Genomic DNA, 571085 nt, shown 5'->3' on the forward strand with positions numbered 1-571085 from the left:
CTGTGCGCACCCCTAGATTAGTTACCCCCATACACTGGGAGAGTTGTTATCTGCTGAGCCCGAGGAGGATGAGAAACAGCTCCTTGTGAAGGTTCCCTGCTGTCCATCGCCCTTATCCACAACGGGAAAGGAGAGGAGCAAAAAAACCACAGCCAAGACCCAGATGCACGGAGGAGCCAAAGGAGAGGATCCAATCCAGGGAAGGTTGAGCTTCCACCCTACAGCACGCCAGAAAGCAGATACAACAGCACAAATTGAGGTCTGCTCTCCCACACAGCCGCCACCTGCCTCCACAACCACGTACTTTTCCTAAGTGACAGAGCTTCAAAGAAAAGGAGCTTCCCAGCTGAGGTGGCCATGGGGACTCTCCAGATGGGTAGGATTGCCATCAGAGCAACGCCACGCCACCCCCAGCCCAAACTCCCATCACTGAAGCTTGTGGCTTATGTTCATAAATCATTTGGAAACAGTCAAGCCTGCATGGATCCATTTAGCTGCTGCTTACCCAAAAAATAGGTGTCTAGACATCTGCCAAAGGATCAGCCTTTGACCATAACCTGGGCAAGCATGGAGACCCTCCAGGGTTTGGCTTTTCCTTAGATCTAGCTGCAGGGGGTGTCCCTGGCACTAGAAATGCTTTTCTACTCCAAACCACCTATAAAACAGACTAAGAGTATTTGAGTGTTTACTCAATGAAATAACATCTCCAAGGAACACGTCAGTTTAATGGCTACAGCTGAAACCCAAGGGTACCTTTTGTGAAGAAACACAGGTTTTTCTGTTTTCTCACCCTCTTCTGAGCTATTTCACAGCTATCAACAAGACTCACATCATCCAGGAAACCACTGGGTCCATCGTAAGGAAGAAACTTCTTCACTTCCCCTCCTGTCTGGTTGAGGGGGGTGGGTGACAAAGGATCAAAATATTCACAAAAAATCCCAAAGGTGTGAAAAGCTCAGGGTGAGCAGTTTGAACCATTTTACTTCTACACTTAATTCACTTTAGTCCCTGTGTTGTTGCCTTCTCTCAGATAATCACATCCTCAAGCGTTATCAAGAACTAAGAAACATCTCCCCTCGCTTACTGAAGAATGTCCCACAGAACTGAAGGGTTCCTCTAAGACACACTTAAACACCCAAAGCAGAGGAGGGTCACCTCATCTCCCCACACCCCCAGAAGAATCCTTGTCCCATGGAAGATCTTCCCCAGACAAAGCACCCAGTAACAGAGCATCCAACACCCCCCCACCCCCAAAACTCCTTCCACCACAGACGCCCATCCAGGAGGCAGGTTTGGGGCAGAGAAAGATACTCTGCGCACCGCTGGCATGGCAGGCTTCTCCAACGCTCCCACAAAAGCTGGCCTTACCACGCGATCCGATGTTTCTATCAAGCGCACCAAGTGCAGCCTGATGTTCGTCGCAGGGAGGAGAGAGGTGGAAGTCTCACCCGAGTCATCCACATTCAATTAAAAGAAGAGAGCAGGAACACCTTGAATAATAGCATCCCTTTATTTGCTGACACCATTACAAAAACTGATTACATTAGCAACCAAAAAAAAAAGAAAAAAAAAGGAGTGTTTACTTGAGGTTGAAGTCAGAGGCAGCTAATCCCAAAAACGTAATTAAGTAAAACAGTGTACAACATCAGTATTAAAATGTTATATCCCATTGGTGACTTTACCACATTGGAGTTTTCTGAACAAGTTTTATTGAGCAAAATAAGATAAAAGATTACGTGTTTACTGTCTCTCCAGGAATGTAAAGGTCTAATTATCCAAACAGGTTTGGTTTTATTATAAAACTAAACTCTGGAGGTGTCTACAGAGTTGGGTTTTTTCTTTAAATCAGTAGTCTAACAAGGATTAGAAAAGACAAAACTCTGTTCAGTGTTTCTGACGAAGTAGAAAGGGTGAAAACATAAATAAGGCTTTAATTTGGCAAAATATAATACAATGCCTTCTGCTATCCTCAAATTAACGATTCCCCCGTGACTTCATTCTGCAAGAGAAACACAAAACGCCACATCAGCCGAGCAGTTTCCGTAGGGCAGCGTTCAAGCAAATCTGCCCCTGGCCAGCGCTTCAGCAGCTCACGCCAGACGCTTCGTTAGCATTGGCCCATGACGAAGCCCAGAGGAACAGGCTGGGGTGGTGGAGGCTGAGCAAGAACAACCTCCCGGAGCAGAGGCTGCACCTTCCCTCCCACGTGCACCCAGCCTGACCTACAAGACTGGGCTCACCCCACCCCTGTCACCAGCCCTTAAGACCAGCTCTGCTGCCCACCCTGTATTAGAAGCAGGAGCAGAAAAAAAAAAATCATCTAAATCAGAGGGGGGAAAAAAAAAGTCCCCATCCTCAGCAGATGAGAGGGAGCTCTGACTCTTCTCGTAGCGGCACATTCATGGCCAAAGCTGCTGCCTCCCATACCAAAGGGTTCACAACCTGCCTTCAGCCCCAGCTCACGAGCTGCATCGGCTTCCTGAGGGCATAGTGTCTCAAGTTTACCCGACCGTTAGCTAACTTTGGGTCACTGAAGAAGTTTACCAGCATGATGCAGCCATCCACAAAGGCTTACGTTTTCAAGTTGGCTGTACATTAAAATAAAAGCCTTGTTCGTGTGTCTATAATTGGATGAAGAGTTCATGCCAGACTGGTGCTTCAGATACTCATATCCCCGTGACCACAGCAAGCCATTGCTGCTAAGTCAGTGAAAGCCCAGTGGGTTACTTGATATCCTCCATCCCAAAGCAATCCGAGCACGGAAGAGCAGACATTTTGCTCGTGTAGCTGGGACAAAGGAAACAAGGCACAGGGAGAACAAAGCTTTGGGAAATCTGCTGTGTGAAGCGGCAGGTATTGGGAGGGAGGGACAAAGAGTTACGTGCCCAGAGAGGGACAGGACGACGTGAGAACTGAAGCATGGATCCAGAGAGGGACACATCTGGTGCCTGTTAGAAGTCCTGATGAATGGCACGTAGAAATTCTCAGATTTTGACACCTGACTTCAGGGTCCCGCCATCACAGACCAGTGTCCTTCCTAACAGCCACCCACCAGCTCAACTAGAAGCCATACCTACCTACTAGCTGGTAGTGTTCTCGTCCCTTTGACAGCATTTGGCTTACTGACACAAGCAGCTTCTTGAGATGACCTACATCCTGGTTAAGATTCACCGCCACATTTAGTCTTTTATCAGGCAATTCCTGGAAGAAGGAGGGGGGAAAAAAATCATTAAAAACTCATTTACAATCTAATTACCAAGAAAGCCTAGAATTAGATCCTCCACATAAAATTACAACTCCTTGCACAGATGGGAACAATTCTTATAAGTCAGAGGGTTGTGGCTACATTGAAAGAGAACATGGTTCAAAGTCAAGAAGCTGCTTCCCGATCCAGGGAGTTACCCTGCACACACTGAACGCCGGCGAGAGCACCGCTGACCTCCGGCTCCCACCCTCCCTGCCTTACTCCACTTACTGCTTCCAGAAATTGTCCTCCTAACCACGACCGATCCGACCTCAGAAGTTATTACCTCTCATCCGCACAAGCCCGGCTGAAAACCCCACGTGGATTTAAGCACAGTGACAGTGCACCCAGTGGGAGGGATGACTTCTGACCCCCGCAGCTGTAACAACAAGGCTGCTGGACCACCAAGGACTTGGTCTGTATGAAGATCTGTGGGATGGTGTCCTCAGCAGTACGTAATACCCAAGCAAAAGGTAGCTCCAGCTGTGAAACCATTTGAAACAGCTGGCTGGAGATCACACCTCTCCCCACCCACACCACAGCACCAGCAGCTCCAGTTCAGGCTCAGGACACGGGCTGCTGCCCACCAGCTGTCCCACAGGTTCACCCTCTGCGCCGAGCCCCGGGGAAATTCCTGCTTGCCAGTGACACCGGGACTTGGATGAGGACTTCAGAGCAGCCTAAGCACCAGTCAACACAGAGAAAAGGAAAGAGAAAGCTACCAAGAGCTAGAAAACTGGTTTCCCACACTGAGATGAAAATGCTGAGCTTGCTTTTTAGAACAAAAATAAGTGCACTTTTCTCCCCCCCCCCCCCCCCCCCCCCCAAGAGTTCAACAGTTTATTAATAGGGAAGTGTCACAACTCAAAATGGGCTCTTCCCCTCTTGCCTGCCCTCCTCCCCAAAGTCAGTCTCACTGAGCTAACAGCGCTGTAATACCTATTTTATCACCTTTATTGATTAGCTCCTCCAGAGACGTACAAAGAACTCCGCATCTAAAACACATTACTACTCCATATCCAGCTCATAATACAGGCGTGCAGATAACCTGTAGGAGAGCTTTCCCTTGCAATTTAACAGCTAAAAATAAGCAACTCTGCTTTGGTGTCAGCGATACAGAAGTACCCAATTCTCAACACGAGCGCAGAAGTGTTCGCAGGCACTCAGCATCGGCCAACTCCGCTCCAACTGCAAGCGGTTTTACTAACAGAATGAGACAGATGCATAATGCTGTTGTAAATCTCTCCCTAGAGTTTCAGGGAAATTAGAGTGAGTTCAGAGAAGGCCACTTGCCCAGCTCCCTTTGGCTGGAAACGCCGCTAGACTTGCTGTAAAGAGAAGCAGATAGTAAATCAAACTCAACCACCTGCACCATTACAGAAACTACTCTGGGCTCAGGCAAGAGAACAAAGCAATATATTGCAAAGCTCTTACTTGAGTGCAACTGGTAAACATTTTTATACCGTAAAAAATCATTGGGAATCTGTATTACGGTAGCCTTAACCTATTTTACCTTTATTAAAGTAGAAAATCAGGCCTGTCAAGACTGAGACTTTGCCTAGCAATCTCATACAGATTGATTAAAGTGGAAAGGCAAATGCAATTAGCATCCCGGCAAATGAATGAATCGCAGCGCTGACCGATAGTGCTGGCTATGAAAGTGCAGGTGCATTAGCGCAGAAACCATCATGAGCAGAAGCAACGAAGGAGCCTTTCAATTCCCTCTCTGCCCTCATCTCTGGGAAGAGCTCTTCTCTCCCTCATTTCCTTCCTCTCCTTTCCGTTCCCGTGGCTTCACCAATATCAGGCAGCGTTTACTCAGACACATCCCCAACCCTCGTGGGGCCAATCCTGACCAGCTACTGATGGATTTGGGCTCAACGCAGTCCTACTGCGGCTAACCCAGGCGTGCAAGGCTGCCGTATGCCGTCGTTGCTGTGCCCCAGCCCCACGCTCTCCACGACTCGGGTGAAAGCATGTCTTTGGGACACGGGGACGAAGAGAGGAAGAGGATGGTAGTGGGGAACCCCCCTGCGATCGCAGGCCCGGTACCTAAGACAAGCACTGAACCGACAGATTCCCTTCCACCATGCTTTGCACGTACGGCATTTCCAGTTTTCAATGACGGAGTGGTTTACATTGAGATTTGGAGGAAAAAAGCACATGAGATTTCATATAAGCCACAAAGTAAGTTTACTGCCTAAGCAAGCTGCTGAATATAAATGACTTCCTTAAAGCACACTAAAAGGCACCCTTCAGTCATCATCTAGTCCCATAAGTGACAAGGAAGCTGATTAGAAAAACCAAATGGTCTATTTTTAAATAGAATGAAAAGGAGTCTAAAGAAAACACGCAGAATGTGTTTGAGGGTTTGCGCAAGCATCATTTCTCAATTTTGTGGGTTGGTTCCAGTACCCAGAAGGAACAAATATGCTCATTTTAGAGCATGTGTTTTCAGGTCCTTTTTAAAAAAAAAAAAAAAAAGACACTGTTGCTAGGTGGAATTGGCTGGAAGACTTCCTTTTTTAATCTGAGAGCTATTTTAAGCTGGGTTTTTAGGCTTCTGGGGAGACAGCTTTTTTTTCCCCTCAAAAAAAAAGCAGCAAAAAGAGCTTGGGGAAGAAGATAAAGAGAATGTTCTAATTCCAGCCTCTGCCAATGGCTACCTGTCAAGACTGCTGCTTAGACAATTAACATATTTTTACTAATGAAGGCTTAATTGCAGGTTTATTAGGACTGTTTTTCCACACTCCTCTTCAGAATAAAGCAATGGATATTCTGGAGGAAACCTGGTTAGGGTTCCACAACGTGCCCACGCAGCTACAGCGGAGCAACGCAGGAGCCAGAGGGGTTACGCAAGGTAAGGCTAAAGCAATTAAATCAAACTAGCATACTGGGGCCACCACAGGGCACATCTAATGACACTGGGCTCAGGAGGGCTCGCCCGTGTCACCAGCCACGGCCGACGGCATCACTGTTCTGACACATCTAAGCCATAAAGGCACAGCAGAGGGTAAGGAGTTTGACTTTGGTTTGAGGAGGGTTTTTCTTCTCCAGCCTGCTGCAGGCAGAGACAGAGAGCACCCGATTGTCACCATCGCTGGCCGACACTGCAGGAGGGGGCTCAGCAGACCTACCATCCCTCCCTGGAAACCTGCTCATGGGGCTGGCACATCCGTGGTCTCGCAGGTACGGCTGCATCTCTGGCTCGGACACAGTGAGCCCACAACACAAGGGTCGGTCAGCATCCATGAGCGATCACTCTGGAAAAGCCATTTCATTTCTGCTAACGACTACAGAGGCAAAGGGTTTTCTACAGCACTCCTTAGAGGACTCCTAGCTTCCTCTCACAGCTGATGAAGCTACTTATTTTCAAGCAGCTAAAAGGAGTCGATATAAATTATTTGTCCTACCAGCAAGTGCTCCTCTCTCCCTCAAACGAGGGTGTTTCCTTCCTCTCTATCCATCAGAGGAAAACGGGTAATGAGTTCCATTGACACCACTGAGCTGTGTAAAACGTGCTGGGATCTGCTTTAGCCTTCCCCTTCCTAGCTGCCTTCTGGAAAGCTGTTCTGAAGCTATTTTGAAGCTGGTGTGAAAGCTCTTGCTTCCAGAGACAGAGAAGCCCAGTTACAAAGCCACGACTCAATCACTTTTACAAGTGGTGTCTTTTTAGGGCCAGCACTTGGAGTAGCAGCTACACAAGCAGTCCAGCAATCATCCGTGGGAACAGTAGCCCACAGGCTCAGGCAAGTCACCTGCAAGCGTGAAAACAGGCCACCCCAGACAGAGTCCACCCAATTCCAGACCCTGCAATGGCAATGCCGTTACTGGAGAATATAAAACCACCATCGATCCAGAGAGTTGCCCACCCACAGCACAAGGCAGTGCTCAAGTCTGTTGCTTACTGAAGCTCAGGCTAGTAAGATTTTGCTGCAGGATCACATCAAAGTCAGCATAAATTCCCAGGAGCCAGGACCAGCTGAAGTTGAATTCTGGCACCTACCAGTGCTAGGGACAGGCTCTTGTCCACAGCTTCAGAGGACCAGAAGGGTCAATGTTCAGGCAAGAGACATTCTCTCCCTTGGTGTTACAGGGCTCTCAAGACTGCCTTCTTTCTTTGGCATTACAGATGTCAGCAAGTGCCAACCCAACAGCTGGTAATTTAAGTTCATTTACTTATGAGCAGTTATTATTTACCAGTTATTTATTTTTAGCTTCTCTTCTTGAAGGGACAAGTCTGGGGATCTTCCCACTTTTGCCCAAACCAAACCAACAACCCACCGGAAGCCCAGATCTCATGTCCAGAATCCCTCCCCTTCCTCCGTGCAAATTTGAGCCATTGGGAAAGAGGTCACGATCCAGATGACAGCAGAACTCCCAATGCATCCTTGGGGTACAGCTCCAGGACACCACCCTGACAACTTGTAGGGCAGGAAGTTTTATCAAGCCTTAATTTACTATCAGCAGCACACATCCTGTTCCTTTGCTGGACCTCACTTCCCAAAGTCCATACTTTGCATGAGATTTGCATTGCCCCTGAGCACGGGCTCAAAAGAATCACTCACCGACTCTGTGCAAACATCGCTGTTTTCGATAACATTGGCATCCCCAACGACTTTTCCAATTTCTCTCTCAAGAGATGCCAAAGACTCCTGGGCCTGTAGGGGAAGAAAAGAAAAAAAAACAAAACCCACCACAAAACAGGGGAGACACAACAATTAGCAAACCCTCATCTCTCCAAGAGCACTAGAGACAAAGGAAATCACTGTTTGGGAGGAGATCTGTTTTATGCCAGATTTGCTCAGGGGACCAACACATTTGCCAAGATTGACATGTCTCCTTACAATCAGCATGTTGCATGTCAGTCTGCCTGCATTTCAGAGCAATTCTACAGGGAAGTTTTAGTAGTCTCATGTCAAGTTATTAGGTAAAAATTGCGCGGCAAAATTTTTTGTGCAAGAGTAGCAGTGCAGGCAGGTCTCCAAAAGCTTAATCGTAGATCTGTATTTATATAGAATATACCATGAACCACGGATATCACCGCAGCTCACTTCATATGTCAACACCCAACATAACTGCCCTGAGCAAAATCTTTTAAAACACATTATTACAGCAGGTCTCCTTCACCTTCTCACCTCCTGACAGTGCTTTGTGATTATCTGTCCCTGTCCCAGGACAGGGCTTGCCCCACCGACAGCTCTCCCCACTCCAGTCCCGCAAGAACGCGGCCCAGTTTCCTTCCTATGCGTCTCCCACTGAAGGAACAAGGTGTTACACAGTCTGGAGCCAGAGCTCAGCCACTCTGCAGGCTATTGCCTCCATTTATCAATTCTCCCGTGAGAGGTTCGTTTCTGGGGTGACAGACAGCACTGAGACCTCTCATGCTTAAAGATTTCCCACTCCAATCCATCTTGCAAGAGCGGCCGTTGAAGAAGAGCAGAGGTAATCCACCTGCTTGTCTCATCAAGCTTGCGTAGAGCTAAATTTAAAGATTTGCAGTCTCCTGGGTTACAGCCAATTTGTAGCCAAGTGCAAATGGGTAGATGGCTTGTAAACCAACTCATAACCCGCTACCATTTGAGACTGGATTTAAAAGCTTCAGGCCGTGGTGTGGGTGTAGGGCCGTGGGATGGGCTTTTTGTCAGGCTGGGTTTCTTTAAATAAAGAATTGTCAGCCCCAAGTCACCACTTGTTCCCATTGGCCTAAAAGTTATCATGAACAAGAGACTCTTTCAAGAAGGATAATTAAACAGAGCTGTTAGTTGCATTTTGATCATTTCAACAGACATGCAGGTATCTTGCATGAGCTCTTACACCCACAGTCTCAGTCACTTGGGGAACCAGTGAGTGGAATAAGACACCCCACCAGGCAGGCAGTCTGCTCAAGCTGCTCAAATCACCACGTTTTCCAGCACTGCAAAACTACAGATCTTGAGGGTTTCGATAATATTTAGATCTGCAACTGCTAAGGGTCTGCACTTACCTTAGGCAAGTCACCAGCTACCTTCTGTCTCTCATTTTGATCAACTTTGAGTTTTGATAATGTTTCGTTTAGCTGCGTTTTCAGCTGCAAAATAGTAACAAAAGAAAATCAGTTTCCTTCACACACACAGATTTTATCTGTCTGTCCTACGGATTAACCCAGTGCACACTGACTGCAAAGGGAGTAAGATTACAACAATTATTGCACACACTGGATTAGTCAACATGTATGATGAGGTTTACAAGGACAGTCAAGGAAAAGAGACTCCATCTGTAAAGATAAACATAAAGAATGGAAACTACAGAAGAAAAAAAAAAGCATGGTTGGCATCAGCTTGATTACAAGTGGTTTCAACTTTTAAACTATATTGCCAGTAGGAATATTAGCAATACTGTAAGTACGTAAGCCTCTCCCGCACTCTTATCACCAGTCAGCCCAGACTTCAACTTAATTCATGGCAAATATGCAAAAATGTAGATTGTCATCTTCCTAATTTAGGCTAAACAGTCACTTTACTGCTGAATAAACTAAAAAGCTCTACTTGTCATCTTAATAAAGCACCGCTCACTACAACTATGTTGACTTAACCAGCCTGTTAATGTCACATCAAGGCATGAATCACTGACAGGGGCGTATTAAGTTGTCAATTGTGTTTAGATTCAATCCAAAAAAAAGTGAAACTATTTCAGTCAAGAGGGATGAATACTTTGTGCTGGCTACCCTTAAACTACAGCCTTCCAAAGGATATAAACATTTTTTAAAGAATATTTCGATTGCTCTTCAACACAGCATACAGAACCAGCCACAGCACTTGAGGCTTGAGCCTCAAACAGGAGTGCTAACAAGAAGCTCGAGTGCCAATTCTGTTGGATTTGTGCCTCTGAAGTGCACTGTGCTAATGTTCACTATTCCTGCTGTCAATCTTCTTGGGAGCCAGCAGGGGATTAAAGAAGTGAACAATAGGCTACTCAGAGCCCTGAATTCTCACTGATTCCAAACCTACGGGTTGTATTTGTCTCACCCTTGGAAAGTTCCCCCTTTGGAGCACCTGGACTGGCAGATGCTGGTTTTCTACATTTTGGGGAAGTACTGTTGATGACCTCCACAGTTTCAGCTTCTCTCCTTGCTCAGCTTATGAATTAGTGGGAAACACATTTTGAAATCCCATCATTCCTGAGCCGTTTGCATGAAGGTAGTTGTTTACCACCTCCTCACGCTCCTACCAGCACAGCATCATCAGATTGCAGACTCGAGCTGCCCTAGCAGGGAGCTCAGCTTTTTAAGCTTTTGTTGTTACAGACATAATAGATTGTTGCCTCTTATATTCAAGAGGTTGGCGTTTACTGATTAACTCCAAGATATGCATTCAATTCCCATTTCCCTTGCTTTCAAAACCAGAGGCTTTGGTTGCTGAGGCAGGCTGCTAATCAATGCCGTACTAGACTTGCCAAGCATACTATTAAACTTAAGCAGAATGTTATTGTGGGTTTGTTTTGTTTTTGTTTTTTTTTTTTAAATCAACTATTTTAACCCAGTTACATTAGTGGCAGTACCCTGGTGAGTTCAGCAGCTCAGCCTGCAGTGACAGGTTGTTCCATCAACTACTCTAAATCCCACCAAAGACATGGTGACAGAGACAACCTTCCCCAATTCTGGCTCAAGAGTAAGAAAGCACCGTTCAAACACAAGCAGAAGAAGGACCTGACTGCTCCCGCAGCCTTAAAAAACACGTCACTGAAACAAATGAGAAGCGAAAGGACTCAAATGGGAAAACCATGCATCTTTGGGTCTAGGTCTGGCCTCAGTTAATCCAACTCCTTCTTGAGAAAAACCTGGTATAGGAGCATTATTGGCTGGAGAACATTGCTAGCCCAATACGCTGTAGCACAGTGCATGCACCAAGCCAGAACAGCTGTTCAGCCACATTGGGATGCCAGCTGCTGAATGGCTGGAAACATTGAATTCATCTAATATCGGGTTTGGCCAATTTCTGCACACACAGAGGAGAATGGAAAAGACTCTGCACAGTCAGAGCACAGGTACCACAGCTGCATCCCCAAAAACTTTGGGGGAGAGAGGGAAAAACCACAACACAAAACAAAACAGACAACCAGAGAATAATCCTCACGTCAAACCGATGAGAGCACAACTTCCGTTGCTCCAAGGACGTTATATTTGCTGTTGTGTATGTCTACACTGTAAAACATTGATTCTCAAGAAGTTTCAGGAATGAAAGTCTTATAGACTTTGGAAAAAGTCTTAAGAACCAGACATGCTATTGTTAGGAGCAGAGAAAGAGACAAATTGTAAAAGTCAGACTACATAAATGATTGCAATGGACAAAAATATCAAGCTGGAGAGGTTAGCAGAACAGACAGGATTTGAAATAAGTCTCCGCTTCATAAGTATGCTGGGAGCCTAGTTTGTGCCCAGCGGAGAACGAGCTTCTTACCAAATTTAACTCTTCATTCTGTCTTACTGCTTCAGAATATGAATCATCAAGTTTTTTCTGCAATTCAGTCAACAGATCTTTGAGCTGAAATGAAGTTTAGAGTTTTAGGATTTGTCTCCTTAGGATGCCCACTTTTCTTCTGCTCAGTTATTAGTGTGTCGCTCTACCCTAAGGTCACAAGCATATAAACTCCCCAGCCACAGGGGCTAAGCATTAGATTAGTTTGCCAGCCAACTGGTAACCAAAAGAAAAAGAACAGTTTGGTCAATTATGTTTACCTCTCTGACTTCTGAAACATAAGTAGATCGTTCTATTTCTGCCTTTTCTAGTTCACTTTCCAAATGTTCTCTTTCTTTTTTAAGCTAGAAACAGAAAAACAGAGTTAAAAACAGATGTTTTCAATGCTTTCTTGCAGTATTATTTTCTCAATTTATTATTAGCTATAAATTTCTATCAAATACTCCACGACATTTAGAGAGCATTTCAAATCCAGTGATTGCCCAGCACATATTTAAACTGTTGCATTTCAAAAAGATAACAAGAAAAAAGAATCAAGCCTAAGATCATCAACAAGCAGTAAACTGCTGAGTCTCACAAGGAAAGAGCCCCAGTGGGTGGGTGAGTACAGAAGTAAAAGCCAGGACAATTTCCAGTACCCAGCTTCTCTCCTCCTTAAAAACACCGGCCAAAAGGTTCAGTTTAAATGCAGCACAGACTGCACTACTTCCAGGAGAGAAGTCCTAGGAAGTTCAGACTTATAGCATAAGCCTAAATCATGTTTTAAGTAACAGAAAGCTTCAAAAGAAAAAACACCTGCACGTACAGTTTCAACTTCTTTGATTTCTTCCTTTAACCTCTCTACCTCGTGCTCCAAAGAAACGACCGAAGAACGCATCTGCAGTTTTCAAGAAAGAGAAATATATCCTTTAGTTGGGTTGGTCTAAGACAAACTCTCCATATGTACACAAGCTGGCTTCTACGATTTAAAAATATTAAGGATGAAATCACAGTGACTGAATAAAGATGCTTATGCAAATAATTCAATAGTCTGAGTCCCCATTTAACACCTTCCCTACCTTCTCCCAACCTAACAAGTTTGCTGATAGTTAGAGCCTACATACCTGAAAGATTTGGAATTTAAGGACTAGGTCAGTTGTACATTAGCCAGGGTAAGGGAAATATCTTTCCTAGAGAGGGAAGGCTGTATTATATGGAATCCACATATTCTATGTAGCCAAACCCAGCATATTTAGCCTTCTGAGAGGCTGCGTAAGTGCAGCAGATGTTAGCACATCTATAGTTGAAGATCTGACAGCCTTTTATAAGCCCCTTGAACAAGATGTTTATAAATCATCTGCTTGCTCCAGGCTCATACTCTGACACTCAAATTTACTAAGCAGAAGTACTTTAGAAATAATTTCTTTCAAAAAAAAAAAAAACCAACCATTTGGCCTACTTTAACTCTAGATTAGGAGGAAAAAAAAAAAAGGCTTTTTTCTTACCACTTTTGCTAGCAACAGAGCCCTCCTAAAAAGGAAAGCTTTGCAGGCAATTTCAAGTGTAATTAGTTGACCATAATGGTGAAGCACTATTTTAACAGCTTCCAAAAATTATTATGATTACATGATACTCAAATTTCAGCACAAAAAGCCTGTATCTGTTCACAAATGAACTTTGAAAAAAAAAAAAACAACCCAAGCGCTGAACAGAAATACAGTCCGAGTTGCCAGGCTCAGAAAAATATATATTCCTGGGCATATTAATGGGACACATGTACATTCCTGAATCTTTGGCTTCCTATCCCATCAGCATCCATATTACTACAGGTTATTTGGCTGCCTCCTGCACCACCTGCAAAGGACTGCAACACAGACTTGGCGTAATGGTCAAAGACCTTATACCTGCGTTATTCATTTGTTCTTGCTACTTTAAAGACACCAACAATTACTCCACTTTTCAGTTTTTTAAAATGAAAGATGTTCCTCAAAAAAAAATAAAAATCACTCTTAGCATGAAGCTAAGTATCAGAGCACCAAAAATATTGGTATAAGGAGGGATCATTCCCATTATACTGGTTGCAGACTTCACCTGTTTCATCCCCTAGTCACGCACACATCAAACCAGGCAGCCAGGGCTGTTCCACACCTGCCTTCGCAGCGCTCCAACACCCTCTGCAACTTCAAGCAGAAACTGCCTAGCTGCCGCAAAAAGTGGATCTTCAGAAATACCTGCTTAAGTTCCTTCTGTGATTCTTCAACTTTTATCTTCCATTTGCTTTCTTCCTCTTCCACACTCCTCTGTAGCCTTTGTAAAATCCCCTCCTAAGAAGAGAGCGGGGTTTGAAAGCTTACAGCAGAAGAAAGGCAGCTTGCAACATCACAAGGCGCAGGCGGCCGGGCATCCTGCTTACCGTCTCCGCCAGAACCGATTTGTATTTCTCACACTCCAGTTGCAGCAGTACGTGCATTTCCTCAGCCTCCTTCAACTTCTGCTCCATAGCCTGCCAAAGGAGAAGAGGGACCAGAAGAGTCACGTCTCAGCTGATAGAGTTCCATTATTTATCTCATTTCAACAAGCGTGACGGTATCATTCACATTGGCAGAGATGTCTTTCCAACCCTTGCAAAGACAACAGCAAGCGCCGTGTTCACCTATGACTCTCAATACTCAAACTTTACGTGAGTTACTGCAGTAACTCTGAGTCGCCTAAAAACGCAACCCAATTACATGAAAAAGGAAACAGGGATTTTGAATTTCATGAACGTTTTCACAACTCCACAAGGTGCTTTTCAAAGATGCAAACATCTACAAAACAATTTTCTCGTCACTTGTTTGCCAGTTTGAACTTCACAATCCAGAGCACAATTTGCAAGATTTATACTGGAAAAAATACACTATGCCACACACAAGGAAGCCGTCCACCGTTTGTGCCTACCTTGATATCTTCAGATCCTGAAGCCTCTTTCAAGTATTCTTTAGCCATCTTTTCAAACCCACATATCCACTCACTGTGACTCTGTTGGGAAACACATTTGGTTAAAGCTGAGAACAACCTCAATAAATCTATCTTCAGGACATTTGCCTTCCACTGTAGGCGTATGGAACAGCGTTTCAGTCCCCTAATTCCCCGGAGCCAGCACACAGAGGCTGACAGCAGTTGTTCAGCCAGTACCGCCGGGCTGACAGTCGGCGGGCAGCAATCCAGGAGTACGAGGTTACGAGCGAGAGACAGTTCACGAGGGCTTGGAAGTGCTGAAATACAACTGCGTGACAGATCTCCCTGCCGGTACTGGGGATCTACAAGGAGTATTTTGAGACTTAAGAGAATCTTTTCCAAAAGTCCCTGAGAAGTTAAAGCTGGCGTTTGCCACGTAATTCCAGGGACCTCACTAGGAAGCCTGCTTTATAATCTTACAGAAACAGTCTTTTTAATAGACTATTTCTAGTTCATCAGGAGACTAACTTTAGCACATTTGCAAATACTTTTAAATATGAATATTCAAAATCTCTAGACGTTACAAATTAAACACAGGCCCCAGTTTTCCAGCCTCACTTCACATCGTTCACACAATCTAAACCACAGGAACCCAGCGCGCTTCCCTTGCAAACAACTGAAAGACACCAAGAATCTAAAATTGGAAATTGGTGGTTTTACAAAAGGAACTTTGGGAACAAAACAAACCCTCCTGAACTGTATGAGCTGGCACTGAGGCAGCGCAGCCCCTCTGGAAAGGGGGGCCAGCTGTTATCCGCACAGTCGCCAGGGAAGATGGATCCCCACGGTGCCAGACAGTGAGCAAACACACAGCAGATCTTATCCGCCTGTGAAAATTTACTATCTGTTAGACACAAGGCAACACAGGCAGATAAAATAGATATCTGAGTAGGAAAAAAAAAAATAACGATAACTTTTTTCTGTTTTAACACTTTTCTTGAAGTAACCATCTGCAGCTTTGCCTCTTTGCTGCTGGCAAGCACAGGTATTACCAGAAGACACTCACGTCCCACTGCAAAATCCTTGGGGCAGAAGGGACTGCGAGGAAGCACTCCAGATTGCCCAGTGCAGCAGGACCCAAGGTCCCCAGCAGTAGGGTAAGAAAAGCCCCTTCTCTTACCATGTTAGAGGGAAGAGAGACTTTAGGGAACAGCTTCTGGAGTAGTTTGCGTGTCTCCACCTCGGCAGCTTCCAAATGCTGTTGCTTCTCCTAAACCAAGAGAAGGGGTCATGTGAAATTGGGCAACACGTTCCACAGACCTGGCAATAGCCTCTTCCATGCCTAGAGTAAATTATTTAACCCAGAAAGTAATTTTTTTAAGTGGGGAAGGCGTTACAGTCTCTAAAATTGCCAGTAAATTGCTGCAAAAATTGACACTGACTTGTTTCAGAATTTGGCCTTCGCATTTGGTCATGCTTAAGCTTTTATTTTCATTAAGTTCTCCTCCAATCTAGTCTGTTTGTACAGAAATTACATCATCATTCACTTGTTCCCAACTCAAACTACACTATGCTGAGTAACTGCATCCACAGATCACACCAACCCTGCCACTCAAGTTGAGCAATCTCAAAAACAAGAAGTTTGGTCAATCAACTTTTTTTTTTTAAAAAAATCCATACTTATTTTAAACAATTTGGAGGGGGAGGGAAGTCACCATAAATTAATGTCACCACATCAAAAATAAAGAATTAAAGTCAAAAGGAAACTTTGTGTTAATGCACATTTGAACCAGGCCAAGAAAGCAAGACTGTATCTTCTAAATATTCCTTTTAAGTACTTAAGAGGGAGACCTTTACATCCCCCTTCCCCAAGCTCGGATGCAATGGGAAATAATCACTAGAGCTGTGCAACAATCTCCAGGTTTTCTTTGTTGTTGCTCTGCGAATACAGATACACAGAGCCAAGGGCACCACAGATCCATCGTTCCATTTATTCAACATTAAAAACAGACCGGCCACAGGACATTTGCTTGCTGCGCTGGTGGCAGATCGGTTTACTTTAGCCATACGACACTCAGGCTCCCGTGTAAGTTTAAATGCAGAAAGCCTGAAATCCTGCACACAAGGCAGCTTTCAGCTAAAATCCTTCGCTAATATTTAGGCTTGGTTGTTGGGGTTTTTTTTCCTTTGACATTACTGTGCCTTGCTGCTCTGAGTTCCCCTGCTGCAAGAGATCGGTGGCATTAGTAGGTTGAGATTCAGAGACAGAAACGGACAGGAGACATTAGGTTGGGAAGTTGTGCTAAGTGTGTTAGTTTTCAGCAATTTAGGAACCACCAATAAGTGGCAAATGGCTGTTTGAGGAAGTCTTCGGACTGCAAGAGAAAGCAGGCAAGCGTTAGCACACAGCAAAAGCAAGTACACGACTTCTCTGAATGCGGGGCCGAGCAAAGAGCGGAGACATCTCTGAAACACAGACGCACAATCCCAAACCAGAGCTCATCTGCTTCTAGCTACCTGACTTGTGGTTTTATTTTGATGCCTTTTTTTAATTCTTCATAGTGACAATTAACACCAAATGATGCTCACAGCAAACACAAGCTCCTTTCAGAGCAATTCACGCCCCGCATCATTTTGAACATTGGCTCTGACGGGATCTGTCGAGCTTTATATGCTTTCAAGGCAGAAATTCACAGCTGTGGTGACATCGTTTTCCTGAGAAGTTCCCAAGTTTTTAAATAATAATTTAGTCCTAGTTCTTCACGGGTCCAATAATTTTATTCAAGCACAGCAAAAGCCCAGTAGATGAAAGCAGGTTGCTCACCAGCACAGTTTTTACTCTAGAGCTCCCCACAAAGAAAACAAAACACCACAACACCAACTCACGACAGCTCTAACAATTATGCAAACAGAAATCAAAAGTCAGCATGCCCACAAATTAAGGATAAAAAAAAATTAAAAGAAACCTAAAGACAACAGGAAGAAGCAGAGGTGAGAGTATATGAATGATCACTCAGAACAGACTATATTTAAATTGCAGTAAAAGTTAAATGCCTCCATTTCATTTAAAAAACCAGCTGCAGATCTGCTTCTAGCTTAACGCATTGTTTCTAGCGGTTAACATTACAACCTTGGCAGTCTTGTTCACTTTGTCCTGCAGCAATTTTTCAGTTGATGCCAATGCTTCCATTGCTTTCCAGTTTTTCTTCCGAAGTTCCTAATCATTTTTAGAAAGAATTATTTCAGTTCAGCCAATATTCAAAACTGTTTCCGCTTTTACTTCAGAGATATATTTTGCATTACATTCCACCATTTGCATTTAAATGCTGGTTACTGCAAGATGATTTTTTTTTGCCGGGTAAGATGACATACACTAGCAAAAACAAGTGTGATGTTCAAAGAGTTTGAATAAAAAAGGGGAAAAAAAATGCCAATTTCTGCCCAACCTGCCCCCCGTATCCAAAACTGATCCAAGTGTTACTGCAGAGCGTATCGCTACAGGGACCCCACACTTTGACTGCACTTGTAAGAAGAAAGAGGGAAGTTCTCAAAAGTAGTGAGGAACACAGACACCAAACCACAGATTACACAACAGTGTTAGGCATGTCGCGTTGCGGAACCCAGCATGGACCCCAGTATACATGGAGGCGTACACATTTATGTCCCTGATCTTGCAACCAGATCTAGCTGCGTAGATCCTTGGGCCTCAGCCCAAACCTACTACACCAAGGCTGATTTTAGAAACACAAAGCTCAGGGCCTTGGTTCACAGCATTTACCCACACAGCTCCTCTCCGCTGTGCGCAAAGAAAACTGGTTTGCTCACCAGCGCCCTCCTGGGAGGTTCTGGGGTTTCCACCAGTGGCGAGCACACCCCAGATCCACACGGAAACACCACCGTGCCGTGCTCCTGCATCTTTCTTGGCGAGGTCATCAAACGTGTACTCCACAAGATATCAACGTGCAAGCCGAGTTACGAGGCTGAGAGCTCTTGTAAAAAAGCCTCGCAGCTCTTATCTAGAAAGGATGGCAGGCCTTGTGGGGAGGAGATTATGGTGCTTGGGACTTAGATTTATTTTTTTTCCAACCCTCAGAACAATCTGCTCTCGCAAAGGGCTATTCTGAAAGGCTGGTTTTTGGTTGTTTTTTTAATTCACCACGCAAAGTGGCATCCAAATCCTAGCGTGTACCTATGCTAGTTTTACTTTACCACTTCCATTTGCCTGCTATCCTAAGGGCTGTTTCACAGGACATAAAAACAAGATTGGATGAAATTGTGATATGGAAAGCTGGGACCTACAGGCATGGTCTTTAGCAGCCAGATCTCTCCGTGCACCACAAAGGGTACTTAGACCTTGCAGTTCCCCAGGAAACAGGCACACATATGTTCTACCTTTCCAGCTCATCTGTCTTCTGAGAATACCCAGACACTTTCTCTCTACTTTACTTCAGCTCTTAAGCAACACTACTTGCTCAAAAGCTCACATTCTTAATATTTTCCTTGTGCATCTTCCCTCGTACTGTTCAACTTCTAAGCAATAAAGCTTATTGCACAGTATTCAGGCAATAGCCTTTATAGGCTATCAAGGAGAGATAGGGAGTTAAACCCCCTGTATTTTAACAACTTTCTTCCATATAAATTAAAAGATGCCATTCTGTTGCCCTGCACAGGTAATGTATTACAAGGAGGTAACTTCAGAGCTCCATGATAGAAGATACAATCTTTATTTCCACCCACAAACAATCCATATTGCACCATTAGCAGCTGCTGTAAAGGAAGGCTCACCGTCCTTCACCTCCTTCAGATCAGGATTAGTCCCTCTTCGGAACGGGAAGAGCCAGATCTGAGACCCCTGAAGGTAATTCCTCCTCCCATGTCCACGCACCAGGACCATAACTTGGTCAGAGCATCGCCGCCTCCATCCTCCCACCCTCCCTCTTCTTCCCTTGGCAAAGGCTGTGTTTCTGAGCAGGGCTAACAAGGCTTGAATCCAAATCTGAGAACTTGCTATGGGAAGCATCCCCAGCACGTCTCCTCCCTCTCCTCAAATCAGCAACTTGTCAAAGAGCTGACAAAACTTGGAGCCCTGGAGTAAGGTATGCTTAGTCCCTCCCAAGAAAAGAGGAGAGGAGTGTCCAGGGGACACAATATGGCAGACAACTGTCAGAAATATTCTGAGCAGAACACCCTAGGCGCTGGGGAGTGCTGTGCACATGGGCTTGGTTGTTCTTTGGGGTTTGGGGGTTTTTGGGGGGAGTGGGGGGGGAGTTTCCTTACATTGTTCTTTTTCCTCTGTTGCTCAAAAGCATTTCTCTGAGAGGCAAGCTCATTTTGAAGACTGGCGATTTCCTTCTCTTTCCCTGCAACCCTGAATTAGCAAAAAGAATCATAAACAAGTCAGGAGACATTTAAGAAGTTTCAGACGAAGCACTGACACCCTTTCATATACACTAACTTTCCTTCCCTTCCAGCAACACACTCTTTGAAAAGCTGCTCTCACTGACTTGGCAGTACCGCTCGCTTCCTACTGCTCTGTGAACCGCAGGGCTGCCAGAGCAAAGCCCATTGTAAAGCTGTTGTTTGCCTACAACACTCATCTGCACACATTTATCAAGGCCACAGAAAGGCAACGCATTAGATGAGGATGTCAGCCAGCCCACGCTAGTACAACACAGGCACTGCCTGCTGGATAGGAGCATTCTTTTTCAAGCATCTAGTTCACAATTTAAGTCATTTAACTTAAAAGAAAAATACTTCAGCCAGCCAAAAACACGTGACAGTGGCAATTTGTGTAGCACAGTATAAGCCGGCACGGCATTAGCTTCCACATAGTTCTTAAGCACACTTCAGCTCTACGTTATACCACACTTTTACCCCTGAGACTTTCCCTGGGAAAAGATTTCTACCAGATGATTTTATAATATGAACAACAACCCTCTACTAAGCTGAAGTTCCAAGAAAAAAGCCTGTCACTTCTGCTTGAAACACCAACATTTAACTCTTCAGACACACAGCTGAGCTGGCCTGCATTGTAAAATTAAATCAATCACGGCTTGCTTACATTGTGGGCACAACATACTGCAAGCACTCTCTGCAGAAGACTGCAGCTGAGGATTATCAGCATGAGCAGAATCTCAATGTTCAAGTTTTATTAGACAGTAAAGTGGGGTTTTTTACTGGCCACTTCTCACACACTGATACTGTACATTTGGCATTTATTTCATCTTTTAAATTTCCTGAGCAATAAGTGAAATGAAGCCCTTATCTATTGCGTTGAACTTTTCGCAGTACTCACACTTGCAGAAGCTCCTCACTTTGGACAGCCAGAGATGCCTACAAACAGATCAGAAATTCATTAGTAGCAGATCAGCAGAAGAGAGTGATGCAGAAGGCGTGACCTGCCTCGTTAACCAGGCATCGCTGCCACGCTCTTGGCCCTCGAGGGAGTCCTGTCCAGCCTCCTTTGGCCAGAAGAACCCTCGCTGTGATACAGCGTGTAAAGACAGGGGTGGAAAGCTAGACAAGAACACAGCAGGCCTATGAAAGAGCACAAGGCTGCAAACTCAACACAATAAAAGGAAGCAGAAACAGATATGCAAGAGCCAGAAAAGCTGGCTGACCTGATGCTGTCCCTGGATTTGCATGGTAGCAATACAGCTACTGGTTTTCTACATCATCCGTACAAGCTACCAGCACCCCCTTTGACTTCACTCAGTAACACTGCAATTGGAAGCTGTACCTGTTTGCAATTCTCCTGCTTTAATTCTTGAATTTGAACTTTAAAAGATTCGTTTTCCTTCTGCACATCCTGTTGAAAGAAAAAAGGCAATATATTCAGATGCATACATATATAAATTCACAATACATGTGCTCCTTACAACACAAGACGCTTCTATCAAAATTTCACCTGCAACTGTTTTACTTGGCTTGCAATTTCTCTCTCTTTTTCTTCCACTACAGCTTTCAACTTCTTCATTTGTTCTTCTTCCCCTTTCAACCTGCAGAAATGGTTTAGAAAGTAAGAAAAAAGGGCTAAAGTAAGAATTTAATGCTAAAAAGGGACAGCCACTCTAGCCGGGACAGTTTTCAGCAGAAGATAAAGATATTTCATATGCTATATATAATAATCTGCCAAAAGGAGAGCACATGCACGTGGAGAAGGAACCATTGCGCTATGGCTCCAAACCAAGAAAGCCAACAAAAATACATGCCAGCTGCCACAACACGTATTGCAAACACTTATCTGCTAAGAACCAGCCTGAGGCAAGCTAGCCCTTTCACACACCAAACACATTTAGTCACAGCTGACCTCAACAGCATTCGGAGCCAAAGTGGGAGAGAAGCAATTGATCACTTGAGCAAATCCTGCAAGCCAGGAGGCTGTGAAGGTGCTGGGGACAGTCTCCCAAAGGCGAGGATGCCTTAGGTACAGCATACTGGCTATATACAGGAGCTCTGCTGGGAGGGCAGCGCATTGCAAGAGCTGCATTGAAGACCGAGTCATTTTTGGCACAGTCTTATACAACCTTCCTCTGATTTGGAGCAGCCAGACAAAGCAGCATCAAAACAGAGGAAAGTCTGGCAGCATTTCTCCATAAAATAGGAGCTGAAGAATTGGCTATTGCATCTCAAACTGGAAATGGCAAACTGTATTTGTTCATTGCTTTTACCGACTCGGCCACAGGCACTTAAATCCACACTCTCTTAAACATGATAAACAGAAGGAGAAATTATCACTAGACACAAGAAGTAGCAGCAATTTCACTAGTTAGTAGAGCCCTGGGCGATCATTCACTTTCGCAAAGTGTATGAGCACTACTACTTAAGCACGCCAGGCAGGGACGCCAGACGCTTGCTATTATCCACGGCAGCAGACACGCTGGCTGGTGCACGTCCATCGGCACTAACAGCTTATTTTAGCAGAGCCCATAAAATTCTTGAAACCAATTCATACATTCCAATTTAAGATAAACGCCAGCACTGAATGCATATTATCAGCAGGCGCTTGAGAAATCGGTACTAAGCATACTCACAGGCTCTCCAGGTCCTGGACTTGGGGTGCAGCAGATACCTGAAAAACAAAGCAATTCCCAACTTCATTTTGATGGCACGGTAAAGCTTTCAAATTAACAGCAACTCTGCACATGAGTGGGGGCACCACGCAGCTTGCAAGATACTTGCCAAAGAAATACCAGAAATTTTGCATCGCACATTGCTCCAGGAATATCTGAACACATAACGGATTTTAGAAGCACAGCTTACACCAAGCATCCCAAACTTCACACCAGCCAATTTCTCTCCATTCCACCTTTCCCCTGGGATAAATACCTGTCTAGACATCCACCCAAAATAAGAATGCAACTCAGTTTCTCCCCTTTATCATCAACAAAAATCTAAACTGAGCTAGAATACCACCTTATTGGAAAAATTCTTCTGTTAAGCAACACCTGACTTCAAGGATGTCCAGCTGCCTGTTCTGAAGTCCAGTGCAGGAAATCAAAAGCCAAAATATTCCAGCCAGTTGTGACTTCTACAACAGGTAAAGGCAGGGAGGACTCACAGCAAAGCCTGACCGCTGCAAGAGGAGCTGTTACGTTCAGTTCCTCTATGACCACGGCCCTACAGAGACACTACTGCAGCCTGGCAAGGAGGTACCTACGACACCGCCATGATTCTGCCCATGAGCTTCAAAATTTTCAGACCGCTAAAGCTACTCATTAAGGACAGTATCATCCAAGTTAAAGAAAAGCTCTCAGAATTTGTTGTTATCTGTGTAACAACTGTTTCAATTTAACACAGTTGAACTAACAGGCTCTCTGCATTGTAGATTATCAGTTTAAAGTAGGCTTTAAAATAGCTCTGTAGGTTGAAGCCAATGCAAAGCCTTTGTGAGAGGCAGAAGATAAACAAAAATCTTCCGGTTCAACTGAGCAGCACTCCCAAACCACATCCACTGTCAGCCATACCTGTTGGAGCTGTTGCAGGTTCTGTTGTTCTAATTCCTGAACTTTACTGGTTAATTGTGCAATTGTATCTTTCTGACTCTTTAGGGGGGGAAAAAAAAAAATCGAGTTTAGAAGCGTAAATGTAACTTTTCCACAGCCAAAAATACTGTAGGAGAATTTATTTCCCTTTAGAATACCAAGGAAGCTTACCTGCAGCCATTCTCCTTTCTTAACAATCTCTTTCTCCTTCTCTTCCAATAAGGCCTCCATGGTTTTCACCTGCTTTTCCTTCCCCTTCAACCTGTACCATTATACACACACAGACACACAGCATAAACCCTTGCTCTTTTATCCATCTGAAAGAGAGACATCCTATGCTTTGCAGCACATAACAAAAGTAGCATATGTGATCAAAGGCACAAATAAGTCACCAACTAAAAATCATGTGCGAACACTTACACTTCAGCCCGGCTTAGCAGGAGATGCCCTTAATCAATGGTACTGCTCATTAAGCGAAAGCAGACAAATTCTGCACTGACCTACATATATACATTGCAGGGATTTCCCATACATGTGCTCTCCTCATCTAAAAAATGTCTCCAACTGGGGAGGGGGGAAGTATGAGGGACTGACGACCATGGTGACTCAATTTTCATTTATCCACCCAGCTACAGCACAGACGTTACCAAACTATGTTTGCCATAGAGGCTTGCCTACGTCCTTCCATCCTGACTTGAATTTTATCCCTTGCATGTTAATTTGGGCTGATGAAACCACGCAGCACTTCACCTGGTTTGCTGGCTCAGACAGGACCAGATATTTAATAAAGACACAAGTCTACTTAAGACCAGTATTAACAGCCCGGCTCACTTCATGTGAGGCACAGCCACCAGGCAAGAACATTTTAACCTAAAATAGACAGGAGCAGGAAAGCGAGGGGTGCACAGGGCACATCAGACATGTTAACAACTGTACTTACAGAGTCTGAAGGTCTTTGACTTGTGATGTAATCGACACCTAAAGAAAATAATCAGTACTTCAGTTCAATGCACATGGAAGAGACGTAAATGCTATAAACTGCTTTAGGGAGAATTACGGGAAAAAAGCCATTAGACATTACTAAAATAGGCACTATGTGTTACAGTTATGTAAGCATAAACATGTTTTTTTTTAAAAAATGGGAAAATAAATTATGAGAAGCCAAGTGTCTCCACTATTTACTTTCTCCACATTTCAAATGTGTCTTCCAGAGCAGAAAACAGTGCAAATGGGAACACAAGCTGGCCCACCGGAGCACCCTTCCGCCACAAGAGACAAAGGAAGAAGCAGACACCAATGACAACTACCACCTCGGTGGCAACTGCAACTCAAATTAGAGCTATCGTCCCCGGTCATTTAGACCTTTGCACAAGCAAGGGCTTTTTAGATGTCGGCACTCCCTTAAATTCCCATTCTAAGGCTGAACATGGATTGAAGAAACAAGATTTAGTGAGAATATTCCCTTTGAATTTTGTAGCAAAGCCTGACAGTGGCTATCTGTGTGGATACTGGCTGTCCAAAAAGCTCAGTCCTCTACTGCAACACAGCAGGAGTTTCCACATTCCCAAAAACCTCTATTCAGCTTGCAGGATACCACCAGCCGCATATACACCACCTTTGGAGCAAGCATCCCTCATATGCAGCTTTCCAGAGATGGCACCTCTAAACTGCATTTTGTTCTGGGCTCTGTGTCAGCTCCAGGGAAGGAAAAAACACACAAATAATTCCTACAGTTCCTGGGAATTTGCTTTGGAGGAAAAGCCCAAGATGCAAACACATTCTGTGAAGCTTTGCCTAAAAAGGACAAAACTTTAATGCTAAGGAAAGAAGAAAAGGGGGTGACATGTTGGAATGTAGCTAGAAAGACTGAAAAAAAGCACAGAGCAAACCAAACAACCCACATACCCCACAGAAACAAGCAAGCAGACTTCCTGACAGCACGATGGATTAAGCTGCCTGCAGAACGGGCTCCCTAAGGAAACGCAAGTTCCCGTTATTTTGGATGCTAGACAGCAAGCATGCCAAAAAAGCCAATACTCCTCCATTTCTGCATTCCTGATAGCTAGAGTAAAACTCAGTCTGCCAAGACAGGCTTTCTTTGGACACTGGAAAGAAAACAGACTCAGGTTTACCCAGAAACCAAATACTATTTGGGCCAGTAGTACTGTTCTAGCAACACAGAAAGGCCAACAAAAGGAGAAGCACCGTCAGCGCTTGAGATTTCTGAGGTGCCAGCCTCAAAGGATGGCCCAGGGTTTCATGTTTACTGCAGGGACAGTATGCAATATGCCCAGCCAGAGCTAATGCTACAATGCTTTAGGTTCTAGCAATTCTTGTCAAACTGCATACTAAAAGTCCAAAAAGCTTTGGAATGTGGTTTCTGAAGGACGGCAGTAGTGGTACTACATATTTACAGCTTTATAGCCAAGAATAGCATAGCTCTACCTTTAAAAAGTTCTGTTACCCAATGGCATTCACCAGTGAAAGAAAACACACTAGAACAGAAATGAGTGAGCAGCGCATCCACGGCAAGGCTGTTTCACACTTCTGGCACTAAGGTATTTTACCTGTTTTTCCATCTCAAGCTGGGAATTTCCTACTTCTTCTTTCAGAGCCTCTATTTCCTGTGTCAAAGCCTTTTCAATGACAAAACAGACAGTATTGGACAATGGAAACACAAAAACGCCACAGAAATGGATGCTACAAATTCATCACTATAGAATGCCATGCAGTAACAAATAAATGGTAGTCAGTGGCACAGACGCAGAAAGGAAGGTAGGTATTTCAGAGATAGATACCTGAACAGTCTTCTCCTTGCTTGCTACTTTAAGGATTTCAGCCTGTAGGAGTTCTTCCACTGATTTTATTTTTCCATCCTTCTCGTGGATGCTTGAAAAGAGCAGAGACAAACAATTATCTGACAATTCAGTGCAATCCCTCGTCTACTCAAAGTTAGGCTTATGAAGTTAATTGCTTAGCAGAGAAACAACTGGATTTTTAAAAGGTATTGATCTGACTTGACGTGTTTCCGAAGTGATAACGCTTCCTGCCACACACACACGCACTTCACCCAGTTCAAAGCAAATCATTTCAGGGAAGCAAAACACGTGTAGTCATGGAAGAAAAGACAAACAGGAGTAACAATCAGAAATTAAATCTGTGCAGTAACTTACACTTTCTGGAGTTCTTCTACCAGTGATTGGAAGGAAACCTGTTCAAAATAGAGCTTCAACTTAGAAAAACAGAAGAGAGAAAAACATTCTGCAAGTGTTGAGGGGTAAAGAGTAGAGAGCTTGAGCTCTTCAGCACTGGGTAAAACCTTTAGGCTGCTACCATAGTGTATCTGAGAAAATCAGCTGTTGGTCTCCAGTTCCTGGCAAACCAATAACAACAGGTCTGCTGCAAGTTCCAGGAGAACAAAAGCAAGCCCACACCATCTTTACCAGGAGAGGCTGAGGCTCGGGACCAGCTAACCTCTTCATACTGGCCCTACTGTACACCCCCCTCTAGTTATTGCACTTCTCTCCCATAAATGATTTTCTAGAAACTAATTTCTCCCCGAGCTGTCCAAGCAGCGCTGTATGTCAAGGAAAGGCACTTCCCAATGGACATTGAGTGCTCATCACAAATGACAATACCGTGACAGTGTCACTGAATAGAGACATAAACAGAAGGGCACAACCATGGATTAACATTAGAAAGCTCAAATATGCATAACAAAGCTGATGAGGAACGAGCTGCCTACCAGCCAGGCTTGCTGCACTGGGAGAAGGCAACCCTCAGCCATGTCGGTATGTGGCAAACTCAAACCAACCCAGAACCACCGCTGACACTTATGCAAGGGAAGTATTTGACAGAAGTATGAGCTTCCAGACCAGCGCTGGAAGAAAACAGGATGCTTTGCCAACAGGCTTCAAAGACGTCTTCACCTTTTTCCCCTGACTTTTGCAACCACAGCAAGATTCTTTTAGATTTAGTTTAGGTGTAATGAAAGTTTTAGATAAAAAGTACTACCTGCTCTGATTGCTGAATTTGCAGACTTTGAAGTTCTTTTCTCAAGGATGAATTTTCCGTTCGCAGTGCCTTTGAAAGCAGATGCACAGATAATGAAAGACTCATTTGTTGGGAAAAAAGTGTTAAGCTTGACAGAAAAGTCATTTCTTCTAGAACAAGTGAAAGACTTTGAAAACCTGAAAGAGGCCTCCTCTGCAGCAGTTGGAGCCAAAGTATTCAATGGACTAATTATTCATTACAGACAACTCAGAGTGGACTTCCATTTATAGGAAGCTAGAATCCAGGGAAACATCAAGGTGATGTCCTCCTATCTTCGGCTGTTTAGTAACCTGACAGTTTACTAGTGTGCAACCCCTCCCCAGCACAGGGGTGTCAGCAATGCACCTGGAATTTAGGGACGTTAAGAAAGCAAGCGTTGTCTTGGCTGTGTCCAGGTAGACAGGACACAGCTTTCCAGCAAAACCCAGCTGAAAACAGACAGGGATTTTTGTACTGGCTTTCCAGATTTCTCATCATTAGCTTCTTTATAAACAGAACAGAAAGGAAGTACCTTAAACATCACCCCAGAAGCGTCACTAGTTTAGGATCCATTTAACCCTTCAGATTACCAACTAAGCAAAGATGCAAGAGCCCCATACCGCCAAGTTTTTACAAAACACCCTTTCCAAAGACAGGTTTGTTGTAGATCAGGCCAAACATACAGGTCTGGAGATGTATTCACCTTATTCCAAAAGCCACCAGGAAAATGTGCTAGCAATATCTGCTCTAGACTAAGCAGAGAGAAGCACTTACTGTAGGCCGTCAATGCTCACGCTTAGCCTATCTTACCAAAAAGGTTTTAACCTTGTCTTCATGAGGTGCTTTTCCTATTCAAAAGGAATGATCTCAGACTGCGCTATGAGCACTCAAACACACACTGCACAAGAGCACTTAATCTCTAGTTCCCCATAAAAAGATAATATCAGAAATTTTACCTTCAGCTCCTCCTCTTTATTAGCCACCTGTATGAGTCCTGCCTCAAGCAGATCTTCAACTGTCTTGATTTTATCATCCCTCTCTCTCATGCTGAGAAATCAAAAGCAAGTATTAGGAAAAATAGAGTCAACCTTTGAAGGCAGTTTAGCTATCAACAGTAACCTTGCTGCCAACAAAACTGGATCTTTATTTTAGCCTTTAATTCAAAAGAAAAGCTTCTTACCTTCTTTCCATCTGCTCTAACAGGTCTTTGTTCGCCTATGAAAAAACACAATGGGGTGATCATTAATTGGATCAATAATGGTTTGGGATTTTAAAAACAGAAATAACTGGAGAGCATCAACTTAACCAGAAGCTTAGTTACCACGCTAATCCAGAAGGGAAAATAAAATAGAGGGAGAATGTCCTCATGGCATGTGTGTCTAATATTGGTGCTGGAAAGAGGTCCATCTTTCAGGGGAGGTACAGATCCAGCCCAAACGCCTTGATTTTACACTGATGGACTACAGGAGTTCTGGCCACATGATGCTGTGGGACACAGGATCCCAGTGATCCTCGGAGTGTCAAGTATGCCAAGCACTGTACAGCACCTAATCCATAGCAGCCAGCTCAATACCCAAAAAATCTGCATCTTTGAAGCGTTTATCAAAACCACAGGCTCCACTTGAGAAATCCTAAATGCTCTGCTGAGTGAACCTCAACAACACATTGCGAGACACCACACAAGAAACATAAGCCAGCTACCAAAAAAAATAAAATCAGCCTCGCTATTTCAGACAGGACATCAAATCAGCCAGACCCAGGGGAATAAGACTGCAAATCTGGTTCTGCGCCAGAAGAAAGGGAGCCGCTCCAGACAGGCAGCTGCTGACTGGCAGACACCAATACAGAAGAGGAAACAAGTTTCCTGTCCTGCAAGTCTTTTTCTAGCGTTTCAGGAAGCTTTCTCATTCCACAGTGGTACAAAGTCAGGGGTGTTCACAAGAGCTCTCCCAGGCAACACTCACAAAGGAGATGGGGCTGAGCAATCTAACAGCTTTGAACCTGCAGCATCCTGCACAAGTACCAGTCAGGCTGGCTGCAGCAGGTGTGCTGTGGGCAAAAATATAGAAGAAGAGGGACAAAAGACATCACGATGTAAATAGCTTTCCCATTCCATGAGCCTGTTTGGTTATTACAGGTTTGAGAATTCATTCCAGGATGGAAGAAAACAAATAGGGTAAAGATCTTACCCTGGTCTCCCCACAGTCTAGTGAGAGCCCTCTCCCCTGGAAGGGCTGGTTGTTCATGGGATTTTTTTATTCCAGAAATTGCCAATAAAACTGGGAGAGGTTGCAGAAATACGTTCTTGCTTGTGTTAAGCTGGCATTCTTCAGGGGAGGGGAAAAAAAAAAAACATCCACTTTTTGTTTGGACACTCTTGATTAGGTCTAGAGGACAGCCACAACTGTCTACTTGAAGCCTCCATGAAAGAGAAAATATCTAAAAAGCAACAGGCTTTGCCACCAGCCAGCTCAGCCTCAGGCCAGCTTAAGAAAACAAAAATACTTAAGTTAAAAGAACAGAAGATATTTGATATAACCTCAGCAAACATTGGCTATACCTGCTCAGACAGGAGAGTCTGCAGCTTCTGAACTTCAGCTTGCAGAGCTGTGTTTTGATCCTTGAGAACCTGGAAGGAAATTTAAACACTAGGGTTTGCAGTTCTGAACTGATACAACTACAGCATTTTCATAATGGCAATGAGGTCATTAAGTAGCACAGAAGTCGTTACAGAGAGTTCTTTGGAAGCTACAAGACTACAAAGAGTCCTTTTCCCTTCTTTCTTGCTTTTCTGTATTAATAGTTTTGTCCTTATGTTCCCATGAGAAATTCGGCTGTTACCATCTTTATTCCCTGGCAGAGAATCAGACCAAGTGTGAGAGGCAAGAGAAACTGCATTTTCCTCCTAAAGCAGGATCAGCATCATCTCAAGATTTGATAGCCGCCTCTTACAAAACACTCATCTGGCAAAGCCAGTGCTCTAGGATCACCTCCTTGGTATTCTTCAGCTGCCTCAATGCTGAGGATGCACAGCAAGGAACCAGCACGCACTTTGGTCCGACTGCAGGCTGGAAAGAGGTGTCTTGGGAAGACAAACAGCCGTACCGTGGCCCTTGCCTCCCCTCTGCATTCCCACAGCAGCCCTTAACAGACAGGCTGCCTGTATGGATTCCTCACGTGTATTTTAAAATCCTCCTCTACTACTGCTTTTTGTTTCATAAAGTCTTTTTAAAGACTTGCTAGGTGCTTTACAAAAGTAAAAAGCAGGACATGTGATCTATGCTTCAGACCCAAAGCCTTACAAGGACAACACAGTGGTGAAAACTGGAAGAATTGCTCTGTTTTGAACCTGGCCGTTCTCTTTCACATGCATGGGGAAAAAAGCAGCACTCCCTCAGGTGGAAGCATTTAGTACAGAGCTGGTCTGGCTTATGTTTGGGATCAAAGACAGGAAGAAGAAGAGACTAGAAGGGCACACAATGTTCGTGTTGAGTGCGTGCTATGGACTTCCACAGTATCGTGACAATGACAATCTGTGTTCAGTTCTCTATTCACTTCCCAAGAAGTGCTAAGATTGCCTCTGGATTACTTTTGCCATTACTTAGCACAGAGTTGATTTCAGCACATCACCATCCACAACACCTCTAAGGCCTTTTTCCTGGGTAACAGTTACTACAGAAACCATTATTCTAAAGGAAGTTCAGATTATTCCTCCTTGTATTCATGTTCACCACTCCACCGTCATTTTAAAGTGTTCCACCACCCTGAAAGCCCTGAGAATGTCACTAAGTTGAGAGCTGCTGACTTACTCAAGCCTGCCACCTCTTTCCACACCATTTATGCACCCATTACCCAGCACATGCCTCGCTGAAGATTCAGTTGATAGCTTAATTACAAAAATTCACTAAAGCTGTACTCTGTTTCCTATTCTATTCATTGAGCAAACTTCTTCCCTCTTATTCTCTGACAGCTTAGAGAAACTACGGTGCCTTGCAAGAGACTCATCAAAACCTCTTTGAAAGTGCCACCACTTTAATACGTGACCCAAGTTTACTGCCCGCTTGCTAACACCTTCAAAGAACTCCAGGAAGGAGACTCATGAGGCACGGCTTCCCCTACAAAAGCCACGCTGCTTCTGCCACTGCCCACCTGCTCTGTTCCTCACCAGCAAACCTACCAAATTGACATTATGGGATTTAGACTGAGCGACCTTTCACCAGAAGCGCTAGAAAAGCGGCACTACCCAACAGGGGCTTTAAAGGAGTTAAAAAGATGGAGTCATCACCTTTCATGTGGAAAAAGTCTAACAAGTAAAGGTGGCAGAGGGCAAGGAGGAGTTAAGTAGCTCTCTGCGTACGCCATCTAGAAACGAGTACCAGCTCTGCTCTGCAGACCCCAGATGTCAGCACTAAAAGCTTCAGCAATTTAGCTGCAGCCTTACAAGAACCAATTTGGAAGATGGCAGGAGAAAAATAAGCGTTTTTACACCTACCTTGACAGAAAAAAGAAAAAAAAACCAGAAAGTCCTGACAGCGTGATAACCCAAGCAACAGAGGCTCCCACCGAGGCCTTGGAAGTCACATTAGAAAGTGGAATGCAGGAAAACTGCAGTAGCTTTTACTGAACGACGTCCTCTTCCAGATTTCAAAGCCCTCGCTCATCACAACTGCAGACACCACGCTTAACGGGTGTTACCCCATCTCTTACTCCACTGCACAGTCTGTTGCTACTACTGTGACATCCCACATCGCTCTTGCCTTGCAAACAGAATACTGTAATTTCCCTTAACATTCAAAAGTCAGTTCTATTTTACAAATCAAAATTCAATTGTATGAACTGCTCCGCAACCTCCAAAGTCTGGAAAACTTCCTGTGCCTAAGTACAGGGATAGCTTTTCTGTATCTTACCTTGAATTCTTCCTTTGTGTTTGAAAACTGAGCAAGTTCTTCTCGCAGCTGATCTTCGAGAGTTCTTATTTTGTCATCTTTGATGTGAATGCTGAAACACAGCAAAACAATCAAATTATTTCCTCATCCAAGTCTTACAAAAAGCATCGATTCTAAAAGAACATAAAAAAGACTGACAAACATTGTTTATCAAATCCCAGAGCTATTTACCTTTTCTGCATCCTTTCCAGCTCATGTGCAGCAGCAGCCTAGATATAAAGAGGATTAACACAGACTTAGGATACATCACATGATTCAATCAACCTTTCATTCCACAATATTAAAAAGCTAGAACAAGTCATTTGGCCTCTCAGCACATGACTCACCAGCAAGAGTGCAAGGGGTAAGCTTGTCTTCATGCACTTTTAAAACACCACTATATACCAGGCACGCATGCAATTACGCAAAGGGAAGAAGATCTTGAAGAGATTCGTTTGACAACCAGGATTATCTCTAATTAAACACTTCATTTCCACTTCTGTAATGAACAGGCCACACAGCAGTAAGAGAGGGACAGCGTTTTGTTTGGTTCTAAAAAGATGTCTATGGTGAGGTGGGGGTTTATGTGCACTTTTGGGTGGTTTTGGGGTTTTTTGATGTTTTTTGTTTTTTGTTTTAGAGAAATGCTTATGACCCTTGCATGCAAACACCAGGACTGCATATTCCAGGACAGTTGCGTTCACTCCTGTGACGTGTCCTGCACTCCACATGCCTGTGAACCGAACCCAACCAAGTAGATTGCTTCGGTAACTTGGATATCCAAGTACGAAACAGATTTTGCTAGTGAAGGAAGGGTAAGAAGGTGGCCTCCCACCAGCTATCAGATCTCCGGGAAATCACTTATTAGCCCGATTCGGTAGACTCACACCTTTAATGTGCTTAAGCACAGCTCGCTTAAAGCCAATGGATCTGCATTTGCATTTATGACAAATAGGTAGTGGGAAAAAATTAAATATTTCATGAAACAATTATTTTACCTGTTCATTTGTCAGAGCCTGTAACTTCTGTACTTCTGATTTCAGTGATAGGTTCATATTCTGTAGGACCTGAAGGAAGGAGATAAAGAGATATATTTGCACTTTGCATAGAGAGAGTATTTCAGGTAAGTTCACTCTCCAGTGCAAAGTATTTCAGGTTACTTTCTGAAGGACTCTAGAGGTAACAGCAAAGCAAAACCTCAAGCTTTCCTATCAATAGCTTCTCAGCATCACGCACTGGCCTTGCCTAGAAGAACAAAATCAGCAGACTTGTAGCTGAAAAAGCTGTTTCTAGACCCAAAGGCAACAGCCTTGGGAGCTTCATTTTGTACATACAGCCAACAAGCCTCTCCCTGTATCGGCTGGGATTTACACACGCTTTTATTATACCTTGAGCTCTTCCTCCTTGCTGGTTAAGTTGGCGTGTTCATTGCCTAATGAGTCTTCCATCTGCTTTATCTGTTTGTCCTTTTCCGCAATCCTGGACAAATGAGAAATGATGACATATCAGTACTGAAAGGCCTTGGACGAAAGTGGCACATGAAGCATCAGGCTAAACACAAAATACATGCTGGCCCTTAAGTCCAGCTCCTACTCTAAATCCTGCTGACAGTACACTTTGGGTCCAAAAGCTTTTCCATCTGTTTTAAATGCTATCTGCTTGCCAAAAATTTATGGGACTTTCTCTAGCTCTGAAACGCAACAGCTACCCCATCTCCCAAAAGGGAGAAGTCTCCTGGCACAGCCATACAGCCCAAATATTAACAATTCTCATGGTCACGCGCATTCCTGCACACTGCACTGATCCCTGAACATAGGCAGTGGTAAACGAGAGAGGAGACACTGCTTTCTCTGCAGCATATAGAGCCACATACAACGGACTCCAAACCTGAGGCCAGACACAGAAGGGATATCCGCAGGAAGCGGTTTCCCACCTCCCAAGTCACTCATGATGAGACATTAGAAGCATAGACGGCAACGTTTCCTTCACCAGTCCATCCCATGCACACTGCACGTGCGTGGAGGAAAGGTGGCATGCGTTAAAAGCCAGTAACGCCTCCCAAATACCAGAGGAAATGAATGCTCACACTTTGTGTAGTTCTTCTGCCAGGGCTGAAGCTGAGGTCTGCAAAAGAAAAAAGAAAAAAAAAAGCTGAAAGTAAAGCAAGTCAAAGAATCATCATCTACAATGAGCCAGGAACAGCATTTGTAAGATTTCTCTAGTTGTTCTAAACTGGCATAGGACAATTCCAACTATTTCCTGGCTAAGGAACACTGAATGAATACCAGGACATACTAACGTCCCTTCCACTTTGTCCTAAGGCAACATGAAGGGAAAAATGAACCACCTTATTTGCCTTTTACCAGATTCACACAAGCCACAGGGATCACCAGCACTTGTCTCCCAAGGATTAAGTGCTTTACAGGATGTTCTGCTGACAAACCACTCAGACTTTGAAAAAGAAAACCTCGCACAGTGCATCAGGACTTGCATTAGGAACAGAAACAGCAACATAAAACCAGCAAGTGGCATTTTTTCCCCCTGGAAAAGCCTATTCCTATGTGGCCACCCACAATGGGGCAGGAGAGACCATCACATTGGTTATTCAAAGCATCAAGGGACCTCTGCAGAATGTTTCACACCCAGTTTGGCAGCAGCTGTGGCAGAATTTCCACGTTCACTGGTGCTTCAGATACATGGTTCTCCTTATCCGGCCTTACCCTCCCCCAAAACCCTGAATCTTGCAGAGCTTGTGCCCATGGGACCCTACAGCACCTCCTATACTGCTTTATCTGGATCATGCCAGAGAGAACAGCAGCAAGAGGGGAAAAAAAAGTCAAAGGGAACAAATAGTTCCAGCCCTAGAAGGTCTCCTAAAGGCCCAGTTTCACCAACCCTGATGTCCAGAGCGGTATCCAGTCCCACCTGGCTTCCCCAAAACGCTATTTTCATACCCACTGTCCGTGGTGGAAAAGTGATCCTGCATTTTCATGGCCAATGGGAGTTACTTGGGGAAAGCACACATCTCGTTCCAACAGCCTCCTTGTGTAACCCAGAGCAAAAAAGTAACATTTCCCAAGGGATTTATTTTCAAAGCTCTTTTAAAGGACTGGGATAAGAGGAGTAGGTCACGAAGATGCTGTAAATCCAGAGCGCCTCTTCCTTTGCTACTCTCCCCACCCAAAGGCTTAAAGCACCAAGCTCTTCAAACAAAGCCAGATGATACATTCTCAGTCTGATGTTGAATTTAATCAAACTACATCAAGAGCATCCATGATTAAAAGAACACAGCACCCAACTGCACAGGAACAGTCTCCACTTGTGCCCACAGAAGTTACGGCCTTTCTGAGCCGATTTCTGCGACCCAGCTCTACGTGGAAGCAACTTCAGTGACACTGAGGTTTTACATAACGTTTACAACAGAAACCATTTCTCAAAGAGACTAGTCAAACTAAAATTTCAGAGATTAAAAGAATCGAGAAAGGCATTGTGCAGGTTTAGTGTTGTTTTGATGTTGGGGTTTTCTTCTGCACAGAAACCACGGCTGGAATGAACAAACACCTTTATATGGGAGGTAACCTAAGACACTGTTTCTCAACCTGATGCACAAGGGAAAAGCATGATCAGGAGTTTCACAGGAGGACGGCGAGAAGACCGAAGAACCACAAGATAGAATTATATGCATGCAAAGCTACAGAAAACAAACATTCAAAAAGGTGTTCTACCCTTTGGTTATAAATGAAAGCCACTACAGCAGGAAATAAGTGGATTTTTTCCCCCAAAAGGACAGCAGAAGCTTAAGTTTTAAACCATTTTGAGAAACATTAGGAAAGAGGATACTAACAAGTCTTTGCTTTCAGCATTACATATCTCATATCGAGCTACAAAAAAAAATAATCTGACTTTTAATGAAAGCTCATAATCCAAGACCACAAAAGAAAGTCTGAGAACATGCTGTACCTGTACTGCCATTTGTGAATGAAACTTCTGAAGCTGAGTATTCAAAGCATCATTCTGCTTTATCAGCTCCTTGTAAGAGAGCACAGAAAGAAAAAGCAGGCTGAGATCTGCAGCTAGTCAAGTTTTGCTAGGATTAGCTCTTAGCCATGGTTACATTAGTAAGAACAGTTTAGCATTTACATGTCACACACTTCAAAGATGCTATTTTTCTCCCCACTAAGATCAACCAGTTTGAATGGAAGCATAAAAACCTGCTCAGTATCGAGAGAAAAACATTCCCTGCCCCACCGTGTGCCATTTGGTTTCCTTGAAGCCCTTAAGAGCTATGTCCACACTGCCTGTCACCACTTGGTGCCAGGAGAAGAGAGATCCCTCCAGAAGAGCTCATACACACATCAAGGGGCATGGCTGCTCTTCCAGGGTGTCCCCCAGACCATAGCATCGTTTCACAGCTTGGGAAATTGCTTAGGGTCAGCACATTTTCCTGACTTGCCTGGAGTGCTTCTCAGGTCTGAGATGGCCCCAGACCTCCTCACAGCACTCCACGCAAGGTCGCACTTCATAAGTTGCTGGATGACGACTGGCACACAGTCTTCTCATTCTTTATTCAGTGGAAAAGTTTTACTAAAGCAGCATTTCAAGGATATTACTGTGTTCCCATAGGCACAAAGTGACAGGGGGGGGAACCCCACAAACCCTTAAGATACTTTGGCAATACTACCTGCACCTGCATTTGCATGGAGTCCTCTGCAGTAGCTCGCTTTTGCTCAGCCTCCATTAACTGCAACATCCTCTGCTCCAGCTGCTGTTTTGACACCATTGTATCAGTAAGTTTACTGTGCAAGCTCTGGATTTCATTGTCTTTGGCCACAAGCTTATTCTGCACATCTGTAGCAGAAATGTCAGGATTTTAATTCAGAAGTAAAATATTTAACTTTGGGGGAAATAATTTTCACTGTAAACAGGGAGGCTGATGAGAAGTCTCATTCCAGCAAGCCAAGATTCAGCTCTCTCATCAGCATTCAAACTAATTGGTATCACAACATACCATTTCCCCAGGGTGCTGAAGCAGTACTGGCTTCACCTGAGCTGTATTTAAGCCATTTACTCAATAATGCCCTCTTTTACAAACGGCAACAGCCAAATAACTGCAGTAAGCATTATTTAGGAATTTTGTGTTCCACGGGAATTTTGTGATACATGCCTTGTTGTGCTGCTTCGTGTTCTGCTGTTCTTTTCCTGAGATACGCCTGGATTTCTTCCCATCTTCTCTCTGATTCCTGCTGCTGGACCTTCACATTGAAGAAAGAGTTGATGAAAAGTCTAACCTTTAATTTATTTTTGAAACATCCAGAGCTCATCTCTTCGATGCTATTCCCAAAACATATGGCAATGAAGTAAAATTGTTTCTTGTTGCCATTAAGGCACATAAGAGAGACAGAGTGCCCTGTAATCCTCCTCCTAGAGCAGTTTAGCCTATTAATTTGAAAGGCAAATTGTGAACAGGATTTCATTTAGGCTCACAACAAAATAGTTTCTCTAATATGAAAGTGTAGCATCTTTGCCCTGCAAGTTCAGCACTAACACTAGAAGCCAGACTAGCCATGCATCACATAAATCTGCATCTCATAATTAGAATGTGTCTCAGCTCTAGATACCAACTCTCCACCTGCAAGGACTAGAGGCAGGGAGAATTGCTGGTAGCTAAGACTTGATTGGAAATATGAAAAAAGTAATGAGCTCTGGATTGGAATTCTCACTCAAAACTTCTCTTTGGAAAAAAAAATATCAAAAGACCTTTTCTTCCAAAGAAAAGGAAAGGGGTGCATCCAGAAGCCAGTCCACTTACATTTGAACTGTTAAAAAAGTGTATTTATTTAAAAATTTAAACACACATTGAAGCAAAAGCACGTAGATTCAAATAAATTAAAAAAAAAAAAAGACACAAGGGCAATGCTATCAGATAAACTACTGCAAAATATCAAGTCTTGCTGGAATTGCAAGCTTTAAACATCACCAGTTAATATCATTAAAAAAAGCTTAACCTGGAAGGGTAAGCTTCACTTCACAGGGAGGTTTGTAATCACCCAAAATTCAGACTACTGAATAAAAACATTAAATAAGGCTGAGCCAGCCTATGGGCCATCTGAAAATAGATACTTGCAGATCTAAAGATGACAGAGATTTAGTGGCCAGGGAAACAGCCAAAGCAATTCTCACATGCCTCACATCCCATTCGACTCGGAACTTGGCTCAGATGAAGCCTGGAGCGCAACTCGACAGGCGGAGAAAACCTAAGTCACCTTTAGCTGAGCAACCGCCTGCTCCGCGTTCTTCTTCTGGAGCTCCTCTTGCTGCAGTTTACTGCTCTTCTCTCCCAGCTCATTCATCAGCCGAGCATAATCCTGGCGCAGTTTGTTCAGTTCAGCCGACTGCCTAAAAATAAACATTTTCACAGCTTTTTTTTTTTTTTTTTTTAAACAGGAACCATAGGCCATAACAACAGCTACTCAAATATCAACACCAAGTCCTGTATTTGCAGCCAGAGGGCTGTACTAGGTTGGGTTAGTTTTTCCCCCACACGCACTGCTTCATCCTAGGAAAGGGATGAGGGTCAGGGACTCCTGGCCATCAGCACAGCAGCTACAACCCACTGAGTCAGAAACAAAAGGTCAGCAATAAGCCACAAGCATCAGTTCCTTTAAAGCCTTTGCAAGCTGATGGGCTTAATTTGGACAGGCTTATATAAACTAAAAGAGGCTCAGCCTAAGGAAAGGTCTCACATTGAAATTCACATTCCCTTCCTCTTCCTACAAAGGGTTATTTACCTCAAACTTACTCAAGACTATTCCTCCCGGACTACTAAATGCATACATCTCTTTGGACTATGCATTGCCTCCTGGCCTTGGCTCATCTATTAACTTAGGAAGGTATCTGATGCACTTTCTTACTTAGGGAGAGAAGATGCTTTTGTATAGCCCAAGGGAAGAATTTTAAAGGCTCTCCTTTGCATCTAAGCAAATAAAAAGCATTTTATTTTTGTCTTAAGTTTGCCTGAATTAAGGATTTTGACATAACTAAGAGAATAATGCTTCATTTCTAAAATCAGGGTACCAGTACCCTTCTCTTAGTGCTTGTTATATCAGCCTGCCCCAGGAAGCAGAACGCGCCTCTGCTGAGCTCGGCAGCACAGACGCTGTTAACAGAAAGGGTCCATTTAGAAGCACCATCTCTGCATGAATGGTGTAGTCAGAAAAAGGAAGATACGGAGCCCTTTCCAAGTCCTGACAGTGGTTTTGACATTCTAGTCTCCATCAGGAACAAATCAAGTATCTGAGAGCATATAAAGCATTGGTTTTGCTCTCTATAGGCAGAAGCCCACTGGCAACAATTCATCTGTCTGACTATGCACCTTACCGGGGCGCTCAGCTTCTACTACAATATATACAATCCTCTCTGCCAGCTCAGGGGCAGCCCAAGTCATAACTCTCAAAAGATGAGACCTTGAGATGCCTTTTTGTTTCTCCAAACATTTACAAAGCCAGCAGATAAATCCAAGTGCTGCCCCAGCGATATCATGAACTGCAGGGTGTTGATTTTTTTTTCCTTATTGCAAGACTGATTTATAACTTTAGAGCTGTTGTCCTCCCAAGACCTGCATCAGCACCTCTCCTAAAGCCGCACAGGAAAGGATACATAGCTGCAAAAAACAACTGTGGCTGAGCACTTCTGCACCTTCTGATAAAGCCTCAGCACCCACTCTCTAAAAGCTCAGGCTTCAAATTGATAAGAGACAGTAATCTGTTTTGAAAGCCTTGGCTCGATGCAAATACGAATAGCTACCTCCCCAGCCCAAAACAACTGTGTTTCTAGTTTAACCACAAATTCAGAGACAGCCAAGGAGATGGAAAGAAAAGGAGCAGAAGCCAGAACAACTCTTCAGGGAAGGTTTAAAACACACACAGAGCTCTGAGTAGCTGCTGACATACTTGCTCTCCATTTGATTGGTAGAAGTACTGACAGCATCTCTCAGGATACCGTTTTCCTGCTTCAGGTGGCTTATTTCTGCCTCCATCTGCTCACGGAGTTGCTGGAACTGATGGGGAGAGAAGATCAATTCCAAAAAAAAAAAAAAAAAAGATTAAACCAAGGAGCGATAAAAACCCAACAACTTCAATATTGTGACATCTTTTCTACTGTTATAACTAAGTGGATTTTTTGGGAGAGGGGCAGCTTTACCTCCTTCCTCACACATCCACTCAAATTAAACTATACTACTTAGACTCTCTTGCTTGAATAAAAGCACCAGTTTCCTTTTATACCAATGTATCAACCTACTTCTTAAGGCAACCTTTTTTGTTTAAAATAGTACTCAAGTGTTACTTAGGATACTGATTGCTCAGCTGTATAACTTTAGATACTTGTCAATAACTGGACGTCAATAAATTACTTTTCCAAAGGGAAACTAAATAAATGCACCAGGAATTATCATTAGCAGTTTACAAAGCCTCTGAACAAAGCAGAAGTATAAAATAACTAACAATACACAGATTCTAGCATGTAAACTGAAAAAGGTTTGTCCTCATCTAATATCCTGAAGTCAAGATTATGAAATAGATCCTTTATTTAGACAATAATATGCTTTGATTGCATTTTCAACAAGGGTCCAAACTGAGGCAGAAAGAAGCCCTGATAACTCAAGGCTGCTTCAGAACAGTGCAAACAAAATCACAAGACTGAATTCAAAGGGAAAAAAAAATGGACTCTGTGTACACAGACGACATCATAGCTGGTCTTAGAGCCCACCAGCCTGCTTTGAAAGTCCTCAAGTACATACAGCTGTAATATCTTCTTCCTCCACCAGTGCCAGTCCGTAGATACACCTGACACCATTTCCAAGACCCAGTTACATCAAATGGCTGACTCACCCATGAAGATTTTGTATATTAAAAAAATCCAAACAGATGTTTACGTAACAAACACAGCAGGATATAGCAGCCCCTTGTAGGGCAGTCACCTCCAGCTCGGCACCAACACATATAACAAGCTGTTCTCCTTAGACGTTTGTTAGGGGGTTCTCCCCCCCACACTTTTAATGCCAACAGATATACAAGGTCCCAACAGAAGCAGGGGCACAAGCCCCACACAACCGGAAATCTGGACAGTTTTCAGCTTCTCTGCAATGCTACAGCACATCAGCAGGGGGAGAACAACCAGAGCACTGCGCATCCTTTCTCCAGCTTTGACATTTCCAGAAGTCACCCAGTTGGGCCCAGATGTCCTTCGCCCTCCCCAGCCAGCAGTAAGACACTCTCTTAATGCAGTTGTCTGTGTAGGTTCAAAGGAATTAATTTCTGGAGAATGTAGTTCTGCTCCAAAACTGCAGAGATGCTACTCTCCAAAGTGCCGAGACAGAAGACACGCTATTAAAGCTGGGAAGTTCAAATGCTGGGCTTGGTGCTGTGGCATTTACATAGGAAAAAATACTAGACTGTCAAATCTAAGTCCCAGTGAAGTTGGTATAAGAGGGGTCATTTTTCTTAGAAACCTTTAAGTCAAATTTTTCAGTCTGATGAACCAAACTCTTCTGTGGTCACTCCGTTATAATGCAACTTCAGGAGAGAGTAACAAGGGTCTTAAAAAAAATGCAAGTGTTTGCCCTTCAAATATATTCAGCTCTCCCAGGCAATGATATTTCTTGTATATTATGCTATGTTGTCAGTCTGTAATATAATTTTAAAAAATGAGATTTATCAGCCGGTAAATGATCATTAGCATTAGTGGTTCTCTGAAGTTGAGTATTTCAGTTAGATTTTACACTTTAATTGAGTAACATTTAGCAGAATACCACTAAGCAAAAGTAACTAGATCAGATTACAGGCTGCCTAACGCCAGAGTTCTCCATGAAAACACCTTGTCTTTCCTTCAAGCCAGGAAACTGCCAGTTTCCCATCCTCATGCAGACATGTTATACCACTCACTACCTCAAGGCTCGAGGTAGTGAAGCCAATTTCTGTGTAAGCAAACAACAAATGCTGCAGCCTGGCAAAAGTAAAGGTTCCTCAGCACTGATCTGCTCATGCATGATCATCAACTCAAATGGTTTTGGTAAGGTGTTTACCTTTATCTTCATCTGCTGAGATTCTTGATAGCTAACATGTATTTTACTCTGAAAAGTGCCGTGCTCCTTTTCTAGTGTGTTGATGCGCTCTCGCATTTTCGCTGTAAGCAAGCCGTTCCTCTCCTTTTCTGCAACCAGCTCCTTGGGTGGGAAGCAAAAGGAAAAAGGGAAAGAAGTCATCTACTGATCCTTTCTAGAGTCTAATAGTCAGCATAGCAAGTGGGCATCAAACCAAAGTCAGCATCAATCTTTGCTCAAAGAAATTACAGTGTTATGCTGTTTGGTTGGGTCTAATTTCACGTCTATTAAAAAGAGGTTTGCCGATTTAAACACTGATCTTCTGCTATCTCAGAAGAGCAGGAGTCTTAGAAAATTTCTATCAAGTTTGGCCAAATTATACAGAGTCCTAACAATTAAAACCACTGATATCACACAGGGTAAAGCTTAGATTTTCATCTCAAGTTTAGCAAAATGGAAGAACACAGGTAAAGAACAGTGGCACAAGAACAGAGCGTTTTAGAGCAAAGAATTGCTTTGTAGCAGGTTGCAAAGCCAACCATTTTGCCAGAGGAGATGGGCTGTTAGTACCCAGCAACAGCTAGAGAAGCCCTGAATTCTACCAGCATGATGCCATATTACAGCTTTCAAATGGAAATACACATTGCTATTTAGATTAATCATTTATTAGCTAGTAATTCAACCCAGACACCTGAGAAATCCATAGAGCTGCTCCTCTGCAATATAAATACACTTGCTGTAGTAAGCAGAAACATTAAGTGCAGCTTTCAGCAAGCTCCCATCGCAGAACGAGGTATTCGTACCATCTAAGCTTCAGGTGTCTTCAGCTACGCAGCAGAGCACGCAGCTCCTTACAGTGCCAGGGAGCCTTCACACATAATTTAAGTGCTCTAAATTATTAGCCTGAATACCCTCCATCTCTTCAGAGTAATTATAGCTTTTTCCACATTTTAATTTAAATAAAAGCTATTCTCTCTTTTAGATCGTACTTACTAGCTTCAGGAGGCTGTTCCCCCTGAATGAAATAAGTGACACAAGTTCCCCAACCCATGTTCACTGAGGCATTTAGGAACTTGAGTCACACCAAAAGTTTTAAGTCACTTCTGCAAATACAGCGTAAACGGCTTGACACAAAGCCTTCTCCAAGTTATATTTGGATCTGCTAAGATGCAACAAAAATAAGGGCACCAGGACATTTTGCAGCTTCCTTCTATCCTTCCACCAACTCCGCCATCCATCTGCAGCTCTCGCTATCCCAGCCAACCTGTCAAGGCAGTGCCAGAAATCCTGGGAAGATTAGCTTTCACCTAGCTTGTGTTTTGTCAAATACCTCTGAGGTCAGGCACCTCTTGTTCTCATTTATCCTCTCCAGTTTGCATCTTTATCAACACCCCTGTAGGAACAACGCCTGGACCTTACAGTCCCGCTGTAGCTTTTGGCAGTGTTTTCAAAGAAACTCATTAATTAGAGGATAAGAGCTTTTTGCCAGTCAAGCTGAGCTTTTTCCCTTGTTCATCCCAATATTCTAGCACTGCAGTGACTTTGCTTTCACTGGTTTTCTCCCAGCTTTCAGGAATGCCTATTTACCTCCTCCTTCCCTCCCACAATCCAGACAGCAAAAACCCCCATGACCCCTACTTCTCCACAGCTCCTGCCTTGCCTTCACAAGCATCACTTTGCAGATGTTTTTTCCCCACCACATCAGCTTCCCCCACACCCAGGCTCCTTCACACATTCCGTCCACTTCTTCAGCAGTGGATACCTCACCCCTTTCATTCTGCAATCCTGAGCCACAGTTTCTTTTTCCCCAAAAAACACATCATAAGTCCTTTCTCCCTACAGTTACATATTGACTATCCCAAACCTCTTGATCCCACCTGCAAACACACCTACTTGTGCCCTGCCGGGAGCTCACACAACACCCCCTCCCTTCTTTCCTTCTCATCACCAAGGCTCCCAACTCCCATCCCACGTCCTCTGGCCATTCTGATCCCATCTTTACCCACCCAGCTTTTTGTGCCGTAACACAACCCTCCCGAGCCTGATGCCCATGTGCTTCCAAACTAGCCAAAAGAATCCTCCCCGCAAAGAGTCTCCAATTCAATCCGTATCTGCCTAATTATTTGTTCTACTGTAACTGCTTTCCTCTGAAATCTTCATAAAAAGAAGTTTCATAAACTAGTTTTCACAGTGGTGCATCAGCAACCCTGCAAGTCTAAAGCGATCAGAGCTGCAACTCGAGGGGCTAAGCAGGCAGTCTACACTTTCTGTAGCTTCCTTCTTGACAAAAAAAACCCCTTATGACTGGTGTGCCTAGAAGTACACAAGCGTGTGAATGCTAGAATACATACCAAATTAAAACTGCAATGCAGAAAAGGTGTTTAATATTTGCATCCACAAAACCATATTATAATTGCAAAGGAAGCGTTTTTAAAGTAACCTTTTGAAAAGAAAAATAGTCTCAGCTTAAAAGTCTCAGTAAATGAACTTGCTGGAAAAACTACTGGAAAATAACTCTGCATAAATACATTAATAGCATCATAAAATCAAACAATGTCTTGGTAAGCTTTCCCAGTACAAAAAATTCCACCTTTCAATTTATACTGAGCTCAGTGAAGCAGCATTTGATGACTGCTAGTCCTACAAGCCCCTGCTCCTCTCCCACGGCTCTCTATACGCCTGAACCTCCGCATATTTACCTGGGTTAGCTGCTTGCACTGCTCCTTTGCAACGGCTGCCTCCTCCTTCATCGCAGCGAGCATTTTCTCTTTGTCTTGTAGCTGATGTACAGCTGCAGCCGACTCAGCCTTGCTAGCCTGTAGCAAGAGTACATAGAAACGATCATACATGCAGATCAAACTTGAGAGGAAGAAACACAACCCTCCCGCCCCCGAATTGTCCGTCTGCACGGTGTACATGGCACCACCAGTGCCCAATTTTGCCGCTAATGGATCCTGCGGTGCCGATTTCGTTAGATGAGGAAATGCATTTTCAAACGCACTGAAACCAGTTAAGAGAATAAATGGGCTCTTAAGGTGCTTCTGCGTTGGAAGAGAGCTGCTGTGGTGGCACGGGGAAAACAAAGAACGGCCATTATGAGAAATAAAGGAAAAAGACGCAGAGATGCTGAATCATTCAATAACTGAGGTTGGAAGGGACTTCTAAGATCACCTGGTCCAGCCCACCCTCAGAGCAGGTATAATCCAACAAACTTAATCTCTTGAAATACCTCGCTACAAAAGGAAAGAGGGGACGCTGATCTGGTCTCTCCTTCCACTTCACAGGAGAGCCTCTAGCTGACATAATTACATTTCTGCTGGCACACTGACACACAAACTTTCAGAGATACTACAGGGAGCAGAACTAGAGGAACAGTCCCCACAGTCCTGCCACTTGTATACTGGTCCTGAAATGAAATAACTGCAGCAAGGGGCAAACTTAAATGTTTCTGCTTAGACTTCACTCAAAGTTTGATACCTGAAGAAGCAAAGAAGTGTCAGTCCATAAACGTACTCTCAATTTGTTTGGAAGTTCTCCTTCAGTGGTATTGTGTACGTATGCAGTACAAAACATACTGTCAATGTCTCACGAGCTACAGCTAGGAAAATACTCACACTTCCATCTACAGAAATGTAGATTTTTGGGTTGTATATAAACCCAGAAACCCATTAGATCCTAGAGGTTTAGCTTTAACACCAAACCTTCCTTTAAAAAAAAAAAAATACAACAAGCAAGCTGGTTACTGTTCTGAATGAAACAGGTAACACCATTGCAAGTGTACAGCTCTTGGGTTTTCAGTCAAGCACTGAAACAGGAGCCGAGAAAGAATGTTAAGTCTCTGTCCTTGGAGGTTTTCAAGACCCAGCTGGACAAATCCCTGAGCAACTTGCTCCAAATTCAGCATTGACCCTGTTTTGAGCAGGCAGTTGGACTGCATGACCTCCTGAAGTCCCTGCCAACCCAGGTTATGCGATATGCTGTTATATTGCGTTAACTGAATTGACACATATCCAGTTCTGCATTTCTGTTCTGGTACCATATCTGCAGAAGAATACAGAATTGCAAGACTTCAAGTGTGACAAACAGGATGTTACAAGCACAAAATGACAATCGTGATGAGTCACGGGAGGGAAGAGTAAGACATTGGTGGTCACCACTCTCCTCTGTCTTAATACAAACATTTAAAAATCAAAAATAAAGATCTGTCAAGCACTGGCACAGGTTGCCCAGAGGGGCTCTACAGTCTCAGTCCCTGAAGGTTTATCCTATTTACACATTTGTGAAAGATCACTCCTGGAAGTCAACACGCCAACACACACGCATCAGCTGCGGCAGCAGTCCTATGTCATACACCTTATTCTCCATGGTTATGTCTGCTCTTTACGAGCAGTCAAAAGCCAGCAGCCTGTCTAGCCAGCCCATGGAATGGCAGATGGCAGCACACAGACATCTGACAACTGCTGTCTGCACACAAAGCAAGCACAGACCAGCTGGAAAAAGTCTTTCAAAGACAGAATGTAGAAATCACAACAGAACATTGATATAGCTAATTTGACAGCATCTCTTGCTGTTTCTGCTTGTTTAAGAGTCTTTCCTGCCCACCACCCACAGCCATTCACCTTTTGCAAGACATCATGAATTGCACTGGATTTTTCCTTTAACACCTCCACTATGCAACGGGCCTCATCTTCAGTGAAGATCATGTTCTTCACGGCCATTACAAAGTCTTTAAATTTTACTTCAGCATTCTCTGCAACACAGAAGGGAGGATATATTTACTTTGGACTCCATACAGAATTATTTATTTTGCCTCGAAACAGCATGTGATAGGGTATCATTATGCATTATCTTTAATTTCAGTCTGAAATGCCAAGAAGCAAAAGGTCATGAACATTCAGCAAAAACAACATATCTCCGATTTAAATCGGATAACAATCTGCCAGCTGACAGTTTTGGGAAAAAAATCCCACCACTTTGTTTGTACAGTTGGTAACGTTTATAGTGTTGCTAGCAAGAAGACAAAGCATAACACAGATTTGGGGGGAAAAATAGCATTAATGTGAAAACTTGAAGAGTCCTTTCTAGTGTATTATGACAGTAATTCAAACTGAGCTATCAATTTAAAGGACAGCCTGCCTCTACAAACAATATGCAAATGACAAGGTAATGAATTTAAGAACTGGCACATTTCTGATTACAATACATGAAAACCAGAAAAACATGCCATCAGCCTAAGTTTGGAAGAGAACTGCTGTAGAAGGAGTTCAGCAGTAGGAAGATAAATCAGTAAGTGTTTAAACAGACACAAACAAGGAAACACAATTCAACTCATTCACGGTCTTAGAGGAACAAAACCCACATTTGTTCATAAAAAATAGGCTGCACGTCCATAGGTCATTAGGTGGCCCCCTAACTTAAGTAAATGGAAGCACAAGACCAAGGCATCCAGTAGCTCGGTCAAATATTCACCAGTGCACAAAGCTACATCAAGGGACTGGAAGGGGAAGGAAAAAAAGAGAAAGAGAAAATAAAAAAAGCTGAAAATTGATGCTTGGTTCAGAAATTGTCCCAGAGATCATGGAGAAGGGTCCACGTTCCCACCAAAGGTGTTAAGTGTGCCAATGAAGCCAAGCCATGCATCAAACCCAAACCTCTCCAGAATTTGAAAAACGAAAGAAGAACAAAAAAGTGCTGGTGATACTCAGCCCCCAAGAGAAATTACCAAGCATAAAAACAAATCACTGAATAACAGAGTCCAGGGAGGCAGGGAGGAAGCGCTGAGATGTTCTAGCACACTTTCTCCTAGTCCTAAATCCAACTTAATTTTGGCCACAGACTTCAGATCACATCACATCATTGCTGCACTGACATCACCAATGATGTTGTTACCAGGAACATGCCAAAATCCTGAGACCACAGTCCAGTTCACTGGGAGTCTACAGCAGCTTGGCCCAGACCAGCCTGAGCTCCATGCTCCCTGGAGACAGGAAGACCTTGCCCTTGCACCCAAGAAGCTTACAATTAGAATAGGGGAAGATTTCTATATTGGGAGGGCAAATCCCAGCTGACACAGGAGAATTAGGAGCTCATGTAGAAGGTTACAGCTTCCAAAGGAAATGAGAAGGGACAAGTGCACTGCAGGGCAGTAATATGCAGTCACTGAGCTAGAAGCACAAAGGGAGCCTCAGGCAAGTGGGAATCCACTCAAGATACCTCAAAGAGATGCCACAAAGCTTTCAAGTGAGCATTTTAGAATACAAGTCTAAAGAGAGATTTTAGAGTGTGGTGAGCGACCAGGCAGACAGTGTTGGAATGCCAGCCCTCTACACAAACCTGAGCACAGAGTCACTGCTCCGTCAGTCACTTGGATGCCCACAAGTATGAGGGTCTCGCCTCATGGCCCAGGAAGCCTGGCATGCCTTGAGCAGGTCAGTGGCCTATTTCAAGTTTCAGCGTGGGATGCAACACTCATTAATCACGCTCAGTAATCACTCCAGGCCTCCATGGGAGAGTTTGAAGGAAGCTCCCCTGTCCCAACCAGTTCCAACTGCATTAAAAGGTAAAGTCAAAGTCTTGCTGGAAACTGCCAGACTCGATCTCCACCAGCAATTTGCTTTGGGTAACTCTGTGCTGCATTCAGATACACGCTGGCTGAGCAGCCCAAGCTAGCTCCACGAACAGCCCTAGAGCTGCACTCCCAGTCTCAAGCAGACTCCAACAGCTCATGCTGAAAGCTCCAGAGTCCATCACCGTTAGCAATGCCTGACCTATACTGTAAAACTAGCTCGCACGCATCTGTGTGGTCTGTGATCACCCGTTTCCTCACTGTGAGGACACAAAAGCCTACAGTCAGTGTAAAAAGGATTCAGATGGCACAAAACCCTTTCAACAGTGCCAAAGACAGGGAAGAAATGAGCACAGACAAGAACCAACAGTGTCGTGCGGCCACAAATGTTTTCCTCAAATCACTTCTTCCCTGTTCAGGTTTCCAGGCAGGCTATGCCAGACTGCATTATCTCTTTCTTACCTTTATCCGTCTCATTCTTTAGTTTCTTGCCACTGCTCTTCTGGATCCCCTCGCTCACATTTTGTTTTGCTACTTCAACCGCTTCTCGCTTTTCCAAAGTGCCAGCATCAGAATTATCCATCAAAGGAATATAAGTAGTTGCTTGAATAAGAGGTTCATCCACCAAAACTGTAATCAGAAGTCCACAGGATGGTTAAAGCTTTGTAATAATTAACATCAACATTTTTAGAAGAGGTGCATAATCTATTAAAGGGTTGAATTAAAGCATCTCTAACCTCAATAGTTAGTTAGTTATACTCTCTATTTTCTATTATCCTTCACAGCTTAACTCATTAAAGCTCTTCAGGTAAGTTCATTAAATAAAGGTCTCTAATGCATAGTAATTTAATAGCCTCAATTAAATTTCTATTTCCAAAGCTGCCTTTTAGCATTTTAACAAGCAGCAGAGAAGAACCTTTAGATTTTGACTTTCATTTCACTTTAATGAGAAAGTCACACATAGCATCAATGAGACTGGTTTACTTGTGGCTGCGTATGAAATCATTCAGCATCCCTGAAGCACGAGCATAGTAAAATCTTCTGCCTATTCTGTTAAAAGCTGGTACCTTCCTGACAGCATTTTCACCCAGATTACATCACCAGTGAACTAAACCATTTAGGCAAAACGTGCGGTAGGGACAGCAAACGAGCTTATTTCACATGCAGACTCAACTGCACTTAATGAAGATATCTCATCTGTCAGAGCAGGCTTTAGGCATCATTAATATTCAGAGAGGTACCCAAAGGTACTGCCCGACCTCAAGTGTCCATTCACACAGCACTGTATAAACCTGGGGAGGATCAGCCTCTGCCCAAAGAACTTTTCAGCCTGCGCTGCTGAGACAAAAGCAGGGGATGGGAGAGGAAGAGCGACAGACCGTGACAACAGACACGGCCAGCAACAGAGGTAACTGAGCTGGATCTGCTGTTTACCCAGTGCCTGAGCTGCTGGTCCACGCTGCCTGAAACAAGATGTAGCGTACAGAGCCATGCCACAGCGGGAAAGGTCACTGACCCTGCCAGCCCAGACTGAAGGGCTGATGGAAACAGATGCTGTGTGGCAGACCAGAGAGGAGGAACTGGGTGGAATGCAAGGTTTCAGGCATCAGCGCAAAACAAATATACGTTTCTGGCTGCCAGAGAGCTGGTTAGAAAACACTTTTGTATTCTGGCTACTGTTAAGGAGCAAAATAGGTTTACAGACCTCCTGCGTCACCTGCTAGAATCTTCCACTGAAGCAGCCTGCGAACACCTACAGGTACACTGCAAGTTCAGAAGTGAGGCGAGCTCTCCTCTAGCAGAAATATCCACCACCTAATCCAGTTACCATCTCACCTTTTCCCTTCCTCTCCTTACTAACTTCCCCTCCTCATTTTATTCCCTTCCTTTCAAAATCTATTTAGTATCAATGAGACATTTTGCAGTTTCACTAACATCTGAAATCCCCACAGTACTGTCTTGGCTAATCCGGATGCTCACCACAGCTAATTTTTGCTCTGTCATTTTGGAGAGGCAGCTTTAAAAGAAGACAGCCTGCATTCGAATAATGGACAAGCTATTCCTGTGTAGCACTGATGACTTCGCTTTAATGCTGGCTGAGCTGGTACTGACACTTATTTGAGCATTCCCCACATACAGACAAGTTTGTGGTCCATAAAGTGGTCCCTCAAGAAAGGGCAATGGATGCATGAGGAAAAGCACAAGAATGTCCGTAAAAGGCAATCACGCCCTAGGTTCCCCATCAGTAGGCTTCTTTCAGGAATAATTTGAAAGTTTTTCAGTTGTTGTAACATACAGGAACCCTACCACTAACTGGAAGCCCACCCTGGTCTGAGCAGTGCCCACAACTGACCTGGACCCCGATGACCTGATCAAAGCATAAAGGAAGCGGTGACCAACACTGCCTACTCCAGGAGCAGTCCACCGGCCGCCAACTGGCAGTCCGTAGCTGTCCCAGTAAAGAAGAGTTTTGAGAAGCTAACAAGGTAGCCTCACAGAACTTCATGGTCACACTCTTCCCAAAAGCCACAGACAAAGGCACTCATTGTTGGGAGAAAAAAAAAACCCCACATACACCACACAAAAAAAACCACAAACACAGAGGCAGACTGAGCCAAGAGGAGACAAGAAGCAGCATCTTGGCAGAGAATGAGGGATGACGAACAGTGAAGGCCTTGACAGCAAAGATGAGCAGTTTATGTTGGAGCAACAGCTAGCTAACAAAAGCACAATAATAGGGGAACGTGGTCAAAGCAACCAGCTAAAAAACTGCAGTCTTGTTTGGGGCAGATGACTGCAGCAGTTCCAGACATGCCTTGCTCAGACAATTCAGAGGCTGCTCAGCTTATATTCTAAGTCCACATATTACTCCTCAATTCAAGCATGGACATTTAGATCCAAAATAGCTTAGAAAAGTTCACAGCATCATCTCATGTGCAGTGGTACCAGATGTTCATAAAATAAAACAGTATCTCAGGTTGAACAATCTTTCCTACCTGGATTTCCTGCTTTTTCAAATTAAAAGAGTTATCCTTCTACAAGTTTATTTTCCAAAGGAAGAGAAATTAAAGTATGGATTGCAAAAAGGTTTAACAGTCAGGTTTATCTGAACTACATCTCAGTCTGTATTCTCACCATTATCAACTTTCTGCTTCTTTGCAGAGACTTTCTTCTTTCCTGATACATTTTCTTGCTTTATCTCCTGGTGGAGCAGCACTGGGTCTTGCTTTTTGGCAGGAGATACAACAGAATCAGTCTTAGTATCTTGATCATCTGTAACAGAGAATTAAGACAATATGCTTTTCTGTATATGCTCATCAGCACTTTTAAATCAATAAACCTGTAATAATCACCAAAGTCCATTCCCAGAAAAGAGAAACCCACGTATTTTAATCAGAACATGAAGTTATCTGTATATCTGTACACACACGCACTCACAAACACATACACCGCCCATATCAGATGAGACCCCATAGCAACAGAAAGATTTAGCAGAGTCAAGAGCCACAGCACCTAGTGTTTTGACAGACAAGAATCTTATCTGCAGAACATACGGCAATGCAAGTAACAGTTTAACAAATCCAGTCCAGGTTTTACTGCGACAGAGCAGACAGCACATGTTACCCATATTAGTTTCTCATTTGCAGGAAGTGTTTTATTTCCCCCTCCCCATGAACCCACTCGGATATTTCACACACACCCCCAATAGCTACTGGGACGGTGAGAAGCAGAAAATAAGTATTTCTCATCAGGGAACTGTTCTTTTTAAAAGTTGTTTCTAGCGAGAAATTTTTTTATCTTTTTGGACAGCCTGTGCTATATGATATTCTTGTCAGAGCTGACACACGCAATGCGGGGTTATGGTGTTAGCTCCTGTAATCAAGGATAAGAGTTAGTTGTGGCTGCCCTCAGAACAGTGCTTGCAGACCACATTTTAACTGTGCCACAGAGATTTTTCAGAGACCACCCACAAACAAGATTGGATACTTTTTTTGTTGGTAGTGGGTGGGTCTTTTTTTTTTCCTCCCTTTTTTCAGAAAAAGAAAAAAAATCCACCACATCAAGCAGCAATGTCATTCTTTTTCCTCGCCCCCGTAGCAAACCTGTTATAAACCTGTTACGCCTGCATCTCAAAAAGCTGATCTGCACATACCTCGGTCCTCACTTATTTCTGAAACTGGGTATTTTTATTCCTAAACTTCTATTCATAGTCAGACAACCACACTGAGACATGTCAACTTCTGCTGAGGATATGGTCAAAACAGTCACAAGTGATTCTGACTACAGCTTTCGGTCTGTTCTAGATTGGATGTTTCAGTTACAATGGCTGGACCAGTTTTCTTTTACCATCAGTTCCATTCAATTATCGAGGTGCAGCAGGTGAGAAGCAGTTGTAAGTGCTTCTTTCTATGAATTAACCACCAAACACCTCTTTGTAGATTAAGCCTCCACTTAAACAGTGATTTATTTTGCACACTCTGTGATGAGGTGCCCATCCTTATCAGAGCAACCACTCTTCGGACTCCACTTTTTCAGTGCTTGACATCAGAACACACACGGCAAACATCTAACGATTTCTTTCAGGTAATCGAAATTTTGACAGCTTGAAAGCAAAGTAGCCAAACCACAGAGCTAAGCAGATATGAGCTGCTCTGTTTCCCTCAACAGTCTTTAGCAGAAGAAAGCAAGGACAGGAGGAGGAAAACCAGAGCATTGCTGCCAGATGAGAACAGGGAGGAAAAAAGCAATAGCTCATAAAAAGGAAAAGGTTAGAAGTGAGCTTTGCCCCGTAGAGATCAGGCAGAACAGTTGTGAGAGAGACTCTGTGGCCTTGCAAAAAGCAGAACACAGTTTTGGCGTTCTGTGCAAGAAGCATATGCAACATCAGATACCCATTCCATTTTTCTGCTTCTTCTGCCCAGGCTTCTTCTTAGATGGTCCCGATTCAGATGGTGGAGTGGGCTGTTTTGTAACAGGGACTGGTTCTACTTTCTTGCCTGAAGACTTGGATCCTTCCGACTCCTTAGTTACGTGATCATCTTGAGTGGCCTTGTGCTTCTTCTCCTTCTTCTTCCGTTCTCTAACACCGGTGGATGCTTCAGTCACGCTCAAGGGAACAGGAGCAACGTGCTCTTCATCCGTGCTCAGGGCGTCAGAGAGCTTAAAGTCCCGAGGTGTACTTTCAGAGTCAGACTCGTGGATGTTCCCATTCTGAGCTTCTTTCTTCTTCTTGTTCTTCTTCTCTGTTTTCTTTTTATCAGTCTTGGTAGGTGGAAACTTTAGGTCCCTTTTCTGTTTTGCAAGGACTTCATCGTATAAAGTTTCTTTCATGAAAAGCCAGAAGAAGAGGAAGATGACTGTAATAACCACAGAAGGAATGAGGATGATAAAGTAGGTAGACTCGTAAAATTCCATTGTGCTTTTTCTCAGCTGTATTTTTTAAAAAAATCTATAGGGGGAAAAAGAAAAAAAAATAGGTTTTGAACAGGTTTTCCTCCATATTATTTCCCCCATCAATTATAATAATATAAAAGCAGCTTTGTCATTGTTTTAGAGAAGCCTTAAAAGAGCTTTTAATGAAATTACTAAACTGTATCAATCACGGAACAGCCTCTGCAGTTGTTTACACCATTTAACCAGGATAGGGAGGAATCGCACTTTGCAAGACTGCTGATCTGGGAAGGGAGCAATTCTCCTTCCTTACCTTTCTTCGTCTTCCTCTTTCTCCCTTCCCAAGTGAATTTCGTTAAGTTAAAGCTTTTGATTTCAGAAATACATGAGACAGCACTTCCAGAGGCTGTGAAATAAGGACCAGTACATGCAGAGCAACACTTCTTTTTTTTTGCCACAAATCAGACATAACAAATTAAGATTTTTAATCTTAGCAAGTGGGAGTTAAATTTCAACTTCCTTTTGTTCCCAGATTTATGACAGCTTCAGAAGTGGAATGAGGGGAAAAGGGAGAACACCCTAAATTTTAGTCAACCATAAAGAATCGGGTGTTTTCAAAACTGCTTTTTGAAGTCTAAACCCCAGCTTTAAGCTCATGAAAGTTCCACACATTTATAGGAAAACAGAAGATCTGTTACTTATTTTGCACATGTAACTGTACAACCTCCAGGGCACTAACAGACCAAATGACTCCAGGATAATTTGCTGAAAACACTGTTTAGGCCCCAACCATTAATTTTGTTTTGGTTGTGGGGGTTTTTTTGTTTGATTTTTTTGCCTTTTTTTTTTTTTTAAGTAGGAACCATAGACTTAAAAAAAGTCAGAATGAAGCTAAAAACCCTTAACTTTAGGGCCAAGATAAGGTAGATTTTCCCATTTCACAACTGATCACCACAAACAGACCTGGATTTTTGCAGGAAGAATCCAAATCCTCTCCAGATTGTTTATCCCAAGAAAAAAAAAACAACCATTGAAAATAACACAATCAAAACTCTAATTAAGCAAGTGCAATTCCCGATTCACCACCTCAATCTAAAACCACTATGGGAAGCACTACATTCTCCTCTATACAAGACAACTCTTCAACTCAACTATCCCTCAGGAGACCTGTTCTCTTGGGAATGGAAGACAAGAGGTCTAAGCCAGGTTGCATCTCAATCTTTGTCACCTTCTCTGCAGCCATTGCCCAACCACAGCATCCCCCAACACATGCAGAGGTCCACAACAACACTTGGGGAAACCGGTACTGTTAACGACTCCACACACATCAGACTGCCGATCTGCTTCTCCTCAACCAGGTGAGGATAAGAGCTTCACACAGGCTTAGACAACAATGAGATGACCTTAAAAACGGTAGGGAGAACCGTCCCACACCTTAAAGCAGTATTGCTTGCAATCCCAAGCACAACTACAGGCTAGGTGGAGAATGGATTAAGAGCAGCCCTGAGGAGAAGGACTTGGTTGATGAAAACCTCAACATGACCCAGCAATATGCGCTCACAGCCCAGAAAGCCAACCATGTCCTGGGCTGCATCAAAAGCGGCATGACCAGCAGGTCGAGGGAGGGGATTCTGCTCCTCTGCTCCGCTCTGGTGAGACCCCCCTGCAGTACTACATCCAGCTCGGGGGTCCCCAGGACAAGAAGGACATGGAGCTGTTGGAGCAAGTCCAGAGGAGGCCACGGAGATCATCCAAGGGCTGGAGCACCTCTGCTATGGAGACAGGCTGAGAGAGTTGGGCTGGTTCAGCCTGGAGAAGAGAAGGCTCCGGGGAGACCTTAGAGCCCCTTCCAGTCCCTGAAGGGGCTCCAGGAAAGCTGGAGAGGGGCTGGTGACAAGGGCAGGGAGTGACAGGACAAGGGGGAATGGCCTGAAGCTGCAGGAGGGGAGATGGAGATGAGATGTGAGGCAGAAATCCTTCCCTGTGAGGGTGCTGAGGCCCTGGCACAGGGTGCCCAGAGAAGCTGTGGCTGCCCCTGGCTCCCTGGCAGTGTTGAAGGCCAGGTTGGATGGGGCTTTGGGCAACCTGGGCTAGTGGAGGGTGTCCCTGCCCATGGCAGGGGGGTGGGACTGGATGGGCTTTGAGGTCCCTTCCAACCCAAACCATTCTATGGTTTCCACTGCTGCTTAGAAAAATAGATATGGCGCCTAGGACACAAGGTATAAAGTCCATGCAGAAGTTGTATGGTACAGGGAGAGGACAGGGTCTCCTTGCTTCTGGGCAAAGGATTACTCTTTAAGTACCTAACAGTGTTACACTTAAGGTTGTTTTACCTCAAGTCCTGGCTTTGCTGGAAGCTGCTATCAGACTGGCTTGCTATCCTGCCCCACTGGTGAGAGCCTGCGTTGGAGCCTGACTCTAGCTCAAGAGGGAAGAGTTGTTATATGCAACAGTTTCTGGAGAGAGAGGAGTTACTGTGATAATATATTTGTACAGTGCATTAAGCAGCACAGAAAGCAACGAGTGAGAACTCTAATTTGACTATTAAGTTATCCAAATAAAAGATTAACATTTCAATACACTAATTATTCATCAGTTGTCTTAATGTTAAGTCTCCTCCCAGTCCGTATTCATTTTCTGCGCGTGCACAGCTCACCGAAAAGGCTTGAATCTAGAATTACATCCAACACAGTTTCAGAAGGGCTGAGAGGGATGGGAGGAAAAGCTTGTCTTTTGGGAAGAAAAACCACAGATGCTCAAAACTAAGCTGGAGCTTTCAAGATGATTAGTTACAGCTACTTGATAAAACCAGCTGCCTGCACTAAGCGATCTAGTATTAGTCATCTCTTGAAGGAAGCAGATCTTGAAAATTTGTCTCAGCCAAAGTTAATATTGAACACTTACGGGAGAAGCTAATCTCCAAAGTAAATATGTAATTAAGCAGATTTTTCACAAGTGTAATTGAGTTGATCATTACAATACATTATTGCAACAATTACAATACCTAACCATGAAGAGCTCAGACCAGCCCACCTCTGCCTTGCTGCTACACGAGCATGTGGCTGGCTGTAAATTCATCCGATTGCTGCGGCCGAGCCAGGACAATCACACCCTGCAGCCGTCCCCGCACATTTCCCAGCACCCGACACCAGATGCTCAGGTCAAATCACACGCTTAGCAAAACACACGTTGGAAAGGCTCGAGACACCAAGTGTCAGGAGGCATGATGGTCAAGGCAGAACCAAGTACTAGCAGAAAATGTTGCTGTGAGATCAGACAGGCTAGACACATTTAAAAGCTTTGGTTGCTTCAACAGGAGCATAAATATACAATTATAACAGCTAGTCTGAGTGGGGAGCGTGTACTGGGCTAGATGAGGTCTGATCTCAGAGCTGGCCGAGCAATGCAAGCTCCGCTGAGCCCCCATCCACTGCCCCGCTCTCTCCTCACTGCACTTCCCTCCGCTTGTGCGACAAGACCGTTTGCACCCTACGCCGGATCCAGAACACAGTGTTGCAGTGATGAGTTTCAGAGCCTCAACGGTCTCAATTACTGCTCTGTCCTCCTCTCACTCATCAGGGCGAAGGTTAGCATGAGCCAAATGAACACTTCCACCCCAAACACAGTGATCAGAGGCAGGTGGATTTCATCTCCAAAGTCCAGCGGGGAATTTCACATACATAAATCCAGCCTTTCACGTGGAAGCAGGGTTCAAAAAAAAAAAGTAAAACCAAGTCAAAGCCTCAGGATGTAACCAGACTTGATTAAGCACAGCCAGGAACAGCAACCAAGAGCTCTGCTCTGATGGCAACACACTAATTTCCCATCTCAGCCCAGCATGTGCAAGGGCATTTTAAAATCACTTCTAGAAGGATACCATTGCTGCTGGATTGCATGCAGAGTGACAAGGTGGCATCGTTCACCATCCGCCCCTTGTCAAGACGTCTTTATGAAGCGGCATCCTTGCCATGGGATAAATCGGCAGTGGTTTGGCTCCCACACAGTTCCCAGTGGTCCTCCAACAACGTACAATTACTACGAGAGTTTCTCCATTCCTGTTTATGCTTCTGTATTACATTGACAAGCGGTCTAGGAAAAAACAGAAGCAATCTATAGGGAAGAAAAATCCTATGCCATATAAGAAGAAACAGGACAGAGAAGCTCCTTTTATTAAACCAGAAAAAAAGCAAATGCTACATTAAAACACCTTCACATACCAACCTAACTGCTCCTCAGGATTTAGTTTTACCATTCCTCCTATTCCTGTTAGCTATGGAAACAGGAGACACCCTCACAAAAATATTACTTCTCCCCCCAGAAGGGACTTTTATCACTCTCAGCCCTCCCTTGGACAACTTTCCAGGGCGGCTGCATCAGCTCCCTACCCACTCAAAGCTGCAATCCCCAGGCAAGGCACGCCCGGCAGAAATTGCACGTACACACCCACTCACTACTGCCAACAAGAGGCACGACGACTTTAGCTACGTTGAAATTTCAAGGTATTTGGTTAAATACTCACCTTTCATCCATATTTGATATTTAACCTGATAAGTATCAGGCACGTTTCTCAGAGCCCGGCTGCCCAGCGCCCGTGCCAGGCTCCCCACTTGCAGACACGCTCCCGTCTCATTCGTAAATTCAAGAACTCACAACATCCCTTTAGTCATTCTGGAAAAGGGGAACAAACCGCATCTGTGCCAGCCCGCGCACTGACTTGGTTACTGTTCCCATCCTGCGTTTAACAAAAGAATCGCACTTTTGTTCCCTTCAACAGGGCCCAGGCCGCTGAAAATAATTATTTCTGAACTCCAGTGCAGTATTACTGCTTGCACCTGACTTCCTCCGCTAGTTAACACTGCCCTGGATTTTGTAACACACCCTTCGCTTTTTGCATTTAAATATCAAGTTTCACCCCGCACAGATACCGCATTTCACGGGATATTCATTCAGCTTAGGTCCAGGGGATTAGCTTACTTGAGAAGACAGAAATAAATTATAGCTCCATCTGGCTAATGAGTCACTCATAGCTTAGTCCCAGCACGTTACAAGCACGGCTTCTATAAATGCTTGGGTCCCAAGATGCACATAATCTCCAGGGATTTGTGCCTTTTCAAAAAAACTAACATTCAAGGGGGTAAATATAGGTACCAAGGTGATTTTTTTTTTTTTTTTTAATACTAAGGAGTTTAAGAGATATCACATATGATTTAGCTAAGGCAACAGCTCCTTTAATTGGGGTATTTTCCGTGGGATTTTCTCAAGCTGGCAAGCGGGCTAAAAGAAAGCCCTCGCATTCAACACTCACTAGGAACACGGCAAGAAGTCTCAGAGGAGTATCTGTATTCAATAAATTCCTCAAATAGATAACAGTATTTTTTCTTTCCTTAGTCTGCACACAGTTAGCAACACACTCCAGCTGCAAAGAGGATCCTCTTGAAAACAGCTTCGCTCCCAAACTCATCTTCCCCCAGAGCTCTTCGGGAAAGGATGCCAGCAGCTTGGGCTAGACAAGACAACTAAATCCAGACCTGCCAAAAGTAAAATTTAATATTAAAACAAGATGTTTAGCCACTCCATGCCTATTTCTCATCCATACAGCGGGAGCAACCAGCTCGCTCTGACTTTGTTCACAAGTATTAACTAACTGAAGCACTGCTGGGCTCAAGCTCTAGGAAGGAGGGCTGCCAGAAAAACCCAAAGGCAGTTCATTTAACATCAATATTGCTATACTATAAGAAAAAACTGCAGAGTTTGAATTTAATTTTGGTTTTTTAAGCAGCCCTGAACACTGTTTTGAAGACAGAAAAGTAAGATAATACGTACAAATCTCACCTGCCACCTATGTAAAGAAAAAGGCACAGCTTCCAGTAAAATCACACACAATCTTCTTACAAGTCACTTAAATTTGCACAACTAAGTGTGCGTGAAGCATCCACCACCTAGAAAAGCCAAAGATCTAAATTGCCCTACCAGTTTTGACACCAATGACAAAATACAACCTACTTTGTTTTGTATTTTTTGAACTCTACTTTTATAGCTATATTTCCATGCTCTGTTTACAGAAGTCCTCTCAAAACTAAGACGAGAGGGGGGAAGCACAATAAACAGCAGTTCAGGCTCTGAGTTTCTTTCATTTAAATACTTGCTCTGACTGCAAGATCTATGCAGCAATGGAAGAAAGCTGTAGACACTCAAAATTACAGAGCTATTCAGGTGTTAAAGTTACTCTTCTCTGGGAAGGAGACCTGTTCAAGAGAAGTTCAACAGTGCTTGACACCCCCTACAAACTGCTAACAGCAAGAGGAGAATGAGATTTATCAATAAATCTTCCTCTTCACTTGATTACGCTGATACAATTAAGCCATTTGCAGAACACCATCTCAGTGCTTTGAATACCCTCTAGGTAAATATTTTCCATTCCAAACATGCCGCTGTTTGTACCATCTGTTGGGCTCTGTCTGCTCTCAGTTGCTTGATGTTAGTTAACACAGACACGCTATTTATTAAATTCCAGAAAAGAGTAGCTTTGCTTCAACAAAAGCCTTTACTTTTAGGATATTTTTTTAATACATCTTTAGAGCCAAAGCCTGACAAAATGCAGCAACGGTGCCGAGAGCAAGCTGGGAGCGCAATACAGCTACATGACATTGCCACCGCTATCTGGCAGATGACCTTGCTCTTGTTCAAGCACCAGCAGCAATGAGCACTTGGGTACCTCCCGCAAGAGCTTGCCGGGAGCGTGCGAGAGGTTTCCACCACAGCCCAGCCGTCCAGGCAAGTTCATACAAGCCAAGGCAGGGCAGGGATTCACCGTGCGGCAGCTGAGGCCCCGAAACCACCTGGGCTGCAGGATAAAGCCTGGAGTTGGAATTAGCAACGAGCAACCTCACATTTATCCAGGGATGAAAGCGTGCACACCGGTTGTTGGCATGGAGCAAGGAACGGGCTGGAAAACCACATTCTGCCCTCCCATCCCAGCAGCTTGCCTGAACGCCCCAAAACTGCACAAACCCCTTTCCACCAGCAACCGATGGGGTTCACCAACGCATGAGCACAAAGACACCAATATCATTCAGGATGAAAAGTCTTTGGAAACCAAAACGTTTTCTTGCATTTGTGAGGCGATGTTATGCGGGATAAAAACTGGCACCCATCAGGGCCAGAGGAAAGTGTCCTTGGCCCCACCGGACTCTAGAAACTACAAGTTTTCCCTTAAAATCACTCACTTCTAACACACGTGTCTAGTATCTCCAAAGGCAGAAGATAACAAATTATCTTTACACTACCTTCTTCCAAAGTGCCTCTGAAGGATCAAAGGTTTCTTTCTTCCAGCGGGGAGGACTGTGCCCCGAGAGGGCTCTGGGCATTACTCGGCACGTCTGCATCTTCCCATCGCTACTTACAGGGAGGTCTGAGGATTCCCCGGCTCCTTCCTTCACACGCGCATGTACAGACGTGCTCTGCCCACACCACTGTGAACTATTCGAGGCATTTAAACACCCAAGCAGCAAGCTCATGGTCTTTTGGGCAAGAGTTTCCCCTTCCCTGCTCTCCTTGCAAGCAGCAACAGATCCCACATTTGCTCTTCAAATCACCACTCATTTCTGCACACAGGGAACTGAGAAATGATACGTCAAGATACAAAGGAAAAAAAAAAACCCACGCTCGCTGCATTTTCTCACAGACTCTCACAGAGCGCCAAAAGAGCAGCGAAATCTAAAGGTTCAACGCAGACGCTGATTTTCTCAGCTCGCAGTTTTGCTCGCATCCCAAGCGGACAGCGATAGCAGCCAAGGTCACTCACTCACACAGCAGCTCCACAAACAGCCAGAAGATCCCCAGCTACATCTGTTGCTCTCCATCTCGTGCGTTACATCAGAAGGCATAGTTCAACAGCAAAAAAGGCTGCACAGGTAGCCGCACAAATCCAACAGCACGAACAACTCTGCTGATGTTAAGGCAGGGAAAGATGTCAGTACGGCTGCTCAGAGGCACCGCCTCGGCAAGCCGGGCAGCAGTCAAGTCTTGCTTCTCCAAAGCTGCCACATAGAGTCAAACCCAGCCAGCAAGGCAGCTGCACCTTTTCAGCCACGTTTTAGCAAAGAATTAAGTTTATATTTCTAACAGTCTCAACATACTGACTTGATCAGAAACAACCTTCGCTGCCCAGCTGCATTGAGACGCTTTTGCGGGTTTGCTCCAGGTATAACAACATATCGCAATAAACCCAACATTGATTAACTCAGTTCTGGCTTTGCAGGCAACACTAGAACCTGGGTTTTTTGCCAAGGCCATATTAATGCAGGATTACATACTAAAAATAAGAGACAAAGCTAGCAGATTAATGGCCAAAGCTGAGTTTAGATTACCAGTCTGAGCAGCAGTTCTGCATGTCCTGTGGTTTTTGAGTATCAAGGGGTCTCCTGCAACACAAACCCATCCAGCAGCAGGAGCCAGGTACAGATTTAAGCCACAACTCTTGGGTCAACCAGGCAGAGGCATTAAATGCCCACGACCACACCCGAAATGTGTTTGTGCCCAGCACCTGGACAGGAGGGAGCAATCAGGCCATGCCTGTTCTATTATTCTGGAAAGTTAACAGAGGTTTGTACGAGCCAAGTTCATGTGACAGTCCATAGCAGCTCAGGTTTACAGCACACAAAAGCCATTTACACAAGTAAGGCCTTTTGAATTCTGTTGTAGGCTACTGTATAAATATACATTTACAGTATAATCTTCACCTTGGATCCATAAGAAAGCCTCAGAGCACAGCTATTGTCCCCCAAAACAAGGGGCAGATACGACAGCTCCGGTGCAGAGCGCTGCACAGTCCCGCTGGGTTTGCTCAGGGCTCTTTCAGCTAGCAGGGCACCCTTTCCTAGGGCACGGGGTTTTTGCATTGCCAGCACAACTGTTTACACACCCTTCGGCGGGGATCACAACGCTGCTCCTCGCCCATCTTATCCCCTGTGCCATCTGCTGACGTCACTGCACGCAGCGACGTTCCCAAACTTGGCTCTGCCAAAAGAAGGCAGGTGAAGGGTATCTTACCCCAAAACAGCTTAAGCCTTTTCTGACACAGGAATAAGTTGCATTAGCAGAAGTATCTTTATTCTGAGACAACTGTACCTACCCTTGCAATGCTCTGTTACTTTTAACTTGATTAAAACAAGCTCTACAGCAATTACACAGTTGACCCCCCTCTGGTCACAAACTAGGTAGAGCCTCAAATTCCAAGGAAATCAAATATGAAGATCATCTCTTGAGAAATTTGGGGCTGCTACAGCCCTTTCCTGTCTTTACATCCAATTCACTCTGCAAGCATGGAAGGACAGAGGAAAGCAGGTAGCTTCTCAGTACTCAGATTCCTCTCATACTTTCACAGCAATCTGCAAAGAGAAAACAGCTGGAATGAAACCTTTTCCCTTCCCCAGTGTATATAGTAAATATAATATCTAAATATACATTCCTGTATTATGTATTCTTGTTTATATTTTAAAAAATAAATGTAAAATGAGAGGAAACAGACAGAAAAGAGGAAAGTGCTTTGGTCCAGCTTTTTTTATTTTTTTATTTTTGCAGATTGCTGTGAAAGTATGAATGGCATCTGAGTACTGGGAGGCTAAACGCTCATTAAAAAAACAACCCAGGTTTTTATATACAGGAGCTGCAAATAGTCAAGGAAAAGATCTGAGTGTATTATCTGCCCGTGCGCCCAGAAGAGGTAATTACCTCCCTGGAAGCCTCGCACAGCCCCACCACCACCTTTTCTCCTCGGGCTGCCCATGCCTCACCTCCCTGGGCAGGCACAAGCTGTCCTTTGCTTTGAATCCAGGGCAAAGCAGATGTTCTTGGCACCAAAACGACAGGAAGACTATGACAGATTGCTAACGAGGATGGCATTTTCTTTCGGGGATGTATTTCTGAAGTTTGCACATCCCTACGAAGAGGTCTATCTTAATTTATTGCTCAATTCTCCAAATTTCTACTCAGCTTCACCCTTAACCATATCTGTCAGATGACATTTTAGCCTACTCACTTGAATTTCTCCAGACACACAAGAAAGTTTTAAACCTACCACTTGTTGTGTGGGTCTCCAGACTGCCTGGTGCTAAAACTTTTCTCCAAATTTCTCACCAAAGCAACAGCAGCAATGGAGAAGCAAAAAAATATCCAGCCTTGAAGGGTTAGCAAGTCAGAGCAATGTTTAAGTAGATCCATATAGCTGGATTTATTAACCTTTGTACCTCCACACCCCGATGGTGGGGAGACTGCCAAAACTACCCCTACAACTGAGCCATGCACAGCCCAACAGCGTCACGCTGGTGCTTTCACCAAGTTTCTGCCCATGTTGAACAAGGTCTCGCAAGAATTCGGGGGGGGGGGGGGAGCACGCGTGCATGGAGGTAATGGCACAGGAGGAAAGATAAGAAGCCTCAAAATAAATGGAAGAACTGGGAAATTTTCCTATAGCAATGTATCAAAGTTTTCCTGCAAGAATATATTTAATTCATGCTAGGAGTATTAACCTTGTTCATATTAGAATTTCTTTTCCCTACAAAAATAAATCAGGCAAAGGTATTCTTAGTATGAACACCATAAAAGTGGCTTTTTCCAGACTTATTTTTAAATGGGTATTTAATGGATGAGAAGTCATTTTCTACCAACACAGACAGGTATTAACCCAGGAGAATCTATTTAACATCAGACTTCTTAACCATACAAGACTTTACTGAAGTATGTGCCTGCAGTCCTTTACCCTGTTGCGAAAGGAACAAAGGAAGAGGAAATGACTAATCAAAGCAGCAGCACATTAATATATTTTGGTATGTGGAAAGGGAAAAATTGTACTGTGTATTTTTAACATTCCCATCAGGAGAAAGCACTGCCAAACACACGCCAGCCGCCACGGAGGCTCGGCAACTCCCAGGAAGGGAAAGGAAAAAAAAAAAAGTGAAGTTGTGTCCCAGAGAGGAGTTCTGTATTTTCCATTTCCCAGCATGAGCTCTGCTGGAAGCACAGCACACCGCGGTGCAAGCGTGGCTGGCGAGTCGCTGACGATGTCTTTACCTAACGACAGGCCTGGAAAAGAGGCATGGCTGGGGCAAACAGCAATGCCTCAGCGATACTGGGTGCACTTTGACTCGAACCATAGGTGAAACCCAGCCTGGAGAGGTGCTCTGGATGGAAAAGGTGAGAGTTTCTTGGAGCACTGCCACCAGGCAGGCACTCCTGCAAGTCCCACCAGCACCCAGCTCTGCTGAGCAAGGGATGCCCTCACCCACGGGCTGATAAGAGATAAGGGAAAAGAAATCTCTCCCTGCCCCGGGTGGCATCCGGCAAGTGACAGCTCACCCACGTGCCACAACCCCATCCTGCACCTCCCCAAGGTGAACTCTCCCAGGCTCCTCAAAGCTCTCTGTCGCCTGCACAGGCAACGGAGCCAGGCTGCCAGCAGAACACCGCACCTTCAAGTCTGTCTTCGTAATTACTTTGCCACTGCACCTACACAAGCCAAGCCACTGATGTCCCAGTACAACTGGATTTGATAGCTGGTTTTTAATCCTGCAGTTCCCCTACCAGCTGCCTCCATGGGAAGCTCTTCAGGGCAGCCACAGTAACAGATTTGCTCAGAGCAACAGGGTAGAAGCCTGAAGGACTACTGTGATAAACCCAAAATTAGAGCTTTCAAACCCCTTCCTAAAAGAGATCAAACCAAATCAATCTAGCAACAGCCCGCTATGGTCATTTGTACAGTGGGATGGCACAGCACAAAAGCATTGCTCACTCAGTAAGAAAGGAGCTGGACCACTGCCTGCCTGTCCAGCCACAATTGTTCCCGTACTTCATAATTAAGGGCTACAATTCACCCTTTTTCTAATACCAAACCCCAAAAGACTCATGGTAACAAAGCCATTTTAAATACTAAATGGGGAGCTACTGCTGAACTAACTGTAATCGTTCAGATCCTAACTCCAACACTAAGTGCAAAAGATGCAGAGAAACTAATATTTCATGTTCTTGCAGAGGGATTTGTAATCAGCCGCTCTGTCTGTACGCAGCTAAAAGCCTGAAGCTTAGGCAGGTCTTTACCCTGGTATTGCAAAATGACAACCCTGGTCATTCCACCAACAAGATTTTTCCTATTATTTCTGTTCAGTCTGCTGTTGGACACTACTATACCAACAGATTGGACTACTGACAAAAAAAAAAGTGCTTCGTTAACCTCTCAGTGACTCAAATATCCTATTGTTAAACACCAATGGACAAAAGGAGAAGCTGACAGCAGATGGATGTGCTCCTCTATTTGAATTCCTAGAGGAAAAGGAGATTGACCTGCCTTGGAAAAACTGCAAGTTAAAGGAGGGTTGTTAACTCATAGAGGGAAATCAAAACTCTTAAGTGATTGTGAATCTTATCAGATCTAGATGCTTTCATGTGGTTTCTTCTAACTACCTGAAGTTTCAAGATACTATTTACTGCACGCATTATGTCTAAGCAGTTGAGTGATTTCAGTTTTCTCTAAAGGGAAAGAAAGTGTTATTGCTGCATCAAAATTACTGTAAATGTGGCACAGACTTAGCTAAATCAGAGCATCAGAAAGCAGCACTTAAGACTGCTGTACCATGTTATTAGGCTAAATCTTGATAATTCTTCAGCTGGAAAAGGAGGTGAAATTAACAGCCAAGATTTTTCTCCCTTCTCACCACATATAGTGGGAAAAAAGTGGAAGAAAGTATCCATCAGTTAAACAATCAAAGTTCACAGAGTGCTAATAAATTTTCAAATATGTCAAGAGTTTAAAACTCAGGGGTATGCAGTTAGTTCTCAACCCTGAGATTTTAAAAGGGCATCTTCAGTTTAGACTAGACTATAGAAGGAATGCAGACTCAACATAGAGGAGTCAAAGTTCCTCTAAGTTGACCGAGGCATCATAAATACAGTTATCATCAACATGCACAGCCCAACTACTCAACTAGGACTTAGGAAGTACGAGTACTATGAGCCTCCTCGGACTGGAATTGCCTCCTCTTCAGCCCGCACAGCTGGGTAAGCGTGCCTATTTTTGCTTTTAATACTGTATACCCACAGTCGTGGTTCAGAAAGACACAAAAACACGGGAAAATCCAAACAGCCGGGTTTGAGCAGGCATTACTTGCTACCCTTGCTTCCCTCTGTACAGCTACCCTGCTCTGAACTCCACCCAAGTGAGCAGGGGCCATACCCAACAGATGGGCTTCCTCCAGCTCATACCTTGCAGGGTGGGGTTCAAGCCAGAGGACAATGCTGGCATAGGAACAAATGGGTCGTAACGGGCCAAGAATGCATTTTGACTGCAAGTTGGGAAAAAAAAAACCAAAACAAAAAAACGCACTCTCAACTGTCAATCCAACGAGGTGCTCAATGCTGTAATGGTGAATCTGCAGATTCAGAATCTGTATAAAGGGTGGGTGCTGTGTTTTATTTCACCTGGCCATGCAGCAGCAGATGACTCCTACTCACCACTCCCGCCACTTAGCTAGAAGCCCCAGGATTGCAGGGAGCATGTTTTAACCAACACAAGAGGCATCTACCACTCATTTGCTAGTAGCAATCACTGAGTTTTAATCTCCGTCACACTGGATTTTATTACAACTGTGCATTAAATTTAAAATCATTTGCTAGATTAAAATATTGTTCATCTGTATTTATAAAACCCTTCACACACAGGGAGGTGTAGAGGCGCATTCAGGATTTAATGTGGACCACAGAAGCTTCTGCGGGGCTTCCTACGCCACTAGTATTTTGACTTTCTGCTCCAGCACAAATTTGCACCAGCCAAGGGCTGAACAGAGCCCCATCGCCAGGACTTCCACAGCAGATACGAGTTAATTTGACTGCTCTGTAGCAAAGCTGTCCTTCAACATTTATCCTAAAGTATGTTATCATGCAAGCGCAAAGATAGCACTTCTATATCCAAGCTAGATCCCTTCTGCTGTAGAACGTGGTGCTGTTGATACTCTTAGAAGGATTAGTTAAAAGTTTCAAAATGGTTAAGGAATAAAGAGGCTTTAGAAGCAATCCCTACAGCATTGGCACCGTACACGTTACCCCAGTGTATTTTGAAGTATAAATTGCATTATGAGCTGGAACTTTTAACTCCATTTAAAAGCACAACATGAAGTTTAAGAAATTGCTGAACTGCGGTTGTTTCCCTACTGAGACAGGTGAAGCGTTAAGGTCCCTCTCCTTTCTCCTTCATGACACTGCACGTAGCCCATTTACCGATGGCAGCACTAAAAGCTCACCTCATCATCCATCCCAAACCCCTTCTGCCCCACAACAGGGAACCTCATGGGCGATAGCTCCAGAGACACCATCCTTTCAACTTCCACACTGCTCCTACACAGTAGTGCCACACATTCCTCTCCATAAGGTTTCTTTTCACCCTGTTAACCTCTCTGTGCTTCATTTAACAGTCTGCTGAAGGTACTCTACGCAAAGAGGTGATATCCAGTGTCACCTCAGTGCACAGACCCTTCGGGATCTGGGCAGGCAGCTTAAGAAGGTCACATGCACTCAGGAACCAGGGCAGTATTTTTGCAGACTTCAAGGCGATATTTGCATCTTGTCTTAAAAACCCAGAGTAGGAGAGTAAGCTCCCCTCTGGCACCAGGGAGAAGGCTCCAGCTCCTCCACGGACCTGCTTAACACACTTGAATTACACCCGGGCCACGTGGTGAAGGAACTTTTACCACCTTCCTTGTGTGGCTGTTGATTCCCCAGGTGAGCAATGCTCAGGCTTGCTGAGGTTTCTCTGAGCAGCAGCAGATCCTGCAACACCCCTTTAGCCATACTGGTCCCAGTTTCACAATCCAGTTCACTGTGTAATCCCACACACAGCATAATGTTGGGAGCTGGATGACAACACACAAAAACCTCCCCAAAAGATGGGTTCAAAGTGCATGTCTAAGGGTTTCCTGGTTTTCTCCATTTGTGACCATAACGACCAAGCTTGTCAGAGTTTCCTAAAGGGACTTGAAATGTCACTGTTTTCAGAATTTTGAGTTCACGTCAGTAACTCAACATCCCAGAGTTCTTCCCCAAAAATGGCCTTTAACACATGCACACACATCCACCCCAACACACTCAGCTTTACTGATCAGCATAGCACTGATCTGAACCCGAGAACATGCCAGGTTGTTAAAAAGGCCTAAAAATGCTCAGCAACAGAAATGCAGAGTAATTGAGGTCATTTCTCTCACACTTCTCCGAGTTCTCACTCTCCTTGCTTTGCTGTCCCACAATCTGCTCCTCCTTTGGCGTGCAATGACTGAAGAAACACTTCATTGCAACCACACAGATCTAAACTTACTTGCCTCCAACTTTGGTTACACCTCAAACTATTAATCCAGTAGCCCGTAACGGGGAGCGGGGATTAAGAAATCAACTTATCACACTGGACCTGAAGCCAAGAAATTCTTCTTTTGGCACACAAACAGCACAGCAAAAGGGTAGAAACTGGGAGAACAAGTTGGGGGGGGGGCTGAAAATGCAGACTTGTAATGGAAACATCTGACCAAGAATTTTCACAAGCCTTTAAAACTTCTGAAACCTAACCCCTTTGCTAGCACTTTTCACATGCCTCAGACTGCAGGCCACATTACACAAGTTGTAATTGTGCCTCAGCAATCCTCTCTCCCTCCCACAGTGCTCTGCACCTTGCCGAATCCGTATGTTGAAGTACACCGACGCAGAGAAGAAGCGTACCTGTTCCTCCCACAACTGGCCCAGTGTACTGCCACCTGTGCAGAGAAAGCCTAGCTTTGTTGTGCTTCTTGAACCCTAACCCATTAAAAGCTACTTTTAAAAAAAAAAATCTGGGTTTACATACACACGCACACACTAAGCTGTAAAGAGGTTTACTAAATTTAGCACACAACCCAATCCTAGTGGTAGGATAGCACAGGCTGTAGATATGAAGTGGCCTTACGCAAAGGTAGCAAGGCAGCACTGTTGCCATCCCCCATTGAGCTGCCGTGGGAAAGCCCAGGGCACCCAGTAAAATCCCAACACGCCCTCCATAAATCCTCCCTGCAGCTTGGTGGTTTCCAAGGTTTTGAGATGCTACATCTGCCTCCCTTCCGGACAATGCTTTTCATTGTCCACGCTAGGACAGGCTCGGTGAGGAGACCTTCTCAGCAAACGTTAGGGCAAACAGCTTCTCCTTGGTCAGAGTCTGAACTTGGAGAAGTGAAGCTTTGATGGATCTCTGCCACCGCTGCTGTAAATACAAAATGAGGCAGCATAAAGAGAAAAAGCTGCATGGTCCATTATCAGTCCATCACAGCTGAAGCCACACATGCTGCCAACAGGTACTTACACAAACAAAGGTCAGTAGGTGTGACACAGATTACAGCACTCACCCATAAACTCCATTCTCTGCCAGCTTCCCAGCACCGCACCCCACTGAGAACTGCAGATGAGAGAAGGACATGCCAAGTCTCCCTGGAGGACAGCAAATTAAAGGAGGCAGTAAAATCCCAACCTAACCCCAGGGGAAGGGACCCTTCCTGGCACAGCACCGCTACAGTCGGATCATTTCCTGGATTTGAAGATGCCCCATGAAAGACGAGTTGGGTATGACCTGCTGTAGCCATGGCGCTGCTCTCGGGTATACCTGGAGCTGAAACGGAGCAGGGCAGAAGGGACGCTGCAACTGGTTTCACATACCTGTTTAGGTTTGTGCACAGCATAGCACTAAGAAAAAGGCAATGCCTACGTGAAAGCCAAGGTGGGATGTCCCCACACAACATACGCAATGACTTAGCAGACAAAGCAGCGGTAATCATCACGGCAGCCTTTCAAACTGGTTCAGGAGGCAGGTCCTCCATGTTACACCCCTTTCTGGGACCAGGCTTGGCCCTGCGCACATGCTGCAGCAGAGACCCCAGAAGGAAAACATGTGCCTCGGTCGCCACAGAAGAGCAGTTTCCTGCTCATCCACCAGCTAACTGCTGGTCCAAAGCCAGGGTAGCATGCCCTGGGGGCCAGGTCATGAATGGGACCAAGAGAACGGCATCAGCAGCTGGTCTGCCGGTGACTTCACACATTCAATTGCAGGCACTTGACCTCAGCCTTCCCTTCTGTTAAATGGGAGGGTGAGCTCCTTCCATCCTGCCTGTGCACCAGGGCAGGTGGACAATGCCATGAGAGACCCTGGCAGCAGCACAGGGCAGGTGCCTGGCAGAGAGACATCCACATGAGCCGAATGCAAGTCATCGGCTTTAAGCGCTCCTGCCACCCAGCACTTCCCACCAGAGGCTCGGGAACTGTTCGCTCCCTCCTATAAACTGGGCTTTCTTCTCTGTACTCACCAAGTATGGACTTTTCAACTTAAAACCCCAAAGCAAATAGGCTGAGGAAAAAAGCAGTTGTGGTCAGATTAAACCAGTAATAATAAAATTACCAGTTGACTGATATTATAGGCTCTCTTAACAGTCAGTCACAATCCGGTCCAATCCTGGCATGTTCCCTGAAGAGCTACACCTTGTGCTTAGTCATCATCTTCCTTGACAGCTACGCACTTGCAAACAGATTACAAATCCACTCACATTTTCCCATGAAATTTTTCCCCTCCACCCTACTACAAGCAGGACGTGAGCAGAGTGCTGCCGAGCCGAGGAGCAGGCAGCTTGCCCCCTCGCAGAGAAGGAGATAGCGCTTTTATCTCCTGGACTCAACAACTTCATTCCTGTGCGGTTGCAGGCAGACAAAAGACACCTTTTCACACCACAGACAAGAACGAGATGTACTAAAATTTGTCACATCCCTGAAATAAAATATCCTGCTTACCACTTTCAGTCCATACGGGAGAGTGTAAAGCAGAATTGAGCCGACATTTCTTCTACAAGAAACCCTTGTGGGGTGGGATTTGGAAACAAAAGGAGTCCAAAATAAGCCAGGTTCGGGTTATATTGCTCTGGCAGGTGACACTGCTAAAGGAAAGATGATAACACTAGACCGAGGTACTTCGCCTCCACAGGATGAGAGCTGGATTGGTTTTGGAAGCACCACGAATCACGGGTGTAAATATACCAGGCTTTAAAAGCCTTCGACACCCACATAATTCTGAACACAAGCTTTATTTTCCCTGGGTCATTCAACACATGCTGAACGAGCTGGACACCAGACAGGCAGGCTAAGAAGGTTAGCTACGCAATTAATACGTGCAATCCAAAAACAAGAACTTGTGTTTCACTGAAAAACATCCACACACCTCTTCCGAGCTGGAAAAAGCCCTCCCTGATGCTCAATTAGTCATTCAACTACAACTTGAAGGAAACCAGGAGTTTTGCTCTATTTCCTCAACTTTACAGCATAAAAGGGCTTAAAGATGTTTCCTGCAGCAGAGGAGCAGTTAGCGATGTACCAGCTGTTCTCGAGCAGAGCAATGATTTGCAGGATTGCCTAGCTGCAAGCAGATCCAGACAGGGCAGCGCAGGCAGCAGGATCAGCCAGGAGGGACGATGCTCAAACAAAAACCTGCAAGAATTTCTGCTTTCCATACTTTACTACCACTGAAAATCCTGCACACCTGACAGTGGCAGCAGCAGGGAGCTGTTAATGCTAGCAGAGGATCATGCTATTTGTAATAGGGATTATTAGTGCAAGAAAATGAGTAGCTTGCTCACATTACTAATTTGCAGACACTTTCTCCGACTTAAAACGCAGCCTCAGCGATCTACAAGCAAAGATGAGGTTTCATTTGAAAAAGAAAAAATGCTACTCTTCTGAATAAGTCTTCTTGGGAAAGGGGAAGGAACTTCATCTTCTACTTCTCTTCAGTAACAGGAATTTAGAGCTGTGAATTTTGATAAGCACGGTAGCCACAAAGCTCTAACAAAAACAAAGAGCACAGCAGAAAACAAGGAGAGCTGTGTGAAAGTAACCATTTTACTTCTGATTAACCCACAAACCTTACAGTTCCTGTCCCTCCTCTCCCTCCTATCCCCCCCTCCCTGACATTGCACAGCAAAATTCAAGGCTTAAAGCTCCTAAACTAAACCACCACTTTGCATCATATAGTTGCAAGAAGAGGAGACAATATCCTTTATTTGGGTTAGAGTCAGAGAAGCTTTCCAGAGTTTTCATGTTTATATATGCAACAGAAACCAGTTCTCTTTTTCCCTGTTTTCTACAGTATCTAAGAGACTTATTTAAAAAAAAAATCACCTTTAGTTAAATGGAGAGCATTAGAAAGGATCATGAGATTTGCATTCTTTAGCACCTCAGATTATTACAGTTTCCACAGCCATGACTTCCCCAACACCCCAACAAGCTTCAATTAAAGAATGCCCATATTTGAGTGGATTTGGGCATTTTTCATACCAAGACGCTGGAGCATCCAGGCCAACAAGACAGTAAGGCAGCAGAATTTATGCATTCCCAGGAGATCTCTGTTTAATTTTGCTGTAGGGATAGATACCACACCAAGCCTGCACTCTGCTCAGTAGCTATATTTAGGGTCTAAGTTGACCTGACAGTGCCCCTATAAGCTCATTTAAGATTCACTTCTTCATTCTAATATAATCTAATTAGATCACAGTACTCCTGCACATGGGTAGCAGCAGCAACCAAGAGAGGACGAGTTCAAACACAGGGAACCTGGCCCAGATGCTACTTTAGTTCTTACACGGGGGGGAACCCTTTGCAGAGGAATGGCAGGAGTTGTGGATGCCTGCGTACTGTCTCCCTGCTCAGAGCAGCACCTGGATCCACCCCGCTACTCCCTCCCACCAGCTGAAGACCAATTCTTCAATTGGAAGAAGCAACAGAGTCCAGGTCAACCTACGGTGCTTATCGACACAAGGGCTGCTGCTCCCACTCTGAATTAATTGGAAATATTTGCAACGATGAAGTGCCAGGAAGGTCAGAAGCAGGAATCGGTCTCCCATGCTCTCAGACAGCGCCCGCATCGGTGGGAACAGATGTGTTCCCAAACCAGAGACCACAGGCATCAGCCTGAAAAAAGTGCCAACAATTCCGCGTTGGATAAAGTTACCTTCAAGGCTCCATTCTGGCAAGAAATAGAAACTTTTCAAAGCTCAGAAGTACCCCCTCTCCTGCAACCAGCTGTAGTTCAGGCATGCAAACAGGAAGAAGCTTTCACATTTCTAAAAACATAAATAAATACTATTTTTTTAAAGGCATCATGTGTTTTATTTGCTTGGACATCTTGTATAACGATGAGAGGAGAAACAGATTCCTAAGAGTCATGAGCTGGTAATTCTCCAATCTATCATCTCTGTAGTTTATGCACAGTCATTAACAAGTAGTGATTTGTCTGGGACAGATTTAGCCCAGTAACTCCCTGTCTCATTAGCCTAAAACAATCACCCGAGGAATGTCAAAAAGTTTGAGAGCTTAGTGCAGCCCGTAGGCCCCTCAAAAATACTCATTTTTTAAAAATAGTCCAACCCTGCTGTTTTGCCAGCACAGAGCAGGAAGTTTAAGAGCTAAACACGGATGCAGAAAATACCCTTTGCATTAAAAAAGTTTTGATGAGTAAAGGCAGAAGGTTTTCACTGACAAGGAAACCCTGGGAATATTGACAAGATAACAACAGGAGGAGACTTAAAAACTTTGACTTGTTTAATCTATCAAAATAAGTGGTCAAGAGGGGATCCGATTGCTCCCTCTACTTACATCAGGGAGGGAAAAACTGTTTAAACCAAACAGTAATGCTAGAACAAAAACAAATTATAGGAACTGGCCACCAACGCTGTGAGGATGGAAATTCAGTGATTGCTCCGAGACTTAGAGGAGGCTCTCCAACAGCTCTCCCGTGGAGATGGGGGCGAAGAATCAACTGACCAAGTTTCACCTTAAAAGCAGTTACGTTACGAAAGGCATCCACAGCACGGACGGGTGCTATAAACAGGGAAAACTAAATCAGGGGCTCTCTTCCGCTCGTGGGTTCTTATCAGCCCGCTTGCTGCCACAGCTTCTGGACCAGATAGTGAGAATGAAAAATTACCCTCCTGTCTTCTGCTTCTTCCCCACCCCTCCAGGATGGCACGGGGCGGGGGGGGGGGGGGAACATTCACGCTATTTACTCAGGCACGTAACTGGGGTATGATCAGGGAACTAAACTTGGGAGGTGAAGCTCTTGAGAAGTCAATGGCGAGAGGTGGGTGTCCTGGCAGCAGCAGGGGAAGGGATTAGGAGCAACCAAGTTCGATGCTTAAAATAAAACAAACGTCCTCTCCCTCCGTGTCCTTATGCTAAAGGGTCTTGACCAAAAACGTATTTAATCTATACCTATCACCCCTGAAATTCATCGGGAATTTCAGTTGCTGAGGAATTTTCTTAACCCTGGGTTTCCAGTACTGCTGATCAAGCAATGATTAGACACTTTTGAGCCATTACCATCTAATCTCCAGCAGTAAGAGCGGATGATGCAAATAAAAGCTGTTATACGGCTAACCGAGTAACACCACCGTTTTGTACGGGCTTGAGCAAGTCTTTCCTTTTTCTTCAAGGGGTTTCAAAAACAAAGTAGTTAGCAGGAGAAGTTATCTGTAATAGGGGTTTTTGGCCAGTGGGGGATCAAATCAAAAACTAATTGTGTTCTTCATATCCTACTGCTGCTGCAGCTTCTGAGAACAGAAAGCATCTTCTTGAGACTAACTAGGTATGGGGGTAGAAAAAAAAAATCTAAGAAAAAGGGCATTTGGTAACAACTCTTACAGAGAATTAGTGTTTCTATCCAAACCCCAACCTTTCCCTGCTGCAGTTACACACAAAAGTTATTTTAATCACAGTATGCAGAAAGCAGCATCAGCATATGAGGCAAGAGAAAAAATATGTGGTAAAGCGAGTTGCATAGCCTGTTCGCGGACAGAAATTACAGCGCAGTTATAGGGAAGAGGTCCACAAGGCAGAGAAACGTTTCCAGCCCAAACCAAACAGGAGGACATTAGCGATCCAGTGAGAGAACAGGCAAGAAAAATATCTGAAAGAAGGTGGAACATGAGAACTGAATCCCCTTTTAACTTCTGCCGCAATCAATTCAGGCATTCCAGCAAGGGATTTTTGCCTTGTCATACGTAAGGAGATGTTAAATAGAACTTGTCAGTTATTTCTACTAATTACCGTGTGTGTTGTTGGACAGAGGCAGCAAAGACCAAAAAAAAAAAAAAAAAAAAGAGAACTTTAAACAGAAAAGGACTACAGCAGAGTAGCAGCTCTGCTCGTCTTCCACAAGTCACTTCTACAAAGCAATGAACAATCTTCTAACAGTGATCTCAAAACAGAGAGCAGAGCCTTTGGGGAAAAGGGTTATAAACTGACAAGCCTAAAGCACACAGGTGTATGCACATCACTAAAAAGGAGCATTTGGCATTGCCTAATGCAGAAAAGATGCTATACTGCCTTATTCTTAATAACCACCTACTTAATTAAAATACTTCATCCACTGAAATTAGTTGGGTACAAAAAAAAAAAGACATAGCTTTGTCACCTTAACTTTTCTTCCCCCCCTCAATTGCCTGCGCACCAGAGGAAGGCTTGCAGCAAAGGAGTAAGCTGTGAGTAGAGGAGGAGGAGAGGTGTGGGAGGGTATTAACACCTCCAGGTTAACACAGCTGCATACAACCCACACCAGTGCTGTGCCAAAGAGCACAGGCAATTTAAAAAAAAAATAAAATACCCCTGACAAACATAAGCTACGAACATGGGAAAAGCAGTATGTTTTACCGTGCGCTACACCGCTACAGGAATACAAAACGGGCCAGACTATGCTAGCCGGCCAAGCGCAATGCTTCATTAAAGTTTGCAAGGCCAGCCGGGTGCTGCAGCATTCGGTTCACGCCTCGCGTTATCCGGGGGGCCGAAAGCCACAGGAAATTCGTATCAATCGGATTTCGAGGGTAAATTTTTACTCGGCTGCCCTTCACAGGCTCCTGCCCCTGGCAGCGGGCAGGTAATGACACAGACCTACACAAGATAATCGATACACCTTACCCCCCCCCCCCCCACCACCCCGTTTTTACCGGTTAACTTGGGTTCGGGAAGGTTACCGGGAGATGTGCTCGGGAAGGCACCGATCTCCTCCCCCTGCCCAGCCGGGGCTGCGCTGCCCCAAAGCCGCGGTGGCTGGAAGCCAGCGGCAGGAGCCACCCCACCGCCCCACGGCCGCGGGTGGGAGCGGCTTCTCCACCCCGAGCGGGGCCCGCGGCACAACCTCCGCCCTCGCCCCCCCGCCCAGGCCGGCCCCGGGACGGCAGCGAGGGCCGCACCGCCGCAACTCGCCGGCCGGGCCGCAGCCCCGGGGCCCGGCCCGCCTTGCCGCCCACCTGCCGGCGCCGCCCGCCCGCGCCCCGCGGCCCGGCCACGCCGAGGCCTAGGCCCGCCGCCCCTCGCCGGGCAGGCCGCGGGCAGGCCCTGTTCCCGGCCCGTTCCTCCGTGCCGCCGGGCCGGGCGCTCCCCGGGCGGGACTCACCGTGAGGCGCGGCGGGCCGAGCCGGGCCAGGCCGTGCGGAGCTGGGCGGCGGGGACGGAGCGGCAGCGAGCCGGTGCCTGCGCGGCGCTGGCGGGCAGGAAGGGAGAGAGGGAGGGAGGACGGGAGGAGGCGGCACCACACGTCCGCCGCGTCTGCCGGCCCCCCCCCGCCCGCCCGCCCGTTAAAGGCGCGACGCCGCCGCCGCCGCCTTCCCCCCCAGCCGCCCCCTGCGTCCACGTCTCGCCCGTGGGGATCACCCTTCACGCAGGTCCCCCACCCACCCGCCTGTCCCACGCACGGGGTCACCCCTGCCAGAGCCCACCCAGGCGTGGGGAGCCCCCACGTGTCCCACAGGCTGGGATACCCCCGGAAGGGGGAATCGCCCACCCGGACCTCCCCCACGCAGGGAGCCTCCCACCCAGGTTTCCCACGGGTGTGGGTACATCCACCCAGACCCTTCCCGTGTGCATGGGGATTGCCCCCCAGAGCTCCCCCACGCGGGGATCACCCATCCAGACCTTTCCCACGCAGGGATCCCCAAGGATCTCCCCACCTATGCGTGGGGATCACACCCCCCTAGACTTCCCCCACGCAGGGATCCCCAGAGATCTCTCCATCCCTGCGTGGGTACCACATCCCCCTCAGACCTCCCCCAGCAAGGTTCCCACTGCCCAAACTTTCCATGCACAGGGATCCCCCACCCATCCATGGGTGGGACCACCCACCTATACCCCCCACCCTCCCTAATTAACCCCCCCAGTGCCAGTCAGCTCCCACCGCACCCCTCTCCACCTCCCGGGAGCTGGCAGGGGGGGCAGGCGTGGGGACCCCCCAGGCGGGCAGGCACAGTGTACCCCAACACCTTCCCCAGGACACCTCCCCGTGACCAGAAACAGGGGGTGCCCCTAAATTTCCCTTAATTGCCTTAAAACTGCCTGGATCTGCAGCGAGGAGCAGCCCCGCTCGCAGTGCACGAAGCGGCAGGGCCTGGTTCAATCACGGCCCGGTCTGCAGTCAGGGGAGATCGACTGGATGTTTCAGCTCTGACTTCTTAAAGCCCTGACTACTTCTTCCCTCTGACGTGGATCCTTCCCGAAGCACTCGCGGGGCAGATTTCTTTCACCTTAAACATGGCAGCGGCTTGCGCATGAGATCAGCGGCTGGTCACGGGTCCGTGGGTACCCACGGGGATGAACACTGATGCTCTGTCATACAGTTACTTGGGGACAGCGAAAGAGCACAAGAAGCCACCAAGGGCTCTGGGACAGCACCCAGCCGGCTCCATCGCTGGGGCACTGACATTAACTCTCAGCTTCCCAGAGCCCCAAACATTGATGGGGAAAAAGCAGCATCCTGTCCACAAGAAAATTCCTATTTTTTTGGCAGCAGGAAGGGTGACAAGGACAGCTAAGCCAGTGGTGGCTGCGGGTCAGTGCCGGCACTGGTCAGGACCACTGTCCCGAGCCCGGCTGCAGTATCCACAGCGGCTGGTCACTCTGCGATGGGGAAGCAGTTGGCAAAAGGGAGTTATCCCAGCGAAGCAGGAAGGCTGGCATCACCCCGCGGCTTTGCACACACCCTCCCGTCATTTCTTCAGACCTCTAGCAATGAAGAGTCTGGTTTAACTTCCAGGTCCTGTTGCTCAGAGCAAACAATTTGTTTATTTGTCCCAAAGCATCTTTGAGAAATCAACTGCTCCGCAGCGTTCGGTATCAAAGAAGGATTTGCATCGAGCTGCACTAAGAGCTCATCATTCCCCTCTTTGCCAGCCGTGTGTGTCATGCAGCTGCAGGCTACCGCCGCATTTCCAAACTATCTGGAGCAAACAAAGGCGGCGATGCAAGGCGGATGCTGGCGGAAGCTGTGCCTTGCATGCGAGGGTAAGCGGACCCGGACGCAAGGCCATGCTGGCGGCATGCGCGGGGACGTGCAGGAGGCAGTCGGTCTCTTTGAACGCGGGACCGGCCGTCAGCTGACGAGGCAGCGTTTTGCTGCTTCATCCCAGAGCTTCCCCGGCTCAGCGTGTCCCGGCTGGTCACTCCGCTCTTGCAGGAGCACTGCTGAGAGCACCACATGAGCCAGCCAAAGGCAGCATCCGCGCCTTACACTGCAAGGTGCAAATTTAAGACCGAATCTTGCTTATTTAATGATATAAATAATTATTAATTCACTTAGGTAGCTGCAGTGGTTGTGGCGGGGCTTGGCAGCAGGAGATTTTGTCGATGTTTGATTGCTTTTGTCCACAGCAGAGCTTTCCAGCTGGCCTCAGAACCAAATCACTGTTTCCCAGGAGCGAGAACAAATTTGCCACCCCATGGACAGGGGATGGGGGCTCCTGTCGACAGGGAGAGAAAACCCCGGGGCCAAGCACCGGGAAAGGATATAGGAGGGACAGGGCTGCACCTCCTGCTGAGCAGGAATGGAAGAGCAGAGAGTGCAAATCCAGGTGCCACAGCTACAGAAGATCTTTCTTTTCCTCCACCTTCCAGGACTTGGAGGCAATTGCCGCGCTGTCTGGTCACTGCTTGCTCTGAAGGGGTCTCAGCCAAAACCAAACCATTTATTACCACCAGCTCAGAAATTTCTGGTCCTTCAAGTGTCTCGTACGTTTGCCAGAACATCACAGCGTAAGGCACGATATAAGGACCTGAAAATACTTTTATCTCATACGTGGTGTGCCGTTGCCCAATATGTAGTGCAATAAACCATCTAGATTATGTGGCCTGGTGGAAAAACTCACTGGAGAGCTACCGCTGTGCAGATCAGCCAGCCAGGCTAATGATGCTGAATATCCCCAGCTGCAGGGAGGAAATAATGCAAACAGGCACTGAAAACCCAGTCACATTAGGCAGCCACTCATGGGGAAAAAGAAAAGGTTTTAAAATGCCGCAGGAGCCCCAAGTCATTAGTTTTGTCAGGAATTCTGCTTTCTCAGATTGCAGGGAAAGAGCCTTCAGATCTGTGGATTCAGAGAAGGCCCGAGAGAAAGGCAAGCTATGCATGCAGCGGGGCTGTAAGTCAGGGAAGCTGATTATTGTTAATTTAGCATTTTGTATAAGAACGTGAGAGATCCTTATCAATGCCAAAAACAAACGCCCTGCAAGTTTCAACACCTCACTGATTTCAGCTAGGGGGAAAAAAAAAAAAAAAAAAAAAGATGACCAAATGCTGGATTTTCTCTCTGCCTCTCTTTACTTGCCTTAAATTTTTTATACTATTTACAAGCGTGAATTCCTACAATTGGTATGAAGAGGAAATTAATAGATCACATGCACATGTGCCAGAAAGATTTCAACTGCTGCTAAGGAAGGTCACAAAAATGACTACCATTTTCTTCTCGGAGTAGTAAACTAGGAGTAACTCCACTGCAGAAACCCGAGCTACATGGAAAAAGACGTTTGATTCAATCCAGCTGTAAGGGAATAAAAATACACCTGTCCTAAGCAGCATCTGTCAGCAGAAATTATGCTGGAAACTCTAGCAAGAAGAACAAAAGCTCATAATAAAAAACAACGGTCTAAACCATGACATCGTATGTGACCAGTATAAAAATCCACCAGGCTAATAGAAGTCTCCACATAATCCGTGCGCTATCACAACATATATACATATTTAATTAAGCTGAGATGATCACGGTCACATTTTGTACTGCTGAAAATCCAGCTAATAAAGTGAATTGTTGGAAGCTGTTTCAGAGCTCACTGAAAACCCCTGTGCGTTTATAAACTACACCCACCTTCCATTTCTGGTTTCGACCATTACAACGGAGCACTGAAAAGCCCCAAATGGGGTTTAAGACTCCGCTGTTCAGTTCTGCAACGTTCAAAAGAGGATCAACTACGAGCAGCACAATTAAAGACACCCCAAGAACCCAGTGCCCATCTCGGCGCCTGGCGTTTTCAGAGCGATCAGACGGGAATCATGATTTCTGACAGGCTCTTCAGTCCTCACCTCCTAGCACAGGCCTGGGACTAGTTGTTCTGAGCTTTCACGTTTGCAATGAAAAATGGAAATCCCATGGGAAATCCCTTTCCTTCCCTCCCCAGGCTGCTGTTCCAGTACCAGGTACTCGAGCTGCACACGTGTCTGCTCCCAAAACGCTGCGGTTTATACCCAACGTAGCAGCAGCAATTTCTGTCTGATGCCGTAAGTGCTTCATCTCACCCAGCTGCTCATCGCCTCTGGCCATGGTCACGGCCACCCTAAATCCTTCGTCAGCTGAGACAGAGCCCTTCCGACTGTCCTGCGCACTAACACACGCAAGAATAAAACAAGCGCCTAAATCCTTGCAAGATCAGGGCCTGCCATCAGTCTGAATAATCCCTACTCATTTTTGCGTCACTTATTATTTTTACGCCTGTATCGCACGGCTTTAATTATCTTTTCTTCCGAAAGAGTTCAATCTTGACCGAAAAGCAACAGCTTTAGCTGGAAGAGCTCACTGTAAAGGAAAACGTATTTGCTGTGATTCCAGTGGGTCATCAGGTCTGGGCCACAGAGGTGGAATTTAATTTCTAATCTGGAGATTTCAAGCCTTCAGTATCAGATAGAGCTAAAGGGATCACAGGGAAGCTGGGCAGAAAAGCAGCTTTCTGAGCAGTACAATAATAACCATGCTTTGAATTAACATTAGGGGTACTGTTTCAAAGCAAGTTTCAAATATTTGTCCTTTTTCTTGGCAGCATCCTAGCAGAAGATGATTTTTTAAGAGGCGGGTATCGTTAAGCAAAGCAAATGAAGCAATGACCCAGAACATACCTTGTCTGCTGTAAAACACTCCCTGCGTGGTATCACAGTGACAGCTCAAATCTTTTCTCCTGTTCATCATTCATAGCACCCAGTTGGTATTTACGCTGTTCTATAGCAGCTTTTCAATTAACATTCTTCCTCATCAATATCTACAGAATAAAGATATTTTCCTCTGCAAAAACCCCATGTTTGCAACACCAACGTGCTGCCCCTCCTGCGCACAGACCTGTAACTCGCCTGAAAGGGAGCAGGATGGGTAGCAAGGAGAAACAATTGGCAGTGAGAGATGGAGAAAAAAGAAATGAAAACTCAGACAGACCTTCTGGTCCAAGGGCTCTTGCAGTATGAGGACAAGGTCTCCTGCCGCCGAAGCAGCCTGCAAGGCTGGCTCAGCACGTTTTCCTCCCACAGCCAGGGAAGGACATTGATTGAGCTCTGCGAGGCATCACGGGAACGGCGTGTGTCAGGCTGTGACAAACTTCTAAGGAAATGTACAGCAAACACGCTCGTAGCCTGTCTGGATAAATCAAGGAGCGCAGGAACCATCCCAGCTGTTCATGTCACCCCGGAGTAAGTTAATACTATTTTGTCTGTGGCTACACAAGGGATGCGGCCGCCTGCCTGGCGTAATGAGCATCACGCCAAAGGGGATCTTTGTTGTCCGGTCCCCAGTCTGCCAGCACTGGTGGTGACACGCACCTGTGTCCCAAGGGTGGCTGGAGACTTGGAAGCATTTGCAAATCCTTGAGTCTGAGGAAACGTCCTGCGAACAGCGTGAGGATCGCCAGCATCCCAGGAGATCAGTGGCAATTCCCAGCGGTGTCACAAACTCACCATACATCCCTCTGCCAGTGGCTGTTTTAGCTCCTCATACTTAAAATGAGCAAATATTCTTCTCGTCACCTATATATCCCATCTTTTTAGATAGTGACAAGCCTCTCCCTGGTGAGCCTACCATCTGCCCACGCTGCGTCTAGACTCATAAGACATCTAAGGGTTTCTATCCTACCATTAGTAAGTCCTGGAGGACAGAAAAGGTTAAGGACCAATTCAGATTTTCTAGGGAAAACAGAAAGGCACCAGAAAAGAAGCCAATTCAACTGATTTTATCCAAAGGGACAAAAGCACATTTAGAAAGTCCTTTATAAAACGTCACAGAGAAAAGCGTTATTGTCCTACAGGGAAAAACATACCCATTAACAAATTAGGTGAGAGTCGAGTGAGAAGTAAGAGGTCTGAAACAGCTGCATTCCTCAATGCCTTTAAGCTGTCTGTCTTCACGCACCTCATTTCTTTTGGATAGCAGCCTCGCATGTGCCACTTTCGGAGTAAAGGGGACTGTAAAAACATCTGGGGATCAATGTATTTTTAATGTTAATAGGCAAAACCTAATGAATCTGAGTAACGTAATTTGGGGTTTAGAAAACAGCTGGCTTAGGACCCTCCCAAACACATGCCCATCAGGGTTCCTCATTTTCCTCAAAGAATTGCTGAGTGTACCTTAGCAACTCTACCTGAGCCCTGTCAAATGGTCTGAGTGGAAACAGAGCTCAGGGGAGTGACTCTTCTATTAATGAGTTGGGTAAATGCCCATTGAAGGGAGGCCAAAGCAATCACAGCATTTAATTATTTCTGCCAAGTCATACATAAGTGAACTGAAGAAAAAAAAGAGGGAAAAAAACCGACACTTTCATAAGGAAGGGCACTGTGACAAGTCCGCTTCTTCCACAGCCTGCACACACCAAAAACACATCAAAATATTCCACCATAATATCTTGAGGACTGTGTGGGGAAAATTCATTCTATTCCACTTCTACACACTGACCATAAAAGCTAAGGTATAAGAAAGCACGATGTCCACAGCCTAATGCCAGAACTTATTCAAGGGTACACTTAATAACAAGAGAAACTGCAAAGACAGCAAGGAGGAGCAAGGAAGATCCAAATGGAGGGGTGAGGCTGTACCGAAAGGGATCTCAGGCTGGATTCCTGCACGGCTGGGACGAGGATGGAAATGAGGTGAACCACGGGAGCACACTACGGCAGAGCTGGGCACGGACTCCTTCGTCACAGCTAAGCTAACAGCGTTTGTTGGCAGACCACGGGCGAAGGGCTAGAGTGACAGACCCACGACTGTGTTAACAGTTAATTATGTGTGTTAAAAGTACGAAAAGGTCAAGGCGGAGGGGATCGGAGCTTCTGCTGACATCTGGCAGCATTTTGGGAAAGTCTAGTTTCTCCTGAGGTCCTCGTTGACTCAGGAGCGCTGATTTGCTTGCCGTTAATTGGAGGAAAAGGTAATGAGATCTGACTAATCGCCGAGCTGTGCACCCTGCGGACTCATTCTGGTGTCAGTCATTATATCTTGCTGATTACTCAGACAAAACTAAGTTTTGCGGGGATTTCAGTGACTGGTCAGCCCCCTTCCTTGACTCATGGTATTTGCATAATATTCAGCTGTCGTCCCCTATACAATAAGCTAAGAAAAACTCTAGTGCTGGCATAACTCAGCTGATGCAGCAGTGAAGGCATCACAGTACATGCTCTAATACCTGGAGAGCTTGCAATGAAGGTCCTAGACATGCTAATGTCATTGCTCATGTCTTCAGTGTTACTGTGACCCTTGCAAATTAACTTCATAGAGGTCTGTTAGCATCTGCTATACGCACACCCCTCTGCTTTTCTGTGCAAACACGCCTGAGTGCTATTACTATATTGGGGTTTTTTCCAGATAAGGCTTAAAGGATCAGTATTTAATTGCAGCAGTAAGTTCAAGGTATGAGACACAGCGTTTGCGTTAGAGTGATTTGTCACAAAACTTGGAGGGAAACAGCAGCAGTCAGATGATCCATCGCACTCTCACCTCATTTAAATGCAATTCAATTTAGACAGACCGTTTGGCACAAAAATTAGAAAGATGACTTAACAAAAAGCATGGAAGAATACTTCTGAACCCAGGTGTCAGATATATTTGTGTGTGACGTTCATGGAGGAGCTGTCCAAGAAAGCCTCTAGCCATTAATTGCTAGGTTGCAATTAAGGTGGCAGCCAATGTTTAAAGCCCCCCCATTCTCCCCTCTTCTGGCCTTATTTTAAATGCAAAATAAAAATAGATCGATGTGACCCACACCGCAGTACAAGGCTTAAGAGCGCAGCTGGGCCAGGACAAGTGGATTTCTATGCAAACAATATACAGAATATCTTCGTTTAATCAGTTTGTTGCTTTGCACAGATAGGAAAATTAAATGAAGTTAACTGTATAGTTTTAAAGTCACCATTCAGCCTTTCAGTTGAGACAGATGGCTTTTACTTACAGTGCTTCCTCTGGCATTCACTGGAGGATTTGGCAATCCTCTCTGGGTCTGGTTCTCAGCAATTCTCTGACACGGGGGCAGTTAGTGTCTTCATTGCACATAATAGTGCTGTAGCAGCCAGAAAAAATGGCTCTTTTCTAGCCAGTTTACTACCCCTTTTCCAGCTGACAGCACTGACTTTCTTTCCTGGTCCAGAAGTCAATGCACGCCGAGCGCTGACCTCCCGCTGGTCTCCACCAGCCAGCCTGGGAAGCACATGTATTAGCAGACAAATGCTGAGAGTCTGCTAATGTTTGCAAAGAGTACCAAATCCCCCGATACTGTCCTTTTCAGGGAATAAGAGAGCCCCAGTTTCACTGGGACAAAGAAGAAGCAGCTTTACCACTGCGTGACCTGGGCTGCATCGTCCAATGCAGGGAGGGACACATGGCATTAGGGGGTAAATGGGAAGGTACAGCCCTTCTTCCCATCACCCAGTAAACCTGGAAAATTAAACTAGATTCTGACCCACGCCCAATTTCAAATCATTGTAACCTGACTTCTGTAAGAGGGTTACTCCTGATTTACACAGGGGCAAGTTAAAACCAAATACCAAATCTAATGGACCTGATTCTGTTTGTATTTATACCAGTATAACCTAACGATGTTACACTTAGTAATTCACAATTAAAAGTTAAATTACTCACTATTGCTCAGTGAATAGTCATGGTGTTTTCTTTTCTTCCCTGGCAATAAAACCAGTATGTATGGACACTGACAAGTGTTGATCAGGTCTAGAATGGAGTATTATGGGACAAATAAATATGAGCGAGCAATGGTCACACTTGTCAGACTGAAGGCACTCCAGCATCTACCTCTGAGTTGCCTTTTGCTCTGCAGCTTCTTCTCAAGAGCCTTTGCCAGCTCCTTGCAGGTCCTTCACTCCCACAGAGCCCACCGACCTTGCTGCAGCTCGCCCACTCCTCTCTCTGACCCCGCTTTGGGCTCCTCCTCGGCATCTCACTCTGCTCACATCCCTGGCAAGAAGGAAATCAAGGCACAGGGACCAAACCAGAGCTAAACCAAATAGAAGGAATCATCTTCACAACGAGACTCGGATTCTCCTGTTGATAGAGAAGAGTCCTGGGGTAACTGGAAGGTTCAACATTCAGAGACATCTTGTGCATGGTATATTGCTCATTTCTTGGAACATCATCCTGCTCTCCAGCTGCTCTTCTGCCTCCTCCAAAGGCACGGCTTTATCGCTGCAGGCACTGAGGGCACCAGGAGAAGGAAGCTACACCTGAGACAAGCTGCAATTACAGCTATAAAAGTTTAGCAGAAAGCTCAGGAGAGCAGAAAGCAGAATGTTGTCAGTCACGAGCTTTTAATTCTCAAACTGGCTCCTGAAAAAGATAAGATAAAGCCAAACCAGATTAACCAACTTCAAAGAAGCAGCAAGGCATTTATGGAACAGGAGGTGGCTGGTGACAGCACTAATGAATAAAACAAGTAGAGCTTCCTTGCTGACTTGCTCCTTGTCCCTTCCAGGTTTTTGGAAGGCTCCTGTGATTAGTCCTGCCCTATAACCAGATTACAGGTGATGCAGGAATGTCTGCTACAGAAATGTTTGAGACCGATACAGGAATGCTACTAGAAGCTCAGTGTAATAGTCTTCTCCAATTACTTATCCAAGGAAGAACAATATTGAATGACTCTTACAAAGAACACACAAAACACTTATTGTTGTACTAATCATCAACTTTCGAAGTAAAATTAACCAATTTGCTAATTAACACTCATGACAATTCATCATTACTGTAACTATGCACTTCAGATGATTCATCACCAGCCGCTCAGGGATGTGGGTAACGGCTGCCTCCAGCGAGCAGGAGGGAACACGGCTCCTTCCCTGCTCTGAGCAGTCCTCTTCATGAGTCACCTTGGCCTGGCTCTGGGCGGCTGCTGCTTTCCAAAGGAAAAAAAAAAAAAAGAAAAGAGAAAAAAAAAAGTCAGCTTGAGACAGAAATAATCTTTTTTTAAGTTGGGATGGGAAAAATAGTTACCCTTTCTAATGGTATTTGACCTGGATGATCAGAAACCGAGCAGATAAATCTCACGAATCCCAAGTGATACATTTTAAATTAACGTCTATCCCATTGATGACAGAGGTCAGAGTCTCTTGCTGAGGAAGGAAGGAAGAACACTACCTCGCAGCAGAGAGGACGATGCCTCTGATGACCAAGAAGGGGAGACACAGAGATTGGGAGACTCAGGGAGGGGGAAACCCAGAGACTGGGTGCCTCCTGCTCTCTGGATCGCTGCTCTCTGCACCTCCCGCTACCTGGGCCTCCACTCTCTGGGGCTCACCATCACCCCACTCACTGAGCTTCCCACACATGGATGCCCAGCCTCAAGAAGGAGGTTGTGAGCACAGAGCCCTCCCAAGGCACGGCCATGCCCTGCCTCCCCTCCCTTGGGCAGCATCCAGAAGGCTCTTCCCCTGCATCAAAGCAACCATGAAAACTTGAATTGCCCACACAACGTGACTCTTGACTCCTCTGATGATCTCTCAGCTTTCTAAACATCTTCCCTTCTTCTCTGCCTCAAGGTGGGTAAACAATCTTACACCCATTTAATAGAGGAGGCACCAAACTCCATGACTTACCCAAAATCACATCACTTGCCATTGGTGCCCATGCCATTTGCAGGATGCCCCTATCCAAGGCAAGAAGCAACACCAATATTAAGAGATTTGTATTTTATGTTAATCTCTGATGTTGCCTTTCTCACTTAAACACCATGGTTTGACCTTTCCATCTGAGGTTCAAAAAATGCAGACAAATCAGTCCCCAGGAGCTGCAGGATGAACATATCTCATCTCCAGGGGGTTCTGCAGTGCAACAGAGGATTAATTAGACGAGGAAACTCAAGGTACTATGTCTGCAATGCTACAGGCAGGGCCACACCAGGGAAACACCATGACCACCACAATACTCCAGCTTCCCAACTTAAGCACAGCAACAGCGTTCGCACACCAGGGGAGCACCAATCTCCCGTCCCTGCAGGACATCACCGCAAGGACAAAACAAATTCAGCGCAATCCTTGCGTTGAATTCAATGACTCCCATGGGCAACACAGACCCGTACTGGTGTGACGGAGTCTGTGAGGGCTGGGCTTGCTGCTGCGGGTGGGAGCGGTGCTGGCACAGGCAGCCGAGGCCACGGAGCTGTCTGCAACCACCCCAATCACCTGCCAGCCCTAAACAGGATGTTTTAATTTTAACCATCTAGAACTGGTCCAAGCTAGCTCCACCAGTTGTCAGATGCAACCTCTCAGAGAGTCCTCCCCTCGCTTTTCTCTTGACTTGCCTCCTGGGTGCTCAGGATGTAAATCAACCTGCTTGAGGCTGAATTTTTCTGGGGCCAGGGGGATTTGGCACCTCTAAAGCAGCAGGGCAAGATGAGTCCCAGAAATACCAGGAAACCAGCCCGGCAGGCTGTGCTGAGGAGGGAAGGGTGCTCATCAGCCACGTACACTCTGCCCCACAGATAAAGGATACAAATCTAATCCTTCACACCTCTGAGGAAGCAAGACCCTGGTAGCACCTCCCAAAGACCTGCTGCGTGCCTGGGCTCTGACATTTCCTTCTAAAGGGTTTCTTCAGCTCAGCCAGCTGTTGGCAAGCAAATCTCACAGCAGAAAGCAAAGCCCTGTCTAGCAGAGCAACAGGTGCATTGATCATGGCAGTCAGCACATCCACCAGCCCAGACAGGGACAAAGATGTGTCCCCAGCTGCAGCCTCACAGAAACCCATCCATCCATCCATCACCGTGCAGCAACGGGACAGGAGAGAAGGAACGAGTCAGACAAGCAACTGCTGACGTTGAGTCAAGCAGCGCCCAAGCCGAGCTGCGTCGGCAGCGCAAGACTCCCGCAGCATCAATCAGCGAGGCACAATGTGAACTCCCTCCTGGGAACATGCTGCCTCACACCCGGAATCTTCACACATGAGCCTTTTGCGAAGGGAATGGCCTTAAATCATCCCTCATGAAGGGACAGAAACGGAAACACTGGTGGGGAAGATGTCTGCGAGGGGAGACAGCAGCGATGCAAGGAGTAATGGCTTCCTCCCCCTTAGCAGCGTTAGCAATGCTGGCCCAGCTGAAAATTGGCCATTTCATTGCAATGCCCTGAGTTTGAGGTTTGTAATTTTAGACTGGGGGGTGGGGGGTGTCCTCTCAAAGGACCAGATGTGCCTTATTGCACTTGATGAGGCAGGTGGGAGAAATTAAGGGCACGTTACACTTGCTCGCTAAAAAGCACGAGTTAGAAGCGAAGCATTATCTTTGCAAGGTGTAAGCCACAGCTCTGCCCCATTATCTTAAGGCTCAGGGGAGCTCAGGAGCAGGTTGTGTTTGTAGGCTCATGTAAAACACACGATTGCTCCCCAATTTCTCTAGCCCTTCCACAGGATGGAGCAAACCCCTGCGGACAGCCCTGCCGAGGGCAGGCGAAAGGCTCAAAGGCTGTTTGGTGGGTAAAAATCACAGCCGGGAGGGACCGCAGCGCGCCTGTATTTAACACCAGCTGCGCTGGGCTCCGCTCCTCGCCGAGCCGCCCCTGCCCCCGGTGCCGCCCCTCGGGGTTAAAGCCGGGCCCGGGGCCGGTACTGGGGGGGCCCGGGCGGGCGGCTGTGCCCATGGACGGCGCGTCGCCGCTGGAGCAGTACCTAGAGCGCTGCGGCGAGCAGGTAGGGGAGGGAAATAAATTAAATTCAATTTAAAAAAAAATTAAATTCACTAACAAAACAAACAAAAAAAAAGTACATCTGCGTTGGCCGGGAATCGAACCCGGGTCAACTGCTTGGAAGGCAGCTATGCTCACCACTATACCACCAACGCGGCGCTGAGCGATGTTTCCCGCCTGTGCCCCAACTCCGGCGCCACCGCCGCACCCCCGGGGGCTCCGCTGCCCGGCGGGGTCCTCTCCAGCCCAGCCCCGAGTAGGGGAGTAGCGGGCTGTAAGGGCCCGGGGCCGCTGGGAGCGTGGAGAAGCGCGGGAGGGGCTGTCTGCTGGGGATAGAAGCACTTAGCTGCTGCAGGAGGAGCGCTGCTGAGATTAAGCTTTTGCTGTTTGTGAGGGGCAGCCTGTGTATGGGGGCACAGCCAGCCTGTGCTGGCATTGAGGGGGCAGGAAGCTCGGATCTCTTTGTGCTGGTTGGCAAATATTTGCAAAAATTTCTTTTTCTGGTATTTAGACTAGCCCTCCTGGTATCAGGTGGTTGCAGAGACTACAGGGTGAGAGACTAGGAGGGGGCTGGGCTCCACAGCTGAGCATCATCTTCACCCAGGGAACACAACTTCTCTGTGTCCTGTTAGAAACTACTTTTTGGCTCAGAAAATGGGTTTAGTGCAGGCTGTTTAAATCCAGAGACCTCCTAGTGGCAGTCAGTAAAGCCCTCTGAATATTGCCCTCTAAAGTATATAAAGTGGTGAGGTATACCTAGGGGTTTACAAATGCAACTGAGCTTTTTGTATGTTAGGCTTGCTGGGATACTTGATAATAGCAGATGTGTGGGACATCATTGCAGAAAGAAAAAAAAAAATCTAAGTCTGTTGCTTAAAGCAGCTGGATTTGATTCTTTTGTACCTGGGTTGCAGGGATTCCTGCAGTGGAAGTGAAAATGGCTGTTTCCTCTCAAGCTGCCCCAAACTGAGTGATGTCAGACAAGCTCAATGTGTGAAATCTCCTTCCTGGAGCTGCTGGGAGATCTCCAAAGCTACACAGTTGATGGGGCCTTCAGTGAAGTTAATTAACCTAGAGTCTATAGCAATAACCCTTGGCAGCCAGCCCAATATAAACATGGTCTTGTGCCCCCTTTCACAGCCTCTGAGCATCTGTCTAACAAGAAGGCAATCCTCCTCAGTGCTTAACCCTATAAGGGCTTTTTTTTCCAGGTTGGTTATGTAGAAACCTGATGAGAAAGAAACAGAAAGCAAATCTTCTTACCTACTGTATGTAGTTTACTTCTCTGTTGCTTTTCTTGATTTGTTTTTCAGCTGTTTAATGCTTCCAGCCTCATATACCACTCATTTCTCCATCAGCTTCTTTCTTTAAGCTATGCCAAAAACTGCTTTACATCTGGGCTTTTACTATTGTTTCTCACATTCTCTGATGCCCCTAGTATGATGTGTGAGCAGTCCTACAGGCTCACAGTGATGAAGCTTTTTTGTACTCCCTTCTCTGCATCATGGTTCATACAAAACTTTCCTACTTAGCTCCTGTACAGCTAAGCCTTAGTCCACTGGAGGTTTTTCAGAGACTGTGCCTTCCTTCCCCTGTTGCTAACTTGAAAAATATCTATTTTAAACAGAAGTATTTTAGTTATTCTATAGTATATTGTTATTTGTAACTGTTAATACATTTGTATCTGACCTCTTAATTCTCAGACAGTGCTCTTGGACCTAGTTTTCCAAAGAGCTGAGGAATTAAGGAGTACCTAGTCTTATTCAGTAGCATTCTGCCCCAAATGATCTTGTATGGGGCTCTGCATCTAGAAATCAGTTTTAGAAATGGTTTTGAACCTAGGTGTTCATGATGCTTTCAGAGCTAGACCTGATCACATCTGTATTCAAGCTGGTAAGGGTTCTCTGGGAGGATCTGTCACTTAGTAAGAGTTTTTCCGAGTGTCTACAGGCAAATACACTGCACAGTAAGTAGGAGCAGAGCATCTCCCCGTGAGCATGGTTGCGTTGCTAAGTGAGCTGATTAGCGCAGCACATAGAGCAGCGCTGGCTCAGGGCTGAAAAGCATTGATCTGGAAACCCCGCTCCCGCGGGAGCTCAGGCAGTTGCTGCCAACTCAAGGGCCTCTGACTTCTGTACCATTCCCTTGTCTGATTTGTGCTTGGATTTTTCAAGTCCTTTTGGCTCTCAAGCCCCAAAATGCCTAAATGAACATAAAACCTCTTGTAAGGATCGTGTAGTCCAAGCTGTCACCTGCTGTGAGTATTGGCAGAAATCACCTTCTTGGAAGAAGCTTTCCACTAACTAGAGGCTTATGACCTAATGGAGAATGGAATAAATCCTTCCCTAAACTCTTGCCTCTCAATATTATGAAGCCTTTTAAATAGCTTTTAGTAATAAATAGCTGATAAAGAAGTACATTAGTATGCAAGAACTTGCTTGCAGATATGTGGCATGCTTGATCTGGGAAAGGATGCTGGCTTTGCTGCTGTGTCTCACTTGAATTAATCTGCTGACCTCCAGCAGCTGAAAGAATAAACTGCTCGTGATTCTGTCAGCTGCTGCCCTCTGTTGCGCAAATCCAACACAACACTGACACTGTCCCCTGGTAGGAGGGAGAGGAAATAGTAATAAACTCGGTGGGAGTTAATGCCACCTGTCTTCCTTGGAAAAACTCATGAGCGGTTATGTTGGTTATGTGTGTAACTGAGGCACGACAATGGCTGTGAAGGGCAAAATGCCAATGTTGTACGTCCCATCGCTGCTGAAGGTACAGAGTGTTTCTCAGTTTGTGGTATTACAGGAGTATTCTAGACTGCCTTTAAAGTGTGGTGGGAAAATGCATATCTCCACTGTAGAAGTTATCTGGATTTCTATGTGCTGATAGACAAGTGAAGGACACACTTCAAATATTAAGACTTTTCTTTGCTATAATGTGTATGGGGGGGGGGAAGATTGAAACTTCCTCATTGAAGATTAGTCTTAATTTAGTCTCCAAGTTAAGGATCTTGTATTAAAAAAATTACTTTAATAACACTTTTTCTTAATTCAAGGATGACCTCTCAACTAGTCCTCAGCTGTTTACTTCCATGAGCCCTTATGATGTAGACCTTCCAATTCAAACAACTGAAGATGTGTTGTTCAGTTCTCAATTTAATCAGTCCAAAGAGCTTCCTGCAGACTTCTCCTCTGTGGATCTCAGCTTTCTTCCAGATATTACTCAAGATAACAAAGAACAAAATCTGTCTGGAGATAGTCATGAAATGCAAAAAGAGCTTGATGGCTCAATACCAAGAAATGAGGACAGTGGTATCTTCATGGATGAAAGCAGCTCGTCATATCCAGATGCCACTCAACCATCTCCTGAAGCATCTGACGTGTGTCCTCCTCTGACACCAATGACTCCTATGACTCCGGTGACACCTGCGTCAGAAAGCTCTGGCATAGTTCCTCAGTTACAGTAAGTTTATGTATTAGATATGTAGCAGATATAATAGTCATAGTGTCGCTTAAACTGCAAGGTACTGCTCCGACTTCTCACTTAAAAAATGTGGCAAGCATGGTTTGTCTTAAACAAGCCCACACAAAAAACTAGAGGGGCAGTTAGTCCTCTTTGAGGAGAGGTGGAGTAAGTGGACAATACTGGAAGGCAACTGGATTCTGTGCTGACGAGTGCAATACGAAAATGTAAGTGGCACAGAACAATACCTAGCTTAGCAAAACAGAAGAGAGTGGATTTGATAAACATGCTGGGTGAGTGAGTATCTGCAATGCCTCTGGCTTGTTAAGGGGGAAAAGTCCTTTCTGGGAGACAGGAAATGAAGTCTCTCCATGGGAGAAGTGTTTGGTAAAAATTATTATATAGTATGTACTACTAGTTACTTCAGTCTGCAGGATGAAAAGACAAAAATACTTTAAAAGGAGGATTTCTTCCAGCAAGGAGAATGTTAAGGATGACAGCAGGCTCCAGGGTTTAAAGATGCCAATCTGCTTTTGAGTGCAGAAGCAGTCTGAACTGAGCAAGGGAAAGGGGCATGAAAACAAGTGAGAGAAATTCTGGCCTTGTTAAAAGATCCTGTCCAGGATAGAGCAACTATGGAGTAGTTTATACTACTTCAGCATACCCTTACCTACCTTAAGAGTGCTGTAGTAACTCTGTAAACACTCAGTAATGGTTCAATTCAAAGCTGTAAAAGACTTCAGTGATGTAGTCATTGGAAGACACACAACCTTGTATTCAGGGACTAAGAATTTTGTACCTTGTTTTATATATCAGAAACTGTAATTTTGGTATTAAATCACTTAAGTTTTGCCAAAAGTAGCTTAATGCTAGAGTAGGAAAGAGGTAGGCAGGAAATTAGTTGATAGCAATTATTAATTGGAGTGTGACTTCACATTAAGCTAATAATATTGGGGGTTGGCTCTGCAGTGGCTTGCTTTTGTAATAAGAAAATTCCTCTCTCGTTCCTCAGGAATATAGTGTCGACTGTAAATTTGGCTTGTAAACTAGATCTGAAGAACATAGCTCTGCACGCCAGAAATGCAGAGTATAACCCAAAGGTAACTCTTAAGGACTCAAAGCTTTACCTGCACTCCCCTTTCTCAGTGCTGCTGGATCCTAACCGTGAGCTTTGTCCCTTTTCTAATCGCACTGTCTTGACCCATAGGGGAAAGTCATAAAATTCTGTAACTTGGGCCTGTTAAATTAAAAGAAATATGGGGGACCACAAGGGTATTAATGTATTTTTTTAATAAAACCCTAGGAATGAGATGTTACTAAGCTGTTTAAGAAAGGAGATGAACTCGTGCACCTGTGGCTAGCTACCTGCAGCTGAAAGGGCTCAAGCAGCCCTCACTGTGGGGTTAAAACTCCTGTCGGAATTAAAGAGAATCCCTGGAGTCAGACTGGGATTACATGATACTTCTAGCAAGTGGCCCAGACTGCAGAAACTTACTGGGAATAGACTGGGTTTCTGTAAGTGACTCCAGGCTGTTCACAAAAATAGAAGGGACAAGGTCATAGTCTTAAGCCCCCTGGTCCTAGAGGGGTGGAAAATAACTTCAGGGTGGCAAATAAATACTTACACAAAGCAAAGTGACTGTTCTTGAAAGAATGAACAGTGATATAGCACTGGCTAAATCCCTCAGCTGGACTGCGAGGTCTTCCTTTGAATTTGTAGAGGTTTGCTGCTGTGATCATGAGAATCAGGGAACCACGAACAACAGCTCTCATCTTCAGTTCAGGAAAAATGGTCTGCACAGGAGCAAAAAGGTATTTTTTTGTTTTTCTCTCCCTCCAAAGGTCTGGGTCTTGCAGCTATGCCTATATTCTGATGAAGTATGTCAGAAAACCTTGTTTAAATTATCTAGCAAAGGGCTGTCATAATTGCAAGAAAAATTATCTGTATTGCAAAATGTCTAGCTTTCGTCATGATGACAGTTCAGTAATTACTGAAGTTCATGCTTCTGTCCCTGAATATAGATTGAGCTGAGCAGACACTAGCAGAAAAGCTGCTAAAATGCCCCAGAATTGTTAAGGGGTTATTTGCATTTCTCACTGACTTTCAAGTGAGTTAGGACATAACTTGTGTCTGTCAAGTCTCTCTTCAGTGTCTGTTCACCAGTCAACACATCTGCCTCTAGAGGAAATGAGAATTGGAGAAAAACAAAGCTTAGTTCTGTACTCTGAAGCTTTTTTTTTTATCAAGTTCAGCAGCTGCCTTGGTTTTTATGTCCCTAACCTGTCAATGAGATAATGCATTAACTTACAGCTTAGGAGACCTCTTCTCCAGCCCCACCCCAACTAGCTAGATGATTGTACTGGTGTCTGCTGTCTACTTCTTGGCTCAGCTCTGAGAAGCTGTTGTAAGGAACTGAAAAATAAACCTCTGAAAAGGGGAACTCCTGGGTGATGCAACATGCTCCAGCGTGTTCAAAGAGACCACAGGAAAGTGAATGACAAAGTGCCTTATTCCTTTTAGCTCACTGAAGTGGTTCTGGGGATAGAGGCTTGCTATATTGAGCAGTAGCATATCTTTTTCTGGAGCACAGATTAGCACGGTGGTGGCTCTAAACTGACTTCCATCTGGAGAGCAGAAGAAAGCACTAATCGAAGCTGCTTCTCCCTTCTGCTCTTCCTTCAGTGAAGAGCAATCACGGCTCGCAGCCAGGAAGTACGCGCGCGTGGTGCAGAAGCTTGGGTTCCCTGCCAAGTTCCTGGACTTCAAGATACAGAATATGGTTGGGAGCTGTGACGTGAGGTTCCCCATCCGGCTGGAAGGCTTGGTTCTCACTCACCAGCAGTTCAGCAGGTATGTGGAAGTCAGAGTTACAACCCCATGCCACTTGCAGCAGTGTCTTTGTAAACTGCAAACAGCCTCAAATTCTGAGGCTGTAAAAGCCTCACAAAGGAGAGGAATTAACTGGATACTGAATATCAAGCATGTCTTTTGCTTACTAAAAGACATGCTCACTGACTCAGCAAGCTTGAAGTGGCTGTAGATCCTACATGTTACAATAAAGACAGTCACAGAATCACAGGCTGGTAGGGGTTGGAGGGGACCTCTGGAGATCATCTAGTCCAACCCCCCTGCTAGAGCAGGATCACCCAGAGCAGGTTGCACAGGATCGGGTCCAGGTGGGTTTTGAATCTCCAGAGAAGGAGACTCCACAACCCCTCTGGGCAGCCTGTCCCAGTGCTTGGTCACCTCAGACTGAAGAAGTTTTTCCTCACATTGAGATGGACCTTCCTGTGTTCCAGTTTGTGCCTGTTGCCCTTTGTCACTGGGCACCACTGAGAAGAGTCTGGCCCCTTCTTCTAGACATCCACCCTCTAGATATTTATAAGTATTGATCAGTGAGGTTTTTTTCTGCAATAAGGTCTGATCTGAGTGGGGCACAGGCCAAAATGACCCTTGGCTTCATTGCCAGGATGACATACAGCAGCTAGCAGTAAAGCTTCCAGTGCTTGAAACTGACTGACACAATTCAGCTGTGAAGGGCTCTTCTCCATTGCTCACCTGTGTGGTGGTCACTGCTTTCCCCTTGTGGGGACACCAGAAACACCAGCTTTAGAAACCTTGCAGCTGCGAGCATCCTACACAAGTGTTCAGTCACTTCTGGGGTAAACTGGATGCACATTAGATCTAGTTAAGATGATAGGCTGAAGAACTGCAAGAAGCTCCTGGGTCCTTTGCTCAGTTAGTTAATGAAGATACTGTCTTTTACAAAAGCTTTCTTTGACCGTGAATATTGTTGGTGCAATCTTTGGTGTTGCTGCATATCAGCAATGCACACCAGAAACTTTCATTAATCTCAGCAGTGTTGGTGATCACAATTTTACTAGTTTCTTGTTATTGCCAAGTGTGATATCAAACCTTAGTGGGTATTTTTCTTCACTGCAGACCATGTCAATAGGAAAATAACCAGTCTTGATTAAACACTTCAGGTTTAATTGGAGTAGCTCTTAAGCTACTTGAACCTGGTCTATGCCCTTGCTCCATTGTGAACCTTTAATACTAAGCAGGCCTCTTAAACCAATGCTTATCTGCAAGGATAAGGTTTCTAACCTTCAGGTATAAAGCCAGACTGTAGCTTCAAAATACAGAACTGAAAATATAGCGTGTTTCTAGGATATAACTTTGGTTCTTTCTACCTGAATGTCTATTAGCCATCAATTTAAAGTAAATCTGTATTGAGTAATGGGCATGCTGTGCCTTCAAGATGGGCTTGTTCAGAACTAGTTATTGCAATCACTGACAAAAGAATGAAGATTTCAGCACTGACAAAATTAAAGTGTGTCCTTTATTAGCACTGCATTTCAAATTTTGCATTTAATTTGGGGACTAAAGATATATTAAAGATTCACTTGGCTGCCATCTTGTCTTAGTTGCACAAGATGCTTCCTGATAAGGGCTCTTTGCAGGCTAAGAAGGATTTGAGGACTGTTTGAAGATTGCCATAATGGTCTCAAGGGTAAGGAAAACCACCTTCAGATGTGGCTCAGGAGCCTTTAAAAGTAAGCATGAAGAACTCCTACCAGCTCCTGGGATTGCCAGGTTTCTCCTGAAGATGTCTAAAAGCTGACCTGCCTTTCTCTGAGGAGCTAGCTAAAATCTGTGGGTTTAATTACTCTATTGTTAGTGTAATTAAAGAGCACTTTATGCATACAACACTGAAACAATATTTGCATTGTACTAATCTTGCCTGCTTGCTTTGAAACAGCTATGAACCTGAACTATTTCCCGGCCTTATTTATAGGATGGTCAAACCAAGGATAGTGTTGCTTATCTTTGTGTCTGGAAAAGTTGTACTGACTGGTAAGTGGTCTCCCTCTGTGTATCTGTAATCAAGTGCTACCACAGCTTCTGAGAAAGCATTTAAATTGAACATTAGCTAAACTAATATCTTGCCACAGTAAAGCCACTCAGCAGTCTTTTTAATGCCTACTGCTGCTTATCTGTGTTTTCTGCAGATAACAGTATCGGTACTGTTGCACTAGAATCTCATATTGCTTCATATAGCGTCTCAGATGTCCATGTCGTCAAACTTGAGTATCTTTATTTAAAGCATAATGCCATGTGCCGATTTACAGAATCCCAACAGGATGCTGACGTTCTAGTAACTACTCAGTCACTTAAATACCGAGTATCACAATAAGCAATTTAAAATTGCTTGGACAGGAAGCAAACTTCTTGAACCACTTCACTGACAACATTTAGTTGGGATTATTAGAGGAAAGGGTGGAGATCTAAGAGCTTGTTCCAGACTGTTTGGCAAAACACTCAGGAGGCAAAAGCCTTGTTGAGTAAGTTGCTTGCTCAGATCTCATATCAAAAAAAGTTGAATTCCTGAGTGCATGTTCCTAACACATTCTTTTGTAAAGCTCATGAAAATACTTTTATTCAGCTGTACTGAAGGGTAAATGGTACTTGTTCCTAGAGGACCTGAATGCTATACGTATATTCACAACACAGCTTTGAGGTTTGTGAAAGACCAGAGAAGTGCCTGCCTTAGCCAGAGATTCTTGCAACCGTAAATCATGAATGAGCTCAGCTAACTGAAGGATTGTGCACTCAGTACAATGCTTAAATGCTTTCCCTCCCTTCTTAGCTCCAGTAAAATCATACTGGCCAGTTCCATTCTACTGAGGCTTGCATTTTTGGGTACACTAGCCACAAACCCCTCTGGAGTAATGACAAAACTGAACTTGCTGAGCTGCAAGGTTTTTTCCTAATCAAGAAAGTAACTTGAAAGTAACTTTATTTTTAAAAGTAAAAGTTGTAGTAATGCAGATAAATTAGTCACATTGAAGTGTGTTTCGAGAGAAAGGTTTATACACCCTGAGTGCCACTTAATCCAACTGCTAGTTCGTTTAAAGGCAGTTTCCTTGTAGGTACTGTTTCCTACACTAGCGTGGTAGAGTAGCCTTGCTGGCAAGGAATGCTCCTGCCTACTGCAATACAGTTAGTGTACAAGACTTGGTATTAAAGATTTGCTTGCAGTAAGATGGAAGAGGCTGGCTTTGAAATCACAGGTGCCCTAACAAAGCTTAAAAATCAAAAAAGCTCAGAACTGGAGGAGGGGAGTTGTCAAACTGTGGATCAACTTTCAGCGTTGGAATAAATGCCTTTCACTTCTTGTTTCTATCTTTCCACTTACCTTATCAACAGGCAGAGCTGTTACTATTAAACAGATAATACCATGGTTCTCAGTTGTTATTTGGGTTTTTTTTTAAAGCCAATGTTTTGCACCTGTCAAAAGTAGCCAACTCCTGTTTTGGTTCCACAGATTAAACAAAACTAGTCATAAAGCAAAGCAAGCTAGAAATTGTTCTTTGTGAAGTGGCAGAAGTGTGGTAGAAATTCTGCCTTAAACTAATAGCAAGTTGCTTTTAAACTCCTGTGTTTCTTCATGGTTTGTTACCTTATTAGGTTTGAGGTGCATTTGGTTATTCTCAACACTCAGTTAATTCTTAACCTTTTTTTTTCTAACTGTCTTTCTAGGAGCAAAAGAGCGTTCTGAAATCTATGAGGCATTTGAGAACATCTACCCCATTCTAAAAGGTTTCAAGAAAGCATCATAACATGGCCCATAAAGCAACTAAGAATAATATGTGGGTTTGTATTACTCTGCATGGAGCAAAAGCAAGGGTATTCGTGGACCCAGTTGTGGATTATTAAGCAAGTGATGTTATTCTGAATGCTGTAAATGCCGGTGCCTTTCTGTAGTCTGTGAAATGCAGTGGGTTTTTTGCTTTCAGATTAGCTCTCTGTAATCCACTTGACAAGTGCAGCTGAAAAATTTGCTGAATTAATGTACTTTTAATAGAATGCATACTGAGGTGGCACTTAAAAGTATTTGGCAATAGGAAACCACGTGTCTTTTCACCTGTTGAACAGGTGAATCAACACCGCACGCCAAAATAGCTTTACCAAAATCCTCAGCTTTAAGTGTACAGAAACCTTGCTCCTGCGCTGTTGTATTTTCATGTTTAAACTCAAAATATATTTTTGCCTACAGTATAGCTTACAAAATCCAGCATGACTTGATCTCAGTGTTTTGAAGCCAGTGATGGCAGAGGACATCTGTTGAATCCCTCTGATCCTACTGGTTAGATAAACTCTTGTGTGTAATGTGTTGGTACTCGTTTTACAGAGAAGACATTCAAGGCTCCTGACAGTGCTGGAACATACCTAGAGAGTCTGTGTGTGGAGGGGGTAACTAAGGAAATTAATTAACAAAGTGGTACCCACTTGTATTACTGAAGTCCTCTTGGATGATGGGATTTTGTTGCTTGTCCCAGGCAAAAGCGTGTTGGTTAGGAGCTGTCTTTAAAGTGGACTCGAGGAAAAGACAAAGAGTCTTGGAGGCTCGATGCGTAATTATCTGGGTTATTTAACTGGAGTTCAGCCAATGGCACTACCCCAAAGCCTTTGGTAATTCTGCAGCTAAAACAGTGCGGTTCTTGTACTCTGTCATCTCCAAATCAACTCAAGGCTTCCTTGGCAAAAGGCATCACGCTCAGACTGGTGATGTGACCAGGAACAGTGTAAAGATTATTCCTTGACAGTTCTGGTACCTTCTGTGATTCTCAAGAAGGAACTGGGTTTTTTTTCCAGAACAGGGCTTTGGTGCTGCTGGGGTTTGTCCTGTGTCCTCCCCTTGTTTCCTGCTGAAGACAGGACAGGTCTGTCAGGAAGCTCCCAGAGCCACTAGAGGTTGCTGTTAGATGACTTAAGTGTAACCCTGACCAAAAGCTACCTCTGCCCTTGATGGAAATACACACTCTGGGCAATGACTTAATACAGAACAGGGTGTCACAGTCTTGCTGGGCTTAGTTTTGCTGTCACAAGTTTAGATCTCATTCAATGAGGATGTGATTTCAATGTGTCGCACAAGTGCTTTTATAACTCCGCTCCTCTGGAAAAAAGTTTGAAAAACTTCATGTACTTCCTTATGATAAACTGGTCTTAACTATGTTATCAGTTTCTTTGTCACAGTCAAACTGGATTTCCACCACACTCAAATCTATTTTAAACAGAGGCTTACTTTTCTGTTTGTCTTCTAACATTGTAGACTTTCCACAGCTATGGGCTGGACTTATTTGCACTGTAGCTGTAAAAGCTGATAAGCTTGAGTTACAATCTTTTGCGAGGGAAAAACAACAACCTGTTCTTACAAGGATGCTGGAAAAAAGTTTATCTAAGATGAGCCCTCTTCAAGAAATTGCATTTTTATTAAGAGCTTGCCGCAATTTCATGACTAAAGTTAATGCTCTTTAAAAGTGTGGATAAAGCCTTGAAGATAAGGAACAGGCTCTGTGCCTTTTCACTGAGCTCCCGATAACTTAATGTTTGCTATGGTAACTCTTCTCTTAAAAACAACTATCTTGGTTCTACCTATGCAGTGCTGTTCATGCAAGCTTAAATACGCTAGGAAGGGCAAACAATATAGGCTGGAATTCTTTATTTTTTTTTTAAACTGCAGGGGTTTTTGGAGTGGGGTGTTGCTTTAAGTTGTTCTGAGTTGTGTGGACTCTGTCTTCAAATTGCCTGATGTTTCCCCCTGTATCCTGACAGGGAACTGGCTCTCTGCTTCTAGACACTAGCAGATCATAATTTAATACTTGATTCTGGCCACAACCAGGAGGCTGGGGCGAGGAAACCTATTAGCCTGACACTCCTGAGGCTGTGTATCAATGTTTGCCCCTTAGACAAATTGGTGGTGGTGGTATTGCAAATATAACCCCAAGGGACTGACTGAGGCAGTGGCGTGGGCTGGCCGTGGTGCACAGCCCCCTTAAGACTGCAATGAGGTTAACGGCAGTTGCAGCCACACCACTGCCTTTTTTTTTTTTTTTTTTTTTACTTCAGCTTTTGCGAAGAAAAGAAGATCGTACAGTTCCCTTACCAGGCCCAGCGGAGCCGGGCTGGCTGTCCTGCCTGCTGTGGGGCAGCACCCCCCCATGCCCTGTGGCAGCAAGGAAGGGACAGCCAGACCCCGAGGCTGAGAGAAGGAAAACCGAAATGCTTATTTTTAAGCATTTTTAATGCGATCGTGCTGCCTCTTCCGGCAACACCTGCCCTGCGAGGGACGGGGTGTTACCCCCACACACACCCTCGGGGCTGCCCCGGTACCGGGCCCTCCCGCCGCCGCCTCAGCGCCCGCTTCCCACAATGCCCCTGCCCGAAAACAAAGTCCCACGTGACCGGCGGCGCGGGGAGCCCATCATGGCGTCTCCCAGCGGCTGCCGGCCGCAGCCCGGCGGGCAGGGCGGTGGCACCGGGGCCGGACCGGCGGCTCTGCGGGGCGTCGAAGAGGACGCCGAGGGGCTGTACGTAGCGGTGGAGCGGTGCCCGCTCTGTAACACCACGCGTCGCCGCCTCACCTGCGCCAAGTGCGTCCAGAGCGGCGACTTCGTTTTCTTCGACGGTCGCGACTCCGAGAGGTACCGGCGGCCCTGAGGGGACGGGGGAGGGGGGAACGGGACACCTTCTCCCTCCTCTGCCCCACCGCCGGTGTGTGTGTGTGGGGGGGCCCCGCCTAGCGCGGCGGCCGTTGGGCTGCCCCTCCCCCGCTCCCCTCAGGCCCGGGGGGGGTGAGGAAAAAGGGGGGGGGGGCGGTTTGCACCCCCTTCCCCACCGTTCGGCCGCTGCCCGGGGGCGGGGGGCTGGAGGTGTGGGGCGGGGGAAGGGTCCTGCTGCTGCCTGGCCCACCGCGGGGCCGTCTGCTGGGAGGGGGGGCGGCCCCGCAAAGGGAGGCAGAGCAGGACCCATAATGCGTTGATGATGATGATGATGATAATAATAATAATAATTAATAATAATATAGCGCCTCGACTTTCACTCAGTCAGGTGCAGCTGTGCCCGTGTTGATGTAGCCGACAGAAGCTCCAGACAGTTCAGGGCAAAAAGAGCCGTGCGGTAGGATATTTGAAATGCATATCTGTTTTCAGCGGCCTGCGTTGGACCGGTAATCTTCTACATCATTAAACAAAATTAGGAAGGTGTGCAAGAAAACAGCACCTTTTTTTTTTTTTTTTTTCCCCCCTGACTATATAAATAGTCCTAATCATGGCCCCCTTTTTAGAATTACAAAAAATATTCCACTTGAGTTAATCACGCACCTTCCTGCTCCTCTTTGCAAAGCGTTGGCTCTATGGGAGGGCGGCTGGATGAGTGTTACGTCAATAAGCAAATATTCCCATTATATGACTCAGATGCAGATCGCCCCTCCGTAGCTGTCGTTCACAGCACGTCCATTCCAGATTCTTAAAAAGTCTGCCCAGCGCCATCTCCGGAATAGCTCTGATTTTTGGCTGACGCCGAGTTCTTGGTCCTTCATTTCTAGCTTCGTTAGCAGCTGTTGAGAGTGATTTCTTGAACTATTTTGAGAAGGTGGTAAGCAGCGCGTGGTGCGGCACAGTCGTCGCACCAAAGGCTCTTTGCGTCCTGCCAAATACAAGAACAGCCGAGGGGACGGCGGCGTCTTTCTTCCATTGATGGTGGGAGTGGGCACAGGGTGTCAGCCGGTGTGAATCAGCTTGCAAAATTGAGACTTTAGGCTGCCACTGGATGGTTTATTTTTGGGTTTTTTTACATGAAAGACTGTGTCATGGAACCACAAACTGCATTTAGTCTTTCTAAAATAGATGGAAGACTTGTGTTTGTGCGAGACTGCTCGGGGTTATCTGCAGCTTCCATGAAAAAATTGGATTTGGAGTTTGGATCATAAACCAAGTTTTTTTTTCCTGCTCCTTTTGTAGCCTTAAGATTTTGGCTTAAACATTAGGCTTACTTATAGAAATTCAATTGTAGCCTTCATTACAGTGGAACCACTGTCATTCAGCATTAACCAAGGCTTAAGAAGTTTCTCTACCTATCAGGAAGAACGAAACAGAAAAGAAGCAGCCTTAGCCTAAGTACCAGAAGCAACAGCTTGTTGGAAAAAAACCCTCTTAATCTTCCTCATATCTTCTCGCACGAGACAAGATCAGCTTTTCTCTCTGACAGTTTTCACTCCATCCTCTAAGATGCTTTAACTCTCCCATTCATCTGCAGCTAGAAAATGTTCTGTATATTTGCACTGTGTTTCTTAACTGCAGGAAGTAAGTCTCTTTTTTTGTCTTTTTTTTTTTTTTTCCACCCTCTGGATGTCATGGTTCCATCTGTGGGGATCACCTCTGTTCTCTCCTCCTAGAGCCTCCATTCTGGGGGTTCTCCCTGTACGCTCAATTTCCCCAAGCTTTGTTTCTCCTGCTGCTCAAAACTTTCCCAAGCAGTAGTGCAGTTCATTGAAAACAGCAACTTCATATTAATGAATTAAAGGAACAACATAACACAGGTGACTAACACAACGTGAATAACGTAAGCGTGCTTCATTGCAGCAGGAATGCTCGGTGTAGGAACAAAGCCCCGTAAAGCTGGAGCTTCTCCTTGATCTTTTGAAGATAATGGAATTACTTATTTTTATATCTGTGCTTGAAATTTTGTGTCTACGTTCTATGGTTAATACTTGGAATGACTGATATTAGAGTGAAAGAGCCGGTCACTTCGGAGGTCAGGTTTCTTTGTTTCCTCTTTGTAAGCAGCAGTTTCTATGAATTCCTTGCGATCTGAGCACAGAGAAACGGAGCGACTTTTTAAACGGTGACCGCACGCCATGGCAAAGTCACGCAGGGACAGGTGCAGTTAACTGGCTGGATTTCAGGTTGTGTTTACCATCAGCATTATTTATTTGTTTATTTTACTCCTTCTAGTAGTACCTGGGTTAATTTTAGATCAGCATTCTGGCTGGTGCCGGAGGAGGCCAGCGGGGTCATGGCAAGGGCTTTTCTGTGTGACTCAGTTATAAGCGCGGTGTGAGAAATTCAGAATGTGGAAGTGTGTGGGGTCACTTGGGCCTCCCATTTGTCTTTTTCAGGTGTTAAGATTGGGGAAAAGGATTGTTCTCTCTCTTGTGAAAAATAAAGAAAGCGAGCGTTACTCCTTGTATCCAGTGGTGGTTTATTTTTAGAATTTTCTTGTGTTTTTTCCTTTTAAGAAGAGAAATGATTTCATGTTCTAACAGAATCATTTTGGTTTTCTTTTTATTGGACTGTTTTATGTGTTCATTTTTATAAAAGCTACAGTGTGATTGAAGTTGTTCATATGTCTGGCGAAAATCACACCCTGTATCTGTGAGGGGGAGAGATTGAGGAGCTGTTAAGATTAATTATTGAAGTACAGCTACAATTAAGGATGAGTAGTCCGGAAGTCCTCCAGTAAAATAATTGCTGACATTCTTCTTTTCATTAGTAATGTGTTGTATATTCAAAAGCTAAGCCGACATCTTGATGCTGGTTTCAGCTCAGAGACTCTTCTTGCTCCTGGGAGTTTACTCTAGCCTGTCATATGCATAAGTGCTCAGAGTGTATTTTACAAGCGTACTAAATTGCTTTGCTTTATATGTCTGCAGATGGCAAAAGCCAAAGACAGTATAATTGTGACGCCTAAGCCTGTCTGACTTCTCTGAGCTGTGGTTTGTGACTAGGAATACTGACTTTTTGCAGCGATGGAGTTTTATTATAGTGAATAGGTACAGTAATGGAGGCACCTATTGCTGTCCTCAGCTCCTCCTGCCTTAATCAGTTCCTATAAATTAGGAAGTTCTTCTTTCTGATTGCTTCTCTCCAATTACGAACGTGTGGAAATAAGCCAGGTAACCGTAGAAAATCTCAGCCTGATGTGGTAAGACTTGAGGAAAGAGAAACATTTAATGGATAATTTGAGATGTTGAGTTCTCGCCTTCTCTCAGTTTACATTTTATGGGAGTTCCTATAATAGTTCATCCAAAGTTTTGTTTCTTTGCCAAATTGAAAGGCTATAGATATCTAGAGAAAAATTAGTTACACGATGCAATGCAATTAAAATCAAGGCTGTATAAAGAAATAGAAACCTGCTAAAGAAGTTTGTAGGAGCTGTTTGATATAGTTGCTGAAGTGCAAAAATTACAGCTCACCACGCAGACTTTCACAAATATTTCTATCTTCCCTCCCCAGTAAGAACTTAATTTAGTCCCAGATCCTTGACAAATCATTCAGCTTTTTGCTGATGCGATGGACGTGATTTGGGTAATTGCGTTTAGTCAGACTCTATGCCCATTAATCCAGCTTTGAAAACAAGAATTGCCAGATTACCCCAGCTCTCCCTGTGTGACTGCTGAGCAGCGTGTTTCTGGGCCGAGTTATTTTTGGTGGCAGCCAAAGGTCAGGTACAGTAGGTGTGCATTCCACGGCGCACTTCTGGCATTTCCGTGATGACTGGTGGGGTGAGGACGCACAGGAAGAACAAACACACCGGGTTGAGCAGCCAGGCTCCAGTCGCACCACGTTCCTTCCTCCGGCTCATGCCTGGCCTCTGGCTTTTATGCCAAGCACCTGCATTTGGTTTTGGTTTGTTTTGGAAGGAAAACAGATACTTTTGGTTGACTATGAAGGCAGCAGCCAGTAGTTTTGTTCTTGTTTTAATGCTAATGTCATGTGGAAGGGCGATTACGCACTTTCTGAACCCCAAGTTGGTCACCAAGCTTTCGGATTTCAGCACTTCAAGGAAAGAAATGAAACATTTTAAAGTTTTACCTGAAATCAAACCCACAGAGTTGAGCAGAGAGATGGAGGCCCAAGATGCCATCCTGTCAAGACTTACTGTGTAATTCTTTCCAAATAAAGTTTGGATATCCCTGAAATAAAGGACTTGTACGTGAAGTATTAGAGCTCTGTTAGGATGAAATTGTCAATTCTACATGTTCTAGAGGGAAATTAAGGAATTGTTTTTCCATACACGGACTTAACCCAAGACATGCTTTTGAGGTGTGGATCAGGATGGTGCTGTAACGTAGGAAGCACAAAGGAAAGTTGGGAAGCCATACGCTGGCAGAAGACAAAGCACATTTGCTATTTTTTATGCCATTGAAATCTCTTGGCTGTTTCTCTTGCGGTTTGCTCTTACTGTTCGCTTTGTCGCTTCATGGTTCTCTGTAATTTCTCAATATGCGTTGTTCCTATGCTATTTTCTTTAAACATATTTCTCAATAGATGGTGTAACATGGAGGGGAGCAGAGCATGGCTGCTGCATAGTCAAAGGGTGAAAACACAGGATGACAAATCCTAAAAATATTCCCTTCTGCTCAGTTCTTTGCAGTTCCTATACCTCAGACATCCAGTGAAGCAGAACTCAAGCGGATATTTGGGTCATGGACTTGGGATGGCTACAAGTGACTAGTAGAAATAAGTAGAAGACAATGCAACTTATTGCTGTTGCTAATACGAGAAAGATTTGGATGTCATGTAAACGTTTTGAGAGAGTGCTGTCCTATTTGGACCTGTTAATGAATAAAGTGTGAGACACTACCACGTTAGAAGGGAGAAAATGCGACGTGTGGTGTGGCGTTTCCCACTACCAGGGTGGACTCGGCTAATACCAATCACAGCTCATGAATAACGCAGTTCAGGTGCACTACAGTATCTGAGATACTACTATTAATTTCTCCAGTGACTAAAGGTTTTTAGAGTACTAATACTGATATTGCCAAGCTATAAATCTAGAAATAGCAAGTAATTTGCTTACAAGTTCGATAATACGGCAAGCTGATGTTTCCTCAGCTTAGGGGTTCTGTTGCAATTCCTGTGAGAGACATGCTCTAGAATTCTGCAAGAGTTTTATACATTTAGCCATTGCTTCCCAAGATTAAGACAGATAATTGAGGTTTAGAGAATCCCACAAGCTTCAGTCTTTTTATCTTTTCAGACAGCTGTTGTGCAAAATATCAATAAAAGCATTTAATCTCTTACAGGTTTTCAGACAAGAAAGAAAGGCTGATGCATCTTAAAACCAAACAGAGAGAATTCCAAAAACAGTAAGTTGTAGTTACTAAATGAAAATAAACTGTAAGAACTCTCAGAAAAACGAAACAGTCTCTCTAACGCACTGTTGCTGGAGACAGATGTAGTCCAGATAGTCATAAAACTTTCAATCATGTTTTTTCCTCTAGTGTTTTGAAGGCCATGGAAGGGAAAGAGATAACTGATCAGCTGGTGAGTTGTTCAAAGTGTCCCATAGTTTTTAAACTCTCTGAATTCCTAGATCTCGTAGTTTAAAGTTACAATTTACCTTGAGGGCATTGTGTTGCTTTCCCAAAAAGCCTGTTGTAAGCAAAACCGAAATTGGCTCTGCAAGCAGAGTGCTCCAAACCGTCAATATCTTTCATTTTTTACTACGTATTGGTTCAATAACTTATTGTACTGATTTACTTTATACCAAGCATTTGGTTTGTTTGTGGCATTCTTCTGTGCATAAAACAGTATATGAAATATTTGTTTGTTTGTCTGATCCAATTAGGAACATCCTGCTACTTTTGCTCTAAGCTGCTGGCTTTGTTGTTAATCATTAGTCACTGTGTTTAAAGTCGTTTGTGCCCTAGAGTTGCTGAATGTTCTTTTTCAGAGATGGAAAATAATGTCTTGCAAGATGAGGATTGAGCAGCTGAAACAGACCATTTGCAAAGAAAATGATGAAATGACAAGACGTGAGTAATGCCTGTGCTTTTGTGATGTGGAAAACTCAGTGCCTTAGAGTGAAAAATCAATTGATGTGAATTTGAGTGTTAGTTTTTAGAAAGGGTGAATTTCCAAACTGTCACTTCTTAAATCAACTTGAAGGCAAATTGGTGAGTGGATTTTAGCCTTTTTATGCTTGAGTTCTAATTAGCAAACAGCAGACATTATTCAGCTGGATGGAGATCATTTTGCAACAGCTTTAAAAGTAAATGCTTAGTAGCCTATGACTTTGGCTTTGTCCCTGGGGGTGGCTTTATTCAGTGTAGTGTTTCTGATCACTTCCCCTTGATAAAGAGGAGCAAACAGCTCTGCAGCTGTTAGGAATTCCATATAACTGGTGAGTTTTAACCCACACCTGTCTAGAAATCCTAAAATCCTACTTGAGCAAGAGTCACTGAAATACAGCATAGGCTGGTGTGTTGCTACCGTTCAGCAGCTTGAGATTTGAAACTCATTAAATATTTTACACATGAGAGATTTGTAGGGTCATTTTTCAGAAGAGAGTATGCAGCTCTCCTTATGACCTACACGCAGAGGAAATATAGGAAGCATATTCAGAAGCGTATTGATTGAATCAGGAACATTTTTATGACTTGAAATTCAAGAGGAGCCCTACAGAGAGTGGAAGCAGAGGCATATACCTGAGAATAGTGATAAAGGAATAGCACAGGCTTGTGGTGATAACGTCAAAAAGGCTGAGATGCAAAATTATTTTCAATTAATAAGGAGGATGGATAGTAACAATAAGAAATGTATAATGAGAAAAAGATGAAGGAGTAGGCAAGGCTGTTAGTTAACAGGAAAGAGAGAGAAGTCTGATGCATTCGAAACCTTCTTTGCTTCGTCTTCTCAAAAGAAAATGTGATCAGATGCTTAGAGTAAATTTTACATCATGAGAGGACTGGAGGCTAAGGAAGGAAAACAGCCAGCTAAATGTTATTTTGATTATGTTAGCAAGGCCTGAGATTCACCTTAGGGAACTTAAGGAATGAGCTGAAGTAGTCTGCGGAGCACTTAAGAACGCGTGAGGGAGAGAGGATATCCCAGGAAACAGAGTGAAAACAGAATCTCATTCCAAGGGGTGGAGGAAGGGAGAACCTTAAACTGATAACACAGTCAATGTACCTCTGGCCACTTTGCAGGTAGCTGGAAGATAAGGTAATTAAAAGTAGGTATCACTTTGTTAAGAATAGGCCATGTCAAATCAACCTCTTGGCTGGGGGACAGGTGGTCTGGTGGAGGATGAAGCAGAAGATGCGACATACCTTGCCTTTGGGCACTACCCAAACTGTCTCACGAGCAAGCAAAGACGTTTGCTCTGGGTGTACTCACTGTAAGGCTAGAAAGGCTGCGTTCAAAGGGCAGCGATACTTGTCAAACCAAGGAGATGAGACAGGTGGAGCTCAGCAGGAACCAGTTCCTGGCCTGATTTTGTTCAGTATTTTCCATAATAGCTTGCATGGTAGAAGAGAAGGTGGAATGGAGGAAGCCAAAGGTGGATGACCATATGACTTCTGTGGAGAACAGGATCAAATTCGAAGTCATGTGGATAAATTGACAATATCATCTGAAAAGAACAAAGTCGAGTGCATGTTATTTAGGAAAGAGAAACATACAAACCCAAAGCAGGGGATGGTGGTGAGATGTGGCAGGAAAGGATCTGGGGAATTGCAAATTAAATGAAAACTATCAATCTAATGCTGCTGCAGAAAGGTTCAGACCTCATTTTGGGTTATACTAATATAAGCATTGGATTTAAGATGGAAGCAATTATCCTGCGGTGTCCGGCTTTGGTGTTGCCTCAGTGGGAGTCTGGAGTCCAGTTTGAGCAATTTGAGAAGGATACAGATAACTGGAGAAAGTCCAGAGGAGAATATTAGGAATAAATGACGAGGAATGGCTAAGTAAATTGACCTTTGATTTGGTTTAGAGAAGAGGAAGGTGAAGAAAAGCAGTTTTTCAGTAGGTAGACAATTACTACGAAGGAGATAATAACTAGTTGTTCTCTTTAGCCTGTGAAGAAAGGAGAGGAGGAAATCAATGTGACTTTGAGGAATTTAATGACCTTTTCTCAAAATGCAGCTCTGAAGGTGGCAAAATCTTAGGACTGACTGGGGAGTGGAGTTCCTCCACTTTTCTACTATTCTGTGAAGCTCATTATCTGCAGCTTTTGCAACTTTTCTGATTCGCAGTGAACTTGATTAGATTTAGCCCATAAGCTGACCTAATTATTGCCCAGCCACCCTGTTGTTAGCTCAATTACCCCAAAACTACTCTTGCAGGTCGACCCAAAATGAACTCTTGCAATGAGTAGCCAATAGATCAGGAACTCAACTTGGTGCACTCTTGGACCACATTAGAAAATGTGAATAGGTTGTTTCTCTTCTCTTGGATATGATATAGCTAGTTTTCTGAAATAAGAACAATTTCTAGAACATCAGGCTCCTGCTTTTGCAGTTGACCGGATACCTCAATAATTGGTGCTTCTCAAAATAAGGTTTTAAAATATGTGTGTGTGCCTTCTGTCTGCGGAGAACAGTTCAAGGAGACGATCTTGCAAATATCTGGCGTAGCTCTCTGTTGTGCCTGTGCTTGAATTTATCAGGCAATGCAGATGTGTGGGATGTAGTGGTGTCCTGAAATACTTCTGGGGACAAATTTTAATTGCCTCATAGACTGGGTCATAGAGCAGAGGTGCTAGGCCTAAAAAAGCACAGTTGTTTCTGCACCGGGACTGCTAAAGAGGAAGCGTGTGTGCAGTGTTCTCCCCTGCTTCACTATTAATTGCTGTTGGCCCTGCAGAAAAGGGAGTTCGCTCTGTGAAAAAGTAGCCTTTCAAGTACAACGTGAATCTGAAAATTGAACAGATGGACGTCTTACCCTCCTCTGTCTCTTATTCTTTATGCAAAGGGAGAGTTGGGGAATATGAATGCAAGCATTAATTGATTTTCTGTTGATGTTACAGGAATGCTTAAAGGAAACTGCATTACTAGCTGGCACATAGGGATTCTTGGTATGGCCGACAGAAAACTCAATTTTGCTACAGTTCCTCTAACAGGAGGTCACTTATTTTATAAAGCAGAGGATTATTAGTTCATATCTGCCCAGGGAAAGTATTCTCACCTTCTTTAATGTGGAACTTTGCATCTCCTATGTATCAGATCTTCTTTCCTACCAAACGCATTGTGGATCGCAACAGATCAGTTAGATGACTAGAAATAACTCCTGATGTTCAGAGAAAGCACCATCTGTGTATGGGGGGAGCAAGGCGCACTCCGAGGGGTACACCAGCAGTCCTGGTCTCCCACCCTGCCAGACCAGGGACTGGCCAGAGTTCCAGCTCTGCAGGTACAAACCAGGAGTAGCAGGGTATTGTGTGCTGGACAGGCATGGAATCAGTGTTGAGTCCCATTCTTTGGATATAGCCTTTAATTTTTGTGCTCCCCCATTAGGAAGACTGACAGTCTGAATGTGTTGTTTGAGGTAGCTACAGCTGCTTAGAAGTTTTCTTGGTTTTAGTAGTGTATAATGCAGCTTCTTTGGGTAGCAGATGCCACGGAGCGTTTTTATTGTAGCTCTGGTCTCATCTGTGCTTTGCAATCAAAATATAGCAGTAAAACGGTGTCAGGGCTTAGAGCTTCCCTTCTGTGCAAGGGACAGTTATCCTGCTTCTTGATTACAGGAAAGTGGTGCCTTGCAGTAAGAGAACCTGACTAACACTGACTTTTCTCAGCCATAAAAACGGAAAGTGAGTGACTAGTAGATGGGGGGTCTCATTTAAACTAGGGTACGTGAATAGTTTTAGACATCTATTTGGGGAGTGTGTATAAGAAATATTTTCCTATGCTTTTGAAAGACAGAGGTGGCTAATTCTCTAGCACCGTATGTTTGTGGCAGCATTACTGCAGTCAGTTCTTTTGTAGGAGAATCAGCAGGTGCTCTTGAAGGATATTTTTCCAAGCCTCAGTGTGCCTGACGCACAGAGTAAATTCAGGCAGTTGTAGCACTTTGGTACTTAAGCGCGTTTCTCTTTTTGTGACTGGAAAGGGAGATAGTCAGTGTTCCCTTGTGCTAACAAGGAGCCTGCACTGTTGGGACCCAGGTGCTTTAAGAGCACATACATGAGTGCGAAGCCCAAATATCATACGCTAACAGCAGCAGTGGTGCCAGCAATGGTGAATGAAGATGCTATCTGCACTTGATTTTGGCTTCAAGCAACACGTCTTTTTGGCCAGCACCATGCAAACATGTACAGTCAAGCTATTTCTGTCATGACGATTACCTCAGAAGTTTAATTAAACTGTGAAATCTTGGCTTTTCTACTCCAAATCCAAAAATAGCTGGGTAAAAGATAGGGAAAGATTAATCCCAATTTCAGACTCTTTGGAGATCTTCAGAAAAGATTAAAAAGTTGTACCACTTAGCAGCAGGAACATGTTCATAGCGAAGCAGGGTTTTCTGTTTTAAGCTGCTATAGATTTTGTTTTCTATAACTGTTAATAATGCTTTTCTCAAGTTTACTACAAGTACCTCACAGCTGCTCCTTTTTGGCTAACATCTGCTGCTGTTTTCACAGACGCAGAGGGACTTCTGAGAATTAAAGAGGAGAACCAGAGGCATTATCGCAGGGCTCAGCGGCATCAGGAGAAGAAAGAGAAGATGCAGAGGCATAACCGCAAGCTGGGAGACTTGGTAGAGAAAAAAACCTATGACTTGAAAACCCAGTATGAGCATCTGGCAAATCTTCGTCGGACGTATATCCTGGAGCTAACATCAGTCATATTTCCCATTGAAGAAGTAAAGACAAACATGAGGTACAGAAGGCTTATTCTTTTGGACTCATTTTGCTTAGCCTTAGACACCCAGAAGTGAGTCACATAAGTCTGAGCTAGACACTCTGGCTCCCTTAGCATCTGTGGGGAGAAGGAGGTGTTTCCCAAAGGCAAAGCAGGTGACCTAAAGATAGAGATCCAGGATAAGAGGAATCTGGAGGTGCTAGCATCTCCCCTCTGAGAGATCGGAGGTATGTGTCCAATGTTAAACTATCTTAAAGTAGGTAATTAAAAATCCCAGAACAAAGGAAAGGAGTTTGGGGAATAAGGATTTTTGCAGGAGTGTTTCTACAAGCATTTTGCTCTCTGTGAAATCTGCCGAAGTGCCTGCCACGTGCATCTCTGCTTATAGTTTTAAAACTTCTTTAAAAACCCTCTGTTCCTCTTTGGGTGCTACAGAGATCCTGCAGATGTGTCGTCTGAGAGTGACAATGCTATGACCTCTAGCACTGTGAGCAAGCTCGCAGAAGCCAGGAGAACCACGTATCTCTCTGGGAGATGGGTGTGTGATGATCATAACGGGGACACCAGCATCAGTATCACAGGGCCTTGGATAACCCTTCCTAATAATGGAGACTATTCAGCGTATTACAACTGGGTGGAAGAGAAGAAGACTACGCAAGGACCAGGTAAGGAGCGAGCTCTGATTAGGCATCGAGGATACTCCAGAAACCATAGAACTTGCAGCCTGGGATGCTGACAGAAGGCACTGAGGAGCAGTAGCCCGGTCTGTGTGTTCTCACCCAGGCAAACCTGAGTCAATCACAAATAAATACCAGGATAGGGATTAGTCCACTGAAATCCTCTTTTGTGGGAAGTGCTCGCTGGGACCACAGCGCAATGTAATAGAGAGAGAAAGTTAATTATTCACAGTTTTGACATGGTTCGCATGCCGTCATTTTAACAGGAATTCCAAGAATTACTATTTTCTACGAACTTCTGACAGATTTCACTGTAAATGATTGCTGGATTCAGGCAGTTCTCAATACTGACAAGTGACATTTTCCAGAGTAGACTTCAGTAACACATTAACACACCCACTGAGGCCTCATTTAAAATGAGACTTTCATGATGTTTTTATTTCTTTTAGATATGGAACATAATAACCCTGCTTATACCATCAGTGCTGCATTGTGCTATGCAACTCAGCTTGTTAACACTTTGTCTCTCATACTTGACGTAAATCTTCCCAAGAAGCTCTGCAACAGGCAAGTAAACGCATGTCTCTAAGGAGGTGAATCAGTGACCAGTTTTGACTGATCTTAATTTGATTTTTCTGAACGAAGTCATTACTTGGAACAGCTTTTATGGTAATGGCTGATGGCTCATGGATTTTTGTGCTGTTTAACTTTGGGTGGAGGGCTAGTAGGATTTTAGTTAATAGTTCCTCCCTCCTTTTTTACCTCCTGAGAGTGTAGACTAACCATCATAGTTGAAAATAACAGCTTCCTAATTGTCATATTCAGCATCCTCAAATTAGAAATGAAATACGACAGTCCACGAATAGCATTTTTCATTTTATGAGAACCTACTGTGCCTTACAAAATCCCATCCCAATTCAGCAACTCTTTGTCATCTTGAATAGCTCCACTACATGAAGCGCCATATAATAAGGCACACCAGTAATTTAATTCTCTTTGGGATGAAACACCGATGGAGAATGTACCTGGCTGCCAGATGTCTGGGAGTGTATTCTGTAAGCCCCATTTGTGATGAAAAGCACTGTTAGATGTTTAATGTCTGTGTGGAGCAGATGGGATCTATGCAGAAGTGGTACTAAGGGAGCTGTAGACCTGGTCAGTCTTCCAGGGGTCTCAGTCATGCCGCTGAGATTCTTTAATCACTTTAAATAGCAGTTGCTGAAGTGAGGGCACAGAAGTTGTGTAGGGTCTCTGCAGTTTTTTATACTATTATTTGGGTGCTTGGTCCTTACAGTAGGAAAAGGTTGAGAACGGGAAATGATGCAAGGTTTAAAAGAAGAGCCGAAATAGGTTGGCTGCAGTGGATCTTTGAGTTCTGTACAGTCTACATCATCTGTCCTGTTGAAACCAGTGGGACTAGGGCAAGCACTGCTTGTTGTTGAAATGCTTACAGTCTTGCTGGGTGAAAAATTAATCTCCTGAACACCCTCAAACTGGCTGTACAGTTTAAACAAGTACTCACCCTGAGGATGTTTACTCCGGGATTTGTTAGGAGGCCAGGGCACAGAATGCTGATGCCTCCAGTAGGTGTATTTTCACAGCATTTTCCTTTCTTTGTGTATATATGTGTATGTGTTGTGTTTCCACAGTGAGTTCTGTGGAGAGAATCTCAGCAGGCGCAGGTTCACGCGGGCAGTGAAGAAGCTGAATGCTAATATCCTTCACCTTTGCTTCTCTCAGGTAGGGGGAATGCACGTTTGGCTACTTTAAATAGCTTTTAAAATATCAACTGTGCCTGCAGGTTTCCTCCGGTAACTGATCGTTTCTTTTTCTTACCTTCCCCATGGTAGCATGTAAATCTGTTGCACCCACTGCATACGCTCAGGAACCTTATGTACCTGGTCAGCCCAGACACTGAGAACTTGGGCAGGTAAGAAAAGCAGAATCTCAACTCCCCTGTGATTTGAATCCTCTTTGAAGTTATGTATTTGCCTTGTTACTTATGAGGGAAATTCTTCTCTTCTGCCGTACCTATTGATCAGTCCTCAGCACGTCAGAAATCAGGGTAGTTACAAGGAAGAGATGAGAGAGGACAGAAAAAGCAGGTCCTGAGTAAGAAATATGATTTCGGAGGGGTGTGTACGCTGTGCTTCTGCGTACGGTGGGCTCAGCTGGGGGCTTTGTAGCTGGTTATGGACTTGTTTCCCCTGTGCTTAGAAGCAGGAACTCCTTCCCTCCAGTGGACAGCAGCACATATGCGTGGCAGTCTCACTGTGCTCCACATATGACCCTACCCACATCTGCCAACATGTAAATACCAAAGAGCATCCGGCAATATAAACCCTAAAACAAATGCTAGGTAAAGGTTTCCCAAAAAAATGCTTCCAGTCAATGAACACCCTAGACCAGTCAACACTTCAAATAATATTAATTTCTAATTAAATTAAGATTAAAGACAACTTTTCTGTTAACTTAGTACGTGATGGAAAGAACGTCAGTTCCTGTGGGCTGCACACACCAGGTTTAATAATCTTTTTTTTTTTTTTAACAACTTAAATACAAGAAAGCCAACCACATTGATTTGGGATAATCCAATCGCAAGTCACTTGTGCCTGAGACAGTCTGCAAATATTTGTTTAATCTGACTACTGCTTTATTTCCCCTTATTCTCCCCTCTCAAAAAACGTGTAGACGTGGCACTTTGGGACATGGTTTAGTAGACATGGTGTTGGCTTGACGGTTGGACTTGATGATATTAGAGGTCTTTTCCAACCTTAAAGATTCTATGATTCTATCAAACACAGTAATGTTCTGAAATGTACTTTTCCACTTTTGTTCCCGTGTACAGATCTAGTTGTATTTAAAAACCTGCAGTGCCACTAAGAGGAACTGAATGTGTGCTGCTAACCACTTACCTTATGTTCTTTGGGTATATCCTATGTTCTTTGGGTATATCCTATCGATTCAGCCCAAAGATACAGGGGGCCAAACCTTTGTAACATAGCTCAGTTTGGAAAAAATTATGTGCTTGCTGCTGCTTGTCTAAAAACAAGGAGAGTGCAGGAAATGCCCAGAGAATGAAGAACTGCGTCCTGGAAAGCAGCTGCTGTAAAGGATCCAAGTGCCACAGTGAGTGTGTCTTCCCTGTGCAGATGTTTCGGAGCTCCACACGCATCAGTCAGGTCCACGTAGTAAAAGAGGTGACAGGAAAGAGTCGGAGAAAGTACCTACAGTGAGGGGCATAGTTTAGTCTGTATAAAACTGTCTTAGCTTGCTAGAGATGAGGTTGAGAGATGACTTGATTCCCACACCGTCATGGGAGAGAAAATACAGGCTACTGAACGACTTCACAAACGCCATTGGAAACAAAGAGCCTGAGCTAGGCTGAAATGAGGAGCATGCGCTTAACGCGGAGATTAATTACCCGCAAGAATGAAGGTGGGGATTCTCTGTTTCCTCATGTTGTCCTGTCAAGGCTGGATGAGTTTCTGGAATGGATGCTTTCATTAGACCGAAGTTCCTGGGCTCAGGACAGGGGAACAGGTGGAACGTAATGCCTTTGTTACAGAAGAGGTCACTCGAGATGATCTCATGGTCCCTTCTGGCCTTAAACCTGATGACTCTCTTCTTATGTTGCCTTGTTAAGCAAAATGCTTTGCCAGAAGGCAGCACTCCCATTCCTTTCCGGATTATGAGAGAGGAGTGTTTACCTTTAATTTCTCAGCTGGCTGCAAAGTTTGCAGCAATCAGCTCTCTTTATTTCCCTGTAGATATTTAAGCCTATATTACCCGATAGTCTCCTTTATAAGCTACTGTTTTCAGATATGTATAATTTTACCAAGCTTTAATTGTCTGGATTAAAATTTTCCACGCTAAATTGCTGCTTCAGGCTCCTTCTCCCAGTAAGGCTGGAGAAGCACTCTTACCCGTGTTAAATTCTTGTTCCCGTTTCACCGAGCAGCTTTGTGCTTTGGAATGAACTTCGGCAGGGACACTGCTTGCTGTGGGGAACCCACCTTTCACCGCCTCCGTGAAAACCTGCTGCTCTCTGGCCTCTGAAACTGCCTGCTTCGGCTCAGTAAAGATGTTTCAGATTTTGGCCGCCCGTTCTCCAGTGCAAAGCGGTGGGATGGGGAGAGATGCAGTTGCTTCTCCCACCAGGCAGTGGCAACAGGGAAATCAGAGTCAGAGGGCAGGTGGGTTTGGTGGGGACCTCTGGATATCCAACCCATCGCCCCACTCAAAGCGGAGCCAGCTAGAGCGAGTTACGCAGGACCGCGGCCGGTGGGGTTTTGAGTATCTCCAGTGATGGAGACTCCACAGCCTCTCTGGGCAACCTGTTGCAGCATTTGAGCAGCCTCGTAGTAAAAAACGATCTTGAGATGTTGTTCTGGGAAGTCTCCACTAGTGAGTTGTGCCAACTCAGTTCTCTAGGTTGTAAACTACACCCTTCCCCTCGCTGACAGAGCTGCAGCCACCTTGGCCTGGCCGGAGCTAGCATTAAAAATAAAAGCTGTTCCATGTCAAGCTGAGATTTCCACCAGTGGAGCTGTGAGTTTTATTATCACTAGCTTTTTCTTTGGTGTGTATGTGTTTCACTGTCCACTGCCAAAGCAGAACAGCTCTCCCGCCATTCCTGCTCTGTGGATTGGAACCCAGCTATCGCTTCCTTGGCCAACTATTTTCCTTTCGCCATTGTCATAATACGGTTATCTCTGTAGCCAGCGAGTTTCTCTCTGCCAGCTGATAAACACAGAGGTGTTTTAATTTCTCTGCCGTACGTGTGACAGAGCAGGCAGTGCTTTGGCATGCCTGGGACTCGCACCAGCGAAGTGACGGTCCTTCTGCACAGTACCAAACGAGCTGACGGCGTTGTGTCCGTGTTTGCAGGTCTGGGCCTTTTGAAATCAGTGCTGATCTCGAAGACTCCATGGAGTTTGTGGATCCCAATGCCACCGGCGAAACAGATGAGAGCGGAGACGAGCACGTCAGCGATGAAGAGACGGACCTGGGGACAGACTGGGAGAATCTGCCGAGCCCCAGGTTCTGCGATATCCCCTCTCAGCAGGTGGAGATGCTGCAGAGCCAGAGCACGCAGGTATCTCAGCCCATCGCCAGCAGCAGCACTGGTGGGATGATCTCGTCCGCTGCTGCCTCGGTGACCTCGTGGTTGAAGGCGTACACTGGACATCGCTAACGAGCATGGGAAAAGGATCGTAGGATTTGTGGAAGGAATCCCTCCCCGACAATGCTGTAGTAAACCTTACCTATTGAGTTAAGTAGTGCCTGGAACAAAGAAAAGGTCAGACTTTTCATTTTGTAAACCAGAAAAACCTTTTTATTTACCCAAGATGACTGTGATGGTACCATTTTGTAAATTAGCTAGCTACGTACTTCTGATGGATTCTGTGACGGCACTTTGTGTCTTGGTTCTGTCTGCATTGTTGAGTATCGAAGAAAAAGGACCTGGCAGCCTCCAGCTCTACGTTCTAAAGAAGAAACAGATTTTGGAGTATTTGGATCGGGATGAGGACAGAGAGAAGGCTGCTGCTCAGTGTGCAGTCTGGACAGTGGTGCAAATGCAGTTCACATTTTCTTAACTCCTTACAGGGTTTTTGTTTGTGTGTGTTTTAAATCTGTCTTGCATAATGCAAAAATGCGTATTTCTAAATTTTTTTCATTCAGGACATGAAAATTATGCATTTTTAACATGTTTTCTAATCTCTGTTGCCATATTTTTAATACAAAGAATCAGCATGAACAGGAATTCACACAGCAAATTGCTCTTCTTTTTAGATTTGGTTGTGAATCTTTACCCAGTTTTGCCATAGAAAACTGGCTTGTTTCATGCTGTTTCCACTGGTAGGTAGTCTCAAAGGTTCGTGTTGTGCTGTCCAAAGCACACAGGCTCTTTACTCTTAATATCATACACCAAAGAAACACTGGACGTTCTCTTAGCTAGACCCACATTTGATGCCGATACAGGATTGCGTTGTTGCAATAATATTCATCAGTTCCGCCACCACGTTGCCACTTTTTAATATTAAAAAAACCTCATTTTGAGCTAGCTGAATGAAGCCACACGTTCTCCACACTACACGCGTTTTAAACCCTATTCTATTTTATGTTTTAGGGTGGGTTTTGTTTTCTTTTCCTGTTTACTGAATGCCAAGAAGTTGATTTCATTTCACTGCAGAAATGCTCACAGCGCAGCTGGCTCGCACGTAGAACTACCGGAGGTGCGATACCAACAGATGCGTTCGTTAACAAAGTGCTCCTCTGCTTCCTCTGCCTTGTGGTATGTATTACTTAAAGATGGGTTTGCTCAGTGAAGCTTCCAACGTACGGTTTACATTTTATATAGCAGGGACATCGTACTTCTCCACGGGGTAAACTGATGTCAAAGCATCCTCCCAGCCCTCCGGGAGGGAGGATTTCTGCCACTGTAGCTTCCCTGTGGCGGGGATGCGGCGAGGCTGCGGCGAGGGATGCGCTGGCCACGTCCTCCTGCGTGTTTGAAGTCCCAGCTCCGGGGCTGGCTTACCCGGCCGCCTCGCAGGGCCCGTTGTGGTGGTTTTGCTGTTTCTCTCCAGGCCGGCCAGCGCTGCCTCCAGCCTCTACTGAGGAGCGGATGGAAAAGCGGTTTTGGTACTGATGTTCACGTACCCCAGCGAGCTCCGTGCCCGGGGTACTGCCCGAGTATCATGTCTCCCAGCCCTCTGCCCCTCTCACATGGCAGCTCTTTCTCTCTGGCCCTGGGGATGTTGTCAGTAGTTTCTTTTTAATTTTTCTTTTTTTTTTTTAAACCAAAGACCCTTAACTCCGCACTAACACCACGGACGTTGGTAGATGAAGACACCCTCGTTCCTACCGTTCTTTTGGTTTAAATCCAATAGTTGGGTTTGTTTTAAGAGAACAGCCAAGGCTCCCTTGACTACTGCAGTCCGAATGGGGCCAGTGCCCCCCAGCCCCCCAGCAGCCAGCGCTGCCGGGGCCGGGAGGGTTTGGTCGCTCTTCGGTTCACAGCACTTTACTCACCTGCAGCTATCAGATCCTTTGCAGTTCTGAGCAACCAGCACATACCAGTACTGTATACTGGGCTCCTTGCATCGCTCAGCCCCTTCTGCTTCCCTGTTTTATTTTGCACTGGACCCTGCCACATAAATCTTTGTTTGTTTGTTTGTGTTTTTAATACGCATTTCAGTCACTCTTTCATTGCTGCCTTCGTGCTACTTGGAACCCCTAAAGGTCAGGCCATGATTCTGCTTTACACATTGTCCGTTACTTTGGGGGGGGAAAAACCAACACAAAAACCTTTTTAAGCCATATACTTCATAACCATCATGTTTTCCAAATAATTTATTTGCAACCGTGTCGTACTCTGAAAGTGCACAACAGCACCGCGAGGGTGTTAAAATGCATTGGGACAACAGGTCTTGTCACGAAATGTTTTTGTAACGGAATACAGATTGTGGTTGGTTTGTCTTTAAAGTGTTTTGCACATGTGTAGCTAAGGAAGAATTGTGTGTGTCCAAACCTTGAGTGCAATCGCCAGGATTGGTTTTCCAGGTTGTTTTTGGGGGCGGGGGAGGGCAGGAATATCTGTAATTAGAGATAATTGAAGACAGTGAACTGAGTGTTTACAAACCACTTTGCGTAGCACGAGTGCGGGAATTTCAGTTCAGGCCGTGACTTTTGTCCGTGACGAGTGATCTGGTGTGACCGATCTGAGCTGCCAAGGAAGAGCCCGGCCCTCTGCGGAAAGTCCGGGGCCTTTGGAGGGTCTCAGGTGGGACACCCGAGGGATGCTTGTCACCCGCAAAAACCCGGGGCCTCTCTGCAACTTCCAAACTAGATGTAACTAAACACAAATGGTTTGGGTTTGGTTTTTTTTTTTTTTCTAAATTTTATTGTATTATTGCAATAAATCTTTTAACAGTAATTTTTTTTAAAGTTGTATATTTATAATTGTTACTTCTGTGTGGTTTGTTTTTAACCTTGCTGGGGAAGTACACAAGAATTTCCAGCCTTCAGAGCATCACAGGGACCAGACCTGTTACAGTGCAATCGTACAGCGGTGGAATAAGCAATACCCATTCTAAAAAAATACTCTTAGATAAAATAACTGCATCTCCATTGGAGCAGGTGGAGGAGTCCTGCAAAACACACACGCACACACATGTCCCTGTACGTAATGTAAACCGATAAATTGCTCGTGTAAGCCTGGCTTTGAACTGCTCCTCTGCTGGGTGACGTTTGTTTCTGCAGGTGGTGAGCCAGAGTTCCTTCGTGCAAGGGAAGACGCTCCTCTTCACGAGGTCAAGGCAGAAGGACGCAAGCATGTGTCTGTTTAAGGAGGTAATTATTAAAGTGAACCGTTGTGTGTCTGAGCGACGGGGATGGGAAAGGGCAGCAAGACAGACGCAGGCTCTACCCACGGGACCTGGTGGCCCGGCAGGCTGTGGTTTACTGGGCGCTGAATGATGGAGGAGAAACAAGCCATCCCGCTTCTGCACGCTCAGGAGCAGCAGCAGCAGCAGCCTGGGGCTCCTGCACGCGGAGCCGGGGCAGTTTGCTGCCTCCCTCGCAGCAGTCACGGCCGTGCAGGAAAGCAGCCTGTGCGCAAAGCCAAGCCTGGCTCCGAGCTCAGCTCATGCCTACGCGTTGCTGAGGTCACTTCTCCTTCAGCAGTGCCATCAGCAGGAGCTTCGTCCTCTGCCACTGCTGGTTCCTGGCAGGAGAGCGTAGTGCCCTGAGCCCCGTCCGTACCACCCGGACCAGCCAAACATGGGCTGGGGAGGAGAAACAGCCCAGGGTGAAGCTTCGGCGCCGTTCTCAGCCTGCAAGAAGTGGGACTCCAGACAGGGCGGACGCACCCGTGAAATGCCAGTCCTGGGGCTGGCACAGGAAGTTGAACCCCAACAAAACATCGTGGAGCCCCATTACAGGGGGCAGAGACACAGCAAATGGGAAAAGCTGCTGTAGAAACAGGCAGGATGGAGCAAGAGCCCAGCCACCAGCATGGCCACAGGTGGCTTTTCCAGTAGTGCCTGTGCCAGGAGACCCCAGAGCTTGATGAAAACTGGAAGCTTACGAACAACGGAAATATTGCAATTTCTTCGCAGGCGTATCTGGAAATTCAGTCCGGATACTCCAACCACTCCCAGGCAGGGACGTCAAGCACACAGTCCTCAGCTCTTCTGAATGCTGAATTTTCTAAATCCACCACTGGACTACTTTTTTTTTTTTTTTTTTTCAAATCGCCTCTTTGAAGAAAAAAAGAAAAAGGTTCATCAGCCATTGGGTTGTCCCTGACCTGGTCCTTTAGGAAACAGAAATCTGCACTTTACTACTTTATGGGGGGGGAGAAGAGAAGCTCGCAGACAGCTCAGCACGGCTACGTTAGAACAACCCCCTTCTGGATGCAAAACTTCGTTCCGTAGAACAATTTTTAACAGCAATGCTTTGCAACAGGGATAATAAATGATGTATAAAACAGCCCGCGTTCCTTGGCCAGCTTGGGGGAGGGAGGGGAGAGTAAAGAGCAAATTATCCTCCGTATTTCACGTCTCCAAGGAACAAACCAGCCCAGTGCTATTATTTCAGCCTCATTTTTTCCCCTCTGGCAGCCTCGTTCAACGAAGGTGACCAGAATCTCAGCCTCTGTTCCAAAAAAAATGACCTCACAGGCCCCTTATCTAATTACAAAATATTTTCCTCTGCTGCTTCTATTTCAGCCTCGCAGGGACTTTCCTCGCTGCTGTCAGCCTGGCGCAGGTTATCCCAAGTTTTCCAGTCTTGGGTGAGGGGGCAGGAAAGCATTTTCTCCCCCCCCCCCCCCCCCCCCCCCCCCCTTCACTGAAACCTTTGATGCCAATGGCTTTCCTTCCAGAAAATTGTTTTGCTGCTCGTCCGGGCACAGCAGATTAAAGCTTGGGTGAAGCCTGCGCCCCGTTAGAGAATGAAGTCACAAATTAACAAGGGATCCTGCTTTTCCTCTCCCTCTTCACAGCCGATTACAAGGCAGCCGCACCCTCCTTTTAGATTTCCAATGTCATTCCTCCTGCTTGTCCTAACGCCTGCTGCATTGCAGCGATGGCCGAGCAGCACCGGCTGCTGCCCAGGGTGGAGGGCAAAGCAGGGACTGGGGTGGGGGGAAAGAAATGGCATCCTTGTTAAATCTACTGTGAACATCCTGAGCTTACCAAACCCACGTTTCAGGCTGCAAGGGCTCAGTTTTCTCTCTCTCTCTCACCGTTAATGGAGCGAATAAAAGCACGTGCCTTCAAACCCTCTCTGTCCTCATGTTCTGTAAGAGGAGTCGCTCCGATCCCACTGCAGGTTTAGGCAAACGCGGGCAAAGCAGAGGGAGGTCTGGCCACCGCCACCGCTGCTTTCCTCACCCCTCTGCACCTTAGAGAGCAGATTGAGCTGGGGGCTCAGCCGTCCCATGCAGATGCTGTTGCAGTGAAGAGCCCTCCCTGTCCCTGGCACTCCCTTGGGGCTTGCAGGGCAAGGCCAGCCCAGGGTGAGCCCCGGAGGAAGGTGGCACCAGCTCTTCTGGCACCAGGTCGGAGATTTCAGCTGCAGCGACAGTTGCCAAAAGGGCAGAGAAACAGTCAGAGCATGAAGTGCAGGGACTCAAACCACGCAGACACAACCGCCATACCCTGCAAAGTGCCTGCTGCCCTGTGACGCCGCTCCGGGGCTGCTGGGCTGACCAGGGAGTGTTCCCAAACTTCCAAACTGTTCCCCCTCGGGCAGCAAGCTGGGGGCAAGGGCTGTAACTGGAGGCTGGAGCCTGGAACGCAGCACTGCAGCAGAGGAATGTGTTCAAGGCAACACCAAATAGCTGCCACGCTCAGCTCCCGTTCAGGGTTTGAGGAATTACCGTTTGTCTGCACTTCACACGAACATTCCCAACTCCCCTTTGAAAACACCAACTCCCACCTCAGAAACAAGATGCCAGTGGCTGTAGCAGGGTGAGGATTCCTCTTGCGAGGGAAAAATTCCATACTCCAACCAAGGCAACTCTGCTTTCATGCTGCTGGCTCCACGCTTCGTCCTCAAGCATCCCGGGACCAGCCGAGGGCTGACACAAGAGCCGAGGAGTCCTCGTTTTCACAAGTCTCACACACCTAGCACCAGAACAGGAACCTCTGCTGCCTGCCCAGCTGGCAGGGGAAAGGAAAAGCTGGAATTTGTGAATGTTACAGCAGGGAATTCTCTAGGTAATACAGGTTTGGGGTTTATTTATTTTTTTTAGTAGGAGGACTAGTTTTCTACAAGAAGCATGCTGCAAGTCTGAACTACATCACAGTACCAAATTTCTGCCACGTGTTTTACAGTATTTTTATTTTGGGGCAAGAGTTTTACAAGAGAAAATCAGGTAAGGCAGATCTAGAATGCACATTTTATTTAAGTAAAAAAAAAAACAAAACACAACCAGACAACGTGGGTAAGGTAGCCAAGAACTTTTTATATTCTGACTATACAATAATATTCCTCTTTTTATCCACTGCCACACTACTATAATGGATCTGTTCTAGTCTAATTTTAAGGTTGTCCAGTTAAGTTGTCTGAAGATTCTTTAAACAAGTTGACCTTTACCTATTTAGAGTTTCTTCTCAGAAACATTCATATATTATACAGGATATACACATTTTTGAAACAAGACACTTAAAAACACACACAACTATAGCCGCAACACTATCATAGCTGCATTGTAGTGATTACATTGTTCAGCCAGCTGTAGACTCTGTATGTACAATTAGTTTTTATAGTGTTATTTACATAGATGGACTAAAAGCTATCTTTAATCTAAAAGGTAAAGGCTCTTGTGTTTAAGTATGTGCAGTTTCATAGCCCTGTGAAAAACAAAAAATCCACGACAATTATATACACTGTAAACAGCACAAGGCATAAGAATCTCCTCCTACCCCAAACAATCTCGCAGGAAAGTGTATGTGCACTAATATTCCTCTTCCACTTCGGCCCCCGCTCCTCTGGTTTTCTTATGAATAGCACGATTAAAGCTGTGGCAGGCAGGAACCCAGTGATTGTCATGAAGACCTAACTTACAGCCTGGGATGCCCTTCTGAGACCGGTGACAGCACATCCAGTACCCGGGCCCGTAGGGTAAAGCTTGACAGTATGGTTTGGGATGCCACCGGCACAGCGATACGTCCCCTTTCACGTACTTCTTCTTGCACTGCTTGCACGGGTCTTCTCTGTAACGGGGATCGCGGACCCAGCGGGAGTCTGCTGGCCTGATGTTGTAGTATTCGATGATGAATTTGAAGTAGTAGCAAGTGCATTTTAGGGCAACCAGGCTCCTAGTAGGAAGCAATCCAAAGATCTTCACTATGATGTGGTGAGGCAGGAAGGCCATATACTGCTGAGGCTCCAAAAGCTGCTGAATTTTAAACCTGGTCTCCAGAAAGTCATGCGAAACCTGCCTTTTTAAGCAGGAAGCATCGAGTACTTGCAAAGCCCCTTCTGTCGGAGGAACGGAAAGGGCAGATGGCTCTGTAGGGACGCTGTTTCTGACGCACGATCTGTCAGATGCCAAAGCATCCTCATCCTCATTTTGGGCTACTTCTGGCTTTTCTTGGGTACTTTCCCGTAGTGACTGTGGCTCATGAGCAGCAGGCTGGTCAGCCTGGAGAAAAAACAGCCTCCCTGGGAGCAGATCTTCACCAGAGCTGGAGTTAGAGAGCTTCTCTTTCCTGCATCCTTTCTCGGTCTTGGTGACCGATATACTGATGCATAAGGGCTCCTTCCTCGCAGGGTGCAGATTCTGCTTTGGGAAAATTACAGGCTCTTTCAACATACAATCAACAGTTGCGTTCTTGCTCCGCAAGGAATCCGGTGGCAACCTGGCAGCAGCTGCACATGCAGACAGCAGAGGTCTGGGAGGCTCGATTCGTGTTTCAGAATCGCTCCTGCCAGCGGTTATTGCCAACACTGCATGAGCAAGTCCCGAATTCACATTCCCCATCCGAGTATCCAGCCCAGAAGGAAAAGGCTGCCGAGCGGAGGCAGCTCCATCCCACAACTCGGTGTCACCCAGAGGGCCGCACCGTCCTCCATATCCAGCCTCCGCCACCCCAGCCTCCTCCAAGTCATCCCCTGGAGCCAGGACGCCCGAGGAGACCTTCCCCGCCTCTCCCTCGGGCTGGGTGCCGTTCGCCAGGAGCACCCTCCCGACGTTTCTACGGAAGCTGTTGTTCCGCGAGAGGCTCCCGGCCTCCCGCTCGCTCTGGCGCCTCAGGCATTCTGACTCCAGCTTGGCCACCATGTCCAGCACACGCACGGGCTCGCTCTGCTGCTGCTCGCTACTACTGCAAGGTCCCCTCTCCGCGTGCACCTCGCACGCCCCGGCAGAGGAGAAAGGGTCCGAGCTGGGAAGCGCACCTTTAGGCTGAGCATTCAGCCTCGTAGTAGAAGCAGGTGTGCAGGTTTTAGCACAGTCTACCAGTAAAGCACTTGCTCGTTGCTCCAGAAAAGCTACCATCTCTATCACAGAGAGGGACCGGCCCGGGAACACACCCTCGCCGTTGTCGTTCATGTAATGCACTGAACAGTGCTCGATGCCGCAGGCAAAAGGCTCCGGCTGGGAGCACCTGGCATTCACCTCCCTCATTCTTTCCAGTTGAATTTTGGCTTTTTTAAGATCTACTGATTTTTTCCTGCGTTTAGCTGTTCTTCCGTCAATATCCCACGTGCTTTTAATTTTCATAGAGCCTAGCCGGTTGTTGCTGCTGCACTGCTGGGCTGCAAAGAACGCGATCTTCTCCTTAGTATTGCCAGGTTTCACAACAGCCCAGACATCCAGAGGCCCTTCCCCTTCTTCTCCCTGGTGGATGGTTGCAGACAGGGCGTTCTTCTTCTCCCTTGCACTTGGACCATCCGCTGGACCTTTCCCATTCATATTGCACATAGTATTTGGATAAATAATCCCCAGAAGCTTCCGAGATGGAGTCACAAGGGAGGGTTTCGGGAAAACACTCAGTTTGGTGCAGTTGGTGGTGTATTTTTCTTCTTGTGTGGATCTCTGATGGCTCATAGGTGGGGCTCGCAGGGAATCCTGGCTTATTTCTGGAGATCGCTCTTTCTTCTGTAACTTGAGATATGGCTTTAAGTGCATACCAGAAACCCTAGAAAAAGAGAAATGGAAGAAGTTATAGTTGCAAGATATGCCTGCCTGGAATTACAGGCGGCAGCAGAGTAGGCACCAGCACACCTCCAACTCTTCATCAAGCAGCCCACACCTCAAACCACATGAGAAAGGAAAAGCAGCAACCAGGCTGCAACATACACCCTCAGAGAACTTCTTGCAATAGGATTATAATCTTAAGGATAGCAGAGATCTTCCCATTAGAGAAATCTGTTTCCAGGGAGCTGCAAGGAGAAATCCTCACATTTAAATTCTATCTGTTGTGCAAACACAACGAGTGGTTCATTCTAGAGTAGAGCCACCCTTCTGTCTATTTCTTAATCCAGTTGTAAGGTAAGTGTGGGTCAAAGGGTTTATCTTGTCATTAGCTACCAGATATAGACAGATATGTATATATTCTTTTCAGTAAAGTACAGTTAAAGCTGAAAAGGGAAATTAGCAAGTGTAATTATATTCATCAGAGATCCCATCAGATATGTAATCTCCTAATCCCACTCAAAATGAAACCTGTCCTTTGGTACATCAATTATGGCAGATGTGGCGTACTTTCCCATAAGGGTCCTTAGGCTATACATCAGATCCCCCCCAAAAAAGCAACAGAAGCATCATGTAGGGCTGAAGAGAACCACTTTCAAGTACGTGTTTTTATGGTTAAGAGTAAGAGCTGTGAAGGAGACGCTTGGATGCTGCTGCCATTACATTATAGCTTCAGCACCACTCCTGCCACAGTCCCAGGCACTCGACTCTCCTGTTACACCTTGGCAGTAATCTTCAATTCAGAGCTCAAAAATGCCAAAGCCCAGGGCACTGCCACACAGGATGCAATTATCAGGCGACTTCAGGATCTTCTCCCAGGAGTATCACATAAGCATATCCCAAGTCCTGGTTTTGGCTGGGATAGAGTTAACTCTCTTCCTAGCAGCGGGTATAGTGCTGTGGTTTGGATATAGGATGAGAATAATGTTGATAACACACTGATGTTTTTAGTTGTTGCCAAGCAGTCAAGGACTTCTCAGCTTCTCGACTGCCCCGCCAACAAGAAGGCGGGGGGCATCCAAGAAGCTGGGAGGGGACACAGCCAGGACAGCTGACCCAAACTGGCCAAAGGGATATTCCACACCATACGACGTCATGTTCCACATATAACTGGGGGGCTGGCCGGGAGGTGGCGCGGCTCAGGAACAAGTTGAGCATCGGCTTCGAGTGGCGTGTATCACTTGTTTTGTATATTCTTTTATCATTATTAGTATTCTCTTCTTTTTCTGTCCTATTAAACTGTCTTTCTCTCAACCCACCTTTTTCTCTTCAATTCTCTCCCCCACCCCACTGCGTGGGGGGGGAAAACAAGTGAACAGCCGTGTGGTTGTTTTAGCCGCCTGCCAGGTTAAACCACGATAAGAACTAACTATAGGTGATGTTTCCATGGTAATCTTTGAATTGTTACATTAAAAGGCCTCCTTTTTGAAACGGTGATAATCCGTGCTAGTTAAAGAACAGCAGGTTCGATGCCACATTTATCATGAGCCGATACGGACACTGAGTATGTTTCACCACCAAAACAGTTGCTTTAGCACTGCGTTTGTAGCTGAAAAACAGCTTTTGATTAAAAACCTCAAGCCATAACATCTATAAAGTCAGACAAATTTATAGTTGGAACACCTACAGTTACCAGACACGATAGGTTTGTATCGGATGCAGCCAACGCCCAGCTGGGTTCTCTCCCGCCGTGCCCCAGTGCGGTCAGGACACACACCTGCCTGGTGACACAGGGTACCTGTGGGGTCGGCACAGGAGAAGGGGGCACCTGGCTCACCCACCCCTGGAGCAGACCCACCAGACAGAAGCCAATAACGGCAGGCGCTGACCAAGAACGCACATGGACGTGCTGCACGAGCAGCCTGGAGCACAGCTTGGGGACCTACCCAGCAGCCCTGCCCCACGGCTAGCCAGGGCTGTAGAACCCTCCAGAGAAACCAACGGCAGAATGGAGAACTGGGCCAGAGAGCACCAGAGCCAGCTGAGGGAAGGCTTGGAAAGCAAGATCACAGACTCATAGACTAGTTTGAGTTGGAAGGCACCTCAAAGCCCATCCAGTCCCACCCCCCTGCCATCGGCAGGGACACCCTCCACTAGCCCAGGTTGCCCAAAGCCCCATCCAACCTGGCCTTGAACACTGCCAGGGAGCCAGGGGCAGCCACAGCTTCTCTGGGCAACCTGTGCCAGGGCCTCAGCACCCTCACAGGGAAGGATTTCTGCCTCACATCTCATCTCCATCTCCCCTCCTGCAGCTTCAGGCCATTCCCCCTTGGCCTGTCACTCCCTGCCCTTGTCACCAGCCCCTCTCCAGCTTTCCTGTAGTCCCCTTCAGGGACTGGAAGGGGCTCTAAGGTCTCCCCGGAGCCTTCTCTTCTCCAGGCTGAACCAGCCCAACTCTCTCAGCCTGTCTCCATAGCAGAGGTGCTCCAGCCCTCGGATCATCTCTGTGGCCTCCTCTGGACTTGCTCCAACAGCTCCATGTCCTTCTTGTCCTGGGGACCCCAGAGCTGGATGCAGTACTGCAGGGGGGTCTCACCAGAGCGGAGCAGAGGGACAGAATCCCCTCCCTCGACCTGCTGGTCACGCTGCTGGGGATGCAGCCCAGGACACGGTTGGCTTTCTGGGCTGCAGGCGTGCATTGCCAGCTCACGTTCAGCTTCTCATCCCCCAACACCCCCAAGTCCTTCTCCTCAGAGCTGCTCTCCATCCATTTTCTGCCCAGCCTTGTAGTTGTGCTTGGGATTGCCCCAACCCATGGTGCTCCACTTCCAGCTGCTAACACAGCACACACGAGTACACAAGAGCAACAACTTGCCCGGGCACCACCTGCGCCTGTCCAAGCAGAGGAAGGCTCCTGCGCTAGGAGCAGCCATGCTGCTTAACCATTGCTTTCCCCCTGCAGGCCCTGGTGATAAGCAGTGAGGGGATGGGTGACAAGTGTGGGCAGAGAGGTTCTGGGGAGGTACATCAAGAGGAAAGGCTTAGTTCACCTTTCTACACGCATCCATAAAACCTAGGGGACCCCTTCAATCTTGTACAGTGCTTTGCAGTGTCTGTCTCCTGGCCTTCAAAGGATGCCGTTACGTTGTCTCCCCTCCTAATTTTCCAGGAAGATCATCACCTTGCTCTTCAGCCAGTGCTAAAACCAGCTGAAGTTCACCTACAGACTGGAGGGATAAGAGCTCTCATTACTGCAGATACGCCTACCCAGTCCCGGGGTTGATTCTCTCCCCGTGCCTCCAGCATGCTAATTCTGGCTCCTGTTGGAACTGGGTCACCTCCCAATTTAGTCTCCTCTGCAAAACGCAACCGAACTATTTTGTTTGTCTTCTCAGTTGGATGCTAAAAACTAAAATAATCTGATAAAAATAGAACTTTGGGGTGATGAATAAAAGAGAATGGGAAATCAAGGCTGCTGTACTTTGCTTCAGCCTCATTTTCCACGGGGTCTGCCTGATCTCGGTGGCACTTTATAGCTGACCAGGATCAGGCCACCAATGTGCTCGGGCCAGAGCCCAGCCCAGAAGAGGTGAAGCTACGGCAAAGAACGGCGCCTGCAGCCCTCCCTTCCCCATGCAGAAAGACATTTTGGAGCAGTGCTCTTCAGTCCAGAGAGACAAAAGCTCCGATGGCTGCCCACCACCATACCCCGGGGAGAAGAGATGAACACAATTAAATACACGACTTCACATGTTGAAAACTCACAAGCTGGGAGCAGCAGATCAAATTTCATTCATGAGTTTTCATGCCAGGGTGTTTGAAAGATGAGCTGAACGTGTTTCTAAAAGGCTTTCTTCAAGCAGTTTTCAGGAATCCAGCAGGACAATCAGTTCAACACCCTTCATTAAGAGAAGCTGCAAACGAAGGCACGACACGAATGAGGACAGGACCAAACGGGTTACCCCAACACGCTCAGAGGACATGTTTAGCCAGCAAAGTTGGTTCAGCTGCTCCCAGCTATTTCTGGTCTATGGAGAAAGACAAAAGAGTTATGCCTCACCTATTATGGATTTTTCGTTTAAGGTTATATTTCCTCCTATGTTTCAGTGAGGCTCTGGCTCAGCCAACAATACCATTTAAGGTTGAAAAGTTATAATTTACATAACAAAATTATGCCTTAGTCAGAAGTTTTACCGCCAGAATAATTGCCTCATTTGAATTCAGTATTCAGTTCATTGTACTCTTTTAATGGATCCAGATTCAAGGAAAACCTTTATTTCATAATTTCAGACAGCTATACAGGAGTTCGGCTAACGCCACCTGACCAGCTGAATCGCAGTGCCACCTGCCTCCCAGTTTTGGGGCAGCGGGGAAGAGATTTTCCCTTTTAAAAAGGAGTGTTAGTAATGGATATTACCTGAAATGGAGAAAAAAAAAAAAGCCCCCAGCCCACACATGCTTTGCCATAAACTTTAAGAAATAACTTTTAGGCAAACGTAGCGCCTTCCCTGCACGTCAGTAGCACACTTCAGTTCTAGCTCCTGGATTAGAACAAGGCTCCCCAGCAGGAATTGCTTTGAAGATGAACCAGAGCCCCGTCCCCACCCACAGACTGCCTTATTTCTGCAACATTTCAGTGCTGGCAAGCGGAGAATTGTGGCAGCTGCAGGTAAGTTTTTAAATATTTAAAAACACCAAAAATAGTTGTTAAAAGGTGAAGTCACTGACAATTCCCTACGATACTTAATTCCAGAATAATTCTGTTTGCTTTCCTCCACCCTTTAAGTTATCAAGCTTTCTAATTTTATCTTCAGAGACAACAACTCTTCAGAAGTTCATGGAGTAAGCATAAAAGGTTTTCAATCCTAAATGTGCGGTTTTGAATTGCTGATAAGAGATAAATCTGCCAAGAATGATCGGCACTGAAACAACTAGCAGTGCTGCCTTTATACTGTTTTTCCATCCTTAAGCTGATGAAATAAAAAGGGCCGGGTTTTCTATTTCTAATCAGCCATGTCTGAAAAACAGGATACTTACACTTCTGCAATGACACTGCTGTTTTTATAAGTTGTAACTACAGCTTGTTTTCACTGCAGTTTTACCAAGTTGGTTACTACACCAAATTGATGTAGAAATATATGCCTTTATACATTACACACACCACTCTTCTCTCCACTGAAGGGAAGGCCCATACGCTACTGTGCCAAGCTGGCCAGAATCCTTCTGCATCCTTATATGTATCTTCTAAATCACTGTAGCCTAAAAGTAATATATTTATGTTAGTGGAAGCTCCAAAGCTGGAGGAAAAACTGGTAGAAAAGGCTTGATTTTCACAACTCCTTTCTAGGGTCCACAGAGAGCTACATGTTCCTCACTGTGCCTGGGTCAGGGACCCTCATCCATGTTCTGGGAAGCCAAAAGACTTCCCCTGGTCAGCAAGCACATCATCAACCACAAAAAAAAGTGTGATCTCCTCAAACAGCATATTCACACTGCAAGTTTTCTGCACAAAGCACCAAAAGGTTTTACCCCTAAGTTTCCTGTGGATTTCTTTTTGTAAATACAAACTCCAGTCGACAAGAGTTCCTAGCCTTGCTGGCTGTGCCAACTACAACTCTGAAAAAACCCTCAGGACATACTAACATAAGGCAGAAGCCAAAAAAAAAAAAAAAAGAAGAAAAAACACCAACAACAATAAAAACCCACACCAAGCATAACCTCTGGCAAGACATTTCTCTTCCCTGGCATCCCATTTCGCTGTCTATGGAGTTTAGCTCCTCTGTAAAGGACACTAACAATTACGAAGTACTGAATGCAAGTTAAACTATGGTCAACCACTTGTTATTTCTGGAAGGACTCGGTAGGTCCTTTGGGCTCAATCTCCAGTACCATTTCCATCCCCTCTGCACTGCCGGGGCAAGGCAAAGCAGACAGAGAGCTGCTTCAAAGGCATTCCATGGATTCTGCTGGGGCGGGAAAGTCCCAGCCGAGCAGCCGGGATGGACAATGCTCTGCTACTCACTGGAGCTCGTTCTGGCACGTGGCAAGCGTCCAAGCTTGGGGAAAGGCGGGTTTGGGAAGCACAATGCTGCAGACGAGGGGCAGGTTCCACTTCAGCAGCTGCAGAGCCATCCTATTTCTAGAAAACCCACTCCCTTGCAGCAATAACTTCATATTAAAGCAACTGCTCCTGACTTGCCTCCCAACACCTGTGAAACCACCTCTTGCATCAGTTGGAGAAGAAGTGAGGATTATTGCAGGCTTTGAGGGTGAACAGAAGGTATGGGACTGTTGAAGCAGCGCTCTCCGCTCGAGCGGCCAGCATGGGGGAAGCAGGAGCAAGCCGAACACGTGGGGCAGAGCTGGCCCAAAAAGCTGAGGAGCTAAATGCAAAGACGCCGCCTAATTCTTAAGTCTGCATCCCCCACCGCTTGTTTGCTCACGTCAGGTGTTCAAATAACCTGGCTTTGGTGGAGACAACACCCAGATACAGCTGCACACAGGAGCAGCTATAAAATCCTTTGTCTTCACCAAGCAGAAGTTTCGAGTGACAGATTGCACATCCAAGCCCAGCACGCACAGACTACTCCAGTTTGAGGGCTCCCCTCCATTAATAACTTTTGAACACGCTTTGAAGTAAACATACACACCCCCTTCTGCATAAAGCAGAGTAATCTCAGCTACTTTCTAAATTTTGCAGAGGAAGAAGTGCCTTTGCTTTGCCAGGCTTTTGTATAAAAGCACTTACCATGAAGAGAGTGACGTAGAAGCAATTCTTTGTTGAGCCCGAGGAAGCTCAAACCCATGATCCCTACTTCCCAGCCACACTACGGATGACACAGGGATGACAAAGCAGAGGAGAACAAAGAGGTTAAGCTGCTCCAAAAGCCATGTAACTCAAAGATGATGGGATAGCACACATGCCTGTGGTGGAACAGGCTAAGATGAGAAGGAATCACACAAGTAATTTGGGAGAAGGAAAGTAAGGGGAAAAAAAAGTGGTTTTATAGAACTTCTGCTGAAAGCTGCTCACAGTAGCACAGAGATAGTGACAGGTTTCCTTCTGGAAATGTTTTATCTTCCTTGATTTAACATTTGTTTTTTAATTTATTAACTGCGAGAGGACCAAGATCCTTTTGGATATCATGGCGCAACAAATTTCTTCAAACAGTTAACGAACCAACACAAAGTGATGCTATTTAGTCTTCATTTTTGTGCATACATAATGAGAACACATGAAAGGTTGTAGAAATTAACCTTGGACCGCATTATCATTAAGAGACTCAGAGTTCAAAAGAATGAATAAGCAAAAGTAGATCTGAGGCCAAGTCACCAGGTTGTTCTTTTGAAACTCAAGACCAAAAGGAACTGGTTCATGAAGTCAGCTGCACTGTGGCGCAGAGGATTTTGCTGCAGAGAGCACAATTCAGCAGGCGTTCTCCAGGAGTCAGAAGGTGTTTTCATTATTAAGAACGCATTCCAAACAAGAACAGAAGAAACTCCAACTGAACATGTTCCTTCTTCACAAAGGATACAAGAAGCAGGCACAGGTTTCAAGTCACACCACTTGGAAAGTTGGATCTTAGAGATCAAAAAGTCTAGGAATAAATGTGAGAACTGGTACAGCTTTAAGTCCCTGCAAAGATATTTAAAAACAAAGAAACAGTAAAAGGTTCTTCAGTTGGTGAGAAAGGACAGGGAGAGAAACAGGGCTGCAAGCAAGGCCAGGGCAGAGATTAAGAGCACTCTAGGCACAGCACAAAATATTAAATTTGACTTTGCATCATTTTTAGAGAGGGGTGATAAGGGTGATCACAAGGGCAAAAGCCCAGGGGTTAATTTGAACAAGAACGTTGGCAGGGAGAGGATTAAAGAGCTTCACAACAATGGTGAGGAGTGTTGTAGAATCCAAAATAGATAGGCTCATAAACTGCAGGCCAAAAAGCAAGATTTATAAGCCTCTTGAAAGGCAACAATATGAGTTAATAAAACACGTAGGACATTGGAGGTGGCACTGCAGGGGAGAAAGAAGGGAGAGAAATTGCAGCCTTTCCTTGCCTGGTAGTCTGACTTGAATATGAAGGTGCTTTGCAAACAAAGAGGATTAAGGTGACACAGAAAAAAATGGGGAAGAGGAAATAGTTCAATATGACAGACTAACCTGAAGATTCTCAAAAGAAGTGATCTTTTTAGACCAATGTACTACGCCTTCCTTACTCACATGGACTTCAGAAGGCACAGGGAGATTTACTAGTTAAGACAGATTGGCAGAGGAACAGGAAAGCAGACAAAGGAGCTGGCTTAGCAGCAGACAGCCCCAGGTGATGCTGAATAAGAAAATACCAGCCTGGAAACCAGAAACATGCCTCAAGAATCAGCCTTAGGAACACTGTGATTTTGTTAGGAATGACCTCAGCACAAATACTACAGGTGCACCCACAGCGATGAAAGGTGTTACTGGTACAGCAGAGACACAAAGCACCGAGTAACAGAAACAGAGGAGAGTTTTGAAATGCAGATGGTGATATCAGCACCAGAAAGCTGAGCACCAAAAAGTTTGAGATAACGAAGAAAGGTGCATTGGCCACCACAGACACATCTATGAAACAGAGGCGAGCGGAGGTGATTAAGTGATATACTCAAGGTAGCAGCAAACAGGTCTCTTGCCAGATCTGCTCTGGGGTGCAGCACACACTTTTTGTGATGACTCAGAGGAGATTCACCCAGACCAAGAATGACTATAACAGTTGTTATTCAAGAACCTACTAGATAGCACTTGGGTCATTCAGCACAGCAAAACCACAGATGAGGGTATACAACCACATTTTACAGCATACAGCAAAAGAGGTAAACCACTGAAAATAAGAAGCGGTCTTTACACAAAAGAAAAAAAAGGAACACAAGCTAAAACAAGTATATAAACTGGCATGAATGTTCAGTCTGGGAATCAAAAGAAAGTTCCTAACTGCACAGCTACATCTGTCATCTCCAGTAATGGCTTAATCTACAGGAGGAGAGAAGAAAAGATGTAATTGTTTTTAGGCTGGACTAATTTACAAGAGGGATTAGGAGATACTGCTTGGGAAAGCAATGAGCTGGGTGACCAGGAAGTCTTTTCCAGTTCTAAATTACCATGAGACTAACATAGCAAGTATATGCTGTCTACGCAGCCACAAAGAACAAAGGTTAAAGTTTGCTTTAAACCCACACAGCTTTTGGAAACCAGAAAGCTGGCGCTCTTCCTCCAGATTGAGGAAGTTTAAGTGTCTTGGTTTCAAAAAACGAGGGGGGGGGGAGATACATATTTCAAGTAGCTTGAACTCAAAACAAACTGGCATGTTCTTGCATTTGCATAAGGACAAGTTGTTCCGTACGGTGTTCCTATAACGAGACACAGTGAGAGGCGTTCACTTAATTGTCACATAAGCACAAGTGTTTGAAATCAATCGTGCATTTCTTCTTAATAAGAGACACAGGAGAGTGCGCAATACAAAATCTGAGCTTAAACTAATCTAATTACTTACTCCATAGTAAGACAAACCGCAACAATGATTGCCAGTATTTCCACTTGCTTTAAGCTGACTGCATGTTTTAAAGCCTACTAGGACAAGCCATTCTCCAATTAAGTTTTACTTCAAAGCCATGCTCCCAAATTAATTTACAGCTGTTGCTAAAAAAAAAACCCCCAAAGATTTCTCCAAGTACAGTACCAGCTGTAGTGAATCTGTAGTTGTCATTATCAAATAAAAATGTCAAAGAACATTTCTGCCCTTAAGGCGTTACAACATTTCACTTAAACACTATCCGAAAGTAAGAACTTAGACCAAACATTTGAGTGACACGCAAGACAACAGGAAAGCAAGGAGAAAGCTAAATCGGTGCTAAATACTTCACTATAGGCAGAGCAGCCGGTCTGTTCATACCGTTTGACTTGATGGAAAGTGGAGGATGTGGAATTCAGCGGTTCCCTGTGGAGGCCAGCTCTGCAGGAACTCTTCATCGTAACTACCTCTCCAGCTAAGGCACGCCGTCACAGCCAGTCCATCCTGGGTTACGCGCAAGGCTCCCCCATCAGCTTTCCTCTCCCCACACAGAGCTTCACCCTGTCTCTGCCACCTAGAAACTGAACAAACAGGAGGTACATAAGATGATCACGTTCAAATGCAGCAGCGATTGAAGCACAGATGACCAAAACAAGTACTCTTTCCCAAGAGAGAGAAAATAAATATACACGTATATGCATACATATACGTGTATATATGAAAGAGATAGATATATATATAAATATAAAAGAACTTAACATCACCGTGCTAGTATTGCAGCTGGAGTTTCTGAACACCATTAAAATACAAATTAACACCCCCAAAAGAGCCTGTCCGCACATAACAATGCTTCTTCACCTTATATACGACTGCAGCACTACCTTAGCACCTCCCGTGGAACACGCTGTCCTCCAAGCTCCGTGCAAACAGGACACACAAGATCTTTCTGCTCATTAGCACTGCCTCAAGCTTTGGACGGAAATCGCTGCTAGCAGTTAAGATTTGACACTGCCAGGAGTTACGTTAGCATTCTAATCAAAATAACGTGGTGGATTTCATAAAGGACGAAAAGCATGCCACCACGCAGCCTCCAAGCCTTGTGAAAACTGCCCCGTCTTTGCATCACACACAGATAAGGCAGCAGATTTCACCAAAACAAAACTGTTCCACGGTATCTCTCGTTCGCACTAGGTTGCTGCCTTCTACGCCTTGTCCTTGGAATAGGCGCTATTACCGGTGCTTTAACGTACTTTCACGGTGAAAGAACAACCACCTTCAAGTTGCATCGTAGAAGGAAAAAGTGACACAGCAAAAGGGCCCTGGAAAAACTCAGACAGTCAAGCCTGAGCGGCCAGCAGATTGTTTTAAAGATCGTTTGCTTCCTCTCTAGAGGACCACGCACAATGATGCTGCAATAAAGGAATGCCCTTTGAAGATGCTAACTATAGAGCTGTGACCCCAGGGGATTTGTGATTTAGCATAGCAGGCTGTTCTCTCCTTTTCAGCAGCTTTGCCCAACGTTCCTATCGCTGCCCTATTCCTACAGCGGCATTTCCACAGTGCAGCCTGGCCAAGGCACTTGCCAGAGCTTTGCGCTTGCCAGCAGCCAAGCTCTCCCAGAGATGGAGCTGCTCATATCACCCCTTTTGCTATACCTGCCAGAGAAAAATAAAAAACCTCCCACGCAGAAGAGCACCTACCTACGCATGGCTTAGTTAATCAGTGCTTGACTAACGTGGTTTACAATTCAACGCTGCCATTAAACACCCCTGGCCTGGAAAGCCCTCTCTAACTTGGTAGCCACACTTGTCCTCCAAGTGACAGAGGATGACGACTTTCCAGGCACAGAAAACAGAAACTGGTTTAGACCCAGCTGATTTGATGTCTGTTACAGCAATTTCACAATTCCTCTAGTGATGGTGAATGAGAGGTTAATCATTTGCCTACATTTGAGTAAGCAGGAGCCTAAAATAATACATAAAATATTATATAAACACATTCCAGTCCTCATGAAGGAATCTCTGCTGAGCTCTACACAAGGCAAAGAAACATGTCAGATGGAGAAGACGGAGGCATTGCACTGGCAGAGCAGGAGGATGAGAGTGTGCCCTGTACTCCGTGAATTCAGAAAGGCAAGGAGATGGGTTGCTGGGGTTAACAGCAGCAGCAATCAAAGCTTTGTAGTTAAACGCCATTTTCACTGGACTACCTGGAGCCTGTAACGAGGACCTACCTGCAAGAGCAAAACCTAGCCACAAAAATCAGCCATTTCTGATGTTCTGTGGGCTGTAAAATATATATTCACAAACAGTAATTCACAGAGAAAAAAGCATATGCCTAGTGCTGTATGAAAATCAAAGGTTAAACACAAAACCATTACTTTCCCATGAACCATCAGTAGGAGGCACTGAAATTCTGACTTTTATCCAAGCTTTTGTCTGGCTTCTCCTTCTGGCTTTACTGACACTAGCATTTCAGACTCAGCAGGAACTGTATCACAGAAACATGATTATATCCACACCCAAATAAACGCAACCATACCATTTCAAGAATGCCAGTCATTTTTTAACAGCTAAAACTCTCTCCATGTATCCCTGGTTAGGAACACCAAATGTTTTGTCCTAGTCCTACTCCTTTGCAGATCAATCAAGAAGTAAACAACAAAAAGCCAGACAAAAAATTGAAACCAAAAGATATCTCATTTGCAATAGAGAGCTTGAGAAGCAAAACCATCAAGCGAACTCATTCAGGTCAGGGGCAGCCACAACTCCAATCCAAGCACAGGCATCATATGGGGAGGATGTCATGCATTTTAGAAGGGACTAGCACCTACTAGAGGGAAGCAAAAGCTGACAAAATAGACACAGACAAGTTCGGATGGGCACCGCAGCACAGATCCAAACACAGCTCCATACAAAGCATGCTTTTTCCCCCTCCTCTAGCCGCTGGGCTATAGAAAAGAGCTGAAATAGACTATTAATGCCAGCAAGCTACTGACAAATTCCTACTGTGTAAAGAGTAAAAAGCTGTGCTTGTGAATTAAAAAAAAAAAAAAATCAGCATCCCAGCTAGCACAGAGATACTTACTGCCTTTTAACTACCACAGTGTGTTTCTTTACCAAGGCTGATCCTTATCAGTAGGCGCTTCAGCCGATTTGTTAGTTTTGCAGAGAGTTGGGTACAGCCCGAAAACTGAAATACAGATTCACAGAGAAAGAAGACAGAAGAGGAAGTTAAAAACCTAATCTTGTTGCTCTCCCTTTCTGAAACCACCCCCAAACATATGCCTTTATGCATAAGATGTGGGAAGGACTCAGGTTTTGGCAGCAGTAAGCATCACGTCCTCCCAGCAATGGACAGCAGTTTGCTGAATGGTCCCACAAAACTCCCCGTCTTATTATCGGTTTTGAACACTGCAGCAGTTTAGGAAAACAAATTATTAACTCAGCTAGCGTGGACGAGCGAAGGGATGTCAAGGTCTCTTCATCTGCGCAGCAATACACTACAGCTTCTGCTATTTTGATAGCTGAAGCTTTACTGCAAGAGCAAGTGTTTTAAACAGTAGCAACAGTAACTGGTACACAAATGATTCCAAAGGACAGGCGGATCCTTTCAAAAAATTTGCTTTCTAAGAAGGAGGCGGTGGCCTCAGGACTGGCCCCAAGCAGCAATCACACTGTCGGTAGAAGCAAGTTTGACCACCCCACCTCCACGCAGGGCTGGCTTTAGAACGCTCTGCAGGGCCATTGCACTGGATCAGCTGGGCAAAGAGCATCAGCACACCCAGGATGCAGAAGAAAGCAACGGCAAGTATTTCAGAGGGAAACTCAGAAGAGTTAATACCAAAACCCAGTTATTATGAAGGACAGGTAATCTTTTTAAAATGCCAGTGCTGAGGCCTTATAATAGAGGTCTCCACGTGGGTTTTTTGTTGTTTTCTTGCAGGAATAGAGGTGCATGTCCATTCCCCGCTTCGGCTCAAGTTCAGGTGTTACATGATACTTGTCTCTAAAAGCACATTCCATCAGACATGCAATTCTGCCATTTCCCAGCCCTCCAGCCTTCCCCAAACACCCCTGGGGACACCTAGAACAGCACCAGACCCTCCTGAACCAGAGGCTTCCACAGAAAGCCTTCCCTAGTCCCAACATTCACGTTTCATGGTAACGACCAGCAATCCACAGCAGCTCTCAGACTAGGTTGGATGGTGAGACAATACACGTTGTCCTCGTATTCAGCCTCTTAAAACACTTACAGGAATACAACCCTTTATTTTTAACTGTTCTTCATGTAATATCTACTTATTTTAAACTCCTTAAAGAACTACCTTTTAACACTAAGTTCACCAGCTAGGTTTTACTTAGTTAATAGAACAGTCTTGAGTAAAATAAGAGAAAACAAGCCCGTTTTAACTAAAGCTGTCTGACAAAGAGTTTGAGTGAGCTCACATTTGTGTTCCGATCCACCTGCAGCTGGCAACAAACCCTCACATAAAATTAAATATTTAGTAAAGAACTGCATCCACCTTACGAGCCTTAAGAGATGCAAAGATTAATACCTATAATCCGATGGGATTCTCCGAGTCCTGCTGAACTGCAGATCGGCCTTTTCACCTGCAGCAGGAGGCTACAGGAACCACCGCAGACATTGCTTGCCCTCAGCTTCCCCTCTGTCTGATGGTCAAAAGGATAACACTGCATAAATGTGACTTTATCAAATCTAAAAGCAATAAAGCTGCCACAGGGGCTCCAGCTGGGATAAACAGGGGGACCTTCCTGTGTCTACTTACGCACAAAACCTGCTGCTACCACTTCTTCTAGGCACTGGGAATCAGAGCTGGCCAAGCAGCAGGACCTCGCTACCATCCCTCGGCTCATTGCCCCACCAAATTCACTCCAGCCCTTCTCAAAGCTTCCCCAAGCTCCCATCCATACTCTGTACACTGGATAACACCAGATGGAGCAGTTACTTAACTGAAATCTGAAGATTCCCACGTAAATTTGAGTTTGGGCATCCATGTCAGCAGGGAGCATGTGAATGCTCTGAAACACTGCACAGCCCCACAGCCGTTTCGGTCACCGTAACTCCTGCCATGCTGGGGTTTCACCCCTCCCTTCCTCCCAGCACTTCCCCTGCATCAGCACCGGTTCCTGTCTGATTTCTCACCTGAAGCAGCTCAAGGAGCTAAAGCGAGAGAAAATTAACCCAGAAGAGGCTGGCTCCCCAAACCCACTTACCCCTGGACCTGGCAGGCTCTAGCAAAGCCCACAGGATGAGGTGCTCAGCAACTGGACTCAGCTGACTCAAATCCACACCTTGAATCATGCCAGGAAGAGTGTCTGCCACAAAGTGTTTTTTCTCTTCTTTCAAGTCAGTGGAAACAAACACTCTTGAATGCACAGCGTGCAAAATACAGAGTGTTTCACAAGCAGGGAAACAAGCATGTAGGGCTCCAAGGCAACGTTTGACTCTTCACTGCCGTCAAACAGCGCTACTTGCTGTACCGATAAGCACATGAAATGCTTATTCTAATGAAGCACTACAGGGAGGACCTGTCCTCCTTCCAAGATCATGTCAATAAAGAATGAAAGGTTTCAAATTTGTAGCTCTCATGCTTTCTCTCCTCTAGGTGTGGTTAGCGTTGGAAGGACTAAGTCATCCCCTCTCCCCTCGAAAAGAAAATCTCGGAAGGGAAAAAGAAAATAGAGAAAAGATAAGCTCTGCTGCACCTTGTTAACCCTGTATTTAATATTGAAAAAAACAGTATGACAAGTGTTTCCCTAGTTCAACTATTCCTGAAAGGTTTCAGCTGTCTTGCACAATTTGGGTAAGGACATCATCTGTTGCTCAACTGGGAAGAAGTAAAGAACTGGCTCAGTAGATTTGTTCTGCTTGATCCACGAGGAAAACAAAACCCTTACTTGCCAATGCTGCTGCAGCGCTGGCGACAAACGCGCCTGGATCACACGTTACTCCGCTTTCTAGAAAGCTACCACCTACTTTGGCACTCCTTGTCACCGCATAATCTACGGTGTGCCCCGAATGATAAATAGGGGGTAGCTAAGCACCCCTGAGCGGGGCTACAGCTGCTGCGTCCTCGGGTTACTGGGTACGGGTAAAGATACTCACTGTAACGCTGTGCATTCGAGGCCATGTGATCCATGAGCCATGTCTGAATTATTTAGCGTATAAAACAAGATTTGTTTTGCCATGCAGATTCTGAATTAATGAAAGCTCGGCTGAAAGGCTACTTTCTTGGGGTGAGGGGAAGGAGAAAGCTTCCAGAAGCCTTCCTATTATAGAAGCAATAGAGCTGGTTCCAAAAATAGTAGAGAAGCACTCCCAGAGCTCTGGAGACGTTGTGCCCTCGTTTTGTAAGGCTGAGGTCTCGCTGGATTGCTCCTGTACATGCAAAGAATGGTAGAAACGACTGCAAGATGCAGAAGTGACATTAAATGGGAGTTTTAGGACAAACACCAGAGACAGAAATCCAGAGAGCCTACATGAAAGAGATCAGCTTGGATAGCAACAGAGAGCCAACCTGTCCCACTTTACAGAAAACCAGTTAAAACCAGCAAGAAGAATAGCATCTTCATCAAGAACGCAAAGTTAGCTTGCTAAAGAAGGTCCTGATGATTATTATTACAACACTAACGTGGCAGATTAGGATTGTCAACAATAATTTCATCACCCTGTTTCGCCTGCGGATGTTATGGATCCTGGCTGGAGAGGTCCACTTGACTCATTTTGGCACGTTTGGTAGATTCATTTTTTGCTGCGACAGCTAATAAATTGACCATCACATGGCCTGCCTGACAGTAATTACTCACTAGTTAGCCCATAATAGTTTGTTAGTGATCCAACACCACAGCATAACGACCCACTTTGATGCTTAAAAATTAAAGTCTCCTTTGCCTGTTGTATGGCAGCTCTTACAACACAGTGAAAATAAACCTGTTTGCAATACTCCTCTGGTTACAAGCGTCTCTTTGAATCCATGTACTCCAGCACAGTATTTATATCTATTAAATATATTTGTTAGCATATACTAACAAAGTAAAAAGTCAGCAGGAAACCAAAAAGCTCATACTTGATGCTCCACAGGCAAGAAGTCCCCCTGCACCATGGCACACAACGCATAGTAATAATTCCTTCTGTACATCTCTCCGTGGGGTATTACATGGCTTCTAAAGTAGAAGAACAAACTACAGCTAACTTCTAAATATCCACTAAACAAACACACACAGTTCCTTCTTTAGAACTTTGCTAGTAAGGAAAACCCCACAGCAGGTGACCCAATGTTAAACACTTAAATTAACAGCTTTGGAACTTAATTCACTGAATTAAATATGGCTTTAACTGGTTTATATGGCTCTAACTGGTTTGGACCAGCCTTTGGGTCAATAGTTCTCCCTTCGTACAGACCGCCCCGCACACCCAGATCACAGGTCCAGCCCTAAATAGTTCAGCAGAATAAGGGGTAATTAACTTTTGTTTGCTTCTGTGGAATCTTACTCTTCAACCAAAAGGTTGTGTTGTGGCTTTCTCTGTCCTATACCACCTTGGATACCTTCCCAACAAAACGAAAAACAAGCCCCCCAAAAAGCCCAACCAAACAAAAACCAGACACACAAAAAAGACTCAAAGCACGACGACATAATTTTGTCCATATGGATTCATTCCACCAATCCACTGCAGAGTTGAGAGGTTACAATATTCACTAGGCATCCCTAAAGCATCCAATTTTTTCCTAATGGTCTCCAAAACCAAATGCAACAACCAGAAGCCTTGCTCAGCAACACAAACACTAGATTAAATATTAAAAAAAGTTTGAGAAGTGACTGTGCCATTAGCTGCAAGTATTTCCGTAGTTCAAGAGGCTCAACTTTTTCTATCATACTCCTGAATGCACCCTGTTTTCACATACTTCCACAATTTTTTGCACCAATGTCTCATGACTTGTCACAAAACCTTAAATCCTTTCAAATTTTTGTTTAAACTAGGACACTGCTGATGCCTCGACTTCATGTTTCACGGAAAACTAACTTTCATCTTGCAAGGATAATGTAAAAACGCTGAAATTTCAAATTTATACGTCAGCAGCTTACAAAAAAATTGTGCTCTGCAAACTTAGGAACACAGTTATACTAAGTATACCCAACTTCAAGACAGATTTCATGTAAAAGGAAGGTCAAACTATTTGTCACAGAACATTTTATAACAAAGTGCATCATTACATCTGCTGAGGACAGCAAACTTCCAACACAGCAGATTCATTAGGAGCAACTAAAAAACAACCCACCCACAAAGAAACAAGACACACCACCACCCCCACCCTCTCAACAGGCTTTGGATTCACTCGTCTTTCCAGTGGTATCTTATACAACAAAACTAAAAGCCCCCAAGGAACAGGTCACACTCTAAAACACACTCACCCCTCCCCCCCCCAAAAAAATAAATCACTAATTAGTGTCAGGTTCTAACATGGAGGAGGTGGTGGCTGCCCTTTTCCATCTGGCTCTGCCATGACCCATCGCAGGTCGGTGGGTGACAAGCCCATGAGCCAAGCGCCTGGCACCACTGAGGAAACGAGGAAAATCGAAGGACAAAACACATCCGACAGAGAGGAGGGGGAAAAAACCCACCAGGGTCAGAGAAGGATAGGGAGGAGATGCTCGTGGCAGGGCAGGTATTCCCCTGCAGCAAAAGGGCAGAAGAAAGGTGTCGGTTTAATGTTTATCTTTTTATCTCTAACTACCCAAATCCACTTGAACTAGCAATAAATCATTTTTTCTGTTTTGCCCGTAACAGTAATGAGTAATCTCCCTGACTTTATCTGGACCCTTAAGCTCTCTAAACCCATTTCCCCTGATGCCGCTGAGGAGCGAGCGAGCTGCTGGGTGGGCGTCTGGCAGTTGGCCAAGGCCAACTCACCCCACAACTTTTCACAAAATTTAAAGGAACTGAAGTTATTCTGACTCCGCCGTTAAGTGCTGGTGCCGTTTAACTGACACCACATGCAAGAATTCATACATTTTCAATTAGACTGCACATCAAAGGCTGCCAATCTTCACTCTTCATTAGAAGATTAATCTGTCACAGTGCCGAAGACATTTGCTCACTACAGGCAGGATGAGGCCCCATCATTTCAATCCAGCAGCATATTTTTTGCCTACTGTCGTGCATTGTGCTAGCGTCTCTCCCACAGCTCCAGGCCTGCAGCATGAAGTCATGCACGTGCGTGGCAAGGAAACGGGACAGCAGGGTGTCAAAGCCAGCAAAATAAAGATGTAATCCAAACCAGCGACAGAAGGAATAACACAGCAATGCAGATGAGACTCACGACAGCAATCAAAGCAGACCCGCTAGTTACCAGCCGTACAAAACTAGGCACTTGCAGTCATCGCACGGCAGAGCTCGTCCAAGCACATGCGGCTCGGCAGGAGCAGGCGCAGGGAGGAAACAACGCATCGTTGAGTAGAGCTGGGGCCACACAAATGCAGGTGAATGATCCAGGAAACAACATCTGGATGCGGAGGATGTTTCTCACTGCTCAACCGCTTTGCGGCCCACAAACCACAGAACCTGCTCAAAGAGACGAGAGAGGATTTTGACCACTCAGAAGCACAGGCGTGCAACCAGTGATGTGCTAGGGCTAAATTGCTTAAGATGAAGACAGAAGGCAGGCAATAGTACACACTTTCCCAGCCAAAGTATCTGCTTGGTTTTATAGAAATTCTTGAAAGAACATCATAGACAGAATGTCTTCTGCTGAACTAAGATAAGCTTGGGGTTTTGGCAGGTAAACTACAGTACAGACCAACATTAAATACACTATCTTTTTGCATGATAGTTTCAAAAGACTTGTTTAATATCTAACCTAATTTTGAAACCTACCAATTCCGTGGATCTTTAGTCCTTCTTTGGCTACATTTTCAAAGATTTTTTTTTCCCCATTCATAACTCATAAAAATATTTTTCACTTCAAGTAACTCTATTTTCAGAGCTTTGTACTTGATATGCCTGGCAACTAACACGAATTTTCAGAAATTCCAAGCATAGCATGAATTCTGCCATAATTCATTCTTTAAAGAAAAAAAAGACACAAAAATAGCATCTAAATTTCAGTAAAGGATAGGTTCTGCATGCTCAAGTGCTTTGTGAACTGTGAGAAGTTTTGCTCTTTCCCTTTTCATGTTCTATCTTCAAAATTCAGTAGCACAGACCTACAACAGGACACCGGAAATAATTCTGGTGCAATTCTTTCCAGGTAACAACCACTTCAGAAGTATGAACTTTTCTACAAGTTCACCTGCAAACATCAGATTTGGGTTTATTTCACAAGACTTTCAGGCTTATTAACACAAAACCAGCTTTATAAGTGAGACAGGCAAGGAAAAATATATGTATTGCTATCTAATTCAGCATTCCCCGCTGCTCTCCCCCAATACAATTAATATTCTCGTTTCAGCGTTTCCTCCCCTGGGACAAAACAGAGAAAATACGAATGAAAAGAACCAAATCAGCTGGAAACTAAGCAGAAAATAAGGTACCCACAACTGTATTTAACCAGATGGTTTAAGTGAACTAGATTTTTTGAGCTGAGGATTGTTACTTTACCCTGAAAATACTCAGTGCATTTTGAGGCTCTGCAGCGGAGCAGCTGGTGTGAGCACACCATACAGCAGAACACCATAACCTTACAAATCAAACATGCCAACTCCAGAGCTCCTACTCACCACACTGGCTTTCGTCAATAAATTGCTACCAAATCCCTCTCCCAAAAGCCAGCTGAAGTTTGCTAGCCTGAAAAACTAAATTACTGAAGTAATAACCAAGCCTCATCAGCTTGATCTTTCACCATTTAACATCTCTTACTAATTCTTTATGAGTTTGCAGGAAATAGTTTCAAACAGCTCCCTCAAGAAAATAAGTTTCAAGCCTTAGTTTTTCCATTCTGAGCCATCCCTGCACTATTTCATAGCTCTGATAATTGTACCACTGACTAACCTCCAACTGGGAATAGCTGTTTTTATCATCACTATTAAAAACAGTCCCTCACACTGTTAGGAATCTGGAAACTCACTGTAGCCGCATCCCACCCTTCAGGCTCTCAAAACACTACAGAGCGATGAAACTATGTGCTGAAACCAGAGGATCCCTGTGCTGAACAACTCCTGTAATTTCCGGGTAATTACAACTGCTTCCTAAGCAAAGGCAGCCATGGAGGTTTGGTTATTGATTTTAGAGGGGCAAGTGGCATCAGATCTTCAAAAGTCAATAAGAACTTAAGTTTTCCACACTGGACTGAGAAAGTTAAATTATTTTCAGAAATGTAGCAGTGATGTGCCTGTTAAAAAGCCCCAAACATTCGCCTAGTTTTGTAGTTTGTGTGTTTTGGGGTTTTTTTAAACAGAAAAATATTCATCTGCAGTTTTCCTTTCCTAAAACTACATTATCTTGGTTTTTACACCTTAGCCAGAAGAGTGACTGACAGCTCTCAGAAGTAACAAGATGAAAAAGAAAAAAACAAAACAAAACAAACACACCACCAAACCACACACACCAAAAAAAACAGTTGAAAGAAGAGTGGATTTAAAAAACAGCTTTTAATTATCTGAAGGTACAGTTGCCAAGTAGACAGCAAAGAGGCTGTGCACCACATACAGACAGGAAAATTCCCCCAGGTTTATTGCACAGCCAATTACAGTGGATTAACCTATTAGTAAGAGCAAAATATTTTTTCTTTGGATACAAGTTTCAACAACTTGAAAAATCATTGCCACTGGTACTTTGACACACAGGATCAGCAATCTGTTATCACACTTCCAGTCATCACAGTCCATAAACACACCCTACAAGCAACCTCTCCCTCTTTTTTAATGCATCTTCTGTCATTATTTCCCTCTCAAGGAACAGCATCCCTCTGCTTTGAGTATCATTTTATACAGCCATTATGTTTGGGGGTTTTTTAATTGTTGTTAAAAAGAAGCATCAAACACCCCCAAACTCTTCTACACACACCTTTGCACAAACTCACCGGTGCTTATATTATTCACTTCTGCCCCTGCCAGATGTCAACATACAACATATTTGTCAAACAGAAAAGCATCGCGGCACCAAAGAGCAGCTTTCCAGGATCCCTGTGCTAAATACTGGGTGTGCCTACATTTGTTTGGTATCGAGTTCCTTCTGCTGGCTCCACTGCAAGAGCAAACTACATGGATAGTTAAGTTTTTCCCCACCTCCAAAAACATCTGTTCCTTTTCTAAGTTCTCCAGACTTCCTTCCCCTTTACTGTATCACAAAGCCTCTCTTTTTAGCAAGGCTGCCTTCTTGATAGTCCATCACCATTATCTTCTTGTTCGCTGCAGAACAGCGTGAATCACTGAATCTTGCAGAGCTTCCAGCCCTTTCAGCTCAAGGCCAGGCACCGAATTCAAGCATCCTGATTTAGAGAGACGGTTGTTAAACTCCTTCCCTGCCTCTTTTTTAACACTCTACAGCTTCCTGTCCTGGGAGGCAACCAAACTGCTCTAAGAAGTGCCAGTTTCTGTTAAATATCCTCAATTCCTGCGACACTGAACGTTTAAAACAATTAACATTACTTCCAAATCTTGCGCTATAACAGCCTTTATTCCACAAAGCGCAGAGATGAGCAAAAATTACTTCAGCACGAAGGAGTTTTAGTTGGTTATTTGCTGAATCCCTCAGCATTTCAAGGCTTGGCACGACTGACCATCCGCTCAAACACACAGCACAATGTCACCCCTCAAAATCTCACTGTTCAACCTAAAGGCACTTTTTTTTATTTTATTTTAAGGGTGCGTCAGCTGCTAACTGAAAGTGGGAATGCTTCATTTAGCACACACTTGTTAAACTGCTCACAGCATGCAAATAAAATACCGCATTGTGCAAAAGTCATTCAGTCTCCCCATCCGTAGATATGAGCAATGGAACTGCATCCAGGAAAAGAGAAACTTGGAACAACATGCAAATATTTCAGTCCCCTATTCCCAATATTCACATACTACGCTAAAGCCCACATCTCTGTCATGCCAAGAGGTGACCATGTTGAGAATCTGCTGTACGTAATGGGTGGGAAAATGACCATTATCTGTCTTGCCCCAGTACTGCACCCTTTTATTTGTAGTCATTACTGCAAACTGCTTTTTTTTCCAGACAATGGTTGTGTTATTATAGGTACCTTCATGCTGTGCCAAAGCACATACACACAGCAATTCAGAACAATCAGCCTTGTTTTCATGGGAGCAAAGGTTGCAGCCAAATGAAATGGGTGGAGATCACATTAAACAATCTTGGAATCTGCTAATAGGATATAGGAAAATGTGACCATAATGCAGATGCAGAGTTCCCCTTTCACCTTCCAATGTTATGGATAAAATAAAAGCTTTGGAAAACCAATTAAACTGTTTGAACAACATTAAGCAAGTTTAAGTGTTCTCAGTATGCTTACAAGACCACTGAGAAGTTCTTTAAAATTAAAACAACAAAGTGCCCTCTCAAACCAGAGAGCAAGTTTCCCCACCCCAGAATACCACCTGTTTAAAAGATATAAGATACCTGCAAGATGTCTGCTTATCCACGGTAAAGAGCAGCTCATCACGGTGACTGTTCCTATCTTAAAGACATGATCAGCCCCTCCTCTGTCTAAGAGGGGAATTTTCATACTGAAGCACCTTGCTTGGTCAGCTGTAACCTGCATTCCCCTTGTTTGCTTTTGAGATGTGCATTAGTCAGCTTTCTCCTTCACAAATCTGATCCTGCCTCTGCATGATCATACACTGAAGTCATGTCCTTGAGTCTGTGACATCAGTCTGTTGCCATGGTAATGTACAGGGCAGTCCAAAATTCAGGATTATGGCATCACTGCGGGATCAGACAGCAGAGCAAGCCAACGCCTGAGAGCTGGTTAATGCAGCACAAACAGCTAAGACATTTCAATCTAAATGTGGCAGTGTAACTGCACTTTATCACAATATTCTTCATAAATGTGGCTAGAAGCCTCTCATCAAGACAGACAATCCAGAAGGTCATTAAGTTGAAGACAAGCCATCATGCGTCACTAAAAAGAAGGGCAGTATGTTTCCAAGGATGGCCACCAAGTACGAATAAAGCTTAGCTCAGCTCTCTGAATAGAAACCACCATCTGTTCCTAAGGCAACATCAGACCTGCCTAAAGAGGTCGTTGACAGAGGAAACAAGGATGGCCCCTTGGCACCCCAGATCAAGTGCTGGGTTGCATGCAGGTTTTTTTGGAAATCGGAGACCAGAGTGTCACAGCACTGTCACCCTTTTGGAAGGGATAGCATTACATAAGTAAGACATGGTTCTTCAATTCTGGGTTTTGTTGCAAAGATCAGTGCGCATCATTAACCCAACCTATAACAAAGCCATGTAGTTAAAAAAGGGTGGTACCTTCCAAGAGTTGTTATTCCATGTAGGGTTAGACATTACAGTTCTGTAGGTTCCTTGTACACTCACGAGAATGGCATTTCTGAAGAGCAAAAGGGAAGGAAAAAGGAAATTAGTTACATGTTAACAGTGTTACAACTACTAAGCAGCTCTTAAAACCCAAAATATCCGGTTTGCCCAGTGCAAAGGGCATGAGGGAACAACAGTCAACGCAGTGCTGACACGTGGAACACCACTGATTCAAGGAAGTCTTCAATGCCAACTGACTGAGTACACCCCGAAAAGAGTCCGGCAACTACAGTTGAAGGCAGCTGCCCTGCCACAAGCAAAAGTCCTGCTGTGTGGCTAGGCAGAAGGTGCTTTGGCATTGTGGGACAGCAAAGAGGAAAGACCACAAAGCTCTCAGTGGCCATGCTGGGCCTCTCCATTCCCATCAAGAACATGTATTTAGGGGTCTAGGTACGGATTTCCCTGTCACTGCTCTAACACCCAAATTCCCCAAGACCCTTGAGTGCCAATGCTTTTGCATGTTAAGCCTCTGTGTAAACCCAGCCACTCCCCGTACGCTTGACTAGTTTCAGTTCAGCTCCTTCCGCTTTCTCTTATTAATCCACACGTCTCCTATAACTCACTCAACACTTCCTTCTGCAAAGCTGACCTCCATCCTTTCTATAACCTCAGACGCACCCACAATCTCTTAACAGTGCCATTAACAAGCAGCAGGCACAACAAGGAGCATTTCATATTCTCCACACAGATGTGTCCCTCACCCTCTCCTAACCCCTCCACCCAGGTACCTGGCTATAATCACCCCATGCCTCGTTATCTAATACCGAACACAAGCCTCGGGGCTGGGAACCATTATTTGTTTGTCTCTGCAATGCCACGCACCCCAGTGGCATTGTATAAATAAATTCCATAGCCTGTTTGAGCCTGAGTCTGAGCTTCATTCAGACCTGAATTATACTAGTTCCTAAATGACTGGTGCAAATACCTTCACTTGCTCCCTGCTCGCTTTAGCAATACCAGCTTACGCAAGCAGCCACCCCAGGCAGCTCCAGTGCCAAACATCACGACAGCTAATTGCTCCTATGGACCGCAACTGCAGAGAAAACAAAAATTAAATCCCTCTACTTTTAAATACAAATTGCAAATTATAAAGGGAAGAGGAGACAGGCAATGTCACCTCTCAGCCACCAAAATATCCAGGCTCTGCCCCGACCTCAGCTCTTAAACGCCCAGGGGGTTACCCAGTTGCAAGCCTGAAGTACCATGGGGGCTGAGATTCCAGAGGCAACTTAAAGCCAAATGGATTTCAGAGCAAAATAAAGCCAGCAGGCTTCATCTCCATGGAGCTCCTGCAACATAACATAGGCTGAACAAGTTACTCAGGGCACAGGTCTTTCTTATTAACTACCTAGTAAATTCAGATTAAAGTCAGACAGCTTTTACCCCTCCTGCGCATAAAGATCAGATGCTATCCAGCCCTGAGGAATCAATCCAGCTTCTGCAATAAGGAAAACTTGCTCACAGCTACATGACACCACACACAATCTACAGGATTGCGGCCCTTCAGGTACTCATTAAACTTTTTCCCCAGAAAAGTCTCCAGTACTGGATAACTTGCCTTCAATTCATTTTCTACAGTCAGGATGGATTGTAACTAAGTATTGGATAGCGAAGCACACAAGTAGCCCCAGTGCGGCCATCCCAGCTCATGAACGCACCAAAGACCCGTGGACACTCGTCATCTACCCTCCCAGTCGCACGAGCCAATTCAAACGACCCATATGTTGCTTCAGAGGGGTGATCAACCCCCCCAAGCTAAACACATGAAAGGAAGTCCTGAGGCACACTTCAACCATTAAGAGGTAAATAAAGGCCGGAGAAGAGCCAAGGCTGGGTGGCTGCTGTGGAAGCTTGGTTAACAGATTTCATGAGGAGAAGCGGAGCATGGAGAAAGCAACTTCACCATCCCAAATGGCCATGAGAGCCTTTTCAACTTGCACAGAGCCAAGGGCAATTCCAAAATACCAAGCACAGCACCAGGAAGGCAAGCAGGCCATTTTGAGATGTAGGATTAACTTTTCTACTGGAGAAAGGGAACACAACCACATGTAACCATTCAACAACTAACAAAGTAGAATCCAGCACTGTGGGTTTGAGACCTCTGTGAGCAACACCATTATCAGCCAGCAGTCCACCTCAGCACAAAAGATGCAAAGCTCTTGCTCTACGCAACAGTGCTGACCTTCACCGTAAGCGGTGGAGGAGCTTTGCCTACTCGTAGGAAGGAGCTGCGCTTTGCAGACCCTTCCTCTGATCAGCTACAGATTTTCACAGGAATAAAATATTTTTCCCTCTATGCGAATAAATAAATACCTCCTTAAAAAAAGGTGACGCAGTTCATCTCATTAAAAGAACCCATATTGTTCTTATCAAAGCATGGATCCACTCCAGTGCACGATGCACAGGCCGGTTTGCAAAGCATGTTTGGGTCTTTCCTCTGAAAGCCACCCTATAAATGCAAAGCCTGACTAAGGGGGGTCTCGTACTCTTGAATTCTTTGAAATTCACCATCACTTCACCTTAAATTATTCCAAGAGCTTAATGCTGCAGTTGGATCCATACCGAGTCACTCCACACAATCAACCCTATCAGCCAAGTTACAACCAACACATCCAAGCCCGAACTTACAAAAACTATTAACATTTAAAAAGTGTATTATATTCTCCTTTCCCAAGACATTTTACCTGTCAACAAATATATGTCTTAGTGGGTTACCATCCTCCCATCACCCTGAGTTACCGTGTTTACAGCAAAAAGGAGTGAGAGCCAAGAGCACTCTGCCTGGAGTCCACACAGAGGCTGCAAGAACAGACCCCCTTTGGGGCAGCAACAGTTGAGTTCCATTTAATGCAAAAACAAACTATTTTTCCATTCAAGTCAAAAGCAGAGACAAAGAATTGTATGTGGCTCAGAATGCAGAGTCAGCTGTCTCTTTAGGAACGGATCAGATTTAACAGTTCTATGGCAGTCCAGAAAAAGTTAGCCTGACAAGAGTTTAAGTTTTGCCCAGTAGTACGCTACGCAAAATCCAGGCACTCATCTGTGGTGCTCTCACGGCCCTAAGCCAGTACCTCAAAATCATCATCTTTCAGAAACATCAGTTCCAAGAAGGTACCTTAGCAGGATTCAACCTGATGCACACACATACTTTTATCCTCGCAAAAAAAAAAAAAAAAGATAAAAACCCTCTCTGGAGCTCTGCCCAATAATTCTTTTTTGCATCACATGGGTTGTGTATAAGGCCATGTCTGGGGAACCGAAACTACGCAATTCTGCTCCAAACTCATCAGCGTGACCACTCTCACGGCAGGGACTCGTATACTGAAGCTGTAGACTTGACAGCTGAGGTCTGCTTGTGCTGTTTTACTTGAGTATTCAGAGCCTAATGCAGAGAAAGAAACTAATTAACATTTATCACTATCAAAGGAAATATCATCTAAATGCTCACTGGTTTATATCTAAACCCTTTGAGACATCTAATGTTAGAACTAAACAGATCTTCACCTGGCAAAGCACTTGGAAAGCCTTCGACTGAAGCTGCCAGGCAAGGGAATGCGGTATTTTAAGGTATTTTTGGTATATACACTGGGGACACGCCTCTAACATGCATAAAGCCCAGAGAAGCATCATGACAGCTGCAAAAAACTTTGTGCTGGCTAACATTCACATAATGAAATTACAGTTTCACTCCAGGGAAAAAGGAAAAAGCACTTAAGTTTTGTTTAGATTAAAGTGTTGCAAGCCACGCCACTCATCTGCTATCAGAGCAGATTGCAGGGCTGCTCCAATGATTATTCAGTAATGAAGTAACTGAAATTGGAAGGTATGCAATTAGTCCCATCTCCTCCTTCTCTAAAAAAAAAAAAACAACCCAGCACAGACATTATCACCTCTCCCTCTAGCTCTGCTACCCTCACCACTTAAAATACCTACAAAGCAAAGTAGGGCTGTCGCGTACAAGCTGCTAACAAGCCTGGCTTGGCCCTGACTGGCAGCAAAGGTGATATTCTCAGCATCTCCCCAGAAGAAAGTTCCTGGTTTACTTAATGGGATGTTTTCTCAGGTACCCACACACGCATATATTAAGCTTAAGATGCCTGCATTTAGCTGTTCCAGTAAAAGCACACCACTTTTCAGAGGGGAAAAAAAAAAGAAAAAAGCATTGCCATTTCTACTAGCTTTAAGTTAAAGCATCTCTCACTAATCCTCCTGGGAACGACCACTGCAAAGTGAATATATTAAACTCAGGACACAGGTATCAATGGCTGGCACTCTGTCTAGCTTTACTGACTCCAGCTTGAAAATGTTGGCTCATTTTATGTGAGCAATTTGCACCCTGCCTTCACTTAAAGAGTTGCACTTTATGTTTGGAAAGTGGTATACACAGCTTCTTCCATAACTGCGGCTAATATATGGGAGACACAGAAAGGCCCCAGACACCCCAAAGCCAAATGGCAACTCACAGCAAATCCCTTCTTCCAAACTGCAATTCTGATAAAATACATGTTGACATTTATTCATGCTCAAAAGCTCACCCATCTTCCCCCCCACCCCAGCAATACCAGTTGGTCTACTTAAAGACCTGCCCTCACATATACCCCAGGAAAGTTTCTCTATCTGTGATCACCGACTTCTATATTTATTTTCTTTTTTTAATCTCTAGGCTTCTTCAAATGGAAAGCAGCCTGACAGACTCCTCCATCCTTAACTGCCTTTGTTCTGCCCGGACAGCCACCTGATGAAAAACAATTCCTTGTTGGTGTGTTGTGGCCCAAGTAGCACAAGGGAGGGTGGGGGACAATGGGAATTCCCCCAACACTAAAAAAAGAATTAAAGAAAACCCTTACAACCAATATTAATGCAACTAGCAACAGCAATGAACTTGCTCCACTACAGATGTGAGAATTTTACACTCAGATTAAGTTCCTTGATTTTTTTCTTAGTTCTTATCAACCTCTTAACAAAATGTTTTCCCAAAGATGGATGGGCCATCCCTGCAGGACACTGGTGCCTTCACCTCCTGGGGTTCAGTCGGGCCAGGGATGAAGTTGTGTTAACTTCACAAAATTCATACGCAACCCTTTCCTCACTGGCTACATCTACTGATCCAAAAGAGGAAAAAGGGGGAAAAAGGCAAGAAGAGTATGCAGAATGCTGCAGAGACATTTGCTACAAAGGTATGTAAAACTACTACTATTTATCCTACAATTTACCCCGAAGCCTACAGCTGACACATCAGTGGATACCATTTTAACAATCCCATAAGCTGTTAAAGCCTAACAAAGCAATCATTAGGAAAACTGGTTTAGTCCACCGTCGGTGGCATCCCATGCACCATCCATGGAGGAAGCGTGACTCAAACTGCTCTGAGCTCCCGTTCGCAGCACGGGCTGTAGAGCTGCATTTAAAAAGAATTCCCAGTAACCTGTACCAAAGCCACGTCTCCAACTGCTTCTGCTGCGAGACCATGTCAAAGCAAGTTATTTTAATATGACTACATCTGCAGTCCTACTGCATCTAAAAAAAAAAAATCCATAAGCATTCTAAGAGAAACACAGGGATTTTTTCTTAACGCCATGGAAGATGGATTCATCGTTATCAGTAATCCTCCCACAGCCCGAATTTCAGAAGTGGTAGCAAATTTACTTAGGCTTCAGACGCATAAACAAGCACTCTCTGCATCACTTCATTCATGTGTTTATTAAGATAAATGTACCTCATTAAAAAAAACAACGGTGGAGTGACATCCTTCTCTAGAAAGAAAATTAAATGGAGGGGGGACGGGGACGACACAGGAAACCAACGGCCTGTCCCACGCTTGATGGCAAGCGCTGGTGCCCCAATGGTTAAATCGGGATCTAGAAACCCACTTCCAGAGGACAGGCTTTCCTTAAAGGGTTTGGTTTTTTTTGTTTTTTTTTTTTTAAGAGTTCACTTGCCAAGTTCCCACTCCTTGCACACCCTCACTGTTGAGCAGTGGATTGCCAGGGGCACAAACACCCTGCGCAGGGACAGCTCTCCTCTCTCCAGGACTGGGACGGGACGCACGCAGGCAGTCAGGAAGGCAAATGAATGAGAAAATCACAGTCAGCACAATATGCAGCACGCTACCAAAGCGAGAACAGCCTAACAGCAGGAGAATAAGGGGCAGCTCTGCGTGTATGTTTAAAGGGAGGTTCTCTCAACCTCAGGAGTCAGGACAGGAGGAAACACAAAAGGTTTGAAGACGTAAAAACATTAAGACTGCAGTCCCAACACCAGAGAGGACACTTCATGATGGAAAGGATTTTTACGCTTTGTAATGAAGACGCAGATGAGGCAAAGTTCAGGTCCAAAACCTCACTTAAAAGCTTTATAAATCAGAAGAGAACTAGGTTGGCTCTGGAAGCATGTGCGCTGGGGAACACAAACCCCAATTCAACACTAGCTTCTATCACTCAATACACGAGCAAGTCCTGTTTGAACCCAGTGTCCAAAGTCTTTTTAAAATATAGCCTCCAGTATGACACATTGCAGAAAAAACAAACCACAGGCACAAGCCACGAGTTAGTCTTTGAAGTTTAGATACAACAGAAAATTATTTCATCTACCTAGATGCAAAGGGATAGCTGCTGCCTTTGATGCTACAAGAAATTTTGGTCTTAAACTGCCCAAGGACTTCAATTGCTTGCTGGGCTGCAGAGTGGCAACACCCAAGCCTACACATACACACGAACATAATTATGTCTGGTCTAGACTTGGAGAAAAAAAAATTAAATCTTTTCAGTGATGTTAGCATGCAAAGAAAATAATAGCATGTACAAAGAAATCTCTAGAGTGACTTATGAACAAGATTTTATGCTTGGCTTTCTGCCAATTAGAGAGGAATTAAAGAGCCTAGCAATATAACCCCGTTCATCCCAAGGAAGAAACTGCATTCTTAAGTGATCAACGGAATAAGAGGGAGGAGGAAAGAGGGACAAAGACACAGGACTGCAGCTTGACGGAACAAAATGGGAAGTTTCTGATGATACTGAGACAGAAAGTGGGCTAAGACTGTAACACAGAAAGAACAGTTCAAATTTTAAAATTAATCCAGTCTATTGCATCCAAAAGAAAATTAGCCAATAAACAACAGCATTCCAATAAAGCAGACAGTATTTTTTACTATAAAATTCTAATCGTTTTAATATTTTACAGAGTATACGCCTCCTCTGACTGCCACCCAGCAAAACGAGGAGGTCACAAGAACAAAAGCAAGCCAAGTTGAAAAGGCATTGCTGGACACCTTGAGAAGCTGAAAATGAGTCAAAACCCAGCCTTTCAGTAGAAGAGAACATTTCGTATATCTGCAATGATGATTTTATATCCAAACTCTTTGGAGCTTAAGAATTCACATCACGAGACCAGCTTTTAGCAGAATTAGGACCAGACTTGACATGCCCCAGTTTCCCCAAGGTTACTTTTTGAAAACCATCTACACCTAAAATATTTCATTCTCACACTACAGAAGAGCAACCAAAACCTAGCTTCTAATTTTACCGGTTTAGCATTTGTTTTACAATAATTTAATTTCAACACTTTTTTTATTTGAATGACAGAAGGAATTTCGCATTAGATTGCGGGTTGAAAGTTACTGAAAAGGGCAGCAAGCTGCTGTTAGATATATAAAGTCATTGCAAGGAGAAAAAAAAAAATGTTACTGAAGCTTATACTAAATCAAACCTTGTAAACCACTGAGAACACAAAATAAGCTAGAAGTAGCACAGGAGTTGCTAGGGATGTTTAAAGTTAATAAAATTCTAAATTAAATGGCTGCCGCTTAAGTTTGCCAAAAAATTATGTAAATTTCCAGAGTTCATACATAGTAATTAGCACAGCAAAAAGCAGGTCCCAAATAAGTGATGAAGTTAGCCTCGCTCTTATTTTTCCAGCAGATGGAATTAGCTGCGTGTGAAGTTATTTTTTGCAATGGGAGATTGAACATATTATCCTGAATATCAATTCTGCAAGTACAGCATATTGGATACATGCATACGTGGTATCAGAAACACACAAAAACCAATCTGAATCCTTCTTTTCCATCATTCTAAACAGGACACTAAAGAGGCTGGGGGAGAGTTTGCATATTTAATACTTCACTTTTCAAACCGATTGACTATCTGCCGACAATTTAGCTGAAACAAGTTCTCTCGAGGTACATTAGTGTTAATAGTCCAAACAGGTTTTTCCAAAGAAAAATGTCTACCTTGACTAAAAAGACATCCTCTTGATGTGCTAATTGACAGATCACAAAAAGTCATCCAAATAGCAAGTTCAAACAATGTGCATAAAACTGCAAATTTCCAGGTTTTGTCCGTTACTCCTCCAAAACCTGGTTTACAGGCGTCTCCATCATATATTGTATATCATATACTGTAACGCACAAATCCACCTTTTCCATTCCTCTTACTGATTTGTCACTTCACCCTTAGAAAGATACAGCCTTCTCCTAAGCCGTTACTCTCAATCCACTTGCAGCTCTGCACTGAGCGATGGCTGAACCACACGCGTGCCCTTGACCAAAATACTCCACCTGCGTTCCACATTCTGAATTTAGTTTCTTGTAAGCGCTCGAACCAAGAGCTGCCCCAGTATAGCAAATTACTCTCAAAGACACTGAAAGACCCAGCAACTTTTCTCAGTCGTTTGCCTGCCTTCACCTTGATATTTATATCGTGCTTACAGCAGCATGATCCATAAAGATGTATGTCAGTGCATGCATCCAGTTTAGGGGGCACCCACCTAGGAGCATCAGCAGATAAACCTTGAGAAGGTGCAAGGAGATCAACCAAAACCACAGCTACTGCACTCAACACGAAGTGAGAAGACAGGCTTACTCTTGTGCTGCACAGGCACCAGCTTCTGAACAGAAAGGCAGTGAAGGAAGTGAAAATAAGCCGCAAGTCTTGCTACACCAACGTTGCTTTGTAGCTCCAGGTAGCCCAGAAAAGATTTCCAGAACCTGTGTGTGCGCTACAAAAAAAGAACCCCAAACCTACATAATTAAAGGAACATAGGAGGGGAAAGTAATGTTTAACTCTAATTTAAAAGTCAAGGAAGTGACACACTGGATTTAATACTATTAACCAAAATTGTGCAAATTAGATGTATTGAAAGCAGCAGAAACCCTGCCCGAAACAAAACGGGAATTCTCATACAAAAATATTTCTGTGGCCAAATGAAATACTAAGTAAGAAAGCAAGCACTTTTACCTATCATGCTCTTCCCCCCCTCCTTCTCAACCAGGGAGTCTCATTTATCTCAAAGCAATCAAAGAAAAACACTTCGATTCTTAAAGTGAGAAAAGCTGCAAAAAATGAAATCCCTGTCTGGCACGAACAAATAATATTTGAGAAATCAAAAGGAGATTCTCCAAGTTAGGGGAAGGATGAAAACAGTTCTGAATAATTTACTTTGCATAGCCCAGTTCCTGCCAAAACAGTTCTGTAAATCCCATGGCAGTTCAGATAATTTCCATTCTTAGAACAAAAAAAGCTAGATTGAACATTAGCAACATTAATTGTGTGATATGACCTGAATGATGCAAGAACAAGTAGTTAAATGAACCACAACATCTGCTGAATTTTTAATCACTAGTTGTTTTTCTGCAAGGCAGAGGAACGCTGTATATTAGCTTCCAAGCACTGTACAGAATGGCACATTAGGACAGCAAGATTTTAACTGGCAGAAATTCAGCCTCCGTGCTACCTAAATGCCATTACTTCGCTATGAACTGCAGACATAGCGGGGATTTATTTTTTTTTAATCACATGGAAAATAACACTACTTTCTGCGCCCCAAGATACCAGTCAGCCATTTCTTAATGATTTTTTTTTAAAAAGCTGACATTTTCTCAACAGCCATTTATGCATCCCTCTGTAGCATATTTTTACTCTCAAAACAGTATCAAGTAGTCATGTGGCTGCCCAGCAGCAACTCACTATCAGATGTAGTTGAACCTCCGATGTGTAGGAGGGTGATCTATGTAAACATTCATACTACCTCTGTACTGCAACAGGAGGTGCAATTGCAACACGTTTAGGCGTACCTGAGCTATATTTAATCTATCTGCCTCTGACACCCATTGCAGTGACGCCGCAGACACCAAGGTTTTACCGTGAACTGGCTGTCTAAGCAAGTACCGTTGATACGAGTCGCACAAGCCTGCCCTGTACCTACACCAGCCAGTCCTGCTGTGATTTCTCTGTGCTTGATACCCCAAATAGCTCGACTCAAACTAACCACCATGCCTACAGTGGTAAATACAGCTCCAGTTCTGCTACAGGCATAAGACTGCACCAGCAGGATTAGCAAGTGATACAGCAGATATTCCCCTTCCGCAACAAGACAAAAAGGAAAAGTTATTTGGGGAGTAAACACAAATTCCACAACTACAAATTCCAAATACAAATCCCACAGCTACAACTAGAATCTGCACTATGGGTAATTATCCCAATTCATATCCTAGGGGAGGAAAAAAAAAGGCATTAAAAAAAAAAAGGACTACATTCATGCATTTAAAAAAAAGTCTGTCACACTGGCTTTAATGGATTCTAACTTTAATAAGTTAATAGAATCAAAATAGCTTAGAAAACAAAACCAGTAAAATATGGTACAAATAAAAACTGAGCAGCCACACATACCAAAGCAGCATTCCTGTGCCCTCCTTGCTGCAGAGCTTACAAAACTGGGAAGTTGATCTCTAACCAGCAACTTTCACTAGACTAAGATCCCCTTCAGAGGTATAGATGTTCCTATCTGTACATTTAAGCCACCTCCGATGACCAAATCATCCACAAAAAACCCAGGAGATAGGGAAGACAGATGCGTGCTTCCAAAGCTACATTATCTTTAATTGTAGGCTTAGGACTAGTCCTATGTTTTCATTACAGATTCAACTTCTGGGTGCAAAAAAAGCTTCTGTCTGTGAAACCAGGTATCAAACCTGCAAGGAGAATACTGAAATACGCTACATCTGCTGACAATAAAGCAAGTGGTGTTTGAGGATTATACTGAATTGCTTGTTTTGTTACACTACAGGGCAGCGAGAAATGAAAATAACACATTAAGGTGAATGTGTTGACACCTGGAACCTCAGGGCCAGTTAGTACCTAGGTAGTATCGTGGGTCTGCTGCACAGTATTCAACTTCGCAGCACCAGAAATCAACCTTGGCACCTCTGTACCCCAAAACCATTGCCTTTCCTGGCAGAGGAACTACAGACAAGTCTCCATGAACGCACGTTCTCGCTGCTAGCTGCTATTCAAGCCAGCTGAGAACTCACCAACGCCATGGTACACCTCCACAGAACGCTACAAGACAAGCTTCCAATTTTAAGGGACACAGAAAGATGTTTTGTATGCCTATAAGAAAATTAGTTGCAGCTTAGCACTCGAGAAAAAGATTTTTAAAGAGCGTTTAGTGCAAGTGAAACACACACAGCTTCCTCCTCAACCTCTGCTCCTTCTCCAATTAGATAGGAAAGAGACAACTTAGTCATATGGAGCGTGCAAGATGATTTTAAGACACTGGTATTAAATCAAATCCCACAACTTTTCACACCTATTAAAATGCAGCTTTGTCATTAGAAGGGGAGATTTTGATAAGCACGATGCAATTAACAGACACCGCCTTTGTTCCCAGGCTGCTCGTGATGAAGCCCAGAACTCCTTGACATTCCATTTCTTTCCCTCAAAGACTCTGCACTACAGCAAATTTATGGTTTTTAGCATGTAAGAGGAGAATTGAGCAAGTTACCTTCAAAACCAGTCAATAAGGCTCTTTCACTCGGGCCCGGGGAAGGCGGGTGGCTGCTGGAAAGCAATACAAGGCGCTCCCTTCCCCCTCCCCTCAGGACCCAAAAACACTGCATTCAAAACACTCCCATCCCCTGCAGCAAGGGATTAGCCATTTATTAAAAAGGAATCAAAACACTGTAAAAGGCTTCCAGTTAAGATTTCAAGGGGGGAAAAAAAAAAACCCTGCAACACTAGTGCAACTGGAGTCGCATTAGGAGTTCTTCTGGGCACTGAAGAATAAGTAGCTCAACCATAAGCAGGATGTCATTTGTCCGGATGATGCTGTTCAAATGGTTCAAAAGGAGAGCAGAGCTAGATTTTTTTTTTTAGTCATTTTGCTGCCTCCATGTTAAGCAGTAACAACATTAACAACCTACAGGCATTTACGGATTTAGACTTTGGACTTCCAAAACAACTGCCTACCTTCATGCTTATTTTATTTTTCTTTTTTTTTTTGACTCTTCTCTAGGGGCGACAGACAATTATAATGGCCAATTATGTAAAAACCTGTCATCCGAGAAAACACGAAGCACTACGCAAACACTCATTAAGACTCGCAACTCGAGTCTGTGCCAGGCGCTTAGCCGGTTCAAAGCTAGCCTGGATATCTCGAGCTACCAAAACTGGATACCGAGAGCTACGGCATAACCAAGATCGCACGCAGCGCAGCACAGCACAGTTAACGACTTGAGTATTTACACAGCTTCGCAGGCGGGTTTTACAGCCCACAACGAACCCCGAGTTGCTCTGGTTGTGCTCTGCAGCCCCATCCAAGCCAGTTATTTAAAAGGAGAGCAGAGAGACGTGCGCTGCTGCTGGGCGTTGTACAAAGCACCTCGCAGGACAAGCGTCAGACCCGCTTCTCAGGCTGATACAAGGAGACTTTTTTCCAACTGGAAGCCACACAGAGTAAGTCAATAACCTCAGTTTACTGAAGAAATTAGAAACTACACTTACTGTTTCAAGTAAGGCCTTGGAGGAAGAAATCACTTCCACCGTAATTATACTTTTAACCTTAGGTTCTTGCACCATCCCCATGTGAACACATTATTAGAAGCGTTACCTACAATATCTAATAATGATTAGAGCTTTCTTTTTGGATCACTGTTTGTTTACAGAGCTTCACAGTCCTTCCCTCCCACGGCTGATAGATGCATGAAGCAGGGGGTAATCTGCAGACAAACACCATCAAGAAGTGACAGTACTCAGAGGATCAAAATTTGGAGGAAAATACGTGGGGTTGTTGTTTTGTTAGGTTTTTTTTTTTTAAATAAAAACCCTGCGAGCTTGCCGGCAGGCCCACGAAGAGACGGTGACCCGCCAAAAGCAGGGGCGTTCGGACGACCCCCGAGGCTCCGGCACGCTGCCCTCAGCCACGCGTGGGTCGGCCGCGGCGGGACGATCGCGTTATGTAACCTCCGGGAGCGGAGATGCTCCGCGACCCTGCGCCGTGCGGGGGACACGGGACCCGGCACCCACGGACCGGTCCTTCCCCACCACCACCACCACCGGCTCACGCTGTCAGACCCGCCGGGCCGGGCCCGCCGGGAGGCGGGAAGGCCACGGAAGCGCTGCCAGCGGAGCCGGGGACACAACGGAGGGGAAGCGCAATACCCACCCCACCCCCCGCCCAGGGAGGCGGCCCCCTCCGACACCGCGGCGCCCCGGCACGGGAGAAGGGTGCCGACGCGGAACGCCGGGAATAAAATAAAATGAACCCGAGAGAGGGCGGCCGGCGGCGGGGAGGCGCCGCGCCAGGAGAGAGACGAGGCCCGGTGCCCTCCGCGGGGCCCGACGCCGCGCAGCCCCATCCGGAGAGCGGCCAGCGGCCCCTCGGCGGCCCCCGGAGCCGCCATGGCCGGCCGGGAGAACGGGCGGTGCGTGCGGGGCCTGCTCGCCGCCCACCTGCCCGCCCTGGCCCGCGGCCCCAAGCCGAGCCGGCCGTTCTCCCCCGCCCCGGCCCCGCTGCACCGCGAGAAGCCTACCCGGAGCGGGGCCGGCCGCTCTCTCGCGGGGAGGAGGGGGCGTCCCGGCAGCGACGGCGGCGAGCTGCGCGGAGCCGCAAGCCCGGGCTCGGCGCGGCGCGACCGGATCCCCCCTGCGCCCAGCCGCGGCGGCGGGAGGGGCCGCACCGGCCGCACCAATCCGCGCCCGGGGCGGGGCGGGGCGGGACGGGCCCGGGCCCGCCGGGGAGGGCCGCGGCACCGCCGACCGCCCCCGCGCCGTGCCAGGCACCGGCCGCCCCGCCGCGCCAGGCAGCGCCGGGAGGGCACCGCGGGGGCCGGGGGCCTCGCTCGGGGCTCCTCAGAGCGGGGCCGGGCAGGTTCAAGGCCAGGGGCGTTTCAAGGCAGACCCCGGTGCTGGGGATCGGCAGGGTCGAGGCCTCCCCGTATGCCCAGCGCTGGCAGGCGCGGGGTCCCCGCAGCCTTGCTCGCCGTGGTGTCTCTAGGCTCGGATCCTAATGCCGCTGTGCCGGTTGCTGTGAGGTTTAGCGAACAACGTGGCACTGAAAGCAGCGAGGGTACCAGCTCCCAGCCCGCTGCCTGGCACCGGCAGCTTACGAGTCAATTTAATATGGAGACAACAGGCTAAAAATCTATACAGTCCTCTGCAGGACGCCAAAGAAAATAATTTGATAGACCTTCTGGCTTTAAAATTTACTTAGCTCCTGACTGCAGGGCCAAAATAGCTGCTGGGAGGTTACTGGGAGTGTGAAGGGGTGCTTCAGGGTAATCGGGCCCCACCACCGTGGTGCCAGCCTTGCCAGCTCGCTTGTTTTGCCAACGTTGCCTCCCTGACACAATCACTAAATACCCTTTGCAGATGATGCCCTCGACAGAGGAAAACATGAGCTGGTGTTCCCGGTGTAGATGCATCCTAGGAGACACGGCTGCACAGACCCTGGGCAGTGGTTTGTCACGTGAGCATCACCCCAGCCATCTTCTCCATGCCATCCTTGCAAAGCCCTCAGTCTGCAGGGAGAAGGAGACGGGCACCAGAGAGGCTCTATGAAACCAAAGGTGTTGAGAACAGGAGTGAGATGCAAAGGGAAGGCACTGGGAAAAAAGGAATGAAGTGGTGGCACCAGATGGTAGCTTGAGCCTAAGGGGTTCCTGCAAGAAGGAGCCTCCCCCTCCTCAAAAGAAGATTTCAGCAGTTTGTTCCCACTTAGAGGGAAGCAGGAGGGATGCAGATCCCTGCGGGGACCACAGATGATCCAGGGTGAGAGCAGGGCTAGCAAACCAAAAAAGCCTGGTTCCTCTGACCTGCAGGAGGGCAGCAGTGGAGACACTACTTATTCTCTGTAATGCAATACTGTGAGAAGATCCTTGAGACCGTTCTCAAGCTAAAAAGCAGAATAAGTGTGTCAGCACAGCACTGTGCCGCTGTAGTCCTGACGAGGGGCAGAGCTAATTAGCCAAAGCACCAGATCACATTAACATGGCGTCTCAGATGGCCGAGATGAATCTCCCAAAGTCTCCAGAGTCCCTGTTGACTACAGCCACTGTGTACAAAAACAAAGCGAGGACAGGAGGGGAAGATAGAGGTAAAATGAGTTGCTGACAGTCAGATATCAGATCAGTGACAGGATGGAAAAGAGAACCTAGAGTTCCTCATCCCTCCAGTACTTTCTCCTCTGGACCATAACAAAACCCCAGAACAACAACAGGATTTAGCTGCTGCTGACACAGTAGCTTCGTGTGTTCCAGGGGAAAATTCTGCATTTTGGTATAGGACCATAGTGATTTTTTTTTGTGCACATGGAAAAAACCCCACTATTTACTAGCGTGGTACCACACACCGACACACAAGGTATCGCCAGACGACTTAAAGGGGAATGAAATATATGCCCTGTCATATTAGAAAAAGGCCAATTGCACCATTGGGTACAGACCCAATCTTTTGTTGTAAGTTGATAAAGACAGCTAAAAGCCATTTGCTGCTAAGTGACTTCAAATGATTAAATAACCTTTCTCCCCCTGCTCCCCCCCCTCCCAGGGCATTTAGTGATAATATAAGATTTTACACATTGTTTAGCTTACATGGCCATCTGGCACTTTTGCATTTCAGTAGCCTTGAACATTAAAAAAACAATAGATAAAGAAAAACAGCCCTATCTTATCAGAGAGCTGGAGAAGTTTAACTCTGTCAGAGTACACAGGATTAATCAAGTTGTTACAGCTCTTTTATTGTTTCCATCTTAACTAATAGTCATATTCCTCAAAACTTTGTGGTGTTGTACTCTCTTAACCAGGCTGTTCCTTATTGCCTTTGTGTTTGCTTTAGCCATGAAACACTTAACCCTAGCAGTTGCATCCAACTTCCATATGAGATGTTCCGCTTCTGGGCAATGGAGACACAAAGGAGGTGCGTACTGAGAAAAAATACATATGGGTTTTAATCCACCCGCCAAAAAAGAAAAAAATGCTAGAAGTCTTGTCTAAGCTAGGGAAAAGGATACTCTTTTCAAATGAAAATGCAATGATCCTGGCCTAACTCAATTAGAAACCTACTTAATGCTGCTGAGACATTGTCTAATACCACCACACTAAGTGGCTTCTTCACCTGCTTTTGCTAAAGGGGATAAAAGTACAATTCACCCAAAGCCCCTGGGAATAGCAAAAAGTTTGGTCTCAACTCAGCAGTGGCTTATGGTTGAATCTGGCATTTGTTCTTGGGTTAATTCCCACTCCCCTCTTTCCCCATAGAAGAAAATCAACAAGGTTTGAGTCTGGAAACAAATGCGATTTCCTTATGAATGTGGCTTGGGAGGACAAAACCAGCTGCAGGATGCTTTCACCTGTAGCGCTGGAGCGGGTTTTTGACTGAAATCTGTAACAGCAGGGAACATTCAGTTTAAAGGCACTGTAAATAACAGAGGATGTAAAGATATGCTGAGATAAAGCCTATCCAGACTTTGTTTCCAACTGTACTTTGCATTTTAAGATTGCTAGTTTGCATTTTAGACTAGCTCCAGTGAAAGCTAGGCGCTTACAAACGTGCTACAACATCTAGCTATTAGGTGTCAGGCTGCCAGAGTGCAATATAATACCTAGAGTCAGGTACCTCGTCTTTCTATTTATAGCCCACAGAGTGTTAGACACCTCCCAAGGGCGAGTAGAACCTACCGAGCAGAGACCTGGTTGCAGGAAACATCAAACAAGGGACATATTAGACTTGCTTTGCAGAGCCAGCGTGCAGGTGTTTCCGTCAGCTCGGGATTCGGGGCCCACACTTCAGAGGTTCAGGAGTCTCTGTAAGTGCTCTGTGAAGGAACAGAGCAAGGTTAGCAATTTCTTTTTAACATGTTGGGGTGTAGGAGTTGCCTGTCGTGTAGTTTGTTGTTTGTGCTAATCTAGGTGGTAGAGTAAACACCCAGGAAAGGGAAGACACTCTCCAAGTTCATCCAGGTGAGAGCCTAAATGCGTCTCATCCCTGCTTGGAGTGTGCCCTCCTCCCAGGCTACAGGTTGAGGCACTACAGCTTGGTGAGTAATCTCACACTCCTGTTAAAACCGTGCTACTGTGCAAAATGAAACCCAAAGAACACAGCAAGAAAATGCAGCAGAAGGCTTAACTGGGTTTCCTAGCTGTTGTAAGAGGGGAAATTTAGCTTCTATTTTCTGCTTTTAAAATTTCTTCTGGTTTTTAAACTAGCGACCACTTTAGATGAAAAGCAGAAGCAGGAGAAACAGCCAATGCACCGTAATGGTTTTGCTGCACAACACTTGATCGAGAGGCTATCAATTAAATTTCACACGAGGATTACTCTGTGCCCTCTGCAGCATCACACTGGGCTCCACATACAGCAGTTTGCCTACAGAGGCTTTTCTTTGACTTCATGCAAGTGGTATGTGGCACTGTGGGCTACAGCTTTGTAACACCATTTGCCTGAACTTTCATCAAAAATATATTCAGAAATAGTAATTATTTCAGGGCTAAATTTGGAGATAGGTTTCCCTACATGCTCCATATTACTCTTCAGTAAGGTGCATTTATTTCTACAAGGGTGGGAAGAACAATATCCCATGTGAACAAATGAAGAGTAGAAAGAACAAGTTAGCAGATTTCCACATAATGATCTCCTCTGTACAAAATATATCCAATAATGACAGTTATATTGTCAAGAAATAGATAAATTCAAATTGGTTCTCAAAGCTTCAGTGGTTAAAATGGAGGCGTATTATCATAAAATCATCAGGACTATACGAGAATGACATGGTTAATCTTTCAGGCATGTGTAATATCTGTACAGGATAATGAGTTTATATATTCAGATTGCTTGTTTATCTCTATTAAAAGGTATTATGTTTATTCCTCTTAAAATCAGGAATTTGGCTGAAAAAAAATTATTACTGTGTTTTTTCTTAAAGTGACATTGCAATACTTTAAAATCATGGCATTATTCAAATACATCAAGGCCCTCGTGGTGACCTAGATACTGTTAGTGGAAGGTGTCACTGCAGTGTGTTGGAAAGCCATTCTGGCTTTAACCTAGCTAGCTCAGGTAACAGCCAGCGAAAGTGCACGGCAGAGCCCGAGCCTGCCAAGGACCCATGTTAGGTACTCAGCTTACCAATCTGCCTTGAAGCGTGTACCACTGCTTTATCGCTGATGTTATTTGAGCTAGCGAGATTAAAGCCCCGGCTGTAGCGCAGCCATGCTTCCTAAATTCAGTATCAACAGCCACGAGCGGGAATTAGCAAATGCACCAGTCTAGATGCTCCAAGGAACAAACAAGTATTGTTTCAGCACGGATTCCTTCAGATGCAGGTATACAGTATAAAAGAATGATTTTTGGTTGGAAGGAAGACACTCCTAAACTCATCTTTCCCCTAAAACTTGTGGGTCAGCATGGCTCACATCATTGGACTGTATCCTGGTACCATAAGGTAGAACTGCTGAATGCCCTCAAATTCCACTGATTTGGGAGAAAAAGGGGAGTGACAGAAATCAGCAAACACTGAGGACTGCGTTAGATTGGAGTCTGTGGGCAGAACCTGCAAATATCAACTCCTGTAGCTCTGTTGTTCAATCAGATCTTTTTCATACCATTGGGCAGCCTGGCAGCGCTCAATAGCCACCATGCTAATCTTTTCTTGTCCTACGGTAAAGCAATGATTTTAGGATTACTCCAGATGTTTGAAGATTACGAACCTTTGCTGTATCCCCTGGCAGTCTCTACAGGGAACTGGGGGTGATGTTTCCCCGACTGCTGCACTTTGTGACACACAAGCTGCTCTCCAACGATGCAAAACTGATCACTACTGCAGGAACAGCTCTGTGCTCTCACCGAATAGTCTTTAATCCACTTCTTGCTGTCTTCATCCACTGTAATCGCGTTTATATAAAAATTTACTGACATTTTACTGTCATGCCATATGGACATCCTGCATTTTTAGGCTGTTTGCAACATACAGTTGTCCTCCACCGTTTGACCATCATGCCTGCTGCTCAGCAGTTTCCTGTTTGGCAACGCTCTTTGCTCAAACGCCGGTTGCATTTTTGCAGTGCCACCAAGCGGCCGGTCTCTTAGAATTTTGACATTTTTATTTTGCACCTATTGATAAGCAAACGCAGAACAAACTGTCTGGCAAATGAGAATCGCATTAAACACAATCGGCCCCCAGCAAACCGCAGGGACGGTACGATGCAAATACAGGAGGGGATAAAGGGGCAGCAAACCTCGGCACGACTCCCAGGCCGCTTAAACCCTGTGGAAACCTGGCTTCGGTTCCTTAGAAGGCGGCACAGCGAGGTCACTGACGTACCGACATACGCCTGCCTGGGCGCTGGGAGGGCGGTGCGAGGCCCGCGGGCCCTTCACCCTGTCCCCCGAGTCCCTGTGGGGCCCGAGGGCACGGCACGGCACCGCACCCCAGGCTGCAGCCTGAGCCCCTCACCCCATTGCCAGGTAACCGGCTCCGCCATCTTAGAGCGGCACCCCCGCGGCGGGCGGAACGCTAAGGGGAGACCTCGCCTCCCTCACCCCGCCGGCCAATGAGCGGCAAGTGCGATAGGGGAAATGCTCAGCGCAGCCAATAACCATCAAGCGTGGCGCCCGCTCCGGGATTTCGGCTCTGCCCCATCAACGGTCGGCCGTGAGCGGGCCAATGAGAGCCTGCGGGCGGGACGGGGCTGACCAATGAGCGTTGCAAGGTGAGATTTGAAAGTGAGCCGAGGCGGGCCGCACTGCGGGGGTTGAGGTGATCGGTGTGGTGGGGCTGGTACAGGTACGGCGGGGTTCGGGGGGAAGCGGGGACGGGCCCAGTAGCGGGCTCCGGGCGGGCGTTCTCGTCCTGGGGGCCTGGCAGCGGTGCCTGTTCTCTGAGCTGGCCCGAAAACATGGCGAGGTGGTGGCGGGGAAGGGGCTGAGGGGCCAAACCTGTGGCGGCCCTTGAGAGCCGCGATGGGGAGCAGGGGACTGGAAGATGGTGTTCAGTTCATCGTGACCCCTGGGCCCCCTGCTCGAAACCATTGAGTCCAGGCCTCATTCAGTCCTAAGCTTGGTGGGTTCCCGCTTTAAAAATAGCGATGTTTGCAGTTCTTGCTCTACTTTGTCGGTATTCGGCCTGAAAATGGTAACTGGGTACCTAAAAGTTTTTTCTATCTGTATTACTCCTTTGGTTCTTGTGGCGTTACTGGTCAAGAGTGATTCTTTTCCCTTAGTGTTCTTTTATAAAAATCTATCCTATAAACTTTAATTTTGGTAGTATATGCTAGCCAGTCCCAAGTCTTTTGCGTAAGCCCTTTGTTCCTTTCCTGCTACTAGCCTTTACTTGAATCTATGCCAATTTAAATTCTTCTAGACTCCTATTTGGGCAAAGTTCTACTCAGAAACCATAATCTGGAAAAAAAACAGAGACAAGTATTTTTGTCCTAAAGAGGTGTTTAGGACATTGAGCATGCCATACATTTTTAATGATCCCAAAGAGATCATAGGTAATCTCTTGTATTGCTTTTGCTGGCCTGGGATGTGAGTTGATAATACCTTTGTGGGAAGCTCTCTCTGTATCTCTGCTTATGTTATATTTGCCTTCATCAAGTTTCAGATGAATTCTTCTGCAATTACTTACTGAAATGTAGATCACTTGCTCTTGAGGCTTATTCATGGGAGGAGGCCTTAAGTGGACTTATACTACAGTAACTAGGAAAATACTGTTCAAAGTAGAAGGTAGAGCATAAAAATCCTTTAAATGTGTTAAATATTTATCAGTGTTTAAGGCAAATGCAGGTTTCTGTAACCTTGCCTGACAGATAACAATGTACAGTCTGTGGATAGAGTGTTACCTTCCATTAAGGCACTGAATTAAAAATTGCTTATGCACTCTGAAAGGACTGTGGCTGTACTTAAAGAGCATGTTAAAGGAGTCCCAGGGAATTTGTCCTGCAAGTCTACAGAGCATGAGTGTATAGACTTGATGCTAGCTGCTGCTTTTAGAAATTATTTTTACCCACTGGATTCAAAAAGTGTGCTCCTTCTAGGATGTAGATAGTAGGGATATATTGCTACTGTTTTCTTCACGTTTTTCCATAACACTCTGGGAATTGCCAACAATATCAATCCAAAGATGATTATTGGAGATGCTTCTGAACTAACCTTCCTTAATCATTTACATGTAAAGTAAGGTAAATATGACCTATGAACTACAGTAGAGTTAGTCAGATCATTTGCAGTCATTTTTAACTGGCATCTTTAATCGATTTCTGAAAGTTGGAATGTAAGATGCAGGATGAAATGTAAGGTATTCATAAATCAGGTGGCACTGATGTGCACCAGCTCTTCCAGCATTATGTTGAAAAGATCTGGTCTCTGATTTGAGTGCTTTAAGCTGAGTTTTGCTTTTTATTCCCGTTTGCTCGTTAACATTTCCATTGACCATTTTGCTCTCCTGCAACACCGAATGTATTGGAAAAAAAGAAGTGAAATATACCCATTTAGATTTCTGACTCATACGTTATCTCCAGTATCTATTCCGAGCACTTCCAGATGGTTGTGCAGGTACTGTTGGTGCTATGCAAGTCACTCACTACGTGAATACTGCCATAAAGTGGGGCACGAGGAGCTGCTGCTGCTAGCAATGGTGGTATCTGAACAGACTTTGTCTGTATTCCTTCTTAAGATAGTTCTGGTTCTCTCCTTGCTTGCCTTTTCCATAAGTATATACAGTTTAAGAGTACGTTGTTATTTATTTCTGTACTCTTTCTGTTTATTTTGGTACTCTTCTGACATTTGGGTTTTTCAGTTAAGCTGCTGGTGGTGTTTTTGGCTTGAGATACTGGTAGAAAATGGAGGAGTGGGGGAATTGACTTTAAGAAACCCTGTACACTCATAGTTAAGGCTGATCAGTCTAGTTCACTGATGAGTCCTTTAGCTTGATCAAAGCTTGCTATCTTGAAATTAAGGACCTCAGTAAATGACCAATTTACTGGTAAATGAATAACTATTGGCTATTTAGTTTAGTTCTATAACCCTCCCTACTGTAAAGCTGTTTTCTGTAAGTAATGGAAGATGAGATTTCTAAAAGACTCCGGCTGAGATGGCAGATGGAGTAAGACTCATTGCAAGAACTAGTCCTGACCTCTCTCCAAGAAGACAGAATAAAAAAGCCTCGATAAGACAGGCTTCAGCGAGATGCAGGGAATGGAGCTTTTTACAGCATGCACAGACGTTTGCATCAATTCTTCCTCAGGTTAAAAAAGTAGGGATAAATCCTGCTTGAAATAAATGCTATTGTATTGCAGTTGCATCCTGGAAACTCAGTTGGGAAATGGTGCCAAGTACTCTGATGCACAACAAAAATGCCTTGCCATCAGATAGGGTATAATCTAAACGCTCAGTGGCGATGTTGCTTCCAAGTATTGTCCTACAACCTTGTCATTTACTTGCTCGTCTCCTTAACGTGAAAAACATCTGTGTTGAAAACAGACCAGCAGGAAAATCCCTGGCAGTGACACAGCGTCCCCAACTAATTCTCTGTCAGAGTTGTTGACCACTTAACAAACTAGTGAATGCATAAAATAAAGAGAAATAATGAAGAGTCATTACGGAAATTGTCATTTGCGTTTTCTCTGGTACACCTGCAGAAACGAAGAACCTAGGGCTTTCTTTGTTCGTAACATGTAAATTAATGAAAAGGGAAAACAAAACATGACAGCTTTTTTCCTAACCATGATTTTTTTTGTCTAGGGTCATCAAGATGGCTGCTACCTCCCAGTTTGCCAGCCGATACAAAAGGGATTTGAGTACAGAAACCCTTAGAACAAAAGTTGCTCGCAGAAAATCAATGCTTCAAAAGGAGAACAGGCACAAGTTGTTTGAAAAGGGCAGACAGTTTGGATTGGCAGATGTCAATGTTCAGCTCTCAAAAGAGAAGGGAATTTCCCAACTAAATGAAACAAGTGAAATGTGCTCTCAAGAGAACAGCAGTGTAAAACAGAGTAAGTAAAGACTTGTTATAAAGCTTTTCTAAAATTGTCTTTAAGTAGATTTAGTAACATTATCACAGGAACCTAACTGTGGTCAACTTAATTTGAAGAAAAGGTTTAAGATTTAAAAAACAATGACTACCAGTTCTTCTAATGGTTAAGAAAATAAAACCTTAGTACAGTTTTATCCTCCTCACTGCTCCAGTGGTATGACTGAGGCTTGGCTCTGATTTGTCTGCAGCAGCTAAAGGAAGAATGCATTTTGCTATTAATATTCAATGGGAAGTCTCTTAATGATTGCTTTGTCGTTCAAGAAGTGAAAAACCCTGATCTAAAATCGTGTCTAACATAACTGGTGTCTGTCATGCATTTAAAGTATGCCTAGAAATGGGCAATTGTGTATTATAATTGCATATATAATATAATTATAAATGGGTAAATGTGTGGTATAATTTTATTTTTAAAATTGCTAGTTTTTGACGACTTATCTTTCCTCCCAGTAAATAGGGCCTGCATATATACTGAATTCTGCTTCCCTTGCTCTCTTGGATTCTTATGGCCTAGGGAATTGAGTTAATCTTTAAAAATGTTAACAGATTTCTTTTGAAATATTTTCACCTTTAGTATTTTGATAGCAGAAGATTATAGGAGGAAGGAGTGCAATCCCTATGTAATCATGTCAAATATGAAATTTAAGAAATTTATATCTTGATTATCTTCGGTAAATTTTAACTTTGGATACTAATTTTTCAGATAGACTTGTAATTCCAGTTTGTCATAATCTTAAGATTTTATTGTTTCATATAACTTGTGCCTCATTTTTTCTCAGCTTGAGGCAGACTTGATATCTAAGGGTGACCTAAACTTCAGCTTTCTATGACATTGCAAGTGTTTGAATAGAAAAACTGATACCAATAAACTAAATAAGTAGTTAAAGCATTATCTTTAATATTAGTAACCTTGCAGGAACAGCCTGTACATGGTAAAATGGATGTGAATTTACAGTATCCCTCAGGTGCAAGATTTGGGGAGGTGTATTTGCAAGTTGAAATTTGCTATTGAATACTATTCTAGTGGGAAGGGTTCAAACAATTACGAGAATTTAAGCTTTTAGCAAGCTAATAGATCACATGTATTTGCATTGTAAGGCTTTAATTGAAACTTGCAGGCACAGATTCCAGTCTTCTGATCTTTGACTTAGTATATTCCTTTTCTATCTCAGAAAAGTTTTTTGAGATTTTGTGACTTGCTTATTGTTGACTGAAAAATATCTTCAGGATTTTATAACGTGTCTGTTTTCCATCTTTGCCTCAGAACAATCTACAAATGCAGCCACCAAGAGAATTAATGAACGCAAGGAGATGCTCCAGCGCTATAAAGAAGAAAAGGAACTTCGAAAACTGAGAGAGCAAAGAGAGAAAGCAAAAAAGGGTGTGTTTAAAGTTGGGCTATATAGACCAACTGCGCCTGGATTTCTTTCACTTGTACCTGAAGATCCAGTGATAGTGAAGCCAAGAGAGAAGGTAATAAGAATAATACGAAGTATCTAAATGAAGTATATCTAGTATACTATATTAAATTTCTATTTGTATACTAAATTATGTGTATCTTATGCCAAATAAACAGTTTATTTTGTAAATACTTTACAAATATTTATAATAAGGAGCAATAAGGGAGTAATTTGGCTTACTTTTTAAAACAAAGCTGGAAATAGTACTAATGATATGTTGATTTTTGTATTTATGACTCTGTTCTCAGTTCAAAAACTGGAATGATTCATGCACAAACGAAACAGCTAAGTTATTTTAGAACTTAGGTAACTTGTTCCTATTTAGTCAAAACTTTGAAAGTTTTTCAGATTACACGCTTGACCCATTTTGCACGAGTGTGTTGCTTTTCACGCTTAGGCTTCTAGCTCACTCTAACAGTGATGGGGGATGGGGGGGGAAGATGTTATGTTAACTCTTGTTTCCTTGGGGATGTTTCCAGGCAGCTCCTGCTTTCTCCGGGAGGATTACTCGATCAAAGGCCAAGAACCAAGAAGAAAAAACCGTGATACCACCTGCATCTAAGCACTCTATGGTTTGTTTTTTTAATAGGAACTTCAATGAGTAAATTTAGAGAGAAGGATGCAATTATCCTTCAGACCATAACTCAGAATTGTATGCTTACATGTTGAGTGCTGTCTCTAAGGAGATTTTCCTGGTGAGAGAGACAAATTAGATCAGAAAAGCTTTCAGCAAGCTGATAGACCTTATTGTGCTCAAGCAAACTACAGAGAGTTTGAGTAGGTCAGTACAGAGAAAAGTGCACTGATCCTCCAGATTTCTTTTTCAGTACAAACTATTGTAGTCAGCAAAGACTGCAAGTAAGAGTAGAGGTAGTAGTGAGACTGAAGTTGCACTCTGGTTTTGGCTTGGAGAACTCTCTTGAATGCTGAAAGTCTGTCATGAATGCAGATTATAAAACATCGGTTCATTCTTCTCTTAGATCACATTCTAGCATCAAAAAGTTGCAGGCAACCCAGCAAACTGACTGATTCTTAAAAACTTATTACAGTAGGAACAAACACTTGTTTTTAAAGTTAAACTTAAAAATATTATTGCATATTAAATTGCATGCCACGTTATTTATCTGCCTGTTTAAAGAGAAGGGATTGAGTTAGCCCGACTGTGGTACTAGTTTGACTTCTTAGACTCTATACAGTGACAGATCTGGTGCACGTAACTGTTGAAATACTATTTATTTTGCTAATTTGGCATCTTAATGTCATAAAGTTGAAATTATATGTACGTTTTTAAAAAATGTAGAATGTTTCATCTCACCTTAATATACTATACATAAGACTACCATTGCCAAATTTACTATTTTCAATATGCTGGACATGGAACTGTCTGCTTTATTTTGTTGGGGAATTTTATCAGCAAGAGGTTTTTTGCCTTGTGTTTCCCATACTGTCCTTTGTATTATAAATGGGTAAACCCTCTGAGCAAAAGTCAAAATTGGTATATAGCATTTGTACAAATTTCTATCTAATCTTTCCTTAAAGGCTTATAAGTGGAGATGTATTTCGTTGAGGTGCAATTGCTGTAGGTATCACCCATGATTAATCTTTACTGCTTAGAGCAGCATTCAGAGTAAAATCACTTCAATGTTGGCATATTTTTTACTGTGAATCTTGGCAGTCCCTTCTGCTATTACTTGTATAAAAAAAGTAGGGGTTTTTTGAGGAATTTCACCAGCAGTAATCTGTAAAAGAAGTTATAATTTCAATCTGTCAATCTTGCCTCACAAAACTTTAATGCATTTGAAGGATTTCCAGTCATAACTTTACGACGGGATGACTGAGTTAATATTGATTTTTTTTTCCTGAAAACTGTTTTTTAAAGCACCTAATGTGTACAAAGATGCAGTACTAATTGGCATCTAGTTTCATAGTAGAGCTGAAACTTTCTTAAATATTTTTCTTCATTCTTTTTCTGACAAGTTCTTAATTTTGGATAATGCATGTCAGTGCATGTCTAAAATGAGCTGGTTTAGTTATCCTTAATGTCTCTTTACTTTTTAAAGTCCTTTGTGACAAATTCTTTGACCATTTGTTTTACTGGAGCCTAGGACAGAAAGACGAGGAAAGAAATTGGGCTGCTTCATTTCTGGAAATCTGATACTTCACAAAAAATTATCTTCTCTTGTAGGTCTGTGCCAATGGGCATAGCGTGCGCCCTACACAAGCAGGACGTAAACAGATGAGTACAGACAAAGCAGCTGAAAAAGATAAAGGTATGAAAGTAGTACGATACTTACCTCTGAGTCTGAAAGGACGCTGCTAGTTGGTTTGTTTTCTGAGTCAGTGGTTGTGATATTATGGGAGGGAAGTGAAGAACATCTTTGGGAGAGATCCACTGTATGTTTTTGGGTGTAGGAAACACGGAGGAGTTTTTAGGACGACCATTCTTACTGACCAGGACAAGGGCAGCAGCTGGAAGATCATCAGGCATGTGGCTCTAGGTATCACATGTACTTGTTGCCTCTATAGGCTGGGGGAAGTGGAATGCAGCATAAAAGCTGTCCTGGTTACTGATTATTCACCCTACAAGAGGGAAAAGAAAAAGATCAGTAGGCAGAATTGCGTGACTGCTGGCTGCCTTAGCATCTGGAGCTGTGCAGAGCTTTCTGTCTCAAAGAAGAATATTGTACGTTGTAGCTGCTGCTATTACAGAAGTGACTTCACCTGGAAAGATGAAGAATAGCTGATATAGATGAAATACAAATTTTCCTTGGTATTGTGGGTAGCCTGAAAAATAGCTGATTGTATGAGCTGTAAATACTTTCAGTGAAGTCTTTCTTGTGTGTGTACAGCAGATACACTGTTGTCTGTGATCTCTAAATGAAACTGCTTGTGTAACTCAGCATTGGAAAGGGTTTGGAAGAGGATAGCCTACTGGTAAAGCACCTCAGCATATAATGTTGGAGACAGGAGCCCAAACTTCTGATGCACACTAGCGCAACTGAGTAAATGTGTGGTTGTCGTCTTCAATAAATGACAAGTACAATCTTAACGTTTTCATGTTTTATAGTAGCCCCTTCTGTATCTGTTACTTTCTATGTGACAGTTACATACATTTCTTAAGAAGACAACAATGACAAAAAAAACCCAAACCCATGCCACCTTTCAGGGAGTAGAATACTTTTGATTAGAAATTCTTTTTGATAGCACAGTGATGCCCATGCCTTAAGTAGATAAGGCCAAGTCATGTGGAATATTGACATTAATGCAAGCTATTCAGTAATTCAGCGTGAGATGACTTTTGCATTGCTAATTTAATTAGCAAGCAGCAGACCTTTATTTGAATAAATTTCAGTAGTATCTTCAGTGAATACTGAAAAGGTCTATTATCAGTGGTTGATATAACAATTAACACATTTAATTTTTGAAAAATTGTCATCCACTCAACTTCATTATTCCTCTTTTGTTGAATCAAGAATATGCATTATATGTATTTAAACACTAGTAAAAATGTTAGGAAAGTGAATGTTTGCATAAATCAAATGTTACAGTTATTTATCTAGTAATTTTTTCCCAACTTGTCATTCTAGCTCCCACAGAATTGCAGTTGACATTAAAAACATGAATAGCATTAACAGTAACCAAGTGGTGCTACTAGATTTCAGGCAGATGTAGAAAGGGAAGATATGAAAAAAAAGCTCGTTAATTTTTTCTGTGCAGGAGAATGCTATTAAAGGATATTAGAAACAGTACTAAAATACAAAGCTGAAAATGATTTAAGATGGGTAATACAGTGCATGACCTTGTCATATTTTATAAAATATTTTGGGGGCAATTCATCTTAAGAATACTTTGTCAGATTACATTAAATTCAGACCTTAGAATGCTTTCATATAATGACGAGGGCATCACTGTTACACAGAGACGGTTTGCTTAAGCTTCCAGCTGTGCAAATAACCATGGCAAGTTATTACTCTAGAAATCTTCATCTGTAAAATGAGGATGTTGTTGACTCTGACTGCAGGGAACATTGCAAAAGGTTCCTTAAGCTTTGTACATGGCACCTAGCACACTGGTACCTTGATGTTCCTGGAGGTACTGCTGTCCAACAAAAACATCTTCAGTCAAGATCCTCCAGAGCATTGCCTTGATGCCGAGGCTGAGCTATGCTCTCCGTGTTTAGCACTGCTTGCACTGAACTGACAAAAAACCCCCCCCAAACCTGTTGATTCAGGCAAACTAATGCAACTGATAATTGCTAGTGCACTTTTGATTTCTACAAAATGTAAAATTTCAGTTATATTACTTGAGTGCAGCTCCTTATTAAGCTTTGAATACTCTGGAATTAATATTTCTTACAGTGTTGCAGACTGCAGTCCAGACAACCTCAAATGTAAGAATCACCAGAGCAGCCTCTGCTGCAGCGAGGCAGACACTGAAAACAACGTTGGCTGCTGCTGCTCCTGGTAAGTGAGGCAGTGAGTATGGTCCTGCTTGTGTAGCTCAAGCCTGATATGTAAGCATTTGGAATAGCGTCCTGTAAAGAGATACCATCTAGTGCTGGATAAGTGAGCACTGGAAACAACATATGTACGTTTATATGCTGCTGTTGGACTCATTGTTAAATGATATAGTAAGCTCTGTCGTCTTTAGGATCTTGCTTGTACCTTGGGCGCTCTGTTGTGCTGTAGAGACACATAGCAGCTTGTTCTGAACTCTCTTAGCACACTGCATTCTGCTGTGTAACTACCTTCTTTGAGTAGGTGCCAAGTTGTCACGTAAGAAAAGGACGAAATATTTTATCACTTAGGCTCTCATCTGGAACTCTGTAGCAATATTTAAATCAAGATGTTGAAACCAACATTGGACAGTTTCCCATAAAATCCATCAGTGTGGAGCATCAATATCCATATGGTAATTATAAACCAAAAGAACAAAACCAGAACTGATAAAGATTTGACAGTTTGGTGTATCACTGTTTAAGGACACATGATTATTAAGTCTGTGATCAGGAACAGATACCTCTGGAAGAGATGAGAGCCTATGTTCTTCAGGCCCAGAATTTCTCTTTGTCCATGTTTGTCTGTTTACTAGAATACGGGAGCTTAATGGTTACTGAACGCAAAATTTTAAGTATATATTCTTATTCTCAGGAAATCGTCCAGAATGTTTTGCAGAGTCCCTTGTACTACATAGGACAGAAGTTAACCCCTGGGCTGAAAGCACAGCTTTAAAAGTATCAGTTTCAATTCACCAACAGAAATCCGGTGCCACGTAGAAGTTAAAAATATGAACTCAAATTGACTTGACGCTATCTCTTCAGCCTTTAAGGAAATAAAGTGACTTTTATTTTTAGTACATGACAACATCTAAAGACTAATGACTTAATGAATCTGTTTTCCTTTTTTGCTGATAGATCTCTTAATAGGCTGTTAAATCCTAGGCCAGGTTTTCTTTTGAATGAAATTAGGTGTCTGCCCTCTAGCCACCTCCCACTCAAGAAACAAAATAGTTTCTCCCTGTCTCTAACCACTGGACTTTTTATGGCAGTCTTTTGGTGAAAGATTGCCTTAATCACATGCATTGTTGACCTTTGGAAGTTTCTCTCCTTCTAGGTAACCAGTCACAAAGAAAGACAGCAAATGTAGGAAAGCAGAAGAAAGCAGTAAAACCTGATGTCATGGAGGTAGGTCATTTAATATTTGAAGTGGAAAAGCAGTAAAACTGATTTAAGAGCCAATAACAGTGTAATTGTAGCTCAAATATTACTTCTGTGCCTGAACACAAGTGTAAGTTCACTAACGAGCTAGATTTTGGGAAGAAGCTGTATGTATTTATATTGCCATATTTTTTAAATTAAGATCAAATGTAGTTTGCTTATATGGATGACTTGATTGCTAATCAAGATCTGGATAATGATTTAAATTAGACAAGAAGTTCTTACATGACATATCTCATGTCTGTTGTTTTAACTGGTTAAAAAAAAAAGGCCTGCCTTGCTGGTTTTTATCTAGCATTTGTAAATTTTGTGTGGTTCATTCCTTTTTGAAACACACTCTGAATGTTTCCTTTTCATGCTCAGGTAGCAATATGAGACTAGAAGCTGAGAAATAAATGCATTTTTCAGTTGTGAACCACGAAGAAATAAAGCTGGAAATGTTATTCTGTGCAAGGTAGACATATAATTAAAGGCAGTCATGGTGGTTCTCAGTGTCACTGCTGTAACAAAACTTTTCTACCTCTACATAGAGACAGCAGTATGCAAATTCATTGTAGCCCTCCAACCCAGGCTCCCAAACAATTTGGGTACGCATTCATGCGCTGACAGTGCAAGAATCATCATTTATTTTTCTCCTCCTTTGCACTCCACCATTGCCTTTCAACCTGGTGTCTCCCCCATGTCTCCCATCTCCACCCTCGTTTCCATAACTGCAGCTGTGCTCTAGTATTCTATTAAAACTGATGCAATCATGCACAAATGTTGACAGGAGGTTAAGAGGCACTTATATCTTCGCTGGATAAGTACCTCTTCACAGGCAGGAGTTGCTTTGTGCTGCCAGTTGGTAAGCTCGTGCTGTAAACTCAGTCATCTCATTACCAGAAGTGTGTTAAAAGTTGAATTCAAGGCTTACATTCCAAGCAGGGATATCTAAGGTCTAACAAGACTTTCAGTGGATTGAAGATGCATATTTCCTGGAAAAACATTCTAAGCTCTTTTGGCTGGTTTGAGCTAACAATATCTCAATACAGGTATCTTAGAAATGTGTTCTGTATGACTATCTGGTCACTCATCTCACAGGAATGTGGATTCAACGTATTGATTAACACTTTCTCCTCTTTTAATGACATTCTGTGGTCCTACCCGCACTTGTCTTTGGCTGCATTCCTCAGCTATCATCTCATTTTAGCTTTTTCTTCGGTCTTTGGATTAGAGTGTGTGTATAAACTGTGATTAATTCAATAGGCGTAGTTGAATTTGGAGCCAGTAATTCTGCTCTTGAGAAGCTTATCACCTTAAAGCATTTTTTTCTAGCAATGGGAGCAAGTGTTTGCTAATTTTAATTACTGTTTTGGTAGGCGAGGTGTTCTGCTACCTTGGCCCCTTCAGTGGATTGTTGCATTCCTCGTAGTGAAGTGCTGCCCCTGTTGCTGGAATGATTTGCAGGTGTCAAAACCAGTTGGGGCTATTGGTAAATCCTCACATCTGTACACATACGCTATTGCAGAAAGCAACTTACCTGAAACTGTTCCCTTCCTGATGGCTTTCAGACAGTCACGTTATACTTCAGCCCATGCCTATAATAAACACTTTTATTGATTGAATAATGTAGTCTTCGCTTTGTCGATTTGTGCTGTTATAGGTAATTCCTTCAAAACTTGAAGTGGATAAAAATGCTCAACTGGACCCAGTGATGAAAGGTTCTGCAGCTGATTCTAAACATCCTGTGTTAGCAGAACTTCAACAAGAACAGACCTCAGCGGAAAACAAAAACAATTTTGCACCGGGCAGACCCACAACGCGCTCTTTTGCACCTCAAAACTTTGTGTTTCAGCCATTAAACGGATTAGCAACCTACAAAGTTACACCCATGACTCCTTCTAGGGCAAATGCATTTTTGTCGCCTGATGCCTTCTGGGATTTTTCAAAATCTCCAATGTAAGATTCTTTCTTCTAATGGCCTCAAATGCAAATAAACCTCTCTGTGATGCTTTGTGCAGAAAACATCAGCCTTCTATAGAGACATTCCCTGTGTAAAAAACCTGTTGTGTTGTTGAAATACCTGGTCATCATGGTTGTTATTGTTGCTTAATCAAATGCAGACTTAATACAACAGCAAAACAAGCTATATAATCTATAATCCTGTGTATGCTTTAAAGTAAAGCAGCTCCATATATCAGGGACTTGTGCCATATATATTTATACACAGATTTATTAATTTTAATGGGAATTGCTTGTGTTCTGTAGTGTTGAATGTCAGAGAGCCTACCAAATGGGGCATTTTTGTGTATCTGGCAATATTTGATGTCAGTTTCTCAATGTGTCTTAACTCTAAATTTACTTTGTTGTTGTTTCCAGTACTATAGTTGAAAAATCCAGTGAAACTAAGGCACAAGAGCCTAATTTAAAAAGTCAAAATTCACCTGTTGGTAGAGGCATTCAAGAACAGCACATCACTACAAGTTTGAAAGGAGAAAAAGGTATGAAGTTCACATTTAGTTTATTGTTCTAATGTTTTTTATTTTTCATCAGATTCTGAACAAATGTCTCTCATATTTTTCAGCAAGTGAATCAGATAAGAAAACTTCCATTCAGGGATCAAATGAAACAACGCCTGTCTCTACAGATATAACAGCACTTGAAACAAAGTCAGATGACAGAAGAGAGCAAGAGCACGATGTGCCTTATTTCAGGTTTCTTTTCATTTGTTTCACTTCCCTGTTGTCCGTTCTAAGGCTCTTAAGATGAGTAATGAGACAAGATTAGCTTATGGTGCTTGGTACCTGAGTTCCTGCACGTTCCTATCTCCTTTTTTGTATTGGTAGTGCAAGTAAAGAATATAAAATTCTGGACACTAAGACTTTGTCCGAAGGAACACAAACTTGAAAGCAATAGAAAAGAAATTGCATCTCAGCCAGTCAGCAGACTAAAACAGTCTAGTGGCTTCTGCTCGAAGACAGCGTAGCTTCTCTGATAGCAAAAGGGTAGTAACCATTCATGGTCACAAGTAGTGAAAACAGTTGGAGAATTCTCCAAAACCTGATTTTTTTTCCAATATCTCTTTATTTTTAGAAACATTCTTCGGTCTGAGACAGAGAGGCTGATGTCTCAGTGCCTCCAGTGGGATGGAAAATTTGAGCTGGACATTCCAGAGGATGGTAAGACTAAACCCTAATAGGCATTAGAAGGGGTAACTGCAGTGGACAGAGGGAAGTATGTGTATCTGAACGTATTTGTGAAAGAGCACTGTCTACACCACTTAGTAAAAGTTGTATTAGATAAAGTTGAGAGTTGTATCTGCCTCAGGACAAAGGGGGATGCTTTATCTCCTAATACTAAAACTTGTGAGTAGTACTTGACATGATAGTGGTTGACACGGTGCATATTGAAATAGTTTTTCGGTTGTCAGTTTTAAGTATATCTAAATGTATGAACTTTAACCAAGCTGATTTTTTAAAATAAAATTAGGTTTTAACACAGAATAAGTGTCCTTATTTGGGAAAATGAAGATGACTTGTCAATGCTTATCTTAAAGATTTACGGACACAGTAACGTTTTTTTGAAAGAAGCAAGATGAGAGCAGTTCAATAGATAGGTGTGCTCCAGCTGAATTGTATTGCAGCTCTGCATTAGATGAACGTAGTTCAAACAAGAAACAAATTCCAGACTCTTCAAATACTTAAATCAATTGTGAAATGATGGATTATTCTAAGATGTACTTTATTGTTTTCTTGTTGCTATCAGCTAAAGATCTTATTCGCATGACACTTGGTCAGACAAGACTGCTCATAGCAGAAAGGTTTAAACAGTTTGAAGGACTGGTGGATAATTGTGAATTTAAACGGGGTGAAAAAGAAACAATGTGTACAGACTTAGATGGATTTTGGGACATGGTTAATTTTCAGGTATGTACTTGCATGTTAACCTGCTAGAATAAAGTTGATGGGTTTATTTACAAGCAATGGAATGAAACTATTCTTTTGTTTTTTGAATATTCAGGTTCTGATTTTTTTTTTTAATGTAAAAATGTGGGTCCCTGTTTAACACTTTCCAATGGTGAATAGTGTCTGCTGGTATACTACGATTTATAATTTGTGGACCTGTTCTTCTGTTGTGTCTTCTTGTGGCCTGTCTTGTTTTTCTCTGGAATGAAGGCATGTAGCCAAGTCTTCTTGTGGTTTGGAGTGAGGATACAGTCACAACGTCTACCTGGACCAAAAGCTAAGAGCTTTTGGAAAATTCCGGGAGTTCATAAAATGTAGGGGTTCCATGCTTCAGTCTGAGAATAATGCAGAAACTACAATACCCTTATTTAGGGGTGAGCTTAGGTGGCAGAAAACCTTCAGCTCTATTTCTCTTTTGATACTGTTACTGGTTTCAGAATGAAATATAATATTCTAAAAGATCAAAATAGGTCTTGACAGTATTTGTAAATCAGCATTTGACAAAGGAACTCGTAACTAGTTAAATCAAATGCAAAGATGGATTTATTGTTAAGGTCCTAGTTGTAGGTTTTGAATTCCCTCCAGAAAGCGTAAGGGTTTGACCTGCTTATACATCAGAGATATCTGAGGGGAACTTTGCTAGAACCTGTACCTAGAATCACAGGGTTACCTATGCTTACTATGTATCTGGGAGCAGCTCAAGTATCTCCTGAGCATCCCCACCTTTTCCCTTAGATAAACGTGGAGTGACAGAATTGCTAACTCTGTCCCTTTTTGCATTTGTTTTTTTGTTTGTGTCCTCTGAGTTTCAGGGAGGATGTAAAGGACTTGTCACTTGAGTGACAGCTCTGCTCTACATGAGCCTCGTATGGCCTTGCTAGCAAATGAGGCAAGTGTCTCATTTACAAAGCCTAAGGAGAACAAGGCTGTTGCACTGAGTGCCGGTCAGGGAGGAGGTAATGCTGCAGAGCTAGTTTGTCACGAACAAGCGCAGACTGCATCATGAAGCTGCTCAGGCCAGCAGTTTAAAAGAGCAAACAAGCTTGCATGGCGTGTTTCCTGCATAATGGAAGACTCGTGCTTGTTTGGATAAAGACTTATGCAATGTGTCCTTTTGCATTCCTTACATGCAACCATTGTCAAAGTGCTTAAGTTCAGTAGGAGAACAGGTTGTAAACCAGCTCCTTCATTTTAGATGTTAGAACTTACTGAATGATTCTGTACTTCCCCTACTAACCTTTAAACTACAGAAATTATACCAGTCTTGTCATCTAATCTAAAGCTTGTGAATGTTAGCGTAACCTTCGTGTCAACTGTATGAGAGCATTTAATGCTTAACATCAGTTGAAGTACCTAGATGCATGACTATGCTTAAATTTGTTACCTGATTTATGAAACACTGTTCTGTTTTGAATCTGAGAAGTCTTGCAAATTAAACCTGGACTTTTCTGGGATTTCCAATAGATAGAAGATGTGAATAAAAAATTTGATAATCTGAAGAAGCTTCAAGAAAATGACTGGCGACCACTTGATGTCCCAAGCAAAGCAATTGTCAAGGTATGAATAGCACTTGACGCCTTAGGAGACACGCTCTAAGACACAACAGTGTGAGATATCTAAAATAACTAGTAAGCTGCTATTGCACTAATGAATGTCCTTCTTAAATGGAAGTTCCTTCTAAAGCCCGACTCATCTGGCTTCTTTAGGTATTAACGCTTAAAAATTCAGTGAAATTCCTCTCAAGATGCGCCCTTCTCCCTTGCATCTCCCAAGTGCACCTGTATTAGTTGGTGTTTGTAATGATAGTTGCCTCTTTCGGAGTCATTAGACTCTTTGCTAGTAAGGCAAGTCTGTTAAATTTAGAATAGAAATTTACCCTTCAGATGTAGAAGGCTTTCTCTGGGCCCACTGGTATTGGCGCTGACTTAACTGAAGAGGAAACCACACAGGAATTTGGCAGTGACTGCCAGTTTTGAGCTGTGAGTGCTAAATCATAATGGTGTCCCATTAATACAGTACCATGGGTAGCATTATATTACTAATTCTCTAAGCACAAATGGTTCTGACACTGTCCAAAATAAGTTATTGCTTATTACAAAATAAGCTTTAATGTAAGCTATTTCATCTGCTCTTTGATTTGGAATATATAATTGCTTCTAATGACTGAATACCAAGTCACATTTGCATTGCCTAAACTCCATTTAGTTCCTTGAGACTGCTCAACTAATCATAAAAACGATCTGAAGGTCCGTAGGAAACTCCAGGCACACAAAACTGGAGGGAATGTAGTCTATGTGAGCCGCCCATAAATGTCAGAGCCCTACAGATGGTACAAGACGCAAAAGTTCCTTTGAAAATTTGAATGCTGGGAGAGATTCCACTGGCTGACTGGTGTCTGTCCTGCGGTTACTTTGTCTCCCTGCCACTAGGAGTCCCTGTATCCCACTGTTTTAAAAAATGTTAACTGGATTTGTTAGGAAAAAAAGGTGTACAGAGTATTTCTGAGCTGCAGACTCTATATGAAAAATCCTTAATATTGTCATTACATCATTGTAGATGTTCTGTGCAATTGCTTCTGTCCAAACTTTCCAGATGTGACCTAGACTTTCTTGCAATTTCAGAAAAAGACTATTCCAAATGGAGTATCTAAACCAAATCTGGGAGCAGCTGGAAGAATTGCTGCCCGAAACCGGCTTGCTGCTATAAAAGCAGCTATGAGGGATAAAATGAAGAATGATGAAGCTCTTGATTGTACACAACAGGAGAAACTACCAGAAGTAGAAAAAGTGGTTTTTGAAGCAGGATTTTTCAGAATTGAAAGCCCTGTGAAAACCTTTCCAGGTGGGTGAAGCTTAATCATGAATTCTGTGACCTGAAAGCATCAAAGAGAGTTTAACCAATCTCACTGGGGAGAGGAATTATGCTGTTTATAATAGATACAACTCTAGTGCTGGACACAATTAATATTTAAACTAGTGGTTAATCACGTCAGGGATCCAAAGTAAACTGTTCTACATGAATGTACTGATTTGAGTGATTATGGCAACAAGAAATTTCTGCTTTGAGAAGTAAAAGCGGCTGCTTCATGTTTTTTCAGCATGTGTTTAACAATGAAGTTTTAATCTGTTCCCAGACTTAGCTGGCAAACTTTAAAGTCAAGGCAGGCTAATGTCCTCTACTTGTAAAACAGGAATCGGGATATTTTTTTTTTTTTAAACTAAATCTCTTGCAGTGCTGTCTTCAAAGCTGCAAATAAAGTATATCTGTAATCTGTATTCATGTTCAACAAATTTGTAACATAATTCCAGTCTGCTATAAAAGCTGTTTAATAGGGGGTTTTGAGCAAGTGCTCAAAATATAACTTTATTTTCAGTATCTATCTTATTGCAATCTATGTGAAGCCAATATTTTCAGTAATCCTTGATTCTTTGGGAGCCATTCTGCTTCTCTCCCATTTCTAGCATATAAATTGACTTTGAATTTCCCAGTTTATTTTTTTGTGTAGATCTCTTTCGTCATCACAAGACTAGGAATTTGTTCGTGTGCCTCCTGTTAGTAGAGGAGACCTTCTGAAAAACTTTGAGCAACACTGGGTTTAAGCAAGCTCTAGCAGAGAATCTGTTATAAGAATCAATTCTCAATCTGTGTCTTTTTAATGCTATTCAAGTTACCTACTGTGAAAGATGGAAATTAATGACAACTTTCACCAGATGGACTTTTTAATAAGAACAGCAAGTCTTATTATTTCAGGTTCTTTGTGAAGGGATAGTCGTTACTAAATTGCTTAGCTGGAGTTAACATTGTAACTTATTGACCTACTCTTGTCATCTTTTTTCAATTTCTCCTTGCAGTGTATATAAGATTTCAATATAATATTTGTATAAGACAATTCAGCAAGCAGAAAGCAATAGTGTTCCTAGCTAGAATCCAAACAAACAGTTAATTTCATCTTCTGGAAACTGCTGTAGTAATGAAGTGTTAAACACACTTTTTCAGGCTTGCTTTCAAACACACCTCGCAAATCTTCCCAGCGGACATCTGAAAAACTGGCAACTCCAAGATCATCCAGTAGAGCTTTGCTTCAGAACATTCCTTCTGTTCTTCATAACCCAGAGGATACAACTGCAAACCAAACACCACCAGTGCTCAAAGACTTCCACCCAGCACAAAATTTGAAAATGCATCAGTTTCCCACTGGAAACGAAACTTCCCCACTGGAAGAACTTCCTGGTGGTTTTCTTGAACAAAGGTAGACATGTTAAGGCAGCTTTTAGTTAACTTTGTACAAATAATTTTATAGTTTTAACTGGAAGAATTAATACCCATTAAATGTTACCTTTCAACTTGGCAGCAATAAAGGTTGCAAAGTCCTTGTGTCTTTTCCTTCCCTCAAGCAAATATTAAGAGCTTTGCCCAAATGTAATTTCACTGCTGGGGTAGAAGGTGGGGTTTTTTTTGTTTTTGTTTTTTTTTTTTTTGACCAGAGAATTTGATATAGCTGGCCAGTACCAAACAAGCAAGCATAATTGCAGAACAAGTTGTAAGATCAGTTGGGTAAGTCAAAAGGTGATTGAGAAGAATTAAAACATTTTGGTTTCTCTTTCAGCACTTCTGTAGTTGCAGAAGAACACTGTCCTGTTGCTGGCACAGCAGAGGGAACTAAGGTAAGTTATGCATAGTTCATGTATGTGAATATTTTATTATTTAATATTTTATTATTTATTTAAATATTTTATTATTATTAGCAAAAAAAAAATTTCTTTTTATGAGCCCCAGACACTTGGATTTCTGATCAAATCCTCATCAAGATATCTTCTGTGTTCCTCAGGCTGGTGCTTTTTCCTTCTCAGTATGGGCATAGATAGGGACTGGTGCAGTTTGGGGACGGTGCTTGGCAGCTATCTTTCGTTGGCTGCTCTGATGACACTTGTCACTTGGGCAAGCAGTGCTCCTTTGAAGTCCACTACCTGTTTTCTGGTATGAATTTTTTAAAATGCTTTTGCATTTGGGGACCATGACTAAAGGCAACAGTAGTATTTAGCTCTCTGGGTCCTTATGCTGCCACAGCAGTGCATTGGGCTGTTACCTAAAGGTATAGCAAGAGCAGTGTTACTGAAGCAAGTATCAGAGTTCCAAAATCCATGCCCTGAAATGCCTGAGGACTTGGTGACATGCCTATGTTTGCGTAGCCTTAAAAAACCAGGAATGCAGCCTCCATAGTTTAGGTGATGCCTGTGCTACTCAGTGAAAGCTTTGCAGTTAATTATCCTTTTAGTACCTTTCATTGGAAATGGAGTGTCTTAATTTTATTTGTTACTGCTTGGATCGGTGTATGATTACAGCAGTCGTTTCCTCCCCCCACCTCCCCATATATAAAATATATATTAAAAAAAAATAATAATCTTGGTTACTAATTTGTTCTTAAGCCTTTTACTTCCTCCTTTCCCTGTCAAATGAGAAATTGCTTGTTGGTGATGCTGCTCTCTGGGGAAAACTCTGGTAATCTTTAACGTTTGGTATTGCTGATAAGTTTTTCTTCAGGTAAAGTCTCACTAGAGAAATCCTCAGAATGTTTTTGGCACTTTAAGTTCAAAATCTTCTTTCATGAGGAAGAACTTCCTTTATACTCTCGAAGAGATTCTCAAGCTTTCAAGGACGTTTGGGAAATACTTCATGTGAAACGGAGCACAGTGTTAAGCTGCATGCCTTGTCCTGCCTGTCCTTTGTACGTTGTCTGGAGTTAAAACTCTGTCTCTCCTGAATTGTCTATAAAAACTGCAGATTAGATGTACAGACTGGGTTTGACAACAGGCGTGTGCTGGTTTCTGTAAACTCGCATCCGTCAAATATCCTGGCTACCTTTTAACCTTTGTGCTTTCTGCATCAAAAGCCGACAAGCTTCCTTTTATTGCAGACAAAACAGAAAATAAGAGAGCTTCCTTGTCATAGGTGCTGCCTTCATGTCCACTGATGCTTTCCTTTTGGCTCTCGGGGAAGCAAATATAGCTACTGCAGACATCTTAGCTTCTCAGAGGGCAAGGAACAGTTAAAATTCCTCTTTTTCAGGTGCTGGAAAATCCCAGCAGTGAATTCAAAGTAATGGATGGTATGGAAGAGATGGAACTATCTGCTGCAGAACAACAAGGACAAGATATCATCATGTGCAGTCCGGAAAAGGAGACCTGCCCAGAGACTAATTTTGCTCAGTCTGGAGAACCACAAATACACCAAACAGGTGCAGATCTTAAAGCTGCTTAGCACAGTTTGTGGTGCTGCTGGGGCTTTATGTTTATTCTGAAGTTATGTGATAGTCTAAATATCACTCTTTGAAATCACTGTCATTGTAGCTTGGTTAATCTATGTATGCTGTTAGCAAAACCTCCTTTAGCTCGTATGACTTAAACATGCCTTGCACAAAAGCAAACACTGCCCCTCGGCTTTTCCGTGTAGTTTCCATGTGATAATTGAAGGAGAAAGCTAATATAAGAGGCTTGAAGTAGAAGTAAACACAGACAGTTTAGGTGTGTGTGTTTGTTTTTCCAGTAAATGCAGAAAACGATACTGTTTTTTCCAGCTTTGGCAGCATCAGACTTCAAACTTTTTAACTTTAAAAAGAAAATAAAACTAAATATTCTTATTTTTCAGATGTTTCATGTAGTGATTTAACATCCATTGGCAGAAATCCTTTTGATATGGTAAGTTGACTTTCAGGTTTATTTGACTAAGACAATCTGCATGTTACAGTACTGTTAACCTTTCCTGCAGAATCAGTTACTGCACAAAGTAAATTAAACTCAAAGATGTTACCAAGCCAGTTCATATAACTTACTATAAATACAAGCCACGATTCCTGTCTCCCTGCTTAGGCTCACACTGTTATTATTTATTGCACATGATGATTGTAGGATGAATGGAGACATTTGTAGCAGAATAATGTATGATTCTTATCAGATTGATCCTTTAAATTGTATCTTGTGTATTTCCTTGTAAATATTTACTAACATAGTGAATGGCCTGGCCTTTTTCCTCCACTTTCTTCTTGGAGTTTCTCAGGTCTGTCTCACCCCTTTTTTTTATAGCTTTAACTTTTAGAGTATACTTCTAGTATACTTACATCTACTGAATCGCTGCAGGTTTCAGGTCTGCCTGACAGCCCTGTGCTTTGCTTATTCTAAAGCTGCGATGTGTCTGCAGTGCTGAGCGAGAGGCGAGAGAATTGCATGCTTCTCCTGTTCCCTCGTCAACAGTGTTTTCTGCTGGTTTTTGTCCAGTGATGGTTAAGTGGCCTCTGAAGTAGGCAGGCACCAAAACCTACATAAGCGGTTGCCTGGCAGTAATTACTGTTGTCCTGGTGTTCATACAGATGTCGTTAGGGAAAGGAGAATTTGCTATTAGCTTATTTTGTGTGTCACTGCAGTGCTGTTTTGCAGAACAGATGATTGTTCCTCAAACACTTACTTCACACTGTGTTTTCTCCCACAGCCAATGCTGGATGCTGAGCTTCCCTTCACTCCAGTCAAGAGCAAAGCCCAGAAGTTTGCAGCAGCTGAAGCATTCAGTGACCTTATTGTATTTTCTCCCCTTTCTCCCTCTGGGGAAAAAATGAACGAGTGACTTAAAATTCAAAATGTGTAAATTATATTAACACAAAAAACCCCCAAACCACAGAGTATATCTGGAATACAGTCTGCTACCCTTGAACTGTGTTCTGAGTGAATGAATACCCGTAGTATTTTGTAGTGGAACTTATGAAAATATTTTGTAAGGTTTTATGGTGCAGTCATTATGCACTGTAAGTTCTGCTGTATATTAGTAGCGGGGTGTTCGCTGGTTATACCTGCTGTATCCAACGCTTGCATATTCTGACTACAACCTGAAATATTTTTATTTTTGTATAACTTCATGTATTTCCTGTCTACTTTGAGTTGTAAAACTACTCGTCTTTAACCTTTTCTGTCCTGACCACGCTTACCTTGTGAATTATAAGATGCCTGTCAGACTAGCTGTACCTGTGCCCTATTTCTGATGCAAGGGGTAAGACTTGGCCTGTCGCCTCCCCCGAAGTGCGGTGTCATACTCCCTCGCTGCGGTGAGGGTACAGCTGCACCCTTGGGCTCTGTGTTCCGTGCTCTGCCTGATCAGATGTGGCAGGCTTTGATGCATGTCAGTCTTCCCTGTGGGAGTCTTCCTGGTGTTAACAACCACTTGCTTTGTCATAGTAGAAACTATCTCAGAACCAGGATTTCAAAGTCAGATAGTGTCTTTTCCTGGCAGGGTATTAAAATAGGTATTGATTAGGGTTTCCTTTAAGGACACAGTTATCTATCAAATATCTTAAATACCTTCAAGCCAAACCCTAGTCTCTGCTTTTTCATGTGAAAATCTCTTAACCTCTTTCTCTGATTACTTGACATGTCAACCTCAGCCTCTTCTCGTATCTTATTCCTTACGCATTCTCGTATCTGGACTGCAATATATTTATGCATAAGGAGCACGCCAGTTATATATACTCTTTATCTGAGTAGTAGTATTAGAGTGCCTCCAGTTGTTACATTTTTAACAAATACCTGACCAGGCTTCTTGTAATGGTGACCTTAGTGTAATACACACATTCTTCCACTAGCCTTTGTTTTAAACCAAGCAAAGGTAATTCAAATCCCTCGGCAGAAAGCATTGCCCCTACAGCTGGGGGAGTGCGTCTGACTGAAGTTTTAACCTGGAAGCTGTGTACCAATTACACTGAAATAAATAGAGGAAGCTAATGTGGCTTGGTGTTACTGTGCTGGTACTGACTTTCTTCATTACTAAACTTCAGTTAATATGGATAGTTTCAAGCAAAAATAGCTCTTTAATGACTTGCCTGCTCTGTTCAGTCATCAGAATAATGGTTAATGAGGGATTTCTGACATCTGATGTATACGCTTAGCAGTGTGCTGGTCTAGGCTGCTGCATCTGCTGGAAATTTCAACACTGCTTGTTGTAACTTGGCATCTCCAAGTATAAATGAAGCGACTGTTATAAAAGAGTATGAGACATGTCAAAGAGATCCTTGAAAACTTTAATAGCGGCTATTGCGCTGTTCTTGTTTTGCACACAAGACCAGAATGACTCACAGCAAAGGGAACATTTTTTCTTTTCCTACCAGCCTGACTCATGAGGTGAACTTGCCAATAAACCACCCCACCCTTGAAACTGGGCTTGACTCACACAGAAGCGATGAGGGGAGAGAAGTGCAAGGCTCGTGACCTGTTCTCTGGAGTATGTAATGCTTGTGCAAACTGGATCTCCCTTGGGCCGATTTGGGCCACCAGAATGGGCCTTTGAACCAAAGGAGAGGGGTAACTCTTCTAGCCATGGCCTAGGGGAGAGGTTTTGCTTCCTCCAGTTCTGCACCCCCTCTTGAAATACCTCATTCTAGTCAGGCTCAGAGGGTCTCAAGCATTCCCTGTTCTCTCCAGTGTTTCGTAGAGGACAACCGCAGTGAGGTGACACTTCTGTGAATTCGTAGCTTGACAGCACAACTCCTCTCCCCTGAGGGGGGATCTTAAGTCCTTTGCTGCACTATTTTGATTCCTTCAGTGCAAAAGGAATAACTGTTCCACCTAGCAGAGCAACAGGCTAAAAACACTGAGTTACTGACTGCTGTCTGGTACTTGGAGAAGATGGGGTTGAAGATGGCTGCCCTAGTCCACAGGCTGCTTTCCCAAGTCCTCCTCTCCATTCAAATCTAACGGCTCCTAGTCATCAGCCTTCAGGAAAGAGAATCTCTGTCTCTACAGCAAGAATTTGGATACTTCCACACTTGAACTTGGCTTGCTGGAGGATGTCATGTCTTTTGAGATCTTATTGAAAACAAAGTTTACTTGTGAAAGTATGTTTTATTACCTCAAATGATTCATGTAAGAGGGCACTTCTGTTACAGCTGTATTAAGAGCACTAAGTTTGCAGTAAAATGACACCACTGTAGTTAAATCATGGTTGGCGTAACGCTGGTGAGGGTGATGTCCCCAGCAATGCACAGTCTGGTGATCTCATTCAGCTTCTTCTCACGGAAGCTGTACTGCAGCAAGTGAGCGTCATTGACCGCTACCTTGAAGTGATCCACCTCGCAAAGGATCTGGAGCTGCAATAAAAAACCCAAATCGGCCAAAAGATAACCATCAGATTTGTTCTAGGAAGAAGTTTTACGCCACAGACCCAAGCAGGCTGGCACTGGCTAAAGGTGCCAGCTGAATCCAGCCCGGTGGCATGTGCTGCAACTCCCAGCTGCAAAAACCACCAGTGACCTTTGCTTTCCCCAAAGCCCTGCTGTACTTTTCCTCCTCAGTGTTTTAGCCCACAGTTTTTGTCTCCTCATGACTGTGACAGCAGTTTCAAGCAGCAGTACTGTACGGTTCACACAGCGAGAGCCGCATTCTCACCAAATGTGAACCTGTTTTGCAGGACAAAAAGCTCATGAAGAGAGTTTGGCTGCTAACGGGGAAAATGCCTTGTAGAAATTGGCCCAACAACTGCTGCAGGAGGAGGATTTAATAATAAATGGGAATAGCAGAACTGGGGAGAAATACCCTGGGCGGCTGGACCTGCAGGAAGGGTAAGAACTGCAGGGAAGGTGCCGCAGACCTGCTGTGCGGGACAGCCGGGGAAGCACACCCGGCGATTGCCCCAAAAGCACCCCCGGGAGCCAATTCCTGAGCAAAAGCACCAACATCCTTCCAGCAAGTCCTGTTACATGGCCATGCCCAAGCGCTCCCACACGTGGCGCAGGTGCTGTGGCACACGGAGACCGAGTTGGGGGGGGTTTATTTTGCTACCTTGAAGGGTTTTCCAGCTTCAAATGGAAACCTGGGAGCCGTCCTGTCCTCCTTTCCCCAGTTATTCTGGAACATTGAATTGCAGACGATGACTCTCCTGTTGTCTTCCTTGAAGCGGGGATTAAAGTGGAAGGCAATGTCATTCCCTTTCTTGAAATCCAGTGAAAACCTGCAAAGACAATAATGGAATCACTGTTTTATCTACGAAAAAAGCTCTGTGACAGAACTTGCCAGAAGTAGCAGCAAGCGGGCAGAAAAAACCCCCCCGCTGCCTCTGTTGAGCAATGATGGGGCAATTTCTGGCAGCTTTTCCATATTTAATGTAATATTTGTTTTTTTTACACCAAGCAGGTGTTATTTAGGAACAAAAAGCAAATTCCAGCCTCCCTCATCTGTCCGGCAGTGCCTCATGGAACCCCCCTGCCCTCGGTGCTGGACACCCCCCGTACCTGTCTGGGTTGGGGTTGACGGTCCCCGTGATGGTTATGAGCATCCGAGGGACAAGTCCTGCCTGCAGGGGCAGCTCGAAGGGGATTTTCTGGGAGAGCAACAGGGATTTAGTGTTAACAGAATAAAGCACATAGGTAAGGGCTTGGGTCTCGGTGTGACACCGAGGCAGCCCTGTGACACAGTGAGCGGTCATGTCACACACCCCCCGGGGACAGCCAGCCCCAGGTCCCTCCCCTGACCGGCAAAATCAGGCGGTGAGGACACAGAAACCCTTTTAATGTGATGGAGCCATTACCATGGGAGGAGCTGGTCCCCCCTGCGGAGGAGGGGGCCCATATCCAGGGCCACTGGGCGGTTGTCCTGGGGCAGGGTACGGCCCTGGTCCTGCTGGTGCTCCAGGGAATGCTCCAGGTGCTCCCGGATACGGTCCCGGTCCTGATGGTCCTCCAGGATACGGCCCCGGTGCTCCAGGATATGCTCCGGGATAGGTCCCCGGTGCTCCTGGGGCTCCAGGATAGGTCCCTGCTGCTCCCGGATAGGTCCCCTGAGGGCCGGGGTATGCCGGGAACCCCCCAGGAGCCGGTGGCTGGTTCCCCCAGGAAGGCCAGCCTTGGGGTGGGGGGGCACTGGGGTTGGGGTTGTTGCCGGTGGACAAAGCGTCAGATAACTGGGGACAGAGGGGAGAGGAGGAGGGTGAGGTGGGTGACGTTCATCCTGGGCTCGGGTTGAGTCCCCCAACACCCAGCTTTTGTAGGCTACAGCCTGAGCCAACGGCTCCCGAGCACCGGTGGGGGGGGTTTCCAGAAAACCGGTAAATGCCAACATAACCGGAGGGGATTTGGGGAGTTACGCAGGTTAGCGAAGCCGTGTTCCCACCCTGCTGAAGGTCCCCACTTCAAGGCAATCAAACAATCAATCACAGCCCCCGCTTTTTTTTTTAAAGCAAGCCATACTTACAGAGAAACCGTCTGACATTTTTCCTAAAACAAAAAGACAAAGGACGCTTAAGTCATTTTAAACATACACCACCCGAAAAATAGAGATTTTTGAGAAGAGTTACAGTTTACGGCGACAACGGGCTGGCAATTGGTACGTCCCCGTTGCGTACCCACCAGGCAGAGCTGACAGCTCCGTCACCGCAGAACAAACCCTCGTCTGATACCTGTGGGAGAAACCGAGGGTCACTGCCATGACAGCCTGAACGGCTCCGGGGCTGAATCCAGCCCAAACACCCTCCAGATGAGATTGGCTGCTGTGGGGTTGGTGTTGATGCAACACCATCATTGACACAACACCATCATTGACCCTACAACGCTGCTGGTGTCAAGCAGAGAGGGGACACCAGACCGCAGGGACATGGTGCTGCTCTGCCCCCAGAGCTCTGGGCTCCCTCCGGCCTCTCGAAGGGTTTTCACCGGGTTTTTGCTCTTCGCTGAACGGGAAGCCTCGCATGTGGTATCATGAACCGCACGAGCACCCTCGTCCTCTGAGAACCACGGGTCAACATGGAGCTCTGCATTTCATCTACCAAAAAAAGTACACAGGTCTGCTGCGCTCACAAGTCAGGAAGGTTTATTTCAGCCTCAAAACACTTTTTATAAAGGGGAAAAAAAAAAACAAACCCAACCCAAAAGGGCAGCACCGGAGGCAGGCAGGGCCCTGCCAGCAAGGCCCTTTCTGAGGGGGTGCCGGCGGTGTGGGGGGCACACGGCCACACACACAGAGCCACCTCCCTGCCACCTCCCTGCCAACGCAACGGCATCACCCACCCATGTCACGGGTGCGGTTTTGTCCTGATGCTGGCCGCAGCCAGCGTTACTCACTTCCCTGCCCCTGAGGCACCATCCCGAAAACGATCTCAATAAAAAAACCCCAAACAAAATCGGGGGGGGGGGGGGGGGGCCATAGCAGCAAACACGAGCTGCATGGGGGGCTACAAAACCAGCACAGCACGTTGTGGGGACACGCACCCCACGACACGCGGGGCAGATGCTTGCGGCAGGCCTGGAAAGGTGAAAGAAGGGCAGCACCCATGGGTGCTCCTTTCTTCCCCCCCCCCGCCCCACACATCCCTGGTCGCCCTGCTCCGGCTGGAGGGCACAGCGGGAGGGACACACGTGCCACTGGCTGCCCTGGGCCAGCAGATAAAAGCTGCTTTACAAGTTTTATGAGTCCACGCCAAGTCGCTCTGCTGCGGCGGGGCCAAATGCGTACCTGCCTGCAGGAATAGCTGCGGCCTGAGCCGGAGTCCTCCCGTCAAAGAGAGCATTCATAAGAGGGACAAGGCAAAAAAAACCCAAAACCACAGGGGGAGAGGCAGAAATGGGGAAAGAAAAGGAAAATTCCAAATTGAAAACAGAGAAGGAAAATTCTTTTTGAAAGAAACATTCGGCCACACAAAGGTCACAGCAAATCTGGCTGCCCTGCCTTAGGAATAACAAACCCCCCAAGTTTCCACAACCAACAAATAACCCTTTTCCCTGCAAAACATTCATCCTCCTGAGCCCGCGTGATTTTTAAGCCAGTCCTAAACCAGCATCCAGAAGCCCAAACTGAACAGCCCGTATCTCGCAAAGCTTTTATTTGCCTTCTGTTTGGTATTTTTAAGCCCCTGGGTTTGCTATTTGTTTGCAGGGTGAAGCTGAGGGCTCCTGCAGACTCTCCAGGGCCGGATCCCACCGGGTCGAGTTTGGTTGAGCTGCAGGTACGCGGCTGCTGATGGCTTGTGCTGCTCCGGCGAGGGGTCCCGCCTGCTCCCCCCTCTTCTCCCTGCAATGCCTCGGGGAGAAGCAATTTTGCTCCTTTGCACGGATTTCTTATTGCTTCGGCCCCAGTGGGACGGTACGGCAGGAGTCTCGTGTCTCCCCGCCGGGACTGGGATGGCAGATTTGATATTTGTAACCAAAGTTTTGCAAAACCACGATTCCTCCGCCACCAAATGGTGCCGCCGACCTTGGAGCCTGGTGGTCACCCCATCCTCTCGCCGTCACTTGGACTCCAGTGGGTTATTTGCCCGCTGCCGGGCTGTCGCGGGCACGGGAAGGGGTTTTCTTCCACCCGCAGCACCATTTGGGCTGCCAAACTTGAATCAATTCGATCTAAGCTCTGAGCTGTAACCCACCCAACGGGAGATCGGCCGCGGGGAACTTCCCAGGGCAGACGTCTGTAAAGCACCCCAAGTATTTCCTATATTCAGGTGAAGCGGAAAAACTTCTATTTGGGAAAGAAACAGAAGGTTTCTGCCCCTCGGCGCTATTTCTGCAGTGATTTTCTGGGGTGTCTTTCTGCGATGTCTCCAGTCTCCCACGTACCGACACTCCCTCCCACCCCTCCGCGTGGGTTTTGGGGCACGGGCAGGGCTCCCCCAGCCCCCCGCGAGTTGCAAACAGCCTCAGAGCTCCTGAACTCACCATCCCCTAGGTACCCCGGGCATCCCCTAAAGCCAGCGAGTCCTTCACGTACTCTCCAGCTGCTGTTTTTAACCGCAGATACCCCCCCACACACACGGCACGGCTGCCCTGGCAGCTCACGCGTGTCCCCACTCCCACGCACAAAAGGACGGGCGCAAACTTAACCCTTTTTTTGCAAGGCGATACGTGCCTTAACCCCACTGCTAACACCCCACCCCCCCCGGTCCCACTCGGGACCCCCGTGGGTGGCTGCACCCACTCACCTGCGGCGTGGCGGCTGCCGGCGGAGGCTGTGGGGCTGTGATCCCACGGTAGCCCCGTGGCCCGGACACGGCAGTGGGGACCGCGCCTGCTCGGGGCGGGGACGGGGCGGGGACCCCGGCTGGGACAGTCGCTGGCAGCACCAGAACGTGATTTTATTGCCCCTAATTAAGTGCTGACATCACCACCCCCCCCCAAGAGGCAAAATTACACAGGGGAAAAAACCTGGGCTTCTCGAGTGGGTTTATTGCCACGCAGCAGAGGTTTTCGTTTTCCTCAAAAGCTCAGTAAAACACAAATTTCCTTTTAAATTTTAACTGTTTCCTGCTTCTCTCCAGAGACTACCAAGAAAAAACAAAAACAAAAACAAAAACAAAAGCAAAAAACCCAAAAAGCTTTGTTTTTCACCCAAAGCAGCAAGGCCGGCAGAGGACGGATGCTGGGAAGCCGTTAGCGGCAGCTGTAATTCCAACAGGCACAATTTTCCTGTGTGTTAAGGCTGAATCGTCTCCTATTTGCTCAACTGGCTTCACAGCTTAAAGGAATAGAAAAGAAAAAGGCGTGTTTTCCCGCCGAAATACTGATCTGCTGGGAGAGGAGAGGAGAGGAGAGGAGAGGAGAGGAGAGGAGAGGAGAGGAGAGGAGAGGAGAGGAGAGGAGAGGAGAGAGGAGGAGAGGAGAGGAGAGGAGAGGAGAGGAGAGGAGAGGAGAGAGGGGAGAGGTGAGAGAGGAGAGGAGAGGAGGGGAGGGGAGGGGAGGGGAGAGGAGAGGAGAGGAGAGGAGAGGAGAGGAGAGGAGAGGGGAGGGGAGGGGAGGGGAGAGGAGAGGAGAGGAGAGGAGAGGAGAGGAGAGGAGAGGAGAGGAGAGGAGAGAGGGGAGAGGTGAGAGAGGAGAGGAGAGGAGGGGAGGGGAGGGGAGAGGAGAGGAGAGGAGAGGGGAGGGGAGAGGAGAGGAGAGGAGAGGAGAGGAGAGGAGAGAGGGGAGAGGTGAGAGAGGAGAGGAGAGAAGTGAGGAGAGGAGAGAGGAGAAGTGAGGAGAGGTGAGGAGAGGTGAGATAGGAGAGAGGAGAGGTGAGGAGAGGAGAGGAGAGGAGAGAGGAGAAGTGAGGAGAGGAGGGGAGAGGAGAGGTGAGGAGAGGAGAGGGGAGAGGGGAGAGGAGAGGAGAGAGGAGAGGAGAGAGGAGAAGTGAGGAGAGGAGAGGGGAGAAGTGAGGAGAGGAGAGGAGAGGAGAGGAGAGGAGAGGGGAGAGGAGAGGGGAGAGGAGAGGGGAGAGGAGAGGTGAGGAGAGAGAAGTGAGGAGAGGAGAGGAGAGGAGAGGAGAGGAGAGAGGAGAAGTGAGGAGAGAGGAGAAGTGAGGAGAGAGGAGAGGAGAGGGGAGAGGAGAGGAGAGGAGAGAGGAGAAGTGAGGAGAGGGGAGAGGGGAGGAGAGGGGAGAGGGGAGAGGGGGGAGGGGAGGGGAGAGGAGAGGAGAGGAGAGGAGAGAGGAGAAGCGAGGAGAGGAGAGGTTTCAGTTGGAAGGGACCCACAACGATCAGCTGGTCCAACTCCTGACCACTTCAGGGCAGAGCGAAAGTTAAAGCATGTTATTAAGGGCTACACACTTTAATTGCTGTCATTAGAAACTAGTTCTTTAGGGCAGAGGCTGAACTAAATGGCTTAGTTGGTACCAAAAAAAAAGGGCAAAAATCTGTTGAGTTTGGTTTTAATGAATTTTAGTATAACTTCTTCCAGTTCACTTCTCTGCTTAGCTAAAAGATTGGGCTTTAAAAGAGGGCAGCCACCTCTCTGCTGGGGCGCCAGCGTGGAATTCAGCACCCTTCACCTTCGTGTAATACCTGTCGCAGGGACGCAGAGCAAAGCTAAGGGTGCAAAAATGCCATGGGCTGACAGGAGATGCCAGGGACGCCCGAGGGAGCCCCCAGGCCATCCTTAACCAGGGACCGCTGCTCCTCCTGCCTTCCACAGCACCCAGACCTCACCACAGCAAACACACACTGCGGAGTCTGTGGGGATGGCTTGGGGCAAAGGCACCCACAGAGGATTTCAGCCAGGAGGGTGGAAGGATCCCTGCCACATTATATGAGTATCCGTGGCTTCCCGAGCCCGTAAGACAAGCAGGAGGAGATCACCGCTCTTCAGAACAACCCGACAAGTCCTTGCTCCAGCATCTGCCTAAAGCACGGCATTTCTCAAAGTGGATTAATCAAGAGTTAACATGGTTGTGAAGCTGATTAACGTGACACGCACTGTTTTCAGGCAGGTACCGGTGACTTCTGCCTCCCCGGATAAGGCTGTATTAACTCAGTGTACTTCTTCCCTGAGACACCCCCAAACATCCTAGGCAAGACATATTTTAATGAAAAACCTGTATTTCTATTTTCAGGGGTTCACTTGAAGGCTCCAAACATTTACGGAAGACGTTTGCCTGGTTTTTTTCCAGTTCCAATGCCGTAAAATTTGCACTTCCAGTTACGCAACAGGTAACTGTGTTAAAAAAAATGCTTGACTCAAAGGGAGAACAAATCAAAAGCAGCAAGGACAAGAAGTGAACATCTCTTCAGCATTCACGGGGTGGGTGCTGAGCGCCCTTTGCGTGTGGAGTTAAGAAACGTCTGCATTTCTCTTTGCTCCGCTTCATCTGAGTCACCGTGTTGTGACTCACATGGTCGGGCACGTTGGTGGGGTGACTCTCTTTTCCAAGCTTCGCCTCTCGGGATGGAGAAAAGAGAGCAGCCGGGTTTATTGCCAGAGCACTAAGCAAGCCAGGCAGTGCACGAACGCACCGGTTCTGTAGGAGACGTAAGTCACAGCGATTGCATCTCTCGCTTGCGGTGTTGCAATGCTTTGTGATGCACGGCCCCGCAACCCAGGGCTGGCCGCTTTTCCAAAGTGGATAAAAAAATAGTAATTTCTCAAGAATGGCGCATATTTGTTGTTTGTTCTTTAAGCGCTCATATGTATCTGGTTTGGTTTAGAGACTCAATGTAAAATGCAACCCCACTTGGTAGCGCGTACAATTTAAAGCCCCAAATCACAAACCCAAGGGATGGGAGAGAGAGAGGACCCAGCAGACAGCTCGGCCGTCAGGTCACACCGTTCCTTAGGGATGCACGCTCCGGCATGCCCTTCACTGCAGCCAAGCACATTCTCTAAACACGATTTACTTTCCCCATTTTAAAATGCCCAGCGTTTATCTGACAGCACGCAAGTGCCACGCGATATTTAACGCCGATCCAGTAATAAGACAGAAATGAGCTAATTAGCTCCATTCCACAATGGGCTCAGGGTCAGTCCAGGACTGGGAGTAACTTGCCCACCAACTCGGGGTCCCCAGACACTCAAGCACCATTACACTATACAACAACATATATTATTACACATTTCCTTCTAGCAAGAACCTTTGACAGCCTGCTCTGCGATAGCCTTGACGCTCTACCACCTATTGAGGGGCTTGCCTGCGGTGGCATTATGGCGATGTTTATGTTAATTAACTACATACTGTGGCAGTTTAAAAGATAAAAAAAAAAAAAAATTAGTGGAGAATGGATGCTGGAAGGCAGGAGAGTGAGCAGAGGTGATGGGAGAGCGGGGGACCGGAGCAGCAGCCACCCCGTGCCAGCCCCGGCTCAGGCAGCCCCTGTCCTCTGCGAGAGAGAGGCAGGAGGATGCTGAGTTCAGTTGCTTAAGGTTTGAGGGTTGATTTGCTTTGAAGAACAGTTTAAAATAGATATATTGTTACATTAAAAATACACATACACACAAATGACAATTTGCAATTACATCGCAGAATTACCAACCCGTTACTCGGTCCCAGTACCCTTTATGCTGACTCATGTCAGGAGTTCATGTCGTCTTCTGCATCCTCTATTCTTGCGGATACCGAGTCGCCCAGAGGCAAAAGCCCCCACCTCAATGGGAGACCTATCTCTATAAAGTTAAATAACTTTAAAGGAATAATTTTAAACTGCTTATTGGAAATTAATAAACAGAAAGCTGCTTCTCCCCCCGTCGTCTTGACCGTAAACTAATGGGAAGGAAATTAATCCAGAGGGCAAGAAGCACGAGAGATCCACTCCCTTTACAGAGCAGAACAACGCACATCCACGTGATTTTATTAGTCTCATGATTCCTGTGGCCTGGCTGGTGCGTGGGGCTGGCAGCAACCATCACGCGCAACGTTTGGGCTGCAAATCTACCACCGAGGCCGTGCCCAGCACAATCCCGAGTGGCTAAATCCAACCGCCGTCTCTCCTTCCCCCCACCGTGCAGCCTCCTGGGCTGGGGGACGGGAACCGCGACGTCGTCACCTCCTTTCCCAGACGCGGGAATGAGGTTCCGAGCGCCACAAATGCCTCTGGGGAGCCGCACGCTGCACCTCCCTGAGGTGGCACCTCAGTTTCAGCCCTGCATGCCAGCAGCTGAGTCACCTCCGACTCTCCGTCTCAATAAAAAAAGGGCATCGCAGCAAAAGCAGGCAACGGGACTCTCCTCCATGACCCGCCGGGTTTACGCGATGTCCTCCCAGGACTGCTGAAAACAGCCTCCTGCGCAGGACCAAACAGCCCTTTTTGGGGAGGTGGCTCATTCAAGACCTTCCTTGGCCGCATTACTACCCCCCCAACCCCACAGTGCCTTGCTCTAGTGAAAAATTCAGCGCGCAGGAAGGTTGAGAACTTCAATAACTCAAGTTTGATGGTAACGAAAGCGAAGGCAGCTGATAAAGAGCATCGATGCTCGCAGCACCATCCCTGCTGCTCACAGGTACCTTCACACGTACGAACAAGTCTGGGCTTGCTCTTTTTCCTGTAGAACCTCCCTGTTGTTGTCTCTTTACAAAGCAAAGATCCTGCCTTTGCAGCTTCCTTCTAGAAAACAGACTGCTGGTGCGAAGCGCAGCTCCGCCAGTTCCCTCCTGCCCCGACAACGCCAGAAGGGCAAGTCCACCCCCACCCCCCCGAAAGCTTCACGTACACCGATGCTGTAGATGAGCAAAACCATGCTACAAGTGGAAGCTTTTGTATTATTAAGGATGAATAAATGAGAAGCACTTTGTGCTTGACGTGCCACTCTGAGCATTAAGCTGCTCTCCAAGCGTTAAACGAGACTTGTAGCAATTTGTGTCAATGAAGATTTACAAAAGTCCTCCAGCCCCTCCAGCTTCAAACTTAATTGTAACTCCGTCATCCTCCTGCGCTGCCCCGACAGCCCTTAAGGAAGGTTCTTTGTACTGACATTATTAAATAACCGGATGAGAAATCCCTACGGCGATGCCAAATGCCTGTGCAGACGGGGTGAAAGACCCCCATGACTTGTGGCCATCAAAAAGACGAGGTCCTGGTGCTTTTCCTGGCCGTGCTTGCCCAAACACACAGCCAACGCATTCAACCTTACAGAAAACTAATCCAGCCTAAAGTACCAACCACTCTGAAGATTTTACTTTAAATAACTTTATTACAACAGCAATAGGCGGCTTTTACTGTAGCTCAGGAAACCAGAAGGGAAGGGAAAGGAAGAGCATCGTAAGAGGCAGGTTAGCAGAGTTTCCTTCTTTGCCACACTGCCTTTGATACCAGCTTTTTGCAGAGCACAGAAATTCACTCTCCTATGAAACCTTACACTAAACGGGGCTCGGAGTTAAATCTCGTGTACAGCGTTTGTCATCTTCCCGCAGAAGTCAAACCAAACGCAGTTTAACACGAGTCTGCGCAAGGGTGACAATTATAACGCCGTCTCCCAAACAGCACTGTAAGTCACTTAAATGTTGTTGGTTTTCCTCGTTTTTATTTTTTTTTTTTTTATCAGGTTCAATGTTACAACTAATCAAGAGCAGATGCAGCCTTCCCGGGAGGAGGGACCAGGCAGGAGGGCTGGGAGCAGCACCACTGCCCTCTGATGGCAGCAGGACGGGGGATGCGCAGCTGCCAGCTCCGAGAGCAAAAAAAAAAACAGAGGGACCACATCAGGCTTGGCTTTTACACACCAGTAAATTTTTCCAACTCATTTTTCACAGATTGGTCGGGGTTGGAAGAGACCTCTGGAGATCATCTAGTCCAACCCCCCTGCTAGAGCAGGATCACCCAGAGCAGGTTGCACAGGATCGGGTCCAGGTGGGTTTGAATCTCCAGAGAAGGAGACTCCACAACCCCTCTGGGCAGCCTGTCCCAGTGCTTGGTCACCTCAGACTGAAGAAGTTTTTCCTCACATTGAGATGGACCTTCCTGTGTTCCAGTTTGTGCCCATTGCCCCTTGTCCTGCCACTGGGCACCACTGAGAAGAGTCTGGCCCCTTCCTCCAGACACCCACCCTTTAGATCTTTGTAAGCGTTGATGAGATCCCCTCTCAGTCTTCTCTCCTCCAGACTAACCAGTCCCAGCTCTCCCAGCCTTCCCTCATACGAGAGATGCTCCAGTCCCCTCATCATCCTCACAGCCCTCCGCTGGACTCTCTCCAGTAGCTCCCTGTCTGTCCTGAACTGGGGAGCCCAGAGCTGGACACAGAACTCCAGATGTGGCCTCACCAGGGCAGAGCAGAGGGGGAGGAGAACCTCCCTCGACCTGCTGGCCACGCTCTTCTCAATGCACCCCAGGACACCATTGGCCTTCTTGGCCGTGAGGGCACATTGCTGGTCCTGGGGAGCTTTTTGTCCTTCTGCACAGTGCTGCTTCCCAGCAGGTCAATGCTGGTCAATGCTGGTCAATGCTTTCCAGCATCTGATTTTTCTTTGACCTGCTCAGAGCAGCTTTGGCTTGATGTCACTCCACAGACTCTTTTTAGCAACTACTTACTCTGACAGCCGGTACGACCAAGAGGAGAGCATCAAGACGAGGGTGAGGCTTTGGACAACATGGTCTAGTGGAGGGTGTCCCTGCCCGCAGCAGGGGGGTTGGAACTAGATGATCTTTGAGGTCCCTTCCAACCCAAACCATTCTATGACTGCAGCAGCGGCTCAGACCTACTGATGCATCATCCCCACGTTCCCAGTTACGCCGTGCTGCTCATGCTCAGCTTTCCGAGCAGGAAATTGGGGACAGCATCAGAGTTGAAATGCAAACATGAAAGTGTGAAGTGGAAGCTGCTAAGACTTCAAAGTGCCTGGATTAAAAAGCTTTCAAGATCATCAACTTGGTCTCCTTGAGGAGCGTGAACAAACTCTGGTTTTACACAGCCCAACACGCAGTGAGAAGCACCACCAGGATATTAAAGCATTAATTCTTCCCACTTCTAAGCAAACTTAAAATAGGATATTCTGCCAACTTTTCTGTGCTGGAGGGGGTTGCCCTGTAACTGAAGGAACACAGGCAGATTAGAAAGCACAGGGTTCAAACCCCCTCTGAGCAATTTCCAGCATACAAAGTGCTAAGAAAGCTTTGCACATCATGCAAATTAAGCACATTTTTGTGAAAAGGCACCATAACACGGTTTTACTTTTCATTATCCGTTAACAGCTTTGCAAAATGGAGTATCCTGACAGATAACCCCTTGGTAGCACATACCGGGTTTCCACTGGGAGCCATAGATCTACCCCAGAACAACACTGCATTAACGAGCCAGAGTAAGCCCAAGAAATCACAAATGCCATCTGTGGCCATTTGTCACCTTCTGAATTTGTTTAAAGAAGGGATAAATTCCATGTTTGCTTTTAATCAGACATGGAACAGCATGAACTTAGAATCATGGAGTTATAGTGGTGGGAAGGGACACCAGGAGGTTCCTAATCCCCGCTCGGAGCAGGGCCAGGTCCCAGGTCAGCCCAGGCTGCTCCGGGGTTTATCCAGCCCAGCCTTCCAAAGCCTCCAAGGATGGAGACTGCACAAGTTCTTTGGGCAACCTGCCCCAACGCTTGACTGTCCTCACAATGACAAAGTTTCTCTTTGTTGCTGCTCTGACTCCCTTGCTTAACCTCAGGCCACCATCCAGTTTTGCAGCAATATGAGCTGGTGTTTGCTTTAGGACATGGTCTCCACCACCAGCAGGAATTTTCCTCTTCAAACCTAAACTGAAGTAATTCCCCCCCATTTCATGCTGAGGATGCCGGCTCCAGCCTAAGCATCACTCAGAAATAGCCAGTACCAGGATAAGGCACAGCAGAGTACCCCACTTCTACCCAGCCTCCCCCTCAAGATCCGTCCTTTAGTAATTTAAATAGCTCGGAGTTCCTCTGACATTAAATGCTCATGGTGGACACATGCTCCAGCTCTTCTGGCTGAGCTTCCTCTCAGTGACAGACAAATACAAGCGTCTCCTCGCCATGGCCATGGTCCCATTTACACCGCCGAGGAGGTTGTGGGATGTACACGGGATTGTATCAGAGAAGGAACTGGTTTAAAAGTAACCAGGGTGGTGGCAGAGGGAAGAGATAGGGAGACATACACTAAGCCATCATTACTGCCAAGTGAAACAAACTCCGTGATGGATGGCACAGCTTGACCCAAGAGTTTAAGGGTTAAGTGCTATGAGATAATCTCCAATCTCCACCTCAAAAACACAAATCTGCTGGAGTAGGTAAGATCTGGTGCAGACAACAGGACCTGAAAGGACAGCCAAAGGCATGCCAACTGCCTGCGAGTGGCATGAGAAAGCTGGAAAGAGGAGAGAAACGCAGGTACTGCTATTTTCTCTCTCAATCATTGAGCAGGGAAGGTACCCTTGGGGCAGTGAGACTACACAACCAAAGTGTTTGTACAATTACACTGACTGTCCCTTATCTAGGTGTAACTTGTAACTCAGCTGTAAGTGTATCCCCTGCGCAGCGGATCATAAAAGTCCCCGTTCTTCTGTCTTCGCTGTCACAAAACGGGCCAACTTCAACAATCAGCAGATCTCTGAAACAAACGTACTGCTCTCAACAGTGTATTGCCTCTCACGCTGGATTTCCCACCTACCTGAGAGATTCTGCAGGCAAGAGTGACCAAAAAATAAAAGAAAAAAAGAAAATTTTACCTGGCTGTTACCAGCTTAACGTGTGCGTGCGCACATGTGCATTTTTAGATCAAGTTAAATCAAATTCCACTGAATTGTGAGGAAAAGTCATAGTTGATCCTCCCACCTCAAAAATTTGGGAAGCGAACCTGGCGCACATCACGCCTATCTAGCCATTATCCCTCTTCAGACCACGACCTTGAGCGGGGCACACCTACACACACCCCAGGCACAGCGACTGCCGGGTGCAGAGCTCTCACACCTCCACCCACCCACCGAGCACCTCCGATCCAAGTCCACTCGAGAGCGTTCGCTGGGTGTCTCGAGGTAAGCACGCTGCCTTGCGTAACGTGCTGACAGTTAATCTTGCAGCACATACAAGTTGATTAGAAACTTGTATTAAAGTTGAAACTCATTTCTTGATTTGCCAGATGATGCTGAACACATTCATCTGTTACGCGCCTGGCAAATGACGGCTGTTTGAAGCGTATGGAGTGGCATCCTAATAACTGGAATTTTGTGCTCAACTTCAGAAACAGGAAAGGCGCTATTAAGAGAAGTATGTATGAACAGTTTTGTTCTTCCCTACAGGCCTAAGAGGCAGTTTTAAGCAGGTTGGTCACTGAATCAGTCCCTGCGCAAAGAAACGGGTCTGAACTTGCCTGCAGAGAGTTTAAGCTTCTGCCTTCACCACAACAGGCCAGAACTAACACTGCCTACGCCATGGATCTAACCATGCACGTACTTACTCCCTTTGCAAGTAGTTTTTCAAAGCTATGTACTCCCCTATGAGTTACGTAGATAAGTATCACTTGTCAGATACACCCCCAAAAAATTTGATTCCAGTTTTTTGGGCCTGCAGGGCAGTAAGAATTAACATCAGTGGATCAGCACACCCATGTCCTCATCTCTACCAGTGCAAAAGAGTTGCAAGGAGACAATTCATTTGAGGAATCCAGAGGAGAGGACAATGCCATAATTGTATGGTTCATTAACAGATGTAAGGATTACATTCGGTGCATTAACAGGAGCTTGTTTTCAAAGCCTTAAAGTGGATAAATATTTTTGTTCCCACTCTTTACTGCTCGCTGCTGCCATTTTTACCTTCCAGAAAGGGTGAAGGCGTGAACAAAGGCAGCAGCATCGGCCAGCTCAGTGTGAACCATTCCGCAAGCCTCTATATACGAATGATGTAAATGGAGCGATGCCTATCCCATCAAACTCCCGATAAGCTTATAAAAATATCATTTTGCAGGTCACTTACCACATCCAGATGTGTCAATCTAGCATAGGAATTGTTCAGAGCCAGGGAAAAAACAAAGAAAACACAGCATGCTCTTCACAGGTGAAAAATAAGTCCCATTCCTCCTCTAGAACAAGCAAGATCAGGTCTTTTTTTTTCTCTTAATGACCAAGGCAGTATGTGAACAAGCAATACCTGAGAATGACATGCTACAATATAGCAACGGTCGCATCCACGCTTCATATGCCTTATGCACAGGCTGTGAAAATCAGAAAAGGAAGAGGAAAAACACTCACAGAAGTCAAGTCATTCTGATTTTATATTCAGTCTTTGCAAATCAAGGATGTCCTATTTTTACTATTCATTCAAGGCAAAAGTCTACACAAGCATGTCAAAAGCAGTAATTGAAAAACAGTAAACACGACAGTCTTGAAAATACGTTTAATGTCTAATCTTATACAAAAGTGACAGCATTTTCAAAAAAATATCAAATCCTGTATTTATAGCTTCTCACTATCATACAGCAATATTTGTTTCATCTAAAGAAAATACAGCAGCAGGTGATAATCTATACTTTAAAGATGTGATTGCTTATATTTCTTATTGTAAACAAATGCAGTATGGCAATCTCAAAGCACAAGTCAAAATGAACTTCTCAGCAATTTAACTCAAATGATGCATAGAAATGTACAAATTCCATTGCAAAAGCTTCAGGCCAGAAGTTGCTCACACTTGACATAACATGTGATAAAGTTACTACACAGTATATAGTGACAACTTGAGTTTTTACACAATAGATTAACAGGTATACCCTTTTCACTGCTATGCAAAGAACTTTGCTCACAAAAACAAAGGGGTTATGAAACAGTTTTCATGACCTCAAGAAATACGAATATACATTGAAAAACATCCCATATATACTGAATTTTAGCCTAAATGTTCCAGTAATAAATCCTGCCTATTTCAGGAAGAACCTAGAAGTCTAGTTACTTTTACAAATCCCCTTTCCAAAAAATCATTACTTGCTACGTTTGCTTTATCCTTTCCTACTTCTTCCCATTCCCTGCAGACATACCACCAGAGCAATTTCAAACTGGAGTGCTGCTACTGCATGATCCATTCATTTGGAATAAATATTTTTTCATTACATCGATTTATAATCTAAGGCTGCAGGTATGGAAAAAAAAGCACTTGAGCAAATGTAGTCGATGTCCTCCCATATTTGCTTTTAATCAGTCTTGCCAAGATCTAAGCCAAGTCTGTTGTTTGGTGTCGGGGGGCAAGTGGGGCTTGTTTAAGGTTAGTGAAGACTTGCACTTTTGGTTCCTATTTCTAGGGTTAAAGATGCCAGGGTTTAAGCTGAAATGCTAAGGATTTTTGTTCAGCTCCAGTATTGTCTTCCTGAAACAAAAAAATACATGTACCTTTGCTATTAGCTTTCATGACATTAAAACAGCCACAGCTAAGCTGACCGCTTTCTTCTGCAAAAATATTGCAGGACTTTGCCATAAAGGCTAAGAGTAGTGACAAGCATCACCACCAGGTCACCCCATTTGTTTTTAAGAAGTCCATCACATGCATGCAGGAAGCCACGATAAGGTACTGGAAGAGAATTAACTCGCTTTCACAGTTCCATGATACAAAGACTCCCTAATGAGCAACGATGTTAAGCAAAATCTGTTGCTAATTCTACCTACAGAGGCTAAGTTAGGATATCCCCAGCTGGGGATGAAACAAACTGTCCATGGTGAAAATCTAGGCTATGAAGTACCACAAAGAGTGCCAGAACTCCTCACCGACACGTGGCTGTGTGTCTGGGTAACTGCAGCGAACCCTTTGCATGCGCTTTGCACAGATACGGCAGGAATATGAAAACTTACTGCGTTGCCCCTTCAGAGAGGGGGGAAACAGCTACACAGCAGTGCACAGGCTGCTGGACATTCAGTTCCTCCCAAATTACGCTTACTCAGTGAGGTATGCAGACACCTAAGCTGAGAACAGAGGACTCCTCCTCGATACAATATTCAGCAGAGCCCCAGTGAGACCTCCTCGTTTCCAACTGTGGCAATAAGGATCTTTGTAGCCAATAGAACTAAACACTGTGCCAAAAACCGCCGGGAAGGGAATTGTCAGGTTAGGATTTGTTGGGGTTTTTTTGATCTTTTAAGCTCAAGTTCAGTTTCCAGGGACTCTGAAAGACTCTGCCAAGTTTACACAACTCACCAAAGTCAAATTTTAAATGACTAGAACCTAGGTTAGAAATAGGGAAGTACCTAATTGGGAATCAGTTTCTCTTTACACAGACCAAGTCAAACTTCCAACCACCACAGAATGAGAACTGGCAAAATGATGTCCTCATTTGCATGCATAAAACTCACATTTGTTGATTCAAAGTTAACTGCACATCCAGGTTATTTAATTTGCACATAAATGCCTGTTTGTGAACACGAACAGTGTGCTGACAAGTCAGACCGAGTATTTCAAATGCGTATCTTCGCTTCCGTAGTCCCAGACTGAGCAATTGTTTTGAGTATATACAAAATGCTGAGAAAACCTTCAAGTTCACATGCTCTGTCTCTTTAGTTTGAATTACTGTAGCATGTTCAAAAATTAGATTTCTTGACAAAAATCTTGAAACACTTTTTATTAACATTTTAGAATAACCTGAAAATAGACAAAATATGACTATTCATCCATTCAGTGACCAGCACAAGTCTGGCAACAAGACTTAAAGCATTCATGGAAATTTAAGAATTAATGCTTTTTTTTTTTTTTTTTTTTAAGTCCTTGGGCCCGATTCTTTATAATCCTTACTTGGCACCTCCCATTTTTCCAAGGAATACTTGCCAACATAAGAACCACAGGTATTAGTTTTAATTCTGCTCTTCGTAATTCATTTTATTAAACCAATTATGCCAGCATACGAGCAAGGTAAATTTATGCAAACTGCTCCTTCATACCTCAAATGCACATACAAGAGGCAAGTATTCTTCATAGCCCCAAACATTACTGAAACAAAAACTGTAAAAATCTCTGTAAGTAGTGGATGAAGGTGGAAAGCTACAGTATTTTGTTGCCCAGAATGTATTCAACGGTAAGGCTGCAAGAGACAATAATTCATGGTCAATACAGGCTTTTCACAAAGCACTTAATTCACAGTTACAAAAATTCTTAATTAAAAACAAAATCATCCTTATAATTTGTTATTCACTCCCTATGTGCCCTAGCAGCAATCTCTCTAGACTACAGAGACCAGAATATTTTCTCTTTCAGAAATTATTACAAGGCTTTCCCCCCCCTTTTTTGCCTTTTAGAGAAGGCTTTCCAAGTAGTGGAAGACCACCGTACTGTGATGCTTAGACACACTCCAGCTTGATATAATTTCACCGTTCTGGCATATTTAGTTAGGCATTTAAGAAGCTGGCTATTATTCCAGTGACTACAGAAGTAAGACAGATGTGCTGAAATTGATTACCTGCACTACTAGGTGTTACGCTACTGAATTTCCATACTTAAAAGTACAACATTTTAGAGTAATTCAAGACCAAAATCAAATACTTACATGGGGACCACCAGGCATTGATGGAGCACCAGCAGGACCAGATGGCACTTGAAAAGGATTAGGGGGCGTAGGATATAGTCCTGGAGCTGGATATGATCCTGTGGGTGGAGGAAATGGACCTGGCGGTGAAGGTCCCCATGTTCCAGGTGGAACTGTACCCCATGGTACTGTTGGCGCAGCCCCTGGAGTCTGGGTAGGAGCGGAATATGGCCCTGGGGGTGGATATGGCATGCTAGGTGCAGGATACTGCCCTCCCATTGTTGGTCCCCATGCTCCAGAGGGCATGGATCCCCATGGCCCAACAGGAGCAGGAGGTGCAGCTGGCTCTGTTGGACCACCATAAGGTCTTGGAAGCTCTGGAAAGGGCATATTTGGTGGAGGATATTGCCCTGGTGGGACTGGACCTGGCACAGTTGGGGGTGGATATGGACCACCAGGAGGAGGGCAAGAGGGTCCAGTAGGAGGAGGAGGAAATGGAGCAGGCGGTCCAGGGGGCATTGAAGGATACATTCCTGTGGGTGGAGGTCCGAATGGCACACTGGAAGCAGACGTGTTTGGTGGCAGTCCGGTTGGCGCTGTAGGCGGAGCGCTTGGGTTGTTCCAAGGATTTGAAGCTGGCCAAGCCTGTGGTGGCTGACCAGGCTGTTGACCAGGTTTTGTACTGCTCACTTTGCAGGTTTTAGCAGGCGACTGATCTGGTAAAGCATCTGCCAACTAAAAGATAAAGCGTCAGTGAGAATGTAAAATGCCTACTGGACTTGGTAGTTGCAGATATTCACCCTCTACGTGTATATGTTTCAGTTGCCAAAATGGGAGGAGAAGAGTTCTTTGTGGCTGCGCAGAGATGATTACATTCATTTTTGCGCAGCTTCTATCATTAAGGTAGAAGAGGCATTCTGACATGCTGCAGTTAGAAAACCAAAGATAAAAGGCAACCTACCACACATAGCAATAAGCAATTTCAGCGCAAATCCAAAAAGGTTTTCATAGATTTCCATTATAGCTATTCTGACAGTATTAAAGCGCAACTCCTTTGTTAATATCACAGCAGAAGAGAACCCACAAGGCACCTAACAGCATCATATGTTCAGTCCAGAGATTGCTACATCTACCCAAAAGGAAAACACCACAACTGGAATACAGAGGGAATCGCCTCTCAACTGTAAGCTCCCCTTCTTCTTGAAAAAGCACATCAACTTTTAGAATGAAGTAACACAACTGGCTGATCTTCAGGAAAGAAAAACTGTTACTTACCGAAAAATCATCAGTTCCAGACATTTTGCTGAAAAGTAAGGTAAGATAAAGTGAAATTTGTTGAAAATAATAAAAGTATTTCAAGCAAGAGCTCACGAGACAAACTCTACATTTGTCTCATTCAAACCACAGTAAGTGTTGAACTGGCAGCACTTCTTAGCAGTGGCTTTGTTTTAACGACTCTGACCCATACAGATGTGTGCTACTCAAATACTTTCCTCTTGATAAAGTTCTCACAAGAAGGAAAGTCTTCAGCCTCTACCCGTCTCCTCTCAGAGAGGACCGACACATAATGTAAATGGGTCACATTACGCTAAGAAAAAATATTTCAAATATTCATAGCGAGTAGGCAGCCTACCCAGACAGTGATGCCTGTAAAGCATTCAAGGTCTTTTCTAAACTGGGACTCAGAAAAGTTATGGCAGGCTGCTTGCAGGTGAAGTTAACACATCTAAACCGAAACATGATTAAATCCCCATGCAGATCTTACTGTCAGAAATAAGACCTCTAGTTTGCTAATATCCTCCAATTATTTCAGAACATACTAAAGGTAGTGGATGCTATTATTTATGTTCACTGACTCTGGCTAGCTAGCCTTAAGTGAACGTAGACACAGCCACGGTGTCATTAATGCATACCTAGCTTCTAACCTTTCAACACAAGAAATATTGAAAACACGGAGCAATGAGTCATGTGCTATCTTTCCATGAAGGCAACTACTGCATGTAGAGCTTTCCTGAGCTTCAGCACAATGAAAACTGGTTGGCTTTGTCAATCTTTAATAGCCATACAAAAGGGAAGCTGATATATAACCTCAAGTAATATTCAGTTTGACTGACAACAAATACTGACTAGAGGTGAAGAACTCTTGAAAGGATGACCAAGAGCAGGTGGAGTAGGTGGACACGCCCCAGTGCAGCCAGAAAGTTCTAGGGGAGAGCATAGAAGATAGAAAGGAATGAAAGAGGAGAAAAAAAAGCAAAATATAAGAGTGCAAATACTACTGCCAAGTGGATCCCTATGAAAAAAAATCCTTGTTTTCCCTTGCTGATGGTGAAGGCCTGACTTCTAACACAGAGACTGGTCTCAGGGATAGAGCTTTGTACAGATAAACCTATTTGCTGGAGGCTATAAGCTCCATTACATTAACAATTACATAACGCACAGATAAACTAGAGTCTTCTCCGAAACTGTATGGTAAGTTTCTTACAATCTACACAATTTCCTGACCTTAAGATAGTACTGGATCAGAATAAGGGGCCGTTTAGCTCAGCATCCCATTCTATCTTCAGCAATGACAGTAGGTAAGAACAACAGGGATGACCCCAATACTTCAATGATTCCAAGCTCAGAGACTTCCTAGGTTGTAGGCAATTTCTATGGAATAACCACCCTCAAATAATTTCTTTTCCACAAACACGTCTAGCTTCCCCGCTTGTACCTACAACATCCATTGGCAAGGATTTGTTACGCAAAAAGGCACCTCCTCCTTTGTTCTAAACCTGGATCTTACCAGTTTCAGCTGTTGCTACTTTATTCTTGCAGCTGATGAAGTCTATTCTTATCCACCCTGCCCATGCTGCTCATTATTCTACAGATTTTTACCATTTTCTTTCAGCTGTTCCTTCTCCAGGCTGAGCTCTAGCTTATTTCATTGACCTTTGTGCAGCAGCTATTCCATACCTTTGATTATTCTCACTGCTTCTCTTTGAGGTTGCTCCAATTCTTTTGTAGCTTTTGAGATGAATGACAAGAAAGAACCACACAGAATTCAAGATGTGGGATAACCACTGATTTATACAGTTTCGTAATTATGTTCTGGTTTGTCCTCTATTTCCTTCCTAATACTTCTTAACATTTCATCTGCTTTTTGATCACTACTGAACTGACACTTTTCCAGCAATATTTCATTCCTCAGTGTTAAGGGTTAGCTCATCATTTTATATATGAAATTATATGCACCGTTCTACATTTATCTACTCTGAATTACATCAGATTTATCGACATTGAATTATATCTGCCATTTATTACCTAATCCTTACTTTCCCAAATAGCTTCATATCAAGACACTGCTCATCTCATTTCCCAAGTTATTTATGACCACATCAAGCAACCCAGCCCCCTGTGGAAACACAGTGAACTTCCTGAGTTACACCTAATAATTTAAATAAACCTTTTAAGAAACACCTAATAATTTAAATAAACCTTTTAAGAAATACACATCCACAAAGTTAGCGCCCTGGTGGAAATCAGTGGCTAATGGCATGAATCCAAAAGTTTGTTAAAGCTCCAACATTAGCTTTTAACAGCAGTAGTTCCTTCAAGTAACTACAAATACCTGAATCTTTGTATCAGATGAGGTACACTGGTCAGATCAATGACCATTTGTTTCAAGTTGAGAAACCAACTGAACTACATCAAGAAAGTGGTTTCTGCTCCCACCATTAACAGCTCAGCTGTTTGAGACATCTACCAGAAAAAGCTCAATTTCTCTTCAGTAGATACCTCTCATGTTAAAAGAATTTTAGTTTTTGCAATGAACCATGCTCAATAATAATCAGGAGTCGATAACTGCTTTTTAGTGGCACTGTAGTTCAATTTACCTATGCAGACACAGAAGCTATTTAAAATAACCCACAAAATATGGGAAATCAATCATTAATATAGAGTCAAGTACAATAACCTTTTTACATAAGTGAGCATGTACATGTATTCATAATCACCCCAGGTTAGCAAAAATGCAACATCAAAACAGGCCAAGAGAATCCTCCTTTCTTTAGGCAGATAAAAAGATGGGATAAGACCAACTGAAAAACAGATCTACAAGAGATTGAAAAAAGCCCACAGAAGAAGTTACAACATAAGCTGCAACGGAGAGAAGGAAGAGAGGAAATAAACCTAAAGTTGTCAGAAGAAAATACCGTGATTTGTCACAAAAGTGACAGAGTAGTAAATTCAAGTCCAAGTGGTGGATGAATACAGTCGAAACAGGCCTGCTTACAAAATATCAACACATATCCCCAATATTTGTCAGCAGATAATTTCAAAATATTTCTGTGCCATGAAAATTAAGGCAACAATTCTGCTGCAAGACTTCTGAAGAAAAAAAAAGCATACTTAAGAGTAGCTTATAATGAGATTTAGTGGCTTTTTTACTTTGGCAAGCAGACTAGAGCAACATTTGTTGGCAACATTTGGCATAACTGAGTCAACGCCAAGCATGTCAAGGATCCTTTTGCAGACAGGATGGCCTACTTCGGGGACATTTCTTAAACATACATTTAATCCAGGCACTGCCACCTTCATTTAATAAAAAAGAAACTGAAATTACCATTAGACACATTCAGACAACATATGAACTAATTTCTACTAAAATCTAGAGCTTATATTCCATTCCATAAGCTGTTCAACACTAGTATGAAGAATTTCAATCAAAACCTTACTGAAATATCAATTATATTTCTAAAAGTATTGCCCGAAGCATTCACAAGCTCACAAATTAAGACTGAGAGACACTCTCAGTCAGAAGAGCTCAAAGCAACTCCATTTTAAAGTCCCCACCGATTATGTGTGGGCTCAAGATTTTACAAAAATGTACTGAATGGTGTCTTGACTAGATTTTTAGACTTGGCAGAGTTAACGAATGCACTCTCATTTTCTCTTGAAGCTTTCCTAGAAAAGCACTGCACAAGCACTGATATGAGCAAAAAAAAGCGAATTCATGTCATAGACGTCCGTTTTGCTACATTTAACTCTACTTCAAATTATTCTCTCCTCAAGTTGGGGGGAAGAAAGAGTGAATGGAAGAAGGAGGGTTCAGGAGCTTAAATAATTTGGCAGGGAGTAGAAAGACTACAGAACTGACGGCATTTTCAAATTGAAGTCCTGCTTGCATCCACTGTGCTGCAAGATAAGATTTCCTTTGTTTTCTGAAGGCCGCCGCCCCTGGAACCATCCCCTGCTTTCCAGAAGCACAGAGCCTGCCAGCTCCAGATCAGCTGGTCAGGGCACCATTTCTCAGCCACCTCTGAAAACACATCTGGCCAGAAGTGCGAAGCTAAAGCAAGGGAAAGAGAGAGGTGACCAATATCCGGGGAGAAAAAAAAAAAAGCAGCTAGTAGCAGCATCTTTCTCATCCTTTATCCTAAGAGTGATGGGAGGGCACGAAGGATTTCCACTGCACCTACCCAGAAACTATACACAGCAAAATCTTCAGGCCAGAGTCCAAAGCCCCTCAGACACCCCCAAACTCCTCCTGAGAATTAACAGCAGATAGGTGAAGACGAGCAAGCCTGCCGGGCTCCACACGGAAGAAGGTTGAGCAGCAGTTGTGAAAACCCCATTTCTGGAAGCGTGGTGCTATGTGCGGCATACTAAATCCGTCAGCTTCCACAACAAAACAGCTCCACCATGTTTTTTAAGCTCTAAACTGTCTGATCACATCCAGCCCAACTGAAAGTGATGGATGCAGTAGCATTTTTTCCCATGCTCTTGCCTTTCCTGGCTTTTATCCAGCACTGGTCCCTAGAGACTCCTGTTAGAAAGAGCTGTCCAAAACACTTTTTCTTTCTTTTACTAAAGCTATCCAAAAACGAAGCATCAACTGCTAGCTGGTTTTCTTTTTCCTGAGTTGTATGACATTTTTTGAACACTTGATGTGCCAGATTTAGTTCCTGTCTCCAAGATCATCTTTCAAACACAGAAAAATGCTTTCTAGATGCAACAGGCTCCACTGCATTTCCACTGGGTGGCATGGCTCTGTCAGCAAAGAGGTTCTTTTGTCACTGTAACATGACTAATACCTACCAGCATAACCTCATCTACAACAAGATTTCTGCCCACATAAGTAGAACTACCCAACATAGCTATACAGATGAAATGGAAGAGACACCAAATCTTTGACAGCTTCTAAATGTTTTCTAAAATATGCAAATTTCTGCAGCTCCTACCTTCAGGCATTAAGCATCAACATTTTATAGCTGGCCTTTCCTTATCTTTAATGCCTTCTCAGCAACACTCGCGGACCATGCAATTGTTTAGTCTGATCTGCACATTTATTCATTGGGAGAATAAATACAACTAGTAAACAGGCTGGCAGGGGAAAAAAACCCAACAGTTACATCATTAGTAGCTACCTGAGATTTGGTGATCTTTTTGCCCCTTCCCATGTCTGTCCTGACTGAAAAAAAGGAGGTAAGTCAGATTTTTCGTTTTCAGATTTTCAGTTTTCACATTTTCTGGACAGAATTAAGAGTGACAACCAAAATGATGCATGTAAGTGCATTTGCTATAAATTATCAGCTACCAGAAAAAAAACCCCCACCTAATCAAAATAGAGGTCTTATCGGTTTCCAAGACCTGTAAAATATAAAGCCATAAGGAACTGTAATCTGTTCCAGTTTTCCACCCATGGCAGGCCATTCAGTTTCACAGCTGCCTCCCCACCACAACCAAACCTAATCACTTCAGCTGGTCACCACATTACAAGCAGATGGTTCCAAACCCGGCAAACATACATCACTCCTGAGGTGGCTTGTTTGTGTGCCAGCTGTGATACAAAACCAGTGGAGATCAGCAAGTCTCCACTGCCAAAGATTACTCCTGTCCACATCATCCTACCCTGTGAATCTTGCAAAAGATCTAGTCGTCCAGCAGCTCAGAATAATTAAAACGTATCTTCCATAATGGCTTCTAAGCTTTCTTGAGAGCTACGGAGCCCATTCTCATCATGCTATCCTCGTTTTTAAAAAAAGTGCTTTTTTCTCATTTATAGCTTTAGTTTCCAATTATCAATTCTTCAAAAGTCTTCCTGAACTAGCTGTAAAATCTATTTAAAGAATACTTGTGTTCTCCTCCCACCAAAGCTATACACTCAGAGATTATCAGCTTAAATATTTTTATTTGTTTTGGATTAAATAACCACACTGACCAAGCGTGACTGACTATCAAACATCTTCACTACAGGTTGTTTTTTTTTTTCCCCTGCCACAAAGACATCAAAACTGTGTGTCATATTCCAGTTCTAGCCTCACTGGTGACAAACAAAACCACACAGCTTTCTGTTCCTTTACCAAGGCTCTTTTCCAGGATAACTGCTTTTCAGGATACAATCTCACTGCATGGCTGGCATCTTTCACATCTTGATTTGGCACTGTTGAAACGTACCTGAATGAACTCAAGTTTCAAAAGTATCTAAAGTCCTTCCTAGCTTTGATATTTATCACAAATTTTTACATCAGCCACTGGTCTCCACAGGTCTTGGGGAGGGTAGTTTCAGGGTGTGTCTTTTGTTTAAAAAAAAAAAAAAAAAAAAAAAGAGAGCTAACTTTGCTCTTACATTCACTGACTCTAAGGTTGAACAGCATCAGATCAACACTGTTTTCCACTGAATTCACCTAGAAACAAGTTCTCTCTCAGAGGTGAAACCTTTCGGATAAGTAGTTCTCCCTCCAAGCAGTGTGCCCTTTGATACCACACGGTGCTAGCTTCCCCGGTAAGTCAGCTACCTTAAGTATGTTAACATCTGATTAAAATGAATCAGCTTCGAGAAGCTGACTTCCCCAAGACCTTCTCTAGTGAAAAACCTTCAAGTTAAACAGTCACTTATATGCGATTCACATTCATTTAGACTGTCACGTATAGATTACGGCCACATAGCACAAATACACGCCGACAAGATATTTTACCCAGGCAAGACACAGCAGCCACCACCGTTACACGGAGGAAGACAGGATCCGCTACAAACGCCTCTCCTTTGCTTTGCAGAGCCCAGCAAAGCCAGCCCCACGGAACCGAAAGCGGCAGCAGCCATTAGGCCGGCACCCCGAGGCGCTACGCCCTCCCCAGGCGGCGGGTCTCCGGGCGGGGGAGGCTGCCGTCTGCCACTCACTCGAGGCCAGCGACCCCCGGTACCACCCTCCAGAGCTCGCCGGGGCTGGGAGAGGCGGCGGCACCTCCCCGCCCGCCTCTCCCGGGGGGTTTGAAGGGGGAAGAGCCAGCTGCGGCCCTGCGGTCCCCGGGGGCGGCTCCGCCGCTGGGGTGTGGGATGGAACCCCCTCCCTTTCCCCTCCTCCCCTCGGTCAGGTCCTCCCTCCCGCTGGCTGAGGGGCCGGGCGGGCGGCAGAACGCCGTTCCGCGGCGGCGGGTACCTGTGCGGGAGGAGCGCGGCGCAGGCCAGGAGCGAGGCAGCAGGCGGCGGCCCGCAGCACCACCGCCACCCCGACGCCCAGGCGGAAGCGGAACTGCGTCACACGCCCCGCCTCCTCACCGCCCGGAAGGTCACGCGCTTGGCCCCACCCACCTCGGGGAGCGCCACGCCCCCATCCCGCCCACACCGCTGCGGGTCACGTGACAACCCCACTAACCCTCCCACCCCGTGGCGCGGTCTCGCGGTCACGTGGTGCGTTCCCGCCCCCGCGCGCCGAGGGGCGGCTGCGGCGCTGACAGGATCCGGCCGGCGGCCCGCGGTTTCCCCGGACAGGCTGTCCTGCCCCGCCCGGCAGCGGCCTCGCAGCGCCGAGAGTCGGGAATACTTGGCTACGTTTGTTCCGCCGCCCACCAAGGGGTGTTTCCAGCGGAACGAGGGTGACTTGTAGCCCTTTGCCGCCTTGGCTGTCTCGTTTTCCCCTCAGCTAGCGCAAGATCCCACCAAGTTTTACTTAAGAGTTACCCAAAACGCTCAGTTTTCACATTTCAGACCTAAAGGATGGATGGCGCACCTGAAAGTTTGGCAGGTTTTCTCATAAGAGAGAAGTGACATCTCCCTGCATACCTTTGTATCCTCAGACCCTCGTGGTAAGGAGGACTAAGTATATAGCATCGTTTTCCTGCCCTGCCCCTCCAAGCTATGGCACTAATCCGTTTGCATACACAGATAATTCCATTAAACTCGGCAGAAATGTGGGCGATGCCGAGCGTGTGCTGATGGTTGTGTCCCATGCGCTGGCGCCCTTCTCCTGGCAACTGCGCATCTATTTGCACTTATCAAGGTCATTATTCAGCTATTTCTGAAGCTACTGGGAAAAATCGTCAGCAGGAGTAAGCCCCAGGCGCTACAGTAACTGCAACAGGCATGAAAACGCAGTGTTTTTACTGATTTATTTGCATAAATCATTACTACCTAAACTGAAAGGGTATTCGCTACAGACCTAGTCCCATGATGGCATGGTAACTTGGTTAATCTGCTCGCTCCGAATTTAATTAAATGCCATGGAAAATTTAGGCTGACTTCACAGTTCTTTCACAATTGCCTTTCCAAGAACAGCAATGACTGGGAGTTGGTGTAGAAACGGCACTTCTGGCGTGGCCTCGTTGATAGAAATGAGCAAATAAGAGTGAAATCAATCTTTCTCCCAGCTGTGTTCAGCTCACCTTCGCTTTTCCATGCTTGAAAGGCCTTGCCGTGGGCAGTTGCTGCCGTGTCCTGGACTGCCGGCGGTGACAGCAGGAGTCCCCAGAGCGTGACGTTTCTTCCTGAGCAATCTGGTTGTTAGAAACCTTAATTAATGAGCACAGATGCAGCTGACGATGGTGATGAGGTCTCACCTTAAATAGCAAACTGGGACTGCAATAGCACCTCACTGGCCACCCTCGCCAACCTTGAGGTTAGGATCACCCAATGTTTAATAAATGTACCCCCCTTTCTGCAGAAGCACAAAGGATGATGATTTTTTGTACAAATATTTATTTCCCCTGCTTTAGGGAAGCGTCGGTCTTCATCTGTGTGTATGTATATTCTGAAGGTTGTAAAAAGAGCTGCAGAGTTTATATAATTTGTGTGCAATCAATCTATCTTAGTGCCAGGAATAAGACTCAAGGGGCCTAATGCGGAGCCCTGGTCACATCCTATTGGAAGACATAACTTTGCACTCTAAATTATGTAATGGAAAAAAAAGTTGGGATGAAATTGCAAATTTAGAGCTTGCGTGTGGCTCTTAAAGAAGACAATGGAAGCTGTGTGAAAGAAATTTGGCTCCCAATTAGTAAGAGGAATTATTTTCCATTGTAGGACCTGCAATGGTATTATTTAAATTATCCAGCAAGGCTGTTTGGTATAATAACGTGAAGGCAGTTCTTTGTTACAGGTCCACATTGCAGGGCCCGTGCTGTTGCCTCTGTTACAAGCACAGGCCACTTTGTTTTTTCTTAAGCATCATATAAATATTTGGATCACGAAGAAGCTCTGGTCTAACCTCCAGCTCAAAACAGGGCTATCTTTGAACCTTGTCCGGCTCCGTTTTGAGTGTCTCCAGAGACAGAGATTGCACAATATCTCTGGACATTCAGCCCAGTCCCTAAATACTGTCACTATGAATACTACCATTATTCCTCGCATCTCGTCAGACTTTCCCTTGCCGCGACTTGTGACTGTTGCTGCTTGTCCTTTTGCCACGTACCTCTGTGAAGCATCTGCTTGCTCTGTAACCCCGCTCTGGGGGGCTGGAGGCTGCAGTGAGATCCCTCCTCCACTCTCTCCTAGCTCAAAAATACAATTTCCACTCTCTTCATATGTCGTATGCTCTGCTCCCCCCAACCACGCCAGCGGCTCCCCTCTGAACTCAGCATCTCTCTTGTCTTTCGGTGGCAAAATTGGGCATAATTGCCTGCCTTAGCTTTTATTTTGGTGTAAAAGACCAACAGACAATACTTAAATTGTCTGATTTAATACTTTTCAGGGACAATAGCACAGATCTTGAAATGTGACAAGCATCAGAGTCAGGAAACTTTATCGCACCCAGAGGGCTGCGCGTGCCAGAAACAATAAATTCAGAGGAACAATAACAATATCTTATTTGTACCTCCTGCTTTTACATCAGCTAGTCAGAAGGAGGAAACCTGAGACACAGTGGAGGCATCCCTTTTCTATCCAACCAGAAAATAAAAGGATTCGCCTTTTTTTTTTTTTTTAAATGAGATTAAAATTATGGAATGTAACGTCAGTTTTAGTTAAGAAAATGCCAGTCTCTGATGATGGGCTGGAACAGTGAGATAGAAGATATTAAGCTTCAGTTACAGCGTTGATTCTTGCTGGGCGATGTCACTCGGCTTTTGTATTCATGCTTCACTGTGCACTGTGAACATTGTGCGCTCTGAAGAATTAGCTGAGCCACCCTGAAGCTAGATTTTAAAGGATACCAGATGGTATGTTCAATGCATGTGGTAAGCTTTTACGTGCTTTTCCCCTATGGCCAATCACTGACTGATAATTTATTTCAAAACCCTCATAAAATAAATCACTTTGAAAATGACACTGTCTCTAGTTAATAAGTGCTCTTTCTCAAGGCAGAGGCTTGTTGCCATGAAGATAAAATCATAAAACTGGTTCAAAGTGCGTTGGGATGGCAAATGCACCCTATTGAGGGGATGAGATAAACTGGATTGAACTGGAAAGGAAGCGTGGCTTTCTGCTTGTGAAATTATGAGCAGGTGAACTGTCATTAAAGACACTTTGACAGTCATTTAGGTACTAACATACGAGTTTTCCGTGACAGGGAGTGAATTTTTTGGGTGCATTTTCTTTCCACAGTGGTGGATATGTAGAGCCTTGCTCATGTGTGAAGCTACCGCGTGAGTTTGTTTTCAGATTTTGAAGGTAGTGATTCTGTCTGGCAGCAGAAGACAGAGCTCTCGTCACTTGTTCTTTAGTGGATAAGAAATAGAAAACTCCACTCCGTGTGACACCACTGAAATTCACGGGAATCATCTGCCCTCTCAGAGTGGAGCCCGCCTTCTCCCCATCCCCAAGGAGAGAACCACGGTTCCCCAAGGGATCCAAACCTTTATCACTCCCCGTTCCGACCTCCCCTTCTCCCTTCCTCCACGTGCCCAATTGCAAACTGTGGTTCCTGGTGTGGTGTTGCAACCCTCACAGCCTCTCAATGAGTTTTGTGACATTTGCTCTTTGGCTTACAGACAGGCCGATGATAATACGAAATTATGGCTCTTCGTTCTCTGAAGGATCATGCTTTCAAGTGCTCACTGCTGCGGAGACAAGCTAGAAAACTTTTTTTTTCCAAAAGCTTGAAGAGCAAAAGACAAATAAAAGGATCCCTTATTTTATTTCGCTCTAGTTTTGTAATTGTAAATGAAGATCTTTTTCTGAAGAGGGAGAAAAGGGTGAGGAGTAGCTGGCTTTTGGAGGCTTTGGCCTGGCAGCGAGGGCAGAGTTGATTTTCCTGTAGCCCAGATTCTCTAATGGACATAAACGCACAGGCACGCACACACCCCCGATGGAGAAACTTCAGAATAGTCACAGTGGGACAGACTGGCCTTGAGTCCCATGTGACTGTGGGCAACACCAGATACTTGGGAGAAGAAGACAGACAAGAAATGTGGAATGATCCTCGCCCCACAAAGCCTGTGAGCCCCTAGCAATCGGCACTCTGGGGTTACACCCGCACCAGCAACAGCTGGAGACACACCAAAGGCAAGGCCGGTACTGTGTGAAGGCGTCGTTCGTGCCATGGGGTGTTTGCTGGTCGTCTCTGCGATCGTGTGAGCAGCTCCCAGCAGGAAGAATGTGCCCGGATTGCTAAATCTCAATCACTCGGTTTTTCATCACTTCCCCATGACACTGTTTAGGATAATGGAATTGTAGAATCGTTTAGGTTGGAAAAGACCCTTAAGATCATCGAGTCCAGCCGTTAACCTAGCGCTGCCAACTCCACCAGTAAACCATGTCCCTAAGGGCCACGTCTGCACGTCTTTTAAATACTTCCAGGGATGGTGACTCAACTGCTCCCATGGGCAACCTATTGCAGTGCTTGACAGCCCTTTTGGTGAAGAATTTTTTCCTATTATCCAATCTAAACCTTCCCTGGCACAACTTGAGGCCGTTTCCTCTCATCCTATCACTTGTTACTTGGGAGAAGAGACCGACCTCCCCTGACTACAACCTCCTTTCAGGTAGTTGTAGAGACTGATCAGGTCTCCCCTCACCTTCCTGTTCTCCAGGCTAAACAACCCCAGTTCCCTCAGCCGCTCCTCACAGCACTTGTGCTCCAGACCCTTCATTGCTTCATTGCCCTTCTCTGGACACGCTCCAGTCCTCCTTGTAGTGAGGGGCCCAAAACTGAACACAGCACTCAAGGTGTGGCCTTACCAGTGCCAAGTACAGGGGGATGACCACTCCCCCAGTCCTGCTGGCCACACTATTTCTGATACAAAATACAATTGGTGGCTGTGTCGTCATACCTCGTTTTATCTTTCTGTGCAAAGCAGATGGGATCGGTCTGTTCATTGAGACATGCTTCTGCGCTCGGGCACTTCTCTCTGCAAACCCTCTGAGGGTCTTTGAGATCTCCAGTTTTACACAGCCACCAGTCTATGCATTTCTATATGTGAAGTTAATTGTTCGATACCAAGTTGCTCATGTCTCTACTTCAGGTGTATATTGATGGTGTAGCCATACTGCTAAGGTCAATGATCCACTGATTGGTGCCAAGGAACACATTTACAGTCAAATGGCTTGTAGTAATTCAGGAAATGATGCGCGTAAGGATCGTTTGAGCTCGTGAAGGATCTGTAAGTCACTGATATGACAAAGGTGCTACTGAACGGTGTGTGATGAATTATTGACATGAGTATTCAGTATAAAACACTGTATGGAAAGTGTTACACTCAGCACTGATCAGGGGTGCGTGGCACTGTGGGCTGAACTTCCTTTTCGGCTTGCAAGATGTTCGGTGGAGAGCCTGGCTCTGGAGGGCTCTTGTTTTACTCACGTACCTGGGAGGTTCATAGCAGCTGGGCAGAAGCTGGCCATCCAACCCAAAATCCTCCAGAGGAAGACCAAATCGCTGCTCACCTGTTAATTTCAGTAGTTTTAGGAATCTCTCAGAGTGGGGATATTTTCCCCCAACATTTCTATGCTAAACCAGGATGCACATTTGCTAGGTACCTGGTGCAGCTGAGGGAGTTTACTCCATTCCAGGACTAAGTTTTGTATCTTACCTTTACCCTCCCTGCTCCAGGCAGGGATTTGATGGCTGCAATTACCTCCTCACTTTTTAGCTACCCCATCAAAAGAGCACAAATTTCATCCACTGCAACTTTAATACAGTAAAATCTTGTCCCATTACCTAATAATCATTTAATCCTCTGAGAAAATCTGTGGGAATAACACCCATGTCATTCCTCCTCCTTCTCTTCAGCGTTCAGGCCCTGATTCAGCAAATAACTGAAGTGCCGTGTTGAAGTGGTGCCTTTTAGTTGCTAATGCCATGCAAAAATGCCCTGAGAATAAAGCAGTTTTCATGATCGCTGCTAAGAATCCGCTTCCTTCTTTGGGTCTTATTTTTCCATCAGCCTGTTGGAAGACTACAGCCGGAAAACCGATTAGCCCGGGAAAGACTTTTTCTGAACTAATAAACATACCGCAAATGCACTTCTTAGTCATATTTTAGGTCAAATGGATTTGTCAAGGCAATAGTCACCCAAGTATGAAGGATTCCTATAAATAAATGAGACTTTTTAATATCTGTCTGACAGAGATCCTTTAAAGTGCAAATGTGGCTGGAATTAACTGAAGTCAAGATCATTTCAAGCAAGAGTCATTAAAAAAAGAAAAGAAAACAAACATTTGAACTTTTTAACCTTGGGGTTGTTTCCAGCCACATCCTTAGCAATGATAATAAATTCAGAAAATTCCATGAAATTCTCTATTCTTTGGACTCTTGAGGCATTTAGCATAATGTTCTCAGTTCCTCTTCTCTCTTATGAAAACAGGAAGAAATTATGCAGGGTAGTAGCTGTTTAAATACTAGAAAGTCTCCCTGGGGAGAATTGCAGACATTTCAGTGATAAATTGGAAGTGAGATAACGGAAGGTTGGGAATGAGCCTGATCCAAAGTTCATTTCAAAGCTTCCTCTTTGATTTCGGGGCTTTTTGTATGAGGTTTGAGATGAGAAAGTTGCAGCCCAGCTGAGTTTGGGTGACAGGTTTCTCTCTTTGTGCAGATTTACCCTGGGGAGTTCCCATTGAAGCAGTGCAAAATAAAAAAAAAAAAAAAAGTTAACCCAGCACTGGATTTTTTTCATGGAAATCCTACATCTGAACTTCATCCCGTGTCTTCCCAGCAGCCAGGCTGCTCTCCTCCCTGCCAGACCAGGGTCTTATCGCTCCGGGCTAAATGTTTGTAATATTGTCTCAAGAAACAGAGTTGGAATCCCAGCTGTAAGCTCTCCGCTCCCCCCGCCCCGCATGGGTGACTGCATCCTAGTTAATTAGCAGAAATACTCCTGGTGTACAGCCCTTTAGAAAGAAAAGGAACTGGCTATTGTGATAAAGTACATTGCAAAACATGCTGGGCGCTCTGACAATATCACAGGGATCTGAGGACATAATTGCCGTGTTATTTCGTGCTCCCCAGGGCGGTGCTGGAGGCAGTTTAGCAGAATGGGCACTTAAAAACTGCCTCCAGCAACCTCCGCTCCCCGCTGCCTGCTTTCCCAGATCCCATTGCCTTTGCTCGGCTTGGCAGGAGCTTGTTCTCCTCCTCCTCCTCTGGGAAATTCCCGTCCTTTGATTCTCCATCCCATGACTGCAGCCCCGGACTTGGTTAGTAACACTGCTGCAGAACCCCCTTCCCTCCACCACGTCTCCTATATCCATATAGTGTTTCCTATTTTATGCTTGGACTTGAAATTCTTCGGGAGATGGAGCATCTCCTTGTTTTAGTTTCGAGGTTGGCAGTATCCAGCTACTGTTGCAATACAAATAATGAACAGGAATAACACTTCCTCGGTAATATTTCAGCCCACAGGGTCCAGACCGGTTGGTGACCTGAGAAAACCAGTCTTGTTCTGGACCGCGTCACACTCCTGCCTCGGCGCTACTTTAGCTAAACACATTCTGGGAAAACAACAAGATGTGCTGCCAAAATAGCAGAAAGAACCAACTCCCCAAACAGGAGGCCTTCCCCCAGCTCTGCTATTTGAACCGCAGGTTTAATGAAGTAACAGGAGGTAAAAACAACAAGTGCAATGCTCTTTAAAGTTATGAGTAGCTCCTAATCGCATGAATTGTTTCTAAAGAACAAGTGGGTAGTAGCAAGGATTGCAGGATCAGACTCCAAAACGATTATGCTGGAGTGCAGTAAAAAATGAATGGACTCTTTCCTTTCCCTCTCAGCAAAGATTTCATAGCCAGCACTGTACTGAGCTCTAATACTGCTGGGAATTACTTTTCTTTTAGACAAAATATATTAGTTGCCTGCTAAAATTTTTTTTTTTTCACAATTAAACTGCAGTTGATGAATGAATTAAGTATACATTTTTGGCGATCTGCTCTCATTCATTCATTCACTGATTTGCACTTTTCTTTTAGACAAAATATATTATTTGCCTGCTATTTTTTTTTTTCACAATTAAACTGCAGTTGATGAATGAATTAAGTATACATTTTTGGCGATCTGCTCTCATTCATTCATTCACTGATTTGCAATCAGTTGTTTGCAACAGATCTCACTACTGTCAGAAATTAAGACCCACTATCATGTTTAGACTGTAAAAACACCAGTGTACAGCCATTTAGTGCCTCATTCAAAATAACTTTTTAACCTTTTCACTACTAGTAATGCTTATTTTGATTTTGAGCCCAGTAAAGCCCCCATCATGGAACTGGGCCGGCCACTATCTGAGCTACTCTTCCTTGAGCCTTCACTTGTGGCCACCGCTGGGGATGGGCTACTCGCCTCGATGGACTTCTGGCCCAGCCTGGCATGGCCGTTCACCTCTTCTGCTTTTATATAAAACTAGATAAGTCAGTGTATTAGAGCACAAATATGATGAAGGCGAAGCTGGCAGAGGTGGTGAAAGAAAGAATTTTGGCTGCTTGTGACGGTACTCCAGCCATCGTGGGGCGGAGGGAGGTGTACGTCTTTTTGCTTTACTTCCTACCATGGTGCATTTCAGGTTAAGGTGGATAAGCTACACCTGTGACTTCAGCTGCTACAACATTTAAGTTTCATGTGCTAATGCCATATGTTATTTGTGTGATAACAAATGTGCCATTTTTAGCTCATAAAGCGTTGAATGAATTTATCTAGAATAATTTCTACCCTAATGTGGCCAAATGTTTGATAAAGAGGGTTCCAAAACGTGCTTTCAGGAGCGCTATTTGATTACAGAGTGTGGGTATCAGAGCAGTTAAGAGTACAGTTTGGCGGAAGGAGAGTAAAGAGCAGGGGCGCAACGCTTAGCTTGGGAAGTGCTCGGAAACAGGTGACTCCGGTTCCCCAATTTCCCAGTTTGCCCAGTTTCTCCATCCTCCCGTTTCCCTTCCCCCTCAATAATCCTGTCTGCCTGGACAATAAAGGATCAGTTAAAGCAAGGGATTATTTACTTGCGCTTTTGCTATTAAATGAAGCACAATATCAAAGTATTCACTGCGTCCCCCCGGCTCGTGTGAAAGAAAGGATCCTTTTATTCCTCGGTTAGTTTTTTGTCTAGCCAAGAATCTGCCACCCACTCAGGTAATTTGTACCAACAGATCGTACCTGCAGTAGCAGAAGATCCTGTCGGGAATATCCAGCAGAAACCAAGCGTTGTTCACGCGTGAGAAAGGGTGAGAGCTGATTGCTTTTTGAGTCACTTGGAAGAGAGGAGGACTTGGGAAGAGGCATTTGCTCAAACAGAGAACGTTTGGGTGGTGGGTTTTTTTTTTTTGGCTTATCTTAATAAATGCGTGTGTTCTTAGTGAATCAACAAAGGGCAAGTGCTTCTCATCTTGCTGGCGTACTCAAACTCGCACCCTCCCACTTAGTGCCACCTTTGAATATAGCTTCCCCAATAAAATCTTCTCCTATTTCTCCTTCACATTTGCCCTCTCTTTGGGCACGGGACCAAGATTCCTTGTGTACAAGGATACCAGAGCCAGCAGCATCACACCAAGATATAATTTGGCTCGGAGAGCATAAAAATGACAGGAGTATAAAAATGACAGGATGTCCCCCTTGCCAACCCTGTGTTACCTTGGTGGCAGCGGGATCTCAGGCATCTTCTTGTCTAATGCCAGCATTTCTGCTGTAAAGAGACGGACAAGAAAAGCCTTCAGCCTCCAGCTTGCCAGGTCAAAGGTGTCCTGAAAAAATGAGGAATTTCCAGGGAGGCTGAAGATCACACGGAGATATTCCTTGCCAAAAACACCAGGGTGGAGATTTCCCATTCCTACTGCTGAGAGGTCACAGCCAGCCACATGGAGAAAAGCCTCTGTTGCACCCCGGCACTGCTGTCCTTCCTTGGCCCAGCTGTCGTCCCAAATGCCCCTTTCTTGCTGTACTTTCCCACTCAGGTTATCCTCCGTGCTCCTGCAGACACCCTGCCCTCGGGCTGATGGCACCCTTTGCCTGCCGGAAGCATTAGATGCCTCTAAGGTGCTGATAAAATAATTAAGTTTGGGGGGCTGTTCATTGCTTGTTAAAACCATGAGAAAAATATCCACAAACCTGAAATTATCTAATTTTGCAACTGTGTGGGCAGAGAAAAACACGATGTCGGATTTAGTTGAGCTATTCTCTTCCCCCTGCCCCTCTCTCCCCCAGTATTTTCTAGAGACCTTCCCCTAAATCAGAGAACGTGACATTTCGGATGGCTCTGAACAAGTTGTATGGCAACACAGCCAGTGCTCAGATTGATTTGACTTGACTAAATTTACTTGATCTTTTTTTTCAGGCTTTGGATACCAATTAAAAGAACACTACTCTTTTGTCTTGTGTGTTGCTCCCCTACAAAATAATGAACTGTTTAATACACTAGAGGCAATTTCAAATTATCTAGTTTAATGAGGAAGGCTGTGACAGAAGATTTATTACCCTTTCTGATCTGCTAATGTATTTTCCCAACCATCCCAGCAGAACCAATCACCGTATTTTCATTATACACTCTATTTTCAGGGGTTCATTAGTTGTAGACTAAAAATAACAGTGAAAGTCTCAGTCTGAGAGCTAATCCAATTTTTTTAATTGGAAACAAAATTTGATTAGACAACTTTCTAATCATAACAGCATCAAGCATCAAGACCCTTACTGGGTGTTTTGTCCAAATTGAAACTTCATGTGACTACACATAAAGACCTGACCTAGAAATACAATCACATAACTGCTACGAAGGACAAACCCAGCCTTTTCCTTAAACAAAAAATCCCCCGTTAGCACAAGCAATGGACCAGAGTCTATTCCAATCGTCACGCATTTATAAAAACAAAGGTCTGGCAATGAACCTGTTTGACTGAGACGAACTCAAGGGATGCTCTTGGCTAGTGGCTGAACATGAGACTTAAGAAATAACTGAGATTTTTCAATTTTTTTTTTCCTCAAAGAATTAAAAAGAAACATGAAGAAAATAAGATGGAAGAGCTCCCAGATAGCCAGCAGGGCCTCCTACCTCGATGCTGGATTCAAATCCTTCTTATGTTGGCACTTTCCAGCACTGGCTTTGTGCTGTTGGGCTCCAGTACGTTACATGAACCCAGTGTTTTTCCTGCTGCATCGCTTTGATGTGCAAGAGCCTCAAGAAAATGAAGAAGGCAGCGAGACAAACAGTTTTGGACTTTATGGGGCATGCTCTTTGCAAAAAGGCGTCATCACCATGGTGGGAATTTGGAAATGCGCTGCCTGTGTGGCAGCTGCCCCCCAAGCCAGTTGTCCTCGTATCTCTGCACTGAGGGGGAAGAGGGACCGGTGCTCCCAAGGGCTAGCTCTAGCAGAGGGATGCTGGCTTTGGCCCTCTACAGTGGCCAGACATCCTTAACGGGCTAATGAGCCTGCTGTGACTTTTCATTATGTTGTGGCAACCATGGGAGCTACGCTCCCTGATCCAGACATCCCTCTGACTGGTCCCAAACACACGCCGTTCGTTCAAGGGATTCTCCCCAGCAATGAAGTAACTTGAGTATCCACGTGAGGACATCCTTGGGGCACCTGGCAGTCTTTTCTAACCCCGCAAGGATCCCCATAGGAAGGTGTTCCTAATGACCTGGGTGTTCGTAAGGACCTGGGTGTTTGTTCGTGAGGACTTGGGTGTTTGTTTGTGAGGACCTGCCTGTGGGGAGGCTGGGCTGAGGACGCCTTTTGGCCAGATAACGCAGCACTCAGACACCCAGGGGATTTTTAAAATGGATGTAGGGAAGAGGGACGTTATTGCAACTCACGTCAGCCCCATGCTATAGATTTTAGATGCATAAATTATATATTTACGTTCAAAACTCTATTATTCATAGAGTTGAGTAAACAAGTATTGATTTTTACACTGTAACACAGATGACTATTTCTAATGATGCAGACAGAGGCTCTTCTTCCATCCTTGGTAACTCTGACCTCATCGGTGCTTCCTGAGAGGAGTATTTAACAAGGACGATCAAGTTTAAAACCAGTTAGCTGCTGCTACTGTGAATGGAAATCAATGTGCTTTTCTTTCTGAATGGACGACTTCTCCACCCACACCACGGCTCGTCCTACGACTGTTTTAGATGCTGAACCAGGCAGATGCAAGGACGCATGAAATGATCTCAGCCCGTAGAGTAACCTTAGCTCTCCCACCTCATGGGAAGAGGCAAAGACATACTGGCTGTGTGGGTGTAGCAGAAAAAGGCTTTGATGTATAAAAAAACGTAGCAGGAAGAAGCTCCGATGTATAAAAAAAGTCGTAGCACTGCAGAGCTTGTATCAAACCCTTTGAGAAAGACCCTACTATCAGGGTGAGCTTGTGTCAAGATTTCTCTCTGGTAAATGTATGATGCTACCGTGCACATTTAGGGGTGGCAGAAAAAACATCCTTTAACTGAGTTTTCCAGTAGTACATTACTTCAGAGGTTAACCAAAATCACTTACTTCATAGCTAACTTTGCTATATTGAATCAATGTACAAGTTCCTTATTGGATTTTTATTGCAGATAAAATTGACAGAGAAAATCGCTAGGATATACTTAAAAATGGGAAGGAAATGTACGTTTACAATAAAAAGGTCTCTGAAGGTCTCTTGTTTCATAGGAAGGAAGCTGTCTTTATATTGCGTGAACTATAAAAAATGATTAAAACTGAAGAGAGACAGGAAGCTGATAATTTGATTTATCGTCTTAATGGCAATGATTCATGAATAAATAATATAATGGTTTATGTCTCTCTTGTAAAAGAAGTAGAGAAGAGCAATTTGTCTAATAAATGACTTCAAAAATTACAGCTGAGTCTTGTTTGCCACATTTGTTCTATTTAAAAAGAATGAGTGAGTATCTTATTTCTTATTACTTACTCGGACATTTGTTGTATTATTTATAAGAGTCAAAAACCCTAACTAAAAGCCACTCATCTCTGACCACAGTCTCCCATTAGCTTTAAATTCAGGAAAGAGAAAGGGATTGATCACTAGATCAATAAATCTAACCTTAGAGCTGACTAAAAGCTTCCTTTAACCTCCTTCCTCCAGCATCCTTTTTCAAAATTAAAGTATCCCCCTTTTTAATTATTTAAGAGCATGTCAATTTTACAGTAAGGCCACGTATGACTGCATCATACAAGGATTTCTTCTTTATATTGGAAACACCACAGCATCTTTACAAGGAAAGCATTTAAATGATGATCGCTAGGTTTTTTGGTTTTGGTTTTGGTTTTTAAGTTGGATATGCTACTATAGATACACATATCCTCCTCCAAATGTGCCTTGGATTTCATCAAGGCAAGGGCTGAGAGTAGGAAAATCGAGAAGGAACGTGCTCCCAGTTACCAGACACACAAACTGCCCCAAATCCATCAATGATGCTGATGGAGTTGAAGCTGCTCTGTACTGGCGGCACTGGGCCAACAAGTGCCATTACTATAGAGTTGCAAAAAGTCACTTCAGGCAAAAGCAAACTCCAGAGAACATAATTAATGGAAAGAGCGTTTAATTTTTTTTTCAACCATCCTGTAAAAATAGCTTGTATATGTAGTTTGCCCAGCGTGCATCAAAAGCCTGACCTTTTCTTCCCTCCTTATATCAAAATAATTGATCAAAATCAGAGCTTTTTTCTTACCAGAAGCTGTTCACACCCATTATATACACTGTGTTTCTACTGTCCTCCTACGGAACTGCCTTCAAAACAATACAAACCACATCACACCGACCACAATTCCTGATACGAAGCTGGCTGGGTGCCCCAAAATGGGGGGTTGTGCCCCAAAACAGGGTCACCTCTGGATTCTGTCCTCGCTCGGCCACCGACCTGCTGCATAGTCTTCAGCACGTGTTTTTCCGCACATCTCCATACCTTTCCTTGTTCTGCATTTAATCTTCATCCTGAAGAACTCGGGATCTTCATCTTGCAAGAGTTTAGGCTTAGAAAATGGAAGTTCTTACCCTGTCTCTGAGGTTAATTTTTTAGAGGGTTTCAAAACTGAACTTCGGGACTTGGTTACCTTTGGGTCGTACTTCAGATGCAAGGTGGGATAAAGTGTTAGTGGAGCGAGCAGCACTGGTGTAAATGACAGCAGCGGGAGGAAAGCTTTAGGATGACAATTCTTGGCACGTTGTAAAAGCAGTTAATTTCTACAAAGCTTATTAAAAAAAAAAGATAAAAAAGGTACATGGATTTAAGTAAAATAGACCTCTTGAGTTCTCACGTTTTGTAAAAAACCACATTTCATGAAACGGATCTTTCTCTCGCAGACTGCACACGTAGATGCAACTCAATGTCATTCGGTACAAACGTCACACAAATATGATCTGGACAAATAAACCAGGAGATAATAGGGTGAACTTTCACAAAACCCCATTCCTCAATATCTTCTACATACGATTTCTCTAAATAAATGCCATTAACCGGCCCAAAGGCACTATTTTCATGTGCCGCACCTTCTTCCTCTAACTGCTATATTATATAGGTCTCCTAAAATTGGGGAGCTTAAGACTTTTTTGGGGTATGCGATGCATCAACTAATGTCAAAACAATGTAGGCTACATACAGAATGACACTGAGAATGCAGCGCACTGGGGAACCAGACCCCCAAAAATGTTCTTTCACGGCCTTTCAGTTTGAGGGGATAAAGTCTTTGCTGATTTTGAAAGAGATGGTGGCCTTCGCTAACTGCCAAAGCAAGTACAACTTCTGGTTGAAATCTGTTTTTTGTGGTGTTGCAATAAAAATAATAATAATGCTCATCTCTATCTAAAATTACAAGCTTTTTGCCCTAATTCAGAGTTTCTGAAAGAGAATTTTCATCAAGCAGACTGCAAATATCTCTGATGTCGCTCCCTGAAGTCAGATTTTGAACCAGGTTCTATGACTTCGTACTGCAGCCACGCAAGTCCCAGGCCATCATTCCACCACGACGGGTGCAGCGCAAAAGAGCAGAGCAAAGACGATGCCCGCTGCTCACTCACTTTGTATTTGGAAAATGGCAGTGAGATAGAGGGGAAGATAGATTTACCAGTATGAAGCTGTCCTTGATAAAATATAGTTTATGCAAACGGCAACATCAGTTGAATGGAAGCAGCACAAGGAAAAGATGACAGAAAAAACAGTCTAGTTTTTCTGGCATCAGTCACACAATTATCATTTGCATATGGAGGAGGGAGGATCTCAGCTGGTATAAGCCGTTATAAGCGTATCAATAAAGCCACGCTGATTTATAGCAGCTGAGGGTTTGTCCTGTAGCGTATTCATCTGTGTGTGATGCGATAGATTGATGTGTTAGCATTTTCTCCCTGGAGACTTTGGTTCAAAACCTATTTAAAACACAGTGCAAACAAACGGGCTGGTCTCTAAGCAGATGTCCCTGGAAATCTGTTTACATCATCACAGTGACAGCAGTTTAGTGGAAAGGGTGTTCTCTGCTGGGGAGGGCAAGGGCAGAGTAGCAGGTCCCCGGTGGAGTGGCATGGCAAAGCCTCCTTGGTAACTCCCAAATACCCAGCTCACAGGACGGATCTGATGTCCGCAAATCCATAGGATTCTGTACAAGGTGAAATTAAAAGATTCAAATAGAAATATTGCTTAGTCTTAGTCTACAATCTAGGAGCGAGACTCTCCGGCACTGTGCTCCGCTGCTCCTAGCCTGCACGCATCCGTAACCTCAGGCACACGGGTAATTGCTGATTTTTGATAAGATCTTTTGCATGCATGAAATTAAACACATTTGTAATTCTTCAGGCTTGGGGTCTCGGTTTCAAAAGCATTTCAAGAGGATACAAACGCTCCCTGCGATCAAATGAGAGAAAACAGTGTGGTGGTTGTAGTTACAATTACATCATCTCACAGACTTTTGGCAGAGTAGTTGTGGGCCCAGTTTTGCGAGAGGAGATAAAGCACATAGAAGCCAAGACAACAGAACTGCCGGTCACCCCTGCACCACCCGGAGCTGCGCCCCAAGGCCAGCCTGGAAAGCAATAGGGTTTCTTGCCTGAACCCAGATCCACTGAGTCTCCTTGGGATTTCACCAATAATTCAGCCTATCCGTGTAATGGAAGTAATGCTTTTAGGAGCATTATCCATGCATGGTTTTCCCGTACGTGGAATTTGGCAGGAGGCCATTCAACCAAATGCTTCACATTGCAAGAGAAATCTGCAGGCTCTTTTATTTTTTTTAAAACGATACTAATGAAAAAAACCCCAAACCCTAATAAAAGAACAAACAAACAAACAAAGTTATTTGTTACCACCTCAGGATCGACCATGCAAGATCAGATAGTTTAATATGCAGATTTTTAAGGAAATTTCTTCTTTCTCACCCTCCCACTCCATGCCTTATCATTTCAGAAGCAGCAGCTCCCATAGTGAAAACTGGGTATTTCATATAATGAAATAGTAACATAGAAATAGAGTTACTAAGTCCAAGTCCCATCTATCACAAGTAACTATATCATTATCCCTTCCAGACACTGATCAAATCCCAGTTTATGAGTAGTTTGCTTTTTACTGCTATTATACAAAATGAAAAGCTGTTCCAGAGCCCCGCTGCTCTGATGATTATGAGCCTTCCTCTTTTCCAATCCAAATCTTTTCACCACCGGTTTATACGTTTGTACAGAGTGTTGTCCTTAACCTGAATTGTTTTTCCCCTCCCTGGTGTTTAGTCCCCTGATGTATTTATAGAAAGATCGTATCCTCTTTCAAACTTCATTTTGCTAGGAATAGTAATGTTAGAAATAGACTGATGAATTTACTATATTAGATATGGACAGACATACATACACACACACAGAGGCTAGAGCACTCATTTTAAAAGAAATGCAGAAAATACAGATGAGTCAATGTTTAGTTAACACTGCATTATTTCAAACATGTCGGCAACATATGTAAATTACAATATAAAAGACAGATCAAGTTCAAAACTGATTTTTAGGGGTTTTAGATCTAAAGACTATCCATCTATAGAAATACCAGAAAGCCTACCTGAAATTCTGTAAAACTCTAGTTTGGGAACAGTACCAAAAGCCCACAATGAATATAATTTCTAAAAAAGAGAGCTGGGAAGACTCAAAGTACATTTGGATAAAAAAGCCTTAGACAGAGGCTAGTTTGGGTGGTAAATAACCTGCAGACAAGGAAAAAAAAAATCAGACTGTTATTAAAAACACAACCCTAGAAGGAATAAAGACTGAACATACTATTTGTTTGTTTAGAGACAATTTCATTCTTTCACAAAAATATTTTCTAGCTTTGCTGCTCTGGTACATCAATCCTGAGCACTCTAACTTTCGACTTATAATGATATTCCTTCAGATACAGCTTCACCGATGGAGGAACGGGAAGTGCGTCAATACCATCATAGGTTGTACAGTTGCAAATAACCGTTCTACATATATGTTGAAGAGAAAAAGGAAAAGTCCTGTTTAGTGGAGTGGATAAAAGCGGTTCAAAGAACATACAGGAACTTGGATCTTTGTAGTGCTCAAGGAGTCCTGTGATGTCAGGAGAATGGAAGACACAAGGGTCGTGGGCATCAAAGCTGAAGTTGTGATTCCACTGCTCTATCCGCGCATGGAGGGAACGACTGTAGCGCCTGAAGCTCACAGAAAACAAATAGTCTTCTTGCGCAGAATCTCGTAACAAAAATGTTCCCTCTGGCTTTCCCTCTAGCAGCGCCTCAGCTGCATATTTATCCATGACTCCCCAGTAGCAGGGATTGTTATTGATCTGGAGGAGGTCTGGGACTAGACAGTGGACGTAATCAATCTGCGTGTGGTATTTTGGAGGTGTTTCCATCCGTAGCAGCTCATCATCTGTTTCCCATTTGGGCTTGTTTCTTTTTCTAGAACTTGTGCACAGTGTTATAACTTCATCGTCGGAGTCCATATCGCTCTCATCTTTACCGCTCCTTACCACCTTACCTGTAACCAACTCAGACCTCGAATCGCCCCTAGAGGAACTGCTGTCGGTGAAGTCACAGGACTGAGAGGGAGAGTCCGTTCCCCCATTGGCAATCTCATTGTCTCGCAGCTGATCCTCCCTTTCCTCGTGCTGGGCTAAATCAGCAATTATCCAGTCTTCTGCTTTCGGACTTATAGGGGCTGTATGTCTTTTGATCAAGTGCCACCGAAAAGCTAGCTCCGAGCGCGGAGGGAAAGGACACTTATCTAGCATTAACTCACTGATATGAATTTTTCTTTTTGATGGCAGTCCTGAGGTGTGCCGACTGCTACAGTTCTTTATAGGAAAGCACTGACCCACAGCATCTTGCAGCTTCTGTTTGAGAGACCGGCCTAAAAATCTGTGACCGCATGAACGGTCTAGATCCAGCTCGATAGAGGAGCAGCTATATTTCCTCTCTTGGTTCTTTAAATTAGTCCCAGATCTTCCCGCAGCACTTGCTGTTTCCGCATCAGAACAGTGCTCGCTCTTTTTAGACCAGGAGAGTTTCTTTCCACTCCAGACATAACCATCCTTTCTGTCCGCGCTTCTGCTCCGGCTGCTTTTGGGTCTCACGTCTGCATTTTTAATATTACTGTCCTTATTTTCTGCCATTTTGACAGTTTTGCTTCACAAGTTGCCAGAAAGCTCACTGTGTTTCTTGTAGGGTTTTTCTACGTAAGGAAGCTTCCTCGAGGCACCTTCTGGAAATATCTAAGGAAAAAGAAAACAGCTAAGTTAAGAGTTATGCATGCACACACTGCTAGACCAACGCAGGTGTATACAGGACAACAGCGACAATTAATTGCTAACCATGTAAAAATAATATGATCAAGCTGAATTCACTAGTACACCCCACAAATATCAGCCTGATGCCAGACAAGGCTCTCTTAACCCTTCCTTGGGAAAAGCATCCTCCAGAATAAACCATCTTAGGTGTTTTTAGAGTATCCATTCTGACTACAAGCAGAGCAGACAGTTTTAGGTGTTGGCAATCCTATTGTGCTAGGGTCCATGTTAAAGGGAAGCACTTCATATGGCAGGTGATACTGGTTTAGCTGTTCATTGAACAAATTCTGCACCTTTTCCAAATAACCTTTCAAGAAGGAACAAGTCAGAACAGAAGCAACTAGGTCAGAGTACAAAGAGCTACTGTACCTAGATGATATGCCTGTTTGCTACTAATCCACAGGGTGGGATGCCAGAGATCTTTTTCTTAACTGACACTTTTGGGTCACCTTCTGGATAAAAAAAAAATTATATCAGTCACAGATTCCGTCAAATTCTGAAAGCTGTTTTCCTCTGCCTTTTCAAATGAAGCTAGAAAATACTGAGCCCCTAAGGGATTGAAATATCTGGGGCTTTACATACTGAAAAGGATTAAAACAAATCCAGTCCCTTACTAAAAGCAATTTTAAAAGGCCATGAAAGATGGAACTGCTTATTACTCATTAGAGGAGAAAGTTTACATTATTAAAATCAGTGTTGCTCTGAGACCTACAGTTGCTGATTTCATTCTCTTTTGTTTCCAAAAGTGTATTGAATTCTCAAATAGATAAGAGGTTTCCTTTTGAATGTTGCACTTTGAAAAAGAAAAAAAAAATCTTCTTTTGATTACTCAGTTGAAAGTAGAGCAGAATTTTTTCAAGGTACATAGATAGCAATATGTTATGCATCCTATACTCTCCCGAGGCACGGCAGAATGTACAAATATTTCCCATCACGTACCACGATGCTTTCGCACAAAAACGACGTACAGCTCCTTTATTCCACTGGTGGGTTTTTTTGGCTGCGGGTTTTTTGTTGTGCTGTTTTGGTTTTTTTTAAAAACTAATTGACATGGTAAATATTAAGCAGGAGAAGAAAAGGGCATCCACTTCCTCTCTCCATTCAATCCATTCTCATCATCAGGATTAGCCAGCATGACACAACCTCTCTGCAGTCCCCTGGGGCTGCGCAGGCTGAGCTCTAGCCTCTGCTTTCAGTAAAAGAATAAGACTGTCGTGCCAAAAGGCTCACATGCAATCTGTGGGCCAAACGCATCCCAGATGTAACTTTCACCCTGGAATTTTTGACATTGCATTCCTTATTTACAACCCACAAACCTGAGAGCTGCGAGGGAAAGGAAAGTGGAGGGAAAAGGAGGAGATGAAGAAATGTGGAATAAGGGTAAGACAGGTAAAATACTGCAAATATGTGGAAAAAATGGCATTAAAGCAAGCTAGATGAACAGTACCTCACTGGTACCAAGGACAATCAGAGAATGGGCTCCATATTCCAGCAATTACAAATCAAAGATTGAAATAAAAGATTTATTTTTCTTCTCTCAGGATTTTGCGAACTACTTTTCAGTGAAAAGATTGCCAGATGCCACCCAGACAGGAGAAAGGCAACATTTGTATATGAGACCCAAAACACCTTTATTTAGACCAAGATTCATTGATTGCTTTCGTAACATTTACATTTTTGATCCAAAAAGAAATAAACTAGAGTCGAGCACTGAATTTTCTCCACAATTAAAAAAGAGGGGAAAAAAAAAAGCACTCTCATTTACCCTGGTGATAATCTGAAGTAACTGCAGAAGACAAAAAGTTATTCTAGAGGGACTCTTTAGAAGGGCAGGGAGTGACAGGCCAAGGGGGAATGGCCTGAAGCTGCAGGAGGGGAGATGGAGATGGGATGTGAGGCAGAAATCCTTCCCTGTGAGGGTGCTGAGGCCCTGGCACAGGTTGCCCAGAGAAGCTGTGGCTGCCCCTGGCTCCCTGGCAGTGTTCAAGGCCAGGTTGGATGGGGCTTTGGGCAACCTGGGCTAGCGGAGGGTGTCCCTGCCCATGGCAGGGGGTTGGAACCGGATGGGCTTTAAGGTCCCTTCCAACCCAAACTATTCTATGAGTCTATGATTCATCTTGTGGTAAAATACATCGAGTCTCTATATATGGGATTTTTAATTGGACAGAGAGATATCATTGAGGTTGCAAAGTCAAGTACTTAAAAATTAGGATACGACAGTTTGTAATTGCTTTTGAAACCTTCAATTATCTCGTTCTGCATATCCAGCCCATATAAGGAATAAGAATACGCAGAATGTGGGCTTTTAATTAAAAACTGCAAAATGTACAAAACTCAGAATTGCTGAAAAGGCCTGTTATCTCCTAACTTCAGCCTTGCAACTGAAATAATTTCAGTGTTTCATGTCATTTCTAAGTTGTTGTATTTAACTGGTAAAACCACCTTCTACTTTGTACCTGTCTTCTATCACGATTCATTAGTGGTACCTGAACTCTGAAACTGGAGAAACAGCACGTGACGCTGTAAGACACGCACCATTAGCCAGCAACAGAAAACTGTTTCCCTGGGGTTTGAAGGCTGCTGGAACCGAAGCGCCAATTCTGCCACGTCAGAGCAGTAATTGCTAATCAGACATAACACGGACCTATGAAAAGAGCATGGAATAAATGAAGAAAAAGGGATGTCATCCTACTAAAGCCAAGTTTGAACTTGACCTTGCGAAGGAAGAGTAAAGGATGGTTCAGCAGTCAGCTCGCGACTCAGGAGACAAAACCTGGGTTTCCAAATGTGTTACAAATGGTGTGTGGCAGGCAAGCTGCCTTCTGACAACGCATCAGCCACAGCATATTTAGGTGCCCAAATCCCACCGTTTGGCATTACAAGGGGTCATACCTTTGTACCCGTCCGAATCCGTGATTCATGAGGACCAAAAATAATTTGATTGTTGGAAAGAAAAAGGCATAAAGAGCAGCAAGGCATTCAGAGCTGTATTACCACTTAAGGCTATTCACCTAAACCAGCTATTCCTTTCACTGCAAACGTCCAAGGGAAATGCCTTGTACCATGCATCCATTAATGGCTGGAGAGCAACTGAAAGAGCAGGAGAAGAGGGCGAGGATAAAAGAGAGGAAACACAAAGTGTGCTTTTCCCTACAGGGCAAGGTTAAATGGAGGAGTCCAGCGCTGTGCAGCTTACGCGTATCAATTCTGAGAACCTTTGGTAGATAGAATTAGTCTCCTGCCTACAAAAGCCTTCTTCTATGCGGGGATACCCTGGGCATCAAATTTAACAAAACCCTTACACTTGAAACTCTTCCGCCCAAGCAAACAGCAAAGGTAAAGCAACATGCAGGGATAAGCAGAGTTCACTTCGGGCCACGGGATCCGGCTTGTAGTTCAAGGTTATCCAACACTGTCACAGCTTACAGTCCCTGAGGACAAGCAGAGCTGGGTGGTTTTTGTTGTTGTTTTTATAATGTGCACAGCTCCCTCCTTCAGAAGCACGTCTCTCGCTGGCTGTGGAGGGGGGGGGTGCAGACAGCTGCACAAGATGCTTTTTCTTTCAAGCACTGATGCCTCAACACTGAAACTTCAAGTCCAAACTAAAAGCCGTATCTAGGAGCTATCTGGAGGCAATAACAGTATTGCCTCCTAGCCAGAGGTGGGCTGCAATCAACAACTGTGATAAGACAGTTACAGCATCACTATACGTCTAATTCAATCAGCAGGAAATATGCAATAACTCCAATAGGAGAATTAAAACTGTAAGTGTAGATGGACCTTTTTTTTTAATTATTTATTCAATAAATACTGAATTGTTTTAACTAGATATTTATGTCCTGAGCTGCCGGATCCTTGCCTCTAGCTTAGTACCTCCAAGTCCTCTTCATCAAGTTGCTTCCCTTTCGCTATAACAAAGAAGCAAAACACTGCAATATCAGCAAAGCACTGGCTGAAGTGGATGGTGGGGGGGTCTCCAGCCCACCCTCCCACTCGCAGCAGGACTGTTCTCAGGGGAGCCATGGCATGGTGTGCCCATGTCCTAAAAACCTCCGGGGACGGAGGTCCCACCACCTCTTCAGTGCTCCCACATTGCATGACCCTTCTAGTGAAGGAAGTACTTTGAAAGTTTTCTGTCCACAAAATCAACACGTCGCTGCATTATGCCTCTAATTAAACAAGAAAAGGAGACTCGCACAAAGAACAATAAATGAATTTTGGAATTGTTATAGAAGTGGATAAAATCCCGAGAGAGAAGAGCAAGCCATAATGAATTGGAGTACTTTTTCTTTCCTCTTTCAAGTTACATAAAAGTTATTTAAAAAAATTCTCACCCGTCACATGCTGTTTTCATTAATTTCGCCCAATTAGATTTTGGCCGCAAGACCGCATTTTAAAACCTGACCTTCCACTGAAGTTGAGCTGTTATTGACTTATTTTGGAAAAAAGCCCAAACTATTAAGGATAATATCAAGTCTCAATTTCTCTGTCTGAACTTATTTTTCTTCAGTTTTCACTATGTTTATTTTGATTTATGATACCATCCAAAAATACCTAAGCTTGACTCCAGAGGCCTTTCCAGCAGATTAAAGCAATAATCAGGCACACACAAAAGAAAATGACTGTCTAAGGATACCAATGATAACTTATAATACTTCTTACTTGGAAATACCCTTGATTTGTCTTGGAACTATAGGAGGCAGGGGGGTGTGCGGCCATGCCCCCCTAACCCCAACACTGGGGCTATTTTATTCATACCCAGGAGGTAGAAGTGACCTGGAAGCAGATGCCAAAGGTGAGGGCTGCTCGTATCTACTGCTTTAATGAAACTCCGCTCATGTGCTGAAGGAGAGACGCACGCACCGCTTGGCAGACCGCAGCAGCACTAAATCAGTAGAAGCTTTATGATCCATGACCAACACTTCGTGCTCCACCCAGAAACCGAATAGGAGAGCAGCGCGATTCCCCCGGCTCCTGCCCTGCTTGCAGCCACTTACAACCTATTAATCAAGTCAGCAGCAGGTTGAGTTCCTGACCGGATTTAAAGGATAACCTTGCATTTGATGCCGTGCCACTTTGGATGCGACAAAGCCACTGGGGCTGCAGTCCCTTGGCGAAGTGATTGTGGGATTCCCCCCACCCCCTGAAAAACCTCCCCCCTCAGTTTTCCGATGGCCATTCAAAGAGTTATCCCAGCAGGCAACACCTCCAGACAATGAATTTAGTTGTTACACAGAACTGAACTTAAAACCGCTTTTATACTGCAAAATATTTTAGATGTGGTTTGTATGAGAGTTTCTGCAAATTAAAATAATCAAGAAAAATAAATACAGTTGACATGCATTCGTCTCCGTCCCAGGCACTGGCTTGCAGTAAGGCTGCTGTAAGAATAGCTTGGTCTTCCCACTCATCTGATAAGCGGTTCAGCTCAAATCATTTTGCTAGAACACATTATCCTCACCAGGAATCATGATTTACTGAAATATGTCAGGATACACCCATGGAAAACATGTCTCTATACAGCTTCCACGAGGTTTAGCAATGAAATCTGGGCATATTTTTTTTTAAAAAAAAGAAGCGTGACTGCTTTGTAATCCTGTCACTTACTCATTCATGAAAGTACCAACAATGTGACTGTTATAGAGAGCCCAACCACATTTCCAATATAAATAAATCATTCTGCTCACCCCAACCACTGATAACTCCACTGCTGAGCAAAACTGAAGATAAAAGAGTTTTGCCTGGAAGCAATTTTTCTTAGAAGCGGGAATAAACTGGGCCAGATCATTAAAGCCACATAAATGGAAAAGAGAGAACTCTGCTTTTTCTCCTTCTTTCAGGTACATCGAGCTCTAACATTTTTCTGTCCTTCAAGAACTAAACCACTATTTTTCAGCACACGAAGGCTTAATGATTTTTGCAGTGCAATCGCTACCTGCCTAACTACAACCGCTGTCAACTGTATCTAGCACACGCATCGGCATGGCTATAATTACAGAGTAATTCCATAATTACCATAACGATCTCCAAATGGCTTTGATCCTGCAGCCTTGACTCGGGCCAGAGCACTCCCCAGCCCCTCTGCAACACTTTGCTGTAATGGGGATTTTGGCGAAGTGGGGAGTAAAAGGCAACTGCCCCTCATTTGGGCTTTTCTCGCCATTCCTGTGCCTCTTGAGGGACTGCCATTAGATAGACAGACATAAGTACGTACAGTAAATATACATGCACTTCACCGGTGAGGGTATATACATCGGGCATGCGCCCACGCGCAGTTTTTAACAGGAAAAGCGAACACCCACCGAGGACCGAGCCCACCCCGGTGACTGGGCGCAGACCTCGGCTGCTGACCCCGCCTCAGGCGTCCCCGCCGGCCCGGCTCCTCCCGGCCCCAACTTACGATCGTCTGGAGGGAGCGGCTGATCGCGCTTCCCTCCCCGGGGAAGCCGCTCGCCGCCCAACTCGCTCCCTCAAGCCGGGCTGGGCGGCCTGACCCTCGACGGGCGAGGCGTGGGGGTGACGGCAGGAGGAGGAGGACTTGGAGGAAGGCCACCGGCACCTCCGCGGCCGCCGATGCGCGGGGTCTCGCCGGCAGCGGGGAGCGCGATGGCAGCCGGTGTGAGGCGACGCGGGCCCCGGCTCGCCTCACCCGCCCAAGCGGAGCCGCTGTGAGGCGGCCCCGACCGCGCCTCCCGCCGCCATCCTCGCTCTCCCGGCCGGCCAGGGCCGGCCCCAGCCCCGCCTGCGCGCAGCCCCGCCCCGGGCCCTGACGGAGCAGGCCCGGCCCTCGGGGCGGGCTCGGCCGGCCGTGGCGGCGCCGAGCGCGGGAAGGCTCGAAGCGGGCGGCGGGGCCGGTGCGGTGAGTGGGCGGGAAGGTAGCGCGGTCCCGGGCTTCCCCCTCGCCTCGGTGGGCGGCCCGGACCTCTTACCGGCGCGGCGGGGAGCCGTGGCCTCTGACGGGGAGCGAAGGGCCCTTCCCGGGGGCCGGCGGGTAGCCTGGCCTGGCCCCGGGCGCTGAGGTGCCTGAGGGACAGGCCCCCGGCACCCTCCGTCCCCCGGTAATCCGTTTTTTCCCCCCTTTTTTTTCTTGGGTCCCTTGCACGCCCAGGCCCTTCCCACGCGAGGAGGTGCAGGCGCCGTGTCCAGCATCTGCCGGGCTGTAATCCGCTTAGGCCGAGCCGGGCACGGCTGGTGGCTGAGCCCCGCGTCCCCAGACCCCGTGGGTGGGTGGATGGGTGTCCCGGCAACTCTGACCTTGCCCTGCTATCTGAGGCTCTTCCCAAAGCTTTTTCCATCTAAATTTACTTTATTTCTCCTCCTTTTTGTCCTCCATAAATAAACAGGCGAGGCTGAAGATGCCATCCGCGCAGAAGCCAATGCGGTACGGCCACACCGAGGGCCACACTGATGTCTGCTTCGATGACACTGGGAGGTAATTGCCTAATTCCTAGAGACCAGGGATCATCTTGGACCTGTCTATTGCTTTCCCAGGTGTTTCTGTACCAGCCACAGCTGGGGGAGGTGCTGGGATGGATTTATGGCCTGGCTTGGTCTGGGAAATCCTTTGGTATTACCTGTGTTGAGAACTGGCTATATAACATACTTTGATGCCCTGAGTTTTGAAGTGGTTGATTTATAACTTAAATATTAGCATATATATATAGTAGGTATGTGTGTGTATATATATATAAACTCTATCTGCCCTTTTTATAAGAGTGACTTCATAGAATCTAGCAGAAATCAATGTAGTGTGGGAATAAATATGTTCACATATGCACTAAGATACTAAAAATATAGTTGAAGAAATCCAATATCAGGCTTTGCTATCGTTTCTTGCTATTCTTGCCCTAGCTCTTGGCTGTATAAATATAAACTAAATATTTGCCATTACTGTTTTATTGATTAAAAATAAATGGTAAACCAGAAGATAAACCCTCTCAAAATTATCTCAGAGGTTAAATCTTATATACTGAGTATGGTTTAAGGCCACATTCTCTTATACCTTTCTTTAGTTCATTAGCGTGGGTACAAAGAGTTAGTCTAATAACAATCCCTCGAAACCACAAAAAGCCTTGTTTGCCATTACAACGCAAATGTTTAAAAAAGGGTGCAGGTACCTCTGCCAAATACCGCTGGTCCACTACTGCTGGTCTCCCTGGCATCAGTATATTCAATATCAACATGGTGTTGTCAAACTACAGACCTTACAGATCTAAGAGCAACATCACAGCTTCATCTCTGGCTTTGTAACATTTTGCTTTTTAATTAGAAATTTTTGGGACTGCAGACAACTTTAGAAAACAAGAAAGAATGCAAGGCTTGATTATAGATTCACGATGTCTTTAATTAAAAAATCCCATGCAAACTTCTGTACATTTGTTCTGTGACTTCAGGTTATTGTTTACTGCATTAAAATTGTGAAAGTTAACTCCAGCAAACTTGAATTCCCTGTTCACTATTTTTAAGGGTTCTGTAGGCCTGGAGCATGTTAAGCTTGTTAAATTTCAGTCAAGTATTCATTAACAGTCTTAGTTTTGCCCTCAGCTTTGTGATCAGCTGTAAGGTAAGTTTTCAAAGTTTTAAGAAGCAATTAAATGCCCAGTTCTTAGTGAATTCAGTGCTAATTAAGTCCTTTGAAAAATTTGCTCTAGATCCTGGAAAAAATGGATTGACCGATAATATCTAAGGGTCAGTTCAGATGAGTGCCGAGCCTAGGTAGTTATCAGAGACTCAAGGTACTGTGTTATGCTACCAGATGTAACTTTTCCCCCCCCATGTTTAATAAGTTACGTAGACATAATAAATGTAGATATTTGCTGTATCGCGTAGTATGTATTGTGTTTCACCCTAACTCTTTACTAACACTTTCATTTTGGCATTGAAAGTCACAGTGGCTATCCTTTCCATTCCTGAGTGCTAACAAGTCCTGTGTCTTTCCACAGCTGCATTGTAACTTGTGGCAGTGATGGAGACGTTAGGATTTGGGAAAACCTGGATGACGATGATCCGAAGTCCATTAATGTGGGAGAAAAGGCCTATTCGTGTGCTCTAAAGGTATCGTCGTTAACAAAACTCCTCTAAGTTGTGTCATGCTGGTGTTGATACATGACTGTACCAGGTGCTGAATTTTCAAGCTTAGGGATGCTGCTCGTGTGGGTAACATTAAACATATACTGGGATAATGTACAGAAAAAGGCAAGACTAATACCATATGTAGTGCGTTTCAGTCTGATGTATGTTAAATGTGTAGATCTTGAGAGGGACTGGTTACAAGGGCATGGAGTGACAGGACGAGGGGGAATGGCCTGAAGCTGAAGGAGGGGAGATGGAGATGAGATGTGAGGCAGAAATCCTTCCCTGTGAGGGTGGTGAGGCCCTGGCACAGGTTGCCCAGAGAAGCTGTGGCTGCCCCTGGCTCCCTGGCAGTGTTCAAGGCCAGGTTGGATGGGGCTTTGGGCAACCTGGGCTAGTGGAGGGTGTTCCTGCCCATGGCAGGGGGTTGGAACTAGATGGGCTTTGGGGTCCCTTCCAACCCAAACCATTCTATGGTCTTTGTCTGATGTATATTAAATATGTAGATCTTTGTCTTCAGATTAATGTATGGAAAAAATAAATTGAATCCTGTTTAATGAGGGGCAGGTATTTAAATTTGAGCATATGAACATATTCTGCCTTTATGTCCAAGTATTGAAAATATAATTTTTTGGAAGTACACAGAAATTTAATTGATTAAATGTGCCTATAGATTTTTTGAATATTTTAACTAAATTATTTTATATAAATCAAGAATACTTCTGGCAATTCATTTTACCCCATACAGCATTGTAGAGGAACTATTCCTTATACTAACCTTCTGTAATTTTTTTTTCCTCCTTTTCCTTCATATTCAGTTATACTAATTTCTGACTTTGTGACTTTCTGAGAAACAAACCCAGCAGATTAAGCTAATCATGCAGTGAACTTTTTAGGCTATTTCAGTGTTTTCTCACAGTGTGAGTTGCAAAAAGGTTTCCCAGCGTAAGATATGATCATCAAGTATTAGGAAAAAGAGCCAAGAGGTTGGTTATATGGACCTGTTTTAAGGCCCAAGAAATTATAATCTATCTTAATCACAAATTGCTTTCACAAAGTCAGTGTCCGGCAATGCTGTGGTAATACTTTTTTATCATTGGTTGATATTTTTCTCTCAAAATTGTTGTTTGACTCAAAGATGCCTCTGACCCACCATCCCCAGAGTCGGAAGAGAACAGGATTCTTGCTTGTATAAGTTGTAAGAATTTGTGAGAATGCCGACTAGAGGCAGCTCTGTAGTCTGAGTGACTGGCATTTAAAGTGTAACCTGCCCTGTTTATTTTAATGATAAGGAAGTTCCTTTTACTATATCTTGCAGGAGCCATTATTTGTAAATAACAAGGCAGATAAATTACCTATATGAATTTGTATAATAGAAAAGAATTCTTTTTACTATGCACATTCATGTATTTAGCTTGAGAATTTTCACAGTATTTCCTTTATGTGCAGTTGTTGTTATATTACATTAGTAATAGAAGGTCAAAAATGTTGTATTTGTGGTAGTTGTAGAAGAAGAGAATTCCAGAAGTCTACATCAGTTCTTCAGATATTGTGTAGTTAACTTTGCAGTAGTAAAGGAAAAATGTAAACTTTTTTTTCAACTCTCTGTGATTTTGGAGAGGAGTATGAGAGAGGAAATAAATGAGAATTAACATATATGTATTATATTTTAAAAATAATAATTTGAAACCTTTTTCAGAACTAGTGCCTTAAATGAAACCTCTTTCTTATATCCCTTTTAACATACCTCATGTATCTGTTCCTCAATACCTATATAAGCTATTTTCATCATTGACTTTAGGGCATTTTCCTGTTGATTTTCATTGCATTACTTTTCCTTCCACAAACCAAGTGAGGTGACGTGAATGAGTTCTCTTAGCAAATCAGTGGCAGAGCCAGAAATTGCTAAAACTATTAATGAATAGAGGAGGGAAAATTGTGGATTTAATTTTTGACACCAGCAGGAAAAATCCTGTGCTCTTAAGTTTATTGTAAAGGGCTTTTAGTTTTGAGCCATTTTTTATACATCTTTTTAAGCAGTAAGATTAAGAACGCTTTGTGAGACTTAACTTCAGGAAATCTTATTTCAAAAGTTATTCTTCATTAATGAAAATGTCATGAGGAACTGATCTGATATGTTGATCTAATCTAGGTAATAAATCTCATCTCTTATTTAGTTGGGTTACTTAGTACTGGTTGCTGCTTTTTATCTTCAGAATTTGTACTATAACTTTAGGCAACTTAAAAAAAAAAAGCAACCCCCGAACCCAAAGAAAAAAACACCTCGTGGAAATAAGGCATTTCTTTATATTTCAAAAACTTACTGCTACGTACAACTGAAGAATAGTATTGTCACTTGAAGAAGAGATACTACTTTTGCAAGTATAGGATAATTATTTCTTTTGTTTTGCACTTCTTTTAATCTGGATTCATTTTTAGTAAACATCTGTTTTCTGAAAAGAACTAAGCTGTAGTTCATGAACTTCTCATCTTTCCCTGGTGGCGTTTAACTGAGAAGTTTGGTCCAAGGGTGCCCTCTCCTGATATTGCAGCGTATTAAGAGGATGCAAGATTCTTCCTTTTCCAAGAGCTTTCTTGCCTGTGTAAAAGGAGTGAATTTTCCATCCACCAGAAGAAGAATGGATAGTTCTCTTTGAAATTCAGTAGTGACTTGGAGTATTCATTATTTTAGTAAAGATAGAAGTTGGGAAAGTCTTGATGCAGTAATTTGCCATATAGTTAACATAATGAATTTTAAGTCTGCTGAAGCAACTGGAGTTTCAGTATTAAATCTAGCAGTGTGTTTCACAAGACTGAAAGTAAGAACATAATTTTTCTAGTTTTCAATAGTTTGGTTAAAGTGATAAAGTATTAAAGTTACTGTGCTTGTCTGTATTTTTTTGGGAAGAAAAAAAGTTAAAGAGTATTTCCCCTGCTGCTCTTACTATCAGACCTCTTTTGGAACTCTGAAAGTTAATCTGCCCAAATATTTGGAACTTCAGAGCAATTTTTTTGGCTCCATGGGCATAAATGTGTTATAACTAACAAATTTTATGATGGATTTTGTTTGTAGAATGGAAGACTGATCACAGCAGTATCGAACAATACTGTTCAGATACATACATTTCCTGAAGGAGCTCCAGATGGCATCCTTACTCGATTCACCATGAATGCAAACCACGTCATCTTTAATAGTGACGGGACCAAAATTGCTGCTGGATCTAGGTAATCTGTGCATGATAAGGAAAAGCATTGCTATTGTTCAAAATCTGGCAACTTCCTTGCTTGCTGATTTTTACCAATGAGATCGTTAATCCACATACCTCTGAGGATTTTAAAGTATTGCAAAATGCCTTCCAGGGGTGGAGGAAGAAAGAAATGAAAAGGACTTTAGGAAACAATGCTCAGAGATACTTGATCCACCAGATAATTTTAAATGGAATTCTGGTGTTGTGAAATAATTCCTTTTCTTTAGGAGACTTGAGTGTTTTCAGCTTTCAGTCTTATAATGTATAAGCATAAGCATTCGCCCATATGGATCTCATTGCAGCATCAAGGATTTTGTGACTGTGTGCTGAAGATAACGTCCTGACTGTTCAGGATCATGGTACTGCAGATGTATATACACATGCAAAAGTTAGATGGGTTCGAATTTGTGTGAGAGCTTTGAGTCGTTCTCTGGCATAAGTAGCATCACCATTCTGCCAAATGTTAACAGATGACACTTGCAAGACTTGCCTGAGGGGAATTAAATGTCTAGTTTAGCTAATTTCTTAGGGCAGCATGTTTGCTTTTACATAATATACACTAGTCCTTTAACAGAGATGGCAAAATAGCAAGCAGGCAATTTTATTTTTTTTTTTTTACATTTATTTAAGGCTTGGGTGCTTCTTACTTGGATTTGGTGAACTTTTCGGGCAGCTGTAGGTAACCCAGGCTGTCTGCTTGCCTCTCTACTGTAATTTGTCCTCCACAGTAGAGATGGCAGAGCATTGCATCTGCTACCTGGCTCCTCTAAGTGTGAATTGAACTAGAAAGCAATTTGAATGAATATGCTGGACTGTGAACTCTGGCAGCTGTGGAGCAGATGCACCAGCTCCACCAAAACTGGGAGGCTGGACAGCTAGGGGCAGTAACCACTCTAATCTCCAAATCTGACAAGGATCATGAGTTTAGGCCCTTTGCCAGTGCTTCTTCCTGAGGGAACAGCTCTGCCCCAGGATCTGGCTTTGATTAGAGAGCTCAGGCAGATGGCAAACTCTTCTCTGTTTCCAAAACTTTTACAAAAACCCCTTACTTCTGCAGCCTGGCCAGGGGTCCCACATTAGGAAAAAGAGCTTGTAAGACTGTGAGGCCACTCCTCGATGAGGTCTTCTGTAACATACTGGAGGAGAAAGTGGCAGCTGTGAAATGAAGGAATGCAGCTAAGAAAAATTACTTTTAGTTGTCCCAGATTTCTCCCTTTTTTACATGAAGTTTGCAAACTTCAGTTTTATGTAAGTTTAACATCCAACTGCCTGCCAAGGTTCACAGGAATTATTTGAAAAATAGTTGTGTGGCTTCTTAAATAAACAAAAAATATCCTATTGCCTGTTGTTTTTTTTCTTTAAAGTTGTCTTTCGTTGTTTAAGAGTGCTAATGTAATTTTAGTTGTCTCGCAATATAGCTTATATACTTCCTTTTATGACTGACTGGTTAGCACTAGATACAACTGAAGCTGTGTTTCTGAATATAGTTAAAGTAATGGTGAACCCTACAGAATTAGGTCCTAAAATTAAATTTGTCTCTGAGAGTGTTGCAATAAAGTACAAGAGGGAGTGGTACTGAAAGATCATCACAGCAGCTCTTTGGCTTAGAAGTTAGCACTGATATTTTGAGTTAAACCACAGTAATGTCTGTAATTTTGGAGGAGGGAATAAAGTTGTAAAAAAAAAATCTGTTAATGTATCCAATACACTAAATGATCTTAAAAATCCTGTTAAAAAGGTCACAAAATAAACTATTTGCTCTATCTTGTTTGAAAATCCACATCACCAAATAATTATAGTAATGAATATTGATCCCATTCAACAGATAGTTTTGTTGAGTCAGCTCTTTGGTATCTAAGCAGACGTTTTCATTAGGTCATATAGAATGTTATAGTAAGCAGGTATATGGTCAGTGTGCGCATAAGATCCTCTTCAAAGAGCAACCATATTTTATGAACTTTGATGTGAACAAAAATTACTTTCTGATAAAGATAATCTGGCCTTGCTCCTGTTGTAGTAAGCCTCAAGATTCTCATTTTCCCTTAGAACATAGTGTTGAGAGCCATAATTTCCCAAAAAGATAGTTAGTGCCCAATTCAGTTTTTATTGCCATAAACAAATAGCCTGTCATTGCTAATACCAATGTTAATGCTTTTATGTCTGTGATGTTGTGATCTACAGTGACTTTATGGTTAAAGTTGTGGAGGTGACTGACAGCAGCAAGCAGAAAACATTCCGAGGACACGATGCTCCTGTTTTAAGCCTGTCTTTTGACCCTAGGGACGTTTATCTGGTAAAAACACGATCTTGTTTACTTTTTACTTTGAACCTCCTTTTCCCTTAGAAAAATAAATAAATCCATGCTTTTTATAAAAAACAAACAAACAAACAAAAAAACCCCAAAACCAAAACAGTGACTGAGCACATGAAATTACTTCATTTCAGCTGACCTTATTGATCATGGAATGTGTGACAACTTGTTGCCTCCCAGGAGAACTCAGTCTTTGCTTTACTACTCAATTACTGTCTCTGTTCTTCTGGAATCTAATGCTGATCTGATTTTAGAGAGGAAAAGGTGGCTCACTAAAGAAATGTAATATTAATTTTGAGCCTCTCTTGCGAATAAGCAGCTCACTTGAAGTATGAGGGTTTGTAATTACAGTAGCTTGGAGTCAAATACAATTATCAAGATGGCAATATTAGACAGTTTTAAGTCTTAAAATGGTTTAAACTGGGAGGCTTTCTTTCTAAAACTGCCTATATATTACATGTCTGTAGCATTGGTTATAGGGATTTTTTTTCAGAGTCATAGCATTAATTTCTCTATGTCTTTAATTACTAATTTGTTTACAAAAATCTCTTACGTAGGCATCAGCAAGCTGCGATGGTTCTGTCAGAGTATGGAAAATTGCCGATCAGGTAAGAGACCTGCTTTTCAAAGTGAAGTGTTTCATAAGAAATCCAGGATTTCACAGACAACGAGAAGAGCTGGACTGAAATAACCCAACTGAAATAGGGTTTTCTTTTTTGCGGAAGAAATCTAACTATGCTTTACAGAATACTTTTATCTACTTCTGGGAGAAATTCCAAAGCCTGATGATGAAATGTTGCCTGGGTAGCTGTGGATTGTTCTTCCTCTCTGTGGAATCCCTGATTTCTTTTGTTCATCTTTCTTCATTGGCCACCATTGTGTATTTTGTCCTCAGAACATTTGGAAATAACACCTCCCTGTAAAGACAGCAATTGACATCAGATTCCTTATTTCAGAATTTCAGCTCATTGCTTTCAGGGTTAAGGAAGGATTTTTATTCTAATAAACAACTACCTAGGTATATTTTCATCTTGTTTATTTTTACCAAGCTTCCTATGAAATAGTAAACAATTTTGGGGATTGTAGACTGACTGGTGAAGGTGGAATGATGCTCTGAGATGCTACACAATATCTTCTTTTATAAGTGATCTGGTTGGTTAATCTCCTTAGAAACGCGATTGCTTTGACCCGAGGTTAGGAAGAGATATGAATTTCACATGCCAGGATCACTGAGATGATGCCCATGATGATAACTTTTTTTTTTTTTTTTTTTTTTGATAGGGTACTGACTGCTTCAGTCTCTCCTGCTCCCTGCCTGTTGCACACATACTTAGTTTTCTAAGGGCTCGAGGTTCAGCTCAGTGCATTTCAATCTTTTGGATTTGAATGAGTTTAAGGCTATTGACTTGAAAGTGTCTTGCTATTCCACTTCTTTTTGTTTGTTTGTTACAGACATCACAACAATTTCTCAGAAGAATGACCTAAATTACAGTGTGAAGAACATAATTTATTAGAAATACAGTCTTTGGGCTCAGCCTGGCAATATTTGGCTGAAATAGTTCAGGGCCTGTATGAAATCAGATTTAGTGAGAGAATCAGATTTAGTCTGTGCTCTTGGAAACTCTAAGGAACTTGAAAAGAGAGTTTCAAGTGAACATTTTAATAAGGCAATTCTGCATATGTATGTGGATTATTTTTGCTAAATGCCATTGTCTGGAATTATTCCTCTAAGTACAGTTGATAATGTACCCCCACACTTGTGGATTGCTACTTTTTTAAAACAAAAGCATGCTTCTGATGTGAAATCTCGTGTTCCAGACTGACAGTGAGTGCCTTTTGGGGCAATTACACGAACAGTGTCCTAGAATTATGGCAGTGTGATGTGTTTATCTGTGCTGTAGTTTGAGAATATAGCCATTCATTCTTTATACTGCTGTGCTGAGATTCAGTCTGATGTGTGTCACCTTGCTGCAGTTGATCTGGGTTTGACAAATGCATTTTGGCCAGATTTTCTCTATAAGCTAAAAATACGTGAGCTCATTTGTTCTGTACTTGATTAAAACCCCTTGTTCTGGGATCTTATTTCTGTTGCAAGTAGTTGCATTGTCATTAAAATAGTTTCAGGCCTGTATTGGCAAGGTATTTTTTTTCAGTTTTAAGGCAGTATGTACCATTGTATTTGGATGAAAGAGATTATTTCAGTTCCAAAAATGGTATATCGTTTTTCCTGTTAGGTTTTGTCCACCCTTTTCCTTTAAGAATTTGTACTATACAGTAGGTTTTCACAGAGCTAGAAAACTTGGGTTTTTCATATTTTGTTTTCAGACATGCACGACAAGTTGGCCGCTGCTGCAGAAATGTAATGATGTGATAAATGCTAAATCAGTGTGCAGGCTTGGCTGGCAACCTGGCAGTGGGAAGGTAAGTGACGTTGTTTTAGACACATCTCAATCCTTTTCTCTTTGGGAGTCTAACAGTAGAATTCAAGCTGGGCAAGCCCAAATTGCAACTCCTGGGAGTAATGAAAATGTTTGGAATGAAGTTCACTTTTAGGAAGAATAAAAACCTGGAAATGGTTACTTGTTTGAGCTCCAGACTGTGTTTGGCAGCAGTCCAGCTGTCAGCCCAAAACAACATTAAACAGTCATGTTGCGCTGAATAGGAAGGAACATTGTACGTGAGGGAAATAATCACGTTGCTCACAACACAGCATCAAAGGAGTTCAGTCTTTCTCTACTTTAAGTAAATTTTGCCTTATCAGTAATCTTGTTCTCTAAATATTTCCTTAGTAAGTTGTTCCCTTTCTTTTCACTTAAAGAACGAAACTGATTCCGTTGCGGCTAAAGGCAGTGCTGACACATACTACAGGTGTAGTGCGTTGTGTATGTGCTGCTGCAATAGTACTAATTATGGATTGCTAATCAAAATGGGTTGGGGAGGTAGTATAGCTATCCAGATGTCTCTGTAGCATCTGGTAATGCGAAGGGGAGAAGAGGAGGGAGCAGATAAATGCAAACCTGTACAAAATGAGGCATGGCCTGCCACACTTGAGGTAAAAGACAGGGAATTGAGCAAAAGTTGGCCCTTTGGAAAAATTGTTTTACGGCTTTGGTTCTTGCCTGGGATAATAGTGTGGCAGAACCTATTCATCCTTTATTGACATTCCAGTATACTGGATCTAAAGAGTACTTTCTGGTGTTTTCTCATAGTTCTCTACCTGAATAATCTTGTTTCCCCAACTTAGCCTTTGTGTCTGGCTACCCATGTCCACTCTTCAAAATACCTGGCCACTATGATAGCGTTATGTATAACTTTTCTGTTGAAGAGAGAATGTCACCTGCAGTACAAATTGTTTCAATATCCATATTGCATAAAACCAAATACTTTTAATTTTTAGACTTGTTCTTCACATGCACACATATTTGAGATGTAAGTAGTTGTCTTGCTTCTCTTAGAAAGCAAATTGTTAGAAGTCTTTAAAAGTCCCAAATCTTAAAAAAATAAACAGAGAGTAACATTTATGTAGTTTTGTGAAAGATGAGTTATTTCAAGAATCAGCTATTCAAATAAGATTTATTGAGAAATTGTAACCTGATCGAAAGAGGTTTGGGGAGGGAGGGAAAGGAGAACATAAGCCTTGTGCTCAGAGCATTGAAAACTATTTGTATGTGTGCGTTAGCTGTTTCATAAATAAGAACTTCTAACCTTACATTGCAGCTGTCATTATCTTCATTTTTCTGCCAGAAAGAAATGAAGATTAAAATAAAACCAGGCATGCTTTGCTATGTTCCATTGCAAAGCATTAAAGAACCTTGTAATTCAAGTTCCTTCATCTTTCTTTACTTTCTCAGTTGGCATTGCTAGGATGCTAGAGAACCGTTAATTACTGAGGCAGTCACAACTGTAATACTTCTGAGTGAAGGAGCTATGCTATTTAAATGTTCTGTTTGAAAGGTAGCTTGTTCTAAATTGTCCGATTCTTGTTTCCTTTAAACAGTTGCTGGCAATTCCTGTAGATAAAGTTGTTAAACTGTATAGAAGAGAAACCTGGGATAGTGAATTCGATCTGTCAGATACGTTCATCACACAGGTAGGTATAATAAGCCAGATGCTTGCTGAATCTTCCATAATTTAAGTGTTATTCTGCTAGAAATTGTATTCCGGGCAGTATCTCTTTTTCTTTTTCTTTTTTTTTTTTTTTTTTCTTTCCCACTCCCCCTCTTGGTAATGATTGCTCACACTTTCTATTTCAGTTCTGATCCTGTTACTTTATGTTGGAAAACAAGGCAAGAGATACTAGATGAGTGGCAAACATGTCTTTATGTGGCCGTGGTTCCCCTCCTTCATTTACAGTGACCCCCTAGATCTCTAAGGTCTACTGTGAGTCACCAACTGCAGCTGAAGAACATCTGTTTTCACAAATTGCTCTAAATACATAGGATTTTAGGGAAAATGTCAGGGGTGTTATTTCTGTACAGAACAGAGATCTCAGTTGTTCACTTCATATTTTATTAAGCTGAAATTCAGCTACATAGTAGCCCTAACTGTGCTATCTTCTTATTTTGACCTCATGAGGTACTTGGAAACCTTTGGGTGAAAGATGACCTCTTTCCTAGCATTATTAAGATACAGAACACACAGTCTTGGGTTCTAATTTATGGAACTATATTAAGTTAAAAATAAACAAAGCTATGTTATATGTTAAAAATAAATATACTATGCTTCTGTATACATGTCTAGAATTGGGTTTTGTTTGATGTCATGGCAGCATTTAATGACAGAAGATGGATATTCTTAAAAAAAAAAAGAAAAAAAGAAAGGTGTGCTATCTTTAAAGAATGGTTCTTGCAGGGAACTACCTAAAGCCAGCTCTCATACAGGAGACTGGATGTGATTTGTTAAAGATCGTTATTATTATTTTTTTATTCCAGAATATCTGTCTGGTTTAGGCTCCAGAATATGAATGCTGTGTGTGCATTGGTAATATTTTTTTTTCTATTTTTCATTTTTTCCTTAGCCGCTGAATGTTGTGGCCTGGTCTCCGTGTGGGCAATATCTGGCAGGTGGAAGTGTGGATGGGAGTATAGTGGTGTGGAATGTGGAAACCCAGGAGTGCATAGAGAGGTATTCAGCATTGTTCCATAAATCCCTAAGCACATGGGTTTTTTCGTGAAATAGAATTTTGTTATCTTTTCTGTAAAAACATTTTTTGTGCAAATGTAGAACTCTGCCTCTTGAAAAGCCTTAATAAGATTTACAGGGCAAATCTGTAAGTGTTCTGCTAATGTTCCACCGAAAACAAGCACCCCAGGAGACAGCGTATGAAGGCTCAGATTGAAGAATAGCATTTACCTGGCCCCATCGATGGTCTCCCAGCTGGTGGTGGGGCTGGGAGCACATCCTCAGAGAGGGAGCCAGAGCATGAAGGTCAGAAGAACCATGTCAGATCTGGGTGATGCTGGGAGGCAGGGCCACCGCTCAGCCTAGACTTCAGCAAAGGGAGCAAGAGAAGGGCTCTTCTTTTGTGAACCCTGAGTGAGATGCACTAAAACTGCACTTCATATGCTGAAGGGAATTCAAGGGCTGTCATATCATTTCCATGTTCTACAAGGAAGCAGCTTCCACAGAGTATAACTCTTGGTGGTGTTGTTTTGCCTTCCCCCACCACATCCAGTATGCACAGAAGTAGGTTTTGATTCATGTGATGTACCCTTTTCCTTTCTGCAGAGCTGGAAACATTACGTTCTTAGAAATAGAATAGGGAGGGGACCTGAATATGGATTTTGTTCAAACGTCAGTCTAGTTTTCTGTGTGCAAATATCTTTTATTACTTTTGAATCTAATACTCGATTAAAGGATAGTTTTGGTGGAAACCAATTTTCCTTACATGCCAAACCCCAAGATCATTGGCAGTAGGATGTATTTTCTAAAGGGAGAGGGAAATACAGATACATCAGTCAGCCATCCTCACCTGTAGGCAAAAAAGAACAAATTGACAAATTGCACTTTAGCTTGGTTAGTTAAAGCATCTCTCTTTCAAACAAACAAACAAAAAAAGATTTTTTAAAAAAGGTATGATTAAATGAGGTGGAGAGGAAGAGAAGGGATGATTTATCTGACTGAATATTTTGGGTAAGAAACACGATTGTTATTGTAACGCCTATGTTAAGAATTAAAGACAGATTATGTAAATAATGAATGGGAGGATTTTTTGTGAGAATGAAGGGTGGAAAAGATAGAGGATTAACTCATTGGTTTGGTACAAGAGAACTGAATGTTTTTTTTATAACTGGATGGTTCTGGAATGTATGACTGCTGGGGAATTACTTTGTCTTTTCTACATCTGTCAGGAAGCTGTTGTTTTAAGAATATCATTCTGATTTTTAAAGCTTAAGTGACTTCCTCCATAGAAAAGGAAGACCTGCTGTATTTTTTTTTCAATAGTACCTGTTTATGCTAAAGGTAACCTATTAATTATTTTATTATGTGTAACATCACTGTAACATCAGAAATACCAGTAAATATTACCACTTTCTACAGTAATTCTTGTGGATGTTTCTGCCCTGAGAAGCTTACTAAAAATCCATTATTTTTATGTTCTTTTTAGGATGAAGCATGAGAAAAAATACACAATTTGTGGACTGGCATGGCACCCCAAATATAGGCAAATCGCTTATACAGATACCGAAGGAAATCTGGGCTTGTTAGAAAATATCGGTGATGGAAATAAACCAAATGACAAGGTGATCACTACCACTTATTTCTTAGATTAACATGATTATGTAGGTTACCAAATTATATTGAACGTTCTGTATTGTGTGTTGAAAGTTCCCTCGTGTGTGTTAATTCATTCTTTGAATTCCACGTCCAAAAGAAGTTTTACGATAATTGTTAACCTGGTTTTAGGTTACCAGTACAGTGACAAAAGACTACAATGATCTCTTTGACGGAGAAGACGATGACTATTTAAATGGAGATATGGTTGAACCACAGTCTTCCCCAAAGACTGGAGCTAATGAAGATGATGGTGATGATGATGATCTTATGCCAACTTCAGGCCATCTGAGACGAGCAATAGTAGATGATGATGATAACTCACTAGGTACAGAATGAACTACTTTTCCAGAGCTCTTTAGTGCTGTTATTGGGACGATCTCTTAGCATCCTGTGCTTGGATATAATCTGCCTTATTTTTCCAGAGAAATCTTGACTGTTTAAAATTTTTTTACCTATATTCTGTCATAATAATATATGTAAGATGTAATTTTATTTTTTTTAACTTCTAGATATTGGGATGATAAAAGCTAATTCCAATCTTCTTGAAAAAGAAGATGAAGATGATGATGATGATCAGACTGGTGGCTTTCCAGCTTTACCACCATCATCTACACAACAGCCTTTCTACGATGGGCCAATGCCAACCCCCAAGCAAAAGCCGTTCCAGTCTGGCTCCACTCCTGCACATCTCATGCATCGTTTCATGGTAAATCTCACTGCTGTGTGGTTATGTAGATCTAGTTTCTGTGTTAATATTGAATATTGTGTGGTTCTTGCTGTGTCTTAATCTAATCTCTTCCAAGATTTTTGATTTTTTTTTTTAATAGTTCACAGTGTGATGCTAAATGGTGGAAAGTAGCTTTGTGTTAATACATAGACTGCCTAATGTTATGCTTTATATTTTGGTTACTTTAGATGTAGAAATAAATGTTTGGCTTGAAGACAAAAGCAAGCCATGCAGTTTGCACCTGTGCTATTGAATTCTAGCAAATCTTTTTAAAAAGTCTTTTTTGACCGAACTTGTGGGTATTTTTATGCTGTAAAGACTTGTACGTTAATCACCCACTATTTCTTTCTAAATGCAAGTTCTTCACACTTAATTTTGTAAGGAGCAAGTTGACTAAGCTATGAGGATGAAACTAGTTTCTACCTAATTTGACTGATTTAGAAACTGTAAGTCTTCAGTCTTTCTCCAGCCTCCCACCTACTGTTGTTTCAGATGAGAGCAGACTGTTTTGGGGCAGTATGCTTGATTTGATTTTGGTTTTGAGGTGGGCTGTTGTTTTTAATAGGTATGGAACTCTGTTGGTATCATTCGCTGTTACAATGATGAGCAAGACAATGCTATAGATATAGAATTTCATGATACCTCCATACATCATGCAACACACCTGCCAAACTCTCTCAATCACACGATGGCTGACCTCTCTACTGAAGCTGTTTTGCTGGCCTGTGAGAGTACAGAGGAACTTGCAAGGTAAGTCATGGCCTTGCTCTGCAAAACCCGTAGTATGGAATTACACTTAGCTTGTTGATTAATTTCAGCTTACATCACTTCTTTGAGATGTTTAGCTTTTGATCATGTTTTTTATTTATGGGACCACTTTCGAGGAGGATTTTCACATCCACCCACTTGAAGACTTAAAGAATATTGAAAGACGTATTTTGTTTGCTGAGGATTCTTTTTTAATCCTTTTTTCAAATATGTATATACTGGAAACTTCATGCATTGCTAGCTCAAAGGAAACTGTAAACATGAACAATACTTCTTCAGTCTGCTTAGATCAAAGATAAATAAAGGGCTGTGCTATTTCTTTTCCCACTGTTGCTAAGGAGACATGTTTGGAAATACCCAAAGAATTATCAGTGTGAAGAACACAAGTTTATGAAAACCATAGAAAGATTTAAGCAGCTGAGCCAGCTAGACTCTTGCATTTAAGAACAATAGCAACAATATTTTATTGCTTGTTTCTGTGGAAATATCTTGAAGAAAGAACTTTCTTTTTATTTTCACGCATACAGCTTTGTCATAAGTTGAAAAGCACCCTTTACCTTTAAAAGTATGTTGGTTGTCTGATTCTGAAAATTTTAATTTTTTTTTCTCAGTGGAAGTTGGTAATCTATCAAAAGCCGTGGTGTCTATGGATTGGTCACAGGCAGTTTTCAATTATTAAGGTGGCAGAAAGGAAGTTCCTAAATTTTTTTTCCCTTTGAAAGATAGCATAATATGATAGACTTGTAATGAGGGCTGATATTCAGGGGTACTGAACACCTTCAGTTCTTGTTAATTAAGCAGGACACTTATCAATTTCCATCAAAAAACAAAAATCTCCCCTCAGACCTCAAATCTGTCTGCTTCACACTTTAGAGAGTCTAAATCTACAGTGCTGGAGATAGAGCTGGCTGTTCAGTTTTTGAATAATAAGAGTAACACCTTTGCAAAGGACCACTTGTAATTTGTAGTTCCTTTCTATGACCACCACAGGTTCCAAGGTCACTGATAAAAACATAATATATTTGTGTATTTTCAGATACTGTCTTTTTTTTCTTATTGAGATATTTGACTATTGTTCTTTGTCTCTGCTTTAGCAAGCTCCACTGCATTCATTTTAGCTCATGGGATGCCAACAAGGAGTGGACGGTAGATATGCCAAAGGATGAAGACATTGAGGCTATCTGTCTGGGTCAAGGCTGGGCTGCTTGTGCCACTAGTACCTTGCTGGTTCGTGTGTTTACAGTTGGAGGAGTTCAGAGAGAGATCTTCAGTCTCCCAGGCCCAGTGGTGTCTATGGCAGGACATGGAGAGCAGCTGATGATTATTTATCACAGAGGTAGTTTTCTCCCTTCTGTCTTTTTTGAACTGGGGTTATGTTTTCAATCCCCGTCTGTTACTGGCTTCAAACGCTGGTTAATTTGTACGTAATCACCACAAGTATTTTCTTCTTCTCGATGATGCTTATCCTTCTTCTTCGTCTCTTCTCGATGATACTTTTACTGTCACAACCCACAGATCTTTGACATCTGACAGCAAAGCTTACGTTTTATATCGAGATGCCTAGATTAGCCTGTAAGGAAGGGGAGAATTTTATAACAGTGATGTTAATAGATTAAACTCGGGTTTCAGAGACGCCAGAATGAATTACTATAGGAAATTAAGGAAGTAGTTGTTACACATGCGTTGTATGTCCAAAATAACAAATAGTCACTTGTCTGACAGTGGTATTCATGGATAACCCTGCAATAGAATGAGTTTTTAATTCAAAACTTAAATTTAGCCAAGAGACAAGACAATTCTTTTGTTTTCTAACACAGTCATTGAACAACTTCTTCCTAGGTACTGGCTTCGATGGGGACCAATGCCTTGGAGTACAGCTGATGGAGCTAGGAAAAAAGAAAAAACAAATTCTTCATGGAGACCCTCTTTCTCTTACAAAGAAATCGTATTTGGTATGGGTTGGATTCTCTGCAGAAGGTATGAAATACCTGCATAAGTGATGATGAGAAATCTTGACACTATTGGGGGATTTTGGAGGAGAGTTTGGCTAATTAATGCCCTTTTGGTAATGGTGATCTTGGAACTTTTTTTTTCAATCTTGTCAATGCTAAACAAAATTCTGTTTTTCTGTTCTTTCAATATATTTATCAGAAATCTTTAACATGTTTCCACTATGAGTAGAATACACTTGAATGTTATCAGAACTTGTTTTCCTGACTGGTTGCCCTCCTCAGCATAAAGAAATAAACTGCATTAGTACACCATAATAGGCATGTTTAACCATCTTGGCAAAAGCTCCCCCCCCCCCCCGCCAAAGTTGGTAGCTTGAGAGGAGTATTTATGATAACCAGAAAAAGTAATTGTAAAATAGCTAATTTTCTTTGGGAATCTACCCCAGTAGGATGAATTTGATTGCTTCATAAAATGTTTTTGAATTTGAACTTGAGCTGGTTAACTAGCAGTAGTGTTGACTGTCAGAAGGTGGCGCTTCTTTCTAAGGAAACTCGTTTTTCCCAGCTAGGTTGTACTGTCTGGGTGAGAGGATGTTGTATTACAGATCCATAAACTGTAGTTTCCCAGCAGTATCCACCAGTTCAAACTTACTTGTGTTGTAATTAATTCCCCGTCAGAGTAATTGTTTTCATTTGTAACAAACAGGTACCCCGTGTTATGTGGATTCTGAGGGGATTGTGCGGATGTTGAACCGAGGACTTGGGAATAGTTGGATTCCAGTGTGTAACACGAGAGAGCACTGCAAAGGAAAATCTGATCATTACTGGGTAGTTGGCATCCATGAAAATCCTCAGCAGCTCAGGTCAGATAATTCACAGGGAAGTGCTTTGCTTGTCTTGGGTTTTATTTTCTGAGCACTTCATTCTAAGAGAAACTGGAAACAACTTTTACTAAACCAGGTGGCTAGTAAATATGCATAGTAAATGATCTAGTTCATAAATGTAATTGTGCATGGATGTTTCATTACCAAATTGGTTTTGAATAAACTCATTAAAGTTTTGTATTTTTGTAGCTGATTAATTGTGGCTTTTTGCCTTGGCTACAAGACGTGTGCACTTTATTATGAAATCACACATCTCTGATGCAGATACATTCATAAAACTACTTTTTACTAGAGAAAGCTACTAAAATGGTATGGCTGCTGTTAAGATTCTGCTTCTGCTGTTGATGGTTTTGGGGGATCTGGGTTTGGTTTTGGTGTTTGTTTTGTTGAATTTTTTTCTTAACTACGTTTTCCCCTTTTGTCCCTTGGAGAAGAATCCAATCCTATAACTAATCAACATCATTAGGCATAGATAAATCGAAACTGTCTGTTATTATATTCATATTTAAACTGTGCCATGAAGAACAATTTTGTAAAATTGCTCAAGTAAATATTTAGGCGAGAGTTAGCCATTACTGTAGATAGCACCACTATCACATTTGATAGATAACTATGTTTCTCTTTATTGTAGCAAGCATCCTAGACCTTTAGTTGCAAAGCTTTGTTTGTAGTCCTCTTTATTCAGTGATCTATGTCCCTTTTCGAACCAGGGCAGAATCCATCAGCTCACGTTTTTTTACTGAAATTTAGGCTCTTTTACTTTGCTAGTCATGCATAATTGTAGAGGTTGGTGGGAGGCTGCATTTTATTTCAATTTACATGACATTGTTTGTAATCTTCTCTTTTTTGCAATAAGGGAAATAATTTGCTATCACTGGTAAATGTCAATTCACTGTTTCTTCCTCCAAATCATTAAGTAATGTTGGCCTCCAGAAAATCCACCAAAAATGTGCAGGACACATCACATTGATGGGATGGTCAACTATGAGTCTGACATCATGAGATTTTTCCTTCTACTCCAAGAGAGATTGCTGCTCTCTGAGTTGCAAAGAACATTTTATTCAGAGCCACTAACATATTAAAGATAAGAATGGGGGGGAGGGTTGTTGTAGAAACACCATATGCCTTAATTAACACAGATAGCCAGAACACTAATGCTTCCTGTTTTGTTTTTTTTTTTTTTCCTAGTGTCTGAATCAGTAGCTTACAAAACCAGACATTTTAGTGCTGCATTGGTGCTACTGGAAATACAGCTCTTCCCCAATCAGTGTTTTGCTTAAGTGATTCTTACTGGAACGTACTAGTTTAAATATAATGAAACAAGAAGCGTACGCTTTTAGTACACACTTATCTGCTTCACCCCTCTTTTTTTTTTTTTTTTTTTTAATTTTATTTCCCCCCCCCGTGTGTGTCTGAACACAATACTCCTCATGAAGTCCAAAACTCCTCATCAAAACAAATGGTAGACATGCCTGCGCTTCTTCCAGTGTCCTTCAATTGTTCAGTAGTTTCTGATTTTAATAAATTGCATTTATGTTTTGTAATTGGTATTAATATAAATTAAATTGGTATAAGGGTGAGAGAGAGATCTATGTCTCTTATGTGCCATGTTTGGAGTTGCTGGTGTGAACAAGAGCAGCATGTGCTTTTCTGGTTTTTAAATCTTTTATTGGTTGCAATGTAAAAAATAACCTTTTATAATGCAATCTTACATATTGCTATATTTAAGTCAGTAATTTAATTCTACTTTTTAAAGAACAGATCCTCTTAAAGTATCTTCCTTTTTAGGAGACATGACTTAGATGTAGAACAACTGGTGACTGTAGGTGATGAGGATTGTATGTGTTTTTTGTTTCCCTTGCACAGGTGTATTCCTTGTAAAGGAGCCCGGTTCCCTCCTACGCTCCCACGGCCTGCTGTAGCAATATTATCTTTTAAACTTCCTTACTGTCAAGTTACAACAGAAAAGGGACAGATGGAGGTATGGAATGGTGTTGAGTCCACAGCTGATAGTCTCAGATGTCCCCATAGTAGGGATTATACGAGATTCCTATTAATCATTTCTCCTGTGAAAGAGGGTAGTACAAACTCTGAGTAAGACAGGTGGCTAAGGAGGTTATTTGGGTTCAGTGTTTTGGATAGCTTTTCTGGTTTGGTTCGCAACTGTTTCTTGAAGAATACAAAATAAAGCTGTTAGAGCTGATGCAAGGTTATATTTAGACATAATCTATTTCTTGCCAATGAAGTCTTTCTCACCCTCTTTTTTTTTTATTTTTTAGTGGGTAGTGATTAATACTCTAGGAAGCACCACATTTTGGGATCCGAATCCAGACCCTCTTAAAGGTGTCTGTTTTTTAATATTTTAGGTATAACAAAATTTCTGGCAGATCTTTTTTTGAAAGAGGTACCAAGTGCTCCAATTCATATAATCACTCTGAAAATGTAGGGCTTCAGGCTTGACTTATTTTCTTAAGGTGGAGGCTGGTTGAAGCAAGATGTACCTGCAGAGAACTTCTGTGGTACTTACATCTGTATTCTTCAATTTTTTTATAGGTTTAAATATTTCAGTCTTGTGGGGTTCAGCTGTAGCTCACGAAATAGAAATGAACATAAAATTCTAACTTCAACCTTAGAGACAGTTGAAAATTTATTCTCTTTGGTAGAAGTGTAGATTAAAGTATTCAATATGGAACTTTGTCATTTTTAACGAATTCTCCTTCATTCGGTTCAAGTCTTTTTATTCTTTGTTTGATGGGGTATATCTTCCACACACACCCCAAATAATAGAAGGGAAACACCAGGAACTGTTAATTTAGCTGGAGGGAATATGTACTTCTGTGTAGGTAAAGCAGGACATTATTCCAGTACATCTGATGAAAACATACTGGTTTTGAGTCAGTTTATAATTATTTTGTGACAGGGCTAGCCTATTCTAATAGCCATACTAGTATTTCCCTGAACAACAAGAGTTCTATTTTCTGTTTACCTGTCTCACAGATGATGATTACTCCTACAGTTACTGAGTTATTCTGGAATACTTCCAATTTGCTGTGGGACAGAAGTTAGAAGATAAAATAATCAACTTGTTCTAGAATTGTCTGTCCTGGTAGCAAACTGGTGAACACTGTCTCATCCTGCTGAAAGCCTGTAATATAAATGGAATTTAACATATATAGTGACTGTTTGCATCAGTTTGTATATGGATGGTTGTTAGTGTACTCTATTTTTGCCTCAGTAGGCATTGGCTTTTAAAGAGAATTGTCTACCCATCACGTCCATTATAAGATGAAAAGAACATGTAAGAATAAGTTGATAAAATAGGTGTAAATTGTTAGGCATTAAGCTGTGGACTGTTTTTTTTTTTCCCCTCTGAGCTCCAGCGTGCATCTTTCTCCCTTTTTCAGGAACAGTACTGGCGTTCTGTTGTATTTCACAACCATGTGGATTACTTATCAAAAAACGGCTATGAATTTGATGAAAATGCTAAAAGTCAGTCAGTGAAAGAACAGCAAGAACTTTTAATGAAGCTGTTTGCTGTAAGTACAAATAAATAGAAAATAGAAAGAATCCCTGAGGTTTTGTTTTGAATCGATGGCGCTTGATATTAATTTTGATGTGATTCCTCTTATTAGAAGTCTGGCTAGTGACTGGCAATCAAGCCAGTTCACAGACTATGATAAGAGGTGGACTGCAATTAATATTGTTATTGCTTATCAGTATGAAGACTGGGTGGAAGAATTTAAAAAAAGAAAAAAAAGCTTTTTCTTTGCTAGGCAGCTCATGATTGTTGATGGTTTGTCTTCATTCATTTCATTCCACCAAGACCATGGTATTCTGGTCTTAGAATTTTGTGAGAGAAGTGTAACTGAAATGTGTAACTCACAAAGCTTCTTTTCTTTCAGCTTTCTTGTAAACTGGAGCGTGAATTTCGTTGCGTGGAACTTGCTGACCTCATGACACAAAACGTTGTGAATTTAGCTATCAAGTATGCTTCTCGCTCTCGAAGACTAAATTTAGCTCAGCGACTTAGTGAAATGGCTGTGGAGAAAGCAAGTGAGTTGGCAGCAGCACTGGAAGATGAAGAGGAGGAAGAGGATTTCCGAAAGCACTTGAATGCTGGGTAACACAAATTTCTGTGATTAAAAACCTGGGAACATTTTTACTAATCTATCAACAGTTGTTGCACTTTTCTGGACCATAGTTTGCAATGTATTTGTTATGAAGTAACAGTTTGCGTTGCATTAATTATAAATTGTTCATATAAAATGGTACATTCTTGTTGATATCTTGTGAGGACTCATCAGTACCAGGATACTAACACAAAGGGAAATATCTCCACTCCTTGCTTATGCCTGTTCAACAGCTTCAGAGGCAAAGCAGGCTCAATACCAAGTTACTCTGATTGGGATTTTTTTCTTGGTTGTTTGCTTCCCCCCCTGCCCCTTCCCTTAGCTTGTATTGGATTGGTTATTTGACTCCAACTTTTTTTTTTTTTTTTGTCTCAGTCTCTCTATCTGACTTCATTCCACACCTATCTTAAAATCCTTCTATCTTTCTCCAGCCCTCCCCTCTTTCAGTATCCTGTCTTGGTGTATCCTATTTAGTCTTTTTCCCTCCTAATTAACCCCAGCTCTTCAAAGCTATGGAAATACTACAGGTTTGCTATGCATTTTTTTCCCCTCTGTATCTGTGTTACCTACCTTTCCTCTCCTATCTTCGTCTGCTTTGTAAAGCAAGATGAGGCAAAAGATGTGTTTGTGTTTTTAAAAAATATAGACCAGGCAGAAGAGCTGTTTTCCTGCTTTGCCTGTGGATGGTAGAGCTGTAAGGAAAATAGTTGCTAACCACCAGTCTGATAGTGCAGGAAAAATGTCATAACGCTTTGTCTTCCTATAGCAATTTTATGTATGAAGTTTGGAACTTATTTAAGCAAGAGGAAGTGGTAAGTTCCTGAACTTATTTGTAGCCTTTCCCTTATTCGTCTGTGTGAAACTGCACATTTAAAATTCCTTTCTAAATGCTCTGCCTTGTTCTTCTGGATTGTGCGTGGAAGCTGTAATCCCATGTCTGCGACTTCAGCCACTCTGAGGGTTAAAATTAATCACAAATGCTGTATTGTTCTTATTAGATTAATCTAATACTGACATTCTGTGGAAAGAAATGAACCTTTTGTTTATGTATACACAGATTTTTAGTGATCAGCAAAGATTAGGAGGGAAATGCAAGAAATGTACATACTACTATACTGGGAATTTAGAGAATAATCAGATTAAACATTAAAACTCACTTCCTAAGCTTCAGACTGAATATATGCATCCGTGTTACCACCTGTGTATTTATTCATGTATGCAGAAAAGTAATCTGGTATTATTTATGATATGTTTTGGCAACAATAGTGACGCACTCTGAAGGTGTCCAAAGGTTGCTGTTTCTGTTTGGGTGCTCGCTCTTGTGTGCGGAGCTGTGTGAAAGCCACTTTCGCTTTCAGCTGAGTGTGAATTTCGGGCAGTTTCATAGCCGTGTGTGGTCTTTCTTAAAACTACACGAGTACCACTTCAGGCAACTGCACTTGATCTTTCAGGGTGAACTGAAGTGGTTAATGAGTCTTTATTTTATTTTTAGTAATCATCACAGTTTAATTAGAGGTATAATGCAAATAAGTGCCAAATGTTACTGTTCTTATTTCCTAAATTAGATAAGTAAGTTACCCTTCCTTTGTTCCGGTTTTCCTTCTGAATGTGGTGAGCACTTCCTTTCTGATCAATTCCTTCCATTTAGTTACAGCAACTCCACCACGGAGTGGAGTCGGCCACCGGTCAGAAGTGTTCAGCAGGACCAAGAAATGGAAGATGCTGAGGAAACTGATGCCTATGAGGAAGTAGAAGAAACACCAGAAGTGCATAAACAGAGTAAGGAAAGTATATTCTCTGAATAGGCTGGAAGTTATCTATACAGACTATATCTGTACAGAGTTATCTCAACAGACTATAAGACTATGCAAACAATGGGGTTTTCTGTCTATTGTTTTGATTTTTTGACATAAAATTTAGGAAAGACAGGCATACCACCTGTCAAGGGGCACCACATGTGAGATACAGGAGGTTTGATTTAGAAGCCATTTATGTAAATAGAAAATAATCCCATTTGTTCCACTGAGTTTTGAAACTCTGCAACTGTCGCAGGGGCTAGGTTTTCTGCTACCTAGTTAGAACAGGTCTTCTCAGCTGTCTTATCTGGATGTTGACATGTGAGAAACTACGCAGCAGGAATAATGGGGCAACATGCAGTAACTCCTGCCTCTGAGCTTCCCGTTACCTGGAATTCCCTGCGGGAGATGAGTGGTAGTGCCTACCTGCTGCGTACCCCAGCCTGTGCCTGCAGTCGCAGCAGAGGACCATTTAGTGTCTGTCATCTGCTCTGTCGCAGCTTGCTCCTGCATTGTCCTTAGTAACTGAGGGACTTTTGGGGAGTTTTTCTGTTTTCTGATACTATTTCTAATGGACTGGATCACCTTGTGAAATGGTTACTTTGGTTTCAGCTCCAGTCTTGCAGGAGTTGATTTGGTAGACAGGTAGTTTGCTGGGCACATTTTAAGGAATAAGTTTAAGGTTTAGGGAATAAGTATACAATTCTTTAAGTTAAATCTAGGTAAAGATAACGGATGATTTTGTAAAAGTGTATGTACAAATCGAAAATGAGAATCATGCTGTAAAATACTGATTGCTTTACTATAACTTGCTTGTCTGTTTGGGGTTTTGGTTTTTTTAACAAGTTATGTTATTACATTTTATTGCACTTAAATACATACCTCTTTCTTTGTTCTGAAGGGCCAAATCCTTTCTCCAAAGGTGTCACTTCAGCAGAGGTGACTACTCCGAAGTCTGGTGAGTAAATGTCCATTTATTCCAGGCTGAAAACTTTGTCATGCTTCACAATACCTGCTCCTGGTTTTATCCTCCATTCTCCCATTACTACCAAAATTTAGTGTGTAATAAACAGTGGTGTCAAGTGGTAACTTGCACTGAGTATTGTTCTCATGGTTTTAAGACATTTCCTATTCCTGTTGATGTCTTCATTACCTAATGATGTTCCATAACGCTACACTGATTGCCTTAGCTGTGCTGAATGCCGAATCAGTTGTCTGCCTGGCTATGTCACGAAGGCATTCTTTGGGACAGGGCAAAATGAGAACAATCATCAATTGATTTGTTTTACTAATCACAGGCACATTTATTGGTTGCACTTACAAGGCAGAGTTAGTAACCCTGTTGTAGAACTGTGCGTCTGAGCAGGCAGGGGCAGAATGTTGTTCTTCCTTCTTCCCTCCTGCCAACACTCTAGCAAGAATAATAGGAGTGGAAACGGATTTGGGAGTGGAGGAAGTACTGGGTCTTCCTGTGGTTTTGTATTTTAAGCTGTAGGTCCTGTCTGGCATTTCTGATGACTAATGATAGCTAAGCACGTATAGTATATTCTTCATGGGGTTATTAAAGTGACTTTCTCTTTATCCAACCACTTTCAAGCCCAGTGGGAACTTCTTTTCTTTGGTGTGGAATAGTTGATGCCTTTGATTTAGTTCTCCTCTTCAATTTTCAATGAACAGAGGCTGAAACACACAAAATGAGTGTTAGCCTTTCTCTTTGGAAACGAGACTAATGTTTCATCTACTCACCTAAAATGATTGTTTTGTAGACTTTTATACGCGTGTGTGTGTGTGCACACACATTTTTACATTGTTTTTTCTTTCCTATTAAATAGTTGTAATTGCATCAAGCAGCCAAGGACGAGTGAATCCCTTTAAGGTAAGAATTTTGCAGCTGGCTTGATTGTGGTGTTCTGAAAATCACAACAGATTATTATATGTAAAGTTTACAGTATAACTCTGACAGATATCTTGGAGGGACAGAGATGGGGAATATGACAGAAAATAAATAAAATATCTACTTATTTGTTTTGCTAGGTGTCATCTAACAAAAAGGACCCAGTGCTCCCCTCAACAAATGTTCTAGACACTATGAGCAAATACTCAAAGAAAACTTCTTTGTCTAGCAGTCGAGCTGTGAACAAGCAGAACCCTCCGGTTATAAAGCCTCTGATTCCCAAACCCAAGACCAAGCAGGTAATGTTTCTAGTCTTTTGACGTCATTTTAGTGAGCAAAGAACAGTAAATTGAATTTTACCAGCTTTTATCAAGTATGAAACCCTGTTCATCGAGTAAAGCATCGTAGATGGCAAAGTTCATTTATGCATACTGCAGAAACTAAAAAAGCATATAAAACAGAAAAAAAAACAGTTGTAGAAATTACACTCTGCACTGCATCTTGTGCTTTTATTTTAAATAGTGTTAATTAAACATCTGCTGTGCTGAAATTGGATGGATTAGATGCTGTCTTAATGCAAATGATTATTATGTCTTTAGGAAAGGCTTGGGTTTTGTTAGGCTACGTGGTATGTGTTCTCTGAGGGGAGTGAGGTGCTCTTACCTTTTTATTTTTTCTTTTTAACCTCAATTTGTATAGGCTTTAGCAGCCTCCTTCTTCCAGGCTCGTACACCTAACTCTAGTGAAAAAACAGTGGAAGAAAGAGAAGAAAAAGCAGGAAACGAGTCCCATGAAGTCAAAGTCACTGCACAGGAGAATACTGAAAACAAAAGGTGAGTGAACACTTGCATCTCAATGCCATGTTGCAATTTTGATAGAATAGCAAGTCCAAAAACTATTCTGTTTCTGAAGACGTTCTCTGAAGTAGCATAACATCAAGATTAAAGTGTTAGCTCACAAGTTGTCACGTTTGTGAACTCACCTCAGAAATTTAGTAAACTGCTACTTATGCTATGCATTATCAAACAAACCTGCATAAAAAACATCGGTTGGATTTCCAAATTGCCGCATTACAATCACAGCGAAAGAACAGAGAAAAGCATTCTGTTCATTAAATCTTTCCCAGTGTGCATGGCAGCGTTATTCAAAGTAGAAGTTTTGTATCAGCTGAGACAAATACATGTGTGAGTGAATAATAAATGAACAATGCAAAATGTAATTTTGGGGCTCTAAGCAGCGATTTTTGCCTTGATGCTACTTATGCATCTGATAACAACCTTTGAATGATAAATGAAACCATGCTGCTGCGCCAGTTCCAAGTATAGGAAATACTTTAAACATCTCTAGCAATTCTCAAAGGAAGTCTAAAAGCTAAGGGGTTTACGTGAAAGTGTAAAAGCTTTATTTTAGCATGTTTCTTAAAAAAGAAAACAAACGAAACCCATACATCACCTAAGGAGCACGTCTCTTCCTAGCTAAGACTCTAATCCGTCTTGTTCCTCTGGAACGGATGGATTTTCTAACAATCTCAGTCCTCATGAAACTTGCAGTATTATAATCATGTTTCATTTAGACTTCATTTAACTGAGGAAGATGAAGGTAACTATTATTCATTTGGACTAGCATTCTTTTCATTAACCTTTACAGATAATGTTCTAAAACAAGTGGCAAGGAAAATTGTGAAAAGGATTAGCTGAAACATGCTAATATATGTGCTCTATTTTTAGGTTGATGGGACCCTGTCAGAAAGGAAGAGAACCATTATGCTTTGTCATTCTAAACCTGAAATGTTAATCTCCATATATATCACAGTTTTAATAAAAATGCTTGACTTAGTCTTGCCTTGTCAGCACGTTCTTTAAGCATACTGCAAGAGGAGAAAGCAAACTGCTGACTATAGGCATGTCTTTTCTTTCAAGAACAAAAAAGTCCAGTTAGGTGCTGTTTAGAAATGTTTTGGGGGATATGGTTTTCCTATAACTTTCTTCAATGGACAAATTTTGTGTGCTTGTTTTAGACCAAAGACAGGATTCCAGATGTGGCTAGAAGAGAACAGAGCAAACATTTTGACAGATAATCCTGATCTGAATGAAGCAGAAGTCATAAAAGAAGGTATGAGTCGATTTAGAATGCTGTCGTCGGAAGAAAGAATGGTAAGAAAACATTCTCTAATGCTTTTTGAGAATTTTTTTACCCCACTGAACCCCTTGGTTATTTTCGGTTAGGAATTTTTTTCTTTAAATTCCACTGTTCTCCATCTTCATGGACTTCGGTTTGGAATTGGGCCACAATCTCTGACACACACTTTATGAAAATATAAACTATCTAAATAACAATAGCAGAAAGCAGCTTTTCCTAAAGCAAGGCATATGAGAGAAATGTAATCAATGAAGAAATAACAAAAGAGAAGAGAAGGAGTTAAAAGTGACATAGCCAGGCTTAATTCATTGGGGCTTCAATTTGTTCTAAGGCCTTTTGGGTTTCTTATTTGTCCAGAAGGACAATTAAGAGCTTCAATTTCATAGATAGGCTCAAATGAAGTATAGTTTTGAAGGAGAGGGTTCCTAACCTGATCCTTATTAGTTCTGAAACAAATTATTTCAGTGCTTCTTTATAATCAGAGAAAGAAGGTGTATAAAATAAAGTGGCGAGTTTTGTGGCCTAATTTGTAGTTTTCTGTTTAATGATGTACTCTCTTCAAAGGTGTGGACTGAGAAAGCAAAAGGAGGAACAGTTAATGACTTAACAGAAAATAAAAAACGAAAGCATCCCGCAACTGATGAAGATGACGTGAAAAAGAACCAGGAGCAAAAGTCGGAGGACTCAAATTTATCTAAAAAACCAAAACCTTTAGATCAATCTACAAATGTCAGATTGTCAGCTTTTGCATTCAAGCAAAGCTAAGGAATGCAGTACCTTCTCAGCGTCTGTTTTCTGAAAATATGAGGTAGCTCTGTATTGAGAAATTTGCTGCTGTGCTCAAAGAGAACTAGCAGAAAGAGTGCCTTGCTCTAAATAGTCTTTTAGAAAGTATTTTAGTATCAATTCTTGAGGGAAATGTTGAATCCGCTCTCTCCATCTTTTGCAAGTTACTAGTATAAATCTTGATAGCAAAACTAATATTAAAGGACCTGTTACCTAGAAGCACCGTTCCACACAGTGTTGTGTAGCCGTGTGCCTCAATGCTTGTAATATTTGATGCTAAATACGGATTAGTCGTTCTGGGGAGGATAAACTCTGTACAAAAACTGTCCTATGATTTTAGAGAGGCAAAGTAACGGCTTCTACACCGTTCCTTCTGCCTGCTACAAACACTTGTAAGAGAAATACACCCAAAGAAATGGGAATGAGAGGGGAAGATAGCTTGACATGGTGCTGATGTTTGGCTGCATTTTCAACACCTGTGGTCCTGACTGTGGCAGGGAGCAGCCTGAGATGGGCAGGGGGAGAAAACCAGGACAGGAGCTAAATTAGGAAGGTTGGGTGTGCAAAAATGAGCCATTCCAGACTGTGCAAATGTACTTTCCCACTCTGTGCCTCAGCGGGGTCCAGAAAGTGCTCAGAACTTGAAAATCTCTGTATTGTTTGGTTTTAAAATAAAATGTGAATGTTTCTTTGTTTTAAGGTGGTGGTCGTCTTTGCAATTTTTATAATTAAACAGACTTCTGCGTACAAGTCATAAAGCAGTATTTACATTCTCTGGAGAGAAGGCAGTATTTCTAAGAAATGTATCTGAAGCAAACTCAAAGTTTGAAACTTTTTTTTAAAGACAAGGTAAAATAATTTAACTCTAGTATAACAACTGAGACTGAAGAGTTCTAATTTAGTTGTGGTTTTGGGGGTTTTTTCCCCTGGGTTTGCACATTGTTTCATTGTTTTTTCACTCTTTATTTGTCTCCACATTATTACTGAAAAGGCAAATGACTGTCCATTTAGAACACATTTTTGACATTGAAATCTGTAGATTGAAAATTCAGTGAGTTTTCTGTAAAAGCCATTGAGTCTTAGTGTAAGATGTGTTTTGCTAGATTTTTTTAGCAATCATTGTAGGTTATTTTGGAGAAAACAGTTCATATCTTCACTGCATGTAAAAAAAAAAAAAAACCAAAAAGAAGAAAAGAAGGTCTTGATGTCAACCAGAGTTGGTAAATACAAACAGAGAAAGACCTGAAGACCTCTCAATTTAAATGCTTTTTTTCATCCACAGGTCTTATATGTTGTTCACATTTTATTTGTTTAATGCTGATAATAGATGGCAAGTAATAATTAATGTAAGTAATAATTTTCTGTATTGACATAATGCAGGAAGTTCGGGGGAGTAGTGGCATATTATAGTGATTTTTCTACGTTCTTTGGAAAGAAATGATTGTATCAGAGACTGGAATTTATTTTTAGGCAGTAAAGCGTATTTCCACATGTGGGTGTATTGGAGAAAAATGGAATTGCATCGGTAAGAAAAACATCCTGATAGAAAAATCACTATGAGCTTGGTGAACTGTGTAATGTTTTTCTTTCTGCTAGACTAGGTTGTTCTGACGGTGACTTGAGTATCTTGACCTCAGCACGGGGAGAAGGGCTGGTGTGAACGGATGGCCTTTCTTTTCACCTACATCAACATAGTCCGTATCAAAGCTGAGCTGCCTGTCAGCCGCCCTTTCTGCAGGCCGAACAGGAGAAGTCCAGTCACCCTCTGCAGTAAGTAAACAAACTTTTTGAGCAACTCCTCAGGGCTTCTATATAAAGGCTGCATAAAATTATTTGAGCAAGATATTTATACCTTGGGCTCAGGACATTGGTGCCAGTTGTGCTTCTGGTTGTTGGGTCCGTGTCTGTCCACCGTCCCACGCTGCTGCGCAGGCTGTGCTTTCCTCCAAACTACAGGCACAAATCCGGTACTGTTCCCATTCTATGACAGAGGCAGGTAGGAACCCACTGCCACAAACAGCTGGTCCCACAAAGCATCCAAAGTCCTTTTGGCTTCTGTAGGAGATAGGAAACATCCAGAGTAAACTTCCATGAGAGTTTTTTGAGCTGGACATTTGCAATTGTGTAGCTCTTCTGAACAAACACGCCAAAGGTCTGTTTAAAGGGCGGCTCCTGGATTTAGTGGGTGGTTTCATGGAAATCACTGGGGACATCAGGCACCACCCTGCACATACCTGGTTCCCATTTGCTTTTCTTCTGGCTTAATTTTTGCTGTATAATGCTTGTGGGTTTCATCAGACCCAATGTCTGCAGCCTTGGGGTCACAGCCTGGGTCTCACTGCTACCCGCGCAGCTGGTTAGAGGCAGCAAAACTGTTTCCAACATGAAATTTTAAATTTTTCATTGGACCCATGTGGCTGTGATGGTGATTGCAGCAGTGATTTTTAATTATGACAGTTCCTGCTGTCCACAGCAATAAAATAAACAGCCAACAGGGGCTGTTGAGATCATGGAAGCGAGTACCCCATTACCTTTCTTTCATCAAAGATGGGTTTTGCTCTATTACACAGCTCCAGGCAGAGCTACAAATACACCCTCCATCACCTGAAGCCTTCCAGGGAGCTGTGCTGAGCCAGCCGGGAATGGGATGCACTCATCCAGCAAAAGCACTGGCAGGACAGCGCTAAGTATAACTTTCAATTTGGGTGGAAATGAAATGCAAACCAAAACTGAACAGAAAAGGTGGAATGGATTTTCAAGTGAAAACAGTTCAAATTTCGACTAGGGTTTTTTTTTTTTTTTTAAAGATGTTCCTCAAAGAATTTAATAGAATTTCACTGAATTCTTTAGAAGTGCTTGTTTGTCCTGAATTTGCCATATTTCTGCTGGAAAACGAGCTACTTTAGAAAAGCCAACCTGGAAACTGCATCAAGGAACCTGCCTGATGTTGGTTGTTCCTACGGTGCTCAGATAAGCCAGATTGCACTGCAGAAATACCCGATCTTGGGATCAGATTTGAAAGGCTCCAGCTATTGACACGCCACCGGGGCTATGCTGCAACCGTGCTCTTCGTATTGCTGTGCCAAAAAGCTTTGCTGCATTTAAACACAACCCCGACTCCCCTACCTGATTATTGCCATTCCTCTTCTTCAAATCCCCGGAACACAAAGCACCTCCTCTTCCTCACTCTACAAGTCTGTTGTTCTCTTCCATTTCATTGCACCATTTGACTTTCATTGCATCATTTCTCGTGTGCTTTTTCTGAAGAAAGTCATGTTAAAAAAAGTAGCGTATGAAAACAGCAGGTGATGGACTCGGTGAAAGAGAATATTGCTGAATATTTGTGCATGTGGCATTTTGTTCAGTTACCTCTGGTGCTGCTGTTGTTCCATATTGTAACCCAGAGATGCTCCTTGCTGGAAATGCAGCTACTGAAACCCAACAAAAATAGTCCCAAAATGATGGGCTGAGTCTGACAGCTTTTCACGGGGGATATAATCCAAAGTAGCAAACACCCACCTCCCTTTTTCTGCAGCTGACAGGGCATTTCAAACCCTTTACCTTATAAAAACATCTATAAATTACCTACTAGGTGTGCTGGAGCGTTGCTAACCTGTCGGACTTCAGAGGGAGCACTGGACCGCAGGAAGCTCAGCATTTATTTGGATAAAGAACATTTGTACTACAAATAAAATACCTGCTCACCTCCTAAAGAATACTTTCTTTGGCTTTCCCAGCACTTGCTCCGTAATATAATTTTGCTACAAAAGAAAACAGTGCTGTGACACCCCTCAGCCCAGCCCATAAAACCAAGGCAAAAAGCCTTGTTTGCTGTAGGAGCATCACGTTGCTGTATCAGGCACGAGCTACGGAGGAGGATACCGGGTACGTCAAGGGAGGAAAGTACTCTTTCCATGGCATTTTGTTTTCTGTCTGAGCTACTTACTGCTGACTGTCCCTCACTGCTGGGCTCTGACCTGCAGGCTGGCAGCTGATGGGCAGGCGATGCTGCAGCTGGGCTGCAACAACATCGCTGAAATCACATTTTGCATATCTTTTTAAAAAAAAAATTATTTTTAATGGCGTGTAATACCAAATCCTGACAAAGAAATCTCTCTCTGCCCTTCACGTGTCATGAATCTGTGTCAACTTGTGTTATTTCAGATTTTGATTCTGTTATTTTGGATTTCTTTCACTGTGCTTTATATTGCGGCAACAAGCAGCCTCTGGTGAGGATGCAGAGTACGTGTGGTACACAGCTGTGGTGGGTTGAGCCTGGCTGGGGGCCAGGTGCCCACCAGAGCCACTCTCTCACTCCCCTCCTTCACTAAACAGGGGAGAAAAGGCACAACGAAATGCTTGTAGGTCGAGATAAGGACAGGGAGAGATCACTCACTAATTGTTGTCACGAGCAAAACAGACCAAACTTAGAGAGGGAATTCATCTAATTTATTACTAGGCAAAACAGAGTAGAGGAATGAGAAAATAAAATCAACTCTTAAAACACTTCCCCCCACCCCTCCCATCTTCCCGGGCTCAACTTCACTCCCGGCTACAACCTTCCCCCCCCTCAGCGGCACAGGGGGACGGGGAGTGGGGGTTACGGTCAGTTCATCTCACGGTGTTTCTGCCGCTTCTTCATCCTCAGGGGGAGGACTCCTCTCATCGTTCCCCTGCTCCAGCATGGAGTCCCTCTCACGGGGTGCAGACCTTCAGGAGCAAACTGCTCCAGCGTGGGGTCCCCCACGGGGTCACAAGTCCTGCCAGCAAACCTGCCCTGGCGTGGGCTCCCCTCTGCACGGGTCCACCGGTCTGGCCTGGAACTTGCTCCAGCGTGGGCTTCCCACGGGCCGCAGCCTCCTTCAGGTGCCTCCACCTGCTCCGGTGTGGGGTCCTCCATGGGCTGCAGGTGGAATCTCTACGCCCCCTCATCCTTCCTCCATGGGCTGCAGGGGGACAGCCTGCTTCACCATGGTCTTCACCATGGGCTGCAGGGGGATCTCTGCTCCGGCGCCTGGAGCTCCTCCTCCCCCTCCATCTGCACTGACCTTGGTGTCTGCAGAGTTTCTTACATCTTCTCACTCCTCTCTCCGGCTGCAAAAGCTCTCTCTCTCTAAGTGTTTTTCTTCTTCTTAAATATGTTATCAGAGAGTCGCTGATTGGCTTGGCCTTGGCCAGCGGTGGGCCTGTCTTGGAGCCGGCTGGCATTGGCTCTATCAAACACAGGGGGAGCTTCTAGCAGCTTCTCACAGAAGCCACCCCTGTAGCCCCCCCCGCCACCAAAACCCTGCCACGCAAACCCAACACAACAGCACAGAGCAGTACGTTTCCAAATAAGTGGTGTAAAGCTGATTGCTACCTTTCATATGGGGAGTTTTAACTGCTTTTATTGTTGTTTTCAGAGTAGGCAGTGGTTCAAATTAGAAAGTCTGTCTATTTGCAGCACAATACCCAACATGTTTATCTTGAGCATTTGGTATGGGAGTGTGATAATGAATATTTTGTGGCAATGCAATTCCAGTTAAGATGCTCATCTCCTTTAGGGAAGAAAAATGTCTCCTCTTGGCTTCTGGGGATGTGGCAAACCTGATCCATCCTTGGGTTAGCTGTGTGGTGTTGGTTAGGGACCTGTTGGTTCTCCAGGGATTCTGCTGTCTCCCTCACTGAGGGTTTACATCCACTTAAGGTGAAATTCCTGTGGCTTGTTTGGCTTTGTGTTCCCTGATTAGAAAATTAGTAACTGCTGGTTATAACTTCGCGTTCTCCCTTTGTTGCTGCAGGAGTGAGCAATGGCATCAGACTCAAATGAAGATTTCCTTTATGAACCTGGTGTAAGTCGCCGCCTTGGATGTAGTGCTCTGTCCCTGGCCAGATGGTGCACACAGCCAGGGCAGCTTGGTTACTCCAGCTGGGAGAGTTTCTTACCCTTTAGGTAGTAAAAGAAAGTTGATACCAATAGGTTTTGGGGTGGGGAAGTCAAGAAAACTCAAGCAGCTTGGATGCTTGGAGTGGAGCTAGGCAAAGGAGGCCCTGTGTTTGAACAAACATCTTCTGGCTAGGAACCGCACCTTACCTTCTTTCCAAAGAACATAACTGTCCTGGTCATGGAGGGACTCAGCTTGGTGGTCCTGGCTGGCTAGCCCAAGGAGAGGCGCTGAGAATTGCCTAGGAGAAGGACTGGCATCTCATGCAGCAGAGGTTTATTTGATGGAGAACAGCAGACCTGGCGGCTTCTCTCTCCTCCTGGCCGACGTGCTGCTGTATAAAAGCAATAGTAATTCATTTACTTAAAGGCAGGCAAAACACAAATAACCTACTCGGGCTGCGAAAAGAGCCACTCGATGCTGGACTCAATTGGACATGAATGGCAGAGGAAATTTGCAGGAATAGTTTCAAGCTGCGTGTTGCCAGGGAACAGTCCAGTCTACAAATCACATTATCGATCTCGGGGTAATAACGGTGAGAAGCAATCGAGGGGAGTGATGCGGGGACACAGCTGCTATTCCTGTCTGCCTGGCATGTGAATCGAAAGCCGTCCTTGGTTTAGGAATGGGCTGGAGGGACCTAGAGATCACCCTGGCCGATATGTAGCTCCTGTCAGAAACAAGGTACAGGTCCACGGGAGCCTGAAGACTTGTGTTATATGGCTGTTTTCACATTCATAAAAAAATATGAATTTACCTCCTTCAGCCTGCCCAGGCCATCCCTCTGAAGTTTTCCAAATTTCAGGGAGCAACGGCAGGAGGAGCCCATTGGCATGAGATCCTGCGTCCTTGCTCTGTGAAGGCCTGAAAGGAAAGCTAGGGCAGGGGAAAACTGCTGCCTTCACTTCCAGTTTCAGCTCTAAAATGTGAGACCTCACCAGGGAAGTTAAAACACAGATCATAGCTGAAAAAGATCCCTCGGACCTTTGGGATCCTCTGTCCTCACAGAGCAACAACTCCCTCTGTAAGAGATTAGTATTTTAGGAGCCTGTAATCAATTTTGCTTGTTATTCTGGGTAATAGAATTAAATTGCTTGTGATTCACTCTTTAAACTGACGCACTGTGATTCCAGGGGCTGATAAATCCCAAGCCGTATTTCCAGGGCATGGGAAGGATGTCAGTAGGCTGCGACGTTGCCATCCGTTGCCGCTGTGGGCTCAGCTATTAATTTAAGGATCACGTTTGGGTCATGCTCTGGCTTGATGTTAATAGCAGGATCGATGTGCATTGCTCTTTTCCTGCTTGAGCTGTTAATGATATGCTGGGTCAACGCAGATGGTTTGAGAAGGTGGAATTCATCATCTCTAACTTGAAGCTCTGAGCCCAGTCGTGAACGCTTCCGCTTTATCTTCAATGGAGGAAAACCAGGTGTCTTTTGCGTGTGATTTATCTCAGCCTTTTAGCAGCTGTCAGTGCAGAAATTGCCCTTGAAATATCTTTTAGATGGCTTCATCTGACCCAGTGAAGACTGCCTAGGGTCTTGTTATCCTTAGCCAGCTTGGCATGGAGAGGTTTCTTGTGAAAGCCTGCTCTTCAAAGCCTGCTCTTCAGACCCTGAGGAGCATCTTGAGCGCACAGGGAACGATGCTCCAGCCCTTCCCGGCCAGGTCCCACTCAATGCCACTGAAACTGTGAGGAAGTTTTAACTGACTAAAACGGGTCGAGGAGCTGGAGCCTGAATACAAACCTACTCCATCCTGTCCATATTTTGTATTTTGCCTACTTTCAAAGGTGAGAGAGGCCTCTGATGGGCTTTACCATGGACAACGCACCCACGTGCCCCCACCTTGGCACCCAGCAGCATCCCCCGGTTCTCCCAGGGACCCCCAGGTACCCCCCAGAGGATGCGCTGGGCTTTCACCTCTACACCTTATTCTAAATTTGCAAATAATTCATGTTACAGCTTCAGGGCTTTTTGCACTCCCTATTTTGTTGCTTTTTAAGAATCTCTCTTCAGTCTTTGAACAGCAAAAATAACCCCCAAGCTCTGAGCGAGCACAGGAAAGAGAAACAGGACCGATTCCCTTTAGGAAATTCAGTACCATGCAACCTTGTTAAAAGATACTCTATCTGCCACTCTTCTGTTTTATAGCCTGCGTTTTGCTTTTTTGGAATGTATTCAGAAATAGCAAAGAAAAATTTCTGTGGGAAGGCTACATGACAACATGGGCTGTAATTAACAGAGAACTATCAATAAATTCTTTTATGATAACATACTTTAAAAAAGAAAAAGGCCAAGTATTAACGGGTTTGTTTCAGAGAGAGAGGACTTTGCCGTGGCTGGAAATCGGGCTGTGTCATAACACATCCTGACACATATCTAAATTACCGAAACCTAATAATTCCATGTTTGCAAATGCTGTTAGCGGAACTACCGGCATCAGCTCCCACGTGTGCAACCTCTACTCAAACACACCCAGAAAAGGTGCATTTCTGCCAATCCATACAGTGCTCACGCTAGCAAATATGCTGGTGAGTGCCCTTCTCCCCCCATAAATAGAAAAAAAATTACAACTAACGCCCAGAGCTGCTGAGTTCAGACCAGTATAAAGTCCAGCGTGACTCCGGAGGGAGATAACTACTTCTTTTCTAAGAGAATAAAGGTAGCAAAGACTAGGGAGTGCCAAGATACTCAGATGCCCTTTACTAACCCCTTTTTCTATGGACGACTGGGTCTCGGTGGTTTGTAGTTCCTAAGAAACGCTTCTCAACCCTTTGAACCATCTCAGCTTGGTCTGGATCCAAATGAAAGCAGCAGTCGTTCTGCCAAGTCTCGTGAACGTTCTGGTAAGGGAACCCATCCAGCTCGTACGGAGGATTTGGACATCCTCAGAGGGTTGTGAAATGACGCAAGGTACCCAGCTGCACCTCGATGTGTGTCTGGGGAGGAGCGGGGATGGAGTTCAGGGCTTCAAATCCTCTGGTACAGCAGTTTCTGTTCCTTATGGGAGCCCAGGGCAATAAAACTGCACTAAAGCCTGGCTGGCTGCAAGCCCGTGCCGGGCCCTTGATTTCACCTGAGTCATCCTGGCTCTCTTCTGGTAAAACCTGTGATCGGAAAACGAATGATAAATGTGGAGCGTGTTACTGCTGCCGGGTTTTTTTTTATTATTTCCCTTTTTTTTTTTTTTTGCTTGTCTTGGGTAAATGTAGCTCTTCTGCCAGGAGGAGACAGAGGAAAGCCAGTGAGTCATGCTCCACGCCCCATCCCTCCACCAGCTCCTTCCCCCTTTATCTCCCTGGCAATTTACCATTTCCTTGGCACAAGGGGGGAGAATTTGTCCCTGCTGCCTTACGGACAGGTTGGGTGTGAAAAGAGAGGGCTGTGTCCCTTAGCATCTCGGCCACTTATTTTGATGGCAATCCAGAAAATATTAGTTACCCTGCTCACGGTTGGGGTGACAGGCAATGGAGCATGCACCCTATGCTCAGCTGAACCTTAAAACTCAATTTCTATCTCATAAAATCCCAGAATAGCTTTGGCTGGAGGGCACCTCCCTTCCAAAGCACCCACCCCGGCATTTATTTGTTCACCAACGTTTGAACCCAACGTTGGGCCAGGGCAGAAAAGCCTGACGGCTGCCGTTGGCGAAGACAAGCTGTGGAGGATGCGGGATGCTCAAACCACTGGCGGGGGTGACATCCCAGCCAGATCCCCATGGAGACCCCAAAAAGTATGTCATTGGAGACGGCACATTTCCAGAGCCACGGGTGAGAATATGAGAACGTTGGCGCACATTACCCTGCAGCAGGCAGGTGTCTGCAGAGCTCGTGGGTTTGAAGGGACTGAACCCCAGCCACGATTAAGCGGGAGGGATTGTCACGATGGAGGGTAAATCCACACACGGGGTCATTCTGGTGGATGCGTCCCACCGCCAGCAACTCCAGGTGCCCCAGAACGGTTATGATGGTGTTCCAGCAGCGCCGGGATTTGCCAGCATCACCCTGGTGGGAAAAGGACCCGCTCTCCAAGTTTGAGACGATGAAGAGAAAATGGAGAACGACGTGGGGAACTGCTGCACAGGACCCACGTCCCCGCGGGACCCTCCCCATCCGTGCTCTGCCGGAACAGCCTTGCCGCTCGCCCTGGGCTCCCCAGGACGTTCCCAGCATTGGAGGGATGGACGGGGGCACCCTACAGCAGCTCGGGGGCCGATCCCCGTGCCCCGCCCCGGGGATCCCCCCGCTTCCCCGGCACCGCCCCGCCGCGGCGGGCTGAGACCGGCCGGCTCATCACACAGCGGGTGACGTTACGACGGCGGCGGCCAATGGCAACGGCGCGGGCGGTATAAAGCGAGCGGCTGAGGCGGCGGGCGGGAGCGCTGGGGCGGCAGCGGGCGGAGGGGTGAGGCGGCGGGTAGCGGGAGCGCTGAGGGCGACGGGCTCTGCCACAGCGCGCAGCCCGCACGGTCGGCGGGCCGGCCGGGCTCTGCTGGGGTCCATGGAGGCGGCGCGGAGCTGTAACGGGTACGCGCGGCAGGAGAGGTCGCCGCCATCCGCCTCCCCGTCGACGGGCGCTGAGAAACCGCGCGTCCCCTCCGGCGGCGGCAGCGGGGACGGCTGGCGGGGCGAGCGGCCCCGCAGCGAGGAGGACAACGAGCTGAGCCTGCCCAGCCTGGCGGCCGCATACACCACCATCCTGCGCTCGCTGGGCGAGGACCCCGAGCGGCAGGGGCTGCTGAAGACGCCCTGGAGGGCGGCCACCGCCATGCAGTTCTTCACCAAGGGCTACCAGGAGACCATCTCGGGTAGGGAGCGCTCCCCCCGGGCGGGTGGGTCTCACCCCGGGGGCGGGGGCCGGGCCGAGGGCGGTGGAGCCGGAGCCTGCTACTCTAATACCGGCCGTGGTGCTGCCTTCCTTACTTTATCCCTTAAAATGAGCTTTGCCGCTGCGCCGCCACCGTGCCGTCCGTCTGATGCCCCTTGTCAGTAAGTCATCAGCAGTTTGTGGTGGAAACACCCGTACCTTGGGGTCTCTCCATCCCCTCCTTTCCCTGGTTTATTTTTTTTTAAACTCTGTGCTGGTAAAGTTTGCATTCTGTCATAAACTTCTGTGCTTCTGATTTGGATGAACAGAACAAGTGCTTTTGCTTTCCCTCTTCTTGTGTAAACTTTTCAAGCTCTGGCTCAGGAACTTGTTTGTGGTACAACATCGCCAGCTGAGCTAGGCTGTGTTCAGGAGGGGCAGGAGCACTCGCTTCTATTTGCGGACATAAGTGGTTCGAATTTTCACAAAAAAGATCCCTTTCTGCTGATGCCTTTATCAGGTGAGGCTTTTCAAAGGTGGGAATGAAACTTGAGGAAGCAAGGCAAGGAGAAAGGAGGAGGTTGGGGTGATCCCAGTCCCATCTCAGGGTCCCAGCAGTGAATGGGGGTGTAGAGAAGTACCCCAGGTTCACATCCCTGCCCCAGGTGAGTGTCCTATCCGCTTGCTGGCTGCGGGCCCTCCCTGAGGGCAGGAGGAGAGGAACTGGGTGAGATTTGTTGTCCTCAACACCAGTGACTCCAAAGTTGTCTTTTGAGTCCAGTGCAGGGTAAATCCTGCTTGAAAACTTCGTGGGTGGTTTGTTTGGGTTTTGTTTTGGTTTGGTTTTTTTTAAATCACTTTACCTGTTCTCAGCCTTTCCTGTAAGGACTGTACCCAGTACCAACAGTAAAAAAGGGCTTGGAAATTGGGAATTCCCCCTTCTGTTCCCCATTACAGTAAAAGGCAAGTTCCTGTTAGTGCATGAGAGATGCAAATTCTGTCAGGAAGGACCTTTGAATGGAAATCAGAATGGACCTGAGTGTGTTCTGCTCTCTGGAGTACAGCACTGGTGTATCAAGTGCCCCAGAACCAACCACATCAGGGTGTTGCAGCTGAATGAAAAGGCTGAACTGTGCTGATGGCTGGCATCAGGGAGCTTCCTGCTGACGCGTTGAGTCCTTTTCGTAAGTGCACTGTGCTTCAACTAAAAGGTTGGCTTTCGTGTTTAGTTTCTTTTTCACTTCTCAGCTGTTGGCTCTTTTGAAATCAGATTGCAGATGACTTCCAGCATTAACTTACTCATGGTAAACTTGCACTCATGTGCCAGTGTCCTAGCTTCCCCCAGGAACAGCATTTCTGCCTTGATCTTTGTTTTGCCTTTCTGACCAAACCAGGTTTTCAGGTTCACATCTGGAAATAGGCTCTGGATTGCAGTGGCCATCCTTATTCCTCTCTTCTTTTAGTCTTACTGCACAATGTGTTTGATATGAGGTTTTGTAGGGTCTTGCAGAATAATCCTTTGTCTACTGGGAATCGTTTTCCTCATTTGATGATTGCATGTGTCTCTACTGCTGTAAAACACAAGAGATTTCTCAGTCACCCTGCCAGTGTCTAGCAGAAGAATTTTTTTAGTGATTGTTTCTGAGCATGAATTTCTGTGCTGAACCTGGATGCGGTTGCTGCCCACCTTAAGTTCTTTCTTATCGTGCTGCCAGTTTTGTGTGCAGAGCCACACATTCCCTTAAGGTTTTTTTAATAGCTTTTTTCTGCTCCAGTGTGGATTCTCTAGGATCCGAATAGTCTTTCCCAATCTCTCATGTACATTTCACTAGGTAGAGTAGTTCTGGATAGTCCCCTCCTCTGAATATCCATATCTGGGAGAGACCTTTATATCCAAGAGTGGAAAGTGTCACAGCTAGGTGCTGTCCTCTTCATCTGCTTTTTCTTTTCTTTCTAGGAAATAAAATGAAGCTGTGATACCAATGTTCCTTCTGGTGTCAGGTCTCTTACTTTCCAGCTACTTATCTTTTGCACAATGCCCAGCTTCCAGTCTTCCCACTCTTACTAGCCAAATGGAAGAAAGAGCTGTAGCTGAAGGACAAGTCCACAGCAGCTAGTAAAACTACTAGTGGATGGGGAGTTGGCTGGGAAAGTTGATATGGAAGTAACTTAGGAGAGTTTTAAATACATCATGAAACCCAGAGCCAACTACAAAGTCTCTGGGAACAAGACTAGCTATGGGACTGCAGCTCCTGCTGCTTGTCTCTGCTGCAGCGTCCCGATGTGCTGTTCACTGGGTTATGCTAATACGACTGCCTGCCTAGCCAGGCTGTGAACTAGGCCAGGAACTGGCTTGTGAAAGAAAGAAAGAAAACAAAAAACACCCACCCCCCTATCCCCCCAAAAAACCCCCCAACAAAAAGCAGCCCTGGCCTCTTGTTTGCTCAGGTTTATTTTGCAGCTTATTCAGCTCCTTATGTGGACCTGTCTGGATAGGCAGGGGTTAAAGCAGTGATTTGCGGGATGTGTGTTGAGGAGCATGTTCAAGTTTACACCCCAACAGGCAGAAGATAACAGACAGTTATAATAGGTGTAAGTCCCATCTTTGCATAAAAAGTTTCTCAAGTAAAAGCTCTGTGGTGGTGACTGTACGAACACAGGGCTAGAAGCAAAGAGTGTTGCAAAAGGCCCCTGTCTTCATCTGGCCCTGGCTGAGCTCACAACCCTTGCCAGTGTGTGGAAATGTTGCCAGACTGTACAGCCAGAGAAGAGTGACAAAGATGAACCAAGGTAGTGAATGTTAGTACAGCTACAGGCTTTAAAATCAGCCTTCCGAGTTTGTCTGCTTGAGTGTCTGCCTTAGGTAGGCAGGAGAAAAGCAATTCATTTCTGATGGCATTTTAATTTTCCATATGGGAACACAAAAAAAGATGTAATAGATATATCCCAAATTATGAAATATAGTGAAGGATGGAGAGTGTAAAGTTGCAAGTACACTGCGGGAGGTCTTCAGCGTTTAATGTGCTTGCCTCGAGCCTCGCTTGCTGTAACCAAGAACATGGGGGTTATATGGTTGATTGCAAAGCTGAGCAGCCTGACTGCCTTAAACGCTGCCCACTGCTCTCAGAGGTTAGTGATTTGAGTGGTGCCTTGCCCTTGCTTGTCACTGAACACTTTTGAGTGCAGTCAGGTTGCTGGAAGCTTTTGGGTATGGTGCGGGATGATGGCCTTGCCTGCCCTGCAGCAACCTGTTCTTCGTGGTGGCATTGGAGAAGACCCAGTGGTGTGAGTGGGGAGTTTGGTTTAGGGAACCCATAAGGCTTTTGGAAGCTGCTGAGCTGATGTGTGGCTTCAACAGAGTCAGCAAATGGGTATTGTTTTTCTTTTTGAGCCTTGGTTGTAATTCACCCTTAAGAACAAACTATTTTCTTCATCTTTTTGATGACTGTGTGTCTGAGAACATAATACGTTTGAGGCATAGTTAAACGTGCTGGATGTTTGATCTCCGTTCCTGGGTGTTGTCACTTTGCTTCCATGACACCAGATGGTGTTTGTGGTTTTGTACTTTCCATAGCTTAACTTTGTAGTGTTGTAGGGAAGATTACGTCTAAATTCTGTCCCTTCTCTCCATTCAGATTTATGTGAGTAGCAGAGAAGCTGATTCTGCTTTCCAGCTTCGTGCGTATTTCCTAGCTTGTTTTTGATAGTGCAGAGTAACAGTGTTCCTGCTTTACCCTTTATTCATCTTTGCTATCTGTGTTCTGCAGCTGGTCAGTATTGTATTTCAGAGCCATTAGTAGAGTTTACTTGCTAAATGTCTAAATCCGGCTCTTTCTGCTCTTTCTAGATCACGTCTTTTCTCTTATTAATCCTGTCTTTACTAAAGGTTTCACTCTTTCTTTGACAAAACATATTCAAATGTATTGATCCTGCTTCTGTAGTATAAGTCATCAAATTCTATTGGAGTAGTAAGAATGCCTCCAGTGATTTCAAGTAAAATCCACCTGGGGACCAGATTAAAAAATGCTAGCAGTTCGCACTTGGGCATCTGTGTAGACTAACAGCCATTGCAATGGAAACCTCTTTAATTATTGGTAAGGATGGCAGAGCAGACAAGATGCCAAAAGTTTTACTTTTCAATTTCATGCAGTGCTTATGTGTGAGCATCCAAGAACATGGTTTCTTTCCCAGGGTCAGGTCTATCAGCTTCATACTTCTGAGAGTAAATCATATTGTGAAATAGTAACCTGTTCCCTTGGTTAATAAAGGTGAACTCAACTGTTGATAGCTGGTTGCCTGTAACTTTCTTATAGTTGGTTCAGGCAGTTCCCTGCCACACAAAAAGACTAAAACTTGAGAGATCTGTCCCTCCTTTTACTAGAGACTTAATGTCACACTTGGAGGTGCTGTCCATGAGTGTATATATAAATACTAGAAAGCACAAGCGTGTGCAAATGCAGTAAATGAGTGAATAAACGGAAATACAGGATCACAGACAGTACTAACTTGTAACTGAAGCTGGAGACTTCAGAATCAATCTACAGAAACAGTGTCGTTTACAGCGAGGGTCAGGGATGCTAGCTTCAAAAGGTAAATGATAAAGGAGTTAGTTCTGATTGTGTAATCCTGTAGGAAACATTAGGCACAGGGATGAACAAGCTGTCTGCATCTGCCCGAGGAAGTTAACTTGTTTTCGTCATCCATAAGCACTCTAAGCAAGCAGCGTGTTGGTTAAATAGTGTAGCTGCTGGTAATGGTAATAGCTGTTACGTGAATAAAAGCTGGAAGGCTTTTCTGGTAGGTATGTCGGCTTTCAAGCATGTTGGCAGGTTCAGCTGTCCTTTCAGCGTGTTAATAGGGAAATGGAAATATGTGGGAGAGGATAACTTTGCTTTCTAAGTCTCTGTGGTTTGAAAGGCTGCATGTATGTTTTATTTGCCGGGAAGCTAAGTGACTCTACTGTGCAGCTTTTATTTTAAAGCAAATAACTAGTTAGGTGTCATACAGTAGATTAACACCTGCTGAACTGTGTATATGTTGCTTTCCCTCTCATTAGTTTATGTGCTTTTCCTATGGTGAAGGGTGAAAAAAAAATGCAACCTTAATAGTCTCTTGTTCATCATCTTGTCTGCATGGATTTGGTATTTTGACAGATGACAACAGTGGTGTAAACTCATCATTTTTTCCAAGCCTACTCATTTTGCTGTGGCTGAGAGGTACTAAGTATCACTACATAAAAATAGACAGGCAGTGCCTTAAACAAACAGGGTTGTTCGATCAGCAGCACTGCCCTTTGCTAAGTGCTGGTGAGTTACTTCATTCTTTTCTGGAAACAAGGTACTGCTAGTTCTCTTGCTTCTCATAGAAGCGACAGTCTAACAGTAGTATGGCCATGGCTTGTTTCTTGTAAACCAGAGGGTGGGAGATACAGGGTTGTTCAGAGTAAGGTTCTTGGTTTTCTTTCCTCAACCTGTACCCCAGATGAATGAAGCCTACCATGCTGAAACAGGTACTCAATGCAGTGAAACTTCTGCTGGGAGCTAGGACTGTAGGACTTCCCAGGATGATCTCCCCTGCCCATTAATGCTCAAGTAAGACCAAGCTTGTCTGGGGTTTTGTTGGGAATTTATTAAATGTCTTAACTTCTTGGATCTTAATTATTAAGGGCTTCTCATATCTTCATGTTGCTTTTCCAAAGTGATGTTTTGTCTTCTCTGATTTTTTTTCCTTTGTTTCAATTTCAGAAAGAAGTGTGGATGAGGGGACTTTCAGCACCTTCTGTGAGATGAGACATTGAAATAGTTATTGAAAATCCTGATACATTTTAATGAGCATCTCCATAACCCTGCTTTCTCTCATATTAATAAAGCTCCTGGCAGAGGATAACTTCTAGAACCTAACCTTAGCGTCATCTGGGAGTCTGCAATAACTGATTCTTATGAATAGACTTGAGACTCTTACTGCAACATGGAAAGCGTCCTATAGGAAAACAAATTAATCTGTACAAATAATGACCAGAATTAGTTGAATAGCAATAATGCTTTTCCTCCATCTTTGCTTCTATGAAATGTGCCTTAAATTACGCATCTGGTTCACCTCTCTTCTGCTAACTGAGGAATTAAGCTTTGCTTCTGAAGCAAATGTTCCTGTCTGAAGTTGAAAGTCTGTTTCTAGTCCTTTGGTGTAGCAGTGATGAAATCTGAAATATTAGTCATAAACTTGTAAATTCTTTTGTGTCTGAGGTTTCTCTTGGTTACTGTTAGGAAGGTATGTTATGGCAAGGAAGCCACATAGTGCTTATTTAATTGTCTCTGCAGCTTTTAAACTCTATTGCCTATTTAAGTAGTAATGTGGCATCTTAGGCTGTGTCTCTTTCTAGAGCTCTTCAAGACTTCTTGAAGCAAATGGCATACCCAGCCCACTCCCTTTCTTAGCAACCTGAAGTCATTAACTTTCTGCAGCAGTACAAACTCTCTTTATATGAATGAGTGTTTTTGTAGCCTGATTCTCTTTGTATGCATAATAAATTCCTGGTACCTTTTTAATACTGAAAGGCTGCAATAATTTTCTTGTTTCTTGTCTGGAATATTTTCTCTAACTACAGTTACCTGTAGTGTCATCACATGAAAATAAATTAAAAAAAATCAGTTTTGACTCTACATCTTACTGCTTACCCAGCAGCAACTGAAAGGTATTTACAGCAATTTCCTTCCAGATTTAATTCTGACCCTGTAGTCAATTGGTTTAACTACCACACATTCAGCTGTTAGCTTGTGTCTCCTGCTCTGTCAGCTACATCTGTCCTCAGATGAACTTCTTGAGAAAGGCAGTCAAAGGTATCTGCCAACACACCCCAGCTGATTCTGCCTTAATGGCTGATTAGTCTTTGGTCTCTGGCTCATGGCACTGCTGTTCTGGAGTGTCCTCCAAACCATGCCCTGTTCCTAGTGCATGCAGGGTCCCCAGACATTGGTTTTGGTGTGACTCAGTCTGTGTTCCCAGGAGAGCAGAAGGTACCTGACTTCAGCCTGTACTTTAGTCTGTTCATTGCTCTCATGGGATGTCTGCCTCCCTTGGCCTGAACCCATTCCTATGATGGCCTCAGCTGCAACTTATGGCACTGATGGGTCGCCATGGAGAGCATAGGGGCTGTCAGTGGGGACAGTCGGGAGCTGCGTGATGGGTATTGGGAGAACCGTGTGCCTTCTGTCTCTGCCAGGATGGATGAGCTCAAGGAAGAGTATCAGGGAATCTCTGAGGCTCCCTTCACCCTGTTGACACTGAGCAATCCTCAGTCTGACTCCTCTCTAAAGTGGAGCAGTGAGGCAACTTAACACCGCAGGGAAGTACTTTAACTGGTAGCGAGAACAACCTACATCACTTCAGTCTTCTGTCGCCCAGGCATAGTAAAAATGGGACATCTGAAGTGCTGTGAAGCTGATGCAGTGCTGCTCTGCAGAGTGCTGCCATCCTTCATTCCCTTCACCTACTGAGCCAGCTGCTGGGTGGGCTCTAGCTGCTTTGGTTGCCAGAGGTGCTTTTGCTTTCCTGTGTCACATTAAAGCCATGCAAATAGTTTCTATAGCAACAGGTCTTTTTGCTTAGCTCTGACGCAAAATCCTGAAAGGTCTTTCTCATTCTGTCTTCATCCAATTCTGATTTTTACTTTTATCAAATCTTTTTGAAGATAAAGGCGGAAAAATGAATTCTGTTTTGTTCCAGGAGTTAACTTGCAGCAGAGGCGACTGTTCTGTTTTAAGAGCCCACTGAAGTTTCTACACCAGGACTTGAACGCAGAGCTGAAGGAAAAAATCAGCTGCAATAATTGAGAGGGCACCCTGACTGTACATAAAATGTTTGTTCTTGTTCCCCTCCTCCCAGCCATATATTTTAATTTGAATCTTAGCTTTTTGTTAATATGATGTGTCTAGGCTTGAGGTCTTAAGCAGTAAATTCCCTCAACTTTTCTGGGGTGGTGGAGAATGAAAATGGTGTTGTTTGCAGTCTCCTTCAGGTTATGGACAGGGCTTGATGGCAGCACTTGAGCACTGCTGGGACTAATAAAAGCAGAGTGAGGGGAGGTGTGACTGAGAGGCCACGGGACAACATATGAACATGCCCATCTTCTAGCTAGCAGAGGAGACACTAGTCTGATCCTACGGATGTGGAGGATTACATAGGTGGTACTTGGAGGGAGTAAAAGTGGTGCTTCATTTGAGAGGAAGAGTTTCCTTTTTGTATTAAGGAGGAGCCCATCTGAGCTGAGGTGCCTTGCTTTGTCAGGAAACCAAGCTACCAATATTTACTTCTAGCCCTCCTTCCCGCTAAAAGCCCTGTTGGCTTCTGTGCTTTTGCTTTGAACATCCTGGTGCCACAGGAGGAAGGGATGGAAAAGGTGCAGTTGCGTTAGAAGGGCAGGTGAGTTTTTTTAGAGTTGAGAGATGCAGCCAGTGTAGCAGCCACATTGCTCTGTGTGAACTGGGGCAGGCCTGGGGAGGGACAACATGTCTTTTAGATCTTGCCCTGAGTGGCAAGAGTAAATGTTTTAGAGCCTCCAAATGAGGAAACTGAAATCAAGCTAGTGATTAGGCAGCGTGCCCTAATAGGTAGAATGAAAGAACAGGAAAAAAAGGCACGAATTTGTCCCTAGCTTTGCTTCTGGCCTGGTTAATTGGAGGCCCTGTTGCCCCTTCTGACCTTTGAGCTCTGTTAAGTTCTCCAGAACATGTGCTGCAGGATGCAGGCTGAGCTTGTCAGGGCCCTGTTTGATGCTGTTGCAAATTGAATAACTAAAAAAAAAAAAAAAGAAAAAAAAAAGGCTGACAAAGTTAGATAAAATGATATTGCCTCCCTGCACAAAGTGTTTGAGTCTCTGCCAAACAAGTCTCTCCTGTGTAATTACTGAAAACAAGTGCTGTGGTGGGACATAGCACAGCATCTTGTCACAGCTACTCTTACGTAACTCTTCTTTTGTCAACACAAAGCTTGGATTTGAAAGGGGCAACTATAGGGATAGGCAGACTTCAAGCTATGTTTATTTTTGGGAGAACAGGTTTTTGTGAAGTGTGAGCAGGGGGGACTGGAGTAGGATAAGGGGTGATAGGGGCTCTTGACACCCTGGCCGTTTACTCAGGTAACAGCCTTCAGTCTCACATTTTGTTTTACCTTGTGTCCCTGTATCATCTGGCAGTTGTGAAGGGGTTACTGGAGGGGCTAACACTAAGCTGGTTTCTTCCTTGGTGGGCTCTGGCCCTCCTTCTCAAAGAGTAACTGGTGCTGACTTAAAATCAGCGCACCTTGCTACAGGCACAACTGCAGAAGTTAGGCAGCTGAGCAAGCCTCATCTGTGATCTGTCTGCAACTTGCTGCTAATATTAAATAAATCTAAGGTGCAAAATGGGCCAGACCTGTGTAAATGAGAAGCATGAAGCATCCCACAGCTCTGTGGTTATATTCTTGATGCATGGATCTCTTTGCTTCCTCCCTTGGCTGAGAGGGGGCATTACCGAAACTGCTGTGGCTCTGGGCTGTAGCCTAAGAGGGGACATGCAAACAGGATGAATGACCTTTGTGTTCCTGTTTGATTGCTTAGCCACGAGAAGGATGCATTTTGTTCCTGAAGCTGCCTGTGTGGTACTTCACAGGTCACTTAACATTCTTTTTTCCCCGGCTTTAAAATAGGGCTAACTGCTGTCTCCATGATACAACGTGGCTCTTCAGCATTCCAGTAATAGACTTAGGTAAAGTTTGGAAGGATCTATTAATATATATATTTTGTACATGAATAAGTGTGTATATACATATATGAGACTTCATGTTTGAAGTACCTTCTGTTGAGACTTTGGCCTCACGCTGCGTCACGCGTTACCATGACTTAATGAGAGCGTGGCCATTTTTGATTGTTCTGAACAGTCTGCTTCGCAAGTATGCTGACGTAAATCCATATCTAACATCAGGCTCTGATATGCTCCTGGCAAGGCTGGTATGAGCCAAACTGGTGGTCTAATAACAGCAGCAGTCACTCTGGAGATGCTCCGTGGATCTGTTTGGATTTTGTTTTAATAATGTTGAGCATAGTAGCAGGTTTTGTGAAACCACTGTTTGCCTTTCTGCTGTAGAAATGGCACGTCCGCAGAGTGCTGCGGGAGGGAGCTAAGAACCCAGGCGGCTGCTGTGTCTTCCCTTCCCTCTCCTCTGAGCCTTTTTTGTTTTGGATTCTGGATATTCCTGGCTGAATTCATAGTTATACAACTGCATGGTGCTCCCCATGTAATCAAAATCCTTTCTGGTAGTGTTTGGAGTAAACTAGACTCTGAAATTTGAAGAGCAAAATTCTGTACCTTTATAGAGTTGTTTTCTGGCCTTTTTTGTGCCCCCTACTCCTGTTCTCTGACATGATCACAAGCCTTCTGGGGTTCAGCCTCACTGTCTTGCAGGTTGCCAGCCCTTCTCAGGAAGGAACGTGCGTCGCAGGCAGAACATCTTGTGCACAGTTTCCAGGGTTACCTGTGTAGTGCTGATAGCAAGCAGGAAATTAAAATGCTCCATGATGATGATACGTTATCGACAACAGATGGTAGCCATTAGGTGTACGTGCATGTCAGGGGAAGGCAGAAAGGCAAGGAGAGCAGACACAACTAGTAGATTTGTGTAATGGCCGCTGTAGGTGCTAAGCTGCAGCGTGGATGAAGCAGGGCAGTCCCTGAGCACCCTGGTTCTCCTTCTGGCCATGGTCTACGTGACTCTGATTCCTGGAAGTAACTCCAAGCTTGAAGCCATGCTGACTACTAACTTGTTTGCAGAGTTCCTTGTTCTGATTATCATGCCTTCTGTACAGGTAGTTCTCTCTTCTCTCTTGTCCTTCAAAAGGCTCTTCTACTCTTAAACTCTCCAAGCATGGTCCAGCTGCCTGCAGTCTTTGTGGAGACTGTAGTTATCTGCTGTAACCTGTATCAGGATTGCTTGAGGACATGTCAGGGGACTGCTAAATCTGGAAAATCAACTGAGGATCTGTTCTGCTGAGCTCTGAGACTAGCAAAAGCATGACGTTGTATGTTCCTTTTCTTACTGAGCTGTCTCTTGTCCCTCTGTCTTTGTGGGTTTCTCCACCCTGATTCTCTGTTAACTCTGAGGTGCAGAATTAGGCCGGACTATGCATATGCATGCCTGCTTTCAGTTCAGGACAGCAAATCTCTCCCCAGTCTGTGGATACAGATCTGTCTCTTTGACTTTTGTGTGTGCCTAAACAGCTGCTGGCTGGTGTGCTTCAAGATGAAATAAAAGCATATCTTATTTGCGTGCAAAGCCTCCTTGAAGATAGCGATGCTGGTGTTGAAGTGTTTGGAGAAGCTGCTGTGATGGCTTAGCTTTTCTCAAACCTCAGGCTCAGTTTTGCTTGTGGTATGTGAAAGCACTAATGGAAGCCCATTGTCAGAGTGCTCTACTCCTCACCACTGACTTCATCAGCTGTAGTCTTAATTGCTCTTAAGATGGCAGTAATTCTGTAAAGACTAACCTAGGCTCAAACTATTATTTAAATAAATAGCGCTGTGGCAATTGTGTGATCATATGCAAGCCAAAGCGTACTTGTGGTGTTACTCCTTACTTGCCTCCCATATCCTAACCCTAAAATGTGTAGTTCTGAGAGCTATGTTCTTTCTACAGGCTTTTTCAGATACTGGCTGGAAGAACCTTCCACGCTTGTACATTTATTTTCTTTTAATGCGAATGTTTAATTTCAGATGTTCTGAATGACGCCATCTTTGATGAAGATCATGATGAGATGGTAATTGTGAAGGACATAGACATGTTCTCATTGTGTGAGCATCACCTCGTTCCATTTGTTGGAAAGGTAACTCTTCCTCACAAAACAAATGTGGGAATACATGATAAAAGACCTAAAGTACATGTAAAAGACTTTGTAGCAGTAACTGCAAAGCTTTTAAAGCTGTAAGTATTTACTGCTTACGGCTATGATTCTAGAAGTTAATCTTCAGAATACAAATAAGGAAGACCTCCTTAATGTGAGTTTTATTTGGATTTAAGCTCCTAAAATATAACGCTCAACCTTTCCTAGTCTAAGTAATCTAATGGTTTCTGACATTTCATATCAAAGCTCTTCTTCATGAAGCAGCAGCAAGCCTTGAGGGCAGACATCTTGATATTAAACCAGTTCACCCTGCACACTGGCTCTGTCTCGGATTTAGCTTCTAGCTCAGAGCTATCTAGTGCACATTCATCTCGGGAACCCCTCCTGAGTGGAACAAACTTCTGATTAGCAGCCCTGTGTTAAATAAGCAAGCCCAGTCAGGGAGGGGGTGGTCAAAACCAACTAACAGGAAGCTGCTTAGGTTGGGACTCCCATTAAAGGGGCTGGTGTTTCAGATGGTGTTGAAACTGTGATGCCAACAACTTTAAAAATAAAACAAAAATTCTCAAATTAACCTCTGTAAGCGTGATGAAGAGTTCAGAGTGGATAGTCCCTTCTGTGCATCTCAGCCCCTTCACTCCCTTATCAACACAGAAGGATGGAGCTTATTCTGATCCATCTGTTCTACCATAAAGTACTCGCAGGCCAGAGGGTAGTAACTGCTTTTGTTGTCTGTAAAATTTGATCAGTACCACATGTGTTCCAAGTGACCTGTCTCCCAAAAATAAAATATCCAAACAGAAACCAGCCGTTTATTTAGTTGAGTCAACTCAATTTCATCTGCTTTCTTTTCTTACTGTTAGTATTTTATACTGGAAAACAAGGTAACTTCTTTTTCTGTGCAAGCTTTCTATTTTGCCTGTTATTCTTGGTTACATGTACTGTGCATATTCTCTTCGTTACTCCTGTGGCAATGTATGCGTTCTTTTTACATCTAGCTGTTTAGCCTGTGTGGTTTGGAGAAATCTCGCAAACACCGAATCGGTCCTGCTCGTATAATGGTCTGCTAAATGACTTGGTATGCCTCTAAATATTCTCAGACTAACGATTCTCCTGTTGGGTACATCAAACAGGCTGCAAATACTGACCAGTAGGTCTTGTATTTGCAGTTTTATCTTAGATGACATTACAAAATTCACAAAAATACTTTATAGGGAACAGGATTCAACACTTAGAAATAAGTTATGTCTCTCACTTTGTCTGAAATGTTTCATCTCTTTTCAGGTGTCAGTGGGTTGATTACCCAACAGAAGTGATAGGAATGAGCAAGTTAGCCAGGTAATTAGGTGCACTGTGGTACCTCTAACTGCAGGTACAGCGATACAGGATTCTGAGATGGGGCCTCTAGGCAAAGCGCTAAGACAGAATCCTACACTGATGCTCCCCTACTGTATCTTGGCTAATTTTTCAAGTCTCTGGTACAGTGACGCAAGTGCTGGTTTACAGTCTGTTATAACTGCAAACTCACTTGAATTCAGTAGCCTATGTTGCTTTCTAAAAACAAGAAGCTAAATGCCTTTTCTCCTACCTTCGTATCTGAGCACTTTTCTACTAAAGAACTTATTCCAACTCAGTGCAACTACGTGTTCAGTATGAATGTTCAGCAAATCCATATTTGAGCAGGATAGAAGTTGACAATCGTACGGTGATCTATGGTACTACCAAAGCAGAAAAAAATAATCAGTAAGTGCAGCCTGATTTTGGTGGCTAAGTACTTCTTGTCATCAGAACTTTCACTGGAAGTTAAGTACAGTCCTTCTCCCTCCCGCTCCCTAAATCCGTTTTAGGTCTTGAAAGAAAAGCATATTTATTTTAGACGACTGGTGCTGTGCTGAGTAATAGACTGCTTTTTGTACCCAAATGTAGTAGTGCTCTGTAGCATTCCTGAGACTTGGAACATAAGCCTTGACTCTTGAAGAGTTGTGATTTCCCCCCCCCCCACCTCAGAAAACTTACTTATTCTTCACCAGGACACTGACCTCACCAGGCATTTACAGTCTCCGTTAGCTCCACAATTTTTCAGGCTTGCATGGTGGCATGTTTCTCCCACATGCTAGGACTTCTGGACTGTTCCAGAGTTAGTTCTGGGACAATTGCACATCTCATTCTCTATGCATGAGTTTCATATGCATTTGGAAGTATGGTTTTGATTCTGTTAATTGTTTGTTCTCCTCTGTCTTAGGTACATATTGGCTATCTTCCTAACAAACAAGTACTTGGCCTCAGCAAGCTTGCTAGGTAAGTGTTAATGTAATGAAAGTGATGCTAATTTGTAAAAAGGATTCCAAGCTGTGCTAACTGTGCTAATCTTTCTAATCTGGTCCCCCTCTAAAGCTCAGCCCACTTTGTGTCCTGGATTTGGATTTAGACCAATCCTCAGCATTATGTTTTTTGTGGAGAGGACAGATAAGTCTTAGAGTTCTGTGTTAATTCACATCAATCGACTGTAGTAGAGTCGTAATGCTTTTGTACGTTCATCCGAAACGTTGATGTCTGCAGGGAGCACAGAAGCAAGAACAACAGAGAATTTGGTCACGTTCTAAGGCAGGTCACAAAAACCAGTGGAGATCTCTAGCTAGTTACTACTTGTGTGTATAATGACCGATAAGAACAAAACCCCAAAACTTCCAAACTGTAAATGAATGCGTTCTGAGGATAGAAATTGAATCTAAAGCTTTCATCTGTTAGCTGACTCTTCAGATAAATTTGGCATTTCTTTCTTTCACTCGAGACCTGCTGAGAGTGCCGTGGGGTAGATTTTATAGATAAGGTTCAGCCTAAGAAACAAAGCAATTATGATACACTTGAGAAATCCATTTGTTATGTAAAATAGCTTTTTCCTCAGCAAGTGCCCTTGGATCGGTTGTTGCACTGAATCTTGTTATAAAAGGACACTATTTAGTTCTGGTGAGGAAGGGAATGGTAGATCCCTTCGATAAGCAGATTACTGGGGACTGGAGTGGAAGAGTCTCTTGAGAAACGAATCTGAAAAACTTGGCTGCAGTTCAGAAAGACCGCATAGGTTTTGCTTGTACTTTCCCTGATATGTCTGTTAATCTTGCTGTAGTTCTAATAATACTAATGAGAATTAGCTGTGTAAATCTGCACGCCTGCTGGGTTTTCTTAGCGGGTAAGCAATGTGTAGGATATGACACTAAAATGCTTTAACGTCAGTCAGCTCTGTTCTGCGCTCTGCTTGCGCAACAGTGAATTTGGTTTGGAAGTGGAAGGGCCCTTGGACGTCACGTCTTTAACGTAACCTCCTATTACAGGGAGACCATCTTCATGTCTTCTAGCAGTGCTTATAGGAGTGGACTTTGATAAAAAGACCGAAACAGGCAGTTCAACATCTAAATTTTTCTGTACGTGTGGCTGTTCCTCAGTGCTGAAATCGTAGGATGAGGTTCTGAGCTGACAGCACTGCAGTTGCTGGGCGAAAGATTTTACCTTCTGTAGCTGCTTACGCTTGGGGATGTCTGTGTGGCAGTTCATGGCTTGTGTTGTGTGTTGGCTGGCACTCCTGGGGCTGGATCTTTAAGTGGTGAGAGGTTTTTTGAGTTGGATTTCTGAAGGTGAGCATCCTTCCTGAAGAGACTGTCTTTAGCAGTTGGTTTCATATCTGCAGGGCTTGAATGCAGGATTAAGGATCGCATTTGAAATATGCATTAGTTGATTTGTGCTTGCTCTGGTCTCTAGTTACCTCTGAACTGCAGATGTAAAAAGGAGCTCAAAACTGTCTTCCGTGATTTTTAATGCAAGTGGCAACATGGTGCTAGAAGTGCATGATTTTTCCTACTATTTATTCTCAGTACAGAAGCATGCATAAATATGTGTAAGGCTTCCTGCGCTGTGCTTGAAAGGTTAAATCTTGCCTCTTTTTCAAGTTACACTCCCGTATACTGCAATAATGAAAAGATTAGATTCTTGTATAACAAAATGTTCTCAGTCCTTGCTTGCTTTTGAGTGCTTACCATGAAGAGATTGCTGGGCCAAATAGTGCTTCCCTTTCGTGCCCTATATAATGCAACCAGTGTTCAAACAAAGATTTGTGAGGCTGTTGGTACTGTAGGCCTAATCTTTCATAATAGGATTAGTCTAATGTGGTGAGTTTTTGTAGTTGTGGATGACCTGTATGCAGTAAACAAACATCTTTCTCCGGATTTTAAGCTCAGGCTTGAAAATGCTAATGCAAATAACTGTTTTTACACAAACATGCTTATTTTTACCCTGGTATTGCATAGAATAAGTCCTATATCTCAGCATCAGCTTGTTTCCTATCTATATATTTAATCTAAAAATTATATTGCTTTGTTTAGAATAGCTATAACATAACCATTTTATTTCTGGAGGGGAGTTTCTGCATATAATTCTCTCTTCAAAACAGCAGGCAAGTCTCATTGTCAGAAATGTTTCTTGTAACTAGTGCCTCAGGCTGCCAGCCAGTGTCTGTTTTTTGTCTAGTCTGACCAGACGGGTATTGAAGCTTTCTATAGCAACTTCTTTACATGGCCACTTGATGTGTAATTAAGCATTTGAGGTTGGCACAAATAACCCATTGAGTTACAGAGCAGTTATAAGACACTTTTTTTAAATGTGTGGATTATAGTACTGCAGTTGTAAATGATGGTAGTGTCACTTGGATTGCCCCATAAATGGCTTAAATTTGAAGTCGTGTTTGAGAGGAGTGCTAAAGGTGATCCCTGCACTGAAATGGTGTGATATATGGGTGGAGAGTATCTGTTTTAAATAAAAACAGTTCGCATTGTTCTTAGTTAAATCTGTGGTCAAATGCAAGAATCCAAAACATCTCTTGCTTAATTTCAGTAGTTTTCTGGGAATCCCAATATCTGAATTGTCCTTAAAGCAGCATTTGGTTTAGTTTGAAGCAAAAGGAGGTAATCTGACCTCAGTTCAAGGATTAGCTTTCAGGGAGTCTTGGGGCATTGGTTCCCTTGCAACTCTGTGCCGCAGGTGGGTGGTGGTACAAGTAAGTCAGAAGTAATGGCCAACAGAAGACGCTCTAAGAAGTGGTGGCAGGTTTGCTCCTGATATACATTCTGGGACGGCAGGTAGGAGGAACCTGCCACTAAACACAGTGATGCGCTAAGGGAAGTCCTTGAGCAATGCCAGCCAGGGGCTGAGCAGCAGCATGATGTCATGTAGATTTCCAGGAAGGACACATGGCCTTGTTTGGTAGTGTCAAGCTAATTGTGAAGATCAGACAATGGTTAGATGGGAATAAGTATAACATAGTCTTTTTCCTTTCTCCTTTAGGATTGTGGAAATATACAGCAGAAGATTACAAGGTAAACAGCTGAATTTTTGGTTTTGTTGTGTGCACTCCTTTGCTGGCCAGCTCAGGGTACTGACAATTCTAGGTGGATGATTTTGTGGTGCAAATTTTAGTGTGAAGAAAAACGCTCTGTTCTTGAACGGGTGTTTTCTCATCTGTCATTGTAGCCCCTGTGTTTCCAGTGAGGGAAATAGATGTAGGCAGCAACTGATTCAGAGGATAAATGTGCTACAAGATACAGCTGTCAGGAATAACTAAACTAGTTGGATGATGCTGGAGATGAAGTCTCCTGCCGATAATTTGAGATGCCTTCAAGAATTCTTGTCTGAACAGATGAAGCGAGAGCTGCCATGTTATGGACTGCCTGCCTGCTGCCCCCAAGAAGTGGAGGAAGCTGCAGGGTCTGAGGCCTTGTGTTGGGCTCAGCCTGCTCTCGCTGCCCTGCAGTTAAATTTGGCCTGTTCTTGGCGACGGAAGTCTTCATGACCATTAGGTGTCAGACCAGTGAATAGAGGGTGCTAGACCTGCAGGAAGTAAAGCTTTGCAGGGCAATAGATTCTTTTAATTTGCTCACTTTTAATCTCTTTTTTTCCCCTTAAAAAGAGAAATTTGTTTAGGGACTGAATAGCACAGCAGTAAACCCAATCAACAAATACATAAAATCTGAAAGAAAATAGAGAAGCAGGAAAATCTAACTGCATAATAGGAAATGCAAGAGCTGTAACAACAAATCATGGTAATGCAATTCCTGTAAGGGTGTAATGTAAAATGACTCCCAGTGTAAACAATCAAACAAACGGTCTGTTCCAGGATACTAAACATAAGGTAGGATTTGGTACTAATAAAATTTATTTAGGAAGAGCAGAGCTTGCGTGTGGTGGTGGTGGGGAACAGGCACACTTGGAAGCAAGGCTGCAACATTGCTATCCTTTTTACGTGGCATGCAGATAGTGGCGGTGCATTGATGCTGGCCAGATTTAACACTGCTCCTGAACTCCTTGTTGTTCTTTCAGTCCAGGAGCGCCTTACCAAACAAATTGCAATAGCCATCACAGAAGCCTTACAGCCTGCTGGAGTCGGAGTGGTTATTGAAGCTACGTAAGTGACTCTGAGCTGTTCCGTGGCAGTGTATGGGCCGCGCGTGACTCCAGCTGTGTGCTGCAGAGCTGTTGTGTGTTGCCTCTTTGGCTGCGGTACCTGGGCGCCATGCTTATTTATGAGGCAGAATGCAGGCTGGAGCGATCCTTGCTCAGCGAAACGGCCCGGTGGGTTGGAGCCATTTAAAGTGGGCGTCCCTAATCCACTGCAGTGATGTGGCAACTGGCAGTGTGGTCGGCTGTCCCAGTTGCACTGGGTCCCTGCTCTGCCTCAGGGCACCTTCTACTTCCTCCAGTAGAGCAAAGCTTTGGACTAGCAACAGGCACATCCCTGTGATCAGAAACACCTTGGAAAGGTGGGATCTTCCTAGGAGATCTTCTCTGAGGTGGGATCCTCTCTGAAGAGAGAAGGCATGGGGCTGGGAATTTGACTTTCTTTTCTGTAGAGGAGAGCTGAGGTACTACTGACAGCTGTCTGTTCTGGATAGGGAGGTTTTGTCACTTCCCCAGAATTTAAGGTGACCATGCAAGAAACATCTCTCTTTGTAGGATTACTTCTTCCTCTCGAGTCTGCCTGATTTATTTACTCCCCTCTCATTTTTTCTAGGCATATGTGTATGGTAATGCGTGGGGTACAGAAAATGAACAGTAAAACAGTAACCAGCACAATGTTGGGGGTGTTCCGGGAAGATCCAAAGACCCGTGAAGAATTCTTGACGCTCATCAGGAGCTGAAACTGCGTTACTCTCTAAATGCACTCTGGAGATTGTTCTGTCCAGTGTCACTGTCTGTTCTTGTTCCTACATCTCACTTTTAAACTAAATTGTTGTGAATTGTTGTCATAGTCTTTGTGCAGTAAAAGACTTCTGATGGCAAATGAAAAATGTAACAATGAGGTAGGCTCCTGGATTTCCAATGATGCTGATGTCACAGAATGACAAGCTACGAATAGGGTTTTGGAAATGATTTTTCCATCTACAATGCAGAATACACTGCTGTTAGGAGAAAAGTGGGGCTTGGGAGGGAAATGGATATTTATGAAATAGTTATGTTTATTAGAATAAATATGGAGCAGCACAGGAAACAATTGAAAGGCTGTGGATCTTTGTCGGACCACTTATGCTGCAATTACTGTACCTCTGCTGAAAAGGATGGTCCCGAACTATCTCTGTCTATATTTTATTACAAGTCATGCAGTGGCTGTTTCAATATCTGGATATGTATGTTATACCTCTTTGAGATGTTACCTCTGGTGGTGCTTTATATTCTTGCTACTATTAACCCTCCTTTTTTTGTGTGGTTTTTTTGTATTTGTTTGAGAAATTTAAACCATTTTTTTCCTAGCCTGACCATTTTAACTGTCAGTTTCTTAGTATTTTTAAGCAAACTTTAACAGAGGGGAGGGAAAAAAAAAGCGCCAAACCCCACAGTCTGTCCGCAAAGTGCTAAGATATCCAAAGAGGTTTTTAATGATATTTATATCTTGAGCTTTCCTTCTTGGATTTCCATGGGTTAACTGAGAAGCTAAATCTAGTCTGATAATCTGAAAATGAAGGCTTCTCTTCAAATATTGCAAGATTTGCATCTCGTCAGTGTTGGACCAAAGGTAGGCACTGAAATCCTGAACTGCAGCACATTGTACCTCTCCTGCTCGACGGCAGGTCATTTCAGGGCAAAGTAACCTGAAATGACAACAACTTATTTCGTAAGAGCAATTGAGAAAAGCATTTCCAGGGCCATCAAAGTGAATTAAACCACATTTTTCTGTGTATGTGGCAACATCTGTATGTGGCAGTATTGGTACAAAAAGTTTCAGTCAGCTGGACTTGGCTAAACTTCTTATACTTTGTTACATTTTTAATGGACGTTTTGTAACTCTTAATTGGGAAAACATGAGGCGCAAATGAAAACCACCCTGCTCAAACTAAGTGCAGGAGGCAAAACTTAAAAAATAAAATGTCAGCCAGGGTGTCAGATGCCCACGATGCAGGTTCCCATAGTCGTATCTGCTTTGCTGAATATGAATCCAAGATGTTCTGTCTGCTAACCTAAAAGGCAGTTCTGGCTCTGGCAAGCTCGATCTTACCAACATTCCTGTCTCTTGCTTCAACCAGTGCTGGAAACGGAATTAAAAATCACATCCCATTAAATTTCCATTGGGCCTAAAGAACTTTCAAGAACAACCGCGTCATGTATTTAATTACACTAATTTTACCTTGATGACCTTCATAGCATTATTGGAAAAATCTTTTGTAATATCCTCTGTCCTGGATTCTGTAGAGTTGGGTGCTATGAAAGGGTTTGCTAGCGTAAACAAGGTGTGTGTTGCACATGTATAAAATACTCTATGGCATTTGTTTTCGTTAAATGATTGAGAGCAGATATTGCCACTTCTCAGTTCCGTATATGTATCTAGCTGAAAAGCCTTAAATCTTTCTTGCCTGAAATTCAGAGTAAAATTTGAGGACCAAAGGAGCATGCGCTAGTACATTTATTTCTCTTTGCTTGCTTTAGTTTGGAAATTAAGTGTCCATCTTGCTCCTGAGGTAATGAAAAGTTGCGTTTTAACCACTTATCTCTCTTCAGGATAAAGTTCACATTGCACCACCGCTGGTTTTTTATTTCCATGTGACCTGTAGTCTTTAAAACATACCTCTCTCTACTTGTGGCCTTGGATTTTGTTCACATTTTTGTTGTTGTAAGACTTGGTGCATTTTTTTGGAACATCAGTATTGTTCAAATACACAAGCTTTAACTACAACCAGTGTGTATATATGTATAGTACGTACAGCCTGCTGTTGTACCACGTAAAAGTCGATTGTTGCTAAGCCATTAAAGCACAGTGTTATCCTTTGGAGTGGTAGCATCCTTGGTGACTTGGAGGTGATGGCATCGCCCACGGAAGTGGCACAAGCCCCATCTCCTTGGGTGGGGGTGGTTGTTTCTGTGCTCGCAGGTGCTCTGAGCCTGTGCTGAGATGATGGGTCGCTCTTCTGGGACAGTGGTTGATGAGTCCCTGTCTGTTGACTGGGCAGCAAAAAACTCCCGAGATGTGGTGTCACCTTATTCTTACTGGTCCTCGGTGCCAGAGGAATCGACATCAGGGTGGGGAAGGTGGAAGCAGTGGTCCCTTTGGAGTGGCTGTTGCATGCATCGAGGCTCATGGGGGCTTATGGTCCTCTTGTGCGCTGCTAAAGCTGTTCTGGCTGCCTCGTTGCACTTTATTGAGGAAATACCTGGTTCCTGGCCAAATGTTCAAATCACCTGAACAGATATATGGTAGCAGCAGACGTGATGCAGCTGAAGTCTTGGTTGGGTCACCCCACTGTGTACCGTGCGTAATGATGAGCTCAGCCTGTGCCAGCAGAAGCTCTGCTGCTTCTCAAGGGTGGGGAGGCTGCCTTGGAGACACTGCCTCCCTGCTGCCCTCCCAGGATGCAGATTCTGCTGAGATTCAGGGGAAAAACCCCAGAATTTACAGCTCCCAGACTCCTGGGGAGCATTGTAGCCAAAGCTTTGCCAGCGGGCAGCAGAGGCAAGGGGGACTGCCCGGGCTGCGTGTGCCTGTGCTTGTACATCCGTGGGCAGCGTACAGCACCCCGGGTCACTGGAAGGAAAGCAGGCTGTGCCTGCATGCCCCAGGGAAGTCTCTCTGTCGCCCTTTCACGCTTGATGTTTGCTCTTCTATATTGCCAGGCAGTTTCAAGGGGCAGGCAGTGTCTGTGCTGTGGTTGGAGCCGACTGCATCGACAGATGAGTGTGACCTGTAAGCTGCCAACCTCTGTGTTGGCCCAGGCTTTTCTGCTGCCTGGATAAGAAAAGGAGGGGGGGAAAAAACATTAAATACCTGTATGAAAATTAATTCTATCCCAGCCTAAACCAGCACAGCTCCTTTAATGTCTTGCCTACTTCTCTGTGCTGGAGCACAAGATAAACCGGGCCAGGGTGGGGGGAAAAGCAAGTAAAGGTTTTGGGCTGCATGCAGGGATGGGGCATCGACTAGTACAGCATGGCTTTGTGGGCGAACGCTGTGGCACTCAGAAATGGAGAAGAAATAATGACCGAAAGCCCCCTCCAGCCCATCGTGGGTTGTTTTTTTTCCAAATGGTCTGTCCTATTTGGAAAGAACCCTCCTGGGAAGCCCCAGGAGCATTGTCGAGAATTGTCTTTGTCGCGAAGCTGAGTTACTTCTGTGTTTCCCACGGCTGTATGTTAAAGCTGGTGATTGTGGTGGAAAAGGCCTTGTTTGTCAAAACAGGCACTTCTGCAAGAGATTTTCTATTCCCTGCCTTTTTTTTTTTTTTTAGGTGTGGGATTGGGAAGGAGCCTCCCTGGTTTTATGATCCTGGGAAAATCTGTTTTCATTGGGGTGAAAAAAATATTCAGCCTGAAAGTGTTTACAGCTCAAAAAAACCCCAGAAGAGAGTGATAACCAAATCTGTAAAAGAACCAAAAGCTGTGATTAAGGTGACATCCTCCTGTCCCTAACCTACTGCATCTCCCAAGATCCCACCTGCTTTAGCACGTGCTCCGTTCGTTCCCTGATACCCTCCAGTATTATGTGTAGCTTCTCAGTGTTTTCTTCTCAAGAGTCCCCCACATAAGCAGCTTCTCTGTGTTTTTATCTGTCACTGTGGTTCACTTCTGGGTGTCTCTCATCACCTCCCACACACGTGCTGTGGAGCGACTGGTCAGCGAGTCCCTGGCCTGTGCCCATCCAGGTCCTGGGCACAGGCTCTTTGGTCCTCTCCCCTTGTGTTCCTCCTCTAGGTGCAGGTCTATGCTTTGGTTTGAGCAATTTTTCACAGCTAGGAGCCCCAGGAGGTGGCTAGTCCTTCTACTCTCACAGTGTGAAGAAGTGGCCTTGGTTCCCTGGCGCTGGGGTTTGAATTACCTGCAGAGGCCTGGCTGGTTGGTCACTTGCTCTTGCTCCCCGATGTGGGAGCTTGTTGGAGATAGGGATACCTCTCCTGGAAACCCTGTGTAGACATCTCCTGTCCGTTGCCCGTGGCTGGACCTCATGGCATCTTCAGGCTCCCAAGGCCACTGTAAATTTTTATGTTCTCTACCACAAAGCACAAGTCCCAAAGCTTGTTCCTCAAAGCACCCTCTTTGGTACAAGATTCTGCTGCTGGTCATCAAGATCAGTCAGGTAGGTGGTGAATCCTGCTGCCCAAAGCCAGGAGAGCTGCCCACCCAACCCAACCTGCCCCCAAGGGAGCTCATGGAAATATGGCCAGCCTTGTGTTAGGTCTTTGAGAGGGAGGGCTGAGGAACCTGGGCAGTACCAGCTACCTGGGGACCCCCGACAGACGGCTAGCCTGCAGCTCTGGGTGTTCGGCAGCGGGGAGCTGCAAGCTGGAGTAGCACTGGTGTGTCCATCGGTGTGTATGGGTGGGTGGCTGTTGTCCACGTCTCACCTGGGCTGAGTACCTCTCAGCTCTTGTGGGGCAGCATCAGAAGAGGTCTGCCTTTCCTTGGGTGTTTTACCCAGGAGATCCCAAAACAGGCTCTTTCTAGCCACAAATCTGCCTTCTGAGTGGCTGCAGCCGAGGGCTCTGCTCATCCTGGAGGCTTTCTGCAGCCATCGCGACATCCAGCAGCTCATGGTTGCTTAATGAGCTCAAATTGTTCCTTACCTGGCCTCTGGTTTCTGCCCCTGCTCTCTAGGAGAGGGTCGTGAGTGTTGGGGAAGAGCCCCCAGCCAGCCGTGCCCTTTGTGCTCGGGTTGAGCCCTTCCGCTGGACCCCTGGAAATAACCTCTAGGCAAAGCTCTGCCTTCCGGCTGTGGTTAAAGTAGGAGTCATGATTTAGCGGTCAAGAAGATATAAACCATTAAAGCTCTTTTCAATAAGTCTTGGGCTGGGCTGTTAAGAGGGACAGCAAATAAATCACAGTATTCAAAGCAATTTTGCTAAAATACCCAAAGAATATCATCATGAGGAATTTTTTAACAACTTTGTATTGTGTTTTTGGCGTTGGAGCTTTGCAGGGGTGATTTTGGCAGAGTTACCTCTCTATTTGCTCTGCTGCTCCGTACCGAGATTGCAGCAGTAAAAGCAAAGGTTAAAAATCCACCACGAGAAGTGGCTGAGCCATTTTAAAAGCGCTAAGGCAAACCACAGCGGTGCTGCCTTTGCCTGGGGTGTACGAATACCACCAAGGGGGCAATTCCTGGGTGGGTTCCCACCACCCAACCTTCACACGTGACCTGGGGAACCCTTTACCGGGTGCTATGGGAGGGAGCTCATGTCTCGGGTCCGTCCTGCCCTGGCCGTATGTGCCCGTCCACCCCCTCAGCATCCCGCTGTTCCCCTAGAGAAGCTGTATCTCACCCTACAGCTTTAACTCCCTTGTGCCCGCGCGGCCACGCACCGATCTGCCGGAGAGCTGCCGGAGCGCGTGGAGGAGGTGACTTCCATGGCTCTGGCCAGGACGTGCTGCAGCGCATCGACGCATAGGAAAAAGGCAAAAATTGTTTCCTGTATAAATGATGTTATCAGCATCCAGCATTAGTGACGTTATCACCAGCAGATTAGCCAACAAATGACTGGTGGGAGGGGTATCTTTACGGTAAAACAAATGGTAAATTTGGTTTTACCTATTATTTTTATCTACTACAGGGAGGAAGGGATCATCCTTCCAGTGTGTTTTCTGCTCTAGCCAGAAATATTGCAAATCATGTGGCCCGTAGATACGTTAATTATCAGAAAACAAAAACCATCTGCCCCATTAGCGTCGCCTTCGTAACGTCCCTGCGGGATACATTTAGGATCTCTGTTTTTTAAAGTCGTGCGGGGCCACAGCCCTTAACGCTGTGGAAACGCTTCCTATGGGACCCGAATCCACGCAGCTGGAGGAGAGAAAGAGAAGGATGGGAAAGGTTTTTGTAGGGAAGCGGCAGCGGGAGTGATAGCTGGCAGGGGGTTGGCAAAGGTCCTGGCTCCGACCGGGTGATGCTCAGGGTCAGTGATGCTGCAAGAGGGGAGAGAGGGCCAGGCTGGGTCCCAGCCTCCGCACCGCCTGCCCGGGGACGCACAGTCTGTGGCTCCCTCTGCTGAGCCCGGCCCCGAGCTCTGCTCGCCGCAGGAGAGGAGCCAGAGCTTCATGGAGGCTGGAAATGCTTTTTGGGGAGGCCTGGCGGAGGGGTGGCGGGGGGGGGTGTCACGCCGATGCCAGGCTGGGTGCAGGGGAGGGCAAGAGAGAGGCGCCCAGTCCCTCCGCTGCATCCCGCTGCTGGGTGATGCTGCCTGGGGGAGTGAATGCCCACCCGCTGCCTCGTCACAGGGATGGACGGGGATTTTTTTTTGTCAAAAAGCAGGGGCTAACCTGCCAGGATGATATGGGGGGTTTTTAGTATTATTTAAAATTGGCCAAAAATCTATTTCCTGTAGAAAAGCGGGAATTCTGGCTGAGCTGGGCAATTTCTCCTCTGACCAGGCTTAGTTTTCTTAGAGAAAAGAGGGGAAAAACCCCACTGCTTTCTTCTTCCAGGCACCTGCAGGCAGTAAGGACCGCTCCGCTGCCGGCCCCGGCTCTGCCTGTGCTGGGTTTGGGCTCTTTCCTCAGCAGGGGCAAAGCTGTGGTCTGTCTGCCTGGGACTGCTCCCTTCAGGGGTGCCGACAGCTCCACGGCAGCCGACGTGGTTCTGAGACCCTCTCCCCCCAAATTGCAGAGGGATGGGTGCTGTTGCTAGACTCATCTAAGCATCCATCACCAGGCACCTTGCTGGGAGATGGAGAGAGGTGGCCTCGTCTTCCGAAGGCTGCAAACTCCGCCCATGTTGACGTGTATAGATCTATAGATATCTGGTATCTGCTCTGATCCCATCCCTGGGGACGCGGGGATCACTCAGCCCTGCTGCTTCCACCACCCCCCCCGTGAGCGATGCCGCTGCCCCAAGGTGCCCGTGCCAGGCGTGCGTTGCCGAGCTATTTGCAGATCCCAATTAAAAATAGCTCCCCGGCAGCAGCGCCGCCGAGCCCCGCGGTGAATTCACTCCCGAAAAGTGCTGTCGAGCATCTGCCTCTGCTGCAGCTGAACGGGGTCAGTCCATTTGCACGAACAACCGGCCCCTCGCAGCCTGCGGTTCGGATGCATCAGCTCTAGGAATATTTTCCTCCCCGGCAGCTGCGTGGCATCGCTTGCCGCTCCCGAGGGAGCGACAGAGGCCACGCCGAGCAAAATAGTCACGCTGCTGGTGGGTTGCCAGCCCAGGGCTGCGAGGAGCAGCGCGGCGGTGGCAATTTGGTATGTTCCAGGAGAAGGTCCCTGGCTGGCAGGGACCACCATCCCTGGATGGACCACCATCCAGCCTCTCCTGCGCAGCCTCACCGACAGACTCGGGGAATTAATTATTCCGTGAACTCAAGGAGCACTTCTGGTAAAGCCCTCTCCATCTTGATTAAAAACTTTCCTGTAATGGGAAATCCCTGCCTACCGCCGCCGATAAATCGTTCCCCTGACTATTCCCCTCGCTGTTAAATATGAGGCATTTGTACCCGCGCCGGGAGCCCGGGGTTGGGCCCAAGGGACAGGAGCATCCCTGGGAGGGTGCACCTGGGTGGCTGCGCCGGCTCCCAGGGCTGGGGCTGCTTCTCCATCAGAAGACGTAGGAGATGTAGAAAAGACCCCGTTAACAAGATAACCTGGGGGTGCCCCACACCTGCTGGGGATGCTGTGGAAACCCGGACAGCCCAGCAGCTGCTCAAGCAGCGGGCACCGGCTCCTGCCATTGCTCCCAGCCGGCCGTGGGCTGCAGCCTCCGCCGGGCAGGAGAACGGGAGCCCGACTGCCCCGGGGCTGGATGGGGCTCAAGCGTGGCGTAATCCGGGAGCACCAGTTGGTAAAGCCTTTAGTCACTGGTACTGACTCATCCAACGGCTCCTGACAGCACGGAAATGTTGGGGTTTTGGTTTTTTTGTTTTTTTTTTTCCTCTTGGTTTTCCTTTTTTAAGCCTCTTTCCAGTTCACCCGTCAGCAGGACCCGCAGACTCTCCCTGACCACGCGGCTGCTGCGGACTTTCCTTGGAGCCTTTTCAGCCCCTCCAGCTCCAGTTTTCCATCCCAGGGATTTTTGCTTTTTCCTTTCCCTTTTCATTTTCTATTAGTGCAACAAACGCGTGCTTTGAGAGCCGGACGGCAGGCGCACGTACGTGGAAAGGCAAACTGTTTATGGAAGGAACCGGGATTTCTCTGGGGCTTAGGTAATGCTTTTCTGAGCCGCCTTGGGAGGGCTGATGCACGGTGGGTGCAGGGAGCCGTTGTGGATGCGGGTGCTCTCCTGGGGAGGGTAATCCGGGTGGGACGGAACACCGTAACGAATCTTCCCCTGCTTGGGTGGCCCTGCACATGATGATTGGGACCATCTTCAAATAGAAGGGGTTTGAGGACATGTTTTTGGGGTGCTTGGTCTCATCGGTGTTTGGGGAGCTTGCTAGGAGCCTCTTCTAAGGAGAAGCAGCAGATGAGGCTTTCAAGCAACTTGAAGAAACCCCGTGTTTGCAAGTTCTGCGCATCATGGGGGACATTAGCCACCCCGATGCCTGCTGGAGGGACACCGCAGCCAGGGCCATGCCACCCAGGAGGTCTCTGGAGGGCACCCATGATGTTGTCCTGACACAGGAAAGCGAGGGGAGATGCTTTGCCACACCTCATGCTTGCAACTCAGGAAGGACTGGTGGGCAACGTGAAGGTCAGGGGCAGCGCTGGATGCCCAAGGAGCTCCTGACACGACTCAGACATTAAAAGGAAGCACACAAGAGCTGGAGGCAGGGGCCCTGGGAGAAGCATAGGGACACTGTGTGGGCATCAGGGATGGGGCTTGGAAGGCCAAAGCTCACCTGGAGCTGGATCTGGTGAGAGATGAGGACACGCACAAGTCCATGGGGCCTGATGGGACGCACCCATGGGTGCTGCGGGAGCCACTGCAAGGCCACTGTTAGTGATCTTGAAAAGGGCATGGTGCTCGGGGAGGTTTCTGAGGACTGGAAGAGAGCAAAAGGCACTCCTTCCCTCAAGAAGGAGGCTCGGCAGAGCTGCAGGCCAGTCAGCTTCACCTCCATCCCCGTGAAGGTGGTGGAGCAACTAGGTTTGGACACCATTTCCAGACACCTGAAGGACAAGAAGGTGACGGGGAGCAGCCAGCGTGGCTTCACACAGGGAACATGTGCCCATCTAGCCTTCTGCGGTGTGGCGAGCGGCCCAGTGGAGGAGGGCAGAGCAGTGGGTGCTTTATCTTGACTTCAGTGAAGCTTTTGGCGCTGTCTCCCACAACAGCGTCACAGACAAGCTGAAGAAGTACAGGCTGGATGAGCTGACATTGATGTAGGTTGAAAACTGGCTGACTGGCCAGGCTCAGAGGGCTGGGTTCACTGGTGCAAAGGCCAGCTGGAGACTGGTCACTAGTGGTGTACCCCGGAGGTCAATAATGGGGCCAACTACTCTTTAACCTCATCATTAATGTCCTGAACATTGGCACAGGTTGCCCAGAGAAGCTGTGGCTGCCCCTGGCTCCCTGGCAGTGGTCAAGGCCAGGTTGGATGGGGCTTTGGGCAACCTGGGCTAGTGGAGGGTGTCCCTGCCCATGGCAGGGGGGTGGGACTGGATGGGCTTTGAGGTCCCTTCCCACCCAAACCATTCTATGAGTATATAATACAAAACTGGGAGCAGTGGCTGACACACCAGAGGGTCGTGCTGCCGTTCAGAGGGACCTGGACAGGCTGAAGAAATGAACTGAGAGGAAACCTCCTGAAGTTCAGCAAGGGGCCCAAGTCCTGCCCCTGGGGAGGGATAACCCCACGCACCAGTGCACACTGGGGGCCAACCGGGTGGAAAGGAGCTTTGCAGAGAAGAACCTGGGACTCCTGGTGGACACCAACCTGACCACGAGCCAGCAACCCACCCTCACAGCAAAGGTGGCCACCAGCATGCTGGGCTGCATTAAGAAGACCATCTCCAGCAGGTGGAGGGGGGGGTGTGATCCTGCCCCTCCGCTCAGCACTGGTGAGACACATCTGGCGTACTGGGCCAGTGCTGAGCTCCCCAGTACAGGAGGGACAGGGACATGGGAGTGCGGGCAATGGCCAGGCTGTTAATTTAGAGCTTGGACTGGTTGAGAAGAGCCTGCAGGAGCTGGGCTTGGTCAGCCTGGAGAAGTGGAGGCTCAGGAGGATGTGTCTGATGGGGTGGGGGGGGACATAAAAAAGAGCTACAAGAGGCAATGGCCACAAGCTGAAATACAGGAAATTCCATTTAAATATCAGAAAAAGGCTTTTTTTTTTTTTTTTTTTAACCATAAGTGTGGTCTAACCCTGCACCAGGCTGCCCGGTGGGGTTGTGCAGCCACCACCCCTGGGGGCACCAACTCCCTCCTGCCCTCGGCATCCTGCTCTCGCTGCCCCTGCGCTGAGCAGGGGGTGGGATGGGGCGATCTGGTGTGTGTGGGGGGGTGTCCCTGCCAGCTGCAGCCAGCACCAGCCCGCGCAGAGCCCAGAGCTGAGAAAATACAGAAAAACCCGGGCCAGAAGTCACGGTCCTGCCCTCGGCACGTCCCGCGGCCGAGCGCCCGTGGCGAGCGGCAGCGCTGGCCCAGAGCATCCTTCCCTGCCCGCTCCGGCCCAAGGCGGGTCTGAAATTTGCAGATTTTAAGCCCAGAACCAACCCAGCCTTAAAACCCGACCCAAACGCCTCCACGCGCACGCTGAGGCTCTCGGCCAAGCCGACTCCTCCGCATGCCTCCGCAGCCTCAGCTCCGGCCTCCGAGCTGTTCCAGTCCCAAATCCCGCTGATTTCAAAAAGAAAAATCTCCTATCAAAACAGCTCCCGGGGCGCAGGCGTCCCGAAGGGACAGAGAAGCGGCTGCGTGGGGAATGCCGGGGATTTGTAAGCACCGAACTCCTGCCACGGGCTTTACAGAAAGATGCTGAACCCTCTGCAGAACCACGGAACTCCTCCTCCCCTCTCTTCCCACCGGGCTGGCCATTTCTTTTCTTTTCTTTTTTTTTTTTTTAAAAAGCATCAGGCCATCTGCCAAAAAAGAGCGTAAATAAGGAGGCGCCACACCCCGGTGTTACAAAACCTTGTATTAATCATCTCCCTTCACTTTCAATATAACGTTGATATGAAATATAGCCATGATTCCTAGTTACATGGGAGGAAATGAGTAATAAATACATTGGAGCAAGGTGAAATCACGAGGGCGTTTCACTGGGAACGACATTTGAAAACTGTACACTTGCAAAGACCGGCATCTCCAAACATTAGTATTTCTTTATATCGGGAAGCTTTTACATGTAACAAACATGCTATTTCCATATATGACCAAAAAAAACCCAAACAAAAAACAAACCCCAAAAAACCCCAAATTATTTTTTTTTTTAAAAATATGCATTGCTCGGCAACATTAACTAGGCAAAAATAGTTCTTTGTGCACTAACTTTGTACAGAAAAACCAGGACTAAAGGCATGCATGTACAATAAAAGGCTGCCCGGGAACGGCATGCAACAGAAGAGAGTTCAAAGCTTTTTAAAGTAAGCTTACAATATGCATAAATACAGAAGGGTTATATATATTAATAAGGGAGGAAGTATTCTGTTTAACATTATTAACATTCCTGTTTTTTTTTTTTTTTTTTTGTTTTCTTCCTATTCCTCCCAGAGGAATACACATTCACCTTTAAGTAAAGATAAAGGAATACAAAAAATAAAACTCACTTTGCAAACTCTGATGACTCGTATAAAATCAACTTTAGTGTTATCGTCGCTGTGTGCAAATTATAGACGTCTGCAGGACCCACTTTCCATCAGGCACATTCAGAAAGCCAAACCTGGGGCACGGCCGCACCCCGACATGGAGAAAGGTGACAACAGAAATAGTTTCCCTAAGTGCTGACCAAACTCGAGCTTCGCTCCGCGCCGCTCGCGGGCGTAAATCACAGTTTTGGATTTTTTCCTGCTGGATGCTGGCCGGGCTCGACCCGCCCCTTCCCAATTTTTGAATGAGCTGAGCAAGCCAAGGCAAAGCCCAGCTCAAGTCCAGTCGAGCTCAGGGCTTGTCCCCGGGGAGCGGGGGGGACACCTCGAAAGAAAAGGGGTATTTTATTTATTTTTTTTCTCCCTGGGTGTCGCAGCCGCGGGGAGCATCCGCCGGACCCAAGGACACTTGGGCGCTGAGCTGGCTGGCCTCCCCCGCCGCAGCCGGGGACGGCTCAGGGGAACAGCACCAGTAAAAGGTCCCCGGCGGGCGCTGGGGGGGCCGGGGGGGGCTGTCTCTGGGAGAGCGGGGAGGGGGAGATGCCCACCCGACGCCGAGGGTCCCCGCGGCGGCGGCATCTCCCTCGCCACGACGCGCGCGTGGTACAAAACAGTTGCACGTGGGGTGAACGGGTGAATACAAAAAAGAAAGGCACTGCCGCTTTATTACTAAAGATTTGACTTCACAGCCTCACTCATGCAACTGTTGTGGTATTTTTTTTTTCTTTTTTTCTTTTTATAAATAATTTTTATTTTCTTTTAGGATTCGAGGTTTGGATTTTTTTTTTCCTTTTTTTTTTTTTTTTTTTAAACTTCTTTCTCTGGAGCTCTGCTGCCTGCACTCAGCACAGGCACCCCAGAGCCAGGCAGGACTTCCCGAACGCAACTGAAGCCACTTTTTTTCTTTTACTTAAAAAAAAAAAAAACAAACCAAGAAACAGCAAACACAACTAAGTCGTTATTAACCTATACACTGTCAATGGAAAATAAGCTTTTTTTTTTTTGAACAAAAGGAAAAAAAAACAATTGTATTATTTGGTGGTTGTTAATAACAGACATATTATCATGGTTACCAGCCATAGCGAGTTAATAGGTAATATATCCAAAATAATATCTCTTAACAATCAGATAACCTCTGTTTCTATAGTCAGCGAAGGAATAAATAGAATTTCAGCTCCGTAAATACATTTGAGCCTTCCCCAAGGAAAGCTCCTGCTACGGGCGGTTCTGGTCACACCTCGGTTTCGTACAACCTGGGGGTGCTCGGGGGGTGACCCAGGTCCCCAGCATCGGCCGGCGCCTGCGGCTCAACCCCCCCCCCCCCCACGCCCCCGGCCCCCGCTTCGCCTTCACCTCCTCACACCTCTTCCCAACCTCCCTCGCTTTCGGGTTTTCGCTTCTCCGCTCCCCCGCCTCCTCGTACCCTCCCCCCCGCCATCTCATGCCTGTCGGGAAGCAGGACACCAAGGAACAGCAAACATAAAATGTTGCATTTGGCACTTTTTTTGCTTTTTTTTTTTTTCCTTTTTAGAAAACAACTTCAAAACGCTGCACGGCAAACGGATTCACACATCTCCCATCCCTGCCGGCCCAGCCGATGCTCCGGGGCTCCCTTAGCCCCCAGCCCTGCTCCGGCCGGTCCCAGCACCCTCCGCTGCGCATCGGTGCTCACGGCCAAGTCGATTTTTTGGAAATATTGCTGCAACCCCCCCCCATGGCTTCGGGAATTAATTTTAAATGTATTATTATTCCATCAGAGGACCAGGAGCAGCATCAGCGGGAGCAAAGCCGTCGCTACGCCGAGCATCGCTGCGGGCACCGATGGCTTTGCTGGCCCCGATCTCGCTTTGAGCACGGGCTGGAGCAGTGCCGCGTCACATTTATCTGTTTAACGCCCTGGCACCAAATTTCGTTCCCCATTATAAAAAGCAAAGCAGCGGCGGGCGAGGGGGCAGCCGAGCCACCGCCGGCCATGTCTTTTCTTTGGCACGTGTTTAACGCCAAGAAAATGGGGCTGTGAAGCAGCATTTCGGTACCCTCTGGGGCCTGGGTTTTATTTGGCTAAAGAAAAACGCACGCTCGCTCCCAAGCCGCCGTCATCCCTCACCGGCCGCCCCAGGGCTGGAAAAGCCCCTCAGGCGGGACGTGGGCAGGCTGGGGGAGATGTGTAAAGCCAGGATGCAGCACCTTCCCGGTACCCGTGCAGGCAAGGCAAGAGACGGGGACACTCACCCAGTGTCCCCCCCAATTCGCTGACATCCCCCGGGACCCTCCGCCAGGTGAGACGCCCCCACACCCCCCGGCTCCATCCCCGTACCCCACGTCAGGGTCACGGGGATGGGGGGGGGGGGGGGCGACCCTGCGCCCGCCGACCCTCCGCCTCTGCCGCCCTGTGCACAACACTGCCTCGAAACTGTGGATGCTCTTGGCTAAACTGAAAGGAAATTTTGGGGTTATTTTTGTTTTTTGAAAAAAAAAAAAAAAAATAAATCTGGGCTCGCCAGGCCAGTCCATGCCTGACACAGCGAAACTCAAGGGACGGGACCACCGGCCCCGAAGCCCCCGGCGGGACAGGCAAATCCTCCCCGAAGGGTTTTTGGTCACACACTCCCGCACAATATTCGATATTCATTTGTATCCTCATCCAGAAACAGGGTTTGCCCACGGTGCTCTGGTGAACCCTCCGTTGTCAGCACTCTCCTGCCGCGTTTCCCGTCCCCCCAGTTCCCCCCCCCATGCTTTTTCATCATTGTCATTGATTTTTTTTTTTTTTTGCCATTTCCCCCCCCCCCAGCATGGATGTAATAAATGACAACACAAATTCCAAGTCTAATGATATGTTCACAAGGACAATCTACACATTCACAAAATTAAAACAGGAGAGAGAGAAAGAGGAGAGGAGAGAGAGGAGAAAGGATGCAAGCTATCGCTGAGGCTCCCTGCAAGCCCCGACCTCGCCGCTGGACCTGCAGCAGTTGTTCTCCCGGCCAGCGTCCCCGTCGCGACGCCTTCTAGATCGTGGAGGTTCGGTCGACACCATCTGCAAGCGGGAAAGGAGAGTGAGGAGCAGCCCCGGCGAGCAGCCGCTCATGGTAACCCCCCTGCCCTGCGCCGGGGGAGATGGACCCCCCCCAGAGCAGCCCCAACCCACAGCCCCTGCGCCACCCCCACCCACCCATCTCCCCGAGGGGGTGCAAAGGGTTTTGGGCTGTCAGCACTCTGCCGGCATCTCCGTGCCACCGACCGTCCCTGCCCCGTGGCAGCCCCCCCGCCTCCCCCAGTTGCTGTCCCAGCACTGGTCCAGGCCTCCTGCCACGTCCCCACGTCCCCCTTCCCAGGAGCAGAGGAGCTTTCAGGGCAGCACGGACTCGCCGCAAGGTGGGTGCCAGTTTTGGACACATCCCCCATCCCCCCCCCCCCCCCATGGGGCAGGTCCACAACCCGCTGCCCAGGAGCAGGGGGACAGGGACGGAGCTGGTCCCGGGGGGCTGCTTGCCCCCCAGCTAACCCAGCCCTGCAACGCCCGCACTGCAGAGGATGCAAAATTTTCCTCCCGCTGAGATTCATGGCAGGAAACCACCCCCCCCCCTCCCCCAGGAGTCGTTTCTGTGTCCCCAGAGCCCCTGTCCCCCAGCGCCCCGTGACGGCAGGGACACATCCAGCCCCAGCCCCGACCCATCCCAAAGCCGCACAAAGGACCCTGCTGCCAGCAGCCCCCTCTCCTCCATCCCCCCCACCCCGGGCGTCAGCAGCTCTTACGGGGCCAGAAATCAACACCCAACAGCACTTCCGACCCTCCAGCCCTCCTCCAGCCCCGACTGCCCCCCGGCCCCCATCCCAAACCCCCATCCCCGGGATGGAGAGCGGCGGATGGGGTGCTGGTGGTGGGGGGGTTGGCTCCCAGGGCAGCTCCCAAACAGAGCACTCCCTGGTTCTGTACCCGGGGCATCAGAGCCACCTCCCTCCTCAAAACTAAAAACAAACAGGTTTGTTACGCCTTTTTTTTTTTTTTTTCTCCCCTAAAGGTTTATTTTTTTAAGAGCTATTTATAGCACGACCGGTTTGGAGAGGCTCAGGGTATCCGACCTGGAAAAAATAACTCGGAGGAACAGTACCCTGCAGAGGAACAAGACAGCTAAGCCTCGCCTGGGCACACGCCGGAGAAACGCTTCGGGTGACAGAAGTGTCCTTGTTTTCCCGGCCGGGGATGCTGCCGCGGCGCTGCGGGGGCCCTGCTGCCTCCGACAGTCCTTGCTCACGCGTTCCTCTCCCCGGGACGGGCCGTCGCATCGCTGCAGGGAGCCGTGCCGGTGGGGGGAACCCGGCTGCACCGTCTTCCCCAAGGGCTCCCGTCCTCAACCGTTGGATGCAGTCCGGGGATTGCCGGGGTGGGACCCAAGCTGGTTATTCGGGAGGGTCTGGGCAACACAGGTGGCCACACTCATCCCATCGCTGGGGAGTCATCGTTTGTGCTCGGGGGTCCGGTGCATCGGTGAGGGGTACTGGGCGCTTCTGGGGCCGGTGCTTTTTGCTGTGCTGGCCTCTCCGTCACACTGCTGCCGCCTTTTCCACCTTTCCTGTCCATTTTTCCACCTGGTCCTCCTCCCTCCCCGTGCCCGCTATCTGCCCACCCAGGCTGGCACCCGCAGCCGCCCCAGGCACCGCCAGCACGGCTCCCGGCACGGCTCCCGGCACAGCGCCCTGCAGCCCGCGGCAGGGTTTGAGCTCCGTGCTTGGGGGCTCCCGCACCCCCCGGCCAAACGAGGGACGCTGGTGGCAGAAGGGTAAAATACTCCAAAGCCTGTGAACCATTTTCGAGCACTCCGGTGGCAAAGGCTTTATCGAGAACTAATAACAGACTAGCGAGCTAATACTAATTATTATTAGCAAGCTAACTAGTGGCTAATAAGCACGGACTCCACTAGTGCTGGGTGCGATCCCTGTGTTCGCTTTTACCCCTCTGCCCTGCGGACCTTGCCGAGAGAAGCCAAAGTCCCCGTCCGACCTCCCCCGGGAGCATCCCCAGGAGCATCCCTGCGTCCAGCCCTGCCGCCGTCCTGTCCCCTCACAGCCACAGCCTATCCCAGCTTTTGGGGGGCGCGGGGCAGGGGCAGGTGCCGGGGGGCTCGGCGGAGGCGGCGTGGACGTGCTGGAAGAGCCCGAGGAGGAGGGAGTGCTCACCGCTGAGCGCGTGCTCCGTCATGCTCAGGCACAGGGACTCCAGCCTGTTGTTGATGTCAGGTTCAGTCACCGGCACCTGGAACTCTGCAGGGAGAAAGGGACAGGAGACCTTGGTCAGGGGACCTGCCCCGCACCCCCTGCCTGCTCTGCTGCCGCCAGAGCGGGTGCACGTGGGGTAGGAAACCACCCGAACGATGCCCCAGGAAGGTCTGACCGCGTGGCCGGACTCTGGCAGCGCTGCGCTTCCCGGTGCAATCACCTCTGGCAGGAGGTGTCTGCGCAAACTGTCATCGCTCCCGTTGTTTGTTATCGATCAGGGCTAAATCCGGGGGGATTCAACGGCATCGCGGCCGGAAGGCGGATGGAAATGAGGGGTTCGGACGCCTGTTAGAGATGCTGGGGTGGAGCTGGGGTGAGAGCGGGACCCCCCCACACCCTGGGAGGGTCAGCCCCAGGCTCTCCCCTTGCTCAGGCCCTGCAAAAATCCTTGATACATGTAAAAAGCGGCCCCGGGGAGCGGCGGGGCTGGGAGCTGCCCGTGCAGGCAGCGTGCAGGCAGGGTTAGCACTCGGACGTGGGATGGCAGCACAGACCAGCACAGCCGCCGGCCGGCTTTTCCCTGGCCAGCTCGGCTGCCGCTTGGTCGCCCACGGTCCTGCTGCCACGTGTCTGGGGTGGGGGGTGAGCACAAAAAAAAGGACAGGGGGGAGGCGAAGGCTGCGACGCCCCGGTCTGATCCATACAGCACCTAAATGCCCTCCTCTTTGTGGCAAAAAGCTTTGCACATACAGCCTGTGCTACCGACGGCCGGCACCTCCTGCTTGCCACCAGCCTGCAGGAACACGGGACGAGGTCCAGGGGGGTTGAGGTCCCCGCAGCCCGATGAAAAGTGTTTCGGGAGCCTGGCCCGACATTATTACTTATTTTCCTCCTGACTCGGTCCGCATCTTTGGCTCTCTAATCCTCCTACGCCCTTACTCACCGCAGGCTAACACGCAAAGAGAAACCCATTTATTCTCCTTCAGCGCCTGCAGAAATGTGCCCTTGTCCTGGTGTTTAACCAATACCAAGAACAGACGCTGCTTTTGCCGTACGGGACATTTGCCACCTAAATTACGCAGTTAAAACAGGGCAGGCATGTGATGCCAGGGGAGCTGCCAAGCTGAAACCACGGCAGAAGCTTAGGGATGAGGTTTAGTTTACGTGAGGGGTGTAACTCCCCATCCCGCGGTAGAAATTGTTATGGTGTGTTGGTGAGAAAAGGCACGGGTAAAGGCTAGCGAAGGGATGCAGAGAGAAAAAGGCACGAAAACCCTCATGGGATGGATGCTCCGGGTTCGGCAGGAACCCCCATGAATCAGAGGATGCTCCTATATACGGGAGCATTTTTTCAGTGTTTGGGAAGGAAGCACCGACACGGAGACATTTCCCGTCACATGCATCGTAAAGAGAACTGCCCTCGAGTGCACAAAGTCCCTCCACAGCGGGTCTCCACGTCCACGTGTGAGCAAAAAAGGTGATGGAAGAGCTACCGCCTTCCCCGCCTGGCACGAAGCCCCTCAGAAGCAAGCTAGGTAAGGCGTCAGCACCGTTACATATAGGGTCAAGGTGTTATATATAGGGTCAAAAATCCCTCCAGTGATGGCTCCAGTTCAATCAACCCTGTAATCCAACTAGTATCACCGACACCCTGCTCGGGCTGTGCCAGCCGGTGCCGCGAGCGGGGCTGCAAGCATGCCGGAGCATGTCGTGCCGGCACGGGCGACGTGCCTGTGGCGAGGCTCACCGGCACGGCTCCTTTCACGCAGCCTCCCCTCGTCTTGCCGGGCTGCGGCTAAGCGAAAAAGCAAATGTCTGCTTCCTACCTGGCTGCTGAAACATCAGCATGGTCTGCGGGGAGGTGTGGACCGGCAGCGAGCGCGTCCTTTGCACCGAGCTGTGGCTCCGGCTGGGCATGCTGTTGCTGCCCCCGGGGTTGGCAAACCAGAGGTTCTGCGGGAAGGAAACAAAAAGGGGTGCGAGATGTTAAACGGAGGCCTCTGGGCCGTGTGTCTATAACCCCCTTGGGCTCATCTCTCCTCCCTTCGCCTCTTGTTTTGCCCCCCCTCCACCCGTCCCTTCGTCTGCACCCCACAGCACGGAGGAGAATGCAACCCAGGCACCTGCAAACTGCTCTCGTTTGCTTGAAAAGGGGGGGAAAAAAATGGGAATCCAGACAAGTTAGAGGAGGAAAAGCAAGGGAAGCTTTTATGGAAAGGATGGAAAAGCTGGAGATGCCGACCAACCTGTCTGCCTTGCTTGAGGATGGCGGGGCTGGCGGCGGGGCTGCGCTGGGGGGTGCCCAGCAGCCCACTGGGGCCCAGCAGCCCCAGCCGGGCGGTGGGGAGGTTGCGGGAGGGGATCTGGAACTGGCGGGGGTTTCGCCGGCCCAGTCCTGCCCCCGCAGATCCGGCTGTCGGTAAGGAGTTTGACTGGCCAAAGCCTCGGCTGCGGAGAGAGAAAGCGCCGAGGGTGAGAAATCGGCCCCTGCGAGGGGATGGCGCTGCGGGCGCGGGGGCGAGCGGCTGGCGTGGTGCGCTCAGACCAACAGCCGAACGTCCCGAGGGTGGCCCTGCGTTGTTGCGAAGCCCCGTACCGACGCTCGCCGCCACCCCGAGCCCTCCCTTCTGCAGTTCTCAGATTCACATTCATTTTTTTTTTTTTTTAAAAGTTATCTCACTCCTGCGAAACAGGCCTGTTCTGAACTGCAAGCTACAATACCACAGGTAATTCCCCAGGCACCTGATTTCTTGGGTTTTGACTCAAACTCTTCACGCATTTGACCTGTATGAAACACATCTCTCGTGTGTGGATTCTCTAGTGGCTGATAAAGGTTCAGCTCCTGCTGTCGGGTTTTCTCTACTGGGAATGTTTGAAGGTTGGACCTTCTCCCCTTCCAGGAGGTTCATTTTTACGAACACGGTCCTCTCTGAGACTTCTCAAGTTCTGTAAAACTTGGTTAAAATGACCTGACAGGATTTCCTAGGGAGGGGCTGAGCGAAAGGCACCTTCCTGCATACAAGGCACGGGGGGGTCCGCACCCGCTCCCCTCTCTGCACCGCAAACCTTCATTCACCTCCCTGTGGGCAGAGCAAAACCACCCGGACCCAAGACCATGGGGCCACCAACGTCCTGAGACACCGATCTCAGCACACAAAACCATCTTTCCTCCTGCTTGGGGAGGGTCACACACGCCGGCATCCCTCCCCCACTGGGTTTTTCCACTTAAAACCAGAGGAACGACACAAAAATAATGAGATAAGCCTCGGAAAGACACGCAGCGCCGGTCTCCTCACCATGCAATGCCAGCTTGGTGTCTTTGCCCGATTTGCCGGGCAGCAGGACTGCAACGCCGTTCTCAGGTTTAAGCACAGCCAAGGAGAGGAGCACTCTGCAAACCCCCAGCTGCGGCTCCTTGAACGCTCCCCGTTCCCCTCGGCCCTTCTCCAGCACTTGGTGACCCTCACAGATGTTTCAGCTCACCTTCCTCCCAGCCCTCGTCTCTCCTGCTTGTGCAGGTGGCTGCAAACATGCTTCAGATGACATTAACATGCTGGGATCCCCAAACCGGGTAAATTTACTAGGTAGAAGTACGACGAGGTTTCTTTAAACCTCATCCAATAAGCGGCTCTTGCCATTAAATCCCCATGAAAAAAAGCAGGACTGGCCGCGTGCTCCTTCCTCGCCCGCAGCTTCCCAGGAGCAGAAGAAGAGCCGCACATTGCAAACCACCCAAAAGCAGCAAGGGAACTGGAGAGCATCCTGGGCAGCCCTGGGAAAGGGACTGGGACCGTTTCAGGTCAGCAGCTCTACCTTGAGTGTGGGGTCAGCCTGGATGCACAGCTCAGCTGCTGCACTGGTGATGGCCCAGAGCAACCGAGTCCATCAAAAACCCTTGCTCGTGTCTATTCTGCTTCTTTCCTGCCACGAACATTCAAACTGCTTGTTTTTTCCGTTCCAAAATACTCCGTTTCATGGCACTCGGGTTCTACACTCCTTCCTTCTGAACTTCCACCTCGGCTGTCCCAACCCTCCCAGTTACCTCCAAACCTCTTTTTCTTTCTGAGAAAAAAGAACTCGCACAAGACTGCAATAAAACAGACGTAGCAGAACGAAAACAAAAGGCTGACGCTGTTGTTAAAACCGGTCTAACAAAATATCTCTTCTTGCCATAACCCAAATGCTTTCTAGGAACACCCAAAAAATCCAGCATGACCTTGGAAGCGAGCAGACACGGTGCTCACAGCGCAGCCCTACCCGCCTTTCGGACCGCAGGCCCCCGGCTCTGCACCCTCTGCAGCCTTCGAGCCTTTTTTTTTTTTTTTTTTCCCCCCCCCGGTTGACGGCTTTTTGGTGAAACTCCAGCACTGATGTAATTAGCAAAGGGCAGGGGCAGGGGCAGAGCCGGCCGCCCAGCGCCGGGGATACGCCGCACAGCTGGGAAGCACCGGGTTCGGAGCCAGGGAGACGCGGTGGGAATCGGTGGGGTAGGCGCCGACCACACACGCAAGCAAACTTATTGCTGCTTTCCCTTCCAGCCAACGCCTGGGGTTTTATTGCTGAAGCCTTTCCAACCCGCCTTCCCCCTCCGAAACGTGGCTCTGAACCTGGCAGGATCCGTCCCTCCCTGTCGGGAGACATCGGTCCCACTCGAGATGCCCTTGCCGGCCCCCCCCCCCGGGCGCTGCATCCATCCCTCCCCTCCCAAAATCCCGCGTACCTCCTCTGCTGCCGATAGCCCGACAGCTCCAGGAGGGATTTCCGAGGGAAAGACCGAAAGAGTTTCTGCACCTGCTGTTTCCATGACAGCAGCCGCTTCTTCTGGATCTCTGTAAACGCCTGCCCCCCCAAAAAAAGAGAGAAAGATAGGAAACATGAGAATATTCTTCTGGACGAAGCGAGCGGGGATGCATGTGTGGGCGTGCGTGTGAAGAAAAGTAGCCGGAGCAGGCGGTGGCGTGAGTTGAGCCCCATTGGCAAGTCCGGAGGGAAACCCTGGTCTCTCTCAAGGATTTGTTCACCTCAAGGGGAGAAAACGCTCCAGCAGCGTCCCCTGAGCCCCAGAGCGATGGCCCTGGGCAGAGCAGGGCTTCCCCAAAGCTCCCCCCCGCCACCCCTCCTAGCCCCCAGACCCGTGGTGTGTGCTGCCGCACGGGCACCCAGCTCCCCGCTTGCTCCCGGGGTGTGAGCGCAGCTCCCCGCGCCATCAGGCTGGTCCCTGCCGGGTGGTGACACTTGTCACCTGAACATGGCTCTGGAAAATGCTGCCAGGGTGGGAAAAAAGCTGGGATTTGGAAAAAAAGAGCTGCTCTGTGGAATCCCGCATCCTATCCCCCTTCTCGGGGCTAGGCAGAGCTCGGCTCCGCTCCTGGCACCGATGGCCTCTGTGGGAGGTCACCCGGGGTGAGCCCCGTCACCCGCCCGGGCTCCCTGCGAAGGTCACCCACGCAGGGGACAGACCTCCTCCCGAAACGCCCCAGACCTCCAGGCAGGCGGTCTGGGTTACGGGGACACCCACGTGCCCACCACAGCTAACTTTAGACACCCAATGTCTCCGCGCCGTCGGCAGAGAGGAGCGGAGATCTCTGGAGGATAATTTGGAGGCTAATTAGCGCCTGACTTGATTGCTCCAAACCACCCTCCGGAGGAGACGCTCTCTCCTGGCACTGATTACGCCGGAGCCGACGCAGACGGTGGTCCTGGGACACAGGCTGGCACCGGCGCGGTGACGCTGCGTCACCACGTCCATCCCGGGCGCTGCGGGAAAACGAGCCTCTCGACAGCTCTGCGTCCTCCTGGCTTTGCTCTCCAGCCCTGGGCCTGCCAGCAAACCCCACCGAAATCTCCACCGTGATGGACAGGGGTGTCTGGGAGCACAGCTCAAAAAAAAAAAAAAATAATCTGTTGAAACACTTGCGTTTTGCCCAGTATCCAACTATTTCGTCCCGATTCAAGATCCCCCGTGCTGGGCCGTGCAAAGGTGCACGGGTCAAACCTTTGCACAAGCGTGGCTCAGGCACCGGCGTCAGCTGCACGGAAAGGGGCTTCGAGCCGCCTCTCTCCTCTTCCACGTGGCGTGCAGCAGCACATTTTGGGGGTTTGCAGCCACCAGCCCTCTCCAGAGGAGATTCTTCTGTGCTTTGACAGCATATTTTTTTTATAAGCGAATAAGAGCAATGTTTAAAGCCTGCAGCTCCTACGAGAGGGTGTGCAATCTCCCCCCCGCCATCCCTGCCACACGGGCAGGCGATGAGAAGCGGCTTGTTCTTCCAGGTGCAGCCAACACGGGTACGAAATGCTGCAGGACACCGGGGACGCCAGCCATCCCTGCCTGCCACCGGGCAGGAGCACGCCGGAGCCCCGCGGCACAGCTACGGCCATCCCAAACCATCGCCTGGCAAAATCCCAAGACCAAGCGCTGCAAAAACAAGAGGCGGCAACACCGAGGGATCGCCGGGTCTGTCTGATAGAAACCGCCTGCGCGTTCATCCAGCTGCCGATCGGATTGTCACGAGCCAGATGAATTTCCCAGCTCCAGGTCTTGGCAATTAAGCGAGCGTGGGGGAGAAGCGACATTTCCATGCACCACGTTGGAGCTACCGCCCGCTCCAGCCCTGCTCTGTCAGAATTACTATTAATACCCCCCAAAAATATTTGTGTTAGAAACCAAAAGGTTTATATAAACAGACACTTTGGAAACAGTTTCTAAGTGATGAGAACAACAGTTTTAGATGATCCGTCACGACTCACCTCGTGGATTAGACATTTGTCTATGAGCTGTAAATAGGAACTTATATTCTCTTCGTCGGGTCGGGAAACTAAAAGTTGCGTGCAAACTGGAAAAAAAAGAGAAGAGAAGAGAAATGGGCATGCGGACATCGAGCTGGGGTCCAGGGGGGTCCAGCGAACGCCTTGGAAGTCCTGTTTCCCTTGTCCCACGGGTGAGTCTTGTCATCAACGAGAAAAAAGGCCCTTCCCCAATTCCTGCCGTGCCGTCCTATATTTAGGGCCAGATTTTGTTCTCCGTTATGATGGTGTAAATCCAGAGTAACACCACTGGAGTCACCAAAATTAGACCTGAGCATACTGGAGCACAGGATTATTCCCTTTTCCTAGGCAAGAGCTGGCGCTGGGAGAGCTCCTGCTCCTACGGCCAAAATTTGCCCCTGCTGCAAACGGATTCCCAAGGATCCCAATGGCTTTTAACCCCTTTTGGAATGAATGCCATAAAAGCAAGTGGAAATGAGTTCGCAGAGAAATGAGTCTCTGCTGTCACAGCCCCGGGCAGGGCGGAGGACACCTCGTCCTGGCAAGGCTTGTGTCATACGTACAGCTTCGGGAGTGACGGAGGCATTAGCCACGGGCTGAATTCATCAGCAGGCTGGAAATGGGGCCACCAACCCGTGTGTCTGTGCATGCAGTCAATTAGCCGCTCAGAAATTTTGCACCAAATTTTTATATAGAAAACGTCTATTTTTTGCAAAAAAAAGTCTGAAATTGGGACAGGGCTGAGATTTCTTCGTGGCATCCCAACGAGTTTCTGCTCCCGGTCTCCTGCATGAGCCTGCAGATGAGACTCCCCTCCACGCAGCCAGCACCGACACCTCAGGTGCCACCGATGGGCGTTAGGACACATCCAAGCTCATAGAAATTTGCCCGAAAAGCCCCGTATATGGCACAGGAGGTTTGTCCCCACCTCACATCGCTCCTCCCCGTGCGCTAACTCTGATGCAATGCTGTGCACCCTGCACCAGGCATGAAACCATGGACTGGCACCTGAGTGTTTTGGATGTCCTCACCTAAACCGGGGCTTACAAAGGGGCTTGGACACTGCTCATTTTTACTCAGGATGGCCCACGTCCAACCCATGCACCACTGCTACATCCCCCCAAAGAGAGCAAGTCCAAGGGATGCTGCTGAAAACAGCTCTGGACCCGCAGGATGCCTCCAGGGCTCTGAGCTGGGGCAGGCAGAAGATGCTATCCACCCCTGAGCTGGGGCAGGCAGCCTGTCCCACCACTGCCCCTCCCAAAAATCGCTGCCCACCTCCCTCCCCGAGCTCTTACCTCTTGCCACAGCACGGTGGGGGCCTCAAAAAATCATCACCCCCTGGACTGGGGCTTGCAGGGGCTCAGGGAAAGGCTGCTGCCAGCGCCGCCACCGCACGCACCCTGCCCCGAAGCAGCCCTCCCTAGCGAGGAGGCCAGTACCAAGGGACAGCCGCTCACCTTTCCCCATCACTCTGGTGAACTGTCCGGGCAGGTCACCTTCGGGCAAAGGGGCCCCCCCCGACTCGCCCTCACATCCCGGCAAATGGTGCTGCTGCATCCCCCCTGCGGCAGAGTCCTTGCAGTCAGAGCCTTGGCTGTCTGAGCCGATCAGGGAGGAGGGGTGATGCGAGTCCACGTCCCGGCTGTGCTCCTCCGTGCTCGAGTTTTGGGAAGAGTAGCCTTTGATGGGGGTGAGGATCATTTGGTGTAGTTCCTGCAGTGGGACACGCAAGTTGCCACCTTCCAGGATGTCCTGCGGATTGAAGTGGAGAGAAGAGGTTTTGTCTCTGCAGGGACAACACGACATCAGCTATGAACCAGACCCCTACTGCTGCCCCCCCCAAAATCCCCAGGAAAGCCAGGGGCCTCGCTCCTGCTCCAGGACCCTGCTGCAGCCCATATTCACCAGCCGTGTTTCATTCACCGGGTCTTTTGCTTAGACCAGAGGAGTGTGGAGCTGCTGCAGGGACTGTGTCTGATTATCCACAGATGTGTTCGGACCTGAATCCCCAGAGATAAATATGCCTTGTTAACTACCGGCACCCAAACCCAGCAACAATCCGGCTTCAGCATTTCCAAATTTCCACCAGGAAGATGGGAACCCCACGAGAACGACTAAGCCTGTGAGATTTCAACTCCCAGACCAGCAGGTATCTTGCTCCTTCCCCAGCAATCCCACAATCGTGACATTTCAGCTGTATTTAATTTAAATTATATGTTTTAATATGGCCTTGTCTCCAGTTTCCAGCACTGCCTTCGAGCCTGGTTCTCCATTAACTGCTCTGCCCCAAAGAGCCTGCGATAGCACCCTTACGCCCTGCGACCACCAGGAGAAAGTCCAGGACCAGGTTGGGATGCAGGAGCCCGTCCTGCAGCAGCGAAGTGGGGACGTCCCACTTAAGGTGAATTTATATCCCTATAGCAAAAATATCTCGGTTGGAGATCCTGGGGGAGGTCCACCTGGGAGGGAGAGGATTTGGGTACGCTCCCAGCCTTGCTCTCGGTTATGAGTGTGGATCATCCCTTCCTATGGCCAGATCCTCCTCCCACATCGAAAAGCTGATGGGAAATAATTTTATTTTTCATGTAGCCTGGACCAGAACAGCTCACTGCGGGCTCCTGCACGGTCTGGCTCGTGGGACGTTGCTTGGAGAGAGGCAGCTTTTGGGGTGAGTCCTGGCTGCCCCTAGGGAAGAGACACAAAGTGGGTGCACAGGCCGCGAGCGAGCCAGCCAAAGCCCTGAAATGGTTTTTCACCCTAATTCCTGCTGCACCCCCCAGCTCGCTCTCGGACGTCTTAGCTCCGCTTCTCTCAAAGACCTGGCGTCGGTCTGCTGGGCATGATTTTTCAGGGAAAAAAAATCCTGCTCTGCTAACTGGCGGAGAGGGGTGGAGCTGCTCTTTCCAAGAAAGCAGCAATCTTTAACAGCGAGACACTGCCCAAAAAAAAAAAAAAAAAATCAAGTCCCACACATGCTCTTGTTTAACAAAAAAAAAATTGGATGGGAAGTCTGGAAAACCAGAGACGTCTCCTCCCAAGTAAAGCGGCTCACAGGCAGCTCTGAGCCCCAGCAAAGTGGGACCGGGTCCCAGAGCCCAAACCCATCCCGTGAGCGCTCCAAAGCAGCCCCTGCCGCTTCTCTCCCCTATTTTACAGCGTGCGTGGCTGGCTGCGTCAGCCCAACTGGGCTCCCCTTCCTGCACCGTGACAGTCAATCAATACCGCATCTCAAAACCCAGGCGGAGAAGCGGGGGAAGAGGCTGTGCAATCACCTGGCAAACACGTCGCCGAAGAAAGCTCAATCCGGTGGGCTGTCTCTTGGATTCAATAGTTATTAATACACGGAGGTAAATATGGCTTTATTAGCTCCTGCCATACTCGGAGCACAATCCCATATTATAAATAAATAGCCAAGCAGTGAGCTAATGAAAACACCAATAAATAGCAACACACCACGTAAGTATTTAAAAGCCCCTAGCGGGAGGCTCTGCAAGTTGCTGTTTGAAGACGGTCCAATTAAATGTAATATATTATAATATTGCGATAACAAATAGTGAGGTGCTGGGTGAGCTGCTCCCAGCCAGTCTGCGGTGCTGGTGCTTCTCCGACAGTCATTTCTGCAGAGTTTAAGCTTTCGTTGAAGGGACAAAGGAGTTTCTGTTTGTTCTCCTTGGAAATTCAAGCTGTTGTTCAGGCACTGACGTGGGTGTCTGGCTTTGTATCTGGGGACAGATTGTCCATATGATCATAGAATCTTTAAGGATGGAAAAGACCTCTAGGATCATCAAGTCCAACCGTCAAGCCAACACCACGTCTACTACACCATGTCCCAAAGTGTCAGGCCTACATGCTTTTAGAACACCTCCAGGGACGGTGACTCCACCACCTCTCTGGGGAGCCTGTTCCAATGTCTGACCACCCTTTCAGTGAAGAAGTTTTCCCTAATATCCAACCTAAACCTCCCCTGGCACAACTTGAGGCTGTTTCCTCTTGTCCTATCGCTTGTTACTTGTCCCAAGAGGCCAATGCCCACCTCACCACAACCTCCTTCCAGGCAGTTGTAGAGAGCGATCAGGTCTCCCCTCAGCCTTCTCTTCTCCAGGCTAAACACCCCCAGTTCCCTCAGCCGCTCCTCATCAGACTTGTGCTCCAGACCCTTCACTACTCCGTTGCTCTTCTCTGGACACACCCCAGCACCTCAATGTCCTCCTTGTAGTGAGGGGCCCAAAACTGAACACAGAACTTGAGGTGCAGCCTCACCAGTGCCCAGTACTGGGGGACAATCACTGCCCTGGTCCTGCAGGCCACACTGTTCCTGATGCAAGCCAGGATGCTGTTGGCCTTCTTGGCTACCTGGGCACACTGCTGGCTCATGTTCAGCCGGCTGTCAACCAGCACCCCCAGGTCCTTTTCCTCCAGGCAGCTTTCCAGCCACTCTTCCCCAAGCCTGTAGCGTTGCCTGGGGTTGTTGTGACCCAAGTGCAGGACCCGGCACTTGGCCTTGTTGAACCTCATACAGTTGATGATGCTCCCAGAAAAGCGCAGTTGCCCTTGTACCTGACAGACACTGCAAAAGCCCATCTCTTTTTGGGGATGGTGAGGTAGGGGCAGGGCTTGGGGGTCCTGTGCATGGAGGGGTCTCTAGAGAGGGACAGTGGCATCGAGACAGGAGAGTTAATGAAGTGGCCGAGGGATAACCAGGGGTTAAAGGCTCTGCCCAGCTGCTTCTCCAGCGGGAGAGAGGACCACAGCGGCTGATGCAGCTCGAGCTGGTCCTGCACCGCAGTTCAGCGGATGGGTGACACTTCCCACCAGTGTCGCTGGGATGGTGGCCGCCATCACCTGGAGCTCAGGTGTTTCCGAGCACCCTGGAGCTGGGCAGGGTTCGCACCAGTGTACAGGGTATATCCATCCCAGCTGCATGAGTGCTGGAGACGGATTAGGACCGACTCTGCAAAACACAGCCTCAAATAAAACCTGCACCTGCTACAAAAGTGTTTGAGACGTCCTTCAGATGCGGCCAAGCCAACAACAGATTTCTCTGCAAGAGATCCCACCAACACACATAACCAAAGAGTGTTTCACCCCAGAATTAATTCCTGGCTTCTTGAAAAAGAAGAAATACAAACGTGGTTGTGATTACTTACCCTTTCTAAGGATTTGAGCAGGTTTTGTCTTTCTTTTAGCTTTTGGATACTGATGACTATTTTGTGTCTTGCGCCTTTGGTAACATTCTGCAAAAACAGCACAAAACCTGGTGTTAACATTTCCACAGGACAGCCGGGCCAACCCAAATCCTTCTTTCCCTAACCAAAAAGGGCCGCTATAAATTAACCAAATTTCTGAGTGCAGGGATTCGCGGGGGGCATAGAAAATCACTGCTGAAGACAGATTTCCAGCTAGTCTGTCCTTCCCCAGTACATCTCGCACAGTGAAAGCAAAGGTGCTGACCAGCCGTCTTCATCCCCAGGATAACGCAGAGGTAAATGGGAAATCATCAGGGACATTTTCAAAGGTTAACAAGGCAATCGGCCACCAAAACCCCACCGACTTTAAAGGAGTTGGGTACTGCAGACTGCGCCCCTGAAACTCCTGAACTTTCCCAACTGGAAAAAAACCCAAGCACAGCTCCCAGTGATGGGACTTTCATGCTGAGACTCCAGTAGGAAATCTGGGAAAAGGCCTTTTTCAGGTACAATGTGGTGTTTTTCGCTCCCCAAGACCCATTTTCCTTTCTCTGCTTGCTTTCCAACCACCTGCAGGCAAAATGCCTTCCACGTGAAGATGCAAAAAGTGACATTGGAGGCGTCTCATCTACTGACTGCACAAGAATCATGACCGCGGCTGATCCTTTTACAACCGACGTGGGACGTACTTGTGCCTCGAGCTGGCATTCGGTGAGGGCCATCATCTCCTCGTACGTCATCTGTGAGAAGAGGGCGGCGTACTTGTGCAGCCGGAGGCTCTTCAGCCAGGCTGGGACATCTGCAGCACAAAGGTAAGGAGATGAGAGCTTCTGATGAGCTCATGACACCACTTAACCACGCGCAATAGCATCAACAGCAACACAAGGAGCTGATCAGGTGCCATCCACCATCCCAGTGGTGCTTCAGACACCTTACTGAACTTCACGGACCTTTTGGAGGACATAGTGCTATGGATATGGATATGGATATGGATATGGATATGGATATGGATATGGATGGTAGGAGGAACCAGCCCCTGGATGAGGACACATCCTCAGAGGTTGGGTTTCTGTGGCTGAGCTGCTGGGAATTAGCCCACAGGGAGCCGGCGTGGTGCCACTGCATGGGCAAGCTCCTCGCTGCCCTTTTCCTGGGAACGTGGGAACCACTGAAGGTAACAGTGTGGTTGAGCTTAGGATGAGCAACTGGCTGTTTTGCAGATGGCAGACAGTGATTTATGGCATGAAGGAAGATGGTATGTGCTGAAAATTTAAATGGCTGCTTAAAGAGAAATAACGAGATATTTTTTTGACCATGGAAAAATGACATGCCATCGAAGATGGTCCACAACCTGCTTCAGAAGGGTGACTTGGGACCTCAAAATGCACCAACTGAAATGACTTCTTCCTTCCCACTCATTATCTACAGTGCAGTACCTCTGTGCCCGGCTGGATGGGTACCCAAAAATACTGTTATCCTCCTGACATCAATGTGGTTTCATGGGGAAGGACCTGGGAGGGGGATTCTTCCTCTGCAACACGCAAAACCCCACCAGACCCCATAATGGGGTGTCCTCCATGGAGAAGGCAATGGGACAGGAGCCTCCCCCGCTCCAGCCTGCTCAGCAGCTACTTGGGGTTTTGCAGGTTTGGGGGGGTCCCTGCAGATATCTGTGCTGCAGCACACCACCGTGCCCGTGATGATGCTTCCGAAAGGCTAAAGGCTTCAAATGCTGTGCCAAATTTGGGACCTGCTTTATTTAGCACCTACAACCTGACAATAGCTCTGCCTCAGCCTACTGAGCTCAGGCGCTCCGCTCCCAGCAATGCCCTTGTCCATGAGTCCTTGTCCCCTTCCCCACCAGCGAGACAGCCAGGAGCCCCGTCTCAATCTGCGCTGGCTGCAGCAACAGTGAAAAACCATTTTTTCAGTCCCAAACAGCACGAACCCCCACACCTTGAACGGAGAGAGCAGGCGGAGGCTTGGGAAATGTCTCTTTTGGGGTTAAATACAAATTAACAGCAACATCTCCCCTCTCTTTGATCCTTCCTGAGTCGATGTAAGGGGTACGTGTCAAGCGGGTGGTGGACCCCATGTCCCACGGCAGGCAGGGGTGATGGCACAGGAGAGCCCGAGGGGAAGGAGTGATGGCTGGTGGTGAGGCTGCGCCCATGGGGTTCCTCTGCCCAACGTGCCCACCAAGTGGGGAGGAGGAATGGGGCGCTTGCACCATTTTTGGGAGAGATTTCTACCCACTATGTGCTTCTGCTGCTGGGCTGGGGCTGCTGTGGGTGCTGGTGCTCTGCTCACCATCCCCGGGGCCAGCATGAGGACAACCTTTCACGGCCACGTCCAACAACCTTCACTAACATAGCCAACCTCAAAGGTTTTCTAGACTGATCCGACCGCAAAGTGTGAGGCTAGACTTGCTTTGGAAAGGGATGAGGCAACGTGAGGAGGGCAGTCCCACTGCTGGGACATCCTGCGGTGGGGGTGGTCTCTGTCCAGAAAGCCCCACGCTGCTGAGTGCCAGATGCAAGTCAAGGATCAGCACGCACCTCTTCCCAAACCAACATCTCCTTGCTAGAGGGGACAGGGCAAGACGGACCGTTGGTTTGGTCCCCTCAGGCAATTCTTACATCTGCCAGAAGTCTCCTGCTGCCGCTGCCTGGGCTGACCCCAAACCCCACTCGCATCACGCAGAGGTGATGCAAACGGCCCCAAAATGCTGCGTTTTGCTCACACTCTCTGTTCTCTGACACACATCAGGATTTGCGTTTCAATGAAATTCCTCAAATGCTGCACAGAAAGAGATCAACCCCACTCCAAACATGGGGGCAAAGCAGTTACTGAGCACGGACAGGCTGAACTTTGCCATTTTCCAAAAGTCCCAACATGCAACAGTCCTGAAACCTGCTACCGGAGGCCTCTTAAACCAATCTTCTCTTTAAAACAGTTAAAAGCTATTAGCAGAAAGCTCTCTGTTTCCAGCACGGGAGCGGCAGACTTGAATCTCAACTTCATTTTAACACAAACCCACGTCATTTTAGTGAGGACACATTAAAAGTCGACCTGATCTTGTGTTCCCTGGGGACATCTGCCTTTGGCGTACGTCCGTGCCAATGGCAAAGCCCACGGGGATACTTTCAGAAGAGAGATGCAACTTCATATAGACATTAAACCCTGCAGAAAACCCATCTCCAACCCTTGCAGAGGGTCAGAGCGCAGAAGCAGCTCTTCTTTCCCTTTGCACCAGCCTCCCTGGACCACCTCCTAATTTTGGGGAGCTATGATGGTCCCAGAGCCCCCTTGCCAACGGGGATGACAATCCTGGGAATGGGCTGGGGAGAAGGAGCAACCCCAGCACACAGAGGGATGGTGATGAGACTTTCCCTTCCCACGGGGAAGAGGCAACCAGGAGATGCAAGGTCATCTAAGGTCCCTGGAAAGTCAAACTTCCTAATGCTTCCCAGTGAGCCACCCACCCGTGGAGCTACTCTTCAATCACCGATTACTGGGAGCTAATTGTGAAGCCGTGGCACGGCTGTGAGAAACGCTGCGTCTGATGTGAGCAGCAATCTTCATGCTGCTCACATACGTTGTCCTCCATATGCATTAAACGCCGGAGTTTGGCCGGCACGCATCTATCTGGGTGCTGGCATGGAGATTTAGAAGAAATTGAGAAGGAAAACAATTCACCCTGCCATATACATATATATATACGCACACACACACAGAGGCCGATGTAAACGCAGGATGTCTTCAGAAGGGCCCTTACGGCACACCGTGCTAAGCCATGGACCTACCTGTAGCAGAAACCCCCAGCTCTACCCAAACCCTCCTCCTGGTGCGACCTGAGCTGTGTCCCGGGAAGGGACGGACGGACAGATGGACGGGCTCTGCAGGGAACAAAGTGTCCGTGTCTCCCCCTGGAGAAACCAGGACCTGGGAAAAAGCCAAAGGGGCCTTTTCCTTCAGCAGGAAGAGAGACGGAAAGGAGAAACTAGGTGACATTAGGGGAGATGAACGGCTAAGCCACGTCGGGTGGGGGTCTGTCGTGGGTCTGGTTTCCCCACTGTCCTCCTGGATGCTCCGGAGGGTGTTAAAGAAGGAGCAAGCTGACCAGAGGCACGGGTGACACCAAGCCACAAGAGCCTGCAGGCGCTCGGGGAGACGTGGCTGCAATTCAAAGAAGGGACTTGGCAAATCGAGCAACCGGTCTGGATGAAATAAGATGCAACCCAATAAAAATGCACAAAGTTGTGCGTTTCTGTAGGAACAAGAAACGGCACGAACCGAGGGCAGGGAACGGGCAGTACTTTTTTTTGCAGGAAAGCTGTGGGGATACAATGGGTCATACGCAGCCCGCCGGGGTGTGTTATTTGAGGACATTGAGCTATACGGCCACAGGAACGCTGTCTGTATGGCAAGCAAGTCTCTGCTCTGCTCCCGAGTCCAGTTTTGGGCAACGCACCTTCAATAAAATACAGACTTTGTGGAAAAAAACCCGGCGGAGAGAAGCAAGAATAACCCCAAGTTTAGAAAAAAACATCTGGGAAGAAACTGGATTGGTTCGGTCTGAAGAAAATACAGCAGAGGGGGGAGGACACGACAGTCGGAGACACCAGAGGCCGCAGACATCTGTTTCGCACGTCCCCGGACACGGGGACAAAAGCAAACTGGCTGACTCGGCAACGGGGGGAACCAGGCTTAGATGTTTGCAAACCTTCCTCCAGAGAAGGAGGATGCCTGGGAAGGGGTGGCCCTAGGAAGGACAGCTATCTGCCCCGGGGCGCTGCATGCAGTTTATCAGGAGTTTATTTAATTGATTATTGCTCGTGGACAGCCCAGGCAATAGTGCCTTTGGGTTTCGCAGATTTGGCTGTATAGATCGATCGCGTTGCACTGGAAAATTTTTGTCCGTGCAGGTCCCGGACCTGCAGCTGTGGATCACAGGGAGCCAAGCTCCCCATGGTCTCCTCCCCAGCTCCATCAGCAGAAATCTGGAGAAATGTAGTGTTAAACAGACCTCTCTGCACCACTTGCTTCCAAAAACGGGACAGACTGCAGGATTCGGCTGCAGGCATGGAAAGCCTTGGGGACCCTTCCCGCTGATCCCAGCTTAGTCTTCAACATGCTCATGGTGACCCCTCCAAGCCTGCCTTCCTGCTGGTCCACCATAAGGTCACGCAGGCAGCAAGAACCACAGGTAGGCACAGAGCACCGCTGGAGACGAAACGCCCTGGCTGCTCTGCCCGATTCGATGTTCGTTAGCGAGCGGAGCTGCCGAGAAGCAAAGCCATCATGCTCAGAAAACTCTCCCGTCACACCTACGGCCCATCGTCCCCACCTCACAGCAACGCTACGGTGCAAAGTCCAGCCAGGGAGAGGGCTGAGCCCTGAGCAGCTATCTCACGGGGGAACCGAGAGGGGGTTTTTTTTCAGGCAATTATTTCATGCACATCAAAAAGTCATACAGTGCCAAGTCAAACGCAGCTCCACGTTGCAGAGATTTGGATGTACCGAGATTGGCCTGCAATTAGAATAAAATCAGACCTCGTGACTGTTTAAAAACATCGCTGGTCTTTACAGAATTGAGTTGCTTTGCATTAATGCAAACGGCAGTTGTTTAAATCAGCCTCGGAGAGCTGCGGGTTCATTTTCAGTCGTTTTGTCTGTTCGCAGGAATATACAGTCTGTGCGTTTGCCCAGGTTTTATCTATTTATTCTTCTACAGCCCGAAATTTGCTCTCCATCTTTGACGGCAGCGATAGGGTTTAATTTCTGCCTTGTTTACCAACAGGACCACATACATTTATTGCTAAGAGTCTCTGTGAAATGCAGGTGTAATGGGAAAACCAACTGAAATACGCAGGATCAATTCACTGCAAACAGGTCTGCTAAGCCAAAACTTCCCCAAATACTTGGTGGGTACCAAACACTGCAATGGTAAATCACACAGGGCTTGCTAAACTTACGCTATTTTTCACGGTAATGAAAAAGAAAAAGAAAAGGAAAAGAGCACCACTCGCAGCCAAAAGCCACAGGCTATGGAAAAAATCCAGGTTTTTTGGAAAGTTGGCAGCTTGCAGGATTCTGGGGCAAAACCAGCCCACGGGCACCCAACTGTAAGACATCAGATCAGGACCAGCCGCTGCTTAAAAGAAACCCTGACTTGTTCCCCTAAACCTAAATTCCTAAGCCGGGAAGAAACGCCGAAAGACCCCGTTTAGTTACGAGGACTTTTGCCCCCAAAACCGCCAACCGAGCCCCGCGCTGCCGGGAAAACGGCTTTTCCCCTCCTGCCTCTGGGTGCTGGGGCGCGGGGGTGTGTGGGGGGGGATGCGTCTGGTTTTTCACTCACCTTTCATCCCACTCCCTTCCTCCTGGAATGTGTTACGAGCGGAAGGCTGATCTTCTAAATGTTCACTCCCACCACTTCCCGAAGAGGCTACACTGCTTTGTGGAGACAGGGGGGCATGATCGGAAGGGATGCACTGGGGTCCTCTAGCTCGTAAGTCCTCATGAGACATCCATCCATGTCCTAGAGGTTGGTTTGGCACATTCATGGGTGGGGTAAGGGACACAGAGCGTTTCAAAGGGCTGTGGTGTGTCTGGCCTGAGAGAACTGAAAAAAAAATAAAATCAAAGAGGTTATTCCCCCCTCGCGGCCCGGGATGCAGCAGAGTCCCCCGAAAAAAAAATATAAAATTAAATGAAATCGTAAAATGCGTGGTCGTGGGCCACGGTGCCTCGCTGATGGCTTTGCGGTGCCCGCGGCTACCTGAACCCTACCCTGAGCTCTCCGCTTCGCCTCCCGGGAAGCAAAGGCGATGGGAGTACCTGCAAGGAGATGGGGTTACACGAGCTACGGCGGGTTGCTTAAGGAAGGATGTTGCGTGGATTGAATCTCTGGGGGAAAAAATAAAATAAAATAAAATCGAGCAGCTCTGGAGGTTTTCCCCGTGCGGAGTCACGTACCGAGAGCAAACCTGAGCACGGGACCGGGCCGGGTGCTTGGCTCTGCCTCTCGCCAGCCCGGCAGCCCGGGCGGTTGTCTCCCTTGCAGGGAAGGCACCGCTGCTATTGCGGGTGTAACGGGAATTTTGAAGCAACTACACTGAAACTCACCCCTCTAAAAGCAGCCGGACCCGTATCTTTCTGGGAAAGGCATAAAAATCCCCAGGACGGGAATGTCCCCACGCAGACCCAGGGGAAGCTCCTCTGTCTCTCCCTTTGGGTTAGGACTTGGCTTACGCCCCGAAGCACGAGCATTTCCGCCTCACGTCATCGCGGAGGTACTGAGCACCCGTAGAAACGTCGAAGCCTTGCTGAGCCCTGCTGAGATCTTGCACTTAGTTGAGCTATCGTCAGCAACGAGAGCGTCCCAGCTCAGCCACCCATCGGGCGCGCTTCCCAGCACACGCCTTGTAAACCCTCCACAAAAGCAAACACCCAAAGCGACGGTGAAAATACACCCGTGACACAGAGGTGAGGCTGAATCCCCAAAAAACGATCTTTGGAAAGGTTTGGATTTTTTTTCCTTCCCAGTTGTAGATGGGTTTGTATTTCCTGGCTGAAATTTTAATACCACCAGAAATTCAATTTGTTTTTAACAAATAACTTTAACACCGCGAGGAAAAGAGCGATGCCCCAACTCCTGTGATCCGGAGTTCCTCCTCGAGAAAGGCTTTACAATGGGTAGATATTTACTTGCCTTTCAGTCAAGTAGAGAAATCTGTCTTATGTAGGCTAAAGTAATAAAAAAACCCCAAATCACAGATTTTCTGACACTTTTTTGTAGAAGTGTTGCAACTTGAATAGATTTTTAAATACAATTTTTACTGAACAGTCTCCATTGCTCACTGCTCTTCTTCCATGCTGTCTCATTCAGTTTTAGTTATCTCCTTCACGATTTAGAGATCTTTTTCGCAGGTCTGTTGGTCAGTAGGGGTAATACACAGTATTTAGAGGAAAAGATGGATATGGACAAACTATCTGTGTTTCCTCTAATGAAAAATAGATGAAAAGATTGGTCTGTTGGCTTAACAAAATTCAAATTCCATCATTCACAAAGTCACCAAACTGCTGGTTAAACCATAAATGCAGTTAATGTATTTTAATGTACGGATTTAGGATGTGAAACACTTGTTTAATGTTTTATTGCAATTACTCTCAATGAAATTAGTTGAACTTCATGGGGGCTGTTTCCTCATAACCGACACCAAAAAAATCTCGGGATTTAGCCGTCGCACAGCTGAGCCGTTGGGATAACCGGGATAACCCGCTGGGTTAACTGGGACAAGTTCTGGATCCAGCGCTATGGGAAGGTCCGTTCCGGTTTGCATCAAACCCAAGCCGACGCTGCTATTTTCAATGTGTCCCGGGGTACAGATGCGGGGTTCACATCGTGAGGGCTAACGAAACAAGGACTCATTTCTAGAGACAAGAGTGAATTCTGTGGAAAGACACTGATTTCTCAAAATTAGTGGCTGTAAGCTTCACTGCGGGGTAGATGAAATGGAAAGTAGATTTTCTGCTCCGGGGAAATTTGAGGGCAAAAGGGTTAAAATGACCTCCCAGTCCCTATAAGACCGAAATAAAAACTTTTCAATTTTTCTTGCAAGATCGAATTTCTTAAATCTGTACAAAAATCCTGAGGAAATGAATCATTTTTGTTGCTTTTCCTCCTAAAGCTCCAACATGAAGCTCCCTAACCTCCTTTTCCCACTGGCGGGAGTTAATCAAAACCACTCACAGCTCCTCCACGTCTTATTTCCTAATACAAACGAGTCTTGGTAGAACCCCCCCCAGCCAGGTGTACCATGCTGTAAAAGTTAAGCTGGGTTTAATTCCCAGTTAAAGCCCGGGGGAAAAGCCACCATCAAAGCCATCTCTGCTGACCAGAAGCAGAATGAAAACGAGCAAGTAGCAGAGTTATAAAAGGAGGGGAGAGAAAAACACCAGAGCTCGTTTGCATTTATTAAGCGCCTGTAAAAAAGCAGCCCGTGCCACACGCAGCTGACGGATGAAGCCAAAAACCTGCGGATTTCTGCAATGTCTAAATTGTTCCTATTTCTGAAAGCCAGTTTTCTTCTACCAGCACATAACACTAACACCACGCTGCGCGGGGAAGCAAGGGGATGGCTTACGGTGAAGACTTTGTTCCCTTCCTAGTAAATAACTACAGAAACATCTTCCAGAAGTCTCCTGGCAGAAAAGGATGTCAATGAGGACGGGGGATTGTTTTCAGAGCGGTGTTATGTTTCCTAAAGTTGTGATGCATCCTGATGGGGAAACAGATGGATATAAGAAGGTCTTGGCCAAGCTATTTCAGCTCTTGGCTTTGCAATTGTACCCCAAAAGCAGCACCGTAACAGGGTTGTGTAGATATCGCATCATCCTCCCAGGAGAAAAAAATACTTAGCATTAAAAAAAAAAAAGGGGGGATGGGGGGAAATATAGGAAAAAACTGATAAATCAGTTGAAATGCATCACCAGGGCTGAGCATCGCAGCGGCATCGCCCCAGTCACACAGCCAGGGGAGATAGAAACCACCCCAAATTTGTTGTAGGAAATACTCTGGTTTAGGAAATATTTGTGGCTCTTGAATGAACGAGAGATGCAGGGGTACGGGCAAGGAGGACAGGAGCTAATTGTCCCCTTTTAGGAGGCAAAGGGCTGCTCCATGAGTCCTCCCTCTTACAGGGCGTACGCAGCAGCTGGTACCCAGCAGCATTTAAGCCATCCTCTCCCCACCAAAATCTTGCAAACAAGAGGAAATTTTTGCCTTAAATCCAGCCCAGATTCCTTCCCGAGCAGCAACACCCTTGCAAACTGCTGCTCTTCCATCTTAATTTTACATCCCCTAATTAGAAGCCGGTGTCGGCTGGAGGAGAAATAATGAACTCCACAGGATGGCCAGGAACGATTAGAAATTATCCAGTGCAACATATAAAAATTAGTTCCACTTCTTTCTCTGAGATAACACAATTCCGGAGTCCAACGGACCGTGTTTTACTAAACCACAAGCATTTTTACTGAACTATGAGTCAATTCACATAACTTCACAAGACGCAGCAGGGATAATTCCTCCGCAAAGGATGCTACAAGCGGGAAAAATCACCAGCTCTTTGAAACCACCCCAGCTACTCAGGGCACCAGACGTAGAATATTTAAGAGCTCTTAGCACTGGTCTAACTTTAGGCTCTGCTTAAGCCTTTCTGGCTGTAACAGACACCAGTGAGCAACAAGGTTTCTTGCAAACCCTCTCAGCAGTTTCAATCAACGCTTAAAAACGCTGCGAATCCCGGGATGGCACCTGCCTTCTTTTAATTCGTAACCCTCAGAAAGGGGATTAATAAATGTGCGTTACTTATTAACGCTGCTGCTTGTGCTCGTGTCCTTGGTTTCTTGAAACGGAGGACGTAGCTAATGATTTTCAAAGTGTCGGTTTAGCGTAGGTCCTTCCCCGCTTTTGGCAATCCTGCGTGCTTTTTGGATGGTCCAAAGCGAACCCAGAGCTGCCGATGGGACAAGTCACTTATTCGGTCTCTTGCTGCAATAAACGGTCCACGCGTGCTTTAACTTTAGCAAAAGAAATCCAAATGTGAGTTTGTAACCTTACACTCAAGCCTTTTTTTTTTTTTTTTTTTAAATTAAAAAAATATTCAGCTTTACTTTAAAAAAGGAAATCTAATATATTCTCCCAGGGTAAGATAAGGCTCCAGGAGGTGGCCAGAGGCACGCCTGCCTTTTGGAGCACCGCGGCGGTATGAGCCGGACAAACAAAGAGAGGAAACCACCGCTCTCAAGTGCAAGCCACGCTGGCACACGGATCCCTTACAACTTGTAAGCGTGTCCCACTTCTGGTTTAGAAATGTTTTCCTGCCAGCCGCAGGCTCGGTTAGGCGGTGCAAGAGCATTCTGCTCCCCGGGGACCCGCCAGCGACTCTGCAATGGCACTGCGCGGTCCGGCTCCTGCCACCCAGGTATCTGATGGGACGGGGGCCAGAGCAGATCGAGGTCCTCCCCACGATAACCGGGCTGGCATCGCATCTTTTGCTCCGCCGTGACGGCTCCGAACGGCCGTAGGGGTTGCGCTCGGCCCACGCAAGACTGTGCTTCCTTGAAAGAAAGCTCCTCGTGGCCTTCAGATTGGGGTCAGCTGCAACCCAGCAGATGTTGCTAAATATAACGCCTTTGAGATGAGCTTGGGATGTTTTGCATCCTAGGGAAAAAAAATGTGATAAATAACCTGGAGCCAACAGCGCTGAGATGTATGAGGTGTTGCCAAAGCGCTCTCAGGCTTCCAAACAAGCTCGGCTTAATAATCCCAGGGGAAAAAAATGAAGACGATGGAGAAGGAGTGATGGTGCTGATGCAACCGTGCAGGGCTCCCCGTCGCAGGAGGCGGATGCAGGGATGGAGCAGCAAGGAGCATCCCTGTGGGGCCACCACCTCCCCGGGGAAAACCGGCTTTATCAGGGACCAAATGTGATAACAGCTTTATCACGGACCAAACGGCTGGGCTGGCACGGCAACGTGCTTAGAGAAACTCTGAGGCTGCAAGTGCTTTTCCCGTGAAGCCCTGAGTTTTGTTGTTGGATTTTTTTTCTCTCTTCCTTTTTGAAGTGGTGTTGCCTATTTTGGTAGGCAAGGCCTAATTTCAAGAGGGTTTTTGTTTGCTGAAGACCATGTGGAACAGCGTCAGACATTTGTGTTGTGGTTTCTCAGGGTTTTGGGCCAATTTTTCAGCCTGAGAAGGAAAAAGCCACCCATTCCTGTAATTAGAGCCGAGGAATTGGGCTCTGCAGGCAGACCTTCCTCCAAGCGGCGTGCGACAAGCCGACAAGGCACTCGCTTTCCCGCTGCCCCAGCGTGCCCTTCACTAAACCTGGCTTAAAGTGCTGCAAAAGTCCTTGACGAGATGCACGTGGGGCTGAGTTGAGTGTTTCCACCAAGAACCAGACCCATTGCCGGACCGTCTCCCGTCGCGGTGTGCCCTGCACCGCCGCATGGCACCCACCGGGTCCCCGACACCCACCGGGTCCCCGACACCCAGAGGACCTTTACAACAACCTCACAACCCTTCATACCAGCGCACGGTCCACACAGCAGATGACAAATCAAAACAATGTCCTGCCCATGGCTGGAGAAAGGAAAAAGCGCTGCAAGGTGCATGCTGAACTTTTTGGGAGGGTGGGTTTTTTTTTGGTTTTAGTCTAAAAATGGCACTTCCTGGCTGCAAAGCTGGTTGTGGTGCATCCTCGGGCAGTATCTGATCACGTACAATTCCTTTCCCGGTCTGCAGGCACCTGGAGGAGCAGCTTGACCCCAACCTGCTGTAGGAAGCGGGGATATTTTTAATCCACCGAGGCCACACGGTCTCTTGTGCAGCCCGGAGTCACCCCCATGGAGGGGGAACACTGAGCAGCTGCTGCAACACCCCCCCGGCCCTCGCAAAGCAACCGCCAAGTTCAACCCGGTCCTCTCCTCTGCCTCCCCCTTGCTACCCCAGTCACGAAGCATCGTCCCCTCCAGGAAAGCTCCCCCGCGCTGGCAGACCAACGCTCGCAGCTTTGCCAGCGTTCCCGTGCCGAGGACCCTTGGAAACAGCCGCCGGTGGGTCACGCTGCCCGGCTGGCACCCAGCCTCCTTCCTGGGCACCTCATTCACCCGCAGGCAGCTCCAGCGTGGCCGAAGCAAAACCTGATGGAACATTTTTCGGCTCAACATCCCCTAACCCTTGGAGCCTTTTCTTTATGCCTTTTTTTTTTTTTTTTTTCTCTCCCTGGGTTTTGTGGCTGTGACTTTAACTGTGTTCGTACGGTGCCGGATAAACCATGTCCTTGCTTCTGAATCGGGTGCTGATATATACCACGGGGGTGAAACCAAGGGTCCTAAAAGGCAAGTGGCCACCGGGTAGTTGTGTGTATTAGGGGAAAAAACCCCAAAATATAAGCAGAGTGCTGTCTCAAGCAGAGAAATTAGAAAGATGCAAAGACTGCAGAAAAGCCCGTCAAGTAAACTTTTTTTAAAAAATGACTTTTTAAACACAGTTTCCTGTTCAAGAAACTGGACAGAGAACAATAACCCATTTGTTGCTGCTCTCTCCGAGCAGCGCATGTGAGGCCAGGGAAGGAGACGTCTCTGCTGAGGGTTTTGTGAGTCCCTGCGTGGCACGAGCATGCGTGGATCCGCTGTTCGGCCCCAGCAGGAATTGCCGTTATTGTTATTTACTCATTTGCGGGGCATCAGGAGAGGGGCTGCATCTAGAGACGTGTAAACGCAGCTCTTGGTGGCTTCGGCAATCCGATGGGATGCATTTCTGGAAGGAAGCCCAGCTCGTCTCACCGAGGAGCAGAAGTTCGGGAGCTGCTTTCGAGGTTCTTGTGTGGAGCTTCCCACCAGAGCATCTGGCAGGGTGGGAGCAAGACAGACCCGGCGTGAACCCCAGCCGTGATTTAACTCACAGACAAAGGGACGCACGAAACGGCGTCCGCGTCGGGAGGTGGGAATCGGTGTTGGGGATGGAGGGTTAGAGGGACGTTGCAAGAAGGTGCTGCCTTAAACCACGCTGCTCTCCGGGTAAATGCAACGTCCTGATCTCCACGCCAACGAATGTGCTTTCTCTCATACATTTATACACAAACCACAGAAAAAACAGTGTTCGCCCCTGGGGAATCCCGGTCCATTAATAACAACGCTGCTGCGCTGAACCAAGTCTCTGTAATTATCCCAGAATTCACCGATTTTTTGCTATGGGCTCCCGGGGGAAATTCCTCCCCTGCTCAACAGATCAAGCCAGATAAACAGCGCTGGGATGCAGAAACTCTCTTTCCTCTCCTCTCTTCCTTTTCCAGAAGAACATCTCCGAGAACATCCGCTCCGCTCAAGCAGCAGCCAGCGCTCCCCACTGCCTCCAGCAGCTGCTAATAAGATCCCTGGTCTGAGGAGCATCTGCCTGCCGAGACCACCAACAGCATCGGCTTCTACCACATGTTACATTTCAGATGAAGAAACCCCTCTCTCAGTTAAAATCATTTCAGGAGGCCTAGCTGGAAGATGGACATCCTTTACGTAGCAATACGCAACCTGTGGGAAACTGGGAGTAAGAAAAGAAGGGTCTCAAGGCAGTTTGAGTGGAAGGGCTGAGTGTGAAACCTCTAGAACTGCCCCCAGAAACCGGGATCTAATAATCCAACGGAGTAATTAAAAATCTGTGGAGTGAGTGCAAAGAGATGGCATGCCTTTAGGAGTGAAAATATACAGGAGGACAACGCGTGTCTTATGTGATGGGCGTCCCACAACATTGTCACCAGGGAGATTTCATCCAGAAAGAAACAGGACTTTGCTACAGCACTGTAGCCTTTTCCATCCTCACCGACTTATTTGGGATTTTCTTCTCCCTCGTCTCTTTTTACCCACTTTCACTCATTCAAAAAAGCCGTGTAGTCCTCCTCTCTTGTAGGCACCATGGCCTGGATTTCACAAGATAAAATTCCTCTGGCCTCCAGCCCTCGGGGGCTCGCACGCCCCGTCCCAAGCACCGTCCCTCTGGGCTGGCGATGCCTTATTCCTTCTCCTCTATCTTCTTCTTCCAAGAGCACAAAATCTTACCAGCTCCAGGAGAGAGGAAAAGCCTGGGGGGTCTCTGAGGGGTAAACGCAGTATCCAGTTCCCCCCATGAGAAGATGCAGAAGATACTGGGTGGTTACTGCCCAACATGGACACCTCCTCACTGCCCGTACTGCTCGAAATACCGAGCTCTGCAATGCTCCCTGGAGCAGGAACGGGATAGCCGGGGCTGCCGTCATAAACCACGTATTAATTCTTTTCCATTATTGCTCCAAATTCACTCAGCTCAGCTTCCCACCTCCTCTACAAACCAACAGTTTATGCATCCTAAAAATCAGCCCTCATCATCCTCCGAGCCATTCCCGATTGCTCAGATATTGCCTCGCGTTCGAGTTGTGACACAGATCTCTGCGCCGGCTAACACGAGACCATATTGCTCAGCAAACGGGGCGGGGGGGACGACTCTGGTTACAAGAAAACATCGAACGCAGAGCAATCAGCCTTGAATAAAATTGCATAACGAATGGGAACTGCAAACTTGAGGGGAAAATTTAAAAAAAAAAAAAAAAAAAATCAGCTTCAAGGCTGCCAAAAGCGAGCCATTGATTACAGCGCATTTGATCCATTTGCATGCAGAGAGCTTTGCTTTGGAGCCGAGATGGAAACAGAGTCTTAATATAGCTGGAGAGAAAATATCCTTCTTGCACTCTCCTAACTGCACTTTGATAGGAAGCAGCCACAGAGCAGATGGTGCCTATATATAATCACCAGACCTATTATCCCAGCCTCTTTTAGTAATTTGAAGGATGTGATAACCACAAGGAGAGCGGCAAATATTCCCCCTCCCTCCCTCCCTTCCCTCTGCTAAGAAAAAAATAAAGAAAAAAAAAAAAAAGGAAGCTATAATTATGGTAACGATTAAAAGAATTTCCAAATGAAGTAAATAACTATTTTGTGCACTGCTCCTTTAAACCAGAAGTCAAAAGTTAATTAAACAGCAGCATGTTACTGAGTCAGGAGAACGCAGCAAGTCCCTGTGCAGTCGGGAGGGAGACTGGAGTCGCTTCGGATGAATCCAAACCCCGGCGCTCCCTTCCCTCCTCGGTGCCCTCCTGCCATTTCTCCGCAGCTGCCGTTCGCCGCGGGGGGAAGGAGAGCTCGCCTCTCTCCGTTTCTTTACTTGCCAAAGCCCAGAGCTGCATGGTTTCAAAGGGTGAGCGATGGAGAGGCGATTCTCCTCAGGGGTTTCTCACCCCACGAAGATGCTCAGGAAAACATCACAAACCTCATTTTTATGATGTTGCGAGGGAAGGCCGGGGAAAGGTGGTTGTCGGGAGGCTGCTGTGGTGGAGAAAAAAGGGGTTCGGGGGGGGGGGTTGTACGTCTCTGCCAGCATGGACCCTTCCTCCCCTTCTGCGGCTGCCTGCTGGGCACCCCGAAAGTACCTGTGGGCAACTAGGAGCCCAGGGGTGAGCTGGTGAGAGCAATCCTTAGCTGTAGGCAGCTGGAGGCATTACTCGTCAGGTACTTTATGGACAGAAGGTAATAGTGGAGGTGCTGAGGAGCATCCCCAGGTACCCGGCTCCCAGCCAGAACCCCCGGCCACACGCCATCGGTGGCTTCGGCAGTGATGCAAACTGCAGACAGGGACCCAAGGATGCTCGCGGGGTGATGAGAAAAGCAAAGCTGCCCTCAGGGGAGCAACAAGCTCCTACGTGATGAGTAACCACAGCTTACTGTCGTCTGTGCCAGTATCCGACAGGCACCAGAGCGGCTGGTTAAATACACCCAGGTCTAGGAGGGTCCATCCATCAACAGAACCTCCCAGTCAACCGACATGCGAGACTGCCGAGGGGTGCGAGAGAATTACTGGGGACGTCTGACTTGGCTCCACAGCCTGGAGAGCATCAATCTGCCACTCTGACAGTTTCTGCACCTCTTCCAGGTCAGCAGCATGATTCATTGGCGACAGGAATCCCAAGGACCATAGGATAACGCACAAAACCATCGCTGCTGCTTCTTAACGTCCCTCCCCGAGACACCCAGGCTGCTGTAAGGAAAGCGCAGGTGGCGATGGAGCCGCAAACTTCAAGCTCCCCGCACCCTGACTTTCAGGTCAAGGATGGTGTCCTGCCCCCCAACGCCAACAGACAAGCAACGCGCTACCGGCCGTGCAAAACCAGGGCACGCAGTCCCTGCCCTGAGCGCTTACAGTCAGTGATTGATTGCACCAGGATTTCACAAGCCGAGAGGGTGGGAGCGTCCCCGGGTGCTGCTGGAATAGAGGTTCCGAAATTAGGTGGCCTCATTGCAGCCGGGAAGCTGTGGAGCCATAGCTCTGTGCACAGGGTACGTAAATTTGGGAGCGGTGACCTGTAAAGAAGATGTGTGGGTACATGCAAGGATCAAACCTTGAATATACCAGGTTTGGAGGAAGCAATGGAGAGGTCCCAGAGGATGCATGTGTGACAGGACCTCTTCAGGGAGGGATGGCCCAGTGCTCCCCTTCCTCTTCACCGGCCACCCAGACCAACCAGCGCCCCTTTCACCGCTTCCCTAACAATGGGGCTGTTCGCTAGGGCTACGGCAGGCAGATTACACAGATTATTTCAGTGCCTAAAAGCATCGTTTGGTGTCACGAGGGCTGGTTCAAGAGCACCCGCGTGGGTCTGTACCTACCAGCAGCCAAAAGCAACCCGTGATGTCCACGCGTGCTTATGTGCCACCCGTGCTATCGCCTGGTGCATGTCACCGCTGAGCCCTGCCTCGAGGTCACCCCCTCTCTTTCCCTTTGGGACCACAGGAGGACTCCTCCGCCCGTCGGTGACATCTCTGCCTCCGAGCATCGTGGCTGAGGAGGGGCCGAGCAGAGGCAGGACCACGAGATCCAGCCCGCCGCCCCCACGAAAACCCACTCGCTGCAGCACGTCCGTGGGAAACGTGTTCGTTTCCCTGCCTACTCCCTCTGCTTGGCAAGCAGGTATCCATCACTCGCTCGACACCCTGCCCACAGCAGGATCGGCACGCAGCCCGAAAGCGCTGCCTGCTGCAGGCTGCACATATGCCCCCCGTCGTCACTTGCTCCCACGTGAGGGCAGAGCAGGCACGGCGGGGAGGACCTCATCTCTGTCTACGTGCTGTCTGATGCCTGGGGTAACATCAGCTCTGCTTGCTAACCGCATCTCCCCAAAGCCAACCGCATCTCCCCAAAGCCAACCGCCATCTCCCCAAAGCCAACCGCATCTCCCCAAACCCAACCACATCTCCCCAAAGCCAACCGCGGCCCCCCCAGAGCCATCCTCTGCAGGAAGGAAACTTCTTCTGCCCCGAAGGCTGCGTGGTTGTGCATCTCCTACAAGCAATGCTACCTGTGAACAGCAAGTCCCAGCTGAATGGGAACAGGAGAGCCACTCTCTCAGATGATGGCCTGGGGACAATGACCAAAGCCAAGTGCTTGCAAGGGTTGGTGGGTTACTTCATGTGAATCCCCTCTTTTTTTACCTTCCAGTGCAGAGCGTGATATTTGGGAAGATGACAGGTAGGCTGATAAGCTTTGTCATCAGTTTAAGACCCTCATGGAGATGCCTTGCAGGTGGGACCTCAGCACCACGTTGCCCTTTGTTGGCCACCCCCCTTTTTGGCCAAAGACACAGAGACAAGAGACCCTCTGGGAGCAAAGAGGCAAAGGGAACGTGCCAAAACAGGCTCAAAGGAGGAACAGAAAGCGCTGGGGCAGCTCAACTGAAGTCTCAAGGATAGACCAGGTTCTGACTGCTGCTCAAGTACAAGAGTCCATCAGGACACTTCCATACACTGGGTTAGGAAACACTGAACACAGCAACACAGATGCTGAAAGGTAACAGGCCGCAAGGTAGGGCGAGACCAATTTCCTGCCCAAAATGTCTTCAAGCATCTTCACCTTGAGCCCTTAAGAGCAAGTGCACAGCAGAGATCACAGAATCATAGACTCATTTAGGCTGGAAAAGACCTTTAAGACCATCAAGTCCAACCGTAAACCTAACACTGCCAAGTCCACCACTAAACCATGTCTCTAAGCACCACATCTACACGTCTTTTAAATACCTCCAGGGATGGTGACTCAACCACTTCCCTGGGCAGCCTGTTCCAGTGCTTGACAGCCCTTTCAGTGAAAAAATTGGTCCTAATCTCCAATTTAAATCTCCTCTGGCAAAACTTGAGGCCATTTCCTCCTGTCCTATCGCTTGATGCTTGGACTGTATGATGAGGCTGCCCTGATCTTTTCCATTTAGACAAACCCAGCCTGTATCTTGCTGTGGCACACCTGGATCCCACAGACCTGTGGGGAGCAGTCTCCCTCCCTGCACCCAACGAGCCAACGACTACCTTGGGGACTGCTGTGGTCCCAGGGTGGGATGCCTCACCTGACCACCCTGCCTGGAGACCAGGAGCTGGGATGATGGTGGGATGAGCACACGCAGCTGGCCCATCAACTAAAAACATCCTGGCCAGCACCTGCTCACGCAGAATGGGCACAGCTTGCTCTGGTTTGATTTTGGACACCTTCCTTCTAACCAGAGGGTGAGGGACATCGCAAATGGAGCAGCCTCAACAGCAGGAAGGTATGTTGGCTATAAAACAGCTCTGCAGTGACCACCCAAGAGCAGTAGCAGATTCCCTCCAGCACTGCTGACACCCCAAAAGGCCATCGCTCTTGTCCTCCACTGCCGCTACCATCTCCAATGCTTGATGGCTTCCAGGCTGAGGGCAGGTGACCGTTCATCTCCTTGCTTGCTGAGTGATGGTCTAAAGAGCTGTGGACCGTATCTCCCATGGACCAAGTGCTTTGGATTTACAGAGGGGCCAGGAAATCTGTATCTGCTGTTCAGAGCTGGAGTAGAACATTACGGTTGGACTCGATGATCTTAAAAGCCTTTTCCAATCTAAATGATTCTTTGACTCTATGTTGTCCTTGCTTTTGGTGCCGTTTGCTGTTGTATTTGTGCATATTCTGCATGGATTTGAGAAATCAGCTCTGTTCACACGTTATCTTTTTGTACGACGACTCTGTTTTTAAGCTACAGAATTAGCAAGATATTGTAGCGATGGGACCCTGGGAAAGTAGGCAACTCCTAGAAATGTTCTCTGATGGTTACGTGCAACACTAGAGGGCATGAGCAAGACAACGGATGCCCCCATCTACCACCGCTGAAAAGTTCAAGTGTAATAAAGGCCAACGAGCTTTTCTCAGTCCATCACTAAAAGAGAAAAAAAGCAAGCAACATCGGCGATGTCCCCACCTGTCAGGATGAGTGCGAGGGGGCCAACTGAGGAACAAGTTTCTGAAGACAATTCCCAAGTACAAAGCTAATCCCCTCCGGCAAGAACAGTACATTTGTTTGCTTCAGTGCTGTAACCTTACTAAGACTTTTGCACTCTTTATTTTTGAGCAAGCAAAAGGGCGTGTTTGCTAACTTTGCATGGGAGGAAACGTGTCGCCCTGCGTAAGTCAAACATACGCCGAGGACACGCTAACCCCTTCAGGTATTGTAGCAAATCTACACAGAGGACAGTGTTGTACTTCCAAGCTGCCCATCAACCCAGCACAAATCAGGGTGGTCCTGCAGATGAAAATATGCAGTTATCCCATTATCAAGCTCAGTTTGGATACTGGGTACAATGACAGGGTCATCTCCAGTGGTAGGAAGTGAACTGTTGCACAACAGCGTAGGGGAGCAAGAGTCAGGAAACTCACGCTCCGTCCATGACATGTGCTTTCTTGGTGTCACTTCTTCCACCTCAATTCCCTGATGACCATCTTGTTCATCTGCTCTCTCACTACTGAGTCCATAATTGGGGCAAATGTAGGCAAAATTCAGCCAGCCACGTCATGCACACGCATGTGGACATACAGCTTAGTAGCTGCAGATCTGCCTGTATGGCAACACTTGGGATCGAGTCTCTTCTGAGAAAGAGCAACACAACAGAAAGCCCTTCCCAGGGCGGCAGGGTCTCCACCAGCCAGCACTGGGCTTGCCCCAGAGCCAGCAGCCCCTGGTGGGATCTTCACATGAGTCCATGGGATGGTCCTGCCTTCTGCAGGATGCCCTGCTGCCACCAGTATCTCTGATGTTTCTTGTGGCATGGGGAGTCTGACCACCAGTACGACTTGCTGGTGCCACCTGGCATCACTGAACTGTAAGCATTTCTCAAGAGCTGGCAGGTGCAAGGGGAAAGCCATGAACCTCTGGCGTGCGTGGAAGGAAGCACGTGGATATATACCCTTCTCTTCAGCTCTAGGACAAGATAAGATGTTTTTCTTTTTTGGGACATGGAGGTTTATAGGTATTTCTCCTGCATTGCACTGCTCGCTCACCTTCTCTCTCTCCTCGTAGACAAACAACATGGGTTTTCTGGCAGAGACTCCCATGGGAAGGGTGTAGCAGGTCTGAGCACCCGGCATCTTTCCCATTTCTTCAGAAGCAGAAGGGTGGCCACACACTGGCAAACAGCTTTGCTGGTCCAAGGACCTCTCTGTTCAGTCAGAGGAATCCAGCCAGCACAGGGACACTGAAATACCAAAGAGTTTGCAACACCTCTCCTGCACAAACCCAGCCCCAATGCCTGGGATTTCTGCTCTGCGAGGTCTCTGACGGTATCTATCCATCACTGATCTGTGATGCACACCATCCCCTCGTCCCCTGGTGCCACCCACACCATGCCTCCAGGCACTGGTGCCACTCCAAAGGCACCTAGGGCACACAGACCAGGGACACACCGGGTGCTCACCCAAGGGCAAGACCACCAGCCATGCACTCAGATGCCACCATTACCAGCCCAGGGACCTCCTCCTCTTTTTGGAAGGATGGACAGGAGATGGACTCCTAGACACACAAGGCTCCAGGTAAGATCAAGCGTTCCCTACCTTCTCCAGAGCCATCCCCCACCGGGGAACCTGACCTGCCATTGCTTTATGGCAGCTCATGCAGAAGCCAGGCAGCGCTCCTGTCCCCAGGCAGGGTGACAACCGGAGATGCTCACCCGGGCTGAAGTGCTGCCTGCGCTTGGCACTGAGCTGCCTCTTCTTCTGGGCAGGTACTGGCATAAGGAGGTCCCTGCTCCTCTGCCAGAAAAAGCCTGCAACATCTGGGTCTTAATTCAAATGTTTGGGGCAAATTACTGTTGCTCCTGCAGTAAAACCCAGGTTTTCTGTCCCTGTGCAGAGGTGGGAGGTTGACTTGCCCACAGGAACCTGCTCTCCATGGGGAGTTTAAGTGCCCTGGCACTACACCAGAGGTGAGAGCATAGGAAAACCTCACCATACATTGATGAAAGAAGTAATGCTGTTATCGCCAGGTTATATTCTGGGAGCAGAGGACCAAGACACTCATCCAGCAGATGCGTGTCAGAGCCAGGAACCGAATCCTTACCTCCGTAGCTGCGGTTCAACAGGCTCCACTATCGCCACCCTCCAAACCTCGTGCTTTGTTCTTTTCTTGCTCACAGACCTTACGCTCCAATTCAGACCAGCGTGCCTGTGCCCCACCTTCTCAGCGCTGGACAAGCGTATTTAACGGCAGACGTGCCTCTGTGTGTACTCCCTTCCGAGCAGGCGGAGAATACAGGGTTAAGCTATGCTGGACTTGATTTTGAGAAGGGAAACCAGCATGGCATCAGATCGTGCTCAAGTGGAACCACTTACAGAGGGGAAAGGAAGGAGTCGAGCCCCCATCCCAGAAGCTGCTGGTCTGCAGCTTTGAAAGCCAGCTGCTTTTTTTCTGTCCTTTCAGAGTTTCCAGGCCCCATCTCCACTGCAAAGGCGTTGTGCAACCTGGGCATTTTGCAACCGCCGCCCGATTCGGACGTGGAGCTGGAGCTTTGGGCTTCACCCCGTCCCACCGTGCCTGGAGCAGCTCTGGCCTCCTGCCCAACTGCGATGGCAAGCCCACACTGAGGCTACCTTTACTCCTGGCACGCTAAAGCTTGGTCTAAAGTTGCAGGTCAAGCTCTGTGGGATGGGCTGAGAAAGTAGAGAGGCCATTACTGGCACGAGCTTCCATCGCTTCGGGTGAGATTGCTCCAGACCCAAACCCATCACTTATGACGCTGGTCCCACTCCTGGATCACCATTACTGTGGTAAATCCAGAGTGACGCCTTCAGAGCACTCCAGACTTGCCCTGCAGAGGCTGGAGAACACCAGCAACATCTCCTCAAACCTTGGCTAACACCAGCCAGCACCAATAAGAGAGAGCTGGAGATGCACCAAGCCTGAACCACATCTCAAAGCCTGGGTACGGGTCGAGTCAAAGCCAAGGACGGCACAATGCAAATTGTCATGCGAGCTTCAAACCTGACACCATAATAGAGTTACACCTAATTATGCTACAAAACCAGACAAAAGTACCTCAGGCAAGATCGCCACTGGGTTACTCCTCCGGGAAAGACTTTGCCCCATTTCGGCGTCAGGAACAGGCAGTGCCTTTGTGGGGATGGGTCGGGGAAGGCCGGGCCCTGCAGGGTGTTGCTGGATAAAGCCCCTGCCCAGATAAACACCTCCAAGTAAGAGGGAGAATTTAAAAATAACAAAACTAAAACCTAAACAAACAGTAACGGTTTGAGGGCTTTGCTTTGGAATAAGAGATTAACGGACGTATTGATTGACTCAAGGGGCTGGGACAAAGGCTGACAGCCGTGTTTATTTTTTAGCATCTGTCTGTGGACTTACTGGGCTTGTGTCCGAGCAAATATTGCATTAAGGAAGCTTATGAACTAACACATCAAGCGTGGTCGGGTCATCTCCAGCTCAGCCTGCAGGTTGTCTGAACATGCTGCCGCCAAAATACGTGAGCAGGAGGCGCAACGGCTTAACATTTAGGACTAGGCTGAGCTGAAGATGTGTTCAGATGCCTCTGCAAAGCTACTCAGCCTCAGGAATACATGCTGACCCCACCGCAATGCTCGGGGAAAAGGTTCCCTGAATATGGGACTCTATAAACCTTGCAGCTCAGAGCAAGACGATGGGAGCAAGCTGACCCTGTGCCACGAAAAGCAGCTGCTGCGGGAAACCGGGAAGGGCCGGACCAGGCAATGGCTGCTGTGCCGGGACTTACGGCAGGGGATACTGCAGCATAGCGAGCGGCAGAGATGGAGGAGGGATGTGGTCTTCCAGCAACAGACCAGAGTAAAGTGTAGGGCTGCTGGCAGACCCCCAACTGCTCCTGTCCCAGTTCTGCGCTGCTGCGCGCACCTAATTCTGGAGAATTTAGGAGAAATCTCAGTGCGGCAGCTCGGGCACTGCTGAGTAATTTGGTTGTTGCGTCGATTTTGGCATCTTGTGCTAATACTCGGGGACCTCGTTGGGGAAGAGGTGGGTCACTACTTCTGCTAAAAGATAAGCGCGTGCAGAAAGGCTCAAAGAAGCACAAAAGGGTTTTTGAAAAGCATCCTTCAAGACCTAGCGCTTCTTGTAGAGCTTCAGCCACCATCAATGATTAACCTGCTGCACCCATCAGACCTCCCTGCTCCCAGCTCTCGATGCGAGGAAGCAGTCCCCTTCCGAAGCCACCTCTTCCCACTGCAAAGCCTCTGGACTTCCAGGCATGCAAAAACCACAAGGAAGAACCCCCCAAAAAATAACGCCTGGAGAGGTTTAACAGACCAATTGCAAATACATTCGTGACTCTTCTCACTCTGCCTCCTTGCTAAGCCTTTCCCATGCAGCTTGGTCACCCCAAACAGCGCAGGGACCCACGGCAGCAGGAGCCAGGGCTTCAAAGATGGGGGACGGGATGGGAATGATGTTCAGAGTCAGCGGAGAAGCTGAGACCCTTCTGCTAAATCCCCAGGCAGCAGAGCAGGCAGCACTGCCTGCAAGGATGGACAACGGAGAGACAGGCACCACAGTGCTACAGCAACAAACCCAGAGCCGCGTTCCATATCGTTCTCGATTTGAAACACCACCTAAAAAAAGCGCTTATTACAGGAGAAGGAAAAACCCAGAAGCCGTAAATGACCATTTTAAAGCTCTCAGCTATTTAATTGTGGCTTTCCGCACACTGATAGAGAAGCCAGCGCCCTCGCCGCAAGAAGCCTCTCCTCCCCGAAGCGCTCTCTGCTTCCCTTGTACCTAGGGAAACGCCAAGCATCTTTGAGAGAGACCTGCTGAACGTCCCAACACGAGGGAGGACGTCCAGCCTTGCAGGTGAGATGGTGGCAGTCACCCCAGGTGACAGCAAGGCTGGCGTGACAGCCCTCCACAGAGGGAGTGGGTGGGCAAAAGAGCTCCTGAACCCTGCTGAGAAGATGCTTTGCTCCTCCTCTCCCAAAGACGGCTCGCAGGCATCAACAGCTGCTTTAAAAAGTAGTTATAGCTGCGCTACATCTCCACGCAAAACCAGTGAAAAATCTCCAGCCACGGTGCTCTGCAGCATCTCTATGAGTGTCCAAGCCTTGGGTTGGGCTCTGCACCATCCACCGCTCCCGTCACAGCCTGGCAGAGCCTCCACGGGGGAAGAGCTACCCAGCTCTCCCGGAAAACACTGAGGACTGCGCATCTAAACCCCCTGATCACCACCAGCTTCACACCTCTATGCGCTGCAGATACAAGGGAACGTTTTCAGATACGCTCTGAAGATCGTGGATCCCAGCCCTGCTTCCAAAAACAATGCCTGCGCTTTGGGGCTCCAATCCCATTTCCTCCCGGTAAGTCCCCAGGTCACTTTTGGACTTGCCTCAAGTCCCTCAGCTCACTTTTGGACGTGAAGCATCAGCTCACCACCTTGCTTTAGGAACTTTTGAAATGTGAACTGCAAACCTAGATGGAGCTACATGAAAGAAAAGGGGCTGCCTTCGATTGTTGCTCACACACATTTCTTGCTCTTACAGCTTCTTGGCTGTTTTTCCCTCCTCTCTAGCTGCCAGGTCTTTAAAATCCCACAGGAATAGAGAGGGAAAGAAAAAAAAAAAAAAAAAAAGGCAGGCAGGAAATCAAAAAGCAGGTAGGGGAAAGAAAGAGGGGAAAAAAAAAAAAAAGAAAGGAGTTTTCTATGGCCCAGATGAACCCAGCCCCTCTGCTAAGCATGGCAAAGCAGTTTTCCTAGCGGGATGGGGGGGACCGTGCCGTGAAGAGTGGCCATGGGCGGCCGTCCCCAGCGCTTCCCGTGGGTACTTACTGGTGCTTGTGCTAGTGCCGATGGTGTTGATGGTTGTGGGGACGGAGGAGGAGGAGTAGAGGGGCAGATGGCCGTTCTCGCACGCCAGGTTTTTGTCCTGCCAGCTGGAAGCGCTGACACTTATGCCCGAGTCTCGAGAGTTTTGCCATCCGTTGAGTTTGTCGTCGGAGTTTTGTCTTTGGTGATAGTAGTGCGTCTGCCCGTAGTCCACCGAATCTGACCGACCTCTGCTCTGGCTGCCGAAGCCACCCGACGTACGGTCCTCCAGGTGGTTGAGCCACATGGCCAGGGCACTCCTGTCCTCTAAGGAGGTGGCAGGGTGTATCAAGGCGTAGGACAGCAGCTGCCTGCTCTCCTCGATGTGTTGGTTGTGTTCGATCGAGTGGGCCAGGATTTTAGGCAAGAGTTTCATGTATTCGACTTTTGCCTCGATGTTTCCGGGCTTCAGTAAAGGCAGGTGGGTTAACAATAGGGAAATCACTTTATCCTTGGATTCCTGTTGCCATTGGTTAATGATTCCTGTTGAAGGAATAGATAAAAAAAAAAAAAGAAGAGAATTGAGAAATCAGCAAACAGAGCTAATAAAGAAATAAATAGGCTCTCGCAGGGTAAATGTGACACGCCAGAGGAATGCCTGCATGCGTGATGCCACTGCGTGAGCATCCCCAGGCAGGAGGTCACCGCTCTCCGAAAACCCAGGTCATGGCAAGGCACGATGAATTGGACACCGAGAGTTACCAGACACTCCTGAAAATCACTCAAAAAGCCAAATTGCAGCCACCCTACAGCCATGTAGCTCCACTGCTGTTGTCCTAATGTTAATCAAAGTCACAATTTGGCCCAAATCTTCCGTATCGTTGCAGATTACACAAAATACTACGCAAAACCTCTACGTGGATAAACCTAACCTTTTAAAAGCACCGGTTGGAAAAAGGGCAAAAGGTCAAGATTCAAATGAGCTATCACCCGAAGGACCCAGAAAGGGCAAAGGAAAGAAAACATCCCAGCAGGAGAGCAATAACCAAACCAGGGTGTTGGGCCATCCACCAGCCCGGCGCGATACACCGTCCCAACGGTATTGAGGGAAGGGCTCAGCTGAAGCAGGCACAGAGCTATTGTTCCTCTGTCAGCTCTCGGCGGACAGGAGAGGTTTTAGAAGACCGGGAGAAAAAAAACCAAACACAGGGTTTAGCTTTAAAAATATGCGAAAGGAAAAGCCAAGGAATTACAAACTGGTCACTTAACTCAAACTCCTGGAAAACTGATGGAACAAATAATGAAACAACCTATTTGTAAGCACTTAGAAGATAACAAGATGATAAGTGACTGCCGACACCAATTTGTCAAGAACAATTTAATTTCCTTCTGCGACAGAGTAACTGGCCTGTGAATAGCTGGAGAAGCAGTCAGAGCTGTATATCTTGATATTCATTAGGTGCTGCCGCACATGGCTTCCTCAGCAGCACACCAGAGAAACACGCTCAGGCGAAACTACTCTAATGTGGGCACACAAATCATCAGAAAACCAGATGGAGAGAGTCGTTACTGGTGATTCACCGTCAGACTGGGAGGATGCGCTGAGCAAGGAGACCTGTCCCGACCGTGACACTACCCGGTATGTCATCGGTGATACGGGTGATGTGATAAATGAATTCAATGCGCAGGTATCGCGCTAGGAGAAATGAAAACACTCCAGAAAACTGGATTAAAAGTCAAACAATGTTGAGATCTGGAGAAAAGTCAGAAAAAACCCAGCTGCATTAAGTAGGTGCAAACATCTGCATGCAGGTGGGAACAAATCGCTGTGCGGCACCAGGAGCGGCAGAGCCTGGGGTCAGGAAGCATCACAGGCTGAACGTCAGTCAAAATGCCACATTGCGTTAAAAAAATGCACCGGCCGGGCTGTCATCTGTCTGAGAGGTGGAAGACCAACGCGGACAAGCTGTTCTCTGTGTCTCCTGGGGATTGTAGTTAATAGGTTTGAATTGCAGCAAAGACGAATAAGTCAGACGTGAAGAAACTACGTTCTACAGGTAGGGCTAGTGATGCGCAGGGAGAGATTGCCTGTGGATGTTGTGAAATTTCCATCACCGGAGGTTTTTCATGCGCAGCTTATACAAATACCAGCCAAGTATAGCTCAGGATCCACCTAGACGACCCGACTGATGCTTCCCAGGCCCAGGTCAGTCTCTTCTCCAGCGCTTACCCAACACCTCTGTGAAGCTTTCAAACTTTCAGTCCCCGTAGCACGTTGTGCCTAAGGGTGCCACAACTGAACTGGCTGGTGAAAAAGTCCATCCTTCTGCCTGCTTTCAACCTGCTGCCCAAAACTTCACCAAGGGAAATGCCCTGAGTTTTCATCTCATTAAAAAAAACCCCAAATTTTACATTCTCCCCTCTCTGTCTGCTGTCTCCTATCCACACTGGAGAGGAAGTTGGTCTCAATCATTGATTATCCCTACACCTTTCACGTATTTTTGAGCTAGGGTAACCAAACCCCCACCAATGAAATGAAGATCTGGACATCCATCTGTAGGATCACTCATCAGGTTTGCTTTCGGGAAGACCCACGCTGCCTTCCAGCAGCTAACCCAACCCTTGCACCACCCCACCACCCAGAGGAGAGTTATTACAGTAGGGCCTTTTCCCACTTAGGGCCAAACCCTGCACATTGGTTCCTCGACACGACTGCAGTGGTGAGCAGCACTCACCCCTCCAGCTTCGCCTTCCCAGTTTTAAGGCTTGCAACCGTTTTAATAGGAAGCCACTAGATGGCTTGCTGGAAACGCCGACAGCTCTCACTGGAACTTTCCGCAGAGGTATTTACTTCTCCACAGACCCACCCCTCCTCCAGAGCTGCTTCCCAACCCAGCCGCCGGCATGCCCAAGTCACCTCGTGCCGCTGCGTCAAGAGGCACAAGGGACACGGTGTGGCATGCCTCTGGTAGAGAAGGAACCGTTTCATCTGCAGCAGAAGTGAGGTTCAGCACGCTCAGTGCCCTCCCATTCCCGTGGAGATGCTGTGAGGCTGTTTTGGTGCTAAAGAACGGGATTTGGAAAAGCAACGCTCAACCTAAGTGAAATTGTAAAAAATACACGAGCGTAGCAGAACACAAGGTCCACTCCACAGCAGGTACGTGACAGACACCTTCTGATGCAATGCAAAGCAACTTTTATCTTGGGTCATAATTCACCATCCTGAGCCCTTCCAGCTCACTGACGTGTTTTGCCAAAAGCACAGTGGGACTGAAGCCACTCTTTGGGAGATCCAAACGCAACCTCTCCACCCCGAGCCAGGCTCTACCCACTGAGTGTAGGGTATTCTGGACAGGAGCAACCTCAAAACACTTTGGAGCAGCTCTGCTGCTTTCCCCAGAACAATCACACGTAGTTACTGGCTCATAAAGCAAGAGGAAAGCCTTAAGGACCCTTTGCTTTTGGCAGCCCTTAGGTGGGACACTGCATCTAAATAATTTTTCTTTGCAGTAGGTGGGTTCCCATCCCTGCTTTCCTCATCTTCCCTTGCCAGTGGGAATTAGGGATAACACCTTCTCCGTGAGAACAGCCCATACAGCTTTGCCTTCCCCTGAAACACGTGGTCTTGGCCACGGACCCGTCTCGTTATTATTTCTCATTGCTACTACTATTTTTTCTGTAAGTCCGGACAGTGCAGAAGTCAACATGAGTCTGGATCATTATTTGTAAAGCCGATGGAGGCAGATCTGTGCTGCAAGGATGGCACCAGCTGAGGCTTGACACACGTCACTGTTCACCACCTCTCCTGCGACCACCTCCAACGCAGGGACCGCCAGCACCAGGATGCCAGACATGGACACAGTACGATGCCCTTTAGCACCTACCGTGCCCGAATTGCTTGGCCAGGTTACTCGATTTTGAAACACTACTGGTTGTGCACAACGCCTCCTGCACACGGGGCACACTTCTCACACCTCTCTCTTGTACGAACTGAAGCCTGAGCATTTGCCGACCAGAGCATCTCCCTGTTTTCCACATACAGATGTAGTTCTGCTGCAGGCAAAGCTCTGTGTCACGCTTAATCTGATTTATCTGCCCCCTCTCTCTCCTGCTTCTTGGCCAGCTGCCTGGGAGGTGAAAACCCATCTTCTTTTCTCCCCTCCTCCCGCAGAGGGATTTCACCCCTTCCCTTATCACCCCCACGTTTTGTCATTGCCATCGGGGCCATTCGGCAGGTCTCGCGGCTGGCACAGCCAACCCCCGGCCTGGCACCGTCTGTGGGGAGAGGCTGCGGGATTTTGCAGCAGCTCAGATAAACTGAGAAATCAAAAGATCGTTAAAAAAATGGAATTTTTACATAGGGATTATGTAGCAAACTACATGCAGAAGAAGCAAAGCCCGGTGCAAACTGGGTACAGGAGAGGAGGAGGAGGAGGAGGATGGGGGGAGGCAGGCGGCTGTGGCCAGACTCCTCTTCCTCACACAGGGACGAGGACCGAGTGTGAAGGTCACCACTGGAGAAACACGGGATGGTTCTAGAGCTGCTTCTTGGGAAACTTGCCTTGGACCTCCAAGAGATTTGAACATTTGAAATCACAACCCCAAAAAGATGGAGCATTGATCTGAAAGCCCATGGTGGGCAAGGGGCCGGGGGCCTTCCCTGCCCCAGCCCGGGCAGGAGCCGCTCTCCTTCTCAGCCAGCAGCAGGATGTGCACAATTAAACAAAAATGGAAAATAATTAGATCCGAAAGAGGTTTGGTTCTCTCTGAGATGGGGCGGAAGGTCAGGCTTAATCCTATCTGCCAGAAAACAGAGGGATCTGGAGTGGGCGGCGTGTGAGGAGGAAAGCTGGAGTGCCTCTGGGCAGGGGAGAGGGGCTGGTGACCCCCCCAAAGTCCCTCTCCACCCTCTCCCCAAACACAGGAGCCCCCACTTCAGCTCCCTACCTGCTGCCACGCACTCCCGGACACCTGGGATGTCTCACCCTTTATTGCCAGAACAACCCCCCCAGGTCAGCTGCGGTTAGGACGTGTCCCGGTTTTAGGCTCCCACGTCCCAGGGCCCCAGCGTGCTACCTGCAGGGGTGTACGGGGTCACAGGCACTAATCACATTACAGCCTCGTTAGTTCCCCCGGGTGCTGCTTCGCGGACGCCGGATGCTTCCCATCACCAGGCTTTCGCTGCTCTAAGGGATGGCGAGACTGTCGGTATTTGCAGCAGGCAAATCTGAGCAGAGAGAAAGCCCCAAAGCTAGAAACTCCACCTCGCTGCTTTGAAACTCCCCCAAATCCCTGTCCTGCCCGTTGCTGTCATTGCACCGACATCTCCTTTTGGAGATGAGCTAAAATAACAACCAACCATGAGCATCCTGAGGAGCCAGCCCTGTCCCAGGCCTGTGACCCCTGTACCGGGAAAGGATGGGAGCTGCCAGCGCCCCTGAAACAGTAAAAAAAAAAAAGTAAAATCCCAGTTTTTATTAAAGGACTCTTTTTTGGGTGAGAGGATGAACGAAGGTGGGATGTAAAACTACCTTCTAACGCAGGATTACTGAACCAATACAATTTTGCCGCTATACAGCAGAGCTGATGCATACGCAGAGTGTCTGCATGTAAATATAGCACCAAGTATAGCCGGGTCCTGCTTCCAAGGCTGAAACCTGTGCTGCGCTAGGAACAGGTCCAGTATCAGCCCCAAACCAGGGGCTTTTTGGCTTGAGAAAGAGATGATGTTAGTCAATTGAATAAGCACTCAACAGATTTCTCTGTCATGAATCTGCTTAATCACTTCTGGATTCCTGTTAATTGCCTTCACGTCCGGTGGTGACGGATCCACCTCTAACGCCGCAACTGCGTGAAGGACCTTCTTGCCTCTACTTTGACCCTGCCTCCTGATAGATGACTGGGTTATTTCAACCGCCAGCGAGGCACGTGGAGCTCCTGAGCCTGTTAATGATGTACCGGGAACAGTCGCAGTTTTCCGAAGGTAAAGCCAGCCTGGATGGACAACGGCAGGGATACGCACAGGTCCTGTGGACGCCAGGAAAATCATCTGGTGCCAGCATTTGGAAACGCTGAAGTAGCTAACTGCCTGTTTTTTTCTTTTATTTTTGATTTTTGCAAACATACCTCTGGTCTCCACCTTGAAAACACCAACCCTGCCCCGAAGGACGGCCGAGGGCAGCTGTCAGCACAGGCACACCAACGCGCGTGTCCCACCAGGTGAGATGTCTCCAAGGAACAACGGCAATGCGGGATACCTCTCAAATGCTTACAAAGACCCCCAAACCAACCCATCCCAACCAAGATAAACTTTTTCATTTTGAAAGCAGAAAATTGGTTTATCCTCCTGTTGTCATGTATGACTTATCGCGTTTCACAAGTGAAGTAGACAAATGTGTTGATTGGGGTTTTGACGAAGCAGGCGAGATGAATGCTGTGTAATTTATGAACTAGACAGCAGCTTATCATGAGTAACAAGGACAGCAATTAAAGATTGGAAGTGTTTTAAAAACTGCCCAAGGATTTTCCGAGTGACAGAGTATGTTCAAATAGCAGGCTTAGTATCATTGCTCCACAATGATAAGTCAGTGCATTTAAGGGCTCCAGTTGTCAGTAAATTGCTCTTAAATTACTGTTTTATTATGCCCTTGTTTTCAGTTTAACAACATTTTCCATAAAAAGTTCTCAAAAGCCCATTCAGATAATTTGTCCAAGCAAGAAAAGACTAAGAGTTAGGTGCGTACCTCTGAAGGGCACCCACCAAACAGCACCTTCACAGCAGGGCTGAATGGACCGGCACTCTCAGATGTACTCAGGGAGAACAACCAGGAATTTGTACCAAAAATTTAGGCTGGGAACCCTGACCTTGCAAAGTGACGTGCTGCAGGATTAGGGATTGGAGGGAAGAACCAGGTGCTCCTGGCCGGTAACCAAGTCTTGCTAGGGACGGACGACACCGAGGTTTTCATGTCTTGGGCTGCCAACAGCAAACCAGAAATTCAATCTGTGCTTCAAGCGAGCCATGCAAGTGATGGCTATTTCTGGGTTTGCAGGAAGGTTTTGCAGGAGGCCTTCCTCAGCAGCTCCCACAAGAGCTTCCCATTGTTCACCGTTTCCTGGATTACGAATGCAGCAGTGGCTCTGGGTGATGGGCAGAGCTATATGGAGGCACCCACTCTTTCAGCAGAGATAGAAAAAACAGCGCCTGGACTCCTCCTGCTGTGTAAAGACCCAGCAGCACACCGCTACCCACCAGTTCCTCCATAGCTGCATGCAACATGCTGCACTTCCAACAAAATCACCAAAATTGGTGGTAACCGAGGTCATCACCAGAGTCAGCCCCAGTATCTAACACCTAAGACAGCTGCATGGGTGTCTTCACCAGGGCAAAAGGGGTCAAGAAACCTGACCACGCATATGAACGCAGCCCAACAATCTCTGGCCAAAATGTCATCTCCCAGTGAATGGCCACCAAGAGACAAACCCCAACCCTACGTTTACTGGCTGTTTGTTCCAGCGTGTCCTAAATGCTTCAGTTTGCTTTCATTTCCAGTTGAATTTATGTGTTTAAGCTTAAATTTATTTGGCTTCAGGATAAATTCTGGTCTGAATTAAAGTGCTCCCTGATGTCCTGCATTTCCTCAAGTGAAGGTACTCAGGACTCTGCACTCAAATCACCTTCTACTCTTGTTTCTGTTAAGCTTAGCAGATTCTAAATGTCCTGTCTCTAACAGGTCATGGCTCTATGTTCATTAAACCTGAGCCCACAGCAACACTTCTGCCGGCTCCGTGACTTCCAGCAGCCGCATGAACCGGGTCTTATTCGGCTTGGTGAAAAGCAGGAGTGGGGTGGACAGACCATACCCCATCTCACGCAGGGTGGTCTGCAGTGAAGTTAAAGCGGAACAAAAAATTAAGATTTTTCAACGACAAGTCTGAATTTGCACCACGCATATCGACCAAGGGCAGGTTGCTGCCAGTCCCAGCCTTCCTGCAACTGGATTTACTGGTCTGTGAGATGGTCCAACTCCCCACCACCCATTCAACAAATCTTCTCTGCAACGCTGCTGCGGACACAAACCTCTGCCCTGGCTCCGGCCGCAGCAGCTCGATCAAAGGTGAACTGCAGCATGTTTCCGGATGAAGGGATTTCAATTATTATTTGCAGTAATTAGCACCTGCACGCCGACCCATTCACAATATTTTGTTTGGGTGAATTTACATCATTCTCTTCCTAAATCAGCCTCACTCAAAAGACCAACATTAAAGAAAACAAAGTGAGAACCCTGTTGGAAACCTTCTCTGTACCCCATCCAGAGCACATCAATACCCTCGCCATTAAACCTGGCAGCCTTCTCCCTCCACGAGAGGCCAAATAATAAGAATTTCAGCGTGTGCCTTTTCGTTATTGCAACCGACGCTAATTAAAAGAAAAAAAATCTCAACGATAAAGGCTATTGCAGACCTGCCAATTGCACAAGACGGATGATGCAAGCTGACACCCAAATGCCGGTGAACCTGAATCCTGCTCCTCGTCTCACCCAAATCGATGCAAAAACGCGGCTAACACAGCCAAGAAGACACCGGTGATGTCTCTGAGCACGCCTACGGGCTGAGAAGCTGCAGCGTGGTGTGCAAACCCCCTGCTACGTTCAAGTGGGTTTGAATTTATGCCTGCGCTAGAGCTGACCTCAGCACGGAGCGGGAGGACCTAAGCCTATATGTCTGAAGGCAATGGGAGCCGTGCCAAACAGCATCAGCGCCTGCTGGATCCGGCACCCGTGGCTTCCTGGCATCTCCCGCATCTCCGTGCTGCAGCGGCTGGGAGAGGCCAGCTCTGCATCCTGGGGATCGCTTCTTCCCAGCTCCCTGAAACCGCTCATCCCGGTGGATAACACAGGATTTGACAGAGGAAAAACCAAGAAAACCTCTCAGCTGGCTTTTTGCTTTCGCTCCCTCCCATGCAGTTCTAACAGCCCGACTTGGGGAGAAATTTAAGGGTAGTGGCCAAGCTCTTTCCCCATAACAAGCTTAGGAGCTGGGAAAAGGCAGAAGGTTTGCAAACAAACCCTGGACACCAGGAGGGTCTGGGGACTGCTATTCGTGGCAATCGGAGCTCTGCGCTTTCCCTTCCGGAGCACCCACCCCAACAGCTATGAACCTCTGGGTCCAAGCATCTGTCCCAGCATCTTCAGACCATAAAGAGACATAAAAAGGCAATTGCCCAATTGCCCCTTTCCCTAGCTGGTCAGCTTCTGTGCAGATTTAAGTGCAGATGAACCCTTTGAAGGACAGAAGGACCTTTTGTTCATCAGCACCCATAAGAAGAGGACAGACAGACGGCCATCTGAGCCTTCTATCACTCAAGGCACGTGCAGAACCTCCCTTTTCCATCACCCACGACCCACCTCACACTCCGGCTCCGCGATGGTGCCAAGGAGCACCAGCGCTAGACGGAAAATTTGCCGGTGATGTGTTGCAACCTATCGGTTCACATGGTGCTGGCTCTCCTCCGTGTTTCCAGCAGCTACATCACATTCTAAGAGGCTAAAAATACATTAAGTACTTTGCTAATGTTTCTTTTCCACCCGAGCGGTTGCTGCAGAGAAGCTCCGAGCAGGAGCGGAGGTGAACAGACCAGTGCAGAGGCAGGGAAGAGATGCCATAAAAATGGAGCAATAGGCACAGCACGTCCCGCAAAAAGAGGCGGCCGGGGAAGTCCCCGCTGCAGGCCATACTGGTTCCTTGGAAAATCACAGGTAAGAGCCATACAGCCATCAAAAGCCAAGTGTTTCTGATTATACTGCAGGATTCAGCACTGACAGGAGCATAGAGGACTTCACGAAGGAGCATCTTCTCCATCTTCAATGACCGAGATTAAGAAGCTCCATGTAAATGACCTACTCAATGTCCTTTTGACTGTTAAACGTAACAGTGCGAATTTAACCACTGAAAACAGTTCTTTCCAAAAGACACAACCTTCTTGCAACTGCACCCAGCATCCCCCTGCATGTAACGGACAAGTTCTTCAACACCCATTGCCAAGGCGGCATGGACAGGTTTGCCGGCAGAGCTGGGTTGCAAGAGGCACGTTGCCCATCGTTGGCCTTATTTTCTGTGCTTCATACAAGGTGTGTTCCTGCTGGGCAGTGCTCTGAAACAAAGGTAGCTTGATGCAGAGGTGAGGTGGATGTGGATGAGCACTGGGGAGTTGACTGCTGCATCTTCAATGCACTTCACTTCTGAAGAACAGCCAATTTCTTGCAACTCTTCTTGGGAAGTCAGGCTAAGGAGAAGGCGACCATATGACATGCAGCTTCTAGGGGAAAAAAAACAACCACTCCCCCCCACAAAAAAAACCCTGTGGGGGATAGGACATGAGCCCTACTCAACACATTGCCCTTTTAAAGGCAGTTCTCCTTGGACAGCAAGTCCAGCTGTTTATTACTGGCAGCTCCCCTCTCCATCAAGGTCTCCAAAGCAACAGCAGCCTCGTCAAGTGTCCATTCTGTAGGATCAGTCCCTTCCTTGTGTGGAAGAAATGACTGAAAAGGATGTCTCCAGGCTGAGCATCTCAAGCTGGGACTGCACTTCTTGATCCCACAGCAAGGAAAGCATTAGCAAGAGTTGGGAATTTTGGCACTGAAAGACAACCCTTGATCAGATCTTCTCATCCCATCACCCCAAACAGGCTGATGAAACCCCACCAGCAGACAGAGCAGCAGGGTAGGGAGCTCAGCGCTCTCCATCCGAATTGTAAACTCAAAAGGGAGCAAAATGCCCATTATTTTGGTCAGAAGCAGAACAAATTGGGAGATCCCTCAACAAAACATCCCTTAATTCATGCTGAGATCTGCAAGGACAGAAGAGCCCGGCTCTACTGTGCTGCAGAGTGAGTAGAAAAAAGATTTTCACATTTTTGACACTATTTTCCCCCTCTACCTTGCGAGCTTGCCAGAGCTCCAGTTATTAGGAGGCTGTTTGTACAAACTCAGAAGCAATATATTTTTAGCACTGGAGAATCGCATGGCACGATCATTAAGCGTGCTTCTGCAGACAGCAACAAGAGCGGAGATTTTTCCTTCTCTAAATTGGCTGCAGCCACTACGGTTTTCAGCCCAAAGCAGACTTTCAGGAAATTCAGAAGGAGCGGGAATCTTTTTCCATGACATATTTAATACCAAGCTGAAGTACACTCAATTTTCATACCATGCATCTGATGGGAGGTTTTATGGCTTTGTTTTCTAGGCTGGATCTGTTGCACACTTTTGCTATGGAGCATAATACCATGTATTATCACAATACTCCCTAGCAACATGACTTTTAATTTAGTGCGGAGCTTTGCAGGGTTGAGAGCATCCCACTGACTCAGAGCAAAGACTGGGAAACCTTATCAAAAGCACCACAGGTGCCAAGGGAACCTCCACCAGCCACATGTACGACGGCATGCATCTGAGCTCCTCAACGTGACGTGACCGGCACTGGTGTGGAGAACACCTTGGGAAAGGTGAATTTGCTTCACTGATTTCACAAGCCGCAGTCAAACTAGCACTGTCTCATGGAGTGATGACTACACTGATGACAGCGGTGCCAACAGGTGTGAAACAAGAGTGAAAATCCCACCAGTTCTGTCCGAGCGCTGAGCGCTTGGACAGAAAAACGTGGGAAACCATTCAGCATCAGAAATAAGAGCTCAGAGACAGATGGGGCATCAGCAAGGACGAGGTACCATCTCCTTGCTTCTCACCCAAAGCCCAGGAGGACAAATCCTTGGTAGACAAACCAACCAATCTCCTACAAAAGCTGTCCTGAAGAGTGAAGCCAGCCTGACACCGGACAAGGACTCACAGCGCCGGTTTCTCTTTACTTGCTGGAGCACAGAAGCTCCTGGGCATCAGGGGCATCATGCTCCCAAGCCTCAGATGGGGAGGATGGTCTTTTGAAAGTGCAGGAAAACAGTGCCTGCGTCCCACCTGACAACAGAGAGCGTGCAAAACTGTGATAGCACCATCGACAGTGTGGACACCATCAGGTGAGGTGTTTCTCCACCTCTTCCCACTGGTGCAGGAGAGCAGCAGAAGGCAGGAGCACCATCCATACAGGGTGGGTGGAAGAACGCTAGCACTGCAGAAAGGACACCAAAATGCTGTCCTGGGGAGAGCTGCTGCCCTCAGGCCGTAACGGGAGGAGCGGAGGGGAATCCATCAGCCCTTGGGCGTGCAACGAGGAGACAGAAATATCAAAGCAGCCGTGCCAGGTCTGATGGACAAAGATATGCCGACGAGATCCTGGGTCAAGTGGCTTTTGTTGGCTGTTGTGCAAAGTTAGCTGAGCTTAGCCGGCCTGCAGAGGCAGCTTGGCCCACGGCGACGGGATGGGTCAGCAAGGATTAAAAGTATAATTAAACAGGGGGCTGCAGATTACTTCCAGAAGTCCCGTCACTTCTCGGAGTTCGTGAGCTCAGCAACAGCAAAACGCTGCTGGTTTTGCTGCTTCTGGGACACGGGGCTACAGGTGGGAAATGAGTTCACTGCCTGCTTTCACTTATGCTGGGGTTAAATTGCTCATATGCCTCCGCACGCCCTCAAATCCAGACTTTCAGTGGAATTTCCTAGGACGCAGGAAGCCAAAGAAATAAAACACGCGATTTCTGTATATCTTCTTTGAGTCTAACCCATAAAAACGCCCAAATCTTCCTTGCTTTCAGCAAGGAGACTACAGGCACAACCACAGGCACGGAGGAAATACTCCTCTGACTTCTTAATTTCAATTGCAAAAAGCCTTTTAGCAAAAGCTCAATTGAAATGCAGATAAGTTTCTTCAAAGGCAAAAAAAAAAAAAAATTAATAAAAAATTATCTGAATGTCATAACTGTGTTGCCTAACATGGGTAAAGGATTTAGAAGGGGGGAAAAAAAATAATACTAAAAATAAGTTATGAAGGGTATGTAAGGTATTGATATACAGCACATGGTTTAAACTGTTAATCATTGAACAGATTCCAGTATAAAAATAAAGAGACCGAAGCTGCACATAATGGAGGAGTTGCTCTATTTATAAACTTCTCTGTGCAAAGGGCAGGCGAGGGCTGGGACGAGCGGGCAGCGGAGGCAGAGGGCCACTACTACGGAGCCTGTATTTTGAGGGAAAAATCAACAGATTTATTTTCTTTTTTTTAATTTTTTTTAAAGCATTGTCAACAAAATCAAACCGAGCAGTCCGACAGCCTGTGTGCCCCCGCCATGTGAGCAGCATTTACAGCTCCCGCATGTGACAGCTCTCCCAATTTAGCCAGTAACTGACTCCCTCTGACCTGTAATAACACCGCTCCCAAATTAGAGCCCTCAATTTGACTTGGCTTCGGTCCTTCCCTCCCAGCGACATAAAGCATCCTTCCCCCCCCCCGCCACCCCCAACGTTCATAATCCCGTCCTTTCACACTGCCAACTCAAACTCACATTTAGCCTTTTCCTATTATTTTTTTTTTGGGGGGGGGTGGGGGTGTTGCAGAGGGGATGGGGGAGTGCAGGCGACGAGAGGTACGGAAAAAGCGCGGTGGAAAAACACCAAGAGACAAAAACAACAACAAAATCAGACAAAAATTCCAAGTTGGTGACATTCAGCTGGAAAAGCTCAATGACTCACATGCAAATAAAATCTGCCTAAATTCACTGCTGCATGACGCAGGCCACTGGCTTCAACATAAAAAAGGCCAGGATGAAATCATCCACAATTAAATCGGAGCTTGGAAGGCTGCAAAAGCAGCCGCATCAGCGCGGTTCCCTTGGCTTAATAGGAAACACAAAGGAAGGAAGTTCAGCGGAGTGAGAACATCCCCCTTTTCCCCTCCTTTCCACCGACACCTCGCGCCATCAGTCATCCCCAACCGTCGGCACGGCTCCTCCGGCATCACACGTCGGCGCTCAGCTCCAGCAAGCTGCTCGCTAGCAGGCGGCTGCCAGCTTTTAATGGGCTTTCCTGGAATACTAGCTCAAAAGTAAAATAAAAATAAATGTGGCTACGTAGGAAGGCAAACCCCCACCAGTCAGCGACTTCTTCCAGAGATTTCTGCCCTGTCCTTTGCAGAACGCTACGATATATTGGAGAATTAACGTTTACAAACCTTGGACCAAATCCAGTCCCTCCCCAAATTCCCCCATCTACGCGAGGAGGAGGAGAGGGATTTTAAATCTTAGTTCTTGCATTGCAACAGTGCTTTTAAACGTTAGGACTTTTCAGGTATTATCTGAAGCCACGTCGTAGAAATGCACTTGCGGTGCAGGGTTAAGGCAGGGGATGGGGTGCCGGGGGTTCCCCTTACACCAGCACCAGCACAAGGCTCCGCGTCCCTCCCCCTCCAACGCAACCGTTTGTGGGGTTGTGCCGTGAACCAGGTCATCGGCCTCCTCCTGGCTAAAAATAACATCGGGAAGGGGGGGAATAAACTAAAAAAGGTCATTTTAACCTAGATCGGGCTGCTGATGGGATTCACAGCACAGCTCTATAAAAGGCTTTGAAGGGAAAACAACCCTTGAAGCAAGCGTTGGCCCCTCCGCACCCCAAAACGCTGCTCTGGGGAAGAGCTGGCGAGCATCCGCCCGGGATGCAGGAGGACAGTGCCCCAAGCATCCGGAGCGGCCGCAACCAACGGCTCACCGCGCTTCATTTCGGCTAGGATGACACAAAGAGTCCGCAGAAATTGGGTGACGGGCTGAGCATTCACTGAGAAACCGGGTGCTTGAACCTTTACGGGCTTGCCCCCCGCCGCCGGGGCTGGCGTACCTATCCCGGGGATTAACTGCAGCGCTGCGCCGCTGAAAGGTCCCAGCCCGAGCCGACGGCTCCTCGGCGCTCGCTCACTCACTCCAGCTTGAAGTGGCCGCAGCAGCGGGGTGTTAAGAGATCCATAAAAGGGAACTGGGAGACGCGAACCTCCTGCCAGCGAGCCTACATCTGCTCCGGAGGAATCCGCACCTCCCCGGGGAAAAAAATAAAATAAATATATAGAGGTCTGCAAGAGGGGAAAGGTTGCAACCGCCGGCAGGAGGACATCCGACAGAGCCCAGGCCATCTGGTCACCCACCCCGCGCGGTGACGCTGCCCTCCCTTTGCCACCAGATGCTAATTCCTTTCATCCTGCCTGGCCCTCCGCTGGTGTAATTTTAGGTCTGTGAATAGGACCATCTGCCTTTGAGATGCTCGTTTATTTTTGGCTAAGCCCTCCCTTTCACCACTCCCTTCTTAAAGGAAGTCCAAATCGGGCGTCGTTAGAAACGGTGTTTCTTGTCCTGTCCTCTAATCAACGAGCATTAACGAGCTATCTAGAGCGTGCTCTGTAACGCCACCGCTCGCAAAATCCGGGGGGGGTGTCATTATCTTCAAAGCGTTTTGCAAACACTTTTTCGTTCCTCCCCGCGTTACCACCGCAAAGTAGTAATTATTCACTTCTCTCTGAATATGGTGGGCTTGGTCCAGCATCCTGGAGCTCGGCCAAGATGTGCTCAGCAAAACTGAACACGGCCAAAGTAAAGATAAAACAAACTGGTTCCTATCTTTGGATGCTACCATTGCTTCCTGTCCCACAGCAGACATGGAAATGTTCAAAATAAAAATAAATGCTGGAACCGCACTGGCCAATAATGTAATTTCCACGTAGAAAGAGGAAACGCAATGCCTGGAAAAAAAGGAGTTTTAAGGAAAGTTTTGCTTTTATACACATTTAAGCGCTATGAATGAGTGTCATCATCACGATCTGCTGCTGCTCTTAGCAAAATGTTGCGTAAAAATGTTGCAAAACCCCCTTGTGTCCGAGATGCCTCCAGTCCTGCCAGGCACCACCGAGCCCCTGCAGAAAGAGAAGACCAGGAGCTGGAGGGAGAAGGTTGTGTGCAATGTCACGTCCACGTCTGCTGGCACTGGTGTTTCCAAACTCTGCACCTTGAACCTGCAGCAGACGAATGCACCCATCAACAATGCTTCTCCCTGGCGCAGACAGGAGTTGGGAGGGGAGAACCTCCGTGGTGGCCCCAGGTTGGCTTCTTCAGCTTCAGATGGGGCTGAGTGTGCCACCACACACTCCCGGTTGGGGTGACTGTATGGACCCCCCCCCAGCTGCACATGGACAAGCCCTGAGATCACAGCAAGGCCATGGGGGAGGCCCACCATGCTGGGGGCTCAGCCCACCTCTTGGGATGAATGTTGGATCCTCCTCCATGTCCCAGCCAAAGGCATCCAGGACTGCTCAGGACCACAGGCACTGCAGGCTAATGGGCTGAATCTGTGCACCTGCCAGCCATGAAATAATTATTTTCCCTTCTTTGTTAAGATGTTCATAGGCATCTGGGGCGGGTGGGAAGAGCCATCCTGCCCCCCAGGTAATCCCTTCCACAACAAATTGGCTTCTTGCACAAATCCAGGTTTCACAGAGCTTGTGCAGCTCTCCCAAGACTTTTTTTTTTTTTTTTAAAGATGAAAAAGGTTGTGGTTCGGTCTGAGGTTTGGCCTGGTTCTCAGCTCTCTTATGAACCTCAGGAGCTACAGGGGCATGGAGTCCATTCCTGGAAACCAGCATCAGACAAAACATCCGTATGGGGCAGCCCCTCTTGCTGCATGCACCCCTCACACTGAAGAGCAAGAGCCTGTTACGCTATCAAGCTCCTCACAGGGAAAATGTCCCCAGGATTTAAAAAAAGAAAATTTATGTGCAATGCTTGAGGTGTAAAAATCCAGCCCTGGCTTTGGCTGGCCACAAGTCTCTGCCCTGTGGGAGCCTGGGGAAACACCTGGCTGCTCATCGCTTCAAACTCTCTGCAGCAAATAAAAGAAAAAACAATTTAATTGATCTGATCAGAGCTCAGATTCTCCCTGGGTAAAAACTGACATATTTTGCTTTGCCTTTAAAGTACGATGAACGGAAAACTACGATAGCTTGGCTGTGAAGCAAGGATGAGGAGATATGTGTCCCCCCCACCCCTGCTGCATGCCCTGGGTGCAGAAGCCCCAGGAAGAGCAATGCAGACATCCATCCCTTCCCCCTTCTGCTCTTCACATCACCCAGTGCAAAGCACTTGACCAAAGCCAGCGATGAGTCACCGTAAGGAGGAGCCTTTCTAATTTCACCCACTTTGATCCTGCCCTGAAGTGCCAACGTCAAAGGGGAGGGAGGAGAGAGCTGGGGGCTGAGTCAGGGAGGACGGGAAAAATCTGTGCATCTAGAGCAGAGACATTCAAAGCAAAGTGAAGCTCCTCTTTTTTTACAAACAAATAAAAAAAAAAAAAAAGTGGACTGGAAGAGCTGACTCACCAGTTAACAGCTTGTACCAGAGCAGCGGTACCAGCGCTCGGCTGACTGCCTGTATCTTTGCCAGCTGTAACGAGCACTCACAAGGCAGAAACACCGGCTTAAAATGCACCTTTCACCGCGGAATTAATTCATTGTGTTTCAGTGCTGCCCGCGGCTGGCATGTAAAGGCAGCCGGCTTGTCTTTCTTTTATAACCAGCTTCACATTTTGCTTCTCATATACCCACAAAATGCTTCAGGACCTCAAAACAAAGAGCAACATTGTTCCTTCAGAATAAGACTGCTGTTTGCCCAATTTTTATTTATATTTCACGAAAACATCCCAGGAGCTGCAAGGCTTTGTTTGAGGGGAGGGATGAAACGATCTGGCGGTGCTGCAGCCACAGCTATTTCACTGAGAAGGTTTCCATGATGCTCCTTCCACCGTGAACACAACATGACACGGGTCAATGTGGACATTTAACTTAAAGAACAAAGCAGCAACGCCGGTCCTTGCAATTACACGCTCCTGCTGCTCGGTTGGTTGGTTTGGCCATGCACGATGCTGAAGGCACTGGTTCCTCTCCCATAACTGCTGCTGGCCATGGAAGTCCCCAAAATTATGCTGAGGAGCCGAAAATACTCGTACGGCCCCGTCTTGCCACTGTTTATATATTAATGGAAGTTGGGGATGTTTGGCAGCAGCTGGAAGTGTTGAAGGCCAGGTTGGATGGGGCTTTGGGCAACCTGGGCTAGTGGAGGGTGTCCCTGCCCATGGCAGGGGAGTGGAACTGGATGGGCTTTGAGGTCCCTTCCAACCCAAACCATTCTGTGATTCTATGGTTCTATGATTCTATGATGTAGCTCCAACAGCTAATGGTGGTTCAAGCATTGGTGTTACCAACGCTGACCACCAGCATTAGGGCAGACAGCAAAGGAGGAGAGAAAGCAAAGCTCATCCCTAAACACCTAGGGAAATATCGCCAGGCTCCAGCAGGACATTTTCTCTTCGATTGTAAAATCTCCATTAAACACTATCTTTTTGAGCCTTAAGACTGATGTAGAAAACCAACCGCTCTCCCAGCTCCGAGCAACGATGACTTCAACGTTTCTCAGAGCCTGAAACCTGAAAAGCTTTTACCAGTTAATGCAAGTTTTCAGTCAAACCAAAATCCTTCCTCCTCCTCCTTCCCCTGCCTGGCTAAAATGTCAACTTTCAACTACCACAAAAACACAAGAAGTATTTGAGATTTCATTTTCTTGACAAAATTCTGTAATATTTGGGAAGCAATTTCCAACAAAATGGAAACCAGGTATTTTTGTGGAGGAAGAGGGAGGAACAGATTTTCCTGCAGAGGAAAGTCCCCTCCCGTGCATCCTGTTGTTTTCCCCTGAAGAGCAGCAATACATTGCAATAACCCACCCGGAAAGATTCAACCTACACTACTCAGAAGCGACGAACATGAGAAGCAACATGATTTCTGGAAGCCACTGACTCCTCTCTTACCCTCCAGGCTATTGATTACAGCCGGTCAGCAACCGCGCTCCTCCAGCAGCTCCAAGCAAATCTGCAGCGACGCCGTGGCAAACACACAGAAATCTAGTAAATTAGGAGAGCTACGCAACGCTCTCTGGGATTTTGTGGTGGGTAAATCCCGCCTCACCGCTCCTGGCAGTCACTGGAAGTTGTTCCTGTGATGCCTCAAGCCCTAATCACATCCCTGCAAACAGTGTGCGGAAACAAGAGGAGAGAGATGTACTGCTGGATCCTCAGAAATGGAGCTAGCAGCTTTTCTTGGCTGGAAGCAAAGTTGGAAAAATAGAGTAAGATGATGAGCAACCAAAAATACAGATGCAATTGGTGGGAGTAGTAGCTTATATGCTGCAGGGGACCATGGGGAAGGTCAAGGTGCCACAACCCAGTTCAAAGCTGCGCCAGGGGGAGGTTTAGACTGGACGTTAGGAAGCATTTCTTTACTGGAAGGGTGGTCAAATGCTGGAACAGGCTTCCTAGAGAGGTGGCCGATGCCCTTAATAACATGCTTTAACTTTTGGTCAGCCCTGAAGTGGTCAAGCAGTTGGACCAGATGATCATTGTAGGTCCCTTCCAACTGAAATCTCCTCTCCTCTCCTCTCTTCCTTTCCCCTTCTTTCCCCTTCCTCTCTCTTCCTCTTCCTTTTCTCTCCCCATACAATCCTCTGTTGCAGGCCAGTCCACCCTGCAGAAGGACCTGATTGCCGAATACCTCCAGCAATTTGGACTCTGGCTGGAGAGATGCAGACTGCACCGCCTGCACGGAAGAGCCAGAGAAAGGCTTTGCTGTGTCGCGATATGGCAATAGCATCGCCCTGCTCAGCACTATGTCTGGAACCTCCATCTCAGGGGGGAGATCTGGTTTCCCATGGGGAAAGCAAAGCTCTGGCTCTTCCCAGCTCAAAGAGGTTCCTACAACTACTCAGGTCCTTCAGGTCTCCAACTCTCCTTGTGTGGTGTGAAGGAAAACTTCAGGGTGGGGTTTATACAACTCTGAGTTACCATCTGGTGTCTCCTCCTGGTATTAGAAGGAGATGGTGTTTCTTAGCTAACGTAAACCCGGTACAGTATTTCACGTAGAGGGCTGCTTTTGCAGTCAGTAGCCTTTCACTAAAGCCTGCTGACAACATTCTTCCACCAGCTACCCCAGGTTTGCTCCTTGAGGAAAAACGCCTTAAGTAGAGAGGAACCAGAGGCTGCAGCTCTCCCGCACGCTGGTTATCCCAGAAAGAAAAGCACTCACATGAATAATGCTTGCAAAGCCTCCGCTCCTCGTCTGGGCTACTTTACAAATGGCAACACAGCAAGAGACTTGTTAAAGGCAGAAAATTGGACACCAGGAACAAATTCCCTGACCTGCCACTTTCCACGGTCCCTTTGCTGCTGTGGAATATGCACATAAGGTCACCGGACAACAAACTGCAATTCCTAACGTGAAGCAGCGTGACAAGAAAAGCTGCAAAATAGTGAGCAGTTTTATACGGAAACGCAGCAGGAGGGAATGTTATTCCCAGAGATGCTTCTCCATCAGATGCTGACAATCGGTTCAGAGCATGAAACCGCACCAGCCTCAGCAGGACCGGCCCGCAGCAGCACAGGGAGGAGGTGGGAAAGGCGGTGAGAAGCCCTGGTTTCCCAGTCCCACCAAATACCACTGGGGGAAAACTGAAAAACAGTTTTTGGGGAGAGATAATAGATGCAATAAATTCTTGGCTTGATAAAGCAACCAATGTGAGGCCACGCTCAGGTTTCAGACCTTATAACGGCCACCACTGTTGCAGAAGAAAGTTATTTTGGGGTGAAACCTGATCGGCTCTCGGGGCAGTCGGCACAAAGGCTGGGAGAAGTGCCTCGCTGCCCTCCCTGGGACGCAGCTGCCAGGGACCTGCCCGAACCGCAGCCCCGGCACTACGTGCCCCAGGATGGCCGTCCCTCTCCCACACCTCCATGTCGCTGATGCCAACCTGGATGGGAACAGGCTGCTGAAAGCAAGATGGAATGGAATGGAACGGAACAGAATAGAAGAATAGAATAGAATAGAATAGAATAGAATAGAATAGAATAGAAAAATAAACAGGATAGGATAGGATAGGATAGGATAGGATAGGATAGGATAGGATGAGATTATTTATTTTCTCCCGGGATCCCAGAGGACTTTCCCCCCCCCCCGCATGACTTCCTAACATCCTTTCCCCTCCGCCACGCTGAGAGCCCAACAAAAGCAGCGAGGACTCCTGCTCGCAGGAGTTGACGTGGATGGATTGATCTCGCTGCTTCGCTAGCATTCGGTGAACTACCTGCAAAAGCTGTGGAGCTGCAAGGCTGGAGCTCGCCAGCATCTCCTTCATCCTCAGCCTGGCCTTTCCTCTCTTTCAAGTACTTTGACAAGAGTTTAAAGCTTCCTGCGCCTTTGAGTGGTGGCACAGGAGATGTGGCAGGACACTTTGTCAATGGAAGATGAGAAGCAGAGTCAGAGCTCTTCAACCCCTGCTGTCCTCCCCAACATCGAGGTTGCCGTTTCCCGCTGCTCCGTATCACAATTATTTTCCACTATACCAAACGAATGCAGAATTGCATTCCCCCATCTTCAACCATCCCATTCACCGGTGCAAGTAACAGCCCAACAAGGAGGTGGAGATTCATCTCCCTGTGACTCAGATCTGCCTCGGGGTGGGTGACATCCAGGAGGACCCGTGCATTGCCACTCGCGGCGTCACCCACCACTGGTGTTTCACAGGGCTCTGCACTGGTGATGGGATTGGGAACCAGCCTCCTGCCAGGTGCCCACCACCCAAAACTGCTCCTGCAGCAACTCACCCTTTCCAGCCAGGGACATAAAACTGCCCGCCCGCCCGCCAGAGGAGAGGAACTGCAAATGTGGCAAGGGGATGCAGGAGGTTTGGGCTTCGAGAGGGGAAAATAACATTCAAATGCTGGGGGTGGGGGAAAAAAGCAACCCAATCCCTGAGAACGCTTCTACCATTTTCTTTTACTTGAGGCATTTTCTGGGTAAACCCGTGACATCGGAGGTACCCAACAGCCCCATCAGCTGCTGTGTCCTGTGCAAAGCTTGCATTAAATGAGCTTTTCCTCCCCGCTCCCCGCCTGGCTAAACAACTTCACTGCACTGAAATGCAACCCACTTCCAGCTCTCCCAGCATCGGGGATTACTGGGTTACAGATACGTGGCCTTACCATACAAAACCAGTTTCCTGGATATTTCCATCACGGTCTCTACATTGTCTTGTGGTCTGGACTGCACGAGCCGCTGGTTTTAATATTTTTGGATGCTGAAAGCAAGGCAAGCTCACTGCAAGTCCCAGCGATTTTCTTTAACCTTTTTTTTTTTTTTGAAGGTGCACGTTCCATGATGCTGCAGAAGAGACGCAAGCCGCGGTGTGGGAGGACACAAAGACGGGCCAGGGGACCAGCTGGGTCCTTCCATCATCTGACCTCTCAGCACACTATTTCTAATGGACTGATGGGGTTGCCTGAAAAAACAGTTGCTTCTAATCTGTCTTCATGTAAAGACCAAGTGAAGTTACTTTTCATTATGTAAATACATCTATTATGAATATAATATATGGCTTGGCATTATTCAGTGAGATTAATGAAGCATCCTTGCTTCTAAAGATAAAACATCTTTCCAAATACTTCCCATACACCTATAGCTTGTTCAGAGTTTCTGCATTATTCATCTGTAACATTAGGGCACTCTTGTAATGGCTTTCCCTTAGCAGTGACCTCCACAGTAGGCGGCTTCAGGCCAGGATAAGGAGACCCGAACCCATCTTCTCCTGAACAGGACAGTTTAAGTTCTCTGGGATTCTCCAGATGAATGGGGCTGGGACTTCTCTACACCACTTCTCCTCAGAAGTCTCCTAGCCGTTCACAGTGGGGGGTTATCTTCCAGCCTCCTCCTGAAGGATTTTTCTGGGCAAAACCATGAGGGAGGTCAAGCTGATGCTGGTGATGACAAACATGTTTGATGGATGCAATTCAGCTTTGCAACCTGGCCATCTGCTGGGTTGCAACACTGCAGGTTGGCTCCTGGTCCTTTCCTACCATGGATAGATAGACCCAGAAAGCCCTGAATGATTTGTACCTTCCAGTGCAAAGCGCCTCTCCACTTCACATAGTGAAGACCCACAATGGCTCTTGAGATTCAAGTGACACGGGTGCCAGGCTGTCCTCGGGAGTTCTCAGTCCTGCGGCACCTTCTTTGCTACAGTCTGACACTGGGGACTCTCCGAGTATCTTGCCAGGCAAGTTTCCCCAAACCTCTATGAGCAGCCAAGGCTGCTGGCATAAGAAGTAGTTATCTGATCAGCCAATGCATAACTTTGAGTAAGGACGGGATCCACCCAAGAGTATTGAGGGAGCTGGTGGAAGTGTTCACCAAGCCACTTTCCATCATTTATCAGCAGTCCTGGCTAAGCAGGGAGGTCCCAGTTGACTGGAGGTTAGCAAACGTGACACTCATCTACAAGAAGGGCCAGAAGGAGGATCCGGGCAACTACAGGCCTGCCAGTCTGACCTTGGTGCCGGGAAAGGTTATGGAGCAGATCATTTTGAGTGTCATCACGTGGCACATACAGGACAACCAGGTGATTGGGCCCAGTCAGCATGGGTTTATGAGAGGCAGGTCCTGCTTGACTCTCCTGATCTCCTTCTATGACAAGGTGACCCACTTAGTGGATGACGGAAAGGCTGTGGCTCTTGTCTACCTGGACTTTACTAAAGCTTTTGACATAGTTTCCCATAGCATTCTCCTGAAGAAACTGGCTGCTCATTGCTTGGATGGATGTACTCTTCACTGGGTAAAAAACTGGCTGGATGGCCAAGATCAAAGAGTTGTGGTGAATGGAGTTAAATTCGGTTGGCAGCTGGTCACAAGTGGTGTTCCCTAGGGCTCAGTACTGGGGCCGGTCTTCTTCAATATCTTTATCAACAATCTGGATGAGAGGATTGAGTACACACTCAGTAAGTTTGCAGATGACACCAAGTTGGGTGGAAGTGTTGATCTGCTTGAGGGTAGGAAGGCTCTACAGAGGGATCTGGACAGGCTGGATCAATGGGCCAAGACCTATTCTGTGAGGTTCAACAAGGCTCAGTGCCGGGTCCTGCGCTTGGGCCACAACAAACCCCTGCAATGCTACAGGCTTGGGGAAGAGTGGCTGGAAAGCTGCCCAGCAGAAAAGGACCTGGGGGTGTTGGTCAACAGTTGGCTGAATATGAGCTGGCACTGTGCTCAGGTGGCCAAGAAGGCCAACAGCATCCTGGCTTGCATCAGAAATAGTGTGGCCAGGAGGACTAGGGAAGACATCAAGGTGCTGGAGCATGTCCAAAGAAGGGCATCGCAGTGGTGAAGGGTCTAGAGAACAAGTCTTATGAGGAGTGGCTGAGGGAACCGGGGTTGTTTAGCCTGGAGAAAAGGAGGCTGAGAGGAGACCTTATCACTCTCTACAGTTACCTGAAAGGAGGCTGTAGCCAGGTGGGTGCTGGTCTCTTCTCCCAAGTAACAAGTGATACAACGAGAGGAAATGGCCTCAAGTTGTGCCAGGGGAGGTTTAGATTGGATATTAGGAAAATTGCTTCACTGAAAGGGCTGTCAAGCACTGGAACAGGCTGCCCAGGGAACTGGTTAAACACCTAGAGGTATTTAAAAGACGTGTAGATGTGGTGCTTAGGGACATAGTTTAGTGGTGGACTTGGCAGTGCTAGGGTAATGGTCGGTCTTGATGGTCTCAAAGGTCTTTTCCAATCTGAACGATTCTGTGATTCTATGATGTTTGTCATTACTTCCTGGCCTATTTCACAAGCTTCGTGGCTACTGTTATGCCCCGGGCACCTTCACAGCACAAATGGTGAGGGCTTAAAGGACGAGAAAAAGCTCTCTGGCAATGCGATTACAGCCAGCTACAGAGATCAAAGCTGTGGGCACCAACTCCTTTGAAATTTCCAACACCAATAGGGAAGAAGATCTCACCTAAGAGCCAACAACAGGAAAGTCAACCTTGCTGCAGACTTCAAGCAGAGCCCCAGTGCTGTACACTCCTGAAAAACATTCTTGTGATAGTGCTGTGCCTGATGAGCCAACGTGGGGAGACAGGACCCATCTGATAGACCACTATTTTAGGAACGTGCAAGCCAAGCCCACCTGGCAGTCAGTGTTACCCTTTCAGTGCAGAACACATGGTCCTCAACCTTGGTCACAGTCCTGCAGAGCACTGGAGATCTAGACCTTGGCAACGCTGTCTTGCATTGCTCAAAACCAGACTCTGATGCAATGCTGGCCACACACGTCACACCAAGCGCCACCAACCTCACTCCAACTCAGAGAGTAACATCTCCCGCACATTCAGAGCTGAAGAAAACCCTCGGTGCTGGCAGAGGAACAAGTAGGGAAGAAGGCAGCAAACACCTCCATCACTGTATGAAATCACATAAATCCTCAGCGACCAGCATTCGGAAACTTGCTTTTGATCTCAGGTTATGCCTGTAGCATCTCTTTGATGAAACCTGTCTTTCATAAAATCTAGCCCAGGGGATGAAGAGGGTAATCAAACATCTCAGCTTGCTATTGTATTTCCCAAAATATATAGCACGTTCACAGTATCAACCCAAACTTTCTTCATCCTCCCCAGCTATCACCATCTCAGCTATTTGAAAGCTGGTGTCCTCCAGCAAAGTGTGTCATGCCATCTTCATCATCCTCACTGCATTACTGTAGCAAACAAAAACTTTTGCTTCGGCCAAGACCCCCCCCTTGCTAAGCGCGTTATCACAAAGGATAGAAAGATAACTCCAGTCCCAAAGACGTACACTTCACGGAACAGCTCTTCATGACCCTGAGGACCAGCACCTACAGTAGCAAAATTCACAGCTCCCACAGAATTATTTCCAGGTAAGACAGAGAAGTCCGACCCAGTCTCCCACCCACAGCCCCAGGTGTCCTGCAGAAACCACGGCTCCCTGAGCCTTGCCCTCGGCTTGTATCAAAAGGTTAGCTTCCAGAAAACGAAGAGGGCCCAGCGCAATGTGGTGGAAGGAGGATTAGTTTATGCATTAGGGAAAATCTGTTTGCAAGAAGGTCACCAAAGCACTGGACCGAGGAGCTAGGACAATCTTCTTCAGAGGAACAGTTTAAGAGCAGAGAAAATAAGCGTGTCCAAAGTGGCCCAACACTACTGGTGCAGAAAGACGGATAGGTCATCTCCATGCTCTTTCCAGTAGTCTATATAGGACTTACCCTCAGTAACTTTATATACCATATAAAGTTAAAAACATTCATTCAGAAAACTGAAAATTAACCAGTTCAAGGGGCGGCTGCTCTGCTTGTTCTTCTTGAGGATCCTGCACACATCAACTGATGTTCCCCCTACAAACCAAGGGTGGACTGTACATCTTCCCGGGCACCTTTTGCAAAGGTGAAGTTAAACTCCACTCCACACAGAGATGCAGAGATCCTCCTCGGCTGAGCCGGACCGCTGGCTCCGTATCGTTCCAACACAAATGGGGTAATTTACACCTGCTGAGACAGTTTCTCACCTCTGGCAGTTGAAACCATGCAAGCCTGTTGGATGCTTACAATCAACAAGTTTCTCTACCTCCTCTGCAGTTCAGCAAAACTGTTTTAAAGATCCTTTGTCTAGAATGACAGCTAGGTTTACTTAAAAATAAATATGTAGGACAAAAAGTGCTTTTCCTGAGCTTCCTGAGGCACGTGGGTTTGATTAGAAGGCGTAGGGCTGGTGGGGAGGGGAGTCTTGCTGAAGAGCTACAGTAGGTGATACCACTGAACATCTGAAAGGCTGGAAAAATAGCTTCAGAAAGCATTAGCTCCCACACTTTCATGTAGTCAGATACAATGCTAGCCAGCAAAATCCTGGTTTTAATAGCCAATCCAAGTTTTACTTGGCTGGGAGACAAAATTTGCTTTCTGTTTTTTAACTCCGGTATAAGTCACTCTTGAGAAACAGATTTTGCCTGCATCATATTTTAAACAAGTCAATAAAAACGTGATTTAGAGGAGTTAGTATTAAAAGGTTGGGGTGAGGTTTTTCCATTTCTTATTCCTGAGCAAATGTTATACTCCCATCTATCTGTCTGGCGTGTACGAAGCCTGTCTAGAGCAGCTCCTCTGGAGGACGTGTGATCCCCCAGTGATTTATGAATGATTTTCCATCACTCTGAGTGGATATATTCTGATTTATAACTATCTTATTGACATGCTCTTTGTATCATGCTGCCCTTTCCCTTAAGATCTTCATGTCTGCATGGGTAAGACAGCAGCTTGCAGGTAAGACCCTACATGGAAAAAGAAAAAGGGTTTTCATCTCAGTGGATTTCATGTACTCAACAGGAAAGGAATTGGAGCTCCCATCGTCAGCACCCTTCAAAAGAGAACACGGGTTTCCAGGGCACAAGGAGAAAAAAGATACCAAACAACTTGACAATTTTATTTTTCTCAGATAAATAGTTTTCAGGCAGGCAGATATCTGCAAAGAGCCAGAATAAATACGCAAGACCACCACGATTAAAGGTTGGCAAACAAAAAGGTTTGATATGTGCAGTCTCAACTAATATGTATATAACACATTAGTTGGATGATTAGTCAAGTTTCCCAAGAAAAGATCGTTCTAAACATCTAAAGACAGAGCACATTGATATTGCAGTGTATTCCCACAATACATTAGTACAGAATGCGTTCTTATAAATGGGATTTTTTGTCTTCACGGGTCAATTAAAAAACTCAACAGGTTCCTAGGAGCCCTTTAAGGTTTGGGTTTTTTTTAATTTGTTTTTTTTAACCAGCCATCCATGATCTGGGAAAGGACCCCCAAGACTGGCAGCCTGGCAGGGAAGCCCACATCCGTGCAACCGGCTGGGCAGGAGGCACGGCAGCACACGAGATACAGCAAACACATGACCGCGGATCTAAAAATACGCTTGCAGGATGGCGGCAGGCCAAGAATAGACCGGGGGGGGGGGGATGGATGAAGCCGTTGCAACAGGATTTTCTTTGTTTTATCTCTTCACACCTACCAAAGGCTGCAACTGCAAAAGACCAGCCCTGCGAGATGAATCTGCGTGCTTGGCTCCGTGCAACATCCATCATCTGCACGGGGCAATCCCGAGGGAACGACCCGGCGATGCCAGCAGCGCCGGATGAGCTTGCTGCTCTCCCCAGCTGCATCAGTACCAGCAGTGGGACAGGCTGCTTGGGCATCGCTGCCTCGGGCTCGTTTCGGCATCTTTCGCAAGAAAAATGAGCGTGGTGGCTGTAGCTGGAAGGCTTCCTGCGACACCGCTCTCCTCACGGGGAGAGGAGAATGCTTGCAAGAGCACGAGCAAGCGCCTTCCCCAGCTGAAGGGATCAAAAACTCTATTGAAAGCAAAGAGTTATTGATCTGCTTGTCACAGGGTTAGGAGGAAAAGAAAGTACAACCTGTCTAGAACATGCACATCGGAACGCAGAGCGTGAAGAAAGCTCCTGCCAGGTGCTGCACAAAGGTGACTTCATAGGGAAGAAGTAAAGAGAGATCACAGTCACCGCTGGGTTACCTAAGGGCCTGCCACGAGGTTATAACATCCCGTCTTCTCCCCAAAAAAGGCATCGGTATTTTCAGAACACGCGTTTTGAGACCAGGCTGGAGCCTAGGCAAGAAACGCAGCAGGTCTGGGGAAAGACACCTCCCGCGCCAGCTAAAAAAAATAAACTCACAAAAAAACCCACATTACGAGACTATTCACAGATTCGTGAGCTGGTCGGTGTGAGGGCCAGGAAGGGCTGTGCTGTGGTCATTTACCCTGATTTGCTGAATTAAGAGATTAAAGAGAATTTTACAGCCAGGGAGCCCTGCACCCTGGCCAGCAGCATCTACACCAGGTACCCTGCGGGAAGCCGACGTCCCTGACTGGAACCCCACGCAGAATCCATCTGAGCCTCTTGGTAAGCTGCCGTGAAGGTTAATTACACACCGAGCTAAAAACCCAAACCCCATCCCCAGCCTGAAGGTCTCCAGCATCCACTTCCAACCCTTCATGTTCTTAAAACCAGCTACCAACCGCCGCTGAAACCGCCCGCGTCGGTATTTATACACGGATGGATCAATTCTTCGTGTCCTCCTGGATAAACTAAACAGACCCCAGTTTCCTTAATCATCCCCCCGAACGCAGGCTGCCACAAAGACTTCTCCCAGGTGCACTATCTGCTGACACGGGACTGAGACGGAGATTTATCCCCCAGGCAGCGCATCTTTTATTCATCGCTTTATCCCTGGCCGAAGAGGCCCCGACCTTCCGCGCTGTCGGTAACAATTGCGTTCAACAGCTTCCTTGAAGGAACCGCTGCTTAATATGCAAACTGGACGAATCCACTTTCCGTTCAAGTTCATCAGCGTTTAAATGAGGGCAGGTCGCTGCCGGGGCGCAGCAGGGCTCCGACTCGTCAGGTCTAAGGACAAGGGAAGGAATTACGATAAATACACCCGTCATATTGATCCCAAACCCAGCAGGTCCATCACCCCGACACGCATCTGACTCCAGAATCAGCATCTCCAGCAGCCGGTCCTCTCCTAGCCTGCAGCCACCACGCCTTCCCAAAGCCTGGGTTTGCTGCGAGGGAATTTATTGCGAGACTTGGCGGGGAGAGCTCTCCCATCCTTCTCTCCTCGAGGCACGCAACCCCCGCGCAACCCCGGCACTCGGCGTCCCAGGGGAGATGTGACCCACAGCCGTGGGGTGCAACGGCGCGGAGGAGCCTCACCTTTGCTTGTGGAGGAGCTTGCAAGGACGAGAGGCAAAAACCTCGCTCCCACCTCCGCACCCACGTGGCAAATTCAATTACACTCTTCTCCTTTGGCAGAGGGCTTCGCATCGCCCCTCGCTGCCTCCACGAGCACCCCCAGATCTCCTCCCCAGCTCGCTCTCCCCGCTTTTTCCTGCACGGTGGGTGATGGGAGCTGCACCCCTTCGCACCCAGCTCCGAGGCAGCAAAGAAGCTGGTCTGCAGCACAACCGTGACCCCGGCTGCCAGCGAGGGATGGATGCAGCACAGCATCGTCACGGCTAGGGACAAGTCCTGCCGGTAGCATCGCTGCCCGAGGAAATTAGGGGATTAGGGAGAAGTATGAAGCAGCAGCAACAACCAGGCTGCGCGGGGACTCGCGTCGTATCTGTGCTTCCAGGTGAAGAACTGAACGCCGCCATCGGCAGGAGAGCGAGGAGATGGGCATGAAAACAGGGCTGGGCTCTTTATTTTCTCCCCCCCCCCCCTTCTTCTTCAAGGGCTGTAAAGTGCCTGAAAATAGAACATTTTGTGATGGAAAGAAAAAAAAAAAAAGAACTAGGTCAATCAGCTAATAGGCGTGATTTAAGAGAAAAATCGCAGCGTTCGTAATGGGCTAAAAACAGCGCTGATGCATTGCTGAGAAAGAATATAATTAAGAGGCTTTTTAAAGCGGCGCTTCCCCACCCCAGCCGCAGAAATCACAGCTCACACTACCAGTATTGCTTCCACCTCATGGAACAGGAATGCGCTGGCGTGCCGCAAGCTGGCCGAAGAATGCGGAGTTTCCGTGGGCCGGGAGAAGATCCCGAACGGCAGCGGTTCCCGGCATTCCTTCGCGGGTACATCACTGCTATCCAGTTATAAAGCACGGCAACGGAAATCAGGCTGGGGGTGGGGGGTAGCTGACATTTTAACGAAGGGGTCTGGGAAAGCAGGTGTAGCCCAGCAGATCAGTGAATGAAATAACGATTAAATAATTGGACGGGCGATGGGGCATCTCATTCTTCCCGTGGGTGGCCTGGGAGGACCTACGGCGAGTACTTATATAACGAACGCACCTTTCAACGGCGTTCATTGAAGAACGAGCTTCTTGGAAGGAAACTCTGCCCTAATTAGGTGCAGATGGCCCAATTCGAACAGGCAGGGGACACGGCTGGGGAACTGCCGAGAGGAGATCTCCTGCCCCGCGTTATGCAAGGGGTCGTGCCGGCAAAGCCTCTGCCGCCCTTCGGACCCCAAGCACCAAACCCAAACCGATGCCTGAAAGAGGAAAGGGGACTTTCCTGGATTCTCCCGGGGCCGTACAACCACCCAGCGTCTGCACCCCTCAAAGTTTGTGGGAGCCAAAGGGCCATGAGCTCAACTTGCATCCTTCTGTACCCCCATGGGTCCGTGGCTGCGGAGACCGGGCAGATAGCTCGCGTGAAGCCGTCGACCCGTGTCCAAGATGCTTGGGAAGCATCTCTGGGGACATCCCCACCCACTCTGCTCCGCCAGAGAGGAGCAAAGTGGATGAGTCAGACCCAGAAAGTTCATTCCCTCAACTTCTGCTCCTTGCTATAATTATCCTTTGGGGTAATTAGATAAGCAGCCCTTCCTTTAATCTTGCCAGAGCTAAACGGCGTGCGGTACCATCCACCTCGGGGGCTGGGGGCTGTCACCCAGAGCTGGCGCCTTCCTTCCCCATCCCACGGTGCCAGCCCTTTTCATCTTCACCCGTCGCAAACACAAAGCCGTTTGGGACCAAACCTAACCGCATGCAGGCTAGAGGTGATGGGGGGAGAGGGGGGCAGAGGAAAAAGGGAGGGAGGACACACAAAAGGAGAGGCAGGGAGAGCTGCTCATCTTGAGAAGCTGCTGTCCGTACAGGGGTAGGTTAAAGCCCAGTTACCCCAGTTTGAGTTATTCCACCTCCCTCTAAATATCCTAGCGAGGAGCCGGCACGTCAGGCGTGCCAAGCCCCAGCAGCTCCCCACTGGAAAATTTTGGCTGGTGCCTCCCCCTTCCCTCCGCACAAACCCTCGCTCTCCCTCTCTCACAGGCACGCACAGGGAAAGGGAGGGAGAGAAGAGAAAAAACCACAAGCAAATGTTCTGGTGCAGTATTTCCCCTCATCTGACTTTTGTACTTGAGATTCGAATCGTGTTTAGGGAATTAAAAAAAAAAAAAAGCCCTTCCCCTGCACCGGAGGCAGTTCCAGTGGGACACGCTGCTCTCGGTCGGGCAATACCCCGCCGGTGCAAACATAAACCCCTCCGCAAGAGCTTAAATGAATTGGAAAATAATTAAACATTACTGGTAAATTTTAATTTTTTTTTTTTTAATATGGAAAAAATAATCACGGTAGACGATATACACTGGGAAACCTCCAAGACTTTGACCTTTAAATTAGCAGCTAGGACAGTCAGACAAGTATGCCTGAGGATTGCATATACATGCAAAGGAGCTCCAGAGGTTTTTCCAAATCCTCCGCAAACAAACCACACACCTCGCTTTAAAAAAAGAAAAAAAAAAAAAAAAAAAAGAAAAAACCCCTGTTTTCTTCTCGATTCGCACGTCAGGGGAGGCAGATGCTCAAGTCAGCATTACACATGACATTACTCAACCCTATGCCGCACTCTGGGAGATTTTATTTCACGTGGACTCTCAACTGAATAGGAGGAATGAGCCCTCTCCCCTCATTTTAAAAAGAAAAAACAAGAGGAAAACGAAGGGCTAGATTCCTAATTACTCTAAGGAGTCCTTACATTGCTCTGATGATGAAAAAGAGCACGGGGAAACGTGTGGAAGAAATCCATTCATCTTCCGAGGGTCCCTCGCTCAGCCAAAATAAGATGATTCAGCTTAAAACCAAAAATCCTCATATCGAAGCGACAAAACAAATCCACTTTGTTGCCGAACGATGCAGGGGACTCAAACCTTATCTCTGGAAAAGCGGTATCAGAGGTAACAAACCTGATGTGAAGGTTTCCATCCTGCCTCCCCTATGGTAGCTCTAGCTGCACAACGTTTCCAGCACTTTGGAAAAATAGTTTCAGGTTCTGCTGCCTCCTTCTTGGCACCTAACCCAAATTTCCATTAGTTAAAGGCTGAGGGATGATTTCACTTCAGAGCTGAAATGGTGAAACCAGCAAAATGAGTAAGATACAGCTAAACACACGCTTGTGTCTTTTCTTAAGCCTGAAAAATGGGGTTTTATCAGTTTTTTGGAGGGGGACTGCCTTTGCCAAGATGCTTCTAAAGAGGATTTCTGAGCTGGGTGCCAGCAAATGCTCCACCATCAGGGATGGTGTGGGACAGCCAGCATGGAGGGGACACCCCGGGACGGTGCCCAGGCGGGTGCAGGGGTGCCCTGGGATGGGCAGGGGTACAGGGAGGGAGGGATCCAGCCCAGGAAAACACCCCGGGATCCAGCCAGGTCTCCCCAGGCAGCAAAGGTGCAGTAACGCAGCAGACGGGGAAGCGGATCTCCGACTCGCTGCCAACAAACGCCGAGGTTACTCAGGTCCAAACAAATAATTCTTCTATAAATAACACAGCCACTCCGACTTCCTGAGCGAAACCCATCTTTTCTGGAGCTCCAAGAGGTGGAAGGAAATGGCGTTGACTTGAGGAGCTCACCGCAAGCGGCTGAACTCTGCAGCACCCGGATGAGGGGAACGGAGACCTGCTCCTCTGTTCGCTGGCCCCGTCCCCCCGGCGTGCACACACGTGCCGGCTTGCGCACGTATGGCACATGCAAGCTGCCGTGCAGAGCAGGCTCAGGTCCTGCAAATGCAGAGCAAGGACAAGAAAACTTGGTTTTCCTTCTCTCTTGACTTTTTTCTTCTTTTTATGCAACAATAATGAGCTTTGCCGTTCAAGCCATTAAGCTGCAGCTCCTCACATACATTAGACGCCCCCCTTTTAGACGCCACTTCTCTGACCGAGCACAACAAAGGCATCTTGGAGTCAATAAGCATCAAGACACATCCTCGGCGAGGAGCCAGAACATGCTGCCAGCTTGCCCGAGCAGCGGGGACCCAACGGGGACCCAGGCCAAGCGTGCGATGGAGGTGGGAAAGGTCCAGGTATTCCTCCCGCTCCCCCCAGCACCCAGCACTGGCAAACCCCGCGGGCTGGCAGGCTGCGCCCATTTGGCCTTTCTTCCTCCAACAAGGCCACCCTGGGGATGCCACAGTGGGGGACGGCTTGGCCCGAGCACGGGGGAGCGCTCCAGGGTCCGCTCGTCTTTGGAGCATCTTGCTCCTCTTGCCGCTGGGCTGCCTGAACGAGGCAGGAGCTGCCGCGCTCTCTGCGCGTACAAAAATAGCAGCGGTTCCGTGCACCTGAGCCCTGCCCCAAGGGAGCCGGTGAGACCGTTCCCAAAACCACTCGCTCCCTGAGTCAGACCCATCCGTCTAGACAGAGGACATTCCTCGCCCCACCGCCAGCCCGGCGGCTGGTACGAGCCATGTCCTCACTTGTCGAGGGCAGGATCCGCGGTGAAAACCCTGGGGGCAGCCAGAAGCAGCATCCCCACCTTCCCAGGAAAATCAGCGATGCCCCGAGAAGAGGTTTTGGCACCCGCATTCCCTGGACCACGGAGACTGCGGCGGGGAAACGCTTGGGCATCTCCTCCAGCCCCGGGAGCTCTCTGCAGAGGGGCAGCCCCTGGTGAGACACCTCGGACACCAAAAGCCTGTCCAGATGCCCCAGAGCACCCTGGCTGGATGGAAATCAAGCCCCCGAGGGCAGAGGATGGATCCTGTACCACTGCCCAGCCTTAAGGTGCTACCGCAGCTGGAGGTGTCGGGAAAAGCAAGCCATCGCATCTCCAGACATCTACTACTCCAGAGAAAAACACGCAAGATCTTCTCTAGGAGGTCTGAACCGTATCCTCTTCGGCCAGGAGAAGAAAAGCAGCACAAGCGGTATTTCAAAGCAGAACAGCAAAATTGGGTTTTTTTTTTCCCCGCTGCTTTTAAGGAAAACCGGGCATCTCAGACACACAAAGAACTGAATGCAGCTATTCTAGAACTACAACTGCACACAGGTTCCTAAACCTCTGAACGCTTGAGTCCCACGGACTTGCAACAGGTTGCAGACATGAAGTTATTTAAAGCACTTTTAAAATATTAATTGGCATTTGCCTTACAGAGAGGGGAAAAAAAAGAAGGGAAGAGACAGAGATGGGACCCCCAGGGATCCAGACGATCCAATTTCGGCCACCTAATTAAAATTAAATTTCAATTAATTTCCAATTACTTTATTTTAAACTTATTTTGTATTTATACTTTTTTTGTTAGTTGCCTAAAAATGAGCACGTCCCTTTGGTTGCTTTTCAATTAAATATCATCTCGACACTAAAATTAGTGCTTTTATTTGCTAACTCGGAGGTTATTCAAAATCCCTACACATTTAATTCAAGGACTTAAGAGAACTTGACAGACATTCCCCACCTCCCTTTTTCACTACGGTAGGAATGATGAATCATTATATTTACTACACACTCATTCTTCGCAGCGATGTGTTAAACTTCGCTCAAGTGGAAAGTGAAGAGCAGAATGACAAGGTAGCTAAGCAAGGGGACCGAAGCTGATTTCGCTTGTGTTTCAGACTACCTGGTTTGTTTTTTTTTTTTTTTGCTTTTTTGCTTATTTTTTCATTCTTATTTTTTAATTTTTTTTTTTTCTGGCCGGTCTCAGGAGTGTAGAAGTAACAGCTCTCCCCTTGGCTTGGAGGTTGAAGAGGAAACATCCTCAGCTTTGTCTCACCCCAATGCCCATCTTTGATTTGAAGGGACCAGCCGCTGAACAGAACTGGTCAATTCAACAGAAAGGAAGAAAATTTAGCACTTGAACCTCTTTATGGGTACTTTGCTGTAGACTCCTCACCCCTAACAGTTTGACTTTAACACTCTGGCAGCAAACAAGCAGCGCTTGAATATTGAACATGAAGCACAGCAACTCATCGTGGTATGTTTTCATCTTAAGGCAGCCAGCCATCACTTGAAGTTTAATTTTCACTCTTTCCTTAGAAAAAAATATGCTTTAAACAAAGGAGGCTTTCTTAATTTTTATTTATCTGCCCTGTTCTGTATTTACATCCTGCACTGAATTCCCCAGCATTATACAAAGGCAGAGCTGCTGCAGGGAAGCCGGATGGCTGATGCCGCGATAAATACCTGTAGGCTCTCTGCCACCACTAATGAGTGACAATACGTATAGAACTAGGGGGAAAAAAGCTTCCAAAAAGTTGAAGTTACAGAGCTCATCACTGGATGGATTCCCACTCGGTTTTGGAAGCCAGAAAAAAAAAAAAAGAATCCAACAAAACCCGTGGGCGTCTGAAGCCACCTCATCTTTGAAAGACTGAAAATCTGTTTTTCAATTGGCAAAAACATCCTTCTGCGGAAAGACAAATTGCAGACAGACGCAATTCAGCGTTGCTCAGGAGTAAACCTGCACCAGGGATACACTGCTGCTTGCGGGGAAACTAAAACGAAAGATGTGACAGCAGAGAGGGAGCAAGGCACGCTGTGCACCAGACTCATAGACTCATAGAATGGTTTGGGTTGGAAGGGACCTCAAAGATCATCTAGTTCCAACCCCCCTGCTGCGGGTGGAAGCACCACAAAAAGCTCTGCACCAGATTCGTTGCATTTTAAGATCCGGAATAATTTTAATTTTTGTTCTGAAGGCATTACCGACGCATCATGTATTTCTTCTTTGCCTCTTCTCCCCCCCCCGCCAAAAAAACCCTACGGAGCTCTGGGTTAAATCAGAGCTGCTTCTATTACGAACACGGACTTCTTGGTCACTTCTGCAAGATCTCTCCTCCCATAGGATCCGATGTTCATCACTGCGCCCACTGCTTCAATGTCAGCACTCCAGGGTCATGGTGACAGATGCAGTTATAGAAAAAAACCCGAATATCCATTAAACCATGCAGTAAAGTGACTCTTCTGTGCCAGGTCACTATATATTCTTCCCAGGCTAAGCTCTGTGCTGCTGCACCAAGTTGGAGTCCCAGGCGACGTGACCAGCTCCCGATGGAGCCAAGCCAGGTTTGCAGGGAGCAGCGGGAGCCGTGGCCGTGCCAGATCATCAGCGACTTATCCAGGAGCACGCGGGAGCTACTTGTGGCTGGCGACAGAAAATAAAATGTCCACGCCGAGCCCAAGACGGGCACGCGGTGAAGCGCCGACCTCGGCAAGCGGTGCCGCAGACGCGGAGCGGGTGTCACCGCAGCGGATGCTGAGATGTCCTTGATGCCGCGCGAGGGTGTTGTGCCTGGTGGCTCTTTTCGGACTAGAGACGCGCCAGGTTGGAAGCGAAGCACCACGGCCCCAGGGACGAGTCAGGATCCCCGGCAAGAAGGGCACAGCCTTGCGTCAGCCCTGAGCCATGCTCAGGGGGCTGGGGAAAGGGAAAAGGCAATCTGCCAGCTCCCAAACGCCCCGCGCTTGCTCCCCCGTGGGTGACAGCCCACGATGCCCACGCAGGGTGAGCTGCGGTTCAAGCTGGCCAGTGGACGGGGACCCCGCTGCAGCCCTTCACGCTGCCTCCCCCAGACCCACTGCAATCCTCTCTGCAAAGCCGCAGCAGCGACGAGTGCTACCAGCTACTCAGGTCTCATTTAAAAAAATAAGGGAGAAAAAACACATCAATCTGCTTGGGTTTTTTTGCTTTTTGTTTTTTATCTTCTCTGTGCTCACAGTTGAGTGACACTACCAGGTCTAAAATCACTTACACACACTTCCAAATTGCATATATCTTCGGTACATAAAGCTGAGAGATTCCTGGCACCAGCACACACCACGAAGGACTGCAATTGTCCGCTCCTTGCTCCCAAAGGCTTTTCAATGCCCAAGACACCTTGGGCATCACCTGACAGCCTGCAGCAGCCAGACCCGAGCTCCTGGTCCTCCTCCGTTAGGGGATTGCCAGATCCCCCCGTCAGCACAGAGCCACAGCGATGGCTCTGATGTAAATGGGCACAAAAGGAAAGAAAAACCAGCCGCCCCGCCCAGCAAAAGCGGGTTTAAAGCCCAACGGAATAGCCAAGAAGTTACTACCACCTTCAAATAACTAATGCACAGCCAGAGAAACAATGTCAGCAAAACTGCAAAGCAAATGCAGTTTTTTTGTTTTTAAACTGTGCTAGCGGTAGTTCTTAAAAATTCAGCTTTTACCCAGTTTTGTTTTCATTTTGAAATCTGTTTGAATCATTTCTCCAGTCCAGGAAAGTGCTTTATGATCCTCCATCCCCAGAAACGACAGCTTTGCTCATAAAGCCTTTAGAAAAAAAAAAAAAAAGAAAAATCTTTATGTTCTCTTACTCCATCCTCAAAGAGACTGGTTTGATTCCTGATGCTCCAGCATATTTATGTCTTTTACCATACTTCAAGGCTATTTTCTCCCTGCCAAAACACGCAAGGAAGAGCAATACAAGCCCTGCAGCTTTGGGGGAAGGGCTAACCCCGCAGCTCTTATTATCTTTGGATGGAAAGAGGGAGAGAGGCAGAGACACTGTTAATGCCTCAGATATTTCTAGATCCTACTGCTGTCCAACCAAGGAAGTCTGAAACATAAAATGCTATTGGAATCATCACAGGGGACATTAAAAAAATCCACCATAAGAATCTAATTAGGTTCATTATCAGCATCTAGAGTCTCTTGGACGTAGCCTGCTTGAAGATTGTGCTGGTTATACAGCTCATGTGTTGCTCTTTACGAATTCAAACCAGCACCAAACCTTCGCCTGGAGGGTCACGTCTTCCTAAACACGTCTCTGGTGTCAAACGTTTTATGGACCTGAACGTTTCCTTTGGGATGTGACACGATATCCAGCTGCACATCAAGCCAGGGGGAAGAGCGAGCCCAGGCAAGACTCGGGATCTGTATTGCTCCCCTGTGGTTCACAATTTGGTCCGCAATTTTGTGACCGAGCGGATAAAAGTTTGGCGTTGAGTAGTTCACAGCTGTGTGACGCTTTGAAGATACAAAGCTCGAAGTCTGTGTACATCGTTATTTTGTAGGATTAGCCCCATCTCCTCCCCGCTGCAGCCCTGACTGGCAAAGGCAGAAATTGCCAGGTGCACTCTCCATCACCCCCAAACTCCTGCAGCTGTGATGATCCATCACCCCTAAATCTATGGTCCGACACCATGGATGCTCTTCTCTGAGGATACATTTAAAATGGGGGGGGAGGGTTATATTAATTGCTATGACGAAAAGTCAGACAGAGAGCGAGCAAAGCTTCAAAGCTTCATTTACCTCCACCAGAACAACAGTCTTTAAGTCTCTTTGCCATTAGCAAAGTGGTAGCTGGAACATCTTCCCATTGCTCTTCTGCTTACAGGTCACATCTCGGCCCAGTCAGTCTAGATGGCACCTAAGGAAGCCCCCAGAAATGCTGAGATTTTGGAAAACAGGAGTTTATACTGTGAAAGCATCGCTTTGTAGATCTTGCTAATGGGACATCTTCCTTGCGTCTGCTTGTCAGTCATTAACGGGGCTCGGCCACACGTCCCGTCGGGATGTCCCCAGCCCAAGTGCCCTGTCAGGCTGAGGACGCGGCACCACGCGGGTCGCAGGCTAAGGGATACAGCTAACTGTACGGGTACGGCAGGAGTTTAACGATGCACGCACAGAGGCTACCTTCAATCTCCCCAATTTCAGCACCGAGGGCCCGGCAGCATGGATTCCAGGGCAGGTAAAGGAACCCAGCTCGCAGCTTCTCACGTACCTGGGGCATCCCCAGCTGTTAGCCCCGCACGCTGCGGCCAAAGGAGAGCTCTCCGGTTTTCATCCGCAGCTCCATAAAACGACGGGCATCTGTTCATCGACTCCAACGGGACACGAAGCCAGATTTGACTGAGTTTATCCAAAGCAATTCTTTCCAACTTAGGAAAAGCGAGGCTTGCCTGGCTGAAGGACAGGCCATGCTATCGCTGTGCACAGCGGCTGTCCTGCCTAGCGCCCTGAGGAGGAGGACAGATTGCAAAAACACTGATTTTTTGGGGTTTTGGTTTTTGTTTTTTTGTCTTTTGAGGGAGGCAGCAGCATCTCGGTGAGATGGTCTCACAGGAGGGGGCTAGCCCAGCTCTGGGGACCAAGCACGGGTCTGACAGGAACAGGACTTGCCGTGCCGGTGGTACAGGAATTCCCTCCTACCCCTTCACAGATGTTCCTCCAAACACTTCTGCTAATTGAATTGACACCCTCCTGTTCAGATGAACATATGGCTGTGTTTGTACCAGCACTGCTTTTACTTTAATAGTTCCTACAAGGTGCTTTAAGGACAGGCTGGACCACTAAACTATTATTAGAGACCCTTTTGTGAAAAAAAATAGGCTTTAGGGGATGTTTTTTCCCCCCTGCAGAGCCTGACCATCACTGCAGGGTCCAGGTGCGAGCCCTGGAGCCGTGGTCCAGGTGCCTGGCTCGAGGACGCACATCATCCCCTGCTTCCACAGGCATCCAGCTGGAGAAGGTCCAGAGAGCTCTAATTAACCAAACCGCTCGTTTACCTTTACAGACCCGCTCTCCCCATGGGCTCCACCGGAGACGAGGGAGGGATGCTGTGCCCCGTGGCGGGGGCAGATGGACATGGAGCTCTCAAACACAGGTGCGACGGTAAAGCAGCCTCTGCCCTTCGCTGGTTTTACGGCCAGGAGGAAGAAGCATTTGGGAGCACAAAAGCTCACCGAGAGCAGCTCCACCAACCCCCCCACCGCAGCAGGAAGGGGTTTGCCAGGGGATGTATCGGGACCGTTTCACCCGGACAGATCGCTCCTACCTTCCCCAGGGGCACCCAGGTCTCGTTACACATAATCCTGGCTCCTCTGAAGTTTTACTGTACAAAAAAAACCCCAAACCACTAACAGGATTAAACCAGAACAAACCCCTCCAGGCTAGCGAGGGGCCATGCGGAGCGAGGAGCCCGTATACGGCTCTCCTCCGGAGGGGCACAAACCGGACCCGGAGCCAGGAACCATTTCAGAAGGCAGGAGCTGATGCTGAAAGCAGCCCCGCACGGGTCCAGCAGTGAGGCTTGCTCAGCCGTGCCGGGGGCCGCATCCTGCAGGGCTCAAAGCACATGGGACAAAGCCAGGAGGGGCGCAAAGGGGGCAGAAATGCCGCCTTCTACAGCAATATGTTGGCTTGGGGGGTTTTGCTAAGTTTTAGGAGAGAACGTGGCTAACAGGGCACATATGGAGCAGAGGGAATGGGGGCTATGGTTAAAAAGAAAAATAAAAAAAAAAATCAAAAAGCAGGAGAGTGGGACCAAAAAAGAAACCCTATTAGGAATGATGCAGAGCTGGGTTTCAATGCTCTGGACTTTGCGTTTTCTGGCCTTATTTATGAAACACAAATAATCCAGCCTTCTCCGTAAGCAGCCAGATCCGGTGGAATTACATGTCTGAATACCCTCGGTAAACAGACGGAAAGCTGTGGAAACATAGCTTAAGGCAATACGCATTAACAAGGGGGCCTTTATCGCTCAACCTGGCTCTTCCTGGCAGAAGAAAACCCGCTGGCCCCGGCTGAAGTCTGTGCAACCGGTGCATTCGATCGGCTGCAAACCGGCCAGTCATTCTGAGCAGGGACGTCCCCGCTGCATTTATTTATTTGCCTCTCGCAGCGTGGATGGGACTTATTGGAACTGGACAGCCAAGGGGCAGGGAGGAGGGATCACAGACTCATAGAACGGTTTGGGTGGGAAGGGACCTCAAAGCCCATCCAGTTCCAACCCCCTGCCATGGGCAGGGACACCCTCCACTAGCCCAGGTTGCCCAAAGCCCCATCCAACCTGGCCTTGAACACTGCCAGGGAGCCAGGGGCAGCCACAGCTTCTCTGGGCACCCTGTGCCAGGGCCTCAGCACCCTCACAGGGAAGGATTTCTGCCTCACATCTCATCTCCATCTCCCCTCCTGCAGCTTCAGGCCATTCCCCTTGGCCTGTCACTCCCTGCCCTTGTCACCAGCCCCTCTCCAGCTTTCCTGGAGCCCCTGCAGGGACTGGAAGGGGCTCGAAGGTCTCCCCGGAGCTTTCTCTTCTCCAGGCTGAACCAGCCCAACTCTCTCAGCCTGAGGTCTCCATAGCAGAGGTGCTCCAGCCCTTGGATGATCTCCGTGGCCTCCTCTGGACTTGCTCCAACAGCTCCATGTCCTTCTTGTCCTGGGGACCCCCAAGCTGGACACAGCACTGCAGGGGGGTCACACCAGAGCAGAGGGACAGAATCCCCTCCCTGGACCTGCTGGTCACGCTGCTGGACACGCAGCCCAGGACACGGGTGGCTTTCTGGGCTGCCAGCACACATTGCTGGGTCATGTTGAGCTTCTCATCCCCCAACATCCCCAAGTCCTTCTCCTCAGGGCTGCTCTCCATCCATTCCCTGCCCAGCCTGTAGTTGTGCTTGGGATTGCCCCGACCCACATGCAGGGCCTTGCACTTGGCCTTGTTGAACTTCATGAGGCTGGCACGGGCCCACCTCTCAAGCCTGTCAAGGTCCCTCTGGATGGCATCCCTTCCCTCCAGCGTGTCAACTGCACCACGCAGCTTGGTGTCGTCAGCAAACTTGCTGAGGGTGCACTCAATCCCACAATGCTATCCATCACCGTCCCTTCCCAAAGCAGGAGAAGGGATGGCAAGAGCCAAACATGCAGGAACCACCTTCCCCCCCCCAGCACTGAGCATCTGCTTTCACCTCCTGATAAAAACCCTACACACTGCTGACATGTACCGTCGGCAAGGTTAGGCGCAGGACAGAGGATTTCCTGCCAGAGGAGCACATCATCCGCTGGAGAGAGCGACGGGCAAGAGCTGACCCCATTTTGTGGAGTGGATGGAAAACGCCGAAATAAAATCCAGCTAACCCAAAAGCCAGGAGCTCAGCTACGGGAATGACGGCGTGCAATTGTCTGGCCAGACCAGAGGATCAACATGCTCCCTTCTGGCTGGAAGATCTAAAGATCTGAAACTATTTTCCAGACCAAAAGACACACTTACTTATTTTCAAAGATCTTCTGTTAAGGAAAGCCCTATTCCTACAGGGGTAAACTCCCATCTCTGCCGAGAAGCTGCACCAAGCCTTATTTATGCAAGGAAACCTCAGTGCAAGGACAGCAGAGGGGTCCGCAGAGCAATTCCACCTTTGCCCACCATCTGCATGGCGATGAGGCAAAGCAATGCTTCTTGCATGCTGGATGAATTAGGGTGGGGTGGGGGTCCTCATATTTTTTTGGCCAAGATGCATGTGGCCACATCCAGGCACACCCCAAAGCAGAAACCCTCGTCCCCATCTTTCCCCCCTTCACTCGCGTGAAGGATTGCAAAGCTACTGCAGCCTCCCGCTTCCACGGCGTGCTCAAAATAAATTATACTCGGTTCAAATAAATTATTATACTCAGCTCAGACACCTCAGCTCTTACTTGTTCCTAGCGAGGAGCAATCCAGGCTATTCTTGACCAAAAAAAAAAAAAAAAAAACCCCACCAAACCCAACAAACAAAAAACCCAGGAAATTCAGGTGGAGGCTTATTTATTTTTTTTCCTACCCAAAGAAAACTTCCTTTTATTTAAACCACGCTGCCTGATGCCAGGAGGGGAATCAGGCCCCCTGACGCAGAGCTGCGATCCTCCATGACCATCAGATAGGGAAAAATAAAGAGTCTTTGCAAGTGCACGTCCTGAGCGGGGCCCCATAACGCAAGATGAGGACGCGGGTGCAGAAAGAAGGGAAAAACAAGGCTTTGCTTCAGAAGCTGGAGGTCGCAGAGAGCACCGCTGGGCTGATTATTCTTCCTATATTTACACTTTCGATGGTACAGGCAATTTTTAAAGCCACGCTGAAAGCTATCAGCACATTTCTATGCGTACGTTAAACAGGCGCCATCCGAGCGCTATACAGCACCGTGCCTACACCCACGCTTTGTGCTTACTGCAGCGTTTTCTATCCGAAGACCTCAGCGTGAATTAATTTAGCTTCCCAGTACCCTTGCCAGGTAGATTATCTTCCTCTTACAGAGACAGGAGAGGATCAAGAAACAAACAGGGGCTAAAGCTGAAGCCTTCCCACTGAGATTGCCTTTAGCACAGACCTTTACGTATTTTTAATTTACCCCCTCTCCCCCCTAAATTTGCAAAAAAGTGTGTTTGCACTAGAGAGCGCACAAAAGGTCAAGCATCAAGGCAGATGCTGATACTCCCGACTTCAACCCACACCTGCAGAGGCAGGAGCTGCGTGCTCGTGTGCTCCCCAAGTCCACGCCAACGTGACTTTTCGAGCCCAAAAGAACAAGTTTTATAGCCCGAATGCAACTACAGGACAAGGCTGTACATGGGGGATGCAGCGATGTGGGGCGCACAGACCTCGAGACCCCGCAAGAGCCGCCCTCACCGCTGTTTCTCTCCTCCCCCCCCAAGCCCCCTAATTCCCAATGACTTGACTCCGAAGCGGGAGCAGGGATGTCGCAGGAGAGATGGAAATACAGAATTGGGCCGGGGAGGGCGGCGGATCCGGTGGGAGGAGGAGGAGCAGCAGCTCCGGTCACTGCAGATGCCCCGTCCCGCTCCTGCCCCACGGCGCAGCCACTCGCAGTCCGTGCCTACGTGAGCTGGCTCCTAAACTTAAACCGGCAGAGAGCAGCTTTGAAACAACAGCCAAGCCTCGGGGTTACGTGCGTGCCGCGAGAGGGAGGGAATACATCCCCACGCTTTCCTTTGGCTTATCTCGCAGTCTTGGATGGGGGGAGCAGCTCTGGCACCCACCAGCCAGTGCCTTCACCCAAACCTTTCCCATTTCCCTGCCGAAAGCAGCGCAGCAGCAGCTTTAAGAGGTCTGGATTAGGGGGCATCGCTCTCACAGTCGTGCTGTGGCACACAGGGAGGCAACAAGGGATTTTCCCTGGAGCCAAAGGATCCCCTTGCTCCCACCCCACTGCAAGCCCGGCTGGACAGGCACCGCTTCATCCTACCACGTGCAAATTCCCATCCGTCCCCCTTCCAGGGTGGGATCATAGAATCGTTTAGGTTGGAAAAGACCTTTAAGATCATCAAGTCCAACCGTAAACCCAACACAGCCAACTCCAGCGTTAAGCCACGTCCCTAAGCGCCACATCTACACGTCTTTAAATACTTCCAGGGATGGAAGGTGGCATCCGACCATCCCCACCGGCTGATGCTCTCCTGGAAGGTCTCCAGAGGAGACCAGGGTAGAGCCGGAGGGAACCGCTCTGCTGAGCGAGGGGAAGGAGAACTGGGGTTCACGTGGGGATCCCTCGACTCAGGGTGCTGCACGTCGCCTCTGCACCCTGCTGTGTTGGCGTGCCTTCATCGCGCTCCTCTCGGGATGCCAACGGGGAGACTGCCCCGGGAATCGGCTCTCGGCTTGGGCACAGACCAACACACGCTAGAAGAAAGAAGTGTACAAAACGAGCGGTGCGTGTAAAACCCCTGGAAAACAGGAAAAATTAAGCAAAGCCTGCATGTTTTGAGCAAGGTTCAGATACACCATAGCAGACCATCATCATCCTCAGTGACTCTAAGAGCCCCTGCAGCTTCTGCTTGGGTCAGAAGGCCCGCTATCCCTCTAAGCTATCCAAAAAATCCCCTAGAGCTATTCTTTCAGGCAGAAAAATGCTTCCTGTATCCCAGCAATAATAAAAACTGAGATATTTCTGTGGCTTCTGCTTTGACGGGAAAACGGCCGAAGCTGAGAAACATGTGGCCACAATGAATCCCGTGCGAGCCCTTCTCACGCTTCGCTGCCTGGCTCCGGCTCTAGGGACAAAACACTTTATCCCTAAGTAGGATTTCCCCTTCTTTTTCCTCCTCTTCACCACACATCACCAGCCAAAGGGACATCTGAGAAGAATGAACAGCAACCGGAAAAAAGCCGATTTTTCAAAAACCAATTTCAATACGGCACCGTCCCGTTCACCTGCTGTTTGATATAAAATAGGAAGCTGAAATCCTTTGGGCAGAGGGAGCAGTACCACAGCAGCCCCAGCTCCACACCCAACCACCCAGTTCCATCCCACAGCCCCAAAGGGGTTTTTCCCCGCAATTAAAACCCCTTTTTGCTCAGAAACACACCCCTGCTGCGATTCGAGTGTTTTCGACCCTGCCGAAAGCACCTAACGGCAGAGGGGAGAGGGGCTGCAGCATCCCCGCAAACCGGCCGGCTTCAGGAGAGCCCGGCGGGAAGCAGCAGGGATGAGGGAAAACCACTGCATGCATTCCCCAGTTTTTACAAGCTTTTTCCAACTGTTAAAAAAAAAAAAACCAAACAAACAAAACCCAAACAAACCCCCAGCACTGCAAAACCCTTAGAAAGTTTAGCAAAACATGTCAACAATTTTTGTGTTACAGCTCAGGCACACGTGTTCTCCTCGCTAAAAGGAGATGCTGCCTTTTTTTTTTTTTTTTTTTTAGAAACCTCCTTTTGCAAAAACTGTTGGTGTTGGTGGGTCTTTTGTTTTCCTTTCCAGCGCTAAGTACTCACAAGCATCCTGGAAACTTTACAAAAAAATAAAAAAAAGCCATTTTTAGACTCTCATGCACAGAGAGGACTAAGAGTGTGTCACCATGTGTCTGGGCTAGACGTTAAATTCTTCAAAAACCATATGCTGAAGATTGCTATAACAAAAGAGACTGCAATGATAAAGGGAAACCTTATGTTCAAGTATTGGTTAGTCGTGCAAGATCACAAATTAGCCCACTATCCAATTCTTATATAAAAGGCTTTAAAAGGACAGGATTTCTCCTTAACATGAAAGCAATGAACTGATAGCTGCTCGTTACTGAATTACTCATTCAGATTTAAAAGCAGCAGAAGTACAAAGCTTGTCGTCCTCCGTGTCGTCAAGAAGAACTACGGGGGCAAGGGCTAGAGCACGGCCCTGCAAATATATCCCACGGGTTTCATGCTTAAACCCCACTCCCATGGGGACCTGAGCTGCCCCGCTGAATCTGAGGTCACAGATTTACTGGCCGATCAACACGGGCATCAGGTGGTTAGTTATAGGAAAGACGGGCTGCTCATTAGAAAAAAATAGAAGAAAACAAATCCTGGAAGCAGGGTGAGACTCCAGCTTGGCTAAGAGGGTGCTTGTGATCTGACCCTCTTGGAAGACAAAATACAAAAATCCTTAAGGAGCAGGCACGCAATACAAAACGCGGATAGGTGTTTAATACCTGCGTGCGTGCAAGATGTACCTACACACGAGCAGAACCCCGAAGGATGCCACAAAACCTACCAGACACCCCCAAACCTGTGCAAGGCACCCACAGCACCAGCGGTACGCTCCGTTTCCGTGCCTCCCTGTGCAAGCGCGTCAAGAAACAGAGTCACACACGAAACCCACTCGTGTCAAAACTAGTGCCGTCATGGGACACGAAGGAGGTAGACGGACACCTCCATGCCCAATGCTCCATCCCCCGAAATAGCTCCTTCCCAGCCGCCTCCCAAACCCGGCTTCTGTTTCAGGCTGCAGTTGTTCCCTCCCAGATAATTCCTCGTTAAATAAGTCTCCCTTCCTCTTTCCTGGGGGAGGATTCACCCCACGGGATGACAGCAGGCTGTACGACCAGGAGAAAGCTAAATTAGACCTTCACTAAGATTAACATCCCACTAGCAGCTGTATTATGGTGAAATGCAACCACCTGGAGGATTAATATATCGACGGATTAATATATAGACTGAAATTTATAAATAGACCGAATATTTAATTTCTGCAGTGTATTCCCCGGAAAGAAGGAAGGTGGGAGCACCCACAAAATAAGGAATACACCACCCACGCAGAACAGCCATGCACACCATAAAGCATTCCCCCTTCCTCTGCAACGCGGGCTCCAATCGGTGAGAATATAGAAATAGGAAGGAGCTAACAATATTCTTGACATTTACCACCCGACGCATAAAACTGCAGCTAATAAAGCAAAGCAAATAAATCCGAGGCGTGTTTTTGGGGCAGAAAGCACTTGAAGCGACAGGTAGGCGGGTGCTTCGATACCCTGAATGAGTGACGTTGCACATCTCCAAAGTCTTTCCAAGCGGTTTCTAGAGAGGTGGCTGTCACAGTCTGGCCGCCGACAGGCAGCCTGCAAGCAAGTATTGCGGATTAAGCACTAAGCAACATTGCAAAAACAGCTGTAAACACTCGTGCCATCTGAACCTGGTCAGTGGGAAAGAAAAAAAAAAAAAAATCGACCTGGATATCGGGGTTACCCTTGGCAAGACCAACCCTCGCTTCCCATCCATCAGAAGTAAGAGCCACGGTTACTTGCTGCCGATGGGAAGTTATTTATTAAGCAGAGCTATAAGAATCAAACAGTTTATGCTCAAGTTGTGGTTTACCACCGAAAAAAATCCATCTTAGGAAAACCAGAGCACTTGTTGCAGAATCAGATAAAGTTATCTTCAAAAGTTGCGTCGTTATCTGGTTTCAACACACGGTTCCTCCATACGGTACACTGCGGCGGGACATGATAAATCATAAAGCCTTCCCTAGCAACGTGAAGGCATCACATCTATAAAATAGCCATCTTGTGTAAGAAAGCAAACACACAGCAGGAAAAGCAGTTGGTGATATAAAAAAAAAAGGGGGGGGGGAACCCCCACTTCCTTGACAGGATTTATTTTTAAATGATGGTTGCTCAAGCCCGCTCGGGGAATTAGTATGGCAGGAGTAGCTCCCGTGCAAGAGGATGAATGGTGACTCAGCAGGTAAAAGCTGTCAAAAACATGTCCAAAATTGGAAGGATTAAAAAAAAATCAGAAGGGAAAACTATAAATACCTCAAGCAGTTTTGCTTTGTGCACTGGTAGGATGCCTGTCGCTGCAGAAGATGCTCTGCGAAGCAAGCGGGGGAACCCCGTCCCCATCCCGAGCACCCGTGGGGGAGTTCCTCCTCCACAAGCAGGACCACGGATGTGGGCAGGACCCCCTCGGCACCCTCGTGCCGTTAGGAACCGCTTTGTGCCCCGTGGTCGCCCCCAAATGCAACGTGCCAGGGGATCCCACCACCGCTGGATTTCAGCTATGGGGCCAGGGGAGGCTCTGCACCCTAAGGTGCGTCCCTCTCCGGCCTTCACCCCACCTCGCACATCGCTCTGGAGAGCACAGGAGCAAGACTTTTCCAATGCACATTCAGAAAAAAATATACCTCTTTTTGCACTGCCTTCTTTAAGTGAAAAAGCCCAGCCGACACGAAAGGCTGGATAAACACTCCTCCTTCCCCCAACAGAAATTACAAAAATGCCTTTGAATTTGTTTTGGCAAGAAACAATGTTTTTTATGAAAGAGCTTCATTGAAAAGTCACAATTTGGAATGTACTCATCCATTCTACTTTTTTTTTTTTTAAAGTTCTAATTACTACCTTAACAGTATTTTGACATAGTTTACGGTTTGTTAGATGGTATTATGTGTTACAAATGCCAAACGCACCTTTTGGAAGTGCCTTATTATTGTATTAATGCTAACTGTGGGGTTTGTGCTGCTGAGTCTTGTTTCAGCAATTTAGAAATAATAAATTAATTCCATTTGGAGAAAATACTGCCATTTATAATCCAGCAATTAAGAACAGATTTAATTTTAGATATTGCTGCATTCTTCAGCCTATTGAGTTATTCAGTACTGACACTGGTACTATCAGTATATGCCCAGTTCTTAAAAAACAGACCCAGGCCACTTTCTCACCCCTAAAATTAGCGACGACAGAGATGAAAAGTTAACGCTGCTTTCCTCTCTCCCAGGAGCTGCAACGTACGGTCTTTGCTGCCAAAAAAAAAAGAGAGCAAGCACGGAGCACAGGCTGGGATTTCTACCACAACGGGCCAAATTGTATCAGCCAGGGGCACATAAGGGGTTAACAAAAAAAAAAAAAAACAAACAAAAAAAACAAACCCCAAACCAACACACCCTCAAGGGAGCGCGGCAGAGCTGACTGTATTTGCAAACCAGGGTGTGCAGACATTTTAAAGGAGATAAAAGCAGACCGAGGCATGGCTGGAGAGGTGCCCACAGCCCCATCTCCTTCCCCAAGGCTGGGAAGGTGGGGGATGGAGAAAGGAAAATGGTTTTTATTTGGCCACGGCTCCGCCAGCGGGAAGGTGATGCCCAGGGAGGGCTGGGGGTGCCGGCTGGGCTCCAACCGACGCCGAGGGGACAGGAGGATGCTGGCTGCATCCCATGCGGGGACGTCAGAGCGGTCCAGGGACCGGCACCTGCATCCCAGCCGCGATGGGGCTCCCCAACAGGGGAAGGTTGGTGGGAAAAGGAACGTGTCCTCACCGACTTCCCTTGGGCACGTGGCTGCAAACGCTCGCTGCGGTCACGAGGAACCTCTACGTCGTGGAAATAGTCTCTCTGGACAAGGAAGGGGAAGGTAAATAGGAGCGAGGGCATGGGAGTTCCCCTTTCCCCATCTGTGCTCCCGGTGTCACCAGGCTCCCGGCCACCTCCGGCAGCAGGAGACCACGACATACGGAAGAGACACATACGGATTGTGGCAGCAGTCCGGACTTTGAAAGCAAAATTAACACATGCAGCGAGGGACAAGTTGTGAAATGGTTCTCTAATGACGGCAGCGGAGAACCCTGAGCATCACCTGAAACATGAAGGTGACACGCTGACAGTTATCTGCTATTAACACCATCCATCGGAGCAGCACCGCAGCCGGGACAGGCTGCGGGATCCCCAAAGACGACCTGCCTAAAGCCAGACCTGCTTTGGCCACACGCAGGCTCTGGGACTCGCTGCAGGAAAAGCGGGATGGTGCTCTGGCTTGCTTTGCAGGAGGTCAGAACGGGTAGCACAGCAAGGGCTGCGTGAAAATATCCAGAGGGTTTTCTGGTTTTTTTTTGACATCAAGATGACGAAGCTAATATTCACAACAACAAGTTTTAATGGCGTGACAAAAAGATTTTGCAAAATAGCAAGGCGACCACCCCTGAAAGCCCAGCGCCTGGCTGGGACGGAGCGGCAGAGCTCCCGCAGCAGCGCCAGACCAACCCCCAGACCCAGGAGAAAAAGCTCTCGGTGTCCTTGGGACCCTGCCATGGGTAAACCCGGACAAACCAAGTGATGAGGACTCAAAAGCCGGCACCTTTCCAGGGGTGTGTCGGCCCCCGATGAAGGATGCAAGAACACCTTCGCCACGACTTGACCTCCTGCCGTGAGTCCTCTCGAGTCAGAAGCACACGTAAAAACAAATAAAACTGAATTAAACTTTGGCTTTTATAGAATTTCCCTCCTCCTCATACAAAAAAAAAAGGAGGGAAAAAGCTTCCCAAGCACGTATTTTTATTGACCAAGATTCCAATGGTCTCATTTCCTGCTACATCCCTCTCACAGGCAGGAGCGTTGTTCCATTAATTGTAAGTCTATTGAGAAACAGACTGCTCTGCTTTCAAACGGGAATTAGTTATGCTCAATCTGACCTTGCATTATCGTGAAGCACTGCAACATTAAAAGAAAATTAGAGCGACTTGTTAAATCCTTGAAAAGGTAAAACAACCCTATTGCTCCAGGTTCACATACAAACAAAAAAACCCAAACCCAAAAATCAAGCTCTTAAATCATGACTACTGCTTTAATGTGGTAGCGCTTAGTCTTATATTTTAAATTAATTACATTTCTCATTTACTTGAGCAATCACACTAGATTTAATGAGCTCTCCCTATGAAAACTGCAACTACAACGGATCAGATTTGCTCGTGTTACAGAGCTCCGCTCACCTAGAAAGGAAATCCTAAAACATCGCGTGTTTCTTAACAGCCCTATTACTAGTTTTTAATCCTCTCTGTCAGATGCATTTTTAATCTCTTTGTATATAATAAAGCAAATTAGTGTAATTGTATAGGTAAACTGAACCAAAACACGCACATCAGATTAAAAAAACCCCAAATCCTCGGTTAGGTTTTGCAGAGCTGGCAACCGCTGAAGCCGGGGGCTGAATTTGGCTCCGCAGGCATCGGCCGAGGATGAAGTCGCTGCATGATGGGTGAGGAGCTTTGTCACCCCTCGGCCACCGCTCACGGGCCCTGTTTCTCCTCCGGGTCCCCTGCGAGGGACCACACCAGGTCACGGATGGGCATCGCATCCTTGCACTCACACAGGGCACGAACAGGTAAGAGCCCAGGCTACCGTGCGACCGCTGGTCCACAGCGACTTCGTGTTGCCCCTCAGTGCATGGGAACTACTCGCCCCTCCAGATTTACACCGGTCTGGCTATCTCAAGCCACCTCCTAACCCATTACGTGGGTTTTGCTATCTGCCATCAGCAGATTTTATTGCCCTGGTAAATCAGACACTGCCACCCTCACACCACAAGCTGAAGCATGAGATCCAACTTCCCTACCCACCAACCCAAAGAGCAAAATTCATCACGAACCACCGACCGCCCCCAAGTAAGGTGAGCACCCTCAAAACCCTGGGGTCTCAGCAGCAGCACGAGGAGCACGGGAAGCAAACCCAAGCGTGGAGGTCGCAGCCAGCAGAACGGCAGGACCAGGTACGGCTGCGGCTCCCCATCCGGGGCTCGACATCTGCGCGTCGTCCCCATTGCCACCGCGTTTGGGCCGCCTAAGAGCCGCGTGCCCAGGGGAGGCAGGGGAACGTGCCAAGCTTTTGCAGCCGGACAGGTCTGCAGTGAGGAGCTCTGCCGCTCCAGAGCCACCGGCATCTATTTGCTGACTCAAGAACACCTTGACGTTCCTTTGGAGGAAGAGACTCAGTATCGCAAAGTGTTTTCTCCAGATTTGCTGCCAGATTCGGTGGCCCTAGCAGGTTGTTCCTATTTTCCACCAGTGCCAGGGGGCCAAATTCAGCAGGATAAATTCAGAATAATTACATGCAAATCCCCAAGAAGCTATTTTTTTATCCGTTTCGCTGGTGAGCCGGACTCACCCGGCTAAAAGCATCACTGACTTTAGGGTAGTTCATCAAGCAGCAGACTGCATCTCTCTTCCTTCCCATCCTCAAGGTGGGACCTGCTCACACTGCAATTCAGCGCAGGGTCTGAGCCCGGCCGGTGCTGGGGGAGATGGAAAAGGAACCGGCACATAAGCACCAGCTGTGTGCAGGGACAGCTTTCCCACGCACGACGGGGACAAGAGCCCGGGAATTTAACGAGTCACTCAGAAATACTGACTGTCTCCTGGGAAAAGCCTTAGCAACCTTTTCTTTTTTTTTTTTTTTAATTAAAAAAACAAGCAATCAAAAGTCACCCCAGAGAAGGCACATTCCGCCACGATGTTTTCCGCGGGGGATGCGAATGGCAAAGGGATTGGGGTACGTCGCACGTGGATATACAGCAATATAGACAGCTCTGCCAGGACTCAAGCTGCAGGACGGGAATAAATGGACGCACGGAGAAATACGTTTTAAAAGGGCCCTCCACGCAGGTAACCTAGGCACAAACATTTCAGAGCTGGAGGAGGGTTTCCTTCCTCACCTGCCATATCTAAGCCATATCTGGGATGTTTGCTCTTGTACTGAATCATCCTCCTTTCCAAGCACAAGAGCCTGCGCCCAGGAAAATGGATTATCCGGCAAGCGAGTATTCTGTATTAGCTCATTAGGAGCCACAATGCTCCGGAGCCCTCGGGAGGGGAGGAACGGCCCAAGCAGCCCCACGGAGGAGCCTTCACGGCAAGAAACACGCTCTGCGGCGGCTCTCGGCATCTTCCCTCCGAGGGAAGGTACAGAAACGGCCCGGGACAGGGACGGAGCTGCCCGATCCTGGCTGCAAGGGGACAGGCGATGCTTCCCGCAAGCAAGTTGTGCACCCCGCAACCCATTTCAGAGACATGCAAACAGCATCAAATGCACAGTGGGAGCGAATTTGCTGAAATCAGGGGTGTTACACCACCAAAGAGTCAGATCTGGGGTGTCAGGGCCAGGCACGGGCTACCCAAAGCCTCAGCAGGGCTGGGCTGCAGCGTCGGCCGGGCTCCGTGCCCCCCGTGCGGCAGGACCCCCGCGTATTACACACCGAGATTATCGACTGCTCAGCGCAGGGGGAGAAAACACAAACTATTTCTATTTTAAAAACAGAAAACAACTGAACATCAACGCTAACATCCAGTTTGGCTTTAGGAAGGATTTAAAGAACTTGGGCTTCTTCGTTCCTTAATCCCACACCGTGCCTCCCCACTACCAACCGGTATCGACTTCTAACAATGCAAAAGCATCTGCCCACATTTTTGCAATTATTTCAGACCCAGCAAAGAGCACCCTCCCCTTTCTGTAGGGTTAATCTAAAGAACAGTTGCCAAAATGCTGAGAACACAGTCAAACAATAGCTCCTCTGATGAAATTCCTCCACTCCATAGAGAAACCAGTATCCTCCAGCTGCTGTGGCTTGTCCAGAGAGATCTCCGAGTGTTTACCCGCTCCCATTAAAAAAAAAAAAAAAAAGGGGAAAAAAAAATAGATGACAAACTGAAAGATTAAAGTACAGCTTGCAAAAAAAATTAATGCAGAGCCCTGCAGTGTTACTGCAACACAAAACTTTTATTAACGCAACATTTGCTTTGCGTAAAATATAAGCCCAGGACACCAGTGGAAGGAGGGCAACGCCAGCCACCTGTCCTGGGGATAGAGACTCACTATACTTATCCGCACAGAGCCCACTTTTAGCAGCTCCATCCCTTTAAATACTCATTCTCAGTGGAATCTCTGATCAGTCATTTATAAAAGCCGGGTAGCCGAGCTGGACAGCTGAATTACAGCAGCTATTATCCACGTATGCCTGAATACAAGCAGACACCTTTATTTATAAAGGCTCTCCAGCTGACCGAGATTTGACATCGGCTACAAAAAGCATTCAGCATCCAACTGACTGCTTCAGAATAATGTGATGAAAGGTTAGCGAGTGCGGTCTGAGAAGACACCTTTACACAGCGCTAAGAGCTATCGTTAGAGGAATTCATGCTGCTGCGATGACTCTTTTAACTGAGCCAGGTTTAAGTAATTGATTTCCTGAACAGACACACCGAGACGCACACCTTTGCTTCTGCCGCTGGTATGTATTCAAATGGATTATGTTTTTTCCTAGACCTAATTCTAAGACATTTAGAGTATTTTTTGGTTTTATCAGGTCTATCCCCTCTCCTTTTAGACCTCCTGGGTCTCTGTGCTTTGAGCTGCTGCTTCTTGCTTGTTCACCTTTTGGCCCCCGAGCCCTGAGCGTGCACACACGCTCTCCACAAAATGTGGGAACCTGCAACACGCAGGTAATACAAGTGCAAAGGGATGGGGGAAGGAAGAAGAAAAGCAGGTTGTAAGAAAAATCAATCGCTCACGGTTGGTTTTCTTTAGCTCTGATCGTCTCAGTAGCAAGCCCTGACAACAGAAGGTAACAAAGTCCACGGCAAAAGTGTGAATTCTGCTTTAAATTGACAGCATCCCCAGGAGCGGCACGTGCAAACATACCGAGCAGGGCTCAGCCTGGTGAAGGAATGCTTTAAGTATGTCGTCAGACTCCTAACTCTGTTGAAAGGACCCAAAACAGGAGCTGGTACCTCTGCTGGTGCACAGAGATGGGACAGGGCTCCAAGGGCTGCGCTGTGCCTGCCGGCAGCGATGGGATGGAAGAGCCTTCCTTGCCCGGATGCTCATTTCCTAACTGAGGACCATGAAAAGCACCCCTCCTTGGCCACCCAAAAGCACCCCTCCTTGGCCACCCAAAAGCACCCCTCCTTGGCCACCCAAAAGCACCCCTCCTTGGCCACCCAAAAGCACCCCTCCTTGGCCACCCAAAAGCACCCCTCCTTGGCCACCCAAAAGCACCCCTCCTTGGCCACCCAAAAGCACCCCTCCTTGGCCACCCAAAAGCACCCCTCCTTGGCCACCCAAAAGCACCCCTCCTTGGCCACCCAAAAGCACCCCTCCTTGGCCACCCAAAAGCACCCCTCCTTGGCCACCCAAAAGCACCCCTCCTTGGCCACCCAAAAGCACCCCTCCTTCCTGCTCCCAGCACCTTCTCCCCATGCATCCATCCATCCATCCATCCATCCCATCACACCCAAACCCGCTGCACCAGACTCACCAGCACAAGACTGAGCCCCAGCACAACTCTCAGGCTAAAATTCCCTACCGATTATGAAAATTTAGGGGCTGACAGCAAAAGGAGCAGCCAAGTGACCTTGGGCATCCCTCACAGCACCAACCTGAACCTCCAGGGAGGTTTTCCAGGTTCTCTCGAGGGGATGCTGGATGGGATCCCCGTGGGGCTGCCCTCGAGACCCCAGCACCAGCGTCAGGAAGGAGCTGTGCACTGCCCGTGCGTTACCAAATAAGTTATTAGAGTCACTGAAGGGTTTGGTGTTTTTTTTTTCCTCCTCTTTTTAAAAGAATTCTTATCAGTTTAACATAATACCGTAAGTCAATAACAATTCTTATCTTAAAAGGTCACTCAGGTAGTTATAACTCAACATTTCATCTACGTTCACATTATCTGGAGGGAAACAGCCTGAGGACTTCGTTGTTTTTTTTTTTTCTTTTAAACAATCCACTACTCTAAGATTAAAAAAAAAAAAAAAAAAACCACACAACAAACCTACCCAGAACCAAGCTGACCCCATGGACATTTTGAGTACACTGGGGAACAGACAGAAAAAAAGGTAGAAAAATCACATTGATGTTTGCTGCATGAGAGACAAGGGGAATATCCCAACAGGAAAACTATGAAAACTGGGGAAACGCATGAGCGTAGACCGCAGCTGTTGCAGAAACACTATGTTCTGCTCGCAAAACGTCAGAGCAGCCAAGTTTCTCCACAACAAAAGTTGCGGGTTTTTTTCCTCCACATTTCTCTCTGGACTTTCTGCCTTCTTCACTTCCCATTGCAGACGAGGGACAGAGAGAAGAGGACAGTAATAAAAACCTGAGGACAAGAACCACTGGATCTGTGATGTTCAGGGTTTTTTCTTCTTTCAAAACACAGAAAGAAGAAAAAAAAAAAAGCACAAACCACAGTGGCACGGAAAGTGAGTTTTCAAATGTTTCGAGCTAAACCTGGTCAAATTCTGTTTCATCTACTCAATGACTTCTTACAACACCAATTAAAACTCCAAACACAACACGTGCCCATACACCACCAGGCAACAGCGCAGGCGAGGAGCAGAACTAACTGGTTAAAAGCAAGGCAGGTTTGTCTAAAATAGGTTTTATCAAAAAAAAAAAAAAAAAAAAAAGAGAAATCTGGAATTAATTACTTGCAAGGATCAGTAACAGAAAAGCAGCTTTTTAAAGCGCCCTGTGCTTCCACTCCAGGGCTGCCTTGCTTGAGAGCAAAGAGCAGAGCAAAGCTGCTGACTCCTGCAGGTGACACTCACAATATTAACGTTACTTTAAGTAAAATAACACCTTCAGGCACGATAGCTCGACACGCTGGGCCACGTCCAGCTCCTGCAAACGTCAGGGGAGGCTTGCAGGGACTGCGGCAGAAGCTGGCTCAGCCCTTGGCACAACAGGGCCATCAGCCCCATCCATCCCATCCGTACCTGCCGTAACGGAAAGTCCCACACTCGTGATACAAGATGACCACAAGTTTGTTCAAGCACGGTAGCGCGTGCAGGAGAAAGCCTTTTTCTGCCTTGTGGATTTATTTTATGTAATACAAGAAAGTTTTCACGCTACAGCTCAAGCGCTACGGACGCCCTGAAAAGTCTGCAAAGGGCAGTAGCCAGAATTAATAGCAGCAAAATACATGATTATCACCCCATTTTCAGCTCAGAGATCAGAAGTCTACAGACTTCATCAGCAAGCGGAGCCTTCACTGACTCCAGACAGGAGCCCCGAGCCCAGGAACCCTTAGACAAGGTGTCGCACCGCACGCCAGCGCAGCTCCGCGAGCACAGAGCCCGATCAGAAAAACGCGCTACAGTTCCAACGCCTGCACCAAAATCTTCGATATCCTCACGCCACGGAGTCACCACGTGCAAATACACAGCCTACACCGCAAGCCGTGAACCAGGCACGGGACGGGTGAACGCGCGCTGGCAAACCCTTCGCTTGCATCTCCTCTTGCCGTAGACAGAGGCGTTACCCTCCTGCGTGGAAAGCCCGCGCGCCTGCCTCGCCAGGTACGAGAAAAAACACATTTCTGCCTCCGGAGCTGGTCCCGCCACCCCGACGGGGTTTATTTTCTGCTCACTACCCAGAATCAGAGCAGACCGAATGGCACAGCCATCACGCGACGGGTGAAATTGTCCCAAGCCCTCTGCTCCAGGAGAGGAAACTCAGCTTGACAATGCTCCCCCCCGCCACCAGAAAGGCAACTCTCTGCCCATAAAACCCCTCCAAAGAAAAGCCAGCACCACGTTCCCCAACAGAGAAACAATCCCAACCTTGTTTTGACGAGATCCTGCCCCTCCACTTAACGCATCTGCTGCGGAAGAGGAAGCGGCGCGCAGGCGGAAAGTCGGGAACGGATCTGCTCGCTCCAACCTCAACTTTATTTGTAATTACTGGGGCCAAATGGAAAGCCACAGGCTTGGCTGTTTGCCACCGCCAAACTCCCGTTCAGAGGTGACCTCTACAAATCTCTGGGTCTCCTTCTAAGGATCAGAGCGCCGCAAAAATGAACGCATTGGGGTTTTTTTAAGAGAAAAGGGGTGAGCGGGCAATCCCGCACATCCCCTGCACCAGGGCCTGCAGCCTCTTAGCATCTTTTAGATGCCTCAGCAGCTCTTGCACAACCAAGAGTTAGCAAAAAAAACGTAATGCTCTTGTTTATTCAGTAAAAGTAGAGAAAATACAAGGGGCACGTGCACGCTCAGAGGTATATATGCACGTACACACAATTCACGTAAGGGTTCATCCCAGCTGCGACCCCCAGAGCCAAGCCCCACTCCCAGGTTTCCAAAGGCCGTGACTTGTGCTCGGCCGCGGGCTCCTGCGCTCACTTGACACCGTGCAAGAAGTGGGGAGAAGAGTGGGGTGATCAGGTGGGACCCCCCAAAACACAGCCCAGCAGCCGCTGTAGTACAGCAGCTTCTCTGCCCTCCAACAAATCCAAGCCCTGAGGAGCCGTCGGGTCTGACCCTGGGGTTTGGATGCGGTGGTAGGGCAAGGGGTGCCCTTTCTCCAAACGGTTATCTGAGGTAACATTAGACACAAGCACGAAGCTGGAGAGCTAAAGCACTGACGAATGCATCTTAAAATAAAGCAAGTGTCCACGCTAATTACTATTTCAGTTACTCACGCTGATTGCAAACATAACTCCCAGTTTAGAAAAAAAAAAAAAGCTTTTATGGGCCACAAATTAAATGATGATGGTATTTTTTTGGTGCAAGATGAGAAGAAAGGCCAGGGCTTGCAAGATTGCAGGAAGATGGGAATTCATACCACGATCCGCCTGGTCCACAGAAACCTTCGCCAACTCCTTCAGGGAAACTTTGCAGAAAACTTTAGCTGACCTGAGCATCAACTGTTATAAAATGCAAACGCGTAAAATATAAATGGTGAGACGGGCACGCAGCTTCGTTCTGAGGTCTAAGATGCCAAAGGACGTAACTGCACAGACGATCATCCACCGGCAACGGCCCAGGCTACGAGCAGAGCGCTCTCCCCATTCATCCATTTAATCTCATTTGAAGATAAGTGTATTCGCAAACTGGGTTACTGTAATTGATGGCTCTACAGTTGGTTCTTATTCAGCTCCCGATCTAAAGCTATCCCAAACCTCCCCCATCAATCTGCATCTTGACGGGTTGAAGATGCCGTACGCCGTCAGCGACGCCCCGTGCGGCGCGGTCCCTTCACGTACAGCCTCCCTGCACCCACTGCTGCGGGGCAGAACAATCCCGACCGCTCTTCCAAGCGCAAATGCGAGGTATCCGCACAGAAGGGCAGTGTTTGGATAGAAATCACGGGACAGCAAGCCAGTCCAGGCAGAAAACTCCAGCTCAGGTCTGCGATAACGCACAAAGCGCTTCTCTGCATCTTTTACACGCACTTCAACGGTGAGGTTTTTCCCAACTGCAGTCACTGGGGGAATTAACCCTGATATCAAGCCCCTCGCTGAGGCACGCATTACATGACAAAATAGTAAAAGGATGCTGCAAAATACAGAAAAGTCTCTTTGGGAGAGCGCAGCCCACCCGTGGGCAGACCTGCTTGCACCAGCACGGTGCTCAGGGTGGCAAACCAGCTGTTCTCATTAGTTTACTTTTTTCCTCCTCCCACCCCATTTTAAGCACTGCTACCCAAAAAAAGAGAGTTTCCCCCAGCAAGCTCTGCTGCGGAGGAAGCAGCACACCCACCACCCAAACGATCCAGCCCTCGTTAGCTCTGTCCCGCGGAGCAAACCTTGCCGGTGCTTTGGGAGCGAGCCACGGGGAGCTTCTCCCTCCTCCTCCGACTGCGAGGGAAGAGTGCCAGGAACCGCGAGGGAAGGCGTTTTTAAGTAAATAGGAGAAAATATAGAGGAGTTAAGCGCAAGCCCAGAGGCGTCTCCTCTCGGTCCCATCAACGGGGCGAGTGAAGGGGAGCCTTCCTCGTGCCGCACCACAGACCTGCCTCCGGCCAGGGCTGGCGCGAGCCAAATGCTGCCCTGCGGTGCTTCCCACAGCTACTCTGAAAAGCATCTTCAAAAATAAAAATATCTCTGAATTGCAAGAGAATACTGGGTGCGTAGCCTTGCTCAAATCCTTGGCTAACATCGCTCTATACCTTTATTCCCCTCTTCTTGCTATTCTCCAAAAAACCCAGCGCAGATAGCTTTTAGCCCTCAAGTTTGCAAACAAAACCTAGGCAAGATGCATGGCAGCAGCTCAAGAAACAGCATGCAGATTAAAAGAAGCCAGTATCCAACTTCTCAGCAGATCTCTCCATTTAAGAGTCCCAGCTCATGATTTTTAATGAGCAGAGCAGCTTACACCCCCCTCTGGGCAGGGACAAGTGAGCAGAGGGAGCACACGATGCCAACGTCCGGCACTGCACTAAAAACTTCCTATCGCTCCCATCAAGCGAGGGGCTTCCCTCCTCGCCCTAGGATGCCTGCTCAGCCCCTCCGGTCCCCGCCACGGGACACCGCAGCGATGCTCTCGCACAGCCCAAGGGCACTTAAGCTAGAGCTCAGCATTGCAATGCAACGGTAAGCCAAGAAAAATAAAAAAAATAGTAGAGAACCATCTTCAAAGCGGGTACTGAGATGGTTTTCCATCAGTGGGGGTCACTGGGGGCAAACTGCAAAATTCGCACAGCGGAGGGGCAGCAGCTTCCCGATGAGCTGGGAGACTGCAGCCAGGGCAGCAGCAACGGTCATAGGGCTGGAGCCACAATGACCTAAGGCTATAAGAGGCGAGGTCTGCAGGAACGTGTAATACCTTTTAATAGACCAGCTGGTACAGTTGGGGGGGAAAAAAAAAAAAAAAAAACCACCACCACAACCACACAAGCCCTCCTTTGAGCTGGTGCACCTTCATGCTTGGCCATTTTTTCCAGCTGCATCACTTGGTCTAATTAAAGACATTACCACTCCCTGCAACCCTTGTCTCCTCCTCCAGCCAGTCCTTCCCAGGATGAGAAATCTGGGTCATTTCGATGCTCTCATTGTGATACTTGACAGCCTGCCGAAATGAAATAAAGATTTTGGCCTTAACATGTGAAATAGTTAGCTTTCTGCGCACAGGGCAAAGACAGCTTGTCGTCCTTCAAACCCAAGAGCTTAAAGCTGTCCCTCTGCTACCATCAGTGCAGACGGGTGTTTGGATGTCTGGAGGACCCGCAGGAGCCTTCGGCCATCTCCAACGGCCAGCAGAGACTGCAGGAGCGAGGGAGCCATTGCACCTCTGAAGCCAGGGCTGGTGGGACGGGAGGTGGGACTAGTCTGGAAGCCCCAGGAAAACCCCAATCACACCTCCGGCCGTCAGAGAGGGGATGCCTGAGCAGGTGGGACCAGAAGCACATCCTGCACTCAATGCCAAAAGCCTACGGACCAGGTTTTGTGGATACAGCAGCCCCCGTCTCCTCATCGGGTCTATACCCCACAGAGCAGCTACACCCGGCACCCACGGTGTCGCAGCCCCAGCCGGCGGGCACAGGAGCAGCACGGGTCCCGCTCCCACCATGGGCATGTTACGCTCCTGCCTGACCTTTACTGACGGCTCGGAGGAGGTCGCCGCGTCCTGACGGCTCCGAGCAGCTGGGACCGAAGCCGCCCAGCGAGGCCAGGCTGGAAGGAAGGAAGGAAGTTATAGCAGGCTTTTAAATAGCGCTATGTAATACCTGAAACTTCTATTTCTGTGCACAGATAATATGGTTTCCATATTCTTCTCTATGCATGGCAGGCCAAGCCATTTGCACTCAAACTGAACTAGCAGCAACCCGCGTTCTTCACCAGTTAAACCATTAAAGCTTGGTGAGGCTCCTCATAGCCATCACATAGGATAACCACAAGCTGTATGCTCCACCCAATGAAGAAACGTATAGATCTCCTGCCGCGTTTGCTTCCCACTTCTAGTTCACCTTTATAATCAAGCAATACCTTTAAATGCGCTATGGATCACAGGTGGTCCCACAGTGCCTGCACCACATCTCCAGTGGAAAGTCACCACATCTCTGAGACACCAGCGTAGCTTTCTGCAAGATGTCTCTCCTCTGGAGATGGACAACGTGGTTATATCTACCCCTCCATTCCATGCTTGAGCAGGTACCCAAAGAGCCACAGAAGCAGGAGGCTCCTCAAGCCTTTCTGAGGGTCATAAATGGCTGTACGCAGCAGAGCCACATCAGGTCTGCGTTCCTAATGAGGGGGGCTTGGCTGTCATCATCAAAAATACCCTTACACTTGGAAAAGATAAAAGATACAACTCCTTCAAAATAAATACACTCAGTTCTCCATGTCAATTAACTAGTTAAAAAGTTCTTCTTCTTCCTTGAGGTTTTCCCCATCTCATCTGCTATATGGCAGCTCTCTCATTTGGAGTCTACCAGGCAAGAAACAACCTGGACACCTCTGTAGAGAAGAGTTTTCCTCCATTTCTGGTCCATGCACCCGAAGGCTCATGACCCCAGCTCCACCAGCCGGTGAGGATTTCATGCTCGGGTCTCCCTTTGGGCCCCCTCCTGATCTCAGTTGTTGGTGCTTATATTCCCAAAACCGGTGCCCGTCCATCAAGGAACGCAGAGGGGCTGCCACCTCCTCCTAACAGCCGTGAACTAGGGGCAACGTTCACGTTTTCCCACCTCCCCAACACGGCTGGGGCAAGCAACAGGTCCTGCACATGCAAAACTTCTCACTTCAAGAGGAAACCACCATTTATGTCAATTCGGACGCTTGCTCCAGCGCATTAGACCAGCATGTTGCATTCAGACCGGCGTCACTTAAGTCACGGTGACATCCCTTGCCAGACAGAGGATTTTACCTGTGCTTCATTGAAGGTGACCACACCACATCTTACAGCCAGCCCCCACACCCCATTCGGCTGTGCACCCCCATCACCACGTCCCCAACATCAACAAGGATGCACCTACAAGCAAGGAGCCACCATCTCCAAGTCAGCAAACACCAGGAAAACATACAAGGAGTCACCTCAGCCCCCAGCCTGGGAGGGAACCGAGCCCAAATTAGTTATGCAAACAAAGGGATCAAACAATAAAGAGTAACGCAAGGTTAGATGACAACGCTGCTTTTCAGAAGAACTTGGTGTGATTCCATAGTCAGCCAAGTGACAAATGCCAGACTGCAAAACGGGTGCTGAATAAGAGCTATTTAAAACATACAGGTGGTTTTACAAAGAAGGCAGCATTAACGCTGGAGACTAAAAGAGAGTTCTCAACAGTTCTTGGTTGCAAACCCCGAGTACTCTTCCCTCCTGCCGCAACAGGATTGCCAGCTCGGAAAAGCACACGTTCTGCTCCGTGGGGTGCACGGAGACGTCCATCCCACAGGGAAGCTATACAGAGGGGTGAGCGGTGAGAAAGAGGAACTCAACAGATCCTGGTTTTGCTACCGGCATTACAAATGCCCTGGAGGAACAGCTGATTTTGGGAAGAAACGTCAGGGAAAGTGCAGGCAGCTCCACAAGCGCGCTAAGGGACATGCAGGAGGCCGGATGCCAAGCTTCGCTCGCAGGAGAAATCCTCGCGCCAAGCAAGGTCAACGGGATTACAGGGGCAAGCAGGGATTGCTCGCACGAGTGGAGATGGGAAGGGTCCAACCCCTGGTTTCCATTGAGCGAATGCCACCGCACAGCCAGCCATACGTGACTTTGTATCTGGGAAGGCTTCAAAATGCTGTTTTCCTTCATAATTCGCCTTTTCTGTGGTCAGGAGGTAAATCACCTCCCTCTAATTACCTGACCAACCGAGGGGACACAGCTACCGCCAAAAATGCTATTTAAACGAAAAACCACGATGCTGATAAACAATTAAAAAATATATTGCTCACGCCGACTTGCAGCTGGAATCGCAGCAAGCCGGCGCTAAGGCCGGCATGGGAGGCTGCACATTTATCCTGGAGCAGCTGAGTTTAGAGAGCACGTTCCCTCCCTGTGTCCCGTCCCCCCCTGGGGCCTCCCCACCCAAATGGATGAGGTTCAGCCCTTCAGCTGTTTATAAAACCAGCAGCATTGCGCCCAGACGCACTCGGCAGCATTCCTCCCTCTCATTCCTGCGAGCTATATAAGGGAACGGCCAATTCCAGCCTTGCTCCCCCGTAACCAGCCCCGATCCCTTCGCGTCGGAGCAGCCCCGGGCTTGGTTTCCTGCAGAAGGACTTAAATCCATCCACGGCCGAACAAAAAGTTGCGCTGGACCTTGTCATCAAATGGCAGCACAGGCAGCTGCCAAATCCTGCCGGCTCGGTGCTCTAATAGGGAACAGCTGGAGAAGGACCCTGCATTCCTCCCGCCCCGTCCACACTGGGGGCTCTGTTCGGGATCCGGCCGCTGCCGACCCGCACGATTTCCACCTATCACGAAACGCAGCCGGCTGCTCCCCGGCACCACTTCGACATGCACAGCCCGAAAAGCAAGCGCTCCCAAACCCACCCCCCCGGGGACTTTAAACAAAAGGGATGCTTTGCAACCGAGGGGAGGGGGGCAGGTTTGCTTTTTTTTTTTTTGGGTTTGGTTTGGGGTTTTGGGGAAACAGAACTACGCAACTTCAATACAGATTTTTGCCTTGCCTACTCGTACTCTGCATTTCAGAAACTCTGCTTAAAGCGACCTGCGTAAATCTGCACATACACACTTAGGAACATACGTTTGTAATGCATACACGCCCATAAATAAATACATTAACACACAGCGCAATTTGCACATCGCTTGTGCCATTTGCACGCTGCTCTAACTCCATTTACTTCTGCGGAGTTGAGTAACTTGTAACAGTGTATAAATAAAAGCAAGATATACTTTGGTAGCCACGCACATTTTCTGTAACGCATCCTGTACATTCACCAACGTAAAACAGTCTACCCATATTTTCTTAGAGCTCCACTGAAACACAAGAGGGTATTCAGAGGCGCAGGAAAAAAAAATGCGTCCAAACAGGATCTGAATGATGAAATAGGAATTGCCACATTTAAGAAAATAATAATAATAAATAAATAAATAGGATAACCCAGCTGCCCAGACCTTTAGAAAATAACAGTTCGTCTAAGGTAGTGACGGGCTGCTTCTGCATGTTGCAGAAAGCAAAGCAAGCCACGTTGTCCAAAAGAAGCCTAGAAAATCCAGACTCTACGTGACCTGACTTACTTATTTCACAGGAAACTGCATGGAAGGAGGAAGGGGGGGGGGGAAGGAAAAAACCCACCAATCATTCATGCTACCGTAGTTACACCACGCCATAGACCAGAGTAGTTTGCTGTGAAAAATCAAACTGAAATAAGCCATCACCCGTTTGAAAAATAAAACGCACGAAGAGAAGCTGTTAATGCAATCAAGCTGGGGAGCCCTGGCTCCCTGACCTCCCTCTTTTCTCGGCATTTTTTTTTTTTTTGGTTTGGCTGTTGGCTTTTTTTTTTTTAAATTTTGCCTGCATTAGAGTATCGTTCAAGAAGGGATGCAACAACAAAAAAAACCCAAACAACCAAAAACCCACTCACCGGGGTTGTTGGCCTCCCCTTCGAGGATGTGGAGCTCGGTGCAGTCTGCCAGGGAGTGCTCCAGGCAGAGCTGGAGGAAGCGAGCTTGGGTCCGGCTGACGCGTTTCAGCAACGAGAGCAGCGCAACAGTCTGCTCGCACTCGTTCCAGCCCTTGAACCAACCGGCCAACACGCCGACCTGGTCTCGAAACATCATGGTGAGCCGGCGGCTGGAGGAGACACCTCTGCGGAGGGAGAAAATAAATAACCGGGAAAGCTTCCCTGCCCCGACTTCGCTTCCTCCCCTACGTTTCGGGTCAGGATTAAAAAATAATAATAATAATAAAATTTTTTTAAAAAAAAAGGAAAAAGAACAAAACAAAACAAAAACTCCTTTGCAATAAAAAGGGTGGGTTTTGTTTTGGATGCAGCTTTCGGCCTGGGTTGGGTTTTGCTCCCTCTCTTCTGGCTTCGGTGCAGTGCTGGATTCCCTGACGGCGACACGGGAGGGAGGGAGGAAAGGGGGGGGAGGACGACGGGGGGACGGCCAAAAAAAAAAAAAAAAAAAAGCCAAAAAAAGGAAAACCCCAGCGTCAGGGCTGCCCCCAGCGAGGCTGCGGCGGCGGCGGGCAGGGCGGGAGCGGCGGGGGCTGCCTCCTCCCGGCGGGGCGCGGCGGGGGGCGCCGGGGCCTCACACCTGGAAGAGAGAGGGGGGCGTCAGGGGGGGCGGGGAGAAGGAGGAGGAGGAGGAGGAAGGCTGGCCTTGGGCCCTGGCACGCAGCGGCCCGGGCACCGCAGCCCCGCTGCCTTCCTCCCCCTCCTCCTCCTCCTCTTCCAACGAGCAGATCTCCGACACCCTCCACCCCCCCCCCCCCAGCCCGGTTTGGGGAGGTGTGGGAAGCACCCCCTCCCGCTGCACCCTGCACGGGGTGGGAGCACCCCCTCAGCGTGCACCCAGCAGCACGGGGGAGTGGGGGATGTAAGCAATCCCCATGCAGTGCACCCAGCACACCCCGGGGGGGGTGGGGGGGTGATAAGCAACCCCCCCATGCATCCAGCACCCCAACAGTGGGGGAAAAAGCAACCCCCCCCCCCCGATGCATCTAGCACTCCGGGGGAAGGAGGGAGGGAACTCCCCTCCCACGGCACCCAGGCATGGGGGTAAGTCCCCCTCAATACATCCAGCACCCCCATAGGGGAGAATAAGCAACCCCCGCAATGCATCCAGCACCCCGGGATAAGCACCCCCCATGCATTCAGCCCCCCCGGGGGGGCGAAACAAGCAACCCCCCGCAATGCATCCAGTACCCCGACATAAGCACCCCCCCCATGCATACAGAACCGCGGGGGGGGATGGGGAGGGGGGGGGAAATAAGCAACACCCCCCATACATCCAACACCCCCATTTGAGGGGGGGGGAGGGGGGAGAAGCATACCCTCCCCAACGCACCCAGCACCCGATGGGTGCCCCCACTGCAGCTAAAGGGGGGGGGGGGAAATGAGGTCCTCCCTCCCCCCCCCCGGCAAAAAGTTCCCCCCCTCCCCACTAAAACACTCACCTGACTCATACCGGCCCCGGGAAGCGGGGGGGGGCGGCGCGGCGCTGGGGGGGGCCGTGCCATGGCGGGGATACGGGGCGGGGAGGGGGGAAAAGGGGGACGCGAGCAGCAGCGGCGGCGGCGGCTCCGCGGCGCGAGACTGAGCCCAGCGGCGCGCCGAGCCCCCGCTCCCCACATGCCGTTCATTTGCATAGTGATGACGTCATAAGGGGCGGGGAGGGGCGGGGCGCGCGGGGAGGCGGGGGGGGGGGGGAGCGCCGGAGGCGCTCCCCCCCCCCCCCGCCTCCCCGCGCGCCCTCGCTGGTTGCAAACCCTTGCAAAACCGTGCAACTCCCCGTGCAATGCACCCCCCGCCGGGGGAAATTCGGGGTGCTCCTCCGGTGCAGGGGGGGTGTGTGTGGGGGGGGAGCTGGAGAAGAGCCCGTACCCCGAAGTCACTCCCCCGGCTCCCCAGCTGCGGATTTCCCGCTGGAGGAAACCACCATCTAGTGGACTGCGGGGTAATGGCAGGGTTTGTTGGTTTTTTTGGGGGGGGGGGGGAATGTTACTTTCTGCTCCCATAAATGTCGCATCGGTAAGAAAAGGCATTTTTTTAAATTATTTTAATTTTTTTTTTTTCGGATGGTTTGCACATTCAGTGATTAATGCTGTCCCGGCGAGCAGTGATGGATGGATTTAACCCTGCGAGCACTAACTGCGCAGAGAGGGGCAGGATTTGTGTTTCGGGCTATCGATTTCCCCTGCGGGATTTTATTTCTCAGATATTCAAGGGATGAGTGATACAGATATATCCAAGAAGGGAAATGGGGGAAAAAAACCCCCAAGCACAATCGTTTGCAAGAAGACAGCAAATATTGAGCAGAATCTAACGCTTTATAAAGCATAAATAAAGGTGTAAAGGGTGTTTATTGGTGGCCACGGCAAAAGGATGTCAAATGTCTGATTCATGCATGGAAAAGGGATGTCAAATGCCTGATCCGTGCACAGCTTGTGCTTCGGGGAACAAGTGACACTGGTACCTCTGCAGCATTGCCGAGTCCCCGTTGCTCCGTGGAGTAAGAGACGTGCTCAGGTGTCTGGAGATGGCGAGGGAGGGAGACGCGATGGGATCGTCGCAAACCAGGGGCTGAACCCCTCCACCGGTGAATCCGTTCCCCAAAAGTGGCTGCGTACTCTGCTGGGTGCTAGAGAAAGGAAAACTCCGGGGCTGTGCACCCTTTGGCTTAAAAAGCAATGCACATGGCTGAATCCGGCCCTTTTTGGGGGGAAAACATAGCGGGGAGATGAAGGCTGCCCATAGCCATCGGGAATGCCCAGTCGTGTGCAGGAGCATCGATCCCGCAGCAGGACCGCGAGATGAGGATCACCAAGTCGCTTCCAGCAGCTCCTACACGTCAAGCACAAATGGTCCATCTCCCCCCGCTTACGAGTTTGCATGTAACACACTTCAGCTTTCAGTATGTCTGGTGACTAATTAAACAAACAGGAGTTCCCTGCCAACAAACCCCAGCCATCTGTCTCATCCTCCGGCTCCATCCTAAAAAAATGGTCAATCAAAAAGCCCTTTTCCCCTCACCTTGGTGCCGACAGTCCTCCCGCTGTCCAGGCGTGCTGAGGGACGGCCCGCGGAGCTGCGAGGATACACCATCTGCCGTGCCAGCGTGCACGTCTTGCACGGGAATGCGGAGCGAGGCTCGTTAAACCATCGGCGTTAACGGCACCAGGAGCTCTGGGCAGAACGTCGTGCGCTTGCACGTTGCTAATTTAAGGGTTGCCAAGCTTGCTTTGCCGATAACGCCTCTCAGGTTTTGCATTTTGCACATCTAGAGTGGTAATAGCAACCATCGGAAGAATATTTAAGGCTGAAACATCAAACGCAGGCCTCTGCGAGGCCGGGCAGATCGACGGTGTCCCCCCACATGCAACAAGTCATGAATGAGTGAGAGTAAAGGACCGAATGTGTCCCATGCTCCAGGAGACATCAAGAGCGTGTCTGATAATAAACCCAAAAATAATCATCCGCCACTCAGGAGATTACAAGCGCCTGTTCCCCATAGTGTCCCCAGGAAGCAGACGCAGTGGAGTGAAAGCCTGATGTAACAGCATACTCTGTGATGTTTGGAGGTTTCTATGGTAATTAAAAAAATCTCTCTGCGACCCGCAGAAGAAATGCCCCGCTGCGTCACTAGATGCATTGCAGGGTGGGTGCCTGTGCAGATCAGCGCGATGTAAGGATCCCCAAGCTGGCTGGAAGCAGATCTCCTTTTCTGGGGGTAATCAGCTGGGGTGGAGGGACTCATCCGCATCCTCCGTGGTCAACTCTCTTCCGCGCAGATGGAGCATCTAAAGTGTAGACACTGTGTCCTGGGAAAAGAGACATCCCAGCCAGCTCTGCACAAACACAAGGCAGGCTGGAGATAATTAAATACAACATCTCTCCCATTTGTTCCTAAACAAAGTGTGGGAATTGGCCACTGGGAAGCTAGTGTTTTCTTTACCTTGAATGGGGGAGCTGTGCAATTCGTACAAATAAGGCCTGCCAAAACCAAACACGCACAGAAAGAAATATAAGAAAAGTAAAAATAACAAGTAAACATGGGTTTACATATCCAAATCAGATGGGGCAGCCGTTAAAAAAATATATTTATACTTACACTCCTGTGCCCAGTCTGGGCTTTGGGGATGACCTCTGGTCAAAACTCACCGTGAAAGAAGCAGCAATTTTCCAAGGTCTGTGCTACACGTATCTACGTGAGGCTGCGGGAGGAGGACATGGATCTACACAGGAAATACCATTTAGCATGGGAAGTGCTGCTCACGTTATGTTTGTTTAGCCGTTGTCAAGGGGTTGCTTTGAGAAGACCCTGTTTCATCACCGAGAACACCGTCGTGTTGTGCTGTGAGGGCATCTGCCTCTCTGGCAATGTCATCTCTGCCCCGTGCCATTGATGAGTTGGCTCACAGGGACGCCAGGGACGCAGAGGCAACAAAATAAATCAGCTTAACTAATGGACCTCAAAAAAAGCGCCTCTTGAAAATGTATCACAGGCTGCTCTCCCGCCTGGTGACGCATGTGGAATCGGTGACGAAGAGGAGCTGAGGAAGAGGATGGCAAGGATTTATTTAACCAGGCAGGCAATAAGTTTCATTGGGCTCTTCCAGTTTCAAATGGCCCCTTGAATATAAATGCAGGCTTTTGCATTGCAAAACCTTATCGTCCCATCAACAGCAAGTGGTTATGTGCAGAACGGGTCTTTGCAAAACTGAGACCTGTGTGTGCGTTGAGGGCAAAGCCTGACTCAAGCCCCACCGGGCCTTCGGGGCAGCCTGGTTATTAGGCGTGGTGGTTCGCATGGCACACAAGAGATGTCCCATCCTACCCCTCCGACCAGCCGTTGGCATAGGCATGGAGCACAGCTCCATCTCACACCTCAGACGGGTCCGCAGCAAGATGTCTGAGCAGCTCTGGGCCCCTCTTCATGCATGCTAACACCTCGTAAATGCCTGCTGGTGAGATAACTCCCTGGATGGCTATATCCCATAGCCTCACGTCATGTTTACCTACAACATTCAGATTTTTCAAACCATTTCCAGCCAGCAATGAAAGCAGCTTGTTGTAGGACTTGGAGCTGACTGAGGCGGTGTTACAAGCAGATGGCCCTGATGAAACAAGACACTGATCCCCAAGGAGGGACCATTCAACGGAGCTGCTCGACTCCCCGGCTCCAGCAGCTCCAAGACAGGCTTGGAGATGTGCATTAGCATGCACCATCGAGGAAATTGCTTCCCTAACTACCCCTTTCAAGCAATTCTCTTTGGAAGCCTGGTTCCAACTCAAGACATGTGTAAGCAACACTGATACTAAGGCAGTTTTCCTACTTAATTATTAATAACGAAGCATGCATAGTGCACGCTGACAAAATTATGGTAATTTAAGAGGAATTTCCTTAAAGGAGAGTAGAAGAGTTGCCAGGCTGGGTGAGGTTTCAGACACAGCCAGGATGCTGGGGTGGAGGAAAACCTTCACACTCTCACTTGATAAAATGGCAAGGGATCCAACCATGAGAGGCAAACATGGGGGGAAACAGCTCACTTTGATCCTCCTGCTCCTGGCTCCAAACAGGCAGCTTTCACCAAAACCTACATAAGTAACATCTAGGGCTGCACAGACATAACAAATGTGTGTGCGTGCAGCTGGAATAGATGCAGAGATGATCCACTGAGACCTCTAAGGGGTATTCTGCATTTTGCCCGAGTCCTCTGAACACGTTGAAAGATGCAACAAGAAGGGGAAAAGCCATGGAAACGTGGAGTGAGCTAGAGAGAGAGGCACCATGTACTTAGGAGATAGGAAGGGTTTGGCAGAGACAATCCAGGCTCAGCTGTGCCCTGTACACCGTCCTCGCGTCTAACTCCGTCCCATCACATCTCAGGCCACTCGCTTGCCCAGGACACTGTCTGCTCACCCTGGTACGGAGGTTGCTTCTCAAGAGCCCTCAGGAGAGCTCTGTAAATGAAGACTGGCATGTCTACAAAGGACTAACAGCAAACTGGGTAATATCAGCCCCAGTTCCCTGATGAACCAGATTGGTCGTACGATGCTCCACCAGACGCTTAAATTGCTGCTCAGATGTATTTACGTGTTTCCTTGAAAAACAGGGAATAAATAAAAAAATTCTTAAAATTGTAAATGTTGCTTCATATATACCAAACTCAGCTACCCCAGCTCATCTCCAGCCACCACCCAGCAGAGCACAGCGGAGGTCACTGCTTCCCTGAGGAACCTGATATGGGGAGCGGGAAACCCTGGCAGCTCTGCCCATGGGCCACCCAATGTGCTGCCAATCCTGTTTTCATGGGTATCAAAAAGTTTCTCTGCAAGAGGTGGGAAAAGAAGAAAAGGAGAAGACTCTTATGGAAATGAAGAAATGCAAAAAGAGGATAAAAACACCTTATTCGATCAGATTTGTGTGGGCAGGGTCATTCTCCAAATCCTGCTACAAAGGATTATGTTGCTCCAAGTAAGAGACATACGAAAGACTGCAAATTATTCCTATCCTTGTGCTTTCAGGAGTTCATTTGGAGAAAGAAAGCTCTTGATGAAAAATCAGTGGACACGTCTTTGGGTTTGCCTTGCCCTTGTATGGATTGGTCCTGTTCTCTGCAGCAGAGACTACCACATAGTTAAAATACAAGATCGTGCATTATGTTCCAGTGCAGATCACAGAATCATAGACTCATAGACTGGTTTGGGTTGGAAGGGACCTCAAAGCCCATCCAGTTCCAACCCCCTGCCATGGGCAGGGACACCCTCCACTAGCCCAGGTTGCCCAAAGCCCCATCCAACCTGGCCTTCAACACTTCCAGGGAGCCAGGGGCAGCCACAGCTTCTCTGGGCACCCTGTGCCAGGGCCTCAGCACCCTCACAGGGAAGGATTTCTGCCTCACATCTCATCTCCATCTCCCCTCCTGCAGCTTCAGGCCATTCCCCCTTGTCCCGTCACTCCCTGCCCTTGTCACCAGTCCCTCTCCAGCTTTCCTGGAGCCCCTTCAGGGACTGGAAGGGGCTCGAAGGTCTCCCCAGAGCTTTCTCTTCTCCAGGCTGAACAACCCCAACTCTCTCAGCCTGTCTCCATAGCAGAGGTGCTCCAGCCCTCGGATCATCTCCGTGGCCTCCTCTGGACTCCCTCCAACAGCTCCATGTCCTTCTTGTCCTGGGGACCCCCGAGCTGGACGCAGCACTGCAGGGGGGTCTCAGCAGAGCGGAGCAGAGGGGCAGAATCCTCTCCCTCGACCTGCTGGTCACACTGCTGGACACGCAGCCCAGGACATGGTTGGCTTTCTGGGCTGCAAGCATGCATTGCTGGGTCATGTTGAGCTTCTTATCAACCAACACCCCCAAGTCTTTCTCCTCAGGGCTGCTTTCAAAACACTTAATGTGCAGCAACCAGGAATATTCACGGACACTATTGAAAATGTGGCCTAATGGAGGCCTGCCTGTCAAACCCAGCAAAATAAAACCCTGCAAAAAGAGTAGCAGAGCACTGCTGAGCATACGACTCTGCAAAGCCTGGAAATTTTGGAGTCCCTGAGGTGCTGTGTCTACTTACTGCGAGTAGATCCAACAGTTAACACCAAGTTAGAGGTTGCTAAAATGAAGGATATAAATTACCCCATCAAAACATGTCATAGGGTCAAGAGTCCTTTATATTATCAAATATCTTTTTCAGGACAGGAGAAAAGCAAATGGTTTGTTAATGATAGAGCATTGAATGCTGTTGGACTCGATGGAGACTCGTTAAGAAGTTGGCGCTGAAAGGGGAAACTGGAGCTGGCAGACATATTTACACATTTTCATGTCTCTGGGAAGATACTTAGAGATTGAAAGACTGGAAAAGCTATAGCCATTCTTAAATGTGAATCTACCAGCTCTTGGCAAACATCTTCCTTTGGTCCTATAGCAAAACGTAAAGGTAACTTCTTGTGTGATTCAGGCTGGCCTTGGAGCAAGCTGTCCCAGCGGAGGAGGGTTTGGATGACGCTGCAGCCGCTCCAGCCATGGTCTGGTATTGACCACCTAGGAAGAAGTCAGGTTTCAAAAGAGAGCCAGCCACTGGGTTGTCAATTTTGTCTCCGTGTGTGGAAGTGTCTGGTGAAAAGCGTTGCTTTTCAAGCTGTCATATGCCATAAATTGCTGCCCTGTTCTTACTTTGATCAATGAAATGTGCCACCATAGAAAGGGGTCTGCTAACCTTGGCAAGCAGAGCAGCCACGTGAGCAAATGCGGTGCCTGCCTCCCTCAGGGGTCCCCGCTTGCCGTAATTATCCTCAGCCTCGCTGCCAGCAATATCCCACCCCAGGCTTCCTGCAAGCTGGTGTGTTTTGAACTTGTGGTCTAGGTTCTTTCCCTACAGGGGAAACCCTTGAAATTGAGGACCCACAGGAACTGGAGACCAAAATCAAGTAGCTTCAAGCACGGTGTCTGTGTTGCGTTTGACCAGCTAAGAAGCAAAAGAACATCTGTGTCTTATGGTCAATTCTGGTGGCAGGAGACTGATGCATGATGACCCCTGGTAGATCTATGGGGTCTCGCTGCCTCCAAACTCGATAGCAGCTGCAGAGTTAAAAGAAAAAAAGAAGAGGAACAACTAATCAAAATAATTCACAAGTTAGCAAGCTTCCCTCTAGCCTGTTTGTTAAAATATTGCTCGCAAGCAGCTGATAGACACTGAAATAAATAGCACTATGAGAGAGATAAGTGATGCATTAGACTTCTCACCAGTCCCCTGACTACAGCTACTGTTGAAAAATCTGCCAAGAAATATTAGATGTGAAATGGCTATGCAATGGGAGAGTAAAAAATATTAGGAACCACTAAAAACCCTCATTTGATGAAGACAAAAAGCTGGAGAAGGCACCTAAAACCTAGAAAAGCTTTCTAGGTACAAAGCTTCTGCTGATACAAGGGTGCCGCAGGCTGAGGATATAAAACACAGGTAGCAACTAATTATCCAGGTAATTTATTGCTGGTCCTGCAGAAATAATTCTGGGATTCATTTGACCCTCAGGAGCACCCGGACACTGCTCAGGTAGTACAGGTATTTTCTAAAGAATGGAAATGCAGTGACTCCTCATGTCGTGACTATGGCAAACATCACAGTAGTGCTCTTCCTATGGCTGAGGAGTATGTGTGTAGAGAGGGGGAATAAAAGGAGGTTTTTGGGTTTCCCTGAACCCTGATGAAGGCTCAGTAACCTCAGCATGAATTTATAATCTGTTGTTGCTTTTCCAGCCCAGAAAGCCAACCGTGTCCTGGGCTGTATCAAAAGAGGCGTGACCAGCAGGTCAAGGGAGGTGATCCTGCCCCTCTACTCTGCTCTGGTGAGACCCCACCTGCAGTACTGCATCCAGCTTGGGGGGCCCCAGTACAGGAGAGACATGGAGCTGTTGGAGCGAGTCCAGAGGAGGCCACGAAGCTGATCAGAGGGCTGGAGCACCTTTCCTATGAGGACAGGCTGAGAGAGTTGGGATTGTTCAGCCTGGAGAAAAGGCGGCTCTGGGGAGATCTAATTGCAGCTTACCAGTACCTGAAGGGGGCCCACAGGAAAGCTGGAGAGGGTCTGTTTATCAGGGAGTGTAGTGACAGGACAAGGCGTAATGGGTTTAAGCTGAAGGAGGGTCGATTTAGATTAGATATTAGAAAGAAATTCTTTACTGTTAGAGTGGTGCTGAGGCCCCGAAACAGGTTGCCCAGAGAGGTTGTGGAGGCCCCATCCCTGGCAGTGTTCAAGGCCAGGTTGGATGGGGCTTTGGGCAACCTGGTCTAGTGGAGGGTGTCCCTGCCTGCAGCAGGGGGGTTGGAACTAGATGGGCTTTGAGGTCCCTTCCAACCCAAACCATTCTATGATTAAAACACTGTCGGAGAACCAGACTCCTCACTGTGAACATCAGACTCCACTGAAGACTTCATCTAGTCTTAAGACTATGTTTACACATAGTATTTTTACTGGTTTAAGTCACTGCCATTATGAGATGGCATAATGTCATGGTTTAGACCCAGCTGGCAGCTGAGCACCATGCGGCCGCTCGCTCATTCCTCCCTACTGGTGGGATGGGGAGGAGAATTGGAGGAAAAAGGTAAATCTCATGGGTTGGGATAAGGACAGTTTAGTGGGACAGCAAAGGGAGAGGAAAATAACGACAACAGTACTTAGAATATACAAAGTGAATGATACACAATGCAATGTGCTCACTGCCCAAACCCGATGCCCAGTGTTGAGGGATGCCCATCCCCAAGCAGCAACTCCTCCTCCCCAGTCAGCTCCCCCCTTATATATGGAGCATGATGTTATGGTACGGAATATCGCTTTGGCCAGTTTGGGTCAGTGGCCCTAGCTGTGTCCCCTCCCAGCTCCTTGTGAAAATTAACTCTATCCCAGCCAAAACCCAGGACACAGAATTAAAGCAGGAACTCTCCCAGCTCAGATGCACAGCATCCAGACAAAGGTGCCTTTATGTAGGTGTTGCACATTCCTAGAAATTTATGGAACCAGACTGGTAGAAGCTCCATTTTACAGGTACAACCATCACTGCGCTACAAGCTTGTATCTCTCTGCTCACGTCACTCATGGACACAAGGGAGTAAAACAATACAGAAACAACATGCAAAGCCGCCTGAGCGACTCCGTGCTGTTCAGTAGAGACTTTCCGAGCCCCTCTGTGGCCACCAGCAGGGCAAATATCCCAGGGGATGGCGGCCAGCACTGCTTCAGAGAGCAGTGGCAAGGCAGGGAGTGGAGTCTGGCTGGTTTTGGAGCACCCTGCAAAGCACGGGACCTCTCCAATGCTTGGTTGTGAGCTGCTCTCAGGTATGCATTTGCATTTTGAGGTCACTGTGTGCTGTCAAAGCAACATTAAAATGGTAGTAATACTAAAGTTATCCAGAAATAGAACCGTAAACTTGTTTTTTCTCTTTGACATTCCTGCTCAGCCTTTCTAATGGCTTAGTTCAGAGGAGGACTTTTGCTGTATCAGATAAAATTCAGCTATTCCTGGCATTAATTACATTAGCTATAAAGACACAGGACACCAGGGACAGCCTTTGCAGGGGCTGCACGTCCGTGGCAGTGACAGAGGCCATTCCTTGTTTATTCTGGGTATCAGGACAACTGAGCAAATTGTGACTGGCGGTCAGTTCCTGCAGAGACTTCCCTGCTCCACACGTCAGCACCAGACCTCCTGCACCTGGCAGATCTCACAGAGTTTCACCAGGGCATGGGGGGACTGAGCAACACACAAACTAGCAGGAGAAACTCAGACCCTGATTCCCAACTCCTTTTACCATGCTTACAGTATTAAGTTTGATGTTAGCAAGTAAATGAATCATTTTAATCAGATTCACACAGAAGCTTGTCTTAAAGCTAAACAACACAAGTACATGAGTTCTCATCTGCTCAGGCCCACCAAAACATGAGATGCTGAACTCCTCCTTCCCTTATTCCTCGATGGGGGTCAGCATGGTGCCATGTTGGCAGTGTCAGTAGTCTGATGGTCAGTTGCCAGTCTTAATGGCGGTGGTGGGACTTTGTAGGGTCTGTAGCGGAACACAGCAGCATTTCAGTCCACGAGGAGTAGGGGTCAGGGCATTAGCCAGTTTTCAAAGCGCCTTATGGGAATTCTGAATTCCCCATGGGAAGAGAAAGACCATTTTAAGATTAATTAACCTGAATTGTCTCCCTCCTACCATTTGCCCTCTACTCCAAGGAGGCAAGAAGGGAGGGAGGGAGATCCTACCAGAACAACTTTCTCTGCAGAGGAAAGATATCCATATCACAGCCCGTTGGGATGTGGAAAGGCACCTTGGGACATCCCCAAGTAACACCACTTAGTTTGATCAACTCATTTCAAAGCCTCAGCTCTGATCACAGTTCGATGAACCAAACCAAGTCATGAGGTACTTCCCACCTCCCTCCTGCAGCAAAAATCATTACAAATTTGTAATACCTCAACACAGCTGAAAAGAAGCAAATCTTGTCGCCAGAAGTCTGCGTGTGTTCCTTGATGTCACCAAACCCATAAACATCATCTATAATGAGCGGAAGAGGAATGTTATATTACCTCTATTACAACAGGGCGACAGAGCAGAACAGCCTCTGTCAATATGCTGTCTTTTTGTGGGTCACGGGAAGGTTTTATTTCTCTCTCAGAGCCTTGAATCCTTGTTTTAAGACAACCAAGGGACATACAAGACAGCTTTCGAGCTGCTCCTTTTACTTCTCACCTGTATTTTGAGATGGCTTCTAGAAGAAGGGCAAACGTCATAAGCCAGTACTTTTTATAACTCAGGTCTTTGATTTGGGCCAGCAAGGAAGCTGGTTACATCTGATAAAGCAACCAAGCATCTCTGGAAATTGCTATTAAAAGAACATGAAACAAATGAAAAGCTGGGACAGACTTAACGGTAAATACATGGCCTGGCAGTTCAGCACAGCTACATCCTGTCTGCCATTATTATTTAATACTCGCATCGATTGGTTGAAGGATGAGACAGACCAGGCAACTCTCTGTGGGGTTTACTTGAATACCATTTCACTTTGAGATTAAACAAGCCCACAAGCTTGGATCATGCTGTCTTGTTGGGAAATTTTAATTAATTGGATTTAATGCTGGGGACTACAGTGGTCAAGCAGTAAACAACACTTCCCTGATCATCTGTGTGGGCCAACCAAGTCCCTGCTAACGAACAAGCAGTGCCCAGCTCCAGGTTAGAACCAGTGCAGCATTAACCTGCTCCTCTGGAATAACAACCTCTACAGCCACTATCCCACATGCTGGTAGTACAAGCTGTTTGTATGGAAATGGCTACTGTCATGGCTCAGGCTCTTTGGTCTTTATATTACTTTTTCTGAGAGCCCATAGAGGCATAGCACAATTTACACCAGCTCTCCATTTCACAACACAGTGACACACGGATAATTAGTTCCGCCATCATCACATTAGCTGCTCCCTTTTAATGACAGAACAAGGCCAGTGACACAGGGAGGCTAACCTCCAAGCTACCGAAGCTCAATGTGAGACCACATAGAAAGGGAAGGTGATTTTTATTTTTAAGACTGATTTCACCCACTCATTCTTTCACACTCATTCTTGCACGTTCACATTCTCACTAGCACCAAGACACACATGTCTAAGTGGTCTGGTGAGGATTGCCTCTAGTGACACGGAGGACAAGTCCTCATCATGCCTCTGTCATTCACCCCAAGTGGTGAAGACCCTGCGTGATAGTCACAGTCTCTACACTCTCTGAACACAGGCAGCTCTGGGTCTGCTTGAGTTGCATCCCACTGTTGTTGCTCCACATCTGCATTGTGTTCATATCCGAGGTAGGGCCTTACTGCCACCAACTCTCCAGCCAGCACTCGTTCCTGCTGCTATTACATCCTCCTCTGCTCTCCTCTTGCTGTTCTCAGCCTCCTGAATTGCAGCCTATACACCCTTCTTTGCCATGATGATTCTCCATCTGTCTTCCACAGTTCTCCGCAAGCACTGATCAGTCCCCACAGACACCTATGTATTTAATTCCTGTTTGATATACAGTGCAAACCAAAGGCTGATTTGGCCAGCAGTTTATCCCTGAGTTCTCCCTGGCATGGAAGGTCACTTTACGTAAACCAAATAAATTGTCTTACAAACAGCCTCCCGATCACTGGCTAGAAATGCGTGGCTACATGCATCAATTCCCAACCTCTACCTGTCTTTACAGCTAAGCATTACTCTTTCAACACCACCTAAATCTCTTCCTCAGAGATAATTGCCAGGAGTTTGGAAGCAGGGTCATGGCAAAACAAAAAAAGTGAATGACGGAAAGATGAAGATGGAATACCTTTGAGGAGGGGAAACTTCCTTCCTGTGGTCTGGAGGTGTGCAGCACCTTGTGAGTATCCTGTACTGGCAGCACTGATAAAGGAGCCGCTGGACAGTGTGGCTGAAGAGCCTGGAGCACGGCTTTCTCTCCCTGAGACTGAGCAGCTGTCCTGGAGTTGGGTGTGGGGCAAAGCTGCAAGCGAACAAGAGGCGGGACTGAGAGCAGCTACTCCTCATTTTCCTACAGGTTCTAATGAGTGTTGGTATTTTTGTCTTATACGAGCAGATGTGAAACTCGGCCTGTCTGTCTTTAGGAGACTTTGGCTCTCTTAAGAAGCAAAACAACACTTTCTCTTCTCAATAGCCATTTTTATTGCTTTTGACAATACACCATTGGAGGGAAAAAGAAATAATTCCCTGCTATTCTTTAGCTTCTTTCTTAATTAAAGTAAATTCCCTGGGACTATTGATAAAAGGTATAATGTTAACTTTGCATCCAAGCTGACAATGCAAGTAAAAAGAGTTGGAAATTCCTCAAAGCAGGCTATTTGTATAAGAATGGCACCACAAAAGTGCCCAAGTAACCACTCTATGGAGTAATTAATGAAGATTTGCATGGAGAACAAGTTCTTACAGCCACTGCGAACAAGACTGAAAGTCTGTATCTCAAGATGACATAGCAGAGGCTCAGGCCTGTGTCAGCAACGTTTAGTTCAAGCCAACAATAATCAACAAAAATCTTTCCACTCATTCCAGCCGGCTTTGGCTAAGGTCCCTCACACATGCACATATGCACGCACACACACAAATCTTTCAAAACAGCCCAAAACAGTGTCCTGAATCCTGCATTCAACTCTCAGCTCCTGCCACAGTCCAGCCTTCATCTACAAAATAAATATACATGGGTTTAACAATGAAGAATATTTACTTTCCTTCATTTGATACATTCAGTAAAGTGCTAGGTTTCTAAATTACACTGAGTTTAAATAATATATTGCTCTAGTATTTTAAATACAATAAATATAGCATGAGCTGTGTGCAACTTCACTTGCAAGTTTTATTCTTTTCTTAGTAGTTATACTAAATTTAGTGATCAGAATAGCCTCCAATAGTACTCCATGAAAAACTAGTAAGAAGTTATAAATAAAATCACATCCTTCAAAGATATCCTACGCACTTCTTCTGTCCACATTGCATGGATAAACGTAGTGTTCCTGTGAGCATATGGAGCGAAGACAGATAAGGAAGCTGAAAATTACCTAACAATAAAAAGCAAAACTATGCAAGTTAATGCTACATATCCTCCCATAAACAGCCTGTTTTCTACATTTAGTCTTGGTGCATACAACCCACTTCTATTTTTTTCCCCCCATTAAAAAACTCTTCCAGGAAGAACATCTTGCAAGATATGGGTCGATTCATCTTCTTCTTGCTCCTTTTTACTGCAAAGTGGAAAAGATTCTTGAACAAACTGCCTACACATTGGACACTGCTGAAAATACTTAATGCAGCCATCACACAAGCACGCGTGCCTGCAGGGTAGGAGTACCCAGTTCACTGTGCCGTTCTGGCAAACAACACAGTCTTTACTGTTTTCTTCATGCAATTCTGGTTCTTCTTCAGCCAGTCCGGCCTTTTCTAGCAAGCTTCTGTCAGTGCTTCTCTCACCAGAGGATGTATCGCTTGAGGATGGTGCAGCGCTATTTGCAGACATGAAGAGCTGCTAAAATACACATACACACAAAAATTTAGAAGTCGACAAACTTTCCCCCCGATACCTGAACACATACATGCGATGCAAGTTCCACTGGGTCAGATTCACTCGTTTCCACTGGATCGAATAGTGCCAGACTCATTCCTTGCCTGTGTCCTGGCAGTTGCCCGGCCTTCAGTTAAAGGTATTTCAGAAGCATAAAATTACATAGAACACTGGGAAAATATTAAGGATAAGTCGTCAAATCTTAGCTGAATCAAATCAATGTACATGCATGAACTTTAATAGAACTGCCCAGGTTTTGAAGAGCTCAGGTTTCTGTTTCTGGTATGTCATTCTCCATGTCTAGAGAGATGGTTCTATCCATTCCTACCAAAAACATATCCACCAAGTAGTTAAATCTACTTCACTCAACCCATTCCGCTCTTGCTCACATTAAAATCCCCTACTCCTTTCTGTCTTATGTGAAGTGCAAATTCTTCAGGGCATGATCTCTTAATAAAGCCAGTAAACTACCATGCAGCCAAAGATGCCCACAGAGACCATGCTACAAAACTACACAAAATGCAGCCACACAGTTATTTCCACTCAGTTTAAAGTGGTGTTTTTACAACAGCAGCCATACATGAAAAGAAGGCTTAAGGGGATCAACAGGGAAGTTTACCTGGATCAACTATGTCAGCAAAAAAATGGCCAAGACAAACATTTCTTTGGACAAATCTATTTCTGAATGAGTGCTAATTGAGTCAATAAAATTAATTTGGCCCAATTTCTAGCTTATCAATATCACGTTATTTTATTATCACAGTAATAGAAAAGTGAATCACTTCATCACATCATCAACTGCCTGACAGACACAGGACAAAGATGGTCCCACAACATGCACAGATAAGGGAAACCAAAATGGAATAATGAGAACATTGGTTTAACTTATAATGGTATGTGCTAGGCAGATTCTTAACCTTTGTGCGTGTATTGCAGTGAAAAGAAATTAAAAAAAAGTTTCTTCTGAGGCTTTCCCAGTTGAAGGGCAGTACAGGAAAAAGTGCTGGTTTAAGAGACTAGCAAGCAGGTAACAAATGTTCTGTAGAGAGGAAGCATTCAACAGCTAGTTAATGTCTTACTACTGCTTTAATAACTGGACAGAACCTAGGCCTCCTAGACTAGAATCAAGTAATTTCTCCAGGAAATCTTGAATATTTTAATATAAAATATTTCTGTACAGTAACTTTGTCTGTAACTACTTAATTTTAGCTATTATCCAATTCTTTGCATGACAATAAAAGCCTTATACTAATTTAGGCTCCTGAAAGCCTACACAAACTAAACTTAACATTGTCGCCCAAATGAAACAAGACTCAGTACATGGCTTACCTTCAGATCATGGTATTGACCTTGAGCTAGAAGTAGATACTGATATAATATTCTGCAGGAAAGTCTGTAGCTCTCATCAGGAATGTGAATTACAGCCACCATTGAAATCTACCAAAGGAAAAAAAAAAAAGCTATGTTTAATAACTTTTCATTACATGATTCATATAGAACACTGTGCTTGAAAGATTGCATACTTTGTTACAACCTCTGACCTGCTTATTTCCTTAGACAAGCAGGACTTCAACAATGTTAACTTCAAACACAGATCCAAAAAATATGCTGGACAAGGTAAAAAAAAGGATGCGGCACAAAATAGCACCTTGTGGTATTTCAGCTTTCTGCCCTGTCCTCCATGGAGCCAGTTTACAGCGGAGACCCACTCTGACTGCTCTCACCTAATGGAATTAGGCCCCAAACCAAAAGCAGTCAATCCTGAAGGTATGTCCTTATGCAGCTTATGAAGTAGGGCTTGCTTACGCAGTCACGGAGGTGCCTCGGAGAGACTACCTGCATTATGATTTCAACCTAGCAACTCCTACACTCCTTTATCCACTTCACTAACTCATGATGAGCTTCTCCTAGGTGGGAGAGAAGTTGACAAACTGCAAGGAGTTTCCTACAGCAACCGAGCCCGAAGTGAGCGCACGCACTCACGTCCTGTACAACTTCTGCAGCCGCTTCCTGAGCTGTCTTCAACACGAGAAATGATGCTGTCAGCTGAAGTTTGAGTACAGAATTACAGGGGAACATGTAAAAGGCAAAGTCTTCTCTACTTTCTCCCACTTCCCTCACAAACACACGGACTGCAGGTTTTAGACTCAGAGAAGCATTTAGAAGTGTCGCTGATCGGGTTGTAAACTGACAAATTTCACTGGAAAGGATTATGAAAGGACCCCATGGGCTGACTTCAGAGTCATTTTTCTGAAAATAAAAGCACTCCAAGCTTGCATGCTGTGCCTAATACCCCTCACCCTGTCCAAATTATGTAATAGCCTCTAAAAAGCAGGGAAAAAAGAAAGTGAAATTCAATATTATTGTAGTTCCCAGAAGCTGTCAAAAGAGAAATGAAATACGGAAGAAAGCTGTTTTGTTTAAAAAAAATTTAAAAGGCAAATCAGACTTGCACTTCAAAATCCAATACATGGCTAATTACATGCAGAGTTTAAATATATATGTACCTATACATCTGTAGTTATACTAACTGAATTTACTATTCTTTGGCAATAAGGTCTTTTTTTCTAAATCACAATGCCTAAAAAACCCAAAAAAACAACCACCGGACAAACAAACAACTCCACACCACTGTTAGCTTTGTTTTGGAACCTGAAGCCATTAAATCTCCATTAAAATGACAGATTTTGTGTTCTGATAATAATAGTTTAAAAGTTAATGGTTCTCAGTGTATTTGTACTATGTCATCCCACCATACGCGCTTTCTCAATGACTACGCATGTACTCAATTCATAGTTTGTTCAGCCACCTAAGCAACTTTTTAAATTGAGTGCACCAGTTTCTAGTGCAAGCTGGAGGGAAAAAAAGAATCATCTCGAGTGGGGACAGGAGGAAGGCAATCCTAAGGTCAAGTGACAAGAAGCCAAGGACAGGCATCACTTGTAGAGGGAACAGATTTCTTAGGCACTGGTGTGCTCATAAACAATTTCCAAATGAACGTACGGAAAAGCGTTCAGTGGATTTAGACAATTTGCTTCCAAGTTCACTTGTATTATTGTTCAAGCTGTTACTGCTATCAGATTAGCAACCAAATGAAAAGTGAGATGAAAGTGTGACCCAAATCATGTCTCTCATCAATCTACTGCAGGACCTTCACACCTTCCCGTAAATGACCTGGACTTGGCTACTGTGAGACATAACATACTGTATTACACAGACTCGGGCCTGTTGCAGAAAGGTAATTCCTATGTTCCTAAAATTCAAGTCAGGAATCAGCTCAAATATCCGTGCCAAACACTAAAAGAATATCCTCCTACCTTGCCAACAACAATGCAAAAGACCTATCAGCTCCACCGCAGGTTTATGTGATCAGAAAAATCGGAGTAATAGCTTACTAACCTGCAACAACCCTAGTTCATCTGAACACAGGGCTTACCACAAAGACCTCTGCAAATATGAGCTTTGTGAAAATCACAAGCATCTTTTGAATGGCATACATAATTATTATGTGACAGTTATCCTGCCATGCTCCTCTGAATTCATCAGTGACAAAGTTAGGGACCAAATTCTAGGGGACAGGGAAAGGAAGCTGTTTTATTCAAGTCTGTCTCCTGAACCATTCAGATCTTAAATACAATAACCCTAAAATATATTCTTGTATTACTTACAATATCATATATTTCTCTGTCTTCTTCATCAGCTAATGTCAACAATGCTATCAAGGGATAGCGAGATCTAGGCACTGGGCCAAAATCGACAACTCGAGCATCTTCTGGTAACTGACAATATTTTTCCTCCTTGTCATTTTTTTTAATGCTTTGTATGTGTCAAGGAAAACAATCAGCTTCGCTGCAATTGTAGACAAATGTGACGTTTGCATAAAGAATATTTGTCATCATATTTGTTCAAAAATATATTGTGCCAAGAACTGCGGAATGTTCACAAGTCTCAACACTCCCTGTGCCAATAAATTAGCATATTTTGTCAAAACAATTTAAAAAAGGATACAAGTACTGCTGTCGATAGAGGTATTCGCTGTACAGAGCGTCTTCTAATGCCTGAGGAGTCTTTATTCTGAAGCAGTAGACATGTTTCTGCAACGCTTCGTGGAGTTTTTGAACACTGCAGCCCCAGTAGCATGTAAGAATACAGTCTTCCAGACAATCAGGTGTCAGTGTTATACCCTCTTGTAGAAAGAAGATAAGGATTTTATTAACTCACCCATGTGTAGGAATTCTGGAACTGCTAAGTGGAGGTTCTTAAAGGGCAACAGGCAAAAAAAAACCTTCAGTCTCCCAAATTTTTATCTTTATCATCTAATCTTCTAAGAACTTAGGCTAGGTTTAGTGCTTATGAGAGTCAATGGAGATGAGGAAGTGGGGGCAAGGAGATGAAATGGCTGATTAAGCTAACAAAATAGCATGTGCATTTCACAAAGGGTAAATTTTAACTTCTGGTAACATTTTACACTCACTGGCAGACCCAAGAGCACAACCCCTAGCCCAAAGTCCATTCCTTCTTTAGATCATGGGTCACTGGCCTACAACACCCTCTTTGGTCTCGAGAATAAGGCCATCTTGATCACACAGAGGGAGAACAAAAAGAAGATCTATGCGCTTCATTTCTTTTCTAAAAATCAAGTACCCAACCCATTAACTTCTAAACACTTAATGCACAAACAGGAGCAGAACTTTTGAAAAGTCTCAAATTCAAGTGCTCAAACCTCCTGAAAAATCCATATTACCTGAAGACTAATTGTTGGGTTTGTTGTTGGGTGGGGTTTTTTTTATGTTGGGGGAGGCATAAAAATCGCTGCAGCCCTTTTCTCATTCATAGGAAGGTTCCACATCTGTGTGTGTGGAAGATGCTCAGCCTTCCTTACTACTCCCCAGTGATGCAGAAGGGCATGAATTTCACTTCCTGTGTGGGTGATTTCAAGGGCATTAGGAACTACTTGAACCCTGATCCAAATAGATATTTAAATTCAGTCTCCAGTGAAGCACAGATAGAAAGAGAGGAAGATTTTTTTTTTTTTTAAAGTAGCGCACTTCCAAACACCACTGGAGATCTGGACTTAGATTTAAGTGGGTGGCATATATTCTATAATGAATTCTATAGGATTCCACAATTTTGTAAAGTTTACAAAAATACCCACAGTAGCTGGTAATCAGCAAATGTTTTTGTTACTTAAAAATCTGTTACAGCAGGAAGTGTTTTATTAATAAGAATCAAACTGCTTAAATATCCAAACATTTCACTTTTAAAAACACCACATATATAAGCTGTGTAAAAATTATTTCTGTTGTAAAGATGGAAGGAAGCACGTTTCTAAGGAATTTTGACAAAGAAAAAGGGTGAGAGCAAGAAAACGTAGTACTAAGTTCAGGCACCCAAACTGACAAAAATCAAGGACATCAGAAATCCACTGACTTGTTACTGAAGCTGTAGCAGGATGAGGGATTTGTAACCCAAAAGGATTCTTCACTTGTCTCATGCGCTTTTTCAATACTCTTGTGCTGGATTCTGTTTCTTCCGAGTTTCTCAGAATAACAGGAACACCCAACCCAAACCTATGAGACACGAAACAAGAACAAGTGGGTTAAGTGTTAGTGTTGACACGTTTGAATTTTTCTTCAGCTCTAAATAGCAAGCAGCACAACAAATAGAACTAGCTTGGCTTTGCAGAATATCTGCTAGGATGCATGCATAATATAGCCTGCCAATCTGACTCCAGCTTTTTGTGGCAGAAGGTAGGAGTCTTCATAGTGATACAGAGAGTCTATAAAGGGGGAGTGCTTTACTCCTGCAATGTTTCCAGAACGAGAATAACATTAACGAGAATGGTCAATGCCCTCTAGTGGTAAACGGTTAGCCAGGGCTTTTTCCCAATTGACGTTCTGCACATCTCGTCACAGGACATTCAGCCTAAGATATTTCTAGCTGTAACTACAGCCAGCAAGATCTTTTTATGGGAGAATAAGATCCTGATTTCCCATGTAAATCTCAATTACAATAATATGCTGATATTAAATGAGGGGCTGTAAAGCCTCTGCTTTGAGCCAGAAACAAAGTGCAAAGGACTCTTTGACTCTGAATCAAAGCTGAGACCCTAAGACCACTTCAAAGCCAAAACTAGCATGCTAGTCCAAGTGATATTCTGACCCTGAAAGGATAACGAAGCAAAGGTTTAGAAGTTTAAACACCCTATGAATCAAAATAAAAATCAAAGAAAGCGAGGAAGAATATTTTGGGATGATTTCTGACATCAATTAAAACCCCCAAGATTTTCATACTGTCTGGTGCTTTTAAAAGAATCACTACAGAAGATCAGGATCAGGATCTACAAAATAAGCTCCACAACAGACTTCCTTTTGCACTTGGCTAAAAATAATTCACTTTTTAAGGTGATAGCAATAACTTGCAATAACCAAAAGCTGATTAGAGAAACTGTCCCAGATATGCAATCAGAAGACTACTTCAGAGACTGAAGAGATTTTCTTAACTGCATTAATCCAGTCCTGTCTCATTAGTAAGGCAAGAGGGATGGGCTGTGGGAATCTCTTGTTAATGCATTTGAGAAAACAGTTATTAATTAGCTCAGGCTGTACTTTCCTGAATTCGTGCTTTTGTCACTGCCACCCGTACTGCTGAAGCAATGGCCTGTTTGATGGCTTTGAATTTTGGTTTATGCAGTCATCAGCATATTGGGTGCTGGAAAACTCTGAATGGCATGAAGCATCGGCTCTTCCCTGCATCAACTGTTTCCATTTAGTATACTGAAATAGCAGCTGTTACAGTAAGATGGGTCTCATATCAATAACTCAAGATGAAAAGGGCACTACCAACTTCAAAGCAATCAGTTTGAAAATTGCTAAAGTAATTTCACGTACAATACAGCTCTGAGCCAAACAGACAATTTCGTGGCTTAACTGCTACTTTTTCCAGGTTTTAAAATCTTTTCTAACTCCTGTGTGTCAAACGAAGAATAAAAGCAGAGCTTTTACTGACATTGGGCTCCTTTCTATTGATTCATGTTGGAAGGGTGCTCTTTGTAAGACTAACAGGGAAAAATATCAGTCAAAAGTGATTTTCAAGTTGGGGAAACTACTTCAGCAAAAGAAAATCTCAAAGCCATTCTCAATAGCAACAACCTGTTCCTGGCAGTCTAAGAAATATTTGCCTTTACCATTTAATGCCTTCCTGCCTGAGTGTCACAGATACACCAAAGAGGAAAGAGATTGAGCTGATGGAAAACACTCTATACTCATTATTCCATCTTTGATAAATTCCTTTGGTTTGCTAAACTTCGATGGAAACACTTGCATTTCTTTGATGATATAAAATAGGGCGCTCAGCCATACTTAGTTTGTGTGCATGGAGGGTCAAATCTCCCTCTGATGCAAGTTAACACAGCCATGCTGACTTCACTGGGGCTGTAATGAAGTACACCAGTTAAACATCTCACAAAGAAACCAGGTGCAGCAGCTGTTTCACTTATTCAATATCCAAAACTCAGTACAGCTAATCTCTCCAGCCACATATAAAGATGCCTCCTGTTTTATACCATCTGGCTGATTCCAAAGTAAAAAAACCCATTCTTTGGAAACTTTCTTCACTGGTCAAAAGCAACAGGATAATCACCATGGAAAGCAGCCAGACAAAAAAGCCACTAGTACAGTTTTAGCAGCAGCTGAAGGCAGAAAGGCCTTTCTATTCAACAATAAAGTACAACGCTTCTGTAAATTTTAAGGTAGTATTCAGTGTATGAAGGATGAATAAAGATATAGTTTTTATTTTATGATCTAAAATCATATCAGTCTAGATCTTTAGCTGGTATAGGGGAAAATAAATTTCTTCAGAACAATACGGCAGGAGTTTCCAATGGTTTTGTTTATCAGTTAATTTCTTCAAAGAGCAATCTGGACCTCAAACAGGTGCTGAGCCTACAGCTCTTCCTAATACAAGCAGTCATCTCCAGCTAAAAAGATGAGGCACAGGACCACATTCAGCTAATCAAAATTCCACTTCATTCCTATGCCCAGAGCATCTAATGGGCTGGCTCTAGAAAGCTAACTGCAGTAACCTACTTAGACTCTCTGAGCAGAGCCACAGGTATCCAGGGCTGGCCATAAAAACAGACGCTCATCAAATCAGTGCATGATTTTGCAAATGAAAACATTAACATTCCTAAGCAGTTGGTGTTTTTCAGGCTGACTGACACCATCATGAACACATCCATAAAACAAGCTGACAACTGATGCCGAAAATGATGGGAGAAACAAAATGTCATTACAGCAATACATCAAGTATTATGTACTCATGTGACACCATCTGCATTTATAGTACTCTGTAGCAAATAAAGGACGAAGTTGTTTTCGTAAGTTCAAGAGCACTTAAATTGTAACTGCATTTGCAGACACACTGAAGTTGCTTGGAGGCTCTTGGTCCTATGGAAGGGTTCAAAGGCAACAGCAAAGATCTCTGTGCAGTTGGACAAATACTCACATACTTGTATGTGTTGAGCTCCTGGTTACTGCTTCTACTTGACTAACAGTTCCTTAACAAACTAGTTTGAAGACAGTTTGTATATATTTACATGAACTGCAATAATATCTAGTGCAGATGCACCTGCAATTTCTGATCCTGAAATAAAACTGCATCTGGACAGCCCTCTGCACAGCCTGTAGCCCCAAAAGCATCAATAGACACATGTGCAAATGTGTGGTACGCCTCTTTCAGACATTTTACAACAGGGGATTGCAAAGCATTTATTATAAGCAGATAAATAATGATTAAATTGATAAAGGATCACTGGCTTGGGATATATATGCAGGAGATTTATTTGAATCATGTTTCAGTATCATTTTCTTGTAAAGATAATATTTTTAAAGAACTGATGAAGCAAAAAAGGAAAAGCGGATAGAAATGGATGGCAATTCAGTACCATCAGTGTGCAGTCGGACAGAGAGAATTATGAAAAGGATTTCTACCACCTCTCTCTCTCCAAGTAAATAATGAGGTGGTGCTTCATCCAACAGAAAGATAACGAGACCAGTCATGCCTTCACTACCACTTACCCAGCACTAGGGGAGGCAATGCAAAACAAGAACAAAAACTTTCCACAAAGCATATCTGAAAGATCAAAAGATAGCTTCATTCACACCAAAAGCAATAGATGGCATATGTTTGAGGCAGTGGCAGCTAACAAAGTGATGTAAATAAGGGAAAGACTTTGCACTAAAGGAAAAGTCAAGCAGAGCATTTATAAGCTGCCAAGAGAACAAACAGCTACAGCTAAAACATCTGTAATTCAAAGAGAGACAAAGGAAAGAAAACACCAAAGCACAGCACTACAGATATTAATGTTAAACCAATAGGATGAAATGCAATAACTCAATTTTATTCTCTCCAGAAGCCACACAAGTGTGGTGGATCCACAATTCCTACATAAAGTATTTTGATTGCTAATCAATGCTCTCCGCTTGTCAAGTATCAGTATTTACATTTACGGACACTCCTGAGTTGGAAGGAAAACAGAACAGCGCATAGCTCATCACCCCTCTAGACATTTTAGCAGGTCAGCTGTTTAAGGTTTCTCCCTATCCCAGTCCCAGCACCCTGTTCAGTTCACCTGAAACACCCCCTTCTCCTCTGAGCTTCATCAGGGGAACAGACCAGTGCCCCATCAGCGGTCCAGGGTAGCCTCACACCTCAGCAACAACTCTGCCTTAAAGGCTGGCAGATTAAGCTGCTATCTGGCCTAATGCCAGGCACCTTACTCAGTAGTTGCTCATTTTATCTACCACCAAGATTCGAGATGTCTGCCTCCAACAGTGCCAAACTTTTCTCTTAGAGCAGCCTTCCCTGACCTCCATCCCCTCACTCAGGGTCAGGTCCTCTCCCAGCCACACCAGGAGAGGTGTCCATAGCTTTTATCTTTCCCTTCTCCTGCTGGAGCAGGCCCTCTTCCCCTATAGTCAGTGCTAGCTCTCCTCACCCTCCTTTCTTCAGCACAACCCCACTTCGACCACTGCCAGTTCCCACACACCCACCCCCACTGACAGCCCCAGTGCTGTTCCGCCCCAGTGCCATCCTACACTCCCGAGCTCATTTCCCAAGGGATGCCAGCTCCCATTACCCCCCTACTACACCGTGCCACCTCATTACACTGCCAGACCTCCACAGCCAAGACCCATCGCCCCAGACCGGCCTCCACGGTCAGGACCGGCCCCCACAGCGCCAGTGTTGGCCCCACACGCTGCCCCCACAGCTGGCGCCGGCCACCCCGCCGCACTCACCAGCCCAGCACCAGGCCGCTGGTGACGAGGAAGCAGACGAACACCACAGTGATGTAGAAGAGCGGCGAATACTCGTAGAGCGTGACGAGGAGCACGGCTGCCATGAGGCCAAACCGCGCCGCCCCACAGTGGGGGAAAGCCAGGCCGCACCACCTGCCTCACCATAGATCCCACCGGCTCCCGCAGCCGGGCGCATGCGCGGCAGCTGAGTGAAGCCATTGCCCTCAGCTTGCCCGGAGATGGGCGTGCCCGGGGCGGGGCTACGTTGCCTAGTGACGGCCCGAGGGTTCCCCGGCTGCCTGGATTTACACAAAGCATTAAAATAATAAAAAACGCGAATGTGTCTAACCGGCAAAACCCGCCTTCAAACACCTCCGTGCCTTAACTCTGCACTTGGAAAACTGACCTCGGGTAAAGATGGGATGCTGCCAAATTCCCCCGATGACATTTAATTCTATACAAATATGTTTTGTATTCTGCGATGAGTATCAACCTACCTGCACAATCCCGCACGAGGAAATAGCTGTATTTAAGAGCATACACAGATTAAGTGACACTTCAACAGCTGCTTGGCAATCCTGCACTTCCATGGTGTTTACCGAAGCTCTTGCTGAAAATCTGCAGTTTTGTCTTACAGATCTGGCATTTAAGTTATTAATGTAATTCGAAGAGATCGTCTCTGAGATGTGAAGCCTTCCTCTATGCTTTCATTCTCTTTGAGTGAGCAAAGTGATGATATTTTTAATTCTCACTCTTAAGGGATTGCCAAGAAGGCATTTTCTTTTCTGTCACAGCAGCTTAAATTCCCAGCAGCATGAAAAAGGCCAGATATTTCCTCCAGCACTAAGGCAGCCCTCTACCAACAGCCTATTATGGAAGAGAAGTGTCTGCCTCGCACTCGCTGCTCATAGTTGTGAGTTGTGAGCTCCAAATCCTGGTTTACTTCCAGAATTATGCTCAACTTGTCTAAACAAGAAGTACTACGAGCAGCAGAACTTACTAAGTCTGATTTCTGTCTCATGCTTGGATTTTCTCATGTTTAATGAGACAGACATTCCAGCTGAGGCTTTTTTGAGTCACTTTTCTGTGCGTATTCTCTGGCGTTTTAGTAAAGGACGCAAAGTTACTAATAGACCTTAATGGCCTTGTCTAACTGTGGTCACCCTCCCCCGGCCCTGCAGCTCAGGGTTTAAACAGTCAGCCCTTGTCACCCTTAAAGCACATTAAGCTCTAAGAAACAGAATCCTCCCCCGATTCCGAGCCCGTCTCCCCCACGGCCACCACAGCCGGCAGCCCGTACCTGAGGAAACACCCGCCCGCCTCTTGCACACGGCCCCGCCCCGTTGCCATGACTCCGTCGGAGGGCGGGGCCGCGGCTCCATAGCAACGGGGCGGGGCATAGCGGGATGCGAGGCCGGGGCGTCACGTGGCTCCGCTGCACGCGCCCTCGCCCCTTCCCTCCCTCCCCTGCGGCGCTCGCGGCACGTGGGCCGCGCCCGGCAACGGGTCGCTCCCCGCGGCCCTTGAACCTTCCCGCTACCCGTAGGCGGGTGATGCTCCCCGACAGCGGTGCTGATTGGCCAGAGGGGAGGGGGCAGAAGGGGTCTCCGCCGCGCAGGCGCAGTGGGGTGTGCAGCCCAGCGAGGAGGCGGCGGGCAGCGGCGAGGCGGCTTCCGTTGTTGGCGCGCGAGCGGCGGCGGTTGGGCGGTTGCGCGCGCGCAAGATGGTGAGAGGAGCCCGCGCCGCCTGAGGGGGGGTCGGACCGGGGGAGCCCAACCGCCTCCGCGGGTGCGGGGAGGATCCAGCCGCCTTTGCGGGCTCGCGGGGGGAGTTGTGTGGGGTGTGTTCCCCCGCTGAGGCGGGAGCGGCGGTGTGAGGCCGGGTGTCCCTGCGCGGCCGGGCTCGGGAGGAAGGTCTGAGGGGAGAGCAGGTGTCTTCGGAGGGGCGGGGCGGGTCGGGCCGGGCACCGTTCTCCTCAGGGCCATCCGGTGTCCTTCGGTCTGGGGGTGCCGCCCAGGCCGTGAGAAGCTCCTCCGGCTCTGCCCCGGGTCGTGCCGTGCTCACCTGCCGCCCGCCGGGCTAAGGATCTCCTCGGTTGTTTTTCTGCTGGGCGCTGGCAGCCCGCGGGGGGAGAGTGAAGAAACAGCTGTTTAAAAAGGAAGTCGTGACCTGCCCTGCCAGCGGCTGTTCGGTAGAGGGCTAAATCGGTTTCTGAAAATCGTGAGCTATAACGGTGGTGTGAACGGTGGCTGAGGTTAACCAACAGCAGCCCCCCCCCCCCCCCGCTGCTTGGCAGGTGTGCCCACTGGCTGTGCAGTCCTCCTGTCTCTTGGTTTGACTTTCTTTAGTTTTTATTAAACCAGGCACTGGTGAGCTAGCATGGCACCAACTGATGATCTGAATCTGATGTCGCCATGTGTTTTGCAGGCACAGCCTTCAGCTTCTTGTAGGGATTTATATTTGTGTGGCTGCACAGGTATAAGCAGGAGCACTGCTTAGCCTGCAGTGTCTGCTGGAAGATGGCAGAAAACTGCTTTGGATTCTTATCCCAAGCTGAGCTAGAGGACTGGGTAGAAATGCTTCCTTCAGAAAAGAGCATTTGATACAGAATATAACTTCAACTTTGATGTGCAGCCCTGAATTTTATTTTATTTTTTTAAATAGAGACCTCCTGAAACAGTGAGAGTGGGTATTAATGACATTTGTGGATCAGAGTGAGCCAAGAACACTCTTTAGAGGAAACAAGCAAAATAATGAACACTGCATGCACAGAATGCCTGACCTGTCCTATCACAGCACAGCCTGATTTCCTCTCCAGCTGTTGAAAGGAAGCAGAGGCACAAGACTTGGTGCCAGAATTTGGTCATGGTGGAGGTTTTGTTAGGAGTAACAACAAACATAGGATATTTGCAAGGTGATTTTGGAAGTGGGGAAGGAGAGACACTGATCTGCTTTTTGAGGAAAATCTCACAAACGTTGAATGTGAGGAGATAGAACTCTGAGTTTAAATAGTACCTTTCTTCTGATTTGTAAGCAGTGATTTGTCTCAGTGAAACAGCTTGTTAATGGAACTTATGATAGGTAATCTTGCAACTATTTTTTTATTTCAGCAATGTTTTTAAAGAAGTCTTTAAATACAGTTGTTTTGGCACAGAAGCCTTGATGCCTTAGGAATTTACAAATACACTAATACAAATAAGTTGGAGATGTGAAATAACTCTTCTTTGTCTAGCTGGCTTGCATCTCTTAACTGTGGCGATAGAGGTTGCGTGTATAAAATGTTGCTCGGGAAATGGCAGTGGTTGACTTGGTACAGTTTAAAAATTGCATGTGTAATGGAAGATAACCTGCATGGTTGCTTGTGAAATAATCATTTCCTTCCCCATCTTCAGCGTGATGACTAATATGCTATCTGGACATTTCTTCTGAAAACTTGGAGTTAGTGATAAATAAACACATGGGGGAAAGTATGCATGATTTTTGATTAAAATATCTTTCTGTGTGCATATATGTCAAAAGTTCAGTTAATATTTTTGTGGGTAAAAATAAGCAGTGACCCCTGATTACTGCCTGTGTTCTTCTGAAATACTAACAGTAGCTCCTATTATTTTTAAATGCTTAAATTAGCCAGTTTACTGCCACTCTAAGGGGCTTCCTTATTTCGGGACTTGTCTTGGCAAATGAACGGTAAAATTTGTTTACTACTTAGAGCTATGAGAATACTCCCACTTCAGGAATAGCTAATAAAATATTTCTAGTTAACTGTGTGGCTTTGAGGGGGGATAGTAAAACAGATAGTGTTCTGGGGGTTTTGTTTTTTAAAAACTGTTTTCATCCACTATTTCTCTGGTTTATGTGTATGTTCTGAAACTTTGGACAAGTTGCATGCAATTCCACTTCAGTAGGGTTTATGTACACGTATGTGTGACATGGGGATTTTTTTTTTCTGGTTTGCTAGAAAGATTTATCTTTCCCTCCCCTCTGCCATTTCCCTTTTGTAGAGTGAATCTCTGGTGGTTTGTGATGTTGCTGAAGACCTGGTGGAGAAACTGAGAAAATTCCGGTTTCGCAAAGAAACCAACAATGCTGCCATTATAAGTAAGTTAAAAAACATGTCTGACAAAAATTGCAAGGTCTTGCAGAAAATTCCATGTCCTCTTTTCCTTCCCATGTAATGCTGCTGCTGTAATAGGTAAATGTGAGCCAAGAGGCTGTTTCTTGTATGAACTTCAGTACTTCCAATTCTGCCTGTAATTTTAACAGTAAAGCAGCACTGTTGTTATGCTAAGACTTCATCTGCTCTTATTAGAGCATTTATACTCAATTGTGGCTCCGAGTCTACCACTGGCTGTAAAATGATAGTAAAAAAAATGTCAAGGCACAGTCATTTTGAGTTTGTAAATTTTGTAGCCTTTAAGTATTTAAAGACATTTCTATCTTTGAAATTTGAGAAAAGTGTATTGCAATGAACAGCACTTGGACTGTGCACTTCTCTTGACTTCAGTGATTTTGAAGTCATGGGTAGACTGAAGAAGCAGAATGGAAACACAAGGAATATACTTGTGGGAAAACGTTAAAAAGCTTCCTACATATATTGTATACATCAATTAGAAAAAAACCCAACATTGATCCATGTTTTATTTTGATTTGTAGTGAAAATCGACAAGGATAAGCAGTTGGTGGTACTGGATGAGGAGCATGAGGTTTGTTAAATGAATTGTAAATAAGAGTATCTTCAGCCTGCAATGTATTGTTGTCTCTAAGGTACTGCCTTAGTTTCAAATTGTTATCAAACTCTTAATCTAATTTGGGTCATGAGCTTATTTAAATGCATGGTCACTCTGCATGTAAAGCACAGCACTATTAATAGTGGAATTATGCAGAAGCAATTGACTAATTGCACAAAAAATGTTATTTTAAAGCTGTTATGATACACCGATGTAAAAAGCATCTTTGGCACCTGCTGGCTTTTTGAAGAGATTTCTGCGGTGTTTCCACGTAGATCTGCATATTTGACTCTGAGCTGATCTGCCATCAATTAGAAGCTAGGATTGCTAATCCTCTGCAGTCTCTGAATTTGATAGGTGGCATAATAAGGTCAGCCCAGCGTGTAGGGTTTCTTGATGGTACATAGGGCAAAATTAAATCCTTCCCAGGGATTTGAGCATTAACTGTAGCTCTTATTCCCTAGAATGTGGAAGTTAATGTAACATCTAAATAGAATGGGGACTCTTTTTCACTTGCTCAAGGAGGAAGGACTAAATTTTTCAAAAGTACCATTTATGTAGCTGACTTTAACAGCTACTTTTTGGTGTGTGCTTGCTTAATTCTGTTTAGCACTAGAGTCAGAAAAGCATGGTAGCTGCCAGCATATCTAACTAGAGCCAAAAATGTTTTCTAAACTCATTATGCCTAAAATAGGGATGATTATTCATGCTAACATTAGTTCTTTGTTTAGTCATAGGAATCTATTAGCGCACAAGTTTTCCTAAACCGCTCTAGTAATTTGTGCGAGAGATCGTTATCAGTTCAACTGTAGATGTACATCTAACTTACAGCTGTTCCATTGTTCATTATTCTACTTTAGCCTTCATAATACCTTCAAGTGCAAGATCATTTGTTCAAATATTGCTTGTGTTTAATGTTACCAGGGTATTTCTCCCGATGAGCTAAAAGATGAGCTGCCCGAGAGACAACCTCGATATCCTTCTTATGCTGCTGGTGTTTGGTATTACTCACTCCTGGAAGCTGTTCAAAATGTTCAAAGTTGGACTTCACCTTTTTAGGCCAATACTTGCCTGTAGTGCGACTTTATGGATACTTTATTTGTGAGATAACCTAGGGATCAGTTCTCATGATACACTAAACAGTTGTCCCGTTTGTTGAAAAAATGACTGACACATTTAAGCCTTTCCCAAGATTTCATTTCCTTTTAGACTATATAATGTTTGGGGAAATAAAGCGAAGCCACACTGCTGTTAATGTAAAGAAGTGAGTAAAATGTACCAGCTTTGTATGTGGCTACTTCTAAATGTAGAAGAGTGCCTGTGTAACTTAGGACCTGTTTTGGTGCTTTCTTAGCATGTGGCCCTTGCTATTTTGCTGCAGTTACTGATTCTGGGAGTGCTGCAGATGTGATCTAGGGAGGAGTCCCTGTATATTAAAAGAAGAGGGCAAGTAAATTATTCTTTAACTAGAGAAATGAGGGGTACTCAGAAGCTGCCATTCTGAATCTTCCCTTTCATGACCATAGTGCAGTAAGAGTCCTAGCTAAAACTTGAGTTCTAATTCAGCAAAACACTTGAAACAGTGAAGTGCTTAGTCTTTCACTAAGCCAGAAAGAGGTTTAGTGGGAGAGGAATATATGCGATGAAAGGGTCATATTTTAGCTTTCTGAGACAATGCTCACACCCAGCTGTGGTAGAGGTTGGTAGACAGGAGGGGTCAGTTCTGAAAGTCAAATATGGAAGTGAAAACAGGAGAACAGTGAGACTGCTTATCCAATTTAAAGTATCTTCTAGAATGCAAGATTTATTTGTGCCTGTATCAACCTCTGATAAGGTTAAAGTAAAATCACTGATTTCTTAGTTTCTTTAACCTCAGAAAAAACATTTATTGTGTATAGTTACAAGTATCAGCATGATGATGGAAGAGTTTCTTATCCATTGTGCTTTATCTTCTCCAGTCCAGTTGGTGAGTGAACATTGTGAATGGTAGCTACTATGTGCTGTAAATACAGGAATGTTCTTTGCTATGGAAGATAAAATGAGTGCTTAATGCTCAAATAGTGGTTCAGATGCTTAAGGCTTGATTTGTTTATGCTACTATAAAGCTATGGCATTATCTGGAGACCTTCTTTGGCAGAGAGGAATCTCTAGTGTGTCAGCTCCATCCTCACCATCAGCTCGTGACAAGTGTCAACACTTCCATCTGCCCAGATCTCCCTAGTTGCTGGAGGTTTTCACTGCCTCTGGGGTTCATGTTTAGGGCACTTAGGAAGTATGATAGAAGAGATTCTTCTCCATTTCTGAAAGCTGAACAGAAGTGTTAGTTTCCTGCATAGCTGGCCAAAAGGTTTGTCCTTCTGAATGTGCCTGCCCGCTGTGTTCTCAGTGGTGTGCTCAGCAACACCCTCCTGTAAAGGAAAGGTGCCTGGAGCACTCTGCTTCTGTTCATGTAGGTTTAACCAAATGTGTTTCCTGTCACCCTCTCATATCTTATGGAATCCTCAAAATATGGCTGGACAAGGCTCTGGAAATGAGTGAGGAGAGGGCTGGAAGATACCACTTCTGTTCCTGAGAGTTTCTGTTTGCTTCTGCCCATCTTGCTATTAGGGTGTTAGTGAATAGGTGGAAAGAAATTCTCTCCTTGTCAGAAGGGCATGGGAACCCATATCTACCCATGAAAGGGTTAGGATGGGGTTAGAGAGAAGGGTTTTCCAGGGGGCCTATATGCAGTGGGCAGCAACAGAGGATGCCTCCAAACAGTGCTGTGATGTGAAGGACTATGAGTGAAAAGGAGGAAAAGAGTGCTCCATAACCCAGATCTGGGCAGGTGAAAGTGCTGGGCGAACCAACTACGTTCAAGGAGAAAGTCTGTAATCTTAGACTGTCCCAAGTTTATATAGAGCAGTAGTTTCCTCTGCTTGTGTCATAGCAACCCTCAACATAAACACACCTGTGCAGGGAACTCTCTGCTTTTAATAGAAGCCAAATAACCTGACTTGATTTGGACTTAGAGAGCTGAATTGCTCCTGTGGCTTCCATCTGTGTTCTGAATTGTCATAGGGTAGCTTGCTGGTATTGCTGGATTATCCTTGTTATCCTCTAGAAGAAGATAAACTGATTGCATTGTTTTACCCTTCGTTACACAGACCTAGAATAACTAGGTAGGTAAAAAAGTTTAGCAACTAGTGAGCATAATCTTCTGTAGCTGTGCGAGAATCTTTGTTCTGGGTGTTAGTTCTCTTCTGAAGGATAGGTATTTTCTGAGTTAGAACAGCAGTAAGAAACTTCCTGGGAGACCTTGAAATAGCAAAGCAGGCAGACTTACACTACTTCATACGGAAAGAGAGCTTAGACAATGTTCTTATGGCTGGCAAGATTTAAAAGTACGTTCGTATCTATAAACTTCTAAATGAGAAGCTTCTAAAGAAAACCCTTTTTTCTTGAGGTTTTCAGTTTCAAAAAAATTTCTGCAAATGTAAGTTAGTGGTTAGACTGATACTGGAGTCAGAAACAATGAACCATTAGCTGGGACTCTAAACAGCAGTTAACTTCAACTGGGACTGAAGTTGCTCTGTGTTTCGGACTGGGGGCAGGGAGTTATTTTGAGCTACAAGTTCAGTTGGGGGATTTGGGGAGAGATCAGGAGAAAATACAACAAATTTGAATGGACTTGATTTGTTTTCAATTTGACTCCAGCTCAAAGGCATATTCTGTAAAGATCTGTGTAAGCATAACAAGCAAAGACGCGAGAATCTTCCAGAAATAGCAAAGGGGCAAAGAATTGAGTGTAATCAGCACACTACAGTAGTGGCGGGAGGTGCTGCTTTGTTGACTGTTGTAATTCAAGTTTGCAATACTTGATGTTGTCTCTGAGCAGAAATACAGGTGCATGTTGAGGCTGCCAATTCAACTTGTACAACTATTACTTCTGGAAATGCTTTCCAAGTACTAGATATGAAAGTAAGAGTGAGGATGATAATATATATAAAGAAATAGGTCACTTTTCTGAATGGAGACATCAGCTTTCAGTTTCAATTCTTTAAAAAAAAATCTTATTTTTGAAGTGTTGCAGTCAAAATAACTAAACAAAACCTCTTTTTTTCCATACAACTACAGGATGTAAGCCTGAACAGCAGATGATGTATGCTGGAAGCAAGAATAAGCTTGTACAGACAGCTGAACTCACTAAGGTATAATTGACTAGTTGAAATAACTGTCTCCTTAAATACAGGTTGCACAAGCTATTTTGTCTTGCTTGTACCTATCGCAAGAAGGATGTTGTGAGACTTTGTAATTACAGTGAACAGATTCTGTTTCAAGAAGACTGAAGAGAGGGATATATATGGAGATTTCTGGAGTTTTATCTAAAATATCCATCGGTAGGATGGATGTCTTTGGGGAATGAATTTATTGATGGGAAGAATAGACTGAAGTCTTAATATGGTGTGGTGCAGACTAGTTTTGCTGCATGGTTTATGGGGTTGTATACTTGCAGAACACAACCTTCAGAACAAGTAGCGTGTGCCAAGTGCTGAACAATTCTAAATCTTCCTGTGTTTGCTTCCTCCAGTACTAAGACCAGAAAAAAACCACTGCATTCACTAGGCCTAGGAATATATATATTAAAAAGCCACCTAATTGTCATTTTGGAGACCTTTGAAATATCTGCTTAATTGGCACCTAGATTTCTTAAAGTTTTAGTTTCAACCAATAAAACTAAATAGAGTAATTGATCACTTTGGGTTTTTCCTACGGTCACAGACTGGTTTGGGTTGGAAGGGACCTCAAAGCCCATCCAGTTCCAACCCCCTGCCATGGGCAGGGACACCCTCCACTAGCCCAGGTTGCCCAAAGCCCCATCCAACCTGGCCTTGAATGCTTCCAGGGATCCAGGGACAGCCACAGCTTCTCTGGGCAACCTGTGCCAGTGCCTTACCACCCTCATTGTTGACTTCACCATTCCCCAAAAGCACTGTTCCCTTTTGGTCCTCCTTATCCTGACTACTTTAACATCCCAGTAAAAATGCGTGTCGGGCCAGTAAGAGAACTGTGAACCTCTATCTCTTCTAGCTGTACCTTGTAAGAAAGGACATCTCTGTTTTAAATTAGACATCAAGTTGACAGGAGTAAATAGGAGGGAAGCAGAAGAGAAGATGGTGGAAGCAATCAGTACAGCCCCAAGAAATCTTTTTTTTTAGGTCTGTTGAAACTGCATCTTAGAGGCCTGAGAACTCTAGCATCCTTGATAGAAAGGAAGAATTTCTTGAGGAAAACAGTTTTCAGTAAGCAAGAAGGAAGAGTTGATGAGAAGAAGGTGAAAGCCTGGGAACTAGCTATATTAGATTTACTGTCACCTGTCAAGTGGGAGAAATTCAGTCTGAAAGGCTTTTGAATGAAAGCCTGGGAGTGGATGCAGAGGTCCATGATCATCTTTCTTCTGAAGCTGGAGAAAATAGCCTGTCCTCCAGTTCAGGTTGCTTACTTGCTCTGCAAATGTGCTTTATTCTTGCCACTCGCTAAGCCACGTTTCATTTTAGCTCATGCTGTGACTTCCTCCTGGTGCGATTTCTGCATGTGACTCAACTGAGTCCTCTTATTTTTTTCTTTGTGTCTTGCATATTAGCTTGGCTTCTGTTAAGCTGTTCTGTTCTTATAACACTGAATTTTCAGTTTTTCCCTTATCTTAAAAAAAAAAAATCAATATTAGTTGATAGTAGTGGATCGCTGTCTGACTACAAGAAGCAGTTTCCAGAGCCCACTCCAGCAGAGACGGGAAATAAGGAAGAAAAGATACAAAGCTTGAATTGTTTCCTGAAGAAGATTAAAATGGTGAAATGGCTGAGGACATGACTAAATAGGAAGTTGATTCCAAACAGCAGGTTCACTGAGAAGCTTGTTTTGTGAGTCTTACAAAACCCCATCCATTCTGTTGGCCTGAGCATGCTTTTTGCAGCTATGTACTCCATACCATTAGAAGGGCAGATAACTGATTTAGTGTTCACATAACTTTATTTTCAGTGTTCTCAGAATAGTAACAACATTTTTCTTGTTTTCATTGCCTACAAGAACATTTTTGAAGGCCTGTGGATTTGTAAAATTTACTTACTTCTGAAAAGATAATCCATTTGTGAGCATCTCAAAGACTCCAGTTAGCAATACAGAATTAACTTAGCCTCATTAATAAACCAAAACAAAACAGTTACTTGCCTGTATGGAATATAAATAGTATGTTGGTCTCTTTGGTCTTGTTTTCTGCTTCAAGGCTATGTTAAAGATTTGTTTAAGTCTTCTGCAAAGCTTTGGGTTGGTGGGTTTTGGTGGTTTTTTGCAGGTTTTCTATTCTGAGGTATTCCAGGCATGTTGTTTTCCCTGTAAGAAACAAGCTACTGGATACCATGGATTTATTTCAGTTCAAAGAAGGAATAACTGTGTCTTGGGCTGAGCAAACTTCCTGAACTCCACGCTTAATTCAGTCTAGAGGTTAAATTCATTTTTATTCAAATAGACAATCTTGCTGAGACAATGCATATGAGGTGGTGCTATTTCAGAGTAACTTTAAAATGCAGTACCTGTACTGTTCTCACATATCATTAAAGACAACAAATGAAATCTAGAAACAGGAATTACGGAATTCTTGTCCAAGTTAGTAATATTCCTTGCACTTAGTCCTGTGTATTTTACACTAATGTTTCTTTCGAATATTAACTGATCCTTTCAAGAAAGCATGTGGAAATTCTAGGTTGGTTACTGGTTTATTACAGCTCAAGTTGTGTGGAAGGGTATTGATCGCATTGTATGCTTATCCCTTTCAAGTACCATCACCTCAGGAATTTATGCAATGCAATTTTGTTTAGGTATTTGAAATAAGAAATACAGAAGACCTAACTGAAGAATGGCTGCGTGAGAAACTGGGCTTCTTCCATTAAGAAAACCTCTGTAATAAGTATTTATGTACCATCCTGATAATACTGGAACCAGACATGAATACTTACATCTAAAAAAATGCACTGTATTTACATCTGTCTCCTGCAGTATATCTCTTGTGCAAAGTTTGTGCAAAGAATAGCAGGTCTGTCTCCTTGAAGTAACAAATCTTTGCAGGTGTTTCCTTATTTGTACCTGTTAAAAGGGAATACTCCTCTGCAGGGACTCCTTTTGCACTCTTGTGACTAATATTTCTATAACTAAAATAGTTCAGTTCTGGATTTATAGCTATCTACAAACATAATTTGGAAGCTGACGCTAACTTTTTCTGAGCTACAAACGCATCCTTATGACATATACTAGCCATTTATATGCAGAAATTGTACTGTCACTTTTCAGACTTTTGACTTAATAATGTCTTCTCAATTTTGAAAACTACTCCCTGGAAGCATTTAGTATTAAAAAGACAAAATTCTTGTACAGCAAATCCATTCATTTATCTTTCCATCAAGTCCATGTGAACTTTTTCAAATTCTCAGAACTAATTTTTGTAATTCCAGTAATTCCTCAGATGACTGAGTCAATCTCACTAAATTTCAGGGCAAAGCTTTGACTGTCCAGTTCTCACGCTAATGTAGTCTTACAGGAACTAGATGATAACTAAGGGCTGAATTACAACTCTGGTTACTCTCGTACCAGATGTCTTGCATATATAACTTATTACACTGTTAAGAAGTTTACCTCTTTGCTCATTTCCTGTTATATGAACACCTGTTAATACTGTGTGCCTTTAATTTGTTAGCTTTAAAATGACTTGAGAATTTTACACTGCCACTTATTACAAATTTGGTAAAAACTTTGTTAAAGAATCCAAGTAACATTTTTTCCTAGTGCCTAGTGTTGCAGTTGACATCTATTAAAAAAAAAAAAAACAAAGCTAACCTCATTTTCTTTGAAATTCCAGTCATCTACTCCATTTGTAGGAGTTGGGAGGTTAAAGCTTTTCATGATAATGAATGATTTATATCTTTTTTGTTATAAAAGTTGGCCACACATAGCTTTTGAGTACTTTAATTAGTCTCTAACTTTCTTAACTGCTTGTTGGTCAAAATTACATTCCAGATAAAGCTTTTGCATAAGTGATAATTTGATTTTTCATTTTACTTACGGTTCATCTCTTTGAAACAGCAAATATTCTAATGTGAAAAATAGTATTTAACTTTTATAAATGACCAGTCTTTTTACAGGTCTGTTTTATATTGAATAGAGTAGTTGTCTGATATGGGACATGTTCAGCCCATGCAGTGGCAAAAGGAGTACTCATGTGACGGTATCTCACTATCTTCCTCATGAGTGTTTGTTGTGCTACTGAATAAGTATCTGCGTAAGAGCAGCTTCCTGTTGATAACATACCTTAAAATACAGCTGCCCTAACAAATCTGTTTGGTGAGAAGGAATGCAGTGTTAAATTTGGAGGCCAGTATTTCATGCTGTGAAATCTTTGCTGAAAGGAGGTTTATTTTTCATTTGTAAACATACGTTGTGTTAGTGTTAAAACACTAATTCCTCTAAGATCACAAGGAATTCATTTGCAAAGGTCCTCAGTGTTGGTAAATCTCTTTTTAGTTCGATGTTGCCGCTCACTTATTTGTATACAAATCTGTCTTGAGAGGAGCTTTTCAAAATACATGTTGGAATGATCCAATTAAATTGATCTTTCAGTGCGGGAAAGAAATGCTCGTAAAATTAAATTTCTGTGTTAATGTAGTGAACTGGAAAAACCAATTTCATTTCCGTGGACAAAAAAAATGTGGATTATGAAACTGTTGCTTGATTGTTCTGTACTACAGATCAATAAAAACAATGTCTTTTGTGACAAACATTGCATAAATAAGACTTTGGCCTAAAGAATGGTTTCATTCTAAGCATCAGTCTTGAAACAGCAAGGATCTTGTTTTGTTGGCATTGTGCTAAAGGTAAGGTGTGTCAAAGTACAGCGTGGGTGAGAGGGAAGCTGCCACTTGTAATGTTCAGCTTGATTTGCAGGGGGGAAAAACTGGATTAATAATCTTTGTCATTGTACTTTGCACGCTGGTGGGCTGCCAGCATCCAACTGCTGCTTGCACAGGTCTTGACAAAAATAACTGTAAAAGGGGCCTGTCTTGGGAAGAGAAGGGAGGAGCTGCTGCAGTCAAATGATTGAATTTGATTCTTCATCTCTAGATCACTCCACCTTCTGCTAAGAAAATATTGCTACTTACGGCTATATCTTCAGTCTGAGTTTTTTTCAGTTCATTTCCAATGTTCGTGTTGCCTCCACTTAAGGACTTTCTGCCTTGGGTGCTGCCCCTCGAGTCTTGTAGAAAGCAACCAAATCCTGATGAGTGTGTTAAAGCCTCCTGCCTTGTGGAAGGTGATGTTGGTGCTGCTCAGCCCACCAGTATTATTCTTCAAACAGCCTTGCTTGGTGGCTGTACCTCCTTCCCTTCTCTCAGCTGTGGAAGTGAGGAAGCAGCTGCAGGTACTTGGAGAATGAACATGCAGAGGATGTTTGCTGTTCTAGGCTTGTTTGTGGTTTCCTTTTTTTTAATGCAGTGTTTTGACACAACTGTCTGCTGCTTACTGTCCTAGGCTCTTGAGATACAGGTAGTGCTAATACTTGATTAAACAAGGACATTAATTATGTCAAAATCTTTCCTGCACAAATACTTGTTTTCATAACATACTTTTCCCACCTTATCTTTAGAACTGTATTTTCTGTACTGCTGCCCCCTTAAGATAAGTGGGAGGCAGATGCATCCATGTTCAGAAGGCCAGTGTGTTCTGACTGTGCTTTACTAGTGAGTTGCCCATCTGTAATCATGCATTTGTCTTGAATTTCCAGATCTCTAAAGAGGGTTCAAACTAAAGACAACATAAATTAACTAATGCCACCTATGGGAGCCTTTGTAGCTAAAAGTCTGAGAGTTAGCATTTTCCATTGTGAGCTCCTATTTTTCAGGAGTTAGTAAGTTGGCCATAAAATCCTTGGCCTGGAGTTAAAGGTCTCTCAAAGGGAGACTTCTGCCATAACTAATCTGGTTTGCTTTAAATATTGAATAGATGGCTGGGATACAGCTCTTGTAATCCTATTAATCGATGGTAAGCTGAATTAAAGCATGAGCCTGCATGTCAGCCCATAAAATGAACTTGTACTGTTTGAATATTTTTAACAAAAAAAAAAAATAAATGCTGGTATTTGATGGTTTAAATGTATTTCTAGTATCATAAATGCTGTTTTGATCTATCAAAGGAGGCAATAATGCGGGTGTTGACACCTTTTCACTTCTCCAAAGGAACATCTTACGTCTTTGTACCAGGATTCCTTTTTTGTATCTTTAACTGTAAAATAGCTAGTCCGGAAACAATGTTAAACTGGTAACGGGTCTGGATCAAACATGCAAAAGCAAGGGACTTCAACTCCTCACTTTAGCGCGCTCAAAAAAGAAATATCGTGCAACGTCTTTTTTTGATGTGTACATCTAGTAACTGCAAAATGGAGGTGTGATGGGACATGAGAAGGGGCGCAGTGACACTCTTGCTTTTGTTACAAGATCCAGACTCGATGTGACTTGTCTACTGTGACATGTCAGGGTTGGCACCGGTGCTGCGGGTGGTAAAAGGTGCGAGAGGTTCACGGCCAGTTTTGAGAATTTGGCAATTCCATGAAAATATCAGTAACCAGTACAACTTCCATATGCTGTTTAGTCTCTGCTAGTTCCCATTGCATGTTTACTTTAAACCAAATCTTTTTTGCTAAGCATGGTGCTTGTATTGGTTTAAATAAAATGTTTAATTAAGAGGTTCTGTTGCCCTGTTTTAATTGCGAAGTAGCACATCCAGCATGGGTGTCTGACAGGGGAAGAGCTATTAATACTAGGTATGACCTTCCTCCTTTTCTCAGCTTCCTGGAGTTTGCTTCGGACTTGTAGCGTGGTCTTCAGTGTTGCTTGTGCTCCCTCACTTGCTCTTCTGTCTAAAATAATTCCTCTTTCTATCTGTTGTGAAGGGTGGCAGCAAGAGACAGGAGAGGAGAGCAGCTGCTGGAGTACTGTAGGATAACTGCTGTCCTCCACGGCTTTGCACCTTTGTGTCACGAAACTTGTGTGAGCTGCAAAACAGCATGGGGGCTTGATGTCATTCTGAAATGCCACTTATGTTGCACCTCTCCCACAAGGCCAAGGCTGCTGGCATAACCTGGAGCTGTGAAACACAATATAGGGTGAGGGGCCAACTGAACAATGTTACAGTAGATGTCAAGGAGACCCCAGAGTTTGAGGAGTCAAAGGAACTTAGTTGTACCTCTTCCTTCTCAGTTGTTGGCTCATCTCTTTCCTGCCCAAGAGACCCCTAGATTAATTTGATCAAAGCACTCCTTTTCCTCATTCTTGCTGAGTGTTTCTTCCTCTCATGATCTTTGGAGACTTTTTTTTTTCCTATATTGTTGGTAAAAAACCTCCAACAACCTACTAAAGATAATCCAGGGAATTCAGCTTCAGTAGCTGATGTATGTTGTTTCTGACAATGCTGAAGATTAGTATTAATGGGCCACAGATTAGACATGATAGAAGTAAACCCCTTCTCTCTCAGGTGAGCAAGCTCTGAAGGAGAAAATGCACAGCTGCTTCAGCACATCTGGCTCTTGAATGGCATCTTGATCACCCAGAGTATGTGGCAACAAAATCTGTTCCCAAAAGCTCTGAAAAAAAACAGCTAAGCTGCTGTGGGAGAAGAATGGTTCTTGAGAACAGCTGATTAAAGGGAAGGAGGGGAAGAAAAATGAATAAATAGCTCTCACATCAGAGGGGGAGGTTGCCTGTGGAGTCCTGTGGCATTCTCTGTTGTTCATTGAGTATGCTTAACTAGAAAATGAGCTGATAGTTTACTGGTACTATTGCTAGATCATCAAGACAGTAAAACCCAAAGCTGACTAAAGAGAATTGCAGGGAGATCTAGGGCTGTGAAGTGAAGGGCAGCTGCTTTCATTCAGAAAAGGTCATTGACTTGTAATAGTTATATGAAAAAGGGCTGTTGAGTGGTCATTAAACTCAAAGCTAGGGAAGGGAATAGGGAACAAACTAGAAACTCTCTGTGCAGCAATACAAGTCTGCAAAGTACGTGTAGCCTAAGTACCACAGAGAGCTGGTGTTTTCTCTTCCAGGTGTGTGAATAGATGGCTTGCCCAGGGCTAGAGGAGTTTGCCAAGGAGATCCCTTGATTTGGCAGGGTCTTTGCAGAAGATGTAAAGAGGAGGAATGTAGTTGGTTCTGGAGGAGCTGGGGTAATTGCTGCCCATATGTGTCAGTCTCCTTGCAGTGAAAGGGACACCAGCCAAGAGGTCTGGTGAGCGTGCCTGTGCCTATAGCTCCGTGTCCCCCATGGGTCGTGGAACCAACTGGAGTACAAGCTGGCTCCCCCAGGCTCCTTACCCGCTCCTCACAGGTGAAGGTGCTGCCACGTTGTGTTTGGGTGCATGTGAGGGTGGGGAAGTCGGGCACAAGCAGGTAAGTTTGTTATAAGGTGCCATTTAGAGGCAGAGTGACTGGATGTTGAGCAGCCTTCAGGAGGAGTGCTGGCGGGGCGGCTGCGGGACAGAGACCTGAGGCACTCTGTGGGTGTAAGAGGGGTTGTAGTTTGTTCTGCTAGGCTCCTGTAAGGTAGGAGCGATGATTTAAAGCAGGCCTCACCCCTTGGAACAAAAATGAGGATGTGTGGCAGGTGGGCCATCCCCTGCACTTGTGTGTTGGCACAGCTGTGTCAGCTGCAGTTTTGGTGATACCCCCTGGGCCTTCTGTGGCAGCAGGGGAGACCTCAGCCATGTGGGGACATCGTGGGGGTTGGCTAAGGCACCTCTCTTGGTAGCTGCAGGTGTGCTGGCTGCTGTAGCGACCCAACAAAGCTTTGGCCTGGTCTAGTTGGATTGTTCCTGTTACAGTAGAAAAAAGAACAAGACTTGTCAATCTCCTAAGATGTGGCTGGTTAGGAAAAAAAAAAAAACCCAAACCCAGCTTCATGTGGTAAAAGCCTGCACAGAGAGGTTTATAGATCTCAGTGCTGGAGTTCTTGGATTTTGCTTCTACGTGTATGACTCTAGTTTGGTAACAGTCATTCTCTGCAGGGGCTTCCCCTATGGCAGGCAACTGCCTCTAACAGCGGAGGAAGAGCTGTGGAGATGGCACCAAGTTTGTGGAATAACTGCTTCTTCCTGTTCTACTCCAGAAGGGCGTTGAGCCCTGGGAATCAGTCCTGTGTGCTGAGCTGGCCTCCAGGCTGGTCTGGGCACACAGCTGTAATTGTAACTGCTGGGGAAGACAGAATTTTTCCGGGATCTGAGAGGAAGCCCTATTGTTCCTAAACAGCAGTCTTGGACTGCCAGATATGCAAGCATATAGGTTCCTGCAGCTTAGCAAGGAGAAGGAGTTGTAGTTCTCAAAGTGTATCTCCAGGTCAACAGTCAATCTGGGGGAACTGTCAACCTCTGAGCTGTACAAGGTACTGGACTGGCTTGATTTGTGCTGTGTTCAAGGCATTGGGAGCATCATTTCCACATGTTTCGGTGAACACAACTATTCTGAAGTACAAGGAGCCCTGGCATTAGCTTTTAATTTCTCCAATTAATAGACATTTCTATCTGCCAGGACACTATATTGAAAGATTGAGCATAAGGCTGAGCAATTACATACCTAATTTTTTCTATTAACACTCAATTTTCATTTTGTGGAAAACAGTGAAGGAAAATGGTGAAATACTAAGCAGTGAATATTCCCTAGTTGTGGTTAGGACACTACTGGCATGTAAAATTGTATTCACGTCTGTGTAAGCTTGGCTGTCATTCCCCTCCCAGTTCTCGTAGGCTTTTTTCCATGCCTGCTGTTCCTGCTGGTGATACTAAGATGATGTGTTCTCGTGGGGATAACAGGCTGTCTGCTGCAGTGCGTACTCGAGATATCTTGTACAGCCTCACCTTGGTCTGACTAGGCTCTGTGTCTTTTCTCTGACATGCCCATCAAGTGAAGGAGATGATTTTAATACATTTGCATAGATGTACTTAATCACCGTGGTCTGTTTTGTCACACCGCAGGGGGGTTGTCTTCTCTGGACTGTTTTGTCATGTTTCATTCTTTCAGGGACTGCGAACATACTCTTGGTTAACCTTGTTCACCTTTGGTGATAAGTGAGATGTCTCATACAGAACATGATTGAGCTCAGCTGAAACTCCCCTGACAGCTCTAGCAGTTCCTCAGCAGGAGACAGAGGGAAGAAGAGAGCAATTATCAGCCAGAAAGACTCTGAATGCAGAACAGATGTGAACACTGGGAAAACAGCATGACTGTCTTTCATGGCAAATTTACTACTGCGATGGGGAAAGTCCCAGCAAGGCTCTCTGAAAGGCGCACTGTTAACCATTCCTGCTGTTATGGGCCATGGCAGGCAGCTAGTAGCATGAATGCGGCTTCTCTTCCCTTTTCTGCAGTACTGAGCTCGACAATTAATATAACGCACCCTTGAAATCCCCACGCCAAACAGCATCTGTTGTTGCCTCTTTTCCGCAGAAAATGGGAAGAGGGCAGAAGAAAATGGGGCAGAAAATGTTCAGTTGAAAGGGAAAGGGGCACCAGCCATCCTACACTTTCACTGCAGCCTTGGAGGGCACAAGTAGAGCAGAAAGTTAGGGGTCAGTGCCCTTATTGAGCTGAATAAGGAACAAGAGAGATTTAGCATTTTTTCAAAATAACGTCTAATTTTAAATATCCGCCATTGGAAAATGCTGCTGGATAATTGGAAGGAGAATGTGCCTGCCTTGCTCACGAATGCAGTCTGCCTGGCCATCTGCTCTGACGGCAACAAATCCTGGATTGATTTGCGAATGTGATTAATTCAGCCAGGATGACTGGATCAAGGGATCAGCTGGAGACAATATTTATACCCTACCTCCAACTGTGAATGTGCAATTGTTTGGTTCAGAAGTACAAAACAAATTATATTGCTGTATTACTGGAAGAATCAAAAAATAAATGCATCCACTCAACAGCCCTTATTTCCTTAAATGGCACCATTCCAAGGTCTGTAAGTACAGTCTAACACAAGTGAGGTGAAGCATTACGGAGAGTTTCTGTGTCTTTACTCCCTACGCTGATGCCATTATTGCTCTCCTTGCTGCAGTTCAGTCCTAAGATCTTGGAGCTACTGGCTCTGCAACCTCATCCACGTGGCTTGGAGAGGCAGCAGTGGAGTGTGAGCCAGCCACCGCACCCTGCTCCTGTGCCTGGGGTTCCCGATGGGTGAACTGCTACTCATCTAGAGTCCGTGTGGGGCAGGACTTAAATCTTAAGAACCACCAGGGAGGTGGATTTCTAGCACTGGTAGAGCCTTGAGCTGATTTGATAATACGGATATAGCTGGAGAGATCAAAAGCAAGATTTGTAAAGGAATTTAGATGTAGATGAAGGCTTTTGAAATCCTACTTAGTGTGATTTAAGTGTGTAAATACACATGGGGCCCAAAAGCGCTGTACTCAAGGCCACAAGGGGGGGAACAGGCAGACCAAACTCTCCTGTGTCCTGTGCTGACACTATTCTCCCTCCCAAATTTTCAAGTGTGCTGCAGATCTGCTGGGGACTGCAAGAGCTGCTTGGGGGAAGCGTGAGGTTGTGGTAACTGGGCTGTGTCTTCTGGCTGTTGACAAGACACCCTGAACAGTGCACTTTTTTTTTTTTTTTAATACAAAGCAGATGTTGCATGTATCTTCCCTCCTTTTGGGCAGAAACACTAATGATGTTACGGCTGCTGGAAAAGTGAATGCCTCATTTGTCCCAGCGAGTAGTGCCCTGACTCTGCCTTGATGCAATCTTCCCACCACATCCAGCAGTGATGGGTTTTCTGCTAAAATGATTAGCGGTGAAATAATTAACAAGGGAGACTTTTTTAGGTGTTGTCATTCGGTAACGCCAGACGTAATGCCATCCTAAAGTGCTACCACTATGGTTTCAGCTTCTGTTTATTCAGGCTGATATCGCTGCACTGGTTCATATTTGGAGCAGAATTTAAAGTTATTCTTTGAAGAGCTAAGGACTAAGGGTGGCATTTTCAGAGGCATTACTACTACGGTTAGGTTGACACGGAGTGTTTTGGAAAATCCCCCTCTTAGTTTGTTAATGAGCAGCCGAATCCTGAAATGCATTATAACATAGTTCTTGAAAAACACTATTATTGGTCCCTTTGCCTAATCACACACTGGTATGATGCCATGGGCTCAGAATTGTATGGATAGCCATTAACAGGAGCTCTACAGAGCAAGAGAAAAACAAACTCTGTTATTAAAAAGACAGGTTGAGTATTTGGTTTAGCCTATTAAAAGAAAACTGTTGCCATCTGACTGTAAATGCTGGAGGGATTGAGGCCACGAGTGGATTCCATAATGAGATGTGGTGACATGCCTGGCAGCGTCTGTGTTTTGAAATTGAGTTTTAAACGTGATTCTTGTTTCTCTTGAGACTTCCTTTCATGTGCAAAGGAATTTATAACGTTACTTTGTTTATGTGGTCATACACCTAACGGTAGAGTCTTAAACAGGGATTCTGAAGACGAGTTAATTAGCGCAACAGGAAAGGATGCTTGCTGGTTTGGAAAGGAAGTTGGTGCACTTGCAAGTCCAGGGATCTTTTCATCCTGCTGATCAAAGATTGTGCAGTGAACTGACATCCTCTGTCCTGATGTCTGTTAGTGCATAAATGAGGTAAGTGGGTGGGGAGATTGTGTGCTTTTGCTGCTTCTGACGTGTATTCGAAAGGTGTGCAGAAAGGTGACCTGCTAGACTACACAAGAGGTACTTGAGAGTCTCTTCTGAATTGTAGATAGATAGTCAGATTTTCCTCTCCTGAAAACCCAGTAAGCAAAGTCTTTATTGAAGTCAGCAGGATTTTTATTACTGAGTTCAACAGTATTAGATTCTTCCCCGATACTTATAACTGAAATGACTATTTTTTCAGGGATATTATTTTTAAGAATGTGGTTAACCACTGCATTTCTACCATGATAATTCAGAGAAATTGCTCTGTAATCTTCCCTCACAGGTCTCTGCCAAAGCACTGTTGTTATGACCTGCCAGACTTGTCTGTCTTCAGCTAAATCTTCCTTATGAACAGCCTGTAACATGCTGAATTATGACTGATTATATGACTGTTTTCCAATAAGGACAAATACTTGAGAGGGATTTAAGATGAACTGAACAGACACTGACATTTTCCCCTGGGATTCCAATCAGGATTGAACTCAATGAGTCCATGCTAAAAGGAAAGTGTATTAAAAGTTATAGGCCATCTCCAGATCTCCACTGTGTCTTCCTTACACTGTTTACAAAGTTTAACCAGATAAAATTCTGAGAAGATACTCAGCTGTTTGATTTGAGATCCCAAATAAATGAGTGAAATGAGAATTGATTAGACCCTTTTCTACAGAATTTGCTTTTCATTTCTTTTTCTGTTATCTCAAAAAGACAATCTATAATACAAGAAATCCTTCAATCAACAAATCTTTGTTGTACAAGATTACAGCTGCCTTCCACTTTTCCTGACAAGATAATTGCAGCTGAATGGTATGCAAGCATCAGAGGTAATAAAACGTTGCATTCCTTGAGGTAGAACCAGTATTATGCACAAATGCAAGTGTATGGCTGACACACTTTTTTATTTCTGGTAGTACACATCCCTATTGTGCAACATTCTGTTGTACAAGAACACAGAATATCATTAGCAGCATAGCAACACAGTTGCTTATTCAGGTGTAGAAGAGATCGATCGTTTCCCTTTTCTTTCCCCATGTTTCAGCTAATATGGATCATACATCCCAATCCAAACCCATCAGCATCTCTTGCAGCTGGAGTGCCGTGAAGGAAATCTTACTGCTGCAATGGCCTGTGTATTCAAACATCGTCGTGGTGGCCAGCACAGGCGCTACATCAGCAGCAGCTTGGCACAATCCATAGATACCTTAGTGCATATTTATGGGTCTTGAAGAGCCTGGTGACTCGTCGTGGGTCCTGCAGGGGACCAGATCTCCTTCACAAACAATATTAGTAGACTTAGTGTCAAAGCATCTGTCATTCTGCAGGGCAGGCTCTAGGCGTAACGGTTGAAGCAGCAACCAGTGATGGTCACTGGGTGCCTTTTGATGTAAATAGCTACCTTGAATGGATCAAAGTGCTGTTTTCTATATTGCAATTGAAGACCGGCATTCCCCAGTCCCAAGGTATAACAGCATCTCTGCACTCATCCTGGGTTTCTTTACCTCCCACAGCTTTTCAAATGCAAATGATCCTCCTGGATGGCTTGGAAAAAACCTGGAGCAGGGAGTTTGAACATCAAATGTCAAGTCTTTCAGCAAAGTCCAGTCAGATGGCCTCGGGAGTAAGTGCATCCATGCAGCTCGAGGCTACTCGAAGTCAGAAATAACCAGTGTGCTAACAAATAAAGCCTAATGAAGCATCGAGTATGTTGTATGCAGAAAAGTAAGTTATTGCAGAGAAAGACTTTGGTCCCCTGTTGTTCCTAACTCTCTCCTCAGGAGCGAGGGATGAGCAGTGGTCAGGAGGTGGCCGTGAGGCACACCCAGGGCTCCACAGCCACATCTGCGTGAGCTGGCACCACCAGCCGCTGCCGCAAGCAACCCCCCATTACCGAGGTCCGTCCTTCACTGTACGCGATTCCTTCCACACAACACAAACGTGGCGGTTGCTGTCTTCCTAATCCGTCCTGTCGCTCCGAGACGGAAGGAAACTACAACAGGCTCAGACCCTGCTGATGTTCTTATTGCCTGGCTGGCCCCTCGGAAGGGGACGGGGAGGCTGCTGGGGCGCAGCAGGGGCTGGCTCCGGGCGCTCGCCCCGTCTTTTGTTTTCCTACCTTTTAATTAATATGCACTAAGGTTAATTTTTTAATTTGTTTTCTGGGTTTCGCATTGAAGTTTCATTGGTTGTAATGACACCACAGTGGTTTTAGGGGAGTAGCTGGTGGACGAGATGAGTGATTTTATATTAAAAGATCAATTTATGTTCGCAACAACTGGCTTCCTAAAGACAGCTCATTTGCTGCGGTCTTCCCTCTTATTTTGGTAAAGGAAATAAAGCTTCTGCTCGTGTCTCATTGAGACACACAATTAATTGCGTGTAAAGCTTTCTGGCAGATATCACCAGAAAACATTGTTTACTATTTGGCAGCTGTTATTTTTATGGAAATCATTACTTATGCTGCTCGTCCGGAGGAAATGATTGCAGAAATACTACCCAGACTTTCCCTTATTGCAAGGTATCATTGCTTAAAACTGAAACGACTTTTATATGACCCTGTGGAAGGAAAATACATGATGTTCTTCCTTGCTGGTTTTTTTTGAGCAATCCCCAAATTGTATCGATTTGGGATTGTATAAACTTGTTACCCCCCTCCTTGGGGGCACGCACAGCGCACCCTTCTCTGGTCATTTCTTCCAAAGACACGTTTGCCATCTCCCTTTTCTCCAGACCTGGCTCACACTTACTAGGTCATCCCCTGCAAAATGCCGCTGTGTTTATGCCCATCTCCCAAATATCAGCCTGAAAACCATCTCCTTGTCTGGCGTTAGGTCAAACCCCCTTTTCGAGTCCATTTCTGCTCCCGTTCCCTTGCTCTTTGGTTCCGTGGGGTTGCAGATGTCTGTTCCCGTGCCCTGCAGGTCCCCGCGGCCTTCGCTGCCGGTGTTAACGCGGCAGGAGAAACCCAACCGCCCCGCGAGGAAATGGCGCCTCGAGCCCTGGCGGTGGTGCCGGCGGGCCCCGGCAGGGGGCGCCCGTGGCGGAGCGGGCGGTGCTGCGGCTGCGCGGCGGCGGGTCCGTCCCGTCCCGGCGGTGAATGATCGCGCCCGGCATCCCCCGCGCCGCTCCCGGCCCGCCGCGGCTCGCCCGGCCCCGCCGCCATGGCCTTCACGTTCGCCGCCTTCTGCTACATGTTGGCGCTGCTGCTCACCGCCGCGCTCATCTTCTTCGCCATCTGGCATGTGAGTGCGTGTGTGTGTGTGTAGGGGGAGCGGCCGGCCCTTAGTGCCGTCCTTCCCGCGCGGCCTGAGGGGCGGCTGTCCCGCGTTCTGTCCCGCCGCCCGGGCTGAGGGGACGGCTGCCGGGCCGGGGGCAGGTCCTGCCGCTGCGGCACTTACCCGTGGAGCCGCCCCTCCCCGGGTGGAGCCCCTGGGCGCTCCTCGGCCCGCTCTCCGGCGGAGGCCGGCGCAGGCCCTGCCCGGGCCGGGGAGGTGTCCGCCCGCCCGCCGCCAGAAGGGCCGGCCCCCGTGGCCGGGACGTGTTTTCCCGCTCTCTGCCCCGCTGCGGATGCCTTGGCTGGCAGGAGGACAGGAAGGGAAGGACGGTTTCTGGGGTGGGGGAAGAGGCACAGCCGAGGCCGCCTTCGGACGCGGCGGGCACCGAGGGCGGCTGAAACCGAATGTGAAACCGCAGCCAGGCCGGGCGGGGAGGGGCTGTGGGCCGGCCCGCTCGGGCAGAACGCCTCGCAGGGGCTCCCCTGTGAGAAACCCCCGCTGCCTGAGGGTCGGAGGCTCCGGGAGGCCTCCGGGTGGCTCAGGGGCACAGCCCGGCTTCACCCGGCTGCGGTGGAGGCTGAGGTATCGCTTCGAGCGCCCACCTTCATCACTGTCTTGAAGAGGTGGAAATCTGGCAGTTTGTCTGTGGATAAAATGAATTTTCAAGCGCTGATATAAGATACATCCATTTCATTAAGTGGTATTTTAAGTGAGTGCAGCCTTCTTAAAACAAGAGTTGAAAATGTCTTAGTCTGGAAACTGTCTGGCTGCTTATTAAACAGAATAAGACTTAAGTGTTGCATTCTTTTCATGCTTTATGTTAAGACTTAATTTTTGAGATTTTTGGTGTTTTTTGAGAGTTTTCTGCCTTGAGCCTGACCCAGGGAGAGCCAGGAATCTACTTTGGATCAGCTGTGAGATCCTGCTCTAGGAGAGGATGCAAGGAGGATGTTAGTTTTGGCACTCCTTCAAGCTTCGTAGTTATCCTTAACAAAAACTGTTCTGTTGAAATATAAGCCCTGTCCTGTAAAGATACTGGGGCTTGTACCTAAATATAAATGAATCTCGTACTGTTAATAAGTTAGTCTGTCTTAAGACTTTTTTAAATGTTTCATACGATATTTGTGCTGTAGAAGTGGCTTTTGTTGTATTTTGTGCTGCATCTTTGTCTAATTTTCATGGTATGAAAAGGTTGAGTACACATTTTTTTAAGGATGCACCTTTTGGACATGTATGCGGTGTCAGCATTTACTTTGAGAGCAATGAGACAAAACATTTGGTTGCTTTTAAGATTGTTATTGCTTTTTCTTCATTAACGAACCCCGTGTTCCTGCTGACAACCAAGAGAGTCACTTGTGATGTTTTGGGGTCGGCGTGCAGCGAGCGGGGTTAAAAAGTGCTGAAAGGGACGATGGAAACGCATTGCCGGTGGGGAGGTAAAAAGGCTGAGTGTGGGCAGAGGCCTCTGAATTCCTGAAGTTCCTTCTGCTTTCTTGTTTGTTTAACCTATTTCAAATGTGTTACCTGTGGGTTTATGATGTTAGAACTTACTAGGGAGAAGTTATGTTCCTGAATAGGATGGCAGCAGCTGAATGGTATGGCTCTGTACCAGAATGTTACTTTTCACAGATAAAATACACTGTTGCTCCCAGACTGAAGAATGACAAGGTTTCAATTTTTTTCTAGATTATAGCCTTTGATGAACTGAAGACTGATTACAAGAATCCCATAGACCAATGTAACACACTCAATCCTGTAAGTAGCACGCTAAACATTTTTATTAATAAATACATGTAAAGTGCTTATTTTTGGTGTTATCTTCCTATAAGCAAACTAGGTGATAGAATTGCATCTGGGTTGACAAAACCTAGCTGTTTGATAGAAGTTCTAGGGAAAATTCTTTGTCTGATTCTTTACTTTCAACTTGAATATTCTGACTGTTATTAATCTGCTGGTGATCTTGTCAGCTGTCGTACTAACATTCTTTCAATCTGCTTTCTACGTCTTTCGGCACAAAGACAGTTGAAAAGGTCAAAAAGATTAAAAGAGTCAAAATTGCATTAAAGGTGTGTACTGCTTTTCAGTTTAATGTTTTTAATGCCACTTCCCTTTCATTTTGTTAGGAACATTTGTAATACTATTAAGCTGTTTTGTTTAGTGTGCCTGTTCATCTGCTTGTTATTTGTTTGTTGGGGTTTCTAACAACTTCATGGATTTCCATATTTTGTGCAAAACAATTCTGCTTGCTTACCCAGTGAAGTGGGGAAAACTGTTACATGCCTGTTATATATCTCCTATTGATTAGCTGAAGTAACTTCCATTAGAAATAATAATACTTTTCAAGCAAGATTTATTGAACTCTGAGATTGTAGGAGACTAGTTTGTGGGGTTTTTTTAAGCATTGACCGAGTAAATTCTGATTTTCTTTGAGGATTTAGATGGGCATAACGCGACAGGCAGTATCTTCACTTCTTTGTTTTATGTTCCAGGGTGTATCTTGGTGTCCTCTCTTGGATGCAACTCTGGCACTCCTTGGTTTGTGAGAAGCATTTGAGGCAAACTATATGCTTGCGTCTGCACAGGCCAAAAATAAAGGGATAGTTGTTGAAGAGAAGATAGTTTGATACAGCAGGTTTTTAGTGCATTTCTTGCGGTTTTTACTTTGGCTTGAGGTGCCCAGGCTGAGGTAGAATGTAGAGGCAGCGTGGCCTGGACCGTAACTTTATGGTGTTTAGAAGAGTTAAGTAAATTATAGAAATGAAAAATTAATTTACAGTAGCTGGGATGGGGGGAAAATGCATGTTAGACATACAGCATGTAAATTGACAGCGAGCACTAGAGCATGAGAACGGGTGGGGACGAGAAGAGGCGATAGGCAGAGGATTGCATCTCGGAGAGTGAGGTTTGCTGCTTGGATAGCTGTGCATCTAACAGTTTCCCTTGCTTGGTCTGTTTTACAGTCATTTCTGCTACACTGTGGGGGAAGGCAAATTCTCATTACATTTATGCATTATGATCTTACTGCAACCTTTGAAGTATTATAATGCGCATGCTTAACGCAAATATTAACCTTCTTTTAACCCACATGCATGTAGTGTCTATTGATATGATAGCTTTGTGAATTGAAAATATTAAATAACTTAATATTTGCTGTTCTTGTGAAAGTAGATTAGCCGTTAAAAGTGAAGTTAAGATCCAGACTCACAGGGGTCTGGTGAATGATGCTGGACAAACACACTGAAGTGTTGTTTTCCTGTACAAAGAATCAAAAATCCTGGTAGGAATTGAGACTTAAGTAGAAAGATTAGCCCAAAATAGTAACTGCTTAGTACACTGTTGATGCCTGCTCTTCCCTGCTCCTATTATAGTAGGGTCTCTTCTCAGCAACGAGATTTCTTCCTCCCTCGCTTCTCTGAGAAGTATCACGGTAGAATATGATGTAGTTAACTTTCCTTTAGGACAGCCAGGGAGGATAACGTGGTAGAGTTGAAAGAGACAGGTATTCTGGTGTGGGAGTAGGGTGTAATAAATAAAAATGTGTTTTGATATGTGTAGTTAAATAAAGTACAGATTTTCAGACCTGGTGAATCTGTCTCAGCAGGCTGCCAAATGCATTGTGCTTTGGATAGGGTGGTTGTTGTACTATAAATAGTTGCCAAGTTGTAAATGGTAAGTATACAAAGAAAGATCCGAACAAAAATATTTACTTGAAACATTTCATGTATGACAGCTTATTTTTGTTGATGTTGATGCAAGTTTGTTTTGTTTGATATTCTTCATTCAGAGAAGCAGAATGTTGTAGCAGAGTAGGAGGTGAGAATGTCTGTTTGTTGGTAGGTTTTAGATTTCTAGGAAGATATTTTGGGGATTTAAAAGAAGTGTCTGCTAGAGAGAGTGAAAAAAAATTACAAACACTGAAACTTCAGTGTAGTTCTACACAATGTTAGTCGTATCGCACACAAGAAGAAGGGCAGAGTGTTTTGTGTATGTGTATATACTGCACGCACACGTGTGCACATGGACACTGGCAATTGAAATCTTTAGGTAGAAGTGGAGTATTTTTCATGAGGAGATGTTTTAGTGGTTCTGAGTTCAGAAGTGAAAAGCTTACAGATTTTCTTCTTTCTGAATTGTGTGACGAAGCAGTAAGTGATGTCACTTTGGGGTGACTTGTTCAGGAATATTTTCCTCTTGTGGTGGGTGTGAGATTTTGCTGGCTCTTTGCATGCGTTTAATCTGTGTATCTCCATATTATTCCTATTAATAACACTAATACTACCTGGCATTTCACGCTTTCTGTGATTTCATAGTAATCGATAATTAGGTCTGTGGGCTTCTGCTGGAAAGCATGATGCTCTAAAGCATGCATATTAGGTACTTGTGAAGGAAAACGAAGCTGGCTAATCCACCCTGAACTGAATGTGCATAGCTGCTGTCGTTCCCTCCTGTGCGCAGGCAGCACGTTTCTGTGCAGACCGATGTGCGTAACGACATCACTGCTGATTTGGTTTGGTAAAGCTCTGCCTGGGATATTACATTTTGGCAATAGTTTGAATTTGAAAAATTACGGAGGTGTGAATACCCAACCAAAGCTGTAAAACAGGAAAAGACAAAACACCTTTTTTGCCTATAAACCGTTACATGGAGCATGTTTCCTACTGATATTTCTCTGTTGCATGAGCAGAAATATCTTTCTCTCTCCTGTTATGAAGGTCACGTATAAAGCGTGGAATCTGTTAACAGTGCACTTAATAGAAGTAATAAAAAAACCTATTGATCTGAGCATTTAATTTTATAAATTCTTCTTCTTGGTTCATGAATATCGCGTGAAAACAGCAAGGCACGTATTGCTGGTTGCTGTTTTCACTTTCTGCTGTCTTGTTCTTATTAGTGTTGTTTTTTAATAATATTTTTTAAACAATAGCTTACCTCCAAAATAGATTAAGCATCACATGTTTTGCTTTGAGTAATCGAAACTTCTAACTCATATTTTTCTTTTCCAGCTTGTACTTCCAGAGTACCTCATCCATGCATTCTTCTGTGTTATGTTTCTCTGTGCAGCAGAGTGGCTTACGCTGGGTCTCAATATGCCTTTGTTGGCTTATCATATTTGGAGGTAATATTGACGAGTCTGGTATCTCTGTACTCATGTTAATTGTTACTCATTCTCCCATTGCGGTGCTTCCTGTTAAGTGTTGTGTGTCTTTGGCAAATAAAGATGCTTTCTGATGCGACATTGAGAAAGTTTGTCATGGCTATAAAATAAGAACCATCACTTTGCTTTCTTGGTCACTTTTATTTGTTATTCTCTTGTGGTATGCAAGAATGGAGTTGTGGTGTGTGCATTAAAGGTAGCTGAGATGTCAGAGGTGTGCTAACGCTGCAGATCCACGGTCTGGATTGCTGCACATCCCGCTTTCCTCCTACCACTAAGACACAGGCACTGCTTCTCCTTGTGCTGGCATTAGTCCTGTACAAGGAGCTGGTCCAGTTGAAACATAATGCAGCCAAACAGCTTCCGCTGCATGGCTGGTTCTGTGCTCATCCTGGTGTGAGGAGGAATCGGAGAGGCAGAGGTAGGACTGCTCCTTTTGCCGGTAGCCTGCATTCAGCTACAATGTCAGGATCGTTTTGTATTGACCCGTGGGAGTATTCCTTTGGCACAGTAGCCACATGCGTTGTATTAACGGGGCAGTTGGTTACATAGGGTTGTACGTTGGTCTCTTCTCCAGCTTTTCCAACCCTTTCATAAGGAATCCTGTTTTTCACTTATAAGTAAGTTTGTCCCATTTCCTTTTGGTGTACCGGAGTTCAGCATGGTTTAAGGCTGAGGTAAGGTGTCGTGGCACCGTCTGTGAAAGCTCTTCTGTAGGCACGTTTAGTTTGGAGCTTTGTATTGCTCTTGCAGTTCGCCACCTCCTACATGGAGCTGATGGACTCTGCTCTAAGGGTTCTGGTTTTACGTGGTGGGTGGGGGCCAGGAACCGATGTTGCCCATCGCCGTCACCACAAAACTAACTGTGTATTGCTTTCAGGTACATGAGTAGACCTGTGATGAGTGGCCCTGGTCTGTACGACCCTACAACCATCATGAATGCAGATATTTTAGCCTATTGCCAGAAAGAAGGATGGTGCAAATTAGCATTCTACCTTCTATCATTTTTTTACTACCTATATGGGTAAGTTGCTTTTTGTCCTCTCTCTCCCATCTAATTTTCAGTCTGAAATTTTGCCTCAGTGCACAAGAGAAATTTTGTACATAGGAATATATATATATATATAGTGCCAACTTTCCTGACAAAGAATCCGCAATCACCATTTATTCTGGTTTAAAACACAAGCCTTAATTTGGTCGGAATTACAATTTTGAATCTGTATTCCATGACTGGAGGCTTGAAAACTCCAAGCTTTTTTTCTTTTAAGCACAATATAACAACCCCCCTGTCCCAGTATTTTCATTCAGAAGCTGGAACAGTAATATTTTTAGAATAAGTAGGTACTTTGATGTAAATGATTTTTGTTGAAGTCAAAGGTAGAAGAGTCCTTCCATGAGTGATTCCTCGTCCCGATTCTCCCTTCAAGCCAAAAGCCAACTCGGTGCTTGGTGTTCACATCTGTTCTGGGTGCTGTGACGTGGGGAGTGGCATGCAGTCCCCCTCCCTCTCAGCACACTGCACTTCACGGCGACACAGCCGGAATAGTTCTGGGCTTTTAACACGTAGGCATCGAGTTTATACAGGGCTCCCTGTTACAATGCGACCTGATATAGTGACAGCTGGTTGTTGCATCAGTTCTTGTCTTGCTTTATAGTGCCCTTCTTCTGTGTTTTGGGTAAAATCCTCAGTCACAATCCATGTACTTCACGCAGATCTGTTCCTCAGAATACACGACTGTATAATTAACTGCATAACCCTAATCAAAATGATGTGTCTTAATATTTTTATTTTATTTTCCAGCATGATTTATGTTCTGGTGAGCTCTTAAGAAGACATTCAGCAAGCTTTGTTCCAGTTAAGTGCATGCAAAAGCCGCAAAACATGGATTCTTTACAACGAGAACCTCTTACTGAGATTAAATACGGAACCCGATGATCGCATTTGTGTTAGAAAATGACGACACCCCTATTTTTAAATATTTCCACATTTTATACTTGTGGAAAGACTGTTTTCTTATATTTACTGGGACACTGAAATGAAATAATTACATGTAAATTAATATAAAGATTACTGGGTTTTGAAAAGTTTTGACTTTGCACTCCATAAGGAACAGCCATAATCTTTGAGTAGGTATTCGTTCCTGACTAGCCTTAGTACACTAGGGATTCTCTTTAGGCTGGGCTTTGTAGTGGCTCGTTTGGACTTGCGTATCCCACTCTAACGATAAATCAGCTGTAGCTGCTGAGAGCTGGGGAAGGGCTGGAAGTGCTGTTTTACCTATAGGCGATGTTGGTCTTGAGAGATGACTTCATGGACACAATTGCAAAAATAGGAGATCTATTTTGGTTTTATTTTACTTTTTTTTTTCCTATCTGGTTAATCTTTCCTATCTGGTTAATCTTTCCCTGTTCAGAGACTTCTGTATTTTCACCGAACACTAGCCTTGCTTTAATTTCAAACATATGTCATTGTGATAGGGGACATTGAATTGTCCATGAAGGAATGAATTTAAATGATTTAATTTTTATTTTAATGTCTGTGTGGTGTTATGAACAAATGGACAAACCTACATTTATCAAGTCCAATGATGGAAATACTCTTGAGTCTAAGAGTAATACTACAGATGGTTTCAAAGCAAAAAGTGAGATTGTGAAACTGCCCTGCTGTTCCTTAGTGCAATAAATAATAAAAAAAAAGTCTCAAATTCAGAAACATTTCTTTTGACCTGGTCCCTTGTTTTTGTTTTTAAATTGAACAGATACTTGCTGGATTCATCTCTTTGTTTTATGATGGATAATTGCATTGCCTTTTAAAAATAGAACACTCAAGTTATGTCTGGAAAAGGGAAGCTCTGATTTCCTTTTTTTCATGGCTCTGCAGATAAATAGTAGGTGGGGCAGAGGGAAGATGTTTCAGCTAAACTGATCATATTGCCTTGTAAATTGTGACTGTGAACAGCTGCTAAATTTAGGAGCAATAATTAAGAATCTTTTTCATTTACCTGTGCTGGAGAAAAAGGAATAGCTTCCCCCCTCCTAGTAAAATGGTTTTGTATAAACTATTTGTTCGCTTTGGGTCTCTTGGGTGTTAGATGCAATAAAAATTGGTACGAATGGTTGGACAGTGGGCAGTGGCAAGGACAGAGGGAAAATAATGTGAAAATATTCTTTGGGGAGTAAAAAATAGGGCAGGTGATTTCCATGTTACAGATGCCCTGAGCTAGAGGCTTAACATCCTAAACAGCCCTTGAATAACTTTTCTTCTGTTAATTCAGTTGCTTTTTGAGCACGTTTGTAGCTGAGTGTGGAAGATACTGTGAGACAGTGGGTTCTGCAATAGAATTACTCAGTGTGTAAGAAGTTTAAAAGTTCTTCCAGAGTTCATTTGGTGCCCAAGAACTCTTACTTTTTTAAGACATATTGTAATTTTCCCCCTCTGCACCTTACTTATGCTGGGTGTGATTCATTAGACCTTCATCATGTCATCTGTCAAAGAGGAGAAGTCTGTTTCATTTCATCTTGATGGGAAGTGCTGCCACAGGTTTGTGACTATCCTTTTTCCTCCACAAATGTCCCTTTTCTAAGCCGGAGGAGACCAGAACTGTTGGCACCACACGAGATTTGGGTGCCCAGAGGACTTAGAGTAGCACTTTCCTACTCTCAGCTTCCTTTTTTTATAACGTACAGTGGGTATGAGAATTCAGGCTTCAAATTTTCTTTCCTAAGTAATAATAGATGCCTGACAGCTTATTATTATGTGTATAGAATTTTCTCACTGTTTTTTCTTTGCATTTATTGATGCTTCATTTCCCATGCCATTATTGCTCAAGCGTTCAGCATTACAAGATTTAATTATTATTTTTTTCCCTGACTGTCCCAAAACATTTGCATCAGTTGCAGGCTTTATCTCATGGCCCTTGTTTTCCCTGCAGCCCGCATACCCTCAGGAGCTCTGAGAGGAACCTCTCCTGCCCCAAAACTTGTTACTCCTATTCTGTAATTCACTTCTTCCCTCTGCAATCATAATTTTGAGCTGTCAGCAGAAAAAAAATTTGAAAGGCTTTTTGGAAACTCAGGAATATTGTTCCTGTTGGATCATTTTTATATTCCTGCTGCTTTAGTTCCTTCAGAGACTGATTTAAGCCAAGTTACACACCAGAATAAACAATGCAGGGTTTACAGAGTCCAGCTGATGGCTTCTTCTGAAAACCCCTTCCAGCTGCGGAGGCTTTACCCAGGAATATTTAGCAAAATGTTTGCTAAACGTAAAGCTGCTTGGGCTTTACACATCTAATCTAAAAGTGCACGTCAGCCTCAGGTTGGCATCCTTGGATGTATACTTCGTATCTGAATATGTTCAGTTGCAAGGATTCTGCACTGGGAGGTGGGGGGGGGCAGACACTGCTTTCGTTTTACTGATTTGAGTGTTGGGGAGTCATGTCAGGGAAGGAACAACGTACGTTTTGGGCAATGTGTTCTCTGTAAGGGACTCTGTGCTGTGGAAACAGGGAGTTCCTGTCTGCCTTAGGAGGCGAGAAGGGTAGTAAGAGCTAATTAAATATCATCTGTAGAAATCACCTTTAAACATGTGTTCTGGTGGCAGGACTGAAAAAAATGTGTTAAGGCTATAAATTTTAAAGTTAGCAAAGCAGCACATTCTACTTCAACTGAAACCTACTGGTGCTGTGGTAGTCTTGTGTCATAATATCTGACTCCAAAAGTTACCGGAACTATGAAAATACACCACAACCCCCCATGTGGCTGGAGGCTGCAGCTTTGGGGAGTGCAGGAACGTGACCCTCAGAGCAGGGCTGCAGTGCCAGCAACCAGCTGGGTTTTTGGAGCAGTTGGAGAAGTAACTGCGAGGAGGAGGAGGAGATGGTGACACTCAGCTGAGAGCAACTACACAGCAACTTCAGCCCAGGGGCAACGGTTCCTCTGACTCCAGTGGTTTGTGTAACAGCAAGAGGCACGGCATGGGTGATGCAGGCTGTCTTCCCAGGGCCAAAACTTACCTCACAGGGCATTGGAGGATGCCTGGGCGATCATCGCTTCCTCAGAATAGGCCAGAACTAGTTTAAGTGCTTTCTTGAGAAGTCTGTTCATCTTCTCTGGTGTTCAGGAGTTAAACAGGAGGGGTGTGGACTGTTACGGGCACGTTGCTGTGAGATTCTCTCCAGCCCACAGCTGATTGTTTATTTACTTGCTCTAGCATTAGCAGGCAGAAGTGCTGTGCCAGCATCTCACCCACGCAGCTCCAGCACAGTATCAAGATAAAACCCCACCCGCTTGGCTTGTCACAGATCTTCAGTACAAAACCTCCTTCTGTTGGGATGAGGAGGGGGGTCTTATTCCTAAATATCACCAAACTCACCAAGAGCAGCACTGGGGCATTTTAGAATGAGTTCTTATTCGTTCAAAAGGGGGAGAGCAATCCAGCAGGAAAGTTTCCATGCTTGACTTTAGTTTAAAGATACAGCTGATTTTGGGTTGGTTTTTTTTAAAGAACCCCAGTGATGTAATTTTTATCTAGCTACATTATCCCAGCCTGATTTTCATCTCTTCCCCCTTTTCCTTCCCCCACACTGGAGCACTGGAAGCCTGCACATAGCCATGAGGAGTTACAGACTATTCTGTTTCCTCCTGTATCCTGCCTTCATGCCCAATTGCTTGTCTCAATTCTGATGCTACGTAGAACAGATGAAGTCAAACTGAAATGCAGTCGCTGCTTTGACAGCCAGACCTCCCTTCCACTCAGTAACTTCACTGAAGGAGCCCATAAGATGTCAGCATGAAATAATCAGCATACCAGTTCAATGGCAGCAGACGCTCACGGTACCAAGCGATGTTAAATGCGAGGTAGACACTGTGTAAGAGTCATTATTCTATTGAAAACAAACTCATTAAGCATGCAGGCCACCAGCAGAGCAGTAATAAACACAAATACACTTCCACGTATTTTTAAGGCAGTGAGTACAAAAGACTGCCAAACAGAGGAAGATGCTGTACGTTCTGTAGGATTTCCTTCCCCCGCCCTAACATTTTACACGTAGATGTGGAAGCAAGCAGCTGTGTCACACAGGCAGCAGCGATGAGAAACTGTGATGGTCAGGAGTGAGACATCTTGGCCAGGTGTCTGCCGCAGCCACGTAGACAAAGATACACCATGCCAGTATTGGTTATCGCGATACCGATCTTAATATCGTATCCTTTGTTGCCAGATATGCAGCTAGGTTCTCTCGAAAGTCATGGAGGTAATTGTATTGCTGAAAAAAGCACAGCCAGATTTGTAATGAGTGCTCTATACTTTCCGAAAAGACACTACCCATCTTAAAAAGCTGTTTGATACCCCACGATGAAAACTGCACGCTCTAGTATCTTTATTTGTTCTTGTGCTTACTCCAAATCCTCTAGGAATTTTTCACCCTCAGACATAGATTACCTGGATCCTGGCTGGGCTCCTATGGTAACCCTGGCTCAAGGTAATGCAAAACATGGTCCTCAGGAGGTGGGAGCTTCATGTCAGAACTCAAAGCTGCTTTATTTGGGTCACCAAGTGTATTACTTTCTCCTTACTGGGTCCATGATGCAGAACACAGGTTTTAGCTAGTGTAACTATGTACAACAGTTTATAGTAAGAGTTCTTAGGTCAACTCATACATTATGTGGAGTATTAATACACAAATGTTGAAAATGAGATAAAAACTTTGGTCAGCAGAGGCTAAAGGACAGATCATCCACCCCAGGTGGCCACGAGGGCTTCCAGCTAGAACATTTGTTCATATACTTCCCTGCCTCTTCAGCCAGGGCTGCAAGCCGCTCCACACCTGCCCCTTTGGTTTGTGGAAAAATGATTTTCCACAAGTAGTTTCAACAAGATTTGCCTTCCAGAGAGGCTGAGAGCTAACAAAGAGACAGTCTTTAGGCAGTTCCTCCTCCTCAGAAACTATCTATATCTTGTTAACTTTCCAAATGTCAGCTCCTCTTTCCTGCACACAGCACTGTTTTAACAGCATGACATCCAGGATTCATGTCAACAGAAATACGTACACAGAGTAGCTAAAAATCCCACCAAAAGAAGAAAATTTCATTATGGTTTTAACACTAGTACTAGGGATGCTTCTTAAAAGACGACTGCCGGTATATCAATGTGGTAGCTACAGAAGACGAACACGGCTAGCTTGGTTACAAAGATGGAACAAAGCCAAGGTGGAAGAATCAAGCAGATGCCCGAGTTGTGAGGAGCATGTGAGCAAAAGAAAGAGTGACAACAGCTTAGTGAGGGATGAGGAGGGATAAGGAGGAGAAAGCAACAAGTTACTAAGGATGGTGAAGAGCAGGCAGGGAGAATAGCTGTTGAATTTAGTAGAGGCAGACCAAGACAGAAAGCTAGAAGCAGCTCAAACCCAAGAGAGCAGCAGGGGCACCAGCTGCAGAGCATCTCAGAAATACAGAGGGATCCCTTTGTGAAGCAAAGGGGAGGACCATGCGAACTCACAACTCTTGTTTCGACACGTGTGTTACCTGCCGTAGCCTCATTACCTTGATGGTCTGTATTGCCCCAGATCCTCTCAAGTTTCTGAGGCTGTCTATCGCCTGCTGAGGTGCCAGCACATCCGAAAGCTGAAGCAGGAGACACGCAGCTACTGCAAGGGAAAGGTACACACATATGCATGCTACTGAGCGCCTTGTGCTGTACGCAGCACCGCTTTTGCACAGGAACAAGCTTGTTCCAGGAAAAGCACTCTAGCAAAACTCAACCCCATCATATCAAGGTTGCAGAGCTGTTGGATCTTTTGCTGAATACTATTTCTTGGCACTGGCCCTCTCTGCCTGCTGCTCCTGCCCAAGCATGCAGGCTTTGGAAACAGGTGAAAACCCTCCCACTGCTCCCCCCTGCCTTTCCAGCAGCATTTGGGAGGCAAATCCTAGGCTTTCCAAGAATGAGTTCCAGTACACCCAGTTAATTCCCCTTTGTGTCTTCCGACCACATTTGCTTTTTGGGCAGTATCACCACCCCCTCCTTCTGGGGCATGCGCCATAACTAATGCCCCTGAAAACTTTAGGGGGAACATTGGGCTGAAGAAAGATGCAGAGGAATAGATTCATCTCCTTTTCTTCAGATGTTCAGGGAAGAGGGGAAATATAATCCCACTGGTCAGGTGAGACTAAAATTTGCAGTGAAAATGGAGAAAAAGTCAGAAAGTAAGAGAGAACTTTCTAGCAGCCTCATCGAAAGACTGACCCTGCCTGACCCTCCATCCTCTCACCTACATACTCAGGTCTATACCACTGACATACTTAGGTCACTCGTCACAAACAGTTTCCATACAGGCAGCTGATGGTACTACCATTTGGCAACACCTTTCTCAAGAAATGGCCCAAATATAATAACTAGCCTGCTACCTGTAATGGCAGTTTGCACTGTAACCACAGCTAAGCTTCAGGCAGAATTTGGCTCCTTTAGACAGCGCTGTCTCATGAGAACAGGTTTGTAAGAAAGACGGGTTAGTTACTCGGGGATTGAGGGGGAAGGCAACTGCTTACTGAGACATGAGCGTCCGAGGCCACCGTAACAGCTGAAAGAGAAGAACACATTTGGTTGTAACAAGCTGTAGTACGCTGCAACACCCAGAGCCCCCTCAGTATGTAAATATAGACACAATTCTTGCCTTAAGATAATCAAGGGGAGCAGCGGTACAAGAAAGTCAGAGTAAGAATTTCTATAGAAATATCTACAAGGCTATCTCCCATTTATTCTTCAGACCTCCCGTAAATAGTGTCTTTCTAGAGAAACCGCAATTTTAAAGTTCCCTTTCATTCATGGCAATAGTCCCAAAGGCACAGGAGCACAGACGACGGCATGAAGATGGACAATCTCAATTTTTTTTAAATTTTACTCCAGATTAAGGCTTTGATGATAGTTATGAGCTAATGACAGCAGCAGGGTTCTTCATCAGCAGGAAGCCCAAGGACTCGGTGGCTGGCTGTGTGGGGAGCTGTCGGCAGGATCGTTCAGGGAACATGGAACTTGGAAAGCTCTTCCCCTCTACCCTGAGCTCAGCTACAAGTGTCTAAAGAAATTACTTCAAACCAGTTTCATGCAATTTAAGAGTGAATTTTACACTGCTGGAACCCACTGAGCCCATGATAAATGGCCCAGGGGTGTGTTATCCTCTGACAACAGCTGCTTTAGCTTACAACTCAGTGTATACCTGATACCCAACTAGGCTAGCAGCAAGGAGTCATACAGTGCCATTCAACACACACTTCAAAACACTTGCTGGTCAGAGCAAGGGGAAATGGGAGATTCAAATCTTACAAAGTAAAAGGGATTAAAAAGTAAACAGGATTCTGTTTCAGCTGGCTGTGTATCTAGAGAGAAGCTGGTATCTTTTACAGGAATGTGGTCTGAAAGGGAGGCAACCAGAACCTACTGTATGATTGTTTTCCGGTTACTTTCCAGGCAGCTTCTGAGCTCTTCCAGAATTTTGCAGCACTTGGCAATGTCAGGAGCGTCCCCATCAGGAATAGGATAGTGGTGCACACAGATCCCATGCTGTTGGTAGGTGTCTATAAGGTTCGGTACTCGGTATTTTGAGAGCTCTCCTCTGGTACAAAGCACAAATATATCCTGGGTCCCATAGTTCTTTAGTTCTTCTGCCAACAGATTAAGACACTTGCAAATAAACAAAAGCCTATCAAGCTTAAGGATAAACAGATAAGCTACTTGGTACTGATTCTCTTGTTTAATCTTTGAGGTTAAGACAATAGGAGTTAGCAATTTTGCTTTGAGCAGCATTTACTTCTACTGAGTCTCCCCCACATTTGCCTTCAGGTAACCCATGAGAGGAATTTTCTCAGTTCCAAGTGAGTCTCGAGACAAGCCTCACTAGAAAGCTGTCAGTACTCGGAACAGGCTGTTAACTGCTGCATGATTCTGTCCCGTCTCCAGCTGTGACTACATCCAAACACTGTGGGTTTTTGTTATCTCTCTCTGCTCTTCTAGTGTTTACAGATGAATATTCGGCACAAATCTTTACATAATTTAATTTTTTCTATCCCAATCTCACTTTTCTCTGGGAAGAGGAGATTAAAGTTTGAAATTCATCTTGATCCTAGCTGCTTTGAAGATGCCTACTCCTGCACATGACTTAACAGGCCTCCTGGTTACTGTGAAAGATATGCAGATGCCTGTATCGCTCCAGCCTGGAAATACCCTGACTATTTATTCAATATTTGGTAGAGAAGCCACAGAGAAAGTGGCACTGCACACTTGAAAATGATATCTAGTACTCATAACAGTGACTGTGCTAAGATACTTGCTGCATCTTCAAGCACAGTGTTACCAAAACTCAGAAAGACATTGCTGTCAGACATACCCCTAGCAAGACTTTGTAAAGAACTGCCCTGCATTCTAACATCATAGCATGTAGCGTCCATTGTAAAAGCATGAATAAAACACCACCGTTTCGGATACCCACTGCCTGGATCCTTACGCCCAGATTAGATAAACAGCAACTCCTGCAGTCTCCAGATTAAGACAAAGTAAATCTCTAGCTTCTTAGTAACTTATGCTTTCAGTTTACCTGCACATTGTTCGTGCCCATTACATGGAATGAGAGGCACTTATGCGCTGGCCAGAAGACTCACCTATATCTTTCTGAAGATTTCTTCTAACATCCTTAAACCTGCAACCTAAAACAAATTATGAATGACAATTACCACTCCAGTAAGTGACATTTATGGAATGGCTCCTACAGCTGAAGAATAGAGCACAGACAACCTCCCACCAAAACCAAACAACAAAGCCACACCCCAACTAAAACACAGTTCTTATTTTTGCAAATAGATCACTAGCATAGAAGACAGTTACATTACAGAACATTATTATCTGCTTAATACTGTAATGTAATAGGATTAAAAAAAAAACCTGCCCAAGGTTTTAAGCTGCTATGCATTTTCCAGGTGAAAAGTTTTGGATATTATATACCAGAGTACAGCTTAAAAAACCCCCACAAACCAAACTAAACCAAAAAAACCTCAACGAATAAAAGGGCTGGATAGAGATCACTTAAGAGTTGTATGTTGACTGATAGGAAAGTTAAAAGTGCCTTGTTCTGCAATACTTAGCACAAATCACATTAAAAATCCTCCGTACTATTCAATCTTCAGCATATTGCCATTTCTGTTTTTTCCTCAGATCATGCTAACAAGGCATTTTTGCAGCCCCTACAGAACACCGCACAATGATATTCACAGCTATTGTTTGGTTTGCGAGAAGTAATTGCTCCAAGTATTTGCACTGTGTCCTCCCTCAGTCTTCTGTCTTTCACCTACAGCCCCGTAGGCACACAATCTTCATGCCCGCCCTGAGAACAGTCAGGATCGTGCGTATACTGAAACACCTTTTGAAAGCATGACAGCAGAATCCCGCAGCCCAAGAGCTGTATCAGCAGGCCTATGACTGGAGGTTAGATTAAACAGCTATTACATGAACAGCTCAGGTAGCTAAAAACCATAATGCAGCTATTTTTTGGCATGCATGTTAACTGGTGTTCAAGTGTTATACATTTATTTTTACATCATGGCCATGGTAGTGCAACCCAGACACTAAGGGAGAGTGGTACAGAACTGTCAGCACAGCGAGTGAGTGTAATTTGAGCCCAATATATTTTATACAGGAATTATTTGTCATAGTAGTCTTATTTCACTGTTGTTGCTTGTTATAACTAGTAAACCAGGCTGAAAAGCCAAATATTTTAACTGGCAATGGAAGTCAGCCACCATTCTCTTACCATTCTGCCATATGATCTTGCATTAAGATATTCCCTAGATTAGCTTTAGTATTTCCAAAACAATTATTCCAGTGGTAGATTACAAAACAAGTCACTCCACCAAGTAAATGGCACACAGAATTTTGGGGTACAAGGTATTACCTCTCTTCAGCTTCAGACATGCCTGCAAATTTCAGTGAATGCTTCTTACCCGGAAGGGAACATAATCCCAGGAACTCAGAAGAGTAGACAGGAGACAAAGACAACCTATATAAAAAATATAATTAAAAAATCAGAACAAAAGATTTTGATTATTTGAACAGAGATAACTCACTACTAGACATTCCTCTTCTGTGAGACCACAAGAAGAGTTACCTACCCATAATTTAATTTCAGGAATAACATGGAAGTACTCCAGTGTTATTTCTACAACATCAGACAAGGGAATCACAGGTTTGGTAGCGCACTTCATCACATACCCCTGCCCCAGAGGAGGAAAGCATTGACAAATCCCCACGTTGGCAGCGAGACATTGGGGCCAGCACGGCCCGCCAGTGACCAGCAAACCCTTCCAAAAGCGGACCTGGCCCCACATCCACAACCTCTGTCCTGGCTCTGGCAGGTGACAGGGCCCGGCGCGGGTTTCCTTCAGGAAAAAACTCGCTGTTCACCGCAGAGGGATTACATGCAAACGCCCGCGTAGTTTCTGAGGGAAAAGACACCCGGGCCCGCCCCGGGGCGCGTCTCACCAGGAGATCGGGAGCGGCCTCGGGTCCTCCTCAGCGGCGTCTTCGTCAGAGGAGTCAAAGCCGCCCGCTTGCATCGCGCAGGGCTGCGGCGGGAGAAGAGCGAGGAACTCACTTGGGGGCCCGAGCCCGCCCTGCCCCCTCGGCTGAGGCGATCCCGATCGCGATCCCAGCCCTCACCGGTTCCACCATGGCGCTGCTCCCGGACCGCCGCCGGTTTGAACTGTCCCCGCCTACCTGGGCCATCTCATTGGCCGAGCTCTTCCTGCCTTTTGTCCAATAGAGAGCTGTCGCGCGCCGGATGCGTGGAAAGCATCCTGAGGCTTCACGAGAGAAGCATTCTGATTGGTGAGTAGCGAAGGAGAGGCGGGTTTTTAAAAAAAGGCGGTGAGCTTTGCGTTGATTGGCTGAGGCGGTGTGGCGGGAAGGGGTTGTGTCTCGAGCTTCAGGTGGCCGTTGGGGGTGAGGTGCTGTGAGGGCTCTGTCAGGGGCCGGGCGGCTCTCCCCTTCCCTTAATTCCTTTTTAAAGCTGACTTCGCGTTTCTGACTGAAAAAAGGGAGTGGAAGTAGGCTGTCGCTGGCTTGTTGTGAATTGCTTCCAAGTTGCCTCAGCTTTTTTCATCTGGGATGCTGTTCCTGAGATTCATGTGGTGCTGGAAAGCACCCAGTGAACATGGAATATCCCCAGATTCCTGTAGCTCTGGCCTTTTATTTCTGTTCATCTCTGGTGGTCTTACATCTGTTGTGGTGTGCAGATGGGATGGGAGGGAGAAGTTGAAGGGAAGGGCCCTTCCTGAAAAGCAGGCCTGTGGGATCCAGAGTTTACATCCATGCAGGCTGTGACTAAGATGTGGAGACAGATGTGAGCTTTCACTCACAGCACATGTGAAAGCAGGGATATGCTTAGAGTCTAGAGGGTTGAAGTGCAGTTTGCTGGCCCTTTTTGGTATTAGCATGGTTTTTGCGTGTAGCTGTGGCCTTCATGGGGAGTTTTCAAGAGACTTGCAGGTGCCCTGCAGAGGTTTTAGGTGGTGAAGTCTGTGTGCAGTCAAAATAGGATTTTCTAAAAGCAGAAAATGAGCAATGCGTGCTCTTTTAAACCATGAACTTAATGTCAAATATTCTGGCAGCAGTAAGACTGTCCAGACCTCACAGATGTGCCCTTGGCATTGCTGCTTAGGTAGCTGACTCACAACTCCATGTAGAAGGCAGGTGGCTGCAGTGTGTGCTCTTGTGAGAGCTCATGGAAAATTCAGACTTAAAGCACTTAGATTTGTCCACATCCTGCTGTTGTCAATGCCCTCTTTTCTAATGTTCTGTGCAAACAGGTTTTAGGAACGTTACATGGAGTTTTTATCTTAGCCTAACTAATGTAAAATATGGCTCCAGGGGAAAAAAAAAAAAGGACTCCGGCTGCCTGGTTTTTAAGAGCTAGGCTGTTGCCCATGGTTAGGGCTTTTTAGTAGACCTCTTTTTTGCAGTGTTTCTGGTTTATCATGTCAGTAACTCTGGCCATTATTTAATAGGAAGACATGCATAAATTGATAGCATGGAATTTTGTTGTTAAAAATTGCATCAAGGCATTTCTACAGTCTGTGCTTAGACATGTGTAAAACTATCACAAACAGTGATTTTTTGGCATTGATCTAGAGGATAATGTACGGTCATGGAGACTTTCAAAGATGTCTTTTGAAGTCAAAAGCATGGCTGTGTACAAATTCCTTAAGTGGTTTGAGTTTGGTGAGATTCCCAGTAGGGCCGGTGCAAGATCTCCAGGTGTGGAGATTTTAGATTTTAGTTCTACATTAGTAACATTAGTTCTGCAGCTGGAGGTTTTAATGAAACCTGCCTGAAAAGGATTGTAGAAGCAAATTGCTTGGTGTTGCAGGATTTAGGGTAGGTTCTGGGGATGAAGAAATGAATGATGAGAGGATCAAGGAGAAGGCCAGCTTATTAAAACCCAGAATATGATAGCAGATGTACAAAAATTACATTACTGAGCATAATGACAAATTAAAACAATGCAGATGTGGCTAAGATGAGAAATGGGAAGAAAGACGTCCTAAGAATTGAGGCAACATGAGGACAGCCAGCCACTGTAGCTGCAAACATCACTTTAACTCCTACAACCACTGCATGAAGGAACTGGTATGTTGTTTGCTTCTGTTCAGTGTCTTTTTAGCTCTGGTCCCCTTAGAGATTATGTGCAACACTTGTACTGTTTGATATAGATATGAAATTTTCTGTATTTTTTTTTTCCCCTGTGATTGATTTTGCTTATTCCTGTGGAAGGTGTTGCAGACTTGAACTCTGAGGATTATATCTTTATGGAAGCAGTGACATGAGATGGATAAATACAAAAAAATAGCAACAATGATAATCCTCCTGGTTGTTCTTTGAAAAGATCAAAGGAATTCTCTGGAGTTTGGGTGCCTTTGCGTGGTAGAAATCAGTATGGTATTGCATGGAATTTAAACTAGTAATAATAGCTGGTAATGCCAAGGAGTCTGCAAAGCATGAGGCTAGAGTTTGTAGTCTTGAGTAGATACAGTATGTAATGTGAAATCTGAAGTAAATGTAGGGAAAAGGTTGGGGGAAATAAAACCAACCCAAACCTGAGGAAGTCCTGTGGGATTCCTTATTAGCCTAGGCATCTTGCAGCATTAAATGACAAATATTATGTTTATTAGCTGACTACCTGTTAGGGTTGTCTGTTTATTTCTTAAATTGAGCTATTGCCCAGCACATCAAATTGTAATGTGCTAAAGCATCTAGATCAGCTTGTTTGTGGTGCATTTTATAGGAAAGACTAATAGGAGTTGGTCTGCAACGAAGTGTCCTTTTGGTATATAAAAAGGAATGCATCAACATCAAGGCTTTACCTTCTGGTAAATTTTTGTGAGTTTATAGATTGGAGGCCTGTGCAAAGTGAAGAAAAATAGTCACGGGCATGGGCTGAAATACATAGTTTGGAAGGTTTATTTCAGTGGTGAGAGATGGTGATGAAGAAGGTATGATTTAACCAGAATTTTAATTGGACTTTTATCTAAATGGTTGGGCCAGGAACTGCTGTCTACAGATATCTAATAGGAGAGTGCAGAACAGGTGGAGCCATGCTCTTCTTCGAGGTGTGTAGGGGAAAAAGAAGAGACAGTGGGCAAAATTTGGAACATGGGAAGTCAGTACTCCTTACAAGAAAATAATTGCTTACTCCAAGTGTTGGAGCAAGGGAGTGGAGGGGCTGTGGGACCTCCAGCCTTGGCTGCACAGGGCCCTGGGCAGCCAGTCTTACCTGGGCCTGCCTTGAGCAGGCGGTTGCACTAGAGACCTTTGGGGTCTCTTCCAGCCTACATAACCTGTGATTCTGTAAAACCTGGATGTAATTATAGTTGGGAAATGCCTAATGGGTATTTTCTTACTCTAAAGTATTACCTTGATTGCTTTGCTTGAGTTTAATCCTTTTCCTTCTTGTCATGTCTTCCTGTTCTGCGTGGGTAAAACCTCTTTTCTGGTGCAGACACCCTCTGGACCCACTTAGCTTTGCTTTCAAATAGGGACATTATCTTCTGTCTTAACACATTATCTATGTGCTAAATGTTTGATATACAGTGGGAAATGTTATGGTGCTCTAAATAAAGAATAATTTTTCTTTGCAAGCACAGGGAATACCGAAGAATGGTAGTTGTTGGGAAAGGCTGGTATCTTAGTGGTTCCATTTGCCCTCATTCATTTCTCAGTCTTTTGTTCCAGGTATTGTAATATCTTTGCACCATATCCAGAGGTAAGATTCATACCAATTGTTTCTGAAAATAATTTAAGTCTTTCTTTAGTCTACATGAATTGCATTATCCCAGGGTTTCATATCTAAATGCAGGTAATTACCTTATTTGTTCATAATATTCCTCAAGTTTTGAGGAAAAAAAACCAAAACTCTGGCAACAACAGTCAATAAGAATTTGAGTTGTAAGTTTGTGCTTACATGGTAGCTGCTTGGGTTTATATTTTTTTGGTTGGCTTTTTGCTTTGAGAGAGATAGTAACGCTTATGTTACATGACATAAGACACTTATGCCTCTAATGCAGTAGTAAATACCCTCCCAGAGATATTAAAAATAATTTGCAGTGAGGTGGGTCAAACAGCAAGATTTTCCAAGGAACCCTATTTCCCCAGGCTTTAAATGTCTTTAAACGTAGAATGGGTTTGTGGTCTGGCAGCAGAACCCGTATACAGAATTTGTAATGTAAGAAAATGGTGTATGAAAATCCAGACAGGTCTGGTGGGTTATCTTAAGAATTTTCTCCTGGACCCAGTCGTGACCGCTGTGAAAGCAATCCTATTCAAACCTATCTGGGTTTCAAGTTATTTTTATTTCTCAGCAATCAAGCTCCTGAGAGCCAGCTGGCTTTCAAATGTTACTCAGGTTACATCCAGCTCTCATGTCTGTGTGCACCAAACCAAAGTGAAGATCTTTATACCCTGGGTTCATAACTTGTCATACCAGTAAAGCGTTAACTTTCCGATTGCCAGACAAATCCAGTTAAGCCTAACTGGGTTATGCTGTCCTTGGGTCAGGGGAAGAGCCCTTATCCCTGGGGATGGTGGAGTGTCTCATCTATGTAGTATCTTCTATCTGTTCTTCTGCCCTCAGGTGTCCCAGACAAAATAAAGAATTGATGTACTTCAGGTAACAGCCTGGGGGTGAACTAGTGTGTATGCAGTGGAGACAGCCAGGGGCTAGTGCAAAACAAGGCGTGAATGAACTTGAAGGTGTATAGTCTCAGCACATATCTTGCTCAAAGACAAACCTTTGACAAACAAGCTATGTTCTTTTCCTGCAAGGAGCCAAATGAGATCTGAAATGTCCAAACCATTGAAATAATTTTAAAATCATTGGTACTTGATTATTCCAAACAACCACATGTAATGCCAAAGACTTGTTAGTCACCTCTCATTTCATATCTTAGTTTCTAGAATTTGTGTTTTAGTAAGACTAATTAATATATGTAGTGTTCCAAGAGATGCACTGTAATGTCTTTGGGAGCATTCCACTGGTGATACCACCAGAAGATTGCATGGGGCATCATTTAAATTTTTCAGATTGTTGTTTTTGGAAGAAAAAAATAATAGGTGGAACAGAGCTTCAAAATTTTCAAGCATCTTCTCTTTTTTTTCTCCTTGGACTTTAAATTGTATGTTTGTAGAAAACTGAACACCACTACATTATAAGTTTTACATTGCACCTCACAATAAGGAAAATTCTTATGTGAGATAAAATTGTGTAATGTTTGGAGAAACAGTTCTAACCTGAGACACAAAAGAAAATTTTAAAACTGCAAGCACAATTTTGGGAGATTCTGTATGTTTTCCACATTGTTACTTAGTTCTTCAGCTATGCCTGAGTATATTTTGTTAGGATTTTATTCCAAAACTGTGCCAATAAAACACCGACAGAAATCTTTGTGAATGGTGATTGTCTGCTCCAAGCCAAAGTGTTTGCTGAAGGCAGATTCTTTGCAAGATATGTTATTTGAGGATAACAAGCCATTACCTTCTTACTCCAAAATTTTTGAGGGAACTTCTTTTTTTCTTTATGCGCATGTCATTTTTCATTGCTTTCCATCACAACCCAAATGCATTTGTGGCAGATAGCTGGTGTAAACATAAAGCTCATGGACTGGCTGTCCTTTCTGTCAATAAAGCTTCAAAACTGTAATTTCTCTATAGCTCTGAATAAAACCACCCTGCCTACTGAGCACAGCTGTTGGCTTACAGAGTGACTTACTGGTGAATATGGTGTTACATGCTGCTGCTGCGCTAGAACTGGATTTATGGATTGTTTTGCCAGGATAGTACCATGGAGTTGAGAGTTAAAAGACAGAGGGGCTTAAGCTCTGTCTAGCTTTATAAATCCTACTTGTCTATTGAATTAAAACCAGAACAGAGACTTGGCCCTAAAGCTGGTGATGAAAAACACTGTTGTAGAGTAACTGCTGAGGACACAGGTAAATAAAATAGTAATCCATGCAGTTTTATAATGGTTACTGGCAATTGTTGAACGTTTCTAGGCAGGGTGCAGCCCTGCTTTTATTGAGACTAATGATGTAAGTGTCACTGGGATCAGGATATTTTGACTTGCAGTCTTCAACAAATCCCTGTTTATTCTGGATTGAAATGTGAAGCCTTTTACAGCTACAGAGAAGGTCTAGTGCTCTTTGGAGTCGAGAGTTGTGCCATCCTGTGCAGTTGACATGAGATGGTACATGTTTCTTGTCAGCCCATCTTTTATCACAGTTCTTTTTTTTTTTTTCGTTTCTGTTTGTGTTAAATACACAAAGTTGTAACTAATGTGGCAAAGAAAGTCTCTGTAGTGCTACTTTTTGTTTCTATGACTTGTTCTTTTTACAGTGGTCTGTTCATGACCTTGAAGAATCCTATTTTAATGGAAATGATTATTTAAAAGCAAGATTTTCCCTACTGTATGATTCCTTTTGAATTTCAAACTGAAATTGCCTGATAAATGAAGTAAAAACTAAAAATATTTTTAACTAAGTTCTTAGCACTGTGTGCTTCGATTATAACTTGACTGTATGAGCACTACGAAAATACAAGTAATAATCACAGTTAATGACAACCATACAGTAGATGAGACTGCAACAGTTGTGTCTTACTGCTCCAAAGCAGGTCATTTGTGGATTATCTATATTGCATTGTGTATGTATGCAGCAGCATACTGGCCTGTGCAGTTACTTGATTTACAAGGGATAAAGTCATATTTGCTTCAAATATGATGTTGCCTGTGGAGCTGAGCATCAAAAGTCGGGCATTGGCTTGACATATGATATGAGTAATTTTTATTCCAAGTTATATGTAGCTATGTAGATCTTGTTATTTTCCTTGTGGGACCTACTTTTTCTTTATTATTATTCAAATATCCCTTAAAACCTAACAATAATTACTGTAAAACTTTTGGAGGGTGAGATCCTGTTTGCAAGCAAAATTATTTGAATTCTTATGAATTTTTTTTTCTGTATTTGTGGTTTTCAATGAATGTGAATTTTCATAGCAGCAATCTAAACAGGACGTGGCAGTTACAGTGGGAAAGAAGGGAAGTGTGAAAGAGCAAAAAACTTAGATGGCCAAGTCTTCGACTGATCAGGTTGCCGCATTTGGTGGCTGTCCTGGTTTACGCTAACTGGACATCATATTCTCCCTAGGAAATACTATTTCTCTTTTCTTTTGTTAGCTTCATAGATAATTAATTCTTGTTTAACATTGATCCAGCTAATATAAATTTGGACTTTTAAAATGTATAGTTCCTTTATGGTAACAAAGATGAAATAGAAAATATCATATATAGATTAATTTGTCCTTTTTCATTGCACTTACCAAGTTGCTCATAAGAAGGCTACAGTGAGGCTAGGATTTTTGTGTGTTTCTGACTTGCTCTTCCAGACATTGTCTTTTCAATGGTATTAAATATTTGGTCTATGACATCACAGGTTTTAGCAGTAGAGATGATATAAAGTCCCAAACAGACAGCTGAATTATTGCTTCAGTCATGTGAAAACAGCAGGAGGTGAAGTTTTGAGTGAGTGCCTGTGAAATAATTTCGTGAACCATAATGAAAGTAAAGGAACCAAACCAAATATTTAATAAATGAACATATGTTTAAATTATGTTTAAAGCTTGATAGTCCAGGAAAGCTTTTGAAGGTTTTGGCATAGTGAATTTTTTTTTTTACATGCTCGTCAATGGAAATATTATCAGAGCACAGGACTGAATAAATTTACATGTTTTCTTTCTCAATTTTTCCTGTTTTTCAGACAGTTGTAGTGAAAATTAGCTACAGTCTCATCAGTTGGGGTGACTTATGAGATACTTAAACATTCACAGTCCAGTTTTTTTCAAGCCAAGGAAGGATTCTAAGCTACCAAAATGCAATTTGGAGTGGAAAAATGCAATAGTAACAATAGTTACTTCTGAACTGTAAAATCTGATTTCAAGGGACTTGGTCCAGGAGGGCAGAGGAATGAAGGGGGGATGTGGCTGAAGTCAGTGCCAGGGATTAGTACCTGCATCTTCAGTGACTAAAATATATTGCTTTTTGTGTCTGTGGATATGCGTGGTGACTGTGAGAAACACGGGTTAAAGCACTCGATGCAAAGTCAAAGGATTCTTTCTTTTCTTACTTCTGCAGTCATTCATCTTAGCCTGTTCCTTTAAACTGTATGTTGTAAAGAAGGGTTTGCCCTGAGAATGTTAGTGGATGGAAGTTACTGGAGTGGTTCCAAAAATAAAAATGCAATTTTTGGAAGAATAAAGTAGAAAGGAATTTTATTTTGAAGATTTTTGAAATGCATCTGGTTTTTTCCATTCACTCATGTCATTAGTGAAAAAAATCCACTTAAGTCATCAGTGAAAAAAATAGTTAGAAGTGTTCCCCAAATGGTTTGGGAAATTTCTTCAGTTAATTAAAAACCGGAGTTTGATAAAAAGAAGCTACGTTGCCCAACTGGCCTAGTAGGATGCATCAGAAGTAAGAAGTCCTTTTTGGCTCCTAAATCTTACTTTTGTATTTGGGAATCTAGGAGCAATAGGGTTATCAAATGATCTCATTAAATCTCCTGTATAACACAAGCTAATGAATTTCACCGAGCCATCTCCATAGTATTGTCAAAGACTGTAAATAGTCAAAAGGATGGCAGCGGTCAGGAGCTGAAGTTGGGTGGTGATGGCAGAGAGGTCAAAGTGCCATACATGCCAAAAGCTTGTGCAATGGAAGGAGAATGACTGGATGAATTATACCTACACACTGCCAGCAGGTATGTCATTTATTTTGCTGGGTGTCTACTCATTTCACTTCAGAGAGAATCATCTTGGCTCAAAATGTGGTGATCATAATATCCGTAAGCAAAATGCATCACCCAAATGCTTCGTCCAGCCTGTCTGAAGTTCCATCTGCAGCTGTGTCCAATGCTTTACAAAAGCATTGATATTAGCTCAATGGTAAACTTCTGGGGAGACAGGCTTTGCAATCATCTAGTTACTTTTTTTTTTTAAACCCAAATCCTGCACACAGTAATTCGTCATTCACTTGGGAAAATTTAGCTGGAAGTATCATCTTCCAGGTCTCATGGTGCAGGTTTCATGGAGTCTGTGATAGTAAGGAAACATTTGAAGAACCAAAACAACAAAAGAAAAAAGTTTATCACTTGAAGAGTAGAGAAGAGAACACTATTGGAAGTTAATAGACATTCATCATATTTAGATGAATTAGATGAATTAACCCAAGTTAAATGTAAGGTGATAGTAACATGACTAAAAAGATTTTGAGGAGCAAACTCCCTGGAGATACAAAACTACTAATATGCTTTTTCCAGTTGTATTGGAAGCAGAACTTGCCAGTGAATTTTTATGGCTTATTGACAGTAATGTAAGATGAATCCTTAATGAAGAGAAGGTTGAAGTTTAAATGAATTATTTGAGTCCATATTCTTTGCAGAGTAGCTTAGGAATCTTCTAAGATTAGAGTCTTTCTTTATTCAAGATGTCTTTGATGAACTGCCTTGAATTATAGTGTCAGTAGAAGAGGTTAAAAAATTAAGAATAAATGGCTAGAAGCAAAAGGTGTTCACCCAAGAATTTCAAAGGCCTCTGGTAATGAGTTCACCAAACTACTCTGGTATGCTGCTACTTTCTTGAAATGGAATTGAGATCACTGGGATGGCAGGTGACAAACACTAAGCCTGTTTTTAGAAGATGACTACTAGCAAGAATCCAAGAGACTTATGTGGGCCTGACTGCCTTATTAAATTGGTTGAAGCTATAATATAGAAGTAATAGGCACTTGGGTAAGTAAGCTATAATGGCAAAACCCCACTGTTTTTATAGAAGGAAATCCAGACCTCAAAGATCTGTTAATAGATTTTGGAAAGAATCAAGAAATTACACTCTTTTGGTGCAATTCTGTGGGTTACAAGAATGGTTTTGGCCTAGTCCCATTGTTGGCTTAATGTGTCTTTTCATTCCACCATATGATTTTGGATTGATGGGCTTAGTGTTTGTAAGCAAGTTTAGAATACTTAAGGTAAAGATGCTTTGTGATGTATGATAATACTTATTTAAGGATATTATCCTATTAAGCAATCTATATATTTTCCTGTGAGTCCGGAGGGCACTGAATAGCAGCTTGGGGAAAAACAAGGCCTACGTGCAGTAAAGGGCAAGCATACCATGCAAATGAGTCTACATCAACTTCCCTGCATGTGAGGGAGTTGTGTACCAATTTCAGAGAGAGGAAAGGGTGTATAAATCTTCCTCCTGTCCTTGGCATCTTGCTGTGGAGTTATTCATGGACTCATGGAATAGTTTGGGTTGGAAGGGACCTTAAAGATCATCTAGTCCCAAACCCCCTGCCGTGGGCAGGGACACCCTCCACTAGCCCAGGTTGCCCAAAGCCCCATCCAACCTGGCCTTGAACACTGCCAGGGAGCCAGGGGCAGCCACAGCTTCTCTGGGCACCCTGTGCCAGGGCCTCAGCACCCTCACAGGGAAGGATTTCTGCCTCACATCTCATCTCCATCTCCCCTCCTGCAGCTTCAGGCCATTCCCCCTTGTCCCGTCACTCCCTGCCCTTGTCACCAGTCCCTCTCCAGCTTTCCTGGAGCCCCTTTAGGGACTGGAAGGGGCTCTAAGGTCTCCCCGGAGCCTTCTCTTCTCCAGGCTGAACCACCCCAACTCTCTCAGCCTGTCTCCATAGCAGAGGTGCTCCAGCCCTCGGATCATCTCCGTGGCCTCCTCTGGACTCTCTCCAACAGCTCCATGTCCTTCTTGTCCTGGGGACCCCCGAGCTGGATGCAGTACTGCAGGGGGGTCTCAGCTGGACACGCAGCCCAGGACACGGTTGGCTTTCTGGGCTGCCAGCGCACATTGCTGGGTCATGTTGAGCTTCTCGTCCCCCAACATCCCCAAGTCCTTCTCCTCAGGGCTGCTCTCCATCCATTTTCTGTCCAGCCTTGTAGTTGTGCTTGGGATTGCCCCAATCCATGTGCAGGACCTTGCACTTGACCTTGCTGAACTTCATGTGGTTCTCATGGGCCCACCTTTCAAGACTGTCAAGGTCCCTCTGGGTGCTATCCCTTCCCTCCAGCGTGTCAACTGCACCACGCAGCTTGGTGTTGTCAGCAAACTTGCTGAGGGTGCACTGCAGTCACTGAGTTCACTCAGCAGTATGCTTGTGAGGGAGGGAATAACTCCCAGGCTGTGAAGCCACCAAGGTTTGCAAAGCATTTCTGGGCCAGGAGCTTCATATATGGGTTACGTAAAGACTTCGTACAGGTAAGGATATTCATTCCTAGTTTTACTTTCTCCTAAGCAGTAGAGGGCGATCTTGTCTTAAAAATTTGGACTTTATACCTATCAACGCCTTTCCTTTACAAATTGTTGCTGAAAGAATGAAGGTTTTTATCTCTAGAAACATATAGGATCAGATGTCTGTATTATTCTCTGTAAATGTTATCTTTGTTAAAGATACTTGCAGTAACTATCAAGTTTTACTGCCACACAGCAACGTTTATCTATATTAAGTGAGAATTACTGAAGTAAAACCATTGTAATACTAATGGGGCAAATAATAGAATCCACTGTGCAAGACGACTGTAAAAGTCTGCTGTAATTGAGTAATACCCAAGAAGTATTCTGAAATTAACAATTTTTTAGATAGGATAAAAAATATTGAAACATTTTGATTCATGAAATGTAGATAAAACTGATCATTATTATTTGATTTAGTACATTACATGAAAATCAGGGAAACAACGTTCTGAAGGTATTTTGTAAATGTTTCTGTATCAAAAGCGTCTGCCCTTTATCTGTATACATGGAGATGGATGACTGCAAATGGAGGTGCTAAGCCAGCCTCTAGCATTGAGGTGGGTAGTTCTGTTTACACAGACTATTCTTATAAGTGTGAGCAGTCTGCATGAGTAAAAGCTAAAAGATTAATGCTTAAGCTACTCAGACACAAAAAATTATGAAGCACGTGACTGGGTAGAGAGTTGTACTTCTGAATATTTTTTTTGGTGGTAGAGTTTTTAAGCCGCTTTTTTTTCCACACACTTATTTTTGTATTCCTAATGTGTCACCTGGAGCCTAAAGCATTTGGCCACTATGAAGGAGAATGACTGAACTATTGTAGATGACCTGTCTTGATAAACTTCTTTGTCAATTAATCTGTTGCAAATGCCCTTAGTCTTCCAACTGGGTTTTCCTCTCACAGCCTTGTGATAGTTCCCTATGGCTCCAGGATGGAACAATCCTGGGCAGTAAAGAGATAGAGATAATGACAGTCCATGGTGACAGCAGGGCTGGCAGAGCCAGCCTGGGGGAAGAAAGACACATACTTGCCAATAGAAATACCTCCATCCTTTGGGAATTGTAGCTTGGGAATCAAAGCTGACCTCATAGACAAGAATGATGGAGAACAAGCTTTTGATTTATGACTAGATGAAGCTCAAAGTCTGCCCTTCTGATCCTTCTTTACAACACACCTTTTGTATTTTATATGAGCTCTTTCACTTTATTCTCAGAATGTTATCTCCTGGGGTATCGTTTTTAAGCCTTTCAGTGTCATAATAGTTCACTCATCTCCTTCATAGCGGGTTTTTTTTAAATGAAGCTAAAATCCCTTTTTAGTATCACAAATAAACTGTCATTTATATTTAACATGACTGATCAGCTGCTTTGCTTTTTGTTTTTTTTTTTTCTTTCTGGCTTCTCCTGAAAGCTAAAACCATACTTGCTTTCTAGACCACATGCTCATCTAGGGAATCCTATTTGCATTCACTGGTGCCTTGGTTGCCTCAAGTACTTACTTGCACTCGAATATGAAAAAATTGCATTTTTAATACTGAAATTTATGGGCTAGATCGTTAGTAAGATGTTGACCTCTGCCGAGTTCAATGAAGCTATGCTGCTTTTCACCACCAATCTCTAATTAAGGCATCCACTATAATGATTGGAACAATATGCCTCTCTGCTAGGAAGTTTATCATCTGCTACCTGGTCACTTTGTCTTATAGATCTTAAGCAAAATTGTGAACTCTCTGAAAGTGTTAAAAATATGAATCTGGGTCTAAATCTTCTTAGCTTGCTCTTGTCCAAGTTATCCATTGTTCATATTTTCCTAATCTTTGTTGTGTCCTCTGTGTCAAACCATAGAAAGGGCATAAAAGCTGTTTACAGTGGTGTCATTTATAAATGGGAAGGACTATCACAGCATAAGATCAAGCACAGCTTTCTGAAAAGGAATGTTTCTGTGCATCAGCTCTGTCATATCTGTGTTTAGGGTGTTTGTGTTTCCATATATCTGTCAGTCTGTCTGTCATCTGCCTGCCTGTCTTCCTGACTTATATGACTGTTGATAAATATGCTCCATTGGTGATTAAAAGGAAGTGACCTCATAAGTTTGTCTTTTCAACCACAAAGGTTTGGTTGTAACGTGACATTCCATCCTATTACTCTGGTTTACACCAAATTCAACAACTTGTGGCCTGCAGATACTCGGTATAAAGAGCAGAAAGAGACTGACCTTGACAACCTCATTTCTCATTCCTTTCTTGTTATAGGTAATATAGCTGAAAATGTGGTTTTAATTATAGTACTAATGAAAACTGAAAATCCAGACAGACACTTGACAAACTCTGGTACGCTTTATATTACATTTGTGCTAACTACAAAGTATCCAACTGGGTGTAATATTATATCTCTTTTCCTTGAGCATCCGCCTGACTTAAGCTGTATAATTAATGTGTACTTTGGCTGGAGGTCAGCTTACAGTTGGTTTTTTAGAATTTTTACATTTTTTAAGATGTTGTAATGAAACGAATATGTTTATTACCTCTGTGCCTGCATTCCCCAGGGGGAGTTAATACCTGTGGAGGAGCACTGGCTGGGAGAACTTGAATAAAAGTGCTTCTTCCAGCTGAGTCTGATGCAGCAGAAGTCTGTTTTGAAAAGTAGGTGTAAGAAGTAGAATCAAAGAATGTAATGTCCACAGATGTGTTTAACTTTGATTCACCTCCTTTGTATGGTTTGTTGATTTTAAGTTATGACACCAATACACAATCGTCCAAAGTAGAATTTGTGAAGGGATTTCTTTTATTTCTTTCCTTTTTTCTTTGGAAAGCACTTTGTTTTCAGAACTCACCAACGAGAAACTGATGTTCTCAACTAGAGCCAAAAGCACTAAAAGCATGTTCTCTGCCAAGCCCCACCAGTGCACCTTCATCCTGACCTGTCTTAACTCTGCTGTTCCAGTCGGGCATCCGGCTGCACTAGCAAGTGTATGTAATAGTGTTAAATTAAATACCAGTTTTCTTGATATGGACAAATGCTCTCTTGGGACCAGACTGAAATTAGCTTTGAAGCAATTTTATTGTGATGTAAGGCAAAGTTGAAATTGGGTTGCGAATGATAAAAATTCAAAGACTTGCATTACACTGCTGTTTTCAAGGACCTGCTGCGGAATCTGAATTTTTTCTTAATGAAAATATTAGTGTGATTCTTATGCCAAACTTCCAAAAAACATTTCTGACATGAAAGGAAATGGCTGCAGTACAGCCACATTCACAGAGGGGGCCTCAAGGTGTTACTCTTAGAAATGAATGCATAATGATTTTCAAATGACCTTTTCTGGCATGTTCGTATGGCTATTAATGTGGTTTGATGTTTTGTGCAAATGCTCAAAAAGCCTGTCTACGTAGCCTATCTGCAGCTGCGCTTTAAACTTGTTTGCTGATACAAGTGATCTGAGGAAAGTTTGATTTTTCTCTAACAGCCTTGAATTGTTTCTGCTTTCGCATTTTGTGATCACAAAGCCAAACATGGATGTGAAGGGAAAAAAAAACCCCCAGCTTTTTCTGAAAAATTATTCATGAGCAACTTTGCTAATGTTTAACTAATTCTTTGGAAGACAAACTGAGTCCAACTAATCAAAAGGTCTCCCTAAAACGGTATCGCTGACAGGTGATTGTAAAAGTTACTTTTCTAAAAATGATTGGTGGGTAGCATACCTTAAAGACTGTACCTTATTCTGGAAAATATGATGTTGAAATGGTAATTTCCTTTGTTCAAAGGAGTGTATAGTTTTTTGGAAATAGCAATCTTCTTATACATTTGTGTTCCAGAAACATTGAGAAGCCTTGACTGAATTCAAGCTCTGTAGGACCTAATGCTACACTGACATGCACAGTAAGAGCCTTTGTTCCAAGGGCCTGCGATCTAGAGAGACACCATAGGCAAATCCTAGCCCCTGTTTCTACCACAACTGCTTAACTGGTTTTCATAGTGTCTCATGAGTGCCCATTTGGCATGAGGGAGACACACCGGCATCAATTAAAGGCATTTCCCATCTCAAAGAGGAAATAACACCTAGTCTCCAGTTAGTAAACAGCTCAAAAAATGAATTAAACCAGATGTTGCTTAGCTCTTGGTATTGACACACATGGTAGTGCAGCCTTTAAAGTGTCCCTCCTGTGGCCCCTCTAGTTATATTAAGATCTTATTTCCATCCTATAAACATTTAGGAGAATGATTAAGAAACAGTACCCCATTCATATCCCATGTTATGCAGAGAAAAGTTCATGGCTGCATTGTTTCTTGAGTGAAAGTGTGCTGGGTGGGTAATGTAATATCACTTATTTGTTATTCCATTAACTGTTACTAAACAGACTTACAGGACAGAAGTATCTGAAAGTGTTTAACATTTGTGTGTTGTTATTGTTTGGCTTGTTTTCTCCCCATAGTAAAGAACTGTTTCTCCTTCACCTTAGCCATTCTACTGAATAGTCCCATTAACCTTAGTGGGACTACTGTAACTATTGTCTTTGTTCTAGTTTTATTCCCATCATCTGCTATTTTAAGCTCATGATTTGGAGTGAAGAGATTGATACTGAGGCACTAAGTCTCCATTTGGCATCAAATACCAAATGCAGGCATGAGAATAAATTCTTTTGTAGAGTAGCTTGGTATTTGCTGGACAACACAGCACAAATTAATGAGGAATTTCATCCAGGATAAAAAATGAGTGTATTTTTTTCAGAAAAATCTCTCTTTTCATAACAAACTAAAAGACTTCTGCGTGGGTGTGGGGTTGTTACCTTTCTTGAGGGGAGGCGAAGGCAGAGAGATGGCTTATACTCTTGTGACTGAGGGCAGTGAGACAGCGAGGAGTTGGAGTTCAAGGCTGGATCCAACTGCATTGTGGACTGGAGCGATATGCTGCCCTGTGACTGTGCCTTTGCCATATAACCAAAGAATATGATGTCTGTTGGGTAATACCTCTACTAGGTAAGACTAAGGAGGGAGGTACTGCTTGCTTAGCCTTTCCCCCAAGAAGTCAATGTCTGTAAGTGATAAATGGTCAGTGGTGGGGGTGTCAGATGGTCCTGGCGTGGAAAGGAGCCATGTGTTTTATAAGCAAGAACAGCAAACCTGTGGAACTGCTTACATCGCATCCTATAGATGTGATGGATTCTCTAAATCAAGGCTGATACTTGTATACTGCCACGCAAACATAAGCTGATGGACTGCTGTGCCAGAATTGAGGGCAACTCCCTGCTCAGGTGCAAGTAGTAGAAAAAAACATTTCTCTCTGCCTGTCTGGGTTTCCTGTACTGAGTCTGGAGGACTCTAAGCTACACCTGTGCATCTTTGTGTTTTGCCTTTCTTAGTGGTAGGCAAAGAGATGGTGCTAGCTAACTGTTTAGAGATGTCTCCTCCATTTTCATGTCCTTTTGACAACAGAGGCACAGAGTTCCCACTGAATTTCTTGGAGATGGAAATATTTTACTCCAGTGAAGGCTTCAGTCATAAGTGTTCTGCATTTGGCCTCCTGTATATCAGCATCACAAGATAAAGCTGTTTTGGGAACATGGAAAAAAGTGTTAAATTTTCTGATTTGCCCACTCATACATAACCATATCACAGTATTATGCTTGTCATATGCTATATGTGTTATGGATTAATCATGTATTTAGAAAAGCTACAAATGCAAATAGAAAAAGGAGGGTCAGCATGACAGTACCTTGCACAGTATCTTTAATTTTAAATTTTGGTTTGTTGAATTTGACAAAGCGTTCATGCCTTTGATTTAGATTGTGCAGCAAATGGAATTTACTGGGGTAGATTTCTCAGATGGATCAGTGTTTTTTTAATTGTATAATATTTCAGAGGAATGGCTAGGGGAAAGTCGAGACAGTTTTCTTTGATTGGAACAATGTTGGAAAACAGTTAGATCTGTCCAGAGTGAAAACAAAAATCTACGTGCCATACTTTACTGGTGCCAGATTTCTCTAGTAAATACAATGTACCTATGCATGTTCCTGAGTGTTTTTTATTTTGATCTCTTATTTACTTGAGCTTGCAGAGCTGTGGAAGTAGGTTGTTTTGGTTTTTGGTTTTTTTTTTTTTTTAAACTGTGGCTGCTGTTTGTGTGTTATTGTTTGATGGCTTTCTTGACTGTGTGGAGTACTGTATGTGTGCATGTATTGATATGTATATGTTCTCAGTTGAAGTGTGTAGATAGGTTGCTGACTGGCAGATGCAGTCAGGTGCTTCATTCTCTGACAACGGTTTCATTCTCAAATAACACTCCGCAAAACTTTATCTGCAGATACTATCAGCTACTCAAGAATGGACTCAAAGAGGAAAGGCAGGATGCAGTTCCATTTAAATTGGCAAGCACAGTTTTGGGCAGCCGGACAGCTCTCTTTTGACCACACAACTGAAGAGGATAAATGATTTTAATTATCCCCAAAGTTACTAGCACTGGCTGCATGCTCCATGATACAGAGAGAAAAACATCAGTGCTTGCCCTGAGGAGTTTACAGTCTAGATTACAAAGTCTGATTGTGTAATATTTTATACTATATGCCATATTATCTTGAGCCCGGAATTTTCTCTTGAGCCAATTTGTACAGATTCATACCTATTCTCAGGTAATTTACATTAATTAATAGTCGCACAGTGCTTGAAAGGAACACGTGAGGAAGGACACTGAACACATTCAGTTCTTGAGCTCTAACTCTGGAGGACAGAAATATTATGTTTCCTAAATAGAACCCTGTTCAAGAAAACTATATATACACTTTGTTTCCTGAACCGTCCCTTTGAAGTTTTGGAGCTGGAAGAGAATAAGATTCTCAACACATTAATCTTGGAAGTATGGTCATGAACAATGGATCTGAGGATAGGATTTGGCACTGAGCACTAACCGTGGTTCTAATGATTTTATAGAATGCTATAGAACCAATTTGACCTTTTTAAAATTAGGGAAAAGAGGTACGTTAATGTAATATTCTTCTGTCTGCAAGACCTAAATCACATAAATTTTGAGATCCATTCTTCCAGCTGTAAAGCGCAGAGGAAAATATTTCCTTTCTCCCATCGTGTGTCTGTACGCTTTTGCTTAGACTGCAAACATTTGGGGTAAATGCTGCTGCTTACTGTGTTTGCGCAGTGCTTACTACACTGCTGCTCCAGTTTCAGTGAGGGACTTCTGAAAATGTAATACTGAGCAAGGCTGCCAGGCAAATGTACTGCTACGTTCTGCTACACTAGTGCAGTAAGCAAATTGCTTTTAAAAGCACAACAATTTATAATTTCACCAAGTGGTAGTTCTAATAGTAACAACAGACAGTTCAGCGCTAACCCATGGCAGTGTATATTCAGCATGGCAACAATATACTTTCTGATACTTTGAATTATGATACACACGGTGGCCCCTGAGTTACGTGTGGAATAGCTGCGGTGCTAGCTGATGGGCTATTTTGTACCTTGGATGCAGAGTTTTTATGATGGCCAATACTCTGAAACTCGTTCAGGCAATAAATTTACTTGCCTTTGAGTTTACAAGGCAATAAACAGTTGAGGCCTTTGACCTCAACATTTACCAAATACATTTGCAGCAGTTGTGTTTATTGACAACTATTTATAGGGAAGTATTTTATACTGAATTTCACATGTGAAAGAGAACGGTTTAATTTTGCAGCTCTTATTCTTCTGATTTCCATCTCTACTTCCTGCCTCTTTGATTTACTTTAATAGCTGAAATTGCAGGTTAATGCTGCAAAATACTCAGTTATTGGCAAAACTATTTATTTAAAGCTTTGTGCAAGATTTTTAGAACTTTATTTTGGATGACTGAGATAAAAGTGTACGTATGCTACACTTTGCAAGGCATTGTATAATGTTGATTTTAAATTCTCTTATTATTCTTAATAGACATTCAGTAACTTGAAAACATTCCCTTTATTACAAAATGAAGTGAAAAAAAATTAAAATAACAAAAATAATAAAATTTTAAGCTCCTTTTCCCTGATTTGTAGGAAGCTGGGTTTCTTACTGTTTTCTGGTGAGTGATTAGCATCATGGATGTTAAGGCTCCTCTATGGATCCAGAATATCTAGCAAATGACTAGTGTTTGCTGTGTACTCATAAAGACTGAGAACTCTGTCCTGCTCTGCAAAAATCTCTGCAGTTGAGGATTCCCTCCCATTTAGGCATGTGTGGGATGGAGGCAATCAGCTGGGGCTGTTCATAACAGTAAGTGGCAGACCAGCTGGAATTTTAACCAGCACAAACTCACGTCATCCTGAATCTGCTCTAGTTTATACCATGGTGTATTGGATTTGCATGGCAAAGTTTTGGTAGCGGGGGGCTGCAGGGGTGGCTTCAGTGAGAAGCTGCTAGAAGCTTTACCCATGTCTGACAGAGCCAATGCCAGCCAGCTCCAAGATGGACCTGCTGCTGGCCAGGGCTGAGCCCATCAGTGATGGTGGTAGTGCCTCTGGGATAACATACTTAAGAAGGGGGAAAAAAACCCCCAAACCAACAACAAAACCAAACCAGGAGCAATTTGCAGCCAAAGAGAAGAGTGAGAAGATGTGAGAGGAACAACTCTGCAGACACCAGGGTCAGTGCAGAAGGAGGAGGAGAGGGTGTTCCGGGTGCCTGAGCAGAGATTTCTCTATAGCCCCTGCAGAAGACCATGGTGAGGCAGGCTGTCCCCCTGCAGCCCATGGAGGATGATGGGGAGCAGAGATTCCACCTGCAGCCTGTGGAAAACCCCATGCCAAAGCAGGTGGAGGCACCTGAAGGAGGGTGTGACCCTGTGGGAAGCTCATGCTGGAGCAGGCTCCTGGCAGGACCTGTGGAGAGAGAAGCCCATGCCAAAGCAGGTTTGCTGGCAGGACTTCTGATGGTAATTGGTGAATGATCTCTCCCTGTCCTTATCTCAAACCCTGAGCCTTTCATTATATTTTCTCTCCCCTGTCCAGCTGAGGAGGGCAGTGATAGAGCGGCTTTGGGGGGCACCTGGCCTCCAGCCAGGGTCAACCCAACACACATGGGTTAAATGAGAGACTGTCAGGCCCTGAGATTACTGGAAAGCAGAAAGGTAACAACAGTGCTTTCATCCCTTCCTGTGACTGTCAGCTGAGCTCATACGAGGTGCACCTGAGACACTGTTCCAAAACAATCCCTGCTTTTGGAGTTGATGCTTTTAAAATTGTGTTGGCCCTGATCCAGCAAAATATTTGAGTTAATGTTTAATTTCAGGCATGAAGCATGGGACTTCAGTGTGGCTGCTCATAAGCTTAAAGATAAGCACATGCTCAAGTTCCTGACTGGAAAATGGCCAGCATGCTTTTTATCTTGCAGCATCATGCCTGTAAGATACTAATTTCAATCTGTTGAACTCTGATTGCTTGAGTTCTAGAAAAATAATTTCAGATGCTGTGGAATTATGGTCATTCATTTCTAAATAGCTCACTAGATTCCTGCCCCGTGTAAGTTGCTTCATGCCAATTTGTAGCAGTAGAGGATAGGCTGCAGAGTTTTGATCAGGAATTCTTTATGCCTTTTTGTAATTGGACTTTTTCCTTTTTTGCTGAGGTATTTATCATTAGTATCTACAGGCCAAGTGCAGCAACATTCTGAAATCTATTAGAAAAATCATATTTAACCAGATGGTCAGACTCTCAGGTGGGTTACACCAAATAAGTTTAGAAGGTAGTGTCCTATGCTTCAATAAATCACTATAAATGGGTCCACAGTAGATTGTCATCCAGTGTTGATTTTCATTCCTGTGACATAAAGAAAATGGGTTTATTCTCTAGAGTGGGTCTGTCCATACAGGAAGAGGTTCATACACAAGAAGTTTTATGTATTTGCTGTGTTGAATGTTTAAATGAGTAAGAAAAATACTTTATCAGTGCAGCTTCAGCTTGCTTTGTGAATTATGTTTACAGCTCATATCCCAGATTCACACACTAGAGTTCTGTGGAAATAATATGAAATGGCACTGACTCACATTGAGGTGGTGACAAACTGGAGTTCTGGGGCGGGACACCGCTTTCTTGGCACCTCTGTTGTCTGCTTAATGAGGTGGCAGTGATGCTGGGCTGGAATTAAGGTCCTCTGATATGAAGGTGTGGTGGAAAGCCCATTGCTTTGTTGGGGTGGGTTTTGGATGAGTACCAGAACCCTCTTCAGGAAATTCCTTATAGGGATGCGTAGAAGGCTGCCTCAGTAGGGATGTTTGGCCGAGTTTGCTGTAAAGAGGGCATACGGGCCCATCAGTCTGTAGGGGTGAATGCGTCCAGCTTCGTTAGGGCTAAATATGTGTCAAAGAAGAAAAATGAGATGGAGGAGGGAGGACAAGTGGGGAGGGACAGCGCATTAGCAGCCTGACCGTCTGACACTGTAAAAGGCAACTCCAGATCTGTCAGCACAACTGTGTGTGGAGCAAGCCAAGAAGCCAGATGCTGTCCCTGCCGTTGAAAGACTATTTTCCACAGCTCAGTGTCAGGGCCTTGCGATGTAAATCCCTGCCCCATGTGTGGCTATGGGTGCGGGATCTTATTGCTGGCTGAAGTAGTGAATGCAGAAGAAAGGGAGGAATCTTGTGCTTACTTGGGCTGATTTATAAACTAAAATAAAATTAATTGGATTGCATAGTCAAATTAAAAGGGGGGAGGGGAAAAAGGTACTTTGTAACACTTAATGATTTATATGTTATTTTAAGCGTACTTAAAATCACTGCTTTATCTGCTTCATCTTTTTTTTGCATTTAAAAATAGTCTTCCTATTTTCCTTCGCATGCTTCTGTCCTAAAGGATTAAACCTTCACATGGCACACATCCTGGGTGGAGTCATTACACTCAAGAATAGCCTTTGGAGGCCAGTGGACAGAAATCTCCCCTAATAAAGCCACAGGGCCTTCAGGAATTATAACAACCTTCATATATCCTCCTGTGACAGGAGTCACAAAGATGCTGGTTTTTGTGGCCCACGAGGATTTACTCGGAAAAGTGACAATAAGGAAACTGGGCTGTTAAAATAAAAAAGGTGCATCAAAGAGTAGCCATTGGTCATAAATTTGCTGTTGACTCTTTTTTGATAAAACATGTAGACTTTTTGTTTTGTATGTATCTGCTTTCATGGACATATTTTACGCTGAAAATCTTTTTTGTTTTTATATCATTAGGGAGGTTATTGATTGAAAGTCATTATTTTCTACTGGAAATTTGTCAGAAAAGAGTACCTTTCCTTGACATATTCAGGAAGAGGAAAAGCACTAACTGTTTTGCCAGTAGCTTTAATACACTTCTAATGTTTTCCTGGCGCGTTCGGTACTTTTTCGCTTTTATGTTTTCATTGCAATCCAGAAATTTGGGGTGGGAGTGAAGATCTAGGTACTTAAATAGCTGCAAGAGGACAGGGGAAAAAAGCACTGTTGTGAGGTTTACTTTGTGAAGCTTCCTAGCTAAATGGAGTCAAATCCCAGCTGCCAGGAAGCGGTTGTCAGATCTCATTGGTGCTCCATGGAACTTTTACGCCTGGAAGGTGCCCAAAGGAAAGGATGGAGTGCTCTGCCTTCTTCATGGGCAGCGCCTACAATTAATACAATCATTGTGCTAGCCTTGTGTTACAGGTGACAGTGTTTTACACGGATATTCCCCTCTCTTTTCCAGGTCAAACAGCCACCATGAGGGACTTAACCCGTTAGGAGACAATGGAGCCCAGTTTTTGTTAGCTATACCCTATAATCTTACGTTAAACCATTGTCCCAAACCATCTCATATTTGTGTCCTTTTATTGCTTGATATCCATTGCTCAAGTGTGTAACAAGTCCTGCCAAATGATCAGACGTAAGTTTATCTCCAGCAATGTTTTGATTAATTTAGGGTGCTAAAATGGGAAAGGAAATTTATATGGGCCAAAAAGTTTAAATGTTGAAGGAAATAAAAACTGCTGAGGTCTTGGAATCACAACCTTGTAATTAAACTATTTTACCTTCTTTATTTTTTAATAAAAGTGCTGCAGAGACAAAAGGCTGAAGGTAAAAACCATCAGTGAATTTCCTCAGTTTTCTCTGTGAAAACCAGAGGAGATGGACTGTTGGTATCACAAGGCACATATTATTTAACATGGCTCTTAAAGCCTCAGCTCCAGAAGTCACTGCAAGGTTTAATGTACCTTAGCCTACTTGTCCATATTATTTACCCTTAAATTCAAGAAACCTTACTCCTAAATTTTTATTGGTTTAAATCTGAATTGATATCCCCAGAAGAACCCCAATGCTTTAAGTACATGTTGCACTGATATCTGTTCCAACTTTTTAACTGTTTTTAATTAGTAGCACTCCATTTACTCTAACAGAAATGCATTAATGAAAAAAAGATAGTGTTTAAATCAAACAAACCCATCAACAAACCAAAGGTTTGTCCGTTCTTATCAGCCCAGGCAGGGTAGTCTTTTCTCAACAGGCTGAGAAGATGAACGTAAGGATGCATGGGAAGCTCACGCATTCAGATTCTGGTGGACCAAAGTGCAGGGAATGGATTGAAAAGCCAAGGACACCCATAAAGAATAGTCTGGTGGGTCCCTCCCTATTTATTTTGAGGAAAACTTAGCCCAGGCATACTGTGGTCATAACCTTGCTAAGTACAAACTGGAATGTGTTCTGAGGAGTTGTTCCAACTGATCTCAGATGGGGGTCTGCCCAAAGACACTAATTTGAGAAAGATGTGTAGCATGGTATGATTTTCAGGATTATGCTCCAGGTGAGGAAGACTGAAGGTCTTGCTTGTCTTTTCCAATGCATTAATATTGTACCAATGTAACTCCATTCATTTCAGAGAGCACCCACTACTCTCTTACTATATGAATGCAGCAGAAGACATGTCCAGCTGGCATTGTTTCCCATTGTGTGGTTCAGAAAGCTGTATGGCTCGGCCATGGGGTCATACAGGGCGCTGTGCTGAAAGAGGCTCTCCCAGAAGTAAACCACATTCCTCAGCCTCAAAATAGCGCAGTAGTGTATTCTCTACAATTCTGATGCCCGAAATGCATCATGTGGCGTGTTATGGGCTTGAAGCTCAGCTTTTGCAGAGTGGCACAGAAGCGCTGCCAGTATGCACTATACTGAGCTCTGCTGTTAATGGTAACTGTTTATCGTGGTTAACAGTTACTCTGTATCAGTAGGCAAATAATTCTTCTTCTCATCTTTTAATTCTGGTGTTGTTAAAAATACCTGGAAGATATTGATGTTGTACTTGCTAGTGATTCTAGTGTTACATTGCATTAATTACATGCGAAATAAGTAATGCTCTCTGTGGTGTTATCTGGAGCTTTGCATTATAGCACTGTGTTACTGGTTGGTTTTACCATTGTCACTCTTCAACTATTTGGAAGGAATAGCTAAACCCAGCTGCATTATTTATGAGATTAGAGAAAGATACATTTTTGTTGTTGCTAAAATTAACAATATTTTTTAAATGAAGCTTTGGACCAACACTTGAAATCTGACGTGGAAGTGGAAGTTGTTCTGATATCAGAGGGACATGTCCTGGCATCCCTATAAAATTTTTCCCAAATCTGGCCAAGCTGTATGGCTCTCAAAAGATTTTTAGTTCAGATGTTTAGTAGAGGCTTGTTAGATTTTTGACAAAATTCTAAATTCTTTGAATTTTCCATCTGAACTGAACAAATTCAGTTTTCTCATAATTCCTTTTCTTTGCTGCTAGTGCTGTCTCTGAAGTATATAGGCAGGACTGATAAAAGGAAGAAGCACCTGATGGGAATTTCAATGGAGAAAATGGGAGGGAAGTAGAAAGTAGAGGTAGCAGGAAAGAGAAAATTATCTGAGCGGAGGCTACTATTTCTGTTCCCACGTATCTGTCGTGAAGACAAACTTTTTAGTCTATGTGAAGCACTTGGACACTGTGCCAATCAGACCATAGGAATGCCTATGAGGAAATGAATAATTCTGTTTTAAGTGCAGAGTTTAAAGGCAATGTATAAGATAAAGCCTGGGGCTACATGTTGAATGGACTAATAGAAAGAAGTATTGAATAACTGCTTGTTTTCTGAATGAGTGAGCATTTCCACAGACAGCTATCTCCTTGACAACCCTAATTCTTTCCTCAAGTCGTCCCTTACCTCACAATGAATAAGGCAGTGGTTTGGTGGAAAAAAATTGTGCATGATTGCGTAATGAAAAACTGTATCAATGAAGTGCACTCAGGAAAGGGCTGAGCAAAGTTTGTACAGGCAACCTTAATTTTGGCATTTCCTAACTTTTGAATTCTTGGCATTGCATTGTCAATGTTATTTTAACGTAGTTTTTGGATGTCATAAGTAAAAGTGATGCCTTTGAAGCCTGTATTTCATCCCTAGCTCCAGTGAAGCATTCCTAATCTTTATCTGAATGAGCCTAAAGGGGCTTGTTTGTCAGACTTGGTGTCAGTGACAAATTGTTCACAGCAGCATTTTAGAAAACAAACCTCATGCCAAGTTTACAAATGATCTTCCCAGAATGCACGTTTTGCCTCTTGCCCCTGTGGCTATGTGGACAGCCACTGGCACACTCGGAAGACATTTGCCTGCAGAGCTCAGGAAGTAAGATGTACAGTAACATAGCAAGGATGTCCATGTGGATTTGAGTGGCTTTCTTCTGGAGACTGCATTTGCATTTAATGCTCGAAATATTATGAAACACCACATCCCATTTCCCTTGTAGTAAAAGCGACCAGGCAGTTCAGTGGGAATGCTAATGAGGGTCCTGGTTCAGAGAAGCTTGCCATCTGTGAAGTAGTTAAGCATATTCTTATCGTCCGTATATCATTAAGGGCATACTTAACTCCACCAACTTAATGAGGAACATACATCTTTAATCACATACTCAAGTGCTCTGTTGAAAAGGGATTGATTTAAACCTGATACAACTCTCTAACTCATCCTGTTGACCAAGTACCCATTCACATTCCTTGCTTAACTAAAGGGCTGGTGTACACCTTCTGGACATGGCTTTGAGCAGCAGCAATGTGGAGCTGTACTGCTTCTTGCAGAACTGTAGTAGCAAAATAGGCCTGAAAGACACCTGGAGAGGTTCTTGATTGCGAGGGTGCTCAGCCATAGGCTGCATATTGCTCACTTCACTCAAAGAATTAAACCAGTTTGTAACCTGCTCCTTCTTTTCAGGAGCACATGAAGTGTGGGCTGTTGGCTTCCAGAGTTGTCTGAGTGGTGCAAACTCTATGATCGTGACCTCTGTTTTCCTTGTGGGATTCCTGCACTTGCATTCTATGAGGTGCAATTTTATACAAGTGTTTTCTGTCACTTTAAAATAATTATTGCCTTTTTTTAATAGTGTCTCAGAACAAAGGAATGAAATTTTCCTCCTGTCTATAAATGCTTGCTGGTGTGTTGTGTCAAGGGCAGCAAACACAGTATTTCTGTGTATGTTCTGAGTATCATAGTGCAGAGACATGTTTGACCAACAGATTGTGAATCCTCATGGGAAGTGGCACAAGAGTTTTCCAAACCTCAGAATTATATATTGAAAATAATTGTCCGGAAGGTAATAGTCTCCCAGAATGGACTAAGAGCCTGTTGGGTTTCATGTTTCCTTAAGTTGCTTTTGAATTCATAAAATGTTCTGGAATACTCTGATCTAAATTCAGTTCTGAAAAATGTCGGCTCATGGGATAAGGCTTTTCACTCTGAGTTTTTTCCTGAGGCAGGCTTCTGTTTGACTTTCTGAGTTGGAGAGCCTGAGGGAATCAGGTGAGCAGACATTCGTTGCAGGAATCAGTTTGTGTTCACTCTGTCAGCAGAAACTCAGTGAAAACCTTTGTGAGGGTGTTGGTGGTGTAAGTGTCCAGCTGCTAAAATACAGATGTTGTACAGCTAAACTGGATTGATCCAGAATGGTATTTCACTGGCAAGGTTTAGCATTCCTAATGCAAAGTGAACCCTCATAGTAGGGCCTCTTATACTGTAAGTTTTGTACTTTAATGAGGTAGGTATTTAATCAATTTTAGGGTATACTGGTATCTGCGTTTTGCATATGTTTCAAATAACAATGAAATTTATACGCAGATGAAGTAATTGAAGCATAGCCTGATTTCAGAAGGGCACACAGTCCTTACAGCAGTGTAATTCGAAGAGATTGGGGATCAATCAAAGTGTTTTAAAATTAAGAGTTTTCTGCAGCTGGGACACTCCCAAGTTGAGCTACTTCGGTTTCAGTTTATAGCTCAACTTTTTTCCCCAAGTCAAATGGTTTATTGTACCCAGGATTTTTTTAACTGTCACATCTGAAATTGAAAAGTATCTTTAAAAACCTGATATTCTGTAGAGATCTAAACCCACATTGAGCTGTATGACCCAAACATACCCTGAACTTTAATGGCAAGAAGTTTAAAATTTAAATCCAGGTCCACATTTCACATGAGTTCCTATCCTTATATGTCAGAATTTGAATGCAATATTCAGTTAAAATACCTTGGAATTTGCCTTTACTTAACTGCTCTCACACGAGTTACAGCTCTGGCAATTATTTATTGCCTCTAAGCATGGTATTAGCTATTGTTTAGCAAATAACCCTTTTCCTTACAGTGGTCCATACCATACCATTTGGTTTATATCTCTATCTGTAAATGCTGGAGTATTTGAAATTCAAATATGGATTGTTGGGCCAGAACCATTACCAGATTTTCACAATGTTGCTTTACAAATCTTCTTCCTTTTGTCGTGAGCTATTTTCAAACTTTCTCTGCTAGGAGTGTATTACTAAGTTATTCTCTGAGGTCCAGTTTCTGATACGTTTTCATGCAGTAAGTAACACCATGTTTTGTGAGGAGTTCCTCATGGAATAGGAGCTATTCATTTTGGGGATAAAAGAAGTAGACTTTGGCCATCGAGATCTGATCCAATACTGACTGAGTACAGTGGAGGTCTCTCATTGCTTAGCAGGGCTTTGTACGTGGTTGAAGAATAGGATGGTCAAGTCATCAGGAGTAAGAACTAAGACAAATTGTGTTTAACTGTAGTTAAAGAGTTTGTTTAATTGTATCTCAGAATGATGTAGATGGTTTCATTGCTGGATTCTGAATTTTATAGTTGACAATTAACTTAGAATCTTTCTACTAACAAATGAGTCTTAAATGCATTGCTCTACTATCCATAGATCAGTTTCATGAAAAAATGCCAGTAGTCCAATGACGACCGATACTCCAATATATTTTCAGACTCATTTTAGTGCTTTTATTAATAGGTACATATAAAGGATATTTTGTTGATAGCTAAAAAGGCAGTAAAAGCATCTTTGTAGAAACAATAAGCAAAATAAAGTGCCAGAAGTGGATAGAATGTAGATCAACATGTCAAGTGATAAACAATAAGTTACTTACATGGGAGGCATTACAGGATCAGGTCCTGCAGTATAGATTCTATAACAGACATATACAAATAAAACTGTATCGAAAGAATTACATTGAACAGGAAAGCATAGTTTAGTTTTAATGATATTTTCAATAATTTAGAACAAAACACTTAAAACACTTCAGTGGGGTTTTTTTTGAAGTTTTTACATGGTTTTCTATTAATATTTTCTTTCCCATGTGAAATAAGTTAGATCCTCCCTTTTAATTCAAACTGTTGTTAAGCAGTGTTTCATTAGGAAAATCTTAAAATAAGCCATGTGCCATATTTTTCAGAACACCATCTCTTCAGCGTGCACTGCTGAATACAGTCTTGTTAGATAGAGGGGGCACATTTTCAAAATTCCTTCAAAAAGTGTTTAATTTAGGATGATGTGTGCACTTCAGAAAGAAATCCTGCTGTATTTAGATCTTGATGAGAAGTAAGAATAAATATCAGGTTCTGTAATGGGACATAGCAGCTGACAGCTAGTGTGACACTCTGTGCTTATCACTATTTCTTTCTTTCCCTAGAGTTATTATTTATTTAGTTTTTTCTCCCTCACCTGCCTCTTCCACAGATGATCAGCGGGAGCTCACAGCGTACTATACAGGTCACACAGCAGAAAAGATGCAAGCCAAGCTGGCAGTGGGGTGAGTGGCTTTGCACCACACTTGTACTCCCTCCCTCCTCGCTGCCCGGTAAGCAATGTATTTAGAGCTGTGGTGGTCCTGCACCCTCTCCTGTCTGCTCAGAATAGACAGATTTATTTTTTCTGAGCCCTTCTGTGCTGCTGGAATAGCACAAAGGGGCTAACAGATAGAATGAGGGCCACTCCTCTCTGGATCCATTCCCTAAACCTTCCAGTTCCTGATGCGATGGTGGCTATAGTTTAGAAGTACTTGCCATGAGCAAAATTCTCTTTTAGAACACTGTATACAGGGTAAATTACAGCGCAGGTAAGTAAGGAAAAAGTCCAAACAAACCCACAACAAATTATTTAGCAAAATAAATATTTTGAAAAGTGATCTAAATTGTCCCGTTTTGCACAGCAGTAATGGAGTTACATGGTGAACAGGAAAACAAATTATGAAGTCCATTCAGCTTTAAAAAGGAAAAGAGAAAAAGTTTTGCTTGTGTGAAATATCTGACAGTGGCTACCTATCATGTACATGAGGAAGACAAAGGTTAGGGATGCAGTGTGCTTTAGAACAGAAGATTCTGTGTTTTGTCTTTTATATCAATAAATGAAAACAGCATTTTGTGGTTAGAATATGGCTTTAAGTGCATAGATAAGAGCCCAAGTAAATACTAGCACTCCTCCATTCCTGAGGGAAGTTGGTGGCCTGCCCATGTAATTTGCTGATAAAGTCCCATCTGTTAAAACAAAGTACTGCAGCACTAGTAATAAATTTCAGGCAAAGACCACGAGAGGTTATTTTTTCATGACAGTCTTTGCTGAGCTTTATTTTCAACCAGAAAATGTATTTGAAACTGAAGTAAAGATTATACTATTGGCTTAAAGTTAGCTTTACACTTTTACAGGGCAAATGAGAAATCCTGCTCCGCTTTATTTCACTGGTAAACAGTGTCGCATGCTAAACTGTTAGGAGAGTAAAGTCATAAGGAAAACTCTGCTTCACAAATGACATACGTAGAAAAACAGCAGATGTCTGATGAAGTAAAGAACCGACTTATTGCCAAGTCTTTGGAAAACAAAATTAATTTCCTTTCGTCTTTGATAATGATGATGTAATGTAGTTAATAGGAAGAGCCTGCCATGCTCATGGAGTTATTAAAGAAGAAATGTTAGACATGCAGCAGGTCAGAAATATGGGTTTACTTACCAGTGCCATTTCCATGAGAGTATTTATAGATGTGGAGAAAAAAGAAAGATGATAGTGATGTAGAATGTTGCTTTTTGTCTTATTTGAAGCATGAGAAATGTATAATGAAACAAAACTTGTGAATGTCCTCTTACTGACTTCAGAATTCTGGTTGTTGAGTGCAAAGAAGAAAACTCTTTTTGGTAGGCAACTTTTTTCTTTTGAGATCTTACTTCGAGTAAAATAAAGTCTTTTTCTCGAGTGAAACTGAAAAATAAATAACTTGCCCTCTGTTTTTTCCTGATGAGGGTTAAACCAAGTGAAGATAGTGGATGAGTGGACATGGTCTTGGCTGTTTTACTGGGTAGAAAATATCTCAACAACAACAGAAAATGAGAGCATGTTTTTCTTAATTTTCAAGCACTTAATTTTGTTTCTTGGATTTTAATAAAATAGTTTATTAAAGAGATGTAATGATATATTTATTTGCAATATCTTCTTTGGTCACTAGATGTCCCTGCATGCTGTTGGAGTAACTGGCAGGGTGTGGTTCGGGTAAACAAAAAAGGTAAAGCTAAAAATAAAGCTGGGCAGATTCCTTGAGGGTATGTAGGAAGCTGTCCTGTTTAAGGACGTTTTGTGATCTTTGTGTGCACTTAAGTGGTGGGGGAGGTAGTGCTGGAATGTACTGTACTTTTACCATAGATACAGAATGAAAATGAGATTTGTTCTTGGGAACTTCTGAGGAGCTACTGACTGGAATGGTTGAAGCAGTCAGACGTGGTTTGGCAAAGCAATAGTGACAATCTCCTCCCTAGTGATAAATAGTATAATTATATAAAGATGGTATTTAAAATTGGAGTCTCATTGCTGAGACATGAGGATAGCTGTAATATACATACATATATATGTATACCCACACGCATGTGTGTATATGCATGTATATGAGAGAGATCCCACAGTTCTGCAGTCATTGTAACTAATGTTGGTTTTAACAATGTCCATGATAACAATCTCTACAGTAAAGTTTTACATTATACAGCAGGTTTTATATTATGTGGCAAGGTTGGGAGTAGTACCTAATGAACCAGAAACCTAATGTTGACCTGTCAGGTAGAAGATTTGCATCTATTTCTAAATTTTTCCCTTTGACTACAAAGCGCACACATTTTGATAAATCTGACTGCTAAATTTTACGCTGGTGTGAATAGACGCAATGCCGTTGCCATCACTGGAGTCTTGTTCTCGTGCAGGTTGTAGAGTTGAGTTTTGTCTTTCTAGTAACTATCTTTTTGCTACGTGTGGCAGCCAGGACTCACGTTCTGGAAGGTCAGCTTTGAGGAGAGCTGGGACAGGTATGCTGTCATCTCAGCGATTTCACTTGTCAGGACAGCCATTGGTTTTTCTGAACAGCATGATCTACCTTAACTTTATAGATGGTTTTTCTCTAGCATTAAAGATTTGACAGTTGAGTGCAAATCACAAACATAGAAAGCAGAGCAAAACACTGCAGAAGTGATCGTGGTTTCCAATTAACAAGTGAAAAGTAGTGCCAGAATTTAGTGTAAAATACCAAACATAACTCTCAAGAGAAAAAGAACATGTGACCGAAACAGTTACCTTCAGCTGAAACGTGTGCACGGGGACTACTAAACCGCTTTTATTGTTACAGTTTTATTTTTTGCATATATGGCTAAAAGTTTATGGCTGCCCTATTCCCTATTTGACTTGCCACAGGTTGTTATAAAAACAAAATTATTTTGGTTTTTTCTGAATACCTACAAAATTGTTATGGTTATTAAAATACACACAAGCTGATAGACTGCATGTTTATTAAGCTTGGATACTTGGCCATTTAGAGCCCACCTGCCAATGAATATTTCACTCCAAAAGAACCAGTTAAAGTTCAACAAATTAATTTTGCAGTGGGTTGCTCATGCGGAGGCGAGAGCTGCTAGTACACCATCAAAACATTGAGAGTAATCTTAGTTCACTTCACTAAGCTGGGTTTCAGGAGTGAATTATATTGATGTTGCAGACTCAAGGATGTACCTTGTCCTGGAAGGCTGCTTTTCTGCCTGTGGAATCTCTGAACTCTTTAGGAAATGAAAATTTGAAAGTTCTCTGTCATGTACCTGATGAGTCTGAACCTCTCTGTCCCCACACCTCCCTTTCCACAAATACTGTACTGTGGGTAAAAGAATTCAGAAGAATAATTTCTATTTTGTGGTATTCATTTAGATTAGGGGAACCATGGCTATCTAGCTGGAACAACGGCTCATAAAATAAAACTCGTCCTTTGAAATACTTGCATTCGGTACATGTTTGTTTTAATTTCAACTGGATAACTAATTTTTTTTTTATTGTGCTAATGGGCTGTTATGCATATGTGGAAGCCATTTACTGCATGCCCTAGATGGAAACAGATTCATATTTCAACTCTGAATATTTAACACTTAATAAGGTAGCCACCTGCTTTTAAAGTTATTCCAACATACTTGGATGGCCTTTACTGTTCATTGTGAATAGCAGGATTATTTTTGATCTCCTGTAATGAAACAAATAACCAAACCAGTTTAAGCACTAAATAAAAAAAAAAAAATTCTAGCCCCTCTGTTTTTCAGAAATTCAAACAACTTTATAACAACACCTTATAAATCACTTAGAGTTCTGTAACTTTAAAAGCCAGGCCTGCATATAGTGAATGTTTGTTCTTCTCAAGGTGACACGGTGAAACCAGTGAGTGCATGGCAGGGTGAGGGCAGGTGCTGAGCTCTGATCACCACCCAGCACTGCCTGTTCTCTTCAACCCTGACCAAAGCTGTTTGGTGCATTCCTGTTGAAACCTCAAGCCAGGAGAAATGATTCTGTGCATCTGCTCCACTTTGCCCCAAATTTTGTCATGGCTCATGAACCTGCATCTGAGGAATATGAAGTACAAGCCAGAAACTGGCAGGGAGGTATTGCAGATGTGGCTTGAAGCCATGTACTTACTCCTTACTTTGGAGCTGGCTGCTCAGGACTTCAAACAGTTTGAGAAGTCGGTCATCTAATTTACAAGGGTTGGCATTGCTGCAGGGACAGAATTAGGACTGTGTGGTGGCTTGTGTGGGGGAAGTGTTACCTTAATTCAGCACTTCCTGTTGCTCTAGTTTTTGCTGTTTGATTTTGATAATGAGTATGCAGGACAAGAACACGATTAATGCCATATTATCAAGCTCCAAGGTGCCAACCATTTCTGTGCAGTGCCAGCAAGGCTGGGGACTGCTGAGGTAAGTTTTTCCTCTGGGATTAGCCACCCTATTGCCATTCCTCAGTGCAGTCAGCTTGCCAGGTTAGCACTCTGTTTTCTGTTTAACTGCATCACTTCTGGTGCTTATCTGCAAAAATACCCCCACCAAACCCCCCCTTCTTTCCAGTTTCAAAGCACAGTAGTGCATTGATTGTGTAAATGAGGGGAGAGAAGTTGATGGAGGGAGGGCTCCCTTTGGCTAGTGGTTTATTGAGTGGGTTGAGCTGTGCATCGTTCCTATGGAAAGAAAGGTTTGAGATGGGCTTGGACAGGATGGTAGAAATGCTTGTGGCAACCTTGGCTACAGCAGAAAATGTTCTAGCACGTGGCAGCTCTATTTCCAGAGCAATAATCTTCGTTTTAATGTCGGCCATTGCAGTATCCTTGAGAAGAGAACTCTGGAGGTGGTAGTGGTCTTTTAGACCGTTTCTCGTTGGGCCATTTGGTCTCTTGAAAATAGGGGTGAGAAGTTGAGAGTATTTTATGGTTAGCCTGCGTAATAGCAAGGGAACAATCTGCCTGCGGTTTCTGTGGGTAGGAAGGTGTGCTACAGCCTTTGGTACCAGCTCGAGGTTTCTTGGTGCCCATGCTCAGAGTCCAAATGGACTGTGGTGCCACAGCCAGATGGGAAGTGGGGAAAGCGATTATCCCTGAGGCCGGGTCATCACATGGATGCAATGCTCATCAGGGATGGTAGAAAGCATTTCTCCCAGATGTTGCTGTATAAGAGCACAGTATCAAAAAGGAGTCAAGAAAGCTTCCAGAATGTGGATTTTCTTGATAATCTGTGAGCATGTGTCCTCGCTCTGAGGGAACCGCAATGCTCCTTGGAGCATTTCCCTCTGCCCACAAGCCTAACCTCTGTCCTGCTGAGTCTTCGCTTCAGCCAGCTCCTGCTCTTCCACGTGCTAATCTTGGCGAGACAGTGGGACAACTGAACGTCTGTTGTATTATCCTGGGTTGTAAACAACAGACAAAGCTATGTGTCATCTACAAGCACTCTAATCCAAACAGTGGCGTGAGCGCCTGCGCACTGTTGGGAGCATTTTTGTAGTGTGTTAGGCATGCTAAGGGGACAAAGAACAGTTAGTGTGCCAAATATCTCTAGCATAGACAAGGCTTACACACGTGTGTTGGACAAAAGCAGAGCAATAGTGGCAGAAGTACTTAGGAAAGCAGCTTGAGTCATTTCAGCCACTAGTTTTCTTTCTTTTGATGCAGATAAGTAAAGGGAATAATCTTTTTTAAGAGAATGGTTCCACTTTGAGGGAGCTGGTGAATATCAGAAGAGGCTGGTAGCAGGGAGAGACTGTTAGGAGTTGTTGACGATGTTAGCAGAAAAAGACTGCTTTGCTGCTTTGTTTTGCTGTTCTTTTGTTTAAACTGCTCTTTTTGTATGAAACTTGGGATTTTTGTGGAAAAGAATTTTTTTTGTGATGTTGGAATTTGCTATCCACTTCTGGAGTGAACCAGGGCTTTTGTGAAGCAGATGAGTTATGTCAACTCATGGGTCATATTTAGCCTTTTTACTCTTAAAATGAAAAAGATTGAAATCTGGGTTTTGTACAGCAGACGTTACTAAAACAAGGAGAAAACTTGGTTCTTTTCCTGGGTTTTGGAAGAAATGTGATATGTAATATTTAGGAATTTATTTCACCGCTGTGCCTTTCTTTAACCATCTGTAAAATGGGAACGATACTGGCTACATTATGTCAGGTGTTTTATGCCAGGGAACACGTCAGAAGCCGATTGTATTGGAGTATCTTTCAAAACCCTGAATCTGACAAAATCTTTTGTCATCTTCTTTCATTTCCAGTGTCAACCCCATGCAGAATAATTTGAAATTCTGTTTTCTTTAGGAATATATGCTTTGTTATAAACTAGCAACATACTAGCAATGGGCTAAACACATCTTCACCAGTAGGAGCTTTTTTTGTAAGGGCAAAGAATGTACAGATTCTGTAGCATTAACTGTCGCTATTTTTAAACAACTCGTCCCTGTCTGTAATAGGGAACAAATTATCTTGAGCAGCATGGCAGTTTACATATTTTCAGTATATTCATCTTTCCAGAGAAGACATAGCTTGAGATTTAAAGCAGGAGCGTACAATGTGTAGTTACAATCTTTAATAGTCCTCATGTGCCCCGTTTTGACACACCAGCATAAGGAGATATCACCTCCCTCTTTCGTGAGTCACACAGAAAGCTCAAAGCAAACCTCCTGTTGGGCAGTGACAGGTTTTGTGTGATATCAGCAATTAGTGGCTTGTTCTCCTGTTCATAGGGCACAGAGCAAAACAGGTGAACTGGTACCCTGCTACTTGCCTTTCCCTAGTGGCAGGATTCCTCACAAAACATATATCCAAAGCCCCTTGATTAGAGTTGATTGAAGGGATGTTGTGCACCCAGAGACGTACATTGCATACATTATGCCTCGCTGCTTCCTTCCTCTGTATTGTGTGACCGCTGTAGGAGAGAACCCAAAGTGATGTGCTGCTAATGCTGCGTGTGTGCTGCACAGGCACTTGGTGCAGGAATGCTGACACAAACAAAAAGGAGATAACTTGGAAATTCTATTGCTCTGTTTATGTTATTATTGTAGTTAATGGTCTGTCAGCATTTCCATTATAAATCCCTATTTTCAGGGTTTTATAACTCAGCCGTAAAAATTCTCTCCAGGCTGAATTTGGCATGTGTGTTTTCAGCCTGAGAGCACATGTGTTGTTTTTTTTAACAAGTTTTTTAAAAAAAAAAAAAAAATTAGAACTGTGTTCACAATTTTTAAGATATAGAATTGCCAAAAAAAAAAGCCAACAAAAAATAGGTGATTGGTTACAGATGCTTTCTTTGTACTCATATAACTCAAAAATTGCTGAGTTATTTCAGCTGTAATTGTGGGTATGTGTAAGGTTAAAATGGTGGATTTAGTACTATTCCTTTCTTTATGGTGTTGGTATTTGACAAGCAAATAGAAAACAGACCCTGATACTGTATACACTCACATATAAGCTGACCCGTGTGTAAACTGACCTCCCAAACTTGCCCCACACTCCCTTCGTCTAGGCCAGATTGTTTCAATGTCAGCAAGGGTGGAGATGTAGGGAGCGGAGAGTCGGGCACAAAATTTTAGATTTTGGTGAGGTTTTTTTTCCTTTATTCCATTGCTTCCAACAGGCCTGTGCTGGTCTGCAGTCACAGAATCCACATCAACCAGGTGGTGGTGTTAATAAAAAGCTACAATAGCCACATGTGCCCACACATTCTGAGTCTCAGCTTTGTCCATCTTGTTTACAGAGGGACTGCCCTCTGTCTGAAACTCACTCCAGAGAAGTTTACACAAAGATGAGTGTAAACCACATGTTTTACACTGAAGCATCTGAAAGGAAAAGAAACAAGGGGGAAGACCAAGAGGTTATGTCTGAATTCTTTGCTGTCTGCACACACAGACTTTTCCTCCTCATCTCCCCACAATACCTGCAGTTCTCCATGTATGCTCATTTACCAGGGCTGCAACAGAAAAGGGTCACCAGCATTCAGATAAAATTTTATTTCAGAATCTCACTTCCCCAAATTTAGTTAGCTTCCAAATGAATCGGTTATCTCAAGAACTGACTCCAAGAGCAGGCTGCAATGAAGTCCACAGATTTATTTATTTTTCTTGCACGTAGGGTGCTTTCTGCATAACATTTTATTGTGCATAAGAACAGAACATGGGATGTCTTCCCAAGAATGAACAGTTTCTTTCACACTAGGAGAGAGTGTGCAAGAAACTGTAACAATCCTATGCCATAGTGATTCCTGCCATTGTTGTACTTTGGCATTGTATAAGCACAGGTGTCTATAAAAGTGTGTAAAATTATGATTGCAGAAAAGTATAATCTGATTTTATTTTTTGCATCTTATCAGATATATCTTTTTGTAAGTATTTGATTCTTTAAATTTTTGCTATCCATATTGAATTTTTTCCGTGATGTTTTTAACATCCTGTGATATATAACATCCCATCATATCTTAAACATTCCTTTACATCAGTATGAAAGGTCATGTACTTGGGCTGTTTTTCATTTCACGAACATCTGGGCTTATGAGATTAACAGAACAGTATACCATTGCCTTCTTTTTGGTCTCTTTTATTAATAACTTGTGAATAACACTTGTCTTCTACCATGTGGATTATACTTCTGTTGGGGCAATTTCCTCAATATAATAATGGCTGCTAGTTAACCCCTTACTCACGACTGCTGCTGTTACTAGCTCAAATGCATTTCTTTATATGCTCAAATGTATAGTCCTATATGTTTTCATGGGGTGGGAACAGTTCATTTGCTTAAATGTAGGCATCTAGCACCATTTTACATGTTTTAAGGTATCCCACCTGGTCTCCAGCTGTCGCTCTGGAGAAGGCATGGGTCTCCTGTAGGTCCTCTGTTAGATCTGCTGGTGCTGTGCAGATGTCTCCAATACTGTAAGGTATTTCCAGTGTCACTAGATGCCTATGTTTACATTAGAAACTTATTTCTACGTTCGTGATGCGCACAGTCAGGAATGGGGTCCTCCCACAGTGCAATGGGAGGTTAGCAAAACCATGAAAAAGGAATGAGAGTCATTCTAAACGAGCACCAGGAGTCATTCAAAAGGATTTACCTGAGCGTGGGGTGGTTTTATATTCTGCATAGACCACACAGGTAACTTAGTTTCAGCCAGCCATATGGGACATGGAAGGTGATCTGAAGTCATCTAAAAGGCCAAAAGTAGCTTTTTTTATGCATAGATATGTGATAGTTTTCAAGATCTGGAAAAGCTAAGATCAAATTTTTGCGTTGTGCCCTAGCAATGGTGTAAACCTCCCATTGCTTGTCATGTAAGGTGTGAGATAGCAGATTATAAAGCTGTCACTGCTGTGGGAGTGAACGATCTGGGCAGGTTGGCAGCTGGGAAAGGAGAGAGAGAAAACAGGGAGAATGGGTCTGAAACAAGGTTGTTCAGTAGGAGAAGGGCTAGGGCCCTTCAGATCTTTTGCTGTCATCACTAGCCTCGTTTCCTCTATGCAGCCATTTTCCCAGCTCTCGTGTTTACGAACAAATAAGCGTTTAGGTCTTAGTATGGGAAAGGCACTTATTTTATGTCAGGCAGTATCAACGTTCAGTGGCCTCATTGCTTATGGTCTCCTGCATATCCTCCTGCTTCATTTGGGCAAATTTGTAGAGGATGTATAGTGATTGTTTTTTTCTTCACAGAAAACTTATGTGGGGGAAAATTTCAGTAATTACAGCTATCTTTTAATGGAGTTGAACCATCAGAAGTGTGAAGGAGTTGATTCTACACCTGTGGACAGAAACACACTGAACAGTTGGAGAACTACAGACTTGGAGATTAAAGGTCTCCATAGTGTGTCACCAGTCTTTTAAGCCATTATTTCTTCTCTTTTGTCTATGTATTTCTTGTGTGTTTTGTGTACTGTATTGTATCTACCATAGCAATTCCATGGGTTTTGGCCACAAGATGGCATCTGATTTCATAATCTTTTAAAATACCACTACTTTTTTTTTTGTTTCTGTCTTGATGGAGTAATGCCCAGTTTTCTTGCAGCAAATTATAACCTACTTTCTTTCTGCCTTAGGGAATGCCTTGAGGAGCAAATGCAGTATGATTTTCCATGGCATTCCTCATTCCTGACAGTTGGAACTGTCAGCAGTGGTGATGGGCTCGGTGACACTTGCTGTGAATCCTCTGCTCTGTAACCCCTATCCTCCACCCTTCCAGGGTGTAACTGCTGCTTCTGTTGTGATTGTTGCCTGGTAAATAAGAATTGACACAAAAGCTTCATCTCATTTCATTTGTGACCTAAAGTCCCTTGAAATTGGTAGAAAAACTCTCATTGGCGTAAAGGAAACTCTGACTGGGTACCTGCTTACAGAAAAATATCCTACAATTTCTTAATTCTAACTAAACTTCCTAAAGTTATAGGTAGTATGTTTCCTTCTTCTTTCTGCTTCAGGGCATCTCCCATGTACCTGTATTTGGGGAATGAGGAACAACAGTCAGATTTGAAGGACGAGCAGGCAATTTAGGACTGGAAATTCTGCCTCTGCAATTGCAGGAGAAATGGGTAACTGAGACTTATCAGGGGATCAGACCTACAGCAAACTGTAATAGTCTGTTCTTAGAAGCTTATAGAACTGGAGATGGAGTAAGGCTGGATATTAATTTGCAAAGGGAGAACTAAGTTATTAAAAAATTATTCAAATAGGTTTGGCTTAACTGTGAAAACCAATGATTCAATGCAGCTAATCAGTATGTAGATAACATGCTGTTTGGAAGCTAGTGGATGATGTGAAATAAGGCAATTTTTCTTTTTCTAAGTAACTTTAGCAAATAACATAATTGTGAATTGCTCCAGAATATTTTATCACAGCAGACCTTCCAACAACTTAAGAAGGGAAAAAGTGAAAATGGAGTTGAAGAAGAGGTTAGAGAGACTCATAGAGTTCTTTGGTGGCTTTTACACGTGATTGGTGCAAACCTGATTCAGAAACGCCACGTCCCTTTGCTGGAAACCGGTGGAGTTCAGTCAGAAGAATTGTACTATATTTACACTGTGTCTTATATTCCTCCTTCAATATCTGCTACTCTCTCCCTCTTCCCCTCCCAGGGACAAGGCTGAATGCAGTGCATTTTAGGTCTGACCTAGTGGGCAGTTCCTATGCTCTTTCTTGTGTGCTTAAATGCTGAGCTGCTTATCCTTAATCTTAATCGATGGCTATCACGCTGTTTTGGTTTTTGGAAGCGTGTGTGTAAAAACACTCTTCCATTCATAGTCACATAGACCATGTCCTCTGTGTTGGACAGAAACCGTTTCCTCTCTGTTTTGCAACAGATTATTGAAATAGTAACTGTAGCACCTGTGTCCTTGGCACCAAATGCACTTTTAATTTTTTTTTTAAGTAACAATCCAGTAGGATAGCTCCAATCCAGCTGGAGAAAGAAGCCTCAGCAACATTGCAGAGCCAGAATGGCCTCTACAGCCCACCTTGACCAGGCAAGGAGTCAAGGGCAAGCACACAGTGAATGTGAGACTGTAGACACCAAGTAGTTCAGCCTCATTGTTACTGCTGGATCAAGAAAAAGGGGAGATTTACCTCTGCAGTCTGGTAAAGCTGCATGAAATGTAGAGAAAATGGTAGATGCTCACAAAGGAGAGGCGAGCACCGGGCAAAGCAATAAAGGCTGAAGTAGTGAAAAGGATTTTTAAACAAGAAGTTCAGCAAAGAGTGGAGCAATTAATCATGGTCTCTGCATTGATGTGTCTGATAGTGGGATTTTCTGATTGAAGATTTTTCTGTGTTTGGGGCAGAGGTGAAGGCTCTTTGCTCTGTGGGTTCCTGATGCCAGGTGAGGGCTGAGTTCGTCACACAGAGTTTTCCTCAGTGGTGGGATACACTGCTAAGTTCTCTCTCCTATAGTGGAGGAGAGGTACCTGCTTTCAAAAAATAAGTGTCTTGAATCTCTCTGAAGCCTCTGCCTCTCAGTCCAGTCACATATGACTGAAATTGGCAAGTGAGGATGTTTGTGGAGGGGACAGACAAACAGACACTGTATGATCAGAAAACTGGGCTAAACCCTGTTTTTCAAATGACACTTTAATACAAGCTCTGTTAACTTTATTAAGCGGCACTTTCTGTAGATACTTATCCTAGCACCTCAGAGACTTGTCTTTATACCTGTAACCTTCCCGGGAAGCAAGAAAGGGTTGCTGTCTTGTTGTTTTTCACTTGAACAACTGGAACACAGAGAAATTTTGACTGAGATGACAGAGCTATTTAAGTGTATAATTCCTAGTAGTAACTTAAGGCTTGGTAAAAATAGCCCCCTGAAGGACCTGGATCCAAGCAATTTGCCCAAGAGATTGTATAGCAGACCAGTGAGGCTTGACTTCCCTACATCTGGGTGCACTCTGGTCAACAGGCTGCCTTCCTCTGGATGGAGAGAGCTGCTACTGCGCTACACAGCCAGCTGAGCTGGGGAGCAGGTTAGTGCCACCCTGCCTGCTACAGCTGCTCACCACTGCCGTGCCGCCTGCCACAGCCACCCCAGCTGTACCAACACGGGTGCTCCTGTGAGTCATGGTTCAGGCTAAAGGAGCAGGGCTAGTTTAAATGATGTAAATAGCAGGTCTTTGCTAATTTTGTGTGTGATACAGCGCTTCCATGAACAATTTTCCTAGGCAACTGACAGTGCTGAAGGCTGTCCCATTTTCCATAGGTATTGCTGGATCCAGGAGAGGATTTTTGTTGAGTAAGTAACTCTGCACATTTCCATTCTGCCTGAGCCTCCCTTCAGCCCTCTGTGGTTGAAGAGTCAAGAAAAAGCTGCCGTTAGCAGAATTTGGTATTGTGCCGAGACTTTGCTTGAGGAGCTCAGTGGTATGTATTGGTGAGAAATGCTTCAGGTAGTTGTTTGTCTCTTTGTGCGCCTGATGGTACGAAAGCTCCTCTGTTCTATGTGAATGTTAAGAAACAGATTTTCAAACAGCATATAGCTAGTCTAGAGAATATTCCAGCTAACAATTTATTTTTGAAAAGTACTGATTCTCTTACCAAGAGGGGCTGTCTTTGCTATGGAGAAGTTTCAAACTCCTCCACTCCAGGTCTTAAGGAAAGAAATTACTGCAACAGTAAGGAGCTAAGGACAGCTATCCACTAACACCTCCATTTTCAGCTTTTCACATCTGTTTAAGTGCATTAGGACATTTTTGCTTTTACATATGAATCATTAGGTATTGGCTATGGCCAGTAGGAAAAAGACACAGCAATTTTTGTATGTCTATCCGTATTCTTATATAGAAAGGGAGCAATATTTTTCTAAAATATATTGTGTGAGTGCTTCTGTTGCGTCTCTCATCTAAGTATCTCCAAGTTCTCTGCGAGTTGTAATCAAATTGGTGGTGTGTTGCATGACCAGACAATTAAAAGAATAAGGGGAAATGTGAGATCAGCTTCCATTTCTTTTATGACTCCAGACACAAGCACATATTCCTGTCCTGCTGAGCAATGAGAAGTTCCTGTTTTATTCTGATGCACTTGAAGCATGAAGTAGAACTACAGTTTATCCATACTCCTATTTTTCTGCTAATGTACTCAAAATGGGGTTTATTTGGCAAATATGCTTTCTTCAGCAGAACTGGAGTCTTCGTCTAAACAGCTTTCCCCATCTAAGCAGGATAGTAAGTGGAGAAGGAGATTATTCCTCTATTAATCTCCTGCATGGCTCACTAAAAGCTCTGGCAGTCCCTTGTGTGACTCTCCTGAGTCAAATGGGAAAAACTTTCATACCTTCTAGTTCTCACTTCTGTACTTCAGTGCCAACCCCAAATTTCCTTCTATGTCAGCTGCTGCCTTTGTTCCCTTTGATGCACCATTGTGTGATCCAGTGAGATTTGACGTGGATATTCATGCTTTGTTGTCTCACCTGCTCTTGCTTTGACAGCTCAAAATGGGCAAATGAGGCAGACAAGCAGCTTTCTGGACAGGCTCAAACTTCAGAAACCTGCAGCACTGCTTGGCAGTGGTACGGTCACTGCTGAGCTCCTTGGCAAGGCCACATTTCCCCAGGGTCTATGACTGCCAGGCACTCTGAAGGTACATGGAGAGCTTACAGCAATCCTGTTTGTCTGTCCAACAGGCTCACTGTGACAGTGACACTCTTCTGCCTCCAGCATGCACACGCCATTCACCCCAAACAAGCTCCTGCAGAAACCTGTAGCTCTTTATGTAGCTTTTGTGAAGACAGAGCAAATCTTACTCCTTATATAAGGAAAAAAGGCTTTTGGGGTGTTGGAGTGGAGTTTGATCCATGGGATAAAACACTGCATCTCAGTAATGTTAGTTATGAGTTTGTTAAAGGGATGGGGATACTGGCTGGTTGGCACTATTTCTAGAAGGAGCATTTTCCACTAAGCCTGTCATTCCATAGCAGTTTAAGCCAAAATAAATTGGCGTGCTGTGGTCTAGTACTACCCCTAACCTCTACTTGCACATTCCCACTCCCATCCCCTCCCCTCTCCTTTTGGCACTGGCTCTAGCAAGCCTGTAGCTGTGGATGAGGCAGGGCTGGTCCCTGCATGCAGTGCGTTTTGCAGTGTGGCAGGAAGGAACGGCAGAGGTGCTGTGTTTCTGTAACACCCAAGAAGTTAAGTCACCACCTGGCCAAAAATTCTGGGAACTTGTGACCTGCCTTAATCAAATCCACATCTGCAAACAGAAAGCCACCCAGTGCTGCTCTGCATTTACATGGGTATCTGCGATGGAGAGTGGGGAAGATACTGTTGAGTATTTTTCCTAGTTCTACCACTAATTTACACTCTTTCTGACCTTTGGCAAAACAATTTAATTTGTGGGTGTCCAAACTGTACAATGGGGCTATCAATACACTTGATCCCATAGGAAACATGTACGGTGCCACTCTGTGTGGGCCAAGACATTTGAGATCCTTGGATAGAAAGTGCTCCACGTAGCTAAATTGCTGTGATTATGATTTTGTTAGTTACTTGTATGTTTGTAAACATAGGGCTAGAAGTCTGAGAAGATACCATAAATCAAGGACTCTGGAAAAATGTCGAAAAGAATATTTAATTCTTCTCATTTTAAAGTTTGTAAATCTTAGAGTCCACATTAGGAAAAAAATATTTTTTGCATTATGTCGCTTTTGAGACTATGGCTAGTGCCACTTCTGTCCCCATCTAAAAAATATTGAGATCAGAATAAAAGATTGCTTATAATTCTGTGCACCTTTATTCTTTTCTTGATGGGGGAAAAAAAAAAAAGGATGTCATAGGGAACCCAGTCTGCTGCACCGGGCTAGTTCAAAACCGAAGATCCATGAGATTCAGCATAGAAAAATAAACTGATAAGAGGAGCCCAGGCCAAGCACCTCTGCTTGTCCCAACTGCTGGAGTTTATCAGGGACTAAATTCCAGACTCAGCTCTGTGACCCTCATGAGAAAAGCAGAACAGATTACAAGTAATGAAAACACTCAGAAAAACAGTGTCGTTTCATATTTAAATGTTTATGTTCTGGCACATGTGCAGTCAGGGAGTTTCCATTGGCAGCACTGTCGGAAGCCTGCTTCTTCCTCCTGCATCTGGGGTGACAGTCTAGGAGTGAATGCGGGAGACCAGGTTGACAAAGAGCTGAGTATTCGGAGGATAAATGAGTTAACCCATCACTGCAAACACGGTGCTGGCAGATTTTAGTGCAATTAGCTCCACAAATACCAAGACATGCAGTCTGCAACCAGACTAAAAGGTCTCCTAAACAATTAGGGGACCACGGCCCCATGGACCCCTGTCATGCACATTAATGTCACTAGCCTTAGCAAAGGGTATGTGTGTGCTTTGATGCTAGGGGAATCCAGAGTTTGACGGCCCCATAAACTTCATACCATTTTGGTCCCGACTCCCACAATTCATTTACATTTTATTTACTACACCTAATAACATTTAGTCAATAAACACGTACAGGTTGGAGAGAGGCTCTAGTGTTAGCTTAATTACCTCAACTCTCTGCCTTCTCTTTTGTTATGTACATCATGGATACTTGACAGCATTAACATTCCTGGAATTGTATCTGCCATCCTTTGTAAAAGGATTGAATACTACGCATTAGTTCGGGCTCGTGGGGCATTTGTGTCTCCAACAACAGCTTAATTATGGACATTGTTTACTAATCAGTATTAAATTGACAGACTATGAGGGCTAATCTGGAGATTAACACAATAGCTTGTTTTCATTTTGTTCTTCTAGCAGTTTATTGAATGCGAGATTTAAAACAAGACCCTTTTGTGAGCCTTACCTTCCACATCACAGCTTGTGCGAGTGTAAAGATCTCTATATTTCCTTTCTGTAACTTAGAGTTACAGAAACTTACATTTTGCTTAATATAGAAGATCAATCATTAAAAACCCATGTTGTATTGGATAGTGCTGGATGTAAAAACAATGAAGGGTGTCCTTTCTGTAGGATCAGCAGTTCACAAATCTTTAGGCTCATTTAAGCCTTCTGTTTGTTCTGTTTCACAAGCTACACAGAGTATCATCATTCAAACAAATACCAACAAACCCCAGGCCCCGAGTAGTAATTTGCATAGTGAGAAGATCTGATGTCACTGTGTGCAAAATTATTCACTGAAACCTGTGTGCACTTCTGGGACATCTGTTTTGCCCATTGAAATTATTAAACTCCCTGATAGTTTTGATTTTCCTGTGGAAGATTTCCATCATTGGCTACCAAAGCCGCCCAGAAGCTGAATGTCCGTTCTGCATAGGCAGGTGCCCGTTTGCTTATGAGGAATATGAGGATTCATTTAGGGAAGAACACATGTCATGTGAAAGAGTCTTTTGCATGTTATGTCTGTCCATCTTGTCTTACTGCAGCACTTGTGATTTACAGTAATGACAGTGATCTGGCACATCACGTTTCCAACATATTCACATCTGTATTTAACTCTTGATTTTTCAGGCTGCTGAAAATACCTTGGGTTTTTGTAGTCTGAGAAACTTTCCTTATCGATGGATTACTTAGCTGATTATTATAAATGAATGAAAACTCACTTAGTAATAATGAGATAATCTTTTTCTATTCTCTTACTTTCTGAAAAAGTAATGTGGAGTAGGAGGAAGTGATGCTACGCTGTACTTCACAGCAACAGTTGACGGTGGGAGAGCGGATAAAACAACCAGAAACAAGTGGAAAGTGCTGTCACTACCCTCTGTCCCAGACATGGCAATTCTCATACTCAGGGTTTAATTCCAAATTATGTTATGGAGCAGCAGGCATTTTACTTGTGACAAGAAAAGATGGCAAACATTTCTGCACTGAAATGCCCAGCAGAGTGTCTCCAAAGTCAGTGCTCTTCTGGTCCATGCACTCCTCATGCTGGAAGTAATTAGTATAAAAACCCTAATCTTTTTTTGCATCCGAGCCACGCGGTATAATCCAGCCTTTCAGAAGGATAAGTCAGTATTTCTGAGCTCACTTGGATTTAATGTAAACAATAAAGGGCTAATTCAATAAAATGGCTTTGACCCATCAAAATCTACTTTCAGGAGCTGTACTGTAGGCTAGCAGCCCACATGGTGTGTTGTGCATGCAGAAATCTTCAAACCTGCCTGTTTGGAGAATAGCTGACAATGCAGATGTACCAGCCCTAAGAAGAGCCAGTTGTTAGAGATTTTGCACCTTGCTTTTTGGGGTCATATGCCTTCGTTCTTAGAGAATTTGTTTGTCAAATACAATATGACGGCTTTTCTGATTTATTTGCAGGTCTTAGAAAAAACAAAGGAAGAAAAGGAAAAGAAAAACAGAAAGACAATTAGCTAGGACAAAAAAAGTAACTGGCTTTGTTGTTTTTTTTTCATTTTTTAATTTTTGTGTTTAAGATTCTTCAGAGGAGTGTAGTTTTCAGGAAACTTTGAATATTTCTACTGATCTATCTCCTGAAAAAAAAAATCACAAGAAAGCTGTTAAAAATTAAGGCATCAAATGCATCTGTTGGCCTCTGAAAATTAAAACTAGAGATTTCCAAACATTTAGGCTCACAGACTCTGAAAGGTCTCCCAGAGGAGGTGTAGACTCTTGCACAGTGCGTTTAAGACTGTGGCAAATAGTCTGTCTTTTATTGTTGTGCTGCTGAGTCCTTAAAATTGTCTATTAATCACAGGTTGAAAGTTAGTGATGTAAATGATTGATTATTGTAGCAAAGTCAAGTTTTACTTAAGTTTTACTTTTGCTCCTTGCTGATTGTTTACTCAAAGAGTTGTTCTTTTACATGGGAGCAGCAGGGTTTTATAAGCGGATTCATATGGGCTTCATACATGTGGATGCACATCCATAAACCATGTATTTTAACTATTGTGCACAAAGGTTAACAACTCCAGTCACTCCATCTACCTTTTTTGCAGTGGCTCATATTCAAGTCCTTTTTAAGCAACAGTCTTGAAAGAGTGAGCACTAGAATGTTTTCATGGGACTCTTGGGAAGCTGATAAAGTTTGCTAGTTAATCCAATAAAGCTAAGTCTGTTGCATCAGACCACATCAGTCAGATCAGTTTACACTCTGGCTTTTAAAGCAGGTCTTTGTTTATTTTCTTAAAGAAGTACCTGCTACCTGTATATAGGCTCTCAGGGCAGAAGGGACCACCCCACTGAGCATCTACTTCCAACCCCCTGTTTCCGTAGGCCATACAGTGTTTTCTGGAAGCTGGATTGAAGCATTAAATTAGAACTGTTATCTGGTCTTGCTTAAAGGCTAAGAAGAACAAAGTCAGCCAAAGCCTGTACTAAGACGTTCCAATATTTAATAACACTATTTACAAGGAAATTACTTTTTATTTTAGAGTTGAATTCATCTGTCTCCACCCAGCTACAGGATTTTGCTATACTTTTGTTAGATCAAGAAGTTCCTGGTTGTCAGGTCTCTTCTCCATGTATTAAGCTCAATACACTGAACTCCTTAAGCCTCATGCTGTAAGCTTTCCTTTTCAATATCTGAATAGTTTTTGTAGCCCCTCTTTGAATACTTGAGGAATATTCCAACCTCCTTCAAAGCACGGGCATCAGAACTAACCAGCTACTGTAATAGATCTCATCTATGCACAGAGGCAGTGTTGCATCTCTGCTTCCACTTCATAGACGTCTTACAATCAAATGAACTATTTTTTTGCCACAGCATCTCAGAGTTTTGTGTCTGTCCATTGCCCCTTGACTCCTTACTGCTTCCGAGTCAATCTCCCATCCTGCTGGCAAAACCTGTATGTTACATTTCAATATCTATTAAAATGGCCAAGTGACCCATCCACAATAATACAGCTTTTCTTCTATCCATTACAGACAGAGGCTTGAAAGCAGGGTATCTCATACCCTGATGACAACTGAATAGATGCATGTTACTGCTCACTTAGACGTTTGGAAGCATTCAGGCTTGTGTGTTTCTGTACGGTCTCTGACAACTATACAGGTAAGTGTCTTTGCAAAAAACCAAGTCCTCTCTGTTTTCTCCTTTCTTTACAAAAAGAGATGTAGCCACTGATTTCAACGTTCAGGTTACGTGACTTATCCCCAAGTTTCAACCATATAATTATTTCTTCTTTAGGGAAAGAAGAAAAGGAGGTCTCTAATACCTCCTTTTTACTACTTCCCTACTGTTACAACACAGAGGTTTTTAAGCTTAGTCTCTCTCAAACCACAACACCTTAAGGTGCCTTTAGACATTGTCTTCTGGGTCTAGCTGTGCCACTTTAAGATGTTATTATCTTCAGCTATTCTTCACCACTAGAATGTGAAGATTCCTTCTTCCCCAGCTCTTAAAAAATCAGCCAGATTAAATCAGAGTGTGTGTCCACGACAGTTTTAGTCTTTTTAAACCAGAACTGCCTCAGTATCACATTCATCTCTGCTTTTCCAACTCCCTTCTTCCCACAAACTTAGGTAGTCATCAGACTGTGTAGTGAGGCAGCTTGGGGAAGGCAAAACTATTGATAATTACTCAATTTTTCATAGAGTTAAGATGCAGTTACATTAGATTCCTTTTATAATTTAGGGAGAAGTCTCTAGAGAGTAATTCAGACCACCTAAATTCTGATTTTCCTCCTCTCCTTTTAGGAAATCTGAGGATAAAGTTATATGATACAGTTGAGCTGATCTAACATCTTGCCCTTCTGTTGAAAGAGGTAGTTCTGCTCCTCCCTACTTCCCGCTATACAGTCCTGCCACTCTTTTTCAGCAGCTAAACAGCTGTCTTGTGTAACCGCACCCTAAACCAGCTCACAATACAGGTAGATGAGCACCACATGTTATACAAGAGAGAGAAGGCAGAAGGGTGAACTAGCCTTTTCAGTGACAGTTTACTGTTAGATTGGCTTAGAGGTACTATCTGACCACATTCTGAAATTGCTTGTCTGAACTGCTGATTTTACTGGTTCGGACTGATGTCTGCATTAGGAAATGGCTGATCTCTTGCTGGCTGAGCTGTCATTTTGTAACCTGCAGCAAAGGAGTGGTGACATATTGTTAGGCTAGATAATGCCTTGAATCGCAGCGCTATTTGCTGATTGAACCCTTGTCCAATTACACACACATTGAGGCATTTCTATCATGATTATCCCATTTTAAACCTCAATTTACACAGTTTGATAAGAGGTTCTCAGCCTATCTTCCAGGGGGCTGTTAACCCTCTGTGTGAGACTAAAACCCTGTTCTCTGTAAAAGTCGTTCCACTGCTCAACAAAACCAGATTTCCCCTCCTTCACTGCTTACTTAATGAGCTAAACTTTCACTTACTCTTCTTTTCCTTGCTTGGAAAGTTCTCTGAGAAGATCATTTACAAACCCTTTTCTGCAGTCTGTCAAGTGCTCTGGGATGGTGCCTGGTATAATGGCATGGATGTCAATGTGGATTGTAACCAAAGAAGTCCTTCCTGAACTTGGGAATCTTCCGTGTTCATTGCAATAATATGTTGCCTTCATCCCCGTAAAACTACTAGCTTTTCTATTATCTGTCTTTTGTCTCTTGCAGACAGTCTTAATTGGTTTCCTTCATGGAGTTCTCAGGGCTATCTGTCGACTTCAACAAGTCGAGGGTTGTGTCTTTGACCTCTGAAGTCTATCTGGTTTGAGCCACTGGCAATTCTCAATCAGTTCCTCCAGCTTATTCTTGCAAGGCAGTCTCTTCGTATGTCTACAGTGTCAGGTACAATTAAATACACCCAGGGGTAAAGATTTTGGGCTTCCTCCTTGCTGTGACATGTTTTCAGTCATCTTTTGTTTCCTTGTCTATGCTTTTTAAGTGATTCATCTGAGAAAGTGTGTGGGAGTCCCTGTGGAGTGATTTGGACCTGTCTATTGAGGAAAGATGTTTCTCTCGGCCTCAAACTTTCTCCTCCACCTGAACTATTGCCTTGTACTTCAATAAGGCAAAAATACATCTCTTTTGAGATAGGAACTGAAATTTGGCCCGTCCAGTGTCGTGGCATATACTGATGACCCTCTGTCCATCTGTGTCGCTGATGGGAAACTGTACTACAAAGCAAAGCCGCAAGCTCAACTCTGGGATTATTCCCAGAAATTCCACTGCCAGCCACTTGCTTTTCACTTGTATTCCCTCAGTACCATCCCCTTGTAAAGGGTTACAGATAAGCTTAGGAAATCCAAGTCAGAACCTACAGCACATTCTTGTACCTGATGCAAACTACTCAATAATCCTGAAAGCAATCACACAAACCCGAAAAGACCCTGAGGGTGGGCTTTACACAGTCTCCATATGTGATACTGAGGGCAGGGGCATCACGGAACTCAACTCACTGCCAGGTCAGACCAGGACTCCTTAATTGTGACTATTTCCACATATCACTGTTCACCATTAAGAACCAGGGGCTGATAACTTGGTTTCTAGTGGACAGGCCCACATGCCTGTTTCCTGCTTTTCTCAAAGCTGTGTTTGTGCCCAGATGGAGTCAAACCTGTTTCAATTACTGCCAGTCATAGAGATGCAAATAGCCATCAGGGTTTTTATAGGACTTCCCTACCATAGCTCCACCTTGTGCTTCGGCAAAGGAAGCGTTAAGAGAGGAAACTGGCCTACGTTAATTAGTGACTTCTCTTCTGCTTTTCCCAGTGACAGACTATCAGTTGGTAATTACAATGCATCAATAACCCCCCACTTGCCTCTGATGCTGCTTGGTGAGCTAATGAGAGAGAGAGAAGGAGCTGTAGTAAGAGGCTATCCTGAGTGGTTTGAAGTCACGTAGGGGAGCATTTACTTCACTTTAAAAATGGAGTTTGAATTGTAAGGTTGGGGTTTACAACAATAATACTGATCTGTGCTCTTAGGACGCTGTGAATTGCCTTCTCTTGTGACTTGATATCAGATATGCTACTAATACTACATTTAACTAATACACATTGCAGCACGTGCTTGTCTTTGCCTCAGAGCAGAAGGAGGTCTGTTCCCATTCTTTTTTTTTTGTGTGCAGATGACCTGCTCCACCTCATTAGCTCTGCAGTGCTGGCTGGTGTACTGGGAAGGATGATCCTGAAAGATCCACCCTTCTGAAAGGGATGAAGAGCGGCAGCCCTGGCAAGACTGCCATCTCTGCTTCCTGCATGGGAATTCATTCGATGAGGGTGGAGGAACATGCAGGGATGCAAAGGAGCAATAAGTTCCCGACTCCCTTAGTGAAATGAATAAGAATGTTCCAGCTCAGATTTTTTGAATCACATACATGCATATAACATTAAACCATATCCTATAATCAACAGTTCAGGTCCTGATTTGAGTTAAATAGACCTCAGCTGGGGAGCTGACCTTACTGTCCCTATGACATTTAAAAATGCCAGCTGCTGAGTTAGTTTAGCTATTTTCTCAAGAACACAATGCACAGTTAGATCCTATGATCAGCCCCCTGAAGGACATATAAGTGAAGTGCTGTCCTCTCTAGTTTTGTAGAATTATAAATTTGAAAGACTTTTGATTCTTAAAAAAACTCTGTAGCTGAATGAAAAATACCCCTTTCCTAAAATCCAAATAACCATCTAACCAGTCAACTAAAATAGTACACTAACATTTTGTCAGAATTCACTGATCTACCTTAGTCCTCAAAAAATGATATTTGAATAAGGTGTTACTACAATTCAAAACACTGCAATGAATTTTACCACATACTGTGGTTTAAACACATATATCATATTTTTTCTGACACCAGTGAGATTTGAGTATGTACTCAAAGGCGCTACAATATTTTGCTGAACAGAGGTGTTATAAAATGTGTCCTTAAATTAAAAGTATTCTTAAAAACCTAAATTAGCTAAATGTCAGTACCTGTTAGAGTTGATTTGGGCTCACTTGGTACCGTTAGAAGGGAGAAACATACATTTGGTAGAGATCCAGAGCACCAAGTTTCAGGGTGAAATGAACTTCTCTTGTGTGTAAAGCAGTTGTTAAAGTCTCAGAAAGAGAGATTTGCACTGGGAATGCCGTTGGCATAGTGATAACTATCAAACTGAATGGAGTCTTGGAAAGAACAACACTTGATAACAGCTGTGTTTGCATTAAACATTTTTAGAGTTCAGTTCAGAGCAGTTCTGCACCATATATGTAGAATTTTTATGCAGAATTTGCATACAGAAAGCATGGAATGCTCTTTACTGGGTAAATTATTTGCTTCTGCTATTTATTACACTCCCCCCCCCATCCCCTGGGCACACGTGGCTGCAAGGATTTGAGTTAGTAGAGAAAACAGGTGTGCCTGGTCAGAAGAGCAAAAAGCATGTATTCAAGGGAAAAGTAGGATTTTTGTTTCCAATGAGATGTATAATGCAGTCCTCCCTCTGGGTCCATCTAAACAGACCTTTTGGCAAGAATGAATTAAGGCATAGATACCATGGCCCATATTTACCTCATCTAATGGAGATGCTTTAATTCTATCCTTATTAGGCAAAAGATTTAACTACAGCCTTAAGTCAGGAACGTTATTGTACTAGGCTTATTCTCTCCTCTGAGAAAGAGAGGTTCCTCTAGGTGGTACTTCAGGTCACCTATGCACTATCACCTATGCACTAAGCCATTGTCTCTCTCTCTTTAGAGAGACCAACAGGGAAGTTGCATGATAAGACTGAACCGGTCCAACAGCTCACTTCACTTGAAAGGGGCAGCCTCACTCCTTCCTTGCCCTTCTTCCCAGCTATGTGGATCAATCTCCTCTGCTGCAGCAGCTCATCCTTGCCTGACTGCATAGTAAAAGCTGAAACAACTCCCCAGTCTGGAATAAAATTACCCCTTTTCTTTGCTCAGGTGGAGCAAAAATTTTCCTGCAGGCTGAGTGAATTGCATCAGGGGTCGGGGGAGTGCCAGGGAACACACAAAGATGTGAAGGAGTCTATCCTTCCAGCAGAGCTTGCCTCAGAACATTGTCTGACTTCCTTTCTCCTAAAAGGCTGAGGATCACAGCCCAGTACTCCACAGCCTGCGAGTCTCACCTCATATCATTCCTGGGTTTGGATTTGGAAATGGAAGAATTGTGGCCATCCAGCTTCTTTGAAGGAGTTCTGGCAGTGGTGTTTTCCCATGAGCTTCAAAACAACGGAAGGTGAAGCTCCCAGAGCTGTGCAAGTCCCACCTGACTCCCTGCTCCCAGGATAGTATAACCTGAATGTATTGGAATTTAACTGAAACACTGCAACTAGTATTCTCTTTCCTGCAAAATGCACCTTCTGATTTTAATGACCAAAAGTGTTAAGTACCTAAATCTTATATGTCATGTGAAACATAGCATCTCTGTCAGCACTGCCATTAATACCATTTTGGGTCATCTATTCTGCAGTGATTTAGAGTAGGATGCAGCTACTGGCTCAGCAGCATCACTTGCAGTGGTTTAGGTGTTCTTCAGAGGTTGCTGCCTGAAACACTGACCTGATCCCATAGCTCATGAAATCTGATGGAATTTCTCTAAGGTACTATGACTAACTGATTTCACCTGTGTCTCTGCTAACTGTACCATTTTTCTTTCCTTATGAGGGAGAGGTACAATGAGCAATAGCAGACAGCATTAATTCTTTCGGTATTTTTGTTTTTCTAATCATGGTTTAATTTTTGAGAGTCTTTACTCAGAGATTTTTTCCTTCCTAAGAAAAAATATCTCAGCAGTAGATATTCTTGTAGGCCAGCAAGAAGAGTGAATGGTGGAAGTAGGAAGATAGAGTTCTGCTATGGTTGTGCCACCTATTTAAAATCTATATCCAGGTTTTAACTCCTGATCTTTGCTCTTAGGCTTCTGATTTGTGGTCCTTACGGCATTTAGCCTTCAGCAACTGAAAAGGTTGCCGATTCCCCACTGTCCACCCAACTGTTCAGCTGCAGTCATGGCTCCACAGCAGAAGTAGTAGCATGGGTGATGTGAGGATGCAGGAGGGTTTCAGCAAAAAAATCAGCAAAAGGCACAGAAAATCCACGCAGAACTGTGGGAAGTTCTTTCTATGCACAGTGTCACCATAGTCAGAAGAGCAGAAAACAAACACAGTGCCTGTCTTCTGAACCAGAATTTTGTCTTGAATAAAACTGATTTGCTTGTTTTAAAACCAGTTCAACCATTAAAATAGTGTGAGACAAGTGAAAACCATCAGAAAACTGTAAACAATCATGCATGCTGGTTCTCCTGCAGGGAGTTGGTGAGGACAACGCCTGACTGTCCAGAGCTCCTTGTGTTGATTGTCCCTGTTCTTACCAACTGGAGATTTGGTCCATCTTATTTCTTTAGTCTTCCTTCAATGCCACACAGGGTTGGAGGTGGCGGTAGGTACCACTTGGGGTCTAATGTCCCTAGAGTTGAGATGTTCTCTGTTCCATATGGCTGAACACTGCCATATAATCAGATTTCATTTGTGGAGCAAGAGTAAACTTATCTTCCATGTTCCTCCTTTGTATGCAACCTATAAAAGGCTTCATTGTTTTAAAAGAAAGATTCCGGGCTAAGGTAGAGCTGTGCAGTTTTGGAAACATCTTTTTTTTTATTTTTGTTCAGGCTAAGGACAGCATTCATCTCTTAAGGCTGCATTTCATGTCGAGGAAGGCAGGCTGTATTCCCATGGTTTGAAAAGGACAGAGTGTCTATGGGGTAGGACCTCCCCACTCTCAGTGTCCCCTTGTGCTTTCCAAGTGCTTAGCATTCCTTACAAATTACAGTCTTTTGTGGTACAGAATACTGTGCTATTTTAACCAATTGGAGGGGTGGTGGTGCTGGGGGGAATATAATAGGCTGAGAAGTATTTTCTTACTGTGCTAGATGGTTTGTTTAGGCTTCCATCCTGCAACTGGGTCTGAAGGCAAGGACTCTAACAGGCCCGGTGGGACTCCCTGTGAATAGAAAAGGTTTCCTCTACTACCACATTCTTAAGTGTGGCTTCACATGTAAAATCCACTGTCAGCTGTAGCACCTCCATACACTTAAACTGATCAAATGGTATAAAGGAAGGGAACTATCAGATATAAATTCCAGAATACTGATAGGCAACTTAGTTACTGAGCAGTAGGCAGGTGCTAGTGTTCATTTCAGGTGGTAGAAAGATTATTAAATCCCAGATCACTTGAATCCAATAGGAAATGGGAAAAGAACACATAAGGAAATAGCTTCCGAGATGAAAAACATTTAAGTTTACACTAGAGAGACAATAAGCAAATTATTGACTTCAAGAATCCCATTTTCAGGAGGCTGTGAAAAGTGTCAGGAGAAGGGTCCGGAGATCAAAAGAAGACTAAAATGTTAACAGATCTTCCTGAGAACAAGAATGTGGCAGCAGGAGACTTGTTAGAGCCATCTAGGGTGACAGCATGGAGGGGAGAGAGACATACATACTCTATAAGGTAATCTAAAGAAATTGGCCCTCCCTGCTTCAAGCAAAAAGAGCTGAGAGCTGGCAGTAAGCACCAGTAAGCCCTGGGGAACTACTAAACAGCTGTATTGCATATATTGTTTTTAAGATTTGTTTTCTCAGAATAGTTTGGTTGTAATGTCTGCCCAGATTCTGTAGATCTAGGCTTTTCACACTGACAGTGGTAGAAAACAAATAGCATCCTTGGAGCAAAGTGTTTTTAGTTAGAACGTGAGTCTGTGCACAAAAATCATTTGTGGATCAAATATTATTTTTCTAACTTAAAAAATTATCTCAACATCCAGTTTTTCAAAACAACAGTGAATTCTCACAGCTTTGCCCAACATTCATGTATCCATCTGTATCTTCATCCACACAAATCCATCATAAATTGTAAATTTAAGCATACACTCAGATGAGTGACATTTGTTTAACACCTGGTGCAGTAAGGTGCAATAGGAAGGCAATACATGGACTGATTTCAGAAATCTGTCCAAGAATAAATGTTATTGATAATAAATGCTGAATACACAACCAGCATATATGCAATAGAAAACAGCATTGCCTGTGTTTCTTCTGTTCTATTTATTTCATTCATTGTCATCCATACTAAGTCCTAACAAATACAGGATTTATTCTGAAGAAATTCTTATGGAGTTCTTTCCTTTTAGGGGAACAGCAAGCTCCTGAATCTTAGGGTAAGAACATCTTAGAGGTAGGAGAAAGTAACGGAGGGAAAGGTAGGTGTTTCCCGAAGGTATGCTGATTTGGGAGTTGAAAGAGAAAAAGAATTTGCTGCGGTCTTGTGAGAAACGAACACCCCTTGGGATAATCCAAACTAATAAATGCTCTCTTTTACGCTATTAAGACATTTCTTCCTACATTCCTAATGTACCACATTTCCTGATATTAATGGTGTGGGTACTTCTTTCTTCAAATGTGTCATTCCCATTATACTTACTATTCAATAAAATCTCATTTCTCCCCTTAAGGATGCAAAGGAGCACAAACAACAAGAAACAGTTCTGTATTCTGAAAGACTTGGAACTCCACTTTGCTGTATCCCAAGTAATGTAATAAAATAGTAAGTAAGGTTTTGCCTCTGACTTTTATCAAGTGTCTTGGTGTAAAATGTCCATTTAACAGCTGTGCTACCAACATGAGCCCAAAACATCCGTGTGCTCTGAGCTATACCTCAGCAGTGGCTCTGAATCACTTCCCACCCATCTTCGACTGGCATGTGCGCTAGTATAGTCAAGTGAAAAGAGCTTGGAACTGCTTCCCCATGCTTGGGCACTGTGTGGGAGAGAGCCAGTGTGCCAGAAGTTAGAGGATGCACTAACCAAAGGTTAAAAAAACTGTGGCTTGTGAGCATCTACTCATGGTTTACAGAAGTCTGCGTGGTTGTTGTGGTTTAACCCCAGCAGGCAGCTAAAACAACCACATAGCCGCAGTGGGATGGGGGAGAGAATCAGGGAAAAAAAAGGTAAAACTCTGGGTTGAGATGAAGACAGTTTAATAGGACAGAAAAGGAAGAGAATAATAGTAATAGTAATAATGATGATGATGATAAAAGAATATACAAGTGATGAACTGCACAACTGCCCGCCACCCGCAGACCAGCGATGCCCAGCCAGTTCCTGAGCTACAGTCCCAGCCCCTGGCCATGTTATATATGAAGCATGATGCCATATGGTATGGAATCTCCCTTTGGTCTGTTGGGGTCAGCTGTCCTGTCCGTCTCCTCTCCCAGCTCCTTGTGCACCCCCAGCCCACTCACTGGGGGGATGGTGTGAGAAGCAGAAAAGTCCTTGACTTGGTGTAAACATCATCTAGCAGCACCCAAAATATCAGTGTGTTATCAACATTATTCTCATCCCAAATCCAAAGCACAGCACTATACCTGCTGCTAGGAATAAAATTAACTCTATCCCAGCCGAAACCAGGACAGTGGTGTAGCTGTTCTCACCTGCTAAACTCTAGAGATAAATAACTTTCTAGTCATTATTCTGCAGATTTCCTTTACTTGTTTCCAGGTGTGAGTAGGAAGAATGAAAGCTCATGTAAATACGAAGTGGAGGAGAGCAGCTGCTTTCTTTAAAGGTGTCCCTCACATCTGAAAAAACCTGAAAATCCCCGCTGTAGTCCTAATATGCAAAGAGGAGAAAGGTGACTGGGGACAGGAGGAATATTTATGCTAATGGCATCTCACCTCCTGAAGGTGCTTCTCTTTTAAAGAAGGTCTCCTTCTCTGAAGAACTGTGGAGGTGGGGAAGGATTATTTTCTTTGTCACGGAAATCTGTAGGGCCCAGCAATATTACTCAGATAGTTGGCAAGAAAACATGCTCTTAAAGATCACTTCTGTTGAACTTCATAGGAACCGTGTCACTGACTTCAGTGGGACCTGGATCAGGCCCTAATCTGTTAAAGAAATAACAGCGACATGAATGTTTTCCCTCCTGGCCCCCTACTTTTGGCTCTTCTGCCCATCACAGTGTTTATACTTTCTCAAGCTGGGCTGGTTTGATTGCAGCAGCACAGACAGTGTATGCCTCTGACCCAAGGAGCTCTTACAGCAGAGAGAAAGCATTGTGCTGCAGCTTTTTTGCTCAGGCAGCTCCTCCAATTATTAGGGGAATAGCCTCAAAGAATCTGAGGAATCGCAGATATTCTGGGGGGGGGGGAAATTTGTTGGCTGAAAGCGACTGTGTAGAAGAGGAATGAACTAGCATCTTGATTCAACATGTCTGTTATATCAATCATTTACTCTGAGTGGGTAGCAAAGATATGATCTAATAGGTGCAGGATTCTTATTTCCTGTTAGAAGCTGAGCATACCTTTTGTGTGAAATCAGAATGTTTTTATTTTGGTTCATTCACCAAATATTTTTATCAGCTAATTTCAATGGTAATGTGGCAAAAAGCATATAGGTCATTATAATTCAGACTATATAAATCTCTTTAAGATCTTCTAGCTCTTTTATAAGGCTTTATAGTATATATTCTCCAAAACTTTCAAGCCTTGTGTTTTCTAGTGATGTGCTAATTTTCTCCCTGAGTTGCCCAAGCTCAGGTTCACACATAGGTATAAGACTCATTCTGTTCCTTGGAGAAAATGCTCATGTAGGTACAGTTAATGATAGTGCGGTCATTATCAGAGTTTACTTCTCTCACATTCAAGAAAAAAAGATAAATCAGAATAAAAGGGCAAGTGCAATCATCTGCTCTAGAAATCAGTGGTGTACTCACAGTGATAAGCAGCTGGATCAATATCCACATTGATATTTAGGCATCTAACTACCCATGGATTTCACTGGGAATTCAGACACTTAATGAGGATTTAGTTTGAATATCTCTGTGCACCTGGCTCTATGCCTAGTATGAGGTGTTAGCAGGATCAGCCCCCTCAGCTCATACGCTAAAATCTGCCATGATCCTTCTGTGGGCAAGCCCATGTGCTCCCCAATGACTTCAATGGAGTCAGGAGAGCCTGGAGGCTGCTCCTGTGGAGTTCATTTTAGAGTCTGAGTCTAAGTTTTGTTATGAATGAGGAGCTTTCCATCTTTTTTTTTTTTTTTTGGTCTGTGTGGTAATTTCATTGCTTCTAAGGTATCACAGAAGCAAAAGAACTAATTGGAATAGGTTAGCAAAATATAAGATACAAGCAAGTAATTGTTTTAGTAATCAACTTTAAAAGGCTGGGATCCTGAGTTTCCTTCAAGGCTGGTTCCTTCCTCCTCCCTGGACTTAGAACCAGTTAGTGTTATCTGTAGGCAGCGCAGACAGTGTTAGGAATGTTTCCACTGGGACAGGTCTGGAGTGACTGGTCTTCCTTAGGAGGCATAACTGTAGCTCATGTATCCCAAGCAGGACCCAAATAGCTCTTAATTCTAAGCCAGAGGGGCAAATTTGACAGTTTCACATGTTTGTCACTGCTGTTGGCTTCTATTGTGGGTCTGCATTGACCCTCTCAAATCATTCCTCGTGTTTTCTGTAGCAGTGCAGTGATGACCTCGCATCTGGCTGTATTACAAGATGTGTAAATAGATGTATGAGCTCCACCTACCAAATAGTCCAGATGAAACTGAAGAATTGCCATGTCCTCATTGTTATTCATTCCTTCACCCAGTTTTATGTCATCTGCAAACTTTATCAGCAGCAATACTGGTTCTTTCTCTGAACTCTGGAATATTATGGAATGGCACTGTCCACTGTGCTACTTACTACCTGTGCTATGCCTCTTGGCGCTCCCGGACTGTGTTCTGTACACCTTTGGGCTCAGTTTTCCATGTGGAGTGGTTACTTGGCCTTGTTCAAGCCCTAGACTGGGTGCTGAATTGTTTTTTGTAAAGTACTACTTTAAAATTGACATTTTGTGAAGTGTACCCTGCAGAATTTTTTTATTTATTCTGTCACCTCCACTACTTTTTACCAAACAAATTTATAATCATGCAAACATTTTAAGCATTTAAGACTTGTATTCCATTTGAGCAAGAGGATGGATACTATCTGGGGTGTGTGCCTTTGGCTTTATAACTAATTGCATCTCATCACAACCTTATAATAATCTAATCTGTGTTGACCCTTTTGTAATTACCCACAATTCTCTAGTTTTATAGAAATGTTGGTACATACATTATTTTCTGCAAATCCCCTGCTTTTGAAAGATTTTTTGCATAAAAACCGTACAAGCTCAGAGCTCCTTGGACAGCTCTTCAAAACTCTTAAGTGTAAATTATCTTATATCTGAATCCAGGCATAAGACAATATGATAGTCAGTGAACCCAGGGAGGAAGCGAGCATACACGCATTCATAAATACATCATGTAACAGTGGGCATTATAACCATAGAATGTGTTTGTGGATTCAGCACTGAGATTCTGGGCTGAAATCATGCCCTGGCTATGTCCTCTCTAGGTTGTTTTGAGGGCTGTAACAAGCCTTGCAGTAATTGAAGGGGAATCAGAGAACTGCCTCCATGTGTAACAGCCCTGTGTTGTCTGTTCCACATCCAGAACCCAGAATGGCTCCAGCAGAAGATATTAAAGCCTTGACCTGCTTCTACCAGGCATCCCTCCTTGTGTCACGGCTTAAAAAGGACTACACACGAAAGCGGAGCTTTCTTTAAATGCCTCCAAGGCTTGGAAACCAAAGATTGCCATAAGGTAAGAGGCCACAGATGAGAGAATTTCCCATATTTTGTTTGTACTTTGGCAGTGTTTACCAGCTCATCATTTGAATTTTGAGACTTAGAAGTTTGACTATTTTGCTGGTTGGTGCTTTCAGCAGACATTAAGAAACCAAACTGCAGATTAATCTCCAAACAGTTAATGTACATTTCTAGAGGAGATGACTGAGAGAAAGGTGCACTATCTTTATAAAGAAAAAAAAAGGAAAAGCCCACTCAACAATTACTTTTCAAGACAAACATTTAGGCAATTTGCCAGAAAAATGTAAAATGCTGTCCATCATCTGCAATGTGCATCTTGCTCTTGCAGCTTGTCCCAGTGACTTGCTTTCAAGCCTTTGAATAAAACCTAGAAAAAGTTGTATTTCAAGGAATAGCCCTGGAAAGCTTTGATTCATTGCTTGTGTTCAGGATTTGTGAGATGTACTATAATTGCATATGTTATTACTCTTGCAATATTTTGTATTATGTTACTGCATGTTTATAGACCAAAACTTTATAGACAGATAGAAAGCAGCCCAAGAAGGAGGGGAGACATAAATCAAGGTATAAAACTGCCCTGAATAATATTTTATGTTTCACTATATTGACCTGGAATTACAGGATAAAGACATTTTCCACTGGTGCACTGTTCCTTTCTTGCTTTCTCTGTATGTCTGTTTCAGGCTTGTTGGAGTTCTTCATTAAATCCAGAATCTGTATCAAATGTGCTGTAGTATGCTGCAGCACATAAAGGTTTCAAAGCAACAATTACTCTATTATTTCAGCAAAGATTACCTGTTTGAAATGAAACCCACACTGAATCCTTTCTGACCCAGTCCTTATTGTGATACTGATAACAAGCCACACTTTCCAGTCTTTATCTTACCTCCTACAGGGTAATCTTTTCTTCTGGAGCTTAATTCTGCTAATAGCACCCTTGACTGGTTGCCAGACAACAAACACAAGCAGGTGAAAAATGAATGGCTCCAGTCTGACCGCTGATAACTGCTAGAGACTTTTTATTCTCAGAATTCCCTCCAAAATATACAAGTTGACTGGTGGACAATCAATTACATTCCTTGTATGCTTCTCTCTCCTTCAGACTGGTTATTCTTTGAAAGAAATTGTGATGATCTTTTCTACAGTTTCAGATTCTTTTTTTTTCCTCCTCCAAACAACAGTAAATAGTAATTCCAGATGGTAGAAATTACTTTTAAATTAAACCAGTTAATACATGGAACGTATGCTTATCTAATTCCCCCATTTTAAGTGGTAACGATACAATGGAAATGGGTAAAACTGATGTGCAGTGAAGGTATGCAAAATAGTTTGAGATTGTAAAATGCTTTTTCCCCCCCTTTTCTGATTTACTGTCCATGAAAATGAATTATAGACTTGTGAAGAAAACAGAAGTTTTTATTTGCTGAACTCAATAGGCTGCTTTCTGGGGACTTGAACTCTGCAAAGTGCTGAAAAAAAGATTACCGCATTCCACTGACAATTTTTCTGCTTGAACCAAATGGGAGGGATGACAGTATGCTGTGCTCTGCCTTTCTGCTTCCCAAAGAAAATCTCAGGACTGTTCATTGTTCCTCTGCTGTGTGCGGGAAAAGTCAAACCCTGAAGCACATGCTCCAAAACTTTGCTAAATGATGCCTTTGAGCCTGGTCTTAGCTTTAAACAGTTCCTCTTAAAACCAGTGAATGCAGAAGATCCTTAGCACCTTACAAGTTTGGACTGTATGTGAATCACAGCCATTATCATAAGGAGGATGGTGTAAATTGACCTTGCTTCACTGAAATCAGTGAACACACATTAATTTACGCCAGCTGAAGATTTGGTGGGGACTCATTTGTTTTATCTGAAGTGATTTTGCTTTTACCATTTGAGTACATGATTTTAAGGTAACCAGTTAGTGCTGAGGGGGAATATGGTTGGCTTTGCTGGAAAATATAAAAGTATCCACTGTTCCTTCAGGGAAATCATTTTAATAGATAACAGCATGTTGTACAATGTTTCATCAGTGATATTTAGATCTAAATTAGGAGCAGTTGTGAGATGGGTTGCCGATTTTCTTGTGATAAAAGGGAAATAGTTCAAGAAATATAGACCAGATGTTATCTTAATCCAATCCTCATGTACAAGAGCACACTATGAGACAGTAATAATAGTCCCTTCTACCTGTTTCTAATTTTCCTGCTCTGAAACACCCCCTGTGAAAAATAGATTAAACCAACACATCATTTATGAATCGGCACTAGGTGGGTTTGAGTTTGTATGGAATGCAGCATGCGTGGCACAGACCGGAGGGTGCAGCCACTAGATTTTGATACATGTTTAAAAATGCTCGTTTGACAGTAACGTTAAAGACAGCAGCTCTTAGTGATTTAAAAGCAGAGTAGCCAGTTTGGGTTTGAATCAGGCTTTTGGTTCAGCATATCCCTACACAGTTTCAAATTTGTCATCAGTGTTTCTAGGCAGTATATGTTATACAATCCTCAGCAGGCCAAAAAAAGAGGGGGTTGATCCTCAGCTGCTGTAAATCAACACTGATCCATTGATTTAGATGGAACTACACTGATTTGTACCATCTCATGGTCTGGACAAAGTGTATTAACTTTCCCCATGAAAATCCTTCACAACAAAAAGCTCCTTTCACAGTCCTACTGGATAAGCAGTAACTAATGTGTCTCTGTTCTCGTAATAATGTTTAATACCTGCATCATTTCCTACTTGCTGGGGCAGTTGAAACATTACTCTTTGCTTTGACGTAAGAAGTTGAGTGCAGTGCATTTGTAATATTTGGGACAGTTTTTTCCATAACACTCTGAGCTAAAACATTTTGCTGGAATATTCATGTCTCTTGGCATCAATATGCCAAGGAGGCATTTGGGCAGCTGTCTAGCGATTCAGGAGACAAGACTTTTATTTTCTTTTGAGGAACACAGTCATATGAAAACACTTTATTCAGCAATATTCAGAACTGTAAGAACTACTGGGGTTTTTTTGTTCACTGGAAATAGCAATAGCTGTGAGGATAGTAATAATACAAACAACAGTGTTAATAAGACTGCTTTATCTAGAGTAGACACCTTCACATTTTGGACTGTTCCAAACTATTTTTCTAGCAGAGTAAAATCCTGTTTTCCAGATCGGATATTTTCATATTTCTATGAACAGAGGAAACAAGAGCAGGCGATGAGACAATTAATCTTCAGAGACTGCCCACACAGCTGGCTGGCTGCTGCAAGGACTGTGCAAGGACGGAACCAAAGTTTTCCATTTCAAACCATCTCCTTTGCTCTTCATTTATTTTTAAAATGAATGTATAGCATTGCAAATGGATTCACCCCTCTGTTGTTTTTTTGGTTTATTTTATTGTATTTTTCAACAGCTTTAAAGATAAATGGGCAAGCTTGTGCTGGAAAGAATGGCTCTGAAGGGCCAAAAGAGACTGTAGGCTCACACTGGAGAGCTCATGGATTCCCATAAAAGGTTCATAATCTGACTGTGGATCTATAAAGACTCATGGCTGATGTAGCAACACATTAGGGAAAAATTGTTCAGTATTTCTGTAGGAGAATATTTTTATTGTGTTTTAACCTGTTAATCCAACAGCTGTACTTTTATTTATATTGTGTCTGTACCTCAAGGCCCTGCTTACCTTTTGAGGGTCTAATTTTGTTCAATTCTGTACAAACGCATGCACTGAAATGCTCTTGGGTCAGGCAATGTAGTAAGATGAGACAGGTGGATCATCAGGAACAGGAGGGGATGGGATCATAAAGGAACGGCACAAGAAGATGCAAAAATAGGGTCCAAATTGTCACATACCCTGGGCTGCTCACATCAGTGGGAAAGCTGTCATTTGGGATAAGAGCGCTTATGGAAAACATGATGGATTAAAGTAGTTAATGAGAGAATAAAATGAGGGGAAGAAAAATGTGGAGTGGTTGCAAATAGTTAGAGGAGAGAGAATCCACCTGGCAGACAACCTGTGGATTGGGAAAGCTTGAAACAGCAGAGAGGAATACACACTTCTAATCAAAATGAAAAGTGCAGTTTAGAGATCTTGGTGCTAAAAGGCACCGGTGGTGGTGGTAATGGGGTACGTAGGTTAATACTGAAAGTGTGTTATTAGTAATGACCAAAGACCTTTAGCCTCCTGCCCAAAATCTTTTTTTACTGTATGGAACGGGAAAGTAAACTCTATCATGTTGGGCTATTTAGTAAGCTATTAGTGCATTCATCTTTTCATCATTTGACAGGTGGAAGTAGTAGTCCAGCTTTTAGTTTTAATTATAAGGGATTCCAGATGTAGAATAGGACATAAATTAAAACCAGATCTACTCATATGTCTTTTCAAAGTAAGCCAACTTCAAGGTATCTGCTTTTCATTTCAAAATGTTATTAAAGCTATTACTAAGAAATTCATAGTCTTAGCATGCTCCAATAATTGACACCTTTAAAGTGACTAAACAGATTTAGAGTGTGCAGAAAAGTAAATTTGTCTTAGAGAATGACTCTAATCATCCATTTACATATAACGGACAAATCAGTGTTTGCGTTTTGAAGGGCTGGGTGAGCAGCCTGTCTAGATGGCTCTTTCTGACGACTCCTCCCGCCTGGCCTGACTGCTGGGTGTTAGGTTGTTTCCATGATTATGCTACTATGCAAGTGAAGATAAAGAATTAAGGGCTGATCCCAAGCCCGTGGAGGTCAATGGGAGTCTTTTGATGAGCTTTCCGTCACAGTCTCCTCCTCTCATGTTGACTTGAGCTATGTTACATTATGTTGGAATTTGCATTTTTTTAAAGAAAATTAAATCCAGAACCAATCTTTTTTTCCAGTGATAGTGTTCTTAAGCCCCTAACTGTGTAAAGAAACCTGCAGATTCCTTTCTAAAAGGCCTTTCTTTCCCCAAACCTATTTATCTAGCGATACGTTACAACCACGCAAATAACGCTGTACATCTGACTTCATAAAAAGTCTGAGGTTTCCAATAATTAGAATGATAGCTGGCAAGTCTGATAAATTAGAGAAATAACTTGTTTGGTGTAAACTGAGCCTGTTTCTGAGGCAGAAATGTTAGGCTTTTATCCTCTGGAGTGTGATTGAAAGGGTGAGAAGTTAATTTGGCAGCTTCGCTTCTATGGTTTCATAATGTTTCTCCTCCCCCCTCCCCTCAGCTTCAGGGAAGGACTGTGATTTCAGTACTTTGCGCCTGCCCTCATACAAGGCAAGAGCATGACCCGAAACGAAACCCCTCTCCCCAGGGCACATCCTGAGCAGTAACAGCTTGGCTCAAGTGTTTCTTATGAACAGCCGTCCAGAGCACTTGATCTAAATCATGCCATTTCCTTCACAGTATGGCACAGTTAACAAGTCAGTGCATCAACACAATCTGCAGATGGCAGTTCAAAAGGTGCACGTTCCCCAGCAAGATAAAGGGCAATGAGTTCCATGGGTTAGCTCATTACTTGGATTCAGGCAGGGGCTCCGTAGGGGTGTGAGGGAGGAAAAGGGGGCAGGCAAACCTTGAGAATGCATGTCTACACAAATAAAGCCGGTGTTGCAAGAAGCATGTTATTGAAGTAAAGTGCAAACAGCTTGCAGAGCATGGTTTCCTTCAGAGGTGGCTTGCTTCACCTCCGAAAAGCAAGAGGAAAAGAGGAGTGAAACCAGTGGCGATACGCAGTGCCTGCGCACCTTCGTTTGTCCGCAAGGCCTGGCAAGTGCGACACCGTTTCCTGAGCAAAGCCCCAAAATTCAGAAGAGGTGAGCGAGCTATCAGCAAGAGCCCGGGGCTTGTGGTTGCTCTGCATCCTGCTTGGGAAGGAACCTGTTTTCTGGAGCATTGCAGAAGGGCTTCTAGAGAGCAGTGTGCACTCCTGCACAAATTACATTAGAGCTAAATGTCCAGTGAAGAATCTCTGAGACATATTAGTCCTTTAGACTTCAAACAAGCTTAAATTGGAACCATATTGCTGAAATACTTCTTAGCTAACATTTATATTACTTCAGTTACCAAATCCAGACTAAGTCCCAGGACTCGGCAGGGGAGGACATAATATATTAGGAAGTAAGATGGGGGTGTGCACTTCTGGCCTCCTATTTTATATAAATGTACAAAAAGTTTCCTCACACTAGCAAGGAAATGACTACAAGGCCCTAAAATGCCGATTTCCAGCGGCAAACGAGGGAAGTCCACTGCCCCTCCTCCCCTCTCTCCCCTGACCATTCTGTGTGTGCCATGCCTTGGGGATAGTTTGGATTACTTGGAGTAAGACTGTTGCATAGAAGCTCAGGTATCAGAGCAGATAATTATACACATATAGCTAGATACAGCAAAGGTCTCAGTGAATTGTCAGAGGATGAGATACATCTCGGGAGACCAAACAAGCCTCCCCTATACTGATCTTTGTAAATGAATCTCTTTGGGAACTATCAAGATGGTGCTTTACCACGATTTTCACTGCTGAGGAAAAAGGAACTCTTCCAAGCTGTTTGTTTTCCAGGTTGTATCAAAAGCTGGCGAGTGAAGATTTTTTTTCTTTCTGTGCTTATGCTAGTACGAATGCACTGAAAGGCGCTAACATATGTGCTGATCTCTGAGTTCCTGCAGAAGAGAAGTTCAAGGCAGGTTAGGTAAGAGAGGAACAGTAACCCCCCTTCCCCTCCTCATAACTTCAAATCTACAAAGGCTGACTTTCCAGTGAACTCCCTGGTCTACACTGCAATTCTTTTGGAGAAACAGTGCTAAAACTGGGAAGGGCAAATCCTGAGTGGCTGCTAGGCAGAGGTGTGTTGAACTAAGTTCATTCCTTAGTAATTTGATTGATTTAGTAGAGTTATGCCAGAGAGAAATTTGGCTTCAGGCTTTTGGGTGATGTGTCGTGTTTCTTTATTTAACTTATCAAACAGGTGCTTAGCAACAGCATCTTCTACTGGTTTATCCAGAAATCTTTGCTGCTTTCTTTCATTATCCGTTCTTTAATATCCTTCCAAGCCGTGCTGAGTTAAAAACTGAGCCAAGACTTGAGGCTGTGCCCCACTGGGACACACAGGTACGCAGCACGTTTCACCAGGCCCTGTATCCATTTCTTTCTTACAACAGTGCCTGGTAATTGCTGTTTTTCTCAATTCAGTGAGATAAACGAAGGATAGAGAGCTGTGAGTCTCAGAGATATTTCTGGATTTGGTGAGTTCAACCTTAAGCTAAAGCAGCTGAAGAGGACTTCAGTGGTAAAGAGCTAAACTTCATTTTGTTAAAAATGTCCCGGCTTCTGCTGAGATTGGCAGAAAACAAGCAAGCCCCAAAGGTTTCAGACCTGAGCTGACAGGCAGCAGTCTGCAGCAGTGATTCAGGTTGTTCACAGCCGCTGCACAGTGTGACTTCTCTGGACCACATTTTAAAAGCTGCAGTTTCTGTACCAGAAGTATCTTTGCCCAAGCAGGTCTAGGACATGCACAAATCTTCAGACACTGCAAAGCAGCTATTTATTTCTCCGTGTTGGGCAGCAGCCTTCGAAATATTTTCTCTTTGCTGCTGAGTGCAGTCCCCAGAGCACTTTCAGTGAGGTGGCTTGAATGTGGTAGGGCTCTGCCTTGGCTCAATAGATCCTGCTTCTCTTTCAGAGGTATCTTTGATATCTCAACACGGTGCTGTGCTGTACATTGTGTGTACCAGGGCTGTAAGAAATACTGTCTTTTCTATCCCTTTTTCAGTCTCTTTTAAGAAGACATGAGGAAGGAGAGATGAGCAATCCTTGTGCTCAGCCTTTCCTGTATACAAGCGAGAAAGCCACGTGCCGTGTGTCTTTTCACTGGTGTTGAGCACTGCTTGCCGTCCCTTGTAGATGGTGGAGGGCTTCATTCATGAGATCTACGGCAGCCGCAACCTGCCTAATCTCTTATCTCTGTGGCTGTATCCTTCACAGCCATCGCTTGCTGAGAAAGTGTTGTTTGCTTTCTTACGTTACACCTTAAGTTCAGCCCCGTAAGGTACACCTGACAAACAAACGTGTGTGACTTATGAGAAGGATTATATGACACGGTTGCTTGTAATAGCAGCAAACAGAACTCAGTGAATTAAGTCCCTTCCGTCACCATCTTCCTGAGATTTCCCTCCTAATGGTGGATGTCAGAGAAGAATATGGTTTATTCCAGTAGTTCTTACTGATCAGCATGCTCGTATTTCTTAGAACTACAGTGGAAATCTCTGGTGTTGTGTTGAAAGAGAATCTCAGACCCTCACAGTGCCTTAGTCTCCCAGAAAGCATTCTGCATCTTTATCAAGAAACATCAGTGTTACGATAGCACTGAGAAGCCCTGAGGATGGGGACTCTGGTGTTCAAGGATCCATAGACTGAAACGTGAAATAAAGAGATCAATCTCACACAGGCAGTCTGCAGCAGGGCTAGCACACGGACCTGGGTCTCCTGCCTCCCAGTCCCATGCTTTCATCGTGAAATCACTCAGTTCTTTCAGCTGGATCTCCAGGCTCTGTTCTTAGCACTGTAGTTTCTCTGTCCCTCATGGAAACCCCAGGGCTGGGCTTCATAGACTCTCTGCAACTCTATCCCTTTGGACTGTAATTGATTTGGAGTCAGGTGGTGGTGTAACATAACCCGTATGGAATCTGTTGGTGAAGTTTATGGCCATTCAGTTATTAAAAAAAAAGAAAAAAAAGGAGGAGGAGGAATATAGAGGGGGAGTAGGAAGTGAATTGACTTTGAGTTCTGGGATTTGAAGCTGTGGTGTTTCACAGCCCAAGGAGAAAAGCTTGTAGAGGCCTTAAGTGTGCAGAAATCTGTTACCAGCTCATGCACCACAGTCCTGCTCAGCCTGGCCATCACAGCCTGTGTGTATACAGAAGGAGCTACAGAGAAATGCCTGTCCTCAGCTCTGGTCAGCCTTCAAGCCAGTATGGAAAAGCAGAGAATTGCAGAGGGAATGCAGAGAATACTTAAAAAAAAAAAAAAGGAAAAAAAAAGAGAAAAAAAAAGAAAAAATAATTGCCCCATTGCTCTCTCTTCACTACCTGACTGTGTGGCTGCAGTAAATCACTGACCTTCTGTCTCCCCTTACCTAAATTTCCAGGGCTTGTGTGTAGCAAAGGAAGACACAGTATGGCTCCTGGGTCCCTTGAGGTACTGCAGGCAGCTTCATGTTATTTGCAGATTTGAACAGCTGATTCTAGGTTGAAAGTCTTGGAGTGAACTGGCAGATCTCTGTGGACGGTACTGACTTTTCTGATTTGGCAAATTCATCTGGGAGGATAGATATGACATGCCAAAATATTGTTCTTTCTGTGACAAAAGAATCCCTTTCACAAGGTTTTGTAGAGGTTTGAAGATATTCTTGCATGTGCAAAAAGTTCTAGAAAAGATTTCTTACCCAGCTGGTGGGCTTCCCCTATGGGTTACACTGAAAATGCCAACACCGTTATGTGATGAGTATTACGTGACAACCATTGTGTGACAAGCGTTATCTAGTAAGTATGTGATAAGCAAGGCCATAACTTTGCACAGGTATCCCTGCATTGCTGAAATCGAAATAGAGTGAAAAAGGCTGCTGTGAGAGCTCAGATCATGACTGTAGGTAAAGTATTGTGAGGCAAATACTCGTAGCTTTGCTGCAGCCACGGTGATTTACTGATACAAGGGAAGCAAAGCCTGTGCGAAGTAGTTATATTTGTCAACAGGCCCATTTGTACAGCTAGAAAAAAACCAGGCAGGCCTTTGAACACACAGTCGAGGTATTACTGTTGTTGCTGTCATTACTGTATTCTAGGATCTTGCTTTCCAGGAGGAAGAGAGGTAGCGGTTCTCACCCCAGACTGTAGGCAGATTGTTCCTATCTCCTTCTGTGCTGTTGGAGCAGTCCTCATCTGGCACAAAATGCTGTCTTCCAGCGTGGCTATGGAGAGCCATCCTGCTGCTGCCACAAGTGGAAATACAACTCTTGTATGCAAGTGAAGTGTGAAGGATAGAAAGTAGCAGTTGGGGAGAGAGAAGGTTTGTCTTTAAGCACTTTAAGCCCTGACTAAGAAGTGATATCTAAGTTGCATCAGCCGCCCAGACATCCTAGGAGACCTCAGGCCCTTGATTACTCTCCTGTGGCACATTTTTTTTCCTTTGCCCCTCAGAGGCTCCTCCAGCCAGTACTAACAAGGGAAGATTTCCTGACAAAGGGGTAAAATGTTTCAGTCCCTCTGCTATAACGTGACCCTGTGCAGCATGTGCTGTGGGTCAGATGCCCCCCATACGCTTAGTGTCCTGCTGATTCCTTTCCCAGGGA

General features: G+C 45.2%; 15 protein-coding genes and 1 non-coding gene across 53 annotated transcripts; 7 read left to right on the forward strand and 9 right to left on the reverse strand.

Annotated features, from left to right (window-relative positions):
* Positions 1–1491: 1491 nt before the first annotated feature.
* Positions 1492–78228, reverse strand: KTN1 (kinectin 1). 14 transcript variants are annotated; one of them, XM_054826535.1, is made up of 44 exons: positions 78098–78221; positions 54114–54670; positions 52357–52494; positions 49684–49851; positions 47276–47406; positions 45356–45472; positions 42639–42779; positions 40507–40613; positions 38821–38953; positions 37722–37809; positions 37239–37405; positions 36518–36586; positions 34644–34681; positions 33946–34036; positions 33556–33624; positions 32750–32787; positions 32540–32630; positions 30193–30261; positions 28813–28847; positions 28589–28679; positions 27615–27683; positions 26774–26811; positions 26399–26489; positions 26168–26236; positions 24541–24578; positions 23772–23862; positions 23583–23660; positions 22650–22687; positions 21524–21614; positions 21356–21424; positions 20912–20949; positions 19894–19984; positions 17747–17833; positions 15797–15886; positions 14617–14697; positions 14093–14182; positions 13911–14003; positions 12506–12577; positions 11961–12044; positions 11683–11766; positions 9231–9314; positions 7813–7905; positions 3078–3201; positions 1492–1999 (listed from the first exon to the last, which is right to left on the reverse strand). In XM_054826535.1, exons 2-44 carry the CDS (start codon positions 54634–54636, stop codon positions 1995–1997), a joined length of 4092 nt encoding a protein of 1363 aa, XP_054682510.1. In that variant the 5' UTR covers positions 54637–54670; positions 78098–78221; the 3' UTR covers positions 1492–1994. The 14 variants fall into 14 exon arrangements, with proteins under 14 accessions (XP_054682510.1, XP_054682515.1, XP_054682519.1 ...); XM_054826540.1 differs by having other exon boundaries at positions 54219–54670; positions 78098–78209; XM_054826544.1 differs by lacking the exon at positions 17747–17833 and having other exon boundaries at positions 54219–54670; positions 78098–78228.
* A 12614-nt stretch (positions 78229–90842) lies between these two features.
* Positions 90843–101055, forward strand: TBPL2 (TATA-box binding protein like 2). Its single transcript, XM_054827572.1, has 7 exons — positions 90843–90891; positions 93934–94348; positions 95361–95448; positions 96069–96160; positions 97032–97199; positions 99112–99206; positions 100893–101055. Exons 1-7 carry the CDS (start codon positions 90843–90845, stop codon positions 100970–100972), a joined length of 987 nt encoding a protein of 328 aa, XP_054683547.1. The 3' UTR covers positions 100973–101055.
* On the reverse strand, positions 90973–91044 carry TRNAG-UCC (transfer RNA glycine (anticodon UCC)). Its single transcript has one exon. It is a non-coding gene; the product is annotated as a tRNA-Gly (tRNA).
* Positions 101056–103565: 2510 nt separating the features above from the next.
* Positions 103566–123399, forward strand: ATG14 (autophagy related 14). 2 transcript variants are annotated; one of them, XM_054826489.1, is made up of 10 exons: positions 103566–103837; positions 109222–109284; positions 109420–109462; positions 109872–109953; positions 114561–114798; positions 115216–115445; positions 115907–116024; positions 117107–117197; positions 117308–117387; positions 120348–123399. In XM_054826489.1, the coding sequence occupies exons 1-10, from the start codon at positions 103566–103568 to the stop codon at positions 120652–120654; spliced, it is 1524 nt and encodes a 507-aa protein (XP_054682464.1). In that variant the 3' UTR covers positions 120655–123399. The 2 variants fall into 2 exon arrangements, with proteins under 2 accessions (XP_054682464.1, XP_054682465.1); XM_054826490.1 differs by lacking the exon at positions 103566–103837 and adding an exon at positions 104319–104395 and having other exon boundaries at positions 115907–116028; positions 117111–117197.
* A 3399-nt stretch (positions 123400–126798) lies between these two features.
* FBXO34 (F-box protein 34) lies at positions 126799–167608 on the reverse strand. Of its 10 annotated transcripts, none has more exons than XM_054826487.1 (6): positions 167464–167602; positions 153594–153672; positions 142242–142346; positions 139536–139735; positions 133378–133526; positions 126799–129616 (listed from the first exon to the last, which is right to left on the reverse strand). In XM_054826487.1, the coding sequence occupies exon 6, from the start codon at positions 129604–129606 to the stop codon at positions 127429–127431; it is 2178 nt and encodes a 725-aa protein (XP_054682462.1). In that variant the 5' UTR covers positions 129607–129616; positions 133378–133526; positions 139536–139735; positions 142242–142346; positions 153594–153672; positions 167464–167602; the 3' UTR covers positions 126799–127428. The 10 variants fall into 10 exon arrangements, 9 of the variants coding, with proteins under 9 accessions (XP_054682462.1, XP_054682455.1, XP_054682456.1 ...); XR_008577267.1 differs by lacking the exon at positions 126799–129616 and adding an exon at positions 129626–132839; XM_054826480.1 differs by lacking the exon at positions 133378–133526.
* Positions 167609–173654: 6046 nt separating this feature from the next.
* Positions 173655–196854, forward strand: DLGAP5 (DLG associated protein 5). Of its 3 annotated transcripts, none has more exons than XM_054826407.1 (19): positions 173655–173711; positions 176669–176919; positions 178222–178430; positions 178897–178989; positions 180603–180687; positions 182776–182880; positions 184030–184100; positions 185776–186071; positions 186492–186613; positions 186697–186826; positions 187206–187291; positions 187878–188038; positions 189542–189634; positions 190699–190918; positions 192074–192326; positions 192684–192741; positions 194144–194312; positions 194723–194772; positions 195560–196854. In XM_054826407.1, exons 2-19 carry the CDS (start codon positions 176679–176681, stop codon positions 195689–195691), a joined length of 2574 nt encoding a protein of 857 aa, XP_054682382.1. In that variant the 5' UTR covers positions 173655–173711; positions 176669–176678; the 3' UTR covers positions 195692–196854. The 3 variants fall into 3 exon arrangements, with proteins under 3 accessions (XP_054682382.1, XP_054682383.1, XP_054682384.1); XM_054826408.1 differs by lacking the exon at positions 173655–173711 and adding an exon at positions 173868–173987; XM_054826409.1 differs by lacking the exon at positions 173655–173711 and adding an exon at positions 175422–175480.
* Positions 196855–197123: 269 nt separating this feature from the next.
* Positions 197124–225190, reverse strand: LGALS3 (galectin 3). 3 transcript variants are annotated; one of them, XM_054826415.1, is made up of 7 exons: positions 225139–225190; positions 200454–200503; positions 200299–200321; positions 199637–200008; positions 199341–199429; positions 198892–199060; positions 197124–198200 (listed from the first exon to the last, which is right to left on the reverse strand). In XM_054826415.1, the coding sequence occupies exons 3-7, from the start codon at positions 200314–200316 to the stop codon at positions 198045–198047; spliced, it is 804 nt and encodes a 267-aa protein (XP_054682390.1). In that variant the 5' UTR covers positions 200317–200321; positions 200454–200503; positions 225139–225190; the 3' UTR covers positions 197124–198044. The 3 variants fall into 3 exon arrangements, with proteins under 3 accessions (XP_054682390.1, XP_054682388.1, XP_054682389.1); XM_054826413.1 differs by lacking the exon at positions 225139–225190 and adding an exon at positions 203015–203128; XM_054826414.1 differs by lacking the exons at positions 200454–200503; positions 225139–225190 and adding an exon at positions 203015–203146.
* Positions 213601–225250, reverse strand: MAPK1IP1L (mitogen-activated protein kinase 1 interacting protein 1 like). 2 transcript variants are annotated; one of them, XM_054826410.1, is made up of 5 exons: positions 223126–223173; positions 218843–218919; positions 217991–218018; positions 216737–217450; positions 213601–216274 (listed from the first exon to the last, which is right to left on the reverse strand). In XM_054826410.1, exons 1-5 carry the CDS (start codon positions 223156–223158, stop codon positions 216263–216265), a joined length of 864 nt encoding a protein of 287 aa, XP_054682385.1. In that variant the 5' UTR covers positions 223159–223173; the 3' UTR covers positions 213601–216262. The 2 variants fall into 2 exon arrangements, with proteins under 2 accessions (XP_054682385.1, XP_054682387.1); XM_054826412.1 differs by lacking the exons at positions 218843–218919; positions 223126–223173 and adding an exon at positions 225139–225250.
* A 13598-nt stretch (positions 225251–238848) lies between these two features.
* Positions 238849–250838, reverse strand: SOCS4 (suppressor of cytokine signaling 4). Of its 3 annotated transcripts, XM_054827539.1 has the most exons (4): positions 250498–250827; positions 250113–250279; positions 244467–244549; positions 238849–244022 (listed from the first exon to the last, which is right to left on the reverse strand). In XM_054827539.1, exon 4 carries the CDS (start codon positions 243921–243923, stop codon positions 242613–242615), a length of 1311 nt encoding a protein of 436 aa, XP_054683514.1. In that variant the 5' UTR covers positions 243924–244022; positions 244467–244549; positions 250113–250279; positions 250498–250827; the 3' UTR covers positions 238849–242612. The 3 variants fall into 3 exon arrangements, with proteins under 3 accessions (XP_054683514.1, XP_054683513.1, XP_054683512.1); XM_054827538.1 differs by lacking the exon at positions 244467–244549; XM_054827537.1 differs by lacking the exons at positions 244467–244549; positions 250113–250279 and having other exon boundaries at positions 250498–250838.
* A 62-nt stretch (positions 250839–250900) lies between these two features.
* On the forward strand, positions 250901–281264 carry WDHD1 (WD repeat and HMG-box DNA binding protein 1). Of its 2 annotated transcripts, none has more exons than XM_054827534.1 (26): positions 250901–250956; positions 251441–251529; positions 253040–253151; positions 256243–256394; positions 258599–258710; positions 259286–259336; positions 261054–261149; positions 262726–262818; positions 263746–263852; positions 265336–265471; positions 265635–265830; positions 266015–266211; positions 266798–266982; positions 268095–268336; positions 268840–268977; positions 269659–269815; positions 271703–271817; positions 273241–273372; positions 273739–273956; positions 275615–275745; positions 276664–276720; positions 277595–277638; positions 277797–277955; positions 278356–278489; positions 279674–279809; positions 280360–281264. In XM_054827534.1, the coding sequence occupies exons 2-26, from the start codon at positions 251453–251455 to the stop codon at positions 280558–280560; spliced, it is 3378 nt and encodes a 1125-aa protein (XP_054683509.1). In that variant the 5' UTR covers positions 250901–250956; positions 251441–251452; the 3' UTR covers positions 280561–281264. The 2 variants fall into 2 exon arrangements, with proteins under 2 accessions (XP_054683509.1, XP_054683511.1); XM_054827536.1 differs by lacking the exon at positions 250901–250956 and adding an exon at positions 251017–251155 and having other exon boundaries at positions 280360–281258.
* Positions 281265–290887: 9623 nt separating this feature from the next.
* GCH1 (GTP cyclohydrolase 1) lies at positions 290888–312489 on the forward strand. Its single transcript, XM_054827622.1, has 6 exons — positions 290888–291314; positions 303055–303164; positions 305425–305480; positions 308517–308548; positions 309549–309633; positions 310240–312489. Exons 1-6 carry the CDS (start codon positions 291008–291010, stop codon positions 310364–310366), a joined length of 717 nt encoding a protein of 238 aa, XP_054683597.1. The 5' UTR covers positions 290888–291007; the 3' UTR covers positions 310367–312489.
* Positions 312490–325206: 12717 nt separating this feature from the next.
* SAMD4A (sterile alpha motif domain containing 4A) lies at positions 325207–432593 on the reverse strand. 4 transcript variants are annotated; one of them, XM_054827854.1, is made up of 13 exons: positions 432468–432593; positions 430930–431605; positions 365294–365812; positions 345927–346190; positions 340252–340361; positions 339524–339610; positions 335834–336128; positions 334356–334441; positions 332326–332444; positions 329852–330053; positions 329432–329558; positions 327567–327650; positions 325207–325425 (listed from the first exon to the last, which is right to left on the reverse strand). In XM_054827854.1, exons 2-13 carry the CDS (start codon positions 431123–431125, stop codon positions 325397–325399), a joined length of 2118 nt encoding a protein of 705 aa, XP_054683829.1. In that variant the 5' UTR covers positions 431126–431605; positions 432468–432593; the 3' UTR covers positions 325207–325396. The 4 variants fall into 4 exon arrangements, with proteins under 4 accessions (XP_054683829.1, XP_054683831.1, XP_054683830.1 ...); XM_054827856.1 differs by lacking the exon at positions 345927–346190; XM_054827853.1 differs by lacking the exon at positions 325207–325425 and having other exon boundaries at positions 326340–327650.
* Positions 432594–440911: 8318 nt separating this feature from the next.
* On the reverse strand, positions 440912–457096 carry CGRRF1 (cell growth regulator with ring finger domain 1). Of its 3 annotated transcripts, XM_054825813.1 has the most exons (9): positions 456888–457094; positions 452020–452159; positions 450598–450775; positions 450258–450405; positions 447919–448026; positions 444850–446553; positions 443248–443380; positions 442971–443052; positions 440912–442644 (listed from the first exon to the last, which is right to left on the reverse strand). In XM_054825813.1, exons 1-6 carry the CDS (start codon positions 456989–456991, stop codon positions 446203–446205), a joined length of 1029 nt encoding a protein of 342 aa, XP_054681788.1. In that variant the 5' UTR covers positions 456992–457094; the 3' UTR covers positions 440912–442644; positions 442971–443052; positions 443248–443380; positions 444850–446202. The 3 variants fall into 3 exon arrangements, with proteins under 3 accessions (XP_054681788.1, XP_054681787.1, XP_054681789.1); XM_054825812.1 differs by lacking the exon at positions 440912–442644 and having other exon boundaries at positions 442820–443052; XM_054825814.1 differs by lacking the exons at positions 440912–442644; positions 442971–443052; positions 443248–443380 and adding an exon at positions 446621–446716 and having other exon boundaries at positions 446361–446530; positions 456888–457096.
* Positions 457097–458366: 1270 nt separating this feature from the next.
* Positions 458367–479905, forward strand: GMFB (glia maturation factor beta). 2 transcript variants are annotated; one of them, XM_054825816.1, is made up of 7 exons: positions 458367–458613; positions 460889–460985; positions 461541–461590; positions 462539–462588; positions 463498–463580; positions 465731–465804; positions 468469–472379. In XM_054825816.1, the coding sequence occupies exons 1-7, from the start codon at positions 458611–458613 to the stop codon at positions 468538–468540; spliced, it is 429 nt and encodes a 142-aa protein (XP_054681791.1). In that variant the 5' UTR covers positions 458367–458610; the 3' UTR covers positions 468541–472379. The 2 variants fall into 2 exon arrangements, with proteins under 2 accessions (XP_054681791.1, XP_054681792.1); XM_054825817.1 differs by lacking the exon at positions 468469–472379 and adding an exon at positions 479873–479905 and having other exon boundaries at positions 458462–458613.
* Positions 479906–481416: 1511 nt separating this feature from the next.
* Positions 481417–489506, forward strand: CNIH1 (cornichon family AMPA receptor auxiliary protein 1). The gene is made up of 5 exons (XM_054825815.1): positions 481417–481603; positions 483323–483391; positions 486640–486752; positions 487672–487815; positions 488593–489506. Exons 1-5 carry the CDS (start codon positions 481523–481525, stop codon positions 488618–488620), a joined length of 435 nt encoding a protein of 144 aa, XP_054681790.1. The 5' UTR covers positions 481417–481522; the 3' UTR covers positions 488621–489506.
* A 2997-nt stretch (positions 489507–492503) lies between these two features.
* Positions 492504–499512, reverse strand: CDKN3 (cyclin dependent kinase inhibitor 3). Its single transcript, XM_054827533.1, has 8 exons — positions 499495–499512; positions 499318–499400; positions 498780–498835; positions 497445–497489; positions 496229–496451; positions 495339–495370; positions 494334–494437; positions 492504–493057 (listed from the first exon to the last, which is right to left on the reverse strand). The coding sequence occupies exons 1-8, from the start codon at positions 499504–499506 to the stop codon at positions 492971–492973; spliced, it is 642 nt and encodes a 213-aa protein (XP_054683508.1). The 5' UTR covers positions 499507–499512; the 3' UTR covers positions 492504–492970.
* Positions 499513–571085: the final 71573 nt, after the last annotated feature.

Source organism: Grus americana, chromosome 5, assembly GCF_028858705.1.
Source record: "Grus americana isolate bGruAme1 chromosome 5, bGruAme1.mat, whole genome shotgun sequence".
NCBI lineage: Eukaryota > Metazoa > Chordata > Aves > Gruiformes > Gruidae > Grus > Grus americana.

What these genes read in the sequence shown, in the direction of transcription:
- KTN1 (XM_054826535.1), bottom strand. Translation starts at nt 54,636, where the DNA reads ATGGAATTTTACGAGTCTACCTACTTTATCATCCTCATTCCTTCTGTG. An exon ending in AAATTCAGCAATCAGAGCAG is followed by an intron (nt 26,812 to 27,614) that starts GTAGTACTTTTT and finishes TATTTTGAACAG; the next exon opens with GTTTCCTTCCAATCACTGGT. An exon ending in ATGTTTCAGAAGTCAGAGAG is followed by an intron (nt 11,767 to 11,960) that starts GTAAACATAATT and finishes ACTTCATTTCAG; the next exon opens with CTCAAAGATCTGTTGACTGA.
- TBPL2 (XM_054827572.1), top strand. Translation starts at nt 90,843, where the DNA reads ATGGACGGCGCGTCGCCGCTGGAGCAGTACCTAGAGCGCTGCGGCGAG. An exon ending in GGCATAGTTCCTCAGTTACA is followed by an intron (nt 94,349 to 95,360) that starts GTAAGTTTATGT and finishes CTCGTTCCTCAG; the next exon opens with GAATATAGTGTCGACTGTAA. An exon ending in TGGAAAAGTTGTACTGACTG is followed by an intron (nt 99,207 to 100,892) that starts GTAAGTGGTCTC and finishes CTGTCTTTCTAG; the next exon opens with GAGCAAAAGAGCGTTCTGAA.
- ATG14 (XM_054826489.1), top strand. Translation starts at nt 103,566, where the DNA reads ATGCCCCTGCCCGAAAACAAAGTCCCACGTGACCGGCGGCGCGGGGAG. An exon ending in GACGGTCGCGACTCCGAGAG is followed by an intron (nt 103,838 to 109,221) that starts GTACCGGCGGCC and finishes AATCTCTTACAG; the next exon opens with GTTTTCAGACAAGAAAGAAA. An exon ending in CAGAGAGAATTCCAAAAACA is followed by an intron (nt 109,285 to 109,419) that starts GTAAGTTGTAGT and finishes TTTTTCCTCTAG; the next exon opens with TGTTTTGAAGGCCATGGAAG.
- FBXO34 (XM_054826488.1), bottom strand. Translation starts at nt 136,418, where the DNA reads ATGGGTTTGAGCTTCCTCGGGCTCAACAAAGAATTGCTTCTACGTCAC. An exon ending in TCTACGTCACTCTCTTCATG is followed by an intron (nt 135,936 to 136,360) that starts GTAAGTGCTTTT and finishes TGCTTCCCCCAT; the next exon opens with GCTGGCCGCTCGAGCGGAGA. An exon ending in GGTTTCACAGGTGTTGGGAG is followed by an intron (nt 129,617 to 135,811) that starts GCAAGTCAGGAG and finishes CTCTTTTTCTAG; the next exon opens with GGTTTCTGGTATGCACTTAA.
- DLGAP5 (XM_054826407.1), top strand. Translation starts at nt 176,679, where the DNA reads ATGGCTGCTACCTCCCAGTTTGCCAGCCGATACAAAAGGGATTTGAGT. An exon ending in AGCAGCTGAAAAAGATAAAG is followed by an intron (nt 180,688 to 182,775) that starts GTATGAAAGTAG and finishes TATTTCTTACAG; the next exon opens with TGTTGCAGACTGCAGTCCAG. An exon ending in GATTTTTCAAAATCTCCAAT is followed by an intron (nt 186,072 to 186,491) that starts GTAAGATTCTTT and finishes TGTTGTTTCCAG; the next exon opens with TACTATAGTTGAAAAATCCA.
- LGALS3 (XM_054826415.1), bottom strand. An exon ending in GGGGACCAGCTCCTCCCATG is followed by an intron (nt 199,430 to 199,636) that starts GTAATGGCTCCA and finishes TTGCTCTCCCAG; the next exon opens with AAAATCCCCTTCGAGCTGCC. An exon ending in AAGCTGGAAAACCCTTCAAG is followed by an intron (nt 198,201 to 198,891) that starts GTAGCAAAATAA and finishes TTTTTATTGCAG; the next exon opens with CTCCAGATCCTTTGCGAGGT.
- MAPK1IP1L (XM_054826410.1), bottom strand. Translation starts at nt 223,158, where the DNA reads ATGGGAAGGGGCAAAAAGATCACCAAATCTCAG. An exon ending in AAAAGATCACCAAATCTCAG is followed by an intron (nt 218,920 to 223,125) that starts GTAGCTACTAAT and finishes GCTCTCCCCTAG; the next exon opens with AACTTTCTGGCTGCACTGGG. An exon ending in TCAAGAGTTCTTCACCTCTA is followed by an intron (nt 218,019 to 218,842) that starts GTCAGTATTTGT and finishes CTTACTTTTCAG; the next exon opens with CAAAATGTCTGGAACTGATG.
- SOCS4 (XM_054827537.1), bottom strand. Translation starts at nt 243,923, where the DNA reads ATGGCAGAAAATAAGGACAGTAATATTAAAAATGCAGACGTGAGACCC.
- WDHD1 (XM_054827534.1), top strand. Translation starts at nt 251,453, where the DNA reads ATGCCATCCGCGCAGAAGCCAATGCGGTACGGCCACACCGAGGGCCAC. An exon ending in TATGGAAAATTGCCGATCAG is followed by an intron (nt 259,337 to 261,053) that starts GTAAGAGACCTG and finishes TTTTGTTTTCAG; the next exon opens with ACATGCACGACAAGTTGGCC. An exon ending in TGATGATGATAACTCACTAG is followed by an intron (nt 265,831 to 266,014) that starts GTACAGAATGAA and finishes TTTAACTTCTAG; the next exon opens with ATATTGGGATGATAAAAGCT.
- GCH1 (XM_054827622.1), top strand. Translation starts at nt 291,008, where the DNA reads ATGGAGGCGGCGCGGAGCTGTAACGGGTACGCGCGGCAGGAGAGGTCG. An exon ending in TCGTTCCATTTGTTGGAAAG is followed by an intron (nt 303,165 to 305,424) that starts GTAACTCTTCCT and finishes CCTCTGTCTTAG; the next exon opens with GTACATATTGGCTATCTTCC. An exon ending in GGCCTCAGCAAGCTTGCTAG is followed by an intron (nt 305,481 to 308,516) that starts GTAAGTGTTAAT and finishes TTTCTCCTTTAG; the next exon opens with GATTGTGGAAATATACAGCA.
- SAMD4A (XM_054827853.1), bottom strand. Translation starts at nt 431,125, where the DNA reads ATGATGTTTCGAGACCAGGTCGGCGTGTTGGCCGGTTGGTTCAAGGGC. An exon ending in GGAAGGGAGTGGGATGAAAG is followed by an intron (nt 340,362 to 345,926) that starts GTGAGTGAAAAA and finishes TTTGTGCTGCAG; the next exon opens with ATGTCCCAGCCTGGCTGAAG. An exon ending in GGCTATCGGCAGCAGAGGAG is followed by an intron (nt 330,054 to 332,325) that starts GTACGCGGGATT and finishes CTCTCTCCGCAG; the next exon opens with CCGAGGCTTTGGCCAGTCAA.
- CGRRF1 (XM_054825813.1), bottom strand. Translation starts at nt 456,991, where the DNA reads ATGGCAGCCGTGCTCCTCGTCACGCTCTACGAGTATTCGCCGCTCTTC. An exon ending in AGCGGCCTGGTGCTGGGCTG is followed by an intron (nt 452,160 to 456,887) that starts GTGAGTGCGGCG and finishes CGTGTCTCATAG; the next exon opens with GTTTGGGTTGGGTGTTCCTG. An exon ending in GTCAATACCATGATCTGAAG is followed by an intron (nt 446,554 to 447,918) that starts GTAAGCCATGTA and finishes TGTGTATTTTAG; the next exon opens with CAGCTCTTCATGTCTGCAAA.
- GMFB (XM_054825816.1), top strand. An exon ending in CTGCCCGAGAGACAACCTCG is followed by an intron (nt 462,589 to 463,497) that starts ATATCCTTCTTA and finishes CTCAGAAAAAAC; the next exon opens with ATTTATTGTGTATAGTTACA. An exon ending in AGACAGCTGAACTCACTAAG is followed by an intron (nt 465,805 to 468,468) that starts GTATAATTGACT and finishes AATTTTGTTTAG; the next exon opens with GTATTTGAAATAAGAAATAC.
- CNIH1 (XM_054825815.1), top strand. Translation starts at nt 481,523, where the DNA reads ATGGCCTTCACGTTCGCCGCCTTCTGCTACATGTTGGCGCTGCTGCTC. An exon ending in TTGGCTTATCATATTTGGAG is followed by an intron (nt 486,753 to 487,671) that starts GTAATATTGACG and finishes TATTGCTTTCAG; the next exon opens with GTACATGAGTAGACCTGTGA. An exon ending in TTTTTTTACTACCTATATGG is followed by an intron (nt 487,816 to 488,592) that starts GTAAGTTGCTTT and finishes TTTATTTTCCAG; the next exon opens with CATGATTTATGTTCTGGTGA.
- CDKN3 (XM_054827533.1), bottom strand. An exon ending in AGGCCGCTCCCGATCTCCTG is followed by an intron (nt 498,836 to 499,317) that starts GTGAGACGCGCC and finishes TTTTTTATATAG; the next exon opens with GTTGTCTTTGTCTCCTGTCT. An exon ending in AACCGGAAAACAATCATACA is followed by an intron (nt 495,371 to 496,228) that starts GTAGGTTCTGGT and finishes CTTCTCTTTCAG; the next exon opens with CTGTTACGGTGGCCTCGGAC.